This window comes from Lepus europaeus, chromosome 4 (genome assembly GCF_033115175.1).
Source record: "Lepus europaeus isolate LE1 chromosome 4, mLepTim1.pri, whole genome shotgun sequence".
In the NCBI taxonomy this organism is placed as follows: domain Eukaryota; kingdom Metazoa; phylum Chordata; class Mammalia; order Lagomorpha; family Leporidae; genus Lepus; species Lepus europaeus.
The window spans coordinates 75,842,473-76,419,188 of record NC_084830.1 but is presented as its reverse complement, the minus strand read 5'-3'; the positions used below and the strand labels follow the sequence as shown (position 1 = coordinate 76,419,188).

The following is a 576,716-nucleotide window of genomic DNA, read 5'->3' as shown; positions in this document are numbered from 1 at the left end:
GGGAGGGCCACGGGAGGGAGGGAGGTTGGGGGGGGAAGCCACAACAATACAAAAGTTGCACTTTGTAAATTCACATTTATTAAATAAAAAAAAAATTAAAACTCTATAACAAACAAAAAAAACTTAATACTTTACCCTTTTAATATTTTTTATGTTCTACTTAAAACTATTGGTTGAACTCTGTAATTAATACACAATTATTCTTAGGTGTTTAATTAATGCTATAACTAGTACTCAAATAGTATTTTACACTTTGTGTTTCTGTGTGGGTGCAAACTGTTGAAATCTTTACTTAATATATGCTAAATTGATCTTCTGTATATAAAGAGAATTGAAAATTAATCTTGATGTGAATGGAAGAGGAGAGGGGGTGGGAGAGGGGAGTGTTGTGGGTGGGAGGGAATTTATGGGGGGGGAAGCTATTGTAATCCATAAGCTGTACTTTGGAAATTTATATTCATTAAATAAAATTTAAAAAAAAGAAAGCCTCTGATTTTAGAATATTAAAAAATCTATTTTTAATATAGTCAACAAATGTAAGTACTTGTTTATATGTTCATTTTTAGAGGTCATTTTTCTATGTATATTTTCAGAGCTTAAAAGAAAATTCCTTTTTTATGATCTTCCTAAAATACCATTCTGTTTTTTATTTGGATTTCCTAAGAAAGGAGAACTGCTTTATCATTGCCTTAAATGCATTTTTAATACTCATGAGTCATCACTTTTGGGAACTTCTTATTCTGAAAACATTTAGTGATCATTGATCACATCTTGTGATTATTTTAATGAAATCATAAGTATTACATGACATTTAGGATTATGTAAAACAACACATGGATGGTGCTTTGAATTTACATATACTTGTACACTTTAAAAGTGTGAATTTTAATAGTGGCTTGCTTCACTGTAATTAAAATAGGGAGGTTGGCATTGTGGTGCAGTGGGCTAAGCCACTGCTTGTGATACTGACATCCTGTCCCATACCAGAGTGCCAAGTCAAGTCTTGGCTGCTCCACTTCTGATCCAGCTTCCTGCTGATGCACCTGGGGAGGCAGTGGAAGATGGCCCAGGTACATGGTCCCCTGCTGCCCATGTGGGAGACCTGGATCCTGGCTTCAGCTTGGTTCATTCCTGGCTATTGCAGCCATTTGGGTAGTGAATTAGTAGATGAAAGATTCTCTCTCTCTTTCTCTCATTCTGTGTTTCAAATAATCAATCTTTTTTTAAGCAAAGAATAGATATGCAGAATGAATAATCTCTGATTATTAAATATCATTGACTGAGAGGTCAATGATAAAGGGCTATAAAGTGTCCAATAGATTTGGCTGTTAGAAGCACCTATTGCCAAGTGCCAACAGGTTGGAGAAGTGAAGGGTGGAAGCTGATGATTTTGTGTTGAAGAGTGAATAGTAGAGGAAGAAGAAAAGACAGCAGGCATAGACTCTATGTTCATTTAGTAGAACTGGGCATGAAGTATGGTGACCAACACCCTGGGACTGTAAGGGTTTTTTCCTAGAACACAGGACTTTTCCCTGTTTAAGCCATATAGCCCTGGGCAAACTGGGAAATTTGTTACCTACATGCCAAAAACTGGCTAAGCCTCTGAGACTGTAAAGGAAATAGAATGTAAAGAGAGAATTACTATATGAGCTGATAATTTAGGATAGAAGGAAATTTAGGGAGCCATGGGATCACCCCTATATTTCAGAAGATGGTCAGAGGGCCCTGGGGAAAAGGTAACATAGTTGAAACGAATCTAGAGAAAGGAAGGAAGAACTAGGGGGGACAGAACTTCGCAGGCAGAATAGCATGCTGCCTGTGGTTTTTAGAGAAAGGCGAGTTTTTTTCTTTTTCTAGAAAGAGAAGGGGAAGTGGCTAACGAATCCTGGGGAAGGTAGCCCAGGTGCTTATAATACAGTGGTTTCAGGAAGTGGAGCTTGTGAGGGAGATGAAATCTTATGGCCTCCGTGTTTTCAAGCAGGCTAGGGTGTTGCTGGGAGAGAGGGAAAAGGAGGTGGGAGTTTGAATGGAGAAATCAGGTTTCTGAGGTGATCAAATATGATTGTATTAGGTGAAAAAGATCTGAAAATTACCAAACATGAAATAAATAGCTAACATTTTCTGACACTTCCTTTATTTTAGGTGCTAAGTATGCTACCAACATTATCATGCTTGATTATCACAACCACCACCACAGGTATTATTATTTCCATTTTATGGGTGAGAAAACCCAAGCCCAAAGAAATTAAAATTTTCCCAAAGTTATGCAGTTCCTAAGAACTTGAAACCCATACTTTTTTTTTTTTAAAGATTTATTTATGTATTTGAAAGTCAGAGTTACAGTGAGAGAAGGAGACACACACACACACACACACATAGAGCGAGAGAGAGCAAGAGTGTGAGAGAGAGAGAGAGGAAGAAAGAGGGAGGAGAGAGGAGAGAGATCTTCCATCCACCCGTTCACTCCCCAAATGGCTCCAACCTGGCTGGGCTAGGCCAAAGCCAGGAGCCAGGGTCTTCATCTGGATCTCCCACTTAGCTGCGGGGGCCCAGGAACCTGGGCTATTTTCTGCTGCTTTTCTAGGTGCATCAGAAGTGGAGCAGTAGGGACTTGAGCGAGCACCCAAATGGGATGCTGGCACCACAGGCAGCGGCTTTACCTGCTATGCCACAGTGCGGGTCCCAAAGTCCACACTCTTAACCTCTGTAGCTCATTTCTATGTGTGACTTTATGTGATACAGTCACCTCTTGCAATATTAATAGCCAAAGGTTAAAAGACAGTAACCAGGATAGGATCTTCTCCAAATCACATAGGTAGTGAAGAAACAAATAGACAAGTGCATAGGAGAAAACAGATAGGAATAGATAGCCTGTAAATTGTTGATACTTATCTTTTCTACACATATCCTTTGCCATCTTACAAAATTAAAAAAACAAACCTTTATACCTCCAAAATATTTTGGCCATTCATGTGCATTTTTGTTTTTGAATTCAAATGCACTATCTCCTGGATGTCATGGATATCACTTCTTGACTGCTAACCAACTCAGAAGATTATCAATAGTGGCTGCAGACTTCAGATGCCCTTGTGACCTCTGAACTGCAATTGCCCTCTGAGCCCTGGGTCTTTAGGAAGTGGTGGAGACTCTTTGGTGCCTTTTTTTTTTTTTTTTTTTTTGTAGCCATTTTTTGCAGCATGGGAGAAAACTTCCGAGGCCTGAATTGTGGCTCCCAAAGCTTCAGCAGAATTGGCTGTTAAAAGTTGGGGTGGTCGCGGTGTGCCGGACACAGCGCGCTGGATGCAGCACGCTGGACACAGCAGCCATTGGAGGGTGAACCAATGGTAAAGGAAGACCTTTCTCTCTGTCTCTCTCTCTCTCTCACTGTCCACTCTGCCTGTCAACAATAACAACAAAAAGTTGGGGTGGTCTATCCTAAATGAATTGTGAGATTCAACTGTAAAACTTGTTCTCAAATAGTTTTTTATATTTAGTGTGCATGTGTGCGAATAGTTGAAATATTTGCTTATATAGAGTTGGTCTTCTGTGTATAAAGTTAATTAAAAATGAATCTTAGTGGATAATGGGGCTGGGAATGGGAGGAGGAGGAAGAGGGGAGGAAGTGGGGGGGGAGGGTATGGTGGGAAGAATCACTGTATTCCTAAAGATGTATTCATAAAATTTATACTCATTAAATAAAAGGTTTCTAAAAAAAAAAAAGTTGGGATGGGGCTGCTGCTGTGGCATAGCAGTTTAGGCTACTGCCCGTAGTGCTGCATCCCATATGGGAACCAGTTTGAGTCCTGGCTGCTCCATTTCCAATCCAGCTCTCTGCTATGGCCTGGGAAGGCAGTAGAAGATGGCCCAAGTGCTTGGGCCCCTGCACCCACGTGGGAGACCCAGAAGAAGTTCCATGCTCCTGACTTCAGACCGGCCCAGCTCTATCTGTTGCAGCCATCTGGGGAGTGAACCAGTGGATGGAAGACCTCTCTCTCTCTCTCTCTCTCTCTCTCTGCTTCTCTGTAACTCTGCATTTCAAATAAATTAAAAAAAAAAGTTGGGGTGACCCTTCCATCAAAGGCAGACAAGAGTCCCAGCAGCATAGGTAAAGTTGGTTTGTATGTTTGGGATATTCACAGGTCAGGGATATTCTGTTTAGATTGTGATCAATGTTGGCTTTAGATAATGTCTGCATTTACAGGTGAGGGATGAGATATAATGTAATAGTTAAGGAATAACACCCCATTTTCATATTGCTAGCTTATGATTGAACAAAGGCTAGAGTTAAGTCCCTGCTCTCTTAACCCAGTAGTCCAGCAGGATTAAAAGCCATTGTGGGCTGGTGCCGTGGCTCAATAGGCTAATCCTCCACCATGCGGCGCCGGCACACTGGGTTCTAGTCCTGGTCGGGGCGCCGGATTCTGTCCCAGTTGCCCCTCTTCCAGGTCAGCTCTATGCTGTGGCTACGGAGTGCAGTGGAGGATGGCCCAAGTGCTTGGGCCCTGCACCCCATGGGAGACCAGGAAAAGCACCTGGCTCCTGCCATCAGATCAGCACGGTGCGCCGGCCGCAGCAGCCATTGGAGGGTGAACCAATGGCAAAGGAAGACCTTTCTCTCTGTCTCTCTCTTTCACTGTCCACTCTGCCTGTCAAAAAAAAAAAAAAAAAAAAGCCATTGTGAGTAAAGTCACCAAGATAATCAATTTGTTGGTATGTCTCTTGTGGCTGGCTGCTCCTTCATTACTCAGATTGCTTTCTTCCAGGCTTATAGATCTTTTATTATTATTATTTAAAAGGCAGAGAGGGAGAGAGACATACAGAGAGATCTCCTGTCTGCTGTTTCACTCTTCCTTGCTGGTAATGGTCCAGTGGAAGCCAGGAGCTAGAAACTTAATCCAAGTCTCCCACTCGAGCGGCAGGGAACCAAAGACTTGAACCATCACTGCTGCCTACCAGAGTGTGCAAAATAGCAGGAAGCTAAATCAGAAGTGGAGCTGGGACTTGAATCAGGCACTCTGTGTGTGTCCCAAGCAGCATCTGAACCTCTGCCAGATGCACCCCCCATCCCCACTGACATGTTTTTATGGCAGCCCTAGCAAGGTAATACACTGGACAAAAAGTAGAGCTGGGAATGTTCCAGATGTACAGAAAGAATGTTTGCAGACTCAGGTAGTTGCGGTTGGTTTATAAGGACTCACTTCTAAAGCATGAGGAGTAAGGGTAAGAATAGCATGATATCCACATTTACAAAACCAAAAATCCCTTTAAGTTGTGGATTTTGAAGTGACCAAAAAGAGAGTCTGAAATTAAGTCATGTATCTGTTGTTTTAAAAAAAAAAAGACATTCTCTCTGTCTCTCTCTCTCTCACTGTCCACTCTGCCTGTCCAAAAAATTTTTTAAAAAGACAATAAACTTTATCTAGTCTACTGTTGATGGGCATTTGGGTTGGTTCCAGGTCTTAGCTATTGTGAATTGAGCTGCAATAAACATTAATGTGCAGATGGCTTTTTTATTAGCCAAATTAATTTCCTTTGGGTAAATTCCAAGGAGTGGGATGGCTGGGTTGTATGGTAGGGTTATGTTCAGGTTTCTGAGGAATCTCCAGACTGACTTCCATAGTGGCTTAACCAGTTTGCATTCCCACCAACAGTGGGTTAGTGTCCCTTTTTCCCCACATCCTCTCCAGCATCTGTTGTTGGTAGATTTCTGAATGTGAGCCATTCTCACAGGGGTGAGGTGAAACCTCATTGTGGTTTTGATTTGCATTTCTCTGATGGCTAGTGATCTTGAACATTTTTTCATGTGTCTGTTGGCCATTTGGATTTCCTCTTTCGAAAAATGTCTATTGAGGTCCTTGGCCCATCTCTTAAGTGGGTTGTTTGTTCTGTTGTTGTGGATTTTCTTGATTTCTTTGTAGATTCTGGTTATCAACCCTTTATCTGTAGTATAGTTTGCAAATATTTTTTCCCATTCTGTCGGTTGCCTCTTCACTTTCCTGACTGTTTCTTTTTCAGTACAGAAACTTCTCAATTTGATGCAATCCCAAATGTTAATTTTGGTTTTGACTGCCTGTGCTCCTGGGGTCTTTTCCAAGAAGTCTTTGCCTGTACCAATATCTTGCAGGGTTTCTCCAATGCTCTCTAACTGATGAGATCTTCTGTATATAAAGATAATTGGAAATGAAAAAAAAAAAAAAAACCTGGTGTCAAATTGGAAATGGCATAGAAAATTAATTAATTTAAAAAAAATATTATGTAGGATCTCTGTCTCTAATGTGTTGTACACTCTTATCAAATGCTATAACTAGTACTCCAACAGTATTTTTTTTTCACTTTGTGTTGCTATATGGGGGCAAACTGTTGAAATCGTTACCTAATATATACTAAACTGATCTTTTGTATATAAAGAGAACTGAAAATGAATCGTGATGTTATTGGAAGGGGAGAGGGAGCGGGAAAGGGGAGGGTTGTGGGTGGGAGGGAAGTTTTGGGAGGGGGAAGCCATTGTAACCCATAAGCTGTACTTTGGAAATTTATATTCATTAAATAAAAGTTTAATAAAAAATAAATAAATAGATAAATAAAAATTTTTAAAAAAGACAGTAAATAAGACGATTTATCTGTATATGTATTTGTTGATGGACTAGCCTACCGTAACTGTATCATATATAGACCTGCTTCTACATATATGGTGTGCTCAGGTTCTTTTGCCTGGAAAGATCTTAGTCTGCCTTTTTGCCCTGGAAATTTGAGGCTTACCTTCAGAGAACAGAATTCTGACCTGCATGATGCCTTTTCTGGCTTCAAGCCCCATTTGTCCTCTTTCTCTGATTTTTTTTTAAAGATTTATTTATTTATTTGAAAGTCAGAGTTACACAGAGAAGGAGAGGCAGAGAGAGAGCGAGAGGTCTTGCATCCTATGGTTCACTCCCCAGATGACTGCAATGGCTAGAGCTCTGCTGACTCAAAGCCAGGAGCCAGGAGCTTCCCCCAGGTCCCCACGCGGGTGCAGAGGCCCAAGGACTTTGGCCATCTTCCATTGCTTTCCCAGGCCATAGCAGAAAGCTGGATCAGAAGTGGAGCAGCTGGAATTTGAACTGGTGCCTATATGGGATGCTGGCATTGCAGGTGGCAGCTTTACCCGCTATGCCACAGAGCCAGCCCCCTCTCTGATTATTTTTACCAGTAGTTCTCAAACATTGTGGTCTTGGCCGGCGCCACGGTTTACTTGGCTAATGCAGCGCCGGCACCCCTGGTTCTAGTCCCGGTTGGGGCGCCAGATTATGTCTCGTTGCTCCTCTTCCAGTCCAGCTCTCTGCTGTGGCCTGGGAAGGCAGTGGAGGATGCCCCAAGTGCTTGGGCCCTGCACCCTCATGGGAGACCAGGAGGAAGCGCCTGGCTCCTGGCTTCAGATCGGTGCCGTGCGCCAGCCGGCCGTAGCTGCCATTTCGGGGGTGAACCAATGGAAAAAGGAAGACCTTTCTCTCTCTCTCTCTCACTGTCTAACTCTGCCTGTCAAAAAACAAAACAAAACAAAACAAGGCATTGTGGTCTCACAGAACCCCTTGCATTTCTAAAAGTGATTGAAGGTCCCAAAGAACTTCTATTTTATTAGCAATGTGGACCATTGTTAATTATATTAAAAGCTAAAACTGATAAATTTTTAAAAATTAAAATTTGAGGCCGGCGCCGTGGCTCAACAGGCTAATCCTCCGCCTTGTGGCGCCGGCACACCGGGTTCTAGTCCCGGTCGGGGCACCGATCCTGTCCCGGTTGCCCCTCTTCCAGGCCAGCTCTCTGCTGTGGCCAGGGAGTGCAGTGGAGGATGGCCCAAGTGTTTGGGCTCTGCACCCCATGGGAGACCAGGAGAAGCACCTGGCTCCTGCCATCGGATCAGCGTGGTGCGCCGGCCGCAGCGCGCTACCGCGGCGGCCATTGGAGGGTGAACCAACGGCAAAGGAAGACCTTTCTCTCTGTCTCTCTCTCTCTCACTGTCCACTCTGCCTGTCAAAAATAAAAAAAAAAAAAAAGAAAAAAAAATTTGAAAATATACCCCCATTACTTAGTAACATAAAAACATTTCAGTGAAAAATAACTTTTCTCTAAAGTTAAAATAGTGATTAACATTATTTTATGTTTAATAGATGACAACTCCAACCTTATACTTACTTGTCTGCTGCCTTTGAACTGTTATTGTATGTTGTTTTGTTTGAAGTATATGTTAAAAATAAGATCTCGCAGGGATATGTTGTTAGAAAAAGCAGAAATATTTTGAAAGCTTTTTCAAAAATAGTTTCAGGTTGGGTGTTTGGCACAGTAATTAACTCATGGTTTGGGATGACTGCATCTCATATGGAAGTGCTCGATTTGAGTGCTGGCCCTTCCACTTCTGATTCCAGCTTCCTGCCAGTGTCTACCCTGGGAGGCAGCATATGATGGCTCAAGTACCTGAGTTCCTGTTACCCATAGGGAGACCAGATGGAGTTCTGGGCTTCTGCCTTTGGCCTGGCCCAGACCTGGCTGTTCTGGGCATTTGGGGAATCAACCAACAAATGGAATCTCTCTCTCTGTTCCTATATGTCTAAAAAGATGAAAATAAAAAATTAAACAGATTATTTAAAAAATAAGTGGTGGGGAGCAGGCATTTAGCCTGGGCAGTTAAGACACTTGCGTCCCACATTCATGTACCTGGGTTCAAGTCCATGGCTCTAGCTCATGAGTCCAGCTTCCTACTAATGCAGACTCTGGGAGGCTCAAGTACTTGTGTCCCTGCCACCCATGTGGATTGAGGTTCTGGCTTTTGATTTTGGCTCTGACCCAGTCCAGCTGTTGTAGGCATTTGGGGAGTAAACCAGCAGGTGAGAATTCTCTCTCCTTCTGTCTGTTTCTCTGTCGCACTTTGTCTCTCTCTTTCCTTCTCAAATAGATTTTTAAAAATTATGTGATAGTTTTGTCTTAGAGATGCAATGTAGATTCTGAATCCATATCAGTTTAAAAGGCTGAGTTACAGACAGAGGTAAAGAGACAGAGAAGTCTTCCATTAGCTGGTTCACGTCCCAAATTGTCGCAATGGCTGGGGCTGGGCCAGACATAAGCCAGGAGCCAGGAGCTTCATCTGGGTCTCCCACATGGGTGCAGGGGCTCAAGCACTTGGGCTGTCTTGCACTGTTCTCCAAGACACATTAGCAGGGAGCTGGATTGGAAGTGGAACAGCTGGGACTTCAACCAGCACCCATATGGGATGTCAGTGCTGCAGGAGGCAGTTTAACCTACTACGCCACAGCAATGGCCCCCATATCAATACATTTTGTATTCAGTTACTTTAAAATCATTGGTCTTTGTTTTAATTTCTACAGCAGCTATAACAGATTAACATAAACTGGGTGTTTCAAACAACAGAAATTTAATGGTCTTACAATTCTGGATACCAGAAGTCTGAAATTGAGGTGTTTTCAGGTTTGCATTCTCCCCAAAGACTCCAGGAAACAGTTGATTCCTTTTCCCAGCTTCTAGTGGTTGTCTGGCTCTGTCTTCACCAGGCCATCTCTTCCATGTGTCTCTGTGTCATCTTCTCTTTTGTGTCTTCTAAGTGCAGTTGTTGGATTTAGGGTTTGCCTGCATATCTGCTGCCTCCCAGGGTACACATTAGCAGGAAGCTGCATAATCTGGGATGATCTCATCTTGAGCTCCAACTGGGGGGCCACCATGCAACTCATTATAGTCTCTTATGGTTGAAAAAATTTTTTAATTTATTGGAGAGGGAAGAGAGAGAGAGAGAAAGAAAGAAAGAAAGAGAGAGAAGCCATTTGCTGGGTTACTTCTCAGATGCTCACAATGCTTGGGGGAGTGGGGGCCAAGTCCACGCCTCCCACTGGGTTGCAGGAACCCATCTCCTTGAGCCATCACTGTTGCCTCCCAGGGTCTGCGTTAGCAGGAAGCTGGAATCAGGAGCTGGAGCCAGGAATCAAACCCAGGCACTCCAGTGTGGGATACTGACGCCCTGATATCTTAACTGCCAGGCCAAATGCCTGCCTGTTGAATGGATTTTTGATGCATGAGTGGCTTTGTGGTCTCATGCAGCAGTCAGTTGGAAAATATTGGTTCATTGGTTTATATAGTTATTCCAAATGTTGACACATTTCACTTATTAATATTTTAGAAATCACATTTGCTCAAATCAACAAACACCTCAGAAAATTCTTTCAGTGGACTAGAGCAGACAAGCTCATGGTGGCAGAAACAACTTTTCCAAAACGCTCGGTTTCTCTTGAAACTTTGCATTTTATCATTGCCAAGAAATACAGTGAGTTGTTTTCCTTGATGTGGCAAACTTATTCATTTTAAGAATATGTCTGCCAGATATCCAAGTTAGTCAAATACCATCACTTTTCAGTCAGCCTTTCATGAAAACTGGGGTTCAATGTAAAAGTAGTTAGTTCAGCTTACAACTCAGTCATACAAAGGCTTTTCCTCTGATCATTAGACTTTGGTAAAAGCAGAAGTGCTTCATACTTCCTTTAAAAATATATTCATTGGGGCTGGCACTGTGGCGCAGTAAGTTAATCCTCCACCTGCAGTGCTGGCATCCCATAAAGGCACCAGTTCTAGTCCCAGCTGCCCCTCTTCCAATTCAGCTCTCTGCTAAGGCCTGGGAAAGCATTGGAAGATGGCCCAAGTGCTTGGGCTCCTGCAACAGCATGGAAGACCTGGAAGAAGCTCCTGGCTCCTGGCTTTGGATGGGCCTAGCTCCAGCTGTTGTGGACATTTGGGGAGTGAACCAGTGGATGGAAGACCTTTCCTTCTGTCTTTCCCTCTCCCTGTTTGTAACTCTACCCCTCAAATAGATAAATAAAATCTTAAATATATATTAATTTAATTTTACTTGAAAGCCAGAGAGAACAAAAGTGAGAGAGATCTTCCATTCACTGGTTCACTCCCCAAATGTCCCCTAAAGCCAGGGCAGGGCCACAGTGAAGCTGGGAACCTGGAACTCCACCTGTGTCTTCCGTATGGGTGACAGGGACCCAGGTATTTAAGCCATCACCTGCTGCCTCTCAAGGAGCACACTAGCAGGAAGCTGAATGGGAAGCAGAGGAGCTGGGACTAGAATCAGACACTAATAATGGAATGCAGACATCCCAAGCAGCAACTTAGCTGCTGTAACAAATGCCTTCTATACTTCCTATTTTGTCATACAGAATATTTTAAAAATGTGCTCAAAGTCAAAATTTAATAAAACTAGTAATTTTTATGCCTTTATTAAGAGCAATTTTAAAGTGAACCTGGCTATTTATTTATTTATTTATTAACTGCAAATAAATGATAGTGAAGACCATGAGGGAAGTTCAGAAAGTTCATGGAAAATGAAATTAAAAGATGAGTTTAGGGCCTGGCGCTGTGGTGTAGTGGGTTAAGCTGCCATCTGCAATGCCAACATCCTATTATCGGTGCTGGGTTGAAACTGAACTCCTCTGCTTCCAATCCAGCTCCCTGCTAATGGCCTGGGCAAAGCAGCAGAAGATAGTCTGAGTGCTTGGGCCCTGCTACCCACATGGGAGACCTAGAAAAAGGTCCTAGCTCCTGGCTTCAGCCTGGCCCAGACCTGGCCATTTTGGCCATCTGGGGAGTGAACCAGAGGATGTAACTTTGACTTTTGAATAAATAAATAAATCTTTAAAAAAAATGAATTCATTTTGATATATCATATGAAATTCATGATAAGGGCTTTCAAAATGTTCATGAAAAACTCATTTTATGAAACAACTGTACATAGATTTAAAAATGTGTTTGTGCCAATATATATCTATATTTTTATTTCATTCTTTGGTGAGCTTTTTAAAGGACTCTTAACAGTGTCCATTATTTTAGTCCATGGGTTCCACTGCCTTGACTCATACCATGGCACTAGCTGTTCCAGCTACTGTGATTTTGCACTGTCAGAAAAATGTCAACCCAGTGAAAAAGTCAAACATCACAGTGTTGCTTTGAAGATTACTTGTCTTCCCAGACCCCTTGGAAGGATCTTAGTACCTTTCAGGTATCCACAACTACAGTTTGAGAACTGTTCGTATATACCATTCAGTTCAGAACTAATTCATAGACTAATTAAGTGTTTTATTCATATATCTATTTATTCTTATATCTATAGGAGTGTTTTCTTAGAAATGAAATATATATATGGAATGAATGAAATGAAATATATATATTCTTATAAATGAAATATATATTTGTATATTTTTAAAAATGAAAAGACAAATAGTACAACAGAGTTTATAATGAAAACACAATCTCCAGCATCAGCATTCCTCTGAAGTAAACACCAATTTAAGAAGAAAACTTTTTTGTTACAGCATGTTTCAAGCATAAACAAAAATAGTTTGAATAATATAATTATTAGCCCCCATTAAACTGTGGTCCAGTTTCAGCAGTCATCTTCTTATGGCTAAATGTTACTTCAATTAATCTGAACATAATATTGAAGCAAATCCCAGACATCAGGTCATTTCATAAATGTTTCAGTATAATCTCAGGCTGTTTTTGAAAATATAACACAGTAATATCAGCACAGCTTTAAAAAAAGATTTCTTAATGTCACCAGATATTCACTCATGTTCAATCATTAATTGCTTTATAATTTTTTTTAGTTTGTTTGTCCAAGTACAATCCATACATTACAGTTGGTAATTGTCGTATCTTTTTTTTTTAATATTTTATTTATTTGAAAGGCAGAGTTACAGAGGCAGAGGCAGAGAGAGAGAGAGAGAGAGTTCTTCTAACCACTGGTTCACTCCCCAAATGGCTGTAATGGCCGGAGCTGTGCCAGTTTGAAGCCAGGAGCCTGGAGCTTCTTCCAGGTCTCCCACATGGGTACAGAAGTCCTTAAGCCATCCTCCACGGCTTTCCTAGGCTATAGCAGGGAGCTGGATAGGAAATGGAACAGCCGGGACTCGAACTGGGACCCATATGGGATGCTGGCACTGCAGGCGGAGGCTTTACCCACCACGCCACAGTGCCAGTCCCTGAGGTATCCTTTTTTAAAGTATTTTAATTTGTGTGTCTCTTATTTCCTCCCCAGGCCCTCACAATTTATGTAATGAAGAAACTAAGTCACTTGGCCTATAGAATTTCCCCTAAATTTTACTGATCACATCCAATGATGCCATTTAACATGAACCTCTCTGACCCTTGTATTTCTTATAAATTGGAAGTTACAGTAGAGACTTAAGCTTTTCCATCAGGAATCATAGAATTTTTGGTCAGCTGTCTTATGAAGTAAGCAGCCTTTGATGATCATTGTCTACATACACTAATTTACTCACTGCCAGAGGTATTCTGATTCTCTTTTCTTTATTCATTAGTTGTAGCTCTTTTGTGAAGTGTAACTTCTCATTGACTATTTGGTTACTCTGGGATATAATTTGTATTGGAAAGGCAGGATAGATGCTTATCCTTTACCAGTTTTCAAAATAGTTACTTAGCTCCTTAGCATCATCTAAAGGTAGCTCATAGGGGTGGGTGTTTGGCATAGCAGTTAAGATGCCGCTCTGGGCACCTTCATCCCGTTTCAGAGTGCCTGCTTCCAGGCCTAACTACTCTGCTGCTGATCCAGCTCCCTGCTAATGCACACTCTGGGAGGCAGCAGATGACGGCTCAAGTAGTTGTATTCCTGCCACCCACTTGGGGGACTTGGATGGAGTTCTGGGCTCCTGGCTTCAGCCTGGCCTAGCCCTGGTTGTCTCATTTGGAGGAATGAACTAGTGGATGTCTCTTATTTGGGGGAATGAACTAGTGGATGGAAGTTTCTTGTCTGTCTCTCTACCTTTCAAATACAATTTCAAATACCTTTCAAATTTAAAGATAACCAATGAAGTTTGTTTTCTATGTTTTAGTATCTTTTGTAAACACCGAATTTTAAACATTCAGTGTATTTCAGTGTACCATATTGATTCTTATTTTATACTTAATTTCCCAACCTTTGACATGAGTGTGGTTTCATTGATATCATACTAGAAAGTACACTCATCTTGTACAGTGATGTGCTGCTTAGTGACATTTCAGTCAGTGATGGACCGTATATGCATTAGTGGTCCCATAAAATTACAAAGAAGCTGAAAAATTCTTGTTGCCTAGTGAACACATAACTGAAGAAGATGCAAGAGAAAAGACTGAAGAGAAAGAAGAGTCACAAAGAAAAGCTCTTCCTGAGTTATCAGGAAGAGGCGAACCTATGATAAAATCTTAGGAAGTAAAGTTGTATGAATAAATGTTAGTGGGACTCAAACTGGAAAAAAAACTTTCACCTGCTTGTGATACGGTCTAGTGAATCATGAAAATACAGTGGGAAACAGATTTGTCCTTTCGTATGTAAAAGAGTGTCTAACAATAAACACTACATGATTGTCCTTGTGAACTCTGTCTCCATTAGTGGAATCTGGATTAGGCAGCATTTTTAAAGAAATATGAGTAATTAATCACAGATTAAAAATTACTGACCATATCATATAAATCATTTTGGACAAATTTAAACCCAAAGGCCTATCCCAAATTCCAGTGTCAAATAAAATTACTCAGCATATCATTAATAAGATGATTTTCTGCAAACAAGATTAACAGAAAAGAACTGACTTTTGAGAGTTGAGGCCAAGATTCAATTGGATGTCATTTTTAAAGATTTTGTTTTTTCTCTAAGATAAACAACCTCCAATTGTTGCTTGTCAAATTTTATTTTCTCTGGACCGCTGCTATATGAGGCTTGAATGTAATTATATAATAGGTCAGTAGTTCTTTATGAAACACAGTGCCTTCACAAAAATATTAACATTTGTGAAAATCAGTATGCATTTTTGCTGGAGCTTATTAGTACTGTTTATTATAGAGGAATTGAATTAGAATTTGAGATATGCAAAATCACTATTAAAATAATTGTATTATGGGAACTGGCATTGACAGCCTGGGATGCCAATGTCCCATATCAGAGTACTGATTCAAGTCCTGGCTGCTCCGCTTTGATCCAGCTCCCTGCTAATGCATCTGGGAAGGCAGCATAAGATGGCCCAGGTACGTGGATCCCTGCCACCTATGCAGGAGACTTGGATAGAGTTCCTGGCTCCTGGCTTCAGCCTAACCCAACCCTGACCATTATAGCCATTTGGGAAGTGAACCAATGAATGGAAGATCTCTTTCTGTTTGTTATTTCCCTTACTGTCACTCTGCCTTTCAAATAAATAAAATAAATCTTTAAAAAAAAAAAACCCCAGAATTATATTATCAAAATCTTCAGAAAATGTTCAAGTTCTTTTGTCTATATTTCAACGAGAGTACATAACATTGATTTATTAAGTTTTAATGTGTTCTATTATTAGTTCATTCCTTTTTTATTTTTATTTTTATTTTTATTTTTTGACAGGTGGAGTAGACAGAGAGAGAGACAGAGAGAAAGGTCTTCCTTTGCCATTGGTTCACCCTCCAATGGCCAGTGCGGCTGGCGCGCTGCGGCCGGCGCACCACGCTGATCCGATGGCAGGAGCCAGGTGCTTCTCCTGGTCTCCCATGGGGTGCAGGGCCCAAGCACTTGGGCCATCCTCCACTGCACTCCTGGGCCACAGCAGAGAGCTGGCCTGGAAGAGGGCAACCGGGACAGAATCTGGCGCCCCGACCGGGACTAGAACCCGGTGTGCCGGCGCCGCAAGGCGGAGGATTAGCCTAGTGAGCCGTGGCGCTGGCAGTTCATTCCTAATTATATTTTTAATTGTGTTTTGGCTTCAGCCTTGTTTCTTAGCCAATGTGGTTTCTCCAATATAATGAAAATCAAGTCAATTTTTTAAAAGATTTATTTATTTGAAAGGCAGAATTACAAAGAGAGAGGGAAAGATGGAGAGAGTAGCCTTTTATCCACTGGTTCACTCCCCAGATGGCTACAACAGCCAGGGCTTGGGCCAGGCTGAAGCCAGGAGCCAGGAGCTTCTTCTGGGTTTCCCACATGGGTGCAGGGGCCCAAGGACATGGGACATCTGCTGCTGCTTTCCTAGGCACATTAATAGGGAGCTGGATTGGAAGTGGAGCAGCCAGGACTCAAACCGACACCCATATATGGGATGCTGGTGTTGCAAGCAGTGACTTAACCAACTCTGCCACAATGCTGGCCCTCAAATCAAGTTCATTTCTAAAAGTTGTCAAATAATTCCAGGACATGAAATCTGAGAAAACAATGGAAGTTTCACATTAACCTGCTCTAGAAAATTAGGAAATGTTTTCTTGGAAATCCATTGACCTGTTCAAACTCATTTTATTAGGCTATTGTTAGAGTGAGGTGACTTGGCATGGTGTTTAAGAGTGTGAAGTTTGGGCCGGCGCCACGGCTCAATAGGCTACTCCTCCGCCTGCAGTGCTGGCACACCAGGTTCTAGTCCTGGTCGGGGCGCCGGATTCTGTCCCGGTTGCCCCTCTTCCAGGCCAGCTCTCTGCTGTGGCCAGGGAATGCAGAGGAGGATGGCCCAAGTGCCATGGGAGACCAGGAGAAAGCACCTGGTTCCTGGCTTTGGATCAAGCATGGTGCGCCGGCCGCAGCGGCCATTGTGGGGTGAACCAACAGAAAAGGAAGACCTTTCTCTCTGTCTCTCTCACTGTCCACTCTGCTGTCAAAAAAAAAAAAAAAAAAAAAAAAAAGAGTGAAGTTTGGAGAGGGGTACCTGGGTTCTAATCCCAGCCTCACTAACTACTAGTGTGACCTGGGCAAGTTATTTGATTTTTCAGGTGTTCCTTCACTTACCAGTAAAATGGGATGACAATTGTATGTTGTGTATAGGGTTAATTTGAGAATTAAATGAATTTACATACATATAAAGTGCTTGGAGAACCTGAGGCACAAGTACTACATAAACATTTGCTATTAGTGTTATGACCCATACTGTTAAGATGATTAGCATTTTTGTTAAGGAAACATATAGTTTAGTTATTTTATATTAGTGTTTAGAAATATTTTTATAACTACTTCATCAGGAAATTGTAATATTCTCCATATACAGTTTTTAAATGGATTTAAACATACTGTAATCAAGTGTTTCCCCAGAAAAACATCTCCAGCCAAGAGGATTCATATACAGAAATTCACTTTGTATTAATGCTTTTGTATCAATAAATATTTAGGTACCTGCTATGTGTAAAACAGTATGCTAAGGACACTGGGAATCATGGAACGAATCACATCTGGATCTTGCAGACTAGCAGAGGACACGTGAATGGATGAGGTAGAGAGCAAGAAGTGCAGATAAAATGCTCATAAGGAGCTCACAGGAAGCAGAGTATGTCTCAAGGAATGAAAAAAAATGCTAGAAGGAGCTTTTATATATATATTATATATAGTTTTATTTAAGTTATACAAGTTTCATGTATTTCATATATACAGATTTAGGAACATAGTGATGTTTTCCACCCTACACGCCCTCCCGCTTACACTCCAACCCTTCTTCCTCCTCCCCTTCCCATTCCCGCTCTTAATTTTTACAGAGATCTACTTTCAGTTTACTTAGTGATTGTATATTAACCCTAAACTAAGTAAAAGAGTTCAACAAAGAGTATGAAGAAAAAAAAAAAAAACACTTCCTTAACAGAAGAGACAAGGGCTATAAACAATCATCAAATCTCAAAATGTCCATTTCATTCTAACACATTACATTTTAGGTACTCTATTAGTTACCTTGGATCAGGGAAAACTTACGGTATCTGTCTTTTTGGGACTGGCTTATTTCACTAAGTATAATAGTTTCCAGTTGCATCCATTTTCTTGCAAAAGGATTTCATTTTTTTTTACAGCTAAGTAGTACTCCACAGTGTATATATACCATAATTTTTAATATATTTGAATACAGATACACACTCAAAGGATGAGCAGGACATATATATGTTGAGAAATGAGGCACTGTGTTGTGTGTAAAGGAAAGGGCTTGCTTTGGAGCATGGGGTGTATGCAGGGAAGTAGGATTTTATGATGGTAAAATATGGAGGACCTAGGAGACTATGCAGATTTTTTTTTTTTTTCAGTCTTCAGTAGGGTAGGTGTTTGTTTTTCATTGTGGTGAAATTCACATAACATAAACTGATCATTTTAAAGTGAACAATTCAGTAACGGAACGTTCACAATATCGTGCAACTGCACCTGTATTTTCAAAATATTTCTATCACCTCAAAATAAAAATCCCATATCCAGTTACTGTCTATTCTCCCAGCCCCTTGTAACAACCAGTCTGCTTTCTTTCTTTTTTTAAAAGACTCATTTATTGGGGCTGGCGCTGTGGCATAGTGGGTAAAGCCACTGCTCCACTTCCGACCCAGCTCTCTGCTATGGCCTGGGAACATAATCGAAGATGGCTTAAGTGCTTGGACCCCTGCACCCTCATAGGCGACCTGGAAGAAGCTCCTGGCTCCTGGCTTCAGATCAGTGCAGCTCTGTCTGTTGTGGCCATCTGGGGAGTGAACCAGCAGATGGAAGACCTTTCTTTCTCTTCCTCTGCTTCTCTGTAACTCTGCCTTTCAAATAAAATAAATAAATCTTTAAAAAAATTCATTTATTTGAGAAGCAGAGTTACAGAGAGAGGAGAAACAGAGAGAGCAGTCTTACATACACTGGTTCACGCCTCATATGGCTGCAACAGCTGGAGCTGGGCTGATCTGAAGGTAGCAGCCAGGAGCTTCTTAAAGGGTCTCTCACATGGTTGCAGGGGCCCAAGCACTTGGGCCATCTCCCACTGATTTCCCAGGCCACTAGCAGAGAGCAGGGTCAGAAGAGGAGCAGCTGGGGCATTAACTGGCTTCCATATGGGATGCTGGCACTGTGGCGGAGGCTTAACCCACTATGACACAACACTGGCCCCTTCCAACCTGCTTTCTGTTTCTAAGGAGTTGAGTTTCCTGTAAATCAAATCCTATGGTTGTGACATCTCTTGTCTGGCTTCTCCTACTTAGCATACTGTTCTCTAGGTTTATTCCCATTGTACCATGTGTCAATATGGGATGCAGGTGTTCCAAGCAGTGGTTTAACACAATGTGACCCAACACTTGTCCCTACTTGTGCTATTATTATGAGAGGAGTTTTGAAATCTCTGACTATAACTGTGGTTGTTTTTATTTCTCTTCATCATTGTTTCATATATTTCATATATATTTCATATATTTCGAAGCTGTGTTATTAGATACATGGATGTTTAGAGTTGTTATGTGCTCTTGGTGAATGGCCTCTTCATTATGGAATAACCTTCTCTTTCCCTGGCAATATCTGTTCTGAGATATTTTTACTGTATTAAATAACTATTACAGTTTTCTTTTGACTAGCATCAGCCTTGGTGTGTCTTTTTTTTTTTTTTTTTTTTTTTTTTTTTTTTTTTTTTTGACAGGCAGAGTGGATAGTGAGAGAGAGAGACAGAGAGAAAGGTCTTCCTTTTTGCCGTTGGTTCACCCTCCAATGGCCGCTGTGGCTGGTGCATCTCGCTGATCTGAAGGCAGGAGCCAGGTGCTTCTCCTGGTCTCCCATGCGGGTGCAGGGCCCAAGGACTTGGGCCATCCTCCACTGCCTTCCCGGGCCATAGCAGAGAGCTGGCCTGGAAGAGGGGCAACCAGGATAGAATCCGGCGCCCCAACTGGAACTAGAACTCTGTGTGCCGGCGCCGCAAGGTGGAGGATTAGCCTGTTAAGCCACGGCGTCGGCCTTTGGTGTGTCTTCTTATCCTTTTAATTTAATCTATTTGTGTTTTCATATATGATATTCAGTGTTTTGGGAGACAGTATATAATTAGATCTTTTTTCAATCAAACATGACAAATTATTTGATTGGGGGTGTTTTGACTATTAAATTTAATGTCATTATTGATATGAGTTAATTTCAGCCTGTCATATAACTGTTTGTTTTCTGTTTGTCCTATGTACTCTTTTTTTTATTTGATTTTTTTTCATTTATTAAACTTTTATTTAATGAATATAAATTTCCAAAGTACAGCTTATGGGTTACAATGGCTTCCCCCTCCCATAACTTCCCTCCCGCCCGCAACCCTCCCCTTTCCCGCTCCCTCTCCCCTTCCATTCACATCAAGATTCATTTTCAATTCTCTTTATATACAGAAGATCAGTTTAGTATATATTAAGTAAAGATTTCAACAGTTTGCCCCCACATAGTAACACAAAGTGAAAAAACTGCTTGTTCCCTTTTTCTTCATTTTCTGCTTTGTTTTGAATTAAACATTAGGCTTCTATTTGGTCTCCTTTGTTGGCTTATTAATCATAACTCCTCCCCCTTTTTTTAATTGTTGTTTTAAAGGTTAGGTTTACATATTTATTACAGTCTTTTATCAACTGAATTACACCCCATATTTTCTGTTACTTACAGGATACATCATACAATCATTTACTTCCATGTATTTTTATCAGCCTTTATGATGCAGACAATGTGTTTATACATTGGCTATAAAATCCACAATGAAGTATTACTGTTTTACTTAAATAGTTATATTTTCAACAGACTTAAATTATTTAAAAGTCAGCATATGTTTGCCCCTGTTGTTACTATTTTCAGTGTTTTTCATTCCTGTGTAGATCTATAAATCTAGAAATGTGGAAGAATTTTCCCATGTTTAAAGGGCTTCCTTGAATATTTGGTCATAAATTCTTTTAGCTTTTATTTGTGTCTGAAAGTAATCGTGAATTGCCCTCAGTTTTGAAAGATAATTTGGTGGCGGGGCCAGTGGCTCAACAGGCTAATCCTCTGCCTAGCGGCGCCGGCACACTGGGTTCTAGTCCTGGTCGGGGCGCCGGATTCTGTCCCGGTTGCTCCTTTTCCAGTCCAGCTCTCTGCTGTGGCCTGGGAGTGCAGTGGAGGATGGCCCAAGTCCTTGGGCCCTGCACCCCATGGGAGACCAGGAGAAGCACCTGGCTCCTGCCTTCAGATCAGCGCGGTGCGCCGGCCGCAGCGCACCAGCCGTGGCGGCCGTTGGAGGGTGAACCAACGGCAAAGGAAGACCTTTCTCTCTGTCTGTCTCTCTCACTGTCCACTCTGCCTGTCAAAAAAAAAAAAAAAGAAAAAAGAAAAAAAAAGATAATTTGGTGGGTATAGAATTCTAGGTTGACAGGTTTTATATTCAGTCCTTTAAAGATGTTGCTCTTTTTGCTTGTACTATGTCTGATGAGAAATCTGCTGTCATCTTTACCAGCACCACCTTTATGCTCTTTCAGACATTCCACTTACAAGTATTTAGATTGTTGGAAGTTGTCTATGGTTCATTGGTTCTGTTTTTTTTTATTTTTAAGATTGATTGATTTGAAAGGCAATGACACAGACACAGATCTTCCAGCTACTGGTTTACTTTCCAGTTGGTTACCATCCTGGTCTCCCACATGAGTGGCAGGGGCTCATGTACTTGGGCCATCTTCTGCTTCCTTCCCAGGCACATTAACAGGAAACTGGATTGAAAGCAGAGCACCTGGGACTTGAACCAGGATGGTAACATGAGATTCCAGCATTTCAAGTGGTGGCTTAACCTGCTGTGCTATACACTGGCCCTCTCTTTTTTTTATTTTTAATTCGTATTTCTCTCTGTGGATCATTTTAGTAGGTTTCTACAGCTATTACAAATTCACTTATCTTTTCTTTGCATTGTCCGATCTTCTGTTCTTCACTCTGGTAACAACTAGAGCTGGGCCAGGCTGAAGCCAGGAGCCCAGGACTCCATCCTGGTCTTGCACATGGGTTTCAGGGACCCAAGTACTTGAGCCATCATCTGCTGCCTCAGAATATACACTAATAGGAAGCTGGACTGAAAGCAGAGGAGCAGGACTCAAACCAGGCACTCCAGTATGGAAGTTGGGCATCCCAAGTAGTGACTTAACTGCTACACCAAAGGCCTACCCCAGATGCTGGAAATTTTTGTATTTCTATAAATATGCCTGAATTTTAAGTTGAGATGGAATGAAATTATTTGGACATAGATGAATTTTTTTCAGATTTTATTTTGATTTGTTGGCAAGACTCAAGCAGCTTTTTTTTTTTTTTTTTTTGGACAGGCAGAGTAGACAGTGAGAGAGAGAGACAGGGAGAAAGGTCTTCCTTTAGCATTGGTTCACCCTCCAATGGCCGCTGCGGCCAGCACTGATCCAAAGCCAGGAGCCAGGTGCTTCTCCTGGTCTCCCATGCAGGTGCAGGGCCCAAGCACTTGGGCCATCCTCCACTGCACTCCCGGGCCACAGCAGAGAGCTGGACTAGAAGAGGGGCAACCGGGACTAGAACCCGGTGTGCCGACGTTGCAGGTGGAGGATTAGCCTATTGAGCCGCGCTGCCGGCCTCAAGCAGCATTTTAATATAGGGCTAATTCCTCTATAGAATTAAGATGATTCTTCTGAGTACTCCAATGCATTGATTTGGAAGGTTTTCTAGACAGCCTAGAGGAGATGGCCACTATTCCTGGCCCCCTGTGAGTGTTCAGTATTGCTCTGTCTGATGCTCTGAGATGGTTTGTTCTTTCCTGGACCTTTTACAGTTTCCCCATAGGCGTGCACTGATTAGCACTGTCAAATTATTCAGGAGGACCTTCGACTGATCTCTGAGGTACTCTGTGCAGTTCACTACTTCTCATACTCATCTGGTGAATGCTGGTCATTGTGTTCTCCCATGAGTCACAGCTCCCATGATCTCCTCAACTCAGAGAATCAGTTGGGCCCCTAGCATTCCTCTCCTGGGTCCATGGCCTCTGTGTCCATGGCCTCTGTGTCCTCTCAAGGTAGACAGCTCAGGTAAACTTTGTGTTTTCCCTCTCTGAGGGCACGCTCGCCTTCACTGCTCCATACCCAGTATCTTGAACATGGCTTCTTCATGTTTTGTCTGGCTCTTTCCCCCCTATTGTTTTGGTTGATTCAGGTGGGAGAGCCCATCTGGCCCTTGTTACTGCTCCTTGGCTGGACTTGGAAGTCCCTCAGGGCTCTACTCCTAATAGCCACCTCACATTTTGAGAGGAAAAGTTCCAGAAAGTGTCTGGAGCAACCACTCTGTAAAATGAAACAGGACTGTTGTTGAGTCTGCCTGTTTAATATTTTTCACAAACATTATAAACGTTTGCTGTGAGTAGTGGTTTATAGATTGTTTGGGCCAGACTTCAGAGCTCTGGGGCCTCCTTGAAATGTGCCAGTAACATTTTCAAAGCACAAGGGGCCATTGATAGATTGCAAATCAGTTTTCATTTGCACTTGCTAGTCATTCTGCAAACTTAGTTCGGCTTCTCCTTTGCCATCTGGGTAAAGTTGCAGTTAAGGAAAATTCACTCTCTAAAGATCTTAACAGTACTGGAGCCCCCCAACATAGGGAATTTACTGTGATTTGTGTGATGTGAGGGTTTATTTCTGGAACCCCTTCTAGTCTAACCTCAAAAAGTGTGATGTGATTCTTATTTATTTTATTCTTTAAAATTTCTTTGAAATTAGAAGGGGAAACCCTCTCACTATGTTATTTGCATGCAAAAGAAAAGACCAGCATTTTAGTTACAGCAAGGGAGAGAGCTGGCATAAGGAAACTGAAAATAATCATAGCCTGATTAATGTATTTTAAGCACTTACTATGGGGTGACCAAAGGCAGGTAGGCTAATTTTTATGAATATCAATGATTTTATCTTTAAAACAAGTCTTGTTTAATAACAATTTGTTTTCCCATGTTTAGAAATCAGTCACATATAATGGACAACCAATGCTTTTGGTTAGCAAAATGTATTTATTATTATTTCAGAATCACAATATTTCAGACAAAAACAGAATCTTTGCCTTGCGGTGCCGGCACACCGGGTTCTAGTCCCGGTCTGGGCACCGATCCTGTCCCGGTTGCCCCTCTTCCAGGCCAGCTCTCTGCTGTGGCCAGGGAGTGCAGTGGAGGATGGCCCAAGTGCTTGGGCCCTGCACCCCATGGGAGACCAGGATAAGCACCTGGCTCCTGCCATCGGATCAGCGTGGTGTGCCGGCCGCAGCGCGCCTACAGCGGCGGCCATTGGAGGGTGAACCAACGGCAAAAGGAAGACCTTTCTCTCTGTCTCTCTCTCACTGTCCACTCTGCCTGTCGAAAAAAAAAAAAAAAAAGGCAAAAAAACACAACAGAATCTTTTTTATAAATAACCTGAACAACCTAATTGTAGATGAGTCTATAATCTTCTTTAGTTATTGAAGATAGATTTTTCTTATTGGGCTGTCTGAGGCATGGAAACAGCTAGGAAGTAGTTTGTGGTTTTGTTTTGGAGAGAAATATTCTAAATAATTAAACAAAACCAGGTAGTTCTGCTAAATGCTGAGAGGGGCCGATGGTAAGTATTATAGCATCTCATTGATGGAGGGTCATTGGGCTGAACAGTTGCAGTTGGGATAGGTAGCTTGGACTGAGAAGAGGGTCCTCTGAGCTGGGAAGCGTGGGGGTACAGCACAGTGATGGGAAAGCCAGCTGTGTGGTGACTGCTGTACGGTGAAGACACTGGTAGACAGATGTGTGGTGACTGCTGTACGGTGAAGACACTGGCAGACAGATGTGCGCACAAGAGAGTAGTTGGAAGTTAGGCATAAAGTAAGTTAGGGTCAGATCAAAGATCCGGAGTTCTTTGAATCTGAGTTTCATAGAGATGGCAGTGAAGATGGAAAGAGTTCCTGAAGAGGCCCTGTAACAAGGAGAAAGCCAAAGCCGTGGTGGCCAGATGTGCAGACTGAGAAGGAAGAAGAGTCGGAGGTTTTATCTAGGGCACAAGTGGTACTATCACTACCAACAGGAAAGTCAGAATGGAGAGTTTTGTTTTTTTTTAAAAGATCTATTATTTATTTGAAAGTCAGAATTGCAGAGAGAGGAAAGGAGGGAAAGAGGGAGGGAGGGAGGGAGGGAGGGAGAGAGAGAGAGAGAGAGAGAGAGAAAGGGGATGGAATGATGTGATTGACGTGATTGACGCCAGAGATCCCTGGGGCTTTTTCTAAAAATTCCCAGTTTCTCTCTGTGGCTCCTGACCAGGCAATACTTCCCTGCATTCTTCCTCTACTAGGAGTTGACCTGGCAGGACCAGCTCTGAAGTGTGGAAGAGTATTTGAAGGTTTTAAGGTCACCTGGCTGAATCCCTTCATTGTACTGATAAGCAAATCGAGAGCTTCAGATATTGTGACTTCCCTTAAGGCCACGTAGCTGGGCTGGCCTCTTGATATTATTTTCTGAAATTCTTGCAGTGAAGGTTACTGTGTGCCAACCCTGCTGGCTGGCAAAGCGAGCCCTCCTTTCCCTGCCTTAATTCGATTATCATCAATCAGGTCAGTTTTAGACTTGATTCTTCAAATTGTTTTTCACCTTTCCAACTTGGCATACCTTAGTAGATAAAATAATTCCTTCTGAGTCATCTCGTTTTCCTCTATCTGCACATCTGTTCAGAAACTTTGTGGTAGTACACTAAAAGCAAAATTACAATTTCATCGAAAGCTCTTAATTGGCTTTATTTTGCGATTCTTGAGTTGGCCACAATTCATCCCTGAAAGTAGAGCTAGTGTTCCATGGAACATAGCACAGGAAGTTGGGTTTTATAAAGGCCAAAGGAGGCAGAAACAGAACGAAATGTGGATTGGTCATTTCAGAGTTATTTTCTTTGTAAGGTGGGAACAGAGAGACAGCACAACATCAAAACAGTTGATTAGTTCACATCAGATTGCTTCAGGTTGCTTTTTATAAGGATTTAATGTGGAAGGAACTACTAGGTCATGCTGACTGGCCCGTTCGGGAAGTTTGGCTGTCTGTCATTCTCCTGATTTCTGGGAAGGTCAGATAATAACCTAGTTTCAGTTTGGCGAAGTGAAACTCTAGCATGGGTGACCACTTTTTGGTTTTTACCTTGGGCTGTTGGAGTGCAGGAGCTTGGTTCAGAACAATGGCCTCCTCTAATTTTTATTTAACAATGCCAGAGCTGGGCTGTCTGAGGGGAAAGGGAAGGATCAACAGTAATTTAAGCCCAGGGTGAGGAAGCTTACTGGAAGTCTTGTCCACAATTTTTTTCTAGTTTTTTTTTCTTCTTCTTTTAAATAGAGAACTATACAGTACACGAACATTATCTACAGTCACTCTGCTGTGCAGAACCCCAGAACGCCTTACTTCTATGTAGCTATAATCTCAAACCTGTCAATCAACCTTTCCCTATCCCTCCTCCCCCACTTCCCTCCCCAGCCTCTGGTAACCACTATACTTTTAACTTACGGGATCACCTATTTTAAAGACACCATATATGAGTGAGAACACGTGATAGTCATCTCTCTGTGCTTGTATAATGACCTCCAGTTCCACCCATATTGCAGACCAGATTTCACCTTTTTATGGCCGAGTAATACTCTATTGTGCAGATTCTGTAACATGAAGATCAAAGATGTGTGGTGTTCAGGAGAGGAACTGCTTCCTTTTTTGCCCCTGCGAATGGGATTTGTGTGTGACTGCTACCCTGCCTGAGGAGAATGAGAGAAGAGAATGCGATCATGCCAATGATCTGATTCAGCGAACTGAATTGTTGTTTTAGTATCTCACTGGGTCTTAGCTGGAAACTGGGGAGACTGGTTTCTCCTTTCCTTGGCCTTTACTTTCACCTTACCGCGTGGGGCTCCCTTTCATTTTCCCTCTTCTGCCTCCTTAACGTCTCGCGCTTTCTCTTCCGAGTTACCGCCCCCAAAGGCTTCCTCCACTTGCCCCTCATTGATTTAGGCAGTGTCAAACCGCAAGCACCCAGTCCGCAGCTCCTCTGGGCTTCTCAGTCCTAAGAGCGCGGGGGCGGGGCGGGGCGGGGCTGAGCAACCCGAGGCCCCGCCTCTCCATGTGGGCGGTGGTGATTGGTAGGGGCGGGGCTTTCAGGGGGCGGGGCTCGGCGGTTGAGCCCCGGCGGGGAGCTCGACGGGCGCCGCTGGCGGCTGGCGGCGCGGCGCCGAGTTCCGCGAAGTGTGGCGTAGCTGTGGCTGCGCTTCTCCTTCGCCACGCGCCGGGGGTGGGTCCCCGAAGGTAAGCGCGTGGTCAGCGAAGCCCCCGCGGGGAACTCGGCTGGGGAGACGTGGGCGCCGCACGGGCCAGGTGGAGGGACACAGCCGAGGCAGGTGTGGTTTGCAGGGCGGGGGCGGTGCCACTTCCGCGGCGAGTGCGTGAAGGGGCGGGCGGGTGGGGGACCCCCGCGGGAACCGCCCGGAGACCACCGGGCGGTGCTAGCTCTCGGCCGCACGTGTTCCGTTCACTTGGTCCGGGACCGAAAAGCTCTGAGTTGTTCCACATGCCCCCTCCCTGAATCGCGAGAAGCCTCAGCTAGTGAAGTTCTTGTGTTCTTTAAAATCTATTTCTAGCTCAGAGGTAAGGACTGGGTGGGAAAGTCGATGGTGAGCTTGCGGTGCGGTTTTGTTTTGACTTGGTGTGACTCAGTTTGCTAGAAGGGCGCAGCCAGGAATGGGGACTGTTACTTAAACCAGGACGCCGGGTCTGTGTAGAGGGATTGTCGTGGACTTGGAGCGCCCAGGCTTTCGAGGCCAGAATGCTTGGGTTTGAATGTACCTATCGACGGGAAACGGGCCATTTTGCTGAACTTTTCTGTGTCCTCAGTTTTTGCATATGTAAAATGGGGATAATGATAGTTGCAGCTTTATAGGGTTGTTGTGAAAATTGAGTTAATGCCTAGTGCCTGGCTGCTTGCTTTATTATGCGTTCACGTGGGTGTTAATCTTCAAAGTTGTCATAATCAGAAGACCTGATCGTATTTACTCAGGCCTGGTGCTAGAAATACGTGGGGATTCCTCTGGAACGGTTTTCGTAGACTAGCCCTGCAAGAAAAGGGGTCGGTAGTTTTCTCTCCCGCTAGAGATGTTACCGGCTACATCCACCCTGTTCCAAATCAAGTCCACTCAAATGGTAAAGAAACCTGAGGCTTGAAGGCCGTCCTAAAAGAAGGCTAGGAAAAAAGGCAACATCTTCAGAGGCAGTGTAGCCTCATTTCAAGAACTAGGTTCAGGTAGGTTTGTTTAAAAGCAGTCATGTCAAAAGTGCTCTCCTATGTAAACACGAACCTCAGAACAACCACTTGCCAGTAGAATCTCAGAACTGAAAGGGAGCTGTGAAATCAGACTCTGTTGGTCTTAACAGATAAGGATGAAGCCAAAGACCCAAAACCAATAAATGGCAGAGCTTAGACTAGAATTCAGCTTTGCTGATCAACAGGTTAGAAAATCAAAAGCTGATATTGCTTCTAGTTTTGATGATGGTTGCTGTTTTTATGGTACTGTGAATTTTTTTTTCTCTCAGCAGCATCTTGCTTGGTAGCTTAATTGCATGATTCATAATCATTCTCCAGCACCTTTGATTTAAATCATAAGTCTCAGAGTTGCTACACCAATTATTGCTTTGAGAACAAGATGATTGTCTTCTTAAGCATTGTACAAACATGTTCTAACAGGGCTTTGGTTTTGTTGTTTTTAAAATGCAGCCCTATTCTCCTATTAGGGAGCGTAAGTAGTCTGTATTAAACAAATTGACCCACTTGGCAGTTTGTCATCAATGTGTTAGTGGGGAAATTTTCTAGATTGAATAGGCTAGAGTCAGGAAGTGGAACCCTGAATGCTAAGCCAAGGAAACAGGCCTGGGTCCTGAAGAAGTATGTTGCAATGTTGCTGCTAACTTCAAACACATTATGGAGTGAAATTATTTTGAGATAGTGGGGTGTTGGTTGCTGACTCCTCCCTAGCTCTTTGCAGAGCTCACTCCCTCCCCTCTGGGTATTTGTTCAGATGTTACTTTCCTACTTAAAATTGCATACAACCCCACACTTCCTATAATGTTTTGTTCTATTGTCTCCTCCCCCTATTTTTTCTGTTTCTCCTGGTTACCCAGGAATAAAGACCTTGAGGCAGTTGTTAATTCCTCTTTCTGGCTTGCAACCTGTGTGTGAATAGCTATCAGTTTATTTCATTGTCAGTGTTTTTTTTTTTTGTAAACCTGCCATTCATATTGTTGCCAAGGGTCCCTGTTTACTTATGACCCTTCATGTCATTCATTTTTTAAAAAATGTTTTATTTATTTATTCAAAAGAGTTAGAGAGAGAATCCTCTTCTTTCCACTGGTTCACACCCCAGGTGGCCAAGTGGTTGGGGCTGGGCCAGGCTGAAGCCAAGAACTCCATTCTGGTCTGCAACTCTGGTCTCCCACATGGGTGGCAGGGACCCAAGCACTTGGGCTATCTTCCACTGCTTTTCCCAGGCCATCAGCAGAGAGCTGGATTGGAAGTGGAGCAGCCGGAACAAGAACCAGGGCCAGTATGGGATGCCAGCATTTCAGACGGCAGCCTTACCCATTGTGCCACAATGCCAGCCCCTCAGTTCTGTTGTCAAAGGCCCTCACATTCTCATCTGCAGAATGAGATCCAGAGTGAGAATCTTGGCATTCAGAGTTGCCTACAATATGGTCTCAAACCCACTTCTGTACCTGTATCTCCTATAGATAAAAAACAATGATTTCCAGTTTAGGCATGTAAATATGTAAGTCAGATCTAGCTTTATTGGTAATGACCTGTGATCCTAAGATGAGTGTTGCTTCATGACAGTTTCTCTTTCTGTTGAATGAACTATTCTTTCTCTGCACGTGAGCAGACAAACTGGGTAACGGCTATTGCTATTCCTCGTTTGTACTGAGGACTTCTGCTACCTTTTCTGTTTTGAATACTCTTCCTTCCAACCTTCCTCACATACCAGCACCCTAAATATCTAGATATGTTCGATGGGAAGTGATTGTTTGCTCCTTTAAAGATTTGTTTATTTTGAAAGGCAGAGTGATAGAGACAGATCTTCCATATGCTGGTTCACTCCCCCAACTGGCTGCAACAGCTGGGACTGGGCCAGTCTATAGCTAGGAAATGTGGTTCACAAGGGCCCAAGCACTTGGACCATCCTCCACTGCCTTACCAGGTGTGTTATCCAGGAGCTGGGTCAGAAGCACAGCAGCTCTCTGATATTAGGTATGTCGGCTGCCAGCATTACAAGTGGCCCCTTAACCTGCTGAGCTACAGCAGTGGCCAGGAAGGTGGGTTTTCTTTCCTCAGAGTCCTGGTGACTTTCTTAGAGAATTTCTCATAGTCTGCTTTGAAGTGTGGTTCTTTGGGCATTTTTCATTAGTTTATTTGCTGCATGTAAGCTACTGGAGGACAAGAAGCATGCACACAGATGTTCTATTTAAAGGAAAAATAAGACCCACACCCACTTTTTTTAAATTAATTTTTAAAGATTTTATTTGAGAAGCAAAGAAAGAGACAGAGAGCTCCCATCACTCCCCAAATGCCAACAGGGCCTGAAGTGAAAGCTGGAAACTCAGTCCACATCTCCCTCATCAGTGTGCAGGGACCCAGCTGCTTGAGCCATCACACTGCCTCCCAGGGAAGCACTAGCAGGAAGCTGGAGTCAGGAGCCAGAGCCAAGTGTAGAGCCCAGACACTTTGATACTTTTTTTTTTTTAAGATTTATTTATTTATTTGAAAGTCAGAGTTAGAGAGAAAAGGAGAGGCAGAGAAAGAGAGACAGAGAGAGAGAGAGAGAGAGAGAGAGAGGTCTTCCATCTGCTGGTTAACTCCCCAGTTGGCTGCAACATCTGAAGCTGCGCCGATCCGAAGGCAGGAGCCAAGAACTTCTTCCGGGTCTCCGTGTGGTTGCAGGGGCCCATGCTCTTGGGCCATCTTGTACTGCTTTCCCAAGCTGTAGCAGAGAGCTGGAAGTAGAGCAGCTGGGACTTGAACTGGTGCCCTAAGGGATGCTGGCACTGCAGGTGGAGGCTCTACCTGCCATGCCACGGAGCCGGCCCCAACACGTTTTAGCTACTAGACCAATCATCTAACCCTTACCTACTTTTTATATAAAAGATCTCAAAGTTCCATCTGATAGGCCTCTAAGCCATTAAAGATTGAGCTTCAACAATTATTTCTACAGTAAGGACAAATAAGTGGGGGAAATTCAGTACTAAAGAAAAAGATCCAAATGAAGACATTGAGATCTGGATTCACAGAAGGGAACAGGAGTGGAGAAAGCAACATAACCAACACCCATGTTGATAGGCAGATGTTCAAACAAATATACAAACTCAGGAAACCATTAGGACAAGAGATTTTTACGGAGCAACATCTGCAGCTTTGGTTTTTCTTGTGGAATATTATTCATACACTGTTTTGTTTTTGTATCTCTGGGTACACATACTGTTTCTGTGCTGGGCAGACCTGAACGTTCATTTCCTCTCTAGTGTGCAGAAAGTAATTTACCATCTTTCTTTTAATTCTTTAGCCTAAAAGCTGTTCATAGCTCTTTTTAAATTTGTTTTCCTGGGACTATGGAGAAGATATGTGCCAGAAGCTTCTAGTTTTTCAGAGAAAAGTAGTGAAAATAGGATAGTTGGGTTTGTCTTTTCTTGAAGCTTATAGTTTTATTAAGTTTGCTGCCAGCATTTGATTGAACACATTTTGATTTATTTTATTTTACCAACATTTCTTTGCATATATTCTGATTGAGTCAGTGTTTGATTTTGTGACTCTTTTAGATTAAAAGTTGACTCAAGTACTTGTATAGATGTTTCTGCCATCTGAGTTTATCTTTTTCTCCTTTTGCCTCCCAGACAGCAACTGGGGTTTTCCAATTCTAGGGTATGCATTAATCTAGTTCATTTTCTTTGGTCTTGATTTTGAGTACTTAACAAATATAGATCTAAATTTGTTTTCCCATTCCTGGGATGAAGCTACAGTTTCTATGGATGGGAAAGAGTTGACAGGAAAAATATACATAAAGGTCCTAAGTTTTTGAAATATTAAAAACTTCAAGATAAATTGGTGCAGATTTTGTTTCTATGTTTTGTAGCCCATATCAGGTCAGAATTTTAAATGAATGTACAAGAGTTTAGGTATTATAATCTAAATATGTAATTAGTTATAATACATGTGCTTTGGGAATTTTCTTTTAATATGCTACCCAATAAAGTTTTAACTGTCTAAAGAATTTGAAAGGAAATATTTGCTTTGGAGTAGAATTTCCTGTATCACACTGTATAAGCATCAACATTTGTCTTGAGTTCTCTTTGTTTTTAAAATGCCTTCTGTCAAGGGTGTGGTCAGATAGAATCATTCACAGAGATAATAAGAGCTGGGCACAGACTGATGATATATTCTCAGCACAGTGATAAGCACTGTGTAAGTATCTGTTAAGTAAGTCAATATGTATTTATACAGAGGGCTTTCTTAAGATATCATAGCACATTAATACATGTGATGATGAGAGTGATCCAGTGATGTGGGAGAAATTGATGAGTCAGGAGACCCGGAGGGGGCTGGTTACCTTGAGGACCTCACTAGCACCCTTTGACAAGTTGGGTGTTTCGAAGTGTGTCTGTCTACCTGTTGAAAAAATAGTTGAAACATAAAATTTCATTAGGTCTACTAAGTGCATGGCAGTGATTCTGTTTGTCATAGTTCCTATTCCCTAGTTGAAGAAGCTCTCAATAAACAAGCAAAATGCAGTCCTAGATGCAATCCATAAATGCTAAACTGGAAACAAATAAGATAGTGATGAAAGATTAACTTGGGGAGAGGGGGCACTTTAGTGAGGATGGCTGTGAAGGTTTGTCCCAAGAAGTGACATTTGGACAAAGGCCTGCATGTGAATAGTTGAGCATTCCAGACTGGGGGCCACAGGTACAAGAGGCTGAGAAACTAGCCAGGAAGAAGGTAGTTCTGTTGGGAGGCTGGTGAACCGAGGGGAGGGAGGCAGAGGTTAGGTCTTGTGGGGGATTGTAAGTGGTCAGCAATAATTCAGAGTTTGGATTTTATCCCAAAGGCTGTAGGAAGTCATGGAAAGAGTTGAAGCAGGGAGTGAAATTATCAGATTTACGATGGTAAAAGCCAACACTCTTGCTACTGGAGAAAGAATTGGAGAGTGGATAGAATGGAAGCAGAAATGGCAGGTTCTCCCAAGAAGCCCTGAGAGATGTGATGGTGATTGTTGTTGTGATTTTGTTGTGTGTGTGTGCGCGCACCTCCTCCAAATTCTTCCAACCTCCTCAAATCCAACTTTCACCACAGTTCCCTCCCTCTGCCAATGGTCACGATTCTCCCAGAGTCATCCCGGGGTGGGGGTGGGGGGTACCATGTTCACATCTGTCTGCAACATGTGCTGGGTGCATGCACTGAATGGAGACACTTGGGAAGCTGGAAATAGGGCAGGTATGTGGTAAATGGAATCTAAGGTCTTGAGTGACCTTGGGCCATTTTGCCACAATGCTGGCCTCAAGATTAAGGCTTTTTAAAAGCATAGTTTCCCTTCATTGTGCCCAACCTTTTGTCCACTGTATGCTAATTACTGTCTGAAGCTTGCCCATCTTTGTTTCATGGCAGTCAAAAATTTTTTTATAAAAAGGACAAAATATTCTTCTGCTTTTACCTCTAAAAATGGAGGGTTCCTGAACCCCATTTCCTTTTCAAATCATATAGCCTGTTTGATAAGGACTAGTTAAACCCACCCAGATTAGAAGGTAGATACACTTGTAAGTATCATTAACCACTCTTTACTAACAGCGGACAGGACTCACACACCAAGGAAAAAGAATAAGAACAGGCCTGTCGCAAAGGAAGGAAAGAGGTCTACAAGTTTTCTTCAACAGGGGCACAGGATTGGGTACTCACCTAGGAACTCTAGTACCAACAGGAGGAGCTGACAGGGCTGGTGAAGGGAGATAACAAAGGAGAATCCATGTAGGTAAGATGCAAAACTATAGAACTTCTAAAAAAATAACTAGAAGGAAATCTAGATGACCTTGGGTATGACAATGACCTTGCAGATGCAACCAAAGAATCTTACCAAAGGCAAGATCCATGAAAGAATACCAAGAATGACAAGAGAAGTCGCAGACTAGGAGAAAATATTTGCAGAACACATGTCCCATAAGGGACTGTTTGCCAAAATATACAAAGAACCTTAAAACTTAATGGTGAGAAAACAACCAGCTTTTTAAAATGAGCCAAAGACTATAACAGACACCCTGCCAAAGAAATGTTCAGGTGGCAAATACGCATATGAAAAGATGCTCCACTATGGAAATGCAAATTAAAACGAAGAGATGGGCCACACATCTACTAGAACAGCCCAAATCTAGAATGCTGACAACACCAAAGCAGGTGAGGACAGGGAGTAACGGAACTCTCATTCTTTGTTGGTGGGAATGAAAAATGGTACAGTCACTTTGGAAGACAGTTTGGCAGTTTATTACAATACCAGATAGATTCTTACCATGTGATGTAGCAATTATAATCCTTGGTATTTACACAAGGACTTAAGAACATATACATACAAAAACCTCCACCTGGATGTTAACAGCAGCTTTATTCATAATTACCAAAGCTTGGACACAACCAGGATGTCCTTCTGTAGGTGAATGGACAAACTATGCTACATTCAGATAATGGAGTATTTCAGTGCTAAAAAGAAATGAGCTAGCAAGTCAAGAAAAGACTTGGGGAACCTTACATGCATTTTACTAAGTGAAAGAAGCCAAGCTACAACATACAAGGCAAAAGTACAGAGGCAATAAAAAGTTCAGTGGCTATTTTATACCTAATTTTTAATTCTTAAACCAGGACTGCTTTGTGATTACAAAATGAGGGAAAAACCAGAGAGGGTGGAGTGCAGACAGGATGAAGGGGTGATCAAGCAGAACACAGGATTTTTCAGGCAGTGAAAACATGCTGTACGATATGGTAATGGTGGATACGTGTCATCATACACTTGTCAAGACGCACAGAACCTACACCACTAAGACAAAGTCCTAGAATAAACTAGACTTTGGGTGATTAACAACTGCAACAAAGGTACCACTAAGGTGGTGGATGATGCTGATCACCAGAGTGGCTGTGAGGACAGGATATAAATAAGGGAAATTTCTGTGCCTTCCTCTTAATTTGGCTGTAAACCTAAAATTACTCTTTTAAAAAAAGCTTTGCCGGCGCCACAGCTCACTAGGCTAATCCTCTGCCTGCAACGCCGGCACCCTGGGTTCTAGACCCGGTTGGGGCGCCAGATTCTGTCCTGGTTGCTCCTCTTCCAGTCCAGCTCTCTGCTATGGCCTGGGAAGGCAGTGGAGGATGGCCCAAATGCTTGGGCCCTGCACCCACATGGGAGACCAGGAAGAAGCACCTGGCTCCTGGTTTCGGATTGGCACAGCATGCCCGCCACAACACACCGGCCACAACGCACCGGCCATAGCGGCTACTTGGGGGGTGAACCAATGGAAAAAGGAAGACCTTTCTCTCTGTCTCTCTCTCTCACTGTCTAACTCTGCCTGTCAAAAAAACAAAACAAAAAAAAACTTTAAAGACAAAGCAAAACATGCACATACCCTAGGCATAGTAGACTGGATGGAAACTGGTTAGGAAACGAGGGCCTGACCCAGGAAATAGGAATTGGGTGTGGGGAACGATCCCTGAGAAGAGAATAGGCCGAGAAATTAGACTTCCTGGAAAATTCTAACTCCAAATGTGGTTACTTTACTGGAAGTCCACTGTCATCATATATAATCTGTATCTGTTTATTCCTCCTCTCAGGATAGTAGCTCCAAACACATCTGAAATGTTTCAGCAGGAACAAAGCACATCTTTGTCCAATCTGTAAATTAGGTGCACTGCTGATGAGATTAAAAGTCCAGCAGGATCTGCCAATGAAAGACACAAAGTAACCCTCCCCTCCCTCAAACACACCACAGGCTGAATCAGTTACAACCTTTCCTGTTTTCCTTCTTCACTAATATATCCTTCCTGATTCCCACTCCACCCTCTCACTGGTTTTTTCCCTCATTTTGTAATCCCAAAGCAGTCCTGATTTTTCCTAGGTTTCTCACATCTCTTATTTGAGGCATCTTGATTTTTTTAAAAAAGTGATCCAGGAATTAAACATTTGTATAATAGCCACTGCTGGTCCTAACACAATAGAGAACAGTATGCATCCAAACATTTGAGATGAGTGACCAAGAATCTCAACAAAAGTCACAGGAGCCTGTTAATTCCATTTTATTAAACAGAGGACTGAATGAGGCAGAAATAACCACTGCCAGCTTCCTGTTTTCCATGCTAGAATCAAAACCACCAGGGTAAGCAGGAAGGCCCTAAACTGACCTCAGTGCTAACATGTCCTCCACTTGGTTCAGACTGGCCAGGGTGGGGATGGCCATGATGGCTGGCAAGGCCATATATTATAAGCAATATTTGCATCAACAAAGTTTTCTTTAAGATTTATTTATTTATTTATTTGAAAGCGTTACAGAGAGCAGGGGAGAGATGGAGAAAGATTTTCCAGCTTCTGGTTCACTCCCCAAATAGCCACAACATCCAGGACTGGACCAGGCCGAAGCCAGGAGCCTGGAACTACATCTGGGTCTCTGCCACGTGGGTGCCAGGAGCCCAAGTACTTGGGCTAGCTTCTGTTCTTTTTCCTAGGCACATTGGCAGGGAGCTGGATCAGAAGTAGAGCAGCCAGGACTTGAACTGGAGTTTATAGGGGATTCTGGCTTTGCAGGCAGTGCCATCAACATCATTTTAACTTAAGAATTTGGACAGTTTAAACCGTATTGCTGGGGGCCAGTGCTGTGGCGCAGCAGGTTAATGCCCTGGCCTGAAGCACTGGCATCCCATATGGGTGCTGGTTCTAGTCCCGGCTGCTCCTCTTCTGATCCAGCTCTCTGCTGTGGCCTGGGAAAGTGGTAGAAGATGGCCCAAGTCCTTGGGCCCCCGCACCCGTGTGGGAGACCAGGAGAAGCTCCTGGCTCCTGGTTTTGGATCGGTGCAGCTCTGGCCGTTGCAGCCATCTGGGGAGTGAACCAGTGGGTGGAAGGCCTCTCTCTCTCTGTCTCTGCCTTTCTCTGCAACTCTGTCTTTCAAATAAATAAAATAAATCTTAAAAAAAAAAAAGTATTGCTACTTTTTTTTTACAATCTCAAAATTTTAAGTCAGTGAATGCTTTTTGTGAACCAGTGGGTGGAGGATCTCTCACTGTCTGCCTCTGTGATTCTTTCAAATGAATAAATCTTTTAAAAAATGAACTTCCTCCTCCTTTTCTAAAAAAACCGTACCCTTAGCAGCATTCTTTCTTGTGTCCTCTGTATTTCATAAATCAGCCCTCTGTTGTCTTTGAGATTCAGCCAGCACTCAGACCTGCTCTGTCCCAGACTCTTGGTTAGATGTTTATGTGTCATGTGTCAAGGGGACAGCAGGGGCCACCCCGACACACTGCTGCCCAAATCCTGACCGCTCCCGTGGCAGTCAGAAACGGCTTTGTCTGCTCACAGCTTGCTTTATGTATCCTGACTGCTTAGTGCACACCTGCTGCACTAAGAGCTCTATCTCTCCGTGGACGATTCAGAAGAGCCTGCATGCAGCAATAGCATAAGACTTCGCAGTACTGAGCGCATGAGCGGGGCTCTGTGGTCAGAGCTGTGTTCCTGTCAGTGCTGGCACCCACAGCCGCATAATGGTGTGGAAGTACTCCTTAACGCCTAGGTTGCTTCGTGTGTAACATGGGGATAATGATACTTAGCTCAGAAGTTGCTGTGGGGATTCAGTGATGTGTGTTAGATATGAGTGCTTCACACAGTCGTGGCATTAGTACTCAATAGATGTTAGCTTCACAGTGCCAGCACTGTTGCAATCTTGGGCTAGATAATTTTTTGTTGCTGAGACCGTCCTGAGCATTGTAAATACTTAGCATCATCCCTGACCCTTCCCCTCCAAGTGTGACAACTAAAAAATATCTCCAGATACTGCGAGGGGCCCAGATTACCCCCAGCATAAGAACCATTGTATCGTATTTGCTGTTACAGTACACTTACAAATTCCCTGACCCATGATGTAGCTGGCCTCTGAAAGTTCTGCTCTCATCTGACTGTTTTCTTTCTCTTGTTGGATTAGTCTGAATTGATTCATGAGCTGGATAGTTCAGTTAGTTCTTCCATTCTGGTTTAGCGTCTCATGAACTTAGTCCCATTGGAGCCCTGTGAAATCTCCACCCTCCCCCACCCCTGCCCTGGGCAAGCCAGCTGCCTTTGCGAATACACCTGCAGGAGCATCTTCTGCCTCTCCATAGACTGCAGACAGACCCTTTCCCTGATTTGTTTTGGAAGAGCCCTGAATACTTATGTACCATCCCGGAAGTTTCAGCTTTTATTCCTATGTGAGCAACATCACTTTCTGTTCTTTATTTCTTAGTTGTGGGGCTTTTATGTCAATCTGTTTTCATCTGTTTCACTTGACTGCCTAGCTAGAGGATGATTTTTGCAGAATTTTAATTGTTTCAGTTTTATAGAATAGATATGCATGAAATTTATTATAATAGCAGGGTTGCTCTTTATAATTTAACTTTTAACCCCTTAAAAATAAATTTATGGACCGCCTTCATTGGTTCCCAGAGGACTCTAGAGCATATACCTGCTGTGGAGACCATATGGTGTAATGGATGGGAGACCTGAAGGCAGACCACCTGGGTTCAAATCCTGACTCTACAGCCCTTGGGTAGGTTTCTGCAACTTTAAATACAGTAAGTTGTGATCCTCCTAAATCCAGCTCTCTCCCTTTATTGTTTGAAGTTAGCAACCACCAAACAACAAGGCAAAGGATATATCCTTTTTTCTTTTTAAAAATGTATTTGTTTGAGACAGCCAGGCAAAGATCCCATCCATTGGGTCACTCTCCAAATATAAACAATGGCCAGGGCAGGGCTAGGACCAACACTGAGAGCTGGGAACACCATCCATGGATCCCACTGAATGTCAGGGACCCAAACACTTGAGCTATCCCTTGCTGCCTCATTAGCAAGAACCTGGATCAGAAGCAGAGGTGGAACTGGAGCCCAGATGCTCCTGTATGGGATCCAGATATCCCATGCTGCGGCTTATTCTATTGAGCCACACACCTGCCACCTCCACTCCCACTTTATCTTTTGATCCTTAGATTCTCCTCAGTTTCTTCTCAGTAGTGGCTATTACAAGGACCAACCAGATTAGCCTGTGTAAAGCCCAGTCTGATTTATACAAAGCTTAGCCACTAAATATTAAACAAATAAACACGTAGAGATTTTGGAGTTGGAGAGATGTGGATTTGAATCCTAGCTCAGTTGTCTATTAGTTGGGATACTACATGAGCACACGATTTAATCTCTGTTTTTATTCACGGCCATACTCATTGCCAGCCTGTGATTGGGCTTCTTTTTCCAGACTCAGTTCGAGGAAATTGGTGTGATCTCTTTCAAATTTCCACATCATACTTGCCTGGGTTTGTTTTTATCTAGGCTGAATATATGAGAGTACTTAAAAAGTTGTGGAAATGCAGTTTTAAAGTCAGTTTATTCTGTTGCAAAACAATTTTTTAAAGATTTATTTATTTATTTATTTATTTGAGAGGTAAGAGTTATAGACAGTGAGAGGGAGAGACAGAGAGAAAGGTCTTCCATCTGCTGGTTCACTCGGCAAACGGCCGCAACCACAGGAGCTATGGTGATCTGAAGCCAGGAGCCAGCTGCTTCCTCCCAGTCTCCCACATGGGTGCAGGGACCCAAGGACTTGGGCCATCTTTTACTGCTTTCCCAGTCCATAGCAGAGAGCTGGATCAGAAGAGGAGCAGCCGGGACTAGAACCGGCAGGCAAATGAGATGCCAGCCCTGCAGGTGGAGGATTAACCTACTGCGCCACAGCGCCAGCCCCTCAAAATAATTTTTGAAATCCTTGTAAATGAGGGGCATTCATAAAGTGCACGGAAAATGCATAGTATGAAAAATTTTGCATAGATTTCAATTTTTTGGTACCAAAATAGACTGGACTGTTTTTTTTTGTTTGTTTTTTGTTTTTTGGGTTTTTTTTTAGATTTTTAAAATTTATTAGAGGTAGAGTTACAGAGAGAGGAAGAGAGAGAGTCTTCCATCTGCTGGTTCGTTCCCCAAATGGCTACAACCACTAGGATCCCATCGGAGCTGGGCCAATCCCAAGCCAGGGGCCAGGAGCTTCTGCAGGGTCTCCCATGTGGGGCAGGGACCCAAGCACTTGGGCCATCTTCTACTGCTTTCCTAGGCCATAAACAGAGAGCTGGATCTGAAGAGGAGCAGCTGGGACACTAACTGTTGCCCATATGGGATGCAGGCACCACAGATGGAGGCTTAGCCTACTGTGCCACAGCACCAGCCCCTGGACTTAACTTTATGTTTCCCACAAAATTTTGAAGTACCTTGTATATGACTGGCTGTGCTGTTTTCTTTCTCTGCTAACATCATACTCAATGCAGTTTTTTTGTTTGTTTGTTTGTTTTTGACAGGTAGAGTTAGAGAGAGAGACAGAGAGAAAGGTCTTCCTTCCGTTGGTTCACTCCCCAAATGGCCGCAACTGCCAGTGCTGCGCCGATCCGAAGCCAGGAGCCAGGTGCTTCTCCTGGTCTCCCATGGGGTGCAGGGCTCAAGCACTTGGGCCATCCTCCACTGCCCTCCTGGGCCACAGCAGAGAGCTGGCCTGGAAGAGGAGCGACCGGGACCAGAACCCGGGGTGCCGGCGCCGCAGGCGGAGGACTAGCCAAGTGAGCCACAGTGCTGGCCCCTCAACACAGTTATTAAAAGATGTATTTATTGGGACTGGCCCTGTGGCACAGTGTGTTAAAGCCCTGGCCTGCAGTGCTGCCATCCCGTATGGATACCGATTCAAGTCCCAGCTGAGCCACTTCTGATCCAGCTCTCTGCTGTAGCCTGGGAAGGCAGTGGAAGATGGCCCAAGTCCTTGGGCCCCTGCACCCATGTGGGAGACCCAGAGGAAGCTCCTGGCTCCTGGTTCCTGGCTTTGGATCAGTGCAGCTCCAGCCATTGTGGCCAACTGGGGAGTGAACGAACGGAAGGAAGACCTTTTTCTCTGTCTCTTCCTCTCACTGTCTGTAACTCTACCTCTCAAATAAATAAATAAAATCTTTAAAAAAAAAAAAGAAATGTGTAATAGCTGAGGCTCAAACCAGGTATTCCAATATGCGATGCAGGTGTCCCAAGTGGTAGGTTAACCAACCCCCTGCACCACAATGCCTGCCCCAACACATTTTTTTTTTAAGATTTACTTATTTATTTGAAAGTCAGAGTTACAGAGAGAGAGAGAGAGAGAGATCTTTCATCTGCTGGTTCACTCCCCAATTGGCCACAATAGCCAGTGGTAGTCCACGCTGAAGCCAGGAGTCAGGCCCTTCATCTGGGTCTCCCACATGGGTGGTAGGGGCCCAAACACTTGGGCCATCTTCTGCTGCTTGTTCCCGGCCATTAGTAGGGAGCTGGATTAGAAGTGAGCAGCCAGGACTTAAAACTGTTGCCCATGTGGGATGCTGGCATCACAGGTGGCCCCTTTACTTTACCCAGTACACCACAGTACCACAGTGCTTGTCAGTTTTCCCTCTTGGAATATTTCTTGAAGGTGGAATTTTCTATTTTCTTTTATTGCCTAGTGCGTGACAGGCTTAGTGAAGGAAGAAAAATGAAGTTAAATTGTTATGCATTAGGTCTGATTTTCCTGCCACCTGTACAGTGCTAGATCTTTCATTGTATTTCGACTTCTTAAAACAGCCATATGAAGTCAATGTCGTTAGCTCCATTTTCTAGACTGGAAACCAGGGCTCAGATAGTTTAAACTTGTCTGAGGGCTCATGGTTGAGAATTACAGCAGAGTTGTAGTTACAAGAGAGGCGACTGCCTGTTAAGAGCTATGACTTTATAGAGAGAGGAACACAGCAACTGCCAAGTCACTACTGGATGAGAAAATACATAGGCTGATCCCTCTCTTCCTGCCCCACAGCCTGCCTATGCCTTTCTTGTTCTAAAATCAACCAGTAGTTCAAGGAAAAGGGAGCTGTAGGGTGCACGCAGGTCAGTGTTCTGGGGTACAGAATGGCTTGTAGACAGATTTATAAAGGCAAATAGAGGCCAGCGCTGTGGCTCAATAGGTTAATCCTCCACCTGCGGCGTCGGCACACCGGGTTCTAGTTCCGGTCGGGGCGCTGGAGTCTGTCCCGGTTGCCCCTCTTCCAGGCCAGCTCTCTGCTGTGGCCCGGGAGTGCAGAGGAGGATGGTACAAGTGCTTGGGCCCTGCACCCCATGGGAGACCAGGAGAAACACCTGGCTCCTGCCTTCAGATCAGCGCGGTGCGCCGACTGCAGCAGCCATTGGAGGGACTGGACCTGTGGCACAGTGTGTTAAAGCCCTGGCCTGCAGTGCTGCCATCCCATATGGGTACCGATTCAAGTCCCAGCTGAGCCACTTCTGATCCAGCTCTCTGCTGTGGCCTGGGAAGGCAGTGGAAGATGGCCCAAGTCCTTGGGCCCCTGCACCCACGTGGGAGACCCAGAGGAAGCTCCTGGCTCCTGGTTCCTGGCTTTGGATCAGTGCAGCTCCAGCCATTGTGGCCAACTGGGGAGTGAACCAACGGAAGGCTAATCCTCCACCTGTGGCGCCGGCACTCCGGGTTCTAGTCCCGGTCGGGGTGCCGGATTCTGTCCCAGTTGCCCCTCTTCCAGTCCAGCTCTCTTCTGTGGCCCAGGAGTGCAGTGGAGGATGGCCCAAGTGCTTGGGCCCTGCACTCCATGGGAGACCAGGAGAAGCACCTGGCTCCTGCCTTCAGATCAGCGTGGTGCGCTGGCCATTGGAGGGTGAACCAACGGCAAAGGAAGACCTTTCTCTCTGTCTCTCTCTCTCTCTATCCACTCTGCCTGTCAAAAAAAAAAAAAAAAAAGGCAAATAGAGAAAATCCACAGTGCTCCCCTTTTTGTTCCCATATTTTGTTTTCTATAAGTTAGGAGCAGGAATCTAGTGCTCAAAGCTCTGTCTACGCATCCAGCTCATTTATACTCCTACCTAGCTAGAACCACTACTAGTGTCTTAGTCTGACTGGACTGCTACAGCAAAATACTGAAAGCTCAGTCTCTCTCTCTCTCTCTTTACATTTTATTTACTTATTTGAGAAGTAGAGTTACCGACACAGAAAGGTCTTCCATCAGCTGGTTCACTCCCCAAATGGCCACAATGGCCTGAGTGCCCTGGGCCATTCCCAAGCCAGGAGCCAGGAGCTTCCTCTGAGTCTCCCATGTGGGTTCTGGGACCCAGCACTTGGGTCATCTTCCACTCCCTTCCCAGGCCATAGCAGAGTGTTGATGGGAGGAGGAGCAGCTGGAACTCAAACCTGTGTCCATATGGGATGCCGGCACTGCAGGTGGAGGCTTAGCCCACTGCACCACAGTGCCAGCCCCTCAGTCTCTTTATAAACGGGAAATTTCTCACAGTTCTGGAGGCGGGGCTCATCAAGGTGCTGCAGGTTCAGTGTCTGGTGAAGGCCTGCTAACTGGTTCATAGCTGGTCCCTTCCAGCTAAGTCGTCATGCATCTGGTAGAAGTGGAACAGTCCCCTGGGGGCTCTTGACTATAAAGGCACCAATTCTGTTCATGAGGGCTCCTCCTGTGACCTCTCACCTTCCTGCAGCATCATGCTGGTGATCACATTTTAACGTGAAGTGGGGAGAGACACACACATTTAGACTGTAGCAACCAGTGTTCTTCAAATAAGCTAACAGAAAAGAAAACACTCTGGTATTTATTTATTTAATTAAAGATTTATTTATTTATTTGAAAGGCGAAGTTAGAAAGAGACACAGAGAGAAGGAGATCTTCCATCCACTGATTCCCCCTCCCTCCAAATGGCCCCAACAACTGGGACTCAGCTAGACCAGAGCCAGGACCCTGGGGCTCCATCTGGGTCTCCCATGTGGGTGGTGGGGGCCCAGGCACTTGGGTCATCTTGGGCTGTCTTGTCCGGCACGTTAACAGGGAGCTGTATCGGAAGTGGAGTAGCTAGGGCTTGAAACCACGCTCATATGGGATACTGGTGTTGCAGGCTGTGGCTTAACCCACTGTTTAATGCCAGCCCCATGCTTTTGTATTTAGTCTTATGGACTGAGTTGATATAATCACATATTTTTTCTTCTAGTTTTTTTGTTTTTTGTTTTGTGTGTGTGTGTGTGTGTGTGTGGCCTTCACCATCTGTCAGCACCTTGCTAGTCAGAGTTGTTCACTGATGGAATGACCCAAACATTTATTCCTGTAGGATCCAGGTTCTTGTAGTTGCATCTTCACTGGGTTGCCACACTGGATATGTACCAGTGAATTTTGGTTCCAGATGTAAGATTTCCTTCCCTCCTCCATTGTAGAGAGGCAGCCCACTATTGGAACGATAGCTTAATGAGCAGAATTGAGTAGTGAGTAGTTTTATTTTGCAACCTAATAGAACAAGACTGTTGCAATGTGGAAGCATCCCACCAAACCCAAGATTGCAATGGAAGCATAAATTCCATAAGGAATCCTTAGATAGCAGCAACACAAATAGAGACAGCCCCAGTATGTGCTGCAGTAAGGCACACACCATCTCTAGAATACAGCTCTCGGTTACCGGCTGCTGCTTCCTGTGGGCGATCTGCTCAGGCAGGCAGCTGCTCCTGGGTGAAAGGTGAGACACTGAAGTCCGCAGCAGTGAGCCTGTTGCCACACTTCTTTGCCCTCGGTGTGTTCCCTGGTTTGATGTGATCTTGTACTGCTGCGAAATTACTGCACTCTAACCAGTTGTGCCACTGGAGCTCCTGATAAGATCTCATGTGGGATTCTGTGACATTGAAAAATGCCTGCTGTAAGGAAGAGTGGCGATTCTAACAGAAGCCTTTCAGGCAAGGACGGGCTATTTGGCTTCTGTGAGGACAGATCTTCCCTGTGGCTGTCTGGTCCCCTTGTAGGAGAGTGTCATGGTGGGACCCGGTGTTGGTCTTTGCTGTTGAGATTTGGCACTGAGAACGGGCAGTAGCTATTATCAGTTTCAGTGAGTGTAAGGTGATCCTTGTGTTGTTTAGCTGCTATATAGCCCTAACCCTACAACTCTGGTCACTTTGTCATGGGTCAAGCCAGCAATGGGACAACTGGAAAAGAAGCTTATTGACACCATTAGACAGATCATCTGGATCAGCTGATTACTGGGAGCCTCTCTCCCATGGTTGACCTGTAATGGGTGTTTCTGTGGCCTTGGGTATGTTCACTTTCCGTGTGACAGTGAAAAGTTCATTCACAGTCTCCTCTTGTAGACCTCCCCCCCCCCCTTTTTTTTTTTTTAAGATTTATTTATTTATTTGAAAGGCAGAGTTACAGAGAGGCAGAGGCAGAGAGAGAGAGGTCTTCCATCTGCTGGTTCAGTCACCAGATTCCACAATGGCTGGAGTTACACTGATCTGAAGCCAGGGGCCAGGAGGTTCTTCTGGGTCTCCCACAAGGGTGCAGGGACCCAAAGACTTAGGCTGTCTTCTACTGCTTTCTCAGGCTATAGCAGAGAGCTGGATCGGAAGTGGAGCAGCTGGGACTCAAACTGGTGCCCATATGGGATGCCGGCACTGCAGGTGGCGGCTTTTCCCTCTATGCCATGGTGCTGGCCCCACTTCTCTGTTTTAAAACTAATCTTGCCATGTGGTTTTTCTGCAAGCCCCTGATGAGTAAGCTCTCCATTAGCCACTGCCTCTGAGTCATCATAGGTCTTTTCAGCATCCTACTCACATGTATGATGCTCAGAATTTTGCCCACTGGGAAGATTTCCTTTCACTGCTTTCTTTCAGCTCCATCCTGAATGGAGCTGCCTTTTCTCATTTCCAGCTAGTGCCAGCACACTAGGCGTGACCTTATATCAGCAGATGGGCCCTTTTCTTCCCCTGCTAACTGGCTACTGGATCTCCCTGTGAGGCCTCTAAAGTGTGGGTTGAGAGAACGCTAACAGGGGAGGAGGAACAAGTACCAGCGGAGCCTGCACTGCCTCACACTACAGCCTACTTGTGCCTTCCAGACCTGCTCAGGCCCACTCTTGATTTTACCATTCCAAGTGGTGTGATTCATTGAATCAAATAATACTCTGTTCATGAGGGGCTATTGTTATAGAGTCCCTTGGATTTGCATAGGCGGGTATCTAATCATCCTAGGCCTAGTAGCAAGCCAGATGTCAAATGGACAGTAGTTGTTGGCAAATACTAAGGCAGGGTTGAGGAGCCGTTTTTCTGGCAGGGGCCATTTGATATTTATAACATCGTTGGCAGGCCATACAAAATTATCAGCCTAAAAATTAGCCAGCTATAGATTTAGTGAATTTTAAGTGCCATCTGTGGTTGCCTTGGCAGGGCCACACTAAAGGACTTTGCAGTCCTTAACCTGCAGGCTGGGCAGTCCCCACTCCTAACCTAAGGGGTCTACAACTTTTATTTTATTTTTTAAAGATTTTTTTATTTGAAAAGCAGAGTTACAGAGAAAGAGAAAGAGGGAGAGAAAGAGGTCTTCCATCCTGTTTCACTTGCTAAATGACTGCAACGGCTAGAGCTGGCCTGGATCGAAGCTAGGAGCGAGATGCTTCCTCTGGGTCTCCCATGGGAGCAGCAGGGGCCTGGGTACTTGGGCCACCTCCCACTGCTTTCCCAGGCACATTAACAGGGAGCTGGATCGGAAGTGGAGCAGCCAGGACTCAAACTGGCGCCCTTGTGGGATGTCAGCACTGAAGGCTGTAGCTTAACCCACTATGTCACAGCACCAGCCCCAACTTTTATTTTCTTGATGCTTGTCAGAGGTGCCTCAACCCATCCTTGTTTGCCATCTCACTTCTAGGACAGTTGAGTGTGCTGAGGCTAAGAAAGCTTTGATTGCTGTCCCTTCTCTTGCAAAAGGCTTCAGTAAAACCTGGCTGCCTCATGAGCTTGCCGGTAAATGGGTCAGAACAGCGTTTCCAAATACAGTGTTCACCAGGTGTTCTGCCTCTTCCTCAGGGAAAGTGGTGAAAGGTAGAGCAATTCCTTTCACCTGATACAAGATACCCAGCTTCAGACCAGTGGAACCCATCTGTGTGGCAGATCCCTGAACTTGCGTGGTGTTTTTCCCCCCTCTTCTGACTTGTCTGTGTATTTTTTTTTAAGTTTATTTGTTTATTTATTTATTTTTGGACGGGCAGAGTTAGAGAGAGAGAGACAGAGAGAAAGGTCTTCCTTTTTCCATTGGTTCACCCCCCCAAATGGCCGCTATGGCCGGTGCGCTGTGCCGATCCGAAGCCAGGAGCCAGGTGCTTGCTCCTGGTCTCCCATGCGGGTGCAGGGCCCAAGCACTTGGGCCATCCTCCACTGCCTTCCTGGGCCACAGCAGAGAGCTGGGCTGGAAGAGGAGCAACCGGGACAGAATCCAGCACCCCGACCGGGACTGGAACCCGGGGTGCTGGCGCCACAGGCGGAGGATTAGCCTAGTGAGCCGCAGCGCCGGCCTTGTCTGTGTATCTTAATAGATATCTATAGTGCTTGCTACTTGCTAAGTTCAGGTAAGAAAATGCTGTCCGTGTGGTGGCCTGTGAGCTGTCAACATGATCACAGTCCCTCCAGTCTGTGATATAACCAGGCAGGCATAAGCCTCAGATGAAACAGTGAAGGGGTGCTGCTGTTTCCAGGACAAATTGAGGACAAATTGCATCTCAGTGTCCTTCTTGATGGTGATGGAAAACAAGACATTAGATACCTGATCAGGGGTTAGGCTAATTTTCTTCAGCCAAAAGTGTCACCACAGCTGTAATTGGCATCTCTGTCTGATTAAAATTGGGCTAATCCAGTCATAGTCCAAGGGTTTTGTGACTTTGGTCCAGGTAAATGGGCAAGTTAAAATGAAAGGGTTATTACCCGGGGGAGGGTTCAATGCTCCTGCACCCTCCAACTTTTTAATAGTGGTATTGATTTTGGAACTTTTGCCAGGAATGTGATATAGTTTCTAGTTACTTTCTTAGTGGAGAGAGGGAGATAGTTCTAATGCCTTCACATCGGCCCTTTCTCCATAATAGTTCTTATGACGTGAGACAGGGAGCTAGTGAAGGTGTTGGTCACGTGCTGAGTGAATTCATTTCCACTAAAATTCCGGGACTAGGGAAATAAACACAGGACAGGCCTGTGGTCCCATTGGAACTACCATGAAACTAAGGCTGACTGTATCTCTTGCCTGGCCTCTGGAAGTCCCACTCTGACTGGTAGACCAGGTTTTGAATCTGTGTGGATTAGTATAGTTCAGAGCTGATATCCAGTGACCCTTGGAAGAATTACGTATTTCCCTTCCCACAGTGAAAAGTCAGCCTGGGAACTGCTACACCTGGAGAAAGACTACTAGTATATGCTTGTGGCCATATAAGGGCCACAGTAATCTTGACTTTGGTTCTCTGTAATCTAACATCCCTGGATTGTACTTTCATCTGTGCTTTCTAGACTCCTGCTGTTAACACTTATTGAGATTTTGGGTTTTTTTGTTTGGTTGGTTTTTTATTTTTATTTTTTTAATAAAGGCAGAATTGCAGAGTAGACTTTGAACTTCTTTCTGGGCTCCTTTGGGTTATAAGGCAATGAAGGGTGATGGGAGTGGGTATTGAGGATCCACATCACCTTCCTGTGAAACAACTTGAAAGGGCTTGGGATGGGGCCATTGGAAGACTGGTGTTCTGGGAAGGGTGCAAGTAGCTGCTTTCAGCGAGCAAGTTCAGGAGTAGTCCCACATTCTTTTTTTTTTTTTTTTTTTGACAGGCAGAGTGGATAGTGAGAGAGAGAGACATAGAGAAAGGTCTTCCTTTTTGCCGTTGGTTCACCCTCCAATGGCCGCTGCAGCCGGCGCATTGTGCTGATCCGAAGGCAGGAGCCAGGTGCTTCTCCTGGTCTCCCATGCGGGGTAGTCCCACATTCTTAGCCTCATCTGTGGGCAGCCAAGTGTATGCGCCTGTGATTCAGGATCATCCTCATTTCCAGCCTGTGCCTTTATGTTAGTGTATGTAAATTTGCAGGGTTGCATGTTTCACTGACTCCACAGTGCTTCCCCTCAAACCCCGGGCTTGATCTTAGTCCTGTCAGCTTGGCAGCTCTAAGAGACAAAGGATTGTTTCAAACAGCCCTAGATTTCCCACCTCTCTTTGGGAATTCACAGCTTTCAACTCTTATTTGCTCTGTGTAAATTCTCAAGGACAGCAGAAACAGGAGTAGCCCCAGCCCTTGGGTACAGTTTATGAAGTTAGCATAGCCTGCCCTCCACCTCTGCTCAGTCCTGTGACACTGTCACAGGAGGTAATTTGAGTGATCATGATGTCAGTGGGTGCCATCCACTCCCTCCACAGGAAAGTAATCAGGTAGCTTATCACATGTGCATCCCATGTTTGAGGCTCTGTTTCGTGGGGTCATTCTGGGTACCAGTTAATTGCATCAGTCATATGACACACAAGTAATTGAAGGGAGTCTACCAAAAGCAGTGCTTACTAAAAGATGCTGTGAGCAGGGCTGAGGGAACCAACAAGGCATGGTGAAGCCCTGTTTTTACAAACAAGATCAAGAAACCATTGCTACTCCCAGACCTTCAACTGTAGCTGCGGGAGAGGGGCTTCCTGGTAGGGACTGTAGCCTTAGGTAGAGAAGCTGCTGCTGTCAGAGAGAGAGTGGGGATTGGGAGCATCTTGCTTCTCCTGCCCTCTGACCTGCTGCTGCCTCTCACTGAACCCAGTGAAAGATCAAGCACAGGCGGCTTCCATGTACAGTCCACAAAGGGCAGCTTTCTGGGCAGGTAGCAGGGTCAGAAAGAGGAGTGATTGGGTCTGCAAAGGCACGTTGAGAGTATCTAGCACAGTTGCCGATCAAGGATCAAGTGTGCACCTTGTGTGAAAGCCTCTACATGTAACTGCCTGCTGTAGCCAAACTCTCAGATGTGCGCTGGGCTCCTTGTGCAAAACAGCTTCTCGTGCCCACCAGCTCTTTGTTTCTTCCTTTATGTTTGATACCATGGAATGAGATATCTCTACTGTCCCTTCCAAAGATCTGCGGTCTGTTGCTTTCCTGTAATTCTGCTCTCGTGGGCCCCGGCACAGTCAGACATTCATGGTGGTACGGAATAAAGAGCCAGCAGGGCCTGGCAGGCCCTGAGTCCCACATTCTCAAGTGAGAGGTATGGAAGGTGTAGCTCATATTCTTCCCTGTCTGATTTGTCTCAGCTGCAGGTGGGGAAGGGTAGGCTAAGGTGGGTCCTGGGGCTAATTAATCTACCTTAGAAGAGCCATGTGGTCCTCCAACTCTAGTCCTCAAACAGTGGCCCAGTGTGATAGGAGGGCAGGCTTGGCTCAGGTGCTACCCTGGACTCATTGGAGACTTTTATGGACATTTGGAGTGCTGTGATTTATTTATTTATTTTTAAAGATTATTTGAAATGAAAGAGTTACAGAGACAGAAAAAGAAAGAGAGATCTTCCATCTGCTGGTGCACTTTCTAAATGGCCACAATACCTGGGGCTGGACTAGACCAAAACCAGGAGCATGGAACTCAATCAGGGTCTCCCATGTGTGTGATAGGGATCCAGGTACTCAGGCTTTCCCAGGTACAGTAGCAGGGAGCTGGATCAGAAGTGAAACAGCCAGGACTTGAACCAGTGCTCAGATGTGATGCAAGTGGCAGTTTAATTGGCACCACAACCCTGGCCCCCTAATATTGCTGTAAATTAACAGTTGTTATGATCTGTATTTAGGAGGAAACCAGTTCTATTTCCATACATTATCACAGCTAATTCAGCCACATAAACATCCTTCCCGACTGCATTTCCAGGAGCAAATTCAGCAAGGCTCATTTTGAATCGTGTCCTAGGAAGTACCCTTCATCAAAACTCATTCCACCTGAGTATTTGATGCCTGCTGATAGATAGTTGAAATCATTACCTGAATATAACTTATTCAGTGACCAGATCTGATAGAGGGATTTCCTGAAATTAATCATCCTGGGAAATTATCCAGGCAAACCAATCTTTTAACAGATACTGTTTGGTGGCAGAAGAGAGTATGGGCTGCTGAGTGTAGCAAAAGTGACACGGGAAGCTCTTTCATGGGTGAAATGGTACTAACATACTGCATTTATTCTGTACGAACATCTGCAATGTGTCTGACCAGGGGTCCTGTGCATAAGAATCATCCACTTGTTAAAATGCAACATAGCACAGTGGCTCAGAGTCAGGATTCTGTAATCAGACTGCTTGGGTTCAAATCCCAGTTGCTTCATTTGTAAAACAAGGTTAAATAGTTACCTGCTGTATAGGATTGTAATTGAAGTTGTTCAACAACTCCACTAGTTAATCATAATGCAAGAAGTCAAAGCCACGCTTTGAGTCCATCCAACTAGAGCTCTTTTAGGTGAGAATTAGCCTTCATTCAAATGAATTGTGGATGTCAGATCCCACAATTTCCTACCTGGTAAGTGTGAAACTGGGATGCTAATGTTTGTGGCTTAGTGATAGAAGAATAACAAAAACTAAAAAAATTTTTTTTTTTTTAAACAGGCAGAGTGGACAGTGAGAGAGACAGAGAGAAAGGTCTTCCTTTTTGCCGTTGGTTCACCCTCCAATGGCCGCCGCTGTAGGCGCGCTGCGGCCGGCGCACTGAGCCGATCCGATGGCAGGAGCCAAGGTGCTTCTCCTGGTCTCCCATGGGGTGCTGGGCCCAAGGACTTGGGCCATCCTCCACTGCACTCCCTGGCCACAGCAGAGAGCTGGCCTGGAAGAGGGGCAACCGGGACAGGATTGGTGCCCCGACCGGGACTAGAACCCCGTGTGCCGGCGCCGCAAGGCGGAGGATTAGCCTAGTGAGCCGCGGCACCGGCCCACAAAAACTAAATTTTAATATGGCTTGGGCTTAGGAGCAAAAGGAAGTTCCCGCCAGAATAGTCATAAAATGAACCTAATGAACAAGTAATGATAAGTCATAGTATTTCAAATGGCTTTTGCTAATCAGTTCTCTCCCTCCTCTCCCCCTTTTTTTCTGTTGGTTAAGGTCACATGATGGAAGTTGAACATTCCCTCAAGAGGTTTTATGTTTTGGATTAGTTGTTTGTCCTCTGCTGACCATTTCTTTGGACTCACTTTTGGTGTTAAATGCAAAGAGTATATACCATGGACTACAAGGAAAGCTGCCCAAGTGTAAGCATTCCCAGCTCTGATGAACACAGAGAGAAAAAGAAGAGATTTACTGTAAGTATGTAATATAAGGCATATGGGAAAACATTGAATGTAGAGACTGTTTGCACTTCTGCTTTTGTCTGTCCCTAACGTAGAACATCCTCCACACCGTCAGTCACCACATACCCAGGTTTTGTTTCTTCTGAATGATCTATTCTGTGCAAAGCCTTCCCTGTTGCCATAATGGAGGAAGTTTTTCTTGTTTTATGTAGGTTTTTGCCTGTTTACCTTCCCCTTAGAGAATATTGTAAAGCCATATGATAGACTTGCCACACAGTGTGCATAAGTATGGACCCATGTACACACTCATAATTTTATGTATAATTTGAGGGCTTTAATGGACTTCTGAAGTCATTGTTCCTGGGTTGAGACACTTTCTTGGAATTTCTGAAGTGTCTTTCTTATGACATTTATTAGTTTCTACCTCAATTTTAACAATATTCAATAATTTATCTTTTTCCACCTTAAACACAATGTCTATTTCTAATTTTAATTTTTATCACCACAGTATCCATTATGGGGTTTTATGAAGAGTAAACACAATAAATATTTGCTGAATTGGTGTATCAGTGATTATTATTGGCAAGTAGTCATTTTTCTAATTAGTATAATGAGATGTAAAATACTGTATTTAGTTCCAATAGTCCAGTTATTGTTCACAGAGCTCTGCTGCCCTCTTTCCCCCTGAAAGTGTTATTTGTCTATAATTGATCATGTCTGTCCTGCATTTTCTCCCTATTGAGTAGTATGAGAAACTCATTTAACCTAATTCTGTTTAACAGTTAGTTTGATCTACTAATTTGAACACTTCTTTTAGGTAAAAATGCCCAGGCTGTCTTAATGCTTCCTTCTGCAAGTTGGCCTCATGGTGTATGAGAGGAGGGATGTCCCTGTTCAGAGAGTTGATGACTGACCTCACAGTAGCCTGGTGAAGGCTCTTGCAACCTTGTCATCCTTCTAGATATTCGCCATTCCAGCTGGTCTGGCAGCTACCTGGCTGTGATTGACCTTATATAACCCTGGGTGTTTTGCTGGCATCCATTCATTGTTGGCATCTGCAGTTGATGACCTAACTTGTGATCTCTACTGGCTGAGCCAGGTCTTGTGGCTCACTGCTGACTCCATGCCTTGTCTCTGAATAGCTAGAGAGCCCCTGAGGCTCTTGACACACATCTGTCAATTGTTCCTGGCTCATTGGTCCAGCCTCTAATAAGGGAGTTGCTTGTCCCTGGCTATTTGATTCCCATGACAAGTGACTTTCAACTCAGAATCCATACCACGTGGGAGTGGGTGAAAGCTAAGGATTTAAACTAAACCCTTTGATACTCCACTCTTCCTTCTTAACTCTGTGGAGCTGGTTGCCCCCAAATAATGGCTTTCTCCCAAGGTCCCAGACAGGGGCAGGGAAACAGCCCTTATGCCTCCTGATCTCCCTTTCTAAACAAACACCGTTGTCCCCCTCCTCCATGTCATTCATGAAGCCCAGAGCAGACACTGCAAGGTGTGTCTGACCATTTACCTCTGCTCAGCCTCTATGTGTTACAGGTTCTTCCTGTACAGCATTAACCAATGTGCATTTGGTGAACATTTGTACAAGCAAGTTTTTAGCAATATACCATTGATGTTAAACAAGGGCTAATACCCCCTGGATGCAATACTGGCATTTGTGAAGACTTTCCTTCCTTCTCCCTCTCCTGATTTCTGCTTTTGGGCTGCTCGGTCCTTCAGGGGCATTATCTTCTTCCAAGTTTGACAGAAATTTATACGCAGTAAATACAGATAACAAGTTAGGTGTCCTTAGATTTTTCAGAGTAGAACCATTGCCATATCTTGTGTGAAGGGGTCAAGGAAATCTAGAACGAACTCTTAGCCAGATGTCTCCACCAGGCTGTGCCCTGATTTCTCAACGGCCTTTTCTAAATCACCTTGTTAATTTACTTCAGATTCTGCTCCGTTGCCTGTTAGGCTTTTTCTGACCATCTTAGGTCAAATAGCACCTTCACACCTTTTTTTTATTCTTTTTCTTTTTTTCAGAAGGCTTCTATTTAATGAATACAAATTTCTTATGTACAGCTTTTAGGAATATAGTGGTTCTTCCCCCCCATTCTCACCCTCCCACCTCCTCTCCTATCCCACCTCCTACTCCCTCTCCCATCCCATTCTTCATTAAGGTTCATTTTTAATTAACTTTATATACAGAAGACCAACTCCATACTAAGTAAAGATTTCAACAGTTTGCACCCCCACACACACACCAGGTATAAAGTACAGATTGAGAGCAAGTTTTACAGTTATTTCATATAGTACAACTCATTAAGGGCAGAGGTCCTACATGGGGAGTAAGTGCACAGTGACTCCTATTGTTGATTTAACAGTTAACACTCTTATTTTTGACATCAGTGACCACCGAGGCTCTTGATATGAGCTGCCAAAGCTATGGAAGCTTTTTGAGTCCACAAACTCCGTTGGTATTTAGACAGGGCCATATGCAAAGTGGAAGTTCTCTCCTCCCTTCAGAGAAAAGTACATCCTTCTTTGATGGCCACTTCTTTCAACTGGGGTCTCACACACAGAGATCCTTCATGCAGAACATTTTTTTGCCACTATGTCTTGGTTTTCCATGCCTGAAATGTTCTCATGGGCTTTTCAGCCAGATCCAAATGCCTTAGGGACTGATTTTGAGGTCAAAATGTTATTTAAGGTGTTTGTAATTCTATGAGTCTGCTGTGTGGACTGCTTCCCATGTTGGAACTTTCTCTCCTTTTTTTATATTAATATATTTTTAAAGATTTATTTTATTTATTTGAAAGACAGAGTTAGAGACAGAGAGAAAGGTCTTCCATCCGCTGTTCACTTTCCAGATGACCGCAATGGCAGGAGCTGTGTCAATCTGAAGCCAAGAGCCAGGAGCTTCTTCTGGGTCTCCCATGTTAGTGCAGGGGCCCAAGGACTTGGGCCATCCTCCACTGCTATCCCAGGCCACAGCAGAGAGCTGGATTGGAAATGGAGCAGCTGGGACTAGAATCGACGCCCATTTGGGATGCTGGCACTGCAGGCCAGGGCTTTAACCCGCTGTGCCACAGCGCCAGCCCCTTTCTCCTTTTTAATTCTATCTGTTGTTATTACCAGATACTTGGTCTTATTTATGTGATCCCTTTGACACTTAACCCTATCTATATGATCAATTCCACACTGAATATGATCACTTTATCATGTAAGATAGGGTTAGTACTGCCCAACATAATGGAATTTGGAGTCCCATGGCAAGTTTTTAGCTTTACCCTTAGGGATAAATCCGTGGGGATGTGTGCTGAACTGTACAGCTCCTCCCTCTCTCACCCCCACTCTTGCTTTTAACTGGGATCTATTTTCAATTGCCTCAGTACACCTATGATCAGTTCTATGTTCAGTAAAGAGTTCAACCAACGGTATTTAGAAAAAGAAAGAATAAATAAAAAAGTAAAATGAAATGGTGAACTGTTCCTTGACAGTCAAGACAAGGGCTGTTCAAGTAATTGCTTCTAGTAGTTTCAGTTTCACTTCTACAGGTTACCTTTTAGGTGCTCTGTTAGTTATCACAAATCAGGGAGAACATATGGTATTTGTCCCTTTGGCTTATTTCACTAAGTATGATGTTTTCCAAATTAATCTATTTTGTTGCAAATGACCGGATTTTTTTTTTTAATCCACTGTGTAGTATTCCATAGAGTACATATCCCATAGTTTCTTTATCCAGTCTTCCATTGACAGACATTTAGATTGATTCCATGTCTTAGCTATTGTGAATTGAGCTGCAATAAACATGGAGGTGCATATGACTCTTTTATTTGCTGATTTCATTTCTTTTGGGTAAATTCCAATGAGTGGGATGGCTGGTTCGTACGGTAGGACTATATTCAAATTTCTGCGGTATCTCCAAACTGTCTTCCATAGTGGTTTTACCAGTTTGCATTCCCACCAACAGTGGATTGGGGTACCTTTTTCCCCACACCCTCACCAGCATTTGTTTGTTGATTTCTGTATGAAAGCCACTCTAACTGGGGTGAGGTGAAACCTCATTGTGGTTTTGATTTGCATTTCCCTGACAGCTAGTGATCCTGAGCATTTTTTCATGTGTCTGTTGGTCATTTGGATTTCCTCTTTTGAAAAATGTCTGTTGAGTCCTTTGCCCATTTCTTGACTGGGTTTTTTGTTTTGCTGTTGTCAAGTTTTTTGGTCATTTATATATTGTGGTTATTAATCCTTTATCAGTTGCACGGTTTGCAAATAATTTCTCCCATTCTGTTGGTTGCCTTGTTACTTTCCTGTTTCTTTTGCTGGAAAGAAACTTCTCAGTTTGTTGTAACTCATTTGTTAATTTTGATTTTTGCCTGTGCCTCTGGGGTCTTTTCTAGGAACTCTTTGCCTGTGCCAATGTCTTGCAGGGATTCCCCAGTGCTCTCTAGTAATTTGATGGTATTGGGTCATAGATTTAGGTCTTTAATCCATTTTGAATGGATTTTTGTGTAATGTGTAAGGTAGGGGTCCTGCTTCATACTTCTGTATCACACCTATCCTTTGAGTCTCTATCCTGCTTACCTTACTTAATTTTTTAATAGCAGTTACTACCACTTGCCATATTTGGGGTTACATCTGCCTTCCTTAACTGGAATGCAGGGTCTTTGAAGTGAGGATTTCCCAAACTATTGTTTCACCAACTCTTGGTAAGGAGATGTTAGATGTTCAACAAATATTTCTTGAATTGCTGTTGAGTGAAAAGTGATAGTAAGTTCACAAGTTAGTTGCTGGTCACTACAGTATGGTCTGTGGGCCTCAGGAAACTTGGTACTGTTCAGCACAGATGGACCCCACCCCTAAAAGCAGAACCCGTGTCCAGCTTCATTAGGCCTAGGTGCTTGCTTTATTCTTTTTTTTTTTTTTACAGAGTAATTTTTTTAAAAAATATTTATTTATTTATGTGATAAGCAGAGTTACAGAGAGACAGAAGTACAGACATGGTGGGTGGGAGGGCGTCTTTCGTCTGCTGGTTCATTCCCAATATGGCTGCAACTGCCAGAGCTGGGCCAATCCAAAGCCAGGAACTTGGAGCTTCTTCTGGGTTTCCTACGCGCAGGCAGGGGCCCAAGGACCCGGGCCATCTTCCACTACTATCCCAGGCCACAGCAGAGAGCTGGATTGGAAGTGGAACAGCCAGGGCCCGATCCAGCGCCCATATGGGATGCCGGTACTGCAGGCAGCAGCTTTACCCTCTACACCATAGCGCCGGCTCCTGCTTTATTCTTAGGAACAAAAACATACATTATGAGGACTGGTGGTATGGTACAGTGGATTGTGGTATAGCCACATAAACCACTGCTTGCAACACCCACATCCCATATCATCATGCCAGTTCAAGTCCAGGCAGCTTGGTTTCTAATCTAGCTTCCTGGTAATACAGCTAGGAAGGCAGTGGGCAGTGACCAAGTACTTGGGCCCCTTCCACCTGTGTGGAAGTCTGGGATTGAATTCCTGGCTTCCTGGGTTTGGCCTGATCCAGACTTGGTTGTTGCCTTTTGGGGACTGAACCAGTGGATAGAAGATCCTCTCTGTCTCTGTCTCTCTCTCTCCCTATTTCCTTCCCTCTCTGTTACTGTGCCTGTCAAATAAATAAATCTTAAAATTAAAAAAAAAAATTTAAAGACAGACATTACATTCCTGAGCATTTGATGATATTGTTATGCTCTGGTTCTCATATGTCTTTTATGTTACCTTGCGCTGTGAAGCTGCTGACAGACACATTGCATTGCAGGAGTTTTGACTTCCGCTGTAAGTCATACTTTCAGTTATTCATTTGACAACTTGTCACTGAGTTTCTGTGTTGTGCTAGGAACTGTTCTAGGCGCTGAGAATTCAGTGGGTGGTAAGAGTGATAACAGCTCTAGCTCTACATTCTGGTGGAGCAGGACAAATACTAAGGAAAAAGAAAAAGTAAAAAGATAACTTCATGTCATAACTAGTATTGTACTACGTTATGGGAAATCTTTAAAAAATGTTGAATAGTTTTTGTCTATTAATGTTTTATGAAAACTTGGTTAAAAAGCACTTGCTTATAAATTATAATGTTAATCAACAACTTCACAAACCTTGCTGTATCTTGTTTCCTGTAAGTATATTTGCCACAGAGCTGCTCCAGTCTGTAACCCAGACTTCCTTCTAGGCGTGGGTAGCCAGGAGATGCCATCTGACCTTTCAAAGGCTCATTGTCCTCACCAGCAAGTCAGCACAAAGAGTTGAGAAGCTTTTGAGATTATGTGTAGTCTAGTCTGGGTCAGCTTCAACAGCACCTTCGCAAGGTCTTTGTTGTTCTTTACTTTTTTTAAACTTTATTTGCATGGATTTGGAAGGCAGAGAGAAAGACAGAGATAGCTTCTGTTTCCTGGGTTACTCCCGAAATGCTTGAAACAGCTGAAGCTGGGTCAGGCTGAAACCAGGAGCCTGAATTCAGTCTGGGTCTCTCACATATCCAAGTGCTCTGGATCTGTGAATGTGGCCATTTCTTAAAGAGTACTGCAGAATTCAAATAGTGTAATCATGTATAGTATCAGAGAGCTATCACACAACTATGAGCTTGTTAGTGTAGGTTAACTCTCTTGTATGGGAAGAGATAGTTTATACACATTTGTTTGCCTCCTTTCTGAAATAAAACTGGTTTCCTCTTCTATATTGTCAAACAGTTTCTGGGCAAGTGTGTTGTAAGCCCCAAAGCAGTTCACATCTCTTCCCCTATAACCCAAGGCAGACATCAGTCAGCCTTTTCTCATCTTGGATGCCTGGATTCTTACTTTCCTGTTAGAAGTGATACAAGATCTTTGAGGTCCTAAACTCTTTGCCGTCATTGGTATGTTGAATTATATTCTGACAATACCTGTGGAGTTAATTATGGAAGTTAATCCTGAATTGTAATTATTGAGTATTTGATACTGGTTCTGGTACATAGAGGGTTAGAAGATTTAGATTTTTATCTCAGTATAAGGATTTTTATTAAGTCTTTGGACTTGGGCAAAGTTAACTTTTTGGGATATCATTTCCTTTATGTATAGTGGGGGTTATAATATTCTGTTTACTTTATAGAGTGGTTCATTATAGTAACAGATTATATATATGGAAATGTTAAACACATATCAGACAGTATTAAGACTTCCGAGAATAAATTCTCTGTTTGAAAAATACTGTGTAAAAGATGACCTGGAAGGAAAAGAACCAATCAGTGTTAACTGTGAGCCAGGCATCACTTTTGAAAATACAGTTAAAAGTAATAGTTAACCACTAGGGAAGAAAAGAGGAAAATAGCATCAATTGAATGTCTTCTTAGGGGAAAAAAAAATCTGGTTTAGGGGAAAAAATCTGAAGTAAGAATAGCAAAGTTAAGATTTCAATATGTCTAAATAGTGAGTACACAGTTGTTCACTATGTTATTCTCTGAAAATTACACACGTTTCATAACATTTTAAAGATGAAGTACCACCTTTTGTTAAGATAAAAGAAGTGTGTCAGTTGGTACACTTATGTGTCTTTGAGAATCATTTACAAACAATACCTGTTTCACAAGTATCAAAACAGGTTTCATGTATTTAAATAGCTCATGGTTTTTTTGTAACTAGATTATGTTATTTTTATTTCCACAGGTTTATAAAGTGCTGGTCTCAGTGGGCAGGAGTGAGTGGTTTGTCTTCAGGAGATACGCAGAGTTTGATAAACTTTACAACACTGTGAGTAATAGTATGCAGGATTTCTATTTAAAGCAAAACACCTGAGAAAACTCTCAACTAAAGAGATGTATTTGAATGATCAAACTAATGCACACATAGATCAGACAAGCAGGTAGGAGTAAGAGATTCTTTAAAGACATCCTAACTTTGGAATTCTTACAGAAAAGATGGAAAGAGAACTGTTGAGCACTTCTAAACAAACCACTGAAGCTGTGAGAATTAATGAATAATTTTGTTTTTTAAAAAAGATATATTTATATATTTGAAAGAGAGAGAGGAAAAGGCAGAGAACTGAGAGGAGATTCCATCTGCTGCTTCACTCCCCAAATGGCTGCAAAAACCAGGACTGGGCCAGGCCTGAGCCAGGAACCTGGAACTCCATCTGGGTCTTCCATGTGAGTGGCAGTGTCCCAAGTACTCAGGCTGTCTTCCACTGCTTTCCCAGGAACATTAACAGGGAGATCAGAAGTGGAGCAGCAGAGACTTGAACCAGGGCTCACATAGGGTGCCAGTGTTGCCAGCGGTGGCTCAACCTGCTGCACCACAATTCCAGCCTTGAATAGCTTTACATAAGTTTTAATGTTATGGAATATTAGAAATATTTTCTACCTATCTCCCTAATAGTCATTAATCATGTACTGCTATGTGAATTGTCCAACTATAAGCTTTAGATCTGAAAGTCTTTCATGGGCCCACCCTCTTTCCATGATTTAATACTTAGAGAATTCATTATTCTGAAACATCTGTATAGCAAAACTAGATTAAATTTAAAAATTGCCTAGAAATGGCCATTTAGTCCAGTAGTTATGATACCCATGTCCTATATCAGAGTACCTGGGTTTGGATCCAGCTTCCTGCCACTACAGTCTCTGGGAGGCAGCAGGTGATAGCGTCAGTAGTTGGATCCTTGCCATCCACACAGGAGACATAGATTGAGTTCCTGGCTCCTGGCTTTGGCCCTGGACCCACCCTGGCTATTGTGGGCATTTGGGGACTGGATAGGAGTGCTCTCTTATTTGTTTCTCTGTCTTTTTGCCTCTTGAATGAATGAATGAATGAATGAAAGATGGCTTTATTCAAAGAAAACTGTTAGCATTTTATTGTGTTTTCTTCTCTTTATACAATTGGACTTACCAAATATGGTTTTAAATACTACTTAAAGGACAATGAGGGGCCAGCACTGTGGCTCAGGGGGTTAACACCCTGGCCTGAAGGACTGGTTCTAATCCCGGCTGCTCCTCTTCCAATCCAGCTCTCTGCTGTGGCCTGGGAGAGCAGTGGAAGATGGCCCAAGTCCTTGGGCCCCTGCTCCCACATGGCTCCTGGCTTCGGATCGGCGCAGCTCCAGCCGTTGCGGCCATCTGGAGAGTGAACAGTGGATGGAAGACCTCTCTCTCTGTCTCTGCCTCTCTCTGTAACTCTGCCCGTCAAATAAATAACAAAGTAAATCTTTAAAAAACCAAAAAGGACAATGAGATAGTCCTTTGTGACTATAATGAAATCATACTTTTGAAACGAAATAGTAGTCAATATGAGTTTGTATGGGAATGTCTACTGCAATTTTTTTTTTAAAGATTTATTTATTTATTTGAAAGGCAGAGTTACGGAGAAGCAAAGGCAGAGAGAGAGAGAGAGAGAGAGAGAGAGAGAGAGAGAGGTCTTCTGTCTGCTGGTTAACTCCCCAAATGGCTGTAACAACCTCAGCTGAGCTTGTCCGAAGCCAGGAGCCTGGAGCTTCTTCCAGGTCTCTTTCGTGGGTGCAGGGGCACAAGCACTTGAGCCATCTTCTGCTGCTTTTTCCCAAGCCTTAGCAGAGAGCTGGATCAGAAGTAGAGCAGCTGGGACTTGAACTAGCGCCCATATGGGATGCCGGCATTGCAGGTGGTGGCTTTACCTGCTATGCCACAGCATCAGTTCTGTAATTATTTTCTTTAAAGGAGAAATGTTTATAAGACTCAGTAACACAAAAAGGGTAGAGTGTCTTTAAGATATATATTTTTATTTGTTTGAAAAGCAGAGTTATGGAGAGAGAAGGAAAGGTGGAAAGTTCTTCCATTCACTGGTTCATTCCCCAGATGGCTGCAACAGCCAGAGTCAGGCCAGGCCATGCCAGAACCAGGAGCCTGGAATTCCAATGAAGTCTCCCACATGGGTGGCAGGGGCCCAGGCACTTGAGCTATCTATTACTTTCCCAAGTGCTTTAGCAAGGAGCTGTATCAAGTGGAACCAGCACCCATATGAGATGCTAATACCCAAGTAGCTTAACTTACTGTGCCCACATTGCTGGCTCCTCTCTTTTGTAATTTTTATTGATTTTTAAAAGCTGGTTTAGGCCAGTGCCGTGGCTCACTAGGCTAGTCCTCTGCCTGCAGCGCCAGTACTCCAGGTTCTAGTCCCGGTTGGGGCGCCGGTTCTGTCCCAGTTGCTCCTCTTCCATTCCAGCTCTCTGCTGTGGCCCAGGAAGGCAGTGGAGAATGGCCCAAGTGCTTGGGCCCTGCACCCACATGGGAGACCAGGAGGAAGCACCTGGCTCCTGGCTTCAGATTGGCGCAGCGTGCTGGCCATAGTGGCCATTTCGGGGGTGAATCAACAGAAGGAAGACCTTTCTCTCTGTCTCTCTCTCTCACTGTCTAACTCTGCCAATCCAAAAAAAAAAAAAAAGCGGGTTTATATTGGAGGCTAGGTGAGTGTTGAACTGTTAGCTGTATTTAAGTCTTAGATACCTGTTATCTACATGATCAGCTCTGTGTGTTTGTGTGTACGTGTGTACACGCACGCACACACACATGTGCACTAGGGAGGTTGTGATCCTACAAATCTAACTATACCCATTAGGAAACCTGGGTTATACTTGTGTAAAGATAAAATGGCTATGGTGTTTCTCTCTCTCTGTCACACACACATGCACACTTTATATGAACTTCTTAGAGGATCAGATTTTACACAAAGAATTTTAACTAAGATTTGAGACTTCTGTATTTTGCTTAAAAGATTTTACAGGCTAGATTTAGTTTCTAAATACACTATCTTTTATAGAACTGTTCATAAGAAGGAATGTTATAATAAAACTCAAAAACATGGAGATCCCTCACCAACCAGTGATGTGTTTTCTTAATGATTTCGTGATTTAAATGGCTAGTAAATCATTAGGTGGGATGCTCATATTTGAGGGAACTTGTCTTCGGTCCCTCCCCTCATGATTATTTTCATTGTCTCTTCGATGAAACACCCCATCTTTAAACTTTTTGCAGAAAAATTTGCTTTTTATGTAGTTCAGTTTTTATCATCCATCTCCATCATTTCTCTTGTATATCACTTTCTTTTCTAAGTTCTTCTTATTTCCTCACTTTCTGTGTCTACCGCTCTCTTAGTGTATGATTCCTTCTAATTCTGCTTCCTGTGGGGAAAGGCAAAGGAATAATCAGAATGGTAGCAGTTATGTTTTTTAACACTACAGAAATCAGGTTCAACCTGACCTGGATCTCCCTGAGTTCAAAAACATGGATTCTTCCCTGTGGCCCTTTTAGAATAAAAGAAAAGACAAAAGGAAAAATTTCCAGCATGTAAGCACTTTTCTGGATTTTATAGGCAACATGACCGTGGTGTAGAGTGAAGAATACATTCTTCCTTTCTTTGAATTTCCTGTCAGTTGGTAGTTAGAGCTGTAGTTTTTATATGTGTATATAGTTTTGTCATCATACTTATAAAAAAAGTGTAACTCTCACCTCTCTGTAAATCTGCCCTTCAAATAAATAAATAAATCTTATGTAGATATGTCCTGATTTAGTGACTTTAATTTCTTCAAGACCAAATTTGCCTTCTCTGAGCAAAAGCAAATCTTATCAGTATATTGGAAATTAAAAGAAAAATACACAATATTAACACAGAATGTTTTTTATTTTTTTAAAAGACTTATTTATTTATTTGAAAGGCAGAGTTACACAGAGAGAGAAGGAGAGGCAGAGAGAGACAGAGGTCCTCCATCCTCTGGTTCACTCCCCAGTTGGCCGCAACAGCTGGAGCTGCGCCGATCCGAAACCAAGAGCCAGGAGCTTCTTCTGGGTCTTCCCATGTGGGTGCGGGGGCCTAAGGACTTGGGCCATCTTCTACTGCTTTCCCAGGCCATAGCAGAGAGCTGGATTGGAAGTGGAGCAGCCGGGACTCGAACTGGTGCCCATATAGGATGTCGGCACTGCAGGCGATGGCTTTATCCACTACGCCACAGCGCTGGCCGCACACATAGAATGTTGATTACTAGAGGCTGGAAAGGTTGGAAGAGATAAAAGGAGTTTGTATAAAGACAAACAGGAAGCTGGGTGTGATGCATTAATTGTGACAAATATACTAACATGGGATGTTAATAGGGAAAATGGAGGGTGTGTAGGAACTCTGTATTTACTGCTTCACAATTTTTGTTTTGTAAATTTAAAATTAATAATAAAAATGTATACTTTTACAAAGTAATAACAGGAAAGCTAGAACACCAGTCATTGAAAGCGATATGAGTCAGCTTTCTTAAAAAACTAGCCAGTATATTCATGTAGAGAGAACAGGAAGATCCCATGGTGTCCTGGGGTAATAAGTGGTTGGGAGCATGTATTCAGCTTACACAGGAGATTGTAGTCTAAGCACTTAATATGATTTATGTTAAGCCATACAACAAATCTGTAAGATAATTGCTAAAATTATACCCATTTTACAACAAAGAAATCAAAGCACAGAGATGTTAAGTAAAGTCATAGATATTAAGTATTTTATTGGGACAATATAGGATGATTAATCAGTCTGTGGTGTTTTATTGGTATAATTAAATATTGTAAATTTGATTTAAAATATTTAGAGGTATATCTTTTGATTTAAAAGTATATCTTTTGCTGGATTTCAGAAAAAACAGATTGTATGTATAACTAGAAGACTTACAACATTAGTCCACATGATGTTATTTTTTTGAATTCTAGTTAAAGAAACAATTTCCTGCTATGGCCCTGAAAATTCCTGCCAAGAGAATATTTGGGGATAATTTTGATCCAGGTAAGCAGTAACTTCATAGACCAGCCGCTAAGTGATGGTTGGAGTTTGAAGTGGTTAACATATTTATTGCACTGGGTAGTGGTGCAAGACCTTCAAAAACTAATTGATCTCATGTTCCATGAAAATAATGCTTCAGCAAGGTGCTGAGGCATATTTTAAACACTTCATGTATTATAATTCATTCGGTCCTCACAATAATCCTGTGAATTACTGTTTTCAATGCAGTTTTATAAATAAAAAAACTGAGGCACACATAGCTATGAATTTACACAGTTACATACTTGGTAGTAAGTGGCAGATTTAAAAGTTAAGTTCGGGTACTGTGGCTTCAGATAAGTTTATGGCTCATTAAGGATAACTTAGGGTGTTTTCTACTACTCCCATGGAGAATATTCTTTCTTGTATTCAGAAACATCTATTGAACATCTACTCTGTATGTAGAAACTTGTGGGGATCTGAATGGGTTAAAAAATTTCCTGTTCACTTTCAGGATTCTGCTCACACACAGGGTTTCAGGAATCTGGAGTCTTAAGTGTTTTTTTGTTTTTATTTTTGTTTTTTAAAGATTTATTGATTTATTTGAAAGAGTTACACAGAGAAACAAGGAGAGGTAGAGAGAAGGAGGTCTTTCATCTGCTGGTTCATTCCCCAAACGGCTGCAACGGCCAGAGCTGCGCTGATCTGAAGCCAGGAACCTGGAGCTTCTTCTGGATCTCCCACATGGGCACAAAGGCCCAAGGACTTGGACCATCTTCTACTGCTTTCCCAGAGAGCTGGATTGGAAGTGGAGCAGCCAGGACTCGAACTGGTGCCATATGGGATGCTGGCACTGCAGGGGCCGGCTTTAACTGCTACATCGGCCCCTGGAGTCTAAGTGTTTGAAGTAATCAACCCTGGAACTTTGCCTAGAACCTAAGAGATCAGTCAGTCCCGTTCATGATGACTGCTATGGGGAGACACAAGTCTCCTTATGCACCAGCAGTTCTGTCAGAGGACTCACCGATCTCTGTGATGAATCCCAAAGGGCTCGCAGTCACATTTTTCTTTAAAAGTTTATTCTTGGGGTCACAGTGTGGCACAGCAGGTTAAAGCCCTGGCCTGAAGTGCCGGCATCCCATATGGGCGCTGGTTCTAGCCCTGGCTGCTCCTCTTCCGATCCAGCTCTCTGCTATGGCCTGGGAAAGCAGTAGAAGATGGCCCAAGTCTTTGGACCCCTGCACCCGTGTGGGAGACCTGGAAGAAACTCCTGTCTCCTAGCTTTGGATCAGCAAAGCTCCGGCCGTTGCAGCCATTTGGGGAGTGAACCAACGGACGCAGACATTTCTTTCTGTCTCTTCTTCTCACTGTCTGTAACTCTACCTCTCAAATAAATAAATAAAATCTTTCTATTTTATTTTATTTATTTATTTTTTTGACAGTGAGAGAGAGAGACAAAGAGAAAGGTCTTCCTTTTTCCATTGGTTCACCCCCAAATGGCTGCTATAGCCGGTGCGTTGAGGCTGGCACACTGCGCCTGATCCAAAGCTAGGATCCAGGTGCTTCCTCCTGGTCTCCCATGGGGTGCAGGGCCCAAGCACTTGGGCCATCCTCCACTGCCTTCCCGGGCCATAGCAGAGAGCTGGCCTGGAAGAGAGGCAACCGGGACAGAATCCGGTGCCCCAACTGGGACTAGAACCCCGGGTGCCGGCGCTGCAGGCAGAGGATTAGCCTAGTGAGCTGTGGTGCCAGCCAATAAAATCTTTTTCTAAAAAAAAAAGTTTATTCTCCTTCTAACCTTCAGGCCGCTGGGTCATCTACCTTAGTCCTCTCAACTGGAGGCTCTTTATTCTTTACAGTTTTTGAAACTCAGAACAGAAAAACAACTAAAGCCAGGAACCCAGAATTCAGTCCAGATCTCTCACATGAGTGGGACAACTCAGCTACTTGAGCTATCACCTGTTGTCTACCTTAGCAGGAAGCTGGAGTCAGGGACTGAACCATGTGTGAACCCAGCCATTCTGATATGGGACTTGGGCATCTCAATTGGTGTTTTAACATCTAGACTAAATACTTGTCTTAGGTTGAAGTTTTTTCTTTTTATATGTGAGTGGCAGAGAAAGGAAGAAGCAGAGAGAGATCTTAATCTCCTGGTTCATTCCCCAAATAGCTGCAATAGCTGGGGTGAGCCAGGCTGAGCCTGGAGCCTGGAACTACATCGGGGTCTCCAGTATGTGTGGCAGGGGCCAAAGTACCCAGAGCAACTTCCTCTGCTTTCCCAGGCACATTAGCAGGGAGCTGGATTGGAAGTAGAGCAGCCAGGTGCTCATATGGGGTGACAGCATCACAAGTGACAGCTAAACCCACTACTCCACAGCTCTAATCCCTGGCTAAAGATTTTAAATATCACTTAATATCTGACTTAAACTTTTAATAGTTAAGGATTCTGAACAGTGTATGCAGTATTAATTTTGTTAGCTAGTGCTTTTTTTTTTTTTTTTTCCCTGCTTGTTGGATGATCATCACAAAATGTTATCGCTGGAAAGAAATCTCTCAGATTAGCTAATCCTGTCCACTATTTGAGAGATGAGAGAAGGTAAGAGTTTGAAGTTTGGATATCAATGAATGGCAGAAGTGAGAAGAGATCTTGGACTCTAGCTCACTGTAGTTGTTCATTGGATAAACTTATTTTTAAATTTCAAATTCAACATATAATTCTTTTTATTTATTTATTTATTTTTGACAGGCAGAGTGGATAGTGAGAGAGACAGAGAAAGGTCTTCCTTTTTGCCACTGGTTCACCCTCCAATGGCCACTGCAGCCGGCGCATCGTGCTGATCCGAAGCCAGGAGCCAGGTGCTTCTCCTGGTCTCCCATGGGGTGCAGGGCCCAAGCACTTGGGCCATCCTCCACTGCCTTCCCGGGCCATAGCAGAGAGCTGGCCTGGAAGAGGGGCAATCGGGATAGAATCCGGCGCCCCAACCGGGACTAGAACCTGGTGTGCCGGTGCCTCAAGGCGGAGGATTAGCCTGTTGAGCCACGGCGCCGGCCTATTTTAATTTTTTATTATTTAAAAAGTCTGTTTGAGGGGCTGACATTGTGGCACAGCAGGTTAAGCACCACCTGTGACACCAGCAACCTACATGAGTGCTGGTTCAAGTCCTAGCTGATCTGCATCCAGTCCAGCTCCCTGCGAGTGTTCCTGGAAAGGCAGTAGAATCTGGCCCAAATGCCTGGGCTCCTGCCACTCACATATGAGACTCAAATGGAGTTTCTGGCCACTGGCTTCAGGTTGGTCGGGCCCTGACCATTGTGGCCATTTCGGGAGTTAAGCAGTGGATGGAGGTTCTCTCTCTGTTCTCTCCCTCTGTCTCTGCAACTCTGCCTTTAAAATAAATATTTTGAAAAAAATGGGGAGGCAGAGAGCGAGCGAGCTCCCATCTGCTGGTTCATTCCCAGAATGCCTGTGAAAGCCAGGCCTGAGCCAGGACCAGAGGCAGGAATGCCATCCACACCTCCCAGCTGGGTGACAAGAACCCTATTACTTGAGCTACCTGCATTGACGGGAAACTGGAGTCGTGAGCTAGAGCCAGGAATACCCAGGCACTGTAATATGGGATACAGGTGTCCTAACCACTAGGCTAAACACTCCATCCACCCATCTATAATTTTTAGTTTTCTTAAGATTTATTTATTTAAAAGGCAGTGTGTGTGTGTGTGTGTGTATGTGAGAGAGAGAAAGAGAGAGAGATCCTCCATCTGTGGGTTCAGTCCCCCAAATGGCCAAAATGGCTAGAGTTGTGCCAGGCTGAACCCTGGGGCCTAGAACTCCATCTGTATCTCCCACGTGATTGGCATGGGCCCAGGTACTTGGGCCATCTTCCACTGCTTTCCCAGGTGCATTAGCAGGGAGCTGAATTGGAAGCAGAGCAGCCAGGACTTGAGTGGGCATTCTGATACGGGATGTTGGCGTCGAAAGTGGTAGCATAACCTGATAATGGCACAACACCAGCCTCTACTAAAGCTTTCTCAAACACTTTTGTAGTAAATAGGGGTTATTGTTCTTCAGCCTTCCAGGAAATCAACAAACAAAATGTTTTGAGCATTCCAAATGTCTATTGCCATGACCTTTGTTTTTGCCCTGTGTGCATTTGCTTTGACAGACTACTTCAATTTCTTGGTAGCCAATACATGTGCTGTATCTCTAGTAAAGCCATGTTTCATCTCCTGTTAATAACTCTTCAAGATCTTGATCCTCATTTGTTTAAAATTCTGCTGAAAGCTCTGCTCTTGGCTGCAGCTGATCTGGGCACAACAGTTTTGGCAGAAAGTTTAGTCCACTTTAATCTTTTAGTCAGAATTATGTAAACTAAAGGCATTGAGACGGCTGTGCTGTTGCCTGTTTTTTCTGCTGTTAATAGTTGGTGCTCTCCCGATCCTGTCCCGGTTGCCCCTCTTCCAGGCCAGCTCTCTGCTGTGGCCAGGGAGTGCAGTGGAGGATGGCCCAAGTGCTTGGGCCCTGCATCCCATGGGAGACCAGGAAAAAGCACCTGGCTCCTGCCATCGGATCAGCGCGGTGCGCCGGCAGCAGCGTGCCTACCGCGGCGGCCATTGGAGGGTGAACCAACGGCAAAAGGAAGACCTTTCTCTCTGTCTCTCTCTCTCACTGTCCACTCTGCCTGTAAAAAAAAAAAAAAAAAAAAAATAGTTGGTGCTCTTTAATTAGGGAGCAAATGAGATTCCTTTTTTTCCCCCTTGCAAGTTGATGAAGCCACTGCAGGCTTCATTTTCAACATCAGCTTGTCCCTTCTTTAAATGAGTCATCTGGGGTGGGCGTTTGTTTTAGCAGCTGAGACATCAGTTAGGATGCCTGGGTTCAACCTTCAGCTCTAGCTTCTGACCCTAGGAGGCAACAGGCCTAGCCCAGTTGGTTGGATTCCTGCCACCCAAGTGGGAGGCTCAGACAGTGTTTCTGGTTCTTGCCTTTGGTCCTCCAGCTTTTGAGGGAGTGAACTAGCAGATAGAAGCACACTAATGTGCTTTCTTCTGGACTCTCTCTGCCTCTCACAAGAATTTAAAAAACAAAAACAAGTTATCCTTTTGTGAACTGTTAATTTTTAGGAGGTATTGACCCCATAGACGTTTTGTAAAGCAGCATTCTACAGTCCTAGTGTTCCTATGATGTTTATCATTGTTTCAGTTTTCCTAGGATTTGTGTGGCTCAATTAGGAGGACTTTCAAACTATCTTGTCCTCATTTGACCTGTGATAACAAGTAGTATAAGTTTATTTTAGTGCAAAAAATTTAGAAATCCATGCAGTTTTTCATGCTGTGCCTTTTCTGTGACTATTTTGAAGCTCCCTGGGTGTGTGTGCATATATGTGTGTCTGTGTGTTTTTGGGAATATGCATGAATTAAGAAAATTTTTGAACCAAAATAAACTAATCTTTTAATTTTCCACCAACTTTTTGAAATACCCTCATACTGAATTACGTATTCCTTCATATTCTGAAGGACTTATATACCAAGTAGCATGTACTAAAAAATAGCTTCTTAATTACAGTTTACTATCTTGTGTAGTCTATTCTTAGATGACTCTATTGATGCTAATTAAAAATCCTGACATAATTAATCCTAATAGCCTGTATCTCTCTTACAGATTTTATTAAACAAAGAAGAGCAGGACTGAATGAATTCATTCAGAACTTAGTCAGGCATCCAGAGCTTTACAACCAGTAAGTCGTTTTCATTGTGTTCCACAGGGCCAGTGAAGCCAGACCTAAGATTATGGAATACTCCTCATGTGGGCTTTTTCCATTTTGTGCTATGTTATTGTGCTTTAAATATAAAAATTTCCCTGGACCATTTCCCATGGTAATCTTTATCCCCTTTTCCCTTTATCAACTCAGTCTAAATTATCAAGTTTTTTCTTTTTGTGTTTTTACTACCTTTAAGGTTAAACTGGGAAGAAATGTGCATTATATAGTTAGTATTTTTCTGATTATTGGATATTCTATTTATTCATATTTAAAAGTATTTGCTGTGTGCAGTAGGAGTGTAAAGCTGGGTGAATGCCTTTACTGTCTTATGGAGGCATGGACTCCCAGTCTAGTGGGTAAGGCACACTTATGTACATAAGTCATTCACACTAGATAGTTTTTATGTCAGAGATACTAAGATAACAGAGGAAAGTATGGCCAACTCTTCTCAGGGTGGTCAGGCAAGGCTTCCTGGGAACTAAGTCATATGTGTCATTCAAGAAAAAAGATAAGAGCATTTGAAGCAAAAGGAACAGAAATGAGTTCAAATTTCCTTTTGTGGACCAGCTGCACCTGGTGAGGGAGAACATGGGTCGCATCAGAACTACCTAGGAATATATAGGTGGGTCCACAGCTTGGTTTGTGTTTTCATTTTTGACTCTGGTAGTTGGTTCCTGGATATTCATGGTACTTATTGTGATTGGCAGTTCACATATTTGTTACTTACCTTGTTTTGTTTGTATAAAATGTTCTAAGAAATAAAGAGGATAGCATAAACTGGGGAACTTTTCACAGCTCGCCTACCTGTACAACGTCGATTGCCTTCTGGGCAGTGTAGGAACATGACGCACCTTAACAGTCTTCACAGTCACGACGCTGAAGTACTGTGTTTTTGAGTAATTTTTTAAAAGTGATGATTACTATCTTTCTAGTTCTTCACAGTTCAGAAAGGGCTTCAACATTCTGAGCAGCTCTTCTGACCTGCTTTTTGTTTGTTTTACTTAATTCAGTTTACTAAACTAAGTAAAATCTGTCACTTGGCCTCTTAAGACAGTTTTCTGCCCAGAGCCAATGATTTCTCCTAATGCTCACATAGGACAGGGCTCAGAGAGGTCCTGCACCTGTGGCAACACCAAGATTAGCCAGCCCAGTAAGAATGGAGTGTTTCCATTCAGAGCACGCAGCAGGTGGTGAAGGGGCAAGAAATTGAGGAGGATCCTGGACCTCAGCAAAGAGGCTTTTATTATCTGGCTTTTTGTGTTATTATTTTCTAAATATTATCTGCCCTTCGGATTTCTGATTTTATTGTGTATACTGGAGATTTTTTTGAACTGACACATAACTGGCTTGTGTGAAGTAGAATTCATACATTCAGAGCTTGAATCTGTGCCTTCTTTTGACAGAGCCTGGCATGGAACATGTTTATAATAATTGGTTTGGTTATTGTTTCTGCTGGTATTTTAAGTGTTAGATGTTCTAATGCTACCTAATAAATATAATTCTGGACCTTGATCTAGTATGTAAAGATGTTATATTTGGCCGGCGCCGTGGCTTAACAGGCTAATCCTCCGCCTTGCAGCGCCGGCACACCGGGTTCTAGTCCCGGTTGGGGCGCCGGATTCTATCCCGGTTGCCCCTCTTCCAGGCCAGCTCTCTGCTATGGCCCGGGAAGGCAGTGGAGGATGGCCCAAGTCCTTGGACCCTGCACCCCATGGGAGACCAGGAGAAGCACCTGGCTCCTGGCTTCAGATCAGCGAGATGCGCCGGCCGCAGTGGCCATTGGAGGGTGAACCAACAGCAAAAAGGAAGATCTTTCTCTTTGTCTCTCTCTCTCTCACTATCCACTCTGCCTGTCCAAAAAAAAAAAAAAGATCTTATATTTAACATTAAAATTCAACTAAAAGCAATTCCATTATTTTAAACCACCATTTTAAAAGACTGTACTGTAGTATACACAATTTTAAGTATATAGCTTCATGGGTTTTGTTACATACACGTGTACCATCATTCCATTAAAAGTACAGGACATTTCCAAACATTGAAAAATTAAATAGCCAAGATATTTTTTAACTTATTTAAAAAAAGAAATATTTTAAGATTTTATTTATTTGAGAGGTAGAGAAAGAAAGACACAGAAAGCACTCCCATTTACTGGCTTACTCTCCAAATGTTTGTAGCAGCCATAACTGAAATCAGGACCAGGAAACTCAATCCAGGTCTCCCACTTGGGTAGCAGGAACCCAGATAATTGCTACCTCCCAGCGTCTGCATTAGCAGGAAGCTGGAATCAGAGCCAGAGGTGGGAATTGAATCCAAGTACTCCAATATGGAATGTGGGTACTCTAACTGACACCTTAACCACCAGACCTAACACCTGCTGTTACACTTAAATTTTAACTGACCCTTTTTCTTAAATAATATGTGACATTTCATATTTTCTGGATTTCATCTGTTGTTTAATTTTTTAAAAACTCATAATTTGGGGGTCTGTGATGTGGTGTAGTAGGCTAAGCCTCTGCCTTTGGCACTGGCATCCCATATGGGCGTGGATTTGTGTCCCAGGTGCTCTGTTTCTGATCCAGCTCTCTGCTGATGGCCTGGGAAAATAGCAGAAAATGGCCCAAGTTTTGGGCCCCACACCTGTGTGGGAGACCCAGAAGAAGCTCCTGGTTCTGGCTTTGGATCGCCTCACCTCTAGCCATTGAGGCCATTTGGAGAACCAGTGGATGGAAGACTTTGTCTGCCTGCCTCTCTTTGTCTTTCAAATAAATAAATAAAATCTTTAAAAAAAACTCTAAATTTTTTTTTTATTTTTTTTTTATTTTTGACAGGCAGAGTGGACAGTGAGAGAGAGAGAGACAGAGAGAAAGGTCTTCCTTTGCCGTTGGTTCACCCTCTAATGGCCGCCGCGGTAGCGCGCTGCGGCCGGCGCACCGCGCTGTTCCAATGGCAGGAGCCAGGTGCTTCTCCTGGTCTCCCATGGGGTGCAGGGCCCAAGAACTTGGGCCATCCTCCACTGCACTCCCTGGCCACAGCAGAGAGCTGGCCTGGAAGAGGGGCAACCGGGATAGGATCGGTGCCCCGACCGGGACTAGAACCCGGTGTGCCGGCGCCGCAAGGCGGAGGATTAGCCTGTTGAGCCACGGCGCCGGCAAAATCTCTAAATTTTTATACTCTTTATTTAAATCATCAGTCTTTGTGTGTGCGTGTGTATGTGTGTGATTTATTTATTTATTTGAAAGGCAGAGTTAACAGAGAGAAAGAGCGATCATCCATGCAATGGTTCACTCCCCAAATGGCTGCAATGGTCGCAACTAGGCCAATACAAAGCCAGGAGCCAGGAGCTTCTTCCAGTCTCCCATGTGAGTGCAGCAGCCCAAGCACTTGGACCATCTTCCACTGCTTTCCCAGGCATATTAGCAGGGAGCTGGACTGGAAGTGGAGTAGTAACTGGGACTCAAACCGGCACCTGTTTGGGATACCAGCACTGTAGGCAGCAGCTTTACCCACTATGCCACAGCAAATAAAAAAACAGAAAAAAAAAAAAAAAAAAAGCTAAAATTGTGTGGTAAGATTGCAGATCCCTACCCCTACTTTTAAATTTTTTATTGAGATAAAATTAATCATTTTATTGTTTAATTGTACTATTAAGTGGTTTATAGAATATTCAAAATGCTGTGCAATCATTATCACCCACTAATTGTATTACCCTATTTCATCTAACATTTCCATCACCACCTGAAAAAGAAACTGTACCTGTAAATTCTCATTTCTTCAATCCAAGGTAACCACTAATCAACTTTCTTTTTTGATTTGTCTATTCCAGACATTTCATTTTAAATGAAATGCAATAGATAACCTTTTTTTCTGCCTTTGTTCATTTAGCGTACTGTTTTTGAGGTTCATCTTGTTGTAGCATGTGTCAGTACTTCATTCATTTTTATGGCTGAATAATAATCATGGTAAGAATAGAATACGTTGCAGTTTGTTTATCCATTCATCAGTTGACAGATATTTGGAGTGCTTCCACTTTGGAACTCTGATTAATCATGGTGCTATAAGTATTCATGCATGTGTACTTGAGTGAACATACACTTTATTTATCTTGGGTATATTCTTAGGAGTCAAATTGTTGGGTCATATGATAATTTTCTTTTTTTTTCTTTTTGTCTTTTTTGAGGAACAACCAAACTTTTCCAGAGCAGCTGTTCCATTTTACATTTCTGTCAATCTCGTCTTTTTAAAAATAACTAGTTATCTTTGAATTTGCTAAAAAGAAGGCATATTATTGGTATTGATTTATTAAGATCAGTGGAGGAGGAGGTGCCAGGAATAGCAGTTTAATCTTTCTTCAGGATTGCCATTAGTTCATATACAGCTCTTTAATTTTTTTTTAAAGATTTATTTTATTTATTTGAAAGAGTTAGAGAGGTAGAGACAGAGAGAGAGGTCTTCCATCTGCTGGTTTGCTCCCCAGATGGCCTCAACAGCCAGAGCTGCACTGATCCAAAGCCAGGAGCCAGGAGCTTCTTCTGGGTCTTCCATGCCGGTGCAGGGGCCCAAGGACTTGGGCCATCTTCTACTGCTTTCCCAGGCCATAGCAGAGATCTGGATCAGAAGAAGAGCAGCTGGGACTAGAACTGGTGCCCATATGGGATGCCAGTGGTTCAGGCCAGGCCGCTGCACCACAGTGCCAGCCCCAGCTCCTATTTAATTTTTGATCATTTTTTTCTTTGTTTCCTGCACTCATTTGTTCAACTCCACTGTTGAAACCTACTTTAATACATTTATATACATGTATGTGTGTATGTATTTATCTCCTCGGATTATCTAACTGTACTTTGCATCTATGAGTATTTAATAATTTACAATATAACTTAACATATTTAGATGTAAAGTTAGGTATGGAGACATAAAATGGTGTGGTGCTATAGTTTCTGGTTTTCAGCCGGCTGCTGACTGATACTTTCGATAGGCAGTTCCTGCGGTTGACTTACTCATTTCCCTAATGGTAAATCCCTTGGGATACATATTTTGTTTCTTGTTCACAATGTAAAGAATGCTGCACTGGGTACCTGGTTACTTGCCTTTCAGTGGACCTGTACAGTGCATGGTTTTCCCTTGAAGCAGAATTTCTGGGTGCAGGGAAAGCTTGCTTACACATACATATAATACATACATAATTTCACCAACTATTGTCAGATTACTTTTCAGAAAAGTTGCCACATTCTGCATTCTCACCAGTCATACATGAGGATATCTCTTTCCCTGCATTCACATCAACATGTATTTTCTAACTTTTGCCAGTTAATAGACATAAAATGGTACCTCATCATTTTATTTGTATTTTTCTAGGTATTAGTGAAGTTTACTAATTTGCTTACTCTTTGAGTTTCCTCTTATATGAATTGCCTGTTTATATATATATATATTGTTGCCTGTATTCTGGGTAGTTTCCTATGTTTAAAAAATTAATTAATTTCCTTATTTCGCTTAGTTTTATTACTACAAGTGCTCATATGTTTCTATATTGATTTTCATTTTAAAAGGGAGAAAGGCTATAGAGACGCATTCAAAGTCCTAATAAAGTTGATTTTTGTTTTCAGTCCAGATGTCAGAGCATTCCTTCTAATGGACAGTCCGAAGCATCAGTCAGATCCGTCTGAAGATGAGGATGAAAGAAGTACTCAGAAGGGAGTAAGAGGAATTTTTTTTTAGCAGAATAAATACCACTCCCCAGAGATGAAATTAGTGGCAACTTTAGGACAGCATTTACTATTTAAATAGGAAATGATTTCACCAAAAGTAGATTTTTTTCCTTTTTAGAATACATGAAAACAATGTGTACATCTTTTACTGATCATCATTTCTTATAAAATTCATAGAATGAGTACTTTTTATAATAAAAAATGATACAGATTAATCAGGTGGAATTTTGAGACTAGCAGGTAGTAAAAAAAGTATTATTTATATTATTACCTCTCAGATCTAGCAGTTTTGAAGATTTTAATGATTTTCTTTCTAATCTTCTCTTAATACTTAAAGTTTAGAAAATTGCCAGATTGTGGGGTAGGTGTTTGGCACAGCCGTTAAGATGCCATCTGGGATGCCTGCAATTTATATTGGAGTTCCTGGGTTTGAGTCCTGCCTCTGCTTCCAATCCAGCCTCCTGCTAATGTATCCTGGGAGGCAGCAGGTGGTAACCCAATTTCTTGGGACCATACCAACCCATTTGGGAGACCCCACTGAGTTCCAGGCTCCTGGCTTTGGCATGGCCCAGCCTTGGCTTTTATGGGCATTTGGGGACTGAACCATCATATTGAAGATTTCCCTCTCTCTCTGCCTTACAGATAAAATGAAAATAAATGAATACTTTTAAAAATTGTGATCAAATTATAAACATGTAGTATATACGGTAATATATCACTTTCTGTCCTGTTTTTTGATCATCATATGTCTTTGTCATCATTGCAGTCTTGAAGCTATTGTTTTGAATTTCAGCTAGCAGGACAGGCCTTTTCAACCTGGATACAATCCTCTTCTTCGTTGCTGTTAGATAGAGCAGTCAGCCTATGTGACGTGCTTCTAAGATGTACTTTTATTTTTGCATATATGTGGGTACTTCAAAAAGTTCACGGAAAAATTGAATTAAAAATAAGTTTATCTGGTTCATAGAGCTTTGAAATGCATACATAGTTTTCTGTGATACACATTTTTTGTGAACTTTTTACTTATTTTGTTTCTTCTATTTACTAGAGAGACAGAGAGTGGTAGAGAGCTCCTGTCCATTGGTTCACTCCCCTATACTTTGCGGCAGTGAGGGTTGGGCTAAACAGAAGCCAGGAGCTAGAATTCAGTCTAGGTCTCCCACATGGGAAGCAGGGGCTCAACCACTTGAGTCATCTTCACTCTCTCCCAGGGTGCACATTAGCAGGAAGCTGGAATCAGAAACAGAGCTAGGACTTGAATCCAGGCACCTTGATTTGAAGTGCCGGTCCCCAAGTGGTGTCTTAACTTCTCCACCAAACACCCATACCTCTATGAACTTTTTGAAGACCCCATGTATGTATGCAATCATATGTGTACCTAATAAAAAATAAGAGATTCTTAATTTTAAAACTACATTGTTGGAGCCCGCATTGTGGCAAAGGAAGCCAAGCCTCCTCCTACAATGCTGGTATCCCTTACGGGCACCTGTTCTAGTCCCAGCTGTTCTACTTCCAATCCAGCTCTCTGCTATGGCTGGCCTGGGAAAGCAGTAGAAGATAACCCAAGTCCTTTGGCCTCTGCACCCATGTGGGAGACCCAGAAGAAGCTCCTAGCTCCTGGCTTTGTATTGTCCCAGCTCTGGCCATTGTGGCCATCTGGGGAGTGAACCAGCAGATGGAAGAATGAGTCTCTCTCTCTCTCTCTCTGCTTCTCTATAACTCTGCCCTTCAAATAAATAAATGTCTTTTTTTAAAAAAAACTATATTATTATAGAAAATAAAATAAGCTTGTTCCTTATTATGAAGGTATTTCTAGCATATACCTTAGAAAGTTGTGTGGGAAACAAATTATAACTTAACTCAAAGTATTATGTATTAATTATAAGTATTATATAAACATGTTTATTATATAAACATACCTTTATCATTCAGAATTAATTTTACCTATTATTAAATACATACAAAAAACCCCAAGATACTGATCTGAAGAACATTTTTCTTTATATGTCTTAATTTTGATATGTGTTCTATTTGTGATTTGAAAGTAAGTTGGAATTTTACTGTCCCAGAAATGAAATCTTCATTTGGCAAATAGGCCTATTTATTATTTGTTATGAGTGGAAAGTAATTTTCCTTCTCTGATGCCCCGAGAGGGTTCTCAGTTAAGAGAACAGATTTCACTTCGACATCTATGACACAGTGGTTCCTAGGACAGCATAAGGGAATATTTTTAGTTTATATCTTTGTAGCAGGTCAGAAGTAAAACAACACTGGTAATAAATAGGGCATGAGAAGAACTAGTGTCTCTGTAAAAAGCTCATACAGATGCATTTTTAAAAAATATTTAAGGATGGGGCTGGCACTCTGGTGTAGCAGGTAAGGCTGCCACCTGTAGTGCTGGCATTCCATACAGGCGCTGGTTCAAGTCCTAGCTGCTCCACTTCCAATCTGGGTCTCTGATATGGCTTGGGAAAGCAGTACAAAATGACCCAAGTGCTTGGGCCCCTGTACCCACATGGGAGACCCGGGAGAAGCTGTTGATTGATAGCTTCAGAACGGCACAGCTCCAGCTGTTGTGACAAATGGGAGAGTGAACCAGCAGATGAAAGACTCTCTCTCTCTTAAACTCGCTCGCTCTCTCTCTCTGCCTCTCCTCTCTCTGTGTAACTCTGACTTTCAAATAAATAATCTTTAAAAAAAATATTTAAGGAGATAGAAGAAAAAGGGACATGAAAAAATAATCTTAGTTTAAAAAAAGCTTATTGGAAATTGTTCAACCTTGATACTAATAGCAAATATAAATTTTAAGGGAGACATTTTTATTTCTCTGTCAAGTTAACAAAAATGTAAAGTAAATAAAATGCTACAGGACTGGTAATACAGGAACAGTGAGCACCCTTAGGCATTATTGGTGTCATAATTGTATGCAACTCTTGGAAAGCAATTTAGCACTTACATAAAAAATAAAAAGGTATCAGTTAAGAATGGGGCAAATGAAATAATCCTTCACACATTTAAAAAAAACATGTTTATTTTGTTGTGTCTATAATTAAAAAAATAGAATCCACCTAAATATTAGTCAAATAATGCTTGTCTTTATACATAATGCACGTTAAAGTGTTTTTGAAAATAATATTTTTTTTTCTTTGACACACACATGTATACACACAACTCCCATCTCCTAATTCACTCTTCAAATGCCTGTAACAGCTAGGGCCAGGCCAAAACCAGGAGTCATTATCCCGGTTCAGGTCCCCCATATGGGCGATAGAAATCAACCACATCAGCCATCACCTGCTGCCTCCCAGAGTGTATATTAACAAGAAGCTGGAGTCAGGAGCAGAGCCAAAACTCAACCTCAGGTATGCTGATAAGGGATGCCAGCATCCCAGCCAACTTCTTAACTGCTAGGCCAAATGACTGTCCCTGAAGATAATGGTTTAAGCTTTGGGGATGGTGCTGTGGATCAGTGGAGTAAGCCACCACCTGCAGCACCAATTCAGGTCTTGGTTGTTCCACTTCTGAACCAGCTCCCTGCTGATGTGCCTGGGAAAGCAGCAGAAGATGCCTAAGTGATTGGGCATTGGGCCCCTGCACCCACACGATAGACCCGGATGAAACTCCTGGCTCCTGGCTTCCAGCTTCCGGCTTCCGCCTGGCTCAGCCCTGGCCACTGCAGCCATTTTTTTTGCCTTTCAAAAAAAAAATAATTAAAAAAAATTTTTTTAAGCTTTGACATACTGTTAAGTGAAACCAGTATGTAACATTTTATGTGTACGAATTACTGTCAGTTTTATTTATTTACTTTTTAAAGATTTATTTACTTGAGAAGCAGGGTTACAGACAAAGAGAGGGAGAGACAGAGAGGTCTTCCATCTGCCAGTTCACTCTCCAAATGGCTGCAGTGGCCAGAGCTGGGCTGAACCGAATTCAGGAGCCAGGAGCTTCTTCCAGGTGGTCTCTCATGTGGGTACAGGGGCCCAAGCACCTGGGCTGTCTTCCACTGTTTTCCCAGGCCATCAGCAGGGAGATGGATCAGAAATGGAGCAGCCGGGACTCGAACCTGTGCCCACCAGTGCCGCAGGCAGATGCTTAACCTACTCTGCCATAGCACTGGCCCCATTACTGTCAGTTTTAAAAGGATAGGAAAATGCTAAATGAAATTCAGTATTCTCAAAATTATGTGATATCTGTGTGACCTTGATTTTCCATGTTTTGCTTGCTACTCTTGTGAGAGTCTGATAGGTTTTGGCCATTTGAAAAATGCCCTGTGTTTGTTACAGAACACATCTGGCTTTGAAGAAAAAGCCAATGTGAGAGATTCTTGAGTTTGCCTTCTGTTCTGCCACTGTTGGCTTTACATTGAGTTTTGCGTGTGTTTTCACCCACAATGTCTGAAACTTGAACTAGGATCTCTTGCTGTTTAAAATGCTGATGAAAATAATCCTTTTAGAAAAAGGCAACATACTTTGTTTTACAGTTTAAACTATTTTTTAAGAACTTTAAAATGGATAACTAAATGAAGGACATAGCTGGAAAATATCTTAGAGGGCATCTGATCTACTCAGTTACTTGTAAATAGAAAAGTAGAAGCCAAAAGTTAAGAAACCTGTGATCTCCATTAGTGTTCATTCTGTTAGTAGATTATACCTCACCCACAATTTAGGGAGCAGATGTCATCTTTTAAAATAGTAAATCCAGTGAAAAATGGTCTAATTATGTGTCTCCTAGTAATTCTTACCATTTCAGTAATGTGTTCCATTAAGAAAATCATTGCCAAATAATAAAAATATAACTACATGTTAACATTATTTGGAGAACAAATTGTGAATGTTTTTAATCCATGCTTATTTAGTTGTCTGTCTTTATCTAAATAAGAAAAGTTCATTCAGTAGAAAATGTATCCAGTTATCTGCATATTCACTAAAAGAATAAATATATTGAAACTGTGACTTAGTTTGAATTATAATGTTGGATTCCATGGAACACTGTAATACTCAATTAAGAAAGCTTACTCTCTTGTTACACTGCAACAAGGAAAATCTCTTTTAATGAACCAAATTATTATTCTTTTAGTCTTGCACTAGACTATTAATGGTTTCACATATTTCTGTTTTCTGGACAGAAAATTTATTACATGAAGATTTTTCATATAAAGGTATCAGTAGGAAATACATTTAAATTGTAACTTAAAAAGCTGGTATCAATGTTGTCTTTATAAGAAACTATTATACTTCAGAACTTCTGAAAAATGAGAATGTTTGCTGATTTTGTTGTTGTTGTTAAAGGTTTATTTTATTTATTTGTGAGATAGAGCTACAGAGAGAGGTAGAGACAGAGAGAAAGGGCTTCCATCCGCTGGTTCACTCCCCAAATGGCCGCAACGGCCGAACTGCGCCGATCCGAAGCCAGGAGCCAGGAGCCTCCTCCAGTTCTCCCTCGTGGGTGCAGGGGCCCAAGGACCTGGGCCATCCTCCACTGCTTTCCCAGGCCACAGCAGAGAGCTGGTTTGGAAGAAGAGCAGCCGGGACTAGAACCGGCGCCTATATGAGATGCCAGTGCCTCAGGCCAGGGCTTTGACCCGCTGCGCCACAGCGCTGGCCCCTGCTGTTTATTTTTTAAAATATTTTGTCTTCTGAAGATTCTAAGTGAAATGAACTTACGTGTGCATATATAAATTATATAGGTCTTCAATTAAAATTTGATTAAAAAATCAAATGTATAAGAACTTTTTCATATTTATAGCTTATATGAATATAATCTTTTAGGGCTGTGTTAAAAAGTATATATATTTGAGATACTTAGAACTGAAATTTTCTGAATATATGAAGAATTTCAAGTTGAATTTATGTGAAGCTTAGTTCTCTTATACTTGGCTTTTATAAAAAGTTTTCCTTCCCTCTGATAGGAACACTAGATGACTCTTTTGGGATTAGCTAATTATTAGTAAACTAGATTTTTTTTGTTAAATTTCTTTTATGGTTTACTACGTGGATAAAGATTCACTTCTAAGTTAATACCAGGAATTAAATGTACTGTGTTAACTGTTGCAAAGTGAAAAGCCTCCCTAAAATTTTGATCCTGTCACAAGGCTGGAATTAGAAAGAAAAGCACTATTGAATATATTTACTTTAGAAATAATTTTACCCTCAAATAAATCTCTCCTATAAACAAAAAAAAGAAATAAATTTACCATCAAATCAAAACTGAAAATCCAGCATCTGCAATAATTATAATCATCATCATATCATTTTCTGTCTTTATTAAGCTATTTAAAACAAACAACTGTTTTCAACAGTTTTTGAAAGGTAAAAATGATCCCTTATAAATTGTGGTTTTGATACACACCTCTTCAAAAGAGCTTTCTCCAATCTGTTTCGTTCACTTGCCAATGTAGAGCTTGACTCCTGGCTTGCCTTTGTCCTTAAAATTGCGCTTGAAAGTTAATATGATAGGGCCAGCTGTGGCGCAGTAGGTTAATCCTCTGCCTGCGGTGCCAGCATCCCATCTGGGCGCTGGTTCTAGTCTCCGGCTTCTCCTCTTCCAATCCAGCTCTCTGCTGTGGCCTGGGAGAGCAGTGGAAGATGGCCCAAGTCCTTTGGTCCCTGCACCTGCGTGGGAGACTGGCCCCTGGCTCCTGGCTTCAGATCAGCACAGTTCTGGCTGTGGTGGCCATTTGGGGAGTGCACCAATGGAGGGAAGACCTTTCTCTCTCTCTGTAACTCTATCTCTCAAAATAAATTTTAAAGAAAAGAAAGTTAACCTGATAAGTAATTAAGCTTGTGTTGATTATGTATATTTTCAAATAATATATGTTTACAAATAATTAAGACCTTAGGTTTCTTTAGTGTAACAGTACACCAAATGTCAATGTCTGTGGTACAGTTATGTGATTTTATTTCAAAACATTCTTTGACATTCTTTTTTTTTTTTTTTACCCCATCCATACAGCTACACTCTACCTCACCGAACATCAACCTGGGACCGTCTGGAAATCCTCAGTAGGTTTAGTTTGTGTAAAACAATCCTCTAACTAAATTTTCAGAAGAGAATGTGTATATCCACATAATTCTACCAGCTGAACTGGAGGCCTGTGAAATCTAGCCATAGTTAGAGTGGATATGGTACTGTTGTGTGTTGACTCATTCACTGCTCTGGCTTTTTGTTAGTTTGGTAGAGCCCTCAGGAGTTCTTAATTCACGGATTGTTAATTGGATTGTTCTGTGTTGCCGTTGTCACATTTCTGGTGTTATGTTTGTGTGTAGACATGTTGGTAACCACGTTTCCCAAGGGACCATACGGCAGGTGAGGGACTCTGGGCAGAAGTATCCTCACAGGGTACTGGACAGCCTCCTGCCGCTCAGAATGGTTGCTGTACCCTCCTTGCTATCCAGTGTGCTGCAGAGGGGTCGTGCCACATGGTACCGTGTAAAAGGCTATAAGACTCTTTATCCAGTGTTCCCACATTGCCATGTTTATTTGAGCACAAGGGAAGCAGTTTGAGGAGCAAGGTCTGAGCAATAATGGGATGAGGTGAGGCACGGAGACTTCATCTCACGTTTCAACCCCAGCAGTTCCCTGGAAGTGGATGCCTGGAGTGCCAGTGGTTCTAAGGCTGCTCCTTGGCTCAGTTTGAGGAGTGCTCAAATGTTACCAGTGTCTGTTGTGAGCTGAGGCTGGAGAAGTGTGGTGTTGCCATCCTACTTGTACTTACAGGCCTGTTGGGTTCATTCTAAATTATTCTTTTATCCTGGGACACCGTGCTCTCTCTGCCCTGTTGTTCTACTTGGAAAATGAATAATAGACACAGTGGTCCAGGAATGCTTCAGCATCAGGAGGACAAGGAAGACCTGGTCAGGAAGATAGGGAGAAAAACCAAGAACACCGTGATGTGATGTCAGGAAGAGAAACTGTCGGAATGCGATGGGGGTGACTAGCTCTGTTAGTGTTGGCTGACGTGGTTTGGAGGTCAAAACTGAAAAAGGACTGCTGAATTTGACGTGATTGGTCACCTCTCCGAGTAATTCTGGTGGTATGATAGGAAATGATTCACAAGAGAACCTAGTAAACAGTAGACAGTGAGTTAGACAGCTTGAAGGAAATGTGATGGTAACTGGAAGAGGCAGTTTGGTTTGGAGCATTTTTTTCTGTCATTTATAGCATTGAATGAAATGGCAGCACAAATGGAACTTTGCTACGTTAGGTTCATCTGCAACAGTTGATACTGAGGCCGCAGTTAGCCTATTTGCCGTATTGAAGGGATTTGCATGTTTTTCACTGGTGTATCTTGTGGAAAAGTTAATCCATTGCCTCATCATTAAGAAAAATAGTCCAAATAGCAGGTTTCTGAAGAAGAAAAACATCCATATTTAGTTATGTTTATCTCACTAATCTTTGCTGGTTATTTAATCTAACCGTGATGGCACTGTCAGGTTTGAATTGACTTTCTTTTCATAATGAAATGAAGGGAATCTCAAATCCTAGGTGAAATCATTTCCCTTTTCCCTCGTGTGATCAGGACTTTAGACTGTTGTAGGAAATGCTGGGTGCTTCGGCTCCACTTCCTCCTGCTTGTGCTTTGCGGTCTGAGCTGTTTTCACCTGATAGGTTAACGTAAATAAAAGAATAGGATTCTCCTGGCTGTTCCGTTCCCCGCGCATTGTGTCACCATCCGTGAGAGCAAGCCAAGAGGACTTTCACCTTTAATGTACAATAAATGATTTGGATTTAAAACGGAGGATTTTTGTTCACAAAATTTTCTTAGCATAATTACCGATGTTCCAACTGGTGATTTTTTTTAGAAGAATCACCAGATGCTAGAGAACTCTAGGGATGTATTGCTGATTTCTCAGTTTCCTGATTAACAATGCTGATGAGATTCATAGTTAATAAAGTTGACTTAGATAGATACTGTTTAAATACAAAACTATATACAAGTATATAGGTATATCTCTATGGAGTTATGTCTCCATTCTTATCTCCCAAAGAAGTTATTGAAGTCTTTCTTAAAAACTTAAGGAGGCTTAAAATTATAAAATACTTTATTTAGACTGTTGGTATTACTACTATTACATAGTAAAGGTGAGATTCTACCAGTGTGAAAGCTAGGATTCATCATACTTAAATATTTTATACCCAACTTTTACTTGTTAAAGAATAAAGTGTTAAGAAATGTTGAGAAGTTACCATTTTTCTCATTTCTAGGAGACTGATTATTGTCCTTGTTAATTTATTTTAGTGCTAAGCCGACTGACTTTGATTTTTTAAAAGTTATTGGGAAAGGCAGCTTTGGCAAGGTAAGAATGTTTTTGTTTCTCAATAAGGAAGTACTTAAGGAAATACATGTTTTATATGTGTGAACCACTGGCCTTTTTCATATGCAGGGTATGGAGTTAAGATACTTTCCCTATTGTCAAAATACTAATAGAATAGTTAGGGAAATAAAACATCTGCTCAAATTCTGAAATAAAATTCATTGTTTAACAAGTGTGCCAAGTAGCCTTGTGGCCTGTGGTTATTACCTTTGTGATATTTACAGCCTAATGGGAGAAACAGTCCTTTAAAATAATGCAATTGGGGTGGGCGATTGGTTAAGCAGTTAGATCACTCCTTAGAACACCTGCATCTCATATCACAGAATGCCTGATTTCAGTCCCAGCTCCTCCATTTCTTATCCACCTTCCTGCAAATGCACACCCTGGGAAGCATCAGATAATGGCGCAAGTGCTTGGGTCCCTGCAACCCACAGGAAAGCTCCAGATTGAATTCCAGTCTTCTGGCTTTGGCCTGGCCCAGTCCTGACAGTTAAGGGCATTTGGGGGGAGTGAACTAGTAGATGGGAGGTTTTTCTCCATCTGTCTTTCCATTTCTGTCTTTCAAGTAAAATGAAAATAATTTAGTAAAATTTTTTTTAGAAATGCAATCAGGTAAATACTTACAAATAATAATTGGAGTTGAAGGAAAGGAAGGATAGGGTGACATGACAGTGCAACCGGTAGTGAGAGGTGGGAGAAATCTCTATATGAGTTGGTCAGAGGTCACTTCTGTGAAGATGTGCTATTTAAGCTGAGGCTGGAAAGATTAAAATGAGCATCTGTGTGAATAACAGTTGGAGAAGGAAAGGAATGTGTGAGGACCGTGCTAAGTGTGATCCTGTGTCAGAGGAGTCACATAACTTGACAATGGGTCATACCAAGGAAGGAGAATCACTCAGGGCCAGGGTTACCAGGGAAAGCGCCATTGATTATTATGATAATCATGAAATATATTTAAGTGCTTTTCTCCCATTATGCTTTAATCTGTACTAAAAATGAACATGAATTTAATTATATTTTGTTATATTCATAACTTTTAGTATCCATTGTTTATTTTGAGTCCTTGGGACCAGAAACTGTAACCATACAATTATATCCAAGTATACTCACTTAGCACATGTATATTGAACAAAGGTGGAAATGGATCCTTCTATCGAAATGCTCAGTCTTTGGGGATGCTGGAGAAAGTCTGTCCTCAAAACAAAAGCATTATCTTTTAGAAACTTCACATTTAAATCCAGAATCTGTGAGGAGTTGGTAAAAATCATTTAGTGGTTCCACACCTTGCATCGTGAGCAGTCTTGTATCCGCTACAGTATTTTGCAACATCTTGAGTATGCCTTTTTCTGGGGCAAGACCCTCTAGGTTTCTTCCAATTCTTAAAAAGTGTTTTCATGCAACCCAGCCGATATATACATAGTGCAGCTTTCTCTGAACATTACTGATTTTACAACCTGTGAGGAAACTAAATATAAAACAATAGTGTGTTTGAACACGTAAACACCCTTCCTGACTCCTTTTTTGTATAGCCAGTAAATTTATAGCCTCAATATTTAAGGGTGCCCTTTGGTATTCAAGGCAGCAGCCCATGTGTGCATACACACACACGTGCACACACACACAGACTCACACATAGACTTTGTCACTTTAGCAAAAATCTCAAAAATTATGTTATTGAAATAATGTGCTTTATTAAATTAAAATATTTAAGGAAAAGTAGAATTGTAGAAATAACTTCCCTAGTTCTCAGTTTTCAAAACAATATATGTAGATTGCTGGTAGACTTAACTTTTTATAAAATTTAAGAATATTTGGTTTATTGACAAGTGAATTACTAAAATATTGAAATTTCTAATAATATGCATAATCTTTAACTGTTACAGGTTCTTCTTGCAAAACGAAAACTGGATGGAAAATTTTATGCTGTCAAGGTATTACAGAAAAAAATAGTTCTCAACAGAAAAGAGGTAAAACAAAGTGCTTGTTGTTTCTTCTAAGCCTGTTTTCTCAATTAACAGAATTGTTTTCTGGTGTATAATACAAATGGCTCCTTTATCTTTTTTTCTAGCAAAAGCATATTATGGCTGAACGAAATGTGCTCTTGAAAAATGTGAAGCATCCATTTTTGGTTGGATTACATTATTCCTTCCAAACAACTGAAAAGCTTTATTTTGTTCTGGATTTTATTAATGGAGGGGAGGTGAGTTTTGTAATTGGTTTTCAAATCTTGATAAGAGAAAAAATAGCGTGAGGTTAAGGTTTTCTTTTTCTTATAAGCTGTAGGACAGTGCATTGTCAACAGCTGTATTTGATCAGTAGGAACGTTATTCAAGGTACTGAGTACCATGCAAGGTGTGAACACTTAAGCTAATAGTGTACTTTCAAAGCTTCATAAAAGAACCTTGGAATGAAGCTACAGAATTCATTGATAGGTTTGTCAACCGAGCTATGTACAGAAACAGAATAAAATGTGATTTGTAATGTAGATAATTATTGTTTCAACAGTTGCATATAAATATTGCTCCATCTTTCATTTTCTAAAATACGCTAACTTACCAGTCAGCTGAGATGATCCTCTGCATAAAGCGCTCTGTGTTGAAGTCAGTTTAGGAAATGTTTCATGTTATATCCCCTTGGAGTAGGTTAAAAACTAGAGAGGTTCTGCCTTAGTCAAAGCCAGGGTTTTTCTTTTCTTTTCTTTTTTTTTTTTTTTTAAAGATTTAATTATTTATTTGAAAGAGGTACAGAGAGATAGATTGATTGCATCTGCTGGTTTCCTCCCCAGATGGCTGCAATGGCCAGGGCTGGCTGAGGCCAACACCAGGAGCCTAGAGCCTCATCCAGATCTCCCATGTAGGTGGCAGTGGCCCAAGCACTTGAGTCACCTTCTGCTGCTTTTCCCAGGCCATTAGCAGAGAGCTGGATCAGAAGTAGTGCAGCTAGGACTTGAACCAGTGTCCTTATGGGATACTAGCATCATAGGTAGCAGCTTAATCCATTATGCCACAACACTGGACCAAAGCCAAAATTTCTTAAAAGGGTTTTTTTTTTTTTTTTTTTAACCACATAGTCCTCTTTTTTTGTTTGAACTAAATCCATTAATATTTTCCAAAACTCTTGGTTCAGAGGAATATTGAAATGTACTTTGGAAAATGCCATTATTATGATAATTATAGTAATAGCTAGTCTGTATCAAGTATTACTCATGGCTGTTTGTACATGTTTTTATTTTATCTCCATAACAACCTTATTTTATAAGACAAAGAAATAGAGGCTCAGAGAAGCTTTGAAAGTCATATGGTTAGTAAGTATTGGAGGCAGGAATTGAACTCCGGTAGTCTGCAGGAGCTAGGCAGCTAGCTAATCACCTGTGTTCTTCTGCTTCCCAGCCCTCACACCTTTCCAGTTCGTTTTATCTTTGACAAGTGAATACCTCTCAAAATTAGTCACATTAATATGACTCATAGATATAAGTGATCCCTGCCCTGGCTCCCCCCACCCCCCAGTCAGTCTCAGAGCAAAGGAGGAGGAAGAAATGAGGATTTCAGCTTTACTGCAGTACATTTAACCATGGAACCAGGGAACTAGAAGGAAGATCAGCTTCTATTCTGAAAACCTGAAAGATGATCAGACAGACCTAGATCATTTTGAAGGAAGGTTGTAAAAGAATCATTGTTCAGCTCCAGAGATCTGTGACAAAAGTCCCTTCAGCCTCTTCAGTATGGAGTCAAGATTATGAGTCCCTTGGGCACCCTGATTCAGGGATGTAGTTACTTCACATTGTTCCTGCCTTGAAGTTGTCATTTTATATTGTGTGTGCCTTAGTACTAACAATGATGAGAAATTATTCAAGAGCCTGGATCTTCACAGCTATTTTACATGCATTATTTCAATTATTCATCATAACTTTGAGATAAACTCTCTAATACCCATTTTAAAGATAAGGAAATTGAGGACTAGAGAGGTTAAGTTACTTTCTTGACCTCATGTATCAAGCCCTGCATTTACCCCAGACATCCCTACAGCAAAGCCCATCCTTCAGTTCCACCCTGTGTCTTTGAAATTTCCATGTGAGGCTTCTAACTGCGGATGAGATCCTCTTATAAGTTTCCTGCTTTACCTGTGGTTTTTCATGCTATTTTTTTAGAAGTTTGCTTTTGAGCCTTTTTGCGTGGTGGCTGCTCATAGACATAGACTGAGCAGCACCTGTGGAAAGAGGTTGGCTTGTCATCTAGAAGATACACTGGGTAAGGAAGAAAGAAGGAAATAAGCAGCAGAGATGGGTGGGGAGGAGTTGAGTGGGGGATAGCTCGACAAGCAATAAAGATGAGAAAGATAGAAAGAGGCGATGGTTCCATCATGTGTTCCCTGTTGTTATTAGTTATTTCCTCAAATGTTTACTTATAATTTCACTTTGACACGTGTTACTTATTTTGTATATTTCTTCATATCTGTTTTGGAACAAAATAGAGTACTAAACGAGTAAGGTTATGATACCAGGCAGGTAAGAGCTGGTGAACTACAGCTTCTGCATTAATCCTCTACCTCCAGTTGTTGGGGTGGATTAAATAAGCGTATAAAGTCATTAGTCTAATGCTTTTTAATTTAGTGAGCAATCAGTGTTACCTGTTAGCGATGTGGTCAAATGTTTGTTTTAGGTTGTTTCTGTTAGTAGTATGTTGGACTGATGTGATCAGGAGACGAATTAATGGAGTATTTTCGTAGTTTAGGCCATAGCTAATAGAAACAGTGGCAGGACTAAAAAGGAGGAGGTTTTCCACAATTTATATATTCATTCATTGGCTGCAGGGGCTGAGGGTAAGGAGCAGTTTAGATGAAGCCTGGGTCAACCTCAGTTATCTCTGTTAAGATCTGTTATAACTTTACCACCTTTTCAGAAAAGGCTAAGAGATTTCTTTTTATGATCTTTGAGAATAAGAGAGGTTAAATGAATAGTAAATTTGAACCAAAGTCTGATGAACTTTACAACCTGCCTCTTTGATACTTTTGTTTCCCATGGCTTTGAGGGCTGGAGAGAATACAGTAGCAGCAGTAAGTTTATAAGAGAAGACCAGGGCTCTCTTTTAGAGGAGTTGAGTTTGTTGCCTTGTGAAATATTTCAGAAAGAGCTGCAGGCGATAGGCGTTCTTTGCAGTAGAAGCTCCAAGCAGAAATCTGGGCTGGGAATCTCCATGTGGGAGACATCAACATGTTACAGCAACCTGGGGTGGGAAAACTCCATTCAAACAGACATCGGAGACAGTGGAGGATGCCGAGCAGTTTATTAACGCCATGGGGCTCAGCTGGAATCATTTCCTGAGAACTGAGCAACAATCCCATTTCTGAACTAACAATATTTATAGGTTCATCAGCATCATACCTTAGCATTGGTGAGTTTAAATTGTAGCCTGTGTGACTTAGGACCACACTTTGAACGGGCGGTGGGTGCAGTATGTTTATAAAAGCGGTACCTGGGTCAGATTTATAGGACGGACTTATGACTGGAGTTACAGAAGCAGAACTTAGGACATCTTCCTTCCCTAGGCAAGGTAACCACACACCAGATAATTGGGAGCAGCCACTTTTCAAGGTTAGTGTCAGGGGTCGGCTTTTCTTGCTTTGTCTCTGGTTGTGGCCATATTTCCACTACAAACAGAGATGGTGGCTAAAATCATGGGAATAAATAAGGTTTGAAGAGTATCAAGACAAAGAATAACAGTGAAGCAAAGGCAAAATTTGTCCTCCCTGCAGCATGTAGAGCCAAAAAAGGAACAGAGGTGGAACTCTCCAAGACAGAAGAGCCAAAGGACCTAATTAGTGCAGACTTCCCCCAGACAATGGAAGTAACCCATTGGCTAAGAACAGGCTATAAGAAATAAAGAATTAGAAAGTGTAGGGGCCGGCACCGTGGGGTAGCGGGTTAAAGCCCTGGCCTGAAGTGCCTGCCTCCCATATGGGTGCTGGTTCTAGTCCCGGCTGCTCCTCTTCCGATCAGCTCTCTGCTATGGCCTGGGAAAGCAGTGGAAGATAGAAAGTTTTCTTTTAAAAAAAGAAAAGAAAATATAAGTATAAGAAATGAACTGGAGGGGCTGGTACTATGGCATAGTAGACTAAGCCTCCACATGTGGCGCCGGCATCCCATATGGGGGCCAGTTCGAGTCCAGCTGCTCCTCTTCTGATCCAGCTCCCTGCTGATGGCCTGGGAAAGCAGTGGAAGATGGCCCAAGTGCTTGGGCCACTGTGCCCATGTGGGAAACCCAGAAGAAGCTCCAAGCTCCTGGCTTCGGCTTGCCCTAACCCCAGCCATTGTGGCTTGAATCAGCAGATGGAAGATTGCTCTTTGTCTGTCTTTCCTCCTCTCTCTGTAACTGCCTTTCAAATAGATAAATCTTTAAAAACAATCAACAAGATTTATTTATTTATTGAAAAGTAGGGTTATGGAGAGAGGGACAGATGGAGAGGGAGCTCTTTTATCCTCTGGTTCATTCCCCAAAAGGCTTCAACAGCCAGAGCTAGGCCACGCTGAAGCCAGGAACTTCTTCTGGGTCTCCCACATGGGTGGCAGGAGCCCAAGTACTTGGACCATCTTCCACTGATTTACCCAGGCCATTAGCAGGGAGCTGAATCAGAAGTAGAGCAATCAGGACTCAAACGGGCACCCATATGGGATGCTGGTGTCACAGGCCATAGCTTAACCCATTGTGCCACAATAATGGCTCAAGAAAAATTCAGATTTTTCCAAGAATAATACTCGGCTCAAGCAGATTATATTTATGGATTATATTTGTTTTGCTAGCTACTGTTTTCAATCTCTGAGTAGTATTTTTTTTAATGAAAAAGCAATCCAGAAAGACTCAGTAAGGTAATTACTTGGCAATATCAAGATCACTGGACACTGATAATCTTTTCCAGAGCATTTGCCTACAATAAGGATGTTGCCACAGTGATGAGTGTGGAGTATGGGAGATAGTAAGGAATTAAGACACGTGGTTACAGTAGATGACTGTTGGATGGAGGGCATGGACAACAGAGATCAACAGTTCTGTGTGTTAGTGCATTTTTACCTCAATCTCAAAGTAACAAAAAGAATTCCTGCTTTTCTACGTACAGATTATATTGTTTGACTCTGTGTATGAATGAGCCAAGCATTCTTTTCTTCTCTCCCAATTTTATAGCTGTTTTTTCACTTACAAAGAGAACGGTCCTTTCCGGAACACAGGGCAAGGTTTTATGCTGCTGAAATTGCCAGTGCATTGGGTTATTTGCACTCCATCAAAATAGTGTACAGGTAACATCTTAAAATATCACTTGTAGAAAATGTTTTTTGATGTTTTATCTCAGTTAATATTTATTTGTACTTTTTTTCCCCTTTTAATTTGATAGAGACTTGAAACCAGAAAATATTCTTTTGGATTCAGTAGTAAGTATTATCTTTTAAAAATCAACTGTTTCTCAGTTTGTTGTTGCTGTTTTGCTTAGTGGCAAAAAATCAGTCTCTGAGGTTCCACACTGTTTGATTCCATTAATATAACATTCTGAAAATGACAGAACTAGAGAGGAAAAACAGCTAAGCGGTTGCTAGGGGAGAGGGGGCAAGGACATAACACAAAGGTAAGGATAACACAAAGGTAAGGGTAGCATGAGGCAGTTCCTTTGAGATGTCTTGATTGTGTTACATGAGTCCATATACCTGTGTTGCATAGTGCTACACACACACATATAAATTAGTGAAAACCGAATGAATTTGATAGTCTAGTTAACAGTGTCAAACCAATGTCAGTTTCCTATTTGATACTGTACTATGGTTATATAAAATTGTCAGCATTGAGGGAAGTTGGATAATGAGCAAATAGAATTCTATTTTTGCAGTTTTTTGTGGGTCTAAAATTATTTAAGAATAAAAGAGGCTTTAAAAATTGTCAACTTTTGTTCATGCATTGTTTTCTCTTACTCCCCCTGTTATTTGTCAGGGACATGTTGTCTTAACAGATTTTGGGCTTTGTAAAGAAGGAATTGCTATTTCTGATACCACCACAACCTTCTGTGGGACACCAGAGGTAAGAAACAAGCCTTGTTTTTCATTCACATAATTATTTATAAAATGCAAACACTTATCACAGATTGCATACACACACACACACACACATATATATATTTGAAATAAGGAAAGTAACATAGAAACTGTCACTTCCACTTCCAACCAGTTGGAAATACAAATAATCATCCCTTCTAAACATTCAGTGTTTACTGATAATTAGTATTTTTAACTGATCTGAAGATACCAAAGACCCTTTTGAGTATCTTAACAAAGATAAATTATATTGATCTGTTTTTTTACGTTAAGTTTACTCCAGAATTCTTTAAGCATTTGCTTATATTGCTAATTCTTTAAGAAATCATGAATCAGTGAAAATGCTTTAATTTGATTATGATTTTTATTTATTTATTTATTTATTTATTTTTAAAGATGTGAAATCTTTTTTTTTTTTTTTTTTGACAGGCAGAGTGGATAGTGAGAGAGAGACAGAGAGAAAGGTCTTCCTTTTTGCCGTTGGTTCACCCTCCAATGGCCGCTGCAGCCGGCGCATTGTGCTGATCCGAAGGCAGGAGCCAGGTGCTTCTCCTGGTCTCCCATGCAGGTGCAGGGCCCAAGCACTTGGGCCATCCTCCACTGCCTTCCCGGGCCATAGCAGAGAGCTGGCCTGGAAGAGGGGCAACCAGGATAGAATCCGGCGCCCCAACCAGGACTATAACCTGGTGTGCCAGCGCCGCAAGGCGGAGGATTAGCCTGTTAAGCCACGGCGCCGGCCTAATTTGATTATGATTATACTTGCACGACTGCATACTGTATTTTTTTTTTTAGAGAGAGGGAGGGAGAGAGTGCTTATCTGTTGGTTCAATCCCCAAATGCCTGCAATGGCCTAAACTAATTTGAGGCGAGAGCCAGGAATATAATCCAGGTCTTCCATGAAGGTGGAAGGGACCCACTTACCTGAGCTATCACTGCCGTCTCTCTGGGTCTGCATTTTCAGGAAGCTGGAGTGAGGAGTCATAGCTGGGAATCAAACCCAGGCTCTCCAATATGGGACCCAGGCATTTTAAAGTGAAACTCCTGTTCCCAAATATGGCAGAAATATTAACATTGTCTATATCTGAAGGGTAGCTTATTGATTTTTATTATATTTTTCTATGGATTTGGAATAAGTGAATAACAGAAGAAAATAAAGCAGTGGGTGTGAGGGGGAAATCACAAATAAAAATTTAATTGGAACATCCCATTTGTATAATCATGTTAGCTAGCAGAAATGTATCTTTCTTTTTGTGACAATAATCCTTAAAATCTGTGTAAAAGCCTTATTTTTCTACTTCACACACATTTAATTTGTTTCAAGCTGTCCTCATTTTCAGTGTATTTATAGTGATCTTAAATATCATGGAATGTTTCATCATTATCCCAGGGCAGTTCCAAATATGAGGGAGTTTCAGGAAAATTCACATTATCTTAATTCCATTTTTTCCATGAGATTTTTAAAGTCCTTTTGTACTTTAAAAGTATAATTGTTCTATATGAGCCTTCTAATTAATATCAGAAAATCATTAAACGTATCTATAAGTAACAATTGCAGTCATCCCTTGGTATTCATGAGAATTGGTTCCAGGACCCCCAATACCAAAAATCTCTTATATAAAATTATGTTTGCCTACGCACATTCTTTCATTGCTTTAAAAATCATTCATAGACTACATATACTACCTAACACAATGTCAATACTTTGTAAATAGTTACTGAAATGAATTGTTTAGGAATAAGAAAAAAGTCTGTACACATTTAATACAGATGCAATTTTTAAAAAATATTTTCTATCTATCTATTCAACCAACCTGTGATTGAATCCACAGATACAGAACACATGGGACCCCTTAAATACATACACAGTTTCTATACTACAAGTACACAGCACATATATAATAATAAGTACAAATACAAGGTGAAATATTCACCTTGAAATACATATATTTTTATAGATTTATTGAGTTAGTTATTTGAAAGGCAGAGCAGCAGAGAGACAGAGAGAAAGAGATCTTCCAGTCACTGGTTCCTTTCCCAGATGGCCACCACAGCCAGATCTGGGCTAGATTGAAGCCAGGAGCCAGGAATTCCCTCCTGTTCTTCCACATTGGTAGTAGGGGCCCAAGTAGTTGAGTCATCTTCTGCCACCCTCCCAGGTGCATCAACAGGAAGCCAGATCAGAAACGGAAAAGCTGGGAGTCAGACCAGCACTCATGGGATACAACTGCTTACCACAACACCAGCTCCTTGAAATATGTTTTTTTTCTTCCTTTTTTCTATCTAATCTAATCATAGCTCTTATGTTTCTGTGTAAGAAACCTTTTTTTGTGAATGTATATTGATTTTCTTAATATTTTATTTTTTACCCCAAAGAAACCTTTTATTTAAGGAATACAAACTTCATGCATTTCATAAATACAACTTTAGGAATATAGTGATTCTTCCCACCATACCAGCCCTCCCATCCACATTCCCACCCATCCTCCTTCCTCTGCCATTCCCAGTCACATTCTCCACTAAGATTAATTTTTAATTAACTTTAAATGTATATTGATTTAATAGTTAACTTAGTCTTAAATCCTGTAGCTTTTTTTTAAAAAAAAAAAAAAGCAATTTATTTTTAATCACCTAAATATGATCAAAAACCATTAAGCCCTTTTTATTTCTATTGCCGTCTCTTTAAATCATTTTTGAAAGCTTAGGGAATTCTTTCCTTACATGTGTTTCACGTGGGAAGAGGTTATATATTTTTGGATCTAAAATTCAAATTCACAACTTACATGTGGGAAATTGCAACAGTCATCTAACAACTTCCATAAGTTTTCAAAAGAATATATTAAAGAACTGGCATTATAATTCTAAACAGGAATGCAATTCAGTGTTTTCCTTTTATTGAGAAGAGGGAAAAATGAATTACAGTTGCCACATCAAGAATCCTTTTATCAGAGCAGACTGTTGGGGTGGTGGTTGGCATGCTGCTTGGGACTCCTGGATCTTATGTCAGAGTTCCTGGATTCCAGTTGCATCTCCACTTAAACTCCAGCTTCCTGCCAGTGTGTACCCTGGGAGGTAGCAGTGATGGTCCAGGAACTTGACCTGAGTACTTGTGTTCTTGTGTGGCAGACCCAGATTAAGTTCTGGGCTCCTGGCTTTAGCCTGGCCAGCCCCAGCTATTGTTGGTGCTTAGAGAGTAAACCAGCAGATGGAAGCTTTCTCTGTTGCTGTCTTTCTGCCTTTAAAGTAAAGAAATTAAAAAAATAAAAATAAAAAATTAAGAATTCTTTCATCAGGGGAAACCATTATGAATAAAGACCAGATGAGCTTCTAAAATAATCTTCTGAAAGACTCTCTCCAGATACATACATTACATGCTCAAGATAGATTCTGCATTTGCGGTCTTCTGTTTTAAATGCATCACAGTTTCTGGGGGAAGTGCTTGAAAATGACTCTCTTGAAAAGTGTCCCACTTGACACTGCCTAAGAACCAGTGTTATAAAATGAGAACACCCCACCCAATGATAATCCGGGTAATGTGTTCTTAGTGTGGTAGAAAAACCTAAAATGCATTCATTTTCTCAGTTACTCCAACAGGCTGGGCTGTTCTTGACTTGCTCTAATATTTCATTCTTTTCCCTAGTATCTCGCACCCGAAGTAATCAGGAAACAGCCATATGACAACACTGTAGATTGGTGGTGCCTGGGCGCTGTCCTTTATGAAATGCTGTATGGATTGGTACGTGTTTCTACTCTTCCATTATTATCTTAACTCTTCCCGTGATATCATTGATTTGGTTCTCTTGCTCTTCTAATAATTTTGTGGACACTTAGATAACATTCATAGAGCAATAATAGCCCAGTTAAGGAAAATCAACACTGCATAAGGAATGTACAATAAAATAATGACTTTTCATTTTATTACTAGTGTTTTAAGTTGACATCATTATTTCTCAATTATACTAAACAGTACTTTAAATTTCTCTTTTTCCATTTCAGTTTTCTGAGAGGCAGAGAGAAAAATCTCTGCTGGTTCACACCCCAAATTCTTGCAATTGCAACTGTGTGGCCCAGTCTAGGTGTCCCACATGAGCAGTGGGGAGCTAAGTACATCAGCTATTATCACCTGTTGTCTCCCAGGATACAAGTTAAGCAGAAAGCTGGAATTGGGAGCAGAGCAAGGCTTTGAACCCAGTCATACCAATATGAGATTCAGGCATCCCAGTGGCATCCTGACCAGTTCACCAAATGTCCACTCCTATCAGCCAGGACTCCAGCTGACACTCTGATATAGGCTGCTGGCTTAACCCATGGTGCCACAGTGCCAGGCCCCAGGTTGTACACAGTGTGACAGCTGTGTCTACAAGGTGCTCTTGAACACACCCACCCTAATTCACTCAGTGAACTTTAAGCTGTGTATTATGCTGGATTTTAGAATCTCTGCTGGGAGGCTGCACTGCAGATGGCCACATACCTGAGGAGGCCTGTTGTGCTTCTGTGCTCCAAACCCACTGTTCTCTGCAATTCAAGGCCAAATTCAACTATTTTAACCCCACTTTAGTACAATTTAATTACCACTAAATTTCTTCATTTTGCTTTTTTTCCCCCAGCCTCCTTTTTATTGCCGAGATGTTGCTGAAATGTATGATAATATTCTTCACAAGCCCCTAAGTTTGAGGCCAGGGGTGAGCCTCACAGCTTGGTCCATTCTGGAAGAACTCCTAGAAAAAAACAGGCAAAATCGACTCGGTGCCAAAGAAGACTTTGTATGTAACATGTTTCTCAGTATAAACTTTACTTGAGCTTATTTAGAATTTGGAAATAAATCCCTGTTTTATGTGGTATTTAATGGAATGAATGCAGCTGTTAGGGAATAGTACCATTGAAAAGTAGTGTGCTTGTCCCCACTGTTGGTACTTGTGTTTATATAGAATTATGCATTGTTCAAAGCACTTAACACCTGCATGATTTTCTGATTTTCATAGTAATTTGATCTCCTTTATTCTCTATGTCAAGCTTTCACATTCAGTTATTTGATTTGGTTAATTTCTCTTCCCCTCCCTTCTTTATAAAAAATGTGTAATACAAGGTTTTAACTACCTACATTTTTTGCAGACTTTTAATTTTAATTGCTAAATAATACTAGTATTTTCATCGACTTACAATAGAGACTAACAACCTGATAAGGTTTTTGTTAGGGTTTGAGGCTACCTAAACTTGTAATCATTTCTTTAAAAAATAATTTTTAAGTGTCTGTTGTTTGCATGAGGCAATCCTATTTTCCTTGAACTAACATTAAATAGCTTTTTTTTTGAGAATTTAGTTACACTTTCTTGAGATAATGTTGAAATTGGCAAGTTTGTTTCAAATCAGGTTAATTAATTTGCTAGTGTAGTTACTAGTATTAATGATAGTAAATTGACAAACTACTGAGGAACATGACCTTTTAAATTCCTTTCTGAGAAAGGCTTGAAGGCTGTTTATCAATCTTGAACTTGACCTGTGAGTAATAGACTCTTCTGCTGCTGCTTTCCCACCCTTCCTAATCTCCAGTTTACTGGGCAACTCTGTCAACAGGTTCCTGTTCATTGTTTCAGTCAGTCTTGCTAACACTTCACACCTGCTTGTCTTTTGGTCCTCTTATTGAATTCAGTGGTGGGAGCTGCAACCCTAGAACAACCCACCTGTCATCTCTGGGGCTGCTGAACAGTGCTGAGGAAGGAAAGCCCCTGGGCATGTCGGAAGCACTGTCACATCGTGGCCAGGAACCTTCTCTGGGCTGCATCACTGTCTGCATCACTGCTGCTGTCTTTCTCTGTTCAGTTTATTCTCTTACTCTTGATGTTATCCATTTCAGGTCGTCTCTCCAAACTTCCAGATTCTTCCTCCTCCTCCTTCCCCTCCTTCTTCTCTACATCAGCAGATGGTCTTGCTTTCTATTGTATAGGGAAAATGGAGCCATCAGAGCAGTACTGTCACCAGCTTCGTTCTATCACATTTGAAGATCTGTATGCACCTGCACCTGTTGTTCCTTCTTACAGTAGTGGAAGAAGTTCATATCCACCTATGCCCTGGATCCCAGCCTCTTGCCAGGAATCCTCTGCATGCTTTTTTTTTTCAGCATGATAGCTGCTCCCTCTTACCATGGTTCCTTCCAATCAATAAGTAAATAGTATCAAGTCTCTTAAAACAAAAATCTTCAACCCTGCTCTCCTGCAAGGAACTCCTCTGTCTTCCCTTCCTAACCAAACTTTGTCGGAAGTTTTCTATACTCAATTTGCTTTTCATAGTCTCTTTTCATTTTTGACTCTGCCACAAAGGAGCTGCTAGAACAACTGTATACGTCTATTCTTCAGCGTACTCTCTGAGCAGGATTTAAAGTTGCAATTCTCCCGTTTCCTGGGCTTCCACAAGAGCCCACATTGATTTCATACTTAACTTTCTATATTTCTGCTCCCTGCATAATCCCCTGCGCAAGTCCCTCTTCTCCAGCCTATTAAGTGTGGCAGTGCCTGGGGTTGTCTCAGAACCCTCTTCTGCTGTACTCTCATGACAATCTCATTTAGTCCCATGGCTTTACTTGTCTGTATGTCTTCACTTCCAGATCTCTCTGATATCTAGACATACACAACACCTTTGTGCTGCCGTTGGCCTTTGTACCTCAAACACAGCATGTTCAAAATGAATTCCTGCTGTCTTCCTCCTGTTCTCCCTTTCATATTAAAGAACATCACTTCCATCTGGCTAATCAGGTCAAGTCCATATCTGAAAGGCATTCATTACTATTCTTTTTTGCTTACTCTCCCGTATTCAAAAGTAGGTCCACTTGCTATATTTGTCACCTCACTCTTTCCTCTATCCAGGCACATTTTCTTAGCCTCGTTGGAACTACTCTTTCCTAGCAGTTATCATCTTTAATCTGGCCATAGTGTTAGCTATTTTTCCTTTAACAGGTCTTGACTGCATAGCCAGGTGATCTTTAACAATACAAAATACCACTTGTGACATTCTTGTACTTAAAATTGCTTGATGGGGGCCAATGTTATGGTGTAGCAGGTAAAGCCGGCATCCCATGTAGGCGCCAGTTCAAGTCCCAGTTGCTCCACTTTCAATCCAGCTCTCTACTGTGGCCTGGGAAAGCAGTGGAAAATGGATCAAGTCCTTGGGCCCCTGCACCTGCATGGGAGACCTCGAAGAAGCTCCTGGGTCCTGGCTTTAGATCAGCCCAACTCCAGCTGCTGCAGCCATCTAGGGAATGAACCAGTGGATGAAAGATATATGTCTCTCTCTTTCTCTCTCGCTCTCTCTCTCTGCCTTTCAAATAAGTAAATAAATCTTTAAAGAAAAAACAACTCTTTGATGGCTTCCCATAAGCTAGAATAAAATCTAAATTTTTTTTTTTTTAAGATTTATTTATTTACAAGGGAGAGATACAGAGAGGTAGAGGCACAGAGAGAGAGAGGTCTTCCATCCACTGGTCACTGGTTCACCCCCCCAGATGGCCGCAATAGCTGGAGCTGGGCCAACTGAAAGCCAGGAGCCAGGAGCTTCTGGCTCTCCCATGCAGGTACTGGGGCCCAAGGACTTTGGTCATCTTCTGCTACTTTCCCAGGCCATAGCAGAGAGCTGGATTTAAGATGAGCAGCCAGGACTCAAACCAGTACCCATATGGGATTCTAGCACTGCAGGCGGTGGCTTTACCTATTACACCACAGCACCAACCCCAAATCTAAAATTCATAATGCAGTCTCATTATGAGGTGGCCTGATTAGCTCTCAGCTTCCTCTTAGGTGACATTAGCTTCCTTTGCTACACTGCAGCCATATTCAACTCTCTCCTTCTTGCCCATAGTAACCTCTTTACCATCTCAAGGTCTCTGTTTTGCCTAGAACATTCTCCTGTCATTTTTTTTTTTCTGGCTAATTTGTTGAGCAATTTCTCTATGAAGTATTTTTTTAACCCACAAAACTAGGCTGGATCTCACTTTATACACTCCCATGGCACCTTGCTGGGAAAAAAATGAAGATAGAATCAGTATTGTGCCAACTTTGAGAGTACCAGTCAAGGGTGGAATAGTTTTGTTTTTTGTTTTTTCCCTTGGTAGAAGAGCTCAACACTTTGATTTTGTCTCTGTGTGACCTTACTTCCTGGGCTCAGGTAAGAATAATTCTTTGTACCTGTGAGTTGCTTTCTTCTTTTCAGAGCACTTTATTTCCATATTTTATGCTGATCCTTAAAACATCCTGTGAAGTATTTGGGGCAGAAACATCAACCCCCTTTTACCTGTGCGGAAGCCCTGTGGAGAGGATATAACTTGAACTGAAGTAGGTTGTTCCAAGTAGTTGTTGTGTAGACTCTGCTGGTAGTGTTCCCAGTGTTCTTCCCCATAAAGGACACAGATGTGTCTAGAAAGGATACTAAGCGGCAAAGCAGCAATGGTTTAGCTTTATAAAATTTCTCGGTGACTACTTAATATATCTTTCAGCATTTGTAAAAGAAATTTTTTTAAATGTATTCCAGCTTGAAATTCAGAACCATCCTTTTTTTGAATCACTCAGCTGGACTGACCTGGTACAAAAGAAGATTCCACCACCATTCAATCCTAATGTGGTAAGCATATATCCACATCAGACTGAAATAGGGAAATAGGGAATTAATTTATTTTACTGTAATTTGGGAAATCTTAAGATCTAACTTAAGTGAAATAGAGCCAGTGCCTAAATGTTTATGAAATGTGTCACACTGGCGCCGCAGCTCAATAGGCTAATCCTCCACCTTGCGGCGCCGGCACACTGGGTTCTAGTCCCGGTCGGGGTGCCAGATTCTGTCCCGGTTGCCCCTCTTCCAGGCCAGCTCTCTGCTGTGGTCCGGGAGTGCAGTGGAGGATGGCCCAAGTGCTTGGGCCCTGCGCCCCATGGGAGACCAGGAGAAGCACCTGGCTCCTGACTTCGGATCAGTGCGGTGCACGGCCGCAGCGCGCCGGCCGCAGCAGCCATTGGAGGGTGAACCAATGGCAAAAAGGAAGACCTTTCTCTCTGTCTCTCTCTCTCACTGTCCACTCTGCCTGTCAAAAAAAAAAAAAAAAAGAAAAAGAAAAAGAAATGTGTCACTCAGTGTTGTCAGGTTCCAACTATTAAGTACAAAATGCCCAGTAAGTTAGATGAAGTTGATGGAAATGCCATCTTGCACAGTCATTATGAAGTGTTTCTTTTGAATATGCATAAGAACAGAATGAGCTCAGCAAGTTAAAAATACACAGATTGAAATAACCACTAGGTATCCTTTTTATATTAAGTCAATAAACATTTTAATTAATATTGCATAGTTTTTTCTAGATTGATGTAAAACAAGAAATAGGCAAACATTTTTAATGGTAATATAAACTATTATGTCCTTTTTGGAAAACATTAAGATAGTATTGTAAAAAATGTTCGTGTTAGATGGATTTATTAAATCTACTGATGGAACTATTTCATCTAAATACAATTTTTAAAGCAAAATGTTACATCAGAGAACATACTTTTTAGTATTAACAGTGTTGGAAAAGTTTGTAAACAGATACGTAACAGTAAAGAAAATAGAAGGTCAGTGCTTGTCCTAGAGGGGCTGGTGTGTGTGGCACAGTAGTCAGGCTACTGCTTGCAGTACCAGCATCCCAGTATCAGAGTGCCAGTTCAAGTCCAGCCTATTCTGCTTCTAATCCAGCTTCCTGCTATTGTGCCTGGGAAGGCAGTGGATGATGGCTCAAGTACTTGGTCCCCTGACACCCCTATGGGAGACTCCGGTGGAGTTTCTGACTCTTGAATTCAGCATCACTCAGCCGTGGCTTTGATAGCTATTTGGAGAGTGAACCAGCAGATGAAAGATCTCTGTCACTCTACTTTCCAAATAAATAAATAAGTCTTTGAAAAATAATAATTAGGGGGGCCAGCGCCATGGCTCACTTGGTTAATCCTCCCCGCCTGTGGTGCCGGCATCCCATATGGGCGCCGGTTCTAGTCCCGGCTGCTCCTCTTCCGATCCAGCTCTGTTGTGGCCTGGGAAAACAGCAGAAGATGGCCCCAAGTCCTTGGGCCTCTGTACCCGCGTGTGAGACCGGGAAGAAGCTGCTGGCTCCTGGCTTTGGATCAGCGTAGCTCCAGCCATTGCGGCCATTTGGGGAGTGAAACAACGGAAGGAAGACCTCTCTCTCTGTCTCTCCCTCTCACTGTACCTCTACCTGTCAAATAAATTAATAAAATATTTTTTTAAAAAAAGAAAAATAATAATTATAATAGTTACTTTGGTAGCTTCCTGTGTACAGGCATGTATGTTTTATATGCCTTACAGTATATAATTTATTCATCATATAAGCTACCAATCTACTATTGCTCTTATTATCTGTGTTTTACAAATGAAGAAATAGATGCTCAGAGAAGTCACATAGCTGGATGAAAGGTACCAGAACCAGGATTCAATCTGTACATGATTCCAAAGTCTGTTTTACATCTCAGACATATTTGTAGATTGACATTTTATTCATGTAGTACATCCAGAAGTGACAGTTTTAGAAGTTAGTTCCATTAGGGATATCTTTCCCAGATTTCTCCAGGTTGAATATCCCTTATCCAAAATGCTTGGATCAGAAATGTTTTGGATTTTGGATTTTTTTGGATTTAGAATATTTGTAGATAGATAGATAGATATCTTGGGGATGGAACTAAAATCAAATATGAAATTCATTTATGTTTAATACACAGCTTACACACAGAGCCTGAAGGTAATCTTACAGTTTTTTCATTGTACCTGTGTGTGTGTGTGTGTTTGACAGGCAGAGTGGACAGTGAGAGAGACAGAGAGAAAGGTCTTCCTTTGCCGTTGGTTCACCCTCCAATGGCCTCAGCGGCTGGCACGCTGCGGCCGGCGCACTGTGGTGATCAAAAGGCAGGAGCCAGGTGCTTCTCCTGGTCTCCTATGGGGTGCAGGGCCCAAACACTTGGGCCATCCTCCACTGCACTCCCGGGCCACAGTAGAGAGCTGGACTAGAAGAGGGGCAACCAGGACAGAATCCGGTGCCCTGACCGGGACTAGAACCTGGTGTGCCAGCACTGCAGGCAAAGGATTAGCCTATTGAGCCGGGGTGCCAGCCCATTGTACCTGTGGGGTTTTTTTTTGTTTTGTTTTTTTGGGTTTTTTGTTTTGTTTTGTTTTGTTTTTGACAGGCAGAGTGGACAGTGAGAGAGACAGAGAGAAAGGTCTTCCTTTACCATTGGTTCACCCTCCAATGGCTGCTGTGGCCAGCACACCGCACTGATCCGAAGTCAGGAGCCAGGTGCTTCTCCTGGTCTCCCATGGGGTGCAGGGCCCAAGCATTTGGGCCATCCTCCACTGCACTCCCTGGCCACAGCAGAGAGCTGGCCTGGAAGAGGGGCAACCAGGACAGAATCTGGCACCCCGACCGGGACTAGAACCTGGGGTGCCGGCACCACAAGGCGGAGGATTAGCCTATTGAGCTGCGGCGCTGGCCGTGTACCTGTGTTTTAACTGCAACCTGTTACATGAGGTCAGATGTTGAATTTTCCATTTGTGGTGTCATGCCAGGGCTTAGTTTCAAACTTTGGAGCATTTCAGATTTTCAGGTAGGGATGCTTAGCCTGTAGTAGGAACCTGGTTCCCTTCTTTTTCTTCTCTTCAGAGATTTGTGAGTTAATTATTTATTGGTCACTTGGTTGAGAAATACAAATAAGTAGTACATGGCCTGTGTCTTCAAGAAAACTAACTAAAGACACAAATGCAGGCCGGCGCCATGGCTTAACAGGCTAATCCTCCGCCTTGCGGCGCCGGCACACCAGGTTCTAGTCCTGGTTGGGGCGCTGGATTCTATCCCAGTTGCCCCTCTTCCAGGCCAGCTCTCTACTATGGCCCGGGCAGGCAGTGGAGGATGGCCCAAGTCCTTGGACCCTGCACCTGCATGGGAGACCAGGAGAAGCACCTGGCTCCTGGCTTCGGATCAGCGAGATGCGGCGGCCTCACTCTGTCTCTCTCTCTCTCACTATCCACTGTGCCTGTCAAAAAAAAAAAAAAAGACACAAATGCAGAAAGAGGAGAATTATTAAATATGTTTAGTGTTAGATAGTAAATGTGTTGGTTGATTTGAAATATGGTAACATGAGGTTAAAAAAGACATGTCTCAATAATTTTTTATTTAATAAAATCATTTTTTCATAGATACAACTTTAGGAATACACTGGTTCTTTCCCCCATACCCACCCCACCCCCAACCTCCCACCCCACCTACCTCCCCCTCCAAACTCCTTCTTCATTATGGTTCATTTTTAGTTTGACTTTATATACAGAGGAACAACTCCATACTAAGCATAGACTTCAACAGTTTGCACCATGCACACACAACATATAGAGTACTGTTTGAGAACAAAATTTGCAGGTGATTCTCATAGTAAACTCATTAGGGACGGAAGTCCTATATGGGGAGTAAGTGCACAGTGATTTCTGTTGTCCTTTAACAATTAACACTCTTTCATAATAATTTATGATTGCAGTATGGCAACAAATAACTGACAGAAATTGCCTTTGATACTTTATGTTTCTGTGAGGAAAATAAATTAATTGATTTCCAATCTGCTTATTGCTTCTTGGTGGTGGTGTTTAATTATGTATTTGAGGGATAAATAGAGTGCTCCCATCCACTGATTTATTCCCGAAATGTCCACAACAGCCAGAAGTGGGCCAAGGCCAGAGTCGGGAGTTAGGAATGCTAGCCAGTTCTCCCATGTGGGAGCAGAAACCCGATTACTTGAGTCATCACTGCTGTCTCTCAGGGTCTGCACTGGCAGGAAGCTGGAGTCAGAAAGCTAGAGGTGGTTGAGCTAAGGTACTCCATGGGTGAGGTAGATTTAACCACTAGGCTACAGCCCCCACTCCCTGGTGTTTTATATTTTCAGAGTAGTTACTGGAAAAAGGAAGATTTGGGTTACTGACCGTACTAAGCTTTAGTGTTTCAACGGTGAATGTTTCTAGCAGTCAGTAGGAGTCTTTCCAAAATCCAATAGATTGCATGAAGTTTTTAATTACATGTGCCAAGTAGTCTGCATCATAAAGGACTCACATCAGTGTATTTACCTATAAATAATGGATAAAAGGCATTTTGAAGTCTTAGTTTTAATCTACATAACTGAAGTTATGCTGATAAATATTTAATTCATTTTTGGAAAAGATTTATTTATATGAAATGACGAGAGGGAGAGGGAAACACACAGAGAGGCCTGTCATCTGCTGATTGATTCTTCAAATGACTGCAACAGTCAGATCCGGGCCAGGCCAAAGCTAGAAGCCAGGAACTCCATCCTGGTATCACACATGGGCGGCAGGGACTTAAGTACTTGTGCCATCTTCCATTGCCTTCCCAGGCACATTAGCAGGAAATTAGATTGGAATCCAAATAGCCAGGACTCAAACCAGCACCCCAATATGAGATGCCAGGGCCACAATCAGTGTCCTCACCCACTACGCCACAGCACTGGCCTATTTGGTTCTTTTTAACTGGCAGTGGTTCCTTACTTTTATTCTCTCAGCTGTTAATATAACAGAGAAGCCAGAATATTTCAGACTTGCTATAAAACTCACAAATGGGCCGGCGCCGTGGCTCAACAGGCTAAACCTCCGCCTTGCGGCGCCGGCACACCGGGTTCTAGTCCCGGTCGGGGCACCGATCCTGTCCCGGTTGCCCCTCTTCCAGGCCAGCTCTCTGCTGTGGCCAGGGAGTGCAGTGGAGGATGGCCCAAGTGTTTGGGCTCTGCACCCCATGGGAGACCAGGAGAAGCACCTGGCTCCTGCCATCGGAACAGCGCGGTGTGCCGGCCGCAGCGCGCTACCGCGGCGGCCATTGGAGGGTGAACCAACGGCAAAGGAAGACCTTTCTCTCTGTCTCTCTCTCTCTCTCACTGTCCACTCTGCCTGTCAAAAATAAAAAAAAAAAAAAAAAAAAAAAAAACTCACAAATGAGTAGTTTTTGGTAGTTTCTGCAAGATTTGCTGTTTAGTGGGCCACTTCAGAAATACAGAAATAAAACACGTTTCTCCAAAAGAGTCCATATTGACAGGACTTCACTGCAACATTCCCTGACATCCTCTGAATTATTCTAGAAGCCTTCTTTACGTTGGGTGTGTCCAGGTTTCTGTCCTTACTTCCAGAAATGCTTCCGAATGGATTTTTCTTCAGAATAGCATTTACTTCTTTGCTGTTTGCATTTTGACAGCTTTTAGGATATAACTTCTTCACGGACTTTTGCTGCTTCTTTGAAATTGTGACTATTCTGCACAGTTAGTAGTTCTCAGGTCTGTGGCCTCAGTGCATAGTTGAGGAATTTTTGTTTATCACATATAAAAGTCTACTGTTAACTCAGGTTTAGAAAACTATAGAAATAGAGTTATTGATTGGTGGGAGCAGGTTTACTGACATTCCAAATTAGCGGTTCCCAGAAAATAACCCCTCAAGTAAGACTGTCTTTATCAGTTGTTAAATTAATATTATTTGATGTGTTAAGCAGTGTGTACACTATGAAATTATTACACAAATGTAAGGTAGCCAGTGTGAGTAGAACTTGCCCTAGAAATGGTTGTCACATAAGTTTGCAAGCTTGGTGTGTATGGTGGAACCTTGCCCTGAAGAGGGAGGGTAGGGTGTGGTGTGGAGCTGCAGTTGAGAGTGGCCTGGCCATGTTCTAGGTGGGTCATTCAGAAGTCGTATCTGAGAGTAGGTCTGGACCCCGGGCAGAGGCTGGTAAGAAACACAGCCTCCGAGCCTAAGCAACTTCTGCGCTTGATTTCCTGTATACCTGTTCCCCTTGGGCCTTCAGAGCTTAACACTATCCTAGCCAAATGCTTCACGACCCTCTCCATAGCACAGAAAGAATCATCTTTCACAATTTTATTTATAACCCTTCATTCCTTCTTTAAAATGCTTCACTAAGATAGGAGAAATGTAGTGAGTAGGCATTTATGGTAGCTCAAATGGAAAGTGCTTCTCTGAGAACCAAACGGAACCCACTTCTCTGAACATACAGTGATGGGTAAGGAGGAAGGGGCCTCGTTACAGATGCCTCAGATTTAAATTAACATAGCTGAGGACTCTGTTAGGCTAATCTTCCTCGCCCTTATCTTTCCCTCCCTGACCCAGCAAGAACCTTAACTGTCAGAAGGACAAATCATAGAAGTCCAGAGAGGAAAAACAAAAATGTTTCCAAAAAGTAAAGTGGGAAGACCTCACAAACTCAATGTGAAAAAGGTATAAACGTTCATAGGGAAGTTTTAACGAAGGATTAAGCTGCTGAAAGGAAAGGCACGGTGAGTAACACTATACTTCTGATGTTTAGGCTGGACCCGATGATATCAGGAACTTCGACACAGCATTTACAGAAGAAACAGTTCCGTATTCCGTGTGTGTGTCTTCTGACTATTCTATAGTGAACGCCAGCGTCTTGGAGGCAGATGACGCATTCGTTGGTTTCTCTTACGCACCTCCTTCGGAAGACCTGTTTTTGTGAACAGTTTGCCATTCAAAACCATTGAGCAAATATAAGCCTATGGATGGGACTGAAACTCCTTGTTGTGTGCATATATTCAAATATGTATAACTAGTGCCTCATTTTTACATGTAATGTTGAAACTATGAAAAGTGTATTTTCTGCTGTATGCAAGAAAATAGGGCATTTCAAAGAGCTACGTTTTGAATTAAAATTTGTATTGTTTATTAAGCTTATTTTTGAACAGAAATTTTAAAAACTTTTATTCTTAGCATTAACCTATTTTTAAAGAAAATTTTTTTGCTATTGACTGTTTTTTTTCCCTCTGAGTTTACACTAACATCTACCCAAGGCGGACTGTTTTTCAGCAGTCTGTTTCAGTTCAGTTAACATACATTAATACCTTTATAACTCTCTGCTATGAGAACTATGCAATGGTACATGGTTGTTTTAAAGAAACCATATCTTTCCATGATAAATCAATTTGAAATAACTGATTGTTGCCAGGATTAAAGTATAAAAGCATAGTTAACACATCGGCTGCTGGTTACACTGTTCATTCCCCAGATCATTTTAAGAAGTAACAAAAGGAAGTTAGTCATTTGCTTTGGAAATACCAATTCAAAATTTGTGAATTATTTCTCCTCTAGAGGAGAAGAGTGTAGTGGTTAGAAATTTTAAGTATTTCCAAAGATCTGAAAGGTAATAAAGAACTGCTGAATTTTTTTTAGGTGGTGCCAAAAATGAATGTCTCTATGTCATGTATTTATATTGCAAAATGTATTCTATTTATGTTCTGTTTGATCTTTTGAATGTTTAATATACTGTTAAGTAAATCTTGGTATTTGCTTTTGCAAATAGCTGTCTCAAAGCTATTTTCTAATTAAGTAAGAAGGGGAAAAACAATACTGAGCTTTCAAGAGTGTTTACCTACTCTGGGTCATTGTAAATAAATAAGGTTTTGCTATAATGTAACAAAAGTTAAAAATATTTCAGATGCATATTCAATATCTTATGTATCTTAGACCAAGTATAGAAACCGACCTTAAAATCATATATCAACTGATCTGTGCACTTAAAATAATAAGGGAATAACTACAGAAAAACTAAAAACAAATGCAAGACTTGAAATTCTTAGAGGAGAGGATTTTGAAGTCTTGTGGGAAACATTGTTATGAAAGAGTTGAGTGACCCAGTTTAGATTTGTCAAAAACAATCATCCATTTCAGGTATTCTCTTGAGAAAGAAATCGCCAAAGCATTTCCCACCAATACCCTTTGGCTTAAAAAGGCTCAGCAGAATTGGGGGGGAGGGATGTGCTTTTATTAGATTGATAATATTTACATTCAGTACACTGAATCTTCCTTAGGAGGTAAGACTTTAATATCTGCACTGTAAATATTTGGTTTATTTGACACTACTGTAAGTTCTGCTTTTACACAAAATTCTATGGTTATTATAAAACAAAATAAAAACTGTAGTTTCTTCTATGGTTTTTTTTTTTTTTTTACTTAGCCACTCTGTAGTTGAACTGCCAAAAATCAAAGTGCAATATTGTATATTTTTAAGAACCAACTAAAAACGGAATTTTGATGTTTTTAGGATCATAAGAAATACAAATCCATAAGTCTAATAAAATTAGCAGAAAAGATGAATGATCATCTAATGCCTGTCATTTTTTGAAGTTAAAATTGGTGATGGTTACATAATCATTACAAAATAAGTTACATGTGTGATGAAGTATAAACTTTCAACAGAAAACATTTAGACACATATAAATTAGCAGATTTTCATGGGCTGATGCATATAATTCAGGAAACAAAATTTCTTCCAGGTTTCAAGTTTGTATTTTCATCTCAGCCTAAGTCTTTTAGTAAAATGTGTACCCTTTAAAGAGTAGAACCAGTTCATGGCTTTTAGCAAAATAAACAGAAGGATCTAAATGAAGGCTTTGCTGATATTCTTTATATTGCCCATATTGCAGAGGGTACAGTGTAGACATCATGGTACCAAGATTTGTTTGATGCACCTGGTGGATAGATGTTAGATGGTGTAGATGCTGGCAGCAGTTTCTCCTTATATACGAATTTTAATATGCCAAATTTTTTAATTTAAAAAAATTTATGAGAGCCAACAAACACTATTGTGATATAATTGCAGTAGTGGTACACTTGAATGGACGCTTACATATTCTAAATTTTTATCACTATATTAATCACTATAACAATTTGCCATGTCAAACTAGCAGAGAGCAAGTCATTATTTTGTCTTGCCTGGTAGAAGGGGCAAAGTAGCCCTGTGGAGAGTGTCTTCCAAAGATCTGTAGTTGCATTCCCCTCCCAAATGCTCTGCCTCTCAATATTGTCACATTGGGGATTAGGTTACAACATAAAAATTTTGTGGGGGAGGCCGGTGCCGTGGCTCAACAGGCTAATCCTCCGCCTTGCGGCGCCGGCACACCGGGTTCTAGTCCCGGTCGGGGCACCGGATTCTATCCCGGTTGCCCCTCTTCCAGGCCAGCTCTATGCTGTGGCCAGGGAGTGCAGTGGAGGATGGCCCAAGTGCTTGGGCCCTGCACCCCATGGGAGACCAGGAGAAGCACCTGGCTCCTGCCATCGGATCAGCGCGGTGCGCCGGCCGCGGCGGCCATTGGAGGGTGAACCAACGGCAAAGGAAGGCCTTTCTCTGTCTCTCTCTCTCACTGTCCACTCTGCCTGTCAAAAATAAAAATAAAGTAAAAAAAAAAATTTTTTTTTGTGGGGGCACATTCAGAATATAGCAATACAAACCCCAAAGTGTATATAAGTGAGCTTCAGGCGGCTTCAGTACCTCAATGGGATATGCCAAGCTTTGTGTGTTAATGAGGTTAATGGGGGAAGAGGGATAGGCTACATAGCTTGAGCAAAAGGATTCACAGATAGAAATTGAGTTCCTGGCTCTTGGCTTGGTCTCAGTGGTTGTGGACATCTGGACACATGGGTGATTCTCCCTCTCTTACCGTTCAAATAAATTTTTTGGAAGTGTTCATCTGAACCAGCAGATGGAAGACCTTTCTCTCTGTCTCTCCCTCTCTGTGTGTAATTCTACCTCTCAAATCAATAAATAAAATTTAAAAAGTGTTCATCTCTGAATCCAACCAACAAATGGTCTGTGTGGGTAAGGATAAATACTTGTTGCATCACATGTCCTTGTTTTTTATATTAGATATATACTTACATTCTCAACCTACCCCTAGAAATCTGTTTCTGATGTCCAGAGATTTTCTTTAAAAGTACTGTAAATATTCACAACAAAGTAGCAGTAAGTAGCTATAAGCAATTAAAATTTGACTCAATGCCACTATCATTTTTGGAGAGTTTGCAGTGTGCAGTGATACACTGAATACTTGAGGTTTTAAGTTCAGTTCTACCATATTTAACTTTAATTGTTAAAATTTATTTGAAAGGCAGAGCAACCGGGCCTGGGCTATGCCAAAGCCAGGAGCCAGGAATTCCAGGTCTCACCAGTGGGTGGTGGGAATCCAAGGGCTTGTACCATCATCTTACTTCCTCCCAGGGTGTCCATTAGCAAGAAGCTGGAAAGGAAATGGAGGCCGGAGTTAATCCCAAACATTCCTGATACAGAATCAGGGCATCCCAAGCAGCAACTTAGCCTGCTGTACCACAACTCCCATCCATTCTACTTTGTAAAGCTTTATTTATTTGAAAGGCAGAGTTACAGAGGGACAGAAAGGGAGAGAGAGAGAGCTTCCATTGCCTTAAAACAGCCAGGGCTGTGCCAGGCCAAAGCCAGGAGCCTGGAACCCAATCGAGGTCTGCCGTGTGAGATGCAAGGAACCAACTACTTGAGTCACCACCTGCCGCCTTCCAGGGTGTGTATTAGGAAGCTGAATGGCACGTGGAGCTAGGATTATCCAGTTTTCAAGGTTCATCCTTGTTGCATGTATTATTTCTTAATTCCTTTTTTATGGCCCAATATTCCATTGTATGGCTACACCAAGTTAGCCACTACTGCATCAGATACAGGTGTCCACTTTGGGACTGTTCCTCTCTGAGTTTCGGTGTGGACCTGTTTTCGCTTCTCTTCGGTGGGCATCTAGACATGGTGGTGTGTGTTCTACATTAACTGTTTAGTCCTTGAGGGCGTACTGTAATGTTTTCCAAAGTGGCCCTCCATTTTGCATCGTTTTAAAGGTTTTTTAACAACCCTTTGGCCTGTGATATGGAAAGCAAAGGTCGCCCTGTCTCTTTTCTGGCCCGCAATAAGTGAGCAAACGTCAGTAAACCAGAGCGGTGGGGGATGGGTCCCGGCAGGCCGCGCGCACAGTCAACGGTCGAGGAGCGCACATGCGCGCTAGGCCGGCTGGCCGGGCGCGAGCGTTGGCGCGTGACGGGGAGGCGCTCCGCGGGTTGCCCGGGTGGGTACAAATAGCTGCGGGGCTGGGTCCCCTGGAGGTGGAGGGGCCGGGATCCCAGCGTGCGAGGCCGGATTCGCCTTCCTCCCCTAGGCTGTGAGGTGTTTTTCCCGCGGCGGCGTCCCCTCAGCAGTTTATCCCTGGGCAGGTAGAGGGGAGACAGGACGGGCCCCTGTTCCTCGTGAACCGGCGCTGGGGTTCTTTAGACCGCGGGAAGACAGAGAATTAGAATTGTATCCCCGTTCGTTTTTAAATGCTCTTCCGTGGGCTTCTATGCCTTCGCGTTTCGAGCTCTTCCACCTCACTACACGACGCCGCCCCGATTTTAACTCCAGCTGTTCTGACGCCACTGAACCCCAGGCCCTGGGTCACGACGCCCCCTGTTATCTCTCTGGGTGTCCCAAGGGCCTGTCAAACTCGGGATATCTCCAACTTTTCTTATTTCCCTACGCTTATTTCTGGGTTCGTAGTTCCTTGAAAGCTGCAGCATCCTCTCCCATTCCTGCTACGAACCCATTTACTTTGGGACTGTTTCTCACATTGTAGGGGTCCAGTGTGAAATCTCTGAAATTCTAGAATCCATCTTCCCCATTCTGTTTCATTCGTAATGCTCTAGATTGGGCCATCCATCTTTTAATCTGCAAAAGGTAGAAACTGGTTATCCACTCTTCTATTCCAACCCGTTTTCCACACTGGTGGGCAGACACAGATTTCCGAAGTAAAAAACCTGGCCATGTTTCCCTTCTACTTTGAAAAACACAGATTGTTTCCCATTACTTAGGTTATCACGAGGGACTTCCAAACCTTCCATTGACAGCGGTGGGTGTTGTAGCCCGGCGACCCGTTGAGGCACCCACCTCCCATATAAGAGTGCCTGAGATGGAGTCTGCCTCTGCTTCCAGTCCAGCTTACTGCTAATCCACACCCTGGGAGTCAGCAAAGTGATGGCTCAAGTACTTGAGTCCCTGCCACCCACTGTAGGAGACCTGGATGGAGGTCCTGGTTCCTTGCTGCAGCTTTGGCAGGTGCCAGGATTTGGGGAGTGAACAAGTGGATGGAAGACTCTGACTCTCTAAGTAAATAATTCTTCTTCTTCTTCTTCTTCTTCTTCTTCTTCTTCTTCTTCTTCTTCTTCTTCTTCCTTCAGCCTTCTTCCTTCTTCCTTCAGCCTTCTTCTTTCTTCTTCTTTCTTCTTTTTTTGACAGGCAGAGTGGACAGTGAGAGAGAGACAGAAAGGTCTTCCTTTTGCCGTTGGTTCACCCTCCAATGGCCGCCACGGCCGGCGCACCACACTGATCCGATGGCAGGAGCCAGGTGCTTCTCCTGGTCTCCCTTGCGGGTGCAGGACCCAAGCATTTGGGCCATTCTCCACTGCACTCCCTGGCCACAGCAGAGAGCTGGCCTGGAAGAGGGGCAACCGGGACAGAATCCGGCGCCCCAACCGGGACTAGAACCCGGTGTGCTGGTGCCGCAAGGCAGAGGATTAGCCTATTGAGCCACGGCACCGGCCATAAGTAAATTCTTAAAAAAAGAAAGAAAAAAAAAAAACCTAATCTGGCCTCGTCCAATCATCTCATTATCAATAGCTTCTATTAAAACCCCAAAACCCAATGTTCTAATGAAGTTTCAGAGATGAGATGTCCTGAAGACAACATGCACTTTACAATCATTCTATTTGTAGCCTTGAAGAAATAAATTGAAATTCCATCCCTATATAACAGCAAGAAGGGCAGTCTCACTTTTCTTTGGAAAGTAGCCTGAACTCCAGGTAGAAGAGATGGGGACCCAATAGTGCAGGACTGATAATGTGTGGGAAAATCAACCCCACCTCTGGAAAACCTTCTCCTCATCTTCATCTGTCATCCAATTAGATGAAATATCTATCTACCAAATGTCATCTTTTAAATAGAATCGACCTATTCTCTATGACCCTTCCATCAAACTATCATAAAACCTAGAAAATTTGACTCATTTGCAAGGCTTGACCCCAAAGTTGGTGAACTATTTCATACATGTTGCAGCTTCCTTTTGCCTAGTATATTATTTCTGTTACAGTACTTAACACTGCATAATTGCTTACATATCTCACTCCACTGTCCTCTTTCTGAAGGATAGAAACCACATAGTATTCATTTTTATATCCCAAATACCTAGAACAATGTGGTATAAAACAACTAGTAGATGTGAAAAAAGTATTTGGTAATGAATGAATAAATGTGTCAGTCACTATTTCTGACTTCTCTAAGTTGGCACCTTCTTGAAAAGCAAGGTCCAATCCTAATCATTTTATTCCTAGCACCTATTCAGTTACTGGTATATATTGTGTCCATAGTATTTGCTTTAAATCTTTAAATGATTTTTATACAGTCCATTCTCTACTCATTCCTACGTTTTAATGTTTTATGTCAGTCACTGTCACAAGATTCAAAACTGTAAGGGGCTTTAATTATCTAGTACAACTCTTCATTTCCTTCAGGTAGATATTGATCCAAGAGAGGCCCAGTGATTTCTCCTTAACCACCAGGAAATGATGGTTCTAGAATCAAATCCTCAGATTTCCCAGGTTAGTATTCCCTCTAGTACATTTTCTTAGATTGATTTACGAACTAACATTTAACCACTTTTATATTTTAAATAACATCTGTAAAGGAACTTCATCATCCCATATTATTTCAACAAACATTCTTTGGAAGATCTTCTCTGTAAAGAGACATTTAAGGCTCTTGTTCTTAAATTCATAATTTTGTCAAAGATCTTATAACCAAGTGTTGATAAAAATGTTATTTGGAAAAGGAAACAAAATTTTGATTCCCTTTGGGCATACATTTTTTTTTAACTTGGAAATTTTGCTTAGCTTTATTTCACTCTCAGTTTTAATAGTTTGTAAAGTGGCTGGCACCGTGGCTTAGCAGGCTAATCCTCCTCCTTGCGGCGCCAGCACACCGGGTTCTAGTTCCGGTTGGGGCACCGGATTCTATCCCGGTTGCCCCTCTTCCAGGCCAGCTCTCTGCTGTGGCCCGGGAGTGCAGTGGAGGATGGCCCAAGTGCTCGGGCCCTATATCCGCATGGGAGACCAGGAGAAGCACCTGGCTCCTGGCTTCGGATCAGCGAGATGCGCTGGCCGCAGCGGCCATTGGAGGGTGAACCAACGGCAAAAAGGAAGACCTTTCTCTCTGTCTCTCTCTCTCACTATCCACTCTGCCTGTCAAAAAAAAAAAAAAAAAAGTTTGTAAAGTAAAATTTATTTTATTTTATTTTTAGGTTTTCTCATCCTTTCTATGAGTTTTACCATCTGTACTTTTTACCAACAATTGTTTATCAGTTAGTAATAGAGAAGAATCATTAACTAGGAGAAAATGTCAAATCTAAAATTGAAGGAGGCAGCCCTCATCTATCTTGACAGAAGTGGAGGTCTCCAAAAGTTTATAGATGATTGCAAGCATTACAATGGTATGTTCAGTAAAAGTGACTTTCTTTTAGAAACTTTCAAATAGAATTCCTACCTAAAACTATCCTGACTTTTACCTTTCTATATTTTTACAGATTCAAAACAAAGTTATGCTGTCTATCGTTTTAATATTTTAATAAATCCCTCTGATGTTGTTGAATTAGATGCTGAGCTTGGAAATAACATTTTACACCAGCCTTTGAAAGCTGCTCAAGTTTTTCAATCAGTAAGTTCAAGAAAGGGGCAAGCATTTTGTCACAGCAGGTTAATCCACCACTTGGAGCATCCCATATTGGGGTGCCAGTTGGAGTCCTCGCACCCCCTCTTCCCAGCCAGCTTCCTGCTAATGCAACTCGGAAGCAACAAATGATAGCCCAAGTATTTAGGTCCCTGCCACGCATGAGACCTAGGTGGCGTTCCTGGCTCCTAACTTCAACCTGGCCCAGCCTGGGCTGTTGCAGGCATTTGGGGAGTCTCTGTCTTTCTGTCTTGAATTCTCTGTCACTCTGACTTTCAAATAAAAAAGTAAACTTTTAGAATTAGGAATGATTTTATGCTGCATGAATTTTTTGGTAACATTTTTGTTTGTTTGAAATCACAGGTCTGTTTTATTGCTGTTAAGACTCTCTCATTAATTGGACAATTACAGACTGAAACTCAAGTAAGTTTTAGTAAAGTTTAGCAAAGAAAACTTAGGTACAAATTTTCAAGATGACTTGTAAACAAGTATTCTTATATTCAGGTTTTCTGCTTATTAAAAATAATACCACATTTTTCAAAAAGTTCAATGGAATGTATTATATATGCATCTTTATTTCCTATATTATCACTTATAACATTAAACGTTTTTAAAATAAAACATTTCAGGCCAGCGCCGCAGCTTACTAGGCTAATCCTCTGCCTGCAGCACTGGCACCCCGGGTTCTAGTCCTGGTTGGGGTGCTGGTTCTGTCCTGGTGCTCCTCTTCCAGTCCAACTCTCTGCTGTGGCCCGGGAAGGGAGTGGAGGATGGCCCAGGTCCTTGGGCCCTGCACCCACATGGGAGACCAGGAGGAAGCACCTGGCTCCTGGCTTCAGATCGGTGCAGCGCGCTGGCCATGGCGGCCATTTCGGGGGTGAACCAACAGAAGGAAGACCTTTCTCTTTCGCTCTCTCTCTCTCACTAACTCTGCCTGTCAAAAATAAATAAATAAATAAAAATAAAACATTTCAAGCATACTCAAAATAAAGAGAATAATACAGTGAACCTCCATGTATCTATCACTCAGATAGTCAGTGTTAAAATAGTTTGCCATAGTTGCATTATCAATATTTTTCTGAAATATCTTAAAGCAAACACCGAACATGTTATTATTTTACTCTACATACTTCAGTAATAACCTCTAAAAATTATGGACATTTTTCTTAAACACATCATCACCCTTTACAAAATTAACAAAATTCCTTGGAATGAAGGAAACTAATATCCAATGCATATTTAAATTTTCTCAGATGTCTCAAGAATACTTTACAATTTTTTTTTAAAAGCTCTTATTTAATAAATACAAATTTCATAGGTACAGCTTTAGGAATATAGCAGTTCTTCCCCAATACCCGCCCTCCCACCCCCACTCTCGTCCCACCTCCTACTCCCTCTCCCATTCCATTCTTCATTAAGATTCATTTTTAGTTATCTTTATATACAAAAGGCCAACTCTATACTAAGTAAAGATTTCAACAGTTTGCACCCACACAGACACACAAAGTATAAAGTACTGTTTAAAGACAAATTTCACTGTTCATTCTCAAAGTACAACACATTAAGGAAGAGGTCCTACATGGGGAGTAAGTGCACAGTGACTCCTGTTGTTGATTTAACTATTGACATTCTTATTTATGATGTCAGTGATCATAAAGCTTATCATGAGCTGCCAAGGCTATGGAAGCCTTTTGATTCCATAAACTCCATCAGTATTTAGACAGGGCCGTAACTTACAATTGGTTTGTTCAAGTCAGAATCAAAATAAGGTCTATAACATTTTAAATAGTTCTTATATCTCACTTACTTCTTTCAACATAGAACCATTCCCTTTCCCCTTCTCTTTTCATTCCAGTGACTTTTTAAACTAGTTAATTTCTCTGTGGAATATACATAATCTGAATTTGTCTGGTGGCTTTCTTGTGATGCTGTTTAATTTTCCCCTATGTCATATATTTCTAAAAGACTTTTTAGATTCAGATTGATCTCATTTTGATAAGAATACATCATAATTAGTGTCATGTATTCTGTATTACACTATGTCTGAAGTATATAATTATTGTTGTCATACTTCAGCAATGTCAAAACTGATCAGTGGATTAAATGATGTATTTCTGATCTTTTCATTATACAGTTTCCCATTAACTTTCACATAGTGGTTTTAGCAACCATTGATATTCACTGCTTATAATCTATTATTCTAGTAGAGCTGCAGAATTGTGATTTTTCCACTTGTAATTTGGCATCCTTTCTGAATTTATTAGCTGAAATATTCTATGAAAGAAAAGTTTCACCAGTTTGGTAACTCTGAAATATAATTTGTACAGCAAAGGCAGGATAAATGTTTGATTTTTTTTTCCTTTATTAATTTTCAGAGAATAATGAGTTGAACTCTAGCAGCTTGCAATGACCATTTTTTGTTTTTCCTGTTTTTAAATATGAAAAACTCATGAACTTCTTAATATATCTCATACATTTCAATGAATATCTGTCATTCTTTTTGATTCTTACATTATCCTGCCTTTGATCGTTGGGAGACCCTTCAAGTTTGCTCTTATGTCCTTATGACACATGGTGTCATTAATTTTTCTTTCTTCTTTTTTTTTTCCTTTGCATTCTTTTGTAATAGCTCCCTTGGTATCTGGCAGAAGATTCTCCTCAGGGTCCAACTGCTACATTTTCTGTACCTGATTTGGAATGAGCTATTTCCCCCCAAAAAAACCCCTGGTCCCTTTTCATGATTAATATTTAGAAAGCATGATCTGAGTGCTAAGAGTGTTAAATACTATAAGACCATTGTTTTTTAAGTGTTTTTACTGGAAATGACCAGGAAATGCGTGCTTTAGTGAAAAATGTTTATAATGGTATTATCAACTAAAATTTTAGCATATAAGATTTTCACTTCTTTAATTTTATACTCAAATCTGTTTTCAGTTATGCTTAAAATTATGATTCCTAACAACACTAATGTATCAATTACTTGAGTTGTTCTACAATCTACTTACTACCTTGTAATGCAAGTCCAATTGGAGCTGCAATTTCTGTTAATACTATTTTTATGTTCTCATTAGATTAATATAGTGCTGAAATTAACACATTTACCTCCTCTGCCAAGTTATGGTCTTGATCTTTGTGAGTTTCCACTTGATTATACATCTCAGAGATATTATATGCTGCAAGGAATTGTGATTGCAGTGACGACAGTAACCAAGTACACACAAGGTGCAAGATTTCTTTGTTCAGATGAAGCTTGCCCTCTTTCAAAAGGTAAATATTAAAATATAAAATAAAAACATCATAAATCTATTATTTATTGCTGTTATATTTGTAATTACTTATGATTAGAAAGAATGGAATAAAATTTGACATCTAATGTTTGCAACTTTACTTTGAAAAAACTTGAAATGCTTTCTTTTCCTCTGTTCCCACCTCCAACTTAACTAGTACTCCTATACTGCCAAATACTTGGTTTTCTCACACATTGCTTCATGACTGTTCAACACTGTTTCCTCCCCATTTCAATCAAACCCTTTGGCTTAACTTCATTTCAGTCCTTTTCCAGGTTCTTTTCCATTTATCTGTCCTCATCCTACATTGGGTTAGATGGCTCACCTCTCTTCTCTGAATGTTCTGAACTTAGGTTTCCCATTGCCACATATAGAGATTATGTATCCACCAGCTTCTTAGCACAGTATTTAGCAAGTCATACAATGAATGTTAATTGAATTACTCTGAGCCCAAAAGCAAAATATATACTTTGAATTGGATTCACATTAAATGATGGAAAATAGTTAAATCTGAAAACAAATTTAGCTGACCACTGTTGTTTTTGTTTTGTTTTGTTTTTAGGATTTCAGTATATAAGAGTGCATGTGCCTGGTGCTACAGAATCTGCTACAATAAGAAATGACTTTTTGTGTGATCTCTGTGCCTCTTCACTTCAAGAAGACAGAAAATTTAGAGTACTTGGTGGTAAAAATTCAATTACATTTTGTAGTTAAAATTTTAAGATAGTGTCTGTTTTTTTAAAATTTTATTTTCATTTATTTGAAAGGTAGAGAGACAGACACAGAAAGACAGACAGAGACAGAGATCTTCCATCTGCTGGTTCACTCTCCAAATGCCCACAACAGCCAGGATGGGGCCAGGATGAAGCTAGGAGCCTGGAACTCAGTCTAGGTCCCCTACATGGTTAACAAGGATCTAAGTACTTGAGCCATTATCTGTTGCCTCCTAATCCTACACACTCTGATATAGGATGTGGCATCTTTTTTTATTTATTATTTTTTTGACAGGCAGAGTTACACAGTGAGAGAGAGAGAGACAGAGAGAAAGGTCTTCCTTTTTCCATTGGTTCACCCCCCAAGTGGCCGCTATGGCTGGCACGTTGCCAGGTGCTTCCTCCTGGTCTTCCATGCAGGTACAGGGCTCAAGGATCTGGGCCATCCTCCACTGCACTCCGGGGCCACAGCAGAGAGCTGGACTGGAAAAGGAGAAACTGGGACAGAATCTGGCACCCCAACAGAGACTAGAACCCAGGGTGCCAGCGCTGCAGACAGAGGATTAGCCTATTGAGCCACGGAGTGAGCCCAGGATGTGGCATCTTAAGCAACATCTTAACCACTGCATCAAATACCTGCCCAGTGCCTGCTATTTTAATGTGGAAATTAAATTGAATACATATTCTAATAACTAATTCTGCTTTATTCCTTGTCTAAAGATAAACAGATAGTTGAAATAATCTCCACAAAGGCACTTCATGCTTTTCAAGGATATTCCAACAACCAGCCATTTAGGTTTCAATCTCTTACAATTTTCCTAAGAGGTAAGTTCTCTTTGAACTCAAAACAAACTGCTATAAAACATGGGCCTGTCTTATTTGTGCTTATATATTATAAATGGTACTTCCATAGCTTAGTATTCACAACTCTTCTTATTCTTGAGTATTTTTGTAGAGTTATTCAGCTAATGTGTCAATTATTCATGCAGACATACAGCATTCACTTAAAAAATATTAGCATTTGCCAAGTCCCAAGCATTATGCTAAGTCCCAGGTTCAGAGTCATTTTAATGTCCCATTATCTGTTATGTGTGTTTTAAGTAAACATTAGGGTTATTGTTTTAGAATGTGAGCTTCAGCCGGCGCCGCAGCTCACTAGGCTAATCCTCCGCCTTGCGGCACCAGCACACCGGGTTCTAGTCCCGGTCGGGGCACTGGTCCTGTCCTGGATGCCCCTCTTCCAGGCCAGCTCTCTGCTGTGGCCAGGGAGTGCAGTGGAGGATGGCCCAAGTGCTTGGGTCCTGCACCCTATGGGAGACCAGGATAAGCACCTGGCTCCTGCCATCGGATCAGCGCGGTGCGCCGGCCGAGGCGGCCATTGGAGGGTGAACCAACGGCAAAAGGAAGACCTTTCTCTCTGTCTCTCTCTCACTGTCCACTCTGCCTGTCAAAAAAAAAAAAAAAAGAATGTAAGCTTCATGACAGTAAGGACTTTGTTTCTTTACTATACATAGGAAAAACTCAATAGATATGTTAATTAAATGAATGAGCATTACATATAATTAACTGTTGAGAACTGCCTGGGTAAGTACCAATGAGAATTCTGTGAAAGAGGAAGTCATTATCAACACGTCACCTAGGGAATGAGTCTTCATTGAGAATTCAGAACTGTGAACAAGTGAATAAGGTTCAGTCTTTTTCTAACAGGAGAACCTACCCTATTGAGTTGCTGTGACTCAATGAGTTACTATATGTAAAAGTGTCTGGCACATAGTACTTGCTAGATTTAAATTATTTGTTATCATCTGGGCTCACATGCTGCCCAGAGAAAGGGTAAAGAAGAGGGGAGAGTTTGGAGGCAGGGGGAAATAGATGTAAATTTTTGTTTTGCTACTTACTGTTATTTAGCTCTGTGAAAGTGACTTAACCTCTTGATTTCTTTGTATATAATGTGGAGATAAGGGTATCTATTTTATATTATATAATTACATCATGTGTGTGTGTATGTACCAGATATTGTAAACAATGAATGATACTTTTCAAAATTATTTTCTTCCTGAATAATATTGTTTATAAGCCATTTTTATTAACATTGTCATCTAATGCAAAGATGTTTCATCTTATATAGAATGATTTTTTTACAGTAATCAAAAGTAACTATTGTAATAGAATACCTAGCTGATATGTCACAAGTATCTTGAAATTAATTCCTAATAAGTATCAAAATTTATCAGCAATAAAAATTACTTCAATTTACATTAAGAGTGCTGCTATATATGCGCAGTATACTAATCAAAAATGAATACTTCATTACTAAGTGAACTACTGAATTGTTAGTGGTTCTGTATCTTTGAATAATAAAATTGTGTGTAAGTTTCGTTTAGTGAATATATATTTTCTTCTGTGTTTAATAATTTTAGATGAATTAGTGAACAAAATGAATATAGGAAATGAGTATAAAATTATCGGAATTCCAACCTGTGTAAAAACCTCACAAACTGCTGTGTGTATAGAAGCAAATAGCATCACTTTTTGCAATCCAAAAGGTAAGGAGAATGTTCGTATTGTAAATTAACAAATATTTAGATTTAAATGTTTGTTCAGCAAATAAATATTGTTTGCCTAAGTGCTGGGCACTCTTGTAAGCACTAGGAATACAGTTGTGAGCAGGACAGGGTTCTTACTCTGAAATTATCTGGTAGACAGCAAACATGTACGCCAACCAATAAAACAAGCACAGACAATAAGTGCCAAGAAGGAAATTAAACAAGATGACATTGTAGAAACTTGCCAACTCCGAAATAAACTTTTAAAAAAATATTTATTTATTTTATTTAAAAGGCATATCTTCCATCCATGAGTTCAGTCTCCAAATGCCTACAACACCCAGGGCTGGGTCAGACCAAAGCCAGGAGCTGGAAACTTGGTACTGCTCTCCTACATGGGTGGCAGGGAGTCAACCACTTGACTCCCTGCTACCTTCCAAGATGCAGATTAGCAAGAAGTTGGATTCAAATGCAGAGCTGGGACTTGGACCCAAGGATGCAGGCATTCCTAGTAGTGTCTTAACTACTACATCAAACACCCACTCTAAACCTTGGTTTTTGCAGTTTTATAATTAGTAATGAGCAAAATATTTCAGGATGCTAAGAGTTAGAGATTAGTCAAAGGGTTTTTCCTAAACTATCCACTATTTTCTAGCTAAGGCAATTCTAAATAACAGTTGTTGTGGTCTGAGAAAGGGAGCTCAATAAAATAACACCCTTTCCTTATCTGAATAATGGTCCAATCAAGAAAAAATATGGAGGCCATCACTGTGGCACTGCATGGTAAGTTCACCCCCTGCCACAATGGCATCCCATGTGAACCTAAGTTTGTGTCCCAGCTGCCCTGCTTCCAATCTAGCTCCCTGTTAATGTGCCTGGAAGAGCAGTGGAAATGGCCCAAGTATTTGGGTCCCTGCACCCACATGGGAGACCCAGATGAAGCTCCCGCCTTCAGCCTAGCCAAACCCTGACTGTTATAGTCATTTGGGGAGAGGACCATAGAGGTGGAATATTCTCTCTCTCTCTCTCTCTCTGTCTCTGCCTCTCCCTCTCCCTCTCTCTGTATCTCTTCCTTTCAAATAAAGAAATCTTTTTAAAAGTGTATATGACAGGGACCAGCACTGTGGCATAGTGAGTAAAGTGCCAGCATCCCATATGATTCAAGATCTGGCTGCTCGGGGCCGGTGCTGTGGTGCACTAAGTTAATCCTCTGCCTGTGGCGCCAACATCCCATGTGGGTGCCAGTTTGTATCCCGGCTGCTCCTATTCCAGTCCAGCTCTCCGCTGTGGCCTGGGAAGGCAGTGGAAGATGGTCTGAGTGCTTGTGCCCCTGCACCCACGTGGGAGACCTAGAAGAAGCTCCTGGCTCCTGGCTTCGGATTGGTGCAGCTCTGGTCATTGCGGCCATTTGGGGAGTGAAACAATAGAGGGAGGACCTTTTTCTCTGTCTCTGTCTCTGTCTCTCTCTCTCTCTCTCTCTCTCTCTCTCACTGTCTGTAACTCTACCTGTCAAATAAATAAATAAAATCTTAAAAAAAAAAAAGACCTGGCAGCTCCATTTCCATTCCAGCTCTCTGCTATAGTATGGGAAGGCAGTAGAAGATGGCCCAAGTGCTTGGGCCCCTGCACCTGCATGGGAGACTCAGAAGAAGCTCCTGGCTCCTGGCTTCAGATTGGCCCAGCTCTGGCCAGTGCTGCCATTTGGGGAGTGAACCAACAGATGGAAGATCTTTTTTTCTCTGCCTCTGCCTCTACCTCTGTATAATTCTGCCTTTCAAATAAATAAATAAATAAATCTTAAAAAAAAAAAAAAAGTTGAATATGGTATCATCAGAAGAGCTATAAACTGGGCCGGCGCCATGGCTTAACAGGCTAATCCTCCACCTTGCGGCGCCAGCACACCGGGTTCTAGCCCCGGTTGGGGCGCCGGATTCTATCCCGGTTGCCCCTCTTTCAGGCCAGCTCTCTGCTATGGTCCGGGAAGGCAGTGGAGGATGGCCCAAGTGCTTGGGCCCTGCACCCCATGGGAGACCAGGAGAAGCACCTGGCTCCTGCCTTCGGATCAGCGCGATGCGCCGACTGCAGCAGCCATTGGAGGGTGAACCAACGGCAAAAAGGAAGACCTTTTTCTCTGTCTCTCTTTCTCTCACTATCCACTCTGCCTGTCAAAAAAAAAAAAAAGTCACTAAAATTAATGTAGGCTAAAAAGTAGACACATGAGTTTAGAATATGAATAAGCCATGAAATTAAACTGGTGAAGTCAGAGATGCCGAATTGCAGGTTCAGTCTCTCTTTCAAAAAAAAAAAAAAGAAGAGCTATAAACTGATCATTTTAAAATTTACTAATTATTTTAAACTTTTTTTAAAAAAGAGTTATTGATTTATTTGAAAGGCAGTTACAGAGAGGCAGAGGCAGAGGAGAGAGCAATCTTCCATCTGCTGGTTCACTTTCCAGATGGCCACAATGGCCAGAGCTGGGCTGATCCGAAGCCAGCAGCCTGGAGCTTCTTCTGGGTCTCCCACATGGGTGCAGGGGCCCAAGGACTTGGGCCATCTTCTGCTGATTTCCCAGGCACATTAGCAGGGAGCTGGATCAGAAGAGCAGCAGCCAGGACTCAAACCGGTGCCTATATGGGATGCCAGCACTGTAGGCAGTGGCTTTACTTGCAACACCACAGCACCAGCCCCAAATTCATTATTTATTATCTGAAATGCAAAAAGAGATTTAATAAATTTTTTATTTAATAAAATTTAATTAAATATTTTTATAAAATTTAATAAAAGATTTAAGAAATTTAATAAAATAAATTTATTATTTATTTATCTGAAATGCAAAAAGAGAAAGTGATTTTTTTCATCTGCTGGCTTACTCCACAAATGCCTACAAGAGCTGTGGCTAGGCCAGGCCAAAGCCAGAAGCCTGGAACCAATCTAGGTCTCCTGCATGAGTTATAAGGACCCAACTACTTGAGCCATTACCTGCTACCAACGGTGCATAATAGCAGAAAGCTGGATGGGAAGCAGAGCCAGAACTCGAACCTAAGGACTCTAATATGGGATGCAAGCGTCCCAGGGAGCAGCTTGACCACTGCTCCAAACGCTTGCCACAAAAAATATTTTAGATTCAAAAAATTCTGGGATCGGCATTGTGGTGCAGCAGGTTAAACTACTGCTTGCAATGCTGACATCCCTTATCAGAGTTCCTGTTGAAGTCCCGGCTGCTTTCCTTCTGATCCAGCTCCCTGCTAATGCACCTAGGAAAGCCGAAGAAGGTGGCTTAAGTCCTTGGACCCCTGTTACCCACGTGGGAAACCCAAATGGAGTTCCAGGGTCCTGGCATCAGCCTGGTCCAGCCCAGACTGTTGCCATGATTTAGGGAGTGAACCAGTGGATGGAAACTCACTCTCTCTCTCTCTCTCTCTCTGTCTCTTCCTCTCTCTGTATCACTCAGCCTTTCAAATAAATAAATCTTAAAAATAATAAAAATTAAAAATTTTAAAACGTGTTTTCTGTTTTGTCTTTAAAACTCTTTCTAATATAGATTTTAATATTTGCTTTCAGTTCCCTCAGGAGTTAGTGACAACTTCAGATGTCTCCTCTCCTTGACTTCTAGCTCATGCTGGAAGTTTACAGCAATACTTGCAAATATCTTTGCAACACAGATTGTTCCTCCTGGGACTTATAATTTGCTCAAACTCTGTTTGTTGATGAGTCTAGTACAGACAAGTGATCGAAACAAGGAACAAGATTGTCTGGATATTTTAATTGTAACAAGTGATACAGTAATTATAGACAGGTAAGTCAGTTTTCATTTTTCTACAAAATTCCATTCAATAACATTGATTCAGTGTACCCAAATAAGGCTTTCAAAAGTGCCACAGTTGGTGGGGACATCACCCCTATCTTGGAATAAGTTTCTCAGCATTTTGGGGCTCCCCAATTACAAGTACCCTTTTATTAAAAAAAGTTAGTTAAGTGCTCATATTATATAGAATTATGTCAAAAATAAATTTATAGGATAAATTTAAATTTTTTAAAGAAAAGTCAAATTGACATTAATTTAATTGAATAGATGTTTTGCCAAAATTAAATTGCCACTGACAGGGTAAATATGGTGGCTAATGCTAGAGACTGCACCAATTTATTCTTCTTACTAATGGAGAACGAACTATTTGTTTCCTCACAACCACACCAACTCTTGGTAATTTCAAACTTTCACATTAAAAAAAAAAAAAGATTTATTTATTTACCTTGGAGGCAGAGTTACAGACAGAGAGAGAGAGAGATCTTCCATCTGCTGGTTCACTCCCCAAATGGCCATGATGGCCAGAGCTGGGCATATCTAAAGCCAGGAGCCAGGAGCTTCTTCAGGGTCTCCTACACTGGTATAGGAGCTAAAGCTCTTGGGCCATTTTCCATTGCCCTCCCAAGTCATCCAGGGAACTGGATAAGAAGTGGAGCAACTGAAACTTAAATTGGTGTCCATATGAGATGTCGGTGCCACAGGTGGATACTTAACCTACTTCACCAAGCACCAGCCCCAAACTTTTACATTTTGCCATCTGATGGGTGGAAATGCTGTTTGATTTTAATTTCCATTTCATTAATTGGAAAAACTTTTGGCATCATTTAGGGCTTATTGAAACCTTATATTATTTTTCTATGAACCTCCTCTTCATGATCATTAGTCATTTTTATTGCATTATTCACTTATTTCTTATTGATTTGTGATGCTTGTTGAAAATTAAGGCGCTTGTCTTTTCCTGTTCATCATTAACCTTTTGACTTTTGTTATGATATTTGGGTCTGTATGAGAGATTTGGTTTGTGTTGCTCATTCAAAATAATCAATCAGTTTTTTTTTTTTAAGATTTTATTTATTTACTTGAGAGGTAGAGTTACAGATAGAGAGAGGAAGAGACAGAGAGAAAGGTCTTCCATCCACTGGTTCATTCCCCAAATGGCTGCAACGATCGGAGCTGGGCCTATCTGAAGCCAGGAGCTAGGAGCTTCTTCTGGGCCCAAGCACTTGGGCCATCTTTCCCAAGCACATTAGCAGAGAGCTGGATCAGAAAATGAACAGCTGGGGACACGAACCAGCATCACAGACAGAGGCTTAGCCTACTATGCCACGGCACCGGCCCCAGTCAATGAGCCTTGACAAATGCATATATTCCTGTAATCACCACCACACTAAAAAACAGAAAATTTCCATCACTCCAGAAATTTCCCTCTTCTAGTCAGTACTATCTCCACAGGCGATTTCTGTCCCTATAGATTAATTTTCCTGATCTTGAACTTAATATAAATAGAATAATGTAGTGCATTTTTGGGGGTCTAGTTATCTTTTGCTCAACATAATGTTTTTGAAATTATTCCATTTGTGTGCATCAGTAGTTCATTGTTTTGACTGATGAGGAGTATCTCATGATATGAGTGTCAATATTTGTTTATCCATCCTCTTAACTGATGGCCATTTGGATTTTGCATGTTTTGGACAATTATTTAAAAAGCTTCCATAAACATTCTTTTTTTTTCAAGATTTATTTTATTTATTTGAAAGGCAATGTTACAGAAAAGAGAGGGAGCAAGTGATCTTCCATTTGCTGGTCTACTCCCCAAATGGCTGCAACACATGGGGCTGGACCAGGCAAAAGCAAGGAGCCAGGAACTAGGAGCTTCATCCCAGTCTCCCACCTGGGTTCAGGAGCCCAAAGACTTGGGTCATCTGCTGCTGCTTTCCCAGGCACATCATCCTGGAGCTGCATCAGAAGCAGGGCAGCTGGGACTCCAGCTGGCACCTATATGGTATCCTGCATTGCAGGCAGTGGCTTAACCTGCTATGCCACAATCACAGGCCATAAACATTCTTTTCTTTTCTTCTAAAGATTTATTTTATTTATTTGAAAGACAGAGTTACAGAGAGAAGTAGAGCCAGAGAGAGAGAAAGAGAGAGAGAGAGAGAGAGAGAAATCCTCTATTCTGCTGGTTCACTCTCTAAGTGACCGCAACAGCCAGAGCTGAGCTGATCCGAAGCCAGAAGCTTCCTCCAGGTCTCCCATGTGGGTGCAGGGGCCCAAGGACTTGAGCCATCTTCCACTGCTTTCCCAGGCCTTAGAAGAGAGCTGGATCGGAAGAGGAACAGCCAGGACTTAAACTGGCACCCATATGGGATGTCAGTGCTGCAGACTGGGGCTTTAACCCACTGTGCCAGGGCACCAGCCCCATAAACATACTTATATAAGCCCTTTTGTAGGCATGTATTTTCATTATTTTAGGTAAATACCTAGGATTTGATTGTAAGGTAGATATGAGTTCTACTAGTTCTGGTCCTGAACAATATTTGTTGTTTTTGGTCTTTCATTTTAGCCATTCTAGTGGATGAGAAATGGTATAATGTGGTTCTTTTTTTTTTTTTTAAGATTTATTTATTTATTTGAAAGTCTGAGTTACACAGAGAAGAATGAGAGGCAGACAGAAAGAGGTCTTCCATCGCTTTGCTGGTTCACTCCCCCGATGGCTGGAGCTGAGCTGATCCAAAGCCATGAGCCAGGAACTTCTTCTGGTCTCCCACATGGGCGCAAGGGCCCAAGCACTTGGGCCATCTTCTACTGCTTTCCCAGGCCATAGCAGAGAGCTGGATTGAAAGTGGAGCAGTCAGGACTCAAGCTGGTGCCCATATGAGATGTTGGCCCTGCAGGCGGCAGCTTTACCCACTACGCCACAGAGCTGGCCCCAATCTAATGTGATTCTGCTTTGCATTTATCTGATGCGCACTAGTTTAAGCCTTTTTTGTGTGTTTATTGTATATCTTTTATGAAGACACTCATTTTTTGGTTGGATTGTTCAGGATACATGTTCTTTGTCACATATGTGTATTATAAAATTTTTATCCCAGTCAAAATATTTTTTTTTTTGACAGGCAGAGTGGACAGTGAGAGAGAGAGACAGAGAGAAAGGTCTTCATTTGCCGTTGGTTCACCCCCCAATGGCCGCTGCGGCCGGCGCACCGCACTGATCCACAGGCAGGAGCCAGGTGCTTCTCCTGGTCTCCCATGGGGTGCAGGGCCCAAGCACTTGGGCCATCCTCCACTGCACTCCCGGGCCATAGCAGAGAGCTGGCCTGGAAGAGGGGCAACCGGGACAGGATCGGTGCCCTGACCGGGACTAGAACCCAGTGTGCCGGCGCCGCAAGGTGGAGGATTAGCCTATTGAGCCACGGCGCCCAGTCAAAATATTTTTAAAAAATATTTTTCTTGGGGCTGGCATTGTGGCATAGTGGGTAAAGCCACTGCCTACAACACAGGCATCCCATATGGGTGTCAGTTTGAATCCTGACTGCTCCACTTCTGATCTAGCTCCCTGCTAATGCACCGGCGAAAACAGTGGAGGATGGCCCAAGTGCATGGGCCCCTGCACCCACAAGAAGAAGCTCCTGGCTCCTGGCTTCTGTCTGGCCCAGTCCTGGCCATTGTGACCATTTGGGGAATGAACCAACAGATGAAAGATTCTCTCTCTCTCTCTCTCTCTCTCTCTCTCTCTTTCTCTCCCCCTCCCCCTCTCCCTCCCCCTCCCCCTCCCCATCCCTCTCCCTCTTCCTCTGTCTGTGTGACTTTGCCTTTTGAATAAATAAATCTTCAAAAAATTTTTTTCCTGAGGTTGATGCTGTGGCATAGCGGGTAAAGCCGCCACCTGCAGTGCTGGAATCCCATATGGATGCCAGTTCAAGTCCCGGCTGCTCCACTTCCAATCCAGCTCTCTGCTATGGCCTGGGAAAGTAGTAGAAAATGTCTCAAGTCCTTGGGCCCCTGCACCCACATGGGAGACCTGAAAGAAGCTCCTGGCTCCTGGCTTTGGATTGGCACAGCTCCTGCTGTTGCACCCAATTGGGAGTGAACCACCGGATAGAAGACCTCTCTCTCTAACTCTCCTTCTCTCTCTATGTAACTCTTTCAAATAAAAATAAATAAATCTTTAAAAAAAAGCGATAAAAATTTTTTTTCCTAAAGTTATCTTTGATGAACAGATTTTTTAGTTTTGATGAAGTTCAATTTATTAAGTTCTTTTATGATTATTGTTTTCAGGGTTTTGGTTTTTATTTTTATTTTATTATTTATTATTTAATTTTATTTATTATTTATATTATTATTTATTATTTTATTTTTACTTATTTGTTATTTCTTTATTTTCATTTTATTTGAAAGGTAAAGATAGCTTCCATCCACACTTTCACTCCCCAAATAATCCCAACAGCTAGGACTGGACCAAGGTGAAGTCTGGAGCACAGAACCTAATCCAGGCCTACCTTAGGGGGTCAGGGACCCAAGTACTTTGAGCCATCACTGGCTGCTTCCCAGTGTGCACACTAGCAGGAAGCTGAATCAAAAGCAGAGCTAGGACTCAAATCCAGGGACTCCCGTATGTGATACAGGCATCCCATGAAACACTGTGACACCTGTGCCAAATGCCCTCCCCTTGGGTTCTGTTTTAGAAATCTATGCCTGCCAGCTGGCGCCGCGACTCACTAGGCTAGTCCTCCGCCTTGCGGCGCCGGCACACCGGGTTCTAGTCCCGGTCGGGGCACCGATCCTGTCCCGGTTGCCCCTCTTCCAGGCCAGCTCTCTGCGTGGCCAGGGAGTGCAGTGGAGGATGGCCCAAGTCCTTGGGCCCTGCACCCCATGGGAGACCAGGAGAAGCACCTGGCTCCTGCCATCGGATCAGCGTGATGCGCAGGTCGCAGCGCGCCTACCGCGGTGGCCATTGGAGGGTGAACCAACGGCAAAAAGGAAGACCTTTCTCTCTGTCTCTCTCTCTCACTATCCACTCTGCCTGTCAAAATAAAAAAAATTAAATTAAATTAAAAAAAAAAAAAAGAAATCTATGCCTGCCACAAGGACATAAAGATTTTTTTTAAAGTTTCCTTCTTGGGGCAGGTGTTGTGGATCCACGGGTTAAGTTGCTGCCTGCAACACTGGCATCCCATATCTAAGTGCTGGTTCAAATCCATACTGCTCTGTTTCTGATTTAGCTCCCTGCAATGTGCCTGGGAAAGCAGTGGAAAATTCTATAGCGCTTGGGCCCCTACCATCCACATGGGAAATCTGGATGGAATTCTGGGCTCCTACTTCAACCTGGCCCAGTCCTGGCTATTTTGGCCATTTGAGGAGTGAATCAGTAGATGGAAGATTTTTCTCTCCCTCTGTTCCTTTTTCCCTATTACTTATCTTTCAAATAATAAATACATATTTTAAAACAATTAAAAATAGAAAGTTTTCTTCTAAAGTTTCTGATATGGGATGCTGGCATTACAAGTAACAGCTTAACCTGCTATGTGCCACAATGCTGGCCCCAAGGCCCTGTGTTTTCTTACTTTCATTTTCATTTGTTCACTACAAACATATAGAAATACAATTGATTTTTGTATTTTGTACTCTGTGACATTGCATTCATAGTCTCAAAAATTCCTCAACTGACTCCAATGTATAACCAAATCTGTGACCCATTATTCTATATCACTAGGTTCTCAGCAGGCTGCATATTAGAATCACCTGGGAGAAGTTTTAAAACATATTTGTGATTATTTTCCACTCCTAGACATTTGAATTTAAATGATTTGCCATGGGGATTTTTACTGGAATGTGTTAAATCTCCCCAGGTGATATTAATGCAGGATAGGGTTGAGAATCATTCCTATGTAGGCTTGCAAAAAGTTTCTTTCTACATATCATATCTTCATTTTATGTCTCTTCAAGCTATTGAATTCTTTGAAATGGTACATATACTAGTCACATTTTGTAGCATTTAACTATCTACATCTCAGAGATACTACCTCATCAGCCTTTGCATTGTGTATCTGTGTTGATTGCACTAGCAAGCTATGATTTCTGTGGTGAAGATTTGAAAGCTAAACTAAGATTCACATTCCTTTCTTAGAATTTGAATTCAAAAAATAATGAGACAGACATTAGAAACCAAAAGGATGCATCAAGAGTTGCCATGATACAGAGGCAACAGGGATAGTCAGGATGGGATATTGGAAAATCCAGTGCCAAAATTCTGAAAAAGTGAAAGGAACCAATTATAGAAAGAGGAAGACCCTATTCAAATATCATCTCTCTCTAGTTTTCTGACTCCTTTCCAGGAAAACTATACTCCTTTATGAATGTTCTCAAGACATTTTTGTAGTGCTTATAACATTGTGGTTTCGTTTTTTTTTTATGTCTCTCTAGACTGTGAGCTTTCCACGTTAAGGACTATGTTTCATATATTTGAGGTCTTCAAAAAGTTCATGGAAAACACATGAAAAGACATGCGTAGGTTTCAATGTTTTTTCACTAAAATAATCTTTTCATTCCGTTTTTCCACAAACTTTTTAAAGTCACAAAGTATGTTTTTATCCTTAACACATAGCTGGCATATCACAGGTACTCAATAAATATTGAATCAAAGTAAATTTAATTGGAGGTGGGCATTTGGCATAGCAATAAAGATGTCAATTAGGGCACCCACATCCCATGTTAGAGTATAGGGTTGGATTGTCAGTTCCAGCTATTGATTCCAGCCTTCTACTAATACAGACCCTAGGAAGCAGCAATAACTAGTCATATAGCTGGGTTCCTACCACCAAGGAGACCTGGATTGATAGTTACTGGCTCCCAAATTCAATCAGGTCCAAACCTGGCTATTGGGGGCATTTGGGGAATGAACCAATGAATGGGAGCTCTTTTTATCTGTGTTAATATTTTTACCTCAAATAAATATATAAATGATAAATAGAATTGTAGCATCTTTTAAAAATTTATTTTGTCTTCTACCTGCTAACATATTATGGCTTCTGAAAATAAAACATTAAATAATAATAATGAATAACATTGTTTTTCCCTAGGCTTTTGAATTTTAGCATAAACCTTGTTCCCCGTGGTATACGCCATATAGCCTCTACTGAAATCTTTCCTACTCTATCCAGGAATAAATATGGAACTGGAGCAGTTAGCATTCAAGCTGGCAGTGCTTTGCTAGCTAAAGGTGGTATTTGCTTTATAGGAGACTTGGCTTCGCACAAAAAAGATAAACTTGAACAGCTTCAATCAGGTAAACAACACTTTTTTCAAATTAACTTTCATCTGTTTAACCTATACTCTCATCTGAGTCAAGGAGTTTACAGTTAAGATTGTATTGTATGTGTTTAGGAATTGAAAAATTACATTGAATGCTATTTCTCATTTCAATTTTGTTAATAAAAACAAGAATTTATTTTAGCCTTGTTTTCTGTTGTGCTAACATGAGAGTTTTTAATTAGGTTAGATTTATTTCTTTATCTATTACATTAACTAGGACTTCTAGTTCAATACTGAAAACCATTAGTGAGAGGTGACATCTTGCCTTGTTCCTGATCGTATTAAGAAAGTTTTGAGATTCCCACCATTAAGAATATTAGCTGTTGGCCGGCGCCGGGGCTCACTAGGCTAAATCCTCCGCCTTGCGGCGCCGGCACACCGGGTTCTAGTCCCGGTCAGGGCACTGATCCTGTCCCGGCTGCCCCTCTTCCAGGCCAGCTCTCTGCTGTGGCCAGGGAGTGCAGTGGAGGATGGCCCAAGTGCTTGGGTCCTGCACCCCATGGGAGACCAGGATAAGCCCCTGGCTCCTGCCATCGGATCAGCGCGGTGCGCCGGCCGCAGCGCGTCAACTGCGGCGGCCATTGGAGGGTGAACCAACGGCAAAAGGAAGACCTTTCTCTCTGTCTCTCTCACTGTCCACTCTGCCTGTCAAAAAAATTTAAAAAAAAAAAAAGAATATTAGCTGTACATTTTTTTGTAGATGTGCTTTATCAAGTTGAGGAAGTTCTCCTCTATTCCTAATCTGATGAGTTTTTTTAATCATCATGAATGGGCATTGGGTTTTGTCACATGCTTTTTCTGTTTCTTCTAATATGATCATGTGATTTTCTCCTTCAGCCTGTTACGTGATGTATTATATTGATTTTTTTTTAACATTGAACCAGCCTTGCATACATGGGATAAATTCTACTTGATCATGGTGTATAGTTATTTTTTATATATGTTATATTTGATTTGCTATTGTTTTGTTGGGGATTTTTGCTTTTATGCTCTTGAAAGATACTGGCCTGTAATTTTTTGTTTTGTTTTTGCTTTTTTTGCAATGTGTGTGTGTGATTTGGGTATTAGGGAAATGCTGGTTGGTCACATTTGTAGCAAATAAGGATATGGACAGCTGTGGACTAGGAAAAGAGCCATCAAGGCTTTCCTTGCCTTCTTGACACGAATGTACAAGCATGCTCACTGCATATAGTATATCCCTTCTCCCTATCTATTTTATTTGAGAGGCAGAGAGACTGAGAGAGCTAGAGCTCCCATCTGCCTGTTCACTCTCTAAATGTTCAAGACTGCAATGGATGGGGCTGGGCCAAGCTGAAGGTAGGAGCCAGAAACTCAGTTCAGGTCTCTCATGAGAGTGGCAGGGACCCAAGTAATTGGCCAACATTTGCTTCCTTCCAGGTTGTGCATTAACAGAAAGCTGAAATCGGAAGCAGAGTCAGACTCTGATATGGGATGTGGGCATCCCAACCTGGTGTCTTAAGTGCTAGGTCAAGCACCTGGCCCATAATTTTGTCTTTGAATTTATCTATTTTTTAAGGAAGTGCAGTGAGAAAATGGAGATTGAAAGTGACCAGAAGAGACACATGCATACATGTGTTTACCAGTCTTGCTGCTCTATTCCTAAAACATTTATGACCACTGTGTTGCTTCCATAACACACTGAATTTGGATTCACTTTGAATCTTGTTGGACTCCCATGCATGGTGTGTGTATTGCAATTCAGTGCTCATATTCTGTATCAACAGGTCATCAACTGTATAAGAGGGGAAGCCAATAGTCCCAAAAAGCCATGCCTTCCTTTTGAACCAAACACTTTAAAAAAATTTTATTTATTTATTTATTTATTTAAAGGCAGAGTTACAGAGAAGAGTCACAGATAGAGACCTTCTATCTGCTAGTTCACTTTCCAAATGGCTGCAACAAGGCCTCCTCTGGGCCTCCCACGTGAGTACAGGGGCCCAAGGAATGGGCCATCCTCCGCTGCTTTCCCAGGCACCCCAGTAAGGAGCTAGACTGGAAGTGGAGCAGCTGGGACTCCAACCAGTACCCATATGGGATGCCGGTGCTGCAGGCAATAGCTTTACCTGCTATGCCACAGCACCAGCCCCTAAACCAAACACTTCTAATGCAGAAAGAAAGCAATGGTGTTTTTTTTTTTAACTTTTATTTAATGAATATAAATTTCCAAAGTACAGCTTATGGATTACAATGGTTTTTTCCCTCCCATAACTTCCCTCCCACCCGCAACCCTCCCCTCTTCCGCTCCCTCTCCCCTTCCATTCACATCAAGATTCATTTTCAATTATCTTTATATACAGAAGATCAATTTAGCATATATTAAGTAAAGATTTCAACAGTTTGCACCCACACAGAAACACAAAATGTAAAATATTGTTTGAGTACTAGTTATAGCAGCAGTGGTGTTTTAAGAAACATAGATGACCGGCCAGTGCTGCGGCTCACTAGGCTAATCCTCCACCTGCGGCACCGGCACACCGGGTTCTAGTCCCGGTTGCCCCTCTTCCAGGCCAGCTCTCTGCTGTGGCCCGGGAAGACAGTGGAGGATGGCCCAAGTCCTTGGGCCCTGCACCCGCATGGGAGATCAGGAGGAAGCACCTGGCTCCTGGCTTCAGATCAGCGCAGCACACTGGCCGTAGTGGCCATTTCGGGGGTGAACCAACGAAGGAAGACCTTTCTCTCTGTCTCTCTCTCTGTCTAACTCTTCCTGTCTTAAAAAAACAAAACAAAACAAAAAAAAAACATAGATGACCAACAAACCCTTTAGCATCCTTTCTGACCTGGTTATATCTCTTTATTTGCCAACCACTTATACTGAAAATGATACAGGAGCAAAGGGAAAGATAGGGCATCCCACAGGACAAGATCTTTCTTACTAATCCATTAGCTGAGGATAGAAACTATTGGTGAAATGTGTGTATATCAAGCCATGAAATAAGTTTTATGCAGTATCTTCACTGTTCTGGTTAGAGTGTGCATTTATAAATTACTAGTGCTTCCACATATAGGGTAAATCCTCGCATATTTGCCATTGCGGGGCCGGCAATGTGGCATAGTGGGTAAAGCCACCACGTGCAGTGCCATCATCCCATATGGGCACCTAGAATAGCAATTATTTCTATTACATTTTTAACAGCTTTATTTGTATTCACACATCATACAGTTAACCCACTTAAACTGTACATACAGTTCAGTGGTTTTGAGAATATTCATAGTGTTTTACAACCATATACTACTAGCTAATATTACAGTATTTTTACCATACCAAAAGTAAATCCCATACCCATTATCAGTCACCTCCCAATCCTGACCTTTCCTCACACACCTATGCCTGTAGTCCCTGGCAACCACTAATTGCTTTCTGTCTGTATGGATTCACCTATTCTGGATATTTCAAATAAATTTACCTATGCTGGACATTCCATATAAATAAATAAATAAATAAATAAATCCTACTTCATCTAAACAGAATCATATAAATTTCATATACATGGAATACAATATGTTGATCTTCTGTGATTGGCTTCTTTCACTTAGCATAATGTTTTTGAGTTCCCCCATGTTGTAGCATGTATCAGTACTTAATTTCTTTTTTTGAGAGGGAGATAAATTGCACATGAAGTTTACCGTTTTAACCATTTTTAATTGTACAACCCAATGGCATTAAAAGCATAACAATATTGTATAAGCATCACTGTCCATTTCAAGAACTGTTTCATCATCCCAAACAGAAACTGTATACCTGTGAAACAATTAAGTCCTTTCTTTCCCCTCCCTCTAGCCCCTTGTAACCTCTGTTCTACTTTCCATCTCTGTAATTTGTTTATTAATAGAACAACTGATTTTTATGGCTGAATAATATTCTATTGTATGCATACCACTTAAAACTTTTGTTTGGGGGAGGACCCAGCATTGTGGTTCAGTGGTTTAAGTTGCTGCCTGCAATGGCAGCTTCCCATATTGAAGTGCATTCTGGCCATTGCGGCCATTTGGGGAGTTGAACCAATGGATGGAAGATGTCTTTCTGTTTCTCTCTCTCTCTCTCTCTTTCCTCTCTGTCATTCTGCCTTTCAATTTAAATTTGAGACCAGAAAGACAGGAAGAGAGAGCTCCCTTTGGTTCACTCCTGAAATGTCTGTATTGTCCAGAATGGGTCTGAGGCCTAAACTGGTAACAGGGAACTGGGAACTGAATCCAGGTCTCCCATGTGGGCGGCAGGAACCCAATTCACTTAAGTCATCATCACTGCCTCCCAGGGTCTGCAGTCAGCTGGAAGCTGGAGTCAGGAGCTACAGGTGGGCATCAAACTCAAGCATTTCAATATTGGATGAGAGCATATCAACCACTAGGCCAAATACCCAGTCATTCTTTTTAAAATATTCTTTCATCTGTGGATAGAAGCTTGTGTTGTTTCCACTATTTGATTGTTGTGAATAGTGTTCCTATGAGCACTGATATACAAGTATCTATTTGAATCCCTGTATTCAACTTTTTGGGGTATATACCTACAAGTGGAATTCCTGGGCCTCATGGTAACTCTGTATTTAACTTATTAAAAATCATATTTTCCACAGTGGCCACACCATTGTACATTCTCACCAGTAATGAATAGGGAATCCAATTTCACCATATCACCTCTAAAACATTTTATAGGTAAAATTACATTTTATAAGTAATATTTTTAAAGGAAAAGGCTTTGTATATTAGTATTTTTTTAAATTTTTTTTTGACAGGCTGAGTGGATAGTGAGAGAGAGAGAGAGAGAAAGGTCTTCCTTTTTGCCGTTGGTTCACCCTCCAATGGCTGCTGCAGTCGGCGCATCGCGCTGATCCGAAGCCAGGAGCCAGGTGCTTCTCCTGGTCTCCCATGCGGGTGCAGGGCCCAAGGACTTGGGCCATCCTCCAGTGCCTTCCCGGGCCATAGCAGAGAGCTGGCCTGGAAGAGGGGCAGCCGGGATAGAATCCGGCACCCCAACCGGGACTAGAACCCGGTGTGCTGGCACCGCAAGGTGGAGGATTAGCCTGTTAAGCCACGGCGCCAGCCATTAGTACTTTTAATAGAAGAATTTTTCTGAATTTTTGAACAAGAGCCCAGATTTTCATTTTACACAAGGCTCCATAAATTAGGTAATGGGAGCTGCCTACTAGAATGGCAAAAATTAAAAATACTTACAATAAAAAAGTGGTGTTGATGAGGTGGAACATCTAGGATTTTCATATATTGTTTGTGGAAGTATAAAATGATACAGCCATTTTGCAAACTTCCCTGGCAGTTTCTTTATTATGAAGTTAAATATACATTTATCTTCTTTTAAAGTATTTATTTATTTGAAAGACAGATAAAGAAAAGAGGGAGGGAGGGACAGAGAGACCGATCTTCCATCCACTGGTTCACTCCCCAGATAGCTTTAACAGCCAGATCTGAACACGCTGAAGCCAGGAGCTTGTAACTCCATTCTGGTCTCCCATATGGGTGACAGGGGCCCAAGTACTTGAGCCATCTTCTTCTGCCTTTCCAGGTGCATTAGCAGGAAACTGGATCAGAAGTAGAGTTGCTGGGACTTGAAACAATACTCCAATATGAAATGCTCGTGTTGCAAACAGTGGCTTAACCTTTTACACCACAACACTGGCCCCATATAAAATATACATTGATCCTATGACCCATGAGAAAGGGGTGAAAGAAAGAATAGGATGTTTCTACATTTTGGCTTTTAGGTGGAGGTTCATGATGCCACCAATTGTGAATAATGAACATAGAGATATGGCGGTTGGGGAAGAGTTGAATAATGAGTTGATTTTGAATATGTTGAATGTGAGATATGTTTCCCTCAGTCATTGTAGTTCATATTCCTGTCTTTTCTTCTCTTATTCCTACATATGTGGCCAACTTTGTTTCATTTTGCTAACACAAGAAAGTACATTACATAATTTCAGTCTCCCTTGTATGCCTGCACTATATGACCAATCTCCTAGCCCTCTGCCTGTTCCATCCAGATGCCTAATCACAATTCCAGCTATGCGCTTTAGACTGCTGGTTCTCATCAGATCATGGGACATGTAAACATTCAAATATTTTTCTTGTCTTGTTCTTTTCTGAAAGATACTATAGTTTAGTTGTGTCTTTCGAAGCAATCAAATTTACTTCTGTCTTCACTATAGAAATTTAGGCAGTAAAATTCTATACAGTACTGTTTGTTATTGATGTACAGATTTATAGGCCAAACTGAACTGAAATAACATATGGATAATGTCTTCTGACTTAGTTCTGGAGAGCAGAAGCATTAGAGTATACATCCCAGGGAAGAAGTTTGGGGATGATATCGATCAACAAATGACCTTTCCAGTTCAGTGCAGTTTTTGGTCTTTTGTTGATATGGATTCATCTTTAAGAAGAAATGCACAGAAAACCAATACTCTAATTGGTCAAATGGTAAGGAATACATATATTTCATTGTTAAATTGTTGTTCAGGGAATTTGTCACAGATTTTAATCTACCTTCTTAATGTTTTTATTATTAACTCATTCACATACTTTACCAGGTACTATAAATAAGTTATGACCTAATAGTTAAAAAGTTTTATGTTTTTAGTCATCAAATCATTTTTCTGCTCAGTAGAAACTACTTAAATAGGTAGTAAGAGAATCTTTAATGAATAATGAATAAAAATACTCAATAAAGAGGCTGTTTAAAAAAGTCAATCACTACAAAGTTCCCAGTTTACTCGGAAATTGTCTTAAATAATGATTATAATTATTTACATAACAAATTATACATATGATTGATTTATAATTAACTATGTCCAAGTTATTAAAATGTCAGCGTTTTCTGCTTGCCTATTACCTTCTTGGTTTGATGTAGGATTGCAGTTTGATTCCAGCTAACCTGGTAGAGGCATTTGGATTATTAATTAACTGCAATGAATCATCATCTTGCCATCCACTTTTGCCTACTGTGCAACATACTTTAAAGAAAGCCATTGATCCTGAAGGGTTGCTTTACGTAGCTTCTAAACAGTTCACAACTGAAGATTTTGAAAAGGTAAAAGGTAGATAAGATGATTAACCAGCATGCTTGTGCTAATGTTTCCCAATTGAAAAAGAAATTCCTGGGCCAGTGCCATGGCTCACTAGGCTAATCCTCCGCCTGCAGCGCCAGTACTCCAGGTTCTAGTCCTGGTTGGGGCACCGGGTTCTGTTCTGGTTGCTCCTCTTCCAGTCCAGCTCTCTGCTGTGGCCCAGGAAGGCAGTGGAGGATGGCCCAAGTCCTTGGGCCCTGCACCCGCATGGGAGATCAGGAGGAAGCACCTGGCTCCTGGCTTCAGATCAGCGCAGCACACTGGCCGTAGTGGCCATTTCGGGGGTGAATCAAGGGAAGGAAGACCTTTCTCTCTGTCTCTCTCTCTCACTGTCTAACTCCGCTTGTCAAAAAAAAAAAAAAAAAAAAAAAAAAAAAAAAAGAAATTCCTTTGAACATGCACTTTTCTTTATTTAAGATTCTTTTATTCCAGCTAGCTTCCAGATTTTTAATGCTTTTAATGACATTGTATAGAAATAATTTAGAATTATAATTAAATAAACTGTATAAGGAAATTTGTATTAAATATTGAACTTTTTCTTTGTACCACTGTTCTAGTAACCGTAGCTTAAATAACCTCAATGAAGGCCGGCGCCGTGGCTCAACAGGCTAATCCTCCACCTAGCAGCACCGGAACACCGGGCCTTGGAGGGTGAACCAATGGCAAAGGAAGACCTTTCTCTCTGTCTCTCTCTCTTTCACTGTCCACTCTGCCTGTCAAAAAAAAAAAAAAAAAAAAAAAAAAAAAAAAAACCTCAATGAAAAGAAAAGTAGAATGTTTTTATAGAAAACTATGATAGGCTGTACAGTTATTTACACATTCAAAGAGAGTTCCCTTTTAAGAATGCCTTCAGAGTTCTGACTTCAGAGAATATCTAGCATGCTTCACTAACCCATTTCAGTGTCCTGACATTTTGAACACATGCATGCATGTGCAGAGAACCTGAGAGCAGATTACGATGTAGTGTTTTTCAAGGCTGTCAAAGGTACTCAAGTATTTATAACTAAAATCCTACTAACAGAAGTCTGCCCACAGCTGTATGGAGGCAATCCCTAAAGGGGCTGATAACTAGAATCCACTACTGACAGCACTCCCAGTAGCACAGGCAGCAAGTCCTTTCCTAGAGGGAATACAGGTGGCAAATCATGATGTCACTATAGGAAAAAACAGAGAAGGAAACTGATGTAAGTAGTGTTAACACCTGGTTCTGAAGGCCTGGAGAGAATTGCAGAGTATAAGAAAGGTAAAGAAGATAGGACATATTCAATCCAGAACATGTCAATATACTTTTTAAAAAATATTATAGCTAATATCAACATTATAGTTAATTTCTCCTTTTAGTTCAGAGTTGAAAAAGTAAACAACAAGGATAGTAAGAAATCTGGAAATAATGGCATGGAATAAAGACTTGAGGAACTGATTCACAAAGAAAAAGCATAAAACTCAATAGAAAATTGATAATCATTGTGTTGAAGAATTATTCTCCATCCAAATCTCAGTGAATTTCCAAGGCCCCCCTTCCTAGCAGCAAGTCTTTGAATAATACAAGAAGTAACCATATATTGAACACCTGTTATGTTTCGAATTGTATTGTGCCTTGGATATGGGTAGAACAGTCCCAACTCCGTAGGTGGGGACTGGGATCCAGTGTGATGTGGACAGATGTAGAAGGGGGTCCCTTATAGTGTCTCATTCTTTACAAGTGATAAGTGTTCTTTAAAAGGAAGGAAGGGAAGTAAGAGGGAATGGGGCAATGAAAAGAAGTTATAGAGAAATTTTAAAAATTAAAGCCGTTCATAGGGAAATGAACTTCTGGGAGAGGTAAACCTGCGAGAACATTTGAGAAGGAGATTATTCTGGGTAAGGTTTAATTTTCTTTACAATTATAAGACCATGATTTAAAGTGCTCAGTGGTTTGGGAATGGCCCTAGATATTAATTTAATTTTTATGTAAATAAAATACTCAAACTTTAAAAAGTAAAATTGCAATATACATTGGATTTTTGTTATATGTACACTATAACACATCTTGAATTTCTTAAAATTTTTCACACTTTTAATTTAGCTACTGGCTTTTGCAAAGAATTTGAATGTAGAATTCAGCTTGGAAGCAGAAAGAATGATTCATGGCTACTACCTAGCAAGTCGCAGAATCAGAACAGATTCTGTTTATGGATCAAAACTGTCAGCATCCGCATTAAGATATTTGTAGGTATTAAATTTCAAGGTATTAAAGCCTATATTAACTTTTAAGTGATATGGTTAATTAACTTTGTGATTTCACATGCTTTTTTGTTAGATTGCTAGTTGGTTGGTTTATAATTTACCTAGTTCTGGGGCTGGTGCTGTAGCATAGCAGGTAAAGCCACTGCCTGCAGTGCCGGCATCCCATAGAGATGCTAGTTGGAGACCGAACTGCTCTATTTCAGATCCAGCTCTCTGCTATGGCCTAGGAAAGCAGTAGAACATGGCCCAGGTCCTTGGGCTCATGCCCGTGAGTGGGAGACCTGGAAGAAGCTCCTGGTTGCAGTCTGGCCCAGCCCTGGGTGTTGAGATCATTTGATAAGTGAACCAGTGGATGGAGGGGTTCTCTTTCTCTCTTTCTGCCTCTGCCTCTCTGTAATTCTGCCTTTTGAATAAATAAATAAATCTTAAAAAAAATTTTACCCTGTTCCAAAAGAATTTAAGGTGGTTTAACAATTTTGATTGCTATATTGTTACTTCTTTTGAACTTACAATTTTTTCTCACTAAATTAATTATATTAGATCTCATTATGAGTTGTGTCTGAGAAAAGTACACCGATATCAAATACAAAGGATTTATATTCTAGATATTTTGTAGTTGAACCTAACAAGAATTCTTAAGTATATTTTTTCTTATACTTTCAAATATTTTAATAGTCTCTATTATTGTTCCTTGAAAAGTTTAAAAATAATGCATTTTTATTATAAAAGAAAGTATGGACATTATAAAACCTCTAAAATGATGAGTAAAGTATATTCTTACCCCAGCCATTCTGACCTACTCCACCTCTCAGAGATAATCTCTCTCTCTTTTAAAGATTTATTTGTTTATTTGAAAGGCAGAGTTACAGAGGAGAGAAGGAGAGAGGGAGAGAGGGAGAGAGGGAGAGAGAAAGAGAGAGGGAGAGAGATCTTCTATCCACTGGTTCACTCTCCAAATGGCTACATTGACCAGGGCTGGGCAAGACTGAAGCCAGGAGCCAGGAGCTTCTTCTGGGTCTCCCACATGGGTGCAGGGGCCCAAGCACTTGGGCCATTCTCCACTGCTTTCCCAGGCCATTAGTAGGAAGCTAGATTGGAAATAGAGCTGCTAGGACTCAACCGGTGCCCATATGGGATGCTGGCGTTGCAGGTTATGGAATAACTGGTGCCACAGGACTGACCTCCAGAGATAATTACTCTTAACACTTTTTTATGTATTCTTCCAGAAATCATCCAAATATTAGCAAATACATATATGTGATTTAAACGATATATAAAATATTTTTAAGCATTTTTTTTGTTTTTATTCGAAAGGCAGACAGAGAGGTGGAGCAACAGAGATCTCCCATCCACTGATTCACTCCCCAAAAGCCTACAACAGCTGGGGCTGGGCCAAAGCCAGGAGCCAGGAACTCAATTTGGATCTCTCAGGTAGTTGGCAGGGACCCAACCACTTGAACCATCATCTGCTGCCTCCCAGGATGCACATAACAGGAAGCTGGAATGAAAAGTGGAGCTTGGGGCCAGCTCTGTGGCATATTGGGTAAAGCTGCCACCAACAGTGCCGGCATCACATATGGGCACTGGTTCAAGTCCCGGCTGCTCCACTTCTGAACCAGCTCTCTGCTATGGCCTGGGAAAGCAGTGGAAGATGGTCCAAGTCCTTGGGCCCCTGTGCCCATGTGGGAGACCCAGAAGAAGCTCCTGGCTCCTGGCTTCGGGTTGGCACAGCTCTGGCCATTGCGGACAAGTGGGGAGTGAACCAATGGATGGAAGACCGCCCCCTACTCCCTCCCTCCTCTCTCTGTGTAACTCTGACTTTCAAATAAATAAATAAATCTTAAAAAAAAAATGGAGCTGGACTCAAACTTAGGCACTCTGATATGGCATATTGGTGTCACAAGTGGCATCTTAACTGCTATGTCAAATGCCTACCCCCAAGACCCATTTTCTCATGTTTTTCTGGGGCCAGCACTGTGACATAGTAGGCTAAGCCTCTCTCTGAGGTGCCAGCATCCCATATGCATGTGGGTTAATGTCCCAGCTACTTCTCTTCCAATCCAGCTCTCTGCTGATGGCCAGGGAGGGCAGTGAAGATGTCCCAAATGCTTGGACTCCTGCACTGGCGTGGGAGATCCAGAAGAAGCTCCTGGCTCCTAGCTTCAGGCTGGCCCAGTCCTGGCTGTTGTAGCCATTTGGGGAGTGAACCAGTGGATGGAGGGTCTTTGTCTCCGTCTTTTTCTCTCTCTGTAACTCTGCCTCTCAACTCAAATTAAAAAAAAAAAAAAAAAACAAAAAAACACAACTTTCTTTCATGCATAAAAATGGTGTTTGTGAAGTTGTTTCTACTACATGATTATTATGAAAAAATTAAAAATACATAGAAACAGAATGCCTCATGAAGCAGTCACTAGTAGGAGAGGTTCAAAAGAGACTGGATAATGAATAACATGGGGTATTCTAAAGGAAATTCAGTTATCTGATGGAAATTTAAACTTTCAAACTCTAAGATCCTTTCTGACATGGAAACTGTAGGCTTCTATGGAGACTTCAAAAAATATTGAAGATGTATCTATAAGAGATAGGTTCCCAACTATCCATTTAATTCAATAGAACTTGGGATGGGGTGTGCAATGATCAATAGAAGTCAGGATAGAAACCAACTGTTTAATACTAAGTCAAGAACCTTGCTTATTCTCTAATAGTCTGTTTTAAGTGGGCAGGAAAAAATACTTTGAAACCCAACATTTTTTAAAATGAAAATGCTAATCTTTAAGCTGTGGCTAAGGTTCACATATGTATTAACTGTTCCTGCCAAAATACATATTATTTTTGTAATATAACACATTTTGATTGGCACCAATTTTCCTTTTTAGAGTTTCCCTATCTGAAGCACATGCTCGACTGAACTTAAGGAATAAAGTGCTCAAAGAAGATGTGCTAATTGCAGCCTTATTATTTGAAACATCTCTCACATTGAAATATGGTAATGTATTCAATTGTTAATGGTCTCAAAACTTACTTAAATATTCTTAGTCCATGAAATTAAAATATTACATATATTTAAATAATTTTTTGAGATGCAGAGAAACAAGAGAGCTCCATCCTCTGGTTCATTCCCCAAGCATCCACAGTGACTCAGTGGAAAGCTGTGAGCCAGGAACTCAATCTAGGTTCCCCATTTTGGGAAAGGAACCCAACCACTTCAGCCATTACTATTGCCTCCAAGGATTTGCATTACTAGGAATCTGGAGTCAGAAGTGAAGTTGAGTATTGGAGTCAGGAGTGAAGTTGAGCATTGAACTCAGGCACTTCATTATGGGATGGAGGAATTTTTTTTAAAGATTTATTTATTTATTTCTAAGAGTTAACAGAGAAAGGAGAAAGAGTGTGTGTGAGAGAGGTCTTCCATCTGCTGGTTCACTCCCCAATTGGCCGCAACGGCCAGAGCTGCACCGATCTGAAGCCAGGAGCCAGGAGCTTCCTCTGGGTCAGGGGCCTCAGGACTTGGGCCATCTTCTACTGCTTTCCAGGCTGTAGCAAAGAGCTGGATTGGAAGTGGAGCAACCGGGACTCAAACTGGCACCCATATGGGATGCTGGCACTGCAGGCGGTGGCTTTTACCTGCTATACCACAGTGCCAGCCCCAGGATATAGGAATCTTAATCAGCATCTTTAATCACCAGGCCAAATGCCAACCTGTAAATATTATTTTAAATAATATATATCTGTTCATAAGGCCTATCTGAAGTTGAATATTTACTAATTGTTTCTAGGTAGTGTCATCATCTGACATTTCCTTATTATGTATTATTATTTCTATATTTGAACTTTTGCATTGCTTAAAGAGTTCTGGGGGGAAAAGTATTTAATATAAAAAATGACTTTCTCTTCCTTCTAGAACAATATGCAGTGATGACTCAAGTAGTTGGGTCCCTAGCACTCATGTGGGAGGCCCAGATTGAGTGCCGTGCTCCTAGCTTTGGCCAGGCCTAACCCTGGTTTTTGCAGGCATTTGGGAGTGAGCCAGCAGATAAGTACTGTCTCTTTTTGCCTCTCAAATAATTTTTAAAAAATAAAACCTTTTTTTTTTTTTTTTTATGACAGGCAGAGTGGACAGTGAGAGAGAGAGACAGAGAAAAAGGTCTTCCTTTGCCGTTGGTTCATCCTCCAATGGCCGCCGCGGCTGGCGCACCGCACTGATCCAATGGCAGGAGCCAGGTGCTTCTCCTGGTCTCCCATGGGGTGCAGGGCCTAAGCACTTGGGCTATCCTCCACTGCACTCCCTGGCCACAGCAGAGAGCTGGCGTGGAAGAGGGGCAACCAGGACAGAACCCGGTGTGCTGGCGCCGCAAGGCGGAGGATTAGCCTAGTGAGCCGTGGCACTGGCCCCAACTATTCTTAACCTGGGGTCCATGGAGTCCTAGGTGCTTGTGAATCCCTAAATTGTTTACAAATTTTTATGTGTATGCCTTATACCTTTTTCCCAGGGAGATGGATTTTAAGTTTTATGTAGTATGTCTTTGAGATTGATGATATACTGAAAACGTTAATTACACTGAATTAGTTTTATATACCAGAAGAGAAAAACACTTGTTCCCAACCAATACAAAACAGTAATTTGGCAGAATATATCTTTTTTATTATCTTTACATTCTTCTCTTACTCTTTAACTAAGACCATATTTTATCAAATCTGATACATTATATTATACACCATAAAGGAAAAATGCTGCCAACTTTATTAGGACATGCCAACAACTGGATGAAGACAAAAATGCCCTTGAATTGAAAAACTATGGTTATTATAGTACTAATACTCCTATGGTTGAATATGAATATTTTTCACATGGTCCCTATTTTGTCAAGACTTTCTTGAAGCACTTAAGAAAGCATTTGAGGGAAATAAAACAATGAAAACTTTTTCCCCCTTACTTTTGTTTTCATAATGAATTTGTTAGGTATGTTAGTTTTTATGTTTTAAGCAAAACAATATTAGGAGTTCCTTAACTATTAAACAAAGCAAGAAAATTATCCCACCGAGGGGAGTCTAGGTAGAAGGAAACTACATATACAAGTGCTTATAAGAAATGGAAAGAGGGGCTGGCACTGTAGCATAGTGGGCTAAGCCTCTGCCTGCAGCACTGGCATCCTCTATGGGTGCCGGTTTGTATCCTGGCTGCTCCTATTCCTATCCAGCTCTGCTTATGGCCTGGGAAAGCAGTGGAAGATGGCCCAAGTGCTTGGGACCCTGAACCCATGTGGGAGACCTGGAAGAAGCTCCTGGCTCCGGATCAGCCCAACTCTGGCTATTGCAGCCATTTAAGGAGAGAACCAGCAGATGTTAGACCTTTTTCTGTGTCCCTCCCTCTTTCTGTCTATAACTCTACCTCTCAAATAAATAAAATCTTTAAAAAAACAAAGAAGACACTGGTACTAGTTAGGCTGGAAAGTAGGGCCAGATCCTGCAGGGCCTCACAGAACACAGCAGAAAACTGGGATTGCATTCTAAGTACAATAGGAAACCACTGAAGTTGTAAGCAGTGCAGTGATGTGATCAATTGTATTTTTGAAATATCTCTGGAGTTCGTATGGAGAATGGATTGGAAGGTTTAAGAGTGGAAAGAGAGATCAGTTAGAAAATTCTGATTACAGTACAGGAAGTTAATGGGAGCTTTGACTAGAACTTTGGACACAAAAACCCAATAGACTGGGGTCATAAATTAAAGAGTTGTTGGCAGGGATTGGGAGGAAGAGCAGGAACTGAGGGAATCTCCTAGCTTTCTGCCTTGAGTGAGTGAGTGATGATGCCGTTTACTAAGATCAGAAAGAGTGAAAAGGTTTGGGAGAAAAATCAAATTACAGAAATATTGAGAAATCTTAGAAACATATCAATAGATAAAACAAACTATAGGCCAGCGCCGTGGCTTAACAGGCTAATCCTCCACCTTGCGGCGCTGGCACATCAGGTTCTAGTCCCGGTTGGGGCGCCAGATTCTATCCCGGTTGCCCCTCTTCCAGGCCAGCTCTCTGCTATGGCCCAGGAAGGCAGTGGAGGATGGCCCAAGTCCTTGGGCCCGGCACCCACATGGGAGACCAGGAGAAGCACCTAGCTCCTGGCTTCAGATGCGCCGGCCGCAGCGGCCATTGGAGGGTGAACCAACGGCAAAAAGGAAGACCTTTCTCTCTGTCTCTCTCACTATCCACTCTGCCTCTAAAAAAAAAAAAAACCTATAGAGTTTAGAGTACTAAGCTAAAATGTAATTTAGGAATCAACAGCATAGACAACATGCAAAGCAAAGCAGTGGATGAAATCACTTTGAGATTAGAAAGAACTCTAAGGCTGTCAAAGAACTTCTATATTTAGGGGCAGGCCTTTGCACAGCTACTCTAGACACCTGCATCCCATAGCAGAGTGCCAGGTTAGTGCTGGCTATTCTGCTTCTGATTCAGCTTCCTGTTAATGCAGGAAGGCAGCCAGTGATGGCTCAAATACTTGTGTCTCTACCACCCATATAGGAGACCCAGATGGAGCTCCCTACTCCTGGATTAAAGCCTGACCCAGCCCTGGCTGTTGTGGGCATTTGTAGAGTGAACCAGTGGATGTAAGATCTCTTTGCCTTTCAAGTAAATTGAAAATAAAAATTTTAATTACTCCAATATTTAGAAATGGGATAGGTTAAGCAGAAGGAACTAACAGAGAAGCAGCAGTAGTTGGAAAATCAAAGGTGTTATTAATAGAAGCCAAGAAAGGAGTGGTTCCAAGGTAACAGAGTGGTCATATCCTACTCAGTCTCTATAAAATGATTTGGGAATCCAGAGGTTGTAGGTGGCCATGATCAGGGCTATTTCAGTGGACTGGGAATAGGGGTAGGGTAGATGAGGAGATGGAGACAGCAGAGATAAGTTTTGAGATGTTGGACTATGAAATGAGGCAAAATATGGAATATTAGTTTAAGAATGTGTGGTGCGAAGAGATTTAATTTTACTAAATTGTATGTGAGTAAACTGATGATACTATCAAAAGAAAAGTTCAAAGGAGTGAAGTCCTAGAAAAAGGTGAGAAGGGCTAGGATCCACAGCATGTGAGAAGGCATTGATTGGCCTTTGACAGAAGGGTTATTCAAGGTCATCATCTTGAGTTTCAAAAAAAAAGTCAGATTTAAATGAATGACTACTGAGATACTCTATTAGGTCAGAACTTGATTTTTAAACTTTTTACTCAAGTATTTTGGTTGAAAATGTGATTTCGTACTTAGAAGTATTCAGTTACACTAATTTTCTGCTTCATTTAGGGACCTCCATATTTTGTGTTGCTCCAAATGCACTATTTCCATTTGATCTGTTTAACGAAGAATATTTAGAGCAAAGGGATCACTACCTGACCCGGTGCCAACAGCAGCTCCAACAATTTATTGCCACATACGGACCTGGGACAGCTGTTTTCTCTAGTGATGAATAAGGAATTCAAGGACATCTTTTTTTCTTCACTCCTATTTAAGCAGCTTTTAAAATAATGCTTCAGATATTACAGGATAGTATTAGAATTCCATATTCAAAAATGTAAAATAGGCCAGCGCCGGAGCTCAATAGGCTAATTCTCCGCCGGCAGCGCCGGCACAGTGGGTTCTAGTCCCGGTTGCTCCTCTTCCAGTCCAGCTCTCTGCTGTGGCCTGGGAGTGCAGTGGAGGATGGCCCAGGTCCTTGGGCCCTGCACCCACATGGGAGACCAGGAGGAAGCACCTGGCTCCTGGCTTCGGATCAATGCAATGCACCGGCCGCAGCGGCCATTGGGGGGTGAACCTATGGAAAAGGAAGACCTTTCTGTCTCTTTCGCTCACTGTCCACCCTGCCTTTCAAAGAGAAAAATGTAAAATATAGTTCCCTCAATACTAATTGCTAATGGGATGCTATTTCAAATCTCTAAAACCCATTGAATTTTAAAATAGAGGAACAATGTGGACAATTCAGTGACAAAGTTGCTTGAGGCATCCCAGAGTACCTGGGTTTGATACTCAGCTTTGGCCCATGAGGATACACCCTGGAAGTGGCCATCAGGTGATGGTTCAAGTGGTTGGATGTCTGCTACCTTCATGAGACCTGGACTGAGTTCCCACTCCTGACCATTGTGGGCATAATTCCAGCAGATGGAAGCTTTATCTAGCTCCAATAAAAAACAAAAATTTAAAAACCACTTTTGGTAAGATCAATACACTGGTGATTAAGACAAAAAATAATGTTGCAACATAAATAACTTAGGTAGTTCACTCTATTTGTCACAAGATGGCAATAACATTTTCTACAAACTTAATTTAAACCATTTTTTTCTTATACTGGTGAACTTGCCAAACTGAAAAGTAATGTTTTAAGACTTATTTATAAATAAGCAGTGACAGAAAAAGAGACAAAGATCTTCCATCTGCTGGTTCACTCCCCACATGGCCATAATAGCCAGGCCACAACCAGGAGCCCAGAACTCCCATGTGGGTGGCAGGGACCCATGTACTCAGACCATCATCACCTGCTTCCAAGGCACATTAGCAGGGAGCTAGATCCCAAACTAGCCAGGTCTTCAACCAGCACTGACATGGGATGTGTCCTAAGGGCAACTTAAATGCCACAATGCCTCCTTTTAACTAATTTATAACCTGAAGCTTCAAATTTAAAGCCTTTATTACTACGGGTACATATGTAGTTTTAGAAGCCATAAATATGGAGTCAGAAAAATCTTTGATAATCTCCTATTTAGCAACCAAGTTACGTTTAAAAATTTAGATGGAATCAAGGAGCCAAGCAAATCATCTATATATTCTGTATAAGTAAATTTGTAAATTGGCTCTTCAACAGTAATTGTTAGGTCACAAGGTTCCAAAGAGAAAGGAAAAACTTCCAAGCCCATACCATCAAACCTATCTACCTTAGTTCTCATTTTTCAAAGCTTAATATTTACAGAAAAGCAAGACATTACAAACATTGCTAGCTTATTAGCTGGGGTAGTACCATGTATTCTTTTAAAATTGGTATTCACAGAGCTTCCTTATTTTTAGCTTTTTATTTCAGAATAGCTTTCTTAACCAGACAGCTCTCTCCACAGGATCTTGAGAAGTCATTCACTATTATTGAAAGCAGTGTTCACCAAATATCTTTTTATATATTATAATCCTGTATTGTTAAGACCTTTATTCTGGCCGGCGCCATGGCTTAACAGGCTAATCCTCCACCTTGCGGCGCTGGCACACCGGGTTCTAGTCCCGGTTGGGGCACCGGATTCTATCCCGGTTGCCCCTCTTCCAGGCCAGCTCTCTGCTATGGCCCAGGAAGCCAGTGGAGGATGGCCCAAGTCCTTGGGCCCTGCACCCACATGGGAGACCAGGAGAGGCACCTGGCTCCTGGCTTCGGATCAGCGCGATGCGCCGGCCACAGCTGCCATTGGAGGGTGAACCAATGGCAAAAAGGAAGACCTTTCTCTCTGTCTCTCTCACTATCCACTCTGCCTGTCAAAAAAAAAAAAAAAAAAAAAAAAGGACCTTTATTCTGTGCTTTTGGATATATTATATCTCAAAACATTTCTGGCTTTATAGGCAGGGCACAAGAACTTTTCAACTTAGGACTCCATAGATTTAACTAGCTTCTGAAGGAATTCATTTGTTTTAGAACTCTACTGTCTAAGCTTTAGTCCTGGAAAGACTAGTCTGCCTCATCACTACTTTCTGTAATGTGGCATACTTTTTTGTTCACAAAGATATGTCAAATTTAGAATTAAATTTAAAATAAAATCAATAGGTCACAAAAAAGTGGACTGTTACTGTAATGGGGAATTTGATTACTAAGCACAGAAGGAGCTCCAATGTAAGGAGGATATTCCAATCACCTGTTTTTCATGAATGGCAATACAGTGCAGTCATTTGTCTCCCCAGCTGCCTAACTCAGTGAGACTCAGCACCCACAAGTGAACTAAGCTGCCAACAGCATTATATCCTTAATGTAAAAAAGTCTCACTGGTGACTATCAAAATGCATCATTCAAGCACTTTATTGCTCAGCAATTAAAAGTATGTGTTTGTCTACATCATTTACTACAGTGTGAATTTTCATCATTCGTTTCTGTTCATGTTTTCTTGATCAGTTCTTCACTTTTCCTTCTGAACTGCTGCATGCCACACCTCCAAAAAAAAGGAAACAAAAAACCCAATCAGAAACAAGCAGTGAAAATCATCTCATACTCAAACTCAAAATCTTGGGTCCCACCCACTAACCTGGGAACCTTGCACTGAGTTCCAGACTCTCAAGTGCGTACCCAACCCAGGCAATTTAATCATTTAGGAAGTGAACCAGCAGATGGGAGCTCTGAGGGGGAAACTTCAATATTCCTAAGTTGCACAAAGGCAATGGAACTCAACACTCAAAGGCAACTGCAAAAAGAACTGGCTAGAAATGGGGTTGTGGTACAGTTTGTTAAAACACTATTTGTGACGCCAGCATCCTAGTATGAGCCCTGGTTTAAGTCCTGGCCACGCCACTTCCAAATTAGCTTCCTGTTAATGTACCTGGGCAGTTTTAGCCATTTGGGGAGTGAACCAGGGAATGGAATATCTGTGTCTATTTCTCTGTAATTCTGTCTTTCAAATAAATAAAATCTTTGGCCCTATCCTTCAGCAGTTTAATAGAAACTTATGGACTATCAACAGCAAGTGGTTGCTTATCAAGTCATAATTACTTACTTGAGGCAATGAAACATTTTTAAACACCACAGCCTAAGGAGCCGAAAGTTTGCCTACAGCTCTCGATATGCTGAAAAGAAATATTTCACCCATTAAAAACAACTTTCATTACATTTCAGTAATTGACAAAATTAATATAGATAACTGGCATCTCAGTCTTGAAGAAATTTCTTCAAAGAAACCCTCAGCTGGGTAAACGGCAAAAAGTAATTTAAGTCATCATTGTGCCAGCAAATACACTGACCTAAGTCAAGATTTTATTGAGCAATTTGGGTACTGCCCTTCAGTAGCAATACCAGAAAGAGAGAAAGTCACATACCTTGACATGAACTCTTAGTACTTCAGCACATTCAGGTGCGACCTACTAGTTTATTCGCAGCCATCTTCTATGATGGGTGTGGGAAACTCCTGTTACAACCTTCATACATCTTCAAAACACACAGGCTTTGCAGCACCTAGAAATTAAATATTTCACTGTAAACTCCCATTTCACTGCCATTTGTTTGGCATCTTATATGTAGCAATGGTCCAGTAAGAAACCACAAACACAACCACACCTGCAACCCAACTCCCAATCCACTTTTTAATATATCGCCTTGAAAACAAATGTATTACACAATTCTAACAATTCTTTTTGTGAGTCAAAATAGACAAAGCCAAACATTAAATATCTGTGATGATTTGATTATGTGTTGGTCCCTCTGATTAGACACTAATTTCATAAATTGAGCTTCTTTCCAAGCTGGAGGAATAATATTTTATCACCTCTCTGCTGTGTGGCAGCATTGATTTAAAATCACAATGGTCACACCACTATTCTTCCATCTCAGAGCTTGACAAAGATGAGCTATTAGCTTGGTTAAAGGTTAGGTATACAAAGACAAGTACATAAACATATAACTAAAGCATCACAATGAGAAATCTAGTATGTCTGCACAGTCCAGTAGCATTAACTCATACAAATGACATGGCCATTGTCTTCTAGAACCTCAAGAGGATAAATCTTTGAACATGACAACTAACAGAAATGATTTATTAAGATCTACTATACTGCACCTTGCAAAACAATTTATCATTTTGCTTTGATGTTTCACTGAAGTATTACTACTTATTAGGCTTAGTGTGGAAATTAATGGGGCAGATGTTTGGCACAGCAGCTGACACGTAGCTTGGGACACCTGCATCCCATATTGGAGTAAATGGGTTCAAGGTTATGTTTTGCATTTCAGCTCTTAATGGACAACCACCCTGGCAGGCAGTGGATGGCTCAAGTACGTGGGTCCCACATGTGAGGCCTCCTAGAACTCCTGGCTGCAGCCAGGCTGTTAGTCATTTGTGGACAGAACCAGTGGATAGCACATTTCTGTCAGCTTTTGAAATTGATAACTTTTTTTAAATTAAAAAAATCCCAACACTTAGCAATGAAAGGATTCAACACCTCAAAAATAATTGATGGTATCAAATAACCTATCTTAAGCTATCCCATGTTTACAGTTTAAATTGTTCCAGATGAAGCAATATATTTTAAATTTGGGGGAAAAAAACCATGAGTATGCCAACTTTCACTGACGAGCTATTCATTTCTTAATAACGGCCTCTTTTCTGTGCCCCAGTTTTTTGGTTATGTTCAGACAGACATCTAATAAATGCAAGCTTCTGCACGTCTGCAGGCAGGCATTTACAGCCCGAGGGTCTTCTACGCTTGACAAATTGCTCCCACATCAATACCTCCTCCTTAAAGCCTACTTACAACGCAAACGCCAGCCAGCTCTGACGCAACGACAGCAGCGCTGCTTACCTTCAAAACCACTCCCAAAGCGCGCTTAGCTAAGAGTCGTCTTAACAGCGAAGAGTTTATCACTAACCCTTAAAAAAAGCATGCTTCCTTATTAAAGAAAATTAAGTGGCCTATTCGGGAAGGCGAAACCGCCAAAGCTGCGGGGCACACAAAAGGCATCCGGCGAGGGCGCGGGCGGAGCACGAAGCCACCCGCCCTTCCTTCCAGGCGCCTCGGGCTCCCTGGAGTCACACTAGGCTCTTTACCATTTCCTGGGGTGAAGGCAGTCAGAACTGGCGTCTGCTACACAACAGTCAGTTAAGACTCGAAAGCAATTCCTAACAACCCTGGAGGGCGCAGATGGCGCGGAGGGAAAGCCCGCAGGTACGGCGCGGCGCGCGAAGAGCCGCCTCCCGGGGCCGGCCCGCCGGGTGGAAAGCGCCGCGCTAGCACCCATAGGGCAGCGACACCCAACACAAAGAAGGGCAGGAACTAGCACTGCCAGGGCGCTCACCTCGAACGGATCCGTGATGGGCCCCCAAGCTCTGCCGCCGCCACGACATCATGGCTGACAACTTCCGTCACCCTCAGCGTCAGGGCAGGAAAGGAAGCAGGGCTTCCCCGAACGCCTTTTGGCTCCCAGGCCAGGCCCCGCCCCTTCCGGTCCATGGCCCCGCCCCTGAGGGTGCGGCGGGAGAACCAGGGGAGGCGTGCGTGTCTCTGCTACGTGTGCGGCGGCGCCCACGCGGTAAACTTCTGCTGGCAGGCCTTGGTCACTTTGCTTTTAAGGCCCGTGTGTACCTAGGGCTGTTTGACTATGCAAATACTAAGCCGACCAATTATTGGCGGATACAAACGAGCGTGAAGTGTTTAAAAAAAGGGTCTCCCATTCCTTAGTGCAGTGTTTAGGTAGTCTATTCTCTCACGTATTTCAGCGATCAAAAAGCTGGACAACCCACCGTAGAGTAGGGGTTCAGGAATCGACTTCTACAGAGAAAAGTCAGTTACCGAAGACGTTTTTCTTTTTTTCTATATTACAACAATACCTACTGATACTATTGTTTTTCATTAGGGAAATCGAGTTTTTTTTTTTTTTTTTTTTTTTTTTGGACGGGCAGAGTGGATAGTGAGAGAGAGAGACAGAGAGAAAGGTCTTCCTTTTTGCCATTGGTTCACCCTCCAATGGCCGCTGCGGCCAGCGCATCTCGCTGATCCGAAGCCAGGAGCCAGGTGCTTCTCCTGGTCTCCCATGGGGTGCAGGGCCCAAGCACTTGGGCCATCCTCCACTGCACTCCCTGGCCACAGCAGAGAGCTGGCCTGGAAGAGGGGCAACCAGGACAGAATCCGGCGCCCCGACCAGGACTAGAACCCGAGTTTTAAAAGATCATCCGTAGTTTGCCTACCTTATTTGTGAATATGTTCTAAGTTGCTGTTAATTTTAGTGTTTTGTGTTTTATTACTTTTTGCTGCCAGTCATTATATATCGAGTCCTGGCTGCAAAGCGGTAGGCTGGAGGAGAGAGGTTTATGATCTTGTCGCCAGAAAGAGAACACAGGAAAACACGTAACAAAAACAACTTAAAAGTTGGAAACCTAAGATACTTATATGAAGTCCAGTCCAAATGTTAATTTGCCTCAAAGCAACCTATGATATGAAAATCTAGCCGGCGCCGTGGCTCAGTAGGCTAATCCTCCACCTTGGGGCGCCGGCACACCGGGTTCTAGTCCCGGTCGGGGCACCGATCCTGTCCCGGTTGCCCCTCTTCCAGTCCAGCTCTCTGCTGTGGCCAGGGAGTGCAGTGGAGGATGGCCCAAGTGCTTGGGCCTGCACCCCATGGGAGACCAGGAGAAGCACCTGGCTCCTGCCATCGGATCAGTGCGGTGCGCGGGCCGCAGTGCGCTACCGCGGCGGCCAATGGAGGGTGAAACAACGGCAAAGGAAGACCTTTCTCTCTGTCTCCCTCTACTCTCCACTCTGCCTGTCCAAAAAAAGAAAATCTAAACCTAAATGGCGCAGCTCTGGCCGTTGGGGCCATCTGGAGAGTGAACCATCAGAGGGAAGACTTCACTCTCTCCCTACCTCTCCTCTCTGTGTAACTCTGACTTTGAAATAAAATAAAATAAATCTTTAAAAACAAAAAGAAAATCTAAACCTAGCAAACAAATTGTGATTATACGTATGTTACCAAAGGATTCTCGTCTAAGTTTTTGCTGAATACAAAGGTTTAAAAATCTTTCTTCGGGGGTGCAACATACAAGCTGTTTCTTCCATCAAGAAATAGAGTGGGTTTCAGCCTATTTCATAGACCTATTCCTGCCTGGATATTGCTTCCGCAGCCTGATTTAGCAACCTGGGTGGGCACTCCCACAAATGTTTCCCTGAAACTGAATGGGTGGCTGTGGGAGCCGCCATTACTGAAAGTGTGAGTTTGGACACTGAACCCACAGACGCTAACGTAATAATTTAGGCAAGTTCTTGGTGACACTGAGCCCAGGGACATAGGGGAAGAACGGAGTCTAACACGGACCCCCCTCCCACCTCCAGTTCCCTACAGGATAGCTTGTGAGTTGCTAGTGTTTTTTTCTGTAGCTACCTATGAGTGTTCACAGGGTATCCATCAGCTTCTGCTGCCAGGAGAGAGCTGAGCTGGGTGGATATAGAGGAGCCACTGCCTTAATGACTTAATATATTCTTTCTTTTGAATGGATACAATTAAATTCCATGACTAAAATTCACGAGTTTCCAAAACTGCACAGTCACCCATTTTAAGATGATCATTTTAGATCATTTACTTTAATTGATTATGTCAAAATAATGTCATTCATTAAATAAATATCTGGTTTTGACTTTATGGAACAGAATATAAAACTGAAGTGGGTTTTTAAGAGTGAAGAATGTACTCACATTTTTCCACATTACAAAAAACATCCAGAGGTAAGTGGTTCTAGGATTGGTTAATTCAGCAGTGCAGTGTTCTCAGGGTTTCTGGTTGACTTCTCTGAGATTCTTTGTTGTTCCCTCATAGCTGCAAGAAGTCTCCCTGTCAAATGATGGAGCGATGGGGTGGGAAGTGGGGATGCCATTGTGTTTTGGACTGAGCTCCTCCTGCATGAGGTCCCAACAGATCAGACCAAATCAAAATGGAGTCACTCATGTTGAATGCCACTGAGAACAAACTGAAGGTAAAAAATTCCCAAAGCATTCAAGTGAAACACCTGCTGAGACCTGTCTGAGGAGTATCCAGTCAGAGCCATTAATCTTACCCACCAGGCCTTGACTTGAGTGATGCGCACACTTAGTCATCTGGAGCAATCTTGCAGTCCTTTGTCATTTCTCTCTGTATTCCTTATCTATTCCCAGAAATGTCCTCCTGAAAATTAATCATTGTTGCTTCAATAGCCTCTTAGAGACAGCACTCTGTTCCTGAAGATGTTTCACTAATCATGTTTTAAAGAAAGCAATCTCGGGCCGGCGCCGTGGCTTAACAGGCTAATCCTCCGCCTTGCGGCGCCGGCACACCGGGTTCTAGTCCCGGTCGGGGCACCGATCCTGTCCCGGTTGCCCCTCTTCCAGGCCAGCTCTCTGCTGTGGCCAGGGAGTGCAGTGGAGGATGGCCCAAGTGCTTGGGCCCTGCACCCCATGGAAGACCAGGAGAAGCACCTGGCTCCTGCCATCGGATCAGCGCGGTGCGCCAGCCGCAGCGCGCCTACCGCGGCGGCCATTGGAGGGTGAACCAACTTCAAAAAGGAAGACCTTTCTCTCTGTCTCCCTCTACTGTCCACTCTGTCCAAAAAAAAAAAAAAAAAAAAAAAAAAAAGAAAGCAATCTCCACCCTGTGAGAAATCTGTCTCCTTTTACCGAAAGCCTGACTTTTCAGGCTTAGTCAATGTATGTTCACTGTGTAATGATAAATTAAAACTTCCTGTCGTGGAATACATAGGTTCTGTTGATTAAAAATGTGTTTATTTATTTGAAAGGCAGAGCAACAAGGAGATAGTGTTAGAGATTTTTCCTTGCACTGATTCACTACCCTAATCCCTGTAACAACCAGGACCAGGCCACACCAAAGCTAGTAGCCTAGAACTTCATCCAGGTCTTCCATGTAGGTGGCAGGGGCCCAAGCCTTGAGCCATCATCCACTGCCTCCCAGGATGCATTAGCTGAAAACTGGATGGGAAGCTGGGACCCATTGCACCACAATGCTCACTCTCTCTCTGTCTGTCTTTTTTTTTTTTTTTTTTAAGATTTATTTATTTATTTGAAAGAGTTACACAGAGAGAGGAGAGGCAGAGACAGAGAGATCTTCCATTTGCTAGTTCACTCCCCAGTCGGCCACAATGGCCAGTGCTGCGGTGATCTGAAGCCAGGAGCCAGGAGCTTCTTCCGGGTCTCCCACGCGGGTGCAGGGGCCCAAGGACTTGGGCCATCTCTACTGCTTTCCCAGGCCATAGCAGAGAGCTGGATCAGAAGAGGAGCAGCCGGGACTAGAACAGGTGCCCATGTGGGATGCTGGTGCTTCAGGCCAGGGTTAACCTGCTGTGCCACAGCGCCGGCCCAATTCCCACTCTCAACACATAAGTTCTGATTACATAGGAACACTTCTCAAGACTCATTGAAAGTTGTTGGGCTTGTGTCTCCTGGGCCTAGGTAATTTGTCCAGTGTGATGCATTTTGCCCAGCTCAACAAGCCAAGCCACGTTGAGATACTCATCTTAAACAAGACCTCTTAAACAACATGTCATAGATATCCTGCATAGATATCCTCCTCATTGTGAGATGCTTTTAAGACTCTGCTAAGGCAGCGATATTCTATTTCCCTTAATCCCTCCCTTCTTTACAGGCTTTGTGATAAGAAATAAACTTGGCTTTGCTTTACCAACAGATGTTTTGATGATCTTTTTAGGGAGTCAGTAGTCACAACAGTTGAGAAAAGAAAGAAAAAGTGGATTAATAATTGATCACTAATGCCAATAACTTCCCATTAGATTTTCAAGAAATATCCAATTGTGGAACAGGCGTTTGGCCTAGCAGTTAACCTGCCAGATGGGATGTCCACATTCCATATCAGAGTACTGTGTTCAAGTCATGGCTATCCTTACACTTCCAGCTTCCTGCTTATGTATACCTTGGCAAGCATCAGGTGATGGCTCAAATAGTTGAGTCCTTGCCACCTGAGTAGGAGACCTGAATTCAGTTCCTGGCTCCCAACTTTGGGCCCAGCTGGGGACTGCTGTGGGCATTTCAGGAATGAACCAGTGACTGGGAATGCACTCTGTGTCGTTCTCTGTCTCCCAAATAAATAGACATAAAGATACAAGTGTTGTGCATTGCTGGGAGAATGCAAAATGGTACAGCCACTGTGGAAAATTGTGTGGTGATTCATCAGAAAGTAAAACACATAATTACCACATGACCCAGCAGTTCTACTTCTGGGTATACCACGTATCCAAAAGAATTGATAGCAGAGACTCAAGCAGTACTTGTACATCAATGGTCATAGTAGCATTGTTCACAATAGCCAAAAAGTAGAAAACCCAAATGTCCATAGGTAGGTGAAAGAATGAACAAAATGTTATATATGTGTGCAATGGAACATTATGAAACCTCAAAAAGGAAGGAAATTCTGATATATGAACATATTGCACTAAGAGAGTTAAGATTACAAAAAGACAAATATTACATGATTCTACTCATATGCAATATCTAGAACAGAAAAATTTATAGAGACACCAAGTAGAAAGGAAGACCTTTCTATCTGTCTCTCTCTCTCACTGTCCACCCTGCCTGTCAAAAAAAAAAAAATGGCTAAAATGGTAAATTTTGTTGTGTATTTTACCACAAACTTTATTTATTTATTTGACAGAGTTAGACAGTGAGAGAAAGACAGAGAGAAAGGTCTTTCTTCTGTTGGTTCACTCCCCAAATGGCCGCAACGGCCGGTGCTGTGCCGATCTGAAGCCAGGAGCCAAGTGCTTCCTCCTGTTCTCCCATGTGGGTACAGGGACCCAAGCCCTTGGGCCATCCTCCACTGCCCTCCCGGGCCTTAGCAGAGAGCTGGACTGGAAGAGGAGCAACCGGGACTAGAACCCGGCACCCATATGGGATGCTGGCGCCACAGGCGGAGGATTAACCAAGTGAGCCACGGCGCCGGCCCCATACCACAAACTTTTAAAAAGATACTTAAAGAGAAAACACACACACCATCACATGGCCTGCCTCACTCTCACTTCATTGCTCTTGCTGTACTGCAGTCACCCTGGCCTTCTGTTAGTTCTTAGAGCAAGCCAGGGGCTTTAGTCTGGCCTGGAATCCTCTTGATCTCATTTTTACTTGAAAGATAGAGATACTCAGATGGAGAGAGAGAGAGAGAGAGAGAGAGAGAGAGAGAGAGAGAGATCTTCCTTTCACTGGTTTCTTTACAAATGCCCATAACAGCCAGGGCTGGGTCAAGTCAAAGTGAAGAAACTGAAACTCAATCTGATCCTCCCATGTGGATGGTAGGGACCCAAGTACTTGAGCCACCACTGCTGCCTTCCTGGATGAGCATTGGCAGGAAGCTGGATTGGAAGCACAGTCAGGACTTGAAGCAGGCACTCTGATATGGGCGGGGTGTCCCCAAGCAGTCTCACTATGCAGTGTAAGTTCTGTGAGACGAAAGACCGTGTCTGTTTGTTCACTTCTTGATTCCTGGTGTGTAATACTTGTATAGCTCACAGTACTTAATAAGTACTTCTTGAAGGAATAAATAAATGGATAATATATATGTATGTGCTGATTTAAAAAAATAGACTTTTTAAATTAATTTATTTATTTTTGACAGGCAGAGTGGACAGTGAGAGACACAGAGAAAGGTCTTCTTTACTGTTGGTTCACTCCCTAATGGCCACTGTGGCCGGCGCGCTGCGCCTATCTGAAGGTGGGAGCCAGGTGCTTCTCCTGGTCTCCCATGTGGGTGCAGGGCCCAAGCACTTGAGCCATCCTCCACTGCACTCCCGGGCCATAGCAGAGAGCTGGCCTGGAAGAGGAGCAACTGGGACTAGAACCTGGGGTACTGGCACCGCAGGTGGAGGATTAGCTTAGTGAGCTGCGGTGCCGGTGACATTTTAAAAGCTAGAAGCAGAAGGTATTTGGAAAAATCCCATTTTTGGATAAATAAAAAATATGCATGGAATGTTCTGCATTTGTAAGGAAATTTTTTTATATACACTTTACCATTTCAATTTTCCCTATGTGTAACATTGATTTTGTAATTAAAATTTATTTATATAAGATGTAAGGGCCCAAGTGGTGTCTTAACCTGCTGTGCCACAGTGACCACCTCTATAATTAAAAGTTTAAAAGAGGGGCCAGCGCCGTGGCTCACTTGGTTAATCCTCTGCCTGCGGCGCTGGCATCCCATATGGGCACTGGGTTCTAGTCCCGGTTGCTCCTCTTCCAGTCCCGCTCTCTGCTGTGGCCCAGGAGTTCAGTGGAGGATGGCCCAAGTGCTTGGGACCTGCACCCGCATGGGAGACCAGGAGGAAGCACCTGGTTCCTGGCTTCGGATCAGCGTAGTTTGGGCTGTGACGGCCATTTCGGGGGTGAACCAACGGAAGGAAGACCTTTCTCTCTGTCTCTGTCTCTCTGTCTCTGTCTCCCTCTCTCTCTCTCTATCTAACTCTATCTGTCAAACAAATAAAAAAAAGTTTAAAATAATTATTAAATTAGTGAATTTTCTCTGCATTCTGCAAAAATTGGCCATTTCTAAAATTTGCCTCTTCAGCCCATCACTCCTTCAATCCTGACAGGCCTTATGAAAAGGGTTCATCCTCCTCCAGTACTGAACACATGCCTGGGAGGCTCTGGTCTCCAAGCTGCTGAACTGTTATAGTACCAGTTGCAAATAAAACCACTTCAATGGGCCAGTGCTGTGGCATAGCGTGTAAAGCCGTAGCCTACAGTGCCAGAATCCCATATGGGTGCTGGTTCAAGTCTCAGCTGCTCCACTTCCGATCCAGCTCTCTGCTATGGCCTGGGAAAGCAGTGGAAGATAGCCCAAGTCCTTGGGCCCCTGCATCTTCATAGGAGACCTGGAGGAAGCTCCTGGCCCCTGGCTTTGGATCAGCACAGCTCCAGCCATTTTGGCCCCCTGGGGAGTGAACCGGCAGATAGAAGACCTCTCTCTTTCTCTCTCTCTCTCTCTCTCTCTGCCTCTGCCTCTCTGTAGCTATGTCTTTCAAATAAATAAGTAAAATATTTAAAAATAATTAGAAAAAACCACTTCAAGGGAAATTTGTGCTTTAAATCTGATATAGCAGTTTATAAAAAAGTAGACTAAAAATAGACACTTTGATAATATAATCAGGATTACCTACAAAGTTTATGTGTTATAGCTGGAACACACATGTATATTCAGAGGCAGATAGGATGCTGTGTTCTTGTAAGCTGTCAGAATCTATAGTCTGCACTTACACATGTAAATCTCATTAGTAAATTAATACGGTTCGCCCTCTGTCCTTTTTCATATTAGTGAAAGATTTGGAGAACCTCCCGGGTCCCCGAGACGCTTGTAGCGGAAAGTGAGGTTGGAGCTGGTAGGAAGCTGGCTGTAACAACCACACGCTGTGTCTCCCTTGCTCCGTAGCAAGCATGTCAAAACAGAGTTAACGCCGGAAACATGTGAATGACCTTTGTCATAAAGTGCATGACTTCCCTATAGAAGATCTCTTTACCTTAGCAAGACTATTTTTAAACATAATATTGACATTGAGATAATCACAGCATTTATACATCTTGTCAAGGTTAAAGTTCCACATCTGTGGAAAAATACACTAAATTGTCAGAAAATAGGCCACTGATCTGGATGAAAATTGATTCTTAAACACTCAAGGTACATGAACCTTACTGTGATAATTTTGGTGGAAATTGCTTAAATTACTTATGATTTCTGCCCGGATCTGAAATAATGTCGGCCACAGTGACTTTAAATGTCGATGTGAGACACTAGGGTTTTCCTTTTCTATTTCAAATTTTAACTTTCTGTTAGGAATAAACTTTGGAAATAACCACTTGAATCCTGCTAGGACAAATTCTGAAGGTAATGGAATGTTTTAAAATTATTCAAGCTGGCCAGCGGGACCTGAGAGGAAGTCTTCTGGGGACGTCAGGGGAAGTTTTCTTCTCTGACGAAGAGGCACACAGGGCAAGACATGGCTTTCCTTCCCCCAACACGTTCCCATCTGTGAAAGAACAGCGGGCATTGCTCCAGCTCTCTTGCTAAATGAGGGGAGCTTACCTGAGCTGGCAAAGTGGGAAGGAGAAGGAACCAAGGACTTGACTCAGGGGACCGCTCCACCTTAGGCTTCCTGTTATGTGAAATAATGTTTCTTACATATGTGTGTATATATATATATATATATATATATATATATATGACTACATAGCTGAGAATGTGGGGTATTGTTGGCTTTTTTTTTTTTAAGATTTATTTATTTGAAAGTCAGAGTTACAAGACCAGCACCGTGGCTCACTAGGCTAATCCTCCGCCTGCGGCGCCAGCACTCCGGGTTCTAGTCCCGGTTGGGGCACCGGTTCGGTCCTGGTTGCTCCTCTTCCAGTCCAGCTCTCTGCTGTGGCCTGGGAGTGCAGTGGAGGATGGCCCAAGTGCTTGGGACCCTGAACCCCATGGGAGACCAGGAGGAAGCACCTGGCTCCTGGCTTCGGATTGGCGCAGCGCCGGCCGTAGCGGCCTTTTAGGGGGTGAACCAATGGAAGGAAGATTCTCTCTCTCTCTCTCTCTCTCTCTCTCTCACTCTGCCTTAAAAAAGAAAGAAAGTCAGAGTTACAAAGAAAGAGACATCTTGGATCCATTGGGGTTGGGCCAGACTGAAGCAAGGAGCCAGGAGCTTCATCTGGGTCTCCCATGTGTGTGCAGGGGCTCAAGCATGTGGACCATCCTCTGCTGCTTTCTCAGGGCATTAGCAGGGAGCTGGATCAAAAACAGAGTAGCTGGCACTTCAACTGGCAGCCATATGGAATGCTGGCATCTCAAGCAGTAGCTTTACCTGGTACACCACAATGCCAGCCTCAACGTGGAGTATAACTGAAAAGCTAAACAGTGAAAAATTCAAATTAAGGTTATGATGCTATTCAAACTTCAGTGATAGTCTAATATAAATTATTTAAAGATTTACTTGCTTATTTGGAAGGTAGAGTTACAGAGAGGCAGAGGCAGAGAATCTTCTATCTGCTGGTTCACTCCATAGATGGCAACAACAGCTGGAGCTGAGCCGATCTGAAGCCAGGAGCCAGGAACTTCTGGGTCTCCCATGTGGGTGCAGAGGCCCAAGCACTTGGGCCATCTTCTACTGCCCTCCCAGGCCATAGCAGAGAGCTGGATCGGAAGTGGAGCAGCCAGACTCGAGCCGGCGCCCATATGGGATGCGGGCACTGCAGGCGGCGGTTTTACCCACTATGCCACAGCACCGGCCCCAGTCTAATGTAAATTATGCCCTAAAATTAACATCCCCTTAAAACTTCCAATGAGTTACAATAAGGAATTCACAATTCTTTCTCAATTTTTATCAGTTTCTCATTTACAGAAAGTATAAATATGCTGTTTCAAATGTCTTCAGGGGAAAAACTAATGATTGACAAAGGCTATATTGCCTGGAGGAAACAGTTAACTGAGGGGATAATATTGCAATTATAGCTGTGTAGACAACTAGTATGAATATTCTCAATGTATATGTATTTACACACTTGTCCTTGTGTGTTATACGTGTGTGTATAGCCCTGTATGTCAGAAACCCCTGTGCCCCAAAAAACAAAGGTTACCTTTCAGGGCTGGTGCTGGGGTGCAGTGGGTTAAGCCCAGGCCTGCAGTGCCAGCATCCCATTTGGGTGCCAGTTTGAATTCTGGCAACTCCACTTCCGTTCCAGCTCCCCGCAAATGTGCCTGGGAAAGCAGTGGAGGATGGCCCAAATCCTTGGGCCCCTGCACCCACATAGAAGACTGGAAGAAGCTCCTCGTTCCTGGCTTCGGATTAGCTCAGCTCTGGCCTTTTGGGGAGCCAACTAGTGGATGGAAGACACTCTCTCTATATATATATTCCTCTCTCTTTGACTCTGTCTTTCAAATAAATAAAATAAATCTTTTAAAAAAATAAGAAAAAGGTCACCTTTCAGGGGTGACATTACTGTGCGTGATTTCTCACCCAGGGACTTGGCAACCTTAGTCCACTTGGTGAGGATAGTACATAGACATGTGCACCTCATCCCCTTGTTACCCACACAGAATACAAATAGATAGCAATATGCCATTAAAAGAAAATAAAGGATAATGGATGATTGTCTTTTTTTGATTTATTTTATTCATTTGAAAAACAGAGTGACAGAGAGAGAAAGAAAGAAATCTTCTGTCCACTACTTTATTCCCTAATTGGTGACATGGCCAGGGCTGGGCCAAGGCAAAACCAGGAGTCTCCCACTTGGGTGGTAGATGCTCACGTTTTGTTGGAGTTGAGAGTAGAAAATTGGGGACCAGTTTGCTTTAAACCTCAATGAACTGAACAAGGTTCACAAAGAAAATAAATATAATAGCAAAGGTTTATTATTTTTTTTAAAAAGAATGCACGTCATTTTATTTATTTATTATTTATTTATTTGAAAGGCAGAGTTACAGAGAGAAAAGGAGAGACAGAAAGAGAATCTTCCATCCATTGGTTCACTCTCCAAATGGCTGCAATCGCCAGGGCTGGGCCAGGAGCTTCTTCCGGATCTCCCACATGCGTATAGGGGCCCAAGGACTTGGGCCATCTTCCACTGCTTTCTCAGGCCATAGCAGAGAGCTGGATCAGAAGAGGAGCAGCTGGGACCAGAAACAGTGCCCATGTGGGTTACTGGCACCACAGACAGAGGATCAACCCACTGCACCATAGAGCTGACCCTCTAGTACATTTCTTAATATAGTAGAAGTGAGCCCACAGATCAGGGATCTGAGGGCCCTAATATGTCTGTTATAGGAGTGGTTAGCTATTACATGAGGGGATCTTAGCATGATTCTGAGATCATTGGACATGTAGGCCATCTGGCCATTATCATTTCTGTACATACAGTTCCAAGTGAAGGTTTTCTCAGACTTGTAATTTCTTGACACATAATTTATCAATCAAATAATTAGAGTAATGAGACTTTTAAAAGTTGGGGAGTTTGTTGTCATTTGTTAAAACTGCCTTGAAGTGAAAGGTTTTTTTTTTTTTCCCCTCAGCTTCCCCAATTAGTCCTTACCTGTCTCTTGCCTCAGCTTCCCCCAATTAACCCTTCTCTATCTCTTGCCTCAAGGTCAAGGATAAGGGAGAGGTGAGGGGAAAATTAAGATGACCAGAATGTTTTAGAATTTGTTTTTCTGAAGTCTGGCATTGTCATGTATTGAGTTAAGCCACTGCCTGCAATGTTGGCATCCTGTATAGCTGCCCACTCTGATCCAGCTCCCTGCTAATGCTTCTGGAAAAGCAGCGGAGTATCGCCTAAGTCCTTGGGCCCCTGCACCCATGTGGGAGACCCAGATGAAGCTCCTGGCTCCTTGCTTTGGCCTGGCCCAGCCATGGTTGTTGTGGCCATTTGGGGAATGAACATGCAGGTGAAAGATCTCTCTTTCCTCTCACTGTAATTCTGTCTTTCAGATAAATAAAGTAAATCTTTAAAAAAAAAAAAAAAGTGAATTCTTAGTTTGTCTCCTGGCTCACAGCAGTTGGGTCATCATTGGCTTGTATCCCAGACATATTAGAAGGGAACTGGATCTGAAGCAGAGCAGCCAGGAATCAAACCAGTATTCTGATATTGAGTTACCATCATCGTAAGTGGCATCTTAACCCACTGTGTCACAATGCTGGTCCCCACAACTGACTTCTATTTTGCAACAGCCAACCCAAGTATAACAAATTGATTTATGTATGTATCTATGTATTTATTTGAAAGAGTGACAAGAGAGGGAGAGATCCAGAAACAGATCTTTCATCTGCTGGTTCACACCCCAAATTCCTGCAATGGTTAGGGCTGGACCAAGCCTAAGCCAGGAACCAGGAAATACATCTGGGTTTCCCACATGAGTGTCTGAAACTCAAATACTTGGGCCATCATCTTTTGCCTTCTGAAGTGCATTAGCAGGAAGCTAGACTGGAAGTGGAGCAGCCAGGTCTCAAACTGGTACTCCGGAGTGGGATGCCAAGGTCATACAAGCAGCAACTTTACCACTGTGCCACTCTAAACAGAAAAATCTTGTAGCTCTCCAAATAAGTATCATTTTCTCATCTGCGCCAGCCTTTCCTTTTCCTTGGTTGTTGACACCAATTCAGCTTTAAACACCCAGCCCGGCGACCAAGTCCTGCTGATGTTTTCCTTTATGATGAACCCTTCAAGTCAGAACGCCATCTTGGGCAAGTTCTTGATCCTTTCTCTAAGTTGGTTGCTCTTCCTCCATAGCCGAATGTTGAAATGACTGAATAAGAAAGTTAATAAAACCCAGAACCTGGCAAAAGACTGCCATCTTTACAAGGAGAGAAGTGACATATTCCAATCCGTGCTGTCCTGCCTGTAAGGCCACCACAAAACACACCAAACACCGGAGCAAGGGAAAGAGTTTATTGGGGGAAACCCGACAGACTGGAGGGAAGGGGTGAAGAAGGATAAAGAGGGAGGAGAGTGTAAGAGAGACGGAGAGACAGAGGTCAGGAGATGGAGAGGAAGAGGGAGAGAGGGAGGAGCCACATGTTCAGGAACAGGTCCTTTTAAAACTTTGTGGGGGGGGGGGGAGCGGGGGCGGGGAACAGGCAGGGAAGCAGGAGCAGCGAATCCCATTAGAATGGGGGTGGGGCTGACACCGGTGGTTGGGCCATGTGGCCACCTGGCTTCCAGCAATGGCGGCAGGGGCTAGAGCCTAGGATGGTGTCAGGGAGTAGATCGCGCCATAGGTAGGACTGTGCCATTTTACTAACATTGCCTCTTGTTTCCCCCTTTTCAGGCCATCTGGTACACTGATCAAATCTTCCTAAAACATGTTTAGTATAAAATCTGCTGTGAAAACGGCAGGAAGAACAACAACCTTTAGTCAGATCAACTCCAGCTTTAGAAACGGGCATTCTTCTGACTTGTTCCTCCCAGGATCTGTGGCTAGAAGGTGAATACGTGTGAAATGGTATCACTTGTTATTTAAACTTGCATTTACCAGAGGTTGAAAAGATAATTTTACATTTGCTTATTTTTGTTTTATCCATTAATTTTTTTTCATGTTTTAAACTGTTCGGGTTTTATTTTCTATAAATCACAGCTTAATGATCTCTGCCGAATTTCTTCCCAGGGTATTTGTATTTTTAAATATTAATTAATGGCACGGTGAGCAATGCGGTGCAGCGGGTTAAGCCGCCGCTGAGGGCACTCAAATCCCATACTGAGCCCCACCTCCATTGCCCGTCCAGCTTTTGCTCACGTGCACCCTGGGAAGCAGCAGATGACGGCTCAGGTAGTTGGGTCCCTGCCACCCACACGGGAGATTCAGATGGAGTTCTGGGCTCCGGCGCCAGCCTCAGGTGCTGAGAGCATCTGGGAAGTCAACCAGTGAATGAAAGATCTCTTTCTGCCTTTGAAATAAATAAAAATAAACTTTAAACATTTAATTTATGGAATTTCTTTATACTAGATAGTAATCTTTGGTCAATTAAGTTATACGAATTGCAAATAACTATTCCCACTCTGTTTGATTTATGGAGCTTTATGTTCTTTGGAAATCTGTGTTCTGCCTCTGCTTCCCAGTGGCTCTCCAGTCCCTAACACTTCTGCATTCCCATGCAAGGCTTCTGGCAACTCTTAGACCCAAATGCTTTAATGTGTCTCTCAGGCCCTCCTTGATTTGAAAATTGAGAAGCATGTAGTGCTTACTCCTGGAATATTTGTGATAGTTACATGAAATAATACATTTGAAGTATATACCCCCTCTCTGATGAACTTTCTTTAAAAGCAGCATTTTTGTCCTTTTGCTTTTTTTCTTCACCTAGTAGATAATTTTTCCTTTTTGCCTTCTTGGGTCTCTTGACTGAGATAGGTACCAATGAAAGGAGTCAGTTAGAATGGGCATGGTAGGAAGGCAGAGAGGACAAAGGGCCCCTCCTGCAATGTGGAAAATTTTCTTAACATAGCTGGGAAACCAGCCTGAGCTAAAATGAAAGTTTGGTAATGAAGGAGACATAGGGCTGGTGCGGTGGTGCAGTAGGTTAATCCTCCACCTGCGGCGTAGGCATCCCATATGGGCGCCGGTTCTAGTACCGGCTGCTCTTCCAATCCAGCTCTCTACTATGGCCTGGGAAAGCATCAGAAGATGGCCCAAGTGCTTGGGCCCCTGCACCCACATGGGAGACCCAGAAGAAACTCCTGGCTCCTGTCTTCGGATCAGCGCAGCTCGGCTGTTGCAGCCATTTGGGGAGTGAACCAACAGACAGAAGACCTTTCTCTCTGTCTCTCCTTCTCACTGTCTATAACTCTCTCTCTCAAATAAAATCTTAAATTTTTTTTTTTTAAAAATAAGGATAAAGAAAGAGACATAAAGAATTTTGTTGATTAGTTGGGAAAAAAGCAAGCTCTGGATTCAAGGCCACGTACAAAGCTAGGTGGCTGGAGTTGTCTGTGACCAGTCCTGGGAGTAGGAGAAGATAAACAGCTCCCCTGACAGGCCCCCAAAGAGCGTTTTCTTTGTTCGGTGACAAATATTTGATGTTTCACATCTATGAACTCCTAGCACAAGAAAGCACTGGAACTCTGTTTCTCCAGGCTATATTCACGAGAGTTTCTTATCTCTCCTCTCTAATAAACTTTTTTCTAAAATTGACTTCTTGTGTGTTCGTATGCTTCATACTTCTTTGCAGAGAGCGCAAGTTCCTGGGGTTCATCTCAGTTATTAAACCAAGGCAGACATTCCTATTGCTGTCTGTATTAGACAGCTTTTTGTCATAATGAGATACCTGAGGCAACTAACTTTATAAAGATAAAGGTTCACTTAGTGCACAGTTTTAGAAGTCAAGTGGAAGATAAGGCAGCCCCATTTGGCTTCTGTGACAGCTGTGAATGGCAAAGTGCAGAGGAAGGATCAAATGGCAAGAGGGTGAATGGGCCCAAATTTAGGATTGTATAGCAATTCTTTCATGGGAACTACTATCCAAGAGCATGGCCCCAGTGACCTAAGAATCTCCCACTGGGTCCCACCTGCTAGACACCATAATAAGATTAAGTTTCTACCCTCTTAATACCACCAATTTGTGGTTCTGGTGTTTAAACATCTGCATGTGCTCAGGAGCCAAATAAAATTCAAACTATAGCACAGTCACCTCCTGTGATGCCAACATCATATATGAGCAACTGTCTGAGTTCTGGCTGCTCCACTTCTGATACAGCTCCCTGTTAATGCACCTGGGAAAGCAGCAGAAGATGGCCCAAGTCCTTGGGCTTCTGCCATTCATGTGGGAAATCTGCCTCATGGTTTCTGCCAGACTCAGACCCAGCCATTGTGGCCATTTGGGGAGTGAGCCAGTGGATGGGAGATCTCTCTCTTGCCCTGTGTGTGTGTGTGTGTGTGTGTGTCTTCCTCTATCTGTATAACTCTACTTTCAAATAAATAAATCTTTATTTTAAAAAACATACAAAAGTACTTCAAAGTGTTCATGGGCAAATGGAATTAAAAGATACATTTAGGGGTCAGTGCTGTAGCATAGGTTAAGCCTCTGTCTGCAGTGCTGAATCCCACATGGATGCCAGTTCAACTCCCAACTGCTCCACTTCCAATTCAGCTCCCTGCTAATGCGCTTGGGAAAACAGAAGATGGACCAAGTTTTTGGGCCCCTGCCCCAATGTGGGAGACCTGGATGAAGCTCTTGGCTCCTGGCTTCAGCTTGGTCCAGCCCCAGCCTTTGTGGCCATTTGGGGAGTGAGATGGGAGACATCTCTCTCTCTCTCTCTTCTTCTCTCTGTATTTCTGCCTTTTATTATTTATTTATTTATTTATTTATTTTTGACAGGCAGAGTGGATAGTGAGAGAGAGAGACAGAGAGAAAGGTCTTCCTTTGCCGTTGGTTCACCCTCCAATGGCCGCTGCGGCCGGTGCATCGCGCTGGTCCGAAGCCAGGAGCCAGGTTCTTTTCCTGGTCTCCCATGCGGGTGCAGGGCCCAAGCACTTGGGCCATCCTCCACTGCCTTCCCAGGCCATAGCAGAGAGCTGGCCTGGAAGAGGGGCAACCGGGATAGAATCTGGCGCCCCAACCGGGACTAGAACCCGGTGTGCCGGCGCCGCAAGGTGGAGGATTAGCCTGTTAAGCTACGGCGCCGGCCATATTTCTACCTTTTAAATAAATAAATAAATCTTTTAAAACAAGATATGTTTATTTTGGTGCAAAGCAATTTTGAAACCCATGCAGTTGTTTTTTTTTTTTTAATGGGGCCGCCGCTGTGGCATAGCGGGTAAAGCCACCACCTGCAGTGCCGGCATCCCATATGGGCACTGGTTTGAATCCCAGCTGCTCCACTTTCAATCCAGCTCTCTGCTTTGCCCTGGGAAAGCAGTAGGAGATGACCCAAGTGCTTGGGCCCCTGCACCCACATGGGAGACCTGGAAGAAGTTCCTGGCTCCTGGCTTTGGATCGTTGCAGCTCCAGCCATTGTGGCCAAATGGGGAGTGAACCAGTGGATGGAAGACCTCTCTCTCTCTCTCTTTCTCTCTCTCTGACTCTCCTTCTCTCTGTGTGTAACTCTTTCAAATAAATAAATAAATCTTAAAAAAAAGAAACCCATGCAGTTTTTAATAATACACACTTCCACTAACTTTTTGAACGTCTCCATATGAGTCTCTTCCTTCCTTGGTAAACTGCTACATATTTACTAAGGGTTCTAACTTATATAAATATTGTCTAACTCATCCCCTATTAAGAAGTGGCATCTAGGTCTCTTTCTAGAAACTATTTCTTCTTCCACCCCTTCTTGCCTCTGTCTTCCCTGCTTCCTAAACCTAGCTTGCATTGGCCGGGAGAGGGGGAGAGAATAGCAGTTACTGCCTAAGCAAACTCAGTCTTGGGTTAAGCCATTCCCACTACTGCCATTACCCTAGACACTGTCTGACTGGGGAGGAATAGGATTGCCTGGGCCTGGTCTTCATATCAGGGGTGACTACACTCTAGATCTCTCAGGCTGAGCATGGCCCAGCATTAGCAGCTTTAGATTCTTGTTCTGCTCTGGTCCTGAAGTCATCCCTACGACTGTATATCCTCATCATATAATCACATCAACAGCCTAATTGGACACTGGTGGACCTGGTCTTCTCTTTTGAAAGGAGGATCCCAAAATAGCAGCTCACTTCCTACCTTTTGTCTTTCCCTTGATTTTTCTGTTTACGCCATTACATTCTGCTTCAGAAAATTATCTGAGAGGCAGAAAGAGAAAGCTTGCTCCCATCTGCTGATTCACTCCCCAGATGCCCACAGTGGCCAGGACTGGGTATGGGCTGAAGCCAGGAGCAGGAACTCAATCTGGGTCTTCTGTGTGAGTGGCAGGAACCCAATTACTTGAGCCATCACCACTGTCTTCCAGAGTCTGCACTGACAGGAAGCTGAAGTCAGGAGCCAGAGCCAGGAATTCAACTCAATTACTCCAATATGGGACATTGGTGTCCCAACGGGAGTATTAATCACTAGGCCAAATGCCTGCCCCCTACTTTTACTTTACTTTTTAAAATTATTTATTTGAAAGGCAGAGTTACAGGGAGTGAGAGAGAGAGACAGAGAGAAAGGTCTTCCTTTTGCCATTGGTTCACCCCCAAAGTGGCCGCTACAGCCAGTGTGTTGTGGCCGTTGCGCTGTGCTGATCTGAAGCCAGGAGCCAGGTGCTTCTCCTTGTCTCACATGCGGGTGCAGGGCCCAAACACTTGGGCCATCCTCCACTGCATGCCCGGGCCACAGCAGAGAGCTGGACTGGAAGAGGAGCAACTGGGACAGAATCTGGTGCCCCAACCGGGACTAGAACCCAGGGTGCCAGCGCCACAGGTGGAGGATTAGCCTAATGAGCCATGGCACCAGTATACCGGAGGTTCTTGACATGAGCTGCCTAGGCTATGGAAACCTTTTGAATCCACAAACTCCATCAGTAGACAAGGCCATAAGCAAAGTGGAAATTCTCTCCTCCCTTAAGAGAAAAGTACCTCCTTCTTTGATGACCATGTCTTTCCACTAGAGTCTCATCCATCGAGATCCTTCATGTAGGACATTTTTTTGCCACAATGTCTTGGCTTTCCATGCCTGAAATGCTCTCATGGGCTTTTCAGCCAAACCAGAATGCCTTAAGGGCTGATTCTGAGGTCAGAGTGCTATATAAAGTGATTGTAATTCTATGAGTTGGCTGTGCGAACTGCTTCCCATGTTGGCTGCTCCACTTCTGATCCAGGTAATGTGCCTGTGAAAAGCACTGGATGATGGCCCAAGTGCTTGGGCCCCTGCACCCACATGGGAGACCTAGAAGAAGCTCCTAGCTCCTGGCTTTGGTCTGGCTCTGTCATGGCTGTTTGGACAGTGAGCCAGCAGATGGAAAATCTCTGTCTCTCCTCTTTGTAACTCTCTTTCAAATAAATAAATAAATCTTTAAAAAAGAAAACAGAAGAATAACTAATAGGAAGTAGTACTAGTAAATTAATAAGAAAATTTTTAAATTACATGATTTCAGAACTTATTTTAAAATAAAAATGTTTAAAATAATTTTTATTTAGACCTTACATTGCCTGAAATGTTCCCCAGTTTCTAATGGCCATAAAAATGGAAATGAGTGGTTAAAGTTCATCCTGAGGACATACTTCTTGTTCCTGAGGGGCAGGAATGTATGTTTCTTCAGTCACATTCACATGCACAGGAAATGATGATTGACATAATCTTTAAGCTTACTAGTTAAGATTATTCTCTAGTTTATAATTTAAAAGCTTCTGACAGCTAAATGCTATGCTATAATTTATAATGAAAACATTTGAGTGATTGAGGTATATTTTATGGAGCTGGTTTCTCTTATGAGTTAAGACTAAGACTTGTGTAAACATAGGAAGGGAAATCCTTCCTAGGTTTATGCAGTTAGGCTAGAATATTAATATCCCTCATTCCCAACTGTACTGCAGTGCCATCTGTGCAGTCTACAGTCTACACTTAGAAAGCAAATCTACAAGATTGAAGGGACATTTGTTTTTCAGTACAACAGGCACATATAAGACCACCAGCTACCATTTTGTAACAAAAAATCTATTTTCTTTGAGATATATGATTTTACAGCCTTTCCCTAGTAATCTGGAATCTTAGTTTTTGGATGGTATTTATAGTAACAAAAATAACTCAAAAATCAAGTGTGTGCCTGGAAGAAAGAGTAATAGTACACTTCTTACAATAAGTCATTTGAGGAACTGTGGATATCACATCCTCCAGTGATAAATTTCCAAAACCCATGAATTTGTCACCAGATTAAGATGAAACCTGCCAATGCTGAAAGAGTCAGAATTCACAGCTTTTCAAGTAAAATGCATGCTTGATACAATTTGCAGTAGTCGGCCGGCGCCGTGGCTTAACAGGCTAATCCTCCGCCTTGCAGCGCCGGACACCGGGTTCTAGTCCCGGTCGGGGCACCGGATTCTATCCCGGTTGCCCCTCTTCCAGGCCAGCTCCCTGCTATGGCCCGGGAAGGCAGTGGAGGATGGCCCAAGTCCTTGGGCCCTGCACCTGCATGGGAGACCAGGAGAAGCACCTGGCTCCTGGCTTCGGATCAGCGCGATGCGCCGGCCGCAGCACTTGGGTCATCTTCCGATGCTTTCCCAGGCATATTAGAAGGGAGCTGGATCAGAAGTGCAGCAGCCAGGATTCAAACTGGTGCCCCTGTGGAATGCTGGTGTTATAGGCCCTGGCTTTACCTGATGTGCCACAATGCTGGCCCCTAATGAGTTAATTTCTAAGTGAAACATGTTGGCCATTATCAGAGGTGTTTTGTTGTATTGGATTATTTCCTCAGAAAAGCACCATGATATACTGAGGCCTAAAGAAAAGATTAAAATATATATAAAATGGCTTCCTCCACAACCCCCCCCCCCCACAAATGAACTTGCTAGAGCCTGAATATTTTCCTTTTAATTGATCATAACTAGTTAGCTGCTTTCATGAATTAAAATGAGGCCCCTTGAGAGGAAGATAAATTATTGAATAATTTAACTAAGAAGCAATTTCAACTAAAATAATTATTGTCAATTTCAGTAAGGTCAATCAGTATTTATTTTTATTCTGCACAGGTTCTTCTAAGTTTAAATAGTCTTCACGAATAGATCAGAAAGCAGTGTTTAGGTTATAACTTTACAAATTGAAATAGTCTGGTAAAGAATCTTACAAAATGCAAAACCACTTTGTTTTTTATTACCAGTAAAATGTGGAAGAGACATCCCTGCCTTATTCCATCCTAAACACTAACCTCCAATATTGGATGTTTACTTTTTACTTCACTTCCATTTCTTAAGTTTGTTTTTTAAAACAAGTATATACATATATTGTTTTCAATATGGCTTTATTGACATACAAACTGCAGCATAGCTATTTTTATAATCAGAAAAAGAAACAACAAAAAAATTTTCAAGCCTGTGTATAAGTGGTTATGCCTCCAAAATAAGACATTTCCACAGTCTCCACAATTATTATTACAAAGGAATTTTAAATGTGTTATATCACTGGGAGAGCTGAGAGAACAAAAAGAATTTTGAGAATTTCCCCTGCAGATTATGGGATAACACTACAATCCAAATATATCTCCCTCCCCAGTCCTAATACATACTCCATTATGAACAGCTTGGTGAAGACGCTAACACCAAGTAGGTATTTATCGCCTAGAAAGATTTTCAAATGTACCTTCAGTGTTTGTTAAATATCCAGTATACAGCCAGCATTGTGGCACAGCAGGTTAAATCACTGTTTGCAACATCAGCATCCCATATCAGAGTGCCAGTTAGAGTCCTGAGTCCTGGTTACTCCTCTTCCCATCCAGCTTCCTGTAAATGAGCCTGGGAAGGCAGTGGAAGATGGTCCAAGTACTTGGGCTCCTGCCACCCATGTGGGAGACCAGAATGATGGTCCCTGCTCCTGGCCCAGGCCTGGCCCAGGCCTGGCTGCTATGGCCATCTGCAGAGTGAACCAGCAGATGGAAGATATCTGCCTCTCTATTGCTCTGCCTTTCAAATAAATAAATCTTAAAAAAATTCAAAGAGACAGAAATTCAGCAGGCTAAATTAATTTTCAAATCAGTACTTTGCTTTACTTTATCCTTTCCATGCACCATTAATTAAAACAGCATGCTCCTTTGAAACTTTGGGCCAAAATATGCAACTTCTCCTCCAAGACTTTCCAACCTACTAGAAGCTGTTAGAATATTTAGCAATTTAATAAAAATGTTATGAAAATATAGGAAAGAAATACATTTCTTTGGCATTAAAATATTTGTAATTGGACAAGAAGAAACAAAAAGTATATACATCAAAGGGAAAGCTTTACTGTTAACTAGAATCATTTAGAAAAGTCTAATAATTCATCAAGTCATAGCTTTTTTACTCCCAATTAAATGCTTTAAAAATCCTAGCAAATGGATTAGTATTAGCAAGAAAATAATTTTTTAAAAATTCTTGCTATCAAATCTAATGTTTACAGTTCAGTTTGATACAGCATTAAAGACATTTTTACCTTATTCCTTAAGATAATTTTTAATCCTTCTTGTGCCAACAGCTTACAGTGAATTGTTGAACCGAAATTTTGTTTCATTTAGTCCTTTCAATGTCTAATAAGTGGGTAAATTTTATTTACAAATATTTGGACAAACATTTTGCTACATACTTATATGTAGAAAGCTTTTATTATATACCTTTTCTTTTCAAAGACATGCTTTTGTCACATTATAAGGAATATATTCACATTAAAATAATAACACAACAATTTATCATATATGAACTGAACAATTGTCATATTCAGCTAAATCAACTGAATGACAGTTTTTGTCTCCAAATGATCTTTTACTTCATTTCATTGCCAAAAGCTGGAAGAAAACTGAGGTGAAAAGAAAATAAAATGGTGATTCGATTGCTATATTAATTCAGCTAAGTCCATTAACATACATTGTCTATTAAATAATCTTGAATTGAATTGAGCAACCTTAAAACCATGGGTTATGAAGAAATAAATGAACTTCACAGCTGGAAAGGGAAATAGTAAAGACTAAGAAGAAACAGTGAAAAAAGGAGATAAAGGGGAATCTAAAGCCACAGACTTGATTGATGTTTTTTTCTTGGGTGTGTATTATATTCCATTGTTTGGGATTTAAGTATCCTCTGAGAAACAAGGCTTTTTTTATTTTTTATTTCTTGACAGGCAGAATTAGACAGAGAGAGAGAGAGAGAGAGAGAGAGAGAAAGGTCTTCCTTTTTCCATTGGTTCACCCCCCAAGTGGCCGCTATGGCCAGACAGCTGCACCGATCCGAAGCCAGGAGCCAGGTGCTTCCTCCTGGTCTCCCATGGGGTGCAGGGCCCAAGCACTTGGGCCATCCTCCACTGCACTCCCAGGCCACAGCAGAGAGCTAGACTGGAAGAGGAGCAACCGGGACAGAATCCGGCGCCCCAACCAGGACTAGAACCCGGGGTGCCAGCGCCGCAGGTGGAGGATTAGCCTAGTGAGCCGCGGAGCCAGCCAGTAACAAGCTTTTGACTCCCAGGTTCCTGCTGAAGACCAAAACCACTGATAAAATCAGTCTGCTCCCTAGGCACTGGATGGCCGCTGGTGCTAAGAGAGAGTCCCTCTTTGACAGGGCCTTCTTTGATTGTGGTTCCTATTGGGGTAGATTGAAAAGATTCTGCTCTAGCTTGAATTTATTTCAGGAAGGTCTTTCTGTGTCCTCAGACCCCTTAAGGTGCATACCAGTGCCAAAACTCCCATACCAGACAGGATTTCTTCCATTTCATATTGGCCATTTGGCTAGATTAAGAACAACACATAACAAGGGGAGAAGGAGCCCAAGTGCAGCACCGGCTGTGGAGGAGGGTTAATGGGACTCACTGGAGGCTCTGCCGGCCTGAACCTGCCACTCTCTTTAGGTGGCTGCAGCTGAGCCTGGGTTACTCTGCCCAGGAGCTGAACGAGGGTGGAGCGCATATGGATGACTGGCAGGAGGTTGAGGAAACCTGCTGCCAGTGGCACCAGTATCCCCCGTTCACACTGAGCTGCAGGGATTCCTCTTGTCTTCCACAGTTTGGAAACACAGTAAATTACTCAATGAACCTCTAGGGACGTGGCCATGTGCTAACCTATGGAGCACACCATTTCTAATATTCCAAAAAAGTTTTTTAAGAGGGAAAAACAAGTAGTGATAGAAGTTACCGCACCTTTATATTACTTTATCAGTCTTTTCACAAATATTTAACTTAACTGGAATAAAAGTATTCATACCTCCCAACTGAAATGAGTTCTTAAACCAACTATAAGTATAGACTGGTTTTCACAAAAATGGAACTGGTATATTACAAACAGATTTTATTTTTGAAACTAGGAAGACTACTGTACTGATAGATATTAGCTTTTCTGCTTGTAATAAGTACATCACAGAAAATGTATGCATTCTTTGGATATATATACACAATTGTTTGTTTTCATGTATTATTTTTTCTTATAGTTTCTCTTGCACTGTATAGCAGTGACTCTCACAATGACTAGATATGCTATGTGTGTTTTATAGGAGACCAATGATTTCATTCCACATTTGGCTAAGAGAGTTAAATTTGAGCATTCAAATATAAGTTCAAATGTAAACTTTCAGATATGGTGTTTGTTATGTTTGATGTAATAAATATAGAATTCCATAATATTTAAAAACAACAGCCTGCTCTTTTACCAACCCCCACCAGGGGTGATCCTAAGGCTGGGAGTCTGTTGGAGAGTTGCTATGATTTGCCTTTTCTCCAGAGACAGAATTCTTCAGAAACTGACCAGTAGCACCAATGTATAATCTTGATCGCATGGGCCATTTCTGAAAAAGAATATTTAAATAAAAATCCAAAAGTTAGTGCCTATGACATGTACCCCAATGCAAATGTAATATTACATAGCTAGTAACAATTATAATTATGAAATCTAAGAGAACATGGAAAAGTGTTTAGTAATGTTAAAAATAAAATTAAACTCAGACTTTTGTTATGACTGTAAAAATAATATGTGTGCATATGAACAAGAACTGTAAGAAATCAGAGAATGAACAAAGTAGAAGTAAAGAAAAATATATCTACCCATGTTTTATTTTATTTATTTATTTATTTTTATTTTTTGACAGGCAGAGTGGATAGTGAGAGAGAGAGAGAGACAGAGAGAAAGGTCTTCCTTTGCCGTTGGTTCACCCTCCAATGGCCGCTGCGGCCGGCACATCTCGCTGATCCGAAGCCAGGAGCCAGGTACTTCTGGTCTCCCATGCGGGTGCAGGGCCCAAGGACTTGGGCCATCCTCCACTGCCTTCCCGGGCCATAGCAGAGAGCTGGCCTGGAAGAGGGGCAACCGGGATAGAATCCAGCGCCCTGACCGGGACTAGAACCCGTTGTGCCAGCGCCGCAAGGTGGAGGATTAGCCTGTTAAGCCACGGCGCCGGATAAAGAAAGGGCCTCTCTTTTTTTTTTTTTAATTATTATTATTTTTATTTTTGACAGGCAAAGTGGACAGTGAGAGAGAGACAGAGAGAAAGGTCTTCCTTTTGCCATTGGTTCACCCTCCAATGGCCGCCGCGGTAGCGCGCTGCGGCCGGTGCACCGCGCTGTTCCGATGGCAGGAGCCAGGTGCTTCTCCTGGTCTCCCATGGGGTGCAGGGCCCAAGCACTTGGGCCATCCTCCACTGCACTCCCTGGCCACAGCAGAGAGCTGGCCTGGAAGAGGGGCAACCGGGACAGGATCGGTGCCCCAACCGGGACTAGAACCCGGTGTGCCGGCGCCACAAGGCGGAGATTAGCCTGTTGAGCCATGGCGCCGGCCTCTACCCATGTTTTAATTTCAAATGAAACCTAAAACAAAATGAAGTCTGAAACTACATCTCTGGCTTTAAATATGTTTTCAAAAGTTTTACCTGGTAGGTAGTATGTATCTACACTTGTCAAACAACCACAATGAAAAGTAACTAATTCAGGGTGGTGCCATCCCATATGGGTGCCCGTTTGTGTCCTGGCTGCTCCTCTTCTGATTCAGCTCTCTGCTAATTGCCTGGGAAAGCAGTAGAAGATGGCCTAAATGCTTAGGCCCCTGCACCTGCATGGGAGACCTGGAGGAAGCTCCTGGTTCCTGGCTTTAGGTCAGCCCAGCTTCAGCTGTTGCGACCATATGGAGAGTGAACTCATGGATGGAAGACCTTTCTCTCTCTCCCCCTCTCTCTTTGTAATTCTACCTCTCAAACAAATAAATAAATTCTTTTTTAAAAAAAGTTGCTAATTCAATCATATAACATTTTCATTAAGTAAAGGTGATATGTGAAATTGCAAATATTAGAATGTATGATGTTATATAGATAGAACATCCAATTAAATGTATTGATGTATTCATTTCATACAGTTCTAACCTTTTAGAAATTATCACATTTGAATTAGCAATCATGATTTTTTTACAATTCAGCTTTATGATGGACAATCTTTTTTTTTTTACAGGCAGAGTGGATAGTGAGAGAGAGAGACAGAAAGGTCTTCCTTTTTGCCGTTGGTTCACCCTCCAATGGCCGCTGTGGCCAGCGCATCGTGCCGATCCAAAGCCAGGAGCCAGGCGCTGCTCCTGGTCTCCCATGTGGGTGCAGGGCCCAAGGACTTGGGCCATCCTCCACTGCCTTCCCGGGCCATAGCAGAGAGCTGGCCTGGAAGAGGGGCAACCGGGATAGAATCTGGCGCCCCAACCGGGACTAGAACCCGGTGTGCCAGCGCCGCAAGGCAGAGGATTAGCCTGTTAAGCCATGGCGCCGCCCGACAATCTCTTAATTGTAATTTATTATCAAACAGGCATAATGATGAGAAAATATATGAGTAGTACTATCAGAACGGAATTCTTTTTTGGGAGGCTGTGGGGTTCTATAATCTGTTTAGTTTTAGGCTTTTTAGAATACTAGTCAGAGAAACACTATCTTTTTTAAATATAAAGGTAAGTCTTTAGACTAAAAAATATAACTCCCAAAGGTTGGCAAATGCATCCCACGTTCTCCAGGGAGCATATACTGCTGTGGACAGCAGGCTACTATCTTCATCAGTGAGCATGTATAGATTACACTGTACTGTGAGATGTCTTTATTTTTGTTGATTTATTTTATTTTATTTGAAAGACTAAAGGAGACAGATGGAGAGCGATCTTCCATTCACTGGCTGATTTCTTCAAATGCCTGCAACAGCCAGGGCTGAGCCAGGCACAAACCAGGAGCTGGAACTCCACCTGGGTCTCTCACATGGGAGTAGGGTCCCAGGGACTTGGACCATCTTCCACTGCTTTCTGAAAGCCAGCTCCAGGATGTTTTTAAAGGTCTGGTAGATGATCTTCAGTGGTCAAATAGAAGAAAAATTATTAAAGATACCAAAGAGATAAGTGCTCTGGGTTCTCAGTCCAAGCTGCACATTAGAATTACCCAGAGGGTCCTAAACAAATACTGATGGCCAAGACATTCCCAGAAGTAACAGAATGTAAGGTAAAGTCAGATCTTAGCTGGAATAACATAAGTCCCCATTGTATTTCTTTTCTTTTCTTTTTTTTTTTTTTAAGATTTATTCATTTATTTGAAAGTCAGAGTTACACAGAGAGAGAAGGAGATGCAGATAAAGAGAGACAAAGAGAGTCTTCCATCTGCTGGTTCACCCCCCAACTGGCCGCAATGGCTGGAGCTGCATCAATCCCAAGCGAGGGTTCAGGAGCTTCCTCAGGGTCTCCCACATGGGCGCAGGGACCCAAGGACTCGGGCCATCTTCCACTACCTTCCCAGGCCACAGCAGAGAGCTGGAAGTGGAGTAGCCTGGACTCAAACCGGCCTCCATATGGGATGTTGGCACTGCCGGCGGTGGCTTTACCCACAATGCCACAGTACCGGTCCCTTCATTGTACTTCTAAGCACAGTTATTTTCACATAAATTGAGATTCCAAATGCAAATTATTCTTAAGAATAATAAGTAGGCATGTGATATTATCTGGAAAGTTTTTTCTCTGTGGCAATGAATGGAACATATTATTGCGTCTATAAATGTGATAAGTGAATTTGCTCCCATGTTGTTCAAATTATTTAAAAGTCTTACATTCAGATTATTCTGTATTATACTTGAGTCTGGCACCTTAGACCGCTCGGCCATCCTGACACACAATATTCTGTATTATACTTTAAACACAGATAAAAAACAAAATTTGTTTTACTTGGAATTTAAAATGATCTACTCTTATGGTTTCCTACAAGTAACATGGGATGTTGTGTTTGACACAGTTTTTTTTTTTTTTTTAGATTTTTTAAAATATTTATTTACTTATTTGAAAGGCAAATTTACAGCGAAAAAGGGAGAGAGAGAGAAATACTTTCTATCTGCTGATTTACTACTCAAATGGCCTCAATAGCCAGGGCTCAGCCAGGCTGGAGCCAGGAGTTGGGAGCTTCATGGGTGCTATGGGGCCCAAACACTTGGGCCATCTTCATCTTTCACTGCTACAGCTGAATTGGAAGTGGAGCAGCAGGAACACAAACCAGTGCCCATATGGAATGCTGATGACATAGGTGATAGTTTATCTGCTATGCCACAACACCGGCCCCTTCATATAGTGTTTTTTTTTTTTTTCCCAAAAAAGATTTATTTATTTTGAAAGTTGGAGTTACAAAGAGAAGAAACATAGAGAGGTCTTCCCCAGATGGCCATAACAGCCAGCATTGGCCCAGGCCAAACCCAGGAGATAGGAGTTTAATCCAGCTCTCCCCTGTGGGTGGCCTGGGCCCAAACATTTGGGCCATCTTCCGCTGCTTTTCGAGGCCATTAGCAGAGAGTTGGAGTGGAGATGGAAACTGAGCTAGTTAGTTTTACAAATCAATTTTAGGTTTTAAAAAAATCAAACATGTGTATTCTTAAACAATCTGGGTATATCCCTGTCCCCAGTGATCCTTGGGATCCTTGCTGCTGACTGGTAAAAGTTTTAGAAACTGCCCTGAGGTTCTTCTGGTGTGTCAGAATTGGCATTGTTGGACCAGATTTAAGACCTGCTGTATTCAAAGCACCCAGTTCCCAGGCTGGTGCTGTGGCACAGAGGGTTAAAGCCTGGCCCTGTGGTGCCGGCATCCCATATGGATGCGAGTTCTAGTCCCAGCTGCTCCTCTTCTGATCCAGCTCTCTGCTGTGGCCTGGGAAAGCAATGGAAGATGGCTCAAGTCCTTGGGCCCCTGTGCCCATGTGGGAGACCTGGAAGAAGTTCCTGATTCCTGACTTCGGATCAGCTCAGCTCTGGCCATTGCGGTCATTTGGGGAGTGAATCAGCAGATGGAAGACCTCTCTCTCTGTGGTTCTACCTCTCTCTGTAACTCTATCTTTCAAATAAATAAAACAAATCTTAAAAAAAAAAAAAGAACCCAGTGCTGTGGTGTTGTAGACTAAATGTGTCCCACGAAATGCATATGTTGAAGCCCTAACTCTGTTGGCGATGGGTTTTGGAGATGGGTGCTTTGGGAGGGAATTAGAGTTAGATTAGGTAACAAGAAAGAAACACTGCTGGTACCTTGCTTGGACTTTCCAGCTTTCAGACTGTGAGTAAATACATCTTTGTTGTTTAAGACATGCAGTCTGTGATGTATGTCAGCTTGAGCCGACTAATGTACACTGTGAGTAGGGTGGAACAGTCAATTTCCAGTGCAGGAGTTTTGGTGCTATTACAAACCAGCACTTCTCAAGCTTTTATACTACTGCTCCATTTTCATAAGCATAAATATTTCATGCTCATATTTCAAATGCAATTTGAGAATTTTGTGAATTAAGTATATTTGAACACAAATAAAATACTACCAAATGCTCCTCTGATGGTTCTCAGATGTGCTACCTGGGTCCCACTGTGTTGAGAATTGCTCCAGAGCATTCAATCAAGCATGGAGACAAATGAGGATGCCTATTCCTTACATATTTGCTAGGATATAAATAACTAATGAAGCAAACCTAAACATGTATATGTGAATTTTTGCCTCATTTTTCATATATTTAATAAAATTACTCCTGTTTAAGAATTTTGTGTGAGGCTGGCACTGTGGCATAGTAGGTAAAGCCACCTGCTGTGCCAGCATCCCATATGGGTGCTGATTCAAGTCCTGGCTGCTACACTTCTGATCCAGCTCTCTGCTATGGCTTGGGAAAGCAGTAGAGGATGGCCCAAGTACTTAGGCCCCTGCATCCACATGGGAGACCCAGAGAAGCTTCCTGGCTCCTGGCTTCAGATCGGCACAGCTCTGGCCATTGCTGCCATCTGGGGCGTGAACCAGCAGATGGAAGACTTTTCTCTACCTCTGCCTCTCTGTTATGATTTCAAATCAATAAATAAGTCTTAGTGAAAAAAAAAAGAATTTTGCATACTTCATTTTCACAAAAGGCTTATCATGATTTTGACCTAATTTAATGTGGACAAATAGTTTCAAGAGTCAGAAATCAAAATGTAAATAAAATGTTGGTTAGGTTGCTGATGCTGAAAAAGCCAGCTAATTTACATTTCATTTTCAATGGTTTGTTTTACCACTGTAGTGATAAATAAAATCATGAACTCCACTTTCCCCATGTAGTTTCATTAAGTTTAACAGTTAACCAGAACTGAACCTGAAAACCAAGCCCTTAAAAATGCATTTTTGGTGTAAATGACCCTCAGATAACAAAACTGTATTTCTTTAAAAAAAAAAAATCACTCATCTACATTATGGACAATGACTCTGAAGAAATGTGGCAATCAATAGTCATTTTTGCTTTTCTCACAAGGTAAAGGTCTGAAATACATTCCTGTAATCTTGGAGTGGTCTGTGGGACCACTTGGTGCTGATGAAATCGCTTGTACTGGTACAGGATAAAAACTGCGGTCTCAGGCTATTTTTATAGGACCCTAGTCTCTTAAATCCTCCAGTTTCATTTGAGATACTCTTAATGTAAATATCCAACATTACTAATGTGCTAACAATACTGATGATAAGGACAGATGATGCAAAATCATAGTCTTGTAGCCTTGAAATACTTGTTAAAAGATCTCTGATCATCAGGGTGACTTAGTAACACTAGGCTGTGTTGTAGAAAAACTCGGGAGACTTTTTGCTAAGTGCTAAAATAATTTATAGTGAGCCTTTATAAAAAATGCAAATACTCAGAAAATTCTTATTGCTTTTGCATTAGTAGACAGACTTAGTAATTAAACATTTTGGTAGTATTTGTAAAATCATGTAACAAGCTGTGTTGATTATGTATATAAAATCTCTTTCTTCTACATGGTTATAGCTCTTTTATGGCGAATAGAATATTCTCCCTTACAAAACTGTTATTGATATCTTAGTCTACATATCTATAATATGTTCATCTGGGCAGGGACTGAGTCTGATTCATGATTGTATTCTCTGTTAAAACAGTGCTTTGCCCATAGTAGAAACTCAAATGTTTGATTTTAAAACAAGAGAAGTTGCTTGGCTCAACCATTTAAGAAGTGATCTTGATCTTGTACCTCCAGAATTGTCTCAAAATCAAAATAATTGATTCAGAGACAAATGAGATTTGATTTCTCTTAAGATTATTTTGTCTACAAAAACACTTGCCACATGAATCAAGTGCAAAAAATGATTGTTATGCTTTTGTTACATGAAAATTATGCTTCTAACATTACTCATGCAAAAAAAGCATTGGAAAAAACTAAGGTGAAAAATATGTTTCTCCTTCTGCATTATATCTCCAACAAGGCTGGCATTTAACAGATGCTTTTTGTATTACAATCTACTCAATGTTAAACTTTTTTTTAAATAATATGGCAAATGTCAAGTCAAAAGATATCTAACATTACTGACAGATTTGAATAGCAATCTAATGCAAACTGTAATATAAAACCCCTAAATTATAATGAGTAGCTTTTTAGCTGAAATTATGTTATAAAGCTCATAAAAAGGATGTGGTCTATTATACTTACAAATAAATTATATTTCACATTTTTATATTTAAAATGGTTTCAGCCAATCATCACGCTTGATTATATCTGCAAAGTGTTTTTAAGCCTCAGCACAGAATTGTTATTAGTAGAGGTGTGCTTTACCATATTTCAATAATAATTATTTCATAATTCACTGAATACTGATAAACTTAAGGCTAAGCCCTAGAGATTTGTGAGTGTGTGTGGGAACAAGAGAGACAGAAACTGTTAGAACAGTATAACAAAATATTTGAAAATTTAAGTTTAGCATAAACCTAAATCTTTTAGAGAAGATAATATATTTTGAACAGAAAGCCAGATAAATGCAAAGTTTCAAAATAATCAAATTTAGGAGGGAAGGAGGATATGGAGATTTAATGCTGCAATACAAGTAATAAGTCATAGCCATAAATTCCATATTAAATGAAAACCAGGACCATTCCAATTTATATGTAAGGAAATTATGGAAAATGGATTCTTTTGACTAATTTTGTACTTTACAGAATTTGAATATATTATGTAATCAGTTCACTCAACATACACACAAATACATGAAAATTACATAAAAACCTCATGCTGTAGTTTTTTTTTTCTAACGTTCTTGGTAGCCGTCTAGTCTGTACTCTCTAGCGAACCTTTACTTAAACAGACAAATTTAACTTCATGGGAGTGCAGAATGGCTTCATTTGTTCTTACCAATTTCACCAAAAATTTTTATAAAAAGTGTTTTTCTAGGATTACTTTAGGGTTAGATAATTCTATCACTTCATTTAATTCGTGAAACCTTGCAAATATCTCAAAGACTACAATGGAAATGTAATTAGGTAAATTGAAAACTCAGTCATAAATGTAATTCAGATACTAAAAATTATCAGGACAAGCAACTGAACCCCCGCGTGTGTCACCCTGGGAGGCACACAAATCCTGTGGCTGCACGCACCCTACAAGGGGCCTGAGAGATTCCTTACCCAATCCACCTTAGGTTCAACCGCCTACCCACTCTGAGAAGTCAAGGAGCAGCCTCCTGCATTGGGGACTTTGCCATCAGCGGCCAGGATCGCTCTCCTGCTTTGTTCCTCAACCAGAGGGAGAGATGGGGGCTCAGCGGCATTTGCTCGGGCGTAGACAGTCACTGGCAAGAAGTCCCGCTCCCGGCCCCGGCCCCATCCCCGCGGTGCCGCGTCCTGCCCGCCTACCTTGACCGGGTGCAGGTAGCCATCGCCGCGCAAGGCGCCCAGCCCGGGGTCCGCGGGCGAGTCGGCGTCGTCCTGCAGGCTGCGGGTGAGGTGCGCGATGTAGGTGGTGGCCAGCAGCAGCACGTCCAGCTTGGACAACTTGGTATCGGGCGGCACCGACGGCAGCGTGCGCTGCAGCTCCAGGAAGGCGTGCCGCAGGGTCTGCACGCGGCTGCGCTCCCGCGCTGCGTTCGCCGCCGCGGGTCGCCCGCCCCCGGAGCGCACGCCGCCCCCGGGCCCCGCAGACCCCAGCCCAGTCCGCCCGGGGCTCGAGTCGCGGGGGGAGGCGGCCGGGGCCGCGGGTTCGGCACCGGCGCTCAGCGGGCTGCCCGCCCGGTGGCCGCGCTCCATGGCAGCTTCCAGCACCGCGTGCGCGCTGCAAAGGAGCGAAGGCACGGTGAAGTCCGGGCGCTGGCAGACCCTTTGGTCTCCCGGCGCCCACCCGCTCGGCGGCCCGACGTGGCTCTGGGGCGATCTCCCATACCAACTTATCTGGCCTGGGCCGTGCTTTACAACTTCAGGCGTCCCCGATGAGTTGTGGGATCCCAGAGTGGCTGGGCTCCTTAGAGGGACGAAGAGGGGGCGCGGGGCTACCCTTACCTTTTTATGGAGAAAGCAAACACGAGGGCCACGCTACCTGGGAATTCAGATCTCGGACGCCCTGCGCCGGTTCGGCACTAGTTTGCGCTTCGGCAGTGTTATTCCGACAGCGCCGCAGCAAAGCGGGTGCCCAGGGCCATTCTGACCCGGAGTTGGAGGGGCTTCTGCCCGACGAGTGGGGGACCCCTGGCCTCACCAAGGACTAAGGCACCCGCTGCTGGCTGGAGCCCGGGAGCCGCGCGGCAGGGGTCAGGCCCGGACCCTCACCTTTCTTGGACCGGCCGCACGGAGCTTGGTTCCCCTGCACAAGCGGGCGATGGCGTCGAGCCGGGTCTGCCGTGGCCAGGGCCGCGCCGGTCACTCCATCCTCGTCCAGCCGAAGTCCACGGCCACTCTCAGTCGCCGCTGGCTGCACCTTTTATACGGGCGCCTTCCTGCCTGGCCTGTGCCTCGAGCCACGACGACAGGTCGCGCGGGGGTCCGCGCCCACCGAAGGGGCCGTGCGGCGGGCCGCCGCGTAGTGGAGCCGCCCCTCAGCGGCGGGAGAGTCATTAATCACACCGGCCGGCGGGGCGGGGCGGGGCCGGCGGGGCGGGGCGGGGCCGGCGGGGCGGGGCCGGCCTCGCGGGCCGCGGGCCCCGGGCGGAACCAGCTCTTCAGGGGCTGGAAGCCGAGGCGACGCGTGGAGCTCCCCGGGGGTGACTGCCGGTGGAGCCGGGGTCTGGGCTCCAGGCGGTGGCCATGGCCTTGCGAAGTCAGCTCTCCTTGCTGCCGTCCTAGCCTCGGGCGGAGTCTCAGTCGAGACCCCTTTCCCGCCCGACGCCCAGCCGAGGCGGGAACGCTGCCGTTCGGTTGAGCGTGACTTAATTTTCTGTGAGAAAATGTCAGGTGGCACATCGATGCGCTAGCCGTTAATTCTACCACAAGGTAAATCTTTCTCGCCTTATCCATTACTTAGATCAGCGGATTCCCCCTCTCCTCAGGACTCCGGGTCCAGTTTTTGGAGGCACTTCCTTCAAGACCGCCAACGCGCCCCCGTCCCCATTCGTTAGGGAGGCCCCAGCCCGTCCGGAGCTCACGGACCTTGGTGTCGCTCCCGCGCGGGTCCGCGGACCCTGACCGGACTGCCCCGGTTATCCTCGCGGGGCCCCCGCCTTTTTGTTTTAGCTGAACTTAAATTTCTTTCCCGGCTTTGCACCTGTGGGCCCTACCGGGTACCGTGGCTTGAGGTGGTGCAGGGAAGGATCCGATCCAAAGCTCTTTCTGCATTCGGAGCCGGTGCCCGGGAAGCGTTTGGCCCTGGAATCCCTGGGAGTCGTCGTGGCTGTCGCCCGCCTTGCAGCCGCTGCTGGGCTTTCTAGAAGCGTGGCAGGGGCAATCTTGAAACAGTGCTGGCAATTCTAAGAGCAGAGCCTTCTCTATCTTCTTTGGGGTTGAAACAATATTTAAAGTGTCGCTTAAACTGCGTACTTTCCAATCGCTTTTTAATTTGGAATTACCATCAGTAGGCAGTAATGGTGGCACTTTTTGGATGTACCCGTCCACCTATTAAGTGCTGTGTGTTAGGGAATCCTAATGACCACTTTTTTAAAGAAGCACAGCCAAATCCCATTGACTCAAAAATGACTTCTGCGGAGAAAGCACATTTTTATTTTCCCAGTAGATTGTATATGGTGAGTAATAAAGTGAATAGACCCTTGGATTCACACGTGGAAAGCAATGTTTCAGATTCTATAAAGAAGCAAATCAAATAAGAACTTACAGGTTTTTCTTATGTAATGAGATGCCATAAATCTACAAACACTCAAGAGATGCTGCATAGTCCTACGAAATATTAAAAAATGAGGCCACTCGAGGTCGAATTTACTTGTTTTCCATGCATAAATTTTCTTTTACTTTTGGGTTATGGAGAGGATGAGGTACATCACTGTTTGTTAACAAGTTTTCAGACTCCTTCAAAGAGAGATTCCTGTATTTATAAAGAGGAAAATATATTAATTTAAATATGAAAGTATCCAAAAGAGATAGCAAATATATCCAGAATACAGTAAATAGCAAATGATCATGGTTAGTCCCCAGACTCTGTGAATCTTCTGCGACTTTAAAGGGAGCAGAAACAGAGATTTTCTTCTTGGGGTAGGGAATAACGTGAAGAATCTATGAGTTGGGAAAGGTATGGAAATAAGAATAGTGAGGGAAGGTGAACCAGGACTGGGCTGAGGCAAGTGAGGCACCTGGGACTTCTTACATATTGCACCCTTGGCACTTCCCAGGCCTCTCCCTAGCCCAGCTTGTTGGAGTCTCCGGTTACTGTGAGGTGATGTGGGCCCACATAGGAGGCTCTTCACTGCTCACAGTGGCCTGAGAGTCGGCAGCTGTGTTGCCTGCCAGGTGAGAAAGAAGGGACTGATGGAACAGGACCAACCACTGAGCTACCTGCCCCCCCCCCCCATTGCCCACCCTGTCTGCTGCCATGCCAAGGAGCCTGTCCCTAGCTCTGATAATGATTGGGAGCAGTGCTAATCCCTAAAACAAGACAAAACAAATAAAAACCCTCAGTACTTTCAATTCCAAAATACAAAAAATTTAAGGTTTTCAACATTTTATTTTTATTTTTTTGACAGGCAGAGTTAGAGAGAGAGAGAGAGACAAATAGGAAGGTCTTCCTTTTCCATTGGTTCACCCCCCAAATGGCCACTACAGCCGGCTTGCTGTGGCTGGCGCGCTGCGCTGATCCAAAGCCAGGAGCCAGGTGATTTTTCCTGGTCTCCCATGTGGGTGCAGGGCCCAAGCACTTGGGCCATCCTCCACTGCCTTCCAGGGCCACATGCAGAGAGCTGGACTGGAAGAGGAGCAACTGGGACAGAATCCTGCGCCCCAACCTGGGACTAGAACCCGGGGTACTGGCGCTGCAGGTGGAGGATTAGGCAAGTGAGCCCCGGCGCCGGCCTTCAACATTTTATAATTAGTAACAGCTGCCACTTATTTAGTGCTTTATATATGCTAAGTGATTTACAGGCATTTTCTCATTTAATCTTTACAAAGTCTCTATGAGGATTTTACATTTTATAGTTAAAATAAAGCTCAGAGGATTACAGGTAACTTGTCCAAGGTCACATAGGTAGTAAGTAACAGGATTCAGGCCAGGCAGATTGACCTTAATGCTTGCACTCTTTTTTTTTTTTTTTTTTTTTTTAAGATTTGTTTATTTATTTGAAAGGCAAAGTTACAGAGAGACCAGAGAGACAGAGGTCTTCCATCTAATGGTTCACTCCCCAGATGGCCAGAATGGTCAGAGCTGTGCTGATCCAAAGCCAGAAGCTAGGAGCTTCCTCCAGGTCTCCCACGTGGGAGCTGGGGCCCAAGGACTTGAGCCATCTTTTACTGCTTTCCCAGGCCATAGCAGAGAGCTGGATTGGAAGTGGAGCAGCCAGGACACAAAACGGCACCCATATGGGATGCTAGCACAGCAGGCAGCAGCTTTACCCACTACGCCATAGGGTCAGCCCCATTTGCACTCTTATTATACCATTCTACTTGATATTTGTAGAGTATTTTATAATTTGCAATGAAGAGCATACTTCAAATAATTAAAATTAGTAATAAATGTAATAATTTTATCCTATTAACAAGCCAAGAGTATTTTTTAAAGATTTGTTTGTTTATTTGAAAGTTAGAGTTACACAGAAAGATAAGGAGAGGCAGAGAGAGAGAGAGGAAGTTCTTCCATCCACTGGATCACTCCACAAATGGCCACAATGGCCAGAGCTGGACCAGGAGCCAGGTGCTTCTTCCTGGTCTCCATGTGGGTGTAGGGGCCCAAGGACTTATACCATAGCAGAGCTGGATTGGAAGTGCAACAGCCAGGTCCCAAACCGGCACCCAAATGGGATGCCGGCGCTGCAGGCAGAGGATTAACCTACTGTGCTACCACGCTGGCCCCGGCCCTGGCCCCAAGAATATTTTAACAGTATGTAATTCTTTGGAATTTTTAATTGTAGAATCTTCCAAAGAGCCTATGACTTTAGAACGCTGTTGATTTTATTTCACTAGTGTGGCATAGGTCTTAAAATTATCTTTAAGTCTTTTTTCTAAATACTCCAAATAATTTTCTATATTAATTTGGTAAGATTGTCCTTCTAATACAAAATAATCACACATAATATGAAGAAAATAAATTATTATATGTAGTATAAAAATGTTTTATATGATACAAAGCAATCGATTGATTGATGCTTTTTCACCTTTCAACCATTTTACTGTTTAAGGTGTAATTTACAGTTAAATCCACCCTTTTGAATGTATGGTTTGTGCTTGCTTCAGCAGCATATATACTAAAATTGGAACGATACAGAGAATGTATAGTTACTTAACAAGTTTTGAAGAACATACACAATTAACCACAATAAATATAGAGAACATTTCCCTTTTTCCCCAAACTCCCTTGGGGTCAACCCCCTGGTCCCTAACAACTACTGATCTGTTTTCCATGATTTTGCCTTTGCCATATCATACAAATGAAAACATACACGTGTCATATAAGCTTTTGAGTCTGGCCTCTTTTACGTAGCAAAATGTTTTTGAGATCAGTCCTTATTGATGAGTATATCAGTAGTTCATACCTTTTGATTGCTCAGTAGTATTCCATTATATAGATTACCACAGTTTATTTATCTGTTCCCCAGTTGAGACACCTGGGAACAGGCTTTTGAAATTATAGGTGTTCATTTCACTTGGGAAAATACCTAGGAGTGGGACAGCTAGGTGTATTAAGTATATGTCATACTGTTGCCTAAAGTGGCTGTACTATTTTGCATTCCCCACCAGTACTGCATGAGAGTTCCAGTTGCTCCATATCCATGGTTAGATTTTGGTTTGTTTTTCTCTTTTTATCCATTCTAATACATATTTTTATTTTAAGAAACAAAATGAGCAAATATTTTAAAATGAGATGATTTCACAAATCAGATATCTCACTTGCCAGCCGGCTGATTTCTCAAGATCAGCATGTACACCTAGCCACACTATTCTGCAGTCAAGAAGCTGCAGCTGCCTTTAATTAGGAATGTACTTGCCAGTTATCTTAGTCATCTCCTCACATGTGTCCCTCACTTAACTGTACATTGTTTGAGACTATTTAACAGTCACAGAAGGCTTGGCAATTGGAGTCAGTGACCTGAATCCATGTCCCTGTTTTGCTCATGGCAACTGTGACCTTGGATCATTATGAATCTGTTTCTCCAAGCCTCTTTTTTCCCATCTGTAAAATGGGGCAGATAGTATTCTTTAAAAAAAGAGAGAGAGAGATTTATTTTTTATTTATTTGAAAGGCAGAGTTAGAGATGAGGAGAGAGAGAGTGAGAGAGACATCTTCCATCTGTTGGTTCACCCAACAAATGGCCCCAATGACCAGGATTAAGCCAGGACAAAAGCAAGGAGCCCGGAGCCTCTTCTGGGTCTCCCGCATGGGTGCAGGGGCCTAAGAACTTGGGTCATCCTTCACTGCTTTCCCAGATGCATTAGCAGGGAGCTGGATTGGAAGTGGAGCAGCCAGGTCTCAAACCAGTGCCCATATGGAAAGCTGGTATTGCAGGTGGAGTCCTAACCTGCTATGACACAATGATCTTTCTGTTTCCCTCTCTCTCTGTAACTATGCTTTTCAAATAAATAAATAAATAAATATTTTTTAAAAAAGTACAAAAATCAAAATGTTAATATTATACCTACATTATGAATACAAATAAGTTCATTTTGCATATAAAATTGAATAGACTGAGGTTAGGATTAATGAAGCAAAGCCAAAGTAATTTTGAATTTTTCAAGTGAGTTCTAGGGTTTTGTGACTGAAAATATTATCTGAGTTTTTGGGTCTGTTACAACTGTTCAAACAAAACCTTAACAGTGGTGAAAGCAAGTTACTTTAACTATTATTAAAGTTCACTTTTTAATTCAAAGAAAGCTAATGCTTCCATTTTCTGGCAAAAGATACTAAGCATTTCAGAAATAGTTAAATAACATACAGTGAACATTACCTGTGGATTGTTGGACACAGAGATTCATGTTTCTTAAAGTATGAAATTAAGGGCATTCTAATTCTGCTAGAACATTATTAGTTTCACATTAACGAGAGATGGATCGACTTTATTAACATTTCTTGGACTTGAAAGATAGTTAAATAATCAAGTAACAATTTGCTTTTTTTCATTGTGTAGTGCCGTACAGTATTCTCAGGGGATCTTATAAGCAATGTATAAATGTATTTAATGTCTATTTTTAAATTATTAAAGCTCAAGCGCCTCCTAGCATTTTTGAACAGAGAGGAAACATCTGTCAGAAGTATTTACTGTGACAAATGCAGAAAGAAGCAATAATGTATACTTTTTTTTGTTTAATACCTAACTGCTGCGCCAAGTGCTCCCCGCTGTTTAATACCATATATTATTTTTAATTGAACAGTGAAGGCATTTGTTCAGAACCAGCCTTTAAATAAAAAAAAATAGTTTTGACCTAATCTTTAATTAAAGTGTACATTGATAGTATCAAGTTCAGTTTGAGGGTCAAAAACAACGTCAACGAGTCTGACTTTTTCCTCCCTGTAGGGAAAGCAGGCTTGTGTAAATATACATGAGCACAGACTGCATGCATTTATAAAAGAGGTGGAAAACACTCCCTTCTCTTTGGACAGATGTGGCTTCACTGCGCTCCACATAGAATACAAGCACAACTCCCAGTGTGTAGACCCCAAAGCAGTGTGGGGCACATACTTTTTGTTGAAAAAGTTGCTTTCCACCTCAGAGTGGCTTCCCATGTTGAATAATAAATATATGCTAAAAGGGACATATGTACTGACACTAGCTCATTCTCTCCTTTGACTTTCTTTAGGATAAACTACCTTTGTAGTACAGAATAGTTTATATTTTTAAAATGCACAAAACTGTGTGTGGCATGTCTAGCATTCACCAACATTGTTTTCTGAGGCTGTATATTTTTAGCCTTGATGATATATTAGCAAGACTTCAAAATACTTGGCAAAGAAACAAAACTCAAGAACATTGTTGTGGAAGTTACACCAGTTGTGTGGATTTTTTTTTTTAAAGATTTTTATTTATTTGAAAGGCAGAGTTACGGAGAGAGAGAGAGAGAGAGAGAGAGAGAGAGAGAGAGAGAGAAAGAAACAGACAGACAGACATAGATATCCTCTATCTGCTGATTCACTCCCCAAATGGCCATGACAGCTGGGGCTGGACCAGCTGAAGCCAGGAGTCAGGAAATTCATCCATGTCTACCATATGGGTGGAGAGGACAAACCACATGGATCATCTTCTGCTGCCCTCCCAGGTGCATTAACAGGGACCAGGACCAGAAGTAGAACAGCCAGGACTCAAACTGGCACCCACATGGGGTTCCAGCATTCCAAGTGGAGGCCCAACTCGTTGTGCCCACAACACTGGCCCTAGTTGTGTATATCTTTAAGAAATTAGAGTGTTTGGTGCAGTGGTTGGAGCTGCTTGGCATCCATATTAGAGTTCCTGAGTTCAAGTTTCACCTCCACTTCCTGTTCTGCAGCAGATCATGGTTTAAGTACTTGGATCCCAGCTACCCACGTGAGAGACCCAGATTGAGTTCAAGGTTCCTGGCTTCAGTCTGTTCCAGCCCCAGCTGTTGTAGCATTTGGGGAGTGAACAAGTGGATGGAAGACCTCTGATTCTCTCTCTGCCTTTCAAATAAGTGAAAATAAATATAAATGAAAAAAATAGACTTTTCAGGTGCTGTGTATAAGCTAGCTATTATTTTGATGGTATTGACAATGGATTGAGCAGCAAATTCTTACACAACTCCCAATTTTTTTGTTAATGGGGAGGAAGCAAGACCAAAACTAGGACACTCTATGTATACTTTCTTTCCAAATAAAGCATTTTCCAGACCCAACAGACCCTTTCTCCCCTAAGCCTTCATTCCCACTTATTCCCACTTTATAGGGAAAGTGTCCCCATCCCATCAAATAAGATAAATCATACAAGTGATTGAAAGAACCTACCCCATCTCTCCAGTAGACTTAGTGTGATCCTCTTGGGCTCTTTCTGGAGATGCATTTCCATTTACAAGGTATCTCTGTATGTCAGAGGAAAAGACTATCTTTGGCTTACCCACCTGTGGGTAATAAACAGGAACTATGTGACGCATTGTTTCAAAGTTACCTGTAGCATACAAAGAATTGAAAGCATCTTGCTTTGAAATTAGTAACTAAATTATAAAATGACATATAACACGATTAGATTATCTAAAATTATATTTTATGAAATTAATCAAAAAGGGAAAAAGCGATCCAACATGGGAAGCAGGATACACAGCAGACTCATAGAATGGCAGATGTCCTAAACAGCACTCTGGCCTCAGAATCAGCCCTTAAGGCATTCGGATCTGGCTCAAGAGCCCATGAGAGTATTTTAGGCATGGAAAGCCAAGACACTCTGGCAAAAAAAAAAAAAAAAAAAACCTAAATGAAAGATCTCTGTGAGTGAGATCCCAGTGGAAAGAAAGGGGCCATCAAAGAAGGAGGTACCTTTCTCTGAAGGGAGGAGAGAACTTCCACTTTGACTATCACCCTATTGGAATAAGATCAAAGTCGGTGAACCCTAAAGGCTTCCATAGCCTTGGCAACTCATGACTAGAGCCTAGGGAGATTACTGACGCCATAAACAAGAGTGTCAAATTGTTAAGTCAGCAACAGGAGTCACTGTGTACTTACTTCTCATGTGGGATCTGTCCTTAATGTGTTGTCCAATGTGAAGTGATGCTATAACTAGTACTAAAACAGTATTTTTATACTTTGTGTTTCTGTGTGGGTGCAAATTGATGAAATCTTTACTTAGTATATACTGAATCGATCTTCTGAATATAAAGATAATTGAAAATGAAGGCCGGCGCCGTGGCTCAACAGGCTAATCCTCCGCCTAGCGGCGCCGGCACACCAGGTTCTAGTCCTGGTCGGGGTGCCGGATTCTGTCCCGGATGCCCCTCTTCCAGGCCAGCTCTCTGCTGTGGCCCGGGAGTGCAGTGGAGGATGGCCCAAGTGCTTGGGCCCTGCACCCCATGGGAGACCAGGAGAAGCACCTGGCTCCTGCCTTCGGATCAGCGCGGTGCGCCGGCCACAGCGCACCGGCCGCGGCGGCCATTGGAGGGTGAACCAACGGCAAAGGAAGACCTTTCTCTCTGTCTCTCTCTCTCTCACTGTCCACTCTGCCTGTCAAAAATTAAAAAAAGAAAAAAAGAAAATGAAAAATAAACCCTGGTGTTAAATTGGAAATTGCATAGAAAATTAATCAATTTTTAAAAAATATCATGTAGGATCTCTGTCTTTAATGTTCTGTACACTGTTATTTAATGCTATAATTAGTACTCCAACAGTATTTTTTCACTTTGTGTTGCTATGTGGGGGCAAACTGTTGAAATCTTTACTTAATATATACTAAACTGATCTTCTGTATATAAAGAGAATTGAAAATGAATCTTGATGTGAATGGAAGGGGAGAGGGAGCGGGAAAGGGGAGGGTTGCGGGTGGGAGGGAAGTTATGGGGGGGAAGCCATTGTAATTCATAAGCTGTACTTTGGAAATTTATATTCATTAAATAAAAGTTAAAAAAAAGAAAAATAAATAAATAAATAAATTATATTTTATGAAATTAAAGCCAAATAGATCTAGGATAAAATCTGTCAGCTTAATATCTAAGATAAAATATCACAGATTTTCATACATAAAAATCTCTAAAGTAAAGGTTAATGGTCAATTCTTGCAGACCAAATAGCCATGCTGCCATTAATAGAAATATTCACTGCTTAGAATTTTGTTGTTATGGGTTTATTTGTTCAAAGTGTTTAACCTTTATGGAATAGAATATAATGTATAATAATTGTATGATTTTTGGATATGTTCATATCTTTGACACTTAATGTTCCCTCTTATTTACCCATTTATAGATCCTCCTTGCTTTCTCCCAGTGATTTCCTTTTAAATGGAGACTGCTTTATTCATTTCTAATGTCTAATGCCTAACATAATCCTTGACACATCCAACGTGTGCACTTTCCATAAAAGTGCTACAAAAGCATCACTGAAGATATTTAAGATTTTATTAAAGTATTTGGGTTTTTTTTTATAATTTTGAGCTGTATAACTACATGGCTATATTTAGGATAAGTTTTTGTTTATTGTAAGATCCTTGAAAACAGAAGTTATAAACCCTGTCATTTTACCTTAATCCCTAGTATAGAGTTCCAAATTTACAAGACTTTCAAAAATATGTAAGCAATTAGGAAGTACAAACATTAGCATCTTCTTAAAAATGCCTATTCACTTAAAATGTATTTGGTTGTACATAAGTACACTTAAAAGGTTCAGTTTAGTTTAAAGGAATATTGCAAATTTTAAAAATACATTTTCTAGATTTTTTTTTTTGACAGGCAGAGTGGACAGTGAGAGAGAGAGAGAGAGAAAGGTCTTCCTTTGCCGTTGGTTCACCCTCCAATGGCCCCCGCGGCTGGCGCACCGCACTGACAGGTAGAGTGGACAGTGAGAGAGAGAGAGAGAGAAAGGTCTTCCTTTTTGCCGTTGGTTCACCCTCCAATGGCCACCGCGGCTCGCGCGGTGCGGCCGGCACACCGCGCTGATCCGATGGCAGGAGCCAGGTGCCTATCCTGGTCTCCCATGGGGTGCAGGGCCCAAGCACTTGAGCCATCCTCCACTGCACTCCCTGGCCACAGCAGAGAGCTGGACTGGAAGAGGGGCAGCCGGGACAGAACCAGCACCCCAACCGGGACTAGAACCCGGTGTGCTGGCGCCGCAAAGCGGAGGATTAGCCTAGTGAGCCGCGGCGCCGGCCCATTTTCTAGATTTTAACACATGCCTCTTCAGAAGTAAGAAAAAGAGCCTTTAATTTACATAAGGAGCACACATAATATTGTTGGCCACATATGTGAGGATAGAATTATCACACATTATATACATGTATGCAGGGAGGGGATCCATAGTAGAGATACAAAGAAAGAAGGAAAGACAGAGAAAGAGCTTCCATCTGCTAGTTCACTCCCCAGATGGCAACAATGGCCAGAGCTGGGCCTATCTGAAGCTAGGAGCCAGGAGCGTCTTCCAGATCTCCCATATGGGTGCAGGGGTCAAGCACTGGGCCATCTTGCACTGATTTCCCAGGTACATTAGAAAGGAGCCATATTGGAAGTGGAACAGTCAGGACTCAAACCAGCGCCCATATAGTATGCTGGCACTGGAGACAGAGGCTTAACCTTCTACACTTCCAATCCATAGCTCTTCAAGGGGAAATAACTAGATACTCCTGAGAGGGTCTCGGATAATTATCCACTACAATGAGTCTACCTTAACTTTAAATTTTATTTTTTAATTTTAATTTAATTTTTTAAATTTTAATTTGATATTTGAGTCCATTTTTAATATAGTAAGTTATATAATCTACTTGAATACTTTAAAATGTATTTATACATTTGAAAGGCAGAGTGGCAGAGACAGAGAGACACCTAGGCCTTAAACCAGCACTATGATATGAGATATCAATATCTCAAGTGGCAGTTTAACTTGCTGTGCCAAAACACTGGTTCATCTAGTTGAATACTTTTAAAAACTTGAAGTTCTGGCCAGCACCACAGTTCACTTGGCTAATCCTCTGCCTGCAGTACCAGCACCCCGGGTTCTAGTCCTGGTTGGGGCCCCAGATTCTGTCCCAGTTGTTCTTCTTCCAGTCCAGCTCTCTGCTGTGGCCCAGGAAGGCAGTGGAGGATGGCCCAAGTGCTTGGGCCCTGCACCCGCATGGGAGACCAGGAGGAAGCACTGGACTCCTGGCTTCGCATTGGCACAGTGCACCGGCCATAGCGGCCATTTGGGGAGTGAACCAATGGAAGAAAGACCTTTCTCTCTCTCTCTCTCTCTCTCTCTCACTATCCACTCTGCCTGTCAAAAAAAAAAAAAAAAACTTGAAGTTTTTTTTTATGATGTATTACCCCTTTCTCCTAGTTTCTTTTTAATTATAAAATATATTTGTTTCCATATCACATATTTGTATATTTGCAAATTATCCTAAATTCTTATCAACCTGAAGTGAATTTCTATGTCATCACAGTTCATCCAGTCAGTATTATAGTGGTCACTAGAAAACTTTAATTAATGACCATAGCTTCTGTTAGCTTTGTGACTTCAGACAAATTACTTCATCCTTCTGAAATAGCTTTCTCATCTGCAAAACTGATAAAATTATCTGCCCCACAGGCTATGATGATTAAATAGAATATTGTATATAAATATCTGGAGTGTTTAGTACAGTAAATTTCAGCTCTTTTCTTTCTTTGCCCCTTCTTCTTTGCCCCCTAAACCCTAGTGCTTTCTATTTTAAGTGAATTAATGATTATTGTAAAGCAAATACAACAATATATGAAATGAAGCTCCTATACTATAACATTCAACATTGGGGGACAGCGCCGTGGCTCTCCTGGTTGATCCTCTGCCTGCGATGCCGGCATCCTATATGGGTGCTGGGTTCTAGTCCTGGTTGCTCCTCTTCCAGTCCAGCTCTCTGCTGTGGCCCAGGAGGGCAGTGGAGGATGGCATAAGTGCTTGGGCCCCTGCACCTGCATGGGAAATCAGGAGGAAGCACCTGACACCTGGCTTTGGATTGGTGCAGTGTGCCAGCCGTAGTGGCCATTTGGGTAGTGAACCAATGGAAGGAAGACCTTTCTCTCTGTCTCTCTCTCTCTCTCTCTCTCACTGTCTATAACTCTGTCAAAAAAAAAATTCAACATACATTTTATTGTGACAAGAACATGTAATGTGAGATCTATTGTCTTAAATTCCTAAGTGTCTGAGATGTTATTGTTGACTTAGGTACAATGTTGTATTTCTAGCATTATTCATCTTGCTTCACTGAAACGTTATGTCCGTTGATTAGTAACTCATTTCCTTCCCTCAACTCCTAACTACTGACAACTAACATTCCTCTGTATGATTCTATGAATTTAGTCTTTTAGATGCACTACATAAGTGGAATCATGCAGTATTTGTCTTCCTGTCTCATTATTATTATTATTATTATTATTATTTGACAGTAAGAGAGAGAGACAGAGAGAAAGGCCTTCCTTTTCCGTTGGTTCACCCTCCAAATGGCCGCTATGGTCAGAGCTATGCCGATCCGAAGCCAGGAACCAGGTGCTTCCTTTGCCGTTGGTTCATCCTCCAATGGCCACCACGGCCGGCGTGCTGCGGCTGGTGCACCGCGCTGATCCAAAGGCAGGAGCCAGGTGCTTCTCCTGGTCTCCCATGGGGTGCAGGGCCCAAGCATTTGGGCCATCCTCCACAGCCCTCCCAGGCCACAGCAGAGAGCTGGACTGGAAGAGGAGCAACCAGGACTAGAACCCAGTGCCCATATGGGATGCCAGTGCCACAGGCAGAGGATTAACCAAGTGAGCCATGGCGCTGGCTTATTATTTTTCAACTGGCATAATGTTCTCAACATTCATCCACAGTTTTTACATATTACAGAATTTCCTTCTATTTATATACACCATCAAACTACATTTTTTGTATCCATTCCTCTGTCCCCTGAAATTTGTGATATTTCTACAAGTGGGCTATTGTGAATAATGCTGCAGTGAACATAGGAGTGCTAATATCTCTTGGAGATCCTGATTTCAATTTGTTTGGATGAATGCCCAGAAGTGGGATTGTATGCATTATATAGTAACCCTATTTTAAATTTTTTGAAGAACATCCATACTCTTTCTTATAGTGGCTGTGCCATTTTGCATTGCCACCAACAGTGCAAAAGTTCTAATTTCTCCAAATCCTCACCAACATTTGTCTCTTTTTTTTTTCTTGGATAATAGTTATCCTGACAAGTATGAGCTATTAGCTGACTGTGACTTTGATTTGCATTTCGCTGATGATTAGTGATATTGAGTATTTCTATATATATGTTAGTCATTTATATGTGGGGTTTTATTTTTTTTTCAAGAAATGTCTATTCAAGTCCTTAGTCCATTCTTAATTGGGTATTTTTTCTTGTTGTGCTGTAGGAGTTTCTTATACATTTTGGAGATTAACCTCTGTTAGATGTATGGTTTGCAAATATCTTCTCCCATTCCATAGACTGCCTTTTACCATGTTGTTTTCTTTGTTGTACAGATGCTTCTTAGTTTGATGTAGTTCCACTTGTTTATTTTTGGTTTTGTTCCCTGTACGTTTGCTATCATATCCATGAAATCTTTGCCAAGATGCATGTCATGAGCTTTTCTCTCGTTTTCTTCTGGAAGTTTTACATTTGTGGGTCTTATCGTTTAAGCCTGTAATCCATTTCGGGTTGATTTTTGTGTATGGTGTAAGATAAGAATCATGTTTTATTCTTTTGCAGGTAGATATCCAGTTTCCCCAGCACCATTTGGTGAAGAATATCCTTTTCCCATCATATATTCTTGGCACCTTTGTTAAAGGTCCATTTGACCACATGGATGTGGATTTACTTAAGGGCTGACAGTTCTGTTTCATTGCTCCACATCTGTCTTATGCCAGTTCCATACAGTTTTGATAAGTCTATAACATATTTTGTAGTTTAAGAATTGTGAGACCTGGCCCGCATCATGGCTCTCTAGGCTAATCCTCCACCTGCGGCGCCGGCACCCCGGGTTCTAGTCCCGGTTGGGGCACCGGATTCTGTCCTGGTTGCTCTTCTTCCAGTCCAGCTCTCTGCTGTGGCCCGGGAAGGCAGTGGAGGATAGCCCAGGTCCTTGGGCCCTGCACTTGCATGGGAGACCAGGAGGAAGCACCCTGTTCCTGGCTTTGGATGGGCACAGTGCGCCGACCATGGAGGCCATTTGGGGAGTGAACCAACGGAAAAGGAAGACCTTTCTCTCTGTCTCTCTCTTGCTGTCTAACTCTGCCTGTTCAAAAAACAAAAAAAAAGAAAAAAAGAATTGTGAGACCTGTTCTTTCTGTAGTTTGATTTGGTTTTTGGTGGTCTTTTTTGGTCCCATATAAATTTTAAATTTTTTTCTGTTTATTTAAAATATGTCATTGGGGAATGAGTGTTTGGAGCAGTGGTTAAGATGTATACATCCCATTTTGGAGTGCATGGGTTCCAGACCAGTTCTTCAGATCTCAGCTTCCTACTAGTGCCAACCCTGGAGGCAGCAGTGATGATGGCTCTCAACTAGTTGGGTCCCTAGCTCCCATGTGGGAAACCTGGATTGATGTCCCAGCTCCTGGATCTGGCCCTGGATTTTTGGCCATAACCACAGCGGATGCAAGTTATTTGGGGGAGTGAATCAGTGTGTAGATTTCTGTCTTTCTCTCTGCTTCTTAAATAAACACGGGAAGATTTTAAAAATAAAAAATGCTATTGTGATTTTGATAAGGATCGCATTGAATCTGTAGATAATTTTGGGTATTTGGATATTTTAACATGGAATATCTTTTCATTTGTGTATTGCTTAATTTCTTTCATCATTGTTCTTTTTGGTGCTATTGTAAATGAGATTGTTTTCCTAATTTTTTTTCAGATAGCTTGTTATTACTATGTGTGTGTGTGTGTGTGTGTGTGTTACTTTAAAGATTGCTTTTTGTTAATTAGTTGGGGTCATGCCAAAATCCCCAGAGCTCCTTGCCTTTCTAGCTCAGCTCCTCCTCACCTCAACCTCGCCGTCCTCAAAGGACATAGCTCTTAGGATATGCTATCCATGCAAAAAACCTCAATATTCTGTTCCAGCTTTTCTTTCCTTTTCCATTGTTCTAATCTCTTTTCTATGTCCACACACCCTATAGAATAATTACATTATTGTTCAAACACTATCATGGAAGGAAGGAAGAGGCTCATTTTAATGTTGCAGACTGCAAAATTTGTCGAGTCAATTCTAGGACATTCCCTAATGTGATAAAGTTCATTGTTATACATTATATTTGGTTGCATATAGTTAGGCAAAGGAGGTTGGTGTGTCCTTTGTAACACAACCTTGGGCTTTATCCATGTATTCAAATGTTAGGGTATGTGCATAAGACCAGGGACAGGCCACAAAGTACAGGCCAAATGTGGTTGTGCTATATTTTAATTTTCCTAGTAAAAAAAATTATGACTAGTTTTTATTTTCTATCCTGATTTTTGTACTGTGCTAAACAGATATACTAGTGACTCAGGTTTCATAATTTTTATACCTGTTATTTTACCATTTATATAACTGATATCAGACACTTTTGCCAAATACAAAATTACACATTTTCCCACATCCTCATAGCTCTGTGTTTACATAGCAGGCATAGTCTTACCCAGGGTGAACCAAACGTAGCTTTAGGTCATAGTGGCTATCATTTTCATATTTAAACATTACATGTAAAATTTTGTAGCAACTGTATTTATCTTTATGCACAACTAAGTAAGTTAGAAAAAGTTCTAAAAATAAGACATCTAAACACATACAAAAAACTTATTTCTTGGCTTTTTCTTTTTTTTGTTAGAATATTTCCTTTTTTAGAAGAATGGTGAGCTAATGAATGACAGTGTGCTTACTTATGTAAGAGTTACTTGCATCTTCATTTTTACTGCTTCTTTTTTTGCTGATTTTCTTGGCATCTTTGGATGCTTTCCAATTCACCAGGAATTGTCTTTCCACATTTTTAATTTCTTTTCCATCAAGAAATTCTGGAGAAAAATGCATATGTTTAACAAATACATTACATACATATGACTATATAAATAAAAACATATACTTTTGGTTTAGAGTATACAGATTTAAGTTATACCATAGGCTGAAATAAACTTCCCTTAAAATGCCTTAAATATACAACATGTGTATTTTTGTTAAGTATTTATTTATTGTTATAGCAATATATCTTTTTTTTAAAAAAAAAAGATTTGTGCTGTGGTGCAGTGGGTTAAAGTCCTGGCCTAAAGCGATGGCATCCCATATGGGTGCCGGTTCTAATCCTGGCTGCTCCTCTTCCGATCCAGCTCTCTGTTATGGCCTGGGAAAGCAGTAGGAGATGGCCCAAGTCCTTGGCTCCCAGAAGAAGCTCCTGGCTCCTGGCTTCAGATTGGCACAGCTCCGGCCATTGTGGCCATCTGGGGAGTGAACCAGCAGATGGAAGACCTTTCTGTCTCTACTCCTCTCTGTAACTCTGCTTTCAAATAAATAAAATAAATCTTTTAAAAAATTTATTTATTTTACTTGAAAGTCAGAGTTACACAAAGAGAGAAGGAAAGGCAGAGAGAGAGAAAGAGAGCGAGAGCGAGTGAGAGAGAGAGAGAGAGAGGTCTTCCATCTGTTGGTTCATTCCCCAGTTGGCAGCAATGGCTGGAGCTGTGCCAATCTGAAGCCAGGAGCCAGGAGCTTCCTCTGGGCCTCCCACATGAGTGCAGGGGCCCAAGGGCTTGGGCCATCTTCTACTGCTTTCCCAGGCCATAGCAGAGAGCTGAATAGGAAGTGGAGCAGCCAGGATACGAACTGGTGCCCACATAGGATGCCAGCACTGCAGGTGGAGGCTTTACCCACTACACCACAGCGCCAGCCCCGAGTTCTTATTTATTTTTAGATGTTTCATCCACCTGTTTACTCCCCCAAATTCCTGCAATAGCTTGGGCTGAACAAGGCCGAAGCTGGGCACCAAGACCTCAATCCAGGGACCCAGCTACTTGAGCTGTCATCTGCTGCCTCCTCGGGTGTGCATTACAGGAAACTGGAATTAGGAGTGGAGCCAGGACTCAAGCCCAGGTACTCTGAAATGCGTTGCAGGCATTCCAACTGGCATCTTAATCACTAGGCCAAACACTTGTCCCTAAACACAATTTTCAATGGCTGATAGTATGCTTTGTAGCAGATATAATAAAAAACACTGAACAATTCCCTTATTAGAAGACATTTTATATTACCTTTTTTTTTTTTTTTTGACAGGCAGAGTGGACAGTGAGAGAGAGACAGAGAGAAAGGTCTTCCTTTTGCCGTTGGTTCACCCTCCAATGGCCGCCGCGGTAGGCACGCTGCGACCGGCGCACCACGCTGATCCGATGGCAGGAGCCAGGTGCTTCTCCTGGTCTCCCTTGGGGTGCAGGGCCCAAGCACTTGGGCCATCCTCCACTGCACTCCCTGGCCACAGCAGAGAGCTGGCCTGGAAGAGGGGCAACTGGGACAGGATCGGTGCCCCGACCGGGACTAGAACCCGGTGTGCCGGCGCCGCAAGGCAGAGGATTAACCTAGTGAGCCGCGGCGCCGGCCATTATATTACCTTTTTAATTACATAAATACAGATGGGATCCATCTAATAATAATAAAAAGACTGTTGAAATCGTTACCTAATATATACTAAACTGATCTTTTGTATATAAAGAGAATTGAAAATGAATCATGATGTGATTGAAAGGGGAGAGGGAGCGGGAAAGGGGAGGGTTGTGGGTGGGAGGGAAGTTTTGGGAGGGGGAAGCCATTGTAACCCATAAGCTGTACTTTGGAAATTTATATTCATTAAATAAAAGTTTAATTTAAAAATAAATAAATAAATAAAAGACTATATTTTCTAACAAACTTTTTATATAATAACTTTTTAAATTAAGCAGATTTTTTTCTCATTATCCATGTAATATCTTCCCTTGGGTTCCAAAATGTAGAAAGAATGTAGTAAAATCTATTAGATCATATTCTTTCAGGGAAAATGACAATTTTCTTATAAAATGTTGGTTGTTACTGAAAGTATTAATACTGACACTTAATTATGATCCATAATACCCAAAGCACAAAATAAAGTGATGAAACTGGAATATAATGATCTTGCCTAATCCAAATGGGATATATCCCAAGACTATGAAAAATGCAGATGTATAAAACCCTATATATATATTTTTTCCTATGCATAGATACCTATGATGAAATTTAATTTATAAATCAGGCAAATAAAAGTTTTAACAACATAACTAACAATAAAATAGAACAATTATAACAATATACTATAAAAAGGGTTATATGAATGTGGTCTCTGTCTCTCAAAATGTCTTATTCTACTGTACTTTATTTTCAGACTTCAGTTGTCTATGGGTAACTGAAACCTCAGAAAGGGAAGCTGAGGAAAAGGGAGGACTACTGTGTAGCTTAGAACCACATGTTCTAGATATGTTGTTGTCTCCATGTATGTCATATTTCAACTGAACTATAGCCCTTACTAAGCTATAATTTGAGAAAATGCCTAAATGGCTTATCATTAAATATCTTTGTATTTATAAGTTTACACTGAGATCTTCTATGCTCAGTTTTCTCCACCACTTGTATTTAGTGCTGTCTTTCAGATCTGTTTTTAATAATTATATAATTTGTATCATACTTTTGAATAGGATATTCATAACCAGCATTTTTTAAAAATAAGGAATGAAAACCCCAAGTTTTTTTTTTTATTTTTTTGCCATAATTCCTTCTTTCTTATGTGGTATCCAAGACAGAGCTAAAAGAATGACCAGGAAACTGTGCCTCAGTTAATCTGATTCCATCTCATTTTTGCAACTAATCTTAGTTGACATTACATGTGGAAGTGGTTTAGGAGGGGAAGCAAGGTAAAGGGCTGGATCTTATGAGATGTTTTTCATTTTAATGAGCTGCTCTCAACACAAAATTTCACTTCCACTTGTGCTAAGTAAACCAAATGTATGGACTGTCATTCTGTTTTCGTGAGGACTGGGCAACTTAGAAAACATAAACTGGTCCTCCACACCCCTTCTTAGGGGGATACATCAAACCAGGCCCTCGATCAACTTTGTGTTTTTTGGTTTTCATTTCAGGAAAAGGAAAGAAATGAGAATAGGATAAGTTAAAATAAAAAAAGGAATTTATTACATGTGTATGTGCATGGAAAAAAAGACTGGAAGGATGTTTACTAATGTGTCAGCAGATTTATGGTGGGATTATGAGTTATATTTAGTTTTCATATATTTTTGAAATATGTATAAATTTTATAATCACAAAATATAATACTCAAACTATATACTCAATATACTTTTCTTTGTATGTTTTACAGTCTTACTATGGTACTATATCATGAGAAATGCTTATAGAAATGGTCTTATGAACATTGGAAGGTTCTTTATCATCAAATATTAATTGTATTAATTTTATCCCACTTATTGAGGAAAGGGTCCTATTAAAATTGTGTTGTGGGAAGAGATGTAAGGGGATGAAATACTGAGGTTTGGGTTGCATAGCAGAATCATCTGTATAGCTTTTAGAAATACATACATGGGGGCTGGTGCTGTGGCACAGTGGGTTAAGCCACTATCTGCAGCACCAGCATCCCATATGGGCAGTTTGATTCCCAGCTGCTCCACTTCTGATCCAACTGCCTGCTTATGCACCTGGCAAAGCAGTGGAGGATGGCCCAAGTCTTTGTACCCCAGCACTCACTTGGGAGACCCAGAAGAAGCTCCTGGCTCATGGCTTCAACCTGGCCCAGACCTGGCTGTTGTAGCCATATAGGGAGTGAACCAATGGATGGAAGATCTGTCTCTTTTGCTGTCTGTAATTCTGACTTTCAAATAAATAAATAAATAAATCTTTAATAATAATAATAATAATAATACACGATTGTTCTGTTTTATTCTCAGTTTCCTACCTTTATGGGCAGGGTATAGTCTTCACATATGCATTTTGAAAAAATTTCTTCTTCCCCATACCAGACAACTGCTGCACTAGTGTCATGATTTATCAAAGTTAATGGGAGTTATGAGCTTTGAAGTGGTTTTGTCATATGTTAGTTTTTGGCCTCAGGTACAGTATGTCACGGAAGTTTGGATACAGGAAACCCTCTCACCAGTCTCCTTTATGAGAGAGCACTGCTCATTTCTCTGATGCTGTATAACTGTCACTACTGACCAAATGAGTTGTCCATTTCCCCAAGGAATGAGCATATTCAGGAATGTTATTTGCAAGGATATCATAAAGGGACTTCCTATCCTACTCCCCTTTCTTTTCTTTTCTAAAGTATTTATTTATTTATGTGGAAGGTAGAGGCAGAGAGAGAGAGAGAGAGAGAGAGAGTCAGTCTTCCATCCACTGGTTCACTCCCCAAATGGCTGCAATGGCTGCAACTGGGTCGATCCGAAGCCAGGAGCCAGGAGCTTCTTCCAGGTCTCCCATGCAGGTGCAGGTGCCCAGGGACTTGGCCATCTTGTGCTGCTTTCCCGGCACATAGCAGAGTTGGATCAGAAGTGAAGCATCCGGGACTCGAATCAGCGCCCATATAGAATGCTGGCACTAGCAGGCAGCGGCTTTACTCACTACGCCACAGTGCTGGCCCCAACTTATTCCCCTTTCAAATGAAAGGGACTCCTGTGTGTTCCTAGGGTACTATTTGGCAAATGTCAGGCAATGAAAACCTTCATCGATTTTATCTACTAAGGAGTCTCTTTTGATCATCAGCAGATTTGTCCCAATGAAAGTTTGGCAAAAGGTCAACATGTTCTACACATGTATGACTTGTCATTTTTTTTTTTGTGGTAACAGCCATACTTTCTCCTTAAAGAATATATGGTGCTTTAATTCTGAATAGTTTTCATGAGTATTTCTCAGTTTTAACTTTTGCTATTATTCAAAATATCAAACTTAAAGTTGACCACAGATCAAAATGTCATATTTATATTTCTGAAAGCCTGCTGATAGGTTAGAGATAACCAGGTGCCTCTAAGAGAACTATATTAATATAAAATGTGTACCCAGTGATTTGGACACCAAAATCAGCCTGTCCCTGTATTTTGGTTTGAGACAAACAGGATTTCCATTTAAATCCATTTTCCACAGCTTTATCAGCTTGTTCAGTAAAAATTCCAAATCCTATAATTAAAAAACAAAAAATAAGACATAAGAATTTAATAATTATCAGTACTTTTAGCACATCAGTTTTTTGACTTTAAACTTAATTAATAAATTAATTAATCATTTGAAAAGCAGGGAGGGAGAGAGAAAAATCTTCCATCTGCTGATTCACTCCCTAAATGCCCATAATATCTGGGGGTGGGCAGGCTGAAGCCAGGAGCTCAGAACTCAATCTGGGTTCAATGTGGGTGGCAGGCACCCAACTACTTGGGTGTGTATTAGCAGGAAGATGGAATTGGCAGCAAAGCCAGGACTGGAACCCAGGCACTGAGCTGTAGGATGGAGGTATCCTAAATGATGTCTTGACCACTGAGCCAAACATCTGACCCAGTTAACTGTTTCTAAAGATAATTATTGATTTTCATGGAGCTCTAGCTCAAAGCCACCTACTTAGAAGAATAAAACGGTCTGTACTGATGATAGAAAGGTGATATCCTGAGTTGGGGGTGACAGAAGTATCCTCTGTTATATTTCCTTAAATTAATCCAATCAGTAGCTCAGAAAAAAATTTTGCTGCAGAAGATGCCCTATTCTTAGTGGAGTTTATAGATGTTTACAGATTAAAGCAATTAAGGTGTAGTGAGTTAGAAGTTCATTGGAAATGCAAGCAATATATGTTGTTTTTTAGTTGACTATCAATATTCATTTTCAAAAATCTGTTTAAAAAAACAAACAGGGAAATAGGAGAAAAACAAATCATAGCATGGTTATCACCCAAAGATTGCTTTTATATGTTACTATATATCCTTCTAGTCTTTTTTTTTTTTTTTAAGTTTTTATTTGAGAGCAAGACAGAGAGAGAGCGAGCACTCGCATCTCCTGATTCAGTGCTCAAATGCTCCCTGCCTCTGCCATTCCCTAGGACTGAAGTTAGGAGCTGAGAACTTAATCCAGGTTTCCCTCATAGTGGCAGGAACCCAGTCACCTGAGCCATCAGTTCTACTGTCTCCTAGGAGCTGCATTAGCAGGAGGTGGGATTCAGGAGCTGAAGCTGGGAATTGAACCCAGGTACTCCAGTGTTGGATGTAGGAGCCTTAGTGAGCATGCTGACATCTCACTGCTAGGCCAAACTCCTGACCGTCTAGTCTTTTTTGAGCATAGGAAATTATTTTTTAATTTCATGATACTGTGGTTATAGTTTTGTTTTACATTGTATCACAAACATTTACATGCTTTTATAGCCTACAAGAAAAGCAACTAATTGTTATTTCAATGAATAATTAGGTTATTCCATGGTCTATAACACAAATGAATGTAAGGAAAACAAATTAATGGCACTTAAGAATCAGCTGTTTACCCTCTTCTCTCCTATTTCTCTGTATTTGAGTTTCTTTTCCCATGACCTTCACTCAGTCTCATCCCAATTCCCTTCTCTGTCATTCCTTTTTTTGTTTTCTTCTCTTTTTATTTATTTATTTTTTGACAGGCAGAGTGGACAGTGAGAGAGAGAGACAGAGAGAAAGGTCTTCCTTTTGCCGTTGGTTCACCCTCCAATGGCCGCCGCGGTAGCGCGCTGCGGCCGGCGCACCGTGCTGATCCGATGGCAGGAACCAGGGGCTTATCCTGGTCTCCCATGGGGTGCAGGGCCCAAGCACTTGGGCCATCCTCCACTGCACTCTCAGGCCACAGCAGAGAGCTGGCCTGGAAGAGGGGCAACCGGGACAGAATCCGGTGCCCCGACCGGGACTAGAACTCAGTGTGCTGGCGCCGCAAGGCAGAGGATTAGCCTAGTGAGCTGCGGCGCCGGCCTCTTCTTCTCTTTTTAAAAATCTATTTTAACTGCTACTTAATGGAAATGAAAAATACATTGAGAATTTCTTAAATATGCCCCAAATGTCTAGTTTTTAAAACTAAGTTTAATATTTTATGAATTACTCAAAATAATTACTGCATTTAGGTTTTTTCCATATCTTGTTTATTGTGAATAATGCTGCAGTGAATAGAGAAGCAATGATATATACTTGAAATAGTGATTTAATTTACTTTGGATATATACCCAGAATTTGATCCCTGGTAGACTCTGAGAAATCCAAATAAATAAAACATATGAAAATATAAGGAACTATAGAAAAAAAGGCAGTCCCAAACTTCCTGACACTGCTGCCTACTATATAATCCTAGCTAACCTTTGTTTTCATTTATAAAGGGAGAGTAATTAGGATTAGTTGCCATGACACATAAAGCGCTTGGAACGAAGCAAGTAAGTAATAAATGTGCTGGTTCTCTGCCTCTTTGCTTGTCCTTCCACCCCTTAGCTCATTCCCTTTCTTTTAATTCTGGACAGCGCAAAGAGAAACTTGTTATAAATAAGGAAAAAGAAGGTTGTAACAAGCCAAGAAGTCCTTGATGCCTTATAAGAAAGCTGTCTTCACAAACAATAACTTCAACCCTTCATCCTGAGCCCTGAAGTGTACCCTCTCCACAACATTTGTTCAACAGCGTTTAATAAAGCCGCAATTGTTTTATGTTAGAGTTACACTGTATTTCTCTTATTCTAAAAACCTCTAAGGAAGGGAAAGTGCACTGCCTTTTTTACAACGTTGAATATGATGCCCATGATCTAAAAGTTAAGTAATAGTAGGTGTAAGAGAACTTTAAATGGATATAGATAAAGAGTGCTTAAGAGTTTTGTTAATTGTTTCTCATTTGATAAATGACCCTCAACATACTCCCTCCAGTGTATGTTTACTTAAGACTGAACTAATCCCGTGCTGAAATACGATTACCCTTTGGATACGCTCTGGTTGTTCATTGCCTTCCTGTCTTTAATAAAATGCTTTAACTTTCCTCGTTCTTCATTAAGTTACTAAAGGAAGCAGACACTTTTCTGGACAGTCTCTGTTTGATAAATGATCATGTCATGCTATCACGTAAAGGAGAGCTGCAAAATACGAGGGAGCCAATTCTGTTTCCCCTGCAGGGCTGGTGCTTAAGCTCCTGCATAGGCGTCTGCAGCCCGACAATGCTCTCTCCAGGATTAATGATGACCACTGATGAACCTCTATTTGACCAGCATGCTCCAATCTTTATTGGAAACGTCTGGCCCAACTGTCCTTACTAAATCTAAAGACAGCCATTTGTCATCCCTCTGACTGCCTGTCATCATCTGCCTTGGAAAATCTATAAATTTTGGCTTGTTCCTGACTAAACTGTAGGATGAATAAATTTATCTTTGGGCCACTCTGCTTGTCAGGATCAATATTGAGCAGAGGTTGAATAAATTAGAAACCGAGAAAACATGACAGTCCATAGTACTTTGTTCATTTATGTCTTATAAATCAAATATTTAGTTTATATAAGAGGCAAGCGTGTCAAGTTTTTTTATTTTCCCCATTCATTTTGAAGATTCTATACCTCATGATAAATGGTCATCAGAAAACCAATGAAGTAAATCACTAATGTATCTGACTATGACATTAACTTTTTAGATCATTTAATTGATTTAGCAAACTTTGCAGACATAAAAGCTATAGGTAAAGATTAAAGTATTTTTTGCTGTTTCAAATTTTTATGCATTTTTGCAACCTGATTATTTATTTTACTTAATAATGTTAGCATGCTATAAAACTTGGTACCAGTGAAGTTCATGACTCAACTTACACTAATTAAGCTACCTGCAGAAATACAGAAGTCCTTATAAATCACCATCGAAGTACTTAATATTTGTATACATTGATGCATATCTGTTTAAAGAAGTTACAGAAAAAGAAAACTCAAAGACATGTTAACCAAAAGTAAATGCCATTTAAGCTAGAGCGCTCCAAGTTAAAGAAATTTTAAGTTACAGAGTATTATTTGACCTAAAACCTCCATTTCTCCTTTGCAGTGGATGACATTGCCACCAATTTTACTGGGGAGAAGTGGGTCATCTGTCCAAAGTTTTTTCAGTTATCTGCCTCTAGTGTTGCATTTCCTCTTCTACTTCTCTTTGCCATTTCCTCAAAAAAGATTTCCTCCTCTTTTCCCAGGTTAGTCCGTTCTCTTGATCCTGGCCTCTTCCTTGTGGGATCCTCTCTATCTGCATTTCCATTTCCAATGTCTCTTTCTCTTCTGGTTTTTGTCCTTTCTCTTTCCTGTCATTGCCAAAATTCTTCAAAGAGTTTCCAGACCAGCGCTTCTCAAACTTTCATGCGGTTAAGAATCATCAAGGCATCATATTTAAATGCAGGTTCTGATTTTTTAGGTCTGGGGCAGACGCTGAGATTCTACATTTCTGGCACTGCTGCTGCTGATTCTATTCATCTTCAAGTGGCTTCCCACTGTTCAAAACTATCATGACCTGTGCATCCCATCTACTTATCATCCCCTGCTTGAATTAAGTTCTACCTTCACTCACTTGGCTTCTCATCCCTCATGTTTGCCATGCTCCACCTGCCCCAGGTCCTTAACACAAACCATTTCCTTTGCCTGCTAAGTCCTTCTCTTATCTCAGAGTACAGCTCAACTATCCCTCCTCAGAAACCTTCAATGACCCTTCTAATTGGAGCATATCCTCTCATTCTAGGTGCAAAGGGCCACATTCTTCTGGTGATACCAGTGCAATCACATATTTGTATCAGGGTGGTTATGTGCTCAATGTTTCTCTTCCTCTTAATGCTGAAAGGCCTGGAGGACAGGGATGCATCTGTTTTATGCTTACTATGGCCTCCATTGTTCAGCAGGCCTTGCCAAGTAGTAGGTATTTCTCAATGAATGAAGAAAAGGATGAATGTAAGAGTGAATAGGAGAGGGGTGGAAGGCCTGAGGTTAGAAGCAGGACAAGACTTAGTAGGGAGAAGTAAGATGGAACTCTCTTTTCCCCTTCTATTTACAGAGCTTAAGGATTATAGTCAAACTGATAGTACTTTTCCTTGCCATATGTGTTCCTTTAAATTTTTATTAAATATGTTTCTTTTTTTACTGTTTAAGTCAGACTCTTGATTAGAAGATTCAAAGTTATTTAAATATTAAAAGACCCATTATTTTCTCTTGCACATGATTTTTCTATGCCAAAAGACATTGGTAAATACAAATCACTAACATATGTTAGTTTTTAACACTTTATAAAAGTCTATGTATAGGCTTGATTACCAGGACTTTCATAGTACTGACTCATCTTTGAAAATATATTTAATATAATGTGACTAAACCCTCTTTTTAATATGTATTTGAATGATGACTTTAAATTTTGAGTGGTTAGAGTCAATGATAAATTATCAGCAAAAGCAGTAATTTTAAGAGTATACTTTCCCTTAAAAGAGCTATAATTGGTTATTTCATGTATTTTTTTGTAGGTGCATTTGAGGAACCTGCTGATGCCCATATAAAAGCAGCTGTTTTCAGTGCTAAAAACCTCAGGTAATTACAGTGGCTTTGTTAGGATTCTCTAATGATATCTGCTTCCTTTTCCCCATGGCACAAAGCTGTCTGTTTCTGACAGCTCTTGGGATGGATGTCAGCAACCTTATATATGGCTGAGATTTCTCACCATGGTATATGAGTTTGATGTCAGTGGCTTTTGGGTAACTTAAACGAGGATAAAGAATGCAAAAATTAAAGCCAAGAAATAGAGACACTGACCCCAGGAATACATACAAACAAACAAGTTAATATTCTGATGCTAGATTTCAAGTGTCGTTTGATTTTAATGATTTAAAATGAACCTTAAAAGCACATTTGAAACGTATCTTAGGCAATGTCTAGGTTCAGACTCCAAAGAAACTGTGTTCAGGTATTTTTAATTGCTTGTATTCTCAGGATGGAAGTAGCATAACTTAGGATTTCCTCTTTACTCCCTGGATATCTTCTCTCTATAGGAAGGAGAAGCAACTCCTGGCATAGTGCAACCACTGGAACTTCCCAGATGGTTTGCATTTCTTCACATGGTAATTGGATATTTTTTGTTCCCTTACTCATTTGTTCTCTAGACATGTAGTAAGTGTGTACTATGAGCCAAGCACTGGGCTTGGCTCTGGATAATCCTTAGGTCGATAAATCAAAATTCATTGCTCTCAAATATGCTGAGTTTAATGAGGGATACAGTGATATACAATAACATAGTCATTATAATCAGATTTCCTTACCAACCATTCACACTTTTAGACTTAAAAAAAATAAATGATGTAATCAACATATTTATTTATTTAAATAAAATAAATAATTTTTAAAAAAATTTTTGACAGGCAGAGTTAGACAGTGGGAGAGAGAGAGAAAGGGCTTCCTTCCGTTGGTTCACCCCTCCAAATGGCTGCTACAGCCAGTGCTGCGCCGATCTGAAGCCAGGAGCCAGGTGCTTCCTCCTGGTCTCTCATGCGGGTGCAGGGCCCAAAGACTTGGGCCATCCTCCATTGCCTTCCTGGGCCACAGCAGAGAGCTGGACTGGAACAGGAGCAACCAGGACAGAACCGGCACCCAGACCGGGACTAGAACCTGGGGTGCTGGCGCCGCAGGCAGATTAGCCTAGTGAGCCACGGCGCCAGCCCATAATCAACATATTTTAAACAATCAAATAAGACTATAGGATTTATAACAAAACTACTTTCAATTTCAGCTATTTCTACACACATATACCTCCATATTTCTAAAAAAAAAAATGCTGTTTCTTGCTTTTTTTTTAAACTTAGATATTTATCCTGAGTTCCTACTATGAAAGATGATGATTTAGCTGTCATAAATATTACTTCCAACCCCTACTGTACTTCCCTTCTCTCATATTGTCAATAGAGTTATAAGATTGTTAATTAAATTAGTGTTCAGTGATTAATTATTAAGCTCACAAATATTGTTCACAGCTAAACTACATTTTATATTATATTATTGCTTCTTATTTGCCCTAGAGTTAAAAACTATTTGTTTCTTTGTATAATTTTCTTATCATTTATCCAGCCTGCTACAGCATTGGGCTGGCTGCCACCTTTTACCTTTATGGTGTGAATTTTCCTAGCCTTTCTCCTGTCTCCTAGATACCATGTCTTCCTTTCCTGGTTTACCCTATTTAGATGAAACACATTTTCCAATAGCTAACTGAGAAAACGCCTATGGGATATAAAATGTTTTGAGAGCTTCCATGCTAAAACATATTTTATACCTCATAATTGATTGAAAAATTGACTGTATAATTCTAGATTGGGAATATTTTTTCCTCAAATTTATGAAGGCAGTACTCAAATGTATTCCATACTGACCCATTTGATTCATAATTCTTTGTATTATGATCTTCTTTTCCCTTGTAAAAGCCTTAAGCATTTTCTTTCTGTTCCTGGCTGTCTTAAAACTTTTTAAGGCTGACCTTGGTTAAGGTCAGTTTTCATCTACTATGCTCGGCATTTGGGAGACGGTTTCACTCTGAAAATTCATTCCTTCAGTTCTTAATATTTATCTAACATTATTTTAAAATAAACATTATTTAGTTAAAATTTATATGCAACAATGCATCTACTTAAATGACCATATTAATCCATGTAATAACCAACATAATCAAAGTACAGAAATTTTCCATCATTCCAAAAGAGTCACTCCAAATTACTAAGAATAACTAGGGCTGGCCCAGGCCAAAGCCATGAGCTGGGAACTCAGTGTAGGTCTTCTACCCAACACATACTGTATCCCAAGGTATATACTGGCAGAGACCCAACACATGCTGCATTCCAAGGTATACCTTAGCAGGAATTGGGAGCACAGCTGGGACTTGAACCCTGGCACTTTGATATTGGATGCTGGCATCCCAAAGAGTGTCTTAACAGCAGGCCAAATGCTTACCCCCCAATCTCTTTAATTTTAGCCATTCTATTAGGTGTGTAGTGAGCCCACATTTCATTTTTAATTTGGATTTTTCTCATTTATAATAATATTGAGCATCTTTTCTTGTTTTATGGACCATTGTTGAAACCTTTAGCCCATTTTAAAAACATGCTGTTTGTATTCTTACTATAGAGTTGTTAGATATCATTATATATTCTAGATAAAAATTGTGAAATGTATTACTGATATTTTCCTTCAGTCTGTGGTTTACCATTTCATTAATGATGTCTTTCAAGAGAAATTTTGCAGATTTTCAAGAAGTCCAGTTTATTGCTTTTTATAGTAATACTTTTTGTTTATTTTATTTTTTAAAAACTTTAGGGGATGGCATTGTGGAGTAGCAGATTAAGCTGCCACCTGCAGTGCCCATAAGCCATATACACCCAAGCACTTGGGTGACATGGGCCCAAGCATTTGGGCCATCTTCTGGTGCTTTCCCAGGTATATTAGCAGGAAGTTAGATCAGAAGTGGAACAGCTGGGACTTGGTGCTCATATGGATATAGGCACTGTAGGCAGTGGTTTAACATACTGTGCCACAATGCCAGCCCCTTCATGAAGTAGTCTTTGCTTGTCTATTTTCTGAAGAATTGTTATCATTTATTAAGTGTTTGATATAATACATGAATTAATTCATTTGATCTTGGAGTTTTCTTTTAACTTGTGAAATATGGTTATTTAATAGAGCTATTAAATACAGAGATATTCAGATTTTTCTATTTCTTAATTTAGGTAATTTGCATCTTTCAAGGAATTTATCTAAGCTATCAACTTTATTAGCAAAAATTTTCTACAACATTCCCTTATTATTATTTTAACTGTAGTGATATCTTTTCATTCATGGTGTTGTTTTAAAAATAATTTTAAAAATTTAACTTACACTAAAAAGATGTAAATATTTATGTGGTACTCTGTGATGTTTCAGTACATGTATACATTGTGTAATGTCAAGTCAGAGTAAACTTGCCTATCTCCCCAAATGTTTTTCATTTCTTTAAGGTGAAACATTCACAATAATTTCTTTTTGTTTGTTTTTTTAAAAAAGATTTATTTATTTATTTAGAAAGTCAGAGTTATGGGGGCCGGCGCTGTGGATCAGCGGGTTAAAGCCCTGGCCTGAAGTGCCGGCACCCCAATATGGACACCGGTTCTAGACCCAGCTACTCATCTTTCAATCCAGCTCTCTGCTATGGCCTGGGAAAGGAGTAGAAGATGGCCAAGTCTTTGGGCCCCTGCACCCGTGTGGGAGACCTGGAAGAAGCTCCTGGATCCTGGCTTTGGATTGGTGCAGCTCTGACTGTAGTGGCCATCTCGGGAGTGAACCAGTGATGGAAGACCTCTCTCTCTGTCTCTACCTTTCTCTGTAACTCTGTCTTTCAAATGAATATAAAACAAAATCTTAAAAAAAAAGAGAAAGAGTTATAGAGATAGTGGGAGAGAAAGAGAGAGAGAGAGAGAGAGAGAGAGAGAGAGAGAGAGATCTTCACCTGCTAGTTCACTCTGCAGATGACTGTAATAGCCAGTACTGAGCCAGGCCAAAACCAGAATGCAGGAGGTTCCTCCAGGTCTCCTATGTGGGTAGAAGAGGCCCAAACACTTGGGCCATCTTTCACTGCTCTTCTCAGGTCATTATCAGGGAACTTGATCAGAAGTGGAGCAGCTAGGACATGAACTGGTACCCCCATATGGGTTGCTGGCATTGTAGGTGATGGCTTTACCTCCTAAGCTACAATGCCAGCCTATGTTTTTTTTTCTTATTAAAATATATAGTATGTTATCATCAACTATATAGTTACCCTACTGTGCAACAGAACACCAGAACTTATTACTATAAGTTATTAAGTATCTATAAGTTATTATCGATTAAATAACCTTTCTCCATCCTTCCTTCTACCTTAACTTTCTGTAGCCTCTAGTAGTTACCATTCTACTCTCAACTTCTGTGGGATCAACTTTTTTTATTTTAAAGTTATTATTTGACTTATTTGAGAGACAATTAGACATGTTGTTGCAAATGATAATATTTTATTCTTTTTAGTGGCTGGATAGTATTTCATTGTGTATATACATCACAATTTCTTTTCCATTCATCAGTTGATGGACACATAAGTTGTTTCCATTGCTTGGCTATTGTGAACAGTTCAGCAATAAACATGAGGTGCAATATCTTCACAATAGGCCAACTTCGTTTCCCTTCAATATATTCCCAATAGTGCTATTGCAAGATCTTATGTTAATTCTAATTTTACTTTTTTGAGGAACCTCCATACTGTTTTCTACATGGCTTACTAATTTACTTTCCCAACATCAGTGTGAAAAGATTCCCTTTGCTATACTTGTTATCTTATTCTTTTTGATAATAGGCAATTCTACTGAAGTTAGGTAGTCTCTCATTATGGTTTCGATTTGCATTTCCCTGATGACTAGTGATATTGAACATCTTTTTATGTACCTATTGGCCATTTGTATGTCTTTTTTTTTTTTTGAGAAATGTGCTTAGATCTACTGTCGATTTTGAAATTGGATTTTGTTTTTGCTATTGAGTTATTTGAGTGCCTTACATATTCTGGCTAGTAACCCATAGTCAGATGTGTAACATATATTTTCTCCCAATATGTAGACTGGCTCTTCACCACATTGATTGTTTCCTTCGCTGCACAGAAGCTTTTCCGTTTCATGAAATGCAATTTGTTTATTTTTGCCTTTTTCTCCCTGTACTGTTATGATCTGATGCAAGAAATCTTTGCCTGTTCCAATGTCCCAAAGTATTTCTTCTATGTTTTCTTAAAATACCTTCACAGTTTCAGGTCTATTTTGAGGCTTTTTTTGTACAGTGTAAGATATGGGTATGGTTTTTTTCATCTTCTGCATGTGGCTATCCCAGCACAATTTATTGAAAAGATTATCCTTTCTCCAGTGTGTGTTCTCAGAGCGTTTGTCAAAAATCAGTTGGCTGTAAATGTGTGGGATTACTTCCAGGGTCTCAGGTCGCTATACTGTTCCATTAATCCATGTATTTTTTATGCCACTGCTATGCTATTTTAATTACTGTAACATTGTAATATATTTTAAAATCAGGTAGTGTGGTACTTCCTGCTTTGTTTCTGCATCAATTGAGATGATCATATAATTCTTGTCTTTCATTTTGTTGATGTGATATATCACATTTGTTGATTTGTGGACATTGAACCAATCTTGAATCTTTAGCATGATTCCTATTTGATCCTGACAATTAATATTTTAAATGTGCTGTTGGATTTGGTTTGCTAGTATTTTGTTGAGGATTTTTACATCAGTGTTCATTAAGGATATTGGCCTACTACTGTTTTTGTTTTTTCCTTGTCAGGTTTTGGTATCAGAGCAATGCTGGCCTCATAGAATAAGATAAGTTTGGAAGGAGTTCTTCCTCTTCTACTTATTAGTAGCAATTTTTTTCTTGTTTACCTTTTTACTTAATTGAAAGGCAGAGTTACAGAGGGAGAGAGAGAAAGAGAGAGAGAGAGAGAGAGAGAGAGAGATCTTCCATCCACTGGTTCACTCCTCAGAGAACTGTAATAGCTAGGGCTGGGCCAGAGTAAAGCCAGGAGCCAGGAGCATCATCCCAGTGTCCCACGTGGGTGCAGGGGTCCAAGAACTTGGGCCATCTTCTGCTGCTTCCCAGGAGCATTAGCAGGGAGCTGGATCAGAAGGGAACAGCCAGGACTCAAACTTGCATCAGCTTTACCTGCTATACCATGACACCAGCCCCTTTTTGTAGCAATTTAAGAACTGGTATTATTTCCTCTTTAAATGTTTGTTAGAATTCAACTGCGAAGCCTTCTGGTCATGAGCTTTCCTTTGATAGGAGACTTTTAATTGTTGAATTAATCATGTGACTTGTTAGTGCTCTATTTAGGTATTTCTTCATGATTCAGTTTTAGTAAAGTATATGTATTCAGAATTTGTTTTTTTCTTCTGGTGTACCAAATTTATTGGTGCCTTAACTGCTGTGTTAAATGCCAACCACCTTTCTTCCTTTTTTAAAAAAAATATCTATTTTATTTATCTGAAAGGCAGAGCTAGAGAGAGAAGAGAGGTCCTCCACCTGCTAGTTCATTTCCCAAATGGCCGCAACAGCCAGGGTGGGATCAGCCCTGAAGCCAGGCAGAACCCAGGAATCAAGAACTTCTTCCAGGTCTCCCACATAGGTGCAAGGACCCAAGCACTTGAGCTATTCTCCACTACCCTCACAGATGCACTAGCAGGGAGCTGGATCAGAAGCAGAGCAGCTAGGACTCAAACCAAGGTCCACATAGGTCACCAGCACTGCAGGTGGTGGCTTCACCCACTATGCCACAATTCTGGCTCTGAGCTTTTCTGATGTAGGCATTGATTGCTATAAAATAACCCCCATTTTAAAATAAATATTTATTTATTTATTTGAAAGGCAGAGTCACAGAGAAAAGGAGAGAGAGAAAGAGAGAGAGAGAGAGAGAGAGAGAGAGAATCTTCCATTTGCTGGTTCACTCCTCAAATGGCCACAATGACCAGGCCTGGGCCAGGCTGAAGCCAGGAGCCAGGAGCTTCTTCCAGGTTTCCAACATGGGTACAGGGGCCCAAGGACTTGGGCCATCTTCTACTTCTTTCCCAGGCCATAGCAGAGAGTTGGATTGAAAGAGAACTAGCCAGGACTTAAACCAGTTCCACATGGGATGTCGGCGCAGCAGGCTGTGGTTTAATCTATTGTGCCACAATGCCGGCCCCTATAAACTTCCCTTTTAATACTGCTTTTGTTGTACCCCATAGATTTTGATAAGTTGTATTTCTATCTTCATTAGTTTCAAGAAATTTTTAAATTTCTCTTTTAATTTCTTCATTGATTATTGGTTACTCAGGAGTAAGTTGTTTAATTTACATGTGATGGCCGGCGCCGTGGCTCAATAGGCTAATCCTCTGCCTTGCGGCGCCGGCACACCAGGTTCTAGTCCCGGTCGGGGCACCGATCCTGTCCCGGTTGCCCCCCTTCCAGGCCAGCTCTCTGCTGTGGCCAGGGAGTGCAGTGGAGGATGGCCCAAGTGCTTGGGCCCTGCACCCCATGGGAGACCAGGATAAGCCCCTGGTTCCTGCCATCGGATCAGCATGGTGCGCCGGCCGCAGCGCGCTACCGCGGCGGCCATTGGAGGGTGAACCAACGGCAAAAGGAAGACCTTTCTGTCTCTCTCTCCCTCTCACTGTCCACTCTGCCTGTCAAAAATAAAAAAATAAAAAAATTTAAAAAAAATTAAAAAAAAAGAGAGAAAGAATTAATTTACATGTGTTTGTATTGTTTCCAATATTTTATTTGTATTGATTTCTAGTTTTATTGTACTGAAGTCAGAAAAAACATTCAATATGGTTTCTATTTTTAAAAATTTGTTGAGAATTATTTTATTAACAACCATATGACCCATCCTAGAGAATGTTCCATGTGCTATTGAAAATAATTTTATTCTGTAACTACTGGATTGAATGCTCTGTGAATGTCTGCTAGGTCCTATTTATCAAGGGTAGAATTTAACCCTGCCATTGCTTTGTTAATTTTGTCTGGATGATTTATCTGTTGATGATGGTGAGGTGCTAGTGTCTTCTGCTTTACTATATTGGAGTCTATCTCTCCCTTTAGGTCTATTAATATTTACTTTATGTATTTGGGTGCTTTAATACTTGGTGCAATATGTTTACAGTTGGTAGCTTATATAATGATCTTTCATTCTTGATATTATTAATTTGTATCTTCTATTTTTTTTCCTTAATCAGCCTGGCTTGAAGTTTATTAATTTTATACTTGTTTTCAAAGACCAAACTCTGTGTTTTCAGCAAAAATGACTCATATAGGCATTTCTCTCCTTTTTTATTTTTTTAATTTCAGCTCCCACATATAAGGGAGAACATGTGGTTTTTGTCTTTCTACTCTTGGTTATGTTTTTAAGCTACTAAGGTGAAGTTTAGGAGTAGCACCTGTTTTGTGTACATTAGAGTGAGAAATGCATTGGTTTCCTAACATTTCACTAGTAAGTCTTTCACTAAAGCTCCCTTTTATTAGCATTACACTCTACTGTAGTATTTGACCCACACCCTATCTGTTTTGACTTCATGAATTAAGCTGGCTCTCTGTAATTTTGTTGTTAAAGTTTCTCTCCAGGTATCACCCCTTTAATTCATATACTGAAATTTCAGGTATAGAGGAAGTATGAGTATTTCATGAAAAGCCAGAAAGAAGTTTCTCAAACCATAACATGGAAAGATATTTCTAACAGGTTCTGTGGCTTCAATTTAGAAGAAAACAACGTGGGGCAGGTGCTAAGGCACAGTGGGTTAAGTGGCTCCCGAAACGCCAACATCCCATATGGGTACCAGCTCTAGTCCTGGCTTCTCCACTTCCAATCCAGCTCCCTGCAAATGTACCTGGTAAAGCCATGGAAGATGGCCCAAATTCTGGGGACCCTGTACCCATGTGGGATACCTGAATGAATCTCCTAGTTCCTGGCTTCAGCCTGGCCCAGCCTAGTGGTCGTGGCCAAATGGAGAGTGAACTACCAAATGGAAGCTGTCTTTCTTGCTGCCTTTCCCTCCTTCTTTGTAACTCTGCCTTTCAAATAAATCTTTAAAGAAAAGAAAAAGAGAAGAAAAATAATGTAAACTCCTGCTGAAGTATGCAAAAAAACAATACTTGTCCAGACATAATCTCACTGTTGCCAAATCAATTACATTTCTGTTAACCTCTTATCTGCCTTCATGTTAAACCTTGAACATCATTCAGTGCAAGAGGACACACTCTCCTTAAAGCTCCCTTTTCTCCAAGATTACTGACTCTTTCTAGAGCCTTCTAATTGATCTCTACATGTTGGAGTATTTCTTTGCTTGGCCTTGGTCTCATTTATTCTGTCTTAACTATCTTCTGCCCAGCCGTATGGTGCTAAAAATCATGTACATGCTGTTGGTTCTAAAACATTCTAATCTTCTCCCTTGAACTATAGATGTCTAGTTGACATGTCCATTTCAATGTCAAATAGGTATCTCAATAGAAGCAATTCTTCTATCCTTTGTCTGTTATCCCCAAACTCATAAAGGTTGTCACTATCTTCCCAGTTCCTCTCACAAAAATCTAGCAGTCATCCTGATTCCTCCTTTTCCTTTATTCTTATATCCTACTCAACAAGTTCCATGGGTTGTAGCTAAAAATATACCTCTGAGCTACCCACTCCTCGTCATCTCCAAGCAACCATCTTTTCTTATTTAGCTTCTGCGGTAATCTTCCAACTGATCTCCTTGCTGTCATTCTTGAAACTCATTCTTCACATAACAGAGAGAGAAATCTTTTTAACAAATATAATCCTTTCAGTGACTTTTTGTTGTACTTAGAATAAAGTAAAAACTGTGGTACTGTTCTAAAAGGACCCATATGAATGATTCTATGCCTTTCTTTCTAATCTCACATTGCATTGTTGCCTCTTCATACCCTAAACAATTATTTATTGAGAAACTATACAAGGTGCCAGAGACTGGGCTTGTACTACAGACTCCACCACAGTGAATTGGCCTTTTTGCTTCCTTGAACACTCCAAGCTCTCTTTGGCCTTGGAGCCTTTGTGTTTGTTGCTCCCTGTACCTGACATGTTTCCCTAGCTTTTTATACTTTCTTCTTTCTCATCTTCGAGATGTCAATGTAAATGTTATTTCCTTGGAGGCCTTTCTTTATAATGTGACCCAAAATATCCACTGACCACTTTTACAGCATCCGATTTGCTTCCTTCATAGCACTTTTCATAGTCTTCTCTGCTTATGTATTTTCTTGACCATTTCCTTCCCTGCTCCTCTGAAATATAAGTTCCTTCAGTGTAGAGACCCAGTGCCTTGGATATATTTCTTCAAGGACCCAGAATAGTGCCTGGCACACAGGGCTTATTTTGAATAGATTACTGATGGGAAGGACAAGCCACACAGAGGAGATATATTAAGTTCAATCTTTAAAAATGAAGAATTGGCTATTTAGATGCTGATCATTATATTAAATAATTAGCAATAGTGAAGGTATTTATTTTGGTTATACATTTATTCTGGCTATGTATTAACATGGCCTAGGAGTGATCACTGTCAGCAAAACAGATTAGCAATAATGTCATGCAGTAGTATTGTTGGGTAGGTGTCTGGGGGTCCCCAGCTGGATTTATTCATTCTTGTCTTGGCATGAGAGATGAATTCAAAGAACATAGATAAAATGCAAGAATGAGTAGAATTTATTTAAAGAGTTAGAAATAGTATCATTCAGAAGTGAGTGCGGGCATCCTCCCTTCATAAGGAGGGAGGAGTACCTGCTGCACTTGCTGCCCTGTTGCTACCAGCTGCTGCACTCATGGAAGTTCAGGCTGCACCTCTCATCCCCCATTATGGTATAAGGAGTGGCTGAATATACAGACAAGGAGCAGTTCTGGCAGGGTTCAGTGCACTTGGTGATTTCTGGGATGTTTTCATGGAGTTTCCATGTGTAGCTTCTCATGCACATGGTCATCATGGCATCTTGTGCATGATGGGGGAATGAGGCTCAGGTGCATCAAGAGAAAATGGGTGTGCTGAGCCTGTAGCCATGTTGGATTGGCTTGGAAGGGGGTGGGATTTTAATGGTACTTTTAGTCTAAAGTACAGAGATTGCTGGATGTCTCTTAGCTCCCTCTCCTTAATAATTCCCTGCCTAGTCCATATCAATAGAATTTCCTTTGGGATCATCTGAAGGCTAGAAGTTCTATTCTGTTGTCAAATTTCTCTGTTCTAAGTTAAAGTAATAATAATCTAAAACTTTGGAAGTAATGACAATAGCTAAAATGATTCTTGATAATTAAAAATTAGGGGCTATTACTGTGGCACAGTGGGTTAAGCCACCACTTCTAACACCAGCATCTCATACCAGATTGCTAATTTGAGTCCCAGCTAGTCCGCTTCTGATCTGGTTTCCTACTAATATACCCAGGAAGGCAGTGGATCATGACCCAAATACTTGGGTGCCTGCCACCCAGGCAGTAGACCAGGATAGAGGTCTAGTATCCTGGCTATGTCCTGGCCTCACCCAGGTCATTGTAGCCATTTGGGGAGTAAACTAGCAGATGGAAGTTCTTTTTCTGTCTGTCCTCTCTGTCACTCTGCCTTTCAAAAAAAATTTAAAAATAATAAAAACTACTTGGGATGATGTTTGGCTTAGTAGTTAAAACACTGATTTGGATGCCTGCATCCCATATTGAAGTACCAGGGTTCATGTTACAGTTTCACTCCTGATTCCAGTTTCTTGTGGACCTTGAGAGGAAATTGGTAATGTGCATCCTGAGAGGCAATTGGTAATGGATTAAGTAGTTGGGTCCCTGTCACCTACATGCAAGGCCCAGATTGTATTCCCAGCTCCCAGCTTTTGGAGAGTGAACCAGTAGAATAGGAGTGTTTCTCTCTCCCTCTCTCTCTCTCTCTCTCTCTTTCTCTGTCTTTTGGTCCTCAAATAAATTATAAAAACTAATCATCAGCTTTTTCAAGATGTATTCATGTATTCACCACTTATTACTGAATATTTATTTGCCAAGCATGTGCTTAGAGACTGATGGCACAAAACCTTTAAGGTACATACTAATCCTGCACTTATTAAGATTAGTGCCAATTTCTTTCCCAAGGAAAGGTAAGCATTTGTGCTTAGCCACAAATATAGGACATTGCACACAGTCCTAGTCTACTCTACTCAAATCAAAACCTATACTCAGGGCCGGCGCCGTGGCTTAACAGGCTAATCCTCCGCCTTGCGGGGCCAGCACATCGGGTTCTAGTCCCGGGCGGGACACCGGATTCTATCCCGGTTGCCCTTCTTCCAGGCCAGCTCTCTGCTATGGCCCGGGAAGGCAGTGGAGGATGGCCCAAGTCCTTGGGCCCTGCACCCGCATGGGAGACCAGGAGAAGCACCTGGCTCCTGGCTTCGGATCATCGAGATGCGCCGGCTGCAGCGGCCATTGGAGGGTGAACCAACAGCAAAAAGGAAGCCCTTTCTCTCTGTTTCTCTCTCTCACTATCCACTCTGCCTGTCCAAAAAAAAAAAACAAAAAAACAAACAACCTATACTCAGGTTTCATCACTTTGAATAGGATCATATGTTCTATGTATATTATATAAGACAGTACTCATTTTATCATAAAATCACATCATTATCACAAATATTCTAACATCATAGGAAAATCAAATAATTCTAATAATGAATACAAAATACTCAATGAATAAGTTTAGAAAACCACTCTAAAATTTAAAATATTTTTAATACAGAGTTTATCGCATGAATTCCTTATATCTTTCATGTTGCAAATTGAAATAACAAATTGATTTGTGCTTCTTTATGTTTTTTTAATTGTATATATCTACCATTGTCTTCAATGACATTTTGAGGAATTCATTTGTTTTAAAATACATATATTTATTTCATAATCACCTACTATCTGCTTATAGCAATTATGGGATGAACAAAATAATGGATCTAAATTTGGAAACAAGGCCGAAGTAACTCTAACAGTCAACAGATTAACTAGGAGTAGTTCTAAAGGCAAGAACTCTGGAGCCAGAATGCCTGCACCCCATATCAGAGTGCCAGTTCAAGTTTTGGTAACGCCATGCTTCTTTTTTTTTTGATAGGCAGAGTGGATAGTGAGAGAGAGAGACAGAGAGAAAGGTCTTCCTTTTTGCCGTTGGTTCACTCTCCAATGGCCGCTGCGGCCGGCGCATCTCGCTGATCCGAAGCCAGGAGCCAGGTGCTTCTCCTGGTCTCCCATGTGGGTGCAGGGCCCAAGCACTTGGGCCATCCTCCACTGCCTTCCCGGGCCATAGCAGAGAGCTGGCCTGGAAGAGGGGCAACCGGGATAGAATCCGGCACCCCGACTAGGACTAGAACCCAGTGTTCTGGCACCGCAAGGAAGAGGATTAGCTTGTTAAGCCACGGCGCCGGCTGATAACGCCATGCTTCTAATCCAGCTTCTGCCAATGTGCCTGGTAGGCAGCGGATAATGACCCAAAAACTTGGGTTCCTGCCACCTAGGTGGGAGACACAGCTGGAGTTCTTGGCTCTTGGTTTTGGCCTGGCCCAATTCTGTTTGTTGCGGGCATTTGGGGGAGTGAATCAGCAAATGGAAATTGGATCTCTCTCTCCCTCTCTGTCTCTCTATCTCTATCTCCATCTCTCTCCCTCTCTGTCATCCTGTCTTAAAAACAAAAAAGCAAAAGATCTGGTGTAGGCTTTTGGTGTAGCAGCTAAGACACTGCTTAAAATGCCCACATACCATATCTGTGATCCTGGGTTTGCATCCCAGCTCCACTCCCATTTCCAGCTTCTTGATAATATTAATGCATACCCTGGGGGACAGGAGGTGATGGCTCAAGTGGTTGGATCACTGCCACCCATGTGGAAGACCTGGATTGACTTCATAGCAGCAAGCATCAGCCCCTAGCCTAGGGCAATTGCAGGTATTTGGGGGGGTGAATGAGCAGAGTGATTCACTTTCTTTCTCCTCCCTGTCTGTCTCTCTCCCTCCCTTCTGTCTTTCAAATAAACAAGAAATTTTAAAAAGAGCTCTATTTATAGAAGAAATAAGCCCATTCTTCCTCCTGTAGTCCCCAGTCATAAAATTATCCCACAGCAATCCCATAGCCAAACCAGAAACTTTGAGGTTGGAGCAATGGCTCAGCTTGTGGATAACCAATTCCAGGAAGACTTCCTGAGCCCCAAGTTGAATCAGGGCTACAATACTTATTAAAACAGAATCACATTTTAGTTTCTTCATTTGTTGACTCTAGGCTTCTTGAAGCCCAGTATTGTATCCTTCCTTTATCTGTTCTACACTGAGTAGTACAGTGCCTGACAAAGACATAGGTGACCAATACATATTTGAATAGATAACTGAATGAATACAGCATGATATTACGTGACATGGTTCTGGCTAGTAAGAACTAGAATAAATTCAAGATCCAGGGTACAATTCCCAAATAATAATAGCCAGGAAATAGGATTGATGTTGTTATAGTTACTAAAAAATTCATTCACTGGGAGATATGATTTATGGAGTGGGAAATCTAATTTGTATGGAAATCTAAATTGTATGGAAAAATGCAGTGAGTTAAAAGCATATACTTCCTTTTCAGAAGGGACTATTATTGTATTGGTGATAGATGGAGGCATTGGAGTTTGGGGCAGAAAACCAGATAAGAGGGCAGAATTATTCAAATAAGTGCATTAAGAAGTAGAGAATCATAAGCTAGTTTTAGAACAAATCCAGAACAGTTTTTAAAATGCTACACTCAAGTGACAAATTTTATGACTATTTCAAAATATTTTTCTTTTTCAAAAGCTTTTAATTTCTTTTTTTCTTACAAGATTTATTTATTTGACAGAGTGATAAATATATAGAGAGAGGCCTTCCATCTGCTGGTTTACTCCCCAAGTGGCCATAAAGGTAGGGGCTGCTAGGAGCCCAGAACTCCATCTGGGTCTCCCATGTGGATATGGAGGGGCCCAAGTACTCAGATCATCTTTTTTCCCAGGCACTTAAGCAAGGAGCTGGATGGGAAGCAGAGCAGTTGAAGCTTGAATTGGTGCTCTGATATGCGATTCTGGCATCCTAAGTGGCACCTTATCCCACTGTGCCAAAATGCTGGCCCTCAAATGTATTTTTCAATTATAATTTCATATAAATATTTTAAAGTTTATTTTTCTTTACACTACCTTCACATGAAGAAGTTGGTTGTCAACTGCTATGAGGTGATTAAGATTCTCCAGGACTTCTAAGTCTTTTATGTCATCAATATTATTATTGCTGATATTCAATATAGAGAGGGATTTCTATAAGAAAAGTAACAAAATTAGCATTAGTAAAATAGTCTAAATATTATATATAGAAACCAGAAATCCTAATACTTGAAAAGTTTAAGATTTATCAGTTTAGAGGGTTTGGCTCATTACAAAAGACATGGAGATTTAGTTTCTATGTCATATGTTTTTTTCTTATAGGACTTTTAGAACTGTAGTATAACTATGACTTATTCTTCTTGCCTGTAATTCCTCAACAGTCCCTATTTTCACTTTCTAGGATAAAATAAGAATCAAAATTCAAAGAAAAATGCCCCAATAAGTGAGTAATACATATAGAAAAAATACTTGCTGCAATTTATACAAATTCTAATTTTGTGCTAAATATCAATAAGATTTGTACTTATAAAGAAATAGTTTTTCTCTTTTTTTTCTAAATAGGAAACAACCCAGAATCAAAGACTATCTGGTTTTTATTTTTTCTCTATAGAATAGTTTTCTCCTAACAGTGCATATGATTTAGAAGCCACTTAAGAAAACTAGCTAATTAGCAAAATTCTGATGCTATCTGTTAAGGAGGACATAAATATATAACACAGCAACATTAAATCAAAGTTGTTTTAAAATCCAAGGCCCAGGGCCGGCGCCGTGGCTCAACAGGCTAATCCTCCGCCTTGCGGTGCCAGCACACCGGGTTCTAGTCCCGGTTGGGGCGCCGGATTCTGTCCCGGTTTCCCCTCTTCCAGGCCAGCTCTCTGCTGTGGCCTGAGAGTGCAGTGGAGGATGGCCCAGGTGCTTGGGCCCTGCACCCCATGGGAGACCAGGAGAAGCTCCTGGCTCCTGCCATCGGATCAGCGTGGTGCAGCGGCCATTGGAGGGTGAACCAGCGACAAAAGGAAGACCTGTCTCTCTGTCTCTCTCTCACTGTCCACTCTGCCTGTCAAAAATTTTAAAAAAATTTTTTTAAAAATTAAAAAAAAAAATCCAAGGCCCAGGAATCTCTACTGAAGTGGGGTTTACACACTAAAGGATTACACACAGCTAACCTTTAGAGAAAATATTTCCTGATACATTTAAGACAAAATAAAATTGAAAAAATGATGTATTACATTTAGAATTTCATAATCAACACAAAAATTGAATCGGTAAGAATGTTTTCAGTGGTGTTTTATAATAAAACTAGCCGTCCCACAGTGAGTGAGGTCGGTTAATTGGATCAGTTGCAGTTGAGCTGAGTTGGTGGCAGCTGATTCTATAGGGAGGTTGGAGGGGCTAGAATAGAACCAGGCCACTTTTTTTTTTTTTTTTAATTTAAAGAACTACCTCTAAATGATTAGGAATTTTCTGTCCTCCATTTCTGGACTCTAAAAATAACACTGATGAAATCTGTAAAACAGAAACAACTTTATCCCATTTATGTTTCCTGACCTGGAATTGAAGGTAGTCTATCCTTAAAAGTCCTGTTTTGAAGTCATAAGAGCCTCAGTGGCACCCTTTTGTCAACTTACTGGGGCATCTCCATGTGACTGACTGGTTGTCTGACAACACAAATGGAGCACTCAAACTATGCAGATCTGAATAGGAAGAGCTATATGTAGTGCAACCTACAATCAAATCAGGATCCATGGGGAAAATGCCTTAACATATCGAGGTTGTTTAAAAGTTGCCAAATAGGCCAGTGCCGTGGCTCACTTGGCTAATCCTCTGCCTGCGACGCTGGCGTTCTAGAACCCTGGGTTCTAGTCCTGGTTGGGGTGCCGGGTACTACTCCCAGTTGCTCCTCTTCCAGTCCAGCTTTCTGCTGTGGCCTGGGGGGACAGCGCAGGATGGTGCAAGTGCTTGGGTCCCTGCACCCGCATGGGAGACCTGGAGGAAGCACTTGGCTCCTGGCTTCAGATTGGTGCAGTGCCGGACATAGCGGCCATTAGTGGAGTGAACCAATGGAAGGAAGACCTCTCTCTCTCTGCCTCTCTGTCTCTGTCTCTGTCTCTCTCTCTCTCACTGTCTAACTCTGCCTGGCCAGAAAAAAAAAAAAAAGTTGCCAAATAATCATCCATTCATCTTCCTTTAGTTTTTTTTTCCTAAAAGTTTGAGCCATGCCAATTGTGAAGGTCCAGATTATGAATGAAATAACATCTGTATTAGGTGCAAAGTGTTGAAATCTTTACTTAGTATATACTAAATTGACCTTCTGTATATAAAGATAATTGAAAATGAATCTTGATGAAGAATGGATGGGAGAGGGAGTGGGAGATGGGATGGTACGGGTGGGAGTGTGGTTATGGGGGGAAAAAGCCGCTATAATCCAAAAGTTGTACTTTGAAAATTTATATTTATTAAATAAAAGTTAAAAAAATGTAATAGTCCCCCCTCCCAAAAAAGAACTTCAGTTTACATAACATTTTCATATCCTTTCAGTTACCTTAAACTGCAGCTATTATCATCCTACTTTATAGATGCAGAGTCTCTTGAGACATAATGTGGAAAAATTAGCTTCAGTCCTCAAATAAGCTCTCAACTGACCATATAAACATGTACAGTGTCCAAATGTACCTTCACTGTCTTCCTGTTCCATTTAACTTGTTAATCACTACATTCTTTGTCAAAGTATTTAAATACTTTCTCCTTACTGCCAGAGAACGAAGAGTTCTTGGATCAAACAGAAGCTTTTCTCCAAGGGGAAGTCTCTGACTTTCAACATGAAGCTCTCTTAGTTCTTCTAGTCCTTCCAAACCTTCTACGACAGCAATGTAATTGCCTCCCAGATACCTGCAAAACAAAGATATAATTCTGAGTGGACATTCTGAGAATGTGATAGTCCTTAAACAAGATAAAGTCAGACTAACAAAATCATTGAGCTGTGTGAAAATTACACATGCAGATGTTGTATTTATATTGACTATGAAAGGTTTCATCTAAATGACAACAAATAATAGTGTTACACTTAATTGAATCTAAAGGAGGTTTTTTTTTTTTTTTTTTTTTTTTTTGTGTGAGAGAATTGAAATAGTTCTTTAAAAACCATCTGGCTTTCTCATATGGTCAGGTGCAGAAGAATCACTTGGGTTATAGTTTTAAAAATAAAGATTTCTGAGCCAGTGTTGGGGCACAGTGGGTTAAGCCACTGCCTGTGACATTGGCATTCTATATGAATGCCAGTCCAGAAAATGGAGCAGCTGGCACTGGAACCAGTGCCCATATGGGATGCTGGCATCACAGGCAGCAGCTTTACTCACTACACCACAGCACCAGCCCCTGCTCCACTTTTGATCCAGCTCCCTGCTGGAAAAGCAGCAGAAGATGGCCAAGTAATTGGGCTTCTACACCCATGTGGAAGACTGGGATGGAGTTCCAGGCTTCTGGTTTCAGTCTGGCTCAGCCCTAGCTGTTGTGGCCTTTTTTGGGGAGTAAAAGTAGCAGATGGAAGATTCTCTACTTCTGTTTCCCTTTCCCTCTCATACTGTACACATACTGTAATGCTGCCTTTCAAATACATACATAAATATTTAATAAAAAAAGATTTCTGAGCCTAACACCTAAACATCCTGATTTGGATATCTATGTTAGTAATATGCATTTCTAAACATTTTTCTTTATTTGTTTTACTTGAAAGGCAGACAAAGACAGTTTTCCCATTCACTGGCTTACTGCCCAAATTGCTTGCAACTGCTGCAGCTGGGCCAGGACCAGAAGCCAAGAACTCAATCTGGGTCTGCATGTGGGTAACAGGGGCCCAACTATCTAAGCCATCATCTGCTGCCCCCCAGGGTCCGCACTAGCAGGAAGCTAGAATCTGGAGCACAGCTGGGATTCAAACCTAGGCACTTTGCTATGGGATGTGGGCATCCTCAGCAGAGTCTTAATCAGTAAGCCAAATACCTGCCCCTAATATGCTTGCTTACTTTGCTTTTCTTTTTTCTTTCCTTTTCCTTTTCTCTTTTCTATTTGAAAGGCAGAAACAGAGATAGAGATCTTCCGTTTTGTGGTTCATTTCCCCAAATGCCCACAACAGCTGAGGCTGGGCCAGGTGGAAGCCAGAAGCCAAGAGCCTGGAAGTCAATCTGGGTCTCCCATGTAGGTGACAGGGACTTAGTCATCCAGAGTGCACATTAGCAGGAAGCTAAAATGGGAAGCAGAGCCAGGACTGGAATACAGGCATTCTAATCTGGGATGTGGGCATCCCAAGCCACATCTAAGCCAACACACCAAATACCCTACCATGTACTTTTTAAAAGAGATTATTTATTTGAAAGGCAAAGTGACACACAAAGAGAGACAGAGGGAGGGAGGGAGGGAGGGGGAGAGAAAGAGAAAGAGAGAGAAAGAGAGAGAAAGAGAGAGAGAGAGAGAGAGAGAGAGAGAGAGAATGAGAATTTACTGATTCTCCTAGATGGCCAAACTCCTTTATCAGGGAGTTTGATGGGGAACTGAACTGGTGTTCTGATATGGGATGCTGGCATCACAACAGGCAGATTAACCCACTGAGCCACAAAGCTGGCTCCCTATGTGCATTTTTAATAAGCATTTCTCATTCCAGTCTGTGTCATCATTCTGACACTTCACCCACTTTTTTGAGAAGGATGATTGTTATTCCAATTTGGGAATACTGGATCCATCAGTCTTTATTGCTTAATTCTAATGATTTATAATGATTATAGGAATAAATGTTTTCTTACAGTCTAATCTACATCAGCTTTATAAATTCTATGAACATGACCTTTTAAGATACATGATTTGAAAGGCATTGAATTTGGGTTTCATGAAAGATTTTCGCCAGTTGAGCCATACATGAAGATACTTCAGGCATCTCTATAAGCCCTTAAGACAACATAACCCACACAACTACCACCAAAGAAAAGTATAGCAGGCTCAATAAAACACAAATTGTTGAGCATTACTTGTGAAACAACTCATTTTGTATTAGTAACAGTAAAAGAGAATAAAAATTGAGGTCTAGGCCAGCGCCATAGCTTAACAGGTTAATCTTCCGCCTTGTGGCGCCGGCACACCGGGTTCTAGTCCCGGTTGGGACGCCGGATTCTATCCCGGTTGCCCCTCTTCCAGGCCAGCTCTCTGCTATGGTCCGGGAAGGCAGTGGAGGATGGCCCAAGTCCTTGGGCCCTGCACCCGCATGGGAGACCAGGAGAAGCACCTGGCTCCTGGCTTCAGATCAGTGAGATGCGCTGGCCGCAGCGGCCATTGGAGGGTGAACCAACGGCAAAAAGGAAGACCTTTCTGTCTCTCTCTCTCACTATCCACTCTGCCTGTCAAAAAAAAAAAAAAAAAATTGAGGTCTAGTCCACAAAACACGTGTAAGAATCAAAATCAATTTTATATTCAATTTACTTTTGAGCAGTGCAGAAAAAGGAAATGCTTGCATGCATAAAATATGTAAATACTATAATGATGACAGTTAAATTACTCCAAAATAAAGGCACTTACAGTTTTTCCAGTTTCTTTAATGACCTGAGGTTATCTATACATGAAATACAATTGTTTTGTAGGTACAAGTGGGTCAGATTTGTGGCATAATTCAGGTTAGTGATTTGACTAATACGATTATCATATAAATATAAAACACTAAGATTTTTGCAAAGAGATAGGTCTTCCTAAAAAGAAAACAAAAACAGGTCATATTTAGTTTTTCCTGAAAACTTAGAAGTTTTTTTTTTTTTAAGAAAATCTTTCACTTGATCATTCTGTAAATTTCCTTTAGGTTAATATAAAAGAACAGTGTCTTTCTGTTAGTAAAGTCAAAACAAGACTAAAATGATTACAACGTGAGTTCTAGACTTCTGCATTCTATAATTATATTAATAAAATTATATTTGTTAAAATGTTCCTAATGCAAGAAATTTTTCTTGGAAACAGGCTGCTCTAGAGGTTGAAGCATTGACCAAATTATTGTTCCAACAATATAAATCAGGGCTTAATCTTTCTATAGGATAATAAGTAAATTTTTGTGACTTATACTACTGAAAATTGGAAGTCATCTAGACATTCAAGAATAATGAGTGAATAAAGATTATAATAATGTTATTGAAAGGAATATTGCAAAACCATTAAATATAGTTTTGTTTATTTAGCAATATCTTACAGATTTCATAATACATAATTAAGTGAAAGCAATAGATTCAATATGACTATTACAAAATTATATAAACATATGCCTAGAAAAAAAAAATGGAAGGACATAACTTAAATGTTAAAAGTTATCTCTGAATGATATGTATTTTTATACAAATGAACATTAATTTTAAGAAAACGAATAATTAGAAGTATTTTTAAGTCATTTCTTATGTGTGGTAGAATTAGCCTAGAATAAGGAGATAAGAGAGGGAGTGATATTTGCTCAAAAATATCTCAGCCTTCATTAAGAAGATATTTTGAAAAACATCTACATTTTGGGAACTTTAAATTTATAAGTGATTCTCACTTCAGTGTGAATTACTTTAACTAGTTTGCTGCCCTCCTAACCAAGATGATCCACACTGGAGGAATACTGACTGATGTGAGAACAAAAAAGCTTTAAATGGAGGCTTTCTGGAGAAAGCAGTCCATATTTGGTATGATGACATAGAGAGCTCAGGGCAACAAAAGAAAAACATGAAGTTTGGACAACTGGATTCTTGGGGAAAAGGATCACCAGGAATCCACAAAGGGATATAGAATGGGAGCTGAATTGGGTCTCTGCAAAAAGAGAAAAACACAGCAACAAAAATTAAAAATAAAAAACCCAAGCATTTCTTAACTGACAGTTTTGTCTGGGGCTTGGCAATTCATTCATTCAGTCATTCAGTATTTATTAAGCAGTTAATACGAGTCAGGCATTATACTGAAGTATTTAGAGTGATGTGAACAAAATAAACACGATCCCTGCCCTCATTAATTTATATATTTCTGAGAAAGTTATCTCACCTATAGTCTTCCACATTTGTTGTAGACAACAGGTACCAATACAAATGTCCTAGCTGGATTATTGTAGCCTTTCGTTTCCCAAGTTAAAGCCAAGAATTACCTCATATTGAGAAAATGTAGTTTTGAATAGAACCAAGTAAACATAATCTTGTCTGATATAACTGGCCCAATGCAACATGCATTTACATAACCAGTTAAACTGTGTGTAAAAAAAATGTTTCATCATTAAACTTGAAATATGGCATTCACATATTTTTAAAATTGATATGGAAAATTGTTTTTGTGATTATTTCCTAATATATGCTATCAAATCTAGATAGCTATGCTATATAATGCTGTCTGGGAACAGTCATATGTATATTTAAGAATCACAATGGTATATTTTGTAGACAATTTTAGTAAGTATAATATCACAAGTATTATTTAAGTGAAATAAAACAGTGATAAAACAGTTATTAAGTATAAGCAAGGTATAGCTAATATATTAGGTCAAACCAATTTCAACTTTATATTGTTAATTATATAAAAGACAATATGAGTTCTTACAATTGCATCTATATTTTTGTCTGAAAAATTTATATGAGTTATTTTCTTCAGGCACTGTGAAAATGTTCCTTCTTTTCGGGCTTTAAGATTGTTGTTTTTGGCAATTAAATCCAAGGTCAGTCGAACCATGATTTCTCTATAAATCAAACTCTCAGCAATAGCGCTGTGTTGATACCATGTCAAGAAGGAGATTTAGGTATTGTTTATTTTCAACTTTCTAAAAAGTAAAGAAAAAAGAAACATTATGATATCACATGGAAACTTGAAAAAATTATTTGACTTACTCCTTTTCTTATAGAACATTATTTGATATGCTACTTCAGTTTTTCTAAGGTATTTTCTAAGTTTATAGACAAGCATTTTTGTAAAAAGATTTAAAGCACCAAAATCAATTAAAAGCACAATCACTTTTACTTTTAAATCTTTTTCTCTCCCTTAACAATACAGAATTGTTATTGTGGGCATCATTTAAATTATTATTATATTCTTTCTTGGAATCAGAAAAGAGCCTTCAGGAATACTGTCCACTGTTCTCACTTCACAGGTGAAGAAACTGAGTCCCAGAGATTTAACTCAAGCTACTCAAGTGGCAGTTGAGAATGGGACCAGAATGAAAGGGTGATCTTTTTAAACTTGCTGCTTTTCAAGTGCCTTTAACTTAAAATAGTATATCAGAGTATCAAATTTTCAGATAACCTTCCTAACTCATTCACTACAAATGGAGTACAACTCTATTGTACAAATTGATGTTGGTGTTGAAAAAAACTATCTCAGATAATTAGAAAAGGAAAGAGGCAGACAATGTGTAAATGAAGGACTTGTTACACAAAAGTATCCCAATCCCACCATCAGCAAGCAATAGGATAACTTCTAGGGGCTTAAATATAGATGAGGATGAGAATTGAGGCAACTCACAGCCCAAAATAATACTGTTAACTCAAGAGAATCCGCACTGTAGCCGTCCCTAGTAGAGGATTGAGTTTCATCAAAACACCGCCATTCACCTTGATAAAATGTTAATTAAAACCTTATTGTAGTGTTGAGAGAAATCATAAGCTCTCAGCTTAAACCAGACCTAGCGTGGACTTGGATATATTTTAGAACATTTTATAATTATCTCAACGCTTGTGGGGTAACCTTGGCTTTCTTTCAAAAGAGGTTCGTGGTTTTTAAAATTTGAGAAACCAAAGCATAGCGTTCTCTTGGTTCTCTCCAGATCCCGGTGGGACAGCCTAGAGCTGCTTTGCAGGCGTTCTGAGGCTCCATTACAACGGACCTCTTGCCTTTCCTATCCCGGGGCTTCCACAGGCCACTCACGGGGGCCAGCGTTACTTCAGTTCTACCTACATTTCCACTTAGCGAGCCCCAGCCCAGATGCTCTTCTAAATCGCCAGCGACAGCCCCACGCCTTTTCAAAAAACCCTTCCAAACTCGCTCCCTAGCCCAGCGGCCACTCCTCCACCCGTGCAGCCCTTCTCTACAGCCGCTTCCCAACCGAGCCTGATCGTAGCCACCTGCTGACACCACAGACCACCAGACTGTCTTTCTGAAAGCCTCGAGAGAGAGGGCCGGGGAACTGCATTGTAAGAAGCGTCCCGGGGAAGTCTGAGAAACAGAGCTCTAGGGTTTCCTGGGTCCCCATTCTTCTTCCCTGAGGCCACCTCACCGCTCCTGCGACAAGTCGCATCTGTAACTCCGGTTTGGTAGGTTTCGCCGGAGTCAGTTTCCTTCGCAGCCCCCGCAGCCCCCGCGCAGTTGCTGGGCAACCAGACGCTCTAGGCCCGCGGGAAATCTCGCGAGGTCGCCGGAAGCGCCTTTCCCTGCGGTCCCTCGCGGGTCCCGCTCTTTGTGACGCAGAAGCGGGGTTACACCGCGAGTGGAGGTCAGTTCGCTGGAAGAGGCCCTGAGGCATCGGTTACCTCTGTGTTAGTGAACGACTGTTGTCAGGTCACCAGTTTTTCTAGTTGGGTTATCCTGCCATTAGCTTTGGGGGTTTCAGTGCCCCCAAGCCACCTTTCTCCAGCAGTCCAGGATGACTTGTCAAAGTATAGCCCGTACTCTACCTTTTCCTCGGATAAAACCCAAACTACTTAAAGTGACATTCAGGTTCATTCATTATGACCAGCCTCACCCCTTGCAACTTACCTTCTACACTCCAGGATTCTCCTCTTCTAAAATAAGAAGAGATTGTTCCTTTCTTTGCCTTCATTATTATTTTTTCCTTATAAGATTCAAAGCCTCAGCTTGGAATTAGTGCATCAATTCTTAAGCCTTTCTAGGCAACTGAAGTGGTGCTCCTTTCTGCCCTCAAAACAACTTGAATGTATTAAGTTCTTTAGTATAGCACTTACACTACATACTTGTATGTTTGTGACTTATCCATTATTGCCAATAAAATGGTAAATTCTTTGAGGGTAAGGATTGTGTCTTTTACCTGGCTCTTCCCAGGATCTTGCATAGTATCTTATACATTAGTACTTTGTAAATGTTTGTAAAATGCATAATTAAAAGGGGATGAACAACGTACAAGGAATGACATTTGCAATAGGAAGACAGGGACTTGTGAGAGGTATGAAAAATTGCCATTTTACAGATAAGGAAACTAAGGCATAGAAAGAAGAACCCTGTTCAAGGTCACACCTGGCAGAGGGAACATACTCTTGGACTCCTAATTTCAATCCTGATTGTCCTATGCTCTCCCACAGATCATTACAATAATAATAGCCTAAGAGGGGAGGAAGGGGAGGACAGAAGATAATGTTGCTAAAATTCAATTGTGAGGCAATCTTGGCTTGGCTTGGGATGAAGGCAGAGTAGGTAGAAAGGAATGAGCCAATTTAGGAGACACTTGAAGCATGACTTAATAGAGATTAGAAAGGACAAAGCAAGAGAAGTTGAAGATAATTCCCAGGTGTTTAGCTAGGGTAAAGGAATGATATTGGAGAAAGGAGAGAAATGGCAAGTAATTTGAGGGGAAGTAAGTGAATTTGGTTTACAAGCAACTATGAAACTGTGAGGTGAGGTAGATTTTAGCAGTATCTAGTATAGAGCTAATAAGTGGTTATGAGGAAGAAAACAGGAAAGGGAGACGGTGGGTCAATAGCTGTGTTGTCTGGTTTTGATGGAAGAGGAAACAAAAGCTGTTATAGATGACAAAGAGTTATCAGACGTGAGCTTTGTTTTGAGGAAAAAATAATTCAGGGATTCAGAAACTAGTAATTCCGATTCAGACACTGGGAGAAAGAGTTTAAGGAGGGGTGTACCAAGTACAATAAAATGTTACAAAAGGATAAGTAAAAGAATGATCAACATAATATGTTTAAAACACTAGGGCACAAATCAGATGCTTCTCTTGTCTTTTTTCCCCCATACCATTCCTTTGAGGACATTAGCTTTAATGATGTACATAGGGCTGTCCCTTCACTCTGTGTGGTTGTCAGCCAATTTATACTATACATTACTTTTCTAGAAATCTTGCTTAGCATTGCCTTTAGTTGCCCTGGAAATCTTTGTTTTAGGACAATTTCATATATCGTTATAAGAAGGAATACTATCTCATTTGTGGTAAAGTTATATACACATTTCAATGTCTAAAAGGATATATATTATTTAATGATTACTTTTGGTAGTGAGATTATGACTTTTCTCCACAAATTTTAGTAATTAATTATTTCTTTTTTTCAAGATGTATTTATTTATTTGAAAGTCAGAGTGACAGAGAGAGAGAGAGAGAGAGAGAGAGAGGGAGAGACTCAGAGATCTCTTATCCACTGGTTCACTCCCCATATGGTCACACAGCCAGGAGTCAGGAGCTTCATTTGGGTTTACCATGTGGGAAGCAGACGCCCAAGCACTTGGGACATCTTCCACTGATTATCCCAGGCCATTAGCAGGGAGCTGGGTCAGAAGTGGAGCAGCTTGGACTGGAACAGACACGCCAATATGGGATGCTGGCATGGCAGGCAGCAGCTTAACCCACTGTGCCACAATGCCACCCACTAGGTTTTCCTTTTTAAATATATATATATATATATATAATTTATTATTATTTGTTATTTATGAGGGAGAGACAAAGATTGATCTTCCATTTGCTGATTCATTCCCCCAAATGCCCACATTAGCTAGGGCAGGGCTAGGTTGAAGCCAGGAGCCAAGAATTCCATCCAGGTCTCCCATGTGGGTGTAGGAACCCAAGTACTTGGATCATCATTCACTGTCTTCTAGGTGCATTAGCAGGAAGCTGGTTCAGAAGCAGAGTAGCCATGACTGGAAATGGCACTCTGATACAGGATTCAGGCAACTCAGTGGCAGCTTAACCTGCTGCTCTGCAATGCATGTACCAATAATCAGGTTTTTTAAAAATGATAAGATTATATGCTGAAAGTTCATTTTAGATTCTATTCTTTGTATAAATAAAAAAATCTCTTTGTGACTGCTGATATTTAAAATGGTTTAGTTAAAATTTTTTAGTGCAGGAAGTCAAGTTTAGGAGAAAGTGTTTTTCTAAGAAGTGAAATATAATTCCTGTCTAGTGGCATACAGTGTTAAACAATCATCTGTGCATTTTCCAGTGTGGCAGAAATTTGGCAGACTACAAGAAAAACTTGTCTTTAGTGCCACATTTTTAAGGCCAACATAAAATATTCTAAGATTTACAATTTCACAGATATTGGAAAATTTGTAGGGAAAAAATGACAAATCTTGAGAATCATTTTGAAAAGTACTTTTGGAAACACATTTTAAAAAGCCTCAACTAGAGTTTCTAAGTAACTTTAGAAAGAAATACACTTTCCCTTCCTATATTGTTCTATCTTTCTCATTTAGCATTATTTCCTGAACTTCCAGAGTACATACAACATGGATTGTATGAAGCACTAAGCAAACACTAATGATTAATTACTTTTCATTAAGAAAACAAGAAATTAGAGAATGAGAAGATGGCAGAATAGGGAGGGAGCTTACTGCTATAGTCTAGGGAAAGAGAGTTAAAAAAAAAAGTGGAGAGAGTACAATTTCAGGGAAGAGTAAGGGAGAAAACTTAAGAGAAAATTCTGTGTAAATTAGAGGGACACGGTGACCTACGTGGAGGGTGTGGATGCGCACAACTCAGGACCCCAGCAGCTGAGAGCTTCAGCACCAGCTTTGGAGAGTGAGGTGAGGCCAGACTGTGCAGCTTAAGCCACTGGTGATAAAGCTGCAGGAAGAGCCTGGTGTGAGTCTGGCTTGGAGCCCTGTGGGGGACAGTTTACATGCCAACCTAGAGGAAAAAAAAAGGGGGCACGTTTCTTTCTTCCTGACCACCCTGCACTGGTGTCCTATAACAAGCCAAGAGAGGGTGGGTGCCGTTTTGGACATAAGTAACAGCTATGCCAGCTTGTGTCTGCAAGCTCAGCAACCAGCCAAGAGGAGACAACTGAGTCTGGCCGGGAGAATTGACAAGGGGCTGGGTGCTCATGACTGTGGAAGCCTTGTGTGCTGGGACTTTGAAAACACTGTGGCTGCATGGAAGGGCAGAGGGTGTGCCTGGCTCCAATGTGGGTGAGGGTAATTGCTGCAGGATCTTAGCTAACACTGAGGACTGCATGGATCGTTTGTGTGGTTCTTGTGGCAGAGCAGATGAATATTGTACTCTCTGGGGCTAGCACCCAGGCAATGGTCTCCTTGGAGGAGAGGTGGTGAGCCATGAGATTATGCCAACAAAGCTGAACAAACCTCCCCTCTGATTAAAAAAAAAAAAAGGAAATTTACCACACCCAACTTGGTGTCACCTTGGGTGTCAAAATGAAATATTGGAATGAAGAATTCAATAGAACAAGTAAAAATGCAGTGGAAAGCCTAAACAACAGACTTGGTGAGGCAGAAGAAAGAATAACCAAGTTAAAAGACAAATTTCAGGAAATTTTACAGTCAGACAAAAAAGAAAAAGAAATTAGAAAACTAAAAAACAGTGTTGGAGGTTTATGGGATATTATTAAATGACCCAACATACAGGTCTTAGGAGTTCTTGAAAGTGTGGAGAGAGAGAGAATGGATTAGAAGGACTTTGTAGTGAAATAATTACAGAAAACTTCCTTAATTTGGAGGAAGAAATGAACATCCAAGTATAGGAAGCACATCGAACTCCTCATAGATATCCATACTACCAAAAGCAATTCACAGATTCAATGTGATACCAATCAAAATACAAAGGACATTCTTCTCAGATATAGAAAAATGATGCTGAAATTCATATGGAAACACAGGAGACACTGAATAGCTAAAGCAATCTTATACAATAAAAACAAAGTTGGAGGCATCACAATACCAGATTTCAAGGCATATTACAAGGCAGCTATAATCAAAACAGCCTGGTACTGGTACAAAAACAGATGGATAGGGGCCAGCACCGTGGCACAGTAGGTTAATCCTCTGCCTGCAGCACCAACATCCCATATGGGCACTTGTTTGAGTCTCTGCTGCCCTTCTTCCAATCCAGCTCTCTGCTATGGGCTGGGAAAGCATCAGAAGATGGCCCAAGTGCTTGGGCCCCTGTACCCACATGGGAGACCCGGAAGATGCACCTGGCTCCTGGCTTTGGATCGGCACATCTCTGGCCATTGTGGCCATCTGGAAAATGAACCAATGGAAGGAAGACCTTTCTCTCTGTCTCTCCCTCTCACTGTCTGTAACTCTGTTTCTCAAATAAATACATAAATAAATAATCTTTTTTAAAAAAACAGATGCAGAGACCGATGGAACAGAATAGAAATGCCAGAAATCAACCCATGCGTCTAGAATCAATTTATCTTTGACAAAGGATCTAAAATCAACCCTTGGAGCAAGAACAGTGTCTTCAACAAATGGTGCTGGGAAAACCGGATCTCCACATGCGGAAGTATGAAGCAAGACTCCTACCTTACACCTTATACAAAAATCCACTCAAAATGAATCAAAGACCTAAATCTACAACCCGGTACCATAAAATGATTAGAGAACATTGAAGAAACCTTTCAAGACATTGGCATAAGCAAGGACTTCTTGGAAAAAATCCCAGAGGCACAGGCAATCAAAGTCAAAATAGACAAATGGTATTACATCAAAATAAGAAGCTTCCTCACTGCAAAAGAAATACTCAGCAAGGTGAAGAGGCAACTGACAGAATGGTAGAAATTATTTACAAACTATACAACTGATAAAGGATTCATAACCAGAAAATATAAAGAGATCAAGGAACTCGACAATAAAACAAACATCCCAGTTAAGAAATTGGCAAAGGACTTTAAACACACATTTTTCAACGGAGGAAATCCAAATGGCCAACAGACACATGAAAAAAATGTTCAGGATCACTAGCTGTTAGGGAAATGCAAATCAAAATCACAATGAGATTTCTCCTCACCCTGTTATTTAGGCTTTCATACAGAAATCAGCAAACAACAAATGCTGGTGAAGATATGGGGGAAAGGGTACCCTAATCCACTGTTGGTGGGAATATAAACTGGTAAAACCATTCTGGAAGACCGTATGGAGTTACCTCAGAAATCTGAATATAGACCTACTATATGATTCAGGCATCCCACTCCTGGGAATTTACTCAAGGGAAATGAAATAAGCATATGAAAGAGTTATCTGTACCGCCATGTTTATTGCAACTCAATTTACAATAGCTAACATATGAAATCAACTCAAAATGCTTGTCAACTGAAGACTGGATAAGGAAATTATGGGATATTTTACACCATGGAATACTACACAGTGGTAAAAAAATAAAATGCTGCCACTTGTAACAAAATGGATGAAACTGGAAAACATCATACTTAGTGAAATAAGCCAGTCCCAAAAGGACAAATATTATATGTTCTCCATGATCTATGATTACTAACAGAGCACCTAAAAGGTAATCTATAGAAGTGAAATTGTTACTTTGAGATGTAATGACTTTGAACAGCCCTTGTCTCCACTGTTGAGGAACACTTTTTTTTTATACTGTTTGTTAACTCTTTACTTAGTATAGAGTTAATCGTGTGTGTATAAAGTTAATTGAGAATATATCTTAGTAAAAAGTAATAGGAATAGGAGAGGGAGAAGGAAAGGTGGTAAGAGTGTGGGTGGGAGGGTGCTTACAGTGGGAAGAATCACTATTTTACAAAAGTTGTACTTATGAGATGAAATAAACTTAAATAAAAGGTTTCTGAGAAAAAATAAAACAGGAAAATTCAATCCCAAGACATTTATATCATCACATAACTCCAAACAGAAAAATTAGTATTTATTAGAGTTAATGCCTCTTTTTGTCTTGATCTTGTAGTTTGGCAAGTATTTGTGATATGGTAGATAGACTCCCTTTTTTTTTTTTTTTTTTTGGACAGGTAGAGTGGACAGTGAGAGAGAGAGACAGAGAGAAAGGTCTTCCTTTGCCGTTGGTTCACCCTCCAATGGCCACTGCGGCTGGCTGGCGCACCGTGCTGATCCGAAGCCAGGAGCCAGGTGCTTCTCCTGGTCTCCCATGGGGTGCAGGGCCCAAGCACTTGGGCCATCCTCCACTGCACTCCCGGGCCATAGCAGAGAGCTGGACTGGAAGAGAGGCAACTGGGACAGAATCCGGCACCCCAACCGGGACTAGAACCCAGGGTGCTGGCACTGCAGGCAGAGGATTAGCCTATTGAGCCACGGTGCCAGCCTAGAAATGACTTTTAAATTCAGGTTTTTACTGCCCCAGTTACACCCTAACAGTGGATGGTAAAAGACTTTGTAAAGTTACAGTGATTATTTTTGTAAGTTTATTATTATTATTATTATTTTTTTTTGAAGGCAGAGTGGACAGTGAGAGAGAGAGAGAGAGAGACAGAGAGAAAGGTCTTCCTTTTGCCATTGGTTCACCCTCCAATGGCCGCTGTAGCTGTCGCGCTGCGGCCGGCGCACCGCGCTGATCCGAAGCCAGGAGCCAGGTGCTTCTCCTAGTCTCCCATGTGGGTGCAGGGCCCAAGGATTTGGGCCATCTTCCACTGCACTCCTGGGCCATAGCAGAGAGCTGACCTGGAAGAGGGGCAACCGGGACAGAATCCGGCGCCCTGACCGGGACTAGAACCCGGTGTGACAAAGCTTTCTCAAGTTCTATTTTGAAAATTCTATTATGTTTAATATGCATGGACTATTTTCTAAAATAGTCCATTTCTACCCTCTAGTAGAGGGTCAAATGTCAATAAATATATGTGAGATGAGGCTATGAATTAAGAGATATCAGCTGAAAATCAGTTTCATTACCTCTGGTGGCTCAATGGATACCATGTCTGACTATGGAACAGAAGATTCTATGTAATACAGTTATAATCCAAAGATATTTCCTGGACAGTGTTTTATATACACTGCCATTGTTCTAATTTAAGTAATGTTTTATCTTTTTTTTCTGAAACATTTGTCAGTAGAGTCTAACACTTTATTCTATTAAAAATTTTTATAGATGTGATTGGAAGGGTAGAGGGAGCGGGAAAGGGGAGGGTTGCGGGTGGGAGGGAAGTTTTGGGAGGGGGAAGCCATTGTAACCCATAAGCTGTACTTTGGAAATTTATATTCATTAAATAAAAGTTTAATTAAAAATTTTTTATAGGTTTTATTTATTTCCTTGAGAGGCAGAGTTACAGACAGAGACAGGGAGAGACAGAGAGAAAGGTATTCTATCCAGTGGTTCACTCCCTCAAATGGCTGCAATGGCTGGAGCTGGGCTGATCTGAAGCCAGGAGCCAGGAGCTTCTTCAGGTCTCCCATGTGGGTGCAGGGGTCCAAGCACTTTTGCCATCTTCCACTGCTTTCCCAGGCCCTTAGCAGAGAACTGGGTCAAAAGAGGAGTGGCTGAGACTCAAACTAGCACTCATGTGGGATGCCGATGTGAAAGGCAGAGGCTTAGCCTATTACACCACAGCACCACAGTGCTGGCTCCATTTTATTAAATTTTTTTTTTTTTTTTTTTTGACAGGCAGAGTGGACAGTGAGAGAGAGAGACAGAGAGAAAGGTCTTCCTTTGCTGTTGGTTCACCCTCCAATGGCTGCTGCGGCTGGCGCACCGTGCTGATCTGATGGCAGGAGCCAGGTGCTTCTCCTGGTCTCCCATGCGGGTGCAGGCCCAAGGACTTGGGCTATCCTCTACTGCACTCCCAGGCCACAGCAGAGAGCTAGCCTGGAAGAGGGGCAACCAGGACAGAATCCGGTGCCCCGACCGGGATAGAACCTGGTGTGCTGGCGCTACAGGCAGAGGATTAGCCTATTGAGCCGCAGCACCAGCCTATTAAAATTTTTAAATTCATTTTTATTTATATGAGAGGAAGAGAAACAGACAGACTCCCATATGCTGATTCACTTTCCAAATGCCCACAATAGCAGGGGCTGGGGCAGGCTGAAAGGAGCCAGAGATTCAGTGTGGGTCTCTCATGTGGGCAGCAGGGAGCCAAAATACCTGAGTCATTACTTGCTGCCCATTACTTGCTGACTCATTATTTGCTGCCTCCCAGGTTGGTAGATGGGACTTGAAACGGGGCATTCTGACATGGGATGTGGACATCCCAACAAGCATCTTAAACCACTGGTCAAACATTTGTCCCTTGTCTAACATGTTAGTTTGAGTTTTTTAGGGAGTATTTTCCAAGAAAGGAACTTATTTTAGAAAACGTTTAGGTTAGGTTTCAGAAATAGTTCCTTGGTTTTGTGAATTTTCTTTTAAAAAGTTATCTTTTGTGTCAAAGGTGCAGAATTGCTGTTTTCTAGAAGAGATCTAACACTCTGCTTAATTTTATCAGGCCAATAATAAGTTCAGCAAAAGTTTAATTATTTGGTGATGGATTGAGGCTAAGAGTGAAACTCAGTGATGTAATCTACTCTGTCCTAATGTCTTTCAAAATAATTTGTTAATGAAAACATCTCTGTATCTGTATGCCTCTATTTAATTGCTGCTTCTTCTTCTTCTCCTTCTCCTTCTCCTTCTCCTTCTCCTTCTTCTCCTTCTCCTTCTCCTTCTCCTTCTCCTTCTCCTTCTCCTTCTCCTTCTCCTTCTTCTTCTTCTTCTTCTTCTTCTTCTTCTTCTTTTGCTCCTGTCCACTCCTTTTGGTTAGCTTGTTCAAAAAACAATTCTACTCCGTTATGCTTATTTTTGAAAAAAAAAATTTCTTTTACTGATATAGCAAAAGGCATATTTCTGCAATAATGACCCTTGATTGATAAATAAGGCTTTCTGGGGCCAATTTTGTGGCGTAGTGGGTTAAGCCATCACTTGCAGTGCCTGGCATCCCATATGAGCTCCAGTTCAAATCCCAGCTGCTCTACTTCTGATCAAGCTCCTTGTAATGCACCTGGGAAAGCAGCAGAAGATGATCCAAGTGCTCAGGCCCCTGCCACCTCTGTAACAGACCTGGATGCAGTTCCAGGCACTTGGCTTCAGGAGTGATGCAGCCCTGGCTGTTGTGGCTATTTGGGGAGTGAACCAATGAATGGAAGATCTCTGTCTATCTATGTCTCTTTCTCTTTCTCTCTTTATAACAATGCCTTGCAAACAAATTTTAAAAATAAATAAAAATTTAAAAGAGAAAGAAAGCTTTGTTTCTACTGTTCCTTTTTAAAATCTATTAAGCAGGTTTTGGAGAAAGGCATAATATTTTTATAATGATCTTACAGTGCAGCAAAAGTTATTTGCCCATAAAAAGGCATGAATATGTTTCTTTTTTTAAATTTTAATTTATTTATTTGAGAGGCACAGTTACAGAAAGAGAGAGAGAGAGAGAGAGAGAGAGAGAGAGAGAGAAAGAGAGAGAAAGAACACAGAGAAAACAACAGAGACAGATCTTCCATCTGCTGGTTACCCCCCTGAATGGCTGCAATGGCTGGAGTTGGGCTGGTCCAAAGTCAGGAGCCAGGAACTTCTTCCAGGTTTCCCATGTGAGTACAGAGGCCCAAGCACTTGGACCCTTCCTCTGCTTTCCCAGGCACACTAACAGGGAGCTGGATTGGAACTGGAGCAGCCCAGTCTTGAACTGGCACCCATATGGGATACTAGCATTGCAGGTGCGGCTTAACCCACTACGCCACAGCTCTGGCCCCAGCTTATATTCTTAAAAGCGGAGAGTGAGAGTGAACAAGTAAATGAATCACTGACCAAGATAATTACAGATTGCAATAAAAATTCTGAGACAGAAATCATTAGAGTGACATGACAGTTTGTGACTGGGCTGTGGAAGTAGAGGGGAGGAAGGGAAAGGAAGTGTTTCCTTGAGATGAGGGAGGCAGGCAAAGCCTCTCAGTTGAGATAGCCCTTTGAACTGAGACTTGAAGAATGAGGAGCCAGGACTTCAAGGAAGTGTTCCAAGCCAAGGAATCTCCTAGTGGGAGGGGTTTGTGGAAGGGAAGATCCAGGTGAGAATAGGGAGACAGTGTGGGCAGAGGATAGTGAGGGAGGAGGAGAATGGGTAGGAGGCAAGTAGGAACCAGATTTCAAAGGCCTTTGGGGCATACTGAGAGATTTGGATTTTGATGTACAGTAATTTAAGTCATAAAGCCGAATGTAAATTTCCCTTTTATTATTATTATTTCCCTTTTATTATTATTATTATTAATAGGAAATAATAACCCTATCATATTTAATATGAAGGAGAGCAGTTGCCAGTTTATTAAAAATTGAAATTTAAAATATTTATGGAAAATGTTTTTGTAGTATGATATTAATATAAGAATTTTTTAAAAGATTTATTTATTTACTTGAAAGGCAGAGTTACAGAGAGAAAGAGGCAGAGGGAGAGAGAGAGATCTCCCATCTGTTAGTTAACTCCCCAAATGTCCACAACAGCCAGAGCTGGGCAGATCCGAAGCCATGATCCAGGAGCTTCCTCCGGGTCTCCCACATGGGTACAGGGGCCCAAGGACTTGGGCCATCTTCCACTGCTTTCCCAGGCCATAGCAGAGAGCTGGATTGGAAGTGGAGCAGCTGGGACTTAAACCAGTGCCCATCTGGGGTTCCAGCACTGCAGGTGGAGGCTTTACAGCCCTGTCCTCATAATCAATAGTGTTAATCAAGATACTCTTAGAAATCTGGTGAGGAGCATCCTGAGAATCAGAAAATATAATTTCAATTTATATTCCAAATTCTCATATCCAGTAGAGCTTTTTTTAACTTTACTCTTTAGTGAAATAGGTAAACCATATGTTAATAAATTACTTTTAGATCTTGAGATAACTAGAAGTCCTCAGTGTTGATGTCTCTCTAAATAAACTATCATCTCAAAAGTTTGTACCTCTTTAGTTTTAAGTGATGTAGTGTTCGGCTTAAATATTAAGACTAGTTACAAAGTTTAAAAATAATCTCCCCTAAAAAATGGTGTTCATGTGTAATTAAGACATCAGTGGAATATCATGTTAAATTCTTTGACTATATAAAACATTTCATCAAATAGCTGTAATTTTTCAACATAATGTGTCCTCATCTTACAGAATCACAATTTTTCTCATTTAGTCTAATTTGTGTTTGTTTTTTTAAGCACAGAATCTTAATAGCCTCAGCTATATTGAAAAAGACATGCAAGAAGTGACACATCAGAGTTGAAGCAAAAAATTAAACATATGTTTAAAAGGACTTATTTAGCATCATCAAAAATAAAATAATAAATGTGAACCGACTATGATGATGGATTATGAAGTGGCAACTTACAGGAACGAAACTGAATCATTTAAACATTTGTAGTATGGAGGTTTGGCCTAGTAGTTAAGATGCTGTTTAAGATGCTCATATCCTACACTGGAATTCCTGTGGTCAATACATGGCTCTGGCTCCTAACTCAGTTTCCTGCTAATGCAGACCTTGGGAAGCAGCAGGTTATGGCTCAAGTAATTGGGTTCCTGCCACCCACATGGGAGACCTGGATTGAGTTCCCATCTCCCATCTTGGGCCTTAGTCATGGCCATGGCAGCATTTGGAGAATCAGTGGATGGTAGCTCTCCATTTCTCTGCCTTGGCAAAAACACAATAAATATTTATCTGAGGATGAGTTTATAACAATTTTTCAGGAGAGTAAATAATGACTGTGAATGGTAAACATATTCATAACTTTATGATTGATATTTATAACCCTCTAAAATCTAACAAAAAGGTTGAACAGAACTCTGAACTAGGCTGTTTATTTATGCATATCCTGCTTAGATTTTGAAAAATATAACTGTAGTTCATCAAAATGTGCCTCAAGGCACAGTACCATTTTACTCCATCATTACAAAGTTTAGCATAATTGCTTAGTATAATCCAAAAAAAATATGAGTACTGACATCAGGGACTCTCCAGTTTGTTAGGCAATTGTTCCATTTTGGCACCAAGATAATCCACATGTTGAAAAAGCAATTAATCATTGGTGTTAGTTATCAAGCTATGATTTTAGCTGTTTCCTCCCAAGTTTGAACCCAAGATGAGAGTTCCTGATTTTATTTTTGTAATATTTGGATTCCTGAGATCAAAAGTTTAAGCATGCCAATCTAATCAGAGTGGACCTGAGTTTCATGTAATTAGTTTTCTAGAATGAATGAATTATAACTTTATATTTATAAAGATAAACAGTATTTTTCCACCAATATTTTGATAAAAGATATAGAAACCTTTAGAAACTTTTAGACTGGTTACCTCAGAACTTTCTTGTTCTTAAACTCACGTTTCAGCCTCAAGAATGTAAATTTATTTGCTATTGTAATTTGTAGTGAGAATAGGCCAAAGTAAGAGAAAATATAACTAAATTTTCCATTTTCTAGTATTTTTCAAACACTATGACTTAGACACATCAGTTATTAAAGTGAATGACATAATAACTCCGTCATAATTTGAACATAATTATATTAGTTATTTTATAAGGATGGCAAAAAGAAGAGCCATCATTCTGTGCAGTGTATTTTTCTGTCTCCAAATTAAAAAAAAATCACATTGCTGACCAATATATGTCGTAGGTTATGGTTAATACAATCCAGAAAAAATATAAGGAAACCTTGGAAACTGAACAGTCTGTGTTCAGTTGAGTTTATTCAGCTACAAGTGGATACAGTGCAGACTTAGTAATATAAATGAACTCTTCTCTGCATGCATGACTTATACATCTGTATCTCATCACTCACGGGACAGGTTTTGGAAACTGAACCTCTGCAATATGCAACACTCCAACTCCTCCCCACCCGCCCCACCCAGTGTCTCTGATTCACTGTAAAGTTACTTATGCTCCTGGTCTTGTGTGTTTATTTTCAAGTGGCTGCACTATTGGGCCGTTTATTATTCTATTGGGCAATGAAGTGATTTTTCAAAGTCCTGAATACCAAGTAGTCATACTAATTTATGACAGCAATCTTTTGATTCAATCCCTTGAAGAATGCCAGTGACATCTGGTCTCAGAGCTTATTTTCCAAATTCAGAAACAATGGAACACAAATGGCTGCTCTTCCCACTGTTTCCTTTGTTCTTAGCAGTACTACGGATTTCAAAATGACAACCTGTGTGGTGTGTTATATTGATCAATAGATAAAGCATGTAGATGGAAGTACCCATTCAACTGGATAGTATAACATAAAAATGGCATGAAATGCATAAATTCTGAATTCTCTCTCTAAAGTTCATGTTGTTGAATTGTTGGAACTAGGAACTAGGTCCTCAAAATATTAAATAGCCTGGAAAATTTAGAGCACTCTTGTTTCTAGGATCTTGCCGTACCCCTTAACGACTCCATCAGTCTCCTTTCATTTCCATAGACATCTCTCTCCATTTCTGCTCCATCCTGGTTTCTAGTCCTTCTCTGGCTTGTTGTATTACTTGGACATTGGGATTAAGCTTTTAAAATGACGATTGACATTTCCTGTATTTTATCATCAAAATGCTTGAGAAATTATCTCTGGAAAGTTTGAGACTGAACAAAAACCAGACTTCACTTATGTTCTTTTCAGCTTCTGAATAGCTCAAGGCTGTAAGGTAATACTTTGCAGGAAAAGGCAACCCCAACTCTTGAGTTTCTGAATGATGGCTTCAAATTGAACCCTGATTTCCTAATAGCTCAGTGTTGTAAGTTGGAGCACTTCTACCAAAACTGATCATAAAAATACATTAAACATTAAAGATCTCAAAAACAGAGAGAAGGAGAGAGGGTCAGGGAGAGAAGGGGTTTGGGAGAGTGGGAAGGAGAAAGGGAGTATCATATTCTTTGAATTCTGAATTCTATCTACGAACTGTATTGAATCTGTTATAAACTTATTAAAATTTTTCAAAAGTTAAAGATATGCTTTAGAAAATGTGTAAAGATTTTCCTTTTTTTTTTTTTTTAGATTTATTTAGTTTATTTGAAAGTCAGAGTTACACACAGAGAGGATAGGCAGAGAAAGAGTCTTCCATCCGCTGGTTCACTCCCCCATTGGCTGCAACAGCTGGAGCTGTACCGATCTGAACCAAGGAGCCAGGAGCCAGGAGCCAGGAGCTTCTTCCAGATCTCCCACATGGGTGCAGGGGCCCAAACACTTGGGCAATCTTCTACTGCTTTTCCAGGCCATAGCAGAGCTGGATCAAGTGGAGCAGCTGGGTCTTGAACCAGCGCCCATATGGGATGCTGGCACTGCAGGCAGCATCTTAACCCCCTACGCCACAGTGCCGGCCCCTAAGATTTTACTTTCTAATAAATTAACAACCTTTTAAGTAAAATGAAAATGCTCCTTTCTGGGGCTGTTTACCTATGCCGGATGGTTCATTGAGGGGACACTGTTGGTAGTCTCTTTGGAATCTGCTTCACCCACTGTGTAGTACTCTTGCATTTTAATCAGTCTGTTACATCAGTATGTAATTCCAGGATTGGACTAATGACCCATGGGAGACTAATCACAATGAAGTCTGCCTTATGAGTAGTTCCTACCCAAACTAGATGGCATGCAGTACAAGCCAGTTTGGGGAAAACCAGCTTGAAGTTTAGGTCAACATCTGGGGTGAGAGCTGAAAACCGTAACAGGAAGTCTAATAAACCTGTGCCAGATAGGATTCTGTACTCTGAAATTAGATGAACCAACAAATTCATTTAAAGTAACTACTTTTTGTTTTGGCTACTTTTTTTTTTTTTTTTTTAAATTTTTGACAGGCAGAGTGGACAGTGAGAGAGAGAGAGAGACATAGAGAAAGGTCTTCCTTTTGCCTTTGGTTCACCCTCCAATGGCTGCCACAGCCGGCGCACCGCGCTGATCCGAAGGCAAGAGCCAGGTGCTTCTCCTGGTCTCCCATGGGGTGCAGGACCCAAGGACTTGGGCCATCCTCCACTGCACTTCCTGGCCTCAGCGGAGAGCTGGCTTGGAAGAGGGGCAACCGGGACAGAATCCGGCGCCCCGACCGGGACTAGAACCCAGTGTGCTGGCGCTGCAAGGCGGAGGATTAGCCTAGTGAACTGCGGCTCCGGCCTTATTTTGGCTACTTTCAACCATGATATCAGCATGAAAACACTTTAACTTTTCAAAATGAGTCCAGTGAGCCGGTGCCGTGGCTCAATAGGCTAATTCTCCGCCTTGCGGCACCGGCACACCAGGTTCTAGTCCCGGTCGGGGTGCTGGATTCTGTCCCGGTTGCCCCTCTTCCAGGCCAGCTCTCTGCTGTGGCCAGGGAGTGCAGTGGAGGATGGCCCAAATGCTTGGGCCCTGCACCCCATGGGAGACCAGGAGAAGCACCTGGCTCCTGCCTTCGGATCCGCGCGGTGCACCAGCCGCAGCACGCCGGCCGTGGCGGCCATTGGAGGATGAACCAACAGCAAAGGAAGACCTTTCTCTGTCTCTCTCTGTCCACTCTGCCTGTGAAAAAACAAACAAAACAAAAAAAAACCAAAATGAGTCCAATGAAGTTAGGCCTGAAAAGCTGTTTTCCTGGTAATTTTCTGTCAAAAGCATAGGTATTTTCCACCACAAAGATATCTGAACGGATTAGGGTCACCAATATCAAATTAAGTATGGACAACTATATCCAGGTCTTAGAATGAAAATTGTTAGTAGGTTTTCATGGTGATTTCAATGATTTCCTTGATCTCTTGGCAGCATGTGATGTCACTGCTACGTTCTTAAGGACTCTTACTCTGCTTCAGTGGTCTCCACTTCCTCTGCCTATTAAAATTTATTTCCAAAATTCAGTCTGTAGCTCCCTTCTCATCCTTTATTCTTGCAACAGGGGTGGGGAAAGTCTTGCCTGTGAAATCATTTGGTCTGCCTCTGCCAAGGCAACAGCAGGTAGGACTTCAAATTCAATGAATTTGCAGGCTAATTCATAAGTTGATAATCTTGTATGGCTTGCAAATAATGTTAGAAATATCAAAATGGCCCTTGGCAGAAAAAAATGTTCCCCACCCCTGCCAGGATATCTCATCTACTGTCATTGAACCTTTACCACAAAGTTTCTTAACAATCTGCTCTTAGAGAAAGCAATCTAGTACATGTTTAAAATTATTTCAACATCTCCATTGTTGTTAGGATAAACTCTAAAAGGCTGCTTCAGGATCTACTTTCATCCTGTGTTTTAAGTCTTCTCTTGTCATTCCCCAAGTCCTACCCAATCATCTCATTTTACTGAATCTCATTTCTTTGAAGGTTCTAGGTTCTTGCTTTCTACCTCTGACCTTCCACATATTTCTGTACTCTCTGCCTGTAACAGTAATTTAGCTTTCAAATTTTATGTTAATTGTCAGGTGACCTCCTACAGGAGGGCCTACCTTGCTAACTCCTCTGTGGGATAAGTGGTCCCCTCTAGAGTTCCCTAGCACACTTTATTTACCCCTCCTCAGAGGTACAGTTAAGTTCCTGTTAACTTAGCTATGGCATCCATGGTAAGTTCTGTGAAGTCAATGTTTAACCTATCTCTGGAGAGTACAATGGCCTGGTTAAGGAGATACTTAGTGAATATTTGAAGGACCAGATACCCTGTGCTAGGCTTTGTGGTTATTAAGTTATTTGATTTTCAGAAAAATAGTTGTTGGTGTGACTTCACTAATGTGTCAGCAGGAACATAAAAATGTTATGTATTTTACTAACTGTCAAAAAAAGGTACAGGCAACATTAAACAGTGGTTCCGATAATCAGTGTGGCAAGTGAAATGCTGAAATTCTATGACTAAGTTAGATAGGCAAGACTCTTAATAAAGCAGAAATGTTCCAGTAGATATTTTTTCTCTCATTTGCAAGAACAGTAAAAGATACTGGAAAAACAGTACAATCCCACACACAAAACAAGAAAGGACAACTTAATTTTAAAGTGTTTTATTACAGGATACTTCACAGTACCTTATACTTCTAATCAGATTTTTGGTAACTGGTTTTAAAGTGTTACTTTAGTATTTTCTCATACTAACTTTCAGGCAAAAGTACTATTCAGTGACTGTTTAAGAGATGTTAATTTGATTAAACAGTTTATCCTTAATAACCTGAGACATCAATCCATGGATGGCTTCTATGGTAGTTTTACAGCTGGAAAGAAAAAAACATGACATAACGTCACAAACTGAAAGCTTCAAACATGCAAGTTCCCCCAATGTCCATCCTTATACCCCCCTTTAATGATTTCTAGTTTTATTCATGTTCTCCGAGCCATATCAATTTGAAGTTTACCTTTTTGATTTTTAGCCTTCTGCATGTGTTTTGACTATTTCACTGCCTATTAGAACCTTTACAGTAGAATGACAATGTAAAATTAGATATACTTCATAAGATACACATACTCCATAATTATAGTTTGATTCCAATATTAAATTCTATTACTCCTTGTCATTTATCATTTAGAATACCAAAAAATAATTTTAGAGAATTTTTTTTTTTTTTAGTAATCATAAATATCATTCAAACAATTGTAAGTCAAAGTTAGATAAGTGAGTAAAGTACTTAGATTTTAGAAATGATAAAAAGTGAAAATCAGAGATGGACATTTGCTGGAGTAGTTAAGCAGCCATTTGGGACACCTGCATCCCACATCTGAGTGGTTGGGTTTAAGTCGCAGTTCTGTTCTCCTTTTCAGCTTCCTGCTAATGCATACTCTGGGGGGCAGCAAGTGATGGCTCAAGTAGTTGAGTCCCTGCCACCTACATGAGAGACCTGGATTGAATTCTTGGCTCCTGCCTTTTGCCTGGTCCAGCCCTGGCTGCTGTGGGCACTTGCTGTGAATCAATGGATGGGAGATCTGTCTCCCTGTCTCTATCCATACATCTGTGTTTCTCTGACTTCAAAATAAATAACAAATTTTAAAAAGTAAAAATAAGAAACAATGACAAAACTCCACCAATATTCAGAAGGGAAGCAATTCTTATAAAGCTATCTCCAAAAGGAAAATTCTCTACTTTTGTATCATTACTTTTATCTCTTCTACTTTTCTCTTTTTATAATTGAAGACATTCTCATAATGAAATGTTTGCTTGATTAGAGGTTGAAATGTAAATGCAGATAAAACTGCAAATTACAGATATAAAGACACCTGAGCAAAAACATACACTACACTAAAGCAAATACTAAAAATAAGGCCAAATGCCAAAGAAAAGTATAATCGTTATCCAGGTCACTAGCTCTACTTTCTAAAAACCCATGAAGAAGGTGAGACAGAATTTAACTCAAGATGACTTTCACAACCAGGATACACTTTACCTTCTCCTTGCTTTTTCCTATGGACCAATATAGTTTGTTTAAAATAGACAGCAATGTATCAGTTTATATAGACGTTCTCCCTTCCTCTCTGTCCCTATCACATTTAAACTCAAATTCAGTGTGAGAGTAACTGTTATTTAGATAATTTTCTCACCTCTGTACAGTCTATGTATCTGAGGGCCACAAGTTACTTCATAAGCCAGCAGAAAGCATCCTAAGTTTGTTTTCTACAAATTCCTTGGTAAAATCTAGAGTACCAAATTACAGTATAAAGGACAATTTCAGAAGCATAATTTAAGAGAGATACATTCATTCCTATGATATCTTGGGATTTAAGACTTTATGAAAAAAACCTGAAATTTGATAAATTTTAACATCTCTTAATTTAATTCTACAGATGCTTATATGACAATAAACCAAGAGATTCTTTTGGCAAAGGCTTGCTTTTATTTTTTCTAAATTTGAAGACCCAGAAAAGGTTAGTTTCTTTCTTTGACTTTGTAGCTGAACTAGAAGAGATGACTGGGAGTATTCCATGTCACTACCTACATCTTTGATTTTAAGCCTTTAATGTTCTGACCTAACGTCTCCTAAATTTTCAGAGTTAAAATCTGCATTTGACAACTTTTAAAGGTCCCAAGAAGTTTAATGTTCAGATATTATTCTGACTAGGTGATAACTAAGTTGAACTGCAAGGAATTTGGTTCCTACTATTATTTGAAAATTGAAAGTAAAAGGAATCTTATTCTTACCTGTCTCTTGTGGCTTTGGCAAGTTTGTCCTCTGATTTTCGGTCATGTGTTTCTAAACCCAACATGAAACTCCCTCGTCCCAGCTGGGCTTCTGACTGCTCTAACTTTTCAGACAAATCAAAGACCTGACCAGTGGTATAGTCTGCATTCTGTGGAGAAGATGATATTGTATTAGTATGCAAGTCTACCATTAAAAAAATTAAAAAATATATACATACACACATATATATTTTAACGTAAATTAATTTTCTTCTATAAAGAACATTTCATTTACAAAGAATCCTCGTATAAGGTCTGAGTGGATGATTATTGAAGTAAGAAGTCAAATTACACGTGCAAAATCTTGCAACTTTTTCAACTTTTCAAGTGGTTCAAATGTAGATGATTTCTCTTTTTTAATTTCAAGATTAAATTTGGAATTTTTCTCTTTGACTCTAGGTCTAATGATGATTATTATTACAAGAGGCCTTGGCCTACACATATCAAGTCCAGCTCCTAACCTGCTGCAGATTAGTTGGGAGGCTTGGGACATGCCTGCAGGTCCTCTTCAGAAAATGGGAAAAGGGAGCAATTTCTATGTTAAGGCTATTGTGGAAAATTAATAATGTGTGAAAGCTCTTAGGCTGGTCCATGGCACCCACTAAATGCTTAAAAATTGTTAGCTAATTTTGTTACTATTCTTTTATAATTTGTACTTACGATAATATTTTTAAAAATAACCTTTGTTTTTGCTTAGTAAATTATTACAGAAAATAATTTAATAAATTATTACAGAAAATTTGGAAAATGTAGAACAATATAAAGAAAATAGACATAGCTATAAGTCCTTCACCTCACTCACATGTATATCTATATCTGGGAAACTAGAATATGATATATTGTATTTTTATAATATGACATACTTTTTAAAAAGAAAAAACTTATATGTCTACATTACTGTAATATCTTTAAAGAGATTGTTATGAGATATCCATTTTTAGTTTTAGCCTAAAATATAAAGAAAACCTACAAAGTTGTAAAGCATATATTACATTTCTTTTCTTAATCTTTTGTAGAAGAAAATGAGGATAAATAAGCAATTTGGCAAAAATCAGCATGCTATTTTAGTTGCTCAGTTTGAAAGTCAGCTTACAAGAAATACAGTTTAACTATCAAATACAAAATGTTATAGCTATCATCACAGTTACCACAGAAGGTCCTTTAAAATGCTACCAGATCTTCTAATGATTGTTCAAAGTTAGGTTGATTTTAAAATGATGCAATTATATTTACTTTGCCTAAATGAATCTAAATGGTTTAGGAAATCAACATTTACCCCACAGACTTGGAGAAAAGCCTAAGGTTTACAGACTTTTCCACATTCAGAAGATTAGCTACAGAGCCCATAAAAATGTAAGCTAGCAGAAATGGTTATACTAGTAAACTGACAGTAAAATATACCCAATCACATTTCAAATGCCCAGAAATTTAATACAGGAAACTAATTTCTTAAAAAAAATTTTCTCTGGTAGCTTTTAGGTTTTATGCTATAATTAACTGCTTTAGTTGGAGAAAGAGAAAGTGAACATAATTTACATGTTTTCTTAAAATGCAGCAGTGTCCTATATGAGTATATAAAATCACAGAAAGGGAGAAAATGTAATTTAACCTTTTCTTGATTATTAATGTCCTCATATATGCAGTGCTGGAATACAGGGACAGCCATAGGGCTGAGTAGGTAGATCTGCTTGCCTTTATACAAAGGTTCAGACTGCTCTGGTCTTACACAGTGTTTTCTCCCCTTGCATCAGGTCTCACTTCTGGTTGCTATTAGTATACTTGCCTCTAAGGAAACAACACATATAAAGCATTTAGCAATGTCTGGCACACAGGAGGCACTTAATAAATGTTTGCTATTATGTTTGCTTTCCTTCCTTCTAATCTGCTACTTCTGACCACCGAGGATTAAGAAATAAGAACAGAAAACTTGTCAGAATTGTGTTTAAAATTATAAAAAATAGGCTCAATTGAGGTTTTCTTTCAAGAATGCAATGCACCAAACAAAAATAATAATAGTCATTTATTGAGGCTTATTATATGCCAGGCACTTTGCTAATTGCTTTATATCAAGTATTTCATTTAATTTTCTCAGTATACTTAATGATGTTATTATTTTATATACAGAAAAGGCTCACTCACATTAAATAAGTTTCCAAACATCACTCATAGCCAATAAAGTGGCAGCATTCTTTTCAAATCTGATTTATTTCAAATCCCATGGTACTAATCACTATGTACACTGCAGTATATGGAGTGCCTACTTTTAAAAAAGCTGTTCCTAAGTTCCAAATATAATGTTAAGTAAATACCCTTACATTTAATAATTAATATAATAATTTAATGTTAAATAAATATCTTACATTTAATCATTTACCAGAACATATTCAGTGAATATCCTTTTTCTTTGGCTGTGCAGAATCTGTTGCTTTAAGCTAATGACCATCTGATTATCCTCTGAGACCTCTGCTTCCCCCTTGTTAGTCCCTGTACTCCTGAAGGAGTTGCCTCCCCTCAGCCCAGCAGGGAAGCATTTGTTCTGACCCAGTCACTCAATAAACTCATTCCCTTGGCCAACAGCAGGTCTAAGAATGGCCACCCAGTGAGATACCATAAGGTTTGCCTAGAAATATGCTGGGATATGTACATGCTTCAGTGTGTGTATTTGATTTTCTTTTGAAGATGAAACTAAGGTCTGAAGTTAAAGCTGCCTTTTTATGTTTATTTTATAAACATGCTTTTATGTTAAGACTGAAATTGGGCCGGCGCTGTGGTGCAGTGGGTTAATGCCCTGGCCTGAAGCACCGGCATCCCATATGGGTGCTGGTTCTAGTCCTGGCTGCTGCTCTTCCGATCCAGCTCTCTGCTATGGCCTGGGAAAGCAGAAGATGGCCCAAGTCCATGGGCCCGTTCACCCACATGGGAGACCCAGAAGAAGCTCCTGGCTTCAGATCAGAGCAGCTCCAGCCATTGTGGCCATCTGGGGAGTGGCCACCGGATGGAAGACCTCTCTCTCTCTCACTCTGCCTCTCCTCTCTCTGTCTAATTCTAACTTTCAAATAAATAAATAAATCTTAAAAAAAAAAATGACTAAAATTGTAGCTGACTGAAATGAAATCAAAGTTGAGAGAGAAAAACTAAGACTTTACAATATTGCTTAAATGCAAACTTAGCTGTGCCTGAGTTAAGCTGTACCTCTAGATCTTATAACTTATAAGATTCCCTTTCTTATTTAAACCAATTTCTTTTGATATGCTGCCACTTGTGACCATAGTCATGTGTGAGACACCTGGAAAATTTGTGTCTTTTTCCCCTAGAGGTCTTTTTAAGGCAGTGGCAGGTCTCATCCTGGTCTGGCCACTCTATTTGCCAATTAGACTTGGAATCTCTGGCATATGATACAGACCTTGAATTGGTCTTGTAGTATCCGGATTCAGCCTTGGTGGTACAGAGTCTTGGTATTTTGGCCAAGTCAGGTACTACCTTTCTTGTGAAACTGGGTTTCAGATATTAAACAATTAATGTAGCTCAGGTAAAATTTACATGCATTCCTTGCAAGTATCATACTTACAGTAAGCAAACTAGAGGAACTCAGCGTATTCACCCAGTATTTATTCCACAGAAGCTCAAGCAATTTGCGATCCAAAGAGGATTTGAAATATGAGACTTCTAAGGCATAATATCTATTAAACAAAAGGACAAATTTAGTAATTGAAAAGAAGTTCAGCTGTATCATATAAAAGTTATGGCCAAACTTAAGCAAACTATATTTTATATTTAAATAGTCATGTTTCAGTTTTTAGTACAAGTAACTATGATTTCCTTATTCTTCAGGGGCTGTGCTTTCAAGTCTTGTCTAAGTTATATTGTTTTCCTTCTGTAAAGCCCAAAACTTCCAAGAAGTTATTAACAACCAATCAGAACATTGAGATGACATGTTTATTCATTTTATTGAGTTCATGGATTACAGCTAATAACACATATTAAATTAACTATCTAGGGTCAGCTGTAATTTTTGTTAATGTTCAAAAAAATACTGAAAATGACATGTGGATTCCATTTTCTAATTCTCTAGTTAGGATTTACTGCCTATTTTTTTATTTTTGAAGATTTCAAATATATTTTATTTCTTCAACAATGCAGTATTTTAATGGGTACAGTGTTTTTATTTGGCTTCAGTTATGAGTTGGTTTTGAGACTATTCAGTATTACACCAACTGGGATAATTACTGATCTCTCCATTCCTGTGGAGTGACTGCCAACAGGGGACAGATTCCATTCTATTCCAATCTGTGTTGCTGTATATCTCTATATAACATTACAGAATGTGGCTCTACCAGCTAATATAGCATTACCGCATTTGTTATGAAAATAAAGTGTACGTCTCTGGTGGCTCTTCCTTGCCACTGTTTGCTGAATGCTTTGAACTTGGAGAGGACTTAGTGCATTTCTGACCAAAGGAAACATGGTGAAGCAGAAGATACAACTGTGGCAACTGTAGCTACTGTTTAGTTGCAACTTCCCTCCAGATACCCTTACAGAGAGTCCTCTTTATTTTTTCAAAAAAGTAAACTCTAAAGTATGTCTTTAAGGTGCCTAAAAGAAGTTTGCACTTCTAAAAGTGCCTAATTTATAATAAGGGTGTAGAGCAAGGACAATTTGGCTACATGTCTGAAAAACTGATTCTTTTTAAAATAACAATATTTAAATATCTCAGAATTTTTGTATATCAGTGGATACAAAGAAGCACTAGACTATTTTACGTTGAGGGACTTACCTTTTATATGAGGGTTGTGATATGAATTCACAAAAAGATAAAATACAGTTATATACACTGAATACTTACTGGTGTAAGTGATGCTGCAGTGCATATTTAATTGAAATGAATCAATTAAGTGTTAGAGATAATGAGTACTCTTAGAGTACAGGATAGATAGTGGTCATTTGAAGCTAGAACTGCCTGAAAAGCACAGGGAAAAGGCAGGATTTAGGGTAATCACTAGGTGATTCTGTGGGGTGTATATCTTGCCAGCAAGGAGGGTATTAAGCAGAATGCATCAACACATGAAAAGAAAGGACACATCTGGGATAATACGTCAGTCTGGCTAAACAATTTAGAAAAAGCAGAAGAATTATGTGAGGGAAACCTAGAAAGCTATGCTGGGGTCCAGTTGGTGGAGGACATCAGATAAATGACTAAGCAATTTAAATTTAACCCTCTAGGTACCTGTATTCAAGGAGGGAGTTTGGGCAGAGCAATAACACAGCCAAAGGGCTGTTTTAGAAAGCTGGCTGTGGCAGTACCAAAACTTTGGAGGCAGGAATAACCACAAAGGAAGCCATTGCAGCAGGTAAGCTGGGAAGAGATAAAGGTTCAGTGCAGAAGATAAAGTCATATGGGCATGATAAAAAAAAAGTTGATTAAAGTTTAGCAGTGAAGAAATAAAAGTAGTAAGAAATTGAAGATAATCAAAATTAAGTAAAGCTTGGTTATGTTTTACAAGATTTATTTGTTTATTTGAAAGAGTTACAGAGAAAGAGGTAGAGATAGAGAGAGATCTTCCATCTGCAGGTTCACTCCCCAAATGGCTGCCACTCCCAATCCAGCTCCCTGCTATTGGTCTGGGAAAAGCAGCAGAAGATGGACCAAATACTTGGACCCCTGCTACCCATGTGGGAGATCTGGTTGAGACTCCAGGCTCCGGGCTTTGCTCTGGCACAGCCTTCACTTGCTGTGGCCATCTGGGGAGTGAACTGGTGCACGGAAGATCGCTGTCTCTCCCTCTCTGTAACTCTTTCAAATAAATAAAATAAATCTTAAAACAAAACAAAACAAAACAAAACAATTTTTGTTAGGTGGAAATTGAGTATTCTAAAGGCTGCAGACATGTTAGTGTCAGGCTGGCCCTGAATACAACATCTCTGAATCGCTCATTTTATATGGGCTAAGTGTCTTATACATTGAGAAAATGTTTATGGCTGTTTGAAAGACAAATTCTAGGTAAGATCAAAAGAATTAGTAATAAAAATATTGAATATTCTAAATTCACATATTTTTACTATCAGGTCAAAAATTTTATGAAATGCATTTTGTCTGAGCTTTTTTCTCATCTGTAAAATAAGGGACTTTGATCCGATCTCTAAGGGCTTTTCTGATGACTGCTGTATCAGATATATGCTTTGAGTTGCTTACTGTTTGCAGTGTACACCGAAGTCTTCTATTTTGTTAAGTGGGATAGTCTGGTACTCAGAAGGTCCTTCATCAGGAGGTTTATAGCCCTAGACAACACCAAAAGATTATAAAGACAACAAAAATAAGAAAAACATATTTTTCTATGCAGCTTTCTATTTGTAGGAGCATTAATTTTGGGGAGCCAAATATTCAACATAAACATTCTAATAGTATATTGCCTATCTCCTCTGACCCCATTTGGTGACTAGATTAAGGATTTGGCTCAAAGATTAATTTTTCTTGTCCTTAGGTGATATACACTTGTGCTAATTTCAGATTGCAGGCTGCTTCCAGGGAAGTAAATGAATCTGTTTAACTTGTTGTTTCTCTAGTACCTGTTAAAATGCTATGGGCACACAAAACTTACTGGTAAACAAAGACTGCTTTTCTGGTAAAGTTAACAATATATGAGATATATGTATTATCTTTTGCTAAAGGTAGTTCATGGTAGTTTGACTATTTTGTAAATATTATGAACATGTTTTAGGACAAAAAGAAATACTAATCAGAACATGATTATCTTTTAAAAAAAGTCAAATGTCTGGAATTTTAAAAATTTTAAAATCTTGTAATTTTAAAAATTACCTTTGGGTATGTTCTAAAGGCGCCAAGATTCACTTTTCCTGCAGATATCGTTCTTGTTGGATCAATCTAAAGGAAAGGTATATTTAATATCTGAGGACATAAAACCATTATATGCTTCCATTCATTTAAATATTATAAACCCAGAAATACATACACAGGGCCTTCAAAAAATTCACAGGAAGGTATATATTATAAGAAAACTATGAATAGATTTCAAAATTGTTTTCACTAAAATAAACAGTTTTTAATGCCATTTTTTATGAACTTGTTTTTTTTTTTAAAGATTGACTTATTTATTTGAAAGGCAGAGTAACAGAGAGGCAGAGAGAGAGAGAGAGAGAGAGGAAGAGATCTTCTATTCACTGGTTCACTCCCCAAATGGCTGTTATGGCCAAAGCTGGGCCAATCCGAAGCCAGAAGCTTCTTCTGGGTCTCCCATGTGGTTGCAAGGGTCCAAGGATTTGGGCCATCCTCTACTGCTTTCCCAGGCCCTAGCAGAAAGCTGGATCATAAGTTCAGCAGCCCGGACCCAAACCGGCGCCCATATGGGATGCCAGCACTGTCACATATGGCATATTCCATATGGGATACCTGCTATGCCACAGCGCTGGACCCTATAAACTCTTTTTTAAAGTACCCCCATATAATGCCACACAGACACACACACAATGATAACCAAGTAATACTTATAAAAAAAATTGCCAGCTGGCACCGTGGTTCAACAGGCTAATCCTCCTCCTTGCGGCGCCGGCACACTGGGTTCTAGTCCCGGTCGGGGCGCTGGATTCTGTCCCGGTTGCCCCTCTTCCAGGCCAGCTCTCTGCTATGGCCCGGGAGTGCAGTGGAGGATGGCCCAAGTGCTTGGGCCCTGTACCCCATGGGAGACCAGGAGAAGCACCTGGCTCCTGCCTTCGGATCAGCGAGTACGCCGGCTGCAGCGTGCCAGCCATGGCGGCCATTGGAGGGTGAACCAAGGGCAAAAGGAAGACCTTTCTCTCTGTCTCTCTCTCTCACTGTCCACTCTGCCTGTCAAAAAAAAAAAAAAAAAAAAAAAAAAATTGCCAAGCCAAAATGCCACCATGTTCAATAGAATGGCTACATGCAAAATTATCTCACAGCTTAAATTTAGAGATTAGACTTTGTTATTATATTTTTAGGAATATTCTTTGAGCATTGGCTCACCTTTTTAAAATGTTTTCTTTTTTTCCCTTTAATAGATGAATACTCTCTACCTTCCTCATTGAAACCTGGATAGCATCTAAAACACTTTAATTTCCCAACAGCCATTTTAGCAATTCCTGCTTACTCACTTTAGTCAACACAGACTGAATGCACTGAGAGACAGTGCTATGATTACCTTCATTTTATAAAGGGAAGCCAGGAGTAAGACACAGAGAGGTTAGTAAGTTGCTCAATGTTCTGGCTTAAAAGAGGCAGAATTTAGATTTAAATTGAGGCAGAGTGAAAACAGAGCTTTGCTCTTTATCACATTGTTTTTAGTTCTCAGTATACTTGCTTTAGTAAATTTTCATGGAGAACTTATGATTAAAACTGATTGTGAAGATACTTACTACCACTGCTACAAATGGTTCCTGAAACTGCTGATTGAGCATCTGAGTACTAACATCGATTCCAGAAAGCCAGCAGCCATAGCCTGGGTGGCTATGATACCAGCCAATCGCATTTTCAAGGCGGCCGACCTGCAAATGAAGAGGGTGGTAGAGCTTGAGGTTCCTGTTGTCATTAGTCTGTTTACATAGCATTATGGTAAACTAACAGTATGCACAGGAGTTAATAGCAAACACTATTTAATGAAGTTTAATAAAAGGTTTTGAAAATACATGTGGAAACCATGTAAGAGTATTCTGTCTTCTTCCCATTTTTTTCCCCGCAACTATCCAGTTTCTCAGCCCAGAAGCTATAGCGACAGCCAATTACTTACCTACCTAACAGATGTTCTTAAAATACATGTAGGTGGACACACACACACACACACACAATAGCACAACACACAGTGTTTTACACTTTGCTTTTTCATTCAATAAACTATTCTGGATTATGCTCCAGATAAGTAAATATATATAGGTAGCTACCTTTTATTTTATTTTTTAACAGCTGCTTGGCAGTCCTCTAATGACTGTACCATAATTTATTTAACTGGTTTTATACTCAGAAACACTTAGCTTGTTCCCAAACTTTTCATTTTAAGCACAAATCTGATAATGAGTGTGAAACTTGGGAAATTAAAAAGCCCATGGTTTTACGAGGCTTATGATCGCATATATTGTACACACATATCCAATTTAAAATAGAAAATTTAACCTTGAGAGGATAGCCTTAACTTCAGAATCTCAAAAGTTACCTTGAGACTCTAACTTGCAGTTACCACAGTTTAATAAACAAGATGTTTACCTGTTTGGCGTTTTCTATGTATGCAGCCATGTACTCATACGCAGCAGCTTGAGCATTTACTCGGGTTTCAGTGCCCTCTACAGGCAAAGCAAAACTGTCCATAATGATCATGGTTTCACCGTCCACCTTTCCTAGCATCAAGCCCATCACCTCCAAGTTGCCTCCTGATCTGGCATGCATCACCATTTTCAGTAGAGCCAATGCTGAGATTTTGCAGTACTTAAAGTAATGATGACTACAAAATAAAATCACAATGTAATTATATTGCTTATTTGAAATAAAATATCCAAAGACTTTTTTTTAATTAAGTTACTGAGAGAATTTAAATTGATATAAGGGCTGTGTAGAATGTGGGAAGAAGTAGTAAAGGACAGACTACCTGCCTGGGTATGGAAATAGCAAACATGTCATACTCCTGCAAAATATTCCCCCTTGGGGAAAGGAAGGGTCTGAAATAGTCCTCTCTCTCTCTTTTAACATGCTATTCAAATGTGGAAATAACAGTGAGTTCAAGAGACTTTTCCTCTGTTGATTTGCAATGATCAAATATCTGATTCTAACACTGGATGGGTGGCTGTGTTTAACTATTCTTAGGCCTAACCTTTTGGTCTAATGGTTAAAAGAATGTGGGCTCTGACATCTATCTGCCTATGTTTGACTCTTGGCACTGCCATTCCTTAGCTGTGACATTAGGACAACCTCTTAATGTCTGTGTGTCTGACATTACATTCCTTAGGGTAAGCGGGACTAGTTCATAGTTGTTAGGATGAAATAAAATGAATGAAATAATAAAGTGCCTAGCTTTAGTGCCTGATCCAAAGTAAAACCTTAATAATGCTATCTGTTTTTAGCATTATTAATGTGTTACAGTATTCTCAGTACTCTGAAACAACAATATTTTGAAAGATGTGGCTTTCCTCTGTAATATCAGCCTCAAAATTAAAAAGTGACTCTAACATCCTTAGTTGTCCCATGATCACTGTTCTTGAATTTGTCAGTGATGGCTGCAAGTAAACTTTTAAGTAAAACTATATTTTGGTCTGACTGATGCAGCCCAAGACAGCTAGGAGGGATATAATTAGAACTACTGTGAGACAGTGTAGCAAACTGATGGCTTCCAAATATCTAACAGAGGACATCAACCTAAAATGTACAGCTGCTATAGAAGTCGACAAGCAGGCAACCTAACCAGCCTGTACACTGTACAGAGTTGTTAGTTGGTGTTTCTGAGCTAAATGTCTGCCCAGAGAAAAGCATAGAAACTTAATTCCCAACCTTTGCCAGATTTCACAAGCTGCAAAACATAGAGGCTTGGTGTTGGAAGTTAAGATACAAATTAAAATTGTGTCCTACCGGGAAAAGAAAAAAGATAACTGTTATTGTGCTCCTATTACATTGCCTCAATGTGATCATGAGGTATTTGCTTGTTTCCTTACTTGCAAAAAACGAATGAAAGTACAGTACTGGGTTGTCATGATGATTAAAATGACAAATGCAGATCCCTAACTCAGTGTTTGGCCCATGTTGAGTTATCAGTAAACACTGCTGCACCTAACTGACAGTTACAGCTAGGCTTATAAAAGACGGTGTGGCAGGAAGTATGTCCTGGGCTTGCCACAGCTCTCCTTTGTATCTATTAAACAGTTTTCTTTTGCTCTCTTTTTACTCTTTCCCCAACAAAAGTCTGCTCTTGGTAAAGGATAAATGTTATGGATTAATAACCCTTGTCTTGTCATCACTCCCAGGGATGCATGAATTTTGCTAAGGGCAAAGAGCCTTAAGGTCTATTTTTTAATTTCAGACTTAGGTGACACTGGTGGAATAATATTTTAGAAACTGGTTACAGGCTGACTGTGCCTCTGAAATAATTACCAGCAATCAAAGAACTATTACAGATCTCTAAAAAGATGGCTCACAGCTACCTGCAAGACAGGTGAGCTGCTGACTCAATTTCTGAAAAGAGCTGCGGTCCCCGTCAGGGACCAGCTGAAGGCCCCAACAAGGTGTATGTCCACACAGGGTTCAAAGCAGATACTGGCAGGTATAATAATCAGGATGTTGAAAAGTGATAACCTATATCTCTGCTTGCTGTTCATCACTTACATCCTCCGGGGGCAAATGAGTTAACAGACAGAACGGGCAAAGCAGGCCTCAGCGGAGGAGCATACACTACACTACACGTGCGGGGATGAAGGTAGATCAAATTCTGTTTCAGGTGCATAATCTCTCCTGGACCATGAAAAGCCAAGCCGTCCACCCCACTCCAATTCCCACTCCCCCACCCTCGGGTCTCTCAAACTAACCACCCCGTCCCTCCCCTGCGAGTCTCCAGGGACCTCCTCACTCCTTAGTCCAGGGCTTCGCCGCCAGGATTTCTTGCTGCTGTTTTTTGTCGTATTTGTAGATTTCATCGATACTCTGGGCTTCCTGCATGTTGTTGGCCAATTCCCAGGTTTTCTGGGCCATACCGCTCCCGGACGCCGCCATCGCCGAGGAATCGGAGAAGCTGTCGCCTCTACGACCGAGACGCAACTTTACTTTTCTAGGTCGCTGGGTGTGGGTTTTGGACCCTTCCCACCACAGGTGCAAACTCTTCCTAGACTCTCGAGGCAGCCATGACACCTAGAACCGGAGGTGAAGTTGGAACGGACCATTCGGGGATGGAGGGGGCTGTTAGGAGAAGCGACGATAAATCGGTAGTTAGTGTAACAGCTGTGGCAAGGGGAATATTAATGTGGGTTAAATGAGAACATATCGTCTTGGAAAACTGTATCTATGAAATAGGGCAAACACAATCATTTGCTATGGGAATGGTATAGCCTTTCACAACGGAAGAAGGGCACGTTAACGTTATGCCAGAAACTGCCGTGGCCTCTTTGTTAGTATTGCGCAGGCGCACCCTCCGCCATATTAAATGTGGGCGGAGCTGCAAGTTGGGCTGAGGAAAGTGTTTTTGTGTGGGTGTAGCTGTCTTAGATGGAAAGTTTCTTGAAAGACTAGGAAAAAAATAAAAAGGATGTCTGGAGGAGTTTAAATGTAAGTACTGGATTTTGGCTGCGAGGAAGATAAATGTGGCATCCTGTTTGCTTCCAGGTGACCCAGTACACATGCGTAGAACCGCGGGCTCGTGGATTTCAGGTGGGCGTTTTCTAGCGCTCGCAGGAGGCGGCGAAAGCGAGTGAATTGTTACGGTTTTATCCTGTGACGTAGACGTTTCATGTCCCTACATGTATTATGAGCTGTTAGTGGTGCAAATGTCCAGTACTCAGTTCTCATGAGTCAAGTCTGCAGCGCTTAATAGCCTGGACGGAGTTAATCTCAGCAACCTTCTTGTTTCCTCCCGTAGATACTAGGTGTGTTTCCTGTGTTTGGTTTACGTGTTTTTCCCTCTCTTCTCCGTCCGCACTAGATTCTGCGTTTAAAGACGCAGGGACCAGTTCTGTGCTCTTTGTTTTATTTCTAACACCTGGGTGTTAGGGATAAAAATCTTTTTGCTGGAAAAAAAAAAAAAAAGAAAACATCGCAGCTCTCCATAACCTAGTCCCTACGCACCTCTCCAGTTCCATCTTTTCAGTTCCCCCTTGAAACCTTTCATTCCAGTAGTGCCATTCCCCACACTTGGACTTAGCATAACAGTACTCGGATGTGGTGAGCATTGCTTGATTAATACGCGCTTCCCTGGCTTTTCTGCCTGCGAGCTCATATTAATCTGAAAGCACAGCTCTGAGATCTGTCTTCACTCTCCAGGACCATTTCTTCCACGGTGTCTCCAAGTCTATAAGACAGGTACTTCTTAACTCGCATTGTGTTGTAATTATGTACGAGTATCGGTTTACATGGAGGTTTCTTTTTTTCAGAGTTCAGGATACCTCGCACTGCCTTGAATCCTCCACTCCTAGTATGGTGCGTGGCAGATCGAGAAAACAAATAGAAAATTAGGGTTATGGAATCCACACCACAGTCTGCGGTTTTGACATGTTCAGCTTAAGAAAATTTGCCTTTAAAGTCGACTTGCAAAGTAAGGATAAATTAGGGCCCCTAGGAGACATTAGCATTCTTAGTTTCTTACGAAGTCAAAAATCTTTTTCAGTGGGAGCATTTGATTAGTTAGTATTGGTGTGAATTGAATTACACGTTGAAAATGGTATTGAAAGCCCAGGACTTGCGCTGACCAGACTCCTGGCTTAGGAGAGTGTGCCATTGGTATTCTTCTTACTGCCTCTCCCTTCCCCGACCTCAGACTCAGGCTGTCCTCGGATCGACCGCCTAGTGGTGGGTTGGAAGGCAGGAATTAATTCAATTTGGGAAGCGACTCCCAAAGTTTAACAAAACCCTGGGCGCAGGTGGGTGGCTGTGCGTCCTCCGGGCAGGCAGGGGGCGCCCTCGGCCGCGCGGTCTTCTGAAGCGGCCGCTCTGGAGGCGGGGCTGCGCCTGGCCGTTGGCGAAAGGCGGGCGGAGAGCCCAGCCTGAGAGGCGGAGTCCCGGCCGGCTTGAGTGTGACTGTGTTCGCGCGCCAGGAGGCCGCGGCCACCTCTGGGAACCGCTAAGAACCTTAGTTGGACGCTGTGCGTCTCCCAAGACGCGAGCCTGCTGGTCTGAGTCAGCTGGCCGCAGGTGGGGAGCAGGCACGGCAGGGTGAGGCCTAGGGTGAGGTGGAGGTGAGGGTGTCCGAGCCGGAATCGCGGACCTGGGGCGAGGGTCTGGCGGCGACCCGGCCGGCAGCGGTGCCCGAGTTACAGGGGCCGGGCGGTGAAGGGGTTCTTGCCGGGCGAGGGGCTCGTCTCGGGCCCGCGGAGCGGGACGGGGGAGGCAGGTAGGTAGTCGAGCTGGCGGCGGTAAGGAGGTTACACGGGTTGGAGGTGAGGGTTCCCTGCCAGCGGGGTCTCGCGGCAGCCGGTCCGGGGCGGTGCCTGGGTTGCAGGGACGGCAGTTCCCCAGCCCGGGGGCGGTGCGTTGGTGAGTCTCGAGTCGCTCGCCCCTGCCTCCTCGGGTGCTGTTGGGAGTCGGTTGCCTGACAACGCCCTGACGCTTCCCAAAGGGTCGGAAGTCCCGAGCGCCCGGAGGGAAGCGATGCCTCGGCTCCCCTGTGCCTTCCCTCCCCGATGGCCGGGCCTCCGCTAAGCCTCCCGGAGCGCCTTTCTTCCTCCAAGGTGCTGGGGAATGTTTAACCTAGGAGTGCTTGTACGCCAAAGCACTGTTCGCAGTGATTTGCTTTGCAGGTGGAATTGTTTAATCTTCATCATAGCCCTGTGAGGTCGGTGCTGTTACCCTGTTTCCCACCTGTGCCTGCCTGGTCCCCGGAGCTTGAACTTTCTCTTTTTAACTGCCTTCATTTTAGGATTATTATTTGGAATTTAAAACCAGTTTTGAGTAAATGTTAGGGATCTTCGTCGTTTGAGAGAGGCTGGCTCTCGAGATTATAGAAGTAAGAAGCTTAACTAGGGTTTTAGGGGAGGCTTCCGAAGAGAGCCACCACTTTGTTTCTCTACACCTTGGAAGGTGCAAGGACCTACAAGCAACCAGTATGAGTTTATTCATGCCAGTTACCCTTTGAGAGGTTCTATTTTATAGGAAAGACTGGTTTGTCTTGACAAGCGAACAGGAATCCCACAGAAGCCTGCAAAATGCCTTCTTTTCTCTGAATCTTTCTATTTCCTATGAAAATTGTTTTGCTTTCTCTTCAAATATTTGTGGAAATACTCCACATGGATGAAGTTTTGGATTTTTTGCAGCACCAATAATCTTCTAGGAGGAGTGGCTGTATTTAGACAAAATGAAACAGGGTACTTTCAGTGAAGGATTTTTTTTTTCCCCCAAATGAAGTTTTCAGACAAATGTTCCTTAACTACTTATGTATTTGAACAAATTTCAGATGATTATTTTAACACCTTCCTGAGTGGTACACAAAGGTGTTTGAATCAGTGTGTTGGCAATTTGACATAACCTGAAAGCCATCTGATGTATTCTTGTGTACTGTTGCTCTTAGTCTCCATTTTTTTCTTAAAGTTTAGTTGAGGGGGAGATTGGGAGAAGGAGCACTCCCCTGATTCAATCACCGGATGTCCACAGTGGCAGGGAGTTTGGTGCTCAGTCTCCTACATGAGTGGCAGAGCCCTGGCTGTTTTCCATGCTATCACCTGCTGCCTCTCAGGGTGTGCATTAGCAGGAAGCTGCAGTTGGAGTGGAGCTAGGACTTGGACTGAGGTTTTCCCATAGGGGATGCAAGCAGGGTTTTAACTGCTATGCCAGTTGCCCACCCCTTACTGATTATTTTAATCATTGATAAATCTTTGTGTCTGCCATGGATGTTCTGAGTTACATCTTTAAAAAATTTTTATATCTTCCCAGCATCCCTTATGGGCATTATTAGTAGCTGCTAAAAGACTTCAAAATTTTATTTCTTTATGCACTTTTTATCCTGTCTTCCAACCTCTTTCTTTGCTCAGCAACATAGTGTTTACTTCTTAGCAGCACTTGGGATATTTGTCGACATTTGGATATACCCATGGAAATTCGTTGCTCATATGGATGGATATCCGAAACTTTGTGCTGGTTATCTCATTCCTCCTTCCCTGTCTTCTAAAACTTGAAAGATCACAGGTTCCTCCCCACAACTGCAAGCCCATATATTATCTATCTGAGGTTTTTCTTTTTTTTTTTTTTTTTTCTGTTCTATTCTAGGGTACTTTTTTCCAGACAACTTCTCTCACAATTTCAATGATTTTTTTAAAATTTATTTTTATATGAAAGTTGTGTGCACACACATACTTCCACCTGTTGGTTCAATCTCCAAATACCTACAATAGCTGGGGCTGAGCCAGGTCAAAGCCAGGTGCCTGGGACTCAATCTGTGTCTTCCATGTTGGTGGCAAGAACTCAACTCCTTGAGCCATCGTGTGCTGCCATGGTGTGTGTTAGCAGAAAGTTGGAATTGGAAGAGGAGCTGGGACTTTGAACCCAGGTACTCCAATATGGGATGCAGCTGTTTTCAAGCAACTCATTAACTGCTACACCAAAGGTCTACCCCACTTAGTGACTATTTTAATCACAGTTAAATCTCTATATCCTTTCCAGGTTCTATTTGGAGTTCCAGACATTCGAATTTGTTTGGTTTTTCTCACATTCAAACCCTAAAACCCGTTCTAGCTAGGTTTGAGGGCAAAGGTCATCTTTTACTCTTTATTCTTCAAGAATCTAGCGTAGATTCTCCTGCTTTGAGAGGGGAGTCATTTTCCTTTTCATGCTTCTGTAGTGGTGAGGAAATTTACATTCCATTCTTTAAGAGATAAAAGGATAGGAGCAACATTTCTGCCTTTCTTTGTGATTTATAAAATTCGAGAGAGAATCACTCAGTATTTTTAGGTTCTATTTTCTGGATTTGTAGAATGGATATGTTGTGGTCTGCTCATATTTCTAAATATATGGTAAATGTAAAGGGCCCCCGGAGATGTGGGTATTTCATTGTTATAATCAAGAGTCAATTTTGGGGGCCTGGAAAAACCAGTGGACGATGGCCCAAGTGCTTGTGCTTCTGTACCCATATGGGAGACCCTGAGAAAGCTCTTGGCTTCTGGCTTCAGTCTGGCTCAGCCCTGGCTGTTGTGGCTATTTGGGGAGTAAATCAGTGGATGGAAGATCGATATCTCTTTCTCTTTCTCTCTTTTCTTCCTCTTTTCTCTTTCTCCCCCTCTCTCCCTCTGTCTAACTCTGCCATTCAAATAAATAAAATCTTTTTTTTAAAAAAAAGAGTTGAGTATTGGTGATTTAAATCTTAGCATACTTTAAGTTTGAAGATTTTCTTCTTAAAAGTGAATATATATAGAAAAGATTATGAAAACACAGTAATTAGTAATATACCTGATTTGTTGGTTTTTAGGTATCAGGTTCTATTTTATACATTTTATATACATTTTAACTCTGGAATAGACAGTATTTCCACTTTATAGATGAGGAATCAGGCATAGAAAGAGGTTAACAGACATATTAAGAGGTCAATGACGTAGGCAATTAGTGATGAAGATGAGTTTTAAATCCAGATCTTTCAGTTATAATCTATAATCTGTGTATACAGCTGTTGGGGGAAAATACCTGGTAATAAAGTCCTGAAAAATGTTGTGATTTTACATTATAGAGTTTCAGAAAGATAAATAATCCTATTTAGGTCTCCATTGATTGTTCTTGCAACAATGTTTACATTATAAATATTCCATGTACATAGGCTGTAACCATCAACCCAGTCTCTTATTCACTAATTCATGAACAGTTTCCTTGTTCAGTCATGTTTCATGTTGTTACATACTTTTAGGGGTGAGAAAGAAAACTGCAGGATAGTTAGAAGTTGGCCTTGGTGTTGCTAGGAACTGGCTTGGCATTGACAATAAGTTGGTGTTAAGTTGAAGATAAACATTGGTGCAGAAAGAATATCAGCATCAAGTGAAGGCTATTCTCTAATGGGTCACCAAACATAGACAAAACATGAGCGTTGTCCAGACTACGAAATACCAGACATGTATTTTCCCAGCTGATGTGTTTGACAACTGCAGCTTTACCAGTTACAGCTTAAGCATCACACTGTAGGTAAGAATTGTTAAGGTCTCCAATGACAGAATTACCCTTGCTTCCTGGTAGCATTCAATCCTGAGCAAAGTTCTGATTTCTTAAGTATTATCCCAGGTCACCCAGCATAAGCCCCAATCATGTCTTTTCTAACACGTTACTGAGGTTTCCTGTGGTGTGCGTTCTCAGTCCGTCCCTTAATACAATGAGTAGGCAATCTAGCTTGTTCAGCTGGAGTGGTGTTTCTTCTGGTTTTTGGTTGGAGGTTATTAACAAGAGAAAGTTTGTTAGTGTCTTTGATTCTTTAATTTAAAAAAAAATTATTTGAAGGAGAGACAAAGATTTTCTGTCCTCTCCTTTACCTGCAGATGCCCACAACAGCTAAGCCTGGACCAAAATGAAGCCAGGAGCCTGGAACTCAATCCAGGTCTACCCCTTGGATGTCAGAGACCCAATTACTTGAACCATCATCACCTACTGCCTCCTAGAGTATGCTTGAACAGGAAGTAGGAATGGGTACTGGGGCCAGCATTCTAACCAGGCAGAACTGATATGGGATGCGGGTGTCCCAAGTAGTGTCTTAACTACTGTGTAAAATGCCCACCCCTAATTTAATGTTAAAGATGTTATCAAATTAGGCAGTAGGACAAAATTAATGATTAAAAAAGTTTCTTAATAAATCTTGTATTTTGGCATATACTGTGCTTACTACCATTGATTAAAGATGTTTTATTACCATGATGGTTACTTAACACTACTAGAATTTATAATAATTGAGGCCAGCACTGTTGCATAGCAGGTAAAGCTGCCGCCTGCAGTGCCAGCATCCCAAACGGGTGTTGGTTCAAGTCCCAGCTGCACCACTTCTGATCCAGCTCCCTGATAATGTGCCCTGAAGAGCAGTAGAAGATGGCCCAAGTCCTTGAGCCCCTGCACCTTTATGGGAGGCCTGGAAGAAGCCCCTGGTTCTTGGCTCTGGCCATTGGGCCATCTGGGGAGTGAACCAGCAGATGGAAGACCTCTCTGCCTTTTAAATAAACCTTTCAAACATTTATAATAATTGATGCTAAATTTTTATAGTAAAGAGAAATTAAGAATGTATGGAAACATTAGATCAGTGTGAAAGAGGCTGCTGCTGCTTTTTGTTTTTAAAAATTTATTTCTTTGAAAGAGTTACAGAGAGAAAGATCTTCCATCCGCTTGTGTTCTCTCCAAATGGCCACAATGACTGGGCCTGGGCCAGAACAAAGCCAGGAGCCTCATCTGGGTCTACCAAGTGGAGTAGCAGGGGGTCAAGTACTTGGTCCATGTTTTGCTGCTTTCCCTGGTATGTTAGCAGGGACTGGATCAAAAGTGGAGCAGCTTTGGCACCCCTGTGGAATGCCTGCATCACAGGTGGCAGCTTAACCCATTGAAACTTGAGGCTAGCCCCTGAAGCAGGCTTCTTAGTTTTTTTTTTTTTTTCCTTTTAAAGACTTAACATTTCTGCCAAATCTTGTATAAAATCCTATAGTAAAATAAATGCACTATCCCATTATCTTTTACTTCTATCAGATATAAAACTAATAGGAAAACTATTTTAAGAAGTTTATTTTAACATTAAAACTTGTAGGATTGTTCTGAATTTTTACTCGTATGATCCTTTATGACAATGAACAAATTAAAAATGAAATATATTAACTTTTGTTCAGAATGTTTTGCTAAAGTGGTATTTCAAAATTAGTGCTCTTTTTGGAAGTAAATAATAACATGAGGGTCACATTATATACTGCTTTCCAGATAAAAGTTTCAACATAGCTCTCAGGTAAAGCTTGCTTTTCTGCATTTTTGCAGATTATCATTGACCCTCAGACATGAAATTCAGTGGGTGTTTTATTTCTTTAACTCTGGCATTTGTTATTGTTCATCAGTTCTCTGCTTTTCCTCTTTTTTTCACTAATTATGTTAACTTGGTTTTCTTTATATTCTTTTAATTATTCCTTCTTTGTTTTAAATTTTGGAGGCAGAAAGACAAGCAACTCCTGTTTTCTGGTTCACTCTTAAAGTGCCCTCAAAAGCTGAGTCTGGGCCAGACCCAACCTGGGAACAAGAAACTCAATCCAAGTCTCCCTTGTGGGTGTCAGGAACCCAAATACTTGAGCTATCACTTGCTGCCTCCTAGAATGTCTCTTAGCAGGAAGCTGAAATTGAGTTGAGCCAGAACTTGAACCTAGGCACTCAGTTGTGGGATGTGGGCCTTCTTAAAATGTCAAAAAGAAAAAAAAAAAAAAGTATCTTAACCACTAGACCAAACATCCACTCTCTCCTTTCTGTTTTTTACCAGCTTCAATTCTTCTGTCATCCTCTCATGTGAACATTGCTCAACATTTAGTTCTAGCTCATCTCATGTTTTCTACCTGTGCTTACTTACTAGGGTGTTAACTATTACCTTTAAAATAGTTAACTTTAAAAAAAAATTATTTTAGTTATTTGAAAGAGTTACAGAGATAGGTAGAGACAGAGAGAGGTCTTCCACCCGCTGGCTCACTCCCCAGATGGCTGCAACGGCTGGAGCTGTGCCGATCTGAAGCCAGGAGCTTCTGGGTCTCCCATGCAGGTGCAGGGACCCAAGGACTTGGGCCATCTTCTACTGCTTTTCCAGGCTGTTGCAGAGAGCTGGATTGGAAGAGGAGCAGCCGGGACTAGAACCGGTGTCCATATGGGATGCCGGTGCTTCAGGCCAGGGCTTTAACCCACTGCACTGCAGCACCGGCCCCCAATAGTTAACACTTAAATAAACATAGCTCGTATGTTTAATTTCTTTTAATTTGAGTCTTGGATTTTTAACCATCTGCTGGAAATTCCCATTAGCAACTTTTACTAACTACAACTTTATTTGTGAACCAAACCTTTCCAAATCTGCCAACTTCTTCTGACTTCTTTCTCTCCAGGATTCCACCATTAGTTTCCAGATCTTAAAATGTTGGCCATAAAATGTAAAAACAAAAAAAACTGTGGTCATTAGTAGCTCTTTTTTTCTTGACATTTAACTTAGTCCCTAAATTGGATGAGTTTTGGAAAATGTATTTTCAGAAGCATCCTACGTTGAATGAGGGAAGGATAGTCTTTTCAAAAACATGATATGAGAATATTCGTATGCAAAAAACCCTGAATCTTGACCCTTACCTTCCATCATTTGTAAACTATAAAAAATAACTTATGAAAGAAAATAGAAAAAAAATTGATCTTAGGTTAGGCAGAGATTTCTTAGGACATATCACAAACATTAAAATTGCTGAAAAATTCATCAACTGGACTTCATAAAAACGAAATACTTTTGGTGTTGAAACATTAAAAAAGAAAACATTAAGAAAGTTTATAGAGACTGGGAAAAATATTTACTAAACTTCTTTGTTAAAGGACTTGTATCCATGTATATAATGAAATCCTACAACCTGATAATAAGAAAGCAATCTAATTGTAAAAATGGCTAGAAGATTTGAATTGACATTTGCTAATGATTATATGTATATATGAATGGTAAATATATGAAAAAGTGGCCAACATTGTCATTAGAAAAATGCAAATTAAACCAAAAAGAGTACTACATACCAATAGAATAAGATCAATAAGACTGACATACCAAGCCTGGACAAGGTTATATGGAAATACAGGCTTCATATATTGCTAATTGGAATATACAATTTTGTACCCACATTTTTTTTCCTTCTTAATTTGAAAAGCAGAGAAAGATCTTCCATCCACTGGTTCACTCTCCAAATGCCCTCAACAGCTAGGGTTGGAACTCAGTCTGGGCCTTCCATATAGGTGGCAGGAACCCAAGTACTTGAGCCATCTTCTGCCTCCCAGAGTGTGCTTTAGCAGGGAGCTGGATGGGAAGCAGAGCTGTTAGTCCAGGTGGCCCCAGGCAGCCAGGGCTGCTTGTTATTCATGTCCTTGACTTGAGTTTAAGAGAAATTCAGGAGCTAGTTGGAGAATAGCAAAACTTGGCAACCAGCAAATGTTATACTGAGAAAGTAAAGATATACTCTCCCCAGATAGAATGGGACCTCTTTGGAGGGGAGCTGGCCATGTCTGAACTGTTGAATGTTATGTGTTCATTTAATGAAAGGAGAGGTACATTCTAATGAAGTTAAGGAATATTCATGGTTTTTTTGTGAAGTAGGTGGAAATTTCCTGGAATCTTATATGGTCTGATATTTCCTGCCTTGGTAGCTGGTAGGTATGTTATTTTGCATGCTAATGTATTACAATGGACAAATAGTGAGCCATAAGTCAATCTAAGTTAGCCTTGGCCTCCTAAAGCCTGGTCTGTTCATCTTGTTTAAAATTTGTTTGAAAAAGAGCAAGCCTGAGACTCTACTGGATCTCCTACATGAGTGTCAGGGGCCCAGGTACTTGGACCATCTTCTGCTGTTTTCCCAGGCTCATTAACAGGGAGCTGGATTAGAAGTGGAGCAGCTGGGACTTGAACTGGTGCTTATACACGATCTGGTGGTGCGGGAGGCAGTGGCTTAATCCACTGTGCCACAATCCACTCCCCCCCATTTGTTTATCTTTAGAGCAAGGGGAACCAAACCCATATCCTTTAGGTCTTTGAGATAATAAGAACGATTACTTATACATGACTCAACTGCTTCCTCAGCCTCCCTCTCATAAGTAGGATCTTAAGCCCTGCATCAAATGCCCACCCTGTAAAGTAACTTGCTACTTTGAAGAACTGTTTAATAGTTCCTTTAAATGTTGAACATAGAATTCATATGATCCAGCATATATAGGGGTCTAGCTCTATATGGAAGAGAATTAAAAACAGGCAAGGAGACTTGAAAAAGTTAATGAAAAAAGAATGAAAAGCTAAGTTTAATTTGATGCAAAAAATTTTGAAATCCATGCATAGTTTGCATGTGCATTTTCTGTAAACATTTTGAAACAGTCTTATATGTATAGATTTTGAGTTTTTTACTAAAATATTTACAAAATTTATTTCACAGGAAGAGTGAAAGAAGGGGAGGGGGAGAAAGAGAAAGGCATCCCAGTTCCCATCCACTGGTTCACCTCTGAATGCCCACAACATCTGGATTATGGCCAGATTGAGCTGGTAGCTGGAAATTCAGGTCTCCCACTTGAGGATTAGGGACTCAACTACCAGAGCCATCACCTCCTGTTTCTAGGGTTCTTATTAGCAGGAATTGGAGCAAAACTGGGACTCAGGCTTAGACATTCCAACTTGGATGGACTCATCCCATTGGCATTTTAAATTTCTAGGCCAAATGTCTGCCCCAAACTTACCATTTAATTTCATCTTCCATGAACATTTTGAAGTACCCTCATGTGTCCACACTAAAACCTGTACATGAATGTTCGTTCACAGCAACAAAAAATGGAAACTCTAGGTGAGTGGCTATGTCCAGATACAGTTGAGTAGATAAACAAAATGTGGTACTCCCATGCAGTACTTACTAGCAAAGACGACTCTCAGAAGCAGTATGTTAAATTCATGGAGCTGTTCACTAAAATAGGTGAATTTTATGGCATGTAAATTATTCCTCAATTAGAGCAAAATGCATTTAAAGGAGATCCTAGGGCTAATTAGAAAAAAATCAGTATTATACATTTGATAATAAACCAATAAATAAATGAAGATGAATGGAGAGATCTTGTTTACAAAAGGTTGATAAGTGCTGGCTAGGAAATAAAATGCATGGAGTGGTGCAATTGGAAAATTAGCATTTTGCAGCCATCTAGAGTCAGTGATTGAATTAAGAATCATCAATCAGTGCTTACTCTAGTTGGGAGATTTTTTTGAGGAGTAGGAAATTTGCATTATCTAAAACTATTTCAGGTGGGCCTCTGGAGGTTGAGATCCCATTTGAGGTGTGCATCAGCTTCCCATATTGAAGTGCCTGAACTCCCAATTCCTGCTTCCTCCTAATGTGCATCCTGGGAGGCGGCAGATGGTTCAAGTAGTTGGGTCCCTGCCACCAGCGTGGGAAACCTGAATTGTGTTTCCAGCTTCAGTCTGACCCAGATCTTGCTGTAGAGGGTATTTGAGTGAATCAGTATTGGGAGATTTCTGTCATCTATTTCAAATAAATAAAATTTTCACAAACTGCTTATTGTTAGAAGGGAACAGTAGTACAGGAATTGGATAGCATTCTGACCAGGTGATTAAAAAATATCATTAATAAGGGGCCAGGAGTATTGAGAAGGATACTATCACCTAAGTAGTAATCCTCCTGAAAATGTAGAGCCTGAATTTACTCATGAAAAACAATCGGGCATACCCCAGATGAGGGTGGACATGGGCGTTTTTGGCACAGTGATTAAGATGCTGCATTCCATATTAGAGTGTCTGGTTCAAGTCTTTTACTCCATTTCCAATCCAGCTGTCTGCTAACACATACCTTGGAAGGCAGCAGATGATGACTCAAGGACTTGGATGCCTGCCACCCATGTTGGAGATACGGATTTGTTCCTTGCAAATGGCTCTGACCTGGCCCTGCCTTAGCTGTTGTAGGCACGTGGGAAGTGAACCAGCATAGGGGTCATCTGTGTATTTCTCTGTTTCTCAGGCTTTGCCTTTCAAACATAGTGAAAATAAGTTTAAAAAAAAATTAAAAGGATAGTGGTTGGGTTGTATTAAATATTGATGTCATAAAAGACAAAGGAAGGTTGTACATAAGTTCCAAATTAAAGAAGGCTAGGAAATAACAATGAAGAACAATACCTAACCCAGACTGGATCTTGATCTGGATAGAGAAATATGCTTTAAAAGCCACAATTGGGTTAGTTGACAAACCTGGGGCAGTTCAAAACTGGAATGTGGAAAATAGATGAGATTAAAAAATCATTACCAAAGTTGCTAATTGTATTAAGATTATATAAGAAAATAACCTAATTCTTGAAAAATACACACTAAAGACTTTAGGGGCAGAAGGTTTTGATATGATTTATCCTCTGAATAACTTTAGAAAAAGTTTGTGTAGACAGTGGCCTTGTGTGTACAGCAAAGGATAAAGCAAGTAGGAGCAAAATCTTAAACTCAGGGAATTAGTAAAGACTATATAGGTGTTCTTGTAACTTTTCTATAAGTTAGGAATTTTCTCCAAGTAGTATTTTTTTGACAGTGGGAGGTGGTTTGATTTAAGAATTAAAGGTTTTTAATTTTTTTGCTGCTGTTTTCTGAGTTGTATGTAGTTTATTCAGATTTTTAAAGTTTGTTGTTTTAAGCTTTTCATGGGTGTTGGGAGAGGAAACAGGCAGGACTTTTTTTTTTTTTTTTTTTTTTAAGATGTATTTGAAAGCCAGAGTTACACAGAGAGGGGAGAGGCAGAGAGAGAGAGAGAGAGAGAGAGAGAGAGAGAGAGAGAGAGATTGATTGATCTTCCATCTACTGGCTCACTCCCCAGTTGGCTATGCTGATTTGAAGCCAGGAGTTTCTATCTGGGTTTCCCATGTGGGTGCAGGGGCCCAAGGACTTGGGTCATCTTTTACTGCTTTTCCAGGCTGTTGCAGAGAGCTGGATTGGAAGAGGAGCAGCCGGGATTAGAACTGACGCCCATATGGGATGCCAGCGCTTCAGGCCAGGGCTTTAACCCGCTGCACCACAGATTTATTTTTATTTATTTGAAAGGCAGAATTACAGAGAGAGGGAAAGACTGAGAGAGGGGTCTTCCCTCCACTGGTTCACTTGCCATGGCTGCAACGGCCAGTGCTGAGCCAGGTTGAAGCCAGGAGATAGGAGTTTTTCCCAGGGGTACAGGGGCTCAAACATTTGGGGCATCTTCTGCTTTCCCAGGTGCACTGACACCGAGATGGATTAGAAGTGGAGCAGCAAGGACTCAAATAGGCACCCATTTGGATGCCAGTGTTGTAGGCAGTGGCTTAACTTGATACACCACAAAACTGGTGCCAGGCATATTTAATTTTAAAATATAAAATAATTTTAATTTTTAAAAAATATTTATTTATTTTGAAAGGCAGAGTTACAGAGAGATAAGGAAAGACAGAAAAATCTTCCATCTGTTGGTTCCCTCCCTAGATGGCCACAGTGGCCACCTGTGGACCATGCCAAAACCAGGAGCTTCATTTGAGTCTCCCACGTGGGTGACAGGGCCTCAAATGCTTGGGCCATCTTCTGCTACTTTCCTAGGACATTGGACCTGAAGTGCAGCATCTGGAACATTAAATGGTCCCATATGGGCTCTAGATGGTGGCTTTACCCGCCATGCCACAACACCTGCTCCAGGCAGACACATTTATGATCAAGCTTAATTAAGTTTGAAGTTCTCAGTTTGTTAAGTGAGATTAAGTGGTCCAAGATTACATGGTAATAATTTGGTTAAAAATACTGCAATATAGTTGTGCTCACTGAAGAATTTTTTTTCCTTTAGAATCTACAGAATGGCTGATAAGTTGGATGAATTTATTGAAGAGCGAAAAGCCAAATTGGCCAAAGACAAAGCTGAATTGGAACGTGATCCACCTTACATGGAAATGAAGGTAAAGTTTATAATTTTCTTCCAACATGTTTCATTAAATTATCCTGGAAGATTATTCCTGTATAAATGCGAAGATCCTCTTCTGTGAGATCTTGTTTTATACTTTAGTTTGTGCTGTAATTTGTAAATCTGAGAGCCTGACTCCAGAAAACATTTCAGTGGTTTTGAATGCAGTTTTTTGTGATATTTTATATCTGTTTCTCCTCTCACTTGTTAGTTTTAATGAATAGTTGTGTGCTTCATAAGATGATTATAAGACCTATTTTAGTACACATAACATCTGGAATATAAAACAGAAGAAATATAAAATCAAGTTTTCATATTGTGAATGAAATGAAAAAATTCATTTATTGAATTTTCTATAAAGTTCATTTGAGTAGTTTAGTTTCTATTTTTAGAATATTAATTTGTTAAAATGATTGTTTCTGAAAGTAATGTTTGGAAAGTTTTCTTAATTTTGGTGCGAGAGTAATTATCCTTTTTAGCAAATACATTATTGAGATTGTACTAGGCTCTCAGAGTACAGCATTAATCTAGACATGGCACCTTCTCTCATGGGCTCAGTATGTAGAAGATGCAGCATCTCAATTCATCTCTGCCATATGGTCCATCATAATTAGAGTAACCAAATAAATTGGTTTGCCCAAGACAGTTTTGGTTTACGTTTTGTCTTAGTGTTTTCATCTAGTTTAGCATTTATCCTGGACATAAGTTATTCTCATTGAGATGATAAATAACATGATCACACTAATATTGTTGTTATTTTACTGACATAGTTAACATTTATTGAATGCAAACTATGGACAAGGCATAGTCTTAAGAGGTTATAATTCATGGCCGGCACCACAGCTCACTTGGCTAATCCTCCACCTGCGGCGCTGGCACCCAGGTTCTAGTCCCAGTTGGGGCGCTGGATTCTGTCCCGGTTGCTCCTCTTCCAGTCCAGCTCTCTGCTGTGGCCAGGGAAGGCAGTGGAGGATGGCCCAAGTGCTTGGGCCCTGCACCTGCATGGGAGACCAGGAGGAAGCACCTGGCTCCTGGCTTCGGATCGGTGCAGTGTGCCGGCCGTAGCGGCCATTTGGAGGGTTAACCAACGGAAGTATCTCTCTGTCTCTCTCTCTCACTGTCTAACTCTGCCTGTCAAAAAAAAAAAAAAAAAAAAAAAGGTTATAATTCACTGTAAACTGTGAGATAAGTACTGTTTTAATTTTCTGTATGAGTAAACGTAGGTACCAGGAAGTTAAATAAGGAGACTAAGATGATAAGAGTTGGAGGAACTAGGATTTTATCCCTAGCATTCTGACTCCAGTGCTTGTTCTGAATCACTATAGTAGGTTACCTTTCTTCCATAATAATCTACCAAGGAGCTTGTGAAGTAGGTAGAATTTCTTTCCATTTTATGGATCAAGAAAACGAGACTCAAAAGAGTTAAGTAATTTCCTAATGTCCACATAGTGCTAAACATTGGAGCCCTCATCTAGTTCCAAATTCTGTGTGATTAATTACTGTCTAGTACTTTGCATCAGTTTACAGTGTTCAGAGTTACATAGTTGGAGTGACATAACTATTTTTAAGATTTATTAATTTGAAAGAGTTACACAGAGAGAGGAGAGACAGAGAGAGAGAAAGGTCTTCCATCTGCTGGTTCACTCCCAAGTTGGCCACAGTTGCCGGAGCTGTGCCAGTCTGGAGCCAGGAGCTTTTTCCCGGTCTCCCACTCAGGTGCAGGGGTCCAAGGATTTGGGCCATCTTCTGCTTTCCCAGGACATAACTTTAAATACAGCTTTATAATCTGTACTTTAAAAAAAATTAGTTAATTTGAAATACAGAGTGATGGGGAGAGACAGAGATCTTCCATCTGCTGGTTCACTCCCCAAGTGGCTGCTATGGCCAGGCCTGGGCCAGGCCAAAGTCAGGAACCTGGAACTTGGCTTAAGTCTTCCTACATGGGTGGCAGGTGCCCAAGTATTAGAGCCACCACTTTCCCAGATGCGTTAGTAGGGAGATGCTTAGAAATTATAGCAGGTAGGACTCAAACTGGCACTCTAATGTAGGATGGTGCTATAGTAAGTGGTGGCTTAACTTGCTACACCACAATGCCAAACCCTATAATCTCTAGCTTTAAATAATAATCTTCAAGTCTTAGTTTGAATCCCCTGCTCAGTGAGGCCTTGTTGTCTGTCCTCCAGCATTCCCAACCTTGCTGTATTTTTTTCTCCATAGTCCTTCCCTCTCATTTTTATTCATTACATTATCTAGTTAATTTATTATTTGTCTTTCCAGTAATTTGTAAGCTCTATGGTGGCAGAAATTCTTATTTTTTAAAATTCATATTTTCAACACCTAGAGTGATACTTGATACTTATTAAAAACTCAGTGAATAATTGTTGGTAAGTGAATGAATTAAATATTAGGCTATTTATTACAGTATTAAATTTCTTTTGATGTACCATGTAATTTTTTATTTTTTTATTTTTATTTTTTGACAGGCAGAGTTAGACAGTGAGAGAGAGAAAGAGAGGCAGAGAAAAGTCTTCCTTCCGTTGGTTCACCTCCCAAATGGCAGCTATGGCTGGTGCGCTGTGCTGATCTGAAGCCAGGAGCCAGGTGCTTCCTCCTGGTCTCCCATGCGGGTGCAGGGCCCAAGCACTTGGGCCATCCTCCACTGCCTTCCCTGGCCACAGCAGAGAGCTGGACCGGAAGAGGAGCAATGAGGACAGAATCTGGTGCCCCAACCAGGACTAGAACCTGGGGTGCCAGCGCCACAGGTGGAGGATTAGTCAAGTGAGCCGCGGCGCCGGCCTGTACCATGTAATTTTGTCAAGTTTTTAAAGTAAAAATTTTGAGATGGATTGTATATTTTGTGGATTTTCTTGCCCCTGCTTTTGTAAATATTATGTCTCTTTCAGGGGCAGGCATCAGAGAAGCTTTCTGAAAACAGTAAAATATTAATCTCCATGGCTAAGGAAAACATACCACCAAACAGTCAACAAACCAGGGGTTCCTTAGGTATGTCACTAAAGATGATAAGCTGATTTTAACATATCTGTTAACAGACTGTTGCAAAAAAGTTTCATCTGTCAGAAAAATAAAATATTTCTTTGGAATCTTAGTAACTTTCCTTTTTGGAATCTTTCATGACTAACTAGGCTACATGTAAAAATAACTTGTATTGAGAACTTGTCTGTTTTATGTGATACTGCTTTGGTTATAATTTATGGAAATCATAGCTGTATACAATATAACCAAAAGTTAATTGGGAAGTCTGAATGGAACTTTGTATGTGTTTGAGAGAGAGACTTTGGGATGGCGGGGGGAGGAAGGGAGAGAAATTGTATAATTTGTTGAATAAAAGTAGTGGACTTGCTTTTGTTTAAAATTCAAGGAAATATACTTCATTATTACAGCACCACAACACAGAATTATGGTAATTTATATTTTATGGTAATTTATATTTTCTATTCATTAGGAGTACTTTTATAGTAATTTATATTTTTTCTTCATTATGAGTACTTTGTTATAGGTGAATTAATTTTAAAGATTGTATGCTTTTAGCAATAAATATTTAATTTGATCCACAACTACCATAGAAACCAAATACTTTCAATTGTTATAGCAACATACTGTTAAACTATCTGAGGGTCACTGATGTTGTACTGATGAAGTGACATCACTTCAGATGACCCTAAAATGACACTAATGCTTTACTTGCCACCAGAACCATCAGAAGACAACAGCTGAGTAAGTAAGTCTTACCATGTTTCTTAGCTCACTTAGTTAATTGAAGTGCCATTGTTAATGCATAGATAAAAATGAACAAATTTTTTAAAATTGCTCCATACAGTTCTTAATTTTATTTCTATAACCTAATCTCTGATGCTATAAAATGTTTGTGTCAGGTGAAAAAATTAAGAAATAGTGTTTTTCTTTTTTTTCAGGCAGAGTGAACAGTGAGAGAGAGAGAGAGAGAGAGAGAGAGAAAGAGAAAGGTCTTCCTTTGCTGTTGGTTCACCCTCCAATGGCCGCTGTGGCTGGCGTGCTGCGGCCGGCGCACCGCGCTGATCCAAAGGCAGGAGCCAGGTGCTTCTCCTGGTCTCCCATGGGGTGCAGGGCCCAAACACTTGGGCCATCCTCCACTGCATTCCCGGGCCACAGCAGAGAGCTGGACCGGAAGAGGGGCAACCGGGACAGAATCCGGCGCCCTGACATTAAGCTTAAATTAATAAAATTATGAATAATTCAGAAAGCCTTATATATTATTGGTCTACTAAGACAGTTATTACTGTTACCGAATCAATGGCAAAAAGCAAATACTCTTTGATAAATAAAATTAAACTTAATTTCAACATTTACAAATGAAAATGAATCACACTTTTCACATTCTTTATATAAACTCACCAAGTAGAATTGAAGCACACTAGTAAAAGCTTCCTTAAATATATGGCTTTTCAGAAAGCTATAAATTGCTTTTTCTCTGTATGGGAAAGTGAGTCTCTTGGGAGATATCCTCCTTGCTGCATTATTGTCCTTTTCTGCTTGACAGAATAGAACATCCATTATGACCATATATAACTAGATGCATAACTATTATTAGTTACTACCTCCTCTCTACTCAGTGTTACTACCTCCTGTCTATGCAGTCTATTAAAAGCAGAAATGAAATACTAAAAATAGTATATCCTTTCCTCCCCTTATTCCCTACATTTCCTCTGGCATTTGTTTATATATTCATTTGCCTAGTTCTTCGATAAACATTTCTTGAGTACAAGTTGTGTGCCAGACATTATAAAATTGAATAAAGCACGAGAATTGCCTTCATGGATTTTACAGTTTAGTTTCATATTTTATACTACATTCTGAATGTGAGAATTAGAACATTTTCTCCATAAACTTAAATACTATATCTTTTTTAAAAATAAGTTTTAGGTTCCTTTGTGAGGAAAAAGTTCCTTTCTAGGATGATAAATAAATCCAAGTTCATGCAGTACTTCAGATTCTTTTGAAGAGAGTTGGGAGCTTGTAATCTTCTATCATACCCTCTATCCTCAAGGAATTAAACAGTCCAGAAGTGTTTATCAAGATAATTCCACAGTGTTTATAGTGGAAGGCTAAATTTCATGTCCCGTACAAAACAGTTGACAGTCATTTGTGTTCTAGTTTGGCCTTTCCTGCTCTGAAATATTTCAGTGATGTAATAAAGCAGTAACATGAACATGACACATTTGTAAATTACTATCAATTAGCTGTGTAGGAAAACAGAAAAATGAATTTTCATGGTAGTTTATAAATGGTAGTTATTTTAGCTTGTAGCTGAATCTCTGAAGGAAAAATTTTGTGTTCAGAAATTAATTTTTAATATTCTTTTCATATATTATTACCAAAAGAATGGAGAGTTTTATTTGAAAGAGTCAGGGAGATGGAGAAGGAAAGAGGTCTTCCATCTGCTGGTTCTCTTGCCAGATGGCCACAATGGCCAGGGCCAGGAGCTTCATCTGGGTCTCCCACAGAGGTGGCAGGGGCCCAAATACTTGGACCATCTTTCACTGCTTTTCCCAGTCCTCCATTAACAGGTAACTGTATCGGAAGTGGAGTGGCTAGGACGCAAACCAGTGCCCATATAGCATGCTGGCATTGCAGGCTGCTGCTGTACCTGCTATGCCACAATGCTGACCCCATATCTGTGCTTCTTGACATCGTATTTTAATGTTAAATATCTGAAAAGTATTAAGTATTTGGTTTTTAGCAGCTTTACTGAGGTATAATTTACATATCATAACGTTTACTCATTTTTATTCTTAAAAGATTTTATTTTTAAAAGATTTCATTTAATGATTGCAGATTTCATGGGTACAACTTTAGGAATATACTGGTTCTTCCCCCCCATACCCACCCTCCCACTCCCATCCTACCTCCTACTCCCATTCTTCATTAAGATTCATTTTTAATATAACTTTATGTATAGAAGACCAACTCTATACTAAATAAAAATTTCAACAGTTTGCACACACACAATATATAAAGTACTGCTTGAGAACAAGTTTTGCAGTTAATTCTCACAGTTCAACTCATTAAGGACCGAGGTCCTACAAGGGGAGTTAAGTGCTCAGTGACATCTGTTGTTAATTTAACAATTAACACTCATTTATGATGTCAGTGATCACCTGAGGCTCTTGCCATCAGCTGCCAAAGCTATGGAAGCCTTTTGGGACCACAAACTCCGTCAAGTACTTGGACAAGGTCATAAGCAAAGTGGAAGTTCTCTCCTCCCTTCAGAGAAAAGTACATCCTTCTTTGATGGCCCCTTCTTTCCAGTGGGGTCTCGCTCACAGAGATCCTTCATGTAGGATATTTTTTGCCACAGTGTCTTGGCTTTCCATGCCTGAAATGCTCTCATGGGCTTTTCAGCCACATACTCATTTATTTTTAAAGATTTATTTTTTATTTATTTGAAAAGCAGAGTAACAGTGGGAGAGACAAAGAAAGGGATCTTCCACTCGCTGATTCACTCCCCATATGGCAACGATAGCTGGGGCTGGGCCAAGGTTAAGCCAGGAGCCAGGATTTCCATTCTTGTCTCCTACATGGGTAGCAGGGGCCCAGGGAGCTGTATTGGAAGTGGAGCAGCCAGAACTTGAACTGGCACCCTAATATGGGGTGCCGGTGTCATAAGTGGTGGCTTAATCCACTGGCCCCAGATTTACCCTTTTAAAGTATACAATCTGGTGATTCTTTTTGTTTATTTCAAGTTGTATAGTCATCACTATTGTTGTCATCCCTAAATGTGATTTTATATTTTATTTATTTTTTAAAGACTTATTTATTTATTTATTTGAAACTCAGAGTTACACAGAGGAAAGGCAGAGAGAGAGAGGTCTTCCATCCGCTGGTTCACTCCCCAATTGGCAGCAATGGCAGCAGCTGTGCCAGTCCGAAGCCAGGAGCTTCTTCCAGGTCTCCCACGTGGGTGTAGGGGCCCAAGGACTTGAGCCATCTTTTACTCCTTTCCCAGGCCATAGCAGAGAGCTGGATGGGAAGTGGAGCAGCCAGGTCTCTAACCGGCGTCCATATGGGATGATGGTGCTTCAGTCCAGGGTGTTAACCCGCTGCGCCACAGTGCTGGCCCCTGTGGTTTTATATTTTAATCCTTAGGTAAGAAACAATACTCAAAGTTAGTTTCTCTGTAAAAATTAGCACATTTAAGAGTTTCTCTTTGGAATGTTGAAAAAATTCTGGGCATGGGTAATGATGGTTATACAACATTGTGAATGTATATAAATATGCAATTTAATTGTACATTTAAAAATTGTTGAAGAGGCCGGTGCCACGGCTCAATAGGCTAATCATCTGCCTGCGGTGCTGGCACACCGGGTTCTAGTCCTGGTCGGGACCCCGGATTCTGTCCCTGTTGCCCCTCTTCCAGGCCAGCTCTCTGCTATGGCCCAGGAATGCAGTGGAGGATGGCCCAAGTGTTTGGGCCCTGCACCCCATGGGAGACCAGGAGAAGCACCTGGCTTCTGCCTTCGGTGGCTGCTGCCAGCCGTGGCAGCCATTGGAGGGTGAACCAATGGCAAAGGAAGACCTTTCTGTCTGTCTTTCTCTCTCACTGTCCACTCTGCCTGTCAAAAAAAAAAAAAAAAAAAAAAAAAAAGAATGTAATATATTGGAGTGAAATGGACATTTTGAGATTTGATGACTCTTGTCTCTTTTGTTGAGGAACAGTTTTTTTTCTTCATACTATTTGTTGAACTCTTTACTTAGTGTAGGATTAACCTTACAATCATTAAGTAAACTGAAAATAGATCTTGGTAAAAACTAAGAGTGAGACTAGAAGAGGGAGGAGGTGCTTCTCCTGGTCTCCCATGGGGTGCAGGGCCCAAGTACTTGGGCCATCCTCCACTGTACTCCCTGTCCACAGCAGAGAGCTGGCCTAGAAGGGGGGCAACTGGGACAGAATCTGGTGCCCCGTACATTCTAAGTACTTTATTAGTTACCCCAGATCAGGGAAAACATATGATACATGTCTTTTTCGGACTGGCTTATTTCACTATGTATAATTAAGTGAAGAAGTGAAAAGAAGGATATTTTCTATGCTTTAATTTTCCTGTCCTTGAAAAAGCAAATGCTGTACAATGTAGGACCATTTCTCTGGAAAGGAAAAAAGTAAATATAATACACACAGAGGGTATGCTACTCAATGCGTTAAGCCACTGCTTGGGACCCTGCATCCTATATCATATTCCAAATGAGTCACAGCTCTTCTGTGCTATATACCTTCTTGCTAATATATCCTGGGAGGCAACAGAAAGATGGCTCAACTGCCATCCATGTCAGGTTCCAGATAAAGTTCTGGGCTCCTGGCTCTGGGTGGACTCAACCTGATTGTCACAGCCATTTGGAGAGTGGTCCAGCAGATAGAAAATGTTTCTCTCTTCCTCTCTCTCTCTCACTCTTTCAAATCAATAAAAGAAATATTTAAAAGAAAAAATAAACAAAAATAAAGTTATCCATAAGCATGAAGTTCCTCCAAAGCGCGCACACACACACACACACACATAAGTACATACATGATAATAATACAAAGGTATTTTTATATAGACACTTTTTTTTTTTGCCAGGCAGTTAGAAACAGAGAGTTATAGACAGAGACAGAAAGGTCTTCCTTCCATTGGTTCACTCCCCTAATGGCCGCCACAACTGGCGCTGTGCTGATCTGAAGCCAGAAGCAGGCTACTTCTTCCCAGTCTCCCATTCAGGTGCAAGGACTTGGGCCATCCTCCGCTGCCCTCCCGGGCCACAGCAGAGAGCTGGACTGGAAGAGGAGCAACCGGGACTAGAACCCCGGGTGCCAGCACTGCAGGTGGAGGATTAGCCAAGTGAGCCATGGTGCAGGCCTTACAGACACTTTTTAAAAGCTCCATAAGAAGCCAGCGCCGTGGCTTAACAGGCTAATCCTCCGCCTTGTGGTGCCGGCACCCCGGGTTCTAGTCCTGGTTGGGGCGCCGGATTCTATCCCGGTTGCCCCTCTTCCAGGCCAGCTCTCTGCTATGGCCCGGGAAGGCAGTGGAGGATGGCCCAAGTCCTCGGGCCCTGCACCCGTGTGGGAGACCAGGAGAAGCACTTGGCTCCTGGCTTCGGATCAGCACGATGCGCTGGCCGCAGCGGCCATTGGAAGGTGAACCAACGGCAAAGGAAGACCTTTGTCTCTGTCTCTCTCTCTCTCACTATCCACTCTGCCTGTCAAAAACAAAACAAAACAAAAAAACAACTCCATAAGAAGACAGTAGAAAAACCACAGTGTTAGTTGTGCTAGGGAGGAGAATGGAGTGATGGGAATGATACTTTCCACTGTGTGTGTCACCCATTGAACCATCTTAAATGAGCAATTTATGATCCTAGTCTCAGAATCAGTGTAACTGTGTTTCCTCCTCCTGAGCTTTGTTCCAGGAGTTAGAACTTTGAGATTGGTTTGAACTGTGTTACTTAAATTGTGTTCTTCCTAGGAATTGATTATGGATTAAGTTTACCACTTGGAGAAGAATATGAACGGAAGAAACATAAACTAAAGGAAGAATTGCGGCAAGATTACAGGCGCTATCTTACTCAGGTAAGGAGGTCAGTTAATAAGTTGAACCTTATGCTTCAGAATTCATCTCGTAAATTTGTTTTTGGAAAGCGTTAGTTGTGTTAATTTTCAAGTTTTCAGTGGTATCTATCAAAGTAATAAAATTAAGTGACGTGTGATATTGATAGGGAAAAATGTCCTGAGAATCGGTGCCATAGAATAACACAGACTCTTGATCTTTGGAGCAAGGCAATGAGTTTTAGTTTTTAATGATATAATAATTTCTGTTTATTCATGCTTCTGTACATTTATCATGGTTTAAAATACCCTGTTATGATTTCCTACTCTTCCACTGGCCTCTGCCATGTATTAAAATCACATGTCGAGTTCTAGTTGCTAATTATTTTCTTCTTAGCTAAGCTTATCAAATTCATTTAATATGTTTATTTAATAACCAAACTCTTTGCTTTATGATTTAATGTTTTGTTTAGCAGAATAATTGTTTTAAATATATTTCGTTAAATTATATAATAACTAAAGGTTTATGTAAGTTTTAAAATACAGTTTACTTTTTGGATTATTAAAGGATTTTAAACAACCATGTCGTTTCTAACTAATCCCAAGATATTCTTTAGTTTTTCACTGCTTTTCAATAGTGTTTGTTCCAAATGCATAAGTAGTCTCTTATTTATTGTGATTTGCACATGGAGAGAATGGACTTTGACTGAATACATTTTATCAATGGCTTCTTTCCTTGACTTTAGGGTATTACACAAGCAAAAAGAAAGGTAGGATTGCCTGCAAAATGTTCTCCTTTATTTTTATTTATTTTTTGTTTTTTGGTAAAGATCTAATTGCTTGCAATCGTTTGCATTTATGAGATTCAAATTAGTTAGGAAAATAATTTCATTTGTCATTTCTGAGACTTTTGAATGGTGCTGTTTAGTATCATTGCTTCCAAAGAGTTGACAGTTTTCACATAAAAATTTTCCATTCTTGTAATCATTGATTTTGATTCCTGCTTTGCGCTTCCTTTTTTTGTTGCTTTCTTATGCACTCTTTGTAAATATTCCCCAGCTTTGTTTTCAGCATGCTAGTTTTTGTTCCTCAGGTTATGCTAATCACAATAAGATTAATGTAATCATATAATATTGAAGATATTTGAAGATGTTTGAAATACATTTTGTGACAATTTGGATTACTTGATATTTTTGCACCAAAAGTTGTGGATTGCATTTGTAAGCTTATGTTGGCAGATGAAAAGTTTTGCACTTTTACAAATCTGTTTTTAAAAAGAATGTTTACATTTCTTAACTCCTAAACTGACATTTTTTAAACACTTAAGCTGAAGATGAATTAGGCATGAATTCTGTTTTCAGGAGATAGAGCATCTTGATTTAGAGATACAGTGTTTATACAATTCAGAGATAACGACAACAAGAAGGATGTAATAATCAGGAAAGGCCTTCAGAGTTGGAGGTGTTATTTTGTAAGGCATTATATAATAGAGTCTGGGTTATCTAGAGGAGGATCAAGGAGAGAAATCTTTCAAGATAAGAAATACAGAATGAAGAACGACTCGGAGGGTAGGTTAAGCTTTATAGAATGAGACATTTAGGTTTGCTACTATGACTGGGTCAGAGTGTGATTCTTTTTGAGAGCAGTGGAATGATAGGATAATATTAGGTAGCAATAGATTTTTAACTTGTGTGTGATAGGCAGTGATGAAACATGTTATACATGACTTTTATGTTCCATCCTGACTCCCTTGACTTGTACCTCATTGTGTTTCCTCTGGTATAGGAATTTCTTCTGGTACTAGATGCCTACCACCTGGCATTATTTTATGGTCTAATGATGGGGGATCATAAGAAGAACTTATCTTTATGAAAATTAGAGATCAAGGAGCATACAATCTTTAAATCTAAAGACCTACAAAGGAATTTCCTTGTGATGGATTATCAAGAAAATAGTGTGGTAGAAGAGGAATTATTTTCTTAAAGTGAAAGTGATAATCTTTGGTTTATATCTGAGGAGGTGGAAGTGGAAAGGGAAGCAAAGGGAAAAGAAAATGACATAGAATATGGGGAGGTAATTGCAGCTTTCTGCTATTGTTTCGAAGACCCACTCCTGGATTTCTTGTGGCTTCTAGACTATTGGATTGCCTGGAAACTTTAATTTTTCTTAGAAAGGCTAGTAAAACAAACTACTACAGTCGTCTTTATACTTTTTAAGAATAAAGGATGCCTAACAGTGTAACAGTGCCAAAAGGACATCTATTCAAAGAAGTTTTTAAATTGAATCAGTAAATTATTATCTCTGATCCAGAGCTCTCTGTCTTACACCTTAGAGTTTTCTGTCTGATTTCCTACTTGGCATTCTCACTTAGAAATCTAACTGGTAGCTTATATATATAGAATATTCTAGAAAATGTCTGCAAAGAAACTCCTATTTTCCTGTCAGTTTCCCCTGCTTGAATAAGCTTTAGGAGGGTGAGATTTTTTTTTTTATTTGTTTTCTTCACTAATGAGTTCCAAATATATAAAAGAATTTGGACATATAATAGTTCCTCAATATTTATTGAATGAATGATTAAAATTCAGCCTTTTGAAAAAATTACCCATATTGTTCTTAATGTTTAGTTTTTTCATTTATCTTGCTGGACTTGGATTGGAGGTGGGAAATTGCTCAATGAAGGAACGAAGATGTTATATCTGGTTTTACAGAGTTGGATCTCTATCTTTTAATGCGTTTATAACTTGACAAAATTATTAGGTTTATGGTGTGCTTTGATATGTTGGGGGTAAGTTGACTCAGGGATTTAGTCATGTGTCTTATACTTGTCAAAGAAGTTTAGTTTCATCAACCAACTTGTAAGTAGCTTTTCTAGCACAACTTATTTGTAAATTCAGACTAAATGAAATTTTAATAATCACTTAATTTTTTTCAAATATTTATTTTTAATTTATTTGAAAGAGAGGTAGAGACAGAGAGAGAGGTCTTCTATCCTCTGGTTCACTCCCCAGATGGCCGAAACGGCCAGAGCTGCACTGATCCGAAGACGGGAGCCAGTAGCTTCCTCTGGGTCTCCCACATGGGTGCGGGGGGCCAAGCACTTGGGCAATCTTCTGCTGCTTTCCCAGGCCATAGCAGGGAGCCGGATCGGAAAGGGAGCAGCCAGGTCTCAAACTGGTACCCATTTGGGATGCCAGGGCTTTAACCAGCTGCACCACAGCACCAGCCCCAATTATCACTTAATTTTATCAGTCACTGTTCCTGTAGTATTGTGAACATAGCATTGTTATCTTCTTTGATCCTTTTATAATTTTGGTAGGTAGGGAGAACAGGCACTATTCCCATTTTAAGGAGTAAAAGTCTCTGTAAGAGAAGTTAACTGACTTATTCCATGTTATACAACTGTTTATGTTTTAGGGCTAGTCCTAGAGCCTGAGTCTTTTGGTTTCCATTTTGCTGCATTACCTACATATTTAATGAACAAGAAAAGAGAAACAAATGAAGAAATAACATTCTTGGTTATATCTTTTTGCATTTGAGTAGATGTCCACTCAAAATTGTAGGAAAAATAGAAAAAACATTTTGGCATGCATAAGGATATCTATGAGGATGATTTTTAAAACATTTTTATTTTAAAAGATTTTATTTATTTGAAAGTCAGAGTTACAAAGAGAAGGAGAGACCTTCCACCCACTAGTTTCTCTCATGATGGTTGCAATAGCCAGGGCTTGGGCCAGGCCAGACCAGGAGTCGGGAGCTTCATCCAGGTCTTCCACATACAGATGGCAGAGACCTGAACATTTAGGCCATCTTTCAAGGCTTTTCCCAGGCCATTAGCAGGGAGTTGGACCTGAAAAGTAGCCAGGACACAAACTGGCACTCATTGTGGGATGCTGGCTTCTCAGGCTGTAGCTTTATCCACTGGTGTAACACCAACCCCAAGGAGGAAGTTTAAATTTACATTATGAACAAAAGAACAGGAGAGCACTGAATGGCGAATATGTACTGAGAGGGGGAATATAAATTGGGAATGTTTGCTTTTTTCCTAATGCCTTTAATCATTTTAAATCAATAGATACATGAGGGGGTCTTCAAAAAGTTCATGAAAAATGCCTATTTATGAAAAAAAAACTATGCGTGGGTTTCAAAATTTTTTCCATCAAAACAAACATCTTTTAATTCCACATTTCATGAACTTTTGGAAGTACCCTTGAATGCAAATTGCAACTGAAAATTAAGACCTGATTCTTTGTTTCAGGGAGTTGTTAATCAGAAGATTCTTTTTTCCTGATTACTTTTGATATAGTCCCTGTCCACATGAAGTTTTGTCTTCATCTTCATTCTTTTTACTCATTTAATAATGTGATAATTCAGAATATATAATGTAAAAACAATTTTGAAGGCAATTAGGTAATCTATTTTTTTAATGTGTATATATACAGAAAAATTTTCTATCTACGGGTGAAACAGATCCATCTACTCTGGGAGTTTCTCTTCCTATTGGTGAGAGGTTATCTGCCAAGGTAGGTGGACAGGAGTAGTTATTTTGGGTAATGTTTTTCTGAGCCATCAAAATCATAAAAGAACATACTCCTGATTTTCAATGCAAACAGAAGTTTACATTGTTTTCCCTATAATGGAATATTTCTTTTTTTAAAAAATCTGTGAATTCTCTAGCTATACTGCTTAAAAAAATTCTGAACATTACTTTGTAACCATATAATGTGATGCATTTTTGTAACATGCTGATTGTTTTCCTGTATTTGATTGTACATAATTGAATATTTAGAGCTTAATTTTTCAGCATTGGCTTCTGAACTATAGACTTTATGCCATGTGATAAAATTATTAGTGAAATGAGTGAATGTGAGCTTTTATGTGGAATGTAGGTAGGGACTCTTTGTATGTTTTTATCAGTCCTAATGTCCTTGCTCATTAAGGGTGGTAGCAATAAAGTACTATCCACCTCTTATAAAGATAAAATGGACAATTAATATGTTTCAAAGGACAGGCCTATTTTATGTAATACTGATTTAGATTGTGTTATTTCATTGACTTTGTAGGTATTAGGATTTAAGAATATTCCTTACATAATGTGTCTCTTTTTTAAAAGATTTATTTATTTGAAAGTCAAGAGTTACACAGAGAGAGGAGAGGCACAGAGAGAGGTCTTCCATCTATTGGTTCACTCCCCAGATGGCCACAACGGCCGGAGCTGTACTGATCCTAAGCCAGGAGCCAGGAGCTTCTCCCCAGTCTCCCACCTGGGTGCAGGGGCCCAGGGACTTGGGCCATCTTCTATTTCTTTCCCAGGCCATAGCAGAGAGCTGGACAGGAAGTGGAGCAGCTGGGTCTCAAACTGGGATGCTGGCACTTCAGACCAGGGTGTTAAACACTGTGCCACAGCGCCGGCCCCACATGTCTTTCAACAGAACATTTCTGTTACAATATTTTAGTGTTTATCATAACTTTACCTTTCTATTTAAAAAGTATATAATGAAGATTCTTCTATTGACCTTGGGAGGGAAATGATTAGCAGCAAGTGTTTTGGGGAGTGGCTTGGGGGTTTAGAGGTAAGAGATGTCCCTGAAAAGAAGAAAGGTAGCCCAGTCATATCTCCTTGAAAACCTGTAATGACAGACCTGGCAAACACATTCGTCATATTTAAGAGTTGGAGAGATTTATCTTTGGATGCTTTTGGCAGAATGCACTTGAGGTTTGTTTAGGATTGCTATTGTTAAACAAACTTGGATTTATGGGATGTGGCCCTTGGGAAGTGCCATCTAAGCTCTGTAACTACTGCGGTATAAAATGAAGATGTTTCATAGCCAAAGCAGCTTCCTTCTACTAGAAACCTCATATTAATGAACCAAAGCATTTAGAATGCATGCCTGTTCTCTTCTGGAAAGAAAGATCTGGGGAGCTGAATTGGCCATCTCAAACCTTTCTTCTCCCATGCCTGGCAATGACTTCTTTATTAGTAAAAGCTTGATTCTGGGTGAAAGCTCTGATTTGTGTGATTTTGATTTAAAATTAACGTACTTTTTCCTATAGTTGATTTTAATATTGCCTTTTGATTTCTATTTTAAGGAAAGGTTGAAACTTGAACGCAACAGAGAATACAATCAGTTTCTCAGGGTTAAGGAAGAATCCAGTGAAAAGTCCAGACAGGTAGAAAAGAGTACTGAGGTAGGTTTTTGCTTTAAAGTAAATATTTTGTACCACAAGATGAATATTTTGTACTTACATGAAATTTTGTTTGTGTTTTAGATTTTTCACTTTGTTTTTATTTAAATATTTGAAACAATAAGTCTTATTAAACCAAACATAGAACATTTAATATTTTGTTTTAGAAATTATTTTGTCTTATATTGAAGAACTTACCCTACCTTTAAAAATTTGTCCTTATTGAGGAGATTTAATGTTGGATATCAGTTTTAAGTGTTTATTTTTATTTTTAAGTTTAAAAAAAATTTTGAAATTTTTGTTTTTATCTTTTTTTTTTTGAGATTTAAGGATGATTGATATTAGTAGGGCCAAAAAGTTTACCACCTCTATGTTCTTTTTGTTGAGAAGAATTCAATTTGGACTATATTGAAGTAATGTTTAACTGTCAAAATATGTCCAGTATCTCCTGGGGATAGGAATTTGCCATTAGCCTATTTGTCATGTCACTTATAACTGCTACCTGTGTATTAGTATTTCATGCTTTATTGCAAGACACAATTTCTTTGAAGTTTTTCTCCTAAAGAAATTTTTTATGGGTAATTATAAACAGAGTTGAGTTGCTAAATAAACTAAGCAGAATTTGAGGATTTAATTACCTTTTAAGAGATAATATCTCATTAAGATTAATTACTTTTTTCTTTTAATTGAACAGCCCAACAGTGAAGGAATTAAAAAATCTTTTAGTCGAGTTAAACCTGATGTACCTTCACAAATACAAACATCTTGCGAAAATTCAGAGGGTCCCACGACAGATATCTTAATTCCTTCAGAGGCATATGAACAGCTTCTAAACCAAAGACGACTAGAGGAGGACAGATATCGACAATTAGATGATGAAATTGAATTAAGGAATAGAAGAAATACTAAAAAAACGAATGAAGAAGTGGGCATCTCTAATACAAAGCAGCAAAGTTTTGCCAGCAAGACTGGTATTCCAGATAGAAGACTTCGCAAGTTTAATGACAACCGCATTTTTGATAGACAGTATTATAGACCAGACCAAGATCCTGAAGTAAGTGAAGAAATGGATGAGAGATTTAGATATGAGAGTGATTTTGATAGAAGACTTTTGAGAGTGTATCCAAATGACAGGTATTTACAACTTTATTTTTACTTTCTTTGTGTAATGTTACTGTTACTTTTATCATAATATTAGGAGAAGCAATTTCATTTGATTCACTAAATTTGATTAATTTTAAGATGCTGTCAATTTTATGATGTACCATTATTTTATGTTGTCACTAAGGGAAAATCTGAAACACTTGAGAGGTACTCTGTTGTGAAGGTGGGAAACTGAAAGGCTACACCTTCATGTAAAAAAAAAAAAAGGGAGATAAACATTCCTACAGAATGGAACAAAAGGAAACTTGCATGTGCCAGTGCTGACACTCAATGAGGGGAATAAAAGAAAAATATCTTCCCTGAGAATTTGAATGTAAGCTAGTACTTATTCAGGGTCACAGTTTGAGTTCATGCTGCTAGTAGTGTTCAAAAAAGCCTCCAAGCAAGAAATTATAGAATTATGTTGATTCATTGTGTCCCTAGGTTGATGGCAGTTCCCATACCATTATGTTCTTAGAACTGTATCTACAAAGCACATTGAATCTGTTAAAAACTAATTAAAAATTTAAGAAAAGAATAAGATGTGGGAACAAAGTACTGCTTCAAATAGATGAAATGATTTATTGTTCAAATACTCTTAAGTGCTTTTGTTAGTATATTTGGTTTTTGAAATTTATTTGAGAGACAGGGAGAGACTTGTATCCACAGATAGAGTGAGCTCCCATCCACTTGTGCCCTCCTGAAATGCCAACAAGCAGTGGGGCAGGCCTGGGCTGAAGCCTGGAACCCAGAGCCAGGAGCAAGGAAAGCAATTCAGGTCTCCTACGTGAGTGGTAGAAACCCAATTACTTGAGCCTCATTGCTGCCTCCCTGTGTCTCCATTAGCAGGAAGCTGGAGTTAGAAGTCCCAGACTTTTTCATGTGGGATGTGGGCATCTTGAAGACTAGGCCATGCCTACCCTAATTGTGTGTATGTATGTGTGTGTGTGTGTATATATATATATATATATATTAAATTTTATTTATTTATTTGAGAGAGTTAGAGACAGAGGGAGAGACAGAGTGAAAGGTCTTCCATCTGCTGGTTTGCTCCCTATATGGAGAGAGCTGGGCCAATCCAAAGCCAGGAGCTTCTTCTGGGTCTCCCATGCTGATGCAGGGGCCCAAGCACTTGGGTCATTTTTCACTGCTTTCCTAGGCCATAAGCAGAGAGCTGGGTTGGATGAGGAGTAGCCAGGACATGAATTGGTGCCCATATGGGATGCCAGTGCCTTGGGTGGAAGCCTAGTATATTTGTTTTAAGTTGCTTGTTGAATATTTAAATGAAATGACATGAAGATTTTTTTTCTTACCAGATTTTTAGATGCTTTTAAACTTTCTTCCAATGATTTTTTTGTGACACTATTTGTAATTTCTTAACTGTTACAGTGAGATCTTATTTTATTGACATGATTATCTTAATACTGAAGGTTGCTATATTTTAACCTTTTTACTAGGAGATAGAAATATTACAAGGTCTCCTATATGTCATTGACTTTTAAACTTTCAAAGAGCTAAATCTAGATTTTTACCAGTTTATATGACTTCATTCATTTACTAGTCCAAAGAGTTTATTATTTTAGTACTTCACAAAATTTTCATGGTTAATACTACATGATCTATATCCTGACTATTAATTACAAATACAGAAGTTTTACAGGAATGTCCACAAATTTTTGTTTTTTAAAGAAATTTATTGGAAAGGCAGAGATAAGAGATCTTCTGTCCTCTGGTTCACTCCCCAAATGGCCACAGTGGCTGGATCTGGGCCAGGCCAAAGCCAGGAGCTTCTTCTGGATTTCCCACAGGGGCTCAGGGACCTAAGGTCCTGGGCCATCTTCCACTTCCTTCCCAGGTACATTAACAGGGAGCTGGATTGGAAGTGGAGCAGCCAGGATGCAAATTGATACCCATGTGGGACTAGCACTGCAGGTGGAGGCTTACCCTTGTATGTCACAGCTCTGGCCCTCAAACATTTATTCTTAATATCCTGTTATAGTAGAATGCAGGAACAGAGAGGCGGGACACCCAGGCTTTTAGCTGGAAGCAGCGTTTATTTGTGCTGGCACTGACTCAGTGGATTCACATCCAAAGGTTGAGTCTCTAATGTAATGGGCTATTGTTTTTTATACTCTTGATTAGTTCCTCTTTACAATTTTAGTCCCTTTGTCTCCCTTATATGGTTACATACATTCTGATTGGCTACAAGGTTGCTTCAGGATGGCAACTGGGTTTTGCATACGCATATAGATATGGTTAGGCCAACTAGCTCTTATTTGTTCCCCTTTTCCTGTAAGACCACTACCACATTCCCCCACTTTGATTCTTGGACCCTTCATAGGGTCAAAGAACATAATCATGGTTTAAAGGTTTATATTGCCATAATATTATCACATTTGTGGCCATTTTTCTTTTTGACCATGGTCTAGATAAGGCTTGTGACAGTTCTTAAAACCAAGTGAAGGAGGCAGTGTAGAATTAGGCAGGCTCTTAAAATCAATGCTTATGAGGGTCTTGAATTCCCCAAAATTTGAGAACCATCCTCCAGGCAACCCACTGGGATTCCAGCCTCTCCAGGTCTAGAATGGGACATAGGCAATCTTTATCATTTGGCCAGTAATTCTATGAGCTTACCCTCATCATCTATTTGTAAATGCAGTTGCTCAAATTAAATTTTCTTTAAACTTTTCCTTCAGAGGCAAGTAAGTAAGCTAAGATTAAGTGGTTCTGGTAGATGGCATTTTAATATGTTGTTTGGCCAATATATTGAGACCTTTTGCAGTTTTGTTAGTTATAATTTCAACAACAGCCTGTACTCTAATGATGTGGTTTAACATGTAAATGAGAGTATGGTACCTGTAGGACCCAACTTCTGCCCAGGTGGCTGGGCCATAATAACATATTATATGTTCTGGGGGCGATTTGTCATCCTTCCAGTGGCCAATTTGTTAATAGGCTGTCCTCCCCATGGGTCCCATCACTGGATGTCTGCAGCAGCATTTTCCCAGGCCTGTTGGAGGTTAGAAAAGTTGGATGGAGCCGGCGCCGTGGCTCACTAGGCTAATCCTCCGCCTTGTGGTGCTGGCACACCGGGTTCTAGTCCCGGTCAGGGCGCTGGATTCTGTCCCAGTTGCCCCTCTTCCAGGCCAGCTCTCTGCTGTGGCCAGGGAGTGCAGTGGAGGATGGCCCAGGTGCTTGGGCCATGCACCCCATGGGAGATCAGGATAAGCACCTGGCTCCTGCCATCGGATCAGCACGGTGCGCCGGCCGCAGCGTGCCAGCCGCGGCGGCCATTGGAGGGTGAACCAACGGCAAAGGAAGACCTTTCTCTCTCTCTGTCTCTCTCTCACTGTCCACTCTGCCTGACTAAAAAAAAAAAAAAAAAAAAAAAGGAAAAGTTGGATGAAGGGTGGGGATTTGGTTCTGTATGGTTTGGGAACCCCCATACTGGTTTTTTTGAGTGCTTGTGTTATTAGAATTTTTGGCCTAGGCATATCAGGTTTGAGTCAGAGATGTTAAATTGTTGTGCTCTTCAGGCAAGACAGTGCCATCTAATTATTGACGTTTTAACCACAATAACAGGGCAGGGATACCATGTCTTATTATAAAGTTTGTGGGGATCTAGTTCACTAACTTCCCAAGGCCAAGGTGAAACATTTAAAGTTTGAACTACAGGTCTGCCAGCATCAAGAACAGGTTTCTGGTGGTAATTGATATGGTGGGGAGGTCATTTTTCATAAAAGGAATGGTTGTCTTCATGAGATGAGGTCTTATGTGAAGTTGAGACCCTTTTGACATATAGTATAGTTCCAGGATCTTGTCCTTGCCTGTGAATAGATATAGCAATTTTGTGGCCAAATTTCCACTAGAGTCCTTCGAGTTGAGAGTGGTAAAGTAAATGGGGTTACAGGATCCTGATTGACAGTTTGATGTATGACACCACTTTGGAGGAGGACTGTTTTGTCCTTATTCTGGCAAGAGGACCATGATACATCGCTCCTAGTTGGGACATACACATCTTCAACTGAACACAGGGACCCAGAACTGGATTGTTCATGCATCTATTAATCATTGAGTATGTGTTTTTGTTTCCAAACTAAATTTCTGCATGCCACATTCCTAGTTGTAATTTTTTGTCTATGACTTTGCAAACATAAAAAAATATTGATACTGGTTGTTTTAAGTCAGTGATCTGGGTCCAGTTAAGGAGTGTTCCCTCTTTATGGTACTTTGGACCTCCAGCCATTCCTTGCCCAAGGGGTACTGCTGGCCAAAAAAGTATACTGGTCCCTTTGTTGGCAGATAGAATTGGTGGTCTTGTTTTGTTGACAGATCCCTGAGACTGTTCCCTGGCTAGAGAGATGGGTATGATAAAGTAGGGTTTTGGCAACACCCTGGCCTGATCAAGTTAAGCAGATACGTTGGTCACAGGCTGAGGTTCTTAGGATCATGAAAGGTGGCCAGATTAGAAGCAGCAAATAGCAGCTAAGCATCCTATCCCAAGGAGGTAAAAGTGGAAATAGAAACCTTTTGCTACAGGTCCAGTTGCCTGAGACAGTTTCTGTCAACCCTATGGTGAAGATCAGGGCAAAAATAATAGCAACAGATAAGTGCAGGGGGTTACTATGCATTACAGTAGGAGAACTGATAAAGCAAACAAGAACAATCCATATATTTCATCAGGTGGTCGATTCCTCAAGCTTCTGTCATAAGTAGGTTGATCAGCTTCCAGAATGACTAACACAGGCTGTAGTCCTTGAAGGTCTCCTGTGATGAGGCTTATTTCTTCCAGATGGTCAGTTTGCATGGTGCTGCCCAGTCAGAGATGCACTCCCAGTCGCGAGCTCCTGGCTTTACCTTGCTGTGATGGATGCAGGGGACTACTTTGGTCACCTTAACTGCAATAGGAGTGGACAAAACAACAGTGAATGGACCTCTTCAAAGGGCTTTTAGCGATTGAACATTCCATTCTTTCATCCATACCATATCTCCTGGCTTAAAGTGTGGGTGTCTGTGGTTAAGCTCACGGGTAGTCGTTCCTTAACCCAATGATTGATGGAAGATAGGTTCAAGCTGACGGGTTGCGTTTGTTGCCTCAGAGTGAGGTTGCCTATTTCTTTTACGTCTTCATATATTCTCTTGACAATAGGTGGAGAGCACCCGTATAAGATTTCAAGAAGGGAGAACCTGTTTGCTTGATAGGGCTAGATGTAGGTCTTAACAGACCTATTGGTAACAGTTGATCCCAGTGTAGGTGGGTCTCCTCGAACAGTTTAGTCAATTGTGTCAGAGCATTCATTTCATTTTTTCTGAGCTCTAGGGACGATAGGCTGTGTGTAACTGTCAGATGATTCCTAGTCCTTTTGTCACATCTGTACCACATTGTCTGAATGCGGACCTGTTGTTGGACCCAGTAGTAATTGGGATACCAAAGTGTGGGATAATCTCCTCTAGTAGAAGCTGGGCCACCCTGTGGGCCTTTTCATTGTGGATTGGGAAAACGTCTACCCAGCCTGAGAAAGTGCACACAAAAACCAAGAGTTGTCAATCCCAAACATGAGGGAGTTCAGTAAAGTTCATGGTTATGTTTTGTTTTCTTCCCTCCTCCCCTGCCTTTCTTCCTTTTCCTTTTCCTTTCCTTTCCTTCCTCTCTTTCTCTCTGTCTCTATCTTTCTGTCTTTCTGTCTTTCTCTCTTTCTTGTTACATAGAGGAGAGGCAGAGAGAGAGAGAGGTCTTCCATCCAATGGTTCACTCCTCAACTGGTCGCAGTGGCCGGAGCCAGGCCCATCTGAAGCCAAGAGCTTCTTCTGGGTCTCCCACGCAGGTGCAGGGGCCCAAGGACTTGGGCCATCTTCTGCTTTCCCAGGTCATAGCAGAGAGTTGGATTGGAAGTGGAGCAGCCGGGACTAGAAACCGGTGCCCAAATGGTATATACGCGGGCGCTTCAGGCCAGGGCGCTAACCCGTTGTACCACAGTGCCGGCCCTATGGTTATGTTTTCAAGAGGAGGTCCTCCTATGCTTTGTATGGAGGGGGGTTCACCTTGGGCCCCTGGGGGTTGTTTCTGGTACATACCTCATATTGTTCACATAAAACTCGGGTGATACTGGAGAGTCTAGGGATGTAAAAGTGTTGGCCCGACATAGATTCCAGGGATGTCTGGCCTGTGTGAGTCCCTTGGTATAACTGCTTGATGAAAGTTGGGGCTGGGGACACAAGAGACTGCCACCTGGCCTTCTTCAAATTTCTACCATCCACCTGGGATGTAACTTCCATGTTCAGTGTTGGACCAAGTTAACTCCTGCTGGGAGTAGTTTGAGCTCTATTCCACTAGGGAACTAGGGGATGGGCAGTGGTCATGGCAATCAATTCTGTCAATCGCTGATAGCCATGAGCTTAGTTTTTCTGTGGTTGGCTCTTTGTTTTTCCTGGACCGTGGTGGCATCCCCTTTTTGATGGCCCCAACAGCCTTTTTTCCCTGAATTAATTAGTTTGTTTTCTTTATTTAAAGCCCCATATGCATGGAGGGTGGTGAAGGCGTACTTGGGATTTGTATATAAGCTGACATGGATTCCTGCTGCTATTGGAGAGCTACAATGAGTTCTGCTTTTTATGCTGAGGTTCCTGCAGGCAGGGGTTTGGCCTCAGTGGTAGAATGCAGGGTCACTACAGAGTATCCCATGAGGTGTTTTCTTTGATGAAACTACTGCCATCAGTGAAATACTATGCATCTGGGTCTTTGATGGGCTGATCTGTCAAGTCTGGTTGGCTAGAAAACACTTCATCCATGACTTCTATGCAGTCATGTTTGGCATACCTGACCTGACAGGCAAAAGAGTTGCTGAGTTTAAAGTTCTCAATACCTCCTGTTGAATGCACAGGTTTTTTCACAACATCCTTTGATATTTGACCATTTTGGCATTAGCCTGCATTGCCCCCTACATTCTTATTTCTTTTTTTTTTTAAAGATTTATTTTTTTACTTGAAAGCCTCCAGAGACAGGAATCCACTCCAGGTCACCCATGTGGGTAGCGGGGACCCAACTACTTATGCCATCATCTGCTGCATTAGTAGCTAACTGGAATTGGGAACAGAGTGGAAACTGAAACCCAGGCACTCAGACATGCAATATAGGCATCCTGAACAACATTATAACTGCTAGGCCAAATACCTGCCCATCTTTTTATATTTGTGGTCTCAGTTCCTCTTTAATTATTTTGTAAACCTTTTCATATGCCACAGTGCATTTATTCATTTTAAGACTTATTGTATTTATTTGAAAGGTAGAGTTAGAGGGAAAGACAGAAAGAAATCTTCCATCTGCTGATTTACTTATAAATGGCTACAATGGCCAGGGCTGGGCTAGGTCGAAGCCAGGAGCTATGACACCTTCTGGGCTCCCATGTAGGTGGTACAGCCTCAAGCACTTGAGCCATCATTTACTGCCTTCCCAGATGCATTAGCAGGAAGCTAGACCAGAACCAGCGCAGCTAACACTCTAACTGGCACTTTTATATGGGATGCCGTATACAAGGATGCTGACATCACAAGTGGCTTAATCTGTTGCTCCACAATGTATGTGTTAATGAAATATTTTCTCTGCTTTAAAATGGGAAAGCTAAATATTACCTCCCAGGAAATATTACCTTCCTAAGCTCATATCATGAATTACTGGCAATGTTAAGTAATTAACAAGGTGGTTAATTAATTAAGATTGACTTCTCTATGCATGTATATATATATATACACACACACACACACCAAATTGAGAAAAATTTTAAATGTTTAAGAGCTTTATAAGGTTGAATAATAGCGTCTTAGATACTTTGAAATTTACATGGTCTTTTTTTAAGGGAAATTGTTTATTGGGGAAACCCGACAGATCAGAGAGAAAGGGTGAAGAAGGAAAAAGAGGGAAGAGAACGTAAGAGAGAGAGTGCGTGCAAGCAAGAGTGCGAGTGCCATGTGTTCAGAAACAGGTCCTCTCAGAACTTTGCTGGGGGGGAGGTGGGCAGGGAAGTAGGAGCAGCGAATCCCATTAGGGTGGGGGTGGAGCTGATACTGGTGGTTGGGCCATGGGGCTTAGGACTGAAGCCTGTGGGTTAGGGCCTAAGATGGCTAGTGAGGCATATATTGCGCCACATAGACTGTGACATTTTACTAACATTTCCCCCTTTTGTTTTTTGTAAAGCAAGAGTTGTATGGGATTACATTAGCCCCAAAAGTCCAGGAGGCCTAGAGGGACGAATCTGTCTTTAGAGCTACTTCCTGTTGACATGGGGCGATGAGCTACTCTCTGCTGGCATGGGGCGATGTCTCAAGCTGCCGTCTCCTGGGTGGGGAATCGAGTATATCCCTGTAGCATCATTTGGTTGACTGCCTGGTTGGTGAAGGCCTTGATTTGTTCCATTATCACCTCCCGTAAACACTTAGGCACTGTAGTATAAAAGACAGGGGTGAGAATAGCAATGAATTATCCAAGAGTGGCATTAACCGAGTAATGAGAGGATTTCATAGAGGAGGGGAAATGAGGGGGGCTCTCTGGACCCTTGTGGAGACTGTTTGATGGCCATGGTTTAAAGCTGATCTCAACCAGGACTGGGAGAAAGGCCACTCATTTTTTTGCGGGTAGAGGGGGTTTATCTGTAGAGAAATTCTAACAAGTATGCATGCTTAATGTGGAAGACATATATAAGGGGAAATTACTAGAATGTTAAGTTACTTAGTTTGGCATTACTTTTTATTTTTGTGAGTACCATTTTAACACTTATTTTTCCCACTTTAAAAGATGGGATTGACAATAGAAAGCAGGTATTAAAATAAATATAATAAATAAAAAAGAGTACAGGTGTACAAAAATAAATAATAAAAATAATAAATATAAAAATTGGAAAAGAGCTGAAAACAGTGAGAAAAATTGTGACCCAGAGTTAGAATCTTGGAGTTTTTCTTCAACTTCTGTAGTGATAGTATTCCTAATAGCAAATTGATTCACAAGAGAGGAATTCTTGATATGAAAGCAGTGTAAACTACCATTATTATAAGTTAGATGATTTAAGTAAAGAGAAACTGAATTATTCCTCTCTGGGAGCTGTATCAATATAGGACCAACAAGTGATATGCATTTTTATAGTATTATGATTGATAGTTAAATATTAAAAATTTCTTTCTGAAATAGTTTAATTCTGTGGCTTATTAGGAAAAAAAAGTTATTCATTATTTTTAAGTTGTTCATTCACATTTAAATTAGCTGAAAATATAAAAATATTTTATATTTTTCCTTTTTTGAAGATTAATGTGTTAATTTCTAGCATAAACTTGCCATTCAGTTCTCTGACATTGATTTTTACCTAATTGACTGGGGTATTGGACCATGTCTTAAAGTCACTAGAGAGGGAAAACATCTTTTTTCCATTTAGCCTAACTTTTTTTTAACAGGAACTGGTAAAACTATTTTGTAATTATTTCTCAGTCATATCTGATTTGCATGTCAAAGGAAACAAATTATTTTATGAATCCTTTGTATTATAAAACCCCTTGGGTTGAGGTGTGGTAAGTGAACTCATATGTTCAAAACTGAGCAGTGTTTAGGTAGATTACTTCTAGATCACATCGATAGGCTTAAACTGGTATTGACTCTAAAACCATAGTTAAAGAGAAAGGACTCAAATGTTTAGGGATTGTTAAAATAGGTATTAACCAATAAACTTGTCTATAGTGTGTAATAATGGGATGTAAGTATCTTTTATGGAGTATGACCTTTTTTTTTAAATTATTTTTTAAAATTTATTTGACAGAGTTATAGACAGAGAGAGAGAGAGAGAGGTCTTCCCTCCGTTGGCTCACTCCCCAATTGGCCGCCATGGCTGGTGCTGTGCCGATCCGAAGCTAGGAGCCAGGTGCCTCCTGCTGGTCTCCCATGCGAGTGCAGGGGCCCAAGCACCTGGGCCATCCTCCACTGCACTTCCAGGCCACAGCAGAGAGCTGGACTGGAAGAGGAGCAACTGGGACTAGAACCCAGCGCCCATATGGGATGCTGGTGCTACAGGCGGAGGATTAACCAAGTCAGCCAAGGCGCTGGCCCCTGGCCTTAACTTCTTAAATCATATTTAGAAGTAGATTAGAAAATAAGAAAATTGACATCTTGATGTCAAAATTCAGCAGCAAAGAATTGTTTTCCCAATTTTATAAAACCATTAAAGGCTAATATTTGATGCTCCCCATCCCATGGCAAGTTGATGGGAAATAATAGGAAGAGCACTATGTCCTGGAATATGTACATTTTCAATATTGAATCCAATGGTCTGAGACTTTCTTGTGTTTTCCATTCTTAGAGCCTTGAGCAAACTAAACAAATGCTCTATTTCTCATAATTGACTCTCTTTTTGTTTATAGCCAAATACGTTCAGGGCTCAGGACAGGATCAGAACTCCAGATTGTTTACATAGGAGGGGTTAGGGCACACATTGTATGGATTGCTCAGGAGACTCATTTTGATGATATATTTACAGAGAAAGCCCACACCTTTAAAAAATTTTGTTTTGAAATATTTGTAGATTCACATGTATTTGAGACAGATAATTCAGAGAGACCTAGTATACTCATTACTCACCGTGTTAACATATTTTAAAATTATAGTACAACATCACAGCCAGGATGTTCACCTTGGTGTAGTCCACCTATCTTACTTAGATTTCTGTATCTTGTACTTATTTTTATGTGTGTGGCAGTGCATGTGTATTTGACTTAATGTTATTTTGTTACATGTTTAGGTTCCTGGGTCCACTATCACAGTTCCATGAAACTTTTTATTGAAAGAGTAAATTAAAAAAAAACAACAAAAAGGATTTCCCAAATACAAACTGTACCTTAACTGAACTCCTGGAATTTGATTAACATCGGATTGTTCCTAGATGTTTAATGAGTGTATAATCTCTAGATAGTATCATCTTTGTTACCCCTAATAGAGAAGGGATTGAAGAGACAAATAGCAATAGTAAAACCATTGCTGACTCAGCAGTTCCTTTCTTCATGGAGGGCTCATTTGCTTCAATAAACATTTCTAAAATAAACTGTAAATCCACTATTAAAGTTGTTAAGATGAACAGGGATGTTTAGGAGTATTTAAATGATACATTTATTAGAAATATAAAAGCAAATTTAGTAAATGGAGGAAATTATGAAATGCAACTTTATAATTGTAAAATATAAAACTATAAAGATAATATAAAATTATAGAGACATTTTTATAGAGAATGAGGTGGCTAACTTTCCAAACCATAATTTGGTTTTATAACTGAAGTTCCCTTCAAATTTTGTCTTTTGGGCTTTTTTTGGTCTTATATTAGTAACTTTCAAAAAATGTTTATGGAATCTTTAGATATAAATAGTAGTTCTTCCTTAATTTAATAAAGGTAAGCATAATTATGTTGGCCATTTCATAAAACTGAATATGATAGCTGAATTTTTTTTTTTTAATATTTTTGTGCGATGTGTATTTTTGCTTTTCTTTGGTCTCTTAGACATCTTCTTAGTCTTGATTTTATTGTAATTATCAGTGACAAGGGACCTTTATAATCTTGTTGATTTTTTTTTTCTCAGTGGAAAATACACCTTAGAATATCTTTCATATAGGCTCTTAATTAGGAAACCTGTAATTTTACTGTCGATTTTAGACCTTAACAATATGCATAAAATAATTTTCAAAATTTTTAAAATTTAGAGTGAACTTTGAAAAATAACATTTTGGGTTTATGGTGCTTGCTTTATTAACTTATCTATATATACCAAAGAGCCTGGAAAACATGTTTTAGTGTGCATATTTTGAGTACAGCTATAGAATGAAAAACTGCTATTGTTAATCCAAATATTGTCATCAGTCAACCTAACTGAACATGTAGTAAGCTGCAAGCTCTTTGGTAAATTTTAGAACAATTTTTTGTCTGAAATTGGCTTTTACTTCTGGGATTTTTTTTTTTTTTTTTTTTTTTTGGACAGGCAGAGTTAGTGAGAGAGAGAGACAGAGAGAAAGGTCTTCCTTACATTGGTTCACCCCCCAAATGACCGCTATGGCTGGTGCGCTATGCCAATCCGAAGCCAGGAGCCAGGTGCCTCCTCCTGGTCTCCCATGCGGGTGCAGGGCCCAAGCACTTGGGCCATTCTCCACTGCACTCCTGGGTCACAGCAGAGAGCTGGACTGGAAGAGGAGCAACTGGGACAGAATCTGGCGCCCCAAATGGGACTAGAACCCGGTGTGCCGACGCCGCAGGCGGAGGATTAGCCTAGTGAGCCGTGGCGCCAGCCCCTCTGGGGTCTTAAGTTATGCTTGTAAAAATGTAAAATTTGAATGTCTCCCTCTTTAAAAATTTCATTGATATAAATACCTGTTTACCACATGAGGAAATTTGCTTTGTGTGTTGTGTCATAGGTAGATTCTCAAGGTCATTCCCAGGGTTGGCAATTTACTAGAAGGACTCAGAGGGCTGTGTGTAGTTGTACTTATGGCTACAGTTTGTTACAGTGGAAGAATCCAAAGCAAAATCGGCAAAAGAAAAGATACATGGGGAGCCGGCGCCGCGGCTCAACAGGCTAATCCTCCGCCTGTGGCGCCGGCACACTGGGTTCTAGGCCTGGTCAGGGTGCCAGATTCTGTCCCGGTTGCCCCTCTTCCAGGCCAGCTCTCTGCTGTGGCCTGGGAGTGCAGTGGAGAATGACCTAAGTGCTTGGGCCCTGCACCCCATAGGAGACCAGGAGGAAGCACCTGGCTCCTGCCTTCGGATCAGTGCGGTACGCTGGCTGTGGCGGCCATTGGAGGGTGAACCAAGGGCAAAAGGAAGACCTTTCTGTCTCTCTTTCTCTCACTGTCCACTCTGCCTGTCAACAAAACAAAACAAAAAAGATACATGGGGCCATGGGATGGGGAGCATCAAATATTAGCCTTTAATGGTTTTATAAAATTGGGAAAACAATTCTTTGCTGCTGAATTTTGACATCAAGATGTCAATTTTCTTATTTTCTAATCTACTTCTAAATATGATTTAAGAAGTTAAGATACAAAGTCCTAAGCAAACCAGCACAATCTTTCAAGAGTCCTCCACCAATGAAATCACACAGGAGATAAAATTCCTCCAGCATTGAATTTTGACAACACGGAAAAATGTTGTCTGTAGGGAAGCTCACTTGAGACTTAGTGCCCAGAGTTTTTTTGGGGGTGCTGATCTATACGAGAATTCTAGACTCTCCAAAGGAAAGCAGATATTTTCAACATAAACTGTATTGTTTGCACAAACAGTGTAGACACAAAGATCCACTCTTACCCATTCCTCTTACCCATTCTGGAAATGGTGGGAACCCTCTCAAAATGTGTTCCTAGGCACTAGGCAAGTATCAACTTAAGCAGACCTTTTAAAGACAGGCAGTCTCAGCCTGCTCTGTTAACTCTTCTGTATATATGGATGTATACGGATAGAAGATAAACTAAATCCGCTTGTCTGACATTGTTAATTACACATTTTTCTGTGTGTATATGCTTTATTTGAAATGCAGGTTAAAAAGAAAGGGAGGCGGGGAGAGAGAGAGCAATCTTCCATCTGCTGGTTCACTTCCCAAATGGCCACAACAGCCAGGGCTGGACCAGGCCAAAGCCAGGAGCCAGAAGCTTCATCCAAGTCTCGTGGGTGGCAGGGCTCTAAGCACTTGGACCATCTTCTTGTGCTTTCTTACACACATTAGCAGGGAGCTGAATCAGGAGTGGAGCAGCTGGGACTCTAATTGCACTCATATGGGATGTGGGCATCACAGGCAGTGGCTCAGTTTACTATGTCACACTGCCAGTGCAGTTAATTACAAGTTTGAATTTGAGTTTATATTGACTTGGCTTTAATAAGTGAAATAGAAAATGACACCAGTCCGGCGCCGCAGCTCAATAGGCTAATCCTCCGCCTTGCAGCGCCGGCACACTGGGTTCTAGTCCCGGTTGGGGCGCCGGATTCTGCCCTGGTTGCCCCTTTTCCAGGCCAGCTCTCTGCTGTGGCCAGGGAGTGCAGTGGAGGATGGCTCAAGTGCTTGGGCCCTGCACCCCATGGGAGACCAGGAGAAGCACCTGGCTCCTGACTTTGGAGCAGCGTGGTGCGCCGGTCGTGGTGGCCATTGGAGGGTGAACCAGCGGCAAAGGAAGACCTTTCTCTGTCTCTCTCTCACTGTCCACTCTGCCTGTCAAAAAAAAAAAAAAAAAAAAGAAAATGACACCGAAGTGATGTCACTTTTTTTTTTATTAAACTATTATTTAATGAATATAAATTTCCAAAGCACAGCTTATGGGTTACAATGGCTTCCCCCCTCCCAAAACTTCCCTCCCACCTGCAACCCTCCCCTTTCCCGCTCCCTCTCCCCTTCCAATCACATCAAGATTCATTTTCAATTCTCTTTATATACAGAAGATCAGTTTAGTATATATTAGGTAAAAATTTCAACAGTTTGCCCCCATATAGCAACACAAAGTGAAAAAAATACTGTTGGAGTACTAGTTATAGCATTAAATAAGAGTGTACAGCACGTTAAAGACAGAGATCCTACATAATTTTTTTAAAAAATTAATTTTCTATGCCATTTCCAATTTAACACCAGGTTTTTTTTTTTTTCATTTCCAATTATCTTTATATACAGAAGATCGATTCAGTATATAATTAGTAAAGATCTCATCAGTTTGTACCCACACAGAAACACAAAGTGTAAAAATACTGTTTCAGTACTAGTTATAGCATCACTGCACATTAGACAACACATTAAGGACAGATCCCACATGGGATGTAAGTACACAGTGACTTCTGTTGCTGACTTAACTATTTGACACTCCTGTTTTAAAAAAATATATGTTTATTTATTTGAGAAAGAGAAGTCTTCTGCCCACTAGTTCACTTCCCAAATGGCCAGGTTGAAGCCTGGAGCCAAGAGCTTCATCTGGGTCGCCCACATAGGTGGCAGGGGCCTAAACACTTGGGCCATCTTCTGTTGCTTTTCCCAGGACATTAGCTGGATTGGACTTAGAGCATCTGGGACACAAACTGATGCCAATGTGAGATGCTGGTGTCACAGTTGGTGGCTTTCATGACACCAGCCTCTGTTGTGTAACTTTAAAAGGGAGATTTGAATGCATAGATTTTAGGTAAGTTAAAATTAGCTGCTTTTTGATAAATTGAAATACACTGGAAATTCTTTTTAAAAGAGCTTATATGGGGCCGGCGCCGTGGCACAGTAGGCTAAGCTTCTGCCTGTGGCTCCAGCATCCCATATGGGTGTCAGTTCATGTCCCGGCTGCTCCTCTTCCAATCTAGCTGTCTGCTATGGGCTGGGAAAGCAGTAGAAGATGGCTCAGGTACTTGGGCTGCTGCACCTGCATGGGAGACCCAGAAGTTCCTGGCTCCGCATCGGCTTAGCTCTGGCTGTTACGGCCATTTGTGGAGAGAACCAAAGGATGGAAGACCTTTCTCTTTTTCTCCCTCTGTCTGTAACTCTGCCTCTAAAATAAATAAATAAAATCTTTTTTTTTTTTTTTTAAAGGGCTTATACAGGGCTTTATTCTAGGTATGGATTTCACATGTCATGACAAGTTGTCATTATGAGGATTAAAATCCAAAGTTTTTTCTTCACAGATTATATTGACAGTGACCTATATGATGGAAACAAATGAAGAAAGAAATTTATGTACTTTTTCTGAGTGAAAAATTCCTTTTCTTATAAAGCTAAAAATCGCCACTTTTGTTAATTTGATAATGAAATACACCTGAAATATTCAACAGTGCTTTAACAACTGTATTTTTTTCCAATAGCCTCCTTGTGAGAAAGACAATATAGTTTGTTAATAACCATGTAAAAAAATTTGACTCAAATGCTGAGTTTAGTGGATGTTAATAAATGCTGGAGTAGAAATCATGTTGGTTTCTCTTGTGAGAAATTAAAATAAAAAAAGTCAATGTTTGCCAAATGGAAAAAAAAAGACTAAATGTAATGAAACATTTTGATGATTATTTTCTAAAAAAGGTTTTTCATGAAAAAATGAAGTTCTAATTGTTGTTGTTTATGACCTTGTGAGTAAAGTGAACAAGTTTCTACCCATTAATCAGCCTACTTGTTTATAAGGTTTTCCATTCATCTGTTGATAACATTTATTCTTTGTTGTGATTTAGCAAATATTGTGGCTTGTTATATTTGATTTAATTTAGTGGCAAGGCTGCTGGTATTTATTAAGTTAAAAATGTTGATACATACAGTGAAATAATTGCCAGAGTCCATGAATTTTTATTTAAAAAATAACCTCATTTTGAATTTTGGCTATATTCTTTGTGAGTACAGGAGATGATGACTGTATTCCCTGTGCTCAAAATAGTCCTTGGCATATAGTAGGTGATCAATTATTCACTTACTGAATGATAAGTATATTATCTTATCCTCCCTTTAAAATATGTTTAAAACTTGTAATTTTGAAATTAAATGATTTTCAGAAGTTATTGAAGTAATTTAAAATAACCTCCTTATAGAGATGACTATTAAATCTAAAATTTTTTATTGTCTGATAACCAGCAAGTCACATTTGAAGCAAGTTTAATTAATTTTTGAATGTGTTCATGGTCAAATCTGATTATAATACTTTTTTCCATTTAATGTTTCTGATATCAAATGTTAAAATCCCAAAGAGATACAATAAGGTGCCCTGTGTGGGGTCATGCTCTGTAAGCTAATGTGTTTTTAAGGATGCACAGGAACAGACAAGGAAGTGTGCCTCCTATGGATTATGATGGTGATGTCACAGAACAGTTAAACATACGAATTTCATCTGCTGGAAATAAAAGGTATGGTATGTCTCATAAATTCTACACCTGCCTAAAACTGGCTTACTGAGTAAAAAAAGGTATATTAACAGCTTTCCTTATTAGTGGGAAAGGAGATAAAGGGAAAGAAAACTGAGGAGATAGGTAGTGGTAAATCAAAATTTACAATACCTCACAGCTTTCTTTTGAAGGCAAAATTTGTTGGTTATAAGGTGTGCTAAAGTGTTCTTAGAAAGTCCCTATTATAAAGTAGGTAAATGTTTGAAATATCAAAAGGAGAAACAGGCATATAATTTAATGGACTGTAAATCAATTTAAAATATCTTGGGGTCATGATGATGTGCCTTGATTAGAAATAAATAAAAAATGGCCGGCGCCGTGGCTCAACAGGCTAATCCTCCGCCTTGCGGCGCCGGCACACCGGGTTCTAGTCCCGGTCGGGGCACCGATCCTGTCCCGGTTGCCCCTCTTCCAGGCCAGCTCTCTGCTGTGGCTAGGGAGTGCAGTGGAGGATGGCCCAAGTCCTTGGGTCCTGCACCCCATGGGAGACCAGGAGAAGCACCTGGCTCCTGCCATCGGAACAGCGCGGTGCGCCGGCCGCAGCGCGCTACCGCGGCGGCCATTGGAGGGTGAACCAACGGCAAAGGAAGACCTTTCTCTCTGTCTCTCTCTCTCACTGTCCACTCTGCCTGTCAAAAAAAAAAAAAAAAAAAAGAAATAAATAAAAAATGACCCGTGATATGAATTTTTTCAAAACTTTTAATTTCAGTTTATTGAATAGGTAATTTTTATGATTATTTGTAAAATTAGTGCTCAAATGTATTTCTGTTAAAAATAAACTATATGTACTTTATTTGGATGTTCTATTTTCATAGTTTTTATCATTTGGTAGCTTTTCCATTTCAGAATAAACAGTTCTGAATTATAGTATATAATGAAGATAATATTGTCATGTGTCAAGAAAGGTATCTTTTTTTCTTTGAAAACATGTAATATATAAATAGTACTTTAACAGTAGATAATTTGTTTTTGGGTTTTAATTAAGTTTTTTTCTGAGAGAGTTTCCTGTTTTTCCTCATTTCTATGTTCCATGAAACGTGGTTTTCAGAATTGGTTTTCTTTGTCAAGTGTGTTCATAGGTCACGCTGTCTCCTTTTTTAGGACTTATTTATGTGTACTTAAATTCATTTCCTTTACTGGGGTGATGACTCACCCAAAAAGGAATTTTATTTGAGAGCTGATAGAGCCTGAAGCAGGTTGAAGAAAAAGAGCATTTATTTTAATTATTTATTTATTTGAAAAGCAGAATGAGAGAGGCAAATATACATATGCACTCACACATATCTCCTATCTGCTGCTTGGCTTCCCACTTGCTGCAACAGTTGGAGCTGGTCCAGACTGAAGCTGGGAGCCAGGGACTCCATCTGGGCCTTCCATTTGGGTTTTAGGGACTGGGTTTCTGAACCATAAACTGTGGCTTCCCAGGCACATTAGCCGGAAGCTTAGTCAGAAGTGAAGGTGGAACTTGGTCTCAGGCACTGTGTTATGGGATTTGGCTGTTACAAGCAGCAGCTTAACCCACTTAATGCCTGCCTTGAAAAAAGCCTTTATATTTGTAGTCTTGAATACATTGGAATCTCAGTGTATAAAAGAGATAAAGTGTCATGATTTTACCTTCCTGTTAAAAATTTATAAATATTATAGTGTCCATAGAAATTTGAGAAGCCAACAACTCAAATTACATTTTACTATATAAGTTTTTGCTTCTTGAAAATGATCTGGATTTTAATTCTTTCTCTTTCTTTGGTTTTAGTGCCCAAGATAATGCACCATCCAAATCTGCTAATCGAGACATCTGTAGTCCTTTTGCAGGGATGCTCTTTGGTGTGTATGAAACTTGATTAGATTTTGACAGTGTTTTGTTTTAAAAATATTTTATTAGATTTTTGCTGAATATTTTGTAAAAGGCTTTTAGTGAGACTGAGTTGTAATTAATACTTATTGATTGCTTACTTTTTAAAAGTTTTTTAAAAGTTTATTTTCATTTTATTTGAAAGACAGAGGGACAGAGACTGATCTTCCATCCACTGGTTCATTTTCCAAATTCCTACAATAATTAGGGCTGAGCCAGGCAAAAGCCAGGAATTCAGTCTCGGTCTCCCAAGTGGGTGGCAGGGACTCAAGTATGTGAACCATTACTTTGCTACCTCCCAGGTTGCACATTAACAGGAAGTTGAATCAGAAATGGAGTCATTGGGATTCAAACCAGGCGCTCCAATAGGAGTTGTGGATGTCCCAAGCACTATCCCAAATACTTGTCCCTGAAGTCCTGGCTTTATGTTAGGGATTGTGCTAAGCATTTTAGCATATGTTATATAGTTCTATGTAAAAATCCAAAGCTAAATAGTTGATTTAGTGATGTGCTTTCTGTAAATAAGTGAAATATTAGGTCTCAGTAATAAACTTTATTTTTATTTATTTTTTGACAGAGTGGACAGTGAGAGAGAGAGAGACAGAAAGGTCTTCCTTTTGCCCTTGGTTCACCCTCCAATGGCCGCCGCAGCCAGCGCGCTGTGGCTGGTGCACCGCGCGGATCCGAAGCCAGGAGCCAGGTGCTTCTGGTCTCCCATGGGGTGCAGGGCCCAAGCACTTGGGCCATCCTCCACTGCACTCCCGGGCCATAGCAGAGAGCTGGCCTGGAAGAGGGGCAACCAGGACAGAATCCGGTGCCCCGACCGGGACTAGAACCTGGTGTGCCGGCGCCGCTAGGCGGAGGATTAGTCTGTTGAGCCGCGGTGCCGGCCAATAAACTTTATTTTTAAAAATTTTTTTAAAGAGTTATTTATTTATTTGAAAGAGTTACAGAGAGGGAGAAGGAGAGTCTGAGAGGAGAGGTCTCCCATCCACTGGTTCATTCCCCAAGTGGCCTTAATGGTTGGGACTGGGCCAGGCTGAAAGTAGGAGCCAGGAACTTCTTCCAAGTCTCCTACGTGGGTGGAAGGGGCCCAAGCACTTGGACCAGTCTCCTCTGCTTTTCCTAGGCCATTAGCAGGGAGCTGGATGGGAAGTGTAGCAGCCTGGACACAAACCAGCTCCCAATGGGATGCCAGCATTGTAGGCTTTACCTGCTGCGCTGCAATGCTGGCTGCATAATAAACTTTTAATTTCATGTTTTATTAGTACTTGTTGTAATGTGGCTATATCATATATTGTGTTATATATGATAGCTTTTTCTTTTTTTATTTCTTTAGCTAATACAAAATTACCTTTTAGTTCAGTTTCTTTGAACGAAGCTATTTTTTCTTCTGTTGTTTGCTTGTATTTCCTTTTTTAAAAAAATTATTCTGTTTTTCGTAAACTGTTAAAAAATGGAACATCATTTGAATCTTCCACATATGTGGCAGAGGCCTTGAGCTATCTTCTGTTGCTTTCCCAGATACATTAGCAGGGAACTGGGTTGGAAGTAGAGCCACTAGGACTCAAACTGACACTCTTATGTGGGGGATGCGTGTTCAAGTGGCTTTTCAACCTTCTGCGCCACTACACTGGCCCCTCTGCCTTTTTCTAACAGTAATAAACCTTTGCTTTGTATGAGTGCAGTATGCTGAATCCAAGCTAGTTTTCTGCCTTTCAAGAGAACATTAAGGTTTTTACCTTATATGAGATAAGTGTCCAGAAACTGGGCATGTTTTGTGCTTGAATGCCACAGAAGGGTCTGTTGTAGGTTTCTTGTATCACCCTATCTCACTGTTTCTTGTGAGCATTTGGTGGAGGTTAGCACATATATTCAGATTCCTCTTATGTGTGAGACTTACAAGGATTCTAAACTGTTATTCTAGCTCACACCTGTCCTTTGAGAATTTATTAAAATTTCAGGTATTTTCTTTCCTTTATTTTTATTTATTTGAGAGGTAAAGTTACAGTGAGAGGAAGAGATGGAGAGAAAGGTCCTCCTTTTGTTGGTTCACTCCCCAGATGACCATGACGGCCGGAGCTGCACTGATCCGGAGCCAGGAGCTTCCTCCTGGTCTCCCACGTGGGTGCAGGGGCCTAAGCACTTGGGCCATCTTCTACTGCTTTTTCAGGCCATAGCAGAGAGCTGGATTGGAAGTGGAGCAGCCTTGACTAGGATTAGCACCCATATGGGATGCTGGCACCGCAGGCGGAGGATTAACTTACTGTGTCACCCCCTCTTCTTATTTTTTTCTTAAGATTTATTTATTTATTTGAAAGTCAGAGTTACACAGAGAAGGAGAGGCAGGGAGAGAGAGAGGTCTTCCATTTGCTGGTTCACTCCCCAAATGGCCTCCATGGCTAGAGCTGCGCCAGTCTGAAGCCAGGAGCCAGGAGCTTCATCCAATGACTTGGACCATCGTCCACTGCTCTCCCAGGTCACAACAGAGAGCTGGATTGGAAGTGGAGCAGCCAGATCTCAAACCAGTGCCCACATGGGATACCAGCACTGCAGGCAGCAGCTCTACCTGCTATGCCACAGCAGCAGCCCCCTTAATTTGTTTTTATGGTGGCTGTCTCTTTCTCCATACTCTGCTAAGGGTACAACACTTGGTATTATCCTATATTTTCTTGGATTTTTCTTTTTTTACCCTTTGGTATTCAGTTCATCCTGTTGCTTGTAACCTCTGCCCTCTTTAATAAGTTATGATTTTTTTTTTTTTTTTGACAGGCAGAGTGGATAGAGAGAGACAGACAGAAAGGTCTTCCTTTTTGCCGTTGGTTCACCCTCCAATGGCCGCTGCGGCCGGCGCATTGTGCTGATCTGAAGCCAGGAGCCAGGTGCTTCTCCTGGTCTCCCATGCAGGTGCAGGGCCCAAGGACTTGGGCCATCCTCCACTGCCTTCCCGGGCCATAGCAGAGAGCTGGCCTGGAAGAGGGGCAACCGGGATAGAATCCGGCGCCCCGACTGGGACTAGAACCAGGTGTGCTGGCGCCGCAAGGCGGAGGATTAGCCTGTTGAGCCACGGCGCCGGCCAATAAGTTATGATTTTATAGGGGATTGAGCTTTTTCCAATTGCAGGGTCAAAGCAACATTGTCTTGTAGCTATTTTCTAAGTAGAAATAAAAGTCCTCATATGATTGTTTATATAATAGCTTCTTTTTTTCCTCATATTTCTATTTCCTTTTTAAAAATTGATTTATTTGTATGTGTATTTGAGAAGCAGATAAACAGAGAAAGAGACAGGCAGAGATAAAGATAGGGAGAGCTTGCATCTGTTGATTCATTCCCCAAATGTTGCAACAGCTGGAACTGGGCATGGCTAAAGCCAAGAACTGGGAATACAGTAAAGGTCTCCCAGATGGGTGGCAGGAACATTGTCACTGCCTCCCAGGATTTGCAATAGCAGGAAGCTGGAGTCAGGAGTGGAGCCAAAACTTGAACCCAGTCACTCTGATATGGGGTACTGGTTGGGACATATGGGGTCTTGGTGTCCCTACCAGCATTTTAACCACTAGATAGGATACCTGTTCCTTATGTGTCCTTTTTTTGTTTAAGTACTTGTGTGTAGGTGTACTAGCTATTTTAACATTCTTTTTTATTCCATCATCTATCATTCATGTGCTTTTTCTTTTTAGTAACTTTCTACCTGCTATAATTTACTCATTGTATTACTTTTCTATTGCTTTATTACAAACTGCCATAAACCTAGTGGTTCAAAACAACTCATATTATCAAGATTAATTAATTGAAAAGACAGAGTGACAGAGATCTTCCAGAGGTACTCCATTTTCTGGTTCACTCTCTAAATGCTCAGAGCAGCAAGGTCCTGGTCAGGCTAATTCCAGGAGTGAGGAACTCCATCCTAGTGTCTCACATGGGTAGCACAGGCCCCAGTATTGGGCCATTTCCAGCTGCCTTCTGAGGTGCATTTTTAGAGAGTTGGATCTGAAGAGGTATAGCCAAGACTCAAAGGGGCACTCTGGTATGGGATGTTGCCATTGCAAGCAGTGACTTAACCTGCTGTGTCACAATACTAGTTTCCTCCATATTTATCATCGACCATTTCTATGGGTAAAGAATCTGTGTGATTTAGTTGAGTCCTTTGCTGACAGTCTCAAAAGGCTTTTACTTGAAGTGTCATCCAGACAGTATTTTTCATTTGGAGGCTTGAGTATGGAAGAAACTGCTTCCAAGCTCATTCAGGTTGCTGGCAGAATTCTTTTTTGTTTTTTGGAAAACTGTTATTTAATAAATATGTTTCAAAAGTACAACTTCAGGATTATGGTTGTTTTTCTCCCTATAACCACCCTCCCACCCGCAAACCATCCTATCTCCTACCCCTCTCCCATCTCATTCTTCATTAAGATTCATTTTTAATTATCTTTATATACAGAAGATCAACTCTATACTGAACAGAGTTTTCAACAGTTTGCACCCACACACACAAAGTATAAAGTACTGTTTGAAGATTAGTTTTACTGTTAATTCTCATAGTACAATACATTAAGGACAGAGGTCCTACATGGGGAGCAAGTGCACAGTGACTCCTGTTGTTGATTTAACAATTGACACTCTTATTTATGACGTCAGTAATCACCCAAGGCTCTTTTCCTGAGCTGCCAAGGCTATGGAAGACTCTTGAGTTCATAGACTCTGACCTTAATTAGAAAAGGCCATAATAAAAATGGAAGTTCTCTCCTCCCTTCAGAGAAAGTTACCTCCTTCTTTGATGGCCTGTTCTTTCCATTGGGATCTCACAGAGATTTTTCGTTTAGGTCGTTTTTTGCCACAGTGTCTTGGCTTTCCATGCCTGAGAAATTCTCATGGGCTTTTTAGCCAGATCTGATTGCCTTAAGGGCTTATTCTAAGGCCAGAGTGCTGTTTAGAGCATTTGCCGTTCTGTGAGTCTACTGTGTATCCCGCTTCCCATGTTGGATTGTTCTCTCCTTTTTAATTCTATTACTGGTCTTACTGATGTGATCCCTTTGACACTTAATTCTATCTTTGTGATCAATTATGAACTTAAACTGATCACTTTAACTAGTAAGATGGCATTGGTACCTGGCAGAATTCATTTATTTGTGCCTCTGTAATTGAGGGCCCTGATTTTTTACTGGATGCTGTCTGGAAGCTACCCACAATTCCTAGAGGCTGTTTGCCATTCTCTACCATGTAGGCTTTCTCATCTGCCTGCTTGGTTTTTAGTGCCTGAAAAGAGATTCTCCAGAATCAGAGATTCTCCAAAATCCTTCTTCTAGGGGTTTTCACCTGATACTAGTAGACCTACTTAATATAATCTCCCTTTTGATGACTTCAAACTAACTTTACATGGTACCTTAATTATATCTGCAGTGTTTTCCATATTTTAATGTATAGAAGCAAGTCACAAGTCTCAGTCACACTCAAGAAAAGGGGGTTATACAAGGAATGAGCACCAGGAGGTAGGGCTCATATATATGATTTCAAAATAATTTTTGCATTACAATTAACTCATCTTTTAATTTTACTTTTCCATGAACTTTGTAAAGTACCCTTGTAGGAGCCATCTTTGAATTTTGCCAACTATAGTCACATTTTGTTACTAGTAACTAATTTTGTCTTTTTGCATCTTATTTTTAAACTTAGGGACATCTAGAATAGGCTCAATTCTAGGGAATAGTTCAGCCTCACTGCTGCAGGATTATTGACCTTTTCTGGACTTCTTCCTGAAAATCCTGGAGATCACAGAGAACTCTATATATTAGCTGGTTGGAGCTTGAATTTCTCTCCTTTGAGTTTTGTGAATTGTTCAGTTTTTATTTCCTGTTTAGTTTCCTGAATGGATTTTCCTCTGTGAATGCACTGACTAGTAAGTTTGAAGGGATCCCCTTGTGGATTTCTGGAATTCTTTTTATGCTTCCTTAATGTCTAACCATTTTAGCCGTGCTGAATTTTGACCTCTCTCTGCTCAATTTAGGATAGTTTTCTGGCTTTCTTTGGGTTCTCTTTCCTTTTACCCTGTAAATTGCAGTATCCAAAAAGGTTATTTTGTGTATCTTGCTCACTTTTTTAGATTTTAATGATGGAATGTTAAGTCTTGTGTTTGTTACTCCATCAAGGTCAGAAGTGGAATGGAGATAGCTACATTGATTGTAAAAATACTATTTATATAATAATTCATGTTGCCTTTATGCTTACTGGATCAGGTTTTACCCATTGGTGGTTGGGAGACCAGTTAAGGCAGTGGAGAAAACACTGTCTCAGTTGCATTTTGATAACTTGTGTTTTATGTAGTGTTTCAAATTGTATAAATCTGTATTGAGTTTATTTTGTGATATTAATATATACAATAATATCTCTGTATTTTAAATAAGAAAATATGAACAAAGTTACAGTGAAATTTTGGGCTCATCAGGCCCTTAACAGAAAATGAAGAGTAGCAGTTAATTTGAGATATTCATTTTGCATGGACTTGTTTAACTTAAAGAGTTTCTAGAAGATGTTAGTAGAGATACTATGCAGATTATTAGAAATAAAATTATGGAGATTAGAATATTCTATTAAAGTTTCTTAGAGATTTGGAAATTATTTATGTATCTTGTGTTTGGTGCATGGTAGATACTCCTAAATTATGAAATTAATTTAAGAGACACTGTTACATGTGATTTTCTCCTTCTCTATTTCTTGAAACTTTAGTAATTCCTCTTTGATATAGTAAAAAATGGAGTTTCAGAGCTGGCATTGTGGCAAAGCAGGTTAAGCTGCCACTTGCAATGATGGCTTTCCATATGAGTGCTAGGTCAGAAGTGCTGGCTGCTCCACTTCCTATCCAGTTCCCTGCTTATGTACCTACAAAAGCTGCAGAAGATGGCCAAAATCCTGGGTCCCGACACCCAGGTGGGAGACCTGGATTGAATTCCATGCTCCTGGCTTTGGCTTAGCCCAGCCCTGGCCCCTGCGGTCATTTTGAGAGTGAACCAAAGGATGGAAGATCTTTCTTTGTCTCTCTCTCTCTCTGCCTTTCAAATAAATAAAAAAGATCTTTTTAACAAATAGATTACCTTTTTACTTGAGTTTCTAGTTTCATATGATACTCAAGAATTAAGGTTGCTTTTTTGTTTTGTTTTGTTTTATGTAGGAGGTGAAGATAGAGAAGTTATTCAGAGAAGGAAAGAGAAATATAGACTGGAGCTATTGGAACAAATGGCTGAACAACAGAAGAACAAGAGACGGTAATGAAAGGTTTGCAGTCACCAGACCTGTTTGAACTTTAGAATATGCTTATATAAAATAACATGATGATAAAATAAGTGTGTTTCCTTTTTTTTTCTTCATACTATTTGTTGAACTCTACTTAGTGTAGGGTTAATCTTATGAGTGTAAAGTAAACTGAAAATAGATCTTTGTAAAAATTACGAGTGGGAGTAGGAGAGGGGGGAGGAGAGGAGGGAGCATGTGTAGGAGAGAGTGTAAGATGGGATATCACTGTGTTCATAAAACTGTATATATGAAATACAGGAAATTTGTATACCTTAAAATTTTTTTTAACTTTTATTTAATGAATATAAATTTCCAAAGTACAGCTTATGGATTACAATGGCTTTTTTCCCCCCATACATTCCCTCCCACCCGCAACCCTCCCATCTCCCGCTCCCTTTCCCCTTCCATTTACATAAAGATTCATTTTCAGTTTTCTTTATATACAGAAGATCAATTTAGCATATAGTAAGTAAAGCTTTCAACAGTTTGCACCCACACAGAACATAAAGTGAAAAATACTGTTTCAGTACTGGTTATAGCATTAAATCACGATGTAGAGCACATTAAGGACAGAGATCCTACATGAGGAGTAAGTGCACAGTGAATCCTGTTGTTGACTTAACAAATTGACACTCTTGCTTATGGCGTCAATAATCACCCTAGGCTCTTGTCATGAGTTGCCAAGGCTATGGAGGCCTTTTGAGTTCTCTGACTCTGATCATATTTAGACAAGGTCATAGTCAAAGTGGAAGTTCTGTCCTCCCTTCAGAGAAAGATACCTCCTTCTTTGATGACCTGTTCTTTCCACTGGGATCTCACTCGCAGAGATCTTTCATTTAAGTAATTACTTTTTTTTTTTTTCTTTGCCAGAGTGTCTTGGCTTTCCATGCCTAAAAATACTCTCATGGGCTTTTCAGCTGGATCCAAATGCCTTAAGGGCTGATTCTGAGGCCACAGTGCTGTTTAGGACATCTGCCATTCTATGAGTCTACTGTGTATCCTGCTTCCTATGTTGGATAATTCTCTCCCTTTTTGTTTCTATCAGTCAGTATTAGCAGACATTAGTTTTGTTTATGTGATCCCTTTGACTCTTAGTCCTATCATTATGATCAGTTGTGAACAGAAATTGATCACTTGGACTAGTGAGATGGCATTGGTACATGCCACCTTGATGAGATTGAGTTGGAATCCCCTGGCACATTTCTAACTCTACCATTTGGGGCAAGTCCGATTGAGCATGTCCCAAATTGTACATCCCTTCCCTCTCTTTTTTCTTTTTTAATTTTTTTTTACTTTTATTTAATGAATATAAATTTCCAATGTACAGCTTATGGATTACAATGGCTTCACCCTCCCATAACTTCCCTCCCACCTACAACCCTCCCCTCTCCCGCTCCCTCTGCCCTTCCATTCACATCAAGATTCATTTTCAATTCTCTTTATATACAGAAGATCAATTTAGTATATATTAAGTAAAGATTTCAACAGTTTGCACCCACATAGAAACACAAAGTGAAACATACTGTTTGAGTACTAGTTATAGCATTAAATCAAAATGTACAGCACATTAAGGACAGAGATCCTACATGAGGAGCAAGTGCACAGTGACTCCTCTTGTTGACCCAACAAATTGACACTCTGTGGCACCAGTAACCACCTTAGGCTCTCGTCATGAGTTGCCAAGGCTATGGAAGCCTTCCAAGTTCGCCGACTCTGATCATATTTAGACAAGGTCAGAAAAGACAGGGTGAGGATAGTAACCAATGATCCTAAGAGTGGCAATAACCAGGTCTGAACAATTATACAGCATTAAGTGGGGAAGAGTACCATCAGTACACACAGGTTGAGAGTAGAGCCATTGGAGGTAGAGTAGAGGTTATGATTACAAAGGAATGAGGCCCAAGTGCGCTAGACAGGGTCTAGAACAAAGGACAGAGTCATTATTAGAGGAGCTAAGAAAGCTGCTGTGTAAGCTACAATAATGTTTTCTGATGGAGAGGCAAATAGAACCTGACAGAAGGGGCTTGATAATAATCTGGTGGGCTTTAGGCCTTGTAAGTTAAGAGGCCCAGACCTATCTATCTCTTCACATGGGGTACATCCTAAGGGAGGTGTGAACCAACTAGGGGAAGGCACTCTGTTGACTTTCATTACTTAGCTGGGCTGGGAGGAGAGCTGGCCAGGTAAAGGCAGGTGGCATCTCTAACAAGAAATTTACAGTTCTGCCTGCAATGTTGCTGACCCTACTTGGCCGTCCCCTCAGCTGCAGTGGTCACTTTGGAAGCTGGGCTGAGTGAAGGGCTTTTCAGCTTAGAGCCAATAAGATCTGTGGCTCTGACCTGGGCATCCTTCGACTCCAGGGCAGGTCCATTTCCAGTGATCCAACTCTTGGCAGAGCTGCCAGGGCTCTTCATAAGCTGACTTCTGCTGAAGCCCAGGCTTACCACATTGAAAGCCACTGCAGTGGACTGGCCTGTTGGGTCTCCTTGAGGGCAGATCACTGTACAGATCAGCCATTAATAGGCCTGCCACCCATTGCTTCTGATGCCTAGCTTTCTTTTCCTCCTGGTTTGTGTTAAAACAGACCAGAGGATGCAAGTCAAGGGAGTGCCCAAGTCCCATCTCTAAACTTCGGTGCCCTGAACTACAAGTCTATAGTCACAGGCATGTTCTGTAGTAGTTTTTCTAAGGTAGACAATGCCCATGAGGAAAATTATATTCTCACTTTAAAACTTTCTTTCCCTTTGGTCTGAAAGGGAGGTATTTTCTACTTACTGTATACTTCGCTGATGGCGAAGTAAATCTAGCTATGAGATTATTATTTAAGCTCTTATTTTGGCTATGCTATTACAGAAACATGTTAGCCATCTCTTTTATAAGGTCTAAAGATTAAAATGTGCATCCTACAGATTCCTTCATAATAGAGTTAGTTTCCTACCTTGAGGAGAATAGAGAAATGAAAGAACAAGTTGGGCTTAGAATAGAGAAAGGAGGGAGCAAGTCCTGGATCGCTTGCTGACAATAGCAATATCACATGAATACTTAGCAAACCGTTTCAACTATTAGATAACAACTTAAGAAAACGTTTACCAGAATGTTGGCCGGCGCCGCGGTTCAACAGGCTAATCCTCCGTCTAGCGGCGCCGGCACACTGGCTTCTAGTCCCAGTTGGGGCGCTGGATTCTGTCCCGGTTGCCCCTCTTCCAGGCCAGCTCTCTGCTGTTGTCCGGAAATGCAGTGGAGGATGGCCCAAATGCTTGGGCCCTGCACCTGCATGGGAGATCAGGAGAAGCACCTGGCTCCTGCCTTGGGATCAGCACAGCGCGCCAGCCACGGCGGCCATTGGAGGGTGAACCAACGGCAAAGGAAGACCTTTCTCTTTGTCTCTCTCTCTCTCTCACTGTCCAATCTGCCTGTCAAAAAAAAAAAAAAATTCTGTAGATATCTGTTAGATGCATTTGGGGAATAGTGTCGATTAAATCTGTTTCCTTGTTGATCTTCTGTCCAGTTGATCTGTCTATTTCTGAGAGTGGAGTATTGAAGTCCCCCAGTACTATTGTATTGGAATGTAAGTCTTCCTTTAAGTCCCTTAACATATCTTTTAAATAAACCGGTGCCCTGTAGTTAGGTGCATGTGCATTTATAATAGTTACATTTTCCTATTGAATTAAACTCAATCATTATATAGTGCCCTTCTTTGTCTCTCTTAACAGTTTTTTTGTTAAAGTTTATTTTGTCTGATATTGAGATGGCTACACCTGCCTTTTTTTGGTTTCTGTTGGCATGGAATATCTTTTTCCAACCTTCACTTTCAGTCTGCATGCATCTTTGTTGGAACTATGTGTTTCTTGTAGGCAGCAAATAGATGGGTTTTGTTCCTTAATTCATTCATCCAGTCTGTGTCTTTTAACTGGAGAGTTGAGGCCATAACGTTCAATGTGACTGTTGATAAGTAGTAATTTTGCCCTGCTATTTTCCCAAAGATATTTTCTAATATATGCTTTGAGCTTCCTGTGATCTTTTACTTGGAGTTTTTCTTCCTTTACCGTCTTTCATATTGATGGCAGTGTTTCTGTGTTTCTGTGTGTAGCACATCTTTAAGCATTTTTTGCAGGGCTGGACAAGTGGCGACAAATTCTTTCAATTTCTGTTTGCTGTGAAAGGTCTTTATTTCACCTTCATTCACAAATGAAAGCTTTGCAGGATATAATATTCTGGGCTGGCAGTTTTTCTCTCTTAGTACCTGGGCTATGTCTTGCAAGTCCCTCCTAGCCTATAGGGTTTCTGATAAGTCAGCTGTGAGTCTAATTGGAGATCCTCTGAGAGTAATCTGACGTTTCTCTCTTGTACATTTTAGGATCTTTATGTTTCACTGTGGTGAGTTTAATTACAATGTGTTGTGGCGAGGATCTCTTTTGGTCATGTTTATTAGGGGTTCTATGAGCTTCCTGTACTAGGATGTCTCTGTCCTTCTCCAAACCTGGGAAATTTTCTGCTAGTATCTCACTAAAAAGGCCTTCTAATCTTTTCTCCCTCTCCATGCCTTCAGAAACTCCTAGAACCTGAATGTTGGGTTTTTTAATAGTATCCTGTAGATTCCTGACTATTTTTTAGATTTCTAATTTCCTCTACTTTTCTTTTGTTTGTTTCCTTTCCTGTGCTCTGTCTTCTAAGTCTGATATTCTCTGTTGGCTTCACTCATTCTGTTTTTAAGGCTCTTTAATGTGTTTGTCATTTGATCTTTTGAATTCTTCATTTCATTATGATTTCTCATCACTATCACAGTTTCATGTTCTACTAGTTGTTTCATTTCATTTTGATTCCTCCTTAATATTTCATTTTCACACGAGAGATTTTCTATCATGTCTAGTAAGGATTTCTGTAGTTCAAGAATTTGTTTTTGAGAACTTCTTAATGTTCTTATCAATTTTTTGAGATCAATTTCTTGCGTTTCTTCTATCTCATCATCTTCATAATGTTGAATTGAGGTGTCATGTTCATTTGGGGGCGTCATAGTATCTTCCTTGCTTCCTTGCTCTTGTTTCCTCAGTTTTTGCATTTGTTGCTTGGCATTGTGGAGATATTCTTTGGTTTATTCGATGTGGTGTTTTTTCTCATTATACTATGACTCTAGATTATGTGGACTGCCTGCTTTTGATAGATCCTTAGAGGCTCGTGATGGGTGTGGCCAGAGAGTTCTGTTTGTATACCTTATAATTTAAAAAGTGCTTTTCCTAGTGCAGTTTTTGATTTGTGAATGATTTATATTCTAGTTTCTAAATTTTATTAAACCAGCAAAGTAAATAAATACTATGTAAGTATTTGTTTTGTTTATAGTAGGTGACAAGTGAGACTGTGTATATGACAGTACCTTAGAAAGTTTGTGGAAAGATGGAATAAAAGTAAGTTCAGGGGCTGGTGTTGTGCTGTAGTGGGTTAAGCTGCTGCCTACAACATGAACATCTTGTATGAGCACTGTTTTAGTCCTGGCTGCTTCACTTGTGATCCAGCTCCCTGCTAATGCACCTGGGAAAGCAGTGCTAGGTGGCTGAAATACTTGGGCCCCTGCCACTCATCGGAGACCCAGAGGAGTTCTAGGCTCCTGAGCCCAGGCATTTAAGTCATTTAGGGGAGTAAACCAGTGGATGGAAGATCTCATTCACCGTTCTCTGTAACTCTTTGTTTCAAATAAATAAATTTTTATAAAGAAAAAACAAGTTATTTTACAGCAAAAAATTTTGGAAATCTATACATAGTTTTTTCATAGTATGTATTTTCCATGAACATTTTGAAGGCCTTTTGTGTGCTTGGATTTAAAAACATGTTTTTTACAGCAAAATAAATTTATCTTTTCATTCCATTTTTCACAAGTTTCTACAGTACTCTGATATATTCTATAGCAGACCTTTTACTTTACTAACTCATTTAGAATAGCATTGAATGTTATCTATATGCTCTTTGGATTGTACAGTATCAAATATAAACATATTTTATTTTTAAATTTGAAATCACAAGTGCACATATATTCAAAATAAAAATAATTACAAATTACAGGTGTTTGTATTGAATGCAAGTCTCAGTATTTGTAATCTTCCTTGTAGAAATACTTATGAATTAGTTTAGTTTAGGAATAGATACCTTGATTTGAAAGAATTTGAGACCTATCACCTTGTAATTTTGCCTTTTCTATCTTGAAGCTGTTATTTGCTCTCTGATATTACCCATCTTTAACCTTATTTTCTTAGAAAGTCTTATTAGAAAATATGTAGGTATATTTAAATTTTTATACTTCTTTTTAAACTGAAAATGTCATGTACTCTAAAGGAGGTTATTGTTTCACAAAGTAGAGAGTTTGTTTTATTTTCCTATTTTGTGTTGTGTGGAATTGTTTACTTTTTGAAGTAATCCAGGTGCAATCTTGGAGATTCTTACTCTGTCAGTTAAATGTGAATTTTAGGTTACTTTTTATTAATTCAGGAAATTTGTTTTTCAATATTATTGAAGGCTTTATTGTTAGTTAAAAGAATTACTTGTATTTGGAAATGCCTTACAGACTTTGTATATAAGTTTGTTTCAATGATAATTATAATTTTAATAGTTTTTACTATAACATTTTATTATATAAGCTTTAATTTTTGTTTTTTCAGAGAAAAAGATTTAGAACTCAGGGTTGCAGCTTCTGGAGTACAAGATCCTGAGAAATCGGTAAGGGTTCCTGGCATCTTCTAATGTTTAACCTTTAATTGAGATAAACCTCAAATGTTGTGGCAGATTGGGGCAATGTAATACAGAATAGATTGATTTGAACAGTGATAAACTGGATTTTGTTTTTTAATAAACCTTTTTTTTTTTTTTTTAAAGATTTTACTTATTTATTTGAGAGATAGTTACAGAGAGGGAGAGACAAAGAGAAAAGTCTTCCATCTGCTGGTTCACTCCACAAATGGCCACAATGGCTGGAGCTGAGCCAATCCGGAGCTAGGAACCGGAAGCTTCTTCTGGGTCTCCCATGTGGGTGCAGGGGCCCAAGAACTTGAGCCATCTTCCAGTGCTTTCCCAGGCCATAGCAGAGAACTGGTTGGAAGATGAGCAGCCAGGACATGAACCAGTGCCCAAATGGGATACCGGTGCTGCAGGCAGAGGCTTAGCCTACTATGCCACATTGCTGGACCCTATAGTATAAATCTTTTTCCTGTTATACCCCCAGGACGATTTTCCCGTTTTTCCTTGTGTATCATTTTTTCTTTATTTTAAATTCTTTCTGTTTTGTTCATATGTACTTTTCCAGGGGAAATTTATCACAGTTTAGTTTCCAATTGATACTAATATCTTTTTTTTTAATATATGCTGACTACTAACATTAGAATGGCTTTCAAAGAAACTGAAAACATTCATTCTAGTCTTTAAGCATTTTAGTAATTGTTATTTAATGTAAAATTAGATAGTAATGTTATTTTTACTTTAATTTTGCAATTCTCATCATTAAGTGGAATGAATTACTCACATCTTTGCAGTTAAGTAAGGAGGAGGTAACAATTCATTGCTTTTACCACAATGTACTTATTCTGTAGTTGGATGTGTAGTATTAATTTACTAAGAAGTTTTTGTTTCATCCTTAAATGATGAAGAGCATATTCAATTTCATTAAAAAGTTCATTCTTTGAAAAGAATATAGCAACTTAAAGTTACTCAATCATAGGCAACTTTTGATGTACTTATGCTTAGTACATCAGAAAATCCTGTGGGTTATCCGTTTAAAAAGATTTAATACAATGCTACCATCACTTACTTCATGCTTCTGACTGCTACGTTTACATTAACCAAACAAATCAGTCCTGATAGGATAACTGTGGCAGGAAAAAAAAATAGATTCCAAAGCTAAATATATTTTTATTATATCTTATCATTTGTACTCAGAAATTCCCTTTTAAAAACTTGAGCTTTTTAATGTAATATATTGGCATGTTAAATTTTAGAGTGTGTGACAGTCTTTCTTATCTTTGAATTGAAACTTCTTAAGAATGTCAAGTTGATTTATGAGGACAAATAAGTAATATTAAGAGAAAATAGTTGTACCATTCCTTGGGTTTTACTTTTGAGGTGAAAATCTTAGAAAAGGCCATAAAAATGATGTTCTGGGGGTAGGGATTACCAAACCATGACCTGTGGTCAAATCCAGTAGTTGCATGTTTCTGTAAATAAAGTTTTATTGCAGCACAGCATCACTCATTTATATACATATGTCTATGGCTATGTTCGTGCTCTGGCTGAGTCAAGTAGTGGTAAAGAGGCTGTATTGCCTGAAAAGGGTAATATATTTACTGTTTGGACTTTTACTGACAACATTTGCTAACCCTGTTCTATATACTTTGATAGTAGAAGTGGCATTTGAATAGAGAAGTAGCATAGTGTTGTACTATAACAGAATACCATATTTAAAATTATGAATAATGAGGCCTTGGGTGATTTGTTTATTTCTTAGGGAATCTCAGTTACCTACTTATAAAGTAAGAATTAGATTTAAAAAATTTTTTATAGCTGTGAAATCTTGTAACTCTAAGTGCCTGCTGGGTTAAAAGGTCTTTTGAAGTCTTTTGTAACTTGAAATTCATGATTATATGTGACAAATAGATTTGTTTTCTTTATTTTAGCCTGATAGACTACAGCAGTTTAGTGTGGCACCAAGACACTGTGAAGAGATGATTCCTCCTGAAAGACCTAGAGTAGCTTTCCAGACACCTCTCCCTCCTTTATCTGCCCCATCTGTCCCACCCATCCCACCACTTCAGTCTGTTCCATCTCAAAATGAAGATTTATACAGTGGACTCAGCAGCTCCCTTGGTGAAATGGTGCCTCCCAGGTGCATGTTTAAAATATTTTGTGTTTGGGAATTCGGTAAGGTATTTTTTTTTGTTTTGTTTTATATTCAGAAGGATGTGCTAAAGCAGATGATATCTTTCATATATTCTATGCAATTAGTAGTTTTATCATATAATTTCTCTGGAAATTGACTTCACTGTTGTCTCTCTACTGTTCTACAAACAGGAAATCCTTATAACATTCTTTTTATTGTTTAAAGATTTAGTATTTTGAGATTGAGTGTATTTTAAAACTTAGTTTTAGGTCATATCTACTTTTAGTGTCTTTTAATATGCAAAAACTAGATTTTTCTCAATTTTGTTATTTCCACTTGGCAAACATTGAATTCTTCTTCAACATATACAGAAAAAGTTTCTAATGTTACTCTTCTATACACGCAACTATACTTTCACTCCTTTTTCCTTAACTCTTCCTCTTTGATTACTTATGGGCTATGCAACTCAAATGCCTGTAATAAAAAGTATGGATGACTATAAAACCTGTAACTGAGGCATGGATGTAAAAATTTGAGTTCAACAGGAAATAAGCATCATGCGTAGAAAATCGTATTAACATTAATACCTGTGCTATGCTTTGCTTCTTTGTAGGACATGAGCTTATTTTTGGCTCAGTTAAGGTGCTATTTATAGGAATGTATTTAAATTTACAGGTGTTTTGTTAACTTTTTTGAATGTTGACTTTTCTGGGCTACATTTCCTTCCTGCAGTAGGATTTGTTCTTTTATTCACTACTAACAGATCATAGAATTGTATTTACTGTTGTTTATCTGGGGCTTTGTTTAATCTTACAACTTCCCAATTTGAAAGACTTAGAGGAATTTGCAATTACAGAGCATTAGATGGTGGTATTAGCTTTGGATTAGGTAGTTACTGAAATGGTTGCATTTGCTGTCTGGAGTTTGGAAAAACCACACCTTTGTTGAACTTCAGTTTTCTAATTTGTAAAAAAGTGCAATAATTATATGTATTTTTATAATCACAATTACAGAGTTAAGATTAAATCTTGTATAAATCTATAAAATTTATGATTTAGTGATGACAGATGCTCCCTGTTAAAACAGTCACTTTCCTTCTTTGTTGATACATCTTGGGAGTGAAGATAGTAAGGTTACACACCTTAAGTGACACGAATATTAAGTGACATAGAATATTCACTGCTGGAGAGAACTTTAATCCTGAGCGCTTCAGAATTATTTTGAAGTATATGACAAGGGAAAATGTGTTGTTAAGATACACTCGAGGCCGGTGCCGTGGCTTAACAGGCTAATCCTCTGCCTTGCGCTGTCGGCACACTGGGTTCTAGTCCCGGTTGGGGCACCGGATTCTATCCCAGTTGCCCCTCTTCCAGGCCAGCTCTCTGCTGTGGCCTGGGAAGGCAGTAGAGGATGGCCCAAGTCCTTGGGCCCAGCACCCGCATGGGAGACCAGGAGAAGCACCTGGCTCCTGCCTTCGGATCAGCGCAGTGCGCCGGCCGCGGCAGCCATTGGAGGGTGAACCAACGGCAAAAGGAAGACCTTTCTCTCTGTCTCTCTCTCTCACTATCCACTCTGCCTGTCAAAAAAAAAAAAAAAGATACACTCGAAAGTGAAAATATTCTAGGGAGTCTCTTTTCATCTAAACTTAAAAGGAATTCACCTTTGCCACTTTTTCTACTGGAAAATAATGCATTGGTGAAACTAGAGATGCTTTCTTATTAGTAATGAAATGCTGAAATAGAGGCTTTCAGAAGTTTTAAATTTATGAAATACTAGAGATTTTATCAAAAATGTCAAACTGTTAATGTTGAAGTCATCTTAATATCACATTATGATTGACTTCCTGTGAAACAGCATTACATTTTTTCAATTTTTTTTTGAAGATTTATTTTGTTTATTTGAAAGTCAGAGTTACAGAGAGGGAGAGACAGAGAGAGAGATCTTCCATCCTTGGTTCACTCCCCAGATGGCTGCAGTGGCTGGGTCTGGGCCAGCCAGGAGCCGGGGGCTTCCTCTCAATCTCCCACTTGGGTGCAGGGGTCTAAGCACCTGGGTCATCCTCCACTGCTTACACAGGTGCATTAGTCAGGAGCTAGACCAGAAATGGAGCAGCTTTGACTTGAACCATTGCCTATATTGGTTGCTGGATTTGCAGGCAGCAGCTTTACCTGTTAGGGCACAGCGCTGGCCCTAACAATGCATTTTATAATTTAAAAATACACCCTTCCCCCCAAACGGAACTGTGTGTAACCATGGGTTTTGCAGCTGTGTGCCTTCTCTTGGATTGTTCTTCCTTTACCTGTGACTAGCTCACTCTAGTAACATGGCCCAAACACTACCTGTCCTGGAAAACCTTCCTTCTGCTCTACTCCTCTCCCTTATGAGATTGAAATGTCAGTGCTCTCGTGTTCCTATAGGACTCTTTTTCTGTTGTTTCATTTACTTGACTCTAATTGTTTATTTCTGTTTTATTCCTGAAGGACAGACACCAGGCCTATCTTGGGTTGTTATTGACTCAGGTTATTGGTATTAATTGATTGTTAATTGAAATTTTTGTCTTGCCTAGGTATTATACCTGAAATTGTGGATTTTTACTCTATATTACTTGCTTTTTGAGTCATAAGTTTTGATGAGTGATTGGAACAAGATAGTGGCTTTTTCAAATGTAGGGGTTGTATTTTCAGTAATATTTTTATAGAAGAATAATACCTTGACTTTTAAAAATTGCAGTAAAGTATGAGAAGAATTTTTCATTTTTCTTTTCATACAGGATTGCACCTCTGCCTCCACCTCCCCTAATACCACCTTTGGCTACTAACTACAGAACTCCTTATGATGATGCCTACTATTTTTATGGTGCCAGAAATACTTTGGATCCCAGTATTGCTTACTGTAAGTTATCTATAGGGTAAACATTTTTTTTTCAAGTGGTTTAATAAGAAAGATGGTTTTCTGTGCAAGTAAAAATACATAGGAAAGCACAGCTTTGGTTAATTCAGGTATTTTTAAAATTAATGATATCAATCCCATTTTATTAACAATTTTTTATTTTCATTTTATTGGAGAGTGAGACAGAGCTCTCCTATCATCTGGTTCACTTCCCAAATGCCTGAAATAGCCAGGTCTGGGCCAGGCCAAAGCCAACAGCCCAGAACTTTATTTGGATCTCCCATATGGATAGCAGAGACTCTCAAGTGCTTAAGCAATCATTTACTGCTTCCAGGATAAGCATTTACAGGAAGCTAGAATGGAAACAGAGTTGCTGGGACTTGAACCAGGAACTCTGATGTGTGATGGGGGCATCACAAGTTGTAACTTAAGCTGCTGCACCAAATGCTTGCCTCTAGTACCTGTTTTAAAGCCAATTTATATTTATAATGATTTCCTTTTGCATCTGGATTTAAAAATTAACTATTTTGTGTTTTCTTGCATTGTTCTGTGCTAACTCCTAACCTGGGGGATATATTGATACTTTCCTTGAAGTAGTGGTTTTATTATTTACTTTTCCTTTAGGGATAAAGTGTTGTCAAATGGGTACTCTGAAATAGATTTTTTTTTTGTCTTTTAAGATGGAGTACAGCCTGCAGCTTATGTTAGTGCTCCTGTCACCCGCCAAGTAGCACAACCTATTGTGTAAGTCGTTAGTTCAAAGAATTTTTCTGTTTTTTCTTTTTATTATTTTAACCATTTTTAGGTATTCTGTTCAGTAGTTTTTAATAAATTCATAATGTTGTACAACTGCCATCAGCATACATTTCCAGAATTCTTTTCGTCTTGTGAACCAAAGTTGTAGACATTAAATAGTAATATTGTAACTCCCATTTTCCCTTCCCTTCATACCTTAGGAACCACCATTTTATTGTCTGTCTTGGTCTTTTGTTTTTTGTTTTTTATTTTTATTATTTTTAAGATTTTTATTTATTTGCATGTCATAGTTTTACACACGCACACACAGGAAGGGAGGGAGGGTGGGAGGTCTGTCTGTCTTCCATCCACTGGTTCACTCTCCAATTGGCTACAACGGCTGGAGCTGCGCTGATCCAGAGCCAAGAGCTTCCTCCGGGTCTCCCACATGGGTGCAGAGGACCGAGGACTTGGGCCATCTTCTACTGCTTTCCAGGCTGTAGCAAAGAGCTGGATTGGAAGTGGATCAGCCGGGACTCAAACTGGCACCCATATGGGATGCCGGCACTGCAGGTGGTGGCTTTACCCGCTATACCATAGCACCAGCCAGCCCCTGTTTTTTTTTTTTTTTTGTTTGTTTGTTTTTAGATAATTAGTTGTTAATCAAATAGTTTGAGAGACAGACAGAATTCTCATCTGTAACTCATTCTCCAAATGTCTACAGTGTTTGATACTGGGCCAGTCTGAAGTTGGGAATGGGATCAAGCTGTGTTTCATGTAAGTTGCAGAGATCCAGCCACTTGGGCCATCACCCGCTGCCTATCAGGGTGTGCATTAAAAGGAAGCAGGGGGTCCGGCGCCGTGTTGCACTAGGCTGCACTAATACTCTGCCTGAGGCGCCCAGATCCCGTATGGGCACTGGTTCTAGTCCCGGTTGCTCCACTTCCAATCCAGCTCTCTGCTGTGGCCTGGGAAGGTAGTAGAGGATGGCCCAGGTGCTTGGGCCTCTGCACCTGCATGGGAGACCAGGAAGAAGCACCTGGCTCCTGGCTTTGGATTGGCGCAGCTCCGGCTGTTGCGGCCATCTAGGGAGTGCACCAGTGGAAGGAAGACCTTTCCCTCTGTCTCTCTCACTGTCTAATTGTACCTGTTAAATAAATAAATAAAATCTTAAAAAAAAAAAAAAAAAAAAGGAAGCAGAAATGGAGGCAGACCCAGGGCTTGTACACAGGACAGGGCCTCTTAACTGCTAAGCCAAATACTTTCCTCTGACTTAGTCATTTGGAGTATTCCAAGTACCACATATGTTGAAAATTAAATAATATTTGTCTTTTTGTGACTGGCTTATTTCACTTAATATCCTCAGGGTTCATCCATATTGTATCATATGTTCAAATTTCCTTTCTTTAAGGCTGAATAATAACACATCATGTGTGTGTGTTTTATTTTTTCCTTATCCATTCATCCGTTCTTTTTCAATACAGTTTTGGCTATTAGTCGTCTCTTGAAATTCCATATGAATTTTAGGCTAGGTTTTCTGTTTCTGTAAAGCAATTAGTTGGTATTCTGATAAGAATTACATTTAATTTGTAAAGTTGGGATTGTATTGACATTTTAACAACATTGTCTTCTAATCTTTGAGTATAGGCTGTGTTTTCATTGGTTTATGTTTAATTTCTTTCAGGAGTGTTTTGTTTTCTTTGTAGATGTCTTCCTTCTTTGGTTAATTGGCAAGTATTTTATTGCTTTTGATGGTATTGTAAATGGAATTGTTTTCATAATTTTTTTTTAAGATTTTATTTAACTAAGAGGTAGAGTTACAGACAGTGAGAGGGAGAGACAGAACAGTCTTCTGTCTGCTGGTTCACTCCTTAAATGGTCGCAATGGCCAGAGCTGAGCTGATCCGAAGCCAGGAGCTTCTTCCGGGTTTCCTATATGAGTGCAGGGGCCCAAGCACTTGGGCCATCTTCCAGTGCTTTCCCAGGCTATAGCAGAGAGCTGGATTGGAAGCGGAACTGCGGGACTAGAACCGGCACCCATAGGGGATGCCGGCACTGCAGGTGGAGGATTAACCTGCGTTACAACACTGGTCCCTTTTTCATAATTTCTTTACAAATAGTTCATTGTCAGTTTATAGAAATGCAACTGAGTTTTGTATGTTGACTTGTATCCTGCTGCTTTGCTGAATTCATTTATTATTTCCAGCAGGTTTTTATTTGTGTAAGATCCTATCATCTATGAACAGAGATAACTTTTCCCTTTCCAATTTGAGTGGGTTTTATTTCTTTTTCTTAGTAAGTTAATCTGGGTAGAACTCCCAGTACTCTGTTAAATAGAAATGGTAAAAATGGGTACCCTTGCTATACTCCTTTAATGAGAGAAAAAGCTTAATGTTGTTTGCTGTGGAATTTTAATATAATGCTTTTTTTTGTATATTGTTTTGCTGTGTTAATGTAGTTTCCTTTTATCCCTATGTTGAGGTTTTTTGTTTTTTTTTTTTTTTAGATTTATCTATTTATTTGAAAGTCAGAGTTAGAGAGAGAGGGATAAACAGAGATCATCCATCTGCTGGTTTATTCCTCAGATGGCCACAATGGCCAGGGTTGGGGCAGGCCAAAACCACGAAGCCAGGAGTTTCTTCTAAGTCTCCTATGTGGGTAGCAGGGACCCAAACACTTGGGCCATCTTCCACTGTTCTCCCAGTACATTAGCAGGGAGCTGGATGGGAAGTGGAGTAACTGTGACACAAACTGGTGCCCATATGGAATGCCAGCATTTCAGGTAGCGACTTCCCACTAATGCTACAACTCCAGCTCAAGTGTTTTTTGTTTTTAATTGTGAAAGTATGTTGAGTTTTTTCAAGTGCTTTTCTGTGTCATTTGTGATACTTTTGTGTTTTAATCCTTTATTCTGTTAATGGCACACATTGATCAGTTTTTGTATGTTGAACCATCCTTGTATCTGGGAAGAAATGCACCTTCTTCATGATATATAATCATTTTAATATGCTGCTGAATTTAGTTTGCTATTTTGTTGAGTTTTACATTGATGTTTTTAAAGAACATTTTTTTCTAAAGTTTTCTTGTAGTGTTTTTGGTTTTGGCAATACAGGCCTCTGAGAATGAGTTTAGAAAGGGTTCTCTTCCGTTTTTTTTTTGGAAAAGTTTAAGAATAGTTGTTAGGTTTTCTTTAAGTGTTTGGTAGAGGGGTCAGTGTTGTGGCATAGTGAATGCTCTAGAAAATCCATCAGGTCTAGGACTTTTGTTTCTTGGGAGATCTTTGATTCCTGATTTTCTCTTTTGGCAGATGTTGTCATGCAATTGTTGGTAGTTTTCTGTTACAGTTCTCTTAATTTTGTAAGATTAATAATGATAGACCTCTTTTATTTCTGATTAATGGAAGACTAATAGTCTTTTCTTGGTTGGTTTAGCCAAACATTTATCAATATTACTGACCTTTTCTAAGAATTAACTCTTGGTTTTACTGTTTGTTTATTTTTTCTTTGGTGGTGGTAGTTTTCATTTCATTGATTTCTGCTTTCATCTTTTTTTTTTTTTTTTTTTGACAGGCAGAGTGGACAGTGAGAGAGAGACAGAGAGAAAGGTCTTCCTTTTGCCGTTGGTTCACCCTCCAATGGCCGCCGCGGTAGCACGCTGCGGCCGGCGCACCGCGCTGTTCCGATGGCAGGAGCCAGGTGCTTCTGGTCTCCCATGGGGTGCAGGGCCCAAGCACTTGGGCCATCCTCCACTGCACTCCCTGGCCACAGCAGAGAGCTGGCCTGGAAGAGGGGCAACCGGGACAGGATCGGTGCCCCGACCCGGACTAGAACCCGGTGTGCCGGCGCCGCAAGGCGGAGGATTAGCCTGTTGAGCCACGGCGCCGGCCTGCTTTCATCTTTTTAATTTCCTTCCTTTCTGCTTACTTGGAGGTCATGGGGTTGGTTGAGTACTCTGCCTCCCATTAGTACTCCAAGCCCCGGACTCAAAGTCTATCATTTTTTTGTTGTTGTTTGCTTTGTTTTAAAGGTTTTATTTATTTGAGACTTTGAGTTACAGGGGTTGGTGATCACAGAAAGTTCTTCCATCAGCTGGTTCACTCCCCAAATGGCTCCAACAGCCATAGCTGTGCTGATCTGAAGCCAGGAGATTCTTCGGGGTCTCCCATGTGGGTGCAAGGGTTCAAGGATTTGGACGATCTTCCTCTGCTTTCCCAGGCATTTCAGTAGGGAGCTAGATTGAAAGTGGAGCAGCCGAGATTTGAACTGGCGCACACATGGGATGCTGGCACTGCAGGCAGCAGCTTTACCCGCTATGTTATAGCACTGGCCCCCAAATTTATTTCTTTTAATCAAATTTGATGTAATTCTATTGCAGTTGGACAACATACTTGTGTGATCAGAGTTCTTTTGAATTTGTTGAAGGTTATTTTACGGCCTAATATATATTTTGTTCCATATGCACTTGAGAAGGCATATTGTTCTGTTGTTGAGTATATTATTCTGTTGGTATCTCTCAGTTCTAGCTGTTTAAAGTGTTGTTTATTTCTTTTATTTCCTTGTTGGTTAGTTCTGTTATTAGAAGTAAAGTTGTTTTTTTTTTTTTTTTTTAAAGATTTATTTATTTATTTGAAAGAGTTACACACAGAGAGAAGGAGAGGCAGAGAGAGAGAGTTCTTCCATCCACTGATTCATTCCCTGAATGGCCGCAGTGGCTGGAGCTCTGCCAATCTAGAGCCAGGAGCTTCCTCCGGGTCTCTCACATGGGTGCAGGGGCCCAAGGACTTGGGCCATCTTCTGCTTTTTCAGGCCACAGCAGAGAGCTAGATTGGAAGTGGAGCAGCTGAGTCTTGAACCGGTGCCCATATGGGATGCTGGCACTCCAGGCCAGGGCATTAACCCACTGCACCGCAGTGCCAGCCCCCAGAAGTAAGCTATTGAAATCTCCAACTATTATTTTTATCTCAGTTTTTGCTTCCTCAATTGTAGGACTCTGTTATTAGATGTGTGATTTTTTAAAAAAAGACAGAGCAGGAGAGGGAGATAGATAGATCTTCCATATTGTTTACTCCCAAAATGGCTGCAACAGCTGATCTGGGCCAGGCTGAAGCCAGGGGCCAGGAACTTCATCCTGGTCTCCCACATGGGTGGTAAGGACTCAAGTACTTGGCCATCTTTGGTTGCCTTCCAGGTGCATTACCAGGAAGCTGGATCAGAAACAGAGCAGCTGGGACTTGTACCAACACTATGATATGGGACACACAAACAAGGGCAAAATGCTCTCCTGCACAAATGTTTATAATTGTTATATCTTAGTGCTGTTGTGATTCTTTTGTCAGTTTAAAAGATCCTTTTGGGGTGGGCATTTGATGCAGTGGTTACAATGCTGCTTGGGATGCTCACATTTCATTTTAGAGGGCCTGAGTTCAAGTTCCAACTCCACCTGATTTCAGGTTTTTTTTGTTTTTTGTTTTTTTTTTTTTACAGGCAGAGTGGATAGTGAGAGAGAGACAGAGAGAAAGGTCTTCCTTTTTGCCGTTGGTTCACCCTCCAATGGCCGCTGCGGCCGGCTCATCGCGCTGATCCGAAGGCAGGAGCCAGGTGCTTCTCCTGGTCTCCCATGGGGTGCAGGGCCCAAGGACTTGGGCCATCCTCCACTGCACTCCCTGGCCACAGCAGAGAGCTGGCCTGGAAGAGGGGCAACCGGGACAGAATCCGGTGCCCCAGCCAGTTCTAGAACCCGGTGTGCCAGCGCCGCAAGGCGGAGGATTAGCCTGTTAAGCCACGGCACCGGCTTTTTTTTTTTTTTTTTTTTTTTTTTTAGAATTATTTATTTGTTTGAAAGGCAGAGTTTACAGAGAGATAAGGAGAAATAGAGAGAGACATCTTCCATCTGCTGGTTCGCTCCCCTGAAGGCCACAATGACCAGGGCTGGCCTAGGCCAAAGTCAAGAAGTAGGGTTTCTCATGGGTGGCAGGGACCCAAGCACTTGAGCCATTTTCTGCCGTTTCCCAGGTACATTTACAGAGAGCTGGATTGGAAGTGGAACAGCCAGAACTTGAACCAACACCCACATGGGATGCCAGTATTGCCAACAATAGCTTAATCTGCTACTCCACTCACTGGCCTCTAATTTTTGTCTCAAAGTATATTTTTCTGGTATACATATTGCTATTCTGGTTCTCTTTCAGTTATTATTTTTGTAGCACATAATTTCCCATATGTAAACTCAGTCCATTTATGCCTTTTAATCTAAAGGGTGTCTCTGTGTAGCCAGAATGCAGTTGCATCCTGATCTTTTATTTTTAATTTTTAAAATTCATTCTGCCAGCCTTTGCTTTTATTTTACATTTAATATAATTCTTGTTAAGCCCTACAGTGTAAATTTATAATTATTGCTGTATGTAATTGCCTTTTAAAACAATTAGAAAATAGTTGTAATACCTTTTAAAATTTACCGGCCGCAGCGCGCCTACCGTGGCGGCCATTGGAGGGTGAACCAACGGCAAAAGGAAGACCTTTCTCTCTGTCTCTCTCTCTCACTGTCCACTCTGCCTGACAAAAAAAAAAAAAATTACCTATATAGTTACCTTTTTTGGTACTTTTTATTTGTGTTCACTACACTTACTATCTTTTTTTCCCCTTTTTTATTAATTTCACAGATAGAGAGAGAAAGGTCTTCCTTCTGTTCGTTCACTCCCCAAATGGCTGCTATGGCCGGTACTGTGCCGATTCAAAGCCAGGACCCAGGAGATTCTTCCTGGTCTCCCATGCAGATGCAGGGGCCCAAACACTTGGGCCATCCTCCACTGCCCTCCTGGGCCACAGCAGAGAGCTGGACTGGAAGAGGAGCAACTGGGACTAGAACCTGGTGCCCATATGGGATGCTGGTTCCACAGGCGGAGGATTAACCAATTGAGCCACGGCGCCGGCCCCCTACAGTTACTATCAAAGGTTCTTTAATTTCAGTGTGAACAGCTCTTTGTAATATTTCTTACAGAACAGAATTGGTAGTGATAATAATGTCTTAATTTCATTTTCATTTTTGAATGATAATTTTGGTTGATATAGAACTCTATTAGTTGACATTTTATTAAAATTTTTTTGTTAGGGAGAGACAGAGAGTTCCCACCTGCTGGCTGACTCTCCAAATGTCTGCAATGGTTGGGTTGAAGCCAGGAATTGGAATGCAATTCAAATCTCCCATTTGGGTGGCAGAAACCCTATTGAGCCATCATTACTGCTTCCCAGGATCTGCATTAACAGGGAGTTAGAGTCCATAGCCAGAGCTGGGAATCAGACCCAGGTGCTCAGTGTTGGGCACAGGTATCTTCTAGGCTCAGAGCTCAGTGCCCTCTGCATGGTGACATTCCTTTTTTTTTTTTTTTTTTTTTTTTTCTTTTTCCCCAGTACTTTTAATATCTCCTACCACTGACTTGTAGCCTGCTTTCATAGTTTCTGATATGCTGTTAATCTCATTGAGGAGTCTGTGTATATGATGAGTGATTATTCTCTTGCTGCTTTTAAGATTTTGTTCTTGTCTTTGTCTTTCACAGTTTGGCTGTGATGTGTGTAGGTATGAATTCTTTGAGCTTTTCTGATTTGCAGTTTGATAACTTGTTTAATGTATAATATTCTTTATCATGTTTGAGAACTTTCTCTCCATGATTTTTTTCAAATATTTTTTACATCCCTTTGTATTTCATGAGACTGTCCTTTTGCATATATTGATGTATTTGATGGTGTCCCACAGGATCTCTGAGGCTATGATCACTCAGTTTACATGTATTCAAGTTCACTGCTGCCTGCTCAGGTGTGCCCTTGAGCCTCCCTGGAGAATCTAATCCAACCCAATCATCTCTTTTCTCTTCTTTTCTTTTCTTTCTTAAATATTTATTTATTTATCTGAAAGGAAGAATGACACAGAGGGAGAGAGAGAGACAGGTATCCTCCTGCTGGTTCACTCTTTAAGTATCTGCAGTGGCTGAGGCTAGTCCAGGCTGAGACTGACAGCCCAGAGCTCCAACCAGGTCTTGCTTGTAGGTGGCAGGTACCCACATACTTGTGCCATATTCTGCTTCCTTTCCAGGCACTTTAGCAGAGACTGGATTGGAAACAGAGCAGCTGGGATTCGAACCGCTGCTCTCATGGGATGCAGCATTGTAGGCAATGGTTTTGTTCTCTATACCACAACACTAGCCCCTTGTTTTCAGTTGTTATACTCTTTGTTCCTATTTGATTCCTTCCCTTCCCTACCTTCCTCATTTCCCCTTCCTCTCTCCCCCTCTACTTCTTAATCCTTTTCCCTACCTCCTCCTCCATTTCCCATCTTCTTCCCCTACTCCTCTTCCTTTCCTCTTCTGCCCTTCTCCTCCTGCACTTAGAACTTAGGCACAAGAATTCTAGAACTGGGCCTTGCAATGCAGAAAAAGAACAATTTATTCTAAATTAGAATGACTCTGGAATGTGGGATGATTAGATATAGTAGAGCATATCAATTAAGAGTATGGAATTTGCAGCCAGATTGCCTTGATTTGAATCCTGTTGTTACAGCTCATTATCTTGAAGCAGATTTCTTAACTTCTATTCTGTATCTGTTAGTAGGGCTAATAGTATCAACGCAAAGGATTCTTAAGAGGATTGAATGAATTAAAATTTGTAAAATGTCTATGACAGTGTCTAATAAATACTAAGAGCTAATTGGTTGTAGATATATCAATATTATAATAAAATTAACTACTGTAGTAGACCTTGTTAACAGAATAAAGAAGAAAACTTACATGATCATGTCAATAGAGAAAAACCATTAGTAAAACTTAGTGTCCATTAGTACTTAAAAACTTAAACAAAAAAATTAGAAGAGAAGAATTAAAAACTAATTTAAAAGTAATTTATACTGTCTAGTTAACTGAAACAGTATAAATGTGAAGAACCTACATTGTATATTTGTGTAATAGTGATACATTTAAACATTCTTTTTTTTATAGTTCAAATCACATTTTCCTTTTATTTACCAGTAATAAACTTTGACAACCATTTGAGAACTCATCAACCAACCCTTCAAAAGTCATTTCAGCACCCCTCTTGCTCTATAAAATGGCCCATCTTTTATATTTACTGTTTCCTATAGGAATGAATAGAAAGGTTTAAGTGAAGTACAGAGGTTGGCGTGTTTGGGTGGGTGTGCATTTCACATTGAGTTCCTAAATTAATACAAGAAACTGCAAACAAATACTCTTCTGTGAAAACTACCTTTTGATCATTGTCACAAAAGCAAAATCAACTGACGCTGAGTCAAGCCTAGCAACTGAGCATGTCTGCATTCATGTGTTCACAGAAGTGTTGTAAAAGCACAGGTGAAGCTCAGCTTTCCATGCTTGACTCCTCTTCCCAATGGGTCCAGCCCCTGAGCACTCACTGTAGTGGCTGTGCTGCTTGGTCTTTTAAAACAGAGCAGATTAGGTGCCAGCGCTGTGGTGTAGCAGGTAAAGCTGCCGCCTGCAGTGCTGGCATTCCATATGGGCGCCGTTTTGTGTCCTGGCTGCTCCACTTCCAATCCAGCTCTCTGCTATGGCTTGGGAAATCAGTGGAAGATGGCCCAAGTCTTTGGGCCCCTGCACCCGTGTGGGAGACCTGGAAGAACTCCTGGCTCCTGGCTCCTGGCTCCTGGCTCCTGGCTTTGGATCGGTGCAGCTCCAGCCATTGTGGCCAATTGGGGAGTAAACCATCAAATGGAAAACCTCTCTCTCTCTCTATTTCTCTGCCTCTCCTTCTCTCTGTGCAACTCTGACTTTCAAATAAATAAATAAATCTTTAAAAAAAATAGTCCACAACTTAAAAGGCCACCAGATTGAGGAGCCCAATTGTGCTCTACAATAGTGGGCAACTTTGAGAAGGATGTCCTGGATAAGAAAGGATGGTGAACTCTTTTACAAGTCTGAGCTCTTCAAGATCAAGAGCTGTGGCTTATTTGCATCTGTCTTTTCAGTTCTTAGCATTGTCCTGCATATAATCATTTAAACATTCTTTTTGAGATTTTTCTTACTGTTACTACTTTTTTTTTTGTGGTGGGGGGACCAATGGTTTCAGCAAAACTGAAAATAGTAAGAAATAAAGGAAGATAGGTACAAGTATTGAAGAGAGGAAATAACTTTATAGTTTCAAAAGAACATTAGATAATGGAATTATCTAAAGATAATGGAATTAAGGAGAGATTTCCAGTAGAGTTACTAAATAAGAAAAAAATTAATACATAAAAAGCAGTTACAGGAAATGGCAACCTCTTAAAAAAATTTTAAACTTACCATATAATCCTGAAATTCTACTTCGAGTCATCAAGTAAATAAAAATAACCATACACACAGACTTCATGTGGATGTTCATAGCATTATTCATGATAGCCAGAAAGTGAAGACAATTTAAATGTTCATCAATTAGTGAATGGATAAATTATACATTTTTCAGCATTAAAAAAGAGTGAATTACAGAACCAATATGGGTGAACCTCAAAAGTATTATACTAAGTGAACAAATCAATCTATACTATGTGGTTCTGTTTTTATAAAATGTCCAGAAAGAGCAAATCTATAGAGACAGAAAGCAAGTTACTTAGTGATTGCTTGGGGATATGATAGGAGTGGGGATTGGTTGTAAATGTGTATAAGGGGTATTTTTTGAGTTAAGGAAATGATTCAAAACTAGATTATAGTGATGATTGTTCAATTCTATCAATTTAGTAAAAATAACTGAATTGTATGCTTAATACCCTATCATTTCCTACTTTACTCCTGTCCTGATCTGACTGTATATACATCCTTCAATCCTATTTTCATTGGATCAAGAAGGAGTTGATAGATAAAGGAAAAAAAACTTGGGTCTGTGAGAAAGGAGTAGAAGGCAGGAAGGATAATGAGTAAAATAGAAACTGAGAAAATCTGTTTACCAGTATATTTTGAGAGATTGAGTTTACTCAATAAACCATCTCAGTCTTCTTTATTCATCCACACATAAAGAGTGCCCTTGTTCTGAAAAATTATAGTGTCGATTGGGAACAATTTGCTCTTGTTCTCCTTATCTTCCCCTTTGCCCACTCATCATTCACTGTGACAGTATAGGGCAAACATATTTGTTTAGCCTAATAAAAGATTATAAATGAATTGGGTAAGTTAGATGCACAAAACAAGCTCCTTGTTTAAGGTGATGATGATGTGTTTGGAAGTACGATGGCTGTTTTTAGTTTCTTTTTATGATTTCTTTGTTAATATTTGAGTTTATTCTATAATTTGCATTTTAAAAATGTATTATTTTCTCCAAAGTGGATGCATTCCTGCACTTAAATGTGTAGAACTTAAGAAACAACACTTTATTGTGTATGATTTCTGTAACATCAACATGTTTAAAATTTTGTTTTTGATGAGTTTTTCAACAGTTATTATTTTACTTGAGGCAATCAGACTTTTTATTGTAATTACATTGTTTTACTTTTGAAATGGCTAGGAAGTTGTTAAATCATTATTTGGTGTTACTTGAGTAGTAACATACTTCAGTGTGTTATTTCTATATATTCAGAAAAGAATCTAAGTCATGTATCTATTGCTTGATGAATTATCATATAGTGTTTTCACTTTTCTGCAACTGCCATGTAGGTCAAGAAATAGATCCAGTGAACTTGATAGTTCCATGGATTGTCAAAGCAAAGGTAGGAGGGAGAGCTTAGGAAGGGGTCACTTACTTTAAGCATTCCTCTTTGAAATATAGAGAAATATCCTTCTCTATTTCTAAATGTGCTTATATGTCATGAATGCAGCCTTTTCTTAAACTTTGTTATTTCTTAATAATAGATAAATTCACATTTAATTGTGTATTTGATGCAGGAATGCGATTGGACAGAATGAACTGAAAGTTACAAGTGATAGAACAGTAAATTCAGGATTGTTTTTTGAAGATAAACCAAAACCTTCCAGACAGTCTCTTCAGTCTTACCAAGAAGCTTTGCAGCAGCAGGTATCCATCCATTCACTCATTTGTTTGATATTAAACATTTTGTGTGTTAGCGTGGTGGTCCCTTAGACATCACAGTGTGACAGGGAAGGGAAAAAGCACAGTTAGTTGTAACTCAGTATGACACGTTTTGAGGTGGTTATACTGGAATGCTGTTGGAAGCATGGGATAGGAAAACTAATTTCCTTTAGCAGTTGGAGGGCTTCACATGGTAGTTTATATTTGAGTTATATGTTATATAATGAATAGGTTACAAATTCCAGTTATCTTCAGAGAATAGAATTGGTATAGGGGAAGAGGTGAAAGATAGTAATGGATGAATGTGAAGGACTAGCTGTTAAAGTTCTTTCGATTTCATCCTGTTACAGACAGCCATAGGAAAGAGATTTTTAAGCCAAGTAAAGAGTAAAAAGATTGGTTGGTGTGAGCAAATTGACCTGTTAGGAAGATAACTGGTTGTGATATGTATAATTGGCAAAGAAATGTGGCAGGTAAATCTTACCGTGAACTATTGAAATAGTCTAACCAGGAGGAAATGAAGCTCCGAACCAGATGGGAAAATGTGGAGGACATCCAAGACACACTTGTGAGGTTTCATTAACAAGACTTGGATACAGGGAAAGATAAAGAACTAGGGACTTGAAGATGATTCTCAGTATTCTAATCAAAGAGAATAATGAGGCTATAAACCAAGATGGGAAATAGAGGAAGAATAACATGATAGGAGAGTGTATAATTATAGTTCTGGGTAGTTTGAGGTATTTTGAATAGTGTTTACTTAAGAGTATCTGCATCAAATGCAGAGGTTTTTGGGGAATTCCCTTATCTGCAAGAGGGCCCTGGACTATCTAACTGGAGTGCTTTTCTGTAAAGTTGCACTTGGATTTTTTTTTAAAGTATTTTCATTCAACTTTTACATTGCAACCTTCTTGAAAGATAGCATTATCAACTCTTTAGAAAAATGTTAGGATTCTATACATGAAAGACTGAATTTTGAATTCACAATCTGTTTATGAATGAGAATATTGATACAACTGAAAAAACTAGGTTTTCCAAATTGGAAAGTCTGTTTTCTGTGTATGGTGATTTCTTTGGCCACGCTGGAGTGAAATGTTGCCTGTATTTACTGTGTATACGGTTAAGACTTTACAAGTGAATTTCTAAAATGTAGATACATGTTCACTGTTCACATGTCTCTAAATAACAATCATGTGCTTTTATTAGTGATTTTAAGAATATATTTTGGCCGGCGCTGTGGCTCAACAGGCTAATCCTCCGCCTTGCGGCGCCGGCACACCGGGTTCTAGTCCCGGTCGGGGCACCGATCCTGTCCCGGTTGCCCCTCTTCCAGGCCAGCTCTCTGCTGTGGCCAGGGAGTGCAGTGGAGGATGGCCCAAGTGTTTGGGTCCTGCACCCCATGGGAGACCAGGAGAAGCACCTGGCTCCTGCCATCGGAACAGCGCGGTGCGCCGGCCGCAGCGCGCTACCGCGGCGGCCATTGGAGGGTGAACCAACGGCAAAAGGAAGACCTTTCTCTCTGTCTCTCTCTCTCTATCCACTCTGCCTGTCAAAAAAAAAAAAAAAAAAAAAAAAGAATATATTTTATATACAGTCGTTTAGCTGTATTTAGTAGGCTAATATTCTTCAAAGAACTTTGAATCTTCAATTTGGAGAACAGAGTTTGCCTAGGGATAGAAGGTCTGATGAAGTAGGAAGTAGACTTTGTGACTGGGCAGTTCTCATGAAAGGACAGATAGAAAAGTAAAGTAGGGAAATCCCAATGTTCTGATGGAACCAGCGTAGTTAGGGAGGGAATGGCTCTGATATAAGCTGGGGATATGAAGGAGGAGTAAGTTGAGTCTCAAGTGAAGTTAGTAGCTGGAAAGGCCTTTGGTGGCATGATACAGGGTCCAGTAGCTATATATTTCAGCTATCTAAGTGTTTTTAAATTAGGTTTTTACCTGTATTAGTAATTTTAGACTTTGTAGTGAAGTGTACTAAAAAAAATCTCTAGTTTTTTGTTTCTTCAGGAAAAATGAAATTACATCTGATATTACTAACCTCTTGTTTCAGAGTGCTTGTCAGCATTTACTTTAAATATATCTTATGTTATTAAGATTCGGGAAAGGGAAGAAAGGAGGAAGAAAGAACGTGAAGAGAAAGAAGAATATGAAGCTAAATTAGAAGCAGAAATGAGAAGTTACAACCCCTGGGGAAAAGGTGGAGGTGGAGCTCCTCTCAGGGATGCAAGAGGAAACCTGATAAGTATGTTATTTCTACTGACTGTTTTAAAAATAACTGTGTTATTTTAAATTTTAAAAAATGAGATTAAAATAAGTGGGAGTCAAACTATAAAACAAGCTCTCCTTTTATGTAGTTTAATGCAAAAGAAATATTTTGATAACATATTAAGGGGTTAAAAAGCCTTTCTTCACAATATTATTCACTTATTTTTATTACAAGTTTTCTCTCATCTGATGAGGATAATGCAACTGCGGGGAAAAGCTCATGTTATTTGATGTCTACCCAAACACTCAGAATAGTTTATTTTCTAATAAAAATAGTAAAATTCAGTAAGAGAAATTTTCCTTTTCATAATCTCATAAGGCATCTTAAAAATAAATGATTTTGGAAAGTTGTAGGAAAGGAACTTGTCTTTAATTCATTTATTACATCTGCTATTACTAACCTGCTTAAATTATATATTTTTATATTTATTTATATAAATTAATATACCTGCTTAATGTAAACTCCTTTGAAAAGTAGACTTGATCTCAGAAACATTTTAGTGGATTGTGGAAGAATTTTCATTGATCTTTCACTTATGTACTCTGATAAATTTTAGATCTAGTTATCACATACTGTAAAAGTCTTTATGTAACTAGTTAAATATATAGATGATTTCCAGTTCAATGATGGTTTTACTTGAGTTTATGATAGTGTGAAAGCAAAATGTATTTAGTCGAAACCCAATTTCAAAATTTTGAATTTTGATCTTTTCCTGAGCTATCAGTATACAGTACTGCACTCTCTCCTGATGCTGGAGGTGACAGTGGATGGTGGACTCCTAGTCAGTCACATGGTCATGAGGGTAAACGACTGCTACTCAGTAGTGTGTTTCCTGTGTTGTTAAATTCTGATGTTCTAGGTTAGGAGGATTAAATGTGTTTTCAACTTAAGATGAAACTCATCATAAATTGAGGAGTGTCTGTTTTAGGATAGTCTCTGCTTAGCTTTCAGTTAAACAAAAAGTAATGCAGAAAAAACACAGGTTTTGAAAATCACTTAATTAGAAATGAGAAATAAAACATAATAGAAAAATACCTGTTGAAATGGTAAAAATGTAGATTTGCGTGTTGCTCTTTAGGTGTTATTTGTTGTAGCGATAGGGGAATGATGAGTTCTGAAAATTGTTTTGATACTGAGTTATTAGAGTACATATATATTATATCTTTGTTAAATACATGTTTTTAAAGCTATATTTGAGGTCTGCTTAATAACTCTTTTTCTTCCCAAAAAATTTGTTCTTTCATATCTTCACTTGTTGAATACTTTCCTCACAGTTTTGGAAGATTGGAACTCTTGTTAGCTTTTTTAATATATAAGATGATTTTGGGTGATACACAGATGAACATTCCTTATTTTACTATTTTTTTAAAAATCTTTTTTTTGACAAGCAGAGTTAGAGAGAAAGGTCTTCTTTCCGTTGGTTTACCCCCCAAATGGCCGATACGGTTGGCGTGCTGTGCCGATCTGAAGCCACGAGCCAGGTGCTTCCTTCTGGTCTCCCATGCAGGTGCAGGGCCCAAGGACCTGTACCATCCTCCACTGCCTTCCCAGGCCACAGCAGAGAGCTGGACTAGAAGAGGAGCAACCAGGACAAAATCCGGCACCCCAACCGGGACTAGAACCCAGGGTTCCGGCGCTGCAGGTGGAGGATTAGCCAAGTGAGCCATGGCGCCGGCCAAAAATCTGTTTTTTGAGAGGTAGTGAGACACATACAAAGAGAGAGGGAGAGAGATAGAGACAAAGAGACATCTTCTGGATCACTCCAAATGCCTAGGAGTTGGAAACTGGATCCAGGTCTCCTATGTGAATGGCAGGTACCCAACTATTTGAGCAGTCACTTCCCCCCTGGGGTGCACATTAGCAAGTACATATTAACAGGAAGCAAGTAGCTTCTTAACTGCTAGGCCAAACATTCCCAAACCCCATTTCTTTTTAATGAAAAACTATTATATTAAATGTATTATTAATGCATGCATTTGATATAAAGTACTATAACAGAGAACCCCAGATTCCCAGAGACTTAAGGCAGTGTAAGTCTACTTCTCTCTCATGCCACATTTTCTGCTGTTGGTGGGTTTTGTCCTCCAAGAGGTGAGTCCATTGTGAAGTCCTTTACTTACAGCTTTACACAGATAGCATCTAGGGATTGGTAAGAATTTTGCTGGGGACTGCTCTTGAAGTGGAGGGATATTACTTTGCCTTTATCTCATTGTTCAGACTAGTTGTAGGATTCTAGCATAATGCTTTCAAGGTTAGGAAATTTCTTTATGCCTAGGAGGAGGACATAGGGATTGAAACATTTAGCCAATCTTTGCTATAAATTTAAATTTTAAATGGGTAGAAATATAGTGGTTACTGTGAAAGAGATGCTTAAGTGACTAAAGCATTGTGAAACATTGGTAGCAATTTCCTAGAATTTTCCAAGCTGCCTGTAGTATTATTTCTAGTTCAAATAATACACTTACCAGAGTTCTGTGTGCATATAATTGAGTAGGATAAGTATGAGACACTGAATTAGAAAGCATTGTTTTAGAATTGCTTGACCCAGTGAGAATGGAGAAGACTTTTCTGAAATTTCCATTTTTAGTAATAGCATTTAATTTGCTTATTTAATACTACAATAGGAAATAATTATTTTAAATGTTATTTACAAATCAGCTTATTACTTAAAGAATATCAGTTTGTTTTATTTGTGGCTGTTAAATTTTGGTGAATAAAGGAACTTTTTAATTAAATTTGTGATGTATAAAGAGCAGTGTGATAACCAAGATAAGAACTTCTGTACTTTATCTTGGCTAACTTTATTTTTTATCTTATTTTACTTTTTAAATGATTATTTATTTGAAAGATAGTTACAAAAAGGGAGATAAACACACACACACACACACATATATTAAGAGATCGTCTGTCAGAAGACTGGACCAGGCTGAAGCCAGGAGCTTCTTTAGGGTCTCCCACATAGGTGTAGGATCAAGCAATTGGCCATCATCTATTGATTTTTCTGGGTGCATTAGTAGGGAGCTGGATTGGAAGTGGGACAGCTGGGACACAAGTCAGTGCCCATATGGCATGCCAGCATCATAGGCAGTAGGGTAACCCACTATGCCACAATGCTGGCCCCAATCTTGACAGACTTTAAATCTGCTACTTGCTTTTCTGATTACTACTTTTCCCTTTTGATCTTTTATTCCAAAGCAACTGAAGAAATGGAAGCTTCATCCTTGTCTTAGCTCTCAGACTCTATGGCATGCAAGTCCTCTAAGCAGCACTTAAAATTGTGCTTCTTTAAAATTTTAACCACTCTATTGTGTGTAGTGATATCTCACTTAAAATTTTAAAAATTATTGTTTTAAAGTTTACTTATTTTAAAGATTTATTAAGTTGTTTGAAAGTCAGAGTTAGAGAGAGAGAAAAAGAGAAAGTCTTCCATCCACTGGTTCACTCCCCAATTGGCTGCAACAGCCGGGGCTGCACCGATCTGAAACCAGGAGCTTCCTCTGAGTCTTCACACACGGGTGTAGGGGCCCAAGGGCTTGGGCCATCTTCTATTGCTTTGCCAGGCCATAGTAGAGAGCTGGATCAGAAGTGGAGCAGCCGGGACTTGAACTGGTGCCCATATGGGAAGCCTGCGCTGCAGATGGCAGTTTTACCCGCTACACCAAAGAGCCAGCCCCTTAAAATTTATTTTTTATGTAATAGAAAGGCAGACAGATCTTTTATCCATTATTCACTCCCTAATGCCTGTAACACCTGGAAATGAGCCAGGCTGAATTCAGAAGGTTGGGACTCATTCCAAGTCTTCCAACGTGGGTAGCAGGTATGCAAATACTTGAGCTGTCACCTGCTTCCTCACAGGGTATGCATTAGCAGGAAACTGGAATACAAAATAGAGCTTGGACTTAAATCAAGGCTCTCATATATGGGATACTGGTGTCCCAAGTGGTGTCTTAACTGATGGGCCAAATACCTGCCTTCACTTAATAAATAAATAAAACTTCTCATTTTTAAATAATAATGTTGCAAAGATAGTTTCTTCTCATGTTAGCCTCAGACGTGATTATGTCTTACTGGTCAAAACTAGAAACTTACATTGGTATAATACTAGTAATTAAATTACAGATTTTACTCAGATTTTACCAGTTTTCTACCTGATGTCTATTTATTTTTAAAGATTTTATTTATTCATTTGAGAGGTACAGTTACAGTGAGAGGGAGAGGCAGAGAGAAAGGTCTTCCATCCACTGGTTCACTCCCCAAGTGGCCGCAATGGCTGGAGTTGAGCAGATCCAAAGCCAGGAACCAGGAGCTTCTTTTGGGTCTGCCATGCAGGTGCAGGGGCCCAAGGACTTGGACCATTGTCCACTGCTTTCCCAGGCCGTAGCAGAGAGCTGGATCGGAAGAGGAGCAGCCTGGACTAGAACCGGCGCCCACATGGGATACTGGCACTGCAGACTGGAGTTTTAACCTGCTGCACCACAGAGCAGGCCCACCTAATGTCTTCATTCTACTCTGGCCTTAATACAGGATCATTTATTATATTTAGTTGACATGTCTTTTAGGCTCTGTAGCCTGTAATGTTATCTGTGTGTATATAATAATCGTAAGATCTAATTTATGTAGCACAAAATTTCTCATATAAGGGTATAATTCAGTAGTTTTTAGTTTCTTCACAGATATGCTCTAATCATACCATCAGTAACATTTTCCATATTGAATTGCCTTGGTACCTTTGTCAAAAACCAGTTGACTATAAATTTGGTTCTGGATTCTTAGTTCTGTTCCATTGTTCTAAATATCTATCCCAAAGTTCCTATCATAGTCTAACTGTAATTTTGTATTAGGTTTTGAAATTGAAAGTGTGCATATTCCAGCTTTGTTGTTTACCTTCAAGATTGTTTTGGAAACTTGACTTTGCCTATTTTGCTTTCAGTCTGTCAGTTTCTACAAAATGGTTGGGAATTTATTCAGTGCTGTATTGACTATATAGAGCAGTTTTGGGACAGCCAATATCTTAACTGTAGTGAATCTCTTAATCCTTGAATTTTGAATATTTGTTCATTTATTGCTTTTTGTTAATTTCTCTCAGCAGTGTTTTATAGTTTTCAGTATTGCATCTTGTACATATTTTAAAAAGTATATCCATGAGTATTGTATGTATTTTGATAAAAAATAATACCTGAAAAAGTTTCAGTATCCGTTTGTTGCTATTATATAGAAATATATACTATACGCTGTATACTGTATATAATACATATACTATGTTTTCCTCTTATTCCTTGTCCTTGCTAAACTGACTTGTTAGTTTTAGTAGATTTTTTTGTTTATCATTTTTTCTACATAGGCAGTTAAATCATCTACAAACATAGTTTTACCTTCTTCCTTTACTTTCTGAATGCTTTTTACTTATTTTGCACTAGTTAGGAGTTCCAGTACAATGTTTAAAAATTGTTCAAGTATTCTGATTTTAGGTGGAAAGTAGTTTTTTTTTCTATTAAGTTAGCAACAGCCTTTTCATATATTTTTCTTTTAAGACACATTAAGGAGTTTCTTTTTTATTCCTGTTTTTCTCAGCATTTTCTGTATGAATGTATATTGAATTTCGTCAGGTGGTTTTCTGTCTCTGTTGATTAATTACATTGATGAGTTTCAGCCAATCTTGGGCATTTTTGGAATTAATGTATTTCAGTATATTCTCCTTTTAAATATTTTTAGGATTTTATTTGTGTTTAATTTTTATTATATTTGAAGAATAGACAAGCGGAGATCTTCCATCTGCTGATTCACTCCTCTAATGCCTGCAACAACTGGGACTAGGCCAGGCCGAAGCCAGAACCTAGAATTCAGTCTAGGTTTCCTGATGAGTGTTAGTGATCCAAGTACTTGGACCCACCCCATGCTGCCACTTAGACTGAGGCTTAAATACAGAAAATGGACATTTCAACAATCATCTTAATTGCTGTGCCCATTACATGCCCTTTTTGACCTGCATTGTCAGTTCCTTTTTCCTTCTTTAGGTTTTTTTTCCTTCTGATATGCTATTTTTGCTGGCTAATATTTATCAAATGTGTAATAAAGTCTGACTTAGACTCTTCTGAGCCCATGAACATGATCTTTGTTCTGAGGACTATTTTCTGATCTCATGTGTTCTTGAGTTAGATATGCTCATCCTTGTGTCCACTCGTAAGCTCTTCTATTCCTGTTACTTATTAGACCTTCTTTACAGATGAGCTTTAAATCTCTTTCTTTGCCCTGACCACTTTTAAAACTCTTGACTTCATTTCCAGCCTGTCTTCTGCATCTTTGTACCTGAAGTGTAGTAGAATACTTATACATACTTAGCATGCAAAAGCAAAACTAACTCTTTTTTTGTATTTTTTTTTTTTTGACAGGCAGAGTGTTCAGTGAGAGAGAGAGAGAGAAAGGTCTTCCTTTTTCCATTGGTTCACCCCCCCAAGTGGCCGCTACTGCCGGCGCGTTGTGGCCAGCATGGTGCGCCAATCCAAAGCCAGGAGCCAGGTGCTTCCTCCTGGTCTCCCTTGCGGGTGCAGGGCCCAAGGACCTGGGCCATCCTCCACTTCCCTCCCGGGCCACAGCAGAGAGCTGGACTGGAAGAGGAGTAACCGGGACAGAATCTGGCACCCTGACCAGGACTAGAACTTGGTGTGCCAGCACCGTAGGCGGAGGATTACCCTAGTGAGCCGTGGCACCGGCCAAAACTAACTCTTAAAATCAAGATCATGTTTTTTGCCTTTTTTCTGTTGAAGGCGTAATTTTGATTATTCAAACCAAAAATAGCACTTCTAAAATTCCCTATATCCAATCAATATAGATTTTCCCTCTTCATTGTCTCTTAAATTCTTTTCATTTTCATTCATACCATAATTTTTTATTTTTTTAAGATTTATTTATTTTTTTGAAAGTTACACAAAGAGAGGAGAGGCAGAGAGAGAGAGGTATTTCTTTTCTTTCTTTTTTTTTTTAACAGAGTGGACACAGAGAGAGACAGAGAGAAAAGTCTTCCTTTTCCGTTGGTTCACCCCCTAAAGGCCACTGTGGCCGGTGCGCTGTGGCCAGCACAATGCACTGATCAGGAGCCAGGTATTTTTCCTGGTCTCCCATGAGGGTGCAGGGCCCAAGCACTTGGGCCATCCTCTACTGCACTCCCAGGCCACAGCAGAGAGCTGGACTGGAAGAGGAGCAACCGGGACAGAAACTGGCGCCCCGACCGGAACTAGAACCCGGTGTGCTGGCGCCACAGGTCGAGGATTAGCCTATTGAGCCATGGTGCCGGCCGAGAGGTATTTCATCTGCTGGCTCACTCCCCACATTGGCTGCAATGGCAGGAGCTGTGTCAATCCGAAGCCAGGAGCCATGAGCTGCTTCCGGGTCTCCCATGCAGGTGAAGGGGTCCAGGGACTTGGGCCATCTTCCACTGCTTTCCCAGACCACAGCAGAGAGCTAGATCGAAAGTAGAGCAGCTGGAACTCAAACTAGTGCCCATGTGGGATGCTGGGATTGCAGGTGGTGGCTTCACCTGCTACACTACAGTGCTGGCCCCACCATAATATTATGTTTGCTTGGATTGTTGCTATATCTTCATTACTTCTTTGTAGATTTTCTTCATTTTTCACATACAAGCTATAACATATACCAAAAATCCTAACCAATTATATGTATTCCATACTCAAAAATCATTGAGGACTCCGATGTCTTATTGCCTGAGTTTATATTCCTGCTGTTCTTTGTGGTCTTTGAGATAATTAATTTAGTTTAATTTTTTTTTAAGATCTATTTATTTTACTTGAAAGAGTTACACAGAGAGAGGAGGAGGAGGCAGAGAGAGGTCTTCCATCCACTGGTTCACTCCCCAATTTGCTGCAACAGCCAGAGCTGCGCTGATCCAAAGCTAGGAGCTAGGAGCTTCTTATGGGTCTCCTATGCGGGTGCAGGGGCCCAAGGACCTGAACCATCTTCTACTGCTTTCCTAGGCCACAGCAGAGAGCTGGATAGGAAGTGGAGCAGCTGGGACTAGAACCGGCACCCATAAGGGATGTGAGCACTGCAGGCAGTGGCTTTACCTGCTACGCCACAGTGCCGGCCCATTAATTTTCCATATATAGTTCTTGGATGGAAATAGTATCATATCATATAGTTTATTGTATAGTATATGAAAATGATGAACGTTAAATATTGGTTGTCATTGTTACTAATACTTCTTTTGTGACTACCAAAATTGTGTTCATTAACATACACAAAGCAAAATTGGGAGCCATCAGCGTACATTTTAGAGTATTTTATCATAGGCATCCAATGTACAGTTTCGTATTACATGCCTTGTTTGTTGCTTTATTACATGTACTCTGTGCTCCTATCAAACTGGACTGTTTTGTTGCCAGAATACTCTTCTTTTCCTTTTTTAAAGGAAATAATTATTGTTCGATTTCTTTTTTTTAAGTTTTTACTTAATGAATGCATTTTTCATAGGTACAACTTTAGGGATATAGTGGTTCTTCCTCCCATACCCACCCTCCCACCCCGACTCCCATTCCTTCTCCCTCTTCCATCCCTTTTTTCATTCTGGTTCATTTTTAGTTTGATTTTATATACAGAAGACCAACTCCATTTTAAGCACAGATTTTAACAGCGTATTGTTTGATTTCAAACCATCAAGTTCTTGATACTGCAAAGGCAAACTGATTTGCTAATTAACTATGATTTTAGAAGTTGATGTTACACTTAAAACTGAGGCAGTCTGTTCTTAATAAATTCCAGTCCTAGGAAATTTCACTTTATAACGATTGCTTAAATATAGAAAATTTACAAAACAATTATAAATGGGTAATTTGCAAAATTTATAGAGAAATTTTGATTCTTATTAGCATGGAAAGATTTGTACAAGATTTTTAAAATAACAGATTGTAAAAAATCATAGTTGAATAAGCACACATATAGAATAGATCTCAAGATTCAGAGAAAAATTAATGTTGCAGAACACTCCTAATGTTTTACCTCTTGGAGGGTTTTCTGACATTTTTACTATGTTTTCCCATGCTTCACCTTTGACGGTGTTATTCATTTTCTGAGTCCAAGTTTCCCTAAATGTTATAATAGGATGTGAACTTTCTTGAATCTGAACTCTAGTTCTCTTTTGTTAACAGTCAGATGTTACTTGCCAAGTTCTAACTGATTTTCTAATTGTGAGTCGTGTTCAAATTACTTCCTTGAAAATACAGAATTTCTTGATAAATCCTTATATTGACTTAAATTTACTTTTCTTGCAGCTGTACTGTCCCAGGATTGTTTTATGTTTTTGTAGTTTTTTCTTTTTTTTTTTTTTTGTGTGTGTGTGTGTGTAGAACAGTTAGGTTTTTATTTTGTAAAGCATTTTTCTTCAGTCATTTAGTTATGTTTTGAGATTGACAAACTCAGTTTTAGGTGTGCAGAGTTTCCCTATGTATATCAAATTACCCCAAAACTTTGTGTTTTTTTTAAAACACTGCCTTGCAGTTCTGTGGGTAATTTTTTTTTTTTTTTTTTTTTTTGACAGGCAGAGTGGACAGTGAGAGAGAGACAGAGAGAAAGGTCTTCCTTTTGCCGTTGGTTCACCCTCCAATGGCCGCCGCGGTAGGCGCGCTGCGGCCGGCGCACCGCGCCGTTCCGATGGCAGGAGCCAGGCGCTTCTCCTGGTCTCCCATGGGGTGCAGGACCCAAGCACTTGGGCCATCCTCCACTTCACTCCCTGGCCACAGCAGAGAGCTGGCCTGGAAGAGGGGCAACCGGGACAGGATCGGTGCCCCAACCGGGACTAGAACCCGGTGTGCCGGCGCCACAAGGTGGAGGATTAGCCTAGTGAGCCGCGGCGCCGGCCAGTTCTGTGGGTAATTTATGACTAGCTTAGCTGTGTGGATATTTCAACTTCATGGTCTCTCCTGAGGTTACAGTCTAAGATGTTGGCCAGGATTGCAGTCATCTGAAGACTTGGTGTGTACTCAATAATTCATTTATGGGGCCAGCCTTGTGCAGTGGGTTAAGCCACTGCTTGTGTCATTAGCATCCTATATAGGCACCCGTTTGAGTCCCAGCCACTCTGCTTCTGATCCAGCTTCCTGATAATGTGCCTGGGAAAGCAGCAGAAGGTGGTCTAAGTACTTGGGCCCCTGCCACCCACATGGGAGACCTGGATGGAGCTTCAGGCTCTTGGCTTCAGCCTGGGCCAGCGTTGGCCATTGCAGCCATTTGGTGAGTGAACTAGCAGATGGAAGATATTCTCTCTCTCTCTCTCTCTCTCTCCCTCCCTCCCTCCCTCCCTCCCTCTCTCTGAAACTCTAGCTTTCAAATAAATAATTAAATCTTTAAAAAAAATTTTTTTTTAAAAAGAACCCATTGCAATATGGCTCCCTCCTGTGGCTTGGGAGATACCAGTTCCATGCCATATGGCCTTTACATAGGGCTCCCTCACTGTTTTTGTTATGGCAGTTGGCTTTCCATGAAGCAGATGATCCATAGGTCAAACTGGATGGAAACCATGCCTTTTGTGAAGTTGACTCAAAAGTCCTATATTATCATTTTTGCAGAATCCTAGCAATAAGAAATGAGCTACTAACTCTGGACTACAGTGAAAGGGAAGATAATTGAGCTCCACTTCTTGAGAGAGGACTGTCAAAGAATTTGTGTATGTGTTTTAAAACATTCCATGTAATCATGTATTTTCATTAGGAGAATGGGTGTTGTAGGGTAAATTTCATTAGATTTTTAATTCCTGCTGTATTCTATATTTAAAAAATATCAGGTTCTGAAGTAACTGATAATGTTGATATGGTTTTTATGGGTTATCAGATTTATGTGTCCTTAATTTCTCTACTGATATGAATTTATTTTACAGAGTTGTTTTTTGAAAATTCTAAACATTTTGATAATATCGTTTCTGTTTTCAGGGTACCAACATATCATTGAATTATTCCCAGCTCTGTCTTACTGCTTTTTCCTCTGACTCCCTAATTCAAAAAATATGTTAAGCATACCAATTATAGAAATATGTTTATTGAAATAAATGGCTTATTTTTCCCTCTCAGCTGATTTGAATAGGATGCACAGACAAAATATAGATGCCTGCCATAACCCAGATGCAAGAACATACGAAGATAAAAGGGCTGTTGTATCTCTAGACCAAAATTTAGCCACTTCAAATGCTGAGAACCTAGAAGATTCTGCAAATAAAAACTCAGGTTTTTAATCATTTTATTTTTTGCGTTTCTAAAGTTGTTCAATAACATTTCTTTTTTGTTCTTTGACACAGTTTTCCTATTGTGATTTTGAGAATTTGGTTACTGTGAATCAAGAAACATTTACACATTATTCATAGCTATTTACAATGCCTTTTCTTCAGTTATTTTGAAAGAAATAAGTAGGAAAAGGTTTCTTCTTAATTCTGCCTATTTCTTCTCAGCTTTGTAACTTGCCAAGTTTATATTTTAGCTATAGCTGGCCTTTTTGTCTTGCTAATCAGGAGTCATTTCTTAAAACCAAATACTCTTTAAACACATACATAGTTTGCTTCTCACCCATAACTGAATTAGTGAAATGGTATGAGTGTAATTATTTACTCTGACTCAAAAAAACCCACAAAGAAATGAAATAATTGAAAGTTTAACTGATTGCATCCTTCTTTCTTAATAAGATGTCTTTATAGAATCTTTAATGAAAGGATGTTATTTAACAGAAATTTAAAGATTTTATAAGTTGAAAATTTTTCATTCTTATGATTTGCCAGAAAAAATTATCATCATCTTTCTTTGTCCAATATATATGAAAGTATCTTACATATTTAAAAATCAAAGGGAGTTTGGAGAAAATAGCACCTTGTGCTATATTTTGATGCCTTTAAAAAGAAATACTTACTACAAAATTCTGCTTTTGTATTTCACAGAAGTTTTGATTTTAGACTAGAAAGGAACTTTATAGTTGGAAGTTCTAAAATCTTCCTAATCTTCTTCTTTTTTTAAATCCATGTACCTGCTTACTGTCTAAATAGATGGATTAACGGGGAGCTGTGATTAGAGTCACTAGCCCTGCATCTTCTAAGCCTTTAATGGTACCATTAATCTCTGTTGCCCTTTTGAACAATTTAGGAGATGAATTGCTTGCTGTTCCCGTGTGGACAGGTGTTCCATTTTTGATCTCTAATTATTGGAAAATGCTTTCTTGCTTTGACCCATGTTGAATTTTTACACATTGGATCTAGTTTTGATTTTTTGGCATACAAAAACCTTTGATTTTGATAAAATTATTAACCTTGGTTTCTTACTTTGGAATAACTCACTATGCAGTAGGAATATCACAACATTTTTTCATATTGCTGCCAAGAGAATTTTTTTCTCTTTATTTTTTCTCTTTATTTGCTGGTGCTTCTAGTTATCTGTGTTTTTGCTTCTAGTTATCTGTGTTTTGACCTCAGTGCCATAGGTTCCTTTTGTATACATTTTGTTTTTTTCCATTGCCAGTATTATTTATGGTTCCATATGATTATTTTTCTCTTTATTTGCTGGTGCTTCTAGTTATCTGTGTTTTTGCTTCTAGTTATCTGTGTTTTGACCTCAGTGCCATAGGTTCCTTTTGTATATGTTTTGTTTTTTTCCATTGCCAGTATTATTTATGGTTCATATGATTATTTTTCTCTTTATTTGCTGGTGCTTCTAGTTATCTGTGTTTTGACCTCAGTGCCATAGGTTCCTTTTGTATACGTTTTGTTTTTTTCATTGCCAGTATTATTTATGGTTCCATCTCATCCTATCTTAGTAATAACGTTTAGGCATCTAACTCTGCTCATCAAGCAAAAATAGTGGAAAATTAAGTTTTCATGATCCATTTTAAAGAGCTTACATTAATGATTGAATATTCACAGCAAAGTTTGTTGTCTATAGTTTTCTGTACCACCATCAGATTTCTATACTGGTGGGATTGCTAGGAATCTCCATTTTAAGTTATCATTAAGAAAAATAATAGAATGTCCAAATGTTCTTTGTGAATTGAAATTCCCTAAATTAGACTTTTTTCCCTAAGAATTAACCTAAAATAAGCTTTCTGAATGCAAGAAACTATCCATAGCTACTTAATTTGCACTATGCCATATACATATGTGTGTGGATATGTGTGTATATATACACACATATATACATATAAACCACACATATATGACCTTTACTATTTTAAAAGTCTTAGAAAACTTGAATCTGTCTGAAAATTGAATGTTGTAATGTGTTTAAGGTTCATTATCTTACAGTGTATTGTCTTTGTTAGGCATGTTTTTAAGGTCTTTAACATTGTTTCTGTTTTTATTTTTGCTTTTTGGTCCTTAGGTGAGCTACTGCTTATAAAGTTAAATACTAATTTGCCTTAGATTTACTTTTGGCTTATATGATGCCTAGATATATTTCAGTTTTCCTTGCATATAACAAGTATTTCTCTATGGTTTTATCTTACAGCCTACTTATTTCTGAGGGATTTATCTTGTCTGTCTCTATTAATATTTCTTCTCTAATTGCCCAAAGATTTAGAATATCAAAGGTGAAAGATACCACTTAATTTTCCATTGCTAATCAGCTTCTCTACCACAGAACAAGATTTAAAAAAAACACTTTAATATGTATGTTTAGTTTGTTTCAGTAGGAAAATTTTCTAGAAAAAAGAAATATTTGTAATGATTAAGTATTGATTTAGCTTCCTAGTGATCTCTTCAAATAAACAGTCTTAATTTAAATACAAAGGCAAATTTATCTGAATGGCAGCTAACCTCCAAAGCAGTCTGCCTCCACAATACTACTTGAGAGAAATATGTGTGCTATACTGATGGTGTAAGGAAGGAGTCAGTAACTTACAAATAATGTAAAAAATACATCAAGCTGGGATACAAATGCCTTTTTTTCTCCATATATTCAAAGAGATTCTTAGGGTATAATTGTATTTCAAATTGCTTTTATGAAATGATTTTTCTCCTCTAAGACTACATAATACTATTTAGAGCTATCATAATATTTTCTGTTGTTCATGTTTATATCCCATTTTATAATTTTTAAAACAAAAACTATTATTAAGACTCAGACTAATTTTTAAAGAATGTTTTTATAACTGACTTTCTTACCTATAAACTATGGGAAGAATTTTGGAATTACCAATTTTTAAAAACAATTTTAGGAGTTTGAAAATATATGTTTTACATAGTACATTTTTAATATATGATGAAGCAGTGGTCTTAAAACATTTATATACATATAAATTTATATACTTTTACTCATTAAGTTTGCATTAAAGTCTTTGATGCAATAAGAATTATTTGGGCTGTTAGCTTTTATATTTCGTTAGTATCTTTTAGGCATTATATGATTTGTCTTTTAATTTCATTTTAGTCTTACTATTTTTCTTACTATTGTTGCTTTTGTCTCATCTTTATCTTTCCTCTTCTGATTTTAACCTCAGCTTCTGTATTTAGCACAGTTTTGAAAATGTGAATATATTAGGAAACTATTCATTCTTTAACTTTTACATTTTCTAAAAAATTGTCTAATTTTTTTTTTTTTTTTTTACAAAATGTCTCTTTCCAGGTCATATGCAAACACAGAGCTCTCCTTTTGCTCGGGGAAATATTTTTGGTGAGCCTCCTACTGAACTTCAGATTAAACAGCAAGAATTATACAAGAATTTTCTTCGTTTTCAGGTGAAATGCTTATTTGGTTATAGTTTCAAAGTTTTATACTAAGCTAAACTTGAAAAGATTAACTTTATTTTTTAGAATTTATTAATTTATTTGAAAGAGTTACAGAGAGAAAGAGAGGCAAAGAGAGAGGTCTTCTATCCACTGGCCCACTCCCCAGTTGGCCGCAATAGTCAGAGCTGTGCCAATCCAAAGCCAGGAGCCAGGAGCTTCTTCCGTGTCTCCCACACGGGTGCACAGGCCCAAAGACTTAGGCCATCTTCTACTGTTTTCCCAGGCCATAGTAGAAAGCTGGATCGGAAGTGGAGCAGCCAGGACTCGAACTGGCGGCCATATGGGATGCCAGCACTGCAGGTGGCAAACTCACCCACTACACCACAGCCCCGGCCTGAAAAGATTAACTTTCTGTGTATTTGTAAATTAGCAGAAAATCAGTAATGCTTCCCAAATGATTTGATAGTCCTCATTACTGCAGAGTGTAAATAAATTAGATGTAAGATAATCACATTTTTGCAATTTTGTGTCCAATTATATATATTTAGGCAAATAACATTTTAAATACAACAGATATAACTGCTGTTCTTAAAGGAAGACATTTAAGCAAACAGACTTAGTAAACTATCACACTGTATTCACCCTTCTACTGAATACTAGGGATAGTTCCTAAGAATTAGCCTAGAACCCAATATTGATCTCCCATGGGGATGACAGGGACTCAAGTACTTGAGCCATCATCTGTTGTGTCCTAGGTTGTGCATTAGAAGGAAACTAGATCAGAAGCACAGGAGCCAGCACTTGAACCATGCACTCTGATATGGTATGAGGCTTCCCAAGTGACATCTTCACTGCTGTGTCAAATGCCTGCCCCCAATTTGTAGTGTTTTATCTGTCATGGAGCTTCCCTAATAGAGAAAACTGAAAAGTTTAGTAACTTATTTTTTGGAACTTGCAAAAAAGGGTACAAATGTTGACTACTTAGGTTACCAGGAAAACATAGGTGGTATTGATTTTATATCCTGCAACTTTACTGAATTCTGCTATGAATTCCAGTAGTCTCTTAGTGTAGTCTTTTAGTCCCCATATATATAGGATCATGTTGTCTTCAAACAAGGATAATTTGGCTTCTTCCTTTCCAATTTTTGTCCCTTTGATTTCTTTTTCTTGCCTGATGGCTCTGGCTAAACTTCCAGAACTATATTGAACAGCAGTGGGGAAAGTATGATGCTGGCTGTGGATTTGTCTTGATTGTGTTGAGGAATGTTCCTTTTGCACCCAACTTGGTTAAATTTTTTTTTAAATGAAAAGATGAAAAGATGCTATATTTCGTCAAAAGCTTTCTTTGCTTCTATTGAGATAATGTCATATGGTTTTTATTCTTAAATTTATGAATGTGATATATCGTATTTCTTGATTTGCATATGTTAAACCATCTCTACATACCAGGGGTAAATCCCAGTTAGTCTGGGTGAATGATGTTTCTGATGTGTTGTTGGATTTGATTACCTTGTATTTTGTTGAGGATTTTTGCACCTATGTTCCTCAGGGATATTGGTCTATAGTTACCTTTCTTTGTTGTATATTTTCTGTTTTTGGAATTAAGGTGGTGCTTCAAAGAAGGAGTTTGGGAAGAATTCCTCCCTTTAAGTTGTTTTGAATAGTTTAAGAGTTAGAATTAGTTCTTCTTTAAAGGTTTTGGAGAATTCAGCAGTGAGCCATCTAGTCCTGGGCTTTTCTTTGTTGGGAAGGTCTTTGTTATTGTTTCAGTCTCTGACTTGGTTATTGGACTAGTCAGGTTTTCTATGTCTTCATGATTCAGATCTCAATTTTGGTAGATACTGTGTGTCTGGAAATCTATTTCTTCTAGATTTTCCAATTTATTGGCATATAATTGTTTATGGTAATTCCAGATGGTTCTTTTCTTCCTTGTGGTATCTGCTGTAGTATCTCTTTTTCATCTCTGATTTTATTATTTTGGGTCTTCTACCTGCCCCCACCAACCCCCATTTGGTTCATTAAGCCAGTGATATATCAATTTTGTTTAATTTTTCAAAAAACCAGCTCTTCATCTCTGATTTTTTTTGGTAACTATTTTTTGTTTCAGTTTTATTTCTTATTTTATTTCTTTCCTACTACTTATTTTTGGTTTGGCTTATTTTGTTTTTCTAGGTCCTTGAGATACACTGCTATAAACTTCCCTCTCAACACAGCTTTTGCTGTATTCCATTAGTTTTCATATGTTTTGTTGTCATCTTTGTTTCTAGCAATTTTTTGATTTCCCTTTTGATTTCTTCTTACTGTTCATTCAGGAGTATGTTGTTCTGTCTCCATTTGTTTGCATATTTTTCTGAAGATTCCTCAGTTGTTAATTTCCAGCTTCATTCCATTGTGGTTAGAAAAGGTACATGATATGATTTTAATTTTTTTGAATTTTTTGAGACTTGTTTTATGGCATAAAGTATGATCTATCCTAGAGAAAGTTCCATGCACTGATGAGAAGAATGTGTATTCTGAAGCTGTGGGATGAAATATTCTGTGGATGTCAATTAGGTCCATTTGATTGATTGTATAGATTAGTTCTGTTGTTTCCTTGTTGATTTTCTGTCTAGTTGATCCATCCATTGATGAAAGTTGGGTGTTGAAGTCCCCCTGTTACTATTGTATTGGAGTCTATGTCTCCCTTTAGATCTATTAACATTTGTTTTAAATAGCCAGGTGCACTGGCATTGGGTGTATATACATTTACTATAGTCACATCTTCTTGTTGAAGTGATCCCTTAATCATTACATAAAGCCCTCTTTTAAGAGTTGTTGTGTTAAAATCTGTTTTCTCTGATATTAGGATGACTACACCTGCTCATTTTTGCTTTCCATTAGCATGGAGTATCTTTTTCCATCCTTTGATTTTCAGTCAGTGTATATCTTTGTTGGGGAGGTGTATTTCGTGTAGGTAGCAGATATATGAATCTTGTTTTTTAATCCATTCAGGCCATCTGTATCTTTTAACTGAAGAATTTAGGCCACTTATATTCAAGGTTTTCCATAAATATTCCATTGCTATCTTTGGATTTCCTTTGTGCTCCTACTAGGAGTTTTTCTGCCTTCACATGTTTTCATACTGATGACAGTTGTTCTCTGTTTCTGTGTGTGACACATCCTTAAGGATCATTTGTAAGGCTGGATGAATAATGACAGATTCTTTCAAGTTTGAAAGGTCTTTACTTCATCTTCATCTGTAAATGAGAACTTTGCTGGGTATAGTATTCTTGGTAGTTTTTTTCTTTTAGGACTTGGTCTATGTCTCTCCATTCTCTGTCTAGCCTGTAGGGTTTCTGATGAGAAATCAACTGTTAGTCCAACTGGACATCCTCTGAAGGTAATCTTGTGTATTTCTTGTGCACATTTAGAATCTTTTCTTTATGTTTCACTGTTGAAAGTTTGACTATAATGTGTCTTGGTGAAGTTCTTTTTTGATCATGTCTACTAGGAGTTATGTGTGATTCCTCTGCTTGAATGTCCTTTTCTTTCTCCAAATTAGGGAAGTTTTGCACTGAACAGGCCTTCTAATCCACTTTCTATTTCCACACCTTCAGGAACTCCTGAGACATGTATTTTTTTTAATAGTGTCCTATAGATCTTGAACATTAACAACTTGACTATTTTCAGTTTTTTGAATTTTTTCTTCCTTTTTGTCTGAGATATTTTCAAGGATTTATCTTCTTGCTCAGATATTCTTTCTTCTCCCTCACCAAGTCTGTTAAGGTTTTCCACTGTATTTTCTATTTGACATATTGATTTCTTCATTTCTAATATTTCAGTCTGATTTCTCTTCACTATCACTTGACAAAATTTTTCATCCATGTTACGTGTAGATTTCTTTATCTCATCTATTTTTTTCTCAATGTTTTTGAGTAACATTATTTTTTTGAATTTTTTTCAGGCATTTTGTCAATCTCTTCATCTTCACATTCTAATATTTAAGTGTTGTTTTGTTTCTTTAGGGGAATCATATTGTCTTCCTTGTTGTTAATTGTATTTCTGGGTTCATTTTTAGGCATTTGTAGAAACACTTGTTGGTTTTCTCCTCTGATGGTTTTTATCGTTGAACTATGCTTCTGGCTTAGTGGAGTGTCTGTTTCTTCACTGGATATCCACAGGCATGTGTGGTGCTCAAGGGTGAGGCAAGAGTCCAGGGTGATACCCAAGTTAGGTGTGGTTGATCTCCTGTATTGTTAGCAGTGGTGAGAGTATGACCACAATGGCTGTCAAAATCACAGCCTCACCTCCTCTTTGCCAAGGCAATCAATGCCCAGGGATGGCCCACAGTGGCTACACACACCATCCATGCAGGCACATGAACCACACAAAGGATCTGTGTGGTCCTCAGTGTGAGCACAAAACCCCCTGCAATGACCTACCCCAGGCACTCAGGAACTCTGAGCCTCTGAAACCAGACGCAGTGATTGCCTAGAGATCCAGCTACCCCCATGCCCTGTCCTGCAGTCACATAATACTCACAGTCACGGTGCACAACACTCTTGTAGTCACAGGGTACAGGGCATCCATTCTCAGCCTCAGGAGCCTGCTCTGTACATAAAAAGAGGCCAGAAGAATTCCCAGTTTCAGCTGCCTATCGGTGCTCTGCCTTGGCAGTTTGAGTGTGGGTGCCTGTGGTAGAGTGGGGTGATGGGAGCGCCTCATAGTCTTAATTGTGTGCCCAACTTCCTGCCAACCCTCCAAACCAGACTCAAGGTGGGGACTGTGTATTTATTCCTCTGATAAAATCCCTTAGTTGGCATGCAGGTGAGCCATTACAGCCTCTACTTGGGTTATTAAGATGGCACTTTTTCCCTGATAGTCACTGGGTGCCCTTGTGGGGTTATGGGTAGAAATGAATGTGCTTTCTCTTCATGCGGTTAGGTGGGCATCCTGCCTCTTGCTAGCACTCCAGGCTTAACTCAAAGTCAGAGTGGTCCATAAGGTTCTCCCACAGGCAGTATCCTCTCTGCTAGCTCAAAGAAGATGGCTTCTCCTCTAGCTCCTGGCTGTGGTTGTCTCCAGAGGTTTCCCTGCTTGGTGCTGTGTGTTGGTACTTTCCATGCTGCTCCACATGTTTTTCATCTTTTTGTAGAATTTCCACTGCAAACTTCCGTCCAAATCCCCCCAGGAATGCACTTTCTCTGCTTTTCTTCTGTTTGCATCATCAAAATCAGCACTTCTCTATTCAGCCATCTTGGATTCTCTGGTATTCTGACATTTTAATAGTTCTACAAAATATTAACTAAGGGGCTGACATTTGAGGCTCAGCAGGTTAAGATAACTCCTACAATGTTGGCATCCCGTACTGGAGTACCAGTTCAAGTCTGGGTTGTTCTTCCAAACCATCTCCCTGCTAGTGAGCATGGGAAATGGCAGAAGATGACCTAAGTACTCGGACTCTTTCCACTCACATGGGAGACTTAGATGGAGTTCCTGGCTCCTTGCTTTGCCTGGCCCAGCCCTGACTGTTGTGAACATTATTGGGGAGTGGACTAGTAGAAGGAAGAGCTCTTTTGCTTTTTTCCCCTTTGTCTCTGTCACTCTGTCTTTTAATAAAAATAAATCTTAATAATAATGAGGTCCAATTTTTAGATTGAAGAAAAGAAACAAAGAGAAGAAGCAGAGCGAGAGAGACTGAGAATTGCAGAAGAAAAAGAAGAAAAACGGCTTGCAGAACAGAGGGCACGAATTCAGCAAGAGTATGAAGAGGAACAGGAGAAGAAAAAGGAAAAAGAAGAAGAGGTGTGTTTTTTCCCCTTCTATAATTTATTTATATTTAACCGGAAAGTCTTTATTTTGACTTGAAAAGATATTCTTACTGGTAAGGTGCAGTCTTGAAGTACAACTAGAAAATATTGAAGTGATACTTGTTCATTAGCTATTTTATTAAAGTGAAAGACTAATTCACTAAAAAATGTGGGTTTTTTTAGTGAAAAAATAGTTGTTGGCTGACTGCAAATAAAGATGCCTAATTTTTTTGTTAAGTATCTTTATGTTAGAGAACTCTGTATCTTCAATTTTATCTCTGTATTTCAGCCTAAATATAGTAAATGATGGTACTACAGAATGTACATATGGAGTGTGTATTTTTTTTTTTTTTAATTTTAAAGCAAAGACTTAAAAATGAAGAGCTTATTCGGTTAGCTGAAGAAAGACGAAAAGAAGCAGAAAGAAAGAAGAAAGAAGAAGAAGAGAAACATAATCTGCAACTTCAGCACTACTATGAGAGAGAAAATACCATTGGGGCAGTAAGTTTCAGACAGAATTTTCAGTCATTCTCTAAAGTACTTTTACTGTAAAAAATTGTGGAATTGTTAGAAAAAGGCAGAAAGAGGAGAGGTGTGCTTGTTTCCCAATTGTGTATTACTTAACCTAGGTGCAGAATGGTGAACTTCCTATATGAGATGCCATCAATGTGCTTTGTTGGTATTTTCTGTCCAGCAAATGTGATGTATTTTATCTTTATTTTTAAATTGTTTTTGAATTCCCATGTTAGAGTAGTATTAATATGATAAGGACAGATTCAAAGTAGTTCACAGATAAACTTCCTTTTTTTTTTTTTTTTTAAAGATTTATTTTATTTGAAAGGTAGAGTTAGAGAAGTAGAGATAAAGATCTTCCATCTGCTAGTTTACTCCCCCAGTGGCTGCAAGCCTGGAGCCAGGACTTCTTCCAGGTCTCCCACATTGGTGAAGGGCCCACAGACTTGCACCATCTTATGCTGCTTTCTTAGGCCATTAACAGGGAGCTGGATTGGCAGTGGAGCAACCAAGACTCAAATTGATGCCCATATGGGATGCCTGAGTTGTAGGCAGAGGCTTAACCTGCTAAGCCACAACCCCGGCCCCTCAGAGATACAATTCTAAGAGTAGTTTCCTCCTTGCATTTAACTCTCTCTCCCCCTTTTTCTCTGTTTCTTTCCTTTCTTTCTTTCTTTCTTTTATTTATTTATTTATTTTTTAAGATTTTGTTTATTATTTGAGAGAGAGTTACAGGTAGAGCTAGACACAAAAAGAAAGGTCTTCCATCCTCTGGTTCACTCCCCAAATGGCTGCAGTGGCCAGAGATAAGCCGATCTGAAGCCAGGAGCTAGGAGCTTTTTCTAGGTCTCCCATGTAACTGCAGGGGCCCAAGCACTTGGGCCATCTTCCACCACTTTCTCAAGCCATAAGCAGAGAGCTGGCTCAGAAGAAGAGTAGCCGTGACATGGACAGTGCCCAGATAGGATGCTAGCACTGCAGGTGGAGGCTTAGCCTACTACGCCACAGCGCTGGCCCCTTTCTGTGTTTTTTTAAAATTTGAAATATTTTTACTTTATAATCAAAGGCTTAATGCTGCACTAAATAAAGAGTTCAAAATGTAAAAAGGAGCAGTTCATCAGGAATACAGGCAGAGGCTGTAAACAAAAATAAAATGAAAAGATGTCAGTTTCAGTCTTAGTAAATTGTAAAACTATAGTAGTTTAAGTGCATCCTTTTTTTTTTCTTTTCTTTCTTCTTCTTTTTTTTTTTTTTTTTTTTTTTAAGCAATAGCCCGCTAGCAAAGTTTAATGAACAGAAATAATGAAGAGATGAAGAGAGTACACCTGACAGGCCAGTCAGGCATCTCAGTAAAGAACTGAGAGCCTGATGGTGTATCATTGTTAATCATTTGTTTTATAAAGATCTAAAACAAAGTTTGACAAATTATATTTGCAGCAATACTGATACAGGCATTTCTTTTATCTTTTTTTTGATTTTTAAAAAAAATTTTTTTTTTACTTTTATTTAATGAATATAAATTTCCAATGTACAGCTTATGGATTACAATGGCTTCACCCTCCCATAACTTCCCTCCCACCCGCAACCCTCCCCTCTCCCGCTCACTCTCCCCTTCCATTTGCATCAAGATTCATTTTCAATTCTCTTTAAATACAGAAGATCAATTTAGTATAAAGATTTCAACAGTTTGCACCCACATAGAAACACAAAATGAAACATACTGTTTGAGTACTAGTTATAGCATTAAATCAAAATGTACAGCACATTAAGGACAGAGATCCCACATGAGGAGCAAGTGCACAGTGGCTCCTGTTGTTGACCCAACAAATTGACACTCTAGTTTATGGCGCCAGTAACCATCCTAGGCTGTCGTCATGAGTTGCCGAGGCTATGGAAGCCTTCCAAGTTCGCCGACTCTGATCATATTTAGACAAGGTCATAAAAGACAGAGTGAGGATAGTAACCAATGATCCTAAGAGTGGCATTTACCAGGTTTGAACAATTATACAGCATTAAGTGGGGAAGAGGACCATCAGTACACACAGGTTGGGAGTAGAGCCATTGGAGGTAGAGTAGAGGTTATGATTACAAAGCAATGAGGCCCAAGTGCACTAGACAGGGCCTAGAACAAAGGACAGAGTCATTATTAGAGGAGCTAAGAAAGGTGCTGTCTAAGCTACAAGTAATTTTTCTAATTGAGAGGCAAATAGAACCTGATAGAAGGGGCTTGATAATAATCTGGTGGGCTTTAGGCCTTGATTTTTTTTTTTTTAATTTTAACTCCCACTTATAAGGGAGAGCTTGCAGTATTTGTCTTTCTGTGTCTAATATTTCACTCAACATGATGACTTCTAGTTGCATCCACTTTTATGTAAATTGTAGCATTTCGTTCTTTTTTAATAGATGAACTACACTGCATTTGTGTGTGTACTTTTTATTTATCCATTCATCTGATGGTAGACTGGGTTGATTCTATATCCTGGCTGTTGTGAAAAGTACAGCTATAAACATGGTGATACAGGTATATCTTTGATGCACTGTGTTCATGTCTTTCGGATATATATCCAGTAGTGGGATTGCTGGATTACATGACAAGTCTGTTTCTAATTTTTTTAAGAAATCTCCTTACTGTCTTTGACAGCGGCTGCACTAGTTTACATTCCCACCAACAAGGTTTAAGAGTTCCCCTTCCACCACATCCTCGGTAGCATTTATACTTCCTGTGTTTTGGATAGTAGTTATTCTGACAGGGGTGAGGTGATACCTCATTATGGTTTTGACTTGCATCCCCCTGATAGCTAGTGATGTTGAATATTTTTTTCATGTATTTGTTGGCCTGTTTGTATTTCTTTCTTTTAGAACTGTCTGTTAAGAACCTTGACTATTTTGGCCAGTGCCGTGGCTCAATAGGCTAATCCTCCACCTGCGGGCTGGCACAACGGGTTCTAGTCCCGGTTGGGGCACCGGTTTCTGTCCTGGTTGCTCCTCTTTCAGGCCAGCTCTCTGCTGTGTCCCGGGAGTGCAGTGGAGGATGGCCCAAGTGCTTGGGCCCTGCACCTGCATGGGAGACCAGGAGAAGCACCTGGCTCCTGGCTTCAGATCAGCATGGTGCACCGACCGCAGTGGCCATTGTGGAGTGAACCAACGGAAAAGGAAGACCTTTCTCTCTCTCTCTCTCTCTCTCTTCCTCCTCTCACTGAACACTCTGCCTGTCAAAAAAAAAAAAAAAAAGAAAGGAACTTTGACTATTTCTTAACTAGACTGGTTGTTTTTATTGGGAGTTGTTGATATATTCTTGATATCAATCATTGTTGGAGAGGTTGTTTGTAAATATTTTTCCCCACTCTGTCAGCTATCTTTTCACTCTGTTGATTGTTTCCTTTGAAGTGCAGAAGCTGCTGAGTTTCGTATAATCCAATTTGTTTAGTTTTACTTGGAATAAATCCAACTGAAGAAGTGAAAGATCACTTCAATGAAAATTATTACATTGTTGAGAGAAATCAAAAGAACATAAGAAAATAGAAAGACATTCCTTGCTTATGGATTGGAAGAATAAATATGTTTAAAATGTCTTTACTAGATAAAAAAATCTATAGTTTCAATGTAATCCCTATGAAAGTAGTATTGATGTTCTTTACAGAATTAGAAAAAAAATCCTAAAAATAATATGGAGTCACAAAAGACCCAAAATAACCAAAGTGATCCTGGTAGAAGCTCCTGGCTTCAGCTTGGCCCAATGCTGGCCATTGTGACCATCTGGGGAGTGAACTAGTGGATGGAAAATCTCTTTGTCTCTGTCTCTCCTTCTTTCTGTAACTCTGACTTTCAAACAAATAAGTAAATTAAAAATAAAAGGAAACGGACATTCCACAGTTCCTAACTGCAAGATATATGAGATAGATCTAGGTGTCTGCACTTACAAACATTCTTGGAGGTTCGTGTGCTGCCAGCTTTGAGACCACATTTGAGAAATCCTGTAGCTCTCAAATGTGAGGTTTAACTCAATATATAAGTAAGAGAATTGTTTTCTTTGATTGAAGCAATGTTTCTTAGCAGATTTCACATAAATGTTTGTTTTAACCGGTAGGCTCCTCTGTTGTACTTGAGATGAGTTTGATATACTGTTCATTATGTAACCTACTGTATATGATATGAACAGTTTCTCATTGGCTCAAGTATGCTGTTAGATTTCTCATCACATGGTTTTATGGTGATAGAAATGATAAATATTCACAAATAGAGTTTGTTGAGATTGTTCAAAAGATAATTTGTAAATAATATCTATTTTCTTTGTTTTGTTTTCAATGTTCAAAAAGTACTATGCAGTAGTCTTCATTCTTAGTATAAAAGTTTGGCATATAATTGTTCGTCCTTTTTATTTTTTATTTTTTTAAAGATTTATTATTTATTTGAGAGGTAGAGTTATAGACATTGAGAGGGAGAGACAGACAGTAAGGTCTTCCTTCCTTTGGTTCACTACCCAGTTGGCCACTCAACGGTTGGAGCTGCACCAATCCGAAGCCAGGAGCCAGGTGCCTCTTTCCTGGTCTCCCATGTGGGTGCAGAGATCCAAGGTCTTAGGCCATCTTCTACTGCTTTCCCAGGCCACAGCAGAGAGCTGGACTGGAAGAGGAGCAACCGGGACTAGAACCGGCTCCCATATGGGATGCTGGTGCCGCAGGCAGAGGATTAACCTACTTTGCCATGGCACCGGCCCCTGTTAGTCCTTTTAAACTGTATTATTTTAATGCCATTTCATTAATTTTTAACTAAGATTTGTTTTTAGAACAGTTTTAAATTTAGCAAGATTGAACAGAGTTTTTAATATAAAGTATATGTTTTAAGAATGAGAAATATCAGTTTTCCTATACTTATGTTTCTGCCAATTTCTTTCTTTCTTTTTTTTTTTTTTTCTCACAGGCAGAGTGGACAGTGAGATAGACAGAGAGAAAGGTCTTTTCCATTGGTCACCCCACAATGGCCGCTGTGGCCAGCACGCTGTGGCGGTGCACCGCACTGATCTGAAGCCAGGAGCCAGGTGCTTCTCCTGGTCTCCCATGGGGCGCAGGGCCCAAGCACTTGGGCCATCCTCTACTGCACTCCCGGGCCACAGCAGAGAGCTGGACTGGAAGAGGAGCAACCGGGACAGAAACCGGTGCCCCAACCGGGACTAGAGCCTTGTGTGCCAGCGCCGCAGGTGGAGGATTAGCCTATTGAGCCGTGGCACCAGCCTGCCAATTTCTTATTTTTTTTTTTTAAGATTTATTTTTTATTTACTAGAAAGGAACAGTTACAGAGAGAGGAGAGATAGAGAAAGAGATATTTCATCCACTGGTTCACTCCCCAAATGGACATAATGGGTGGGGATGGACCAGGCCAAAGCCAGCAGTCAGAAGCTTCATCCAGCTCTTCCATGTGGGTGCAAGGGTCGACAGACTTGGGCCATCTTCTGCTTCTTTCCCAGGCACATTAGCAGGGAGCTGGATTGGAAGTGGAACAGCCAGGACTTGAACCGGCTCCTATATGGGATGCAGGCATTGCAGGCAGAGGCTCACCCTCTCATTATGTATATTAAAAAATACTGTTTCTGGGGCCAGCATTGTGGTATAATGTGTTAAACTGCCTCCTGCACCACCAGCATCCCATATGGGCACTGACTCTAGTTTTAGCTGCTCCATTTTTGATTCAGCTCCCTGTTAATGCGTCTGAGAAAGCAGTGGAAGATGGTTCAAGTCCTTGGGTCCCTGCACCCACGAGGGAGATCTGGATGAAGCTCCTGGCCCAGCCCTGGCTAATGCAGCAATTTGGGGGAGTAAACCAGCAGATGGAAGATATCTGCCCCCCCCACTGCCGCCTCCCTTCCTCCCTCCCCCTTCATCTTCCCCCTCCGTCCCTCCCTGCCTCCCTTTTCCTTCTCTCTCTCTCTGTTATTCTGCCTTCCAAATAAATAAAACAAATATTTAGAAATATTTGTTAGAGTTATAGAATTTAATATATGTTATAGTTTAGTTGTAAAGTACCATAAAATTATAAATCGGCTTTATACTATTAGTGCATTTTGCCCTCCATCCTGATATTAATCTTGCTAGCTGTCAGATTTTCTAATTTATATATGCGTGATGCATTTTTTGTCTACTCTTTACTTTTACTTTTGTGTTACCATGTTTTGTCTTTTAGTCATGTATACTTATTTAAGTTGTTGAATTTTTAATCCTATTTTCACAGTTATCTTTTGCTTAGGGATATCTGAATCCACTTGTGTTTATCATAATCAATATCTGTGACTAATTGAATTTCTGTGTTATTTGAGAAAGAGAATAAGTGACCTCCCATTCACTGACTTACTCCCCAAATACCTGCAATGGCCACAGGACTGAAACTGGGTGCCTAGAACCCAGTCTCGGTCTCCCAAGTGGGTGGCAGGAATATAATTACTTGAGATGTCACTGCTGCCTCGCAGTCTGTTGGCAGGAGGCTGGAATCAAGGGCCAGTGCTGGGAGTCAAGCCCAGGCACTATATCTGATTTGGGTTGCAGGCTTCCTAACTGGCATATGAACTGCAGCACTATGTGCCTCTATTTTTTTTTCTTTTTTTCATAAAGAATGTTTTATTAAATAAAAGCAGTAACAATATGAACTTCTTCAATATTCTTATTAACTGTTAAGGATATGTATATGTTAGAAATATGTATATATTAGGGATATGTATATATATTTCTTTTTCAATTTTGCAGCACTTGAGGCAGCCTTCTCCTGTGGTTCCTGCTCTTCAGCACAAAATTGCTAGCAAACTTCAAAGACCTCCTTCAGTTGACAGCATCATAAGTTCCTTTATTCATGTATATATGCTTTTTGTTTTGTTAATCTTATCTCAATTAATTTGGGTTGGGGGCACCAATTGAAATTTTATTCTTATATTTCAATAGGTTAAGATTTTTTTAGATCTGAAATATAGGTAATGTTTATATTAATTTCTCTGTTGCTTTAATTGTAACTAATAGTACTTGATGCCCAAAGTTTGACAAACTGTAATTTAGCAAATTGTGTCTTCCTTTCTTTGGTAATGTATATTATAGTTACCTTTAGTTATGCTCATGAAGTCCCTTATCCTTTGGAATAAGCAGTCAAGAAATTAGGGAATCTTCCAGAGCAAGAATGAATAGGAATTAGCCAGAAAGAGAACAGGGCTAGGAATTTCCAGAACATCCAAAGGCATGGAAGACAGTAAGAGCCTATGGCATGCATGCAAAAATCGTCTGTCGTTGCTACAGGCCTGCTGATGCCAAGGTAGCAGAGGAGGTGAAGGTCAGAACATACAGGGGATGTTGTAAGGGTTGCTAAAACCTTTGACTTCATTTCATAGATTGGTGGATTCCAGATATGCTAATTACCTGAGAAGCTAGAGAAATATTGATGAAAAACATCTTCCTGAATCCCATCCTGAGATTCTGGTGATTAGGCCTTTGGTCGGTAATGCATGGAGATTCACTGTAGTGCTTTGGTTGGAGAATGATATGGCCACTTTTGTCCCATATAATGTTTTCTGTGGCGGTGGTGTGGAGATGTATTTGGAATGTGAGACTATTGTAAATGTGAAGACAATATATTATACTATTGCAGAAGTCCAGATGTTTGGGGACTTAAAGGTAACACCAGGAATTGAGAAAGGCTGTAGCTTCATGAAATATTTAAGAGGCAAAAGTAGTGGAATTTTTAACTGAGTGTGAGGTAGGTAAGAGTGATTACTTTGAGCATTCTGGTAAGGGTTCTCTAGGGTACGAGGTTGAAAATATGATATGTGGCTGAGGGAGGAGTTGGGGATTGGATTTGTAGTTTTGGAAGTTATTAACATGTTGGTGCTTATCTTTACTCATAAATTTAAGGCTTTAAGCCTATCAAAGTACAACAGTTGTGTAGAGGGAGAAGTAAAAGGGCCAAGGATATAACACTAGGGAATTGCCAACAGTTGGGAAGCAGGGTAAGGAAGAGACAGACGGTGAGAGAGTGGCAATGGTATTAGTTCCTATTGGCCAAATGAAATAGCTTCAAATGCCCATGGAACATGTCACCTAGGGAGCATTTTGTGATTTTGGTGAGGGCGGTGTTGCTGGAGTGATGAGGTGTAGGAATAAAGACAGTAGCTCTGTGTCAAGCAATGAATGGGAATAAGGAAATAGCCATCAGATGTATGCATTTACTATTTTTAAAGAAGCTTGCCTATGAAGGGAAGGAGAAAATGGAGAGAAGATGGTAAGAAAGTGGAAGAGGGAGAGGTTTTTACCCAGTTTAAGAGAAAGGTGCTTGGAGAGAGGAAGAGGTTGGAAAAAGAAGCGCTGGAGGAGGTGGGAGTTGCATACAGATGAAGGGATTACATTTGGAGGTAGGGCAAGGGCCCTTCCATTGCAGTGAGAAGACAGAATCAATCTCTTTCTCTCTCTCTTTTTTTTTCTCTCTCTCTCTTCCTCCCTCCACCCCTCTATATTTATGTATATAGATAGATGTGGGTAAGTTTTATAGGTAGGATAGTGTGGAGTTTGGTTTCCTTTACATATAGGTGCTTAAAACATTGGCTCATTTCATGTTGTGTAGGGAAAATGTCCTGAACATGTGTCTGTCATTACTGTTAAACAGGAAAGTTCTGTGTCCAGGCCACAGTCTCCTCCAGTACCTGCCAGGAAAAATCAGCTCCGTGCAGAAGGTAGTTACCTATTAAGCCTGCAATCTAGAAAGTATTTTTAAAAAACTTTGAATTGTAAATAATCATAGATTCACAGAAAGTTGCAAAAACAGTATTACTAGAGAGAATTGCTTTCTCTTCTCCCCCTTAACCTCCAGCACTGGTAACACCTTACATAGTATGGTATGTCAACCAGGAAGTTGATACTGGTGTGTCCTAAAGACCTTGTTCAGATTTCACCAGTTTCTGCCTGCATTTCTGTGTTTGGATTTCTGTACATTTTTATCATGTATAGTTTGCAAAGTACCGAAGTGTCCCATCACCACAAAGGAATTCCCTTGTGCTGCCCCTTTGTAGCTGTATTCCTCCCAAGAACAGCTTAACTTTTGAAACTCCTGTACCATCACAGGTGTGTGGCTCTTACTGATGTTAATAAGTATGATCAGTACTTATGTGTATGTATAAAACATAAAAAATGCCTTTCATAAAATTTTCTCTGAGCTTTATGATAAATCAGGCTATGTTTTAGTATTTAATCTTTTGATCTTATATTTTTTTATTTCAATGGGAATTTGAAGAAGAGAGAAAAAATGTAATTATGGAATTATCAGAAATGAGAAAACAGCTTCGTAGTGAAGAGAGGCGTCTACAAGGGCAGCTACTACACATGGATGATGATGAAATTCATATAAGGCAAGTTTAGAATTCTGTTTGTTTTTTCTTGGGTCCTTTTGTCTTTTGTCACCTGTCCAGTAATTTTACAGCTTTGAAACAAGAATAATGCATCTTATTTACAATCTCTCTGTTTTCCCTTTCTTAGTCTGGTATGAAATCAAGTTTAGAAACTTAGTCCTTGAGTGGAGTTAACAGTACAGGAATGGAAAATTTCAGGATTGGAATAATTGCAATTACATTTTAGAGCTATTTTTACATTTTCCTTCAGTAATATAAAACTTTTGAAATGCTTACTTTCCAGCAAAATCATGTGTAGACCCTCACTGTTGCCAGAAGGACTCCTAAGTTTTCTAAAGCAGTGTTCTTCAAACTGTAGTCTGCAGTCTTTCAGTAGGTTGTAAAATCATGTTTGGCCAGCTACTACTTGTTTGTTCTTGCTTCCTTTCTTTTAAAACATAAACTTTCTATGTTGGGATAATTTTAGATTATAGAAACATTGCAAACATAGTACTGTGAATTTTTGTATGTTTTCGCTATTTACCAGGATACATTTGTCATAGATAAAAGTTGGCATTAAAATATTACTATTATGGGGCCGGCTCCATGGCGCACTAGGTTAATCCTCTGCCTGCGTCGCCGGTATCCCATATGGGTGCCGGTTCTGGTCCCGGTTGCTGCTCTTCCAGTCCAGCTCTCTGCTGTGGCCTGGGATAGCAGTGGAGGATGGCCCAAGTGCTTGGGCCCCTGCGCCCTCATGGGAGACCCAGAGGAGGCTCCTGGCTCCTGGCTCCTGATCAGCGCATTTCTGGCCATTGTGGCCATTTGGGGAGTGAGCCAACGGAGGGAGGACCTTTCTCTCAGTCTATCTCACTGTCTGTGTCTCTGCCTGTCAAATAAATGAATAAATAAATTTTAAAAAATATTACTATTAAATTTCAAAATTTATGGATTTTTCATGTTTTCCCATTAGTCCTCTTGCCGTCTCACAGTGGGGTACATTTAGTTGTCATCTATCTGGTCTGGGACAGCTTCTTAGGTTTTCTCTTATTCATGACTGGAAGTCTGTGGCCCCAATTTGGATTTGTCTGATATCTTCTGACATCAAGGTTAAGGGTTTTTCTAAAATGGCAGAGTGCTCTTTGCACGTCACATCCTATCAGGGAGATATACTGTGACATCCCTGGTGATATTAACCTTCATTTGCTTATCTTTGGTAATGTTTGCTAGATTTCTCCACTGTAAAGTTTAGTAACTTTAGATCACTCACCAAAGTGAGCAGAGGGGTTGAATTAAGTAACATAGAGGGACTACCTACATATATTACTTAAAATTCTTCCATAAGAAAAATTTTTTTCTTCTATTATTCACTTATTTATTTACGTTTCTGTTGTCTCATATATCCTGTATATTGGGTTATAATACAATATTCGATTATTTTATTCCTTAAATTGTTCTAGATTTGGCCTTTGGGAACTCTTTTAGGTTGACTCCTTCATATATTTGACATATCCCCATCCTTTTGTTTTTTGATAACTACCTCACTTTCTGATAGTATAATATGTACCAGGATCATATTGAATTTCCCTTGCCCCAGCCCTGGTATTAGTTGTCTCTTCAAGGAGTCAGTGTTGCTTTTAGAGAATGGTATTTAGAGAGGGCCGGCGCTGTGGTGCAGTGGGTTAATGCCCTGGCCTGAAGCGCTGTCATCCCATATGGGCGCCGGTTCGAGACCTTGCTGCTCCACTTCCAATCCAGCTTTCTGCTATGGCCTGGGAAAGCAGTAGAAGATGGCCCAAATCCTTGGGCCCCTGCACCAGCATGGGAGCTTCTCTCTCTCTCTCTCGGCCTCTTTCGGCCTTTCTCTCAGCCTCTCCTCTCTCTGTGTAACTCTGACTTTCAAATAAATAAATAAATCCTTAAAAAAAGAGAGAATGGTATTTAGAAACCATGTTCTGGGAGCTGAGTATATTTGTTACTGGGTATTGTTTTTTGAAAGTCCTCTTACTGAAGAACAGGACTGGCTAATTTATGTATGTTTACTAAGTTGTGTAAATAAACCAATCTGGCACTGTTTCTGCATCTATCCTTTTGTATACATATTAAGTACATACTGGTGTCTCTTGACTAATCCAGCACATGGTAGGATTTTAATGTAGCTAGGTAAATGTAATGTAAATGTAAATTTAATGCAATATTTTGCTTAGATGTTCGTTTCATGTTCTGAATGCCGTAACTATTGCAGCTTTTCATTTTCCTAACATTCATATTTAATTCAGTGTAATAGATTGTTGATATTTTATTCATATTGATTCATAAACAGACTATACTATCTTTTGGAAAATCACTGTGATTTGAAAAAGAGAAACCAGGTAGCCTGTCAATTTTTTTTCTTTTTTAAAGATTTATTTTATTTGAAAGGTAGAGTTACAGAGAGCCAGAGAGAGGGAGAGGGAGATATCTTCATCTTGCTGGTTCACATCCCAAATGGCTGCAATGGCCAGAGTAGATCCAGGCCAAATCCAGGAGTCAGGAACTCCATCTGGGTTTTCTACGTGGGTGGCAGGGGCAATTATCTGCTGCCTTCCCAGGTATATTAGCAGGGAGCTGGATTGGAAACGCAGCAATCAAGATTCCAGTTGGCACTCTGATATGGGATGCTGGTATCACAAGCAGTGACTTAATCTGTTGTACCACAATGCTAGTCCCAGAAAACTCCTTTATTAAGTCACCTGTCGGGGCTGGCGCCGTGGCGCACTAGGTTAATCCTCTAGCTGTGGCGCCAGCATCCCATATGGATGCCGGTTCTAGTCCTGGCTGCTCCTCTTCCAGTCCAGCTCTCTGCTGTGGCCTTGGATAGCCGTGGAGGATGGCCCAAGTGCTTGGGTCCCTGTTACCCGCATGGGAGACCAGGAACAGACTCCTGGCTCCTGGCTTCGGATCAGTGCAGCTCTGGCCATTGTAACCATTCAGAGAGTGAACCAACGGAAGGAAGACGTTTCTCTCTGTCTCTACCTCTCACTGTCTATAACTCTACCTGTCAAATAAAAAAAAAAAAGTCACCTGTCTACTATGTTAATTTCCTAGTTACTACAGGAATCAGTTGATTAGATATCAAGTCCTCTGAAAGCCTCTTTTTTTAAAAAAAAAACTTAGTATTTGAAAGGCAGAGAGGCAGAGAAAGCAAATTCCCTCTGCTGGTTCACTCCCTAAATGGCCTCACTGGCCTGAGCTGAGCCGATCCAAAGCCAGGAGCCAGAAGCTTCTTCTAAGTCTCCCACGTGGGTGAAGGGGCCCAAGGACTTGGGTCGTCTTCTACTGCTTTCCCAGACCATAAGCAGAGAGCTAGATTGGAAGTGGAGCAGCTGGATTTGAACTGGCGCCCATATGGGATACCGGTACTGCAGGCAGCTGCTGTACCTTTATGCCACATCGCTGGCCCCTTGAAAGCCTTTTGTAAAAATAGTGTTGGGGACTCTGGATAATACCCATTATGTTGAGCAGCATTTTGAGACAATATTTATATGTGCAATTTCTTATTTTAGGTTGAGAAGGAGGTAACATTTATTCATTACCAGATACATATCAGCTACTGTGCTGGTTACTTTACAATATATAATTGGTCTTTATTCTCAGGCTGGAAAGACTATAAGGAATAGAGACTTTGTATTTTATTGATAATTAAATCAAGATCAAACTGCTAACAGGTAGCAACTAATCTTTGAATCTCAGTGTCTCTGATCTCAAAGACTGATCATTTTACCACATGAACATTTTAGGTAATGGTGAATCATTTTACTCTGCTAATAAAGACTTTGCATGTAATCATTTTGAAAGATTACATTAATTTTATAAACACTCTACTTTTAATTTAAAGGATTGAAATAACAACTGCTAGAATAACTACTATATACTGTGGTGAAAAATGTCAAATTCCTTTTACAGTGAATTAAATGTAAACTCAATGTTTTCTTCCTACAAAGTGCATTTATCATGATTTGTCATTTATCTACAGGAAAAGAGAAAGGAATCCCATGGATATATTTGACATGGCTAGACATCGATTGCAAGCTCCTGTTAGAAGACAGTCGCCTAAAAGCTTAGATGTCACTACTTTGCAGAATATTCATGATTTTAATGAGCTGAAAGATAGAGGTGTGTAGTGGATCGTGTACAAAGAGTCATTTGTACCCTTTTTCTAAAGTAAAATTTCATTTATGATGCATATTTTAAATTCAGTAAATTAAACTTCAGTATATTCTAGTTCTTCAGTTTAGCAGGCCAGCTAAATATTTTCTTTTGGAATGCATATAGCTGCAAAAGCTCAGGGTTGAAGAGTTCACAGAGACTAGCATGAAGTATGGAACTTGGCATTAACTGAGGAACGATAGGAGAAGTTGAGCTTATGAAAGAGACTGAGGGAGAGAAACCAGAAAGACTGGAGGAAAAGTAGGCGAATGTTGGATCCTGAAAGCTGAGGGAAGAGAGTGAGTGTAATATGGAGAAGTGATTGCTTGAAATGGATCTTGAAAAATGTCATTTGGATTAGAAGTGCTGGTGACCTCAACTTTATTTTTTTTTAACAGATTCATTCACTTATTTATTTGAAAGGCAGAGTTACAGAGAGAGAGAGGCAGAGGCAGAAAGAGAGATCTTCCAAGTGTGGGTTCACTCCCCAAATGACCGTGACAGCCAGGGCTGAACTGGGCCAGGCCTACGCAAGGAGCCAAGAGCTTCATCTGGGTCTCCCATGTAGGTGCTGGGGGCCAAGGATTTGAGCCATCTTCCACTTTCCCAGGCACATTAATAGAGAACTTGATCAGAAGTGGAGCAGCAGGGCTGGCGCTGTGGCGCAGAGGGTTAGTGCCCTGGCCTGAAGCACCGGCATCCCATATGGGCACCGGTTCTAGTCCTGGCTGCTCCTCTTCTGATCCAGCTCTCTGCTGTGGCCTGGGATAGCAGTAAAAGATGGCCCAAGTCTTTGGGCCCATACACCCACGTGGGAGTCTTAGAAGAAGTTCCTGGCTCCTGACTTCAGATCGGTGCAGCTCTGGCTGTTGTGGCCATCTGGGGAGTGATCCAGCGGATGGAAAACCTCTCTCTCTGTCTCTACCTCTCTCTGTAACTCTGTCTTTCAAATAAATAAAAATAAATCTTAAAAAAAAAAAAAAAAAGTGGAGCAGCTGGGACTAGAAACGGTGCCCATGTGGGATACCATCCCTGCAGGTGGCAGCTTAATTTACTACGCTGCAACGCTGGCCCTCAGCTCAATTTTTTGAGTGGACTGATGGGATAAGAAGCCAGTTAGCTTTGGAATGTGGATTGATGGGCAATATTTTAGAGGCAGTAGGCATAAGACTACCTTTGGAAGAAGTGTTTGCTGGGAAGAAGAGAGGGCTCAGTTGCTGAGGAACTAATGTAAAGAGCTTTAGCAGGGAAGGTTTAGGATACAGGAGAGGAAGGAATGATCATTGAAGGGAGCAGCGTGTGGAGCAGGCGAGAGGACATCTAAAGGATTTGAGGGATGAGAGTAGAGAGGAGATTCCTGAGGCCTCTTAGAGGGAGTGGGCGAGAAAGCTTAGTAGAAAAATGTGTTGTCTGTGATTCTCCTTTAGGACTAGAGGAGGCAGATTTGATTATTGGATGTGTGGTCATATGACATAGGCTAGATAATCTACAATTTAAACTTCCATTTAAAAAATAACACCTACTTATTATAGGAAATTCTAAAGAGAACAGGGAAAACTATTAACATTTTGCATGTTCTCTACTGTTCTGAGCATGTTTTAAAGAAAGTAAAGCAAAAGAAGATTTAATTATTATTTCTTCATCTCTTTTTTCACTTAGTATCATCACACATACTGAAGGTTGTTTTTTTTTTTTTTTTTTTTGTCATTTATTGATTACTTAGTACCTAGTCATTATATTAAGCCAGTTTGGTCTCAGTGGAAACTATTTTCTACTATAAACTAAGATGTTATTTTTTTATCCTCATTTTCTCAGGTGTGTACATGTTTCCTAGAGGCAACATAACATGAATAATTTCATCTCTCTGGAGCTCACAGAATGTGTGCTTATGTATTCTCATGTTTTTAAAATGCCAGTTTGATTTCCAGTATTTCACATATATTGATGTATGTATGTATAAGCTCTTTGAGGTCTTCAGTTTTTAAGAATGAAAGAGGTCTTGAGAGCTAAAAAGTTGATATCATAGAATTGAGCCATTCATTTCCCTGTTTCTACATCTTTTGGAGGCTTTCTGTTAGCCTATGACTTGGTTGTTGGTATTGTTTTTTACAGAGAAGAAACAGTCTGGAAATGGTGAAGCCAAAGTTCCAATCCAAGTCTGTGTGTAGAGCCTCTTCTGTTAACTGTGTTCCTAACCAGTTTCTTCATTGTTCAAGATGTTCCCCATTTTCACTGTGGCATTCTTGGGATAATTTCTGAAAATCAAATTTTTCATATATATATATACCTATATATATATGTATATATGTATGTATGTATGTATATATATATGATCATTACTTTAAATTGTGTCCCAGCAATATATTTAGTAGCTCAAATAGAAATAATACTTTCATGGCTTACTGTAAAAATAAGTATTTAATATTTTTATTCAGATCAACTGATAGTCATGAAATTATGGCAGAGGTAAATTCTGAAACCATCATTTTCTTCAATAATGAATCCTTCCTAAAGTTCCAGCCTGTCTACATTTACCTTGCTTTCTGAATGATACTCATGAGGGCTAAAACACTAATAACATCATTTCGAATAGAGTAACATTTTTTCATTTTTCAGTATATTTTAGGGATCAGCTATGATTACAGTGTCTCATGACTTGTGTAGTAGCCATGACTAACCACATGGATTTGCCTGCATGTAGTTGCCCTGATGTGTGTCCTAGGTGGCATCTTGAGGAAGTGGGGAAGATAGGGAAGGAGAGTTCATCCACAAGCTACTATTTGTTCTGGTGATTTCCTTAGAGTGTGGATAAGTTTATGAAAAGGAATTTACTAAGAATTTTAATTTTGTATTCTTTAGTTCTATAGATATTTTAGTGTCCTTTTTCTTTGGTAATGTTCTGCTGTTTATATCGTTACACCTGGTAGTTTTATAAAATCTCATTTGAAAATAAGGTTTAACTTACTGTATTTTTTGCACCAGATTCAGAATCACGAGTTGACCTGAAATGTATGTATCCTGATCCTCCAAGAGATCATCACACCTTAGAGATCCAGCAGCAAGCCCTGCTACGAGAGCAGCAGAAGAGGCTGAATAGAATAAAAATGCAGGAATGTGCTGAGGGTGAGGGATAATCATTACTATTTCAAGTGATTACTAAAGATCTCATTTATTATTTATTTGAAAGGTAGAGTTACAGGGAGTGAGACAGAGAGATAGAAAGGCCTTCCATCCTCTGGTTCACTCCTTAAATGGCCGCAACAGCTGGAGCTGGGCCTATCCAAAGCCCAGAGCCAAGAGCTTCTTATGGGTCTCCCACGTGGGTGCAGGGGCCTAATCACTTGGGCCATCTTCCACTGCTTTCCCAGGCCATAGCAGAAAGCTAGACCGGAAGAGGAACAACCGGGACTAGAACCAGTGCCCATATGGGATGCTGGTGCCGCAGGCAGAGGATTACCTACTGAGCCACAGTGCCAGTCCCTCATTGGCTTTCTTTTGTATTAATTTCTGTCTCAGAGAGCACCCTCCCTCCCCTCAACTGACTGACTCGTGCTTATGTGTCCGTTTTGGCTGACAGTCCCAGGAAAAAACTAAGTCCCAGAGTAGGTTCTGATTGGTTCAGCTGGGGTTGTATACTCTATAACAAGAAAGATTTAGTACTTTATCCAGGCCTGATGACATCTGCACCTGGAAGTGGGAATGAAAAGAAGAAATGCTAGTCAAAGACATTAGTGCCTCACGTGGAATTTCTCTGCTGTTTGGGGGTGTATGTTTTAGTTTTGGTACCTCTGTATACCATTACATAGGACAGTGACTTCAGTCTTTGAAGGCATTATCTCTATGTACCACTAGATAGGGCAATGACTACATCTTGTATCATCAACCAATCAGCAGATACTAAGTGCCTACTAGGGTTACAGGTACAGTTGGAGAATTCACTGTCTGAAATGCTTGGGACCAGAAGTGTTTCAGATAGGAACTTTTTCAGATTTTGAAATATTTCTGTAGGCCTTATTGGTTGTGCATCCTTAATCCAAAAATCTAAACTTTTTGAGCACCAAAAACTTTTGAATTTTGGATGATCAGCCTATAATGACTTGGTTATGAATGAAATAGGCTACTGCTGTCAAGGAGCTTATATTCTGTTCGAGAAGTTAGATGCTAAGTGAGTAGAAATGTGATGAATATTATAAGTGAGGACTTGAGGGTCCCTTGGGAATGTGAACTGGGGCTAGTGGGCATTGAGGCAGAGTGGAGCTATGTGTCTCAGACATGTGGACGGGCCCCTTTGATACTGAGATGTACCACATGGCCCTCACATCGTATCTCACCAGTTTGGCTAACCTTCAGGCCTTTGGGTGTGGCCATCATGAAATGAATAATAAAAGCACAATACTGAGGTAACAAAAAATAAAGGGGATGGTCCTACCAGATTTTTTTTAGGAATATTTAAGATCCTACCTTGCTAGGCTGGCCTGATTTGGAGAATTAAAGAAGGTTTTTTGACCTCATGAGATGGCACCACAGGAGTAAGTGATGTGACACATAGGTCAAGTCTTTGATAAACATTTGTATAAGAAACATCTTCCATCCATCTGGTACTGGATTTACAGTAATAGCTTCATATGTCACCCTGTGACAGCAGAGTAACCCAGGTTCTACACTTAGTGTAGGCAGATTATCATAAAAGAGAAGCAAGTACATTTGTCAACACTTACACCCAGTTAGGTAGCAGTTTCTTCAGATGTTTAAAATGATATGATCTTGTGGGAACTTGGCAACTTAGACTAATTAAGCCAAAGGTAGTCCCCAGGTAGATATAGGTGCATCTTGTCACTGAAGGAATCCACCCCTACATTAACTACCTCTAATATTTCCAGCAAATACTGTGATGATGTGATTCCTGAGAAGGAAACAGTCACGAATATGGCTGTGCAGTATTTTGAGAAGGGATACAGGTTATCACTGACAGCCTGTTTATTCCCAGAGTCTGCATGTGAAAGGACAAGGTGCACTATTTAGAGGAACATGTAGGAAAGCTGTCAAATTGGAGATCCTTTGGGATACCTGATCCAGACTCTTTGCCTCTGAAACTCTACAAATGTCTAGGATTTAGCTTACATCAGTTCTGTGTGAGGGAGCCCTGCACTTAATTACATTCAATTTTCTGTGCATCTTGTAGAAATATGACTGAAAGTGGAAGAGAACCTGGCATTAATCATTTCTTTCTTTCTGTAGGCATTTGTTTTATTTCACAGTGATTTCATTTGTTATATTCATTAATGTGAGTAGGAGAATTATCTAACTAGAATGGATAAAGGGTTGTATTTCTTTTTATGAATAGTATCTTAAAAATATTCTGAGGTGTGGTAGTTGAAAAGTAATTTCCAGTAGAAAACTGATGATAAAAGATAAGCTCAAACTTATTGAACATTTTCTAATCTTTTAATTTCTTTCTGTTCTCATTGATTCCAGTTGACTTAGATGCCAGAGGAAGAGAGCATAGAATGGTAAGCAACCAGTTATACTTTTTCAGGTTAGTTTTTGGGAGATAAAAATTTTTAGGAATATGATAAGTTTATATTCCAAATTTTGAATTTTTCAGAAATGTTGAGTTAAAAAAGAAAGTTAAATCTTTTCTCATCAGTATGGTGGGTAACTAGAGAAATATTAGTGTATATGCATATAGAGATGATATATATATATATGTATATATATATATATATGATCTATTTATATGAAAGGCAGTCATAGAGAAGCAGAGGCAGAGAGAGAGAGAGAGAGAGAGAGAGAGAGAAATATCTTCCATCCGCTGGTTCACTCCCCAAATGGCTGCAATCGCTAAAGCTAGGCCAATCTGAAGGCATGAGCCAGGAGCTTCTTCAGGATTTCCCACATGCATGCAGGGGCCTGCATTCCCAGGCACATTAGCAGGGAACTGGTATGCGTGTCCTTTTGTAAGAGGAGACTCATATTTAAAGGCTTGTTACTATCTTGCCTAGGGTCACATAGCCAATAGATAGTAAAATCTAGATTTGAGCCCAGGCCAGACTTAAGGGCTCCGTCTCGTTGAAGCCTGAGATGCTGTGGCCCCTGTTTAGGAAGATTGTGCAGATCAGTAGGTTTCTCTATATCTGGTGGTCCTATTTTTTAGTTAAAATCCTGGATCAGTAACAGATTTTGCTGAGTAGTAGTTGGGCATAAGTGCATCATCATGGTTGTTACAAGAAAGCTTAGACTTCTGATCATTCTAAAACTGAATATGTGGAAAACACAGGGTGCAATTTGGCCTGATTGTCAAGAAGATAAGGCTCGGGTAGACTTTGATGTCTTGTTTTAGTTATGTGAAGGACTGTGATGCAGAATGTGGGCAGTGTGGGACATGCTGAGCACACCTGGTTCAGCTGCTATGCCTATCATCACCATTATTAGCATGCTACAGAGCATACATAGAATCAATGAGTGGTACATTAAAAAGATTAAATTCAGTATATAGAACTCAGTCTAAGAAAACTTTGTGATAATGAAAAGTATGTGTGAATGGAATTTGCTGCCTTAAAAATTAACTGATAGGGGCTGATGTTGTAGCAGAGCAGGTTAAGCCTCTATCTATGATGCTGGCATACCATATGGGCTGCCAGTTCAAGACACTGCTGTTCCATTTCTTATCCAGCTCCATGCAAATGTGCCTAGAAAAGCAGCGGAAGATGGTCCAAGTGCTTGGGCCCCTGCACCCATGTGGGAAACCTGGATGAAGCTCCAGGCTCGTGGCTTTGTCCTGGACCAGCCCTAGCCACTGCAGCCATTTGGGGAGTGAACCAGCAAGTGGAAGATTTCTCTGTGTATCTGCTTTTCTCTCTGTAACTCTGCCTTTCAAACGAATAAAAAATAAATCTTAAAAAATAATTTAACCGACAGCTCTCCACCAGAGTGTTCAAGCAAAGCCCAGGAATCTTAGGAGGAAGTTCAGGGAGATATCACTGGATACCTTCAGGTTCCTTCTGACACTTAAGGAACGTGATGCTCTCTACTGAAAAATTCTCTATTTGTAAATTTAAGTTAACTCTCATTTGGTAGCTCATCATAGCAAGGTCAATGCTACCATTATTTTCCCCCCTACTATATGCCCATTATATCTATGCTATGTGATCATGACATTTGCTGTAACACAGGACTCTCACTATCTGAGGGCAGTCTATGGGATTATGGATTATGGTTTACTCCAGAGCAGACTCTCAATTCATCTTTGTATCCCCAATTTCTAGCATAGGAGAGATAATTGTACCATAAATATTTGTTGAAAGAGTCAATGAGTCTTGAGAGTGATTGAAAGATTTTTAATGTTTAGTTGGGTTCATTGTTTCTCATTAGCAGTAATGTGATCCTTTTCTTTGACTTAAATCACAAGGAGGCAGGAAGGAATGGAGGGAGTTAGGAAGTAAATGTCTTTGCTTTCCAGAATCTTTTGTCCTGGTAAGTCTTCTGCTGCTCTGATGGGGATTCTATGTGTTAAGCCTTTCCAATATTTCCCAGGTGTTGGAAGCAGTCAACGCTACCTCTCTGCTTGTCCTCTTGGTTTTGTGGGGGCATCATAGAAACGCATGTGGCCTTTTAGTACTAATTAGTTTTTCCACACAGGATTAATAAAAATAGGCATTAATACATGATGTTTCTTTTAGTCCAGAGATGTCAGTAATGATCTCTTGAAAAATTCATTATTGGAATCTGATAGTGCCTTTATTGGTGAGTATATTTAATTTACTAATGCTGATATTTAAATATGAAATACTTATTTTAACTGCCTTTTTCATACTGCAAAACCAGTGCTATTCTAAAAGTGGTTAAAAGGAATATTCTGTTTTACCATCTTAATGAACATTCATCAAAAGTAGCTTACAAAGTTTCAAAATTGGAATTACTATTATGAACTTTAAAAATCACAGGATTAGTTTTTGAGAAAACCTATTCCTGGATGGATTTTCATAATAGCTGTTGTCCTTCAAGAGGTGACTGGTTAAATAAACTCCGGTGCGTCCATTCTGTGGCACACTGCTCCACAACAGAAGGAGCAAACTTGAAACACACAGTAATTCTTCAGGCAAATATGCTGAGCAAAAAAGCGAAACCCCATGACAAGAACTGAGAAATGGAGAACAGATCGATCATTGTCCAGATTTAGGAACAGGAAGAAATACATGTGGTGAAAAAGGGCACATGAAGGATCCTTGATTGTGAGGGTGAATACACAGATACAACCAGAAAATAGGTTAGTATAGAGCTTATTGTACTTGCACAAACGGGTAAAAGTGAAACTAGTGAAAATTGAATATCAGTGCACTGTATCATTATCAGTATTCTGGTTGTGAGTTCTGCTGTACTGGTTCTACTGTACTGTACATTTTAAAAGATTTATTTATTTGAAAGGCAGAGTTACACAGAGCCAGAGACAGAGAGATCTTCCATTCACTGGTTCACTCCCCAAATGTCTGCAATGGCTCATGCTGGGCCATTCAGGAGACAGGAGCTTCTTCCAGGTCTCTCACGCAAGTGCAGGGGCCCCAGCACTTGGGCCATTTTCTGCTACTTTCTCAAGCCATAGCAGAGAGCTGGATTGGAAGAGGAGCAGCTGGCTCTTGAACCGGCGCCCATGTGGGATGCCAGCACTGCAGGCTGAGGCTTTACCTGCCACGCCACAGTGCTGGCCCCTGTACTGTACTTTTGTAAAAAGGTTACCACTGGGGGAAACTGGGCAAAGTGTATAAGGGATCTCCTAGTTATTTCTTATAACTTCATATGAATATGTAATCTTAATAAATGGTTCAGTTAAAGTCAAGGGAATATTCAGTTTTCACAACATATGTGAAAGTGCCTTGAGATCTTTTCTTTCCTAAGACTATAATACACCCTTATAATTAGTAACTCTGATTATAAACATTTCTGTTATCCTAGGACCATCAGAAAATTATCTCTTCTACAAACTAGTTGTATTCTATGCAAATTATTTTAGATTTCCATGTGATAGAATTTTCAAATTATTTAAAAATAAAATGCTAAGTAAAATGAGTTTACCTCTTCCAAGGAAGTTGCACTGGAAAGCATGAGTAAACCACTAAGACATAGGGATGAGAAGATATCTTACTTATGGAGGCATCATATGTTGAAATGTTGACCTGGTTTTGTAATAATGAAGATAGTCTAGGCCAATCAAGATGGTGTCTTGGAGTATTTCATTGTAAAACCAGATGTTATACTAGACCAAACATACAGTGGTATATACTTTTGGCTGATGCTCACTGCAGATATTTTGTGGTCATGACTGTTACCACTTCTCTAATGAATACAAGGCTGATGGTTTCAGTGTTTTTGTTGTTTTGAACACAAAAACATAAAATTTAGTCTTAACCATTTTAAATTGTACAGTTGAGTCGTTTTAAGTATATTCACATTGTTATGTAGTGAGTGCCACTATTCATCTCCAGAACTCTTCATATGAAACAGCAATTCTCCATTCCATTATATTTTCCAATTCCATGAATTTGACTACTTTAGGATCTGTTATAGGTGGAATCATATAGTATTTGTCCTTTAGTGGGTTATATTATTTAGAACAGTATTGTCAAGGTTCATTCGTGTTGTAACGTGTCACAATACTCCTTCCCCTTTCTGAGGCTAAATAATACTCCATGAAATGAATATACCACATTTTGCTAATTCTTTCATCTGTTGTAGACACTTGAGTTGTTTCCAAGTTGAGAATAATATTACCATGAATATGAGCATACACATGTCTGTTTGGGTCATTGCTTTTAACCCTTTTTGGTATCTCTCCAGAGCTAGAATTGCTGGATCATATAGTTATTTTATTTTTAATTGTTTAAGGAATTGCTATACTATTTTCCACAGCAGCCATACTATTTTGCATTCCCATCAACAGTGCATAGGATTTCTAATTTCTTCACATCCTCACCAGTACTTGTTACTTTGTTTTAAAATATCCATTGTTATAGGTGTGAAGTGTGATTTTGATTTACATTTCTGTAATGTTAGTGCTGCTGAACATCTTTGCTTGTGCTTATTGACTATTTAAATATATTCTTTGTAAAAATGTCTATTCAAGTTCCTTGAAGGTTTTTGAACTAGGTTGTTCTAATTGTACAGTTGCAGAAATTCACTATATATTAATCCCTTATCAGATCTATGATTTGTAAATGTTTTCTCCATGGTGGGTTGCCTTTTCACTCCAGATTATGCTGTTTCATGCACCTAAGTTTTCAGTTTTGATGTAGTCCAATTTTGTTTTCCTTTGTTACCTTTGCCTTTTCTGTCATCTTCAGAGAATCACTGCCAAGTCAAATGTCATGAAACTTTCAGCTTACGTTTTCTTCTAAAAGTTTTATAGTTTTAGTTTTTACATCTAGAGACCTAACAAAAGAGTGTGTCAAAATACATGCAGCATAGTGCCAGTGTTGTGGTGTAGCAAGTTAAGCCATCACTTGTAATGCTAGCATTCCATATCATAGTGCCAGTTTGAGTCCTGGATACTCTACTTCTGATCCAGTTCCCTGCTAAGGCTCCCAGGAGAGATGGCCCAGGTGCTTGGGTCCCTGCTACCCATATGAGAGAGATCAGCATAGAGTTCCTGGCCCCAGATTTCAACCTGGCCCATCCACACTGTTGTGGCCATTGTATCCATCCATCCCCCCCCCCCCCCCGTGCGCGCCTTTTCAGATAAATACACCTTAACAAATTAAGGAACAAAGTCAAACAAAGTCTGGTCTCAGAACATAGTAGAAATAAACTAGAAATCAGAAAGATTGCTGGAAAACCCAAAATATTGGAAATTAAACACTAGTTTTAAGGTGTGCAGCACACCTTAAAACTCCTCCACAGTGGAGAAATAAAGCAATAAATAAGTGGATACATTTTGATGTTAGTGCCCAAGGGAGAACATCAGAACTATGCAAGGGCATCCTGAGGACCTTGTAACTCGTGGAGACCTGGGATGGCAGCAAAGACAGTCATAACCCTGGCTCTGCAGCTGGAGGGAATCCCCTTTGCACAGGAAAGAGTAAATAGGAAAGCCTCAGCAGAATCCATCTCTAGGGATAATCCTATATATAGGGGGTGACCCTATAATTGTATACACAGGGGTGAAACCCAGTTACCACAGATTAGGAGCCCAGTAAAGAGGAACTACCTGGAGTACTCATGGAAGCTTTGCTTCAGAGAAGAAACTCTTCCCCCACCCAACTCCATACAAAAGGAGTCACTTTCGGAATCCATACTGCCCTGGGGGAAAGAAGCACTTGCACTGGCTTGGAGGCCACAGATTTTCATACCACACTAGCAAAAAAGAATGCAGCCTCATAAATCTTGACTAGACCCAGCAGTGCAATGGTGACCACAGCACCCTAGCCCACACAGCGCTCTGTACAAGGTACAAGGGGTACAGAACAGCAAGGGTTTGCTGCCCCAACAACGCAAGAAGTAGGAATGCTTATACCCTTAGACTTGGAGCCCAACCTTCCACCTTATACCCTTCCCTTTTCTCACTTACTAGAGGCATCACTTGTCCTTGCTATTGCTCTCAACACAAGGTCTGCTAGTCAGGGATCCCATGACTTGAACCAAAATAGCCTGCCAGCAGCTCTCAGGACTGTGTACTCTGCCTGGTATTTCCAGCAGCAGTGCTTGTGTGACCCTGGCCCTTTGGGCAGTTGCTGGGGAACTACAGTAACTGCCACACCTAAACTACCTGTCAGTGCTCTGGGGACAGTGGTGCAGGATCTGTGCAGTGCTTCTGGTTTTGAGGTGTGTCTTAGACTCCTGTCACTGTTTCTATTGAATATAGGTTTTTTTTTTTTGGACAGGCAGAGTGGATAGTGAGAGAGAGAGACAGAGAGAAAGGTCTTCCTTTTTGCCGTTGGTTCACCCTCCAATGGCCGCTGCGGCCAGCGCATCTCGCTGATCCGAAGGCAGGAGCCAGGTGCTTCTCCTGGTCTCCCATGCGGGTGCAGGGCCCAAGGACTTGGGCCATCCTCCACTGCCTTCCCGGGCCATAGCAGAGAGCTGGCCTGGAAGAGGGGCAACCGGGATAGAATCCGGCACCCGAACCGGGACTAGAACCCGGTGTGCTGGCGCCGCAAGGCGGAGGATTAGCCTGTTAAGCCATGGTGTCGGCCCTCTATTGAATATAGTGAGAGAAGGTATATGGAGGCCACACCACAATATTCAACTAGAACTAAACGCAAAGTAGGCTACCTGAAGACCATCTTCAGGAATAAGCCATGACTGCCACCCTTTAAAGGGTAGAGACAGTTTATCTGCCAGATTCAGAAATATCAGTGTAAGGACATGAGAAGTATGAAAAAGCAAGGCATTAATGACATTTCCAAAGGAACATAATGCTTTAGTAACAGACTCCAATGAGGAGGAAAATGAAGAAATCCTGATAAAAATTCTTTTTTCTTTTTTAAAAATTTATTTATTTGGAAGACAGTTACAGAGAGAGGTAGAGACAGAGAGGTCTTCCATCTGCTGGTTCACTCCACAGATGGCTGCAACGGCTGGAGCTGAGCTGATCCGAAACCAGGAGCCAGGAGCCTCTTCCGGGTCTCCCACACGGGTGCAGGGACCCAAGCACTTGGGCCATCATCTACTGCTTCCCAGGCCATAGCAGAGAGCTGGATCGGAAGAGGAGCAGCCAGGACTAGAACTGGCGCCCATAAAGGATGCCTGTGCTTCAGGCCAGGGCTTTAACCCGCTGTGCCACAGCGCTGGCTCCTGGTAAAAAAAATTCTAAAGAACTGTTTAAGGATGGCTCAGTGACTTACAAGAGAATACAGACATTCACCAAGACCTGGTGTAAATTGCATGGCAGGAATGAGAAGTTCTGCAAAGAGAAATCTTGGATAATCTTGGATATGAAGAACTTAGTCAAATAAAAAGATAAAGTTTAAAGCTCAGCAACAGACTAAATCCAGTAGAAGAAAGCATATTTAAACTTGAAATGTCCCAAAGAGTAAAATAGTTTAAAAAAAGAACATAGCCCTCGACATATTTGGTGCCCTATTAAACAAATAAGCATTTGAATTTTGGGAATCTCTATAGAAGAAAAGAGGGGAAGACAAAACTTCTAATGAAATAACAGTTGAAAAAAATTCTAATGACAAGACCAATTAGTCATCAATAATAACTTTAAATGGACTAAATTCACCTATTCAAATGTACAGACTGGCTACATGGATTTAAAAATACGACTAAGTGATTTACTGATAGCAAGAAATTTATGGCCGGCGCCGTGGCTTAACAGGCTAATCCTCCACCTTGCGGCGCCGGCACACCGGGTTCTAGTCCCGGTTGGGTCGCCAGATTCTATCCCGGTTGCCCCTCTTCCAGGCCAGCTCTCTGCTATGGCTCGGGGAAGGCAGTGGAAGATGGCCCAAGTCCTTGGGCCCTGCACCCGCATGGGAGACCAGGAGAAGCACCTGGCTCCTGGCTTCGGATCAGTGCGATGCACCGGCCGCAGTGGCCATTGGAGGGTGAACCAACGGCAAAAAGGAAGACCTTTCTCTCTGTCTCTCTCTCTCACTATCCACTCTGCCTGTCAAAAAAAAAAAAAATTTATTTCACCAATAAAAACAGACATAAAGGATGGGAAAAAAAAATTCCATGCAAATGGAAACTAAAGCAAGGATAGTTGTATTCATACTGATAAGACAGACTTTAGGACAAAAACTGTAAAAAGTCAAAAAAGGTTATTATATAATGATCAAGGAATCAATTTTGTAAGAAGACCTAAGAATTGTAAATATGTATGCATCTAATACTGGCACATCTAGTGGTTTTTTTTGTTTTGTTTTGTTTTTTTAATTTATTTTTGACAGGCAGAGTAGACAGTGAGAGAGAGAGAGACAGAGAGAAAGGTCTTCCTTTTGCCGTTGGTTCACCCTCCAACGGCCGCCGTGGCCGGCGCGCTGCGGCCAGCGCACCGCACTGACCCGATGGCAGGAGCCAGGTGCTTCTCCTGGTCTCCCATGGGGTGCAGGGCCCAAGCACTTGGGCCATCCTCTACTGCACTCCCTGGCCACAGCAGAGAGCTGGCCTGGAAGAGGGGCAGCCGGGACAGAATCAGGCACCCCTACTGGGACTAGAACCTGGTGTGCCGGCGCCGCTAGGCGGAGGATTAGCCTATTGAGCCGTGGCGCCGGCCGGCACATCTAGTTTTATAAAATTGTGCTATATACCAAAGTATACTAACAGACATACACCGAACATTTCCTCTAGCAACTGCAAAATACACATTTTTTCATCAACACATGGAACATTCTCTAGAGCATTTGCCTCAAAATAAGTCTTAACAAGTTAAAAATTGCAATATACCAATTCTTTGATCCTAGTAGAATAAAACTAGATGTCAGTAATGAAAGTTTAGGAATTACATATGTACACGGAGATTGAACACTGATCCGAAACCAGGAGCCAGGAGCCTCTTCCTGGTCTCCCACATGGGTCCAGGGGCCCAAGGACTTGGGCCATCTTCTTCTGCTTTCCAAGGCCATAGCAGAGAGCTAGATCAGAAGTGGAGCAGCAAGGACTTGAACTGGTGCCTGTATGGGATGCTGGCACTGCAGGTGGTGGGTTTATTTACTATGCCATAGTGCTGGCCCCTGCCCCAGCATTTTTACATACCAATAGTGAACTCACCAAAAAAGCAATCCCATTACAAGAGTTGTAAAAAATTAAAAAATATAGGAATAAACTTCGATGAGGATGTGAAAGAAATTGAAGGTACAAAAAATTAGATGACTTCTGTGCATGGATTGAAAGAATCAGTATTATTAAAATGTGCCAGGTCATTTACAGATTCATTGTACTCCCCATCAAAATACCAATGACATTTTTGCAGAATTAGAAAAGATACTAAATTCATAGAGAAGCATAAAGGTCTCCAAATGGCTAAAGCAATGTTGAACAAAAAACAAGAGACATCACACAACTTGATTTCAAGATATACCACATAACCAAAACCAGCATGGTTTTGGCATTAACAACAGGCACACTGACCAATGAAACCATTTAGAGAAATGAATGCATGCCACTATAAGCAACTGATTCTCCACAAAGGTGCCAAAATCATATAATGGAGTAACGGCAGTCTCTTTGATAACTGGTGCTGGGGAAACTGGATTTTGTATGCAAAATGAAACTTGAGCCTTACCTGTCGCCTAATACGGAAATTGACCTAGAATATATAGAAAACCTAAGTGTAAGACCTGGCATAATGAAACCGAAGGAAACGTAAAAACACTTCCAAGTCATAAGTATTGGCAGTGATTTTGTGGATATGACCCTAAAGCACATGCAACAAACTGAAAAACAGACAAATTGGATTTTATCAACCTAAAGCTCTGCACAGCAAAGGAAACAGTCAACAGTTTTGAGTCACCCTACAGGATGGGAGACGATTTTCACAACCTATTTATCCCACAAAGGGTTAGTATCCAGAATATATAGGAACAACAAAAAAATAAATCTAATTTAAAACTGATAAGCAGTGGCCAGTATTGTGGCACAGCATGTTATGCTGCCGCCAGTGATGCATCACCTGTGGTTGCTGGTTCAAATCTTGGCTGCTCCACTTCCAATCCAGCTCCCTGCTAATACAACTGACAAAGCAGTGAAAAGTGATCCAAGCACTTGGGCCCCTGTCACCCATGTGGGAGACCCCAGTCAAACTCCTAGCTGTGATCTGGCCCAGCCCTGCCCATTGCAGCCATTTGGGGAATGAACCAGCTGATGGAAGCATGCTCGCTCGCTCGCTCTCGCTCTCGCTCTCTCTGGCTTTCAGATAAATAAATCTTAAAGAAATGAACAGACCCCTCTCAAAAGAAAAAATTCAAATAGGTAACAAATCTGTGAAAACATGCATAATATCATTAGTCACCTGGGAAATGCAAATCAAAACTACAGTGAGATACAGTTGTGAAATAGCTATATGAAAAAGGCAAAAAATAGCAAATGCTGGTGAGGATGTAGAAGAAAGGGAACGCTTATACCTTGTTAGTAGGAATGTAAATTAGTTCAACCCTGATGGAGAACAGTATGGAAGTTTCACAGACAAAACCTTCCATATGATACACATTATCCCTCTTGTGGTTTTAAATGCATAGGAGGGACCAGCGCTGTGACGCAGGAGATTAATCTTCTGTCTGTGGTGCTGGCATTCCATATTGGCGCCAGTTCTAGTCCCGGTTGCTCCTCTTCCTATCCAGCTCTGCTATGGCCGGGGGAAGAATAGAAGATGGCTCAAAGTGGTTGGGCCCCTGCACCCATGTGGCTGCTGTTTTATTACTCCTTAATGTTATTTTGGAAGCCCTACCTAGTGCAATACTGTAAGAAACAGGAAGGAAGAAATAAAATTCTTTGTTCAGAGATGACATGCTTGCTTGTAGAAATTCTGAAAGAATCAACTAATCTCCTAAAATGAATAAGCAGTTATAACAAAATTGCAGAACTCAAGATTAACATATAGAAATCACTTGCTTTCTGATAAACCAGCAATGAGCAAGTAGAATTTTAAGTAAAAACATGCCATATACATTATGAAGAGACAGCCATGTTGTGAATAGTAAGAGTCAGTGTTTAATATGTCAGTTATTCCCTACTTAATCTGTAGATTTAAAGCAATTTCATAGAAACCTCAATTTTATTATGTAGATATATCGACATTCTGTTTCTAAAACGTATGTGGAGACACAAAATTGAGAACACTCAACACAGTTTTAAAAACAGAACAGTTTGGAGCACTGTCACTACCTGACAATGATAAAGTTAATAGGAATGATAACATGACAGTATTGAAAGAAGAGATCAGTGGAACAGAATGGAGAGCTAATAAGCATACTTGTGCAAATACAGTCAAATGATCTTTGACAAAGGCACAAAGGCAGTACAAAGGATGCTGGAACAACTGGAGAATATCCACATGCAAAAAAAATTCCTACACAGAACTTAACATCTTTCAAGAAAATTTAATTAAAATGAATCACAGAACTAAATGTAAATGCCAAACTATAAACTCCTGGAAGTAGGAGAAAATCTAAAAGACCTGTGGTGACACCACAGGCACTGTCCTTGAAAGAAAAATGCTTTGTAGAAGTCACTGTTAAATTATCAGAAGGCAGGACACAGACTGTTAAGAAATCGTTTGCAGAAGACATTTCTAACAGTGGGCTGCCTTCCAAAACATGGAACTCTGAAACTAAGAAACCAAAAACCCAGCTAAAAGATGAGCAAAACACTTGCATATACCTCACCAAAAAAGATCCACAGATGATAAATGAGCCTGCAAAACAATGCCTACTATCTTGTGAATTGTAAATTAAAGAGCCATGACATACCTGCTAGACTGTCCAGCGTTCAAAACACTGAAAACAGCCACATTAACAGAAACCCTCCTTTATTGCTGGTAGACATGCAAAAATGATACAGGCACTTTTAAAGACAATGTGGCATTTTCTTAGAAGAAAACCTGTTTTTATCACAGTTCAGCGATTTTACTTCTTCATATTTACCCATGTCCATACAAAAATCTGTTTTGCCACAAATATGTATTGCAGCTTTACTTATAGTACCAAAAGTTGGAAACAAACATGTCTGTCAGTACACAAATGGATAAAGTGTGGTAATCTAGACAATGCAGTATTATTCAATGCTTAAAACCTAAAAGATAACATACTTTTAATTCCAACTACATGACATTCTGGAAAAGGCAAAACCATGGGAACAATAAAGGTTAGTAGTTGCTAGGAGTCAGGGAGAAGTATAAAGATACAGGCAGTGACACTGGTCACTATGGTACTACAGTAGTGGACACATGTCATACATTTGCCAAAACCCACAGAATGTACAACACCAAAAATAAACCCTACTGTAAGGTGTGAGGGTGCCAGTGTGTCAGTATAGGTTTCTTGATTTGTACAAATGTTCCACTCTGGTGGGGGATATGATAATGGGGGAGGCTTGTCCTGGTGTACAGATGGGGTTTTATGGAAACACTCTGTAATTTCTACTAAATTCTCTGGGAACTGAAAACTCTAGACAAAGAAAGACTAGAAAAATTAGGCATTAGTTGTGATAGAAATCGGAAAACTTTTGGAATCATAGAAAGCTCCATATTGTTGGAGTTTTTCAAATGAGGAGACAGGACATGGGAGCATCCATTCTAAGAGCACACCCCTGGATAGCTAACCGCTCCCACTTTTATTTAGAGGGTACTAGCAAGTCTACAAGTCAGCAGGCATGTAATTTCAGGGGATGGGGAGTGTGCACCCGAGAGGCACTTATGCAGCATCTCTACACCATATCATTCAAAACAATGGACATTTTATCTTTTTATTTTAGATAGCTTGTACAATATAAGCTTGAAAAATTTAAGTATCAATTGTATGTGAAATGATTTTATTATATCAGTATTTAATTTTCCTAAAATTTCCTCAATATAATTTGTAGCTGTGTGGGAGTTGGTTCTTGTTCTTAGGGACACAGTGTCATGATGTCTCCCCTTACGGGCTTAGCAGTGTGGCTCAGCAAAAACAGAAGCAACATCCAACAAAATACATATAGAAAAAAATTGGCAAATTATCAAATGGTGATTCTGTGCATCTTCTGTATTATTATAACTTTTCCTTAGTCTTAAAATTTTTCTTAAGTGAAAAAATTTATAATGATACAGGCTATTTATCTTTGCAGATAGATTGTTGGTCAGTCCATTAGAATGGCTGTTGTCAAAAGACTAATGATACCAAATGTTGGTGACACTGGGGAAACTGGAGCCATCTTATATTGTAAAGTAATACAACCACTTTTGAAATCAGTTGGGTAGTTAAGATTCTGAACGTTACCATAATACCCAGCAATTTCACTCGTAGATATACACTCCCAAAGAAATGAAGACATATTCACACAGTCTTTTGTAACTGAAGGTTTATATTAGCATTATTCATAATCACCAGCAAGGAGTGAATGTCCATTAACTGGTAAATGCATAGACAAAATGTGATACATGCTGACACATGTACAACATAGCATTAATGTGTGTTCATCTAAGTCAAAAACACGAAGGATTATATTGTAAGAAATGTAAATCTGTTGAGACAGAAAGAACATCAGTGTTTGCTGGGGGCTGGGCAGATGGGAGTGGGGAGTGATTGCCAGTAGGCCTACGTTTGACTTTGCTTTGTGTGGCCCATCAAGGTGCTTACGGTGAGACATACCCTGCCATTGAAGACGACACCTTCCCTTCACCATCACGGCTGCCCTCTGCCAGGGAGCGCAGGAGGAACAAACTGAAAGGACTGGACTTTGTATGTATGAACTCTCTTCCCTCCCCCACTTACCAGTTTAGAAGAGTGAGGGTCTGGGTTCTGATCCATGCTAGATTGATGTGTCCCAATAAAGAAAGAGCACTATCTTTGAAATGAGGTGGACACAGCTTGAATCTAGGGCCCATCACCAATTATTCAGCTCTGCTGCCTTGGCTTCTTCAAGGCAATACTACTTTCTTCTCTCCTGAGGTGCTGTAAGTAGCAGCTCTGTATTTGGCATAGAAATATTAATTCATCACCCTGCCCTTCCTCCTTGCCCCTGTATAATACATGAGTTTCAGAGAAGGCACAGAAAGCAACTCATGCAGGATGTAGGCGCTCCCTCCATTTTGGTCAGATCACCCAGCAGGATGAGTCAGAAGCAAACCCACATTCTCTTCATGCTGTCTCATGTCTTCAGAGTGCAGCCGTCATACTACAGGCCTTGAAGCCCTCAGGACATACATGTCCCAGCACTGTCACTTTCTCATTGGGTAGGCAATTTTTGGCAGGTTTTTTTTTTTTCCTAAAAAAATTTTATTTCAAAAACAGTTACAGAGAGATCTTACATTCACTGGTTCACTCCCAGGGCTGAGCCAGGCTGAAGCCAGGAGCCTGAACTCTATCTGGGTTTCCAACATGGGTGGCTGGGGCCCAAGTACTTGGACCATCTTTTGCTGCCCTCCTAGGTACATTAGCAGGAAGGTATATCAGAAGTGGAACATCCGGGCTGGCACTGTGGCGCAGTAGGTTGAGGCCCTGACCTGCAGTGCCAGCATTCCATATGGGCACTAGGTTGAGTCCCGGCTGCTCCACTTCCAATCCAGCTCCCTGCTAATGTGCTTGGGAAAGCAGTGTAAGATTGCCAAGTCCTTGGGCCCCTGCATCCACATGGGAGACCTGGAGGAAGCTCCTGGCTCCAGATCAGCTCATCTCTGGCCGTAGTGGCCATTTGGGGAGTTAACCAGCGGATGGAAGACCTCTCCCTCCCTCTCTACTTCTCCCTGTAACACTCTCATTCTTTTGCATGTGGAAACCCACTTGTTACAGCACCATTTGATGAGAAGACTGTTCTTAACCTTACGGCTTTTCCTTTTTTTTAAATAATTTTTTAAAAAGATGTTTATTTGAAAGGCAGAGCTAGAGAGAGGCAGAGCAGTCTTCCATCTGGTTCGCTTGCCAAATGGCCGCTACGGCCAGAGCTGAGCTGATCCAAAGACAGGAGCCTGGAGCTTCCTCCAAGTTTCCCACCTAGGTGCAGGGTCCAAGGATCTAGGCCATCCTCCTCCACTTTCCCAGGCACATTAGCTGGACTGGAAGTGGAGCAGTGGGGACCTGAACCGGCACCTTTATGGGATGCCAGCACCACAGGTGATTGCTTTACCTGCTATGCCACAGCACCAGCCCCCTTACTGCTTCTCCTGACTCGTCATCCAGTCTCACAGCTCTTAAGTGTCATCACAAATGCTGAATCTTTGACTGAAAGCATTTGAGCATGCACTGATTAAGTCAGAATATAAATGCTCTATATTTTCATTTATTTTATTATGCTTATTACAATGAACATTTATTGAGGGCAAAAAGTTTTGATGCATTGAATCATTCTGAACGTGTTGTTGTTAAGGGCAGTTTCTGAAATTGTTTTCTAACCACAGGATAACAGTCAATCTAATGCACCACCCGATGGTATCTCTTTAAAATCTGTCTCCGCTGTAAATGTTGATCAGCTTAGAACGAGAAATGAGGAACGCATGCGAAGACTGAATGGGCTTCAGAATAAATCTGTTAATCCAGGTAAATGGCCGATTTTCATGGCCTTTACTAAATCGTTTAGAAACTCATGGAGCTTTTCACTGATGGCTGGAGGATAGATGGAATCAAAGTTTTGAAGTCCCATCAGGATTAATTTTACATTAGATTCTTAGTAACCAGCGAGTGAGGGTACCCATTTTAGAGTGGATTCTAAACAGATAAAATAGTTTTCACTTATGAAATAGATCCAGGTATTGCTTTCAGCAGGGAAAATTCTGATTATATGGTGATCACTTGTTGAAGTGAAGTGATCAGAAATCAACTTCAGTACTTTGTAGGTGAGTTCTACAAAGAAAATACCTTTTTATTTGGCTTTCTGAACAGCCTCAGGCTAGCATTTTCTTTTTATTAAGTTAAATAAAGCTGGTCTTCTCATCCGGAGTATTCTTTGGAGACCTGGAGGTTAATACTTATCATAGAGCACACTAGGCAGTTCCTTCACTAGCTCCTAACTTCCTCCTGTAAATCTTTCCTCTTAGTCCCTAATAAAATGCCATTTTTGGACAGTACTTTTAATATGATATACAGTAGTTTTTTTTAAACAATTATTTTATTTGAAAAGCAGAATTAGATCTACCATCTGCTGGTTCATTCTCTAAATGGCCACAACAGCCAGAACTAGGCCAGGCGGAAGCCAGGAGCCAAGGAGCTTCTTCCGGCCTCCCTTGTGGGTGGGTGCAGGCGTCCAAGCACTTGGGCAATCCTCTGCTGCTTTCCCAGGCACTTGAGCAGGGAGCTGGGTCAGAAATGGAGCAGCTGGGACTCAAACTGGTACCTATATGGGATACTGGTACCACAGGTGGCAGCTTACTGTGGCAGCCACAGCGCTGGCCCCACCACAATTTTCTAATAGGCATTTGCTTAAGATGTTTAACACTGTTAAAATTGCAGTCATAGAATCTCTAGTTTTGATGGCGGTGATTCCATACCAAAGATTAGTAAACTGAGGGAATACTATTTTTTACATTATACCCAGAAAAATGTGGAACAGTGGGAGAGTGGGGGAGGGTATCTTTTCAGCTAAAATGCATTTTTAAATGTATACTGAGGATTACTTGTTGATTAAATGGAATTTTATCAGGGTTGTATCTGAGAGACGATAGGATATTTTAAGAATCTACTTGTTCAGAACGTTATCAGTGTCTAAACTGTTTTTTAACATTGTCCTTTCAAACAGGAGCTTTTGGGTACGATGTGGATTGATTGCTCATTAAGTTGCACATATCCTTTTGCTGGGCTACTTCACAGATGAGATGTAATTTTTTTTTTTTTTTAAAGAAATTGACATCACAGGGTAGGAAGACAGATTTTTCTATTATACCTAATTATAAGACAAATGTGAAAACTGAATATAATCAAATTTAAAGGATGGAACTTAAAAGCTGATTTCTTAGTAGCCTAGACATAGCTTTCTTAGGTTAGGGGTATAAGAACAGAAGTAATTTCATCCAGTCAATGCTTACTCAGAATTGCATGTTAAATTTCCTTATGGTCTAGTGTTAGAGGTTAAGAGTATTTGTCAAACCTCCCAAAATTAAATAAAAGCTTTCTGTTGTATCCAGGGCGTCTCCTGGAGGTGATGGTTACAAAGACAGACTGCATACACTTGCATAATTAACTTGTTTGATACATTTAGAATTCCTTGTCTGCTTTAGACTCCCTCTGGGAAACTGCAGCCCTGGAGTCGGCTTATTCATTTGATCATTTTTGTTTCACAAAACGAATTCCTTCTTGGGTCTGTTTTCCTACCTTTTAAAAGGAAAGTTCTGAACAGAACCAACCAGCTCCCAACACTGCACTTTGGGGGAAATAAATGCAGAGCTGTAATGGGTCAGACTACAGGAGACCCACAGTTGTCACCTGAGTCATGTGTCTGTTGCCTCTAGTAGATGACGATGAGAGTTCACTGGTGGACCCTGATGACATCATCAAACACATGAGTGATGACGGATCAAACTCTGTTGCAACTGAACCCTGGCTCCGCCCCGGGACCTCAGAAACACTGAAATACTTCATGGCAGAACAGCTGAACCAGGAGCAGCAGCAGGAGGTTCCTGGGAAACCTGGCACTTACACTTGGCAGGGGCTGTCTACTGCACATGGTTAAAATAAATCTCTGCTGGATCCAGTAGTGCCTTTTATGGTGAGAAGCGTGTGAAACCTATACCTTCAACCTGAGAATGATTTGCTCAGGTTCCATCTGTATATAAAAGTGCTTTTCCATGATTGTGTAGATGTATGTTATGTACATAAATAAAAGGCTAAGATTATTGATATAATAGAATTATACAGAACTATTTTTGCAAAATTTTGCCATTAAGGGGGTAATCAACTCTTGGATTCAACTACCGTATGTGCATTATTTAAACTCTGCTTGCCATTAAGACGAGGTATAGAAAATGTCTTAACAGTACTGTGAAACCAGAATAATCCTTGAGACAGATTGGAATCTATTTAAAATAATTCACTTGGTAATTACATCTGTTGTTGTGACTATTCATTGCTAGGTAATGAGGGAATCAAATGTGTTATCCTAATGTCATTTGTAGCTACTGATTCTGTAGAAATTATGGAGCTGTAATTACTTTATTCCTGTGAGCCATGCACTCAATGTTACATCTTTCTGCCTGCATATTATTTTGGTGCCAATGAAAGGCATTGTCTTAAGTTACTAATTTATATAACTACTTCTTGACAAATAAATTTTTATTTTTATTAACGTATATTTCTTATTTAACTCAAATTGGAATGTATACTAGGTTTCTAGAGGTTGAAAAGAAGTAGGACCACCAAGAACAGAGACTGGAATCTTTGTTTTGCCACCATGCACCTTTGGATAAGTGAGTCAATTTCCATAATCACTAAGTGGTACTGCTTCAAAAATATCAAAATTTTTACTAGGATTAGACTTCAGCAACATGACAGCTGATGCCACAGGTACTGCTTCAAGTTTCCACTAACATAATAGAAGTCTGCCCAACTGTGAAATTTGTATTCAATAATGTAACCATTGTTTTACTATTAAAGGTGTTTTCTTCCATCTTAAAGAAGAAAGCTTCTGTTCCTCTAGGGAAAGCCCTGATACCACAGCAGTAAATATTAAACCACCAGGATGTGAGAAGCACTTGTCTTAGACAGATCAGAAGGTCACAGTGGCTCCTGGTCACCGAGGTGGGTTACTCAGCTCCTTGGGTTTACCAGAGCTGTGTACCACACAATATCAACGCTGCAGTCTGCCCAGAAGGGAACTTGAGCTAACTCTGTTTCAGCTTATTCAAATAGTGTAGGTTTATTCTGTATTTATAGATATACAAAATATTAAAGTTATAAATATCCTAAGGTCAAGAAAGCAAGGTAGGCTCTAACGTCAGAAGCTAGGAAAAAATTTGTACTTCTGGCCAAAAATATCTTTTCCATAATAAATGAAACATGGGGCTGTGGGTTACCCAGGTTTTGATTGCACTGATGAAATAATTCAAAAACTTTATTGACCTATAACCTGATTAGAATATGCCAGATGAGAATCAGTATTGTACAGAAAGTTGTACAGAATTTTTACATAGAAAACTTTACATCTGTACCATATACATTTTATCCATCTGAAAAAATTTTCTACATCCACTGTTAATACGGAATGCTTGACAATCTTGTCTTTAACCATCAGAACACAGTTCACAGTATGAATACATTTCCAGTAAATCTAACCTCCCCCAACCATGCCAGATTTATTTTAATATATTCAACATTGAATTCTGTACATAGAGTAAAATCTACATCAAGCCCAGCCAACCACCCGAAAGGAAAGGGAAAAAAAAACCTAACTCATTTTGCAGTGATTCAAGTTTCAGTAGAAGGATCATTTATTTTAATGGCTCATCTTTAAAAGCCCTAAAAGAATTATATTACAGGTAGTTCTTGTCAGGAGGGATATTTTCTACCTTTGTTTTTGTTTTCCTATTCTTGATCTTGACAAGTATCACCCACAACAGCTTCTGGGTATGTTAAACCCTCAAAATGGCAAAATTAAAAATCCCACAGAATATAAAAAGACAAAAAGTTCAACCAAAATGTTTAGTGCATTTGACAAAATATTAGGGATATTTAGCAAGTGGGTAAGAAAATTAAAGAAATAAACCAGTGCAGGAAGAATTATATAATGTTATGATTTTATATTACAGACCTGCATCTCTGTACATTTTTCACAGAAGGATGATTACCAGTATCTCAGACAGCCTGAGTGTGCAAAAATCTTCAGAATACCATAGGTGCTAAATATTTTTTTTACCGTGAACAATAATTTCTTCTTCCCCCACCCCCCAATTAGAAACATTTTATCCTTCAAAATACAGCTCTCCTGAGTTGTACTTCTTGTAGAAGTTCAATCTTTATAGTTCTTTGGGTAAGTTTCACTTCCACAACCTGCCAAAACATGTGGGGCTCTCCCTGCCTCACAGGACAGGGACAGGCCTGCGAGCATAAACTGACACTTTTAAAATAGGCTTTCTGCTCCACATGAGCCCAACACAGCACACAGAATCCATCAGATTATTAAAAGGGCCTGGAGTGTTCGAAGTTTGAGTTCTAAGCATCTTTATCAATAACCCTCAGACACTGCAGTTCAGAGAAAACCGTTTTTCAGGCAGGAAACCTCAGCTCTGGCCAGTGTCCTTTTAAAGAGCAGAGGGATGTAAACGCCAACAGAACACAAGATTCCATCACTGCTTGTTCAGTCCAAGTTCCTGTTCAGGTGGTTGTGATATCTGAAAAACTACTCCAATTCGCAGAAAAAATCTTCTAAGAACAGCACGAAGTTCAGGAATCAAGTCAAACTGCATGATTTCACATAACAGAGGGTAGTAGAATGATGCATGAGCTTTAAACTGGGGGGAAAAAGAATGGATTTCTCCGTTAGTAGCGCTTGCATTGCAAACTACAAGGCCTAAAACTGCACACACTGACCACAGACGACAGGAGAAGCAGGGTCTGCCTCAAGTAGTGAGCATATGGATGATGGAAGCGAGAGATGGAAAGGCAATCAAAAGATCCACTTAATAAACTACTCATTTAATTATCTGTCCTGATCTTGTAAAACATTTGCCACTATGTATCTTGCAACAAATTTCTCAAATTTAGCATTGCTTTTCCTGAACAACAGCACAAGAAAGAAGCCAAGCATGAACAACAAACAATTCATGGAGATGTGGGCATTTGGTTTATAAACTGCTGACCCCCATGATCACACTATCTGGGTTCAATAGGTGGCTCTGCAGCCTCCCGCTAATGCAGACCTGGGAGGCAGTGGTGATGGGTTCTGCCACCCACATGCAAGACCTGGATTGAGCTGTCAACTCAGAGCTTTGGCCTATGCCATTGTGGGCACATCCGGGGAATGAAAAGGTGGGTAGGAACTGTCTCTCAAAAGCTTATGGAAAAATGAAGATATTCTTGATACAAAAAGTTTGTGAAATCCATGCAATTTTTAAAAAAAAAATACACATTTTGCACGAACTTATCTGAATCCCTTGCATGTATAGATTTCAAAATTTTTTGCACCAAAATTAAATTTCATTTTCCCAGAACTTTTTGACATGCCATCAGAATTATTTCTATACAATACAGGTTATTTAAATTACATCTTTTTGTTTAATACAATTTAAGATTTTGTGAAACTTTTACCTAATATATAAACATTGTGCAGACAAAACTATACATTCCCTATTTACATGTCAGTTTGTGTTGACTGCATCTTTGCTGTAGTGCCTTAGCCTCTGAATACAAGTCTGCTCGCTGTTTCCTCTCCTGCTACTGTGCACACCACCAGGAAGCAGGATGACATACTGTGGCAAAAACATGGCCTGGGGTCTGGACGCAAGAATTCTTGACTCTCTGGCTCTTGGTGGCCTCAAGGCATGGATGGAAATGCATCTGGGCACTGGGCGTGTCACCTGTGAGGACACCGTGCAGTATCCAGTGGCACTGCCCTGCCCCCCTAGAAGTCGCATATGCTTCCAGGGCCTCAAGTTTCACCTGACTAGGCATTTAACATCTACTCTCGGGGGTCACAACTACCCCTGCTTCCTTATATAGGAGTTGCTACCCTTTTTTTTTTTTTTTTTTTTGTAAATGAAACATGTATTGTTGAAAACCTTAAACTATGCATTTATCTTTAGTTATATGTAATTTGTATTTTACTTTCATTTCTACTGGCTCAAAATTTTAAAATGAGTTCAATACCCCATTCACTAGGGACCACGGGTCACAAAGAATCACTAAATACGCCAAAGGATGACTGCAGCCTGGCTCGCAGGCCCAGGAGCCATGCTACATGTAGCCTTCGGGAGCTGGGGGAGTGCAAGGCTGAGAGGTGTGCTGCACATCTGTTTTCAAAATGGGGCAGAAGTGGAGACTCCAGGAGTCATGATGGAGACTAAAATGCAAGGGGCACCCAAGAGTTTTTCAAGATGTCCGAAGGCACTCTGACTTCCTCCCCTACTGAACACCCTATAGAATCATGGAGTAGAGAACAAAGCTAGCTTAGGAGGGAGCACACTGAGGCCAGCTGAGGCAGCTAAGGGTCTTGAACAAGCAGCAACAGCGCCCGGGCTGCGAGTGCAGGCAGCCCTGCCTGCAGTCACAGTCACAACACCATGCAGTAGACATGAAGCTGGTGGGAGACACAGACTTACCCTGTTATCACTTATCTTTAGAACTTTTGTTAGGAACAGCAGCAGTAAGTTAGTCCAGGCTTCCCGGTGACTCTCTGATGTTAGAGTGAGGAAGTAACTGAGCGCTTCACTGCAGACGCTGCAAGAGAAGGTTTCCTGTCACGTTCGTGTACGCCTCCAGGTCTGTGTATTCACTGGGCACGACAGGCGGCAGGGAGCAGCAACCAGTAAAGAGCTTGCCAGGGGCTGCCGCCTGCAATGCCACCATCCCATAGGCTTCATGTCCCCGCTGCTCCACTTCCAACCCAGCTCTCTGCTAATGTGCCTGGGAAAGTACGGAGGATGGCCCGAGAGCTTGGGCCCCTGCACCTGCGTGGGAGACCCTAAGAGCTGGCTGTTGTGGCCATCTGGAGAGTGAACCAGCAGATGGAGGATCTGTCTCTCCTTTTCCCTCATTTAACTCACATAAATAAATAAATCTTAGAGCTTGCCAGATCCTATCTATTTAGATTAGGAGTATTGGGGCCAGCACTGTGGTGCAGTGGGTAAAGCCGCTGCCTGCAGTGTAGGCATCCCATATGGGCACTGGTTCAAGTCCCGGCTGCTCCACTTCCAATCCAGGTCTCTGCTATGGCCCGGGAAAGCAGTAGAAGATGGCCCAAGTCCTCGGGCCCCTGCACCCGCGTGGGAGACCTGGATGAAACACTAGGCTCCTGGCTTTGGATAGGCGCAGTTCCAGCTGTTGTGGCCATTTGGGGAATGAACAGCGGTTGGAAGACCTCTCTCTCTGCCTCCGCCTTTCAAATAATTTTTTTTTTTTTTTTGACAGGCAGGGTGGACAGAGAAAGAGAGACAGAGAGAAAGGTCTTCTTTTTCCATTGGTTCACCCTCCAATGGCCACTGCGGCCGGCGCACTGCGCTGATCAGAAGCTACTAGCCAGGTGCTTCTCCTGGGCTCCCATGCAGGTGCAGGGCTCAAGCACTTGGGCCATCCTCCACTGCCTTCCTGGGCCATAGGAGAGAGCTGGCCTGGATGTGGGACAGAATCTGGGGCCCCGACTGGGACTAGAACCCGGTGTGCCGGCGCTGCAGGCAGAGGATTAGCCTATTGAGCAGCGGCGCTGGCCTCAATTAAAAAAAAAAAAAATTAACAGGTGTAATAGTATCAACATTTACTTAGATGTTCTTCAAATTAGGAAAACCAAACGTATTTTAGAAACCCAATGCAACTTAAAAACCCATATTTTCCTATCTCTAAATTTCACTGAATTTAAAGCCACCATGCAGAAGCACATGTACAAATATGGTGTCAAAAGATCTGGGCTGATGTTTAGGGTGGCCTTTCCCTTTGACCACTGAAGGCTTAGATCTTAGCTCCTCTTGGCCCTACCAATATTGTCAATAAAAATGGGAGAACAGAGACTAGGTGATCTTTCTAAAGTCCATTTAACTGATCTCTGAGAACAAGTATTCCCCAACTAGACACAAACGTACAATGTAGGTGACAGTATTCTTTCTAAATGGCATGTTTCATTTTTAGTATGGGTTTACATTTGTCATGAGGTAAAACAGAATGAAAAAGGGGTTGCATCAACTGAAACTCCCAATATTTTTGTTCCAACTCAATGCAGGCAGGCAAATTTTCACTTGCACACATCATCCCTCTGTAAAACGCGGCTACCTCGCAGGATTAGAAAGGGATACACACTTTAATGGCTTCCAGTTTTTAAATTTCAAAGGAGAAAATGATCTTTGTCACCCTGCAGACATGCCACCAGTTGTTCAAAGCGTATTTGCCTCCAAGACTATTTGGTGGGGCCAGCGATTGTGGCGTAGCAGGTTAAGCTGTCCCCCCAACACCGGCATCCATACGGGCACCGTGGATCAAGTCCCAGGTACTCCACTTTTGATCCGGCTCCCTGTTCACGCGCCTGCCAAAGCAGCAGACGACAGGTCAAGTTCTTGGGCCCCTGCACACACAGGGGAGACCTATGGAGTTCTGGGCTCCTGGCTTCACCCTGACGCAGCCCCGGCTGCTGTGGCCACACGGCTCACTCATCTGCTTGGTGCCGCCAGTGCCCTCTTCCTGCTCTGGCCCGTGCAGCCACGTGGGGCAAAGGCAGAAGGCAGTGGAGAGTCTTACTTTAAAAGCCTCTGCTGGACCTCCTCCCAGGCACTGACCCGGTTCTCGTCCATGTACATCCGGAAGAGAATGCGCAGCCCACAGGCCAGGCTGCTTGTTTCCTGCTTCAGAAGGTTGGGCTTAGACTTGCCTTTGAAGCCTGCAGAAAGGGCAAGTTTCTGGAATTAGTCCGAGAAGCATCTTACATAAGACAGCCCGTGTGGTGGCACATTCTCTGTGCGTTCAGCAGAGGCGCCGTGAGCCACACAGCCTGTGCCCAGCCCCCAGCCCCCAGGGCGGCAGTCACACAGAAGATGGCACGCTCTGTCCACAGGAAGCCACGACGCGGCTGGAGGCCTGACAGGAAGGACATTTCTGTGCTTAGAATTCTTTTTCTTTTCAGGTGTTCCCGACTTGAAACAGAAAACACTCAGGGCAGACATCTGGGGTGCACAGGGCAAAGGCCAGGGGCCAGGGGAGACACAATCGCCAACAGCGTGCAAGGTCCAGTGCTTGTGGAAACAAGGCCTCTGCGCACCTCAGCACCAACAGTCTCCGCTGAAGTTGGCGAGGGAGAAGTAAGTACACAGACTACTCTCTCCTGAAGGTTAGGTTGTAATGGGAAGAGGATGAACAAAACCACTTTCAGTGAAATAAATAAGCTAAGCAAACCTCACACACCTAGCACTCTATTCATAAAAGGACAGCTTTTTCTGTGTTGATGAGTATCAACAGGAAGGCCCAGGCTGGCTCAACAAAATGAAAGAATTGGTACAGCCAGTCAAACAACAGGTGGATTATAGAAGGCAGAAACCAATCCGCCAGGTGGTTCTCTGGCTCACCATTACCCAGTAAAAGACCTGAGCAGCAGATTACATCGCAAGGCCCCAGGCCTGAAGCGCAGCCTTGTGAGCAGCACACAGAGCCCCTCAGTGAACTGCACGAAGCGACAGCACACGGCTTACCTGCTTTCCACAGAGCAGTCCTTTGTTCGTTGTTGGAATTAAATGCTTTTGCAAATCTATGTGACTCTAGCAAGCAGTCCAGTAGCTTAAAAAGTTGCTGGGATGTTAGGAAGCGATACATTCCTTGGTCTTGAGTATCAACTCGAACATCAAAGTCCACCGCATCTCTCTTAGAAAACCAAACCAGCAACAGCACACACACAGTCACATCATCTTGGTAAATGAGATTGCAGTATCCCCAGAAACTTAGTCTGTTCTGTGTTAACAAAAGGTTAAAAATGCCCGCTTTCTTTTCTGTATCCTGGTCGCCAAACACCCCCCCACGGCCCCAGGCGGCTCCTGGAATCTGGCGCCTGGGGCTCTGTGCTCACCCCAGCCCTGCATTCAGCCCCTCACGTCCTCCTCCTCAACCATGTGCAGTCACGGACCATTTATTCTCTTGTAAGACGCCTCACTTCTTTTCAGTAACTGGCTGACTACACATCTGTAGCCATGAACTGCCGGGAGAAAACAGACTGGATTTCCTTAAAGCCCCAAGGGCTCAGGGTGCTTGCCCAGCACCCTTCCCTAGTCCATGTTTCTAGAAAGCCAGCTCACTTTTTCACTTCTCTCCTTGGTATCTGAAAAGGTTCTTCTAGCCCTACATGGTGGATGACTTTTCTTCCCATCTCAATGAGAACCCAGAAGCTATCAGAGAGACTTCTGAGACTCCCACTCCCAAACGTGCCGACCCTGCTGCACTGATAACCCAAACCCTCCCCTGGATCTCCCACTGCTACGACCCCAGACAGCCCCTACTTGGCATCAAGTATTATTCTAGCTACTCGAAAATATACTCCAGCAACTGCGCAGCCTCTGGTACTCAGTCCTCTTATTAGTGGAAAGCTCTCATCAGTGAACACACTGCCCACTGCCAATCTGGAGAACAAAGCAAAGCAAATCCCTCTCTCGACCCTGTCATGCTCCTCAAGCAATTTCCCTGTGCCCTTTTACAGCCAACTCTTTGGAGAGTCAACACTATTTCATGTACCCAGTTCCTCCCTTCCCTTGTACCCATTACAATTATGCTTCGTCCTCCATGTCAAAATGGAGCACAGTGAGGTCATCAAAGTTGTGCAATCAGCAGGAGGTACTGCTCATTACCAGGAGCTGTAGATGCAGCCCTCAGAGTTCAGCCCCAGCCCTCCTCTCATGACTTCACCCACTTTCACGGTTTCAAACGACACCCATGGGATGATGGCTTCCCAAACCGCCAGCCTGCTCCCCGCTCTCAACCCTGGACTGTTACAACTACAGACAATGAAAACAGCTGTCCTGCCATCTCCTCACCTGCGCTGCAGCTAGGTTTTCCGCATCTTCCTTCTTACTTGTGGCTGGGAAGAACACGATGTTGTCGATAGTCTGGATGAGTTCCAGCTGCACAACACATTTAATCAACAGGGCAGCAAACAATTTTTGTTCTGGAAATTCTGTGAGGAAACCCCCCCAATGCACATGCAAACAAAAAATTATTTTGAATCCTTTATGATTTCTATGACATTACAACGCTAAGGAAATACTATGTATGAAAGTGCCCTGCACATTACACCCTGAGAAGGACATACTGTTTTTGCACACTGCACTGCTTGCCAAAACTTTCATTTAGTTAATATTTAGAAAAGTAACTTTTTAAATAACAAAAATATCCCACAATTTAGAACAGTGAATACATCTAAGACAGTTCCACTACGATTTTTTAAATAAAATTCAGTTAAATAAAATTTAACAAATGGATAAAAAATTAAAAGTTAACTAGAATTTGCCATAAACCCAAGTCTGACCTTTGAATATAGGTAGCATAAAAGCCTGCACCATAACAGAACAAGAGGAACCTGATCGATGTGAGACAAGTGAAGGACAGCCAAGAATTCTCATCAGACCATGCAATACTGTGTTTAGCCATAGCATACATTTTATTTGCATCTATATTAATAGTTACAGCTAAAATAAAATGAATCCACCAGCCGAGGCCGGGCTAAGTGCATTACTACAAAGTAGCCATAGCAAATTGGCAGGAGGGACTGCCAGGTAGGTACTCCTGCCCCTACTCTGCATTCTGTGTGCAGCTGGAACAGAACTGCGTTCCTCTGTCCTCAGATCTGCTCAAGTTTTCCTCATGATTCATCTTCAGTGAGCCTGTTCATGCCACTGACCACCCAGTTAAGCAAATACAGAGACACAAGGTCAGGAAAGAAGACTCAACAACTGGGACGCTGCGAGGGCTAGGCAGGGCTCGCGCCGCTCCAAGACCACTCAGCCTTAAAGCCACAGCCCAATCTTGCTTTTCAGGGGCAGCTTCTCCAGGGCCTTCTCTGGACAGTGGCTGCCTACTGAGTCTCAAGGCAATGGCTCTACGCACAAGATGATTGACAAGCCTTCTGCTGCTTCCTACTATAAAAAGCATTCCACTAAAAAGTCCCTACTTTTGGCACCAAACTGTGGAAGTTAAATTCATGTTATAGGGCAGCAACATAATTTGCTTCAACTTATGAGATTACTAACAAAGCTTCCCTTTCACATATTTTTCAGAAACGTTCTATCTAACATGTGGTTCTAAGGACCGGATCTCAAGTTTAAAACAAAAGTGCCATGGTTGTCTCTTCTTCATAGTCCTTTATCACAAAGATGATACGAATGGCACAGTCTCATTTACGTCATAGAAACCTCAGTTCCTGGGGCAAGAGACTCCCGACAGCACCTGCGCTCCAGCAGGGACTTAGCAGCTGGCAGACTCTAGGGAGAGGTCTTTCATCAGTCCCAATGTGAATGCTCCCAGATGTTAAGAGAGCTTCCCAGCAGGATGCCTGCCAGCTGCAGTGAAGCTGAGATGAGCAGATGAAACTGCACTAACTCAAGAGGGAAGCCAAACCTCTCCATCCTCAGAAAACAGGACAGCAATCCTAACTTGTCTCACCAGCAAGAGCCACCAGCATATTTGGGGACATCTACCTGGAGGAATTTTGCCCACAATAAGCCCTAACATTGCCAAGGTTTTAACAGGTTACCAATGTCAATGGGTCACCACAGGAGAGCATCACTAAGTAGACTCTACCTCCGTAGAATCTAGATAAAGTAGCTGTGTTTTCTGAAAGTGTGCAGGAAGAATGAGCCAGCTGCCCTTTAGACAGAGTAGGGGACTCAAGTTCGTTCTGCTATTTCGTTTCTCTGAGCAGCAGAATCAGATGGTAACTGGCTTCCATATCAAAGAACTACCACCCACGCGCCAAGAGAAGGTGCTTGTGGGAATAGGGTGCCCATTTGTTTTTCCTCCAGCTCCGCCTACTGTAAATCGACAAGTCCGGGAAGAACCTCACCTGAAAACAGCCAGGGAGCAAGAGCAGGCTGCATACGGATGCTGTGAGATGTGCACAGCTCTGGGTAGCAGACAGCGCCCTTGCTCCAGGAGAAGGTATATTCCCAGATCAGGCAAGTGAAAAGTCAAGTCCTTCTCTCACACAACTCTCTATTCTGCACTCATGGCATTTTCCAGGGCAGACTGAAACTGCAACGGATGCCGACCTGAGCCTTTCTGTTCTCCAGAGAACAGGAATGGAAAATGGAAATGGGCAGCTCCACACCATCTACCTCCCCTTTAAGAAGCTAGCAAGATACAGGAACTGAAGCTAAGAAGCTCCATTCAAGTAGGCCACCAAAGCCTGCCTTCTCAAAAACAACTATAATTATATTCTTTACAAATTCACTGAAAAACAATCTAAATGAATCAATTTAAATGTAACAGCTTGAAAGAGGAGCTCCTAAAGGACAATATGGGGGAAAATCCTCACAATCTTGGATTGTGCAGTGGATTCTTATCTATCTCACCAAAAATAGAAGAAATGAAAGAAAAAAAAAAGGGTTAGACTTCATTAAAATTAAAACTTCCAAGTATAAGAGGACATTATCTACAAAGTAAAAAGATCTATATGACAGAAAACAAAGATTTGTAAATAACGTATCTGATGTGGGTCTAGTATCAAGAATATGAAGCAAGCTCTTATAATTCTACAAAAAGATAAACCTAAATAAAAATGAGCAAAGGACACGTACAAGACAAATGGCCAACAAATACATGAAATATGCTTAATATCACTAATACTTAAACACAAATCAGAACCACAATGAGGCACCACTTCATACCCACTAGAATGGCTATCATTTGAGAAACAGTGTTAGCAAACGTGGAAAAACTCGAATTGCTGGTGGAAATATAAAATTGTAGAGCCACCATCGAAAACAGCTTGGTGGTTCCCCCAAAAGTTAAATATAGAATCACCAGATGATCCAGCAGGTTCACACCTAGGTATATATGCAAAAGAACTGAAAACAAGTGGTCAAATAGCTGTACATGAATGTTCATAGTGCTAGTCATGATAACCAACATTGAAACAAAACCCAAACGTTCATGAGCAGATGAATAGAGAAACAATATGGTAGACACATCCATGGGCTATAACCTCAGTAGTAAAAAGAAATAACTGATCTATGCCTCAATGAGATGCATCTTGAAAACAGGATGCCAAGTGAAAGCAGCCAGACACAAAAGGTCGTATATTTTATGATTTCATTTACATGAAAGACCCAGAATAGCCAATTCATAGACCCAGAAAGCAGACTACAGGTTGTCAGAGGCTGGGAACAGAATAAGGAGGAGTGGTTGCAACATAGGTTTAGAGTTCCTTTTGGGGGTCATGAAAATGTTTCGGAACCAGATGGTGATTGTACTAAGTGTCAGGTTAAAATGATTAGTTTTGTTACACAAGTTTCACCTCAATTTTTACAAAGTGCTTAAGATCCAGTCTTTCTGCTGAGAAGGTGATTGTCCTAGGTGTTATCACTTTGCTTTAGCAAACAAAACTATCCAACTTGATTAAAAAGCGAAGATGTTCCCCTTCTAGTGGGAAAAGGTGAGAGAACTGCAAGGGATGAGCAGCAATGGAAGGAGCAAGCACAGCTGGGCCACAAAGTGAACTGTGGAAAGAAGTCTGGCTCTCCTTAGAGAGCGCAGAGAGCAGCGGCCCTCCCCCGTCTCCTGGCAGTCGGGGAGAGGAAGGCCTGTTCAGGTTCCACCTCTGCAGATGGAAAATGCAGCCGACATGCAGCCAGGGAAAGACTCATGTGCTCGACACAAACATTTGCCAAACGCACTGTGGAAAAAGCTGATACTGCAGGTGTTAGTACAGTTCTTGACCTTCTCCAAGAAGGCTTCTCGGGTGTCCAAGTTGTGGTAAACACAGTCATGAAGTGAATACACAATTACAAAAGCATATGCTTTTTAGTAGTACAAGAAAAAAGTTATCCCTTTCCTACACAAAACACACCATTTTTATTTAGAGAAATAACTCACTTGCTGTAGATTTAATTTTGCTGACTTCTTCATTTACAGTAGAGACAGAAACCAATGGTGCTTGCTGTCTATTATCTGCAGATCGTGGCTGAATGGAATCATGGATATCTACAGATTTCTGTGATATTGTATCCTAATAAAATAAAAAATTCAATGTAAGTATGGTCAAAAGATGAAAATTTTTCTGTTACACAGCTTAACAAAACTGTATTATGTTTCTATGAAAATGATATCCTGTGCACCGTGATTATATATACAATGAAAAACTTATTTTCAGTTACCTAAATACATGAATAAAAGTTGACAGCCTTGAGAAAAAACAAAAATTTTTTTTGACCCTCATATCTCAGGCCTGATCATCACCTAACAGCAACAGGAAAAAAGCCATCCTTCACCACTTGGAAAATCAGTCAGCAATACGGCCCAATGTCCCTGAGGCCTGTGCAGAACCCAGATGTTGCAGAGGGGTAGATCTCACGTGCTTCATAGAGTTTGAGCCCAAGAAAACTTTGCAGCAGTAGTTTAGGGAAAAATCTTATGGCATCCAAGGGACCAGTAAAGTTAGCAGAAAGGGTAACTGACCAGGAGTGTAATACGCTGGAGAGCTGGACCCTGGAGTCCACCAGACCGACATGAGAATTCAGCTGCAGTGATAATACTAACAGAGTCTTAGAAAAATGATGACTCTCCCTGACCCGAGGATTTCTGAATCTCAGTGTGGAGATGACACTTTCCTTATAGACTGGTAAGAATTAGAATTCATGGATGTAAAACTCTAGGCACAGTGTCAAACAAAATGTGGCAGTCGACACTATTACTTAGTATCAACTTATTGTAACAGCACAGCACACTCAGAAAAGACGGAATCTGGTATCAGGAGTACTTCTCTGCTAGTACTAATGTAACAGTGCCTGCCCTGTTACCAGAAACAGTGTTGATGAAAATAATACTTTAACTGGGATTTAAAATATCATAGTTAATGATTCTTCATTTCCAGTTCTAGCTAAGATGGGGATAACATGTACCACACCTGGTCCACGAGCTACAAGAAGGGCCAAATGTGAAAACATGTTTAAAATGAAAGCACAGAGAGGTGCACTGGCGTAGTGGGTAAGGCTGCTGCCTGCAGTGCCGGCATCCCATATGGGCGCCGGTTTGAGACCCGGCTACTTCACATCCCATCCAGCATTCTGCTATGGCCTGGGAAAGCAGTGGAAGATGGCCCAAGTCCCTGGTCCCTGCACCCATGTGGGAGACCTGAAGAAGCTCCTGGATCCTGGCTTCGGATTGGCACAGCTCCAGCCATGCAGCCATCTAGGAAGTGAACCAGCGGATGGAAGACCTCTCTCTTTCTGCCTCTGCTTCTCTATAACTTTGCCTTTCAAATAAATAAATAAATCTTTAAAAAAATAAAGTGAAAGTGCCACACAAATCTAAAGACATTTCATTATTGTTATTGTGGTTCTTACACATCCTTGTGTTTAACACATCAGAGGCTTTGAGTAAAAATTCTATGGATCCAACAGAGTACTCAGTTGACTAGGCTAGCTTAAAATACATTTTTAAATAAAAGTGTACGTGCAAGAAAGCTTTTAGCAAACCTTATAAAATTATATTCTTTAAGGGAATGCTTGTTGTCTAAAAGTAATTAAACATAATATATAAGCACCAGACACAGAAAAACAAAAGCCACATGTTGCTCAAATGTGGGAGCCAAAATGGTTGATGTCTAAGAAGTAGAGAGTAGACCACTGTTCAGTAGAATGGGAAGGCAAGGGCGGGAGGACTACAGTGAAGCTGGAATACAGGTACCAAAATGCATTAGGTGAGAGGGATGGTTTCCAGTGCTCTATAAAGCACAGGACATATGATCTATAATAATTTATTATATATTTCAAAATAACCAGGAGAAGAGTTCAAAGTCTCAACACAAAGACAATGAAAAATAAGTGGAGGTACGAATGCTACTAACTACTCTGATCTTATTACTAAACATTTTATGGATGCACTGAATTCTTTTTACTTTAATTTTTAATTAGTTTTTAACAGATTCAATGTACTCTGTGGATATAATCCTAATATCATAATAATGATATTCCCTTTCTCCCCTACAACCCCCTTCTTACTTCTCCCTTATTTTTTAGTTTTTGAGCTATTTTAAATTTATATTATGGTAAAAAGTCTTGATACTTTGCTGAATAAGTTTAACAAGTACAAAGTACCCTAGTTTAGTGGGGATACAGACAATGGCTATAAACAATAATTGAATGATAAAATCACCATTTCACCCATATATGGTAAATTTTAAAGTAATCAAAGATCATTCAAACTACAGTAGTATAACAATCTTAACCAATGGTTTCATAAAGGTATAAAACAGTTTTACAAAACTGTACTTGCAGCAACACTGATACATACTTTTTTCTTTCTTCTTTTTCTTTATTTTCTGTTTTTTGAATTTTAGCTCCCACATATAAGGGAGAACATGCAATATTTGGCTTTCTGGATCTGGCTTTTTTCACTCCAGAAGTCCTCCAGTTGTATCCATTTTGCTGCAAATGGTAGAATTTTTCTCTTTTATAGCTGAATAATATTCCATTGTGTATATACACATTTTCTTTATCCATTCATCTGATGGACACCTTGGTTGATTCCAAATTTTGGCTACTGTGAACAGAGCTGCTGAGACTTGATTTCTGGCCTAACATGGTCTATCCTAGGAAATGTCCCATGTGCTAATGAGAAGAATGTGTATTCTATAGCTTTTGGGTGAAATGTCCTATAAATATGTGTTAGGTCCATTTGCTCAATAGTACATTTCAACTCTGATGTATCTTTATTGATTTTCAGTCTGGATGACCTATCCAGTATCTCTCCCTTCAGGTCTAATAGTATTTGCTATATATATATATATATATATATATATATATATATGGATGGTCTTATAGTGGGTGCACATATATTTGACTGTTATATCTTCTTAATGAATAGAACCTTTTATCAAAATATAATGTCCTTTATTTCTTTTTAGTTTTTGATTTAAAGTCTGTTCTATCTGATATCAGGATAACTATGCTTACTTCTGGTTTCCATTTGCCTGTTCTATCTTTTTCCAACCCTTCACCTTCAGTCTGTGTGTATCTTCATTTGTGAAGTGAGTTTCTTGTAGGCAGCATATTGTGAGGTTGTTGTTTTCCATCCAATCAATCAATTTAAGTCTTTTGGGTGAATTTAATCCATTTACATTTAAGGTTAGTACTGACAGATTAAGAACTAAGACCTGTCATTTTGTTGATGGAATAATGATTCTACCTGCTCTGTCAGTGAATGTGGTGGAGACCTCTATTTCATGTGGACTTCTAAGGCAGGACACCCTTCAGAATTTCTTGTAAGTCTGGTCTGGTCTGGTCTGGTCATGGTAAATTCTGTTTTGTCCTTCACTTCTAAAGGATAACTTTGCTGGATATAATCATCCTAGGTGGAAGTTTTTTTAAGATCTTGAATATATCATCCTACTCGATTTTGGCCTGTAGGGTTTCTGCTGAGAAGTTTGATGTCAATCTAATTGGTTTTCCTTTATATGTAACTTGACAGTTTTCTCTTACTGTCTTTAAGATTCTTTCCTTGTCTTTAACTTTTGATAATTTGATGCCTATGCCTTAGAGAAGACCTTTTTTGATTGAGTCTGCTCGGAGGTAACTTGAGCTTCTTGTATCTGGATGTCCATGTCTCTTTCAAAACCTGGGAAATTTTCAACTATTTCATTTAGCAGGTTCTCAACACCTTCTTCAGGAATACCTATAACACGAACATGTGGTCATTTAATGGTGTTCTATATTTTGCAAAGATGTCTTTCATTCTTTTAAATTCTCTTCTCTGCTTTTTTCTGATTAGGTTATTTCAAAATTCTTGTCCTCAAGGCCAGAAATTCTGTTCTTCTACTTGGTCTATTCTGTTGTTAAAACTCTCAATCATAGCTTTTATTTCACTGATTATTTCATCACTAAAATTTTTATTTGGTTCTTCTTAATGAACTCTATCTCATTAGTAACATTTTCAATCATGTCATTGATTTCCTCATTATTAATATGTACATATATATGTATTCTCTGCTTTATCAAGCTTCCTTACAATCATTATTTTGAATTATATATTTGTAATTTCATAGATTTCCTTCAGTTCAACTCTGGAGGACTACTGTATTTTTTTTTTTTTTAAAGATGATATTTATCTATTTGAGAGGCAGAGTTGCAGAGAGAGGGAAAGACAGAGAGAAAAGCCTTTCATTTGTTGGTTCACTCCCCAAATAGCCGCAAACGTTGGAGCTGGGCTGATTTGAAGCCAGGACCCTCTTCCGTGTCTTCCACATGGATGCAGGGGCCCAAGGACTTGGGCCATCCTCCATTGCTTTCACAGGCCACAGCAAAGAGCTGGATCAGAAGTGGAGCATCAGGATTCGAACCTGCGCCCATATGGGATTCTGGCACCGCATAATCCATTATGCCACAGCACTGGCCCTTCTCACTGCATTCCTTTGGAGGTGCCATGCTACCTTGCTTCCTTTTTATGTCTCCTGTGTCCCTACATTGACATCTTCCCACTGAGTATACTCATCCCTTCTTTATGGAATAGGTTTTATTGGAAAAGAGTTTATGGTTTAGCTAGAATGCAGCGTATCATTTGGCTTGTTGCTTTGACTTTGGTTCTAAGTGAGTCCAAGAGTGTAGTCTCTGAGTGATCTGTCAATGTCAGCTGTGTCTGCAAGTGACACTGTGGACTGTAGACTGTAGAGATAGATGCACGGCTTTTAGATGAATGAGGGTTTCCTGGGGTGTGTATCTTTGGCCCACACAGAATTCAGTGTCAGTCTCTATGGTGAATGTGATAGCCAGGGCTTTGTCCTTGGTGCCAAGGGAGACAAAAGTGGCTGTCCCTTTGTCCTACTGGCAAGCCTGAGTGATGCCAGGACTTGTGGCATCAACCGCTGTGGCTCTAGGATTCTGTGATACAGATGGGCCCTTCCTCAGTTCCTGTGGCTTATAATACCAACAGCCCTAGTCCTAGGACCACAGGATGTGATGTGAACTCTGTTCCAGTCCTACAGGGTGACTACAAGGTATACAGATTTTACTGCAGAGGGTATGCATCCAGAGAGGTGAAAGGCAGGTAGGTTCTTTCCTATTTCCACTGGGTAGATTCCAGTGGCACTGAGAAATTTAGAACAAATATTACAGTCTGGTTTTGCTGGATATGGTGGGGTCACGACCCAGATCTTCCAGGGTAGCAGTGGATATTTTTCATGGGCTGCCTTTGACATTAGCTTCCAGCAGCTTAAGAGAATCCCCTGGCTTATGTAAAGTATATGAGTGTAGTTCTGGGATAATGTCCAAAATCTCCCACAGTTGCAGGATGCAGGGAATTGTCCTTTGCTTCACGTGTTGCCCTGACTCTGACTACAATGCTAGGAGGAGAACAGAGGCACGCAGTGTGGTTTTTCACTTATACACTGAATTACTATACTACACTCATAAATATGCATAAATAGTGTCAGTTAACAAGAAAAAACTACCAAAAAGGAAATGTCTCCCTTCTATATTTTAATAAGCATATTTTAAGAGGAAAATTAGTCAGTAGTTAAGAATTACACTTTCAGAGCTAGGTGTTTGTCTTAGCAGTTACCATGTCTGTGTCCCATACCCAACTGCCTGGGTTTGATTCCTGGCTCTGGCTCTGGCTCTGGCTCTGGCTTCCAGCTTCCTGCTAATGCAGAGGCTAGCAAGCAAGTGGATCCCTGCCACTCACGTGGGAGTCCTGGGTTGAGTTCTGGTCTCCTGGTATTTAGGGAGTAAACCAGTGAGTGGGAGATCAATTCTTTCTTTTCCTACCTTTATCAAATAAAGGAACAAAATGTACTGTTTTACTGAAAGTAAATGAAAACATGGTTTTTAAATTGCTTTGGTCAATTATTCTGGTGATTTCTAAGAACTTTCTCCTCAGAAAACTATATGTACACAAAAAGTAGGTCATAACATTGGGGGTTTAAAAATCATTCTCTGTATAGAGGAATTTTTAAATGTCAGGTACACTGCTTTTTCAATTTTTCTGATTAGCCAATGTAAAGGAAGATAATTTTTTAGTAATATTTGCACTTTATGGAGCAACAGAACTAGAACTAGCACGCTCATCCTTTAAAAATGAACTGTATAGGAGCGTGCCCTGTGGTGCAGCTGGTTAAGTTGCCACCTGGGATGCCCATACCCTTTATCAGAGTGCCTGGTTTGAGTTCTGCCTCTACTTCTGATCTAGTTTCCTGTTCACATGCCTGAGAGGCAGCAGATGATGGTTCTTGGATCCTTTGACCCCTATCACCCACATGGGAGATCTGGATGAAGTTCCAGGCTCTTGGCTTCAGCCTGGCACAGACCCGCCTGTTGCAAGCACTTGTAGGAGTGAATCAGTGGACAGAATCTGTCTCTCCTTTTCTGTCCCTCTGCTTTAAATTAAATAAATAAATAAAACTTAAAAGAACAAGAATCGTCTAGTGGATAAAGATCACCTGTAACAGAAATGTCTGTGTACTGAGGTGAATGTATTTCCTAGGTATTCTGAACAAGTCCCAAGTAAGATTTTAGTTTTTCTAAAAATAAAACAAAACCAAAAAAATTCTAAAATATAACCAATACATGTAGATGCACTGAAAACAGATGGAAAGCTATAAACCACAGAATTAAATACTGAAGTGAGGACAGGGATGTGGCATAGTATAAAAAAGACCTTCATGTTTTACCTGTATTATCCCATAATTTTCCAGTGATTGATAGGGTATTTTAAAATTTCTAATAAATAAAGTAGTCCTGGACTGCACAATAAGAAACAATTCAGCTGACAGTAGCAGGGGAAAAAATATCATAAATTCTAAGTACAGAAGAGAGGAGAAAGATGAAGAAAGGAGAGTGAAAGAGATGGTGACCACTGTGGTACTACAGAGCTCAGTGAGCCATGTGGCCAGGAGCTGTTGTCTCAGGAGAACCCCAGGCTCACCACTCTAAATCTAGGAGCAGGTACAGTCGTGGTGCTGCCTTATTTGACGGACTCTTCTTTATAAGCTTTACTTTTCCCATGAGCGTAAACGACTTGTCAAAGGCTACAGAGCCAGTCAGTGTTGAGCCAGGATTTGATTTCAGCTGGAATCAAAGCCCACACTGAAAACGCTATGCTGTACAGTACACAGAGCAAGCACCCAATGAGAACAAGCATATTCTGGGGTTGCCAATGGAATTCCTGAGAAGTGCTGAGGTCTGTGATGAACAGACAACTTCAGTCAGTGAGTCACAGAGTGATGTGGGCCTAGTATGCCAGAGGTCACAACCTCAAGAGAATTCAGAATGAAATTTTCTTGTAAAATCTGTTTTAACTGTTGCCTATTCATTAAGAAACTTAAAAGTTGTGGAGGGCAAATAGTCAGTGGGCATTAGTTTACTAACTATGGTCTCCTTGGTTTAAAATTCAAGGATGATATTGGAAGATAGTAGAAATCTGAGTAAGGCCAGTAGATTATAGCATTATTTCAATAATAACTTCCTGATTAGTTCTCATACTGTGGTTATGTAATATATTTACATATACATACATAAATATGCATACTCACACGAATAAATAAACTTTCCCTTCAAGGAAATACACACTAAAAAATATAGGGATAAAAGGACATCCCACAAGAGCACCAGTTTGAGTTCCACCTAAGATCCATTTCCTGCTAATATGTCTGAGAAAGCAGTGGAAGATGGATTAAGTGCTTGGTCTCTTGCCACTCACATGGGAGACCCAGTGGAATTCCAGGTTCCTGGCTTTGCCCTGGCCAAGCCCTGGCCATTGTGGCCATTTGGAGAGTGAACTAGCACATGGAAGATCTCTCTCTCTCTTTCCTCTCCCTAACTCTCCCTTTTCTTAAAAAAAAAGTAACATAACTGCGAATTACTCTCAATTCAGAAAACTGTATGTGGAGAAGGGGGGCAAGAGAATGAGAGAAAAAAAGGATGAAAAGCAAATAAAATAAAACGATAACATATGGAGAATTTGGTCTAATGGTTAGTTTTATATTGAAATTGGCTAGGACACAGTATCAATGTCTTATATTTTTTAACCAAAGAACAGTCAATTAATTCAACTAAACACTAAGCCAGGTATTGCTGTGCAGGTGTATGGTTACTGTCTATAGTCAGCTACATTGGGAAGATTATCCTCAATAAGCTGAGTGGGCTTTACTTCAAAGTGCAAAGCTCAGGTTTTCCTTAAATTCAAAAACCTGTAAGCTGCAGCTTCACAGCTCCTACCCAAGTGTACCTTACCTGCCAGTCTGCCCTAACAAATTTCAAGCTCACCAGTCCCAACAACATATAAGCCAATTCCTTGAATTTTTCTTTCCTTCTCTCCCCCATGTTTCCCTTGATTCTCTGGTAAAGCCCTAACTGATACAGAGTTCGATAACATTTCAGTGAGGATACTGCTCTTAACAAAAGCCTAAAATATGTGGAACTGAGTAACAATGGAGATCCTAAGAATTACGAAGCACAAGTCAGAACTGCAACTGCTGGATTAAATACAGATTCCAGTGAGGATTCAGAAGAGAGAATATGTGTCTGGTCAAAACTGAATATCGGGGAGGCCGGTGCTGTGGCGCAGTGGGTTAAAGCCCTGGCCTGCAGCACTGGCATCCCATATGGCCACAAGTTCAAGTCCTGGCTGCTCCACTTCCGATCTAGCTCCCTACTAATGTGCCTGGGAAAGCAGCGGAAGATGACCCAATTTGGGTCCCTGCACTGACGTGGGAGACCTGGAAGAAGCTCTTGGCTCCTGGCTTTGGGGAGTGAATCAGCAATTGGAAGACCTCTCTGTCTCTACCTCTCTCTGTAGCTCTTTCAAATATATGGAATCTAAAAAAAATATTGGTAGAAATATGAATGTTAAAGAGTGCTTCTGATGAGGTTTCAAAAGGAAATCAGAAACATGTTATTGGATACTGGAAGAAAGGTTATCTTTGTTATAAAGTGGCAGAACACTTGGCAACATTATATTGCACTGCTGGGTGGAAAGCAGAAATTCACAATCCAGCGAACCTGGATATTTAGCTGAGAAGATTTCCAAGTAAAGTATAAAAGGTACAGCCAGCTTTCTCCTTGCTGTTTACAGTAAAATGTGAGGAGAAAGAGTCAAACTGAGGCAATACTGTTCATCAAAAAAGTAATGTGCACTTGATATTTGGGAGAATCTTGATCTAAGTTGGAAAAGACACTAAAATTAGGAAATTCATTGTAAGAAAAACATCCTTGGAAGAAAACTAGGACAACGTTTTGCTGAGAGGTTAGGTATGTAGCTAATGGAGCCAACCATTTCAGCAAAAGCCTGGAGCAGAGTAGGATTATCTAGAGATAAGTCTCTTGTTTAAGCGTGTGGGTCGTTTTGACATACATGGGAGACCCACAAGGACTTCTGTAATTGATACACTAGCATTGATACACAAATACAGCCAGCCTGGAAGGAAAGGGACAGAAGCAGGATAAAATGCAGGAAGGCTGCCAGACAGGCAGGAAATGAGCTATTTGGCTACAATTGTGCTAACCTATAAGGAAAAGGAAGAACAACTCAGAGGACAGGGCTGCAAGCAACAGAACACTACTCTCAGGCCCTGCTGACTTTTGAATTTGCTTAGGACTAATGATCCCTTTATTCCTTCCAATTCCTCCCTTTTGGAATGAGAATGTCTATTGTATGCCCGTCTCATCGCTGTATTTTGGAAGTAGATGACTTGTTTTCTAGGTTGACAGGTTCACAGATGAGATGGCTTTTGCCTCACAACTTGTAATACCTGGAGTCTCATCCATTCTCGATCTTGATGATAGAGAAAATGACTAGTGATAAGACATTTACATGGGATTTTGACTTAGTAAGAAGCTGATGACCTGAGACTAGATGATTCTAAGGATGCAACGATCCTTGTTCAAAGGATGGGTAAGGATTTTTGGGTGTGAGAGGGTACACTTTAATGGATAAAATAGTGCCATTGCTCTCTCTCCCCCAGTGATAATCCAAGTCCCAATCCCTAGTACTTGTGAATGTTATTTTACTTGGAAATACAGTCTTTAGAAACATAATTAAGGATTTCCAAGATGAGATCATCCTGAATTTTTGGTAGACTCTAAATCAAGTAACTAATGCACTCAATAAAACAAGAGATCAGAAACTAATGCCCTTGATAAAACAAAGGAGATAGATCAGATTTCTCTCTCACACACAGACACAGACACACACATGTGTGCAAGAAGACTGCACTCAGATGAAAACAGGAATTGGGGGATGTAATCACAAGAAATGCCAAAGGCTGCCAGCAGCCACCAGGAGCTGAAAGATGGATTTAATTTTCCCTTAGAGCCTTCTGAGGGGCCATGGCCCTGAAGACTCCTTTATTTTGGTCTTTACAACTATGAGATGGATACAGTATGCTCTCATCTACTAGTTCACTCCCCAGATGCCCATGACAGAAGGACTGGAGACACAGCAGGCGGCTGGGAATTCAGCTTAGTCTCCCACAGGGTTGGTAGGAACACATCTGCCTTGGCCTTTACCACTGCCTTTCAGGGTCTGCATTAGCAGGAAGTTGGAGTCAAACTACAATGGGGGATGTGAGCGTGTAAACATTAACCCAAATATCCCTCTCTGTGCCCTGTATTTTAAAAATACAAATTAAAATAACCCCTCCATGGCATTTACAGAGTTAAACTAAAATTGTCCAAGAAATTTATCACCATGAAACTTAACCTGAGAATTCTAGACATCGTATTTATACCATCTGTTTAAAACAGTTGGGCACACTACTACATTATGAATATATGTGTCCTCTCCAAAATTCATGTTGAAATTCAATCTCCAATGCAACTCTAGTAACAGGTGGGGGCCTTCAGGAGGTGCTTAGTGCATGAATAGAACAAGTACTTTAAACAGTGTTGGGTGAAACCAATGGGGACCTAATGGGTCCCTCTGCTTTCTGTCACTTGAGAAAATGGCAACAAAAGCACCATCTTAGAAGTGGAGAGTTGCTCTCACACGACATCAAACCTGCCTGCACCTTGATCCTGAACTTTCTAGCTTCCAAAACTCTAAGAAAATTTCTATTATTTGTAAGTTACTCAATCTCTGGTATTTTGTGATAATACTAGAAATGGACTAGAACACACATATATGAAATTTGACCCATGGTAGTAAAATTACCTACTGCAAATTTTAAAAATGCTTTATTTAATACAACTTACCAACTGTTTTTCACTCACAGGAGATGTAGGTGGGGGAGCAGTTTCTCCAGAAGTGGGACGCCAGGTCAAGAGCCTTTAAGACACCAAAATCAGATCAATCACTGGAGGTAAAGGGTATGCCACATACCACAGCTGACATATAGTAAAATGCACACAAAAAGAATATACCAAAAACTTACTCTATCATTGACTACTACTACTAGGAGAAATTTACTAAAAAATATCTAGTAAAAAGTTGAAAATATGTACTTCCAGAAAAGTTTAAAAAAACTTTAATTTGCTTTTTCTGCTTATTAATGCCATCAACTATTTTCCAAAGTAAGACTTTTTTTAAAAAAGATTTCTTTTACTTATTTGAAAGGTGGGGGGGATGGTAGGGGGGTGTCTTCCATCTGCTGGTTTACTCCTCAAATGGCTGCAACGGCTGGAACTGAGCTGATGGAGCCAGGAGCTGCTTCTGGGTTTCCCACGTGGGTGCAGGGACCTAAGGACCTGGGCCATCCTCCACTGCTTTCCCAGGTGCATTAACAGGGAGCTGGATTGGAAGTGGAGCAGCAGCTGGGACTCTTACTGGCACCCATATGGGATGCCAGTGCTGCAGGCTGGAGCTCTAACTACAGTGTAAGCCCCCAAAGTAAGATTTTTTGGAAATTTTAAAAATGCATAGAATTAAAACTAAAAAACTGAAATTCATATAAAATTCTTTATGTTCTATTTTTTATGAAATGTAAAAAAAATAAGAAAAGCAAAATTTGTTACAAAGACAAATGAAATCACCACTCCTGCATTACATAAGTCCTTGGGATAGAAAGATGATTAAGTACCAAGTTCTTGTTTCTAAGAAGCAGGAACTCCAGGAAAATGGGGCAAATAGATGACTCTGGTAGAAATATTCCTATTAAGAAATGCCTATCAGATATATTTAAGGTCAAATATATCTTACTGATTATATAACTCAATACATTTTTTAAAAAAGACCAATTCTTACAAAAAAGAATGTAGAGCCTAATTGGTTTTTTGGACAGATGACATAGGGACAACAGCTAGGCAAGAATTTATGCTATCTTTGATCTAAGAGCCACAGACAGACTCTGACAAACATGGTTCATTTGACATTTATCCACATTCCTCCAACACAGTATACCAAAGACGAAAACTACTCAGTAGTTGGAGATGGACCAAAAAGATGAGAGAATATCCTATTAGGAAATGTTTTTCATGGATGTGTTTCTTTTGCTTGACTTCCTGTTTACTGTTGATTAGGATATTTACACAGAGATTCTAAGAGGGCAAACATTTAGTACATACCAAAAAAAGTTTATGAAGTTTAAAAATCAGAAAAGTATCATTTTTCATATCATTTCCATATATCTACTTAGTAAGATGTTTTAAGTAAGGGTCTACCTGTAGATTTAAAAATTGTAGATCTAAGGTAAAGCCACATACAGAGAGACAGCCCTTAGGATTGAGCTGGGAAGTTAATTCCAAGTATTGTACAAATAATCCAGGTACTACCATAGACATTTAGCCTGACCATGTCTAAGTTTCCTCTCTGATAAAACTACCCAGAAGAATTCAATTAAAAATATTTCCTTTGGAGAAAGATGACAATTGTAAAATGTAATATTTGCAAAACAGATTTTCTTTAGTATTAAATCCATAGTAATTGAAAAATATGTTGAGCTTCAAACCTCCCCCCACCTCCAATTCAAACCACTGCTTGAATAAACAGCCTTGCAAGTCAGTGAAATCATTTCAGTCTGACTCAAATTCTGAATAATTAGGATAAATATTTTAGTTTGCAAAGAATTTTATTCATGTATTTGTTATGCTTACACTAATTTGATTTCTAACAAATGTGAATCAATTTAACACTGAAAACACATGGGAAATAACTAGCCACTCTCAAACTTTTATTAACTGATCGCTGCCAAACTTATTGAATACACAAATATAAATGTAAAGTTGTATAAAATCTTCTTACGCATGTGGGATTGTAGTTTTGAAGATATCCAATGTGCAGTTACAAGTTTTATCCCAGATTTCCAGGGTAAATTTTTCACCATTCAGAATAACAACATTCTCTAAGCAGTTTGTACCAGATCGTGCTAACTGCTCATTGTCTAGAAAAGAAAAGAGCAATTCATCTATGTATTACCAGGGTCACATTTGACACTTCATGTCACTTATCTAGTATAGACCTACCTTGCTGCACACACCAGTAAAGCTGGGCAAAAATATCATCCAAAAGTACATCACTGAGTACTTCTAAATACTGGGTGAACACATCACAGATGGCATAAAGTGCATGGTTGCAAGTTGTTGTCATCCATTCAGCTTTCTGAGGGCAAAGAATGCATTAAATTAAGGCTGTACCATTAGACAACTATTAGAATTAAAATATTTAAAATATTTAAATATATGTAAAATATAAGGCTGTCAATGTTCCTTTCACACCATTTAATTCCCTTGGAAGTATTAAATTTACCTCAACTTAATACTTAATATCTCTTTCTTGTCATTATTACCTAGGTACAAAATAACTGAACTACTTTCTTCACTTTATTTTTATTACTCTGAACTTTCACTGCATCATCTCAATAATAACATTATCACGTCTAAAACAATATCCATGAAAAACAGCAGCTGGCCTTGCCAAAGAATATGATGGAACATGAAAGAAAATAAGAGAGATAAGAATTTATGTAAGTAGTTAGTACAGGTTTAAAACAAAATTGACTTGCTATATAAAATAGTAACTTATTTTCTCCAACACATAAAGGATAATTGAAGCACTTTGCTTTAACACTGTTATATGGAACAAAAATGGAAAAACTGTTAGGGCTCTATACATCCTTTTTTTTTTTTTTTTTTTTGTAGGTGTATCAGATTTTTTTTTCTGTTACCAATTTTTAAAAATATTTTAATAGAAAACTTTCATTTAATAAATATAAATTTCAAAAGTACAACTTTTGGATTATAGTGGTTCTTCCCCCCATAACCACCCTCCCACCTGCAAACCACCCCATCTCCTACTCCTTCTCCCATCCCATTCTTCATTAACATTCATTATTAATTATCTTTATATACAGAAGATCAACTCTTTACTAAGTAAAGATTTCAACAATTTGCACCCACACAGACACACAAAGTATAAAGCACTATTGGAAGACTAGTTTTACCGTTAATTCTCATTGTACAATACATTAAAAACAGAATTCCTACAAGGGAAGCAAGTACACAGTGACTCCTGTTGTTGATTTAACAATTGACACTCTTATTTATGATGTCAGTAATCTCCTGGACTCTATACTTCCTAAATTGTATGTGTCTGGTTTGTAGCACAGCACACAGAAATACATGAAACAAATTTTACTTGCTATTTTTTTTGCTCAATTCAGAATAAGAAGTCCTTATACAATACTAAAGAAAGTTCTTTGTGTTTTAAGGTTGTGGTAAGATCAAAATGTGGAAAAGAAAGAGTCCAACAAGAACACTGAAAGCAAGGGAATCATATCATGAACTGGGTGAACTCTATCCTCAAACAGTGTTCTTGTTTTTAAAGAAACACTACAACATTCTCATGCCTTAAAATTCTTCTAGGAATTCTTTTCTGTCCAATGTGCTTAATTAATCAAATGTATTGTGGAAAACATTAAGAACCTTTTAAAATGGTTAGTCTAAAAGAAAACGTTGTGTTCTCTTACCTCTGTCTGCTGTTCTGGCAATTTCATATTGTCAAAGATTCTAAAAACAATTCTAAATAAATCCTGCCACCAGTGTTTTTCGTAAGTGTTGCCATACGTTTTCATTATTTCAAACATCACTGTTAAACCCCTAAATTAACAAAACATAATTAGGAAAGCTATAATACAAAAAGGCATCCTCCTCCTAAAATAGTTTTCATGGTTCACAAAGCTACTAAAACCTGAAAGTTTAATCTTGTGTTTCACACATGATGTCGGGTTTTATAAAATTTAAGTTGCTTGCTGTATGTTAGAATCATTAGGACAGTTAAAAAACTCTGGTGGGATCAGTTTTGTGGCATAGCAGGTAAAGCCACCACCTGCAGCGCCGGCATCCCATATGGGTGCCAGTTCAAGTCCCGGCTGTTCCAGTTCTGATCCAGTTCTCTGCTATGGCCTGAAAAAGTAGTAGAAGATGGCCTAAGTCCTTGGGCCCCTGCAACCACATGGGAAACCCGGAAGAAGCTCCTGGCTTTCAATCCACCCAGCTATGGCCATTGTGGCCATTTGGGGAGTGAACCAGCGGATGAAAGACCTCTCTCTCTTTCTCTCTCTCTTTGCCTCTGTGTAACTCTGCCTTTCAAATAAATAAAAATCTTCAAAAAAATGATTCTGGCAAAAAATAAATAAATAAAATTTAAGTTGCAAAATAACAGGTCTCCTTAGGATATATCATGGAAGATCCCAAAGGCCTTGGTCTTAATTTTTTTAAAAAATTCACTTTTCCTCTATTCTCAACCTACCATTCTAGTATTTAAAAGATCTTTTCTTTGTATGCTACTTTTTGTTCAGGCCAAACAGAGTCATCCTTCAGTTTTGAAATGGTTTATTTTATAATATAATGAATCAACAGTTAAGAACAAAATTTTCTTTGTAAGGCTCCATAAGGACTGGTATTCCCTTCTAGCTCATTTGCTGTTATGCAATCTCCAAGCAAGTACATGCCTGGCATATTGTTAATGCTCAACAAATATCTGTTAAATGAATAACATTATAGTTATGAGGCTGGAGTTAAGGCTCAGTGGGTTAAGTTGCTGTCTGCAATGCTGGCATTCCATATGGCACGGGTTCAAGTCCCAGCTTCTTTGTTTCCAATCCAGCTCCCTACAAATGTGCCTGGGAAAGCAGCGAAAGATGGCTCAAGTCCTTGGGCCCCTGCCACCTAGATGGCAGACCTGGCTTTGGCTTGGTCCTTGTTGGCCTACCCTGGCCATTACAGCCTTTTGGGGAGTGAACCAGAGGACAGAAGATTTCTCTGTCTCTCCTTCTATCTCTGTAACTCTGCCTTTCAAATAAATAATATAAAAAACAAAAACAGTACAGTCATGTTCATTCCTATGGCAAGTTCACAAGAGTCTACTTGATCCCTAAAAGACATGACGTGTAAGAGTAGAAGAAACTCTATCACAAGAATTTCTGACAGGTAAAGATCCCTGCCAGAGTTCAACCACCAAGGCTAGATGCAGAAGTTCCACCTTTCAATGGAACAAGGCTCTCTCTTTTTCTAACTGTTGAGTTTAAAGTCCAAGCCCTTCCACTCCAAGCAACTGAATGCTACCTCCTATGGCTGGGAGGAAGGGGATGTAAGGAATCCTTTGCTTGCTTGCTTCTAAGTCACAAGCAGAGATCAATAGTTTCTAAGGACTTTTACTGCTGAAGATGTCCTATATCATTTTTGGGAGAATCAAATGTGAATACATGCGTAAGTTATACATTGTTAGGTGTTAAACAAGTCATAGTACTGCATTCTTAAATGTCTCTAAACAACAGGTTAAGTCTCTGCCTGAGACACCAGCATCCCATATGGCCACTGGTTTGATACCAGGCTGCCCCACTTCTAACCCAGCTCCCTAATGTGCCTGGGAAAGCGGTGGAAAATGGCCCTAGTGCTTGGACTCCGGTTGCTCTGGGTTCCTGGCTTTGGCCTGGCTGAACCCTGGCTGTTGTGGCCATTTGGGGAGTGAAGCAGCAGATCGAAAAGCTCGCTGTCTCTCCTCCTCTCTCTGTAACTTTGCCTTTAAAATAAATAAATTGTTAACAATTAACAGCTAATTAGGGCATAATCTGGAAAGAGGATATGGTGAGAAGCAAGACATCTCGGTCCTAGGCAAGGACAGACAACAAAGCAGGCAGATCCTCCATCAAATAGATGCTTGCAAAAAAGGATAAGGATAAGGTACTGAGTTTGTATTACTTGTACTGAGGTGACTGGACATCTGAATTGGGGGCTACCTTGAGTTTCAGTGAAGTTTTTTTTTTTTTTTTTTTTAAGATTTATTTATTTGAATCACAGAATTACAAAGGGAGACACAGAGGGAGGGAGAAACAGAAAAACAGACTGCGATCAATCATCCATCCTCTGGTTGGCAGTAATGGCTAAGGCTGGGCAAGGTTGAAGTCAGGAGCCTAGAACTTCATCCAGGTGTTCCATATAGGTGGCAGGGTCCCAAGCACTTGGACCATCTTCCACTGCTTTCCCAGGCAAAATAAGTAGGGAGCTGGATCAGAAGTGTAGCAGCTAGGTCTTAAAACAGCACTCATGGGATGCTGGCGACATAGGGAACGACTTAACCTGTTGTGCCACAATGCCAGCCACTAATTTTAAGTTCTTAACACATCTACTGATAAATAAGCCACCTACCTAGATAAAAAATAAAATGCTTCATAATGTTTTTATGATTAAATTTTATAACAAACACATGAGGTTCTGAGTTCTACTTTGGATTACTTAGCTATTTCGTAAGTATTTCTGTCATAACAAATGATGCTGTAAAAATGAAATATCTTTGGCTATTATCAAATTTAATCTCAGTGGAAAGTGGGTATGGTTTTGACACTAAATTTATATGATTGGGGCCAGTGCTGTGGTGCAGAGGGTTAATGCCCTGGCCTGAAGCGCCAGCATCCCATATGGGCGCCGGTTCTAGTCCCAGCTGCTCCTCTTCCAATCCAGCTCTCTGCTATGGCCTGGGATAGCAGTAGAAGATGGCCCAAGTGCTTGGGCCCCTGCACCCACACGGGAGACCTGGAAGAAGCTCCTGGCTTTGGATTAGTGCAGCTCTAGCGGTTGTAGCCATCTGGGGAGTGAACCACCAGATGGAAGACCTCTCTGTCTCTACCTCTCTCTGTAACTCTTTCAAATAAATAAATCTTTTTTTTTTTTTTGACAGGCAGAATGGACAGTGAAAGACAGAGAGAAAGGTCTTCCTTTTCCATTGGTTCACCCCCCAAATGGCCGCTACAGCCAGTGTGCTGCGGCCGGTGCACTGCGCTGATCCAAAGCCAGGAGCCAGGTGCTTCTCCTGGTCTCCCATGCGGGTGCAGGGCCCAAGGACTTGGGCCATCCTCTACTGCACTCCCGGGCCACAGCAGAGAGCTGGACTGGAAGAGGAGCAACCAGGACAGAATCCGGTGCCCCGACTGGGACTAGAACCCGAGGTGCCAGCGCCACAGGCGGAGGAGTAGCCTATTGAGCCACGACGCTGGCCTAAAATAAATCTTAAAAAAAAATTTCTATGATTACATGATGGGCTTAAATACTTGTTGAAAGGTATTAAGACACACAAGTTCATGCTATTCCAATTTGGCATCCAAATGTACAAGGGCAAGAAAGACTGCACTTATATGACATAAGAATACTGCACTGAATAGTTGTTCAACTATATTATCCACAAAAAGTTCTTCTGCAACTTGACTACATGTTCATATATATTTTTTATTGGGAATACATTTCTGAAAGAGTTCAAAACTGTTACTGATCAGGATTCAAAAAGAAATGGATGGTTCTTTACCTAAAATCCACTAAGGATGTGCATTTAAAAATTCTTCTATTATTCATCAAGAAGTAAAACTGGCACTAACTTCACTTTCTAACTGAAAAAATAGACATGTTCAAGGTATTAATTTAAAGGTAAAAGTAAAAGTAAACTATAATCAAATTCTAAGGAAAGCCATGCATTTCCATTTTTATTTTGTTTTATTTAACATGTTTTAAAATTCTATTATTATATTTTAAAATCTGCCTGCCTAATTTAATAATAATAGCACATGATTCATGCCTTTACTTTGAAATTGTGTTCACATAAGATTGATTCAATCTAAAATAAACCCTCCAAAATTTTAATTACAAATACTGATTGTTACCTGGTTCTTACATCTAATTTGCATCTGTTGATGATACAGGATAACTCAAAGAGAATTGGGAACCATCCTCTCACCCACACCCTGTCTTCAGGTGCCACATTCATATCGTCACTTGTGTATTCCTTGAAAGCCTTCAAGAAGAAAGGTTGGACTGTTAAAAGTATCACTTAACACCTTTATATTTAGTGTAATGTTTCTCAAAAATTTTAATGCTTTACAAATCAAAAGTGAGTACTTTAATGAAAAATGACTTAGAAAAAGATGGAGACTATACTGCCAACACAAATTACAGTTCCCTACAACCTGTGTTATGTTTTATGCATAAATACACACAGGAGCTCAAGGACTCCAAATATAAAATAATGATAAGGAGATGGAAATGTTATTTACTCTAATTTGATCAGTACTCATTGAAAACACTTACTGAAATACCACACTATCCCATGTAAATACATAAAATTATTCAGAGCTAATAAAAAAATTTTAAACATTAAAGAGATAGGAACATTAAAATGACTTGATCATTACACATATCAAATTATCATACTGAACCCTATGAATATATAATTAAAAGCATAATAAAAATTTTTAAAGAAAGCATTAGACTAGAATCCAAAAGTTGACCTTCAATTGTTACCAGCTCTCTGGATTATCAATCAGGTTAACTCCGGTTCCTATTTTTATCATTTAAAAGTTTATGATACCATACAGCTACATTAACCACACTGAAGAGGTATAAAAGTCAAACAAGGTGATATATGTAAAAAGTACTAAGAACTCCATAGCTCCATGTTTGTATGTAATAAAATCCTATTTCTAAACCTATGATGGATCACTTTTCCTTATACACAAGTTAAATGTGGTAGCCAGATTGACAGTTCAACCTTTTACCTAAGAGTTTCTATCTACACTCATTCACAATTAGTTAACTTCAGTACTGCAGAACATGGACAGACAAAATGCACTATAGAAAATGGTTGAAAATACAGACTGCAGTAAACTCTAGCTCTCTTTTACTAGCCTTGCCCACAAGGCACACATTTTTAAACTCCTCTATGCCTAAGTGTCCTTATCTGTATGGGGTATAACATTATCTGTTCCCTAAAGTTGTTATGAAAATTAGTAAATTAACACATGTGGAACACTGAGAAACATACTTGATGCTTTCAATAATAGCTATAATATGTAACTAGTATAACTCAGAATCAAGCTCAGATTATTTTTGGGTTCACTAAAAAATAAATGTTTCTTTCACCCTCAATTCCAAAACCAATTTGGATTCCAAGATGGAAAGAAATACTCAGCAAAATTTTGTTTACTAAATGACGCTATACCTGAGGTCTATCAGACACATATTTTGCACAATGGCGAATAAGTCGAATTGCTTCCATACTTGTATCTGGAAAAGCTGCATTGCACGCAAATTCAGACAAACACTTCACTGCGTCCTGGAAAGAATCAATAGTCGCTGGAAAGTGTTTTTCAAATACAAGGGCTAAAATAGAAAAAAAAAGTATCAAAATAACTATAACTTTTCAATCTATCAACAGGTAGATATAATGAATAGTTCTTAAAGGTTAAGGGCTTTGATACCCAACAAATATGGGGCCACATCTGTCTGTATCATTTAGTTGACTGCTCTAGATAGTGAGGCCAGTGAACTATGTTGTTTTGCTTAGACTATAGACATAGCTCCTAATAAAGAGACCAGCATTACATAAAATAATGAAAGAGCTTAGTATAACATTTAAGCAAACTAACTACAATAATGCCATGATTCTTCATGTGAACAATGATCATTATCATCTTGCTGCACAGACTTAACTTACAAGTTTAGTATTTCAGACAACCTTAGAGTCAAAGAAGGCTATGTCTGTATAGTGATACAATTAAAAAAAGTCAAAAAAGGCTTTGACTCCATGGCTCTGAATACCAACTCCATGGCTTACTACTTCTGCAACCTTAGGCAAATTACTTAACCTCTCTGGGTCTGAGTTTCCTAATGCATTAAAAAAAAAAAAAAGAGGACAATAAATTTACTCTGGTTCTGCATATAAAAACTGGTAAACCTTAAGCCCAAAGCAATCCCATAATCTTGACTATATTTGATTTATGTTCTGAACATATTAAGATTTTTTGCTTTTTTTACTTAAACACAGATGAAGAATACTCACTGACAATGTGCCCTGTTGTTTGAAATGCAAGTTCCACTATGCTTTCATCTTGATCAGATGCAGCTAGATGAAATACAGAGAAAATGTTCTTCCATCCAGACCGAATGTTAGCAGCTTGAGAATTAACCATCTGTGCTATACACCGCACAACCATATCTCGAATTGTTGGAGACCTAAAATATCAATATAATCGTTTGGATATGCACATAGATAAAACTAACCAGTTTTTTTTCCTTCTGTTTTACCCTTCTACAGACACTATAAAGGTTTTTCTGATAGTAAGCAATTTAACATATATAATACCTGTTCCGCTTCATTATATGTTCAAAAGGTCTTAAGAAATCCTTCTGGAATCTGAAATTAGCAAGCTCTCCTTTCTCTAAAAATTTCATTGACAATTGTCTCAAGGAATCTACTGCAAAAATAGCTACATCTTCATTAGGATTACAGCCAACCTGTAAAGGCAAAAAACCAAAAACCATAATCCTAATGTCAGCAGTGAAAATCCCTAATTCATTTTTGTCTCAGAAAAAGTACACAATTAATAGCATAGACTGGTAAAACCTAAGATTTTTCATAAAGGCACTAGGTTTGCTAAAATATTTCTCAACAAAAAATATGAATTTTTACTAAACTCTTAAAACCTTGAGCAGTTATTTCTAAAGAGCAGAATAGGATTCAACGTGTTTTCCAAATTTAATAATGAAAAAGTAATAAAGAATTGAGGACAGAACCCTCAATAAGACAATAGGGGAATTTTAAATAAAAGAAATGCTATAAATGTAAATAAAAACTGTAATTATTCAAATACCTTATTAAAATGATCTCCAATAACTTCCCAAATTCGGGACCACTGCAATCTTATTCTTCCCATGTTGTAATATGATATTTCAACTATTTTTTGCAGACTGAACATTCTTGGATGTGTGGTAGAAAGCAATTCATCCATAGACACAGCACATAGCCATCGGACGAAATCCACTATAATGTAAATACATTTACATTTTTTTGGCTCAATTTTAATTTTTCAGCCAACAATCCAGCTTGTAAGTAGACTAAATAAAAGTACCTACTTACCAATAGCATTTCCATCTAGTCTTGTAGATCCTGTGAAAATTCTAGGGAAAACAAAACACATTTAAAAGATTGACAGTTGTACCTCGTTTTATCAACTCAAAATTAAGTGGCCTGGAGTATTAGCCATTTTGAGCTGCTTTAAAGGAACAACAACAACAAAAAAATCAGGTAGCCATGTGAGTATTTTTCATCACATAGTTTAGCAATAAGTATAGATGGAATAATTCCCCTGCCCACTCTCACCCTGTATGTTGTCACTTTGTGTTCAATAATATTTAAAGTAAGTATATACTGTTGTAACTCTATTTGTAGATTCACAGAAACTAGATAGGCATACCTTATGAGATTCTAAGAATAAGAAAAGCATTAATTTGTAAAACTAATAATTGGCATGATATGAGACAGAAGATATTTCTGTTATTTTCCCATCTGCTAGCATGAAGTATCTGCTAGCAGATTCTTAAAATGAAAAATTATTTTTACAATGTATATTTGATTAGAAAATTCTTTTTTAATAAATTAAAAATTATTTAATATAACCTTGCAAAAAATCTCAGTGTAACCAAGAAGTTGTTAAATCACTTTCCTTAGGCCATTAAAATGTGTAGAGCTAAGCTTTGCCTACATTATGCTGCCCAGGTTTGCTTGGCCTTCTTTGTTGGGATCATTTTCTGTTTTTCAAAATCTCATGAAAGATTTTAGCATAAACATATTAGTTGTTTTTTAAAGTCAGCATTTTCACTGATGTTTTGGATTGGTAATCAGGTTTTGATGTGACTAATTCTCAAATAAAAATGCTTATAATAGGGTTTGCATGATAAAAAGGAAATCTTTAAGACAGGAGCAGGTCAAATATTAAACTTAAAGACAGTAGTAATAACAGTATTAAATACCAACCACAAGTTGGCTACTATTCTAATCACAAACACCCTGTGAAGTATATACTAATATAACTCCAATTTTACAAAATAGAAACTGAGGCAAAAGATATTTAATAACTTCCTCGAAGTCACAGAACAAGTAAAGTGCCAAAGCCAAGATTTAAGTCTTCAACCAGGACAGGCTGACTCTAGAGTCCGCCTGCTTAAGCACCTCAGACTTACCTGAGCAAAACAAGTACTAAAAATTTAAAAATATTCCAGTATCTTCCTATTACCACAATCTAAATGTTCCGAGTATACCATGATTTTTTAACCAAGTGCCCTTGAACATCTGTTGATGTGTCATGGCAATAAGTACAGGAAAAACGATGTTAAAAACTAACATGCTGACTCAAAAATCTGAGATCCTGCTGATGAACTATCTTACAGTTTTCTATTTTATTCTCATCAGTAGAATGAAGCAATAATTCAAAAAAATCTCGCAGAAGACACAACTGGTGGGTAGTAGGGGGAGAGGCATGGGGAAACAAAAGGTTTCATTTAATCAGGGGTTAAATTGGACTAAGAAAGCAAAATGATATAAACCCCACAAAACTCTGAATAAAAATGAAAACTGCTGTAACTATACTTCACAAATGTGACTAGTTGATTTCTGAAACTAGAGGTATTTCTCAAGGTAGGCAAAGGCTATAAACAAACCACACCACAGAGTCTAAATTAAATTAGGAAACAGAAAAAGCCACACGAGAAGATTTATTTTTAACCAAAAGCAACAAATGGATTGATTAGAGAGGGGTAAAGAACAGAGTGGAGATGGAGATCATATGCAACCACAGGGAAAGGAAGCAACAAGCTCTGAAGGTAGTGAAATGATGGACAACAAAGGCACCAAGAACAGAGAACTATCATCAGCAGACAGGCTCTGTAGACTCAGGGTGATGGCAGCAGGTAAGGGGAGCATGCATCCTGGGTAAGGGCATTCAAATTCCTACTCACTTTGGTAGCCTCTGAGGGGTCAGTCTATTTCTAGTAATGCTCCACTAAAGATAAGCCATAGGGTAGAGCACAGCAGTCTGTGGAAGCATTTAAAGTTAAGCCTTAATATACTAAGGCAGAACAGAGCTATGTTTCACAAAATCAGTCTAAGAAATGGATTCTACATTTCCTGTATGAAAAGCAAAGGACAGAAACATGACAATTTTGTTTGCTAATATTAAAAGACATGCCCTAGAAAAGCATGAAGGGAGAAAAACTAGTAAGATTACTGCTTCATCCACATTATGATATCAAAGCAACAAAAAAAAAGTTGCCAAACTTTTTGCAGATTTTTGTATCAAATTTGTAAATTGCATACAACCCACAAGCAGCCTAAATCTATCTGTAAAAGGTTTTTTTCACAGTAAACATATCTGAGGAAATACTTATTTCTTAGACCTAAGTGAAAGATACTATGAGTAAAGTAGTTGAGATGAACTGTAGATATTTTCTGACGCTTGATAGAATGTTCCAAACTGTGAGCTAGCCAATATAAAGCTGTATCTCATATAATAAAAAATATAATGCCAAGTAACCTTTTTAGCTTTTAGAAGTAAATAATTTCTGAACAAAGTCTATCACCTACATGGGTTAGTAAAATTTATTAAAAATGGACTACACCTAGAAAATTCTATCTTAGCAAAATGCTGGAGAATTAGGTACTCCAAATTAGAGTTCAATATTCTCCTAATTCTAATGGTACAATCTTCCTAATTTAAAAAAATGAAGAAAATTTTGTCACTGTAAACCTTTTAATAGCATCACCTTTTTCCCCTAAAGGTTAACAGAAGCTAAGGAGGATTAAATCTCAGAAGGTTTTGAAAAGTTTTTTCTTGTTTAGTTCCTATGCTTCTAATAGATTATAGTATTCAGAACAACAGGCCTAAGGGTAGGAAAATGACTTGTTTGTTGAGCAGGTTACAGAACTCTCTAGAATAATGCCTGGCAATATTTTCACTACTGTTTTGGCTCCCACCGCTATGTCACTGAGTTAAGCCTATGAATCAGAATTGGAATACAACATACAAAAATAAATTCAAATACTCTGAATGAAATACGTAAGAAATTTCATGAGGAAGTGAAATATCCCACACAAGAATATAATCTTATAATAAATCAAAGATATAAACCTTGAATCCTTTTATTATAAGCTAAAACAAATATGAGTGTCTTACATAAAATTAGGTCACTGGCTTTATTTGTGGAAGTATCTGATAATGATGAGCTGGTAAGGTACTAACAGAATTTGTGCTAAGCCTCTGAAATAACAAAAACCTTTCAAAGTTTTTGTTTTTCAATCTGAAAAAACAGAGTGCTTCCATCTGCTAGTTCACTCTCTATATGCCTAGAACAGCTGAGGCTCAGAGCCAGGAACTCAATCCAGGAATCCAGGTCTCCTATACAGCTGACAGGGACCTAACTACTGAAGCCCAACACCTGCTGCTTCCCAGGGTCTGCATTATTAACAGGGAGCTGCAATCTGGAAGTGGAGACAGGATACGAACCCAAGTACTCCAATATAGGATACTGCTGTCTACACCACCAGGCCAAACACTTGCCCCTCAAATAGCATAAATTCTTAAAATAGGGAGGCATGAAATTTGCTGAAATGAATGATATGTTTCCTTGTAACAAACACTAGATAGTAGGGTAAATTAGAACCGGTATGGTCACATGAAGTATACATGGAAACAGAAAGAGAAGGTAAAATGCTTACTCTTGTCTGAGTAGGTTCTCATAAAACTTCAATAAATTTTCATAATGACAGTGAAGATGATTTCCTGGAAGGTAAGAAAATCACCTGGAAGAAAGCTAGCCTGGTAACAAAAGGACAGCTATTTCACAACTCTGAATTGTACACGCAGGCAGAAAGGTAAGTGAAGTTGAATGGCACACCCAGGTATTGGGCATTTGGCCTAGCATTAAGATGCCCACATCTCACACTGGAGTGCATGTGTTTGATTCTTGGCTCTGACTCATGACTTCAGCTTCCTGCCTTGGGAGGAAGCAGCAATAGCAGAAGTCATTGAGTACTTGCCACTCATATAGGACAGCTGGATGGAATTCCCAGCTCCCAGCTCTGACCCCTGCCCAACTCTGGCCACTGTGGGTTTTTGGGGAGTGAACCAGCAGATGGGAGCACCCTCTCTTTCAAAACAAAAACTAAACAAAAAACCATAACCAAAGATACAGCGTGTACATCCTGACCTCATTTCTCAAAATTCTCTAGGAATGAAAGAACAAAGTAATTATCACAAAAACAAGACTAGCCTGGTTATTAGAATGAGCAACTTATTTAATCTTTTTTGTTTTGCTTTCCCCATTTGTAAACTGAGATAAACTATATTCACCTTATGAGACTACTGGAAGGACTAAATGAAGTGATGCATGTAACAAACTTTGGAAAGTGCCTCACAAATGGCTACCTTCACATTACATAGTAGGTGTATGACACACAGTCTTTCTTCAGTCTAGACAACAATAAAGACAAACGAACTCCCTCCCTAAAAATGTATAGCAAATACACACGAAGAATTCTTTTCAAGGACAAAATGCAAGGCAAATATACTCTCAGGGTTAGTAGCCACTCAACACTGTTGTTACGTATGTACTCATAGTAAAAAGTTTTATCTGAAGCAAAGTAAAATAATGGATAAGCATGAGTCTCCAGGCCACTAAAAAAAAAAAAAAAAAAAGACTATAGTATATATTAGATTTTTGAAAGTTTCCATCAAAAGTGGTTTAAAAAATACTAATGTCAGTGTTATAAAATGCTAAGTTTCTATTCTGTGGGTATTTATCTGGAGAAAGCTTATCTTCAAAAAACACTGTAAGTTACTGTTTTATATACTGGGCATTTTAAAATTTGAAATATGTATTTCATAGCAAAATAAATCATAGTATGAATTTTCTTTTAGAAAACAAACAAAAACAGGGAATACCTGGTAAATATAGTAGGTAACTTCTAATGTACTTTCTAATGAAGCTTGTAAGAGAACTTCCAGCAAAATCTTTCCATTTTTAACAATAATTCAGTCTTTTATCATGGAACCAGAAAGATAAATCACACTGCATTTTAATAGAGTGACAATAATAGGAGTATGTTTTCTAAAAAAAGGAGTAAAATATTCATGTTCTTGTTTATCAAGGTCACCATTTCCCCAGCACCCACTGATACCTACTGTAATTTAAAATCATTACATTATTTATCTCCTTCCTATATTCTATGATCAAAAAAGTAAAATTATAGGTACTTCATCATCTAAGTAACAATATATTACTATACATAGTCTAACATTACTTAAGGAAAATTATTTTGGTAGTAAGTTTTTGTTTTCATCAAAGAGCAAAATACATCTAAATACTATAGGATTGAAACAGTATTCATCTGAAAAGGGAATAAAATGAATACCTTACCTATCTACAGCAACAACAACACTTTGAGAACTGGTTTCTCCAATGGATTCCTGAATACTTGCTATCTGCTTCCAGTCCACATTTCCTCCAACTACCACACATAAAAGAGAGTCATTTCAGTTTGAAAGCAATTCAGTGGGAGAATACACTAAAACACATTTCTAAAAGCAATTATTTTCCTAATAGAAGCAGCAAGGCTTTCAGTGAACAATTCTTTTGGCATCAGTGACATTTACCAAGGCCAAATATGGTATACTAAGTAGTATACAAGACATGCTTAGTAAGGAATAAACTGTGATTGCAAATATCACACAAATTAGGGGCACTGAGAACTTACGCAAGATTAATATCATTAGACGCAATTTCCCTTAATGTTTAAGAAATGCAGCATTAACCCCTGTTCCAGTACCTTCCAAGAATGATTCCAACTAGAATTCTTGGTTATTTAATCTCCAGATCCCTATTTATAAATGTTCGTTGGAAATTCTACCTATACATTCTAACATCCTCTTGTTCATAAAAAGTACTTAATTTTCCCCCTAAAACTGGTCTCCTGCATTGGACAGAACAATGATATTCCCCAGTTTAAAACTCTTAACCTTAGAACCATCTGATTATTTTTTCCCTCCTCCACTATCAATATTCAACAAGTCACTAAACATTTATTTGTACCTATTTTCAAATCATCTACCAATTCCATTCTTACTAAGTTTAGGAATTTCAGTCCTGGATTTTTAAAACAGTTTCCAGACTTATTTCCTTGCCAATAATTATTCTTTTCAATTTATCCTGCCAGCTTATATTCCTGAATCACATAAACTCTTCAGCATAGCACTTAAGGCATTTCTTACCAACATTATAGCTAACATGTGGCCCTACTCATAACATTTCTCAACCAAAACTTAACTACTAAGACCAATTTCAGCTCTCAGTGAAGGATTCCTTTACATAGTTCTCGTCTACCACTGAACTAAGTATCTATCTATTAAGTAGTACTCAAATCAGATGTACTTCCAAACATTTTGATATAGATTATTTTACATGTGCTAATGCTGTCCTCTTACTGGGATAAAAAATTCCCTAAAAAAGAACTGGGATGGTAGGAAAACAGCATTACGGAACACATGAAATGGAGAGCATGTTATAGGAATTTAAAGAAGAAAAACCTAGCAGAAAGGTGTCAATAACCATGTAACATGCTTTCCTTTGTGTATCAAATAAATGTCCTTTCCACAAAGCATTCTATACCTTTAATATTTAATATAATAATGTATAATCATTAATCATAACAATATTTAAAGGAATAAAAGAAAATGTTTATGAATCCAAAGAACCCATCTGACAAATGTGTGAAATCTTTCAAAGAATTGTATGATGGTATAACCTAGTAGGCTAATAGTTCCAGTTTTACCAAACCAGTTACTGAAAAGCACACATACTTAGGTTAACTAAGAAAGATACATGTATTGTAAATATTACCTAAGCTTTTTTTTAATATTAATATGTACTCTGGGGCCAGTGTTGTGGTACAGCAAGTTAAGCTGCCTCCTGCAACAGTGGCATTCCATATGAGTGCCAGTTTGAGTCCTGGCTGCTCTACTTCTGACCCAGCTCCCTGCTAATGAGCCTGGGAAAAGCATCGGAAGAAAGCCCAAATCCTTGGGTCCTTGCACTAATAAGAGACCTGGATGGAATTTTAGGCTATTGGCTTCAGCCTGGCCACTGGGGCCAATTGAGGAATGAAACAGAGGATGGAAGACCTCTCTCTCTCTCCCCCTTTCAAATAAATAATTTTTTTAAGGTTTATTCATTTATTTTTGAAAGGCAGAATACAGACAGAGAGAGAGCACATGCCAGAGAAATCTCCCATCTGCTGTTTCACTCTCCAATGCACACAATGGCTGGAGCTGGGTCCATCTGAAGCCAGGAGCCAGGAGCTTCTTCTGGGTCTCCCATGTGGAAGCAGGAGGCCAAGTAGTTGGGCCATCTTCCACTGCTTTCCTAGGCCACAGCAGAGAGCTGGATTGGAAGTAGAGCAGCTAGGATGTGAACCGGTGCTCATTTGGGATGCCAGTGCTGTGGGATTCAGTCCCACAGTGCTGACTCCAGTAAGTAAATATTTAAAAAGATATTAATATGTACCTTAAAATAACAGAATGAATGTAATTCAAATTTAATAACTATATACAATATTCTTAATAACTGAAAACAGACTTTTACCATAAATGAATATATGTCATCAGCTATCTATAGCCACAGGTTCCACAGATTTAACCAATTATGCACTGAAAATATCTGAAGGAAAAATTGCGTCTGTATTGATTAGGTACAGACTTTTTCTTGTCAATATTCCCTAAACACAGTACAAAAACTATTAAACAAAGCATTTATGTTGTGTTAAATATTATAAGTAATATAGAGATATTTAAGGTACACAGGAGGATGTGGGCAAGAACAAACACTGTACCATTTTATACAAGGGACTTGAACATCCATGTATTCTGGTATCCACAGCAGTCCTAGTCCAATCCTCTGTGGTTACCAAGGGATAACTGTACTTAATCTTGTCAAATTGGTTACATGAATACCTGGTGCACGGTTACTATTAATAAAGGAGGATATTACGTTAAACTAGCTCAATTTTCTCTACCACATCCTCATCTAGCTAGCTTAAATTAAAAATACAGCATCCTGCTCAAGAAGGCATCTGCTATCTGAGTAAGTGGGCACCAGCAAACAGGGGTAGACATTCCTGACATGGGCTAGCTGTTACCCAACAAGACAGAGCAGCTTCCTCAAGGTTACAGACTGAAAAATGTAACTCAGAGGAATCAGAAGTTAGTAGAATATGGACCATATCAAAAACAGCGTAAGAGAAAGCCTAAAGAAAGTATAAAGGAGAGTTACTGGGTTCTGGAGTGGCCTAGAAATCTGAACTGTTTTTGATTTCCAGTTCTATACTGTGTGTCTTAATGTAAATTTCTTTCTTTCCTAAAGTGAGAAGGCAGGTCATCAAATATCCTTACAACCTAAGTAGCACAATACCACAGTAACAAATTAATTCAAATTCATTTTCAAGTACATTAGAAAACATTAATAGCAAATACCATTATTTCTCATTTGACTACAAATTTCAGAGCATTAGAAATTTCCACTGGCATTTTATTTTTAGCATAACCTAATTCTGCATTCCTACTTGTTAAGACTGTAGTTCTACTTGCCTTCACACTTTCCTTTGCCATTTTCAAAGCTACTGAAATAAAACAGTACATATTCATTTCACCTGCCTGTATAAGTTTCATCTGTACCTAGTACAGCCTCCCAGATGGCTGTTCGAATCTTCAGAGTTGGACTTCCAGGTTAGGTACGTCACCAGGCAGGTGCTCAGGAGTTCTAAATCCTATAGGATTACTAAAGTATGAGGCCTACACCTGCATCTCCCAGATCTCACAACACCACAGAATATATGGTATCACAGAGAGGGACTGCACTGTTAGATGCTTCCACTAGACTACCACCAGCAACTAACTTTCCCTAGTCCCAGTGCAACTTGAACCACACCATGGTCCCTTGGTTTTTACCTTCTCTATGGATCCTTTCTAAGGTTTGAAATTGTTTTGATTTTCTTGAGAATTTTTACTGCTAGCAAAAACAGAGAAATCAAAGATAAAAATGACCAGAATGCACTATTACAGTACAAAGTTTTTTTTTTTTTTTTTGACAGGCAGAGTGGACAGTGTGAGAGACAGAGAGAAAGGTCTTTCTTCGCCGTTGGTTCACCCTTCAATGGCCGCCGCAGCTAGTGCACTGCGGCCAGTGCACCGCGCTGATCCGACGGCAGGAGCCAGGTGCTTCTCCTGGTCTCCCGTGGGGTGCAGGGCCCAAGGACTTGGGCCATCCTCCACTGCACTCCTGGGCCACAGCAGAGAGCTGGCCTGGAAGAGGGGCAACTGGGACAGAATCCGGCGCCCCGACCTGGACTAGAACCCGGTGTGCCGGCGCCGCAGGCGGAGGATTAGCCTGTTGAGCTGCGGCGCTGGCCATAGTTTTAAAAGATAATAGTCCTGGATTTCAGGCATATTCCTTGTGCTCTAAGTCATGGCTATATTCCTTGTTTGAAGGTGGTAAGGGGAGGCTGGACACAGAATATACAGTAACCTCTAACATACCAGCCAAGTCTATTCATATATATGTATATGAGTGTTCTGAGTTAATCTTAAACAAGCTTATGAAATCACCTTTAGTTTGCAAAAACAGAAACTGTATCTCAGAAGGTTAAAGTAACTTACATATGGTAAGGAAAAAATACACAAGAATTTGAACACAGAGTGTAGTATTTAAGGTCGAAGTGAAAACTTTTCTTCTCCCCTGGTGTAATCTGTTCCATTTATGACTAAAATTGTAGTGTCTTGATTCTTCTGTACCCATTTATCACTAGTATTTTCCTTTGTTCTGTTGGGTTACACCAGGAAGTACCTGGCCATATCGAGCACCTGGGTACCATGGTGAGTGATTTCACAAAGGGGAAAGTCTGATTAAGCCCACACAATGCCTATAAAAATTCTGAATGTGAATGCTTTCTCTAGCTTGCCCTATTATACCAGTGTTCACATATTTAAGATACCTGCTTTGTATTAAAAGCAGGTCATTGGCCAGTGCCGTGGCTTAACAGGCTAATCCTCCACCTTGCGGCGCCGGCACACCGGGTTCTAGTCCCGGTTGGGGCGCCGGATTCTATCCCAGTTGCCTCTCTTCCAGGCCAGCTCTCTGCTATGGCCCGGGAAGGCAGTGGAGGATGGCCCAAGTGCTTGGGCCCTGCACCCCACGGGAGACCAGGAAAAGCACCTGGCTCCTGGCTTCGGATCAGCACAATGCGCCGGCTGCAGTGGCCCTTGGAGGGTGAACCAATGGCAAAAAGGAAGACCTTTCTTTCTCTCTCTCTATCCACTCTGCCTGTCCAAAAACAAACAAAACAAAACAAAGCAAACCTTAAAATGAATTTAAAAAAAAAAAAAACCAAACTGCAGGTCATTTTAAACTATCACTTTATCCCAAGCTGAGACTAAGGGTCATTTAAAGTTGCAAACCAGATCAGACCAATATGACAGTTTTCCCTATTCAGCCCATCTTGCATTTCCTCAAGTTAGACAAAAGACATTTTATCTTATCTCTCCATTAATATCTCACTGTTACAATAAAGACTAGCAATGACAAAAACAATTTTTGATACTTTGAATAAAGAGCTTTTAAAAAACTTACCTAACCCTAGACCCACAAATTCATCAGGAGCCTGATCTTTTGTTCCAGTAAGAGATCCTTCTCTGCCTCGCACTGTTCCAGAAATGTATCGAGGTTTTACTCCCGTTCCTATAAGCTGTGCCAGCTCCAACTGACTGATGCACTTCAGAATCTTGATTACAAAAAGGAAACTTTTCTTTAAATTCTGTTAAAACCATTCTTGAACACATTTAAATATACACAGCTAGGATTTAAATACAGGCTGCACAGTAAATCATAAAAAACTAAACATACTAATCTTACACATACTAAATAAGCTTGCTCCCCAAATACTTAAATATGCCAGTGATAGAATGTTTAGCATTAGTTCATTTTATAAACCAAACTGCAAATCTGAAAATAAAAGAGGTGGTATACCTCATGCCACGAATTTCCTAAATAATTTCCATCTGTATGAGCCACCGTGATAAGTGTTTTTATGGTGTCAATGTTCTTCTGTTTCATTTCAGTAATACCAGAACTCACTGTGAGTAAGGTAAATCTTGCCAGTGCCTGGACATATGCATCTCTTTCGAGCTATAAAAATAAGAAAAGTATACTGTAAATATACAAATTCTCTACTGATGAAACCTATTTACTTGTTTAGTAAGTGTTTAACTGATATGTCATAAATAACATACAATACTGAAAAATACAATTTTTACACCTTTAAGATAAATGAAGCAGAAAAGACATCATTTGCTAAAATCCAAAGGCAATGGAGGTGTTAAATCTAGGAAGATTTTTAGTGAAAACCAATTAATTTGCACAGTCAAAACCATTCATTAAGTACTTTGTTTCAAGTAGCACATGAATTAGGAAAATTATCTGCTTATAAATTTCTCATTTTTTCTCTACAGCTAGGCTATGCTTTTTATGCAATAACATTCATAAATGAAAAATGAGTTGAGAGACAGAGAAAGAAAAGGAAAAAATTAAATTTATCCTTCAAGCATATAAATTACAGAAGGGACCACTTCCATGAAACTTCTGTATTAAGATACTTGGCTCTAGTTAGAACCTTGTATAAAATACATCGATATACATATACAAGTCAATAAGAATGAACATGCAACATGTTTAAATAAGATACTCAACATATAGAAATTTATAGTTTTGAAAATTTTAAATCTAGCTAATATTCTAAAGAGAAAAAATACAAAAAACAAAGTTGTTAGAGTGAATTGTAGATCAGTATAGATCTGTCATAGCTTCTTAGCAACTAGAACATTAAAATTCATTTGAATTTCATTATAAAGTCAGTCATTAATAAGACATAAAAAATTACTGCAACTTAAACTACAATAATAGTGGTTAAGTAAACAATGACTTCCAGACTGGCTACAAAAGTAAAATTCCTTGTTACCTGAATGCTGAAAATGCATGCAATTCTGATTGCACATCTGATACCTTCCAGACAGAGAGAGGCTACTTCAGTATCATCACAATCTTGGAGACCTACACTAAATGCAGCCAGAAAAGGTGTCCAAGCCAACTAGAAAAATAACATAAAATACATTATGGACATCAAGTAACAATCGTATTTATAAGAGTACTTTGGAAGTTCATGGAAAATGGGGCCAGCATTGTGGCACAGTAAGTTAAGTCTGGATGCCGACATCCCATTTGGACACTGGTTCAAGTCCAGGTTGCCCACGAATGCACCTGTGAAAGCAGCTGAAGATGGCCCAAATCCCTGTACCCATGTAGGAAACCTGGATGGAGTTCCGGACTCCTGACTTTGGCTTGGCCCAGCCCCAGGTGTTATGGCAATTTGGGGAGTAAATCAGCAGATGGAAGATTTCTTTCTCATTCTTTCTCTCCCCTCTGTAACTCTGCCTTTCAAATAAATAAATAAATCTTTAAAAAGAAATAATGGAAAATGCGCATTATGAAAAACTGCATGAGTTTCAAAACATTTTTGCACCAATTAAACTTATATCTTTAAAAATTCCATTTCCCAGAAACTTTTTGAAGTATTCTTGTACTACATTAGTATTTCCCCAAGCTTTTCCAAGATTTGAGGAAGTTCTGGAAAAAAAAACAAAACAAAAAAAAAAACAAAACAAAAAAAACACACGTGAGGTTGCTGACACAGTTATCTGGAAAGTTTTCTTAACACAATGGAGAAAAGCTATTTGATGCTGCCTTGGCTATATAAATGGAAAAGCAAGTTTATAAATTCAGTAGGCGTATGCTAAGAACAGTTTCTATAAATTATTCACATGAATTTAAAAAGTAGGAATAGTCAATATTCATAAGAAATGTAAATTTTATCTGACTTCAGGGCTCAAGGCTTTGCAGACTTTGGTCCATGGACTATTTCAAACGTTCTTTATATCCAATAATATTCTTTTTATTATCTTCTTACATGCAACAGTAACATTATTCTCTTTTCTTTAAACCTGCTCTGTGGACATCATTTAACCTATTTTTTTTTTTTTTTTTTTGACAGGCAGAGTGGACAGTGAGAGAGAGAGAGGGAGAGAGAGAGAGAGAGAGAGAAAGGTCTTCCTTTGCTGTTGGTTCACCCTCCAATGACCGCCGCTGCCAGCACACCGCGCTGATCCAAAGGCAGAAGCCAGGTGCTTATCCTGGTCTCCCATGTGGGAGCAGGGCCCAAGCACTTGGGCCATCCTCCACTGCACTCCCGGGCCACAGCAGAGAGCTGGCCTGGAAGAGAGGCAACCGGGACAGAATCCGGTGCCCTGACCGGGACTAGAACCCAGTGTGCCGGCGCCGCAAGGCACAAGATTAGCCTGTTGAGCCACGGTGCCAGCCCTAAATTTTTTTTAATAGTTAAATATTTCACACTGATAGTGATATTCCAACTTCCTGGATAGTATTTTTTTAAAAAGTTCAATAAAATCCCTCATTACAGATTGTGGAAGACAACAAACAGAATAATACAGCCAAGAAAATAACAACTGGAATTTTCTTTTTCTTTTTTTTAGATTATTTATTTGAAAGGTTGAAAGGCAAATATACAGAGAGAAGTATCTTCCATCTTTTGGTGTACCAGTACCCAGGGCTGGGCCAAGCTGAAGCCAGAGTCAGGAACTCCTCTGGGTTTCCCCTATGTGGGTCAGCAGGGACCCAAGCACTTGATCCAGCATCCACTGCCTTCCCAGGTGCATTAGCAGGAAACTGGATGGGAAGCAGAGCAGCCAAGACTGGAACAGGCACTCTGATATGGGACGTGGATGTCACAAGAGGCACAGTAACCCTGAGCACCACAATGCCTGCTCCCAGACAACTGGAAGTTTAAAAACCGTGATAAACATTCTAGCATTACTAAGGAAAACAGAATTGCCCAGGCAATTCTAACTTCAGAAAGTTCTTAAACTTCAGAAAGTTTAGATGTAATAGTTAATCATCTCTAAACAAAAGAACATAAACCACAGTCCCTAGGTTCTGCCATTAATTTAATCTGTGAACCTCATTTTTCTTCATCTATAATACTTGGATTGCCAGTAGAAAGAGATGCTGTGGGAAGCATATGAAGTGTAGTATATAACTGCAAATTACAAGATGAAAGTAATAAATTATACATTCTATTATAAATAACTCCTTTATCTAAAAACATGTAGTATACTTTATACCAGCAGAAATACAAATGGTTCTTAAGCCAGTGGACCAGATGTTTAACTTCCTACCAAACTGTATCAGATAATTTCAAGGTGACAGAGAAACTGTTTTCTAGTAATTGCACAACCTTTGTGAAATACAATTTGTCAGTAAATAAAAAGATACTTTAAAATGTTTATGTCCCTTAATATTATATCGCACTCTAGGAATTTATCATTCATTCCTTCTCCCAGCCAGTATTTATTTATATTTAGCTCTTTTTTAAAAAAAGATTTTATTTATTTAAAAGACAGAGTTACAGAGAGGGGTAGAGACAGAGAGACAGATCTTAAATCCACTGGTTTACTCTCCAAATGGCTGCAATGGCCAGAGCTGAGCTGATCCGAAGGCAGGAGCCAGGAGCTGCTTCTAGGTCTCCCACGTAGGTGTCAGGGCCCAAGCACTTGGGCCATCCTCTGCTGCTTTCCCAGGTGCATTACCAGGGAGCTGGATGGGAAGTGGAGCAGCCAGGACTCAAACCAGTGCCCATATGGCACGTTGATGCTGCAGGCTGGGGCTTTAACCTGTTTCCCAGCCACAGTGCAGGTCCCCCTATCCTTAGCTCTTATCACAAACCAGAAACTATGTTAGACATTAGGGAAAGTGAACAGTCTTCTGTTTCACAAATACAGATAATGCATATGTGTGTGTGTATATATATGTAAATATATTATAAACATAATGAAGGGAAAATACAGCATGTGATGAAAAGGGACTGAGGTCAAATGGCAGAGCAGAACTCTCTCACCAGGTGATTTTTAAATTAGGAACTACTTGGGCAAAGCAGGAAAGAGTATTTTAGACAAAGGACACAGCATGTATAAACACCCTGAAAAGAATTTAAAACATTCCAGAAACTAAAAGAAAGTCAATGTAACTGCAACATAGTACAAAACAGAAGAGATTAGCAGTGACCTTGGAGAGGGATGTGGAGCTAACCATAGAATGTCTCCAGATCTTTGAGTGTGTGAGGTAACACAAATATCAAGTTATATCAAGGAAGAGCTTTAAGGCACATCTCTTTTGGTAGGGGAGAGACCTTCCAAGTGCTCATGGAAAAGTGGAATTAAAGGATAAAAAACATAAACTTTATTTCTCAATAAAACTTCCATCAAGTTCAAGATAGCTTTTTTTTATTTTTTTGAAAGAGACAGTGAGAGACAGACAGACAGAGAGAAAGGTCTTCCTCCAATTGGTTCACCCCTAAAATGGCCACTACGGCCAGAGCTACGCCAATCTGAAGTCAGGAGCCAGGGGCTTCCACCTGGTCTCCCACACGGGTGTAGGGGTCCAAGCACTTGGGCCATCCTTCACTGCCTTCCTGGGCCACAGCAGAGAGTTGGACTGGAAGAGGAGCAACCGGGACTAGAACCTGGCACCCATATGGGATGCCAGCATGCAGGCAGAGGATTAACCAAGTGAGCCACGGCACTGAGCCCAATACTTCTGCAAGCAACAGTGCCAGCCATTCAGTCCATCCCTAAGGAAAAGAAGAACCTGGGAATTTAACTCATGTCAATGCAGTCTTTTTTATATTATCACCTAAAGAAGAAGAGGTACTTTCAATGACACTTTGGGGTCAGCGCTTGGCATAGTGGGTAAAGCCTCTACCTGCAGGGCCAGTATCCAATATGCGTACCAGTTCGTGTTCACTTGCAATCCAGCTCTCTGCTATGGAGGATGGCCCAGGTGCTTGCCCCTGCACCCACATGGGAGATCCAGAAGGAGCTCTTGGATATTGTCTTTGGATGGGCGTGGCTCATCCAAAGGAGGAATGAACCAGTGGGGAGTGAACCAGTGGATGGAAGACCTCTCTCTCTCTCTGTGTAACTCCAACTTTCAAATAAATAAATAAATCTTAAAAAAAAAAAAAGATGCTTTAAGTAAGACAAGGAAAGAAAAAGAAAGCAGAAGGAGCCAATCCAAGGCCATGAGGCGAGGCCTAATGATTTTTCACCAAAATTCACAAAACTGCTCTTGTTTCAAGAGAGTTGCAAGCAGAGACACTATCATGGTGGAAGACTCTAATGAAGCTTTCCTCTCCGCTAAAGCTTTGGAAAACTTTCTCAAAACACTGCTAATAAATTGATGTTAGCACTTTTTTGACCTCCAGAAAGTCAACAAGCAAAATGCTTCACCATCGCCCCCAAACCAACTGCTATGATGATGTGTATTTTTAAAATCTACTTGAAAGGCAGAGCAGGCCGGCGCCGCAGCTCACTAGGCTAATCCTCCGCCTTGCGGCGCCAGCACACAGGGTTCTAGTCCTGGTCGGGGCACCGGATTCTATCCCGGTTTGCCCCTCTTCCAGGCCAGCTCTCTGCTGTGGCCCGGGAAGGCAGTGGAGGATGGCCCAAGTGCTTGGGCCCTGCACCCCATGGGAGACCAGGAGAAGCACCTGGCTCCTGCCATCGGATCAGCGCGGTGCGCCGGCCGCAGCGCGCCAACCGCGGCGGCCATTGGAGGGTGAACCAATGGCAAAAAGGAAGACCTTTCTCTCTCTCTCTCTCTCACTGTCCACTCTGCCTGTCAAAAAAAAAAAAAAAAAAAAAAAAGGCAGAGCAACAGAGAGACAAAGAGAGATTTTCCACTCACTGGTTCACACCTCAAATGCCCACAGTTGTCAGAAGACTGGAACTCCATACAGGTCTCCCACATGCGTGACAGGGGCCCAAGCATTTCCGCTATCATCCACTGCCCCCAAGATGCACTAGCAGGAAACTCAATCAGAATTGGAGCACCTGGACTCACACTGGCACTTGTATATAGAAGTAAGCATCCCAAATGCAAGCTTAACCTGCTATATAACACCTGCCTTGATATTTATCTTGATTGGATTACTTCTGACTCCTGGCAGTCATTGTTTTGTCTTAAAGATCATACTGACAAAGCCATGTCTCAATTCCTGTTGTAGTTCTTCCAAGAATGCTTTAGGACTTAATTGCACTTGTTGAAAATTTCCACTGAACCATCTGTTCTTGTCTGCAGTTGACAGGGATGCAACACTTTTGGCACCAGCAAGCAGAAAGCTTGCTTCACTTTAAATTTTTCAGTCAGAATTGTATAAGCTGACTCAACTGAGGTATCTAAGGTGTTGGCTATTGTTTCTGCTGTGACTCACCAGCCCTCTTCGATTAGGGCACAGACAAAACTACTTTTCTCCTTATAGATTGACGTGGAAGACAATCTGCTTCTACAGCTTCATCTTCAACACTGTCTCCTCCCTTTTAAAATGCATCATCTATTTGCAAACTGCTGATTTCATCAGGTATATCGCCCCCAAAAATGTTTTGTAATGCATCAGTGATTTTATCATCCACCCAAGTTTCATCATCAATTTGAGGTTTGCTTTGCTTCAATTTTAGCAGAATTCATGCTGCTCTGAAAGTGGCTCTTTTCAAACTGATGTTTTATCCCTCTTAGTTTCTCAAACTAGATCCTGTTCAGACATATTATAACAAGTCCATATGAGTTTATCTTAGTGCAAAAAAGCTTTGAAATCAATGCATACTTTTCTCATAATATCCATTTTTCATGAATTCTGTGAAGAGCCCTCTATTTTGAAAAGATAACTCTGGCGTCTGTAAGTGGGTAAAAGGAGCATGAGAGGAGACATGGGGATGACAGTTTGGAGAATGTTACAGTAATCAGAGAAATGAGGGTTTCTGAGAGGGTAGTGGTAATAAAAATGGCAATGAGGAGAAAAGGTCCTTGATTTTAGCTCGGAGAATGTACAGATAAATTACAGCTAATCCAAAGAATAGACCAAAAAGCTATCTAAGAACTTATAAAGAAATGCCAAAAGACTTATATGAGAAACAGCAAAATATGTGAGTCTAATGCATGTTATGATCACAATGGTTTAAAACAGAAATGGTTTAAACAAGGTAACAGAGGTTTTCTGATAGTAGAATTATGGCTCGTTCCTTATTCTTTTTCTTTTTTAAATCTCCCACGTCCCCTGCCAAACATTATTTAAAAGCAAAACAGTAGATCATTTAAAACAAAACAAAAAGCTACTTCTTAAAATTTAACTCACAATAAAAAGTGTTTCTTATATTTCAACATCATTTTCTATGTTATTATAAAAGATAAGGTCAGTTATATTCCTCTACTCCATCAAACTTTGTTTCCCTAGGCCCTCACTCTCATTCAATAATACTTTCATCAACTTTTAGAAATACCATATCACATAAATTTTTTTTTAAGATTTATTTATGTATTTGAAAGAGTTACAGAGGAGAAGCGGAGATAGAGAGATAGATCTTCCATCAGCTGGTTTACTCCCCAAGTGGTTGCAATGGTTAGGGTGACCACATGGGTGCAGGGAGCCAAGAAGTTGGGCCATCTTCAGCTGCTTTCCCAAGCATATTAGCAGGGAGCTGGATCAGAACTAGAACAGCCAGAACTTGAACCTACAACTATATGGGAAGACAGCATTGCAGGTGGGCTTTACCCACTACACCACAGCACCAGCCCCCACATCACATAGATTATAACGTAAGGATAGGAGTAAGGAATGAAGAAAGGAAGCACAGAAACTTGTGGTCATCTTACACTATCCACACACTGTTCTCCAAAAGATTCATGCAAAATGAAGCTAAAAGAGTTATATTTATTCTGGTGCAAATAAATTTTGACACCTAAGCTTACAAAGCATCTTCAAAATGTACATGAAATATATATTATAAAAAAAATGCATGAATTTAAAAGTTTTTGCATAAAATAAACATCTTTTAATTCTATTTTTCCACAAACTTAAAAAAAAAAAAACCTCAGACATGTAGTTAGAATGAGAAGTCAATTTAGAATTTCAGCCTTCATAGATCATTTTACACAGTCTCATCAAATGGAAAATACTTTATCTACTTTCCCTTTTTCAAACTTGACTTGACTTGCCTCTACTTCCCTACAACCCTGTAATGTACTGCTTACTCATTTTGAAATCTGGATAAAGGATAGAACAGAAGAACAGGAGAATGAAGAAAAAGAATGGGGAATTAAATTTGGAGAACAGGTAATTCTCAATCTGACTAAATAAACCCAGAAAGACAATGCTCCCTTCTGTTCTGTAACCTAGTTTCTGGGTTCCAGGTATAGGTATATCCTTCATGTTAGTTCCTGGGCTAGAAGCACTGACAGAGAGCAAGCTTCATGATCACTTTAAAATATGGGTTAATCTCAAATATTTAAGAGTCACACATTTAGAGGAAACTAGGCCAAAAATTAATGATCACTACCTAAAACCTCCCTACTCTTAATTCCTAAGATTTCACACCTGTTAATTGCTTGTAGTATATACCTCTTCGTGTTCTCTTTAAAATAAAATTAGTATCTATCTTAAATAACATGGCAATAACATTCTAGTCTACATTAAGAAGCTACATCATTATACTTCTTTTAACTTAAAAAATGAGTACACTGCATGAAATTACATAAAAATGTGTATAAAGTCATGAGTAATTCTAACCTTAAACATGGGTCTCACATGCTCCAAATGTGTCGCACTTGTAAAAGGTGCCTGAACATGGCTCACTGCTTCCATGAGTGCTTTCGCTGTCTTGGCCATCTGTTCCATTTCCAAGTTATACAGAAGTCTTCTTTGTTTTTCACTGGCTACATCTGAAACAATAAACATTATTAGCATTTAAAATGTAAAACATTTAAAAATGCTATTTTGATGCTTTACTATCAAATAATTATCACCACTAATTAAAAATAGTTATAAGAAGGAGACACAGGAGGTTACATACTGTATGATTCTACTTTTAAAAAAACTCAGAATAGCTATATCCATAGAAACTGAAAATACATTACTGTTTGCCTGGGGACACGGGAAATGGGGAGCAACTGCTTAATGGGTTTGGGGTACTGAGGGTACAGAGATGTTTTAGAAGTATACAACGGTGGTGGTTACAAAACACTCTGAATGTTCTAAATGTTGCTCAGTTCACTTTAAAATCATCTTATATTACATGAATTTCAATTCAAAAATTAATGGACTAGGAGTTAGGGATAAGTAGAAACCTATAAAAAAAGGAAAGAGTAAGTACAACCATCACAATAAATGGATTAATTAAACAACCCAAATGTGGGGTAGAAGAAAAGCAGAAGAGATCAGTAAAAGTTAATGGCATTAATGTACCAGACATGCTTGAATGACATTTCCTGAATTAACATGGAAATACTGGCCCTAATATTCCAGGGAAATTTTAGTGTTTCCTGCATACTATCTCCTTCCCATTTCTAGCTTCTCACTGATTTCCCATCACCACATACACAAAACAGGCCACTGAAAGAGGGATGTGATGTTACAGGGAAAATAAAGAAAATTAAATCACATGTGAAAATGAAGACTTAATCAATACAAAAGTGTACCTCAAAATGTTCATAGACAATGTTATTTTTGAATTCCATTTTCCATGGAAATTTTTTTAAAAGATTTTATTTATTTGAAAGGCAGAGTTTCAGAGAGAGAGAGAGAGAGAGACAGATCTTTCATCTGTTGATTCATTCCCCAAATGGACACAATGACCAAGGCTGAGCCAGACTGAAGCCAGGAGCCAGAAGCTTCTTCCAGGTCTCCCACATGGAGGTAGGGGCCGCTGCTTTCCCAGGTGCATTAGCACAGTGCTAGATCAGAAGTGGAGCAGCTGGGACTCGAACTGGTATCCATAGGGGAAGCCACCATCGCAGAAGCTTTACCTGCTAGGCCACCTTGCCAGCCCTTTTCTATGGAAATTTTGAAGCATTCTTGTACTTAATGCTGTAAGCAGAGCTGAAAGTAACATTATCAAATAAACTGCTGATCTATAACTGGACTGGAATAAGAGCCAAGGATGCCCATTTCAAGATTTGGCTTTGCCACGTAACGTTTCTGGGTTTTAGGATTGAGGATTGAATGTACGTTTTTATACATACTCACCACACAGATTCTGATTATCTTTGCTAAACTCTCTAGAATTTTCTTCCTCTATAAAGGGAAAATTTCCTAAAATTCCTTAGAATATAACTGTCCACACAATGACAAAAGATAAGGCCCAAATACTCTATTATTCTTTCTAACATTATTGCCCTAAACCTCTTGATTTATAATTCAACTAAGAAAAATATATTATATGAACCTCATTGCTTCTCTCCTTTCTAAAGAATTCTGCTATTGCAATCTTTTTAAGCTTGAGATTTTACTTCCAAATAGATGTGTTCAACAAAGTTGGAATTTCCTTTCTCTATTACTATTAGATTTTTGAATCATTACTGTTACCTCATTCCCACAATCATATTATGGCTTTAATTTCATCACCACTATTTGCATGTATTGTGCCTAGAATGAAGCTAGGATCACAGCTGGCTCCTATTGTTGGTCGAATCTAGAGACCCTATAGTGACAGAATTTGTGGTCTATCTGAAGCAGTAATTTCAAACTCTATAAGCTCCCCCACGTTCCTAAACTTGTCCACCTCTTCTAACCGCCCTGCTTCTAGCTTTCATTTATGTGTAACGATTGATGACAGATGGAAATATGTTGCTTGTAGATGGTGAGGAGGCAGGAAAAAAATAGTTGAAGCATGATTAGTATATCTTTCCTCAAGATGTGGGGAAAAAGTAGATCACCAAAGTATAACACTTCTCATCAAAACACGGTTCTGTTCCTTATTTTTGGGTTACTTTATTATTTTTAATTGGCACTTACTTATAATTATCAGGTACAGTGTGACAACTTGATATATATGTATGTTAGAAGCAAGTGTGGGTAATTAGCACCTTCCTTTATCCTTTATCATTTTTTCTTGTTGGCAGCCTCCGAAGTTCTTTCTTCTAGTAGTTACTTTATTTCCAATCAAGTGAAAAATTCTTTTAGGAACCCATATTTTCCCCTTAAATAATCATCATTCAACTGATTTGGATACTTACTTTGTTTACTTGATTTTGTAGGGATTGTCAGTTCTTTCGTTTCTTTCATTGATATTTTTTTCCCAGCTATCTCGTTATAGATGGCTGATAGATATTCTTCAGGAAGGTCTTTACTGTCATTGATACCTCTATTCATCTTAATATACTGTTCCTTTGTCATTTTATTTTTAACCTAAACATGAAAAAACGTTACAATTCCTAAAAATTGACATTTAAATTCCACTGACATTTTTAAGAATTTGAATATTATCTAAGAAACTTGATATTCTAAATAAGTGGAAAATAATTAGCAAAACATACATAAAATAATAAAAGGATGTCACAGAAAGTAAATATATGTACAGAAGATCCATTTTGGTATGTAAATACCAAACTCGCCTTGTTCTGATGTGCACATGAGTAATTTGCAACAAGGAAGGAAAGAGACTCAATAATGAAGTTAAATCTGTTTTTGTCCACAGTTTAAGAGCTCAAGTAGTCTCTTTAAAAATTGATATGACAAATTTCTCTCTCTTTTTTTTTAAAAGGTAGAGTTATGGAGAGAGACAGAACAGAGACAGAGAAGTATTCTATCTGCTGGCTCACTCCCCAAATGGCCACAATACCTGGGGCTGGGCCAGGCTGAAGCCAGGAGCCACGAGCCTCCTCTGGGTCTCACACATTGGAGCAGGGGCCCAAGCACCTGGGCCACCCTCCAACCCCCTCCCAGGTGCATCAGCAGAGAGCTGGATACGAAGCAGAGCAGCCAGTGACCATGTGGGATGCCGGCACTGCAAGCAGCAGCTTAATCCGCTATGGAACAAGGCTGGTCTGAATATGAAAATTATCACAAACATAAAAATAAAGCTCAAATCTTAGTTCAGTGTTATATTGAAATAAAGCTGATTTTATTGAACAAAAGATGTAAGAATAATGTACTTTATTTACTAATCTGTGTAGTTCTGAAAATATGTAAAAGGATTTTTTAGCATTTCTTCAAAATTAGTACAATTTACAAATGTATAGGAGAATATGACACAACTGCTGATGTCAACTATTTATAGAATCAAGTATGCTTAAAAGCATAACCTTCTAAAGACAAAGGCATGTACTCCAAAGATATCTAAATAGATCATTATCTGTGGACTGCCTTCCAAAACCATGGAAAAGGTAATTATGCTGGATAATATAAATTCTGAAGGTGAGCTGCTTTGAGTATGTCAACAACATGCCAAAGGCAAATCTTAAATAATTTTCTTTAAAAAAAAAAAAAAATCAGGTCAAGCTGTGGTAAATGCATACAACAATGAAATTATCCCACTTTATGTGTAGTATATATTTTCCATATTAATACTGTCTTAAACATCTTAATGCACAGAAATTTCCATGTTGCACAGTTTAATAACAAACTTCAAACAAATTTAATTCTTCCAATATATCTCAGATTAGTATAAATTTATCTTGTACCCTAAAAAAATCACTAGATGCTATTCTCAGAAGTACCAAGAAATTCTTGCAACTATATATAAAACATAATTTTACCCAAGAATATCAGAATTTTTAGAAACTAAGCAAAACATATTTAAATTTCAAAAATAACCTTTAGTGCATATCAAAAATCAAGAGTTATTTAATATTTAACAAGGAGTTAATTTTTGAAGCAAATGAAATTTGAACATTTCTTAGAGATTTAATATTTTTAAATTTTTTGTTAGTTTTTTAGGTGTCAAGCTATTGTGGTTATGTTTAAATAGAGTATTTCTATTTTAGAAATACATACTGACGGGGCTGGCGCTGTGGCCTAGCAGGTAGAGCTGCCGCCTGTGGTGCCAGCATCCCATATGGGCACCAGTTCGAGTTCCGGCTGCTCCACTTCTGATCCAGCTCTCTGCTATGGCCTAGGAAGGCAGTGGAAGATGGCCCAAGTCCTTGGGCCTCTGCACCCATGTGGGAGACCCAGAAGAGGCTCCTGGCTCCTGGCTCCAGATTGGCACAACACCGGCTGTTGCAGTCATTTGGGGAGTGAACCAGTAGATAGAAGACCTTTCTCTCTCTCTGCCTCTGCCTCTCTGTAACTCTGCCTTTCAAACAAATAAATAATTCTTTAAAAATAAAATACATACTGACATAAATTCAGATGAAATTATCTGAGGCAGATAAAGTATGCAGTTCGAACAAGACTGGCCACAAGGTGGTAACTGTGGAAGCTGGGTGTTGGCACATGAGGGTTCACCTCTTGAGTTTTCATCTCTCTACTGTTTAAGTTTGACACATTAAACAAGAGATGGCTTATGTGTGGTGTTTTCCACATTGTGACATGCACAGATGTTAAGGTCTATAAACTTTGTTTAGATTAAAATATATCTTACTATACAGCTGTCAATCATGAGACTGACAAATATGAATCTATCTCAAAAAGCTCATGGGAAAAAGGAATTAAAAACGCTTTGGGGGCTGCCATTGTGGCTTAGTGCATTAAGTTGCCACCTGCAACACCAGCATCGTATATAGGAGCTGGTTTGAGACTAAGATGCTCCACTTCTGATCCAGCTGCCTGCTACTGCACCTTGGAAAGCAGCAGACGACATCCCAAGTGCTTGGACCCCTGAACCCACGTGGGAGACCACGTGGCTTCAGTCTGGTCCATCCCTAGCCCTTGCTGCCATTGGAGAGTGAAATGGTGGATGGAGGATCTCCCCCCCCCCCCCCGGTCTTTCCCTCTAACTCTACTTTTCAAATTGAAAAAATAAGAATAGTAAAAATTAAAAAAGCTTTGAAATATTTCCCATGAACTTTCTGAAGACTCCATGTATATATTATACACACACCTAAAAGTCTAAATAGAATTACCACCAGATACTGTTTTTATAAAATATACATCACAAATATACCACTTTAATAAATTGCTCGATTAAATGAGATTAAAATTTCAACTACTACTTCTTGAATTCAAAAAAATATATTTGATTTCTAGTGCTAATTGTTAAACTGACATAGAAGAAAGTATACCTGTGGACTGTGAAGGTCTGTGGTCAACATGATAATTGAGTAAGCCAAAACATAAGCAGTATCCGCACTAGCAAAAAGAGTTTGCCTGGAAAAATAAGTGTATCATGTTATAAACTTTTGTCTTATAGTTTCATTGAAATAAGTGATCTCAAGTTCCATAGAACTTTAAATTTTCTCTTTCAGGATTTATAATGTATCTCATTTTTAAAAATTTTTTTTACAGATTGCCCTATTACTTTCACAAGTAGATAATCTAAATTCTCTGGGGACAGGGGATTACTTTGTATTATCTCTGAATCCCTGGATGCTCCTTAGTAAAGTGTCACAGACAGAGCTGACAATCAAGAAGCACCTGAATCTTACTCACCCTTGGTTGCATTCTAGGTATCGTGCAGCAAATTTTTCCATTAACCGATCAATTTTCTGAGCTTCCCCTGGAAGACGAAATCCTTCTAGAAACATGCGAAGAGCAGAAACAAAGTCCTTTCCAGAGAAGTCATGTTGGTCTACATATGCATACATGACTTCTTTGTTAAATTTATCATTATCTCCCAGGAATTCACCCACTTGAGTCTAAAGCAAAAGCAAATGACAGAAACTCATTCTGATGGTACGTCATTTGTCAAACAGCTACTTAAAAAGAGAAAAACCCCTAAGATCCCCAGGTTGTTTTTTTTTTATTTATTTTTTATTTTTTACTTGTGGGGGCAGAAGGAAAGAGTGGGGGGGAGAGAAGAAAAGAGAAGGAGGAGCTCGATCCCCAGGTTTTTAACTACAGATTAACAATTTCAAACATGAAGCTGAAGGTTCATTTAGTATACTAAATGTGTTTAGAAAACAAAAATAAAGATTTGTAGAATTTAGAAAATTTGAAAAACGAGCTTTATATTATATAGATATATATTTTAAACCTATGTTATTCTTTAGATTTTATCTCCTTATTTACTTAGAAAAACATGTTCAGGGGGCCACGGTACATAACTTAAGGAATTTTACAGAAAAGGTTAGGAGGAAATAAAATGGTATTCTTACAGAATCTAATCTTTCCTCTTGATGTAAGAATTGTGCAATATCTTCAGGAGTGGTCCCAAGCATCCCTTGTTCTTGGAGGTACTGTATTCCTCTCTTTGGTTTCTTATTAAATCTAGATTCAGAAAAGTTATAGGTTACAAAACAAACATACAAAACAAAGTAGCTTTTTTATACACTAATGAACTCAATGAAAAAGAAATCAGGAAAGAAACCCCATTCACAATAACCATTAAAAAATCAAATATTTAGGAATAAATGTAACTAAAGAAGTGAAAGTTCTCTACAATGTAAATTATAAAACATTGATGAAAGAAATCAGCAAGGGCACAAAAAAATGGAAAGATACTCCTTGCTCATGAATTGGAAGAATCAAGATCATTAAAATGTCTATACTTCCTAAAGCAATCTATGGATTAAATGCAATTTCTATCAAAATACCAATGACATTCTCTACAGTATTAGAAAAATCAATCTTAAAATTCATCTGGATTCACAAAAGACCCAGAATGGATGAAGTTAATAAAAATATGAAAATAGATGCCAGTGCTGTGGCGTAGCAGGCAAAAACTGCCATCTGCAACACTGGCATCCCAAGTGGCTGTCAGCCTGAGACTCAGCTGCTCCACTTCTGATGCAGCTCCCTGCTAATGTGCCTGGGAAAGCAGCAGCAGATGGCCCATGTGCTTGGGTCCCTGAATCTATGTGGGAGACCCCAAAGAAGCTCCTGGCTCTTGGCTTTGATCTGGCCCAGCCCCAGCCGTTGCTGCCATCTGGGGAGTGAACCAGCAGATGAAAGATCTCTCTCTGCCTTCCCCTACCTTGTAATTCTGCCTTTCAAATAAAATAAATCTTAAAAGAAAAAAAAAAAAAAAAAACCAACACACTAAAAAGTTATATTTCATGAAAAGATGATCTTGAGTTCTAAACCACAGCCAAACAGATTAAATAAAATCAAACAATTCACACTGAGGTAAATCTAATCAATGCTGTCTGAGGTTCATACTCTTAACGGAATAAACACAATTTTTAAAAATTTTATTAGTAAAAATACAACAAACAGATGTGTTCATGAGAAAATAATGCAGCAAAATGGTAAATGTTTGAGGAAATAAATGTGTTTACCCTAATTTGGTCATTGTACGCATGTATCAATATCACATGGTAGGTACATGTGTAATTCTTACATGTCAGTTAAAAAAAGAAAATGCAAGGCAAATGACTGAGTATGTCAGAAAAAGTATCCAGAGAGGAAGAGGCATACTAATCAATCCATGAAACAGCATATTATAATAAACAGGTCTGCATTGTTGGAAGAGTAAGTTGAGACAGAACAGGTTATGAAGCTTAAGAGTCAGTAGATTCAAATTACGGAAGGGCTATATGCTATTACAAAAAGCACTGGCTTTAATTTCTAAAAGCAAAACAGGAGAAAGACAAGTAGATTTTTACTCAGTAAACATTACTCAAGTGTGGGAAGACTAAAGAACGAATAAGACCAAAGAAACATAATTAAAAGATTATACCAGTTAAGGCAAATAATGGTGATGACTTACAACCAAATACCAAGTATTTGTTTGCTCAGTGACCAGCAATATGCCTAACTGTTTATACACACTAGACCATGGGCCCATGACAAGAAGGGCTGCTGTTTCATTCATCTAGTTCCCCAGGGCCTTGCATATTATTATCTGGAACTGATGGGACCTCATGAACAATTATGAAACAAATTTTTGGGGTTTTTTTTTTTTTATGGTGACACTGAAAAAATGACACTTGGATATTCATTCACTAAAAGACACTACTTTAGTATCAGGAAGAAATGTTACAAAAGAGAAACAGTAAACCAAGTAAACATAAGGGGACATTTTTAACAGTTCAACTAGATTTATGGAGAAAGGCCTACTCCTTATTGCATCTCTTTGAAAAAGACATTGACAATAAAAGGAAGAAAGGCGACACGATGGCATTCACACAGAAAACAGTTTAGGAGTAGGCTGAAATTATACAGCTTAGTGAGAAAACAATTTTACAAAATAGGGTGCAGTACAGTAGCCAGGCTGGAAAGGGAGTTCATCACCTTATTAACATAAAAATAAATCAATTAACAAGAGTTTATCAACAACAAGAATAGCACATTTATAACACAATTGGAGAAAATATTAAACTGTAAAGGATCAATGTTATTAGAAGTTTCAGATGTTAATTTTTTTTTTTATTAGAAAAGCAGAGTTACAGAGAGGCAGAGGCAGAGGCAGAGGCAGAGAGAGATCTTCCATCTGCTGGTTTACTCTCCAATGGTCTCAACCGTCGGAGCTGGGCCAATCCATAGCCAAGAGCCAGGAGCTTCTTCCAGGTCTCCCAAGGACTTGGGCCATCTTCCACTACTCTCCCAGGCCATAGCAGGCAGCTGGACTGGATGTGGAACAGCCAGGTCTTCAACTGGCACCCATATGGGATGCTGGCACTGCCTTACCTACTATGCCCAGCACCGCCCCTAAATTTTTTGAGATGACATCTAATTTGGAAATATAAGATGTGATTTCATAACTGAGCTCAATGAACAATGCAAAACTGTAGAGATAATGTTCAATAGCACATAATCTTTGATTATGGCACAAAATTAATCTATATGACAACACTGGTTGAGCACTGAAAGAGACTGGGGAGCTGAATACTGAGCCATTAGAATTCCTGGATACAAGAAAACTAAACTACCCCACCTTACCCCTGCTGCCTGCTACTTACTGAAACACGTTTTACGTAGGGTGTACAAAAATTCTCAGGGCCGGCGCCGCGGCTCCATAGGCTAATCCTCCGCCTGCGACACCAGCACACTGGGTTCTAGTCCCGGTCGGGGCACCGGATTCTATCCCGGTTGCCCCTCTTCCAGGCCAGCTCTCTGCTATGGCCCAGGAGTGCAGTGGAGGATGGCCCAAGTACTTGGTCCCTGCACCCATATGGGAGACCAGGAGAGGCACCTGGCTTTGGATCAGCGCGATGCACCAGCTGCAGCGCGCCAGCTGTGGTGGCCATTGGAGGGTGAACCAATGGCAAAGGAAGACCTTACTCTCTGTCTCTCTCACTGTCCACTCTGCCTGTCAAAAAAAAAAAAAAATTCTCAGAAGATACAGTAAAATCCAGAGCAGGGATGGCACAGTCCTGACAGAAGAATATTCAGTAACATTTCTCCTTACAATGATACTTACAGATCTATCCCTTGTTCTATGATTTCTTTTTGTTGCTTTAGGACCTCAAATTGTTCTGGATTATCAGTGCCAGACATCTGTGTACTGTAGCTGCCTATTCCTGATGATGATGTTGACTCCAGGGAATTTAAACTTCCATATCTGTTTATTGTCTCAGGGTGCTTTATTTCACTCATCTCTTGCTCTGAGGGTTTTTCCTGGCCTGTAAGAAGAAAAATCAACACAGTACATTATAGCAGTACCCTCTTATCCACAGAGAATACCTTCTAAGATCTTTAGTGAATATCTGAAACAAGAGATGTTATCAAATACTATTTATATATACTATGCTTTTTAATACACATACATACCTATGATACAGTTCATTTATAAATTAGACACGGTAAGAGATTAGTAACAATAACAAAATAGGACAACTGTAATAATATGCTATGTAAACAGTCTTTCCGTCTCTCCCAGAAAATCTTACTGTGCTACAGAGCTTAGTAACTTTCCAATAAAAGTTTTTTTTTTTTTCCTACTGAGAATTTTCACCCTTTCACTTAAATAAAGCATTTTATAGCCCCTCTTTGGTATACCTGAATTGCCATCATTCAGTAAAATAAGTTATCTGACCACAAGCACTACAATAGCACAACAGTGAATCTGATAAACAAGACAGCTTCTAATTGACAATCAGGCAGGTAGTACATACAGCATGGATACACTGGCCAAAAGGATGATTCATATCCTGGCAGGATGAAATACAATGGTGTGAGACTTCATCATGCTATTTACAGTGGTGCCCAATTAAAAACTTACAGACTGTTTATTTCTGAAAATTTTTATGCAATATTTTCAGATTTTAGTTGGCCATGGCTAACTAAGGCCATGGAAAGCAAAGCTGCAGATAAGGAAAGACTACTACATTCTAAGAAAAAAACAATGCAAAAGGGAAAATAAATTATCAAATAGGGCTAAGTATATTTCAGTGTTGCTTAGCTATGTATTTAAAATAAACATTAGGTGCCATAATAAATCATATGCTTTGATACTAAGATTCACTGTAATTTCTACATGTATATCATTGGGAAGAATTATTTTTGCAGTTGCAGTGTTTCTTATCAACTGCACTGGATTTTAGCTCTTAGCTCATGCCTCATGAATTAAGAGTTTGTCCCCATAAGGCTTTTGGCCAAGATAATACTAGTATAGCCCTGAACCTGTGGGTTTTTCTCTGAGGGCAAATAAACTTTGGAGGAAACAAACTTCCTAAAACATGTTGGCTTTTATGTAATTATCTTAATAACTATTATGAAGCTGCATAAATATAACTCATTTTATATAATATTCAAAATATTTCTAGGACAACTAAGTTGGAAAATTCACAGTTTTAAAGCTAGCTATTTAACTCACAGAGAATGCTCCTTCATCAGTTAATGAACAAACATGTCAACACTTGTTCAACAACATCTGACAACTATTCTCCAAAGAATCATTAACTTTAAATGATAAATTATAAGCTCAAATATAGCCTTACCAAGAGTTGTTTGGGAGTTGGGATTCACATACTGATCCTTACTCCATTCAACCATACACTTCAGAATTGACACTAAGCACTCTAATCCTTTTTTCCGCAGGCTCAATTCCTACAAAATAATTCATAAACAGAATAAAAATAAAAACATCTTCTAAGGAAAACACACATCTTATCCTTGGCCAAGGTTAAATTTGAAAATGCTTTTTAAAGTTCTTACCTGAACATTACTCATACCAAGTTCTTGACTGCCCCTTCCTTGAGCAATTTTTGATAGGTCGTTTACTAATCTTTCAAATATATTTGCTGCGTTTAAGTCACAGTCATAATTTACATAAATATCCACTACACTCTGAGCATCTGCAAGAATATATTAATTTTTAAAAATGCATATATAACCTAAGTATATGTAGCCTTTAATTATATAATAAAAGAAATATAGAACGATAATTTTAAATACCTGCACAAATCCTTGTCAGTGTCTGAATAACCATCCATTTATGATCAAATGAGCTAGTAGAAGTTTCCAAAATATATAGAAAAATTTCTTTAAAGAACACCTGTGAGTAGGAGAAAACTTCTGTTTAAAATATTGTTTAGAATTCAGATTTATCACTTCTCTAAAGATCTCAAAGTCTTAGAAAAGAAAGATTAGGACCCAAGTTCCTCTGGAGTTTAACTCCACTTGAGTTCTATCGCTGAAATTTCAATACTAAAAATAACTTCACTAAGTGACTTTCACTTGCCTTCCTAATCCCAGCACTGCACTTCACATTGTTGTGATTTGCTATCACACAGCTGCTCAAAAAAAATATGCCAAGATACAGAGTTCTACAGGATGGTAATTTCTTGAAAATAACAAAAAATAAATCTTTGCTTCATTTTTCACCTCCTCAAAAAGCAAAATTTATATTTTGCTCATGAATTATATTTTTCTGACATACTTACATTGGGCAGGCCTAATTGTCCCTAAATTTAAATGTAACTGATACTGTAACCAAGATAATAAAACGATCTAATTCTTACATTATGTTTATGCTTTCATAAACACTCATGAAAGTGAAAAATACCTACTATCTGAAGGCTACAAGCAATTACTCACTATTTTGAAATTAGGTACAAAGGAGTTAATCAACCTAACGAAATATAACTCAATTTCATCAGTTAAGAATTTTCAGATTCAAATTTATTTTGGACATGTGACTATGACTTAAGAGATAACTAAAAAGAAAAACGATGTATTAGTATTTACGGGACATATATATATATATATATATATATAATGTAGACAGAAATAATCCAATTTATAATATGATTTATTCATCCCCCAAACTATGCTATGTATGCCTGTAAAGTGCTTCCCCCCTCCCACCACTACCACAAAGTGCCACTATTCTCTTGCATAACCTAAATCCTATGGTCTGAAAGCTCTGTAAGGATAGAGACCAGGTCTTTCTGGTTAAGCACTGTGTCCACACTGCATGACACAAGATAGTTGTTCAGTAGATGTTTATATGTCTACAGTTAGAAAACACTGCTCCAAGACACCTCAGAGTGCTATAGCAAATTCACAGGGGTGCCATGAGGAGGTTTTTTTTTTTTTTTTTTTTTTTTTTCTTTTCTTTTTAAAACAGGCAGAGTGGACAGTGAGAGAGAGAGAGACAAAGAGAAAGGTCTTCCTTTGCCTTTGGTTCACCCTCCAATGGCCGCTGCACCGCACTTGGGCTATCCTCCACTGCACTCCCGGGCCACAGCAGAGAGTTGGCCTGGAAGAGGGGCAACTGGGACAGAATCCGGCGCCCCGACCAGGACTAGAACCCAGTGTACCGGCACCGCAAGGCGGAGGATTAGCCTGTTGAGCCACGGCGCCGGCCGCCCATGAGGAGTTTTGAGATAAAATTCAGAAGGAAATATATCTGTTGGATATCTCATGCAGTTGTTCAGTTTTAATTAGATCACACTACAGTCCTTTCAATGACATCATTATTTTTGCAAACCTGGGTTTTGGTAATTGCTACCATAAAAATTACTGTATGAAAATCAATGAAGAATAGGAATGCAGATGGTCTGATTCCAAAGTGCAGTGTCCAAAAGGCACACATATTCCAGTAGTAATTGTGGCTAAAAATGAAATGAAAATAATTTTTCTTTGAATTTATGTATACTTTTTAAATTAAATGGATACTAGGCTAAGAGATGTATTTATTAAGTTTTTGTTTATAACGTTAATATATCTAACTGTTGGGATTTTTTTTGTTTTTGAGGCAGAGATACTGAGGGTGCTCTCTCATCTGCTGGTTCACTTTCTAAATGTTATAGACAGCTGGGAAAGCAATCCAGGTCTCTCACATGGGAGGCAGGAAAGCAGGTACTTGAGCCATCACAGCTGCCTCCCAGGGTCTGCATTAGCAGGAAGCTGCATTAGAAGCTGCAGCTGGGAACTGAACCCAGGTACGCTGATGCACAGTACAGGTGTCCTAACCAGGCTACATGCCTGCTCCCTGTTAGGATCCTGACCTAAGCATACCATGAAAAAACTGGAGGCTCTGCTGGTGCAATGAAATCAAGAAACTTTGGGACTCTGATTGATTTATGGAATAAATAAAAAATATAAGCCTTACTATTATAATATACCTATCAACAGAGTCTCTAAAAGTAAAAAAACCCAACCTTTTAATGACTTATTAAGTAACCATCATGGACAAATACACAGACTAATAGCTCTATCATGTCTCCTCTTAAAAGTTGTATATAAACAATATTTTCCTACAACATATATGTTGTTTAACGCCCTTGGAAAAATCACATTGTAGAAACTCTGAAGTGACTATTGTCAAAACATGAATCTTCACATAAGGACAATCTCAATTTTTATTTGCACATTTAGGTTTTCATATGTTGGGCTTTCTCCAAATGGAACACAATTCATCTTGAATTTGAATATGTTTAATATTATATATATATATATATTTTTGACAGGTAGAGTGGATAGTGAGAGAGAGAGACAGAGAGAAAGGTCTTCCTTTTTGCCGTTGGTTCACCCTCCAATAGCCACTGCGGCCGGCGCATCGTGCTGATCTGAAGCCAGGAGCCAGATGCTTCTCCTGGTCTCCCCTGCAGGTGCAGGGCCCAAGGACTTGAACCATCCTCCACTGCCTTCCCGGGCCATAGCAGAGAGCTGGCCTGGAAGAGGGGTAACCGGGATAGAATCCGGCGCCCCGACCGGGACTAGAACCTGGAGTGCCAGCGCCACAAGGCGGAGGATTAGCCTGTTAAGCCACGGCGCCGGCCATATGTTTAATATTTTCAAAAGCACATCTACATTTATTTCATTAAACAATTCCTAAAGAAGTAGACTTAGTATCCAAAAATGTTCTTGGACAAAGTCTTCCAAAATTCTCTAACATTAATTTAAATGGCTCATCATCAAATGAGCCAGTGTGTTATAGAAGCAACAGATCTACCAAGTACTTTCTAAAAAGTCTCTTATTTATAGCTCTTTAAGTCTCTTATTACAGAAGATAACAGCTGTTCCTAGTGCATTATTTTAATAGACATATGTCAAACTTCTGAAACATACTGCTACCAGAAATTGTTTCCTGCCCAAAGAGATGACCCATGTTTTAAAATTTTTCATTTAAAAGTCTAAATCCTTATTCCTTTTCATCCTCATAGTCAAATTCCAAATGAATTGATAGATATTATAGAACATTAATAAAGGACAAAATGACTATGTTAGCCATCTCAAACTATGATGAAAATAATGAAGTATTATACTCTTTATGCTGGACTAATAAATTATTAGTCTTAAGTTAACATTAAATGTAAAATTAATAAAAATTAAGAATAATCTGCACAAAAAATGTAAATGTAAAAACTGAACATAAAGATGTATATTTCTAAAATATACAATGTCCCAAAATATTAAAAAAAAAAAGGTAAGTTGGAAAAAGCATCCATTAAATCAGTAAAACATTAAGAACTATTTTTAAATACTGAATTACTTCAAAATGATAACCAAAGATTAGGAATTGGTACGCCTGCGCAATGCATGAAGACATGGTTGGAAGATCTAAAGATTCTGAATATACTGTATTACCACATGACTTACTCAATTTCCAAGGGTATTGGGACAAACTAAGAATACTTAAGAAACAATAATAAAAATCATAAAAAATACAAGACAAAAGCACAAAGCAAAAGTCAATTTTTTTCAAACGTTCTAGATAACTCCCAAAATACAGTATCTCTCAATCACCTCTTTTAAAACGTTTAATACTTAAATGGCTTAAAGCCATGTAGGCACAGTATATATTTGGAGCTTTTAGTATAGAACAATTCCATTATTATGTACCATATTTATAATGATAAAACAATTATGATGTAGAGAGCTAGAATAATTCATTCAACTAATGTGAAATTTTTTTTTTTAATTTTTTTATTTTTGACAGGCAGAGTGGATAGTGAGAGAGAGAGACAGAGAGAAAGGTCTTCCTTTTGCCGTTGGTTCACCCTCCAATGGCCGCCGCAGTAGCGCGCTGCGGCCGGCGCACCGCGCTGATCCGATGGCAGGAGCCAGGTGCTTCTCCTGGTCTCCCATGGGGTGCAGGGCCCAAGGACTTGGGCCATCCTCACTGCACTCCCTGGCCACAGCAGAGAGCTGGCCTGGAAGAGGGGCAACCGGGACAGGATCGGTGCCCTGACCGGGACTAGAACCCGGTGTGCCGGCGCCGCAAGGCGGAGGATTAGCCTAGTGAGCCGCGGCGCCGGCTAATGTGAAATTTCTTAAAGCAGGGGCTGCATCTTATTTCATTGCACATTCTTAAGTACTTACCCAGTGTCTAGTACTTTATACGCACATTTTAGTTAAATGGGAAATGAAAGAAAGAAAAGATATTTACCAATGTATAAATATTTCACACTTTGGGAAACTTTCCAGTGTGTTAATTACCTGATTTAAACAAACGATATATCCAACAGTAATCTTACACTTCAATGCCTGAATGCAGGACATACCTCAATTTGCATCTTCAGATGCGTCTTAAAGTTTGACAACAAAGTAAGAAATATGGAAAGGGAAAGCTCAAAAACTTCTGGAACAGATGAGACTCCATTCTTTGAGAGTGCAACACACAGATACTGCTTAATAGCATTAATAAACATCTCATTTGTCCTGAAAACAGGTCCTGCATTCTGCAGGATGGATAGAAGTAACTGCAATGAAAGAATCTTGGATCGTAACTCATGAGACCTAAAACATAAAAAAGAAGGCACAGTATGTGGACATATTTAGCGGTTTTGCCATAACAAATTATTCCAAAGATATTTATTAATACCATATAATTTCACAAGCTTTCTGAATGGAGAGGAACAGAATACAGCACAAAAAGAAAACACTGGGTTGGTGCTATGGCACAGTGGACTAAGCCACTGTCTGCAGCACCAGCATCCCATATGGAGCCCAGTTCAAGTCCTGGCTGCTCCACTTCTGATCCAGCTCCCTGCTAATTGACTGGGAAAAGCAGCAGAGGATGGCCCAAGTGCTTAGGCCCTTGCATGCATGTGGGAATCCTGGATGAAGCTCCTGAATCCTGGCTTCAGCCTGGCCTAGCCCCAGCCGTTTCCGCCATTTGGGGAGTGAACCAGCAGATAGATGGAAGATCTCTCTGTCTTGGTCTCACTGTAACTCTTTCAAATAAATAAATAAAAATCTTTAAAAAAATTCATAAACAAGCTTAGCCATTAATAATCACTGCTTCTATTGATGATGCCTTGTGCCACATAATTTCATAAACTTTTTAAATGGAAAAAAATTGACAAATATTTCATATCAATCTACTTTTCCATTGCAAAAGAAAAAATAATTTTAGGACTTATGTCTCATTCCTTTTTTTCACAACCATACTTCTTAGAAATCATAATAAACTTCTCAGATTAAGTATCATCTTTAGAATATAACAGCTTCAACATGATTTTTTTCTTAGTTATGCTACTCAAAAATCACAAACACCAATAAAAGTTATGGTTGCAATAACAAGTTACAGTACCAGTGGGAGCTTACTTTTTCAATAACCATTTAAAGAGGTCCTCTCTTAAAGATGTATTTTATCTATTTATTTGCAAGTCAGAGTTATATATAGAGAGGGAGAGACAGAGAGATTTTTCCATCTGTTGGTTTATTTCCCAGATGGCCACAACGGCTGGGCTGGGGTTGGGGTTGGGGCTGGGGCAAGTCAGAGCCAGGAGCCAGGAGCTCCTTCCAGGTCTCCCGTATGGGTGGCAGGGGCCCAAACACTTGGGCCATCATCAGCTGCTTTCCCTAGGCTATCAGCAGGGAGATAGATTGTAAGTAGAGCAGCCAGAACATCAACTAGCACCCATTTGGTATGCTGGCATTGCAGGCAGTGGCTTTACCTGCTATACAAGACATCAGCCCCAGCACTTTTTCTCTTAATAGTCATTTATTCTAAATATTTTTGTACTGAAAAGCTGAAAAATAGATCTTAAAGTTCTAATTTATTTTTCTGATCTATATATTGTGCCATGCTTCTATCTAGCATTTTACATATTAAGATTTTCCCAAATACAATTTTTCTTTCATTGAAGGGTCTCTTAAGATCCACAGATCAAAGAGATGTATACTAGGCAACATTTCAAAGAGAGACCATACTCAGTACATGCACTACCAGTTAGTAACTTTTTAAAAAACTTATCTTAAATGTTATATTTAAACACATTTACCTGGTATAGGAAACTAAATTGCTCCTCATGTTCATCTTAAAACTTTTATGGTAATAAGTAAGTATCAAGTAATTCAAAGATCTATGTAAATCTAACAAGGAGTATTTCACATAAATATCATCTTCAAAATAAAATTGGAGCCAATAATATGGCTCATTATTACATAGTCTTTTTTTTTTTTAAAGATTTATTTATTTAAAAAACAAAGTTAAAGACAGAGAAGGAGACGCAGAGAGAGAGAGATCGATCTTCCATCTGCTGGTTCACTTCCCAAATGACTAGGACTAGGCTGGGCTGCAGCCAGGAGGCAAGACTTCTTCTGGGTTTCCCAAATGGGTGCAAGGGCCCAGGGGCTTGGACCATCTTATGCTGTTCCTAGGCACATCAGCAAGGAGCTAGATCGGAAGTAGAACAATCAGGACTTAAACCAGCATTCATATGGGATGCTAGTGCTGTGGGCTGGGACTTTAACCACTGCACCACAGTGCCAGGCCCCTACATAGTCATTTTTCTAAGATAGTCATGACTCTGAACTTAAGTATATTTGCAGCAATTATTACTAAAATGCTACAAACAGCAAGAGGGAAGACTCTGAATAACTATAGGAAAATACATAGTGTAAAATATAGGTGTAAGTTTTCTAGTCTTCCAAGTCTTAACACACTACTACCACTTCATAATCCAGATCACATTACCAGCTTTGTTGCTCAACTCCTAACATAGGACGTTGTTAGAAGAATGTCTTACCTTTGTATCTCAAGCATCTAACAGAATGTTTTATATGCAATAAATTAATGCATTTATTCTTGTATTCATCCATTTGCTAAGTAGTACTCTGTACTAGGCATTTATGAATGAAGAAATGAGCAAATGATTGTTTATTAACAATAAATTATAATTTTTTGGGCAAAATAAGCCATAAATTTCAGGTCTGCAGTTTTTCATAGAGTAATTTAAGCTTATGACTCAAGCTTACAGAAAATTTCCTAAAATCATCATCTCAGCAAGGCCAAAAATTATAAAAAGGAAAACAAAAGGGAAAATTATGTAACTACTACAAATTCAATGAATCACTCAATAAAGAAAATTATACACGCTCTCATTTGGAAAAAGAACAGTGTTCTAAGGGCAGAAAATTGATTTCTTTCAGTATGCAATTCCAATGTTTAATGACCCTTATGGGCAAGTAAAAAATGTCTTCAAGCAAAATTTCCTAGTATTTGGATTAATTCCACTAAATGAGATAATTAAGTTACATTTTTCCTATATTAATCATTTTTAATACTAAAGCCTGCAACTTTCCAAAAACCAGAACATTATTTCTTCAGGGTTCAATGAACACCCCACTCCACATTCATCACCATACTACTCATCAAAAATCCGTATTTTTCCTTTGTGTTTTCATGTTTAGCATTTTAAATAGGCCTCTGTTTGTAGAATTCTTTCACATCTCATTTTTTACTATTCACTTGGAAAAACATTTCAGGCTTTTAAGTGAATAACATCTTTAAATCATGGCAAAATAACTTTCAGTAGTAACATCAAATTCTTACATTATTTCCTTTATAAAGTAGGTCTTCATCAACTCAGAATGAAATGTCAAAATTGTCAACTTTTGAATAATTTTCCTCTATAATAAACTAAAAAAATGTAAAAAATGTGTTTATAAAATATACAGAGAATAATCAAAATTATACTATAATATAACCTCAATTCTTTTGCTTAATGATTTTTTTAAAAAATGTTTTATTTATTCAAGAGGCAGAGAGCAAGCAACTGTGCACACAAACTTCCATCTGCTGGTTCATTCCCCAAATGCCCAAATTTGCCAGGGATGGGATGGGTTGAGGTCAGGAACTCAATCCAAGCTTCCCATGTGGATGTCAGAGACTCAGCTACTTGAGCCATCACTGCTGCCTCCAAGGGTCTACAATAGCAGGAACATGGACTCAGAAGCCAGACTCAAAGAGTGAACCCAGGCATTCTAATATAGTACATGGGTTTCTCAACTGGCAATTTAATTATCAGGCCTAATGCCCATCCCAAGAATTTAGATCTTTAAAATACAGAAGCACCAACAGATAATATTGCTGATTCTCAATATTTGGGCCTAAAAAGATTTTTAACTTTCATGTTTTTGCCCTTAAAGACGTCTGTCCCTGAATTAGTACAATGTGATAAAACAAAACTATAGATAATATTAACAAATGATCTTTCCATAAATTTGTTATGTTTTCATTATAGTAACTGTCTCTAATATTCTTAGTTGACAATTAGAAACTGTATCACAGTTCACTCTCTAAATGCCTGCAACATCTCAGGCTTGATCAGGCCAAATCTGGGAGTAGGGAGCTCCATCAAAGTCTCCCACAATTGTGACAGAGACCCAAGTACTTAAGACATCATCTGCTGCCTTCCAGGGTATGCATTAACAGTAAGCTACACTCAAAACTGGAGATAGGACTGGAATCCAGGAATTCCAATATAAGATGCAGGTATCCTAAGTGGTATCTTAACCATGGTGCCAAATGGCTACTCCGCACCTTTTTCAAATTAAAGCAGTGATGCTTCCATTTCTCTCTTTTTCAATATCCTTTTCTTAAAGTCACTCAGGTCTCCTAAGTTTCTTCCTCTAGAATGTTCTCATACATTGTCATGCTGCAACATTAAAGAGGCAAGCTAACTCAATCTCAAGCAGTAATTATTTACAATTCAGTCACATGACATGAAAGTTACTTGGCCATTTATGACTCACAAAAACAGTACTTTCCTAAGTGTTTAATATTTATGATAGTAATTAGACAAGTGTACCCTATCTCAATGTACTTCCTACTCCCTACAGGGAGAAATACTCTATGGCATTTTGTCAGACCTTAATGAGTATATATTTTCTTTCATTATGACTTTGAAAATTTATTTTAGGTACGATTGGCAGTTTTCAGCAGCCTAATATGAGGCTGAATAACAAGGCTACATAAACTCCACAGTTACTTATAATATGGAAATCATTCACTTGGTAAGTATGAGGCACTAGCCTATAAACTTGCCATACCCTTTGGGGAACAGTGTACACTGTCTACTCCAGCATGTTTGAGAATGTCTCGTTCTTCAGTACATTTTTTATTAGGTAAAATATCCCTTCCTCCCAACTATTTTTAAGATCTATATAATAAGAATAAATGAAAATCCAAACAATAGCTTTACCTTAAAAGTAATTTTCAAGCTTAAAGACCTCTATTTGTCAGGCAAAACAGTTGAAGACTTACTTTGGATCTGGTGGTCCATCTGACAGTGGTTTCATTGACAGTTTACACAATGACCTGAATACTAGAAAGGCATCCTTTTGTAAAATGTGGGAAAACTTAGCACCAGGTGAGGGTCCTGAAGAATTTCCAGATTCCTAAACAAGTTAATATACAATGAAAATAAAGACATTTGCCAGTTTAAAATCATTTCAATCTTCTAGTACGTTTTATTCAATTCATTACCAAGTGATATTTTCCCTACCTTGTGGAAGTGAACCCAAATGAGCAAAGTGCCACACTGTTTTTCTTTAATCTGACATACTACTCTCTGACATCCCAATAATAAATACCTTAAAAAATGCATGCTTTTCAAACAGTGTTTATTTGTCACCATTATTTGGTGGCACTATTAAATTTAGCTGATCATACTATTACTAATAAAACTAGTACAAAATACTCTAGCAATGTATTTAACGAAAGGCCTAATTTATGATTTCTACTGTCACTGGGTGTTTTATGTTTTATATAAGTATTTGTATATATATCATATATATATATGTATATGTGTACATATATATACATATATATGATTGTTAAAGTAATCTTAAAGGAACCGTTAAAAAAATCAGGGGGCTGGCACTGTAGCTCAAGAGGTTAATCCTCTGCCTGCGGTGCCAGCATCCCATATAGGCACCAGTTCTAGTCCTAGCTGCTCCACTTCCAACCCAGCTCTCTGCTATGGCCTGGGAAAGAGGTAGAAGATGGCCCAACCACTAGTGCCCCTGCACCTACATGGAAGACCCAGAAGCAGCTCCCTGTTCCTGGCTTTGGATTGGCCCAGCTCCAGCTGTAGCGGCCATTTGGGGAGTGAACCAGCAGATGGAAGACCTTTCTCTCTGTCTCTCCCTCTCACTGTCTGAATCTACCTCTCAAATAAATAAAATCTTTAAAAAAAGAAAATCAGTAAGGCCAGGAAGATCTACTCTGGAATATGGGCACTGATTTAGGATGGGCTCCTTTTTCTAAAAAGATAAATATAAAACCATACAAACTATTGGGTAGGAAGGATGAGGAAGACCTGTCATGACCACGGTACTAACTTCTTTGTAGCCCTTAACAAAAGTTGAGGAAATTCTCTAGATTTCTAAAAGTTCTGTCTTATTCTATGATAATAGAATTATTTTGAAGGAGTGACAGAAATGTTCTTTCTTCACATTAATTTCAATGGGAGGAAGATGAAAAGAAAATATGAACATGCCTTCAAGTTAAAAATGTGGCTATCACATATGAAGGGAACAAACTGTTCTAATCTATACCAGTGAGGAAAAAACACAAGTTGTTTTGCTTTTTTTTTTTAATTTCCCCAAAGAGAAATCAGCTAGCATCATTAAATGGCAATATTCATTACATGGTGTTGGACTCCTACCCCCACCCCATTTATACCTGAGTATCATTGGAAGAGACAGACAATCTGTCATCAGGTAAGGATGGTGTATACACAACAGAAATTGGTGTTCCTGGAATTCCATTTGCTTGAATATTTTCACTGTCGCTCCCATCCTCTAAAGCTCCAATGTTTCCATCTGTACTTGCATTTATAGTAGTCCCTTCTCCCATATCTAAAATTATAATAAAAAAATGCAAAGATCTACTACTTAACTGAAATTTATTTAAAAAGCAAAGAGGATTTAAACTGAAACAGAAAAGCAATGTGAACTAAAATATGTGTTGGCACCATTTAAAGGTTAGCATACTTCCTAGTGAGTAAATATGCATTTGGCATACTTCCAAATATGAACCTCAAGTTGTTGTGGCAGTGAAACACACTCAGCTGATGAAAGGCTACCAGGATGTGCCAAAGCAGAAGCTTATATTTTTGGTCTATAATAGCATTGAGTAAACTGGGTTCTTATCAGTGTTAATGCCTTGAGCTGTTAAAGAGAAACTGCTTTAAAAAAAAAAAAAAAAAACTTACTGTAAAATAAACGTAGGAAATGCTGGGAAGTATGTTTCGTTATTTTAGCCTTTAAATTCACTGAGCTTGCCAGTGCTTCCAAAATTTATTTTACCATGATTCCTTTCCCTTTTATGGGAATACCTACCAGTACTGGTCACCCTGAGTAATCATACCTGCAATAAATATAAACAAATGTCTTTTTGTTGAATAAACATGATAATACAAGTAATACCAAGTTCCAGAACTACTTCAGGGGAAACCCAAATAGGTTACTTTAAAAAAAAAAAACAAAACACAAAGGATTTCTTCAAAAGGAGCAAAAAAGGGTGATGCTTATTTTGATGTTGCAGTTAAGATGCCCCCATGTAATAGTGCCTGGATTTCGCTCCTGGCTCTACTCTCAGTGCCAACTTCCTACTCTAATACACACCCTGGGAGGCAGCAAGTGATCGATCACTCAAGAAGTTAGGTCCCTGTCACCCATGTGAGACCTGGACTTACTGGCTCTTGGGCATTTAGGTAGTGAAAGGAGTTCTCTGCTTTTCTCGTTATGGCTCTTAAAAAGTAAAGTGCTGGCAAGTATGTATTATGAGAAAACTATGCATGGATTTTGAAACTTTTCTGCATGACGATAACTTCATACTGACTTGTAACAATGTCTGAACAGGATCAACAAGAGGGATAAGACATTAGTTTGATAAGAGCTTCTATCAGAACAGCATGATTTCTGCTAAAAATGAAGGAAAAACAAACATCAAATTGCTAGCAAAGCTGTGTGGAAGAATGATGGAGTAACTGATGCTTTATAAAACATTTATGAAGACAGTGTACCCAAAGAAATTAGCAATTAACAAATCAATATTTTAAGAAAGGAAGAAACAATGCTGCAGATGAAGCCTGTGGCAGCAGAGTCTCATCAATCAGAGGAAAAACTTCATCTTATCCATGGCCTAACTGAAAAGGACTGACCATTCACAGCAGAACAGCAGCCAACACCACAGACATCTCATCTGAGTCAGCTTTCACAATTCTGAATGAAAAATTCTAGGGAAGCAAATTTTCTGCCTGACAGGTGACAAAAGTGTTGCGTCCATATCAGCTGTGGACAACAGCAACACTTTCAATAGAAGTTTTCAATAAGTGGGATCAAGATTGTGAAGGACTTCTTCCAACAATAAAAGAAATTAAAGACTATAGATATTAATCCATTCATTCACAACCAACTAATCTCTGATAAACAACCTAAAATAAATCCTTGGAAAAAGGACAGTCATTTCAACCAATGCTGTTGAGAAAACTGGATCTCTGCATCCAGAAGTATGAAAAAAGACCCCTACTTTACAGCTTATACAAAAATTCAACTCATGGGGGCCAGTGCAGTGGTGTAGCAGGTAAAGCTGCTGACTGAAGATGCCAGTTCAAGTCCCGGCTGCTCCAATTCCAATCCAGCTCTCTGCTATGGCCTGGGAAAGCAGTAGAAGATGGCCCAAGTGCTTGGGTTCCTGCACCCATGTGGGAGACCTGTAGGAAGCTCCTGACTCCTGGATTCAGACCTGCGCAGCTCCGGCCATTGCAGACATCTGGTGAGTGAACCAACAGATGCAAGATCTACCTCTCTCTCTGCCTCAACCTCACTGTAACTCTGCCTTTCAAATAAAACAAATCTAAAAAAAAAATCTAAAATAGACAAATGGGATTATATCAAGCTAAGAAGCTTCTGCATATCAAAGCAAACATTCAACAGAGGCAACTGACAGAATGGGAAAAAAATATTTACAAACTATGCAAGTGATAATTCCTGAGTTTATAAAGAGCTCAAGAAACTCAGAAACAACAAATCTACTTCGGAAATTGGCCAAGGACTTGAACAGACATTTTTCAAAAGAGGAAATCTGAATTGCCAACAGACATTAAAAAAATGCTCAAGATTATTAGCCATCAGGGAAATCAAAATCACAATGAGGCTTCACCTCACTCCAGTTAGAATGCCTATCAATGAAACTCAAAAAATAACAACAAATGCTAGTGAGGATGTAGAGAAAAAGTCACCCTAACTGCTGTTGAGAACATAAACTAGTATAATCATTATGGAAGACAATATGGAGATTCCTCAGAAATCTGAAAATAGGTGTACCTAATATGACCCAGTCAAATTCCATATCTGGGAATTTAACCAAAGGAAATGAAGTAGGCATATGAAAGTTATCTGTACCTCCATATTTATAGCAGCTCAAGTCACAATAGTTAAGATATGGAATCAACCCAGGTGTCCATCAACTGATGACTAGATAAAGAAATTATCATACTTATGTATATACATACACACAAGATGAGTACTACATAGCCATAAAAAAAGAAATTGTTGGGCCAGCGCCGCGGCTCACTAGGCTAATCCTCCGCCTTGCGGCGCCGGCACACCGGGTTCTAGTCCTGGTCGGGGCACCGATCCTGTCCCGGTTGCCCCTCTTCCAGGCCAGCTCTCTGCTATGGTCCAGGAGTGCAGTGGAGGATGGCCCAAGTCCTTGGGCCCTGCACCCCATGGGAGACCAGGAGAAGCACCTGGCTCCTGCTTTGGGATCAGCGTGGTGCGCCGGCTGTGGCAGCCATTGGAGGGTGAACCAACGGCAAAAGGAAGACCTTTCTCTCTGTCTCTCTCTCACTGTCCACTCTGCCTGTCAAAAATAAAAAAATTAAAAAAATAAAATAAAAAAGAAATTGTTTTTTGCAAAATGGATACAACTTAGATGAAACTATTTATGCATAGTGAAATAAATTAGTCCAAACAACAAATGTTTTCCCTGATTTGTGACAATTAAAATACAAAGTACAAAAAACAAAATGTAATATATATGAGCATAATTGACATTCTGATAATCTTATTACTGTTTATAGCCCTTGTCTCTACTCTTGTAGAACTGGGGTTTTCCTACTTATTACCTGTTTTACTCTTTATTTAATGGAGGGTTAAGCACGCAATTATGGAGTAAATTCAAAGTATCTCATTGTAAAAATTAAAAGAAAAAAAAGGGAAAGGTAGAGGGAAGGTGGGAAGTATCATTATGCTCTTAAAAACTGTTCCCTTTGTATAAATAAAAAAAATTATCTGGGGGAAAAAAGATCATGAAGGATTTCTTTGTAGAACTGCTAACAAGAGATGAAACATGTTTTTTTCAGTATGCTCCTGAAAAGACACAATAAAGCAAATACTACACAGGAGGGAGCTTTAGTAAAAAATGGACTAGTCAAAAGCAAAGACTATGGTAACTTTTTTTGGAGATGTTCAGGCATTTTGCTTATTGACAAACAATGCTCACATCTGCTTATAAGGAAAGCACTTTGAGCAAGTTTTCAAAAGAGTTTTAGCAGAAAAAAATGCCTAGGAAAACTCTGTCAAAGAATCCTTCACCAACACAACGCTGCTGCTCATTGTTCTCACTCAACAAGGACAGTTTTGTGAGTTTTGAGGACATATCATTAGACATCCACTTCACAGTTTCTCATTTGGTTCCTTGTTTCTTTATCTTAAAAATCTTTAGGGGATGGTACTGTGAGGCAGAGGTGTGAGCTGCTGCTTGGACATCTGCACTGTGCATCTGGTGCCTGGTTTGAGACCTAGCTACTTCATTTCTCATCCAGCTTCCTGCTACTGCACTGGAGGAAGGTGATGGCCCAAGCGCTTGTGTTCCTGCCTCCTGGCTTTGGCCTGGCCGAGCCCCAGATGTTGTGCATACTTGGAGGAGTGAGCCAGTAGGTGGAAGTTCTCCCCTGCCCCTCTGTCTTTCAAATAAATAAATAAACATTTTCTACACTTAATAATGTAAAAGATGACCACACTGATGTGGTTAAATCCCTGTAACCCTCAGTTCTTTAGGGATGGACTAAATGACTGGTATCATTGCTTACAGAAGTTTCTTGAACTCCTTGACAGAGAGAATGCTCCATCTGCTGGCTGATGGCTCCACTGGATGGGGCAGAGTCAGGCTGAAGCCAAGAGAAAGGAGCTTCATCTGGGTTTTTCACATGCGTGTAGGGCCCAAACACTTGGGCCGTCCTCCGCTGCTTTCCCAGGCACATTAGCAGTGAGCTGGATTGCAACTGGAGCAGCCAGGACTCGAACTGACACTCACATGATGCCAGCATCGCAGGTGGCAACTTAACCTGCCACAAATGTCTTGAACTCTTATGTTTAAAAGTGAAGTATATATTTTTGTATCTTTTAATTTATTTCACACAAACCTTTTAAAGTCCTAATAGATATCTATGATTATAATTCATTAGCTGTTTGGGAGGGAACTGTGTTTTTGGCTATCAACTGAAAGACACTGTGGAGGGAGAGACAGAGGGAGAGGAAGAAAAATATCATATTCTTAGAATTTTACCTATGAAATACCCTAAATCCATTCTCTTTATATTAATGAAAAATGTAAATTAAATGTAAAAAAATTAGTGAGGATGAAAGAAATATTCTATAAGGAACACATTCTATAATATCAAAGACCTGTGTTTCATTTTTGTGTCTATCGTTTCACTGGACACAGCTCCAAGTTTTGAATGATTAAAGTAACATGACAAGAGTAGTAGCTTCTGGTTCCCCTATCTTGAAGCTGCTTGATGCTATCCAAACCAGATCATCTCGGAATATATAAACTGGATAATTACAAAGTATGTTTTGCAATTAGCAGGTATTACATAAAAAGATATTCAGTAATAAGAAATATTCAGAAAGCAGCATACTTAGGCCAATATATTCCTTATAAATTTACCTAAAGAAAAGTACAAGAAGATGTAATAAGGGTATAATCACTTCAGTGTTTAAATAAAGCAAAAATTTGGAAATAATCTAAATGATTGCATTAACAGATTATTTAAATAAAGGAGTATCGACACAATGAAGTACAAAACTGACAGGAAAGGAGAGCCAAATGCCATACGTTAATATGTGAAAAAGACAGATTATAAAACATAAACCAGTCTGTTCTCATTTACATTTAGATATATGTATTCAGATATGCATAAAAAACGTTGTTTCAAAAAAGTTTTGTAGGCAAAACACACAATAACAAGGTGAAAAGAGTTGGGTAAATAATAAACAGAAAATATTTGTAGGGGTTCTAAAATGGCGGAGTAGGGAGGCAGCTTACTGCTCTAGCCCAGAAGAAGATAGCTTAAAAAAAGTAGAGGGTCAACACCATGGCTCACTTGGCTAATCCTCTGCCTGCGGCACCAGCATCCCATATGGGTGCCGGGTTCTAGTCCTGGTTGGTCCTCTTCCAGTCCAGCTCTCTGCTGTGGTCCAGGAGTGCAGTGGAGGATGGCCCAAGTGCTTGGGCCCCTGCACCCGCATGGGAGTCCAGGAGGAAGCACCTGGCTCCTGGCTTCAGATCAGCGTAGCTCCGGTGGATTTGGGAGGTGAACCAGTGGAAGGAAGATCTTTTTCTCTCTAACTCTGTCAAATAAATTTTTAAAAAAATTTTAAAAAGTAGAGATAGTGTAGTCTCAGGGAAGAGTTAGGGAAAAAATGGCAGAGGAAACTCTACCAAAATTAGAGGGACGCAGTGGACCTATGTGGAGGGTGTGGGCACCCACTACTCGGGATGCCAGCAGCTGAGAGCCTATGCACCATTTCTGGAAAGTGAGGTGAGACAAGACTGCAGTAGCCCGAGATACTGGCAAAAAAGTGGCAGGAAGAGCTTAGAAGGAACGAGGCTTGAAGCCCTTTAGGGGAAAGTGCACTAGCATAACTAGAGGAGAGAAAAAGGATGGTTCAGACACGTTTCTCTCTCTCCAGTCACCTCACAAAGGTATACAAGCCGACAGAGCAGGCATCATTTTGAACATACGTAACAGCTGTGGCAGCTGTATCTGCACCCGGCAATCAACTGAGCAGAGACTCCTGACTCTGGCAGGGAGAAATAACAGGGGGCTAGGAGCTTGTGACTGTGTGAAGCTTGTGAACTGGGACTGTGGGGAAAACGAAAACAACAACAACAACAACAACTGAGGGTGTGTGGGAGAACTCACAGTGTGGCTAAGACTTTGAACAGTCTCAGTGGGAGATGCCACAAGCTCGGGCAGTCCTGGTTACCCGGTGAGAGACATTGCTGAGGAATCTGAACTTACACTGGGGACTGCACAGATCAGTTGTGTAGTCCTTGAGACAGAGAAGATGAATATTATACCCACTGGGGCTAGCACTCAGGCACTGGCCTCCATCGAGGAAAAGAGCTCAGCTGAGCAGAATTACAATCCTTCTGATTAAAAAAAAGTACCCACGGCCAGCGCCATGGCTTAACAGGCTAATCCTCTACCTTGTGGCGCAGGGTGCACAGGGTTCTAGTCCCGGTTGGGGCGCCGGATTCTATCCCGGTTGCCCCTCTTCCAGGCCAGCTCTCTGCTATGGCCCGGGAAGGCAGTGGAGGATGGCCCAAGTGCTTGAGCCCTGCACCCGCAAGGGAGACCAGGAGAAGCACCTGGCTCCTGCCTTCGGATCAGCGAGATGTGCCGGCCACAGCGGCCATTGGAGGGTGAACCAACGGCAAAAAGGAAGACCTTTCTCTCTGTCTCTCTCTCTCTCTCTCTCTCACTATCCACTCTGCCTGTAAAAAAAAAAAAAAAAAAAAAAAAAAAAAGTGCCCACGCCCTTAACCTTGGAGAACTGAATACAGCTCTCTGGCCGCACCCACTACAAGCCTCTAGAGATTCAGTGAAAGCAGACAGTCCACTTATCTACAGAGTCAGTACAACGATAAAAACCACCATAGCAGGAAAGAAAAAAAAGAGGAAACCAACGGATATCTCCACAAATGGCGAACAAATGCAACAATCCAAGAAACAAGAATAAGGAAGACAAGATGACGTCCCCCCCACCAAAAAAATGACACTTCAATACAAGATTATGAAGATGATGAGACAGAATAAATGCAAGAAACTTAATTCAAAAAATTGATAAGCATACTTAGAATTAATCAAAAGCAAATGCATGAACTAGTGAAATCCATGCAAGACATGAAAGAAAATCTCATGAAATTAATATTAAGGAAGAATCAAAATGAAATGAAGAACTCAATAGAACAAATAAAAAAATGCAGTTGAGAGCCTTAAAAATAGAATCAATGAGGCAAAAGAGAAAATACCGGACTTAGAAGACAGCACAGGAAAGTATACAGTCAAATCAAAGAAAAGAAGAGGAAATTAGAAATCTAAAAAATATTGTTGGGAATCTACAGGATACTATTAAAAAACCCAACATTCGGGTTCTAGGAGTTCCTGAGAGCATGGAGAGAGAGAAAGAATTAGAAGGCCCTTTTAGTGAGATACTAGCAGAGAACTTCCAGGTTTTGAGAAAGAAAGAGACCTCCAAGTTCAGGGAGCACACAGAACTCCCAATAGACATGACCAGAAAAGATCCTAGCCACAAAACACTGTAATCAAACTCACCACAGTGAAGCATAAAGAAAAGATTCTAAAATGTTCAAGAAACGCCAGATTACTTTCAGAGCATCTTCAATTAAACTCACAGCAGACTTCTCATCAGAAACCCTGCAGGCTAGGAGAGAATGGCGAGATATAGCCCAAGTAGTACTAAGAGAAAAAAAACTGCCAGCCCAGAATATTATACCCTGCAAAGCTCTGATTTGTGAATGGAAGGTGAAATAAAGACCTTTCATAACAAACAGAAATTGAAAGAATTTGTCACCACTCGTCCAGCCCTGCAAAAGATGCTTAAAGATGTGTTACACACAGAAATGTGGAAATCATACAAAAGAAGGTAAAGGAAGAAAACCTCTCAGTAAAAGATCAAAGGAAGTTCAAAGTATAAATTAAGAATATCTTTGGAAAAATGGTAGGGCAAAGTCATTACTTATCAATAGTCACACTGAATGTAAATTAGGCAAGAAAAAGAAATCAAAAGGATACAAATTGGGAAGGAAGAAATCAAACTATCCCTATTTGCAGATGATATGATTCTTTATTTAGGGGATCCAAAGAACTCCACTAAGAGACTATTGGAATTCATAGAAGAGTCTGGCAAAGTAACAGGATATAAAAATTCACACACAAAAATCAACAGCCTTTGTATACACAGACAATGCCATGGCTGAGAAAGAACTTCTAAGATCAACCCCATTCACAATAGCTCAAAACAAATAAAATCAAATACCTTGGAATAAACTTAACCAAGGTTGTCAAAGATCTCTATGATGAGAATTACAAGACTTTAAAGAAAGAAATAGAAGATACAAAAAAATGGAAATATCTTCCACGTTCATGGGTTGGAAGAATCAATATCATCAAAATGTCCATTCTTCCAAAATCAATTTACAGATTCAATGCAATACCAATCAAAATACCAAAGATATTCTACTCAGATATGGAAAAAATGATGCTGAAATTCATATGGAGGCACAGGAGACCCTGAATAGCTAAAGCAATCTTATACAACAAAAACAGAGCTGGAGGCATCAAAATACCAGAATTCAAGACATACTACAGGACAGTTGTAATCCAAATAGCCTGGTACTGGTACAAAAATAGATGGATAGACCAAAGGAACAGAATAGAAACACCAGAAATCAATCCAAACATCTATAACCAACTTATATTTGATCAAGGAGCTAAAACCAATTCCTGGAGTAAGGACAGTCTACTCAACAAATGATGCTGGGAAAACTGGATTTCCACATGCAAAAATATGAGGCAAAACTACTTATACTTACACTTTACACAAAAATCCACTCAACATGGATTAAAGATCTAAATCTACAACCTGACACCATCAAATTATTCAAGAACATCAGAAAAACCCTGCAAGGTATAGGAACAGGCAAAGACTTCTTGGAAAAGACCCCAGAGGCACAGGCAGCCAAAGCCAAAATTAACAACTGGGATTACATCAAAATGAGAACTTTCTGTACTGCATATGAAAAAGTCAGGAAAGTGAAGAGGCAACCAACAGAATGGAAGAAAATATTTGCAAATTATGCAAGTGATAAAGGATTAATAACTAGAATCTACAAAGAGATCAAGAAACTCCTCCACAACAAAACAACTCACTTAAGAGATGGGCCAAGAACCTAAATTGACATTTTTCAAAAAAGCAAATCCAAACGGCTGACAGACATATGAAAAAATGTTCAGGATCACTAGCCATCAGGGAAATGCAAATTAAAATGGCTTACATACAGAAATCAACTAACAACAGATGCTAGCGAGGATATGGGGGAAAAGGCACACTAATCCACTGTTGGTGGGAATGCAAACTGGAAAGCCACTATGGAATACAGCTTGGAGATTCCTCAGAAATCTGAATATAGCCCTACCACACGACCCAGCCACCCCACTCCTCAGAATTTACCCAAAGGAAATTAAATTGGCAAACAAAAGAGCTATCTGTACCTCAATGTTTATTGCAGCTCAATTCACAATAGCTCAGACATGGAATCAACCTAAATGTCCATCATGGAAGACTAGATAAAGAAATTATGGGATATGTACTCTATGGAATACTACACAGTGGTTTAAAAAATGAAATCTGGTGATTTACAACAAAATGGAGGAATCTGGAAAACATCATGCTAAGTGAAATAAGCCAGTCCCAAATGGACAAATATATGTTCTCCCTTATCTGTAACAACTAACTGAGCATCTAAACCTGTAGAAGTGAAACTGACACTATGAGAAGTAATGACTTAATCAGCTCTTGTCCTGTCAAGGAACAGCTTACTATTTTATTCTTTTTAGTATTTTCTACTTAATGCCAGTGGTTGAACTCTTAACACAGAATTATTTTCAGGTATTTATAATTAATAGAATTAAAAAGGAGAGAAAAATCAACATGGGAAGCAGGACACACAATAGACTCCTAGAAGCAACAAATGCACTAAATGGCACTCTGGCCTCAGAATCAGCCCTTAAGGCATTTGGATCTGGCTAAAAAGCCCATGAGAGCATTTCAGTCATGGAAAGCCAAGACACTGTGGCAAAAAATGACATAAATGAAGGATCTCTGTTAGTGAGATCCTGGTTGAAAGAAGGGGCCTTCGAAGGAGGTACCTTTCTCTGAAGGGAGGAGAGAACTTCTACTTTGATTATGGCCTTTTCTAATTAAGGTCAGAGTTTGTGAACTCAAGAGGCTTCCACAGCCTTTGGCAGCTCATGAAAAGCGCCTTGGGTGATTGCTGACTTCATAAATAAGTGTCAATTGTTAAATCAACAACAGAAATCAGTGTGCACTTGCTCCCGATGTAGGACCTCTGTCCTTAATGTGTCGTACTACCATAATTAACGGTAAAACTAGTCTTCAAACAGTACTCTATACTTTGTATGTCTGTGTGGGTGCAAACTGTTAAAATCTTTACTTAGTATAGAGTTGACCTTCTGTATATAAAGATAATTAAAAATGAATCTTAATGAAGAATGGGATGGGAGGGGGAGTAGGAGGTGAGATGGCTTGGGGGTAAGGCGGGGGTATAGCAGTGAGAACAGCTATAATCCAAAAGTTGTACTTTTGAAATTTATATTTATGAAATAAAAGCTTTCTGTAAAAAAAAAAAAAATTTACTAACAAAAAAAAATATTTGTGAGATATATCACAGAATCCTAACACAAAGGAATCTTGAACACTAAAGTACAAAAGAAAAAAATGATAAAAATGAACACAAGACATAACTAAATGACTCAGTGAAAAAGACACAAATGGCTCCATAATAATTTAATTATCAGAGAAATAGAAAGTAAAACCAAACTGACATGTTTCTTCTTTTCAGGCTGACAAAAATTCAAAATCTTACACTCCACTGGCAGCTGTATATTCTCACACAATTCTGTAATACTGAAAAATGGCATAATACCTATGAAGAGGACCTCAAAAGGTAACATTCATTTATCATTTGACACAATAATCTCCATAAATATGAAATGATACAGATACAAGAGGTTATCCACTGTAGCATTAATTCTAAAAGCAAAACAGTACAAACAGCGTACATACCACCAATGTACTTCAAAAAGCTCATGGAAAATTGGAAAAATTCAAAAACCGCAATTTTTTTTTTTTTTTGACAGGCAGAGTGGACAGTGAGAGAGAGAGAGAGAGACAGAGAGAAAGGTCTTCCTTTTTGCCGTTGGTTCACCCTCCAATGGCCACTGTGGCCAGCGCATCACGCTGATCCGAAGCTTGGAACCAGGTGCTTCTCCTGGTCTCCCATGTGGGTGCAGGGCCCAAGCACTTGAGACATCCTCCACTGCCTTCCCGGGCCATAGCAGAGAGCTGGCCTGGAAGAGGGGCAACCGGGATAAAATCCGGCGCCCCAAACGGGACTAGAACCCAGTGTGCCGGCACCGCAAGGCGGAGGATTAGCCTGTTGAGCCACGGCGCCAGCCAAAACCATGCAATTTTTCATAATACACATTTTCCATGAACCTTCTGAAAATTCTTTACACAACCAGGGGACTGACTGAATAAATTATATCTCCACATAACAGAGTATTCATATAGTCATAAGGAAAAAGCTCTATGAAATGGAGTGGTTTCTAATACCATAGTACCAAGAAGTGTGAAGAAGATAAGGAAATAAGAATACATGTATTTGCTTTCTTTTCTGGGAGAAACATAAACATATGTACAGGCATGCACACCTCCTCACCCCAAAAGGTAAACCAAAAGCTAGTGAAAATAATTAACCTACAGAAGATGGGTCAGAAAGGAAAGGATTTAATGGAAGAATTCTCTGAGTAAACATAATTTTTGCTTTCCATCATGTAAATACTGTGTATATTTAAAAAGTTAAGTAAACATGATAGTTAATAAAAGTAACATTTTTAAATATAACACTCTCTTCACCCTAAGTAGGATATTTTCTGAAGAAATATAACCACAAAGAAATATTGAATTTAATTCATGGGTTTATTATTGATTGTTTTCAGTGTGGGCAAAGAGAGAAACCAATGAGATACGCAGTAAGATGAAGATAAACCTCATGGTATTGGACGTAAATGGGAACTATCAATATGAACTTGTGATTGTGAATTTCCCTATCTCTATCCATTGAAAGGATCTACAGGTAATGACACCTCCATAGCAATTAGCACACCTAGTACCCAGACCCTGGTCTCCTAAAAACAACTGTCCACTAAAAAGATCAAGGATGCCCTGGGGAACTAGCTGACTCTAGGAGTGGGGTGAATGAAAGTCGAAAATGAACGTGGAACACCTTACTGTACCAGAAATCAGGAAAGGATCAAGATGAATAGATTCACATCCAAAAGACACAGATGTTGGTTGAAGGGATTGTTACTGGCTTGAAGAGGAATATAAATAATGAGTACAAAGAATTCTAACATACCAAATAACAAAAGAATTCTGAGCCCATGGTATTTTAGAAGGTATATTTTAAAAAAAGAACTCTTCTACACAGAAAAATGTCACTTAACATTAAAATGATAAAAATCACTATATTGCAACTCAATATAGTATCTGGGTTAGGCAATGGGTACTAAAACTGAGTGACTGGATCTTCTCAAGGTACCATTCTCAGATTCTTTATTAAACACAAAGGAGAAAATGTTCCTTTACATTAGGTAAACTGGTAGTCACCTTAACCAAATGATCCAACTTAGCAAGAAGGGGATAACTTGTCATGATATAATAATGTGTATGGTGCTGTGGCACAGTGGGTTAAAAGCCTGCAGTGCCAGCATCCCATATACTGGCGCCAATTCAAGTCCGAGCTGCTCCACTTCAGATCCATCTCCCTGCTAATGCACCTGGGAAAGCAGCAGAGGATGGTCCAAGGGCTTGGGCCCCTGAGCCCACGTGGGAGACCCAGAAGAAGCTCCTCGCTTCTGGCTTCGGCCTGGCCCAACCCCAGTCATTGCGGCCTATTTGGGGAGTAAGCCAATGGATGGAAGACCTCTCTGTCTTGACCTCTCTCTCTGTAACTCTTTCAAATAAATAATCTAAAAACAATAATAATGTGTATGATACAATCTGAATTGACAATATTATCTATGCAGTATTCCTGACAGATATGTTTTATCTATATCTACGCATGAGGAAGCCATCAAATCAAGCCAAACTGTATGACATTTTACGACACACCTTTCTTAGGCTCTTCAAAAAATGTGAATATCATGAAAGATGGGTGAAAAGGCACAAAGACCTGTCCTACCTAAAAAGACTATAAAGAGACAACAACTGGGTCCTAGATAAAAATTTTAAAAAGGAACGAAAGGCAGGCACATTGGAGGACAACTGGGAAATTTTTAATATGTACCTAATATACCTATTAGCCACTCTTGAAATAGTGCTAATTTTCTTAGGTGCCAAAATATAATTGTGGTTATGTAAGAATGTCCTTATTTGTAGAAGATAAATGTGGGTACTTCAAATCCTTATTTTTATAAAGCACCACGTCATAAACATTTTAAACATTAAAAGTCATTCAGTCTCTTAATTATTCAACCCCACATTTGTTGCAACAGCAGCCACTATTACAGACTATATGAAATCAAATGAGCATGGCTGTAATTACAACATTTTATTTATAAAAATAGGCAATGAGGCAAATTTGGTTCACAGGTCACAATTTGCCAAACCCTAATGTGTATTACAAGATTTTTAAAGAATGGGCATGTAATGTGTTATTCCTTCCCTGGCTACAATTTTCTTTTTTATGTTTTTAATTAACTCTCCCCAAGATGATGGTCTCCTTTCTGGCCTCTCTACCTTCCCACTTGATAATGTTATGGCTTCAACTACTAATTTTAACAGAATGTCTCCCATCAACAGCACATGTCTTGATATCTCTTAGGCCAGAGCTGAATTTTTCATTACATGCTTCAGCAACATTTCCAGAAGGTCAGCCAATCAAAGTCAAATTCAGTAAGTCAAAATTAAGTATTATTAGTCTGTTTTTCCCAAGTACTTCTCCAAAATGACTCAAAGCTACTGATGGTTTCACCATCCTCCTATCCATTTAGACAAGCACCAGGAGACCAGAATACCTGTGTAGAAAAAGTCTGAGACTGCCTATCAGTTGGCACCTGGTACCTTATTATGAAAGAGTTTCTGCTACTCCCATAACTGATTAAAGTAGTCCACTATGTCTAAACTGTTTGTATAAATCGTTTGTTTCATGCTGAATATCAGCCTTCCTTCTGGTTGTCTAAAATTTTGGTATATTTCAGGCAGGGTTGCCTACATGACAGCCCACGATAAAAACCCTGCCCGGGCTGGTATTGTGGCATAGAGGCTTAAGCCACCAGCTGCTCCAGTTCTGATTCAGCTCCTTGCTAATGTCCCTGGGAAAGCAGTGGAAGATGGCTCAAGTGCTTGGGTACCTGAACCCACATAGAGACCAAGAGCAAACTCCAGGTCCTGGCTCTGGCCTGGCACAGCCCTTGCCATTGTGGCCATCTGGGGAGTAAACCAGCAGATGGAACATTTCTCTCTTTATCTCTTCCCTCTTTGTACTATGCCTTTAAAATAAATCTTAAAAACAAACAAACAAAAAAAAACCCAACACCTGTCCTAAGTTTCTAATGAGTTTCTCAGATAGACAACACTTATAATTCAATGCTAGAGAAATTAAGAGAATCCTAGGACTTCACTGAGAAAGGACACTTCGAAGTGTACATTGGACTTTCTATGAATTTTGCCCCATATACCTTTCTCTTTCATGACTCTGCTTGATATATTTTTGCTGTAACAAATCAGAGTACTGAGTACAAGTATATGCTGAGTCCTTTGAGTCTCCTCAGTAAATCATAAAATCTTAGGTTGATCTTTGCAACCTATAACATACTTTTTATTTTGTCTTTATCTAGTTAATCACAATTACAAAGTCTTAATTCAATGCCCATTACCTCACACACATTTTCTTTTCCATTTCTACAATCATTACCCCAATCAGGCCTAGATTACTGTGCTGGTCTTCTACTACACTTCTTACTTGCAGGTTTAGCTTCTTACGGCATAGTTCTATTTTATTTCTCAGTTCTAAAATAGTCAGTGGTAATCCAATTTATCTCAGAGTGAAGCCCAAAATTCTAATCCTAGAATTTACAAACCTTCACTGGTTGCCTCCACACTACTTTAATATTATTTTCTATTCTGTGACATCCACATACATTAGCCAAACAATCATCAGCTGATTCCCAAATCTATCATTCTCTCCTCTAGCCTTTAGCTGATAGAATTTCCAACACAGAAAATACCACTCCTATATCTGCATGAATTCACACAGTCTAAAATCAAGCACCACCTCTTATATAAAGCCCCCTGGATCATTTCAGCTGGAAATAATGAATCTTTTTTTCCTGAATTTTAATGGAATTGTGAACTTTATTTCTAAAGGAACTTATCACTTTCTTACATTACTGTATTATATACATTCTATAAATTCTTTTTTATAGAGCATTTTCTATCATAGATTAATGTGTATATCCCTCAACAAAGTCACATGACTGTATGTACTCCACATTTATTTGTTGAACGAGAAAATGAGAAGGTAATAAGATGAATGCGTGCTTCTGGAGTTGTTCAAATGAAGGAAATATTGTTATAGAAATAATATAAATAGGAGTAGGTATGGTTAAACAGTACTATTCTTAATATCCACACTACATTTAATCTCATTTCTAGAAATATATGTAGCAGGGTCATCTGTACACAGGACCCACTCTAGTAGTTATTTTGCACTAACTGTCTTAGTATCACAGTGCTTAGGTTCAAGTAGCCCTTTTTTTTACATAATAATGATCGCAAAGAATGAGAATCCAATGATGGCAGTACAGATATCTTAAAGAGATTCTGCCTCATGCTTCCTTTCAAATGAAAAGGTCAAAGTTCTTGACTTAGCAAATAAAAACATCATACGCTGATGCTGCCGAGAGCTATGGTAATTATGAGCCTTCTATCTAGGAAACTGAAGAATGAAAAAGAAAATTGAGGCTGGTTTTGCTGTTGTATCTCAACCTGCAAACATTATGGACACAGTGCAAAAGTATTTAGTCAAGATGGAAAAAAGTATTAAATCTGTGCATATACACACAAGAAAAAAAATATGAAGAGTTCAAAAAGATTCACGGAAAATGCCCACTATCAAATTCCATTTTTTAATGAACTCTCTGAAGTACCATCACATATATAGGGTTTGGCACTATTTGCAGTCTTAGCAGAGGATGCCTAAGAAAAATTCCCCTGTGGAAATTACAAATTTGAGAAAGAGGTTGCCCTTTTAGTTCCACATATTATAGTCTCCATAACCAGATGAATGTTCATAAAGAAGAATAAACTAATTTTGAGTGAAGTACACTACCTCCAACAACGATGTTCACCATTTCTTCTACGATGCTCTGTACAATGTCTTGTGGCTTTTCCTCACAGTCTTGGTTTTCTCCGTCATATAATATATCATTTTTAGATAATGCTTCAGAAGAAAAAAATTAGAGAACAATATTTTAATTTTAGAGACTTTATTACAATGAAAAGTTTTTAAAAAATAAGATACATGAAATTAGAAGCAATTACACATTAAACCTTCAAAACTCATACCAAATTCAGACTTAAATACTTTCCAAATTCAAACCAATTTGAACAATTCATTTGATAGTCTATTTTCTCCATTACTTCTTTAAACACAGGACTTTTAAAAGAATTTTGAATGAAACATTTTTAATACATCTCATGCATTTACTTACACTTCCTACACTCTGTCCTTTATCAAATAATATATTTAAATTTAAAGCTTGCTTTGATTATTTAGGCTCATCAATAATAATAACAACAACATACTCTAATATAGTAAGGTCCTTTAAGTAGTAGATATAGGACCTGGGCCACCACCAATGCTTTACAGCCCTTCTTTACTATTTCTTCCTTAGTGCAATCTACATTTCCAATGTAAAACTGAATTTATGAAGTAAAAAAGAATTACTCCTCAATTTAACATATATTAAAAAAAGGGGGAAGGTATTTGATGCAGCAGTTTAAGTCACCACTTTTGGAATGGCCACATCCCTTATCAGAATGCCTGGTTCAATTCCCAGCTACGCTGCTTCTGATCCAGAGTGCTGCTAATGCACACCCTGGGAGGCAGCAGATGATGGCTCAAGCATTTGGGTTTCTGCCATGCATGTGGGAAACAGGGACTGGGTTCTGGGCTGGTCTAGCTCTGACTGTTGAAGGCATTTGGGGAGTAAACTAGTAGATGAAACATCCTTGTCTTTTGAATCAAATGAAAAAGCTATTAAATAAATAATAATTCCCTACATTAAAAAGGAAAAACAGATTTACTGCCAATCAGAACTCCTGAATAGCATATAAGAAAATGATGACACTTGGGGCTAGCATTGCGGTGCAGTATCTTAAGTTGCTGCCTGGGATGTGGCAATACCACACTGGAATGCCTGTTTCAGTCCCAACCAGAAGCTCTGCTTCTGATCCAACACCCTGCTAATGCACCTGGGAGAGCAGCAGAATTTGGCTCAAGTGTCTGGGCTCCTGCCAACCATGTGGGAGACCTGGATGAAGTTCCAGACTCTTGGCTTTGTCCTGGCCTAGCTCTTACCATTGCAGCCATTTGGGGAGTGAACCAGTGAATGGAAGATCTCTTTCTCTGTCTTTCCATTACTCCTTGCTTTATTAAATCAATAAAGCTTTACAGAAAAACAAATTGATGAAAGTTAACATTCTAGAGCTGGCGCTGCAGCTCAATAGGCTAATCCTCCACCTGCGGTGGCAGCACACCGGGTTCTAGTCCCGGTTGGGGTGCTGGATTCTGTCCCGGTCGCCCCTCTTCCAGGCCAGCTCTCTGCTGTGGCCTGGGAGTATAGTGGAGGATGGCCCAAGTGCTTGGGCCCTGCACCCCATGGGAGACCAGCAGAAGCACCTGGCTCCTGCCTTCGGATCAGCACGGTGCGCCGGCCGCGGCGGCCATTGGAGGGTGAACCAACAGCAAAGGAAGACCTTTCTCTCTGTCTCTCTCTCTCACTGTCCACTCTGCCTGTCAAAAAAAAAAAAAAAAAAGAGAGAGTGTAAACATTCTAGATAACTTGTGTAGACTATTGCTGAGAAAAATCAGACAGCCACTGGACTTTTTGAAATACTGAAAATATCTCAAGGTAATGCTTTTGGGATCTGGGACCCTGTCCTGGGAGCCACTGTCCTACACCACTGATGTCTCCATCTCCCACCCCTTCCACTGCTATAACAGTCTACTGCTTATCATACTGTCTTCCAGAAGTCTGTCCTCTTTATAATCCCACTGCTTCTAAACTGCTGTCTGTTGCAGTGTGAATTCCATACAAGGAAGTTTTATAAATAAGCATATCAAAGCAGTAACCTCAGTTTATAAAATATCCAAATAAAAACAGCACTTAAGATTCTTTTATGGAATAAAAACATACATGACAGATAGTTTTCCCACCATTCTTAAGCTTTTTATTTTTGCGCTCTAGTTGACAAAAACTACATTCTGAATATTAAGAGTTGCAATATAACTCTATATATTTAGTAGAGTCATTATCTAAATGTGTATAAAATGACTAGAGAATTAAGATTTAATCCTCATGTAAAGTATTTAATAGAAAAGATTAATCACAGTCACTAATATTTATTACACATAAGAAATGCTTAATTATATCCAGTCACACAGAAAGTGAGAGAAAAATACTCTAGAACATGTACTCATAGTGGCTCTCAAGCAAATCATTCATTAATGTCAGCTGTTGGGAAAAAAAATCTTTGGAGCCAAAATAATCACAATAATGCCACAGAATTATGTCTTAGCTATAATTATGTATTCTATGAGACACCTACAAGGGTGCCTCCCACACATCAGACATTGCTACTCCTTGGGGCTCAGTCCATATTGTTCCTCTGCTGGAAGAGCTCCCAAATTTTCTAGCTAGCCAATTCCTACCCCTGATCCATCAAGATTTGACTGACACATCATCACTATCTATGAAGGTTATTTCCTAATTCTCCTTAGCTGAATTACCTCGTGTATGCCACTTTTACCACAGAACTTATCAGATAAACACTTCATTTATGTACACCTGGCCCTCCAGGCTTACTAGGAACCTAGGAAAAGGCTTTATCTCCATCACCTTTTTAACCCAAAGTCCTAGCACATTAAGACATAGTATGCTCAGGCAATGTTTGGTGAATGCACAGATAAGTAAATGAAGAAATAAAGTTTTACATTTAATATTTGAAATTAATTCTTTGAATTAACCTTTCTATTAACTCACAATGAAAAGGAGAAATTTTGGCAAGAGCATGTTAGACAAATAAAAATCATAAGCAATACGGATTCACTATTAGCTTAAGTACTGTGAATGCTTAGTTTATCAATGTCATCCCTTTTAAAATAAATAGTAAAGTACTATTTAAAAAGGTAAACTGGCAGCAGGTATTTGACTAGAGGGTTAAGGTTAAGTTAAGGCACCTGTATCTTACATGGGAGTGCTTCCCTCCTGCTAATGCATAACCTGGGAGGCAGCACATGATGACTCAAGAATCTGGGTCTCTGCCACCCACATGGAGACCTGCATTGAGTTCCTGGCTCCCAGGTTAGGTGTCAGTCCCAAGCTACTGAAAGCATATGGGGAGTGAACCAGAAGATGCATGTGCTCTCTTTACTTCTCAAATAATTAAAATCTTAAAAATTTAAAAAGTAAAATGGTATCTGATCATGCCACTACTGATTTATGGAAAAGATGTGGTTAAAGGAAAAAAAAATCAAGAGCTGAAACATATATTATAAAAGCCTTTGTCAAAGTAAAGTACAAATAGACTTAGGCTGAAAAAAGTCAATAGGATTTCCACAATTTTCTGATGTCATGCTAAGAAGGAGCAAAGGAAACAAAATTACCAAACTCACAGGCAGTTTCATAGATCAGCTAATGCTGAAAAGAATAGGGAAAAGTGATGATGTGATTATTTTTACATAGAAACCAATTTGTTAAGTAAATAGTTTAACTTTTTGTAATCTAATTTTTTCTTATAAATATATTTAGAAAACTGCCAAAATTCAACTGAATTTTAGTCATAATTACAAAATCAGGATGCAAAAATAAATGAATATTTGCTTTTCAGTTGGTTACTTAAAAGATTTGTTTCCATAATTTCAGCACTTTTTAAAATCATAGTAATTTTCTAAACAGGTAATGATTTCCTAACATTTTCAGTCATATTTCAGAAAACCTTACTAAATAAGTAGATCCCTTATTTGCTATGAAAGCAAAGAAAGAAACTGAAGCTCCTATGTAATATGCTAACAGACATTTATGACTCTAGAAACACATATCCCTTCCAAAGAAAGTCTATTAATCATACTGCTCATGAGATGCTAATGAATACAATTTTAAGAGATGGCTTCTGAGCTGAAGTTAACTTAATTTTCCCAGCTGAGGTGGGAAAAAAAGTCCATAATTACTACAATATGTAATATTAATATCCACTGAATTTCACTATCCTTTCCACAAAACTCCAATTCCTACAAATTTCCCTTAACAAACACATCCCACACCCCCTTTTCAAGTTTACTTTCAGCTGCAGTTGCTTGATCAGCTTCAGTCTGTTCATTTTCTGCACTGGAAATGTCAGATCCATTTTCAGGCTCTGTGTCATCCTGAAGACTTTTATCCACATCATTTGCACTGGGGTCAAGGTCCCCGTCATGTTCTTGGGCTATATGATCAACAGTCTGAGGTGGCAAATATCTAAGTTGAGGTGATTCAGGCTCATGATGGCTTAGTGGAGACTGCAACAGATGATGATGTTGTCGATGCCTTTCTTTTTCCATCTGCTTGGCTTCCTGCAACTGGAAAGCAAGAGAATAATTTCCAACATTAGTAAAGTAAGTTGTTTAAACAATTTTTAAAAAGCCTCAGTAATAACTAGATTGTTGACGATATGGATTTACCTAAATCAAAGTTCTACTAAAGCAGGGAAAAAGTAGATAGGGTAATAAAACACATTCAGTTTGGCTTACACATAAAGAAAGTCTGAAAAATACACAAAAAAAACTAGAAATAACGGTGATCTATAAAGAACGGGGATTTGAAAATGACCAAATGGGTAAGCAAGAGAGGGAAATGTTTAGTATATATCCTTCTGAAGCACATTGTTACATTACCTTGTCAATATCTTTTAATTAAAATATAATAAAATTACACTGACTACATGGAACATGTAGTCATGCAGGCTTAAATCATTCCATCCATTAGGTTTGAAGAAAACTGATGCAGGCTTAAATCATTCCATCCATCAGGTTTGAAGAAAACTATAAATGTTCAGTTTTCATAAGATCTATCATTATGTATGAGCATATAATACTGCACGTAAAACAAGCCCAAGTCCTTGGGCCCCTGCACCCATGTGGGAGGCCCGGAAGAAGCTCCTGGCTCCTGATCCCCATTGTGGCCAATTGTGGAGTGAACCATTGGATGGAAGACCTCTCTCTCTCTCTCTCCCTTCCTCCCTCCCTCTCTCCGTAACTCTGACTTTCAAATAAATAAATATTTTTTTTAAAAAAAAAGGAGTGATTCTCAGATTTAATTTACACAAAGAAAAATATTTCACAATATCAAATATGAACAATTCATACTCCAGTAATATTTCAAGTTATGTGGGAACACCAGAGATAATTACACAAATTTATTAGATAAATCTAAATTAAACAATTTTAGTATTCAGAAAGTCTTAGAATATAACTGGTACAAATTTCTTATTACATAGTTAAGGAAAATGATAGGCACAACTAGCTGCACAGAAACAGAATTCTAGAACAATAATTTAGAAAGGACAGTTTCCAAATTAACAATGAGAAGTCTAGGAACTGGATTCACCCAACTAACTTCAACCAATATTCACCATGGTTTAGTAGAACAACCACAGGCAAGTATGGTATTAAATTATATATGAAGCTATGCATGTATCTGCTCATTTGTGCTAAAGTAACAGAAAGAATAAACTACAGCGAAAGAGACTGTTAACATCCAAGAGGTGGAAAGAAGGGAGGAATGGGTGGTAGGAATTAGAAGCAATGGCAGTTCTCTGGATATATACCTTTTCTATAGCTCTGATTTTTTTTTTTTAACAGGCAGAGTGGACAGTGAGAGAGAGAGAGACAGAGAGAAAAGTCTTCCTTTTGCCGTTGGTTCACCCTCCAATGGCCGCCGCGGCTGGCGCGCTGTGGCCAGCGCACCGCGCTGATCCGATGGCAGGAGCCAGGTGCTTCTCCTGGTCTCCCATGGGGTGCAGGGCCCAAGTACTTGGGCCATCCTCCTCTGCACTCCCTGGCCACAGCAGAGAGCTGGCCTGGAAGAAGGGCAACTGGGACAGAATCTGGAGCCCCGACCGGGACTAGAACCTGGTGTGCTGGTGCTGCAAGGCGGAGGATTAGCCTGTTGAGCCACGGCGCCGGCCTATAGCTCTGATTTTAAGTCATAGTAAGATTTTACACACTGAAAAAAGTAATTAAAACAAACCAGAGTGTGAGGGATACTAAAAATGAAAAGCAAATAGTAACAAATAAGCCTAAAAGCTTCATAAAGAAACATCTTTACCACATTGAAATGTGGGGAACAAAGAAAATTACCCTTGGCAACTTTGGAAAACAATAATTTCAATGGATAATATAGAGACAAAGACAATTTTTTTTTTTTTTTTTTTTTTTGGACAGGCAGAGTGGATAGTGAGAGAGAGACAGAGAGAAAGGTCTTCCTTTTTGCCGTTGGTTCACCCTCCAAGGGCCGCTGCGGCCAGCGCATCGTGCTGATCTGAAGCCAGGAGCCAGGAGCTTCTCCTGGTCTCCCATGCAGGTGCAGAGCCCAAGCACTTGGGCCATCCTCCACTGCCTTCCCGGGCCATAGCAGAGAGCTGGCCTGGAAGAGGGGCAACCGGGATAGAATCCGGCGCCCCAACTGGGACTAGAACCCGGTGTGCTGGCGCCGCAAGGCAGAGGATTAGCCACGGCGCCAGCCAGGACAAAATTTTTATCTACTTAAACTTGCTACTGACAGTAGTATGCATCAGCAATTCTAAAACTAATGTAGGATTGAGTAATTACTATATCATAGAAAATGAATGCCAAATTTTCTACTATTAATAAATTAAGAGAAAATGTTAAAATGAATCCTGTGGCACTGCAATGGAATCAGAAATATCATTTTAAAAACATAACTTTTTAATATATACCATCAGAAAGTCAAAGTGTGAAGATAGGGTGAACTACATCATTCTCCAATGAAAGGAGCAAGAGTTCCTTGTTGAAGTAGTTGATTCCAGAGCTGAAGCAGGGAAAATTCAAAATAACCTGAAACATCTTGAAATTTCCAGAAGTACAAAGGTACTCAAAAAGAATAGGAGTCTGTCAAAAGCATACAAGGCCAAAGGGGGAATAATTTGGAAAATAAATGATGATAATATCAGATTACAATCCATGGAAAAAAATAAGTGTCAATGGGTAGTGATTGCTATAAATAAGTAAAGAAAGAAGACAATAAGATTAGCAATAGTATTTACTGTAGTATTTCTCTAATGATGATTTTCTTTCTCTTTTCCTCCTATTTATGAGAATTCTTCCTTCATATTTAAGAAGGAAAAAAGTACTTTTATATTTTCATTACACCCCACTAAGTTTGATTGCAATAAAAATATCAATTCATAAACACTCCTATGAGGAAGATGGCAATCAATCTTTCACATCGCCTTCATGAATAAAAACATTTTGTTCCAAATGAAACATGTCAGTAAGCCTCAAAATAAAATGCAACAAAACACAGCAAAACTACAGTAAGCAGAATTGTAAATTAAAGAAAATTTCTGTTTGTACAAAAACTTAACTATAATTACTGTAAACTCTTTTCTATATTTGACACCTGAGATTTTCTACACAATCTCTTTATTTTTCTAATACTTACTGCTTGGTTTTCCATGCGTGCAAAGATAACATTTAGCATCTGAGTAAGAGTCGCTTTGGCTGTTGTCTGATTGATGAGATTTTTGCTTGCCAGATAGATATTGTAGCATGTTCTCACAGCTTGCAGTACAGTTCCCTCATGAATTTCTATGTGTTGTGATGTTACTGCAGTAAGTAAAGCCTAAAAAAAGACAAAGTTAAACAATTTTCTACACCTGGAGTTTCAGCAAACAAACAAACAAAAAAAATCCATTTCCATAATAGAAGTAAAACTTCCAGAAACAATTACTTTCTTTTTTTTTTTTCTCACAAATACTTTCAAATATATATAGCATTTATACCTGCCTTTGAATTTATCATCAACTGTAAAAATGTTTTCTTCATTCTGGCAGTAATTTCCCAATAATCTTCTCAGCCTTAGAATACCAGAAAAATCATTCAACTATAATTTGTTTCCACCCTGCTTACATTTTACTAGAAATGTTATTTAAATTTATTAAAATAGATAGTTTTCTTAGAATAAAGGTATTACAGGACATGGGAAGTAAATAACAGCTATGAAACTGAAAGGCTCAGAAGGAGCTATATTCATACACTAAGGAACAGATTTTACATGTAAACAATTTCTAACATACTACAGTACATGAAAATTTTACACACCACCATTACCATTAGCAATAACATTAAGAACTTAGTACTTCTAACAAACTGAAAACATGACTAGGTTTTCTCTACAGGAGTTCAACCATCTGAACCCAGCACAGTTTTGCTGAACAGGTTCAGTAGCTGGATAGGTAAAAGAGAATCATGAAAGCTGGTGGGTAAAGTCTACATGTTGATCCAGGAGTTGAGAGGACAGGCTTTCAGCTGTTCAATAGTACAGAACATACAGGGGACACCCCTAAAGATTGAAGGACAGAATATGTACGAAACATATACCAGACACCAAAAAAATCTGGATGACTACTTGGGACTTTTAAAAGAAGAGATTCAGGAATATTACCTTTTTGTAACAAACTCTTGACATTCAATAACAAAATCCTCTGATAAGGGATCTAAAAAGCATCCAAATAACTTCTATTTTAACTGTACTATATTTTTCTTTTTCTTTTTCATATTCTAACCTTGACACCAGCCACACGTTTAGAATAATTAAAAAGTACATTTTCCATTCCTTTTCCTGTTCTGACAAAAGTTAGCTGCTAATCTTGTGGCTGTTTGTTCAAGTACATGCAGACTCAAAAACTTCAGAAACTGACTGTAAGGAGCTAGATGGCCAGATCAGCAGATCTCACTAATGGAGGAATTCACAATCACCTGCCAAAGAGCAGTGAAATTTCATACCTAAGGAGTCTCAAACTAGTTTCTTATCACAAAGAAGCCTCCACTCAAGTGACATCAGCATCAACCCTAAAAACCTGACAATCTTCCCCATCTCCCATTTTTCCTTTAAAAGTCTTGCTGACTTGCAAACTTCGAAGAGCATAAATGGGATTGGAATCCACTCTTTTCCCTTAGGGGCTACTTAAGAAAACTTGTTCCCTGCAGCAACTCTTGTCTTTGGTTACTGGCCTTTCCACATCAATCACACTGGGCCTAATTTTCAAAAGTAACACTATGGCTACTGAAATACACATAAAATATGAATAATATATTCACTTTATATAATTAATTACCTTTATTATCTGCAACTGAACTCCTTCATCTGTCTGAGGACCTTGGAAGCAACCACAAATAGTTTCAATAATCCTATCAATTAATTTTTTGCCTGGCGTTGTGCTATCTGGAGCATTGCCAGTCAAGTGCCCATAAGCGATAAGTTTCTGAAATGGAGAAGGAAAATAAAGATCCTATATAAGCTAATATATATATAAACACACACACATACAATTAGTATATACACTAATTGAGTACAAATTACAACATAACAATTGAATATAGAGGTTTTTTTTTTTTTCACAAAATTAAGGAATAAAACTAATGGTACACTTCTACTGTAGCAAATTTATTCACTATAAACGTGAAATCATTTGCACTTCTAATAATCATAATGGAACAATGACCATCAGGAAATACTAGGAAAGCCAAGCCTTGAGAACTTGTTTTTGGGGAATTAAATTGCTCACTGCTTTCTACCTAACTATAGTTTTACTAATACTGTTTTTGAAAACTACCTTAACACTTTTAAATGACTCTAAATCTCTTTCTAGATTATACTTATCAATATGCAGAAAACCTATTTCCATCACACTGGCTGCAATAAGTCACAGATTTACTCATTTATTATTACTATCATAGCCTGGAGGAAGGCTTTAGATATCATAATTCTAGTTTTCCAGGGAAAACAAGATCAAAAATTAGATGAGCAAATTACTTTTAAGCTAATCTTAAGGACAAATCATAGGGTCTCTTCCTGGCCACTTAATTGTTCCTTGAATACGTATAATTCCCAAACAATGAAAAAACCTGGAGTTTTGTCTTATAAATATCTAAGAGGATCCTGTGTGGGGGGAGGAGAGGGGAGGAGAGGGGAGAGGAGAGGAAAGTTTAGGAATTTTTCCAGCATAAATGAATGAATGGCATACCTAAAATCCAGCAGTGAAATAGATGTCAACATCAATCTAATTCATATTGTCTACATTGAATATAAGCCACCATTTTGTTTCTTACCATAAACAAATATTGAAGGCTTTCATTGAAATGTGAATGATCAATTTTGAGCATTTAGAAACTCATAAAAACACATCATTTTTAGGTAATATTATTTCACAATTACCTGTAAACAATCTAAAGATGTACTAACTATACGGGGACATTTGGACTGGCATGCCAACTCAAAGGGTAAGAAGTACTTGTCTGCTTCAATAAAATTTGCCTTTGATTTCACTGGTGGAAGGGTGCTTGATCCAGCTTTTGCTTCTCCATGAGGAGGACTAAATGAAAAGGAAGAATCTGTTTAGAACATTACATTTATTCTATCAATAATAAACTCATACGCAAGCCTCAAATTTCAATTCTAAAATAAACCTTGCTAAACTAGAAAATCAAAGCTCAGAGAAGTTAAGTAATTTGCTGTAAGGCCAAAAAGCTAGTGGTGGGTGAGTAAACACAGACACTAGATTCTTGTCCAATATTTTTACAAAGATTTCAAGGTGTTCCTATTATGGAAATATTATATTGCCCCTTAACAAATTCAGTATCATAGTGCCTTAAAAAGCCTTGTCCTTAAGTCAAAGTGCACTTTTGAGTTACTCAATACTGTTCTCAAAGGCTAATACTACCAAAAAAACTAGTAATTTCTCTAAATATAAATTTAAATCATTAAGATTTTTGAAGTATATCTGTCGGCACTTCAGAAATATCTGTATATACTTATTTATATGAGATCTTAATTGATATGCTTATGATTACATTTGTTTTAAATCATTTTTAAAAAGTTAATGTGACTAAAGATCACATTCAGAAAATCTGCCCCCACTAAAATAGAGATGATTGTACTATTATTTTGGCCAAGACTGAGAAATCTGCAAGTTATTTTTACTAAACAAGTTTAAAAATCCCACAAACCTCTGTTTTTCAGTTTCAGCTTTTATTTCCTCTGAGGGATGGGAAGAGAGGAAAAAACAAGCATTAGAAAATTTGACAACAAAAAAGTATTAAGTAATTTGATTACAGGTTTTTCAAACACATTCATAACTTCTATGAAAAGAAAGAATGCAAATTCAATGAAAACTAGGTATTAAAATTATTTTATCTAAATATATTAATTCACAAAATATAATTATGAAACTGGATGAACAGTATATATCAACAGCTGTAAGTACAAGTGAAATTATAGAGTACTAATTCCCAAAGAATTTCCTTTTCTCAAAGCATTTCCTGTTTCTTTGAAATATTTACATTATCCAGAGGCATTAATATTAAGAACAAAATATTATGTAGACTACATTGAAGTCACAAAATAAAAGAATCATTTTGAGAGAGGGAGGGGAAAAAAAAGCCAAAACCCAGTATATACCACTCTTGGGCACATCACAGGAAGATTATTAGGCCAGAAATAAACTTCTTAAATACAGTTTATATGGTTGATATTAGGCCAATTTTTCTATTTATACAAGTCACTATAAAATAAACATGTCCAATTTAATGGGAAATTTTCCCATTTGCTACTTCTACTATAAGGGGTAGGATAGATAAATCCTACCTGTATTTAAAGACTCTTAAATTTGATATATGAAGGACAGGACTCTGGTTAATTGATTAAAACTCCTTGAAATTTGGATGGAAAGCATTCACACATATCACACCCCAGGCATCATTATACGTCACATGCTCTAACTCACATGGATTAGTGACTTTACAAGTACTAACATATTTAAGCCTCACAACAACTCACTCAGATATGTACTGTCGTACCTTCAGAAATTGAGGCAGAAAGGTAGAATTACCTTGACCCAGGACTACATGGCTTGGATGTGTGGCTTATGAGGCTTCATCAGGTTTCAGTACAAGGTAATCAAATTCCAGATGCTGGTTTATTAACCACCCCATTATAAATGAGTAGGAACATCTAAGAACACTCACATTAAGAAAACTGGGTATTGGCCGGCGCCGTGACTTAACAGGCTAATCCTCTGCCTTGCGGCGCCAGCACACCGGATTCTAGTCCCGGTTGGGGCGCGGATTCTATCCCGGTTGCCCCTCTTCCAGGCCAGCTCTCTGCTATGGCCCGGGAAGGCAGTGGAGGATGGCCCAAGTGCTTGGGCTCTGCACCTGCATGGGAGACCAGGAGAAGCACCTGGCTCCTGGCTTCGGATCAGCACGATGTGCTGGCCGCAGCGGCCCTTGGAGGGTGAACCAACGGCAAAAAGGAAGACCTTTCTATCTCTCTCCCTCACTATCCACTCTGCCTGTCAAAAAAATAAAATTAAATTAAAAAAAAAAAAAAAGAAAACTGGGTATTATAAATTTGGATATTATAAACTACTACTACTTTATATATGTAATAATCATCTTAGAAACTATCAGAGTACTTTCCATGTACCAGAGACTATATTTAAGTCCTTTATAAAGTGACTTTGCTAAATTTCCTTTCCATTTTACCAGTGGCAGGAATGGGAGGGGAATGCTGTTTAAAAAAAAAAAAAAAAAAAAAATTACATGCATTAGAGTTGTGGCACAGTGGATTAGGCCACTGCTTGTGATGTCAGCATCCTACTCCAGAATGCTGGTTCAAGTGCTGCTCCACTTTAATCCAGCTTCTCCCTAATATGACTGGGAAGTCAGTGGAAGATGGATGGCCCAAGCACTTGGTCCCTGCTACCCATGTGGGACACCAGGACGGAGTTCCTGGCTCTTGGCTTTGGTCTGCCTCAGAATGGCTGTTGCAGCCATTTGGGGAGTGAACAAGCAGATGGAAGAAGCTCACATTCTTTCTGGCCTCTCCTCTCTGTCACCCTGCCTTTCAAAATAAATAAATAAATAAATATGTCTTTTTAAAATGTATTATATTCAGCTGTTTAAAATACTACTTAAAAAAATGTACAACACTGGGTAGGCATTCAGCTTAGCAGTTAAGTTGCCCATATTAGAGTACCAGCATTCAAGTCTCAACTCCACTCTACTTCCTGATCCCAAATTCCTGTTAATTCACACCCTGGGAGGCAGCAAGTGATGATGACTGGAGAAATGGGGTCCCTGCCCAAAGTGGGAGATCTAGATTGAGTTCTTGGCTCCTGGCTTTGGCCTGGCCCAGTTCTACCTGTTGTGGGTATTTGGGAAGTGAACCTTGGGATGGGAGCTCTGTATCTGTCTCTGCACATTTCAACTAAAGGGGGAAAAAACCTCATCGCTTATAAAGGATAAAAATAAGACAGCTGAGTTTTATCTACTATACTTGCACCCATTTATTGTACCTGTGTGACTTCTTGGACTAGCCTTTCAAACTTAATTTATACTGAATGTCCAGTAGCACAGTCTTTCAAGGTACTTTTCTTTTTTTTTTCTTTTTCTTTTTTTTTGACAGGAGGAGTGGATAGTGAGAGAGAGACAGAGAGAAGGGTCTTCCTTTTTGCCGTTGGTTCACCCTCCAATGGCCACTGCATCTCGCTGATCTGAAGCCAGGAGCCAGGTGCTTCTCCTGGTCTCCCATGGGGTGCAAGGCCCAAACACTTGGGCCATCCTACACTCCACTCCCGGGCCATAGCAGAGAGCTGGCCTGGAAGAGGGGCAACCGGGATAGAATCCGGCGCCCCAACCGGGACTAGAACCCCATGTGCCGGCGCCGCAAGGCAGAGGATTAGCCTGTTAAGCCACGGCGCCGGCCCAAAGTACTTTCCTATTTTAGTGAATTAAAGTTGGCATTCAGCAGCAGAACCAAGAAGCAAACTAATTTTCAATTATTAAAGAAAAAATTACTAACATCCAACTAAGAAGTAGCATAATCCAACTACCATAAACATAATGCTTAACTGTGAAATACTTTCCCATTAAAACCAGAAACAAAGCAAGAAACAAACTAGTGTCTGTTCTGCAAACTCTAGAAACAATGCAAATAGTAGTGGATATAATAATGCAAAATCCTCATTTCTTAGCTAAAATAAGATAAAAATCAAATGCTGGATTTGTTCAGTGATATTCAGTTTTATTAACTGTATAATACAGTGCTTAGGAAAATAAAAATTTTTGCGTAGAGAATCAGGAATTATTTTTCTCTAGATATTAATTTCCCTGTTCCTTTAGAAATGTTTTAAATAATCTGAGAAACATAATTTTCTGAAATATATATCTAAGGAAAGATTAAAACTGGAGGAAATGGATCCTTGTTAATTAGCATAACAAGAATAAATTTCAAAGCACTTTCAAACAAATCTAAGTTTTATTCCTTACAGATAGACTCAATAACTGGGAATAACCCAACATCTGATAAGGCACAGGACTCACTTAATGACAGAAAATAATGATCTACTTTTTAAAAATGAGTATATGTAAGTTATACTTGATCTCCTAAATGTTATATTTCCCTTTTATATTTTCATTAACTTGCTTAGCAGTTCTTTTTTCTTCATTGACAATACAAATATAAACCACAAAAATGCTTATCAGAATTCAACAAACTTTATTATCTATATACTAAGAATAATTTCAATCTACTTATCAATTTTGTCATAAAGGGTATTTCAAAAAGTTCACAGAAAAATGGAACTGAAGATGTTTATTTTGGTGCAAAGCATTTTTGCAATCTGGGCATACTTTTTTCATAATATGCATTTTCCGTGAACTTTATGAAAATTCCTAGTATGCATGGATTTCACAAGTATTTTGTACTAAAATAAATTTCATTTTCCATGAACATTTTGAAATACCCTTCTATAACATAAGTTACACAGCAACGACAGCTACTCAATGAAATCTAAACTAGTAATCTTAAGGTCTTAAAGTCAAATGAACAGATTTATAATAAACACGAGAACTTAAACACATCCAAAGTTCATTTCCTTCAAAGCTATAACCATGGAAGTCCATGCATCAACTATTATAATGGTGCTTGTACTCAAAAATAGCGGTGGAATTTATCAGCTGTAGTTCTGCCTACCTCCTTCTTTCAAATGAATAACCTCACAAAAGAAAACTTATAAAAAAAGGAATCAAACTAACCACCATTAAGAATATCTCCGAATCAAGTCTGAAGAATGGCATGTGACTACAATTAAAAAGTTCTTTAATTTCAGAACTTCTGTGATCATCTCAAATTATTTATGTGCAAGCACCGTTCTAGGAAGAGTACATAACTTCCATTAGATTCTAAAAAAAAAACAAAAACAAAAACCCACCCTATTAACTGTGTAACAGCAATGATGATTAAGAATGGTGAGCTGAATCAACAATAATTATGTATGGCGAAAGCACTTTAAATAAAATGTTGAATACATAAAAGGAATTACTTTGAAAAATAACATTTCTTAGGATGTAGTTTCTATAAGCTTTACCTTTTCAAAGACACTCTTGTGACTTTAGAATCACATTTCATACAGTTAAGAATTCAGTAAAAAATACAGAAATTAAAAAGAATGTTACAGTAATTAAAGGAAGAGACAATGGTTTGAATTAAAAGGACAAGAGGAATGAGTAAATATAAATTTCATGGACAAGGAAGAACAATAGAGCAAACCTTTCTTATTCCTGTGGGGAAGGTTAGCATGAACAGATTTGGTGTGTATACCACTAATTTAGATACAAAATGTACTTTTCTCATTGTGCAGGCCTACAGGGTGGGAATAAACAATAGGCAGATTTTGGTCATGTCTTATTTTAGACCTCTGTGGGATATTTATTGTGACAAAACAACAGGAACTAGCATACAAGTATCCCTTATCCAAAATGCTAGTGGTCAGAAGTGTTCAAGATCATGGGATATTTATATAGATATTACTGGTTGAACATCTCTAGTCCAAAAATCCACATGATGCTCAAAATTTTTAGATTTCAGAGCATTTTAGATTTCAGATTCAGGATGCTCAACTAGTATATGAATTTGAAGACTGGGAGATAATGTGACAGATTATACTTTCCAAAACAACCACTATACCTGCCATCCCATACGATCTTCTTTCTACAAAGTGATCTTGCCACACCCTCACCAAGAAGCAGAATCTGATTCCCCTACCCCTTGAATGTGGGCTCCTTAGGGATTTATAAATAACCAACAGAACGCAGTGGAAGTGACAGTGAACAACTGCCACGGTTAGGTCATAAAAGGCCAGTCATCTCCTGCCTGATTCTCCTGGAATGCTGACTCTGCAGACACCCACTTCTGGAATCTAATGGACTAATGTGAGGAACCCAAGCCACTAGAGGCTACATAAAAACAGTTGTCAACAGTCCCAGTTGAGCCCAGTTTCCAAGTCATCACAGCCCAGTCACCAGACATGTGAGTAAAGAAGATTCCAGAGAATTCCAGTTTCCAGCCATTCATGAAGAGCTCCTCCCCTAGTCATTTGGGTCATCCCAGCTGAGGTCCCAGACATTGTGGAGCAGCAACATGCCCCATCTGAATTCCAGATACACACAGAATCTGTGAGCATAATAAAATGGTCACTGTGTTACGCCACTCAATATTGGGATACTTGATTATGTAACATTAGATGACTAGAACAGAAAGAGCTAAAGAGGCTTAAGGAAACTGAAATCTGAAATAACTTCTTGGCAAATAACACAGAGCTAATGGCAAAAGAATTGCCAGAAACATAACATTTTTTTAATGTGTAGTAAGGATCTGGATTTAAAAAGCAGATGGTTGAGAGATTATAGAGATGAATAAAATGCACCTGGTGCTTTCCCAAACTCCACCTCATGGGTGAAATATTCCACAACCTGCCTCAACCCTCCACCCATTCTCTACTCTCATTCACAAACCCTACTTATGTACTCCTGTAGGTCCAAGGCCATATCTTTAAAAAAACATGAGATTATAAAGCACTGTGATGATTTGCTTATCCTTGATTTGAGATACTTGAAATTAACTAACATTTTCCCTTTAAAATTTAATTTTTAATCTCATTAAGTTGACAATTAGTAATCATATATTTAATGGAGATATGTATTAACATCATGGAATGAGTAAAACAGGCTAATCAACAATTTCATCATTTCACTTATTTTGGGGGGGCAAAAGCATTTAAAATCTCTAATTTTAAAATAGAGTACATTATTATTTATGAGAATACTAGCTACAATATGCAAGCAACCTGGGTGTTCATAATTAGATGAATGAACAAAGAAAATGTGGCATTATTTATATAATTATTCAGCCTTAAAAAAGAAGAAAATTCGGTTATTAGCAACAACATGGGTGAACCTGGAAGACAGGCTAAGTAAAGGCAGACACAAAAAGACAAATCTAAAAAAAGTCAAACTCACAGAAACAGAAAATAAAATGGTGGTTACCAGAGGTTCGGGGAAGAGGGTGTATAGGGAAAAGGAAGATGTTAATCAATGGTACAAAATTTCAGTTACTTAAGACAAAGTCAGGAGCTGGTGGTGGATGTGGAGCTAAAGGCATTCCACAATGGGATGCAGGCATATTAACTGCTAGAAAAGACACCTGCCTCAAGATCTTGTTTTATTTGAAAAGCTAGTTATCACCCCTGGATTTCAGACCTTGATGCTGATAAGCAAAAAGTATATTTTTCTCCAGATCACCTTGGTCTCATAGCTTATACTTCTACTTTGATTTTAAATCATTTTATTGGTTAGGAGAAACAAATTACTTAAAAACAAAGTAGATGTTAACCTCTGTGTAAACTTAAAGCAGATGACTTTAGAAACACTATCATTTTCTGCCCTGGACAATAGAAGCAAGAATCACTAATAGGAAAGCCACGAGAAAGAAATGGGGTGATGCCAGCATCCTATGCAGGTGACGGTTCATATCCCAGATGCTCCACTTTCAATCAAGCTCCCTGCTAATGTGCCTGGAAAAGCGGTGGAAGATGGCCCAAGTTGCTTCAGTCCCTGCATCCACAAGAAAGACCCAGAAGACACTCTGGAGTCCTGGTTTTAGCCTTGCCCAGTCCTGGCCATTGTGGTCATTTGGGGAGTGAACCAGCAGATGGAAGATCTTTCTTTCTCTCCCTCTAACTCTGCTTTTCAAATAAAATAAATATTTAAAAGAGAAGAAATGTCAATGAAAAACAAGGAAGATTTTATTTGCTTCATCTGTTTAGGTAACATTTATGGAATGTCTACTTACTATGTGACTGACAGTTAGGTGCTAGGAATACAAAGAACAATGGAAAATAGCCCTATTCCATGCACTAGATAACATTTATTCCTCTTGACTCTCCCTCTCTCTTTCACTCTGCTTTTCAAATCAATCATGAAAAAACTAAATAGATAAAAAAGAAAAATACTGGTGAAATGTTGACATGAGTATACTTTGAAAATATGTGGATGATGTTCTGTCTAGCACAAGTAAAAAAAAATCAAATAAAAGATGAATCAAGCAGACAGAGGCTCTGATCTTCTATCTGCTGGTTCACTCCCCAGATGCTCGCAACAGCCAGGACTGGGTCAGGCGGGAATCAGGAGCCTAGAACTCCATATAGGTCTCCCATGGGCAGGGACCCAAGTACTGGAGCCATCACCTGCTGCCTCCCGGGGTGTACATTAGCAGGAAATTGGATTAGAAGTCCACTGGGGACTGGAACCCAGGCTCTCTTATGGGATGCAGGTGTTCCAAGTTGCATCTTAATTGTTGCACCACAATGCCCAATCCCTAAACATTTTCCAGCGACCCACATAAAGGCCGGAAAAGGAATACAGGAAAGAAAAAAATGAGGGGGAAAATGGAAAATGAAGGTAAAATGGCGGACCAACCCTAACATACAAATATTGTATTAAATATAAAATGTCTAACCACAACAATTAAGGCAGAGTTTAGCATATTAGATTTTAAAAATGTGAATCAACTATAGCAGTTCGCCATTATGCAAAAACAGATGATATGTTCCAAAACCCCAGTGGATGCCTGAAACCCCAGATAGTACAATCTTATATAAACATGTTTTCTATTATATATTCATAAATAAATTTAATGTATTTTTTACCATATCTAAGCAACTACCTCATGCTATGACAGTAAATTCTGCAATTTGAGGTACGTCAGCAAAACTAGCATGAATTTTTTTCTTCTTCTTCACAATTTCACAAATGGAGAGATTTTCCCCTATATCTTACTGACTTGTTATTAAGTAGAGAACTTTCAACTTTTCATCTAAAGGAGGCACTCTGTGGATTCTTTTTTGGCATATCTAAATTATTAGTATCACTAACTTGGCTGTTGGGGCCATTATTAAGTAAAATAAGGGTCACTTTAACACAAGCACTGTGATACCATGCATCTAAACCAGTAACCAAGACATTACTAACAGGTGGGTAGTGCACATTCAATATGGATTTGCTAGACAAAGGGATCATTCATGTCCTGGGTAGGAAGGAACAGGATAACAAATAATTTTATCACACTATTCAATGTGGTGTGTAATCTGAAGTTCTGAATTATTTCTGGAATCTTGCATTTGATATTTCCAGACTAAAGTTGGCTGCTAGTAACCAAAAACAGAGAAAGGCAAACCCTGGATAAGCATATTATGTATGCTACCTACTTAAAACTAACTTCACTTACAGCAGAATGACATATGGAGCCTGAAAGTAAACAGATAACAAAAAGACAAGAAAACAAAGCAGGAGGGGCTACAATAATTATCAAAATAGCACTGAGAATAAAAAAAAGACCAGAACAAAGTATATTACAAAATGATACAAGGGCCAATACATTAAAAGTACACAGTGATCCTAAATGTGTAATGCAACAGATAGGAGTCTCAAAATACATAATGCTAAAGTTGACAGAACTGAAAGAAGAAACAAATTTGCAATGATAGCTGAAGACCTCAACATCCCTCTTACAATAATAGATGGAACTAGCAGACCAATCACCAAGGATATGAACTGACCACCACCAATAATCAACAGAATCTAGAACACTCCATTCAACAACAGCCGAATACACATTCTTCTCAAATGCCCATGGACCATTCAACTAAGATAGTTCATATACTAGGCCATAAAATAAACCAACAAATTTAAAAGAACTGACTTTAAAAAATGAGAAATCAAGGGATTAAAAAGAAGATTTCTAAACACTTACAAATTAAACACTTAGAAATTAAACACCACACTTCTAAATAATGCATGGATCAAGAAGTACCCCAAGGTGGACATTTGGCACAAGGTTTAAGGTCACCTCTTGGATACTGTACCTCATATTAGGCTGCCTATACAAGTCCCTAGTTCCTCTGCTTTTGATCTAGCTTTGTGTTAATGCACATCCTGGGAGGCAGCAAGTGATGGTTCAAGTACTTGAGTTCCAGTCATTCAAATGGGAGACTCGGACTGAGTTCTGGCTCCTGGTTTTAGCTTGACCCAGTCTAGGCTGTTATGGGCATTTGGGGAGTGAAATAATAGATGGAAAAATCTCCCTCTGCCTTTCAAATAAAATGAAAGTTAAATAATAAAAATAAAGTTCTGAGGGGCTGGGGGAAGGGATTACATGGAACTGGATAAACATGAAAAAACAGCATATTTTGTGGATACAGCTAAAGCATGCTGAGAAGGAGACCCGTAGTACTAAATGCTTCATCAGAAAAGAGGAAAGGTGTTAAGTGTAAGCTCCCTCTTAAGAAACTAGGGAAAGCACAGGACAGACCTAAAGCAAAGAGAAACAATAAACATAAGGGCAGAAATCAATAATATTTCAAAATATAAAAATAGGTTAAAAAATCAATAAGAAAAAGCATATTCTTTGAAAAAATCAATAAAAATTGCAAACTTTATATAAGGTTGATAAAAAGAAAAGAGAGGGGCCAGCACTATGGTATAGTGGGCTGAGGCCTGGGCCTGCAGCACTGGCATCCTACTTGGGTGCCAGTTCGAGTCCAGCTGCTCTACTTCCAATCCAGCTCCCTGTTAATGTTCCTGGAAAAGCAAGTGGAAGATAGCCCAAGTCCTTGAGCCTCTGTACCCAGATTGGAGATCTGGAGGAGGATTCTGGCTCCTGGCTTAAGCCTGGCCCAGCCCCAGTCGTGGCCTTTTGGGAAGTGAACCAGTGGGTAGAAGACCTCTTTCTGTCTCTACCTTTCTCTAACTCTTTCAAATAAATAAAATAATCTTTTACAAAAGGTAATAAAAAAATAAAGAAAAAAAGGTACAAATTGCCAGTTTCAGGAATGAAACAAGACATTATTATACACACCACAGACATTAAAAGGGATGAGGTGAAAACTATAGACACAAATTTGGCAACTGAGGTGAATGGAGAAATTCCTCTAAAAAGCACCAGCTATCACAATTTTCTCAGTACAAAATAGGTAATCTGAATATTCTTGTAACTATTAAATACACTATTTAAAAATTATCAAAAATGAAATTTTTTAGACCAGATAGTTTCGCTGCAGATTTCTAGCAATGTGTACAAAGAATTAACATCAGTTCTACAGATAGAAAACTTCTCAACTTCTTTTGAGGTCAATACTATCCTGATAACAAAACCATACTGCTGTTAACTGAACAATTTAGTTAGACTTTGTCCCTAATGTTGGATGGGAGCCTCTACACTCTTGGAATTTCCTCAATGAAGTTAGTCATGTTAATAGTTTCATGATAAGGATTAGCCATTCTGACAGTAAAACTAGTGATTAGAGTTCGAACTTCAGCCATATGATCTCAGCCTAGACAATGACAGGGGAAAGGATTGTAGATTGGGTTCAACAGTGGCCAGTGATTCACTCAATAATGCCTATGTTTGGGGCTGGTGCTGTGGTATAGTGGGTAAAGCCTCCACCAGCAGTGCCAGCATCCCATATGGGTGCCAGTTCAAGTCCTGGCTGCTCCTCTTCCAATCCAGCTCTCTGCTATGGCCTGGGAAAGCAGTGGAAGATGGACCAAGTCCCTGGGCCCCTGTACCCGCGTGGGACACCCGGAAGAACCACCTGGCTCCTGGCTTTGGATCGGCACAGCTCTAGCTGATATGGCCAACTGGGGAGTGAACCAGCCTCCCCTTCATCCCCCCATCTCTGTCTCTCCTTCTCTCTCAGTGTAACTCTTTTGGGTAAATAAATAAACCTTTAAAAACAAATAAATAATAATGACTATGTAATGAAACCCCAACAACAACTCTGGACAACAAAAGTGTGGCTGAGTTGCTCTGGATGGTGATAAACAAACATCTATGTTGAGTCGTTAGAAAAAGGACACAAAAGCTTTGAGGCTCTCACAAAACTTGCCCTGCAGGTCCTTTCTTTGGGATGACCCCTCCTTGTACTCTTTATAACAAAATTTTATTTATTTATTTTTTAATAGGCAGAGTGGACAGTGAGAGAGAGAGAGAGAGAAAGGTCTTCCTTTTTTTTTTTCTGTTGGTTCACCCCTCAATGGCCGCTGCGGCCGGTGTGCTGTGCCGATCCGAAGGCAGGAGCCAGGTGCTTCTCCTGGTCTCCCATGCGGGTGCAGGGCCCAAAGACTTGGGCCATCCTCCACTGCACTCCCGTGCCACAGCAGAGAGCTGGACAGGAAGAGGAGGAACTGGGATAGAATCCGGCGCCCCGATGGAGACTAGAACCCGGGGTGCTGGCGCCGCAGGCGGAGAATTAGCCTATTGAGCCGCAATGCCAAAATTTTAGTCTTAAACATAGCATTTTCCTGAGTTCTATGAGTTGTTCTGGTGAACCTGAAGGAGTAATAAGAATGCTCAAGGCCGGCACCACGGCTCAATAGGCTAATCCTCTGCCTGCAGCGCCGGCACACTGGGTTCTAGTCCCGGTTGCTCCTCTTCCAGTCCAGCTCTCTGCTGTGGCCCAGGAATGTAGTAGAGGATGGCCCAAGTGCTTGGGCCCTGCACCCACATGGGAGACCAGGAGAAGCACCTGGCTCCCGGCTTTGGATCAGCGCGGTGCACCGGCCACAGCGGCCATTGGGGGATGAACCAAGGGAAAAGGAAGACCTTTCTCTCTCTCACTGTCCACTCTGCCTGTCAAAAAAAAAAAAAAAAAAAAAAAACCTACCTCTGAATAATACATGAATCAAGGAAATCTCAAGATAAATTTAAAAACATTTTTGTCTAAAGGAAGACCTTTCTGTCTCTCTCACTGTCCACTCTGCCTGTCCAAAAAAAAAAAAAAGGAACGCTCAAATTTGTAGCTAGTTGGTCAGAAGTACAGAGGTCTGGTAATCCTGAAGCCTGTGGCTGCTTTTTGAAGTGAGGACTGCAACCTCTCCTTTAGTGGAGGACTGGACCCTTAAACTATCAAATTTGACCTGACTCCTGATAATCAGCATCAGAATTACATTGCTCAGACAATAACTGTAATAAAAACAAAGACCGGTATCGCTTATGATTACATATCAACGCAAAAATCAACAAAATAGCAGTAACTAGAATCCAGCAATCTTTATATAAAAAACGTATATACCCTGATAAACTGGAGTTTATGGCGAGGATGAAAGATTAATATTTGAAAAAAATCAACCGGAGTCGACACTATGGCATAGTGGCTTAAAGCCCTGGCTGAAGCACCAGCATCCCATATAGGCACTGGTTCTAGTCCCGGCTGCTCCACTTCCAATCCAGCTTTCTGCTGTGGCCTGGGAAGGCAGAAGATGGCCGAAGTCCTTGCACCCCTGCACCCACATGAGACCCGGAAGAAGCTCCTGGCTGCGGATGGGCTCAGTTGCAGCCGTTGTGGCCATTTGGGGAGTGAACCAGCAGATGGAAGACCTCTCTCTCTGTAACTCTTTCAAATAAATTAAAAAAAAAAAAAAAAATCAACCCACATAATTCACCAAGTCAACTAAAGAAAAAAAAAATCACATGAACATATCAACTGATAGAGAAAAGGCATTTGACAATATTCAAAACCATTTAAGATAAACTCTTAGCAACCTAACAACAGATGGGAACTTCTTAAAGTTCATAAAGATGTCCTACAAAAAAACAACTGCCAACATAACTTGATGAAACCCCAATACTTTTGCCCAAAATCTGGAACAAGGCAAGAATGTTTACTCTCACCACTTATATTCAATTCTGAACATCCCTACCAGTAAATAAAAAGAGGGGGCAGCGCTGTGGCACACTGGGTTAATGCCCTGGCCTGAAGCGCCGGCATCCCATATGGGCGCTGGTTCGAGACCCGGCTGCTCCACTTCCTGTCCAGCTCTCTGCTATGGCCCAGGTCCTTGGGCCCCTGCATCCACGTGGGAGACCGGGAAGAAGCTTCTGGTTCCTGGCTTCGGATCGGCACAGCTCCAGCCGCTGCGGCCATCTGGGGACTGAACCATCAGATGGAACACCTCCCTCTCTCTGCCTCTCCTCTCTCTGTGTAACACTGACTTTCAAATAAATAAATAAATCTTTAAAAAAAAAAAAAGGCATGTACAATGGAAAGGAATAAATAAAATTGTTCTTATTCACAAATGACATGAGTGTCTTAAGTAAAAACCTCCCAAGAAATCTTGAGAGAAAAAACTCTTAGGATTTATAATTGAATGTAGCAAGACTGCCACATTAAAAAAAAAAAAAAATCAAACATAATCCTATGTGTTTATTAGTAATCAGCAACTGGAAACAGAAAAAAAAATTTTTTAAAGACTGATTTATTTATCTGAAAGTCAGAGTTACACAGTAAGAGAAGGAGAGGCAGAGAAAAGAGAGGTCTTCCATCCGCTGGTTCACTCCCCAAATGTCTGCAATGGCCGGAGCTGCGCTGATCCGAAGCCAGGAGCTTCTTCTGGGTCTCCCCAGAAGTGGGTGCAGGGGCCCAAGGATTTGGGCCATCTTTTACTGCTTTCTCAGGCCATAGCAGAGGGCTGAGAAATTGATCTAGAGATTTAAAAGTAAAATTTTAGCAGTATTTTCTGCTCATATATAAGCAGATTCCAAAATTTATAAGGGGAAATAAAACATAATTAGAATAGACAAAAACAATTTTAATAAAGAATAACTTAGCAGGAATCACAGCCAATTGTAAGATTTTAAAATAAGCAAAAATAATGTGAAATTGGAAAAAAGACAGAGTCTTAAAAAGATAGATTTATTTATTTATTTACTTGAAATTGTAAGTTACAGAGAGTGAGAGACACAGAAATATCTTCCAACATCTGGTTCACTCTTCAGATGGTCACAACGGCCAGGGCTAGGGCAGACCAAAGCCAGGAGCCAGGAGCTTCATCCATATCTTCCACATAGGTGGAAGGGGCCCAAACATTTAAGCCATCTTCTGCTGTTCTTCCTAGGCCAATAGCAAGGAGCTGGGTCAGAAGTGAAGCAGCCAGGACTCAAACCAGCACCCATGAGATGCTGGTGATCCAGGTGGCAGCATTACCCATTTATGCCAAAATGCTGACCCCTGGAACAGTCTGGATACAGACTCTCAGAAGTGTAGCTGCTTGATTTTTCACAAAGGTGCAAAGGTAACACAATAGAGAGAATATCTTTTCAAAAAATAGTGTTGGAATTAAAAAGTTCTTCACAAGCAAAAAAAATTCCCAATTGACACAGAAAGCAATTCAACTGGATTACACACCTAAATGCAAATAATAATAATAATAATAAACACTAAACTTTTAGAAGAAAACATAGGAGAAACTCTGTGAGCTTGCATTAGGCAGAGTTCTTACATAACACCAAGCATGCTCCATAAAAGAAAAAAGTAAACTAGACTCAATCAAGATTAAAATCTTTGCTTTGTAGAAGGAAATAAAAGGTAAACTACCTTCAATATCTGTAATCACATGGGATAAAGGGCTTATACTTGGAACATATATTTAAAACAAAAGATTTATTTATTTGAAAGGCAGAGTGACAGAGGCAGAGACAGAAAGAGACTTTCCATCCATTGGTTCGCTCCCCAAATGGCCATGCTGCTCAGGGCTGGACCAGGCCAAATCCAGGAGTGAGAGACTCCATCCAGGTCTTCCACGAGGGTGCAGAGGTCCACGTATTTGGGTCATCTTCTACACAATAGAAGGGAGCTGTATCCAAAGCAGAATAGCTGGGACTCAACCAGGTGCCCGTATGGGATGCTAGCACCGCAGGTGGCAGTTTAACTGTCTGTGACACAATGCCAGCCCAAGGAACAAACTTTTGAAAACCTTATAACTCAACAGTTGGGGCCAGCATTGTGGCATAGTGGGTAAAGCCAATGCCTGCAATGCCAGCATTCCCTGTAGGCACAGGTTCGTGTACCAGCTACCCCATTTCCAATCCAGCTCCCTGCTAATGGCCTAGGAAGGCAGCTGAGGATGATCCAAGTGCTTCGGATCCTACCTCTACCAGATAAAGCTCCTGGCTTTTGGCTTTGGCCTGGCCTAGCCTGGGCCATTGCAGCCACCTGGGGAGTGAACCAGCAGATCGAAGACCTCTCTGTCCATTTTTCCCTGTTGCTCTAATCTTCAAATAAATAAATAAATCTTAAAAAAAATGTATGGTGAAGGTTAAACAAATCTTCATGTGTTTTGTCAAAATTCACAGACTTGGGCAACAACAACAAAAAATCAATTTTACTATATGTTAGTGTAAAAAACAAAATTAAAAAGCAAAATAAGATGCCTATGCCTGTTCCCAGACTAAGTGAATAAGGATCTCTAGTAATGCAATGCACTGGCTACATATTTAAGAAATTTCATGGGAGACCTTGGTGTATAATCAAGGATAAACTTCTCTTTTAATTCCTTAAATTTGATTTCTCCATTCTTTTCTAATGCTACTTCATCTTTCATCATGCTTATTGGGTCCAATATGCCATCTACATAAGTGCCAAAGTCAACTTTGGTGGGATAAAGTTCAAGTTATTCAGCATACCACAGAAGACTCTTTGTGATTTGGCCCTTTTCTACCACTTATATATCTCTCCATGCTGTTGCTTGCATATCCTCTCCAATAACAAAATATTGTAAATCACCGAACAAGACCTGCTATTTCACATCTTCTAAGCTTCTGCTCAAACTGTGTCCTCTGCTTCAATTCCACCCTACCACCAACGTGCATAGCAAGTATCTCCAAGACTGCCTCAGTCATAAGACCTATGTTTTTTCTAAATAAGAAAATCATTCAGTGGTTTCCATCCATACTGGTCATCATTCATAACATTTTCTATAAACTCATCTCCTATTATTCCTGCTGCATACCTAAGCCTCTTAAAATGCCAACATTTCTTCAAATATTCATGTCGTAGCTACTGATGCTCCTCTTTCACCAGAACAATTTTCCTACCCATCTTTTCCTGGTTAAAACATTCCAGAATAGTGTCATCTCAAGAAGTCGTTTTCTATACTTCCAGGCTGAGTGTAATTTCACTTCTCTATTATCATAGCATCCTCTGGTTGTTACTACTGCAATACTTATTTAATACATGGAAATTAGGTATTTATCTCCTTCAATATGTTCCTTAACAGGAAAGACTTTTTACATCACTTATATATCCCTTATGCTTAGCCCAAAATCTAGAATAAGTGGATACTGAAATGTTTCTTGAGGAAAGCAATAAATGACAGTAAATTTATCAGGTAAATTAATATATATCTTTTCTTTTATTAAAAGGACCTAAGCGGTGGCCAAGACAGCTGAATAGGGAAAAGATGTACTGCTTTAGGCAAGGGGAAAATAGCAGGAAAAAAGTGGAAGAAGTGCATTCCCAAGGGAGAATTGGAGCCATCTGCAGTGGAAATTTTACAGAAGGAAAAGGGATACCATGGATCAGAGTGGAAGGTGCGGACATACAGCAACCAGTGTGGACACAAACATGATCTCTGCAGCCAAGAGCAGGAGGATATTACCGGCTCTGGAGCACAAGGTGAGAGCAGACTGCAGCAGCCTGTGCCACCGGTGACAACTGCTGGAGGGAAGTCCTGGACCACACTGACTTTGAGTCTGGCCTGGAACCCTAACAGGGGGCAGAGTAGCCACTTAACCCAGCAAAAAAAAAAAATAAAAATAAATAAATTAATAATAATAAAAAGAAAAGAACGGCAAAAAAAAAACAAGTTAGTTTCTCCCCACCCCCCATAAGGGCGTTCAGCATTTTGACACCAGTGGCAGCTGCAGCAGCTCTTATACACTCCCCTGGCAAATGGTGGGGAGAAGGCACCATTTTTAAAAAATATTTATTTATTTGAAAGTTTGAGTAACAGAGAGAAGAGAGACAAACAGAGATATCATAGATCACCTTGTTCACTCCTCAGATGGCCACAACGGCCAGAGCTGGGCCAGACTGAAGCCAGGAGCCAGGAGTTTCTTCCAGGTCTCCCACGTGGTTGCATGGTCCCAGCACTTGGGTCATTCTCACTGCTTCCACAGATATTCAAGAAACAAGAGGTGCCAGCACTGTGGCGTAGAGGATAAAACCACCGTCTGCATCCCATATGGGTGCCAGTTTGAGACCCAGCCACTCCAATTCTAATCCTGGGAAAGCAGCAGAAGACAGCCCAAGTCCTTGGGCCCCTGTACCCTCATGGGAGATCTGAAAGAAGCTCTTGGCTCCTGGCTTCAGACTCGCACAGCTCTGGCTGTTGCAGCCATCTAAGGAGTGACCAGTGGATGGAAGACCTCTCTCCCGCTCCCTCTCTCTCTCTCTCTCTCTCTCCCTCTCTCTCTCTCTCTCTGCGCCTCTCAAATAAACAAATAAATCTTTTTAAAAAATTTTAAAAAAAAGAAATATGAGGAAGACGACACGACACCCCAAAGGAACACAACATGTCAATACTACAATATGAAAAGATTGAAGAAATGCCAGAAACGTAATTCAAAAACTAGATCGTAGGTTTACTTAGAAGTAATCAGAAGCAAATCCACAAACTAAAGAAATTCATACATGACAAGAATGTAAATTTTTCCTGTGAAATTGAAATTTTAAAGACAAATCAAAATAAAATATTGGAAACAAAAAATTCAATAGAACAAAAAATGTAGTGGAAAGCCTTAAAAGAAGCAGTGAGGCAGAACAAAGAATATCCAAGTCAGAGGACAAATCACTGGAAATTTTGGAAATTTTACAATCAGATCAAAAAAAAAAAAAAGGAAGAAGAAATTAGAAAACTGTTGGAGATTTATGGGATACTAACAAATGACCCAACATATGGGTCTTAGGAGTTCCTGAAGGCATGGAAAAAGAGAATGGATTGGAAAGCCTTGTTAGTGAAATAATTACAGAAAACTTCCTCAATTTGGAAAAAGAAAAGGATGTTCAAGTACAGGAACATAGAAATCCAAATAGACATGGGCCAGAACACATTGTACACAAACTCTCCACAGTAAAACACACAGAAAAGATTCTAAAACGTGCATGAGAAAAATGCCAGATTACTTTCAGAGGCTCTCCAATTAGACTCACAGCTGACTTCTCATCAGAAACCATACAGGCCAGGAGAGACATAGCCCACGTCCTAAAAAAAACTGTCAGGGGTCCCCACTGTGGTGTAGCAGGTAAAGCCACCACCTGCAGTAACAGCATTCCATATGGGCGCCGGTTTGAGTCCCAGCTGCTCCACTTCTAATCTAGTTCTCTGCTAGGGCCTGGGAAAGCAGCAGAAGATGGCCCAAGTCCTTGGGTCCCTGAACCCATGTGGGAGACCCAGAAGCAGCTCCCAGCTCCTGGCTTCAGATCAGCCCAGCACCAGCCATTGCGGCCATTTGGGGAGTGAACGAGCTGAGGAAGATCTCTCTCTCTCTGCTTCTACCTTTCAAATAAATTAATACATGTATCTTTAAAAAAAATATAAAAAACAAAACTGTCAACCCAGAATACTGTACCCTGCAAAGCTCTCATTTATGAATGAAGGGGAAATAAAGACCTTCCATAACAAACAGAATTTGAAAGAACTTATCACTACTTGTCCAGCCTTACAAATGATGCTTAAGGATGCATTACACACAGAAATACAGAAAAACAATTATCATTAAGAAATAATGGAAGGCAGAATCCCCTAGTAAAAGTGAGAAGGAAATTCAAAGGAAACAATTGGAACATTTACAGAAAAATGGCAGGGGCCAGTGCTGTGGCATAGCAGGTTAAAGCCCTGGCATGAAGCTCCAGCATCCCATATGGGCACCAGTTCTAGACCCGGCTGCTCCTCTTCCGATCCAGCTCTCTGCTGTGGCCTGGAATAGCAGTAGAGGATGGCCCAAATCCTTGGGCCCCTGAACCCATGTGGAAGACCCGGAAGAAGCTCTTGGCTCCTGGCTTTGGATCGGCACAGCTCCGGCTATTGTGGCCATTTGGGGAGTGAACCCGTGGATGGAAGACCTCTCTCTCTGTCTCTACCTCTCTCTGTAATTCTTTCAAATAAATATAAATCTTTTAAAAAAAAGATGCACACTGGATGAATGGATTCAAAAATTAAGACCCATCTATTTGCTGCCCACAAGACACACCTCACCCACAAAGATGCACGCAGACTGGAAGTGAAAGGATGGAATAAGATGTGCCACACCCACCACTGAAAAGCAAAAACAATCAGGTGTTGCCATCCTCATATCAGAGAAAATAGACTTTAACAGGAAAAATATTAAGAGACAAAGAAGGGCATTATGTAATGATTAAGGGATCCTTTCAACAGGAAGATGTGACTATAATGAATGTATATGCATCTAAGTCAGGGCTCCTGGCTATTTAAAACAAATGTTAATGGATCTAAAGGGAAACAGACTCCAATACAACAGTAATGGTGGACCTCAACACACCACTTTCATCAATGGACAGATTAACTAGACAGAAAATCAACAAAGAAACAACAAAGCTAATCTACACTATGGACTAAATGGACCTAATTGATATCTACAGAACCTTTCATCACACAGCAGCAAAATATATTCTTTTCATCAGTGCATGGAACTTCATCTAGCATAGACCACATGCTAGCCATAAAGAAAGTCTCATAAACTCAAAAAAACCAAAATCATAGCATGCACCTTTTCTGACCTCAATGGAATGAAATTGGAAAGTAACAACACAAGAATCTCTAGAAAATATGCAGACATACGGAGACTGAACAACATGCTCCTGAATGAACAATGGGTCACAGAAGAAATCAAAAGGAAAATTTAAAAATTCCTAGCAATGAAGATGACAATAAAATATATCAAATTTACAGGATACAGCAAAAGGACAGTGTTAAGGGAGAAGTTTATAGCAACTGGTGCCTACATCGAGAAATTGGAAAGGCATTAAATATATGAACTATCAATGCATCTCAAGGACCTTGAAAAACAACAACAAACCAATCCCAAAATTAGGAGGAAATAATTAAAACTAGAGAATAAACAAAATTTAAACAAAAAATAAAAAAGATCAGTGAAATGAAGAGTAGTTTGAAAAAAAAATCAACTAAATTGATACACTGTTGGCCCAACTAACCAAAAAAAAAAAAAAAAAAGAGGAAGGGAGAAGACCTAATTTAATAAAATCAGAGATGAAAATGTTAGGTAGGAAGTCAGATATAAGCTTATGTGTGTGTGACAAAGGCCTAAGACAACATTTGGGTCCAGCATATGCATCTCAAAGTCATCCCAATAACGTTTCAGGGGCAGCCCAGTATTTGCATCCTGCCCTGCTTCTTCTACCCAGTAACCTGCCAGGTGGGGGTCCCGCCCCTTCTGCCTGATAATCTTCCAGATGCAGCCCAGTATCTGCATTTCAAATACCCTGCTCAGATACCAATCCTCCAGGGGGTCTTGCTTACCCTTCCTCTAAACCCAGGGCTGTGCCAGCTAGGCTTCCTCCTGTCTGATAACTTCAGGAGAAAACTCAGATAGGAGTTTCTAGTATTTACACCCATAAAGTCTTTTGTTTCAGAAGGAGATGTGAGAAGACAAATTCCCATCTCCTTAAAAACCCCCAGCCTCAACCACACTGCGCTCTCAGCCCTCTGCCTCTCTGCTGAGCCATCCACCTGGCCTGCCTAGGTGTAATCTCTCCATTCAACCATGTAACCCAGCTCTCCCTGCTCTCCCCCAGTCCGAGCGACTAGGCACTCTCTCAGGTTCTGTCTGGAGAGGTGCCCATCCATTCTTACAGATGTCCCTACCCTAATAAACCTTGCTATTTCACTTTCCACTACTCTCTGTCTCACGCCTGAATTCTTTCTTGCAGGAAGACAAGAACCCTGCCGTTCACCGGTAACAAAAATGGAGCTGTAACAACATATACCACAAAAATAAAAACAGTCATCAGGAATTACAATAAAGAGCTATGGGCCAACAAATTGGAAAATCTAGAAGTGCACAGATTTCAGGTCACATAAAATCTATCAAAATTGAGTCATGAAAACAAACAAAAAAAAAAAAACCTAAACACACCAGTGACCAAGACAGAGATTGAATCAGTAATAGAGAATCCCCCAACAAAGAAAAGCCCAAGACTGGACGGCTTCACTACTGAATTCTTTAAAGAACTAATTACATTATTCTCAAGCTATTCAAAACAATTCAAAAGGAGGAATCCTCTCAAACTCCTTCTATGAGGTCAGCATCACCTTAATTCCAAAACCAGAAAAACATACAACAAAGAAAGAGAACTATAGACCAACATCCCTGATGAACACAGATGCAAAAATCCCCAACGAAATCCTAGCTTATTGAATCCAACAATACATCTGAAAGATCATTCACCTGGACCGAATAGGATTTTTAAAAATTAATTAATTAATTTGAGAGGCAGAGTAACAGATAGCTGGAGGCAGAGGTGGAGACAGAAGTCTTCAATCCACTGGTTCACTCCCCTAATGGCCACAACAGATGGAGCTGGGCCAACCTGAAGCCAGGAGCAAAGAGCTTAGGGACCCAAGCAGTTGGGCCATCCTCAACTGCTTTCCCAGGCCATAGCAGAGAGCTGGATTGGAACTGGAGCAGCCAGGACAGGAACTGGCGCCCATATGTGACGCCATCACTGCAGGCAGTAGCTTTAGCCACAACGCCACAGCTCAGGTCCCCAGATAGGATTTATCCCTGGTATTCAGGGATAGTCCAACATTAGCAAATCAATAAACGTGATATATCACATTAACAAAATGAAGAATACAAACATATAATTACTTCAATAGGTGCAGAGAAAGCATTTGATGTAATACAGCATCCTTTCACGATAAAAACCTTAAGCAAACTGGGTATATGAGGAATATCCTTCAACACAACCCAGCCAATGTATGACAAACCCACAACTAGCATCATATTGAAAAGTTGGAAGTATTTCCACTAAGATCTGGAACCATACAAGAATGCCCATTTTCACCACTGTATTTCAATATAGTCCTGGGAGTTTTAGCACAAGTCATTAGGCAAGATAAAGAAATCAAAGGGATACAAATTGGAAAGGAGGTCAAATTATCCTTATTTGCAAATGATATGATTCTATATATAGGGGAACCAAAAGACTCTAGGAGACCTCGGAACTCATAAAGTGGCAAGATATAAAATTAACACACAAAATCAATAGCCTTTGTGTACACAGACAATGCCATGGCTGAGGAAGAACTTTAATGCCAATCACAATAGCTACAAAAAAGAAAAAAATTAAGTACTTTGTAATAAATTTAACCCAGGAAGTAAAATATCTCTACGATGAAAGTTACAAAATGTTAAGGAACAAAATAGAAGATACATACACAAAAAAATTGAAATATCTTCCATGATCATAGATTGGAAAAAGTATCCTCAAAATTTCCATACTACAGAAAGCAATTTACAGATTCAATGTGATACTAATCAAAACACCAATGACATTCTTTTCAGATCTAGAAAAAATGCTAAAATTCATATGGAAACCTAAGAGGCCCCAAATAGATAAAGCAGTCTTAGGGAGGGTGAACCAACGGCAAAAGGAAGACCTTTCTCTCTGTCTCTCTCTCTCTCACTGTCCACTCTGCCTGTCAAAAAAAAAAAAAAAAAAAAAAAAAAAAAAAAAACAACAACAACAAAGTTGGAGGCATCACAATACCAGATTTCAAGACATACTACAGAGCAATTATAATCAAAACAGCCTGGTTCTGGCACAAAAATAGACATGTAGATGAACAGAAATCATTTCTACAACCAACTAGTCTTTGACAAACGAGCTAAAATCAATCCTTGGAGAAAGAACAGTCTCTTCAACAAATAGTGCTGTGTAACCTGGATCTCCATGTGCAGAACTATGAAACAAGACCCATACATTACACCTTATACAAATTTCAACTCACAGTAGATCAAGGATCTAAATCTATGAGCTGATATCATCAAATTACTAGAGAAGAACATTAAAGAAACTCTGCAAGACATTAGCATACTCAGAATTCTTGGACATGACCTCAGAAGCACAGGCAATTAAAACAGAGATAGACAAATGGGATTACATCAAGTTGAGAAGCTTCTGCTCAGCAAAGTGAAGAGACAACTGATAAAATGAGAGAAAATATTTACAAACAATGCAACTGATAAAGGATTAATATCCAGAATCTATAAATTCAACAACAAAACAATCCAGTTAAGAAACAGGCAAAGAACTTGAACAGGCATTTTTCAGAAGAGGAAGTTCAAATCACCAACAGATACATGCGAAAATATTCAGCCGGCGCTGCGGCTCACTAGGCTAATCCTCTGCCTTGCGGCGCCGGCACACCGGGTTCTAGTCCCGGTCGGGGCACCGATCCTGTCCCGGTTGCCCCTCTTCCAGGCCAGCCCTCTGCTATGGCCCGGGAGTGCAGTGAGGATGGCCCAAGTCCTTGGGCCCTGCACCCCATGGGAGACCAGGAGAAGCACCTGGCTCCTGCCATCAGATCAGCGTGGTGCGCCGGCTGCAGCGCGCCTACCGCGGCGGCCATTGGAGGGTGAACCAACGGCAAAGGAAGACCTTTCTCTCTGTCTCTCGCTCACTGTCCACTCTGCCTGTCAAAAAGTAAAAAAAAAAAGAAAAAAGAAAATATTCAGGATCATTAGCCATCTGGGAAATGCAAATCAAAACCACAATGAGCTTTCACCTTACTTCAGTTAGAATGGGTCTCATAGAGAAATCAACAATAAATACTGGTGAGGATGTGCTGAAAAAGATACCCTAATCCACTGTTGGTGGGAATGTAAACTGGTACAGCCATTGTGGAAGACAGTATGGAGATACCTAAGAAAGCTGAAAATGCCATATGACCCAGCAATCCCCCTCCTGGGAATTTTCCCAAAGGAAAAGAAATCAGCATATGAAAGAGTTATCTGCACCCCCATGTTTACTGCACCTCAATTCACAATAGCTAAGATATGGAATCAATCCAGATGTCTATCAACTGATGACTGGATAAAGAAATTGTGGTATATATGTAGAGTATGAACTGTAACCCATCCACAGAAAAGAAGGAAATGCTATCTTTTGCAACAAAATGGGTGTCACTGGCAACCATTACACTTAGTGAAATAAGACAGTCCCAAAAGCACAAATACCGTATTTTTTCCCTGATCTGTGATAATACAGTACCGAAAATGTAATCTATAGGAGTGAAATTCACATTCTGAGATTCAATGGGCCGGCGCCGCGGCTCACTAGGCTAATCCTCCGCCTTGCGGTGCCGGCACACCGGGTTCTAGTCCCGGTTGGGGTGCCGGATTCTGTCCCGGTAGCCCCTCTTCCAGGCCAGCTCTCTGCTGTGGCCAGGGAATGCAGTGGAGGACGGCCCAAGTGCTTGGGCCCTGCACCCCATGGGAGACCAGGAGAAGCACCTGGCTCCTGCCATCGGATCAGCGCGATGCGCCAGGCTGCAGTGCGCCGGCTACGGCGGCCACTGGAGGGTGAACCAACGGCAAAAGGAAGACCTTTCTCTCTGACTCTCCCTCTCACTGTCCACTCTGCCTGTCAAAAGAAAAAGAAAAATTCAGGGCAGCGCCCAGCGCCGTGGCTGAAGAGGCTAATCCTCTGCCTGCAGTGCTGGCACACTGGGTTCTAGTCCCGGTTCCCTCTCTTCCAGGCCTGCTCTCTGCTTTGGCCCGGGAGTGCAGTGGAGGATGGCCCAAGTGCTTGGGCCCTGCATCCGCGTGGGAGACCAGGAGAAGCACCTGGCTCCTTCCATCGGATCAGCGCGATGCGCCAGGCTGCAGTGCGCCGGCTACGGCGGCCACTGGAGGGTGAACCAACGGCAAAAGGAAGACCTTTCTCTCTCTCTTTCTCTGTCCACTCTGTCAAAAAAAAAAAAAAAAAAAAAATCAGGGCAGAGAGTGCAGGCACTGTGGCATAGTAGGTTAAACCGCTGCCTGCAGCGCTTGTATCCCATACGGGTATAGATTCGAGTCCTGGCTGTTCCAGTTCCAATCCAGCTCCTTGCTAATGGCCTGGGAAAGCAGTGGAAAATGGCCCAAGTGCTTGGACTCCTGCATCCACATAAGAAACCAGGAAGAAGCTCCTGGCTCCTGGCTTCACATTGGCCCAGTTTTGGCTGTTGTGGCCATTTGGGGATTGAACCAGCGGACCGAAGACCTCTCTGTCTGTAACTCTGCCTTTCAAATAAATAAATCTTTGAAAAAAATTAAGAGAGGAAGGAGGAGGAAGAGTTTAAGCATGAGCAGGAGAGAGGGTAGGGTAGGAAGTATCACTATGTTCCTAAACCTGTCTATATGAAATACATGAAATATGTTTATCTTAAAGAAAAAAAATCTTCTAAAGAAATACTAAAAAATAAATAAATAAATAAATAAATAAAAAGGACCTAAGTAGGCTATATTGATACCACCCATCTACAACTCAGATCACTATCCTAAGCTTTGTCATGTCATAAACTGCTGTCAACCATTTTCACTTACATGACCCAAAATGTCTCAAACGCAATTTAACCACCTAATCCCTTTTCTTCCTCAATTTCTAGAACTGGGTATCCTTATTTTTTCTATTGTCACTTTTTGTGAAGAGATCCAAGAGCCCAAATTCAGCTCACTAGAAACCTCACACTCATCCTAAATGCCTTCCTTTCCCTTCATAACCCACTTATGAAGTCTCAGTAAGATCTAAGCTTTCCACACTCAGTGCCTCAGGCTCAAGTTCTCACTTCTTAAAACCTGGGATTTGGCAATAATTGATTAACGTAAGAGTTTCAGCCCCTGCAGTTCAGAGCCCCAACAAACTATTTTTCGTAATACCAACAGAGTGATTTTTCTAAAATTCAACATTATTTCACTGTTTAGCTTGGCATCCTACCTTAAGGAAAAAAAAAAATCTAAGCTCCTTAACACAGAAAAAAAGGTCTTCAATGATCAGGCTCTTGCTTTCTTCCCCAAACTATATCACACAGTCATTCTGAACTCCCCAAATTTCCCTAAGTGCAGCCATACTTTCTCATACCGCTATGCTCAAACTATTAACTCTGTCTATAATTTTCTCTTACAGCAAACTCATCTGGCGATCTTCCCAGCCTAAGTCCTATGGTGATTTTTTTTTATAAAGCAGTTCCTGACTCATGAGCCCAGCTCACCACTACCATTCCTGGCAAGAATCCATCAGTTCTTCCACTGGATTTCCATTAACTTAACAAGACTACCATAGAACCTATTTATCACTTATAATGCCTATCTAGTGAAAATTCGCCTTCTTCCAGAAAACTATAAGCTCCTTGAAGGCAGGGATCATGTACAAATGTTTCCTAGCTTCCTTTGTATTTAATACAATTCTGAACCACATTGAAGGTGTTCAATAAATATTTGTTAAAATAGTGAAGGTAGCTAAGTCTTCACATTGGTTTTTAACTTTACATTGGCTTTTATACTGTTTTTTCATGAAAACAGAAGTGAATACACAAACATTAAGTTGTCTCAAATAGCCATTCTTAGGCAAAATCCTCTAATTTGCCTTTTTTATTTAAACAGAAAATAGGTAATAGGCATTATCCCCACATATGCAAAACATGTCACCATCATTAAAATGATAACTATTGGCCAGCGCTGTGGCTCAATAGGCTAATCCTCCGCCTTGCAGCACCGGCACACCGGGTTCTAGTCCTGGTCGGGGCGCCGGATTCTGTCCCGCTTGCCCCTCTTCCAGGCCAGCTCTCTGCTATGGCCCGGGAGTGCAGTGGAGGATGGCCCAAGTGCTTGGGCCCTGCACCCCATGGGAGACCAGGAGAAGCACCTGGCTCCTGCCTTCGGATCAGTGTGGTGCACTGGCCGCACCGCGCTGGCCGCGGCGGCCACTGGAGGGTGAACCAACGGCAAAAAAGAAGACCTTTCTCTCTCTCTCTCTCTCTCTCTCATTATCCACTCTGCCTGTCAAAAAATAAAAATAAATAAATAAATTTTAAAAATGATAACTATCTTTTTCATTCTAAGTACAAAGTAAAGAAAGTCATTTTTAATACTTTCCCACCCATCATTCTGCACCTTTCTATCCTATCTCTCTTACCATGCTCCTCCTTTCCCAGAATGCTTTTCCCACCCATCTTTTCCTGGCTAAAATCCACTCATCCTTCTAGAATAAAGTGGACATTTCCAAGAAGACTTCTTCTGCACTTCATGCTACTCTTAATACTTTATATAGGAGACTTAGAAAGTAGACTTTCTTGGGCATCCCAGTCCTATTATATCCTGTAATGTTCCAAGTTCCAAAATTAATCCAGTCTCTCCCATTATTTTGGTCAAATTTCTCTTTCTCTCAGTGGGGCAAAACTCAAGCTAGGTATTGAAGGGAATAAAGCAGTCTCCAGAAATCTAAGGACAGAATTAACATATGAATAGTTAATAAGTTTAATATTACCAAAGGATATCTACAAAGGTAGTAATAATGTCCACAAAGGTATTAATATATCTACAAAGGTAATAAAACTATCTACAAAGGTAGTAATAAATGCAAATAAATATTGAATTGGTATAACTTGAGAGAACTTTTTAGAAACTTCTCAATGGATGACAAGTTCAACTACTCAAGACTAAACAAATTTAAAAAACATAAGGGAATGAGCACAAATGGTAGCTCTCGAATTTCAGAAAATTACCTGCTATCAATATGAAATATAGTAAGAGGAACATCTACAATTCAATAGTATGACTCAAATGAAATATACAGGAAAACACATGATAAATAGCAGGTTCTACATAATTCAAAAGAACATGGCATCCAGTTCTGGCAAAGGATGTAGATTCAAGAATTTGCAAGAGTAAATATGTACCAGTCAACACTCTTGGGCTTTCTACAAACATCATTTAGCTTTATGTTCCTTGTCCTCCAGCTCTTCTCGCTCATCCCTTCAAGCCTTTTCTTATTCCCTATTTTACCATCAACCTATTTTTCTACAATGTAGTGTATTTTCCACCATCTTCATGATTTAGTGGTCATGTGGGAAGTCACATCAGGGGTTTTTAGATGCTAATCTCTACACCTTCAAATTACCTTCTGAATACAATGAAATCCGGTCATTTGCAACAAGATGGAGGAATCTGGAAAACATCATGCTGAGTGAATTAAGCCAGTCCCAGAGAGACAAATATTTGTTTTCCCTGATCAGTGACAACTAACTGAGCACCAAAGGGGAAACCTGTTGAAGTGAAATGGACACTATGATAAACAGTGACTTGATCAGCTCTTGTCCTGACTGTTGATGTGCAATGTAATACTTTATCAATTTTAGTATTTTTTTTTTGTTCTAATACTAGTGGTTGAACTCTGTAATTAACACACAATTATTCTTAGGTGTTTAAATTTTAACTGAAAAGTGATCCCTGTTAAATATAAGAGTGGGAATAAGAGGGAGGAGATGTACAATTTGGGACATGCTCAATCAGACTTGCCCCAAATGGTGGAGTTAGAAACGTGCCAGGGGATTCCAATACAATCCCATCAAGCTGGCAAGTACCAATGCCATCTCACTAGTCCAAGTGATTATCTTCAGTTCACAGTTGATCACACTGATAGGTCTAAGAGTCAAAGGGATCACACAAACAAGACTAGTGTCTGCTAATACTAACTGACAGAATCAAAAAGGGAGAGAAGGATCCAACATGGGAAGCGGGAGATACAGCAGACCCACAGAATGGCAGATGTCCTAAATAGCCTAAATAGCCTCAGAATCATCCCTTAAGGCATTCAGATCTGGCTGAAGAGCCCATGAAGAGTATTTCAGGCATGGAAAGCCAAGACGCTCTGGCAAAAAAAAAAAAAAAAAAAAAAAAAAAAAACAAAACCTAAATGAAAGATCTCTGCGAGTGAGATCCCAGAAAGAACGGGCCATCAAAGAAGGAGGCACCTTTCTCTGAAGGGAGGAGAGAACTTCCACTTTGACTATGACCCTATCGGAATAAGATCAAAGTCGGCGAACCCTAAAGGCTTCCATAGCCTTGGCAACTCATGACTAGAGCCTAGGGAGATTACTGATGCCATAAACAAGAGTGTCAAATTGTTAAGTCAACAACAGGAGTCACTGTGTACTTACGTCTCATGTGGGATCTGTCCTTAATGTGTTGTCCAATGTGAAGTAATGCTATAACTAGTACTGAAACAGTATTTTTACACTTTGTGTTTCTGTGTGGGTGCAAACCGATGAAATCTTTACTTAGTATATACTGAATCAATCTTCTGTATATAAAGATAATTGAAAATGAAAAATAAAAAACTTGGTTTTAAATTGGAAATTACATAGAAAATTAATCAATTTTTTAAAAATTATGCAGGATCTCTGTCCTTAATGTGCTGCACACTGTGATTTAATGCTATAAGTAGTACTCCAACAGTATTTTTCACTTTGTGTTACTATGTGGGGGCAAACTGTTGAAATCTTTACTTAATATATACTAAACTGATCTTCTGTATATAAAGAGAATTGAAAATGAATCTTGATGTGAATGGAAGGGGAGAGGGAGTGGGAAAGGGGTGGGTTGCGGGTGGGAGGGAAGTTATGGCAGGGGGAAGCCACTGTAATCCATAAGCTGTACACTGGAAATTTATATTCATTAAATAAGTTAAAAAAAATTACCTTCTGATTATTTTTAAATTGCCTCAATTATTTTAAAAATCTATGAACCAAGAATATTTTCATCTGTCAATCCTCATACACATCCTGAGGGTTTTATAAAGGAGAGAAAAAGAATCGGGTAGGAAATAAACATAAAAGGAATAGTTCAAAAAAAAAAAAAAAACAGAACTGAAACACTTTTCTGTTTTAATGGAAAAATCAGGATGAAAGTACAATGAAAAAAAAAAAAACTGAAGAAAAGCAAACATTCCTATGAACACCAAATTTCCAAATGTAAGGATATTTTACTTTTCTTTTACACTTATTGGAGAGCCAAATTATTAACAGTGACTAACTTAAAGTATTTGGGGGCTTTAATTTACTAAATCAACAAAACCTGTAAGTTTTGTCAAACTGTTGAAAGATATCTTAATTACATACAACATTAGACATATATAAGTGCCAAACTAAACAAAGCCCCCATTTGCTATTAATGAAGGATTTTATAAATTCAAGGGAAGAAAATTTCCATGAGACTGAATTAATAAAAATCACTTACCTAAGTATTAAAAAAAGCTTTTCAATTTAACGACATAAAACTGCAGAGTAAATATAATTTTAAAGCCGGCGCCGTGGCTCAACAGGCTAATCCTCCGCCTTGTGGCGCCGGCACACCGGGTTCTAGTCCCGGTCGGGGCACCGATCCTATCCCGGTTGCCCCTCTTCCAGGCCAGCTCTCTGCTGTGGCCCGGGAGTGCAGTGGAGGATGGCCCAAGTGTTTGGGCTCTGCACCCCATGGGATACCAGGAGAAGCACCTGGCTCCTGCCATCGGAACAGCGCGGTGCGCCGGCCGCAGCGCGCCTACCGCGGCGGCCATTGGAGGGTGAACCAACGGCAAAAGGAAGACCTTTCTCTCTGTCTCTCTCTCACTGTCCACTCTGCCTGTCAAAAATAAAAAAAATAAAAAATATATATATATAATTTTAATTTAGTAATAAAACAAAAGATTAACCACCATTTCTTAAAGACATTTTTCATTCAAACCAAGAAAAGCCAAGCAAGCAAAAGGAATTATAATGGTGATTACTGTGACAACCTAAAATTTTTTAAGGAAACCAGAATTTTGCATATTAGCTGCCTATGCAAGTGTGCTTTTGGAACTGAAAATATATTTTAACTATTTCATAAAATAGTTCAAGATGAAAGTTTAAGACAAGGGATAGGCACTTAAGTCATCACTTGGGATACCCACACCCCCTAATAGAGGGCCAGTTCAAATTCTGGATACTCTGATTCTGATCCACCATCCAGCTAATGTGCTGGGAAGGTAGCAGCAGAAAATGGCACAAGTGCTGGGGTTACTGCCACCCATGTGAGAGACTTGAGTTCCTGGCTCCTGACTTCACCATGATCCAGTATACTGGATATTGCAGCCATTTGGGGAACAAACGAGCAGATGGAAGTTCATTCTCTCTTTCTGCCTTTCAAAACAACAAACAAAAAAACCCCTCTCTCTTGTTCTCTCTGCCATTCAAATAAATTAAAAAATTGATCTTGAAAAAAATGACAGTATACCTTGGCAAATTTGTTGATGTTTTAAGAGAAGGATGTGCTATACCTTACTGGTAAAAATATTTTTCCTTCTAATTTTTGCCAGTCAAGAGTCTTCTCTAATAGCACAGAAACAGAGGATGAGGGTGGAAAAAAAAGAATAAAATACTTTTGCCTCAAAAATATAAACACACAGATTCACTATTGCATTTAGGAGAAAAAAACAGGCCATTTAACCATGTAACTTTAATTTCTGCCCTTATTATCTTCTAGTAAGATAGCTACAGAAACGGTTAACACTTTGTGTAAACCTTATATTTTCTAATAATTACAAATATTTACTTCTGAACACATGAATGTTTTCAAAATTTAACTGTTAACCGGTTTAAAACAATCTATACCAGATTTCTATTCCTCACGTTACCAGAAGATACGTAACATGGTTCCAGTCTCATTCCTAAAGATATAAACTGCATTAGGAACTACTCATAGCTTATGCTTGTCATTGCATTAAACATATTCTCTATTATCAAGTAAGAAATAAAACTTAGGGGACAAAAGCATGAATAATTAATAAAACTAGATGAATGGTAGGCACTTAGCCTAATGGTTGAAATACTGGTTAAGACAACCCCATCACATTTTGGAGTACCAGGGTCCAATACCTGATCAGCTCCTAATTCAAGATTCCTGCTAATGTGGAGTCTGAGATGACAGCTGAAGTAACTGGGTTCTTGCCACCCATGTCTGGGAGATCTAGATTGAGTTTATTACTAGCCAGGACTGCTGCTGGCATTTGGGGAGTGAATCAGCATATGGGAGAACATTCTCTTTCTCTCTCAAGGAAATTAAACAAACAAACAAAAAAAGGACAAAATAATCAAGTTCTTGCCACATACAACACTTTTAATTAAATATATAAAAGACAAGAAATGCTGATTAATATGTGAGTATTAAAGAATTTTAAAGAAAATCCTAAAATTGCTTGGAAAAAGATACAACCAATAAAAAACTGAGAATGAAGAATAACCAATTTTATCAGGTACCATGTTAGATACTGTGCTGGTATAAATTGAAAATAAATGATGGAGCCGGCACCGCGGCTCAATAGGCTAATCCTCTGCCTTGCGGCGCCGACACACTGAGTTCTAGTCCTGGTTGGGGCGCCAGATTCTGTCCCGGTTGCCCCTCTTCCAGGCCAGCTCTCTGCTGTGGCCAGGGAGTGCAGTGGAGGATGGCCCAAGTGCTTGGGCCCTGCACCCCATGGGAGACCAGGAGAAGCACCTGGCTCCTGCACTGGGATCAGTGCAGTGCGCTGGCCGCAGCGCGCCAGCCGTGGTGGCCACTGGAGGGTAAACCAATGGCAATGGAAGACCTTTCTCTCTGTCTCTCTCTCACTGTCCACTCTGCCTGTCAAAAAAAAAAAAAAAAAAAAAGATGGAATAGGATGTGATAAAATATATTTGAAACTGCTTAATAACTACTATTAAAACATCCAATTGGCCGGCGCCGCGGCTCAGTAGGCTAATCCTCCGCCTTGCGGCGCCGGCACACCGGGTTCTAGTCCCGGTCGGGGCACCGATCCTGTCCCGGTGGCCCCTCTTCCAGGCCAGCTATCTGCTGTGGCCCAGGAGTGCAGTGGAGGATGGCCCAAGTGCTTGGGCCCTGCACCCCATGGGAGACCAGCACCTGGCTCCTGCCATCGGAACAGCGCGGTGCGCCGGCCGCAGCGCGCCTACCGCGGCGGCCATTGGAGGGTGAACCAATGGCAAAAAGGAAGACCTTTCTCTCTCTCTCTCTCTCTCACTGTCCACTCTGCCTGTCAAAAAAAAAAAAAAAAAAAATCCAATTTAAAGAAAATGATTTTGTTAAAGTCAAACTTCACTTTATACCCTGCTATGAACTGAATGTCTGCCTCCCAAACACATCTGTTGAAATCTAATCCCTAACATGATCGTTTTAAGTAGGGCCTTTGTGACATGATTAGGTCTTGGTGGTAAAGCCTCATGAATGGTACTAATGCCCTTAAAAGAGGCCTCAGAGAACCTGTCTCTTCCACCATGCAAAAACACAACCAGACGCTGCTGTATATTAAAAAGAACAGATCATCACCAGACGTGGAATCTGCCAGCATCTTGATCTTTAACTTCCCAGTCTCCAGAACTGTGAGAAATAAATGTGTGGGGGCCGACGCTGTAGCGCAGCAGGTTAATCCCTGGCCTGAAGCACTGGCATTCCATATGGGCACCGGTTCTAGTCCCCGCTGCACCTCTTTGATGCAGCTCTCTGCTATGGCCTGGGAAAGCAGTAGAAGATGGCCTAAGTCCTTGTGCCCCTGCACCCGTGTGTGAGACTGGGAAGAAGCTCTTGGCTTCGGATCGGCGCAGCTCCAGCCGTTGTGGCCAATTGGAGAGTGAACCATCAGATGGAAGAACTCTCTCTCTCTCTGCCTCTCTTCTCTCTGTGTAACTCTCTGACTTTCGAATAAATAAAATCCTAAAAAAAAAAAAAAAAAAAAAGAAAGAAATAAAGGTGTGCAATTTGTGAACCATCCAGCTTATGGTACCTTGTTACAGCAAACTGCACAGACTAAGACATACTCTAATAAACCTCAAGGAAAAAGGCATTAAAATTAAAAGCAAATAAAATTTATAGAAAACAAATGTTTAGCTATCCTAACTCCAAAGTTATTTTGTATTTGCCTTTTATCTTTAGAACAGAGGGGGAAAATGCAAAAGAAAGATGAAACAATGAAAAATGAATCAAAACCAGCAAATCTAAAGGGAGCAAATACCCTGTCTCTTCTCAGTACTCTGCTGCACACTTGTACCTAGCACGGTGTAATATGTTCATGGCAACACTGCCACAATGGATCACAGTCATAAATAATCATACTCTGATCCCAAGATCTGAATCTTTAAATAGTTCTGGATACCTACAAAACACTCAGTGAATTTTTCAGGAATTAAGAAAATCTGCACATCAATAGTTAAATGTAAATGTATCCCCTCTCCTACCCCCTTCATACTATAAAACGTTTAAACAAATGGCACACTAAATTTTAGATAGGAAGATAACATGGTTAAATAGAAAAGGTATTACGAAATACTGATGAGGTAACAGAAAACTGAAAATTGTGATAATTACACAATTACTCATTTATATACTTAGAGAAGCCACTGAGATACACAACTTATCTTTAGGTAAAAAGTCTTATTTGCAATTTTATAAAAGGTAATATTAGTAAGAGTTTGCTTTCATATCAATTCTTAAAATGATTTGATATATTAAAGGTGACAGTATTTTTAAAGGGCTACAAATATAAGCACAATAAAAGCTGTCCTATCCAAAGTCCTTGGTTAGTTACAGGACACTTGAAATTTCCAAATGATTTAAATTAACACCACTTAGAGACAGAAAGTAAACTAGTGGATGCCTAGAGCTGGAGGTGGAAATAAGGTGGGTCGAATCAGGGTGACAGAAATGTTCTAAAATTGGGTTATGTTGATGGCTATATAACACAGTAAATTAACAAAAAATCATTATTTTCTTTTGAAGATTTATTTATTTATCTATTTGAAAGGCAGAGCTAGAGAGGCAGAGGCAGAGGGAGAAAGAGGTCTTCCATCTGCTGTTTCACTCCCCACAAATGGCCACAGCAGCCAGAACTGGGCCATTCTGGAGCCAGCAGCCAAGAGCCTCTTCCAGGTCTCCCACGTGGGTGCAGGGGCCCAAGGACTTGGGCCATCCTCTACTGCTTTCCCAAGCCATAGCAGAGAGCTGGATCAGAAGTGGAGCAGCTGGGTCTTGAACGAGCATCCAAAAGGGATGCTGACACTGCAGGCGGCGGGATTACCTGCTATGCCACAACGCTGGCCTCCCCATTACAGTTTAAATGAATAAATTCTATGGCATATAAATTATATCACAACAAATTTTTTTTAATTAGTGGTAAAAAAAAAAAATAAGTGTGGGTATTTCCAGCTAAGAGTGTTAGGGGTGATTATTTTTTTGTGCCCCTGTTTTACTTTTTAAAATGGTTTAAGAGAAAAAGATTTATTAAAAAATAAAAATTAAATTGCAAAATTTATTGGAATTGTGTCAAGGGCACAGGGATTTACCTCTGTTAAAAGTGCTTGGCCTCCCTGGGGCTGGCGCTATGGCGCAGTGGGTTAACGCCCTGGCCTGAAGCACTGGCATTCCATATGGGCACCGGTTTGAGACCCGGCTGCCCCACTTCCAATTCAGCTTCCTGCTATGGCCTGGGAAAGCGGTAGAAGATGGCCCAAGTCCTTGGGCCCCTGCACCTGAGTGGGAGGAAGCTCCTGCCTTCGGATAGGCACAGCTCTGGCCGTTGCGGCCATCTGGGGAGTGAACCAGCAGATGGAAGATCTCTCTGCCTCTACCTCTCTGTGTAACTCCGTCTTTCAAATAAATCTTAAAAAAAAAAAAAAAAAAAGTGCTTGGCCTCCATGCTGTTTACTTTGGCTGATTATCTTTCAATTATTTCATTTCTCAGCAAAGTTCTGGATAGAAGAGGGTTGTTAAGCAGCTGATTCACACCCCATTGCACATTTTAGATTCAAAGTTAAGAAAAAAGGACCTTGGCTGGCGCCGCAGCTCAATAGGCTAATCCTCCACCTGCAGCGCCGGGACCCCAGGTTCTAGTCCTGGTTGGGGTGCCGGATTCTGTCCCGGTTGCTCCTCTTCCAGTCCAGCTCTCTGCTGTGGTCCGGGAAGGCAGTGGATGATGGTCCAAGTGCTTAGGCCCTGCACCCGCATGGGAGACAAGGAGAAGCACCTGGCTCCTGGCTTTGGATTGGCGCAGTACGCCGGCCGTAGCAGCCATTTGGAGGGTCAACCAACAGAAAAGGAAGACCTTTGTCTCTGTCTCTAACTGCCTGTCCAAAAAAAAAAAAAAAAAAGAATAGAAAAAAGGACCAAAGTTTAGCTAAGAAGTAAACATGCCACTTGGAATGTCCACATCCCATATCATCAGTCTCAGCTCTAATTCCAATTCTTGTTTACTGTTAATACATACATTGGAAAGTAGTAGATGAGTGTTCAAGGACTTGATTGCTTGCCACTATGCTGGAGACTGGAATTGAATTCCAGGAGCCTGGTTTAGTCCCTGGCTGCTGCAGGCATCTGGAGAATGAACCAGTGGATGGAAGACAGATTGATCTCTCCTTCTCTTTGTCTGCCTCTATTAGATTTTCAATGAAAATAAGTTTTTTTAAACTTAGACATTACCAGTGTTAATAATGTAATAAATATTTTAGGGGCCAGCGCTGTGGCATAACGGGCAAAGCCACTGCCTGCAGTGCCAGCATCCCATATGGGTGCCAGTTCAAATCCCAGCTGCTCCACTTCTGATCCTCTCTGCTATGGTCTGGGAAAGCAGTAGAAGATGGCCCAAGTCCTTGCGCCTCTGCACCCAAGTGGGAAACTGGGAAGAAGCTCCTGGCTTCAGATCGGCCTAGCTCCGGCTGTTACACCCATCTGGGGAGTGAATCAGTGGACTGAAGACCTCTCTCTCTCTCTCTCTCTCTCTGCCTCTCTGTAACTCTGTGTTTTAAATAAATAAATAAATAAATCTTTAAAAAAAATTTAAAGAATTTTTCACAACCATTTTTTTCTATATGAAAAGATAACATAGGTTTATAGGCTATACAGACCAATTCAGTTATAGCAAGTCTAAATCTAAGCAAAACATAGTACTTGATTACATAAACATATATATGGTATACTATACTCTGTTAAGTGGGAGCTCAAATAAATCCAACTGGGTCTGAAAGTTAGGGTAAAAGGGAAGTTTCATTTGTTTCCTAGGGCTGCCTTAACAAACTACCATAAATTTGGTGGCCAAACAACAGAAATTTACTCCCTCCCAGGTATGGATGCTAAAAGTCTAAAATCAAAATACTCAGAGAGCCATGCTACTTCTGAAGCCTCTGAGGAGAAGCCTTGTCTCTTCCCAGCTTCTGTGGCTTCTCGCATTCCTTGGCTTGTGGCAGCATCTCCAATCTGCCTCCATTTTCACTTGGTCTTCTTCCTTGCTAGGTCTCTATGTCCCCTCTTTTTATAAGGTCCATCCTAAATCAAAGATGATTTCATCTTCAGATCCTTAACTACATCTGTAAAGATCCTATCCAGACAGAAAGCAGACAGGTGAAAGACTCATTCTTTTTAGAGGGAACAAACAAGCAACAGCAAAAAGCACCTCACTGATAACTGAAACTCAATTTTTTTTTTTGACAGGCAGAGTTAGACAGTGAGAGAGAAAGAGACAGAGAGGAAGGTCTTCCTTTCCGTTGGTTCACCCCCAAAATGGCTGCTGCGGCCGGCACGCTGGGCCGATCCAAAGCCAGGAGCCAGATGCTTCCTCCAGGTCTCCCATGTGGGTGCAGGGCCCAAGGACCTGGGCCATCCTCCACTGCCTTCCCGGGCCACAGCAGAGAGCTCGACTGGAAGAGAAGCAACTGGGACAGAATTCGGCGCCCCAACCAGGACTAGAACCTGGGGTGCTGGCGCCGCAGGCAGAGGATTACCAAGTGAGCCGTGGCACCGGCCTGAAACTCAAATTTTAAATTGCTTTGTGTTATTCTCAGGAAAAACAAACAAACAAACAAACAACCCTATGTATTTAATTGTGTACTTTTCTTAGAAAATATCCTATTACATTATCAGGAATATCATGTTAAAAACATGCAGAAACACATATAAAAGCAGGATGAAAATGTTGTGCTATATAAAAACCTACTTCCCAAAGAGTTCTTTTTCTATTCAATGTTCCCCATCAAAGTGAATGCCATCGGAGCCAGCACTGTGGCGCAGCAGGTTAAAGCCCTGGCCTGACGCACCGGTATCCCATTTGGGCACCAGTTATAGTCCCGGCTGCTCCTTTTCCGATCCAGCTCTCTGCTACGGCCTGGGATAGCAGTAGAAGATGGCCCAAGACCGTGAGCCCCTGCACCCACGTGGGAGACACAAAGAAGCTCCTGGCTCCTGCCTTCGGATTGGCACAGCTCCGGCCTGTTGCAGCCATCTGGGGAGTGAACCATCAGATGGAAGACCTCTCTCTCTCTCTCTCTGCCTCTCTGTAACTCTGTCTTTCAAATAAATAAAATAAATCTTTAAAAAAAAACCAAAAAACAAAAAACAAAGTGAATGCCACCGTCAACCATGCTGTAGCTCTGGCTACAAGACTGGATGTCATCTCCTTTGTCATTCAACCAACTCGTTAGAAAATCCCATGGACACCTTCAAAATATATTCCAAATGCAGACAATTTGCATCCTTTTCACTATACCACCAATCTAATCCAAGTCTCCATCATTTCAGACTAAGTTTTCCCATGTTCAAAACTTTATAGTGAAGGGTGGGTCTCTGGCCTAGCAGTCAAGATGCCTACATCCCATACTGGAGTGCCTGAGTTCAATTCCCGGCTCCAGGTCATGAATGAAGCTTGACATTAATGAAGATCCTGGGAAGCAGTGATGATGATCCAAGTGATTGGGTTCCTGCCACTTGTGTGAGAGACTTGGATTGAGTTTCTGGCTCCCAGCTTGGGTCTGGCAGGGGGTGGAGGGGCCTGTTGCAAGCATCTGGGAGGAGTAAACCAGATGAGGATGAGCAGTCTATTTTGTTGGCTCTCAAATTAGCACAAACAAGCAAACCACCCACCAAAAACTCTGCAGTGACTTCCATAGAGAATAAAAATCCCAACTCTGTCCTCCTCTCCCACCAGAACGCTACCTGTTCCTGGCCAGTCATATAAGCTCCCTTGCATCTAAAACACACCAAGCACACATCTATGTTACTATTCCCTGTATGTTTCATCCAGGTATCCAGAAGGCCCAAACCCTTACTTCTGTCACTTCTCTGTTCAAATGTCATCTCAAAGAGCTGTTTCCTGACAACCCTATCTACAGTAGGACTCTTGTCCCTTTTCCTTTAGCCCACTGAACTTTTTTTCAGAAAACAATCTGACTATATATATATGAACATAAGTACATACATATATGTATATATGTTTACTGTTACTACCACCATCACCCCACTGGAATTCCCATGAAAGCATGCTTGATTCACTGCAGTACCCAGCACTGGAGCAGTAGGTGGAAAACATGAGGAGTTCATCAAGCATCTGAGTGAACAACATAGGAATTGTTAGAATGCTGACAAGAATTCACTTACCCATTTTTCCTTTTCAAATATCCCTCGTCCATTATGTGAGGAATATTATTACAGATATTTCCCCAGAATATTTCCCATTCACAATATTCTCTGAATAAACCTTATCAGGAGACAAACTGGTTACCCACCACTAGATGGGGTAGGAAAGAAAGAGCTCATCAGCAACAGTGAGATCTTGATCATTTCAACTGCTCTTTATTCCTGTTTCTTAGCCCCTTCTCAAACACACGACCAGTCTGGAGAATGATCTCATCTGTAGTTGGAGTCTTTCTATTTACTTTCCTTTCTCCCCCTTTAAATACAGTCTCCAGGTAGAGTTCTAAGGAACAATGTCCTAATGATGTTTAACCGTGTTTTCACATACTGAAAAGGGTTACATAAATTTAAGAATAACTTCATTAAACAAAATCTTTAACAAAGTTCACATGTATTACAAATCTTCAAAAGTTAAATATGCTATACACTGTAACCAAAACTTTTTTTTCAACTAAATTTACATTTTTTCAAAGCACTTCTTTAAGAACTTGTGCTCTGTACCATTTATTTTATTCAATGCTATCCTGGAATAAGTCTTTAAAATCAATCTGAAATGTAAAGAACAAGTACAAGCGCATCTTTCAGTCATATCATTGATAGTTTTTCCTAGTCATTTCAAAAATTCAGACTGCCTGACAGAAAAACCTTTCACTTTAGATTTCAAGGAAATTTCAAAAGGATACTTGCTAATGGATTTAAATTATAATTAAAATGTTCACTATCTACAAGATACTGTTTGAGGATGTCTTTTTTTCATAAGTGGTAACAAAAATTGACAGTTACCAAAGCGGAATAAAACCAGGGTCAAAAGCACTCAAGTAATTTCCTCTCTACCAACATATCCCTTTCTCTAACATCAGCAACTAAAAAAGCACTTAGTGGGATTAGAAATGCGTAAGGAAGCAAGTTTTCAAGCAAGTCTGTGAAGTCTGAATCTCATTACTGTATTTACATTTCTGGAAGAAACTAAAATTATAGGTAAAAATTCATTAGAAAACTAAGTCAGTAGCATCACTGTATAACATGATGAACAACAGGAATTCATACCCTGTCTGCAGCAAAAGTTACTTCCCTAACAATTCTCTTCCCCACTTCACTGTCCCTTATCACTGCAAGGAACACACCCTTTTAACTGCCTATACAAGCCTCCCTTCCCTTTAAAGCCTTCCGATCAACCCTTTCACTTCTGTTTCAGTACTGCTTTACCTTAACCTCTTTCCTTCCAACATTTGTAGAATATCTTCGTACATTTCCCATGTCAGAAAGAGAAGTTAACCTAGTTTCAGTCCTAACATCAAAGAAACTCCTTTAATGTAGATGGCTGACTGGAGTATGTCCCAAACAATTTCTCCCTGACAGACAATGCTACCTTCAAGCCCAATCCCTCAACAATCCTAAATTCTTTGAAACTAAAAATAGCTCAGCTGTTGTCTCATCTGCCAGCAGATGGCCAGACTATTTTTATTTCAGGATTCTCGAGAGCAGGAATGGATCAGGCTAAGCTAGGACACCCAGACGCCCTCACTCTGCAGAGCCCAGTGTTCACTGCAGAGAGCTGTAGTAGGGCAGGTACCAAGAGAGGGCAACCTGGAGCTGTTCCTGAGCCTGTGGGCTTTGCATCAATTCTAACAATTTGAGAGCAATTCTAACAATTTGAGAGCAATTCTAACAATTTGAGAGTGTGTACCCAGAGAGGTTGTTTCTCTTTTTTTTCTTTAACCATTCTTTACTTCAAATGAAGTCTGACATGTAAGAAAAATTTTAAGATTGTAAATAACTGCATATCTTTTCAAGGTTTACTTTCTTATGTGAAAATAAAAGTCTCTTTATGTAATGTCTTTGAGAAGGGATTTTTTGTTTTTGTTTTAACGAAGTAAAATGTCCCCTAATCTAGATGTTTCCAAAAAGGTATACTATTTAACAAAAAGAAAGTGTTCCTAAGAATATCTGATAAGCTGTAATTTCATAAATACAGAAAAGCATTTTAATTGGCCATTGTTAAAAAGGTAGTTGAATTAATTTTGAATACTACAGTTCTGAGATCCACTCAGTTGCCACTAAAATGATTTTAAACAGAAAAAGGATTAAAAGCCTGAAATACTATACATTTTCTTCTTTCTTTCTATCTCTTGATTGCTCTAAGGCAAGTGCTCAGTAAAAATAGAAAACAAACATACGCCAGCAGAAAGGAAACAAACATTCGAAAAATGGCCTCTTTGCCTCCACCATCCAACTCCCATCCATTCAGAATCTACCCACCAGGGACGACCATACCAGGCCATTCCAGTTTACTTTTTCATCATGTTGATAGCCACAAAGATTATAAGAATACCACCAAGGGCCTCAAAAATCAAGAGAAGGGAGATCCATCATATTTTCCAAAGACAATGCACATTTGGGGATACCGTCTTACTCCAAAACACTAAACTTTCTGCCAAGATGAAGAAGGTTATCCCTATCAATTTATGTATGGGTGACAATGTAGACCGATGACTGGAAAGGAAGAAACAATTTTCACTAGGGATTAGCTACCATGAGACTCTGATATTGTGCTTTATTGGGGCAAACTGTAAATAAAGTAATCTGGTGCCAGAAGTCTCTGCTAGGGGTCGGTGCTGCGGCATAGTAGGCAAAGCTGCTGCCTGCAGTGCTAGCATCCCATATGGGCGCTGGTTCCAAACCTGGCTGCTCCACTTCTGATCCAGCTCCCTGCTATGGTCTGGGAAAGCAGTACGTGGGAGACTCGGAAGAAGCTCCTGGCTTCGGATCGGCCCAGCTCAGGCCATTGTGACCATTTTGGGAGTGCGGTGGAAGACCTCTCTCTCTCTTCCTCCCTCCCTGAGTCTATTGTAACTCTGTTTTTCAAATAAATAAATAAATCTTTTTAAAAAAAAAATCTGGGAAAAAACAACGCTAGTAAACTGGTACACTCATCACCAAATATTTCCTATGTCCAGAAATGGCAAGGACCATTTAGAGAGCTACATGCCAGGGAGCAGCATTGTGAACCTGCCTGTGATCCTGTTCAACTCCGGCGGCTCCACTTCAGATAGAGCTCCCTGCTAATGAGCCTTACTTGGGTCCCACAAGGGAAACCTGGATGGAGTTCCAGGTTCCTGGCCCAGCCCCAGCCACTGTGGCCACCTGGGGAGTAAAACAGCAGATGGAAAAATCAATCCACCCACCACCTCCATCTATCAAATAAATAAATCTTAAAAAAAAAAAAAAAAAAAAAAAAGGACTACAGGCTGCCTCAACAAGCCTATAAAGACTGGCAGAAATACTAAATGCATGAGTTAGCAGAAGAGGCTATTCACATTCACGGCACATTAGAGGGAATGTGACCACACAATCATTAAATTCAATACCCTAATTTTACAGAGAAGAAACTTAAGGCCTAGAGACCCTATGTAGCAGAACTGAGATTAAATCCAGAATCTCAGACTCTCATTCCAGTGAGTTCTCCAGTAAAACATGTTAATATTATATTAGATTTGGGGAGGGAGGGAATTTAAATACACATATTCTCTCCATTTCTTCAATTCCGTATTTATAATTTAGCACATTAAAAATATCTTCAAATGTGGAAAATCTGAATTCTCAAAAATGAAAACTTTAATTTAGATCAACTGCGAGTAAGTCGTAAAACTACATCTAATAGTTCTTTCAAAAATCCTCAACTCTCTCCCTTGCCTCACCCCAATTTAACAATTATTGCTTTCAGGACACTGATATATTCCAATTTTAGCACTACACTTGTAAACACCTGGAACAGACTTTTGTTAGCTTATATTAACAACATGTGAACTTCTAACCCCTGAAGGGGGAGAAAAACTAAACTTAAGCCCACCATACAACAAATTCAAAAATTTTAAGATGAAGTTTCTTCAATGTTTAATACCGATTTGAAGGCTCCAGGAAAAGAAAAAAACAAACTGTATAGCACACTACTGCAAGTTATGTAGTGCTATCCTTATTTTAAAAATTAAAGTACAGGAACAGGTGTTGTGGCTTAGCAGATAAAGCTGCCACCTGCAACGCTGCTGGTTTGAGTCCCAGCTGCTCCACTTTCCATCCAGCTCCCTGCTAATGGCCTGGGAAAAACAGTGGAAGATGGTACAGGTATTTGGGCCCCTGCTACCTATGGGGGAGACCCCGGATGAAGCTCCTGGGTCAGCCCTGGCCTGTGGGGCCACTTGAGGAGTGAACCAATGGATGCAACATTTCTGTCTCTCCCCTAACTCTTTCAAATAAATAAATCTTTTTTTAAAAAATTAAAGTACAAATTTGTTTTTAAGCCGTCTTGACTCATTATTCTAACATGCATTAAAATTTTACAGGCTTTTTCCCCCTTCGAGAGCACTTCTTTTTTTTTTTTCCAAGCCCATTTTCTTGCCCATCTTATCTGGTGCATTCCCAGTGGTATCAAATAAAATGTGAGCATCAGGAATTTACCTTGTGTTGGATGTCCTGCTCTCTCAAAGGATTTGATCTTTGATAAAATGTAATAGATCAGAGTCCCCCCCCCCCCTTTTACAACTCCTTATCTGCCTATCCTCCCTAAAGATATTGTTCGGATTTTCCCTGCTGCCGGTTTCGATATCTTCCGTCTGACTATAAATCACAATTGAAGCTTAAGAGCAGCTGCCACTGTCCAGACATGTGGCTGGTGGGTGTCATTGTCTTTTTTCTTTTTCCCCATTTCAAGCCCTCGCTTCCCCTGTCACCTACAGCCTGTTTCTCCGAGGGCTCCTTCCTTCCCCGCCTGCACACCGCCACCCCCACCCCCACCCCTTTAACCTCTGGTCTTGCTCTTCCAGGTCAGCCCAGTCAGAGACAACATTACTCTATGTTTTTCCTGTGGCGGAGGCGGAGAGATGTCGGAACGGGCTGCACCTCCTGCAAACCCTTCTCCAGACTGTCAACAAGGGAACAACTTCAGCCTCTCTTCCCAAAGTACCACGCCAAACGATAAAGTTACTGCAATTACGATACGGAAGCCTTCCCACGCCCAATCTTGACATATCGGCCCCACCTCAATTTCCAAGCTAATAAACAACGGCTCATCTTCTGCTTCATCACAAAGGCTGGTATCGTGTCCGCTCCGCCACGGCCCACCGATAAAACGCCTCCCTCTGTGCTTCTCCCTCTCCTCGCTAAGTCGATCCCCCGAACCCAAGTGCCCTGCGATCCTAAAACCTGCCCGCGTCCCCCGAGCCCAGCTCTAACTGCCCTTCCTCCTCCACCCCGCGTCTGCCCCAAATCCAGCTGAGTTCCTGTCAACTCCAGCCAGGTAGCAGGGAACTCCGCCAGGGCTGCCCGAGGTCGGCCAGCGACGTCCGCCCAAGGCAGGACCCCCCGCGACCCCGGCTCCGCCGCGCCGGCCCCCGCACCCCCTGGGCCTCAGCCCCGCTCACCTAACGCCACCTCGCAAGCTTTGCGCAGCTGGGAGTGATGCGCCTTCTTCACTTCCTTGTCGGCCAAAATCTTCTCCAGGGCCCGGGTCAGGAACATGTTCTTCGTCTTCTTCCCCTCATACATGGACGCGGAGAAGGCGGCGGCGGCGGCTCGTCCGACCCGCGGCTCCCAGCGGCTGGAGGGGAGGAGGAGGGGACGGAAGAGAAGAGAGAAAGGAGAGGGGGTGGCGGTGGGGGAGAGGAGGCGTGGAGGGCAGCGGCAGGATCAGGAAGGGGCGGGCGAGCGGGAGCGGCCGCCGTGCTGGCGAGGGGCGTCGAGGTCCTCGCCGCCCGCCGAGGGCTGCGACCGTGCGGCCTCCGCTGCTCCCAGCCCGGGGCGGGGATGCGGGTGGGGGCGCCGCTTCTCGGCCGCCCCTCTCACTGGTCTTCCCGACCCGCGGCGTGGAGGGTGCTCTGCCCGGGCGGCCGTGTGCTGGGGGCCGAGGGCCGAGGCGTGGCGGCGGCGGTGGCTCAGAGGCCCGGCAAGAGCAGAGCGACTCGGGCTGCTGTGGGGATTAGCACCCGCCGCGGCCGCGAACTGGCCTCCATCACCGCCGACCTGCCCCGGCCGCCATGTTGGGAGGAAACGACGCGTCACGCAGCGGCCGAACGGCTGCAGAGGAGGAAGCAGCAGCGGCGGCGGCGGCGGCGGCGGCACTGCCAGCCCAGAGCTGCCGCGGCGCCGGCAGGCGGGGGACGGAGGGCGGCGCGGGAGGAGCGGCCCGAGCCGCAACGCTACGGCGGCCCGGCGGGGCCTCGCCGCCTCCCGCGTTTGCCTGCAGGGCGGCGAGGGGCGTGGCCGGGCGTCCTGCGGCGCGGAGCCGGGCGCTTCGGGCTCCTCCCCGCGGCTGTGCTGCGGGACCCAGCAGTAGGGGACCTGTCAGCGTCCGGTTCGCGTCTGGCGAGCCGGGCGCCCGGCTCTGCGGCACCCCTTCCCTGACTTTCTGGGGATCCCATCGGTGGCAGCGCAGTCCCTTCTGTTCCGGGGATTTCGGAAACACCCGCATGGCTCACGCTCAGCCGCACTGGCTTTCCACCTGCCGCGCTCGACTCCAAATTTCCTTCCCAGGTGCGCCAAATCGCTGTCCGGGACCGAAACCTCTGATTACCTCAGGGAGGATTCTCCCTGGGGACAAGTAAGCAAAAAGCAGTTGACAAGGATTCAGTCGTGTTTCACTTGATTATCGGTAGGATTAATCGGTCACCTCTAGATTTCAGATTACAGTGAAAGCTTCTGACCGAGGTCCCTCGGAGACCTGTATTTCCGTGTCTTTAATACTAAGGTTCGGTCCTCGATATGAAAACCAGTTTCAGAATGCCACAGCACCGTGCGAACAGATTTAACACAGTGCGAACAGATTTAACACACGTGACCGTGTGTCTCCTTTAGTCCCAAAGAGTTCGGATTTCAAGTGTTTCTTTCTGAGCAGAAAATTATAAATACCATAAAAGTATATGCAGATAATTTACGTTCCAAACTGCTGTGTTGCTTCATTAGCACAGACTACTAGCCCCTAATCCTTAGCATGTGTCTCACCCTGTTCCATTAAGATTTCCTTGACTGTGGACTTGTCCTGATGCAACCGTCCAAACCCAAGGGGACTCTGAGAAGTGACAAGATTTGGACTAGGGTAAATGCCACCGAGAAGGAAAATGGAAAACTTGTAAGTGACTCTGAATTAAAGGAGACAAATAGATCAACTTTTTAAACTTTATCGTCCTCAGAAACAAAACCACAAATTCATTCGTGTATTTTCAAGAGTATCTCCAGATTCCTGGAAATTGGAGATTTATCAGATCCCTAAATAAGATATACATACACTCTAATAGATCACAAACTTTGAGAACCAGCTGAAATTCTAATTTCTTTGTTTCTTCATAATCCCAGTGCAGTGCCAGGTACTGTTGAAGGTACTAGCTGATCATCCAGTCTAGTACAGAGGTGCACCACATTCCTCAGCCTCCCTGCAGTTAGGTGTAGTCATCCAGTCTTACATCTTTTGAAAATAAAAATCGGAGTGGCTATGTGACTTAGCAATTAAAACAGTTAAGATGCTGGTTAGGATGCCCATGTCTCACATCAGAGAAACTGGCTTCCATCTCCAGTCCCTGAATCCAGCTTCTGCACAGGGCCATTTGAATATTGGTAACCTCATTCGCGGGCCATACAAAATTATCAACTTGAATATTAGCCTGCTATAGATTTGTTGAATTTTGAGTCCTGCCTGTGGATGCCTTGGCAGGGCCAGACCCAGTGATTTTGTGAGCCTTACAGGGCCAGTTGACACTAATTTTGATCACTTCATCCCCTACTTAAAACCTTTCACTGAATCCCATTGCCGTTAGGAAAAATAAACCTAAAATCTTAATGTGGCCTGCCAGGTTCTGTGTGATCTGGTTCCTAGCTCCCTCTTTATCCTAACTTTCAGCCACACTGCTTTATTTTGTTTCTTGAAACTTGCCAAACTTTCTGAATCCCAAGAGACTTTGTCTGCAAAGTTCTTCATGGGCTTAGCTTGGATAATTTTAATTTTTCCTCCAGGTTTCAGCCTAAATGGCATTTCTTCAGGAAGGCATCGCTGAATCTAGAAATCTAAAGAATACCTCAGAGCACTTTTTAAAATTGTTCTTAACACATTAAAATTATATATTCAGATATGCATGTTCGCATCCCTATAGGCAGTGGTGGTGCCTCAAATAAATGGGTTCCTACCACCCATCTAGGAGACCTGGATTGCATTCCCACCTTTCACCAGTTGCAGGCATTTGGGGAGTGAACCAGTGGAATGGGAGTTCTCTCTTTCTCTTTCTGCCTTTCAAATAAATTTTTCAAAAAGAAAACTAAACTCTCACAAGCAGTTTTTCTTGTTTTTTTCCCCTTTCATGGTCACATACTAAAAAACAAACAACAACAACAACAAAACACAAGTTAGAAGAGTATAAGCCCCTGAATTAGCATTGGAGAATTATCCATCCATTAGCAATACCTGTTTTGGACTGTACATGAACAAAGTAAACTCTTCAATTATGTTTAGCAGCTAGCTTTATCCTAAATAACACACTTAGGACCCGTTAATGAATGATACGGAGATCCCTGCCCTTAAGAAGCTCACATTCTACCTCATAGTTCTGCATCCATCACTTTTTACTGTACTGCCGGGATGGAGAAGGTCTTTGGTATTAACTCATTGGATAGAAGCTTGGGTAAATGAAAAACACTGGGCCAAGTCGAGTGTGATACTTTTGTAGAGCATTCCCTATATGGTGGAGGAAAAGGCATTAAACAAGTAAATCAGTACTGAATATGTAATTTTAATGTGTTAAGAACAATTTTAAAAAGTGCTCTGAGGTATTCTTTAGATTTCTAGATTCAGCGATGCCTTCCTGAAGAAATGCCATTTAGACTGAAACCTGGAGGAAAAATTGAAATTATCCAAGCTAAGCCCAAGAAGAACTTTCCAGACAAAGTCTCTTGGGATTCAGAAAGTTTGGCAAGTTTCAAGAAACAAAATAAAGCAGTGTGGCTGAAAGTTAGGATAAAGAGGGAGCTAGGAACCAGATCACACAGAACCTGGCAGGCCACATTAAGATTTTAGGTTTATTTTTCCTAACGGCAATGGGATTCAGTGAAAGGTTTTAAGTAGGGGATGAAGTGATCAAAATTAGTATCATAAAAGAAAAAAAAAAAATCCAGAGACCGGTGCTGTGGCATAGTGGGTAAAGCCGCTGTCTGCGGCACCAGGATCCTTTATGGGCTCCGGGCTTGAGTCCTGGCGAATCCACGTCCAGTCTAGCTCCCTGCTAATGCACCTGGGAAAGCACCAGAGTCTGGCCCCGGGTACTTGAGCAGTGCATCCACATGAGAGACCCTGAGGAAGCTCCTGGCTGCGGTCTGACCCAGCTCTGGCTGTTGGGGCTATTTGGGGAGTGAAGCTGTGGGTGGAAGATCTCTATATGTTTCTGTCTATATAACTCTGTCTTTCAAATAAATAAATAAATAAATGTTTTAAAACTAAGACTCCCTCTGTTGCATAGAAAATGTGTGAGAGGATGTGTGCGCAACAGTGAGAACTTGATTACAACAGAGCAGGATGGCGAAGGCTGCAGCCCAGAGCCTCCAAGCAACTTTGTAGTGAGCAGGCCCTGCAGAGGGGGAAGAGGTGCTGCGGTCCAGCCCAGCATCTGCCCAAAGAGGCTGTTATTTTTCAAATTTGCATAAATGTTAGAGCAGCAATGGCGGTGGAAATGAAGCAAAGTGGACCAATTTGATAACTACTTTGGTGCCAGGATGGGACTGAAAGAACTGGGGTGAAAGAGAAAGAAAGAGATCACAATTGAGTGTGCCTGTGAATAGAATTGCCATCGGTGGAGGGAAGGCTAGACCAAAGTAGGAGAACATTTGAATGTGACGGATACAATTTGCAGGTAGAGAAATATGACCTAACCCTGTCAGGAGGAAAGATCTCCATCCTCCTTTCTTTAAGGGAACAATTTGTCAGCCTCCCTTGCTGGGTCTTCAACTGCACCCAGAAGATGGGGGTGAAATGGGATGTGCCATGGGGAGAGAGCACTCCCACTCAACTGAAACTCCAGATGTTAACTCTAACCTGGAGCAAAAATAGGGTAAGACTCTAGAATAAAGCTGAAGTTCTTGTAAGATAAAGGGAAAATAATTCATTGACAAGTGCACAGCAAATGCCAGGCTTAAACATATCATATTTCCCTGTATTACTGTTTTTATGGATTCTTTTTTTAAAAAAATTTACATTTTTTAAAATTTTATTTACTTGAAAGTCAGAGTTACACAGAGAAAGAAGGAGAGGCAGAGAGAGAGAGAGAGAGAGCAGTCTTCCATTTTTCTGGTTCACTCCCCAAATGACCACAATGGCCAGAGCTGAGCTGATCCAAAGCCAGGAGCCAGGAGCTTCTTCCTGATCTCCCATGCAGGTGCAGGGACCTATGGAGTTGGGCCATCTTCTGTTGCTTTCCCAGGCCATAGCAGAGATCTGGATGGAAAGAGGAGCAGCTGGGACTCGAACCGGCACCCATATGGGATGCCAGTGCTGCAGGCTGGGGCTTTAACCCTCTGCGCCACAGCACCAGCCTCAATGTTTTATGTTTTTTTATTAATGTTTTTTGGTATTCATACTATTTAAATAAGAAAACCTATCTCAACATTCACTTGCCATTGACTCCTGATAGTTTTCAAAACATACAAATTCTGAAATACCTTTCAGCCTCTAAATTTTAAAATATTTTCTTCTTGTACATAATTGGGTTCCTGAGCCCATTTTGCTCCTCAATCCACAATTTCACCTTCCTGTCACCTAATAACCCCTCATCATTTTCCCTTTCTTCTGTGACTTTGCTATATACTGACTTCTTGGATTTTTTCTTCAGATGATTTTTGCTACTTAGTTCCAAAGAGTCAAATAATATGAAACAATAAAAGACTTTGTTGGTGTGCTTTTGTTATCATGCTTTTAAATATACACATAAATTCAGTGTAACATGAAAATTAAATAAAATCTAAGATTTTAATTAATGCTGAACATATGTAATTGATGTTAAAAGTCAATATTCGCTAACATCAAAAATAACATCAAATTCACTTGACTAAAAAATAAACTGCAGTGCTTCCAGTAGTCTCTTGCAACATCTCTATGTTCTGTGAGCTTTTAAAACATTCCATAATCTGAGTCTTTACTTCTGTAGAGGAGAAAAAAAAATATTTTCCCTTCTACCTATTTTAGGTCCATTGGCTGGAGCTCTGAAAATTAGACTGATGAACAATTCACAAGAGACAGTAAACAGAAGTTTGTTAACATACATATAACATGTATGCTTGAGAACACTCAGCAGTAAAGTAACTCCAAGGGGTAGTTAGAATTTGGCTTCTACAGCACTATAACAAAAGAGTGATAACATTTTACAGGAATGACAAGACAAAGAAAAAGGGCTCTGGGTCTATAGTCAACCTGAGAAGGCAAATATGAGGGTACTTCAAAACATTCATGGAAAAGTGCAATTCAGAGATAAGTTGGGGCGGGCATGTGGTACAGTGGTTATGGGGCCAGTTGGAACATCTACATCAAATAAGGAGTACCTGGGTTTGAGTCCTGGCTCCATTCCCACTCACCTTGAGAGCAGCCGGTGGTCATTCAAATGGCTGAGTCACTACCACCCATGTGGGAGACTTAGGATTGAATTTCCACCCTAGCTGCTGTGGTCATTTGGGGAGTGAATCAGCAGATAGAAAGTCAGTCAGTCAGTCAGTCAGTCACTCTGTCTATCTATCTATCCACCTTAAAAAACAAATGCAATTTTAAGTGATTAAATTGTGTTTATTGTGGTACAAAAAATTTTTGAAATCATGAAGTTTTTTCATAATATGCATTTTCCATGAACTTTTTAAAGACCCATTCTACATAGGAGAACCAGTGGAAGATACATGTTAGTTGGTAAAGTGTGTTATGTAGAGTCCTGGGGTGCGGTTTCTGGGATAATAAGGGTCTGTGGTTTTCTCCGTTGATTAACTTCTGTCCTTCCTGGTTGAGTTTATGTCCTGCTTTTAGACAAATAAGTGAATAAAAGTGAGTTTTTCTCATATCTGTTTCTTCGTAATTGTTCTTAGTACAAAATAATTAATAACCAACATGGGATATTTTAGAGTGGCATATTCTACTATCCTGCATTTCCAACTAATTTCTCAACAGTAATAGTGACATTTATATTAATATTTATGTCAAATTTATTATGAGTCAGTACAATTACTCAAATGGAGAAAGTTCTATTATCATCCCTGATTTATAGACAAAGAGCCTGAGACATCAAGGATTTCGAAAACTTGTCCAAGTCATACAATTTAAAAGTGATGGACCCAGGACTACAATTTGTTTAGTCTGGCTCCAAAGCCCATGCTCTAAACAGCTAAGCTACACTGCCTTTCTAACAGTCTGGTTCATATTTTATTGTAACCTCCTTCCCTACCCACTCCCTCCTCCCTTGATATACACATGGGGCCATTATTTTTCAGTGCATTTGCCCTTCCAAATTTCCCCCTTCTTTCCTTTTTCCCCATGAAAAATATCCATGCAGGCCGGCGCCGTGGCTCAACAGGCTAATCCTCCGCCTGCGGCGCCGGCACACCGGGTTCTAGTCCCGGTTGGGGTGCCGGATTCTGTCCCGCTTGCCCCTCTTCCAGGCCAGCTCTCTGCTATGGCCCGGGAGTGCAGTGGAGGATGGCCCAAGTGCTTGGGCCCTGCACCCGCATGGGAGACCAGGAGAAGCACCTGGCTCCTGCCTTCGGATCAGCGCGATGCGCCGGCCATTGTAGGGTGAACCAACGGCAAAAGAAGACCTTTCTCTCTGTCTCTCTCTCTCACTGTCCACTCTGCCTGTCAAAAAAAAAAAAAAAAAGAAAGAAAAAGAAAAATATCCATGCAACAAACACCAGCCTTCAAAGCCTCTGAACTCCATCCCTTCTTACAAGTTTTCTTTCTTCTGCTTCCAACAACACCATTCCTCCTCATCTCTGTCTTTTTAAAAAGCATCATTTACCTCAAACTTTACAACCAACTCTATAGCCATAGTAATATTTTATCAGAGTAAGTTTTTAAAAAAGATTTATTTATTTACTTGAAAGTCAGCATTCCAGAGAGAGAGAGAGAGAGAGAGAGAGAGAGAGAGATTGATCTTCCATCTGCTAGTTTACTCCCCAAAGGGCTGCAACTACCAGGACTGGGCCAGGCCAAAGCCAGGAGCTTCTTCCACGTCTCCAATGTGGCTCCAGAGGCCCAAGCACTTAGGCCACCTCCTGATGCTTTCCCAGACCATTAGCAGGGAGCTGGATTGGAAGCGGAGCAGCTGGAACATGAAGGGGCCCCTATATGGGATGCCAGTGTCACAGGCAGCAGCTTTAACCCCAGGCCACAATGCTGGCTCCCAGATTAAATTTTTGAAGATAAAGCATGCAAGATAAGGCAGACACTTAGTAAAAGATGAGAAACATTGATTAATGCGAGAAACATACTTGGTTTTGCTGAGACCACAGAAATAACATGACTAATATAAGAAAAGTCAAGTCCAAAGTAAAGTCTGCTTGCTTTGTTTTTCACATGAAGAAGCTTACAAGCTAATTTGATATTTCCCTTTTGCCAGTCTGCTTAGTTTTAATCCTATTTATTAAAGAAATAAATGAATAAAGTATATCTTTAAACTCTGAGATTCTTTTCATTGTCCTACAGGAAGGTATCAAGACTTTGGACAGGGCAGATGGAAGGGGAGCATGGTAGATTGAAGAATTTGATTTGGAATGAAAAGTAAGGAGATTTTTATTAAAGTAGAGGCCAGAAGGTCATATCTGATGATCAAAGAGAGCTGTACAAAAATTACAATGTATTTGCAAAAACAAACAAAAATTCACAAATCTAGAGCCTTAGATTGAAAGGAATAGAATTGTCTATGAATTTTAAACCATCTAATATTAATGTTTTACAGAATGATAAATTGAAACTATGGGCTCTTAAATTTCTGTAGACTTTTGAAGGTATGTATTTCCTTAGAGGGTAGATTATGCAATTTTCAATCCACAGCATTATTCTCTACTTTCCTGTACACATTGTTGTAATTTTTCCCGTAAAGTCACATCATTAATGATGGCCACTACATATTAGGCATGCACTTTTTGTTTTTATAAAGATTTTGTTTATTTATTTGATAGATAGAGTTACAGACAGTGTGAGAGAGAGGTGGAGGGAAAGGTCTTCCCTTCATTGGTTCACTCCCCAAATGGCTGCAATGGTCGGAACTGCGCCGATCCGAAGCCAGGAGCCAGGAGCCTCCTCCAGTCTCCTATACGGGTGCAGGGGCCCAAGCACTTGGGCCATCCTCCTCTGCCCTCCCGGGCCACAGCAGAGAGCTGGACTAGAAGAGGAGCAACCAGGACTAGTACCGGTAGCCCATATAGGATGCTGGCGCCACAGGTGGAGGATTAATCTAGTGCACCATGGTGCCGGCCCTAGGCATGTATTTTGAATGAAGCCTTTGACAAACTCTCACTCTTACCCTTTGTTTTTCTGCTTTTCAAATAAATAAAAGTAAATAAACAATCTTGAAAAAAACCTTTTTGCCTAACCCCAACTCATGAATGTTTTTACATTTCACATTTAGATCTATAATCTATGTTGAGTAAAATTTTATATAAAATCTGACATTAAAAGTGAAGATTTTTTTCACATGTGGATGTCTAATTGTTTCAATACTATTTCTTGAGAAGAAGGTGGAAGAGAGAAAGAGTCAGGACTGGGCCAGGCTAAATCCCAGAACTCCATCATGGTTTCTCATGTGGATGGCAGGGACTCAACCACTTGCTTCCCAGAATCACATTAGCAGGGAGCTGAATTGCAAGCACAGCAGCTGGCACATGAACCGGGCACTCCAATATGGGATGCAGGTTTCCCAACCAGTTGCTTAACCAGGTGTACCACAGTGACCATCCCATGCATAAAGTTCTTAGATCTATTACCAACTTATGATCCATTTTAAAAAATTGATAAATTGGACATCACAACATCTAAAATGTTTGCTTTGTAAGACATTGGTAAAAACAAGAGAAAAGACAAGTTACAAAACAGGAGACAGTTTTGAAAATCACATGTTTGACAGATGACTTGTATTAAGAATAAATATTTGAAAAATTCTCAAG

The 576,716-nt window shown here is 40.3% G+C and overlaps 8 protein-coding genes, 1 long non-coding RNA gene, 1 other non-coding gene and 1 pseudogene across 23 annotated transcripts in view; 3 read left to right on the top strand and 8 right to left on the bottom strand.

Moving 5' to 3' along the window:
• SGK3 (serum/glucocorticoid regulated kinase family member 3) overlaps positions 1 to 110,872 on the top strand; it is a 153,144-nt gene extending 42,272 nt beyond the window's left edge. Inside the window, exons 1-17 of one of the 2 annotated variants that reach the window (XM_062188402.1) lie at positions 26,922 to 27,011; positions 51,920 to 52,116; positions 59,769 to 59,852; positions 64,811 to 64,883; positions 70,519 to 70,594; positions 76,225 to 76,315; positions 83,278 to 83,327; positions 85,565 to 85,622; positions 87,524 to 87,607; positions 87,709 to 87,840; positions 92,816 to 92,928; positions 93,024 to 93,060; positions 93,611 to 93,697; positions 97,349 to 97,444; positions 98,316 to 98,471; positions 102,226 to 102,315; positions 109,076 to 110,872. In XM_062188402.1, coding sequence (XP_062044386.1) covers positions 52,021 to 52,116; positions 59,769 to 59,852; positions 64,811 to 64,883; positions 70,519 to 70,594; positions 76,225 to 76,315; positions 83,278 to 83,327; positions 85,565 to 85,622; positions 87,524 to 87,607; positions 87,709 to 87,840; positions 92,816 to 92,928; positions 93,024 to 93,060; positions 93,611 to 93,697; positions 97,349 to 97,444; positions 98,316 to 98,471; positions 102,226 to 102,315; positions 109,076 to 109,246 — 1,494 coding nt within the window. In that variant the 5' untranslated portion in view covers positions 26,922 to 27,011; positions 51,920 to 52,020 and the 3' untranslated portion in view covers positions 109,247 to 110,872. Of the gene's footprint in view, positions 1 to 26,921; positions 27,012 to 51,919; positions 52,117 to 59,768; positions 59,853 to 64,810; positions 64,884 to 70,518; positions 70,595 to 76,224; positions 76,316 to 83,277; positions 83,328 to 85,564; positions 85,623 to 87,523; positions 87,608 to 87,708; positions 87,841 to 92,815; positions 92,929 to 93,023; positions 93,061 to 93,610; positions 93,698 to 97,348; positions 97,445 to 98,315; positions 98,472 to 102,225; positions 102,316 to 109,075 lie in introns of those variants that run through there. The other variant, XM_062188403.1, reaches the window with a different exon arrangement.
• Positions 110,873 to 116,995: 6,123 nt separating this feature from the next.
• MCMDC2 (minichromosome maintenance domain containing 2) lies at positions 116,996 to 151,899 on the top strand. Its single transcript, XM_062188401.1, has 14 exons — positions 116,996 to 117,089; positions 117,183 to 117,313; positions 117,689 to 117,748; positions 120,397 to 120,592; positions 121,175 to 121,297; positions 122,046 to 122,150; positions 123,746 to 123,871; positions 127,433 to 127,667; positions 134,756 to 134,961; positions 141,271 to 141,437; positions 141,868 to 142,047; positions 144,150 to 144,292; positions 147,187 to 147,296; positions 151,605 to 151,899. Exons 1-14 carry the CDS (start codon positions 116,996 to 116,998, stop codon positions 151,769 to 151,771), a joined length of 2,043 nt encoding a protein of 680 aa, XP_062044385.1. The 3' UTR covers positions 151,772 to 151,899.
• A 2,412-nt stretch (positions 151,900 to 154,311) lies between these two features.
• On the bottom strand, positions 154,312 to 157,424 carry LOC133757703 (uncharacterized). Its single transcript, XR_009865719.1, has 4 exons — positions 157,321 to 157,424; positions 155,349 to 155,484; positions 155,030 to 155,099; positions 154,312 to 154,471 (listed from the first exon to the last, which is right to left on the bottom strand). It is a non-coding gene; the product is annotated as an uncharacterized LOC133757703 (long non-coding RNA).
• LOC133758967 (small nucleolar RNA SNORD87) lies at positions 155,173 to 155,261 on the bottom strand. The gene has a single exon (XR_009865862.1). It is a non-coding gene; the product is annotated as a small nucleolar RNA SNORD87 (small nucleolar RNA).
• Positions 157,425 to 179,512: 22,088 nt separating the features above from the next.
• On the bottom strand, positions 179,513 to 191,329 carry TCF24 (transcription factor 24). Its single transcript, XM_062189561.1, has 3 exons — positions 191,120 to 191,329; positions 190,214 to 190,628; positions 179,513 to 181,884 (listed from the first exon to the last, which is right to left on the bottom strand). Exons 2-3 carry the CDS (start codon positions 190,601 to 190,603, stop codon positions 181,771 to 181,773), a joined length of 504 nt encoding a protein of 167 aa, XP_062045545.1. The 5' UTR covers positions 190,604 to 190,628; positions 191,120 to 191,329; the 3' UTR covers positions 179,513 to 181,770.
• A 1,374-nt stretch (positions 191,330 to 192,703) lies between these two features.
• On the bottom strand, positions 192,704 to 241,026 carry PPP1R42 (protein phosphatase 1 regulatory subunit 42). The gene is made up of 8 exons (XM_062189560.1): positions 240,833 to 241,026; positions 238,811 to 238,977; positions 235,999 to 236,137; positions 233,285 to 233,401; positions 212,599 to 212,716; positions 207,424 to 207,555; positions 198,891 to 199,050; positions 192,704 to 192,821 (listed from the first exon to the last, which is right to left on the bottom strand). Exons 1-8 carry the CDS (start codon positions 240,959 to 240,961, stop codon positions 192,716 to 192,718), a joined length of 1,068 nt encoding a protein of 355 aa, XP_062045544.1. The 5' UTR covers positions 240,962 to 241,026; the 3' UTR covers positions 192,704 to 192,715.
• Positions 241,027 to 260,057: 19,031 nt separating this feature from the next.
• COPS5 (COP9 signalosome subunit 5) lies at positions 260,058 to 274,105 on the bottom strand. Its single transcript, XM_062188399.1, has 8 exons — positions 273,806 to 274,105; positions 271,462 to 271,696; positions 270,621 to 270,749; positions 269,050 to 269,115; positions 268,426 to 268,511; positions 265,804 to 265,915; positions 262,197 to 262,345; positions 260,058 to 260,280 (listed from the first exon to the last, which is right to left on the bottom strand). The coding sequence occupies exons 1-8, from the start codon at positions 273,946 to 273,948 to the stop codon at positions 260,196 to 260,198; spliced, it is 1,005 nt and encodes a 334-aa protein (XP_062044383.1). The 5' UTR covers positions 273,949 to 274,105; the 3' UTR covers positions 260,058 to 260,195.
• LOC133758395 (cytochrome c oxidase subunit 7B, mitochondrial-like) lies at positions 265,967 to 268,204 on the bottom strand (annotated as a pseudogene).
• A 283-nt stretch (positions 274,106 to 274,388) lies between the features above and the next one.
• Positions 274,389 to 416,936, top strand: CSPP1 (centrosome and spindle pole associated protein 1). 12 transcript variants are annotated; one of them, XR_009865718.1, is made up of 31 exons: positions 274,389 to 274,497; positions 288,411 to 288,519; positions 291,428 to 291,527; positions 298,019 to 298,122; positions 302,538 to 302,618; positions 304,186 to 304,284; positions 304,976 to 305,415; positions 322,173 to 322,271; positions 324,064 to 324,134; positions 331,325 to 331,418; positions 338,094 to 338,151; positions 340,098 to 340,306; positions 343,071 to 343,192; positions 343,870 to 343,933; positions 355,794 to 355,923; positions 358,038 to 358,185; positions 369,282 to 369,434; positions 372,807 to 372,919; positions 378,545 to 378,694; positions 379,063 to 379,200; positions 385,947 to 386,051; positions 387,844 to 387,910; positions 388,468 to 388,582; positions 392,577 to 392,716; positions 395,732 to 395,872; positions 398,225 to 398,259; positions 400,429 to 400,492; positions 412,007 to 412,116; positions 413,772 to 413,910; positions 415,106 to 415,183; positions 415,815 to 415,883. XR_009865718.1 is itself a non-coding variant. In XM_062188393.1 (30 exons), exons 2-30 carry the CDS (start codon positions 288,421 to 288,423, stop codon positions 416,033 to 416,035), a joined length of 3,606 nt encoding a protein of 1,201 aa, XP_062044377.1. In that variant the 5' UTR covers positions 274,389 to 274,497; positions 288,411 to 288,420; the 3' UTR covers positions 416,036 to 416,933. The 12 variants fall into 12 exon arrangements, 11 of the variants coding, with proteins under 11 accessions (XP_062044377.1, XP_062044372.1, XP_062044378.1 ...); XM_062188393.1 differs by lacking the exon at positions 415,106 to 415,183 and having other exon boundaries at positions 415,818 to 416,933; XM_062188388.1 differs by lacking the exon at positions 415,106 to 415,183 and having other exon boundaries at positions 415,815 to 416,933.
• On the bottom strand, positions 275,758 to 286,320 carry LOC133758704 (uncharacterized). The gene is made up of 2 exons (XM_062189879.1): positions 286,302 to 286,320; positions 275,758 to 276,614 (listed from the first exon to the last, which is right to left on the bottom strand). Exons 1-2 carry the CDS (start codon positions 286,318 to 286,320, stop codon positions 275,758 to 275,760), a joined length of 876 nt encoding a protein of 291 aa, XP_062045863.1.
• A 460-nt stretch (positions 416,937 to 417,396) lies between the features above and the next one.
• Positions 417,397 to 567,306, bottom strand: ARFGEF1 (ADP ribosylation factor guanine nucleotide exchange factor 1). Of its 2 annotated transcripts, XM_062188385.1 has the most exons (39): positions 566,972 to 567,305; positions 521,843 to 521,873; positions 521,052 to 521,208; positions 519,952 to 520,098; positions 518,277 to 518,456; positions 514,897 to 515,173; positions 510,665 to 510,775; positions 493,832 to 494,007; positions 492,410 to 492,543; positions 487,419 to 487,653; positions 482,863 to 482,962; positions 482,623 to 482,762; positions 482,406 to 482,514; positions 480,887 to 481,088; positions 477,681 to 477,792; positions 477,016 to 477,221; positions 476,649 to 476,733; positions 473,661 to 473,832; positions 471,217 to 471,368; positions 463,486 to 463,614; positions 462,498 to 462,656; positions 462,102 to 462,252; positions 456,843 to 456,933; positions 451,510 to 451,550; positions 451,244 to 451,413; positions 450,736 to 450,887; positions 450,433 to 450,605; positions 449,593 to 449,753; positions 448,259 to 448,389; positions 444,077 to 444,206; positions 442,575 to 442,710; positions 442,354 to 442,492; positions 440,370 to 440,442; positions 429,064 to 429,196; positions 425,010 to 425,149; positions 423,681 to 423,849; positions 422,737 to 422,875; positions 420,615 to 420,732; positions 417,397 to 418,808 (listed from the first exon to the last, which is right to left on the bottom strand). In XM_062188385.1, the coding sequence occupies exons 1-39, from the start codon at positions 567,093 to 567,095 to the stop codon at positions 418,644 to 418,646; spliced, it is 5,550 nt and encodes a 1,849-aa protein (XP_062044369.1). In that variant the 5' UTR covers positions 567,096 to 567,305; the 3' UTR covers positions 417,397 to 418,643. The 2 variants fall into 2 exon arrangements, with proteins under 2 accessions (XP_062044369.1, XP_062044371.1); XM_062188387.1 differs by lacking the exons at positions 417,397 to 418,808; positions 420,615 to 420,732; positions 422,737 to 422,875 and having other exon boundaries at positions 423,760 to 423,849; positions 425,010 to 425,096; positions 566,972 to 567,306.
• Between the last annotated feature and the right edge of the window lie 9,410 nt (positions 567,307 to 576,716).

Coding starts and splice junctions, on each gene's coding strand:
- CSPP1 (XM_062188390.1), top strand. CDS start 288,421: ATGGCTGATAAGTTGGATGAATTTATTGAAGAGCGAAAAGCCAAATTG. Junction 386,052..387,843: donor TCATAAGTTCCTTTATTCAT/GTATATATGCTT, acceptor ACTGTTAAACAG/GAAAGTTCTGTGTCCAGGCC. Junction 400,493..412,006: donor ATCTGATAGTGCCTTTATTG/GTGAGTATATTT, acceptor TGGCCCATCAAG/GTGCTTACGGTGAGACATAC.
- MCMDC2 (XM_062188401.1), top strand. CDS start 116,996: ATGTCAAATCTAAAATTGAAGGAGGCAGCCCTCATCTATCTTGACAGA. Junction 141,438..141,867: donor ATACTCTAATTGGTCAAATG/GTAAGGAATACA, acceptor GGTTTGATGTAG/GATTGCAGTTTGATTCCAGC. Junction 144,293..147,186: donor GCATCCGCATTAAGATATTT/GTAGGTATTAAA, acceptor TTTCCTTTTTAG/AGTTTCCCTATCTGAAGCAC.
- TCF24 (XM_062189561.1), bottom strand. CDS start 190,603: ATGGAGCGCGGCCACCGGGCGGGCAGCCCGCTGAGCGCCGGTGCCGAA. Junction 181,885..190,213: donor GCTACCTGCACCCGGTCAAG/GTAGGCGGGCAG, acceptor ATTCTTTTTCAG/AAATGGCCCATGCGATCAAG.
- COPS5 (XM_062188399.1), bottom strand. CDS start 273,948: ATGGCGGCGTCCGGGAGCGGTATGGCCCAGAAAACCTGGGAATTGGCC. Junction 271,697..273,805: donor GCGAAGCCCTGGACTAAGGA/GTGAGGAGGTCC, acceptor TTTATTTTGTAG/TCATCATTACTTTAAGTACT. Junction 269,116..270,620: donor AACCATTTGTAGCAGTGGTA/GTAAGTATCTTC, acceptor CCTTTCCTTTAG/ATTGATCCAACAAGAACGAT.
- ARFGEF1 (XM_062188385.1), bottom strand. CDS start 567,095: ATGTATGAGGGGAAGAAGACGAAGAACATGTTCCTGACCCGGGCCCTG. Junction 451,414..451,509: donor ACTAGATGGAAATGCTATTG/GTAAGTAGGTAC, acceptor TTTACATTATAG/TGGATTTCGTCCGATGGCTA. Junction 450,606..450,735: donor CATATAATGAAGCGGAACAG/GTATTATATATG, acceptor TTGATATTTTAG/GTCTCCAACAATTCGAGATA.
- PPP1R42 (XM_062189560.1), bottom strand. CDS start 240,961: ATGGTTCGACTGACCTTGGATTTAATTGCCAAAAACAACAATCTTAAA. Junction 238,978..240,832: donor ACAAAAATATAGATGCAATT/GTAAGAACTCAT, acceptor TTTTCTTTTTAG/GAAGACCTATCTCTTTGCAA. Junction 233,402..235,998: donor GAACTCTTCGTTCTCTGGCA/GTAAGGAGAAAG, acceptor CTTTTCTTATAG/AAATCCCTCTCTATATTGAA.